Source organism: Oculina patagonica, chromosome 6 (genome assembly GCF_052425735.1).
Source record: "Oculina patagonica isolate OP01 chromosome 6, crgOcupat, whole genome shotgun sequence".
NCBI classification, from domain to species: Eukaryota; Metazoa; Cnidaria; class Anthozoa; order Scleractinia; family Oculinidae; genus Oculina; species Oculina patagonica.
The window spans coordinates 24,248,080-24,802,826 of record NC_135763.1 but is presented as its reverse complement, the minus strand read 5'-3'; the positions used below and the strand labels follow the sequence as shown (position 1 = coordinate 24,802,826).

At 38.7% G+C, this 554,747-nt stretch overlaps 40 protein-coding genes, 4 long non-coding RNA genes, 1 other non-coding gene and 2 pseudogenes across 56 annotated transcripts; 24 read left to right on the top strand and 23 right to left on the bottom strand.

The window, feature by feature from the left end:
* Positions 1-205: 205 nt before the first annotated feature.
* Positions 206-2,433, top strand: LOC144656712 (uncharacterized). 2 transcript variants are annotated; one of them, XR_013571367.1, is made up of 4 exons: positions 426-441; positions 593-661; positions 1,168-1,313; positions 1,654-2,433. It is a non-coding gene; the product is annotated as an uncharacterized LOC144656712 (long non-coding RNA). The 2 variants fall into 2 exon arrangements; XR_013571366.1 differs by having other exon boundaries at positions 206-661; positions 1,654-1,942.
* A 3,195-nt stretch (positions 2,434-5,628) lies between these two features.
* Positions 5,629-12,264, top strand: LOC144656676 (cationic amino acid transporter 3-like). Its single transcript, XM_078516918.1, has 5 exons — positions 5,629-5,745; positions 6,431-6,491; positions 7,889-9,021; positions 9,548-10,115; positions 10,647-12,264. The coding sequence occupies exons 2-5, from the start codon at positions 6,437-6,439 to the stop codon at positions 10,814-10,816; spliced, it is 1,926 nt and encodes a 641-aa protein (XP_078373044.1). The 5' UTR covers positions 5,629-5,745; positions 6,431-6,436; the 3' UTR covers positions 10,817-12,264.
* Positions 12,265-14,038: 1,774 nt separating this feature from the next.
* LOC144656683 (cationic amino acid transporter 2-like) lies at positions 14,039-20,371 on the top strand. Its single transcript, XM_078516926.1, has 4 exons — positions 14,039-14,193; positions 15,798-16,939; positions 18,337-18,904; positions 19,445-20,371. Exons 2-4 carry the CDS (start codon positions 15,800-15,802, stop codon positions 19,582-19,584), a joined length of 1,848 nt encoding a protein of 615 aa, XP_078373052.1. The 5' UTR covers positions 14,039-14,193; positions 15,798-15,799; the 3' UTR covers positions 19,585-20,371.
* A 3,144-nt stretch (positions 20,372-23,515) lies between these two features.
* On the top strand, positions 23,516-34,344 carry LOC144656678 (cationic amino acid transporter 4-like). Of its 2 annotated transcripts, none has more exons than XM_078516920.1 (4): positions 23,516-23,644; positions 26,722-27,913; positions 31,173-31,770; positions 32,713-34,344. In XM_078516920.1, the coding sequence occupies exons 2-4, from the start codon at positions 26,780-26,782 to the stop codon at positions 32,847-32,849; spliced, it is 1,869 nt and encodes a 622-aa protein (XP_078373046.1). In that variant the 5' UTR covers positions 23,516-23,644; positions 26,722-26,779; the 3' UTR covers positions 32,850-34,344. The 2 variants fall into 2 exon arrangements, with proteins under 2 accessions (XP_078373046.1, XP_078373047.1); XM_078516921.1 differs by lacking the exon at positions 23,516-23,644 and adding an exon at positions 25,415-25,575.
* A 3,944-nt stretch (positions 34,345-38,288) lies between these two features.
* Positions 38,289-40,373, bottom strand: LOC144656708 (cationic amino acid transporter 2-like). Its single transcript, XM_078516953.1, has 2 exons — positions 39,961-40,373; positions 38,289-38,639 (listed from the first exon to the last, which is right to left on the bottom strand). Exons 1-2 carry the CDS (start codon positions 40,115-40,117, stop codon positions 38,500-38,502), a joined length of 297 nt encoding a protein of 98 aa, XP_078373079.1. The 5' UTR covers positions 40,118-40,373; the 3' UTR covers positions 38,289-38,499.
* Positions 40,374-50,006: 9,633 nt separating this feature from the next.
* LOC144656679 (cationic amino acid transporter 2-like) lies at positions 50,007-56,344 on the bottom strand. The gene is made up of 4 exons (XM_078516922.1): positions 56,228-56,344; positions 53,560-54,701; positions 52,044-52,620; positions 50,007-50,688 (listed from the first exon to the last, which is right to left on the bottom strand). The coding sequence occupies exons 2-4, from the start codon at positions 54,697-54,699 to the stop codon at positions 50,537-50,539; spliced, it is 1,869 nt and encodes a 622-aa protein (XP_078373048.1). The 5' UTR covers positions 54,700-54,701; positions 56,228-56,344; the 3' UTR covers positions 50,007-50,536.
* A 1,345-nt stretch (positions 56,345-57,689) lies between these two features.
* LOC144656680 (cationic amino acid transporter 2-like) lies at positions 57,690-65,549 on the top strand. Of its 2 annotated transcripts, XM_078516924.1 has the most exons (5): positions 57,690-57,707; positions 59,311-59,419; positions 61,590-62,730; positions 63,858-64,434; positions 64,940-65,549. In XM_078516924.1, exons 3-5 carry the CDS (start codon positions 61,591-61,593, stop codon positions 65,080-65,082), a joined length of 1,860 nt encoding a protein of 619 aa, XP_078373050.1. In that variant the 5' UTR covers positions 57,690-57,707; positions 59,311-59,419; position 61,590; the 3' UTR covers positions 65,083-65,549. The 2 variants fall into 2 exon arrangements, with proteins under 2 accessions (XP_078373050.1, XP_078373049.1); XM_078516923.1 differs by lacking the exon at positions 57,690-57,707 and having other exon boundaries at positions 59,267-59,419.
* Positions 65,550-69,808: 4,259 nt separating this feature from the next.
* On the top strand, positions 69,809-76,951 carry LOC144656677 (cationic amino acid transporter 2-like). The gene is made up of 2 exons (XM_078516919.1): positions 69,809-71,763; positions 74,916-76,951. The coding sequence occupies exons 1-2, from the start codon at positions 70,056-70,058 to the stop codon at positions 75,113-75,115; spliced, it is 1,908 nt and encodes a 635-aa protein (XP_078373045.1). The 5' UTR covers positions 69,809-70,055; the 3' UTR covers positions 75,116-76,951.
* Positions 76,952-81,219: 4,268 nt separating this feature from the next.
* On the bottom strand, positions 81,220-99,338 carry LOC144656689 (cyclin-L2-like). The gene is made up of 12 exons (XM_078516931.1): positions 99,116-99,338; positions 98,959-99,033; positions 98,415-98,524; positions 85,689-85,773; positions 85,210-85,248; positions 84,965-85,029; positions 84,448-84,547; positions 84,218-84,280; positions 83,590-83,631; positions 82,924-83,086; positions 82,240-82,360; positions 81,220-81,915 (listed from the first exon to the last, which is right to left on the bottom strand). Exons 1-12 carry the CDS (start codon positions 99,305-99,307, stop codon positions 81,393-81,395), a joined length of 1,578 nt encoding a protein of 525 aa, XP_078373057.1. The 5' UTR covers positions 99,308-99,338; the 3' UTR covers positions 81,220-81,392.
* Positions 99,339-99,383: 45 nt separating this feature from the next.
* On the top strand, positions 99,384-104,215 carry LOC144656700 (protein C3orf33 homolog). The gene is made up of 5 exons (XM_078516945.1): positions 99,384-99,650; positions 101,186-101,245; positions 101,865-102,027; positions 102,662-102,828; positions 103,624-104,215. The coding sequence occupies exons 1-5, from the start codon at positions 99,561-99,563 to the stop codon at positions 103,924-103,926; spliced, it is 783 nt and encodes a 260-aa protein (XP_078373071.1). The 5' UTR covers positions 99,384-99,560; the 3' UTR covers positions 103,927-104,215.
* Positions 104,216-104,242: 27 nt separating this feature from the next.
* Positions 104,243-114,574, bottom strand: LOC144656697 (solute carrier family 35 member E2A-like). Of its 2 annotated transcripts, none has more exons than XM_078516941.1 (8): positions 114,450-114,574; positions 112,299-112,871; positions 110,332-110,447; positions 109,935-110,067; positions 109,628-109,678; positions 109,094-109,163; positions 108,121-108,254; positions 104,243-106,399 (listed from the first exon to the last, which is right to left on the bottom strand). In XM_078516941.1, the coding sequence occupies exons 2-8, from the start codon at positions 112,649-112,651 to the stop codon at positions 106,210-106,212; spliced, it is 1,047 nt and encodes a 348-aa protein (XP_078373067.1). In that variant the 5' UTR covers positions 112,652-112,871; positions 114,450-114,574; the 3' UTR covers positions 104,243-106,209. The 2 variants fall into 2 exon arrangements, with proteins under 2 accessions (XP_078373067.1, XP_078373068.1); XM_078516942.1 differs by having other exon boundaries at positions 114,472-114,524.
* Positions 114,575-115,132: 558 nt separating this feature from the next.
* On the top strand, positions 115,133-121,324 carry LOC144656684 (7SK snRNA methylphosphate capping enzyme-like). Of its 2 annotated transcripts, XR_013571356.1 has the most exons (5): positions 115,133-116,941; positions 118,040-118,258; positions 118,859-118,985; positions 119,542-119,874; positions 120,033-121,324. XR_013571356.1 is itself a non-coding variant. In XM_078516927.1 (4 exons), exons 1-4 carry the CDS (start codon positions 115,643-115,645, stop codon positions 119,586-119,588), a joined length of 1,692 nt encoding a protein of 563 aa, XP_078373053.1. In that variant the 5' UTR covers positions 115,133-115,642; the 3' UTR covers positions 119,589-121,324. The 2 variants fall into 2 exon arrangements, 1 of the variants encoding a protein (XP_078373053.1); XM_078516927.1 differs by having other exon boundaries at positions 119,542-121,324.
* Positions 121,325-122,671: 1,347 nt separating this feature from the next.
* Positions 122,672-137,106, top strand: LOC144656673 (protein mono-ADP-ribosyltransferase PARP12-like). The gene is made up of 6 exons (XM_078516916.1): positions 122,672-123,440; positions 123,930-124,631; positions 127,188-127,388; positions 131,819-131,975; positions 132,395-132,631; positions 132,878-137,106. Exons 1-6 carry the CDS (start codon positions 122,693-122,695, stop codon positions 133,290-133,292), a joined length of 2,460 nt encoding a protein of 819 aa, XP_078373042.1. The 5' UTR covers positions 122,672-122,692; the 3' UTR covers positions 133,293-137,106.
* On the bottom strand, positions 125,132-126,939 carry LOC144656379 (uncharacterized; annotated as a pseudogene).
* Positions 137,107-137,922: 816 nt separating the features above from the next.
* Positions 137,923-149,087, top strand: LOC144656615 (uncharacterized). Its single transcript, XM_078516860.1, has 14 exons — positions 137,923-138,203; positions 139,767-139,843; positions 140,453-140,618; positions 141,374-141,483; positions 141,938-142,078; positions 142,194-142,332; positions 142,820-142,946; positions 143,686-143,758; positions 144,137-144,244; positions 144,770-144,853; positions 145,089-145,200; positions 145,958-146,224; positions 146,449-147,918; positions 148,609-149,087. The coding sequence occupies exons 1-14, from the start codon at positions 138,146-138,148 to the stop codon at positions 148,785-148,787; spliced, it is 3,111 nt and encodes a 1,036-aa protein (XP_078372986.1). The 5' UTR covers positions 137,923-138,145; the 3' UTR covers positions 148,788-149,087.
* Positions 149,088-150,189: 1,102 nt separating this feature from the next.
* Positions 150,190-177,945, top strand: LOC144656783 (uncharacterized). Its single transcript, XM_078517022.1, has 22 exons — positions 150,190-150,414; positions 154,571-155,294; positions 155,881-156,032; positions 156,499-156,630; positions 157,376-157,489; positions 157,724-157,749; positions 158,177-158,369; positions 159,401-159,493; positions 160,645-160,770; positions 162,243-162,374; positions 163,392-163,505; positions 166,668-166,737; positions 167,670-167,803; positions 168,871-169,023; positions 169,624-169,845; positions 170,358-170,474; positions 171,165-171,322; positions 172,870-173,014; positions 173,359-173,531; positions 173,951-174,115; positions 174,793-174,955; positions 175,870-177,945. Exons 1-22 carry the CDS (start codon positions 150,388-150,390, stop codon positions 176,110-176,112), a joined length of 3,576 nt encoding a protein of 1,191 aa, XP_078373148.1. The 5' UTR covers positions 150,190-150,387; the 3' UTR covers positions 176,113-177,945.
* LOC144656788 (uncharacterized) lies at positions 168,868-178,466 on the bottom strand. Its single transcript, XR_013571390.1, has 5 exons — positions 178,350-178,466; positions 177,053-177,079; positions 174,785-174,865; positions 169,613-169,763; positions 168,868-169,002 (listed from the first exon to the last, which is right to left on the bottom strand). It is a non-coding gene; the product is annotated as an uncharacterized LOC144656788 (long non-coding RNA).
* Positions 178,467-178,643: 177 nt separating this feature from the next.
* On the top strand, positions 178,644-193,186 carry LOC144656146 (uncharacterized). Its single transcript, XM_078516373.1, has 19 exons — positions 178,644-178,771; positions 179,665-179,817; positions 180,880-180,942; positions 181,453-181,632; positions 182,108-182,183; positions 182,311-182,389; positions 182,697-182,790; positions 184,835-184,898; positions 185,313-185,395; positions 186,713-186,879; positions 187,418-187,457; positions 187,655-187,714; positions 188,105-188,253; positions 188,387-188,418; positions 188,751-188,846; positions 189,170-189,279; positions 189,980-190,084; positions 190,589-190,719; positions 192,102-193,186. Exons 1-19 carry the CDS (start codon positions 178,739-178,741, stop codon positions 192,310-192,312), a joined length of 1,926 nt encoding a protein of 641 aa, XP_078372499.1. The 5' UTR covers positions 178,644-178,738; the 3' UTR covers positions 192,313-193,186.
* Positions 193,187-194,215: 1,029 nt separating this feature from the next.
* LOC144656785 (lipoma-preferred partner homolog) lies at positions 194,216-202,860 on the top strand. The gene is made up of 8 exons (XM_078517025.1): positions 194,216-194,541; positions 197,246-197,347; positions 198,127-198,194; positions 198,732-198,779; positions 198,969-199,099; positions 199,567-199,618; positions 200,061-200,129; positions 200,994-202,860. The coding sequence occupies exons 1-8, from the start codon at positions 194,307-194,309 to the stop codon at positions 201,147-201,149; spliced, it is 861 nt and encodes a 286-aa protein (XP_078373151.1). The 5' UTR covers positions 194,216-194,306; the 3' UTR covers positions 201,150-202,860.
* Positions 202,792-205,505, bottom strand: LOC144656787 (N-alpha-acetyltransferase 38, NatC auxiliary subunit-like). The gene is made up of 4 exons (XM_078517027.1): positions 205,417-205,505; positions 205,296-205,337; positions 204,735-204,918; positions 202,792-203,539 (listed from the first exon to the last, which is right to left on the bottom strand). Exons 1-4 carry the CDS (start codon positions 205,462-205,464, stop codon positions 203,457-203,459), a joined length of 357 nt encoding a protein of 118 aa, XP_078373153.1. The 5' UTR covers positions 205,465-205,505; the 3' UTR covers positions 202,792-203,456.
* Positions 205,506-205,685: 180 nt separating this feature from the next.
* On the top strand, positions 205,686-217,662 carry LOC144656786 (RNA polymerase II subunit A C-terminal domain phosphatase SSU72-like). The gene is made up of 5 exons (XM_078517026.1): positions 205,686-205,828; positions 205,966-206,109; positions 214,349-214,488; positions 215,243-215,361; positions 216,096-217,662. Exons 1-5 carry the CDS (start codon positions 205,731-205,733, stop codon positions 216,195-216,197), a joined length of 603 nt encoding a protein of 200 aa, XP_078373152.1. The 5' UTR covers positions 205,686-205,730; the 3' UTR covers positions 216,198-217,662.
* A 3,153-nt stretch (positions 217,663-220,815) lies between these two features.
* On the top strand, positions 220,816-223,068 carry LOC144656784 (BTB/POZ domain-containing protein 6 pseudogene; annotated as a pseudogene). Its single transcript, XR_013571389.1, has 2 exons — positions 220,816-222,696; positions 222,738-223,068. The product of XR_013571389.1 is annotated as a BTB/POZ domain-containing protein 6 pseudogene (transcript).
* A 2,578-nt stretch (positions 223,069-225,646) lies between these two features.
* Positions 225,647-227,115, bottom strand: LOC144655921 (BTB/POZ domain-containing protein 6-like). The gene has a single exon (XM_078516107.1). It carries the CDS (start codon positions 227,024-227,026, stop codon positions 225,683-225,685), a length of 1,344 nt encoding a protein of 447 aa, XP_078372233.1. The 5' UTR covers positions 227,027-227,115; the 3' UTR covers positions 225,647-225,682.
* A 70-nt stretch (positions 227,116-227,185) lies between these two features.
* Positions 227,186-233,188, top strand: LOC144655922 (translocon-associated protein subunit gamma-like). The gene is made up of 5 exons (XM_078516108.1): positions 227,186-227,355; positions 227,461-227,587; positions 230,525-230,617; positions 231,328-231,459; positions 233,044-233,188. Exons 1-5 carry the CDS (start codon positions 227,229-227,231, stop codon positions 233,114-233,116), a joined length of 552 nt encoding a protein of 183 aa, XP_078372234.1. The 5' UTR covers positions 227,186-227,228; the 3' UTR covers positions 233,117-233,188.
* A 2,122-nt stretch (positions 233,189-235,310) lies between these two features.
* Positions 235,311-275,306, top strand: LOC144657726 (chromodomain-helicase-DNA-binding protein 4-like). Of its 3 annotated transcripts, none has more exons than XM_078518072.1 (47): positions 235,311-235,486; positions 238,546-238,652; positions 239,270-239,374; positions 239,871-240,185; positions 240,676-240,832; positions 243,643-243,906; positions 244,170-244,198; positions 245,364-245,507; positions 245,796-245,972; positions 246,446-246,512; positions 246,807-246,853; positions 246,990-247,067; positions 247,677-247,891; positions 249,352-249,456; positions 249,857-249,895; positions 250,668-250,752; positions 252,533-252,598; positions 253,105-253,296; positions 253,820-253,956; positions 255,359-255,422; positions 255,842-255,979; positions 256,276-256,397; positions 256,747-256,920; positions 257,506-257,644; positions 258,065-258,196; positions 259,444-259,561; positions 259,847-259,971; positions 260,085-260,123; positions 260,601-260,654; positions 260,770-260,920; positions 261,430-261,563; positions 265,082-265,132; positions 265,539-265,655; positions 265,921-265,963; positions 266,731-266,823; positions 267,060-267,142; positions 267,501-267,595; positions 267,741-267,782; positions 268,750-268,894; positions 269,286-269,511; positions 269,972-270,103; positions 270,750-271,653; positions 272,321-272,394; positions 272,858-272,901; positions 273,161-273,261; positions 273,639-273,733; positions 274,103-275,306. In XM_078518072.1, exons 1-47 carry the CDS (start codon positions 235,429-235,431, stop codon positions 275,065-275,067), a joined length of 6,987 nt encoding a protein of 2,328 aa, XP_078374198.1. In that variant the 5' UTR covers positions 235,311-235,428; the 3' UTR covers positions 275,068-275,306. The 3 variants fall into 3 exon arrangements, with proteins under 3 accessions (XP_078374198.1, XP_078374197.1, XP_078374199.1); XM_078518071.1 differs by having other exon boundaries at positions 270,747-271,653; XM_078518073.1 differs by lacking the exon at positions 252,533-252,598 and having other exon boundaries at positions 270,747-271,653.
* A 1,733-nt stretch (positions 275,307-277,039) lies between these two features.
* Positions 277,040-279,758, top strand: LOC144658848 (uncharacterized). Its single transcript, XR_013571794.1, has 3 exons — positions 277,040-277,492; positions 277,869-277,928; positions 279,387-279,758. It is a non-coding gene; the product is annotated as an uncharacterized LOC144658848 (long non-coding RNA).
* Positions 279,759-287,455: 7,697 nt separating this feature from the next.
* On the bottom strand, positions 287,456-308,634 carry LOC144658636 (uncharacterized). Its single transcript, XM_078519095.1, has 16 exons — positions 308,284-308,634; positions 306,702-306,770; positions 306,326-306,430; positions 305,569-305,664; positions 304,405-304,556; positions 298,360-298,457; positions 296,538-296,664; positions 295,461-295,612; positions 295,058-295,136; positions 294,318-294,428; positions 293,850-293,932; positions 293,090-293,197; positions 291,773-292,471; positions 290,656-291,024; positions 289,739-290,104; positions 287,456-288,402 (listed from the first exon to the last, which is right to left on the bottom strand). Exons 1-16 carry the CDS (start codon positions 308,485-308,487, stop codon positions 288,233-288,235), a joined length of 2,988 nt encoding a protein of 995 aa, XP_078375221.1. The 5' UTR covers positions 308,488-308,634; the 3' UTR covers positions 287,456-288,232.
* Positions 308,635-311,001: 2,367 nt separating this feature from the next.
* On the bottom strand, positions 311,002-321,096 carry LOC144656918 (uncharacterized). Its single transcript, XM_078517177.1, has 3 exons — positions 320,123-321,096; positions 313,120-315,511; positions 311,002-311,774 (listed from the first exon to the last, which is right to left on the bottom strand). Exons 1-2 carry the CDS (start codon positions 320,485-320,487, stop codon positions 314,485-314,487), a joined length of 1,392 nt encoding a protein of 463 aa, XP_078373303.1. The 5' UTR covers positions 320,488-321,096; the 3' UTR covers positions 311,002-311,774; positions 313,120-314,484.
* A 918-nt stretch (positions 321,097-322,014) lies between these two features.
* LOC144655929 (uncharacterized) lies at positions 322,015-329,052 on the bottom strand. Its single transcript, XM_078516115.1, has 2 exons — positions 328,641-329,052; positions 322,015-325,798 (listed from the first exon to the last, which is right to left on the bottom strand). Exons 1-2 carry the CDS (start codon positions 329,030-329,032, stop codon positions 324,742-324,744), a joined length of 1,449 nt encoding a protein of 482 aa, XP_078372241.1. The 5' UTR covers positions 329,033-329,052; the 3' UTR covers positions 322,015-324,741.
* Positions 329,053-346,275: 17,223 nt separating this feature from the next.
* On the bottom strand, positions 346,276-350,336 carry LOC144658081 (uncharacterized). Its single transcript, XM_078518402.1, has 2 exons — positions 349,797-350,336; positions 346,276-348,855 (listed from the first exon to the last, which is right to left on the bottom strand). Exons 1-2 carry the CDS (start codon positions 350,186-350,188, stop codon positions 347,829-347,831), a joined length of 1,419 nt encoding a protein of 472 aa, XP_078374528.1. The 5' UTR covers positions 350,189-350,336; the 3' UTR covers positions 346,276-347,828.
* A 4,740-nt stretch (positions 350,337-355,076) lies between these two features.
* On the top strand, positions 355,077-360,819 carry LOC144658739 (uncharacterized). The gene is made up of 2 exons (XM_078519205.1): positions 355,077-357,108; positions 357,149-360,819. Exons 1-2 carry the CDS (start codon positions 355,339-355,341, stop codon positions 360,326-360,328), a joined length of 4,950 nt encoding a protein of 1,649 aa, XP_078375331.1. The 5' UTR covers positions 355,077-355,338; the 3' UTR covers positions 360,329-360,819.
* Positions 360,820-361,719: 900 nt separating this feature from the next.
* On the bottom strand, positions 361,720-365,096 carry LOC144658740 (uncharacterized). The gene is made up of 2 exons (XR_013571771.1): positions 364,665-365,096; positions 361,720-363,160 (listed from the first exon to the last, which is right to left on the bottom strand). It is a non-coding gene; the product is annotated as an uncharacterized LOC144658740 (long non-coding RNA).
* Positions 365,097-377,703: 12,607 nt separating this feature from the next.
* LOC144656326 (uncharacterized) lies at positions 377,704-391,668 on the bottom strand. Its single transcript, XM_078516557.1, has 9 exons — positions 391,322-391,668; positions 390,934-391,040; positions 388,922-388,960; positions 388,308-388,517; positions 387,933-388,142; positions 386,638-387,060; positions 386,083-386,217; positions 385,113-385,741; positions 377,704-377,802 (listed from the first exon to the last, which is right to left on the bottom strand). Exons 1-8 carry the CDS (start codon positions 391,638-391,640, stop codon positions 385,565-385,567), a joined length of 1,620 nt encoding a protein of 539 aa, XP_078372683.1. The 5' UTR covers positions 391,641-391,668; the 3' UTR covers positions 377,704-377,802; positions 385,113-385,564.
* LOC144656378 (uncharacterized) lies at positions 380,646-384,713 on the bottom strand. Its single transcript, XM_078516601.1, has 5 exons — positions 384,103-384,713; positions 382,945-383,051; positions 381,783-381,821; positions 381,097-381,309; positions 380,646-380,900 (listed from the first exon to the last, which is right to left on the bottom strand). The coding sequence occupies exons 1-5, from the start codon at positions 384,455-384,457 to the stop codon at positions 380,646-380,648; spliced, it is 969 nt and encodes a 322-aa protein (XP_078372727.1). The 5' UTR covers positions 384,458-384,713.
* A 1,846-nt stretch (positions 391,669-393,514) lies between the features above and the next one.
* LOC144656328 (uncharacterized) lies at positions 393,515-398,539 on the bottom strand. The gene is made up of 7 exons (XM_078516560.1): positions 398,191-398,539; positions 397,397-397,503; positions 396,822-396,872; positions 396,662-396,703; positions 395,774-396,196; positions 394,551-394,685; positions 393,515-393,794 (listed from the first exon to the last, which is right to left on the bottom strand). The coding sequence occupies exons 1-7, from the start codon at positions 398,537-398,539 to the stop codon at positions 393,618-393,620; spliced, it is 1,284 nt and encodes a 427-aa protein (XP_078372686.1). The 3' UTR covers positions 393,515-393,617.
* A 1,519-nt stretch (positions 398,540-400,058) lies between these two features.
* Positions 400,059-410,357, bottom strand: LOC144656183 (6-phosphogluconate dehydrogenase, decarboxylating-like). Its single transcript, XM_078516423.1, has 18 exons — positions 410,279-410,357; positions 410,007-410,040; positions 409,848-409,889; positions 408,717-408,777; positions 407,298-407,416; positions 405,600-405,665; positions 405,162-405,280; positions 404,502-404,568; positions 403,726-403,794; positions 403,380-403,445; positions 403,067-403,192; positions 402,536-402,599; positions 401,877-402,007; positions 401,581-401,714; positions 401,274-401,373; positions 401,083-401,174; positions 400,676-400,706; positions 400,059-400,431 (listed from the first exon to the last, which is right to left on the bottom strand). The coding sequence occupies exons 1-18, from the start codon at positions 410,290-410,292 to the stop codon at positions 400,312-400,314; spliced, it is 1,455 nt and encodes a 484-aa protein (XP_078372549.1). The 5' UTR covers positions 410,293-410,357; the 3' UTR covers positions 400,059-400,311.
* A 5,757-nt stretch (positions 410,358-416,114) lies between these two features.
* LOC144656521 (uncharacterized protein C1orf50 homolog) lies at positions 416,115-421,089 on the bottom strand. The gene is made up of 4 exons (XM_078516745.1): positions 420,953-421,089; positions 419,077-419,279; positions 417,858-417,998; positions 416,115-417,148 (listed from the first exon to the last, which is right to left on the bottom strand). The coding sequence occupies exons 1-4, from the start codon at positions 420,972-420,974 to the stop codon at positions 416,882-416,884; spliced, it is 633 nt and encodes a 210-aa protein (XP_078372871.1). The 5' UTR covers positions 420,975-421,089; the 3' UTR covers positions 416,115-416,881.
* A 3,086-nt stretch (positions 421,090-424,175) lies between these two features.
* LOC144657284 (tyrosine-protein phosphatase non-receptor type 11-like) lies at positions 424,176-443,134 on the bottom strand. The gene is made up of 17 exons (XM_078517612.1): positions 443,007-443,134; positions 442,804-442,926; positions 437,422-437,616; positions 435,992-436,114; positions 434,593-434,752; positions 433,008-433,118; positions 432,802-432,898; positions 432,225-432,304; positions 431,852-431,995; positions 430,775-430,906; positions 429,156-429,307; positions 428,090-428,157; positions 427,305-427,381; positions 427,027-427,101; positions 426,119-426,222; positions 425,397-425,445; positions 424,176-424,644 (listed from the first exon to the last, which is right to left on the bottom strand). Exons 1-17 carry the CDS (start codon positions 443,018-443,020, stop codon positions 424,582-424,584), a joined length of 1,767 nt encoding a protein of 588 aa, XP_078373738.1. The 5' UTR covers positions 443,021-443,134; the 3' UTR covers positions 424,176-424,581.
* Positions 443,093-446,027, top strand: LOC144657283 (uncharacterized). Its single transcript, XM_078517611.1, has one exon. The coding sequence runs from the start codon at positions 443,184-443,186 to the stop codon at positions 444,966-444,968; it is 1,785 nt and encodes a 594-aa protein (XP_078373737.1). The 5' UTR covers positions 443,093-443,183; the 3' UTR covers positions 444,969-446,027.
* An 18,304-nt stretch (positions 446,028-464,331) lies between these two features.
* LOC144657659 (uncharacterized) lies at positions 464,332-468,503 on the bottom strand. Of its 2 annotated transcripts, none has more exons than XM_078518015.1 (2): positions 468,306-468,503; positions 464,332-466,497 (listed from the first exon to the last, which is right to left on the bottom strand). In XM_078518015.1, the coding sequence occupies exon 2, from the start codon at positions 466,376-466,378 to the stop codon at positions 465,422-465,424; it is 957 nt and encodes a 318-aa protein (XP_078374141.1). In that variant the 5' UTR covers positions 466,379-466,497; positions 468,306-468,503; the 3' UTR covers positions 464,332-465,421. The 2 variants fall into 2 exon arrangements, with proteins under 2 accessions (XP_078374141.1, XP_078374139.1); XM_078518013.1 differs by having other exon boundaries at positions 464,332-466,489.
* A 10,186-nt stretch (positions 468,504-478,689) lies between these two features.
* Positions 478,690-481,217, top strand: LOC144656539 (uncharacterized). The gene is made up of 2 exons (XM_078516763.1): positions 478,690-479,616; positions 480,674-481,217. The coding sequence occupies exons 1-2, from the start codon at positions 478,797-478,799 to the stop codon at positions 480,817-480,819; spliced, it is 966 nt and encodes a 321-aa protein (XP_078372889.1). The 5' UTR covers positions 478,690-478,796; the 3' UTR covers positions 480,820-481,217.
* Positions 481,218-481,921: 704 nt separating this feature from the next.
* LOC144656863 (uncharacterized) lies at positions 481,922-485,115 on the top strand. The gene is made up of 2 exons (XM_078517109.1): positions 481,922-483,416; positions 484,469-485,115. The coding sequence occupies exons 1-2, from the start codon at positions 482,633-482,635 to the stop codon at positions 484,612-484,614; spliced, it is 930 nt and encodes a 309-aa protein (XP_078373235.1). The 5' UTR covers positions 481,922-482,632; the 3' UTR covers positions 484,615-485,115.
* Positions 485,116-486,428: 1,313 nt separating this feature from the next.
* Positions 486,429-491,731, top strand: LOC144657285 (uncharacterized). The gene is made up of 3 exons (XM_078517614.1): positions 486,429-488,061; positions 489,576-489,863; positions 490,533-491,731. The coding sequence occupies exons 1-3, from the start codon at positions 487,392-487,394 to the stop codon at positions 491,336-491,338; spliced, it is 1,764 nt and encodes a 587-aa protein (XP_078373740.1). The 5' UTR covers positions 486,429-487,391; the 3' UTR covers positions 491,339-491,731.
* Positions 491,732-492,313: 582 nt separating this feature from the next.
* On the bottom strand, positions 492,314-517,004 carry LOC144657282 (condensin complex subunit 1-like). Its single transcript, XM_078517610.1, has 35 exons — positions 516,617-517,004; positions 516,445-516,520; positions 515,794-515,852; positions 514,778-514,869; positions 514,535-514,621; positions 513,930-514,084; positions 513,040-513,161; positions 512,756-512,879; positions 511,185-511,332; positions 510,689-510,811; positions 510,182-510,256; positions 509,719-509,853; positions 508,322-508,415; positions 507,901-508,051; positions 506,613-506,759; positions 506,014-506,087; positions 505,348-505,517; positions 504,065-504,318; positions 503,782-503,866; positions 503,548-503,622; positions 502,479-502,540; positions 502,176-502,308; positions 501,945-502,029; positions 501,643-501,837; positions 500,495-500,739; positions 500,126-500,237; positions 499,600-499,723; positions 498,982-499,033; positions 498,463-498,566; positions 497,648-497,825; positions 497,426-497,520; positions 497,242-497,322; positions 494,292-494,475; positions 493,921-494,065; positions 492,314-492,971 (listed from the first exon to the last, which is right to left on the bottom strand). Exons 1-35 carry the CDS (start codon positions 516,729-516,731, stop codon positions 492,580-492,582), a joined length of 4,548 nt encoding a protein of 1,515 aa, XP_078373736.1. The 5' UTR covers positions 516,732-517,004; the 3' UTR covers positions 492,314-492,579.
* A 420-nt stretch (positions 517,005-517,424) lies between these two features.
* On the top strand, positions 517,425-531,737 carry LOC144658723 (cationic amino acid transporter 2-like). 2 transcript variants are annotated; one of them, XM_078519194.1, is made up of 6 exons: positions 517,425-517,771; positions 517,877-517,932; positions 518,613-519,553; positions 524,185-524,419; positions 525,094-525,713; positions 530,624-531,737. In XM_078519194.1, the coding sequence occupies exons 3-6, from the start codon at positions 518,755-518,757 to the stop codon at positions 530,770-530,772; spliced, it is 1,803 nt and encodes a 600-aa protein (XP_078375320.1). In that variant the 5' UTR covers positions 517,425-517,771; positions 517,877-517,932; positions 518,613-518,754; the 3' UTR covers positions 530,773-531,737. The 2 variants fall into 2 exon arrangements, with proteins under 2 accessions (XP_078375320.1, XP_078375321.1); XM_078519195.1 differs by lacking the exons at positions 517,425-517,771; positions 517,877-517,932; positions 518,613-519,553; positions 524,185-524,419; positions 525,094-525,713 and adding an exon at positions 526,301-529,610.
* On the bottom strand, positions 526,833-526,960 carry LOC144659036 (U6atac minor spliceosomal RNA). The gene has a single exon (XR_013571847.1). It is a non-coding gene; the product is annotated as a U6atac minor spliceosomal RNA (small nuclear RNA).
* Positions 531,738-545,841: 14,104 nt separating the features above from the next.
* On the bottom strand, positions 545,842-550,782 carry LOC144656914 (high affinity cationic amino acid transporter 1-like). 2 transcript variants are annotated; one of them, XM_078517158.1, is made up of 3 exons: positions 550,611-550,782; positions 547,130-550,561; positions 545,842-546,358 (listed from the first exon to the last, which is right to left on the bottom strand). In XM_078517158.1, the coding sequence occupies exons 2-3, from the start codon at positions 548,883-548,885 to the stop codon at positions 546,153-546,155; spliced, it is 1,962 nt and encodes a 653-aa protein (XP_078373284.1). In that variant the 5' UTR covers positions 548,886-550,561; positions 550,611-550,782; the 3' UTR covers positions 545,842-546,152. The 2 variants fall into 2 exon arrangements, with proteins under 2 accessions (XP_078373284.1, XP_078373283.1); XM_078517157.1 differs by having other exon boundaries at positions 547,130-550,782.
* Between the last annotated feature and the right edge of the window lie 3,965 nt (positions 550,783-554,747).

Sequence of the window (554,747 nt, the reverse complement as noted above, 5' to 3'; positions counted from 1 at the left end):
TCACAGTAAACGGTAATCTCTCAGTAAAAGGACAATCACGACGTCATTTTATCATCCCCTTATATCATTAATAATTTCTAGAGCAATCGATGCTTAAAATGTAGCGAACTAAAGCGTTACAAAATAGCACCTCGTCAAGAAATTTGGCTAATGAATTTATTAATGAGCAAGGGTCCTGCGCGACCTTAAGTGGCGATGCATTCCTTCCATTTTACACCCAGCAAATGGAATCAATGAATCACGAGGTCAAACGTCGAGCAGGTAATAAAAACAACTCAAAACAAAGACGACGAAGAGGGCTCATTCACTTGAATACTCAAACTAATCCCGCCCTCTATCTGATTGACATTTGGTTCCTTCTTGTGGTTATTTCAAAGATATCAAGAACGCGCTGCACTAATTAAATCATCGAAATCTTTGTACACTGGGCCACGTTTCAAGGTATAGTTCTGTCCTTTATAGTTTTTGCAGTGTTTCTTTTATAAGCGTGGCCGACGAGTTCAGTTTGGTACCACCAAGAACAACACTTGGTAGACAGTGGTCACTAAAGTCCCCAGTGTTCTAACCGTGTTTTCTTCTTGACGCCTTTCAGAGGTTATCATGGCCAAAGCACAGGCTGGACTCGAGGTCCTGAACAAGGCGCTAGAAGTTGGGATGAAGGGTCAGTACCTCAAACGCACTCTAGTAACAATATTTCTTTCTTAAAATGCTGGACCAATGAAACAAACATATAATCTTTATGACACCTTTCAAAAAAGTGGCATAAGTCTATCAGTCGCAGTAATGTTTTGTGTTTGTCGCCATTGTATCACAAAGTAGTTTGTTTCTTCGGCGGGCTAAAAATTCCTGTTGCAGAGCAGTTTCATGCATGTGTTGCTCGGAATGCGTAAACCACCGGCACGTAGTAGCCAGCATCTGTAGCATAGGCATTAAGCCAGCTCTGACACGGTCAGTTAAGTTTACAGCTTTACGTTGAGTGTGACTGACTCTATGCGTTCGGAAAAGCTGGCTATGTCCTCACTTCTTTAGAGACTGTCTGTGCCATATGCCCTCATATGCAGCCAGTTTACTTATTGGAAAGAGTTGTTTGATATGAGTGAAATAACGGTCAATAAGATCAATGAAACTTTAAGATCTCATACTAACTTTTATATCTCATCGTTTCAGCTTTGGACAACATTTCTGAGTACTACTTTGAAAACGAGGCCGTCCAATGATTGCTTGGTGGAATGACTGGAAAGCGAGAGATCAAAGGGCCCGAATCGAGAAAACTTTCAACCATGGGCGCTTTTCCAGGGAAAAACGCACTTTAGGTTTGTTATTGCTGATGATGCTTTCTTGTTTCATTATGTGGCAATTATCCTTGCGTACTGAGTCTTTCGCTTTCCCTTCGCTCGTTTTTTCGCTGGATCCTTGTCTTAATTTATTTCTTCTCCGCAGTCATAAAGCCCGAAAAACACTAGGAGGATCTTGGTTTAGTGTTTGTGGTGTTATTAAAAAAACAAAAACAAAACAACTAAATAAGTAATTTGAATGTTCCCAAAATCTACCAAAGATATAAATACCTCAACGACGATTTAACAGTATAATCTTTGGCATCGCACTGCTGAAAGTTTTTTCTTACATTATTTTGGTTAACACTATCTTTTTCAGGTATCGTTAATGGCAGATGGTATTGTTGCTTTACCCAAGCAGGCTTGCAGGCCAAAGGACATCCTCTTGACTAGTGAGGAGGTGTATTGTCAAAACGACTACAGCAACGAAAGTAGAGTGGCAATATTATAATTAAATATAAGAAAAGATTCCTTCTGAAGCAGAGAATTCCATTTTTTCTGTAATCTTCTGAACTTATTTTTTGATATACCTTATTACATGAAATTTTCGCGACACGTTAATTTCACGATTTTGAAGTGCGCATATTTCGCGACGCCTAAATTTCGCGATCCAGTTGCGAAATTTTGCACCACTTTAATTTCGCGTTTCTGAGAAAGACACAATTCACTTTTCGGTCCTTGGCAATATTATTTAACATGCTCTTGAAATAAATAAAACGACTTCATCAAATTAACAAAAACGCAAGCGCGGGACTAAATCTCCGCAACAGCAACAACAGAGCAGTTCTCACAATGTCTGCAAGTGGGTCATGCTTGTACGTGCATGAGTTACTGTTCTTGAGTTAATTGACGACAACATCCATTTACATTGAAAATTCCTTCCTTCAGTGGTAATAAACTTATTTTTCTTGATTATTGACATAATGTGAGTCACTTGATTTTCGCGTCGTGTTATGTTCACGACATTTATTGTTCGCGTCAATTTAATTTCGCGATATTTTTGGAATCGCGAAATTGGCGAAATTAACGTGTCGCGAAAATTTCATGTAATAAGGTAATAGTGTTTGGACGGTTTTTTGCGGTTTTAAAAGAAATTTCAAAATGTTACATGAATAAAATGTTTAACAGGAATGATGAGTCCATGACTCCAATTCTTTCCGTTTAGCGCCTGACATCCGTAAACTTCTTTTAAACTTCCCCCCATCCCCAAGCAAGTATTTAGACATTGGAATTTATATCTAGATTTTTCAACTAAAACCGATGCTACCAAGGGTATAGATAGTGTTTTTTATTTAATTTGCAATTGTGGACGGCAAAACTTATTCACTGCCCATCATTGCTACTGCTGTAATTACGCTTCTAACAAAACTGTAGACGTTATGTTCAGAGTCCTCACTTTAATTTGACTTTTACAACGTAGTATTTTTACTTGCACTTGCCATAAACCCAAAACATTTTAAGCCTAACCCTTTTTTAATTTCTTACAATAGTTAGTTCCTCTTACCCTACAAAATTAAACCCATAAAGTCCTTTGCGCAAAATAAACCCAGAGCATTTCATTTTTTTTTTTTTTTTGGTGTTTAAAAGCTATCACACAAGTCTGATAATGTTTTAATCATGTAAATATATGCCTTTTACTGCACATGCTTGTTCCAAATGTCTCCTAAAATACGTTTAAACGAATAAATACGGTACAATGGTCAAATCGTCACATAATTTCCACCAGCATACTCTCCGGTGATTTCTCTTTTCTTTCGGTTTTCCTCGGGTTCCAAGTGCTGTATTGAAGTGTAGAAAAATTCCTCATGGAGCGATCATTGCTTTTCTTGGAATGCGTGGCCGGTTGAGCCACACACAAAATGGCGTCATGTCGACGAAATCACCCTCAGTCGCGGAGGGGCATGCCAATATTGTCATCAACACCAAATTGCACTGTGGGGCCGTGTTGCATTAACATGGGCCCCACAGTGCAATTTGGTGTCGATGGTCTTGTGTGTCGTAAATACCTTTACTTCAAAATTTAATTTCAAAATTACTTGTTGAAAATGGTGGAAATTTAATAAGCGCCCAGCCTCGAATAAGCGCCCACCTCGAATAAGCGCCCACTCTCAAGGTCCAAAATTTAATAAGCGCCCAGGTGTCGATGGTCTTGTGTGTCGTAAATACCTTTACTTCAAAATCGAGCAAATTTTCATGTTTACACGAGTTAAAATGTACCAAGCGTCATTTCGACAAAATCTATTAAATCATCTATTAAATCACTTGACGTTTTTAAAAAAGAACTTAAGACATTACTCGGTAGAGAGGCATTTTTATATTAATCATATTTTATTTTTTAATCCAAAGTAAATTGTAAATTATTTAATTAATATTAAAATTGTCAAGCGCCTTTGAACTTATGGAAATGGCGCTATATATGATTATTATTTATTTATTTTCTTTAATTATGTTTTGGCGTTGTTTCGCAGCTCATCTTGGCTGTGAAAGTCGATAGAAGTGTATGACATCTTTCCTTAATGAAATCCTTTATTGTTCCAGGTTAAATTTGACGATTATGTCCGTCAATGTTCATCCTGTTTAGATCGACTTCTGACGATTTCTCAGAAACGAAGCTGCGAGTGAAGCAGACGGAAACTGGGTTGTGATTGTAGTGCAGCCGCGGTTTTTGGCGCGAAACACTGAGCGATACATTTTTTTTATTTTTACAGCTAGTGATACAATTTGGGATATTCTTTTCTGTTGTCAGCCAGTCAGCTGCGAGTATTTTTAAAAAGGCCCATGTTCACCCGTTTGGCTTCATGGCCGTTTTTTATTGTTTTCAAACAAGATCGACACTTCAAAACAATACCACACGACTTACGCTTAAAATGTCAGCTGCTTATAAAACCGTGCTTTGCTCAAACACTTCGAAGTGACAAAAGCACAAGAACTCATGTATGTCTCTAACTATATGTAGTAGTCTTCCTTGGTTAAACACATCTTTGAATGCTTTAAAAAGCAGGAATTTAGGTTTTTCCTGTTTTCTACTTGATAATTAAATTAAATGTTCAGTGAAGCGATGATGTGCAACAAATCAAACAATAAGTCTGCTCCGCGCGTGCCACTTAATTGTTCATCGTGATATTAGACCATCAGTTTAATGAACAAGGCACGCGCCACCATAATTTAAACTATCGACGCGCGGAAAATAAGATCTTTCAACCGAAACGAGAATCAAGGTTTTCACGTTGTTTGAGGCCCAAGAAGAAGCTGTGCCAAAATCCCGGCGTAATGTAAATGTGCATTTACTGACAAAAAATTCTGGTAAAAATCAAATAAAAATGGTACGCGCAAACTTGGTACGCTTGGTTAAACTTTACAAAGTAAAACAAACTTTGCAAAACAAATTTTCCAACGGCATCGTCACGTTCTTTGTGATCTTTTTGCCAATATACACCAACCGAGTGATTCAATATTTAGTCATTTATCAGGCAAGTCAACAATAAGCTTAGAGTATTTTGATTAACACGATAAAATAAATTAAAATGCCAAAAATTAAATAACTGGAGTAAAAATAATTACAGACATAAAATTTCTTGGTTGGTAAGTCGGTTAAGCAAAAAAAGTTATCAAGAATGTGGACAGTCCGCTTTTTTTTAAAAAAACATATAGCGAGGCAGATATAAATAGATTAATTAACTAAAAGTAGAAAACAAAACCTTCGAAATACTAGACGCTAACAAGTGTGTGTTCCCCTTTGCTCTTTCCATTTTTTTTTTCAACAATTTTAGATTTACATGGCTATCAGTTTTCTTTATTTGTCTTGAGGAAAAATTGTTATAACGGTTTGACGTGTTTCCCTTATATTTACCAAAATGTCTTGTTATGCTCATATAGGGCCTGCTGATAGCCAATCAGATTCTAGAACTTTGTTATAGTTTTTAGCAAACTGGTAAACCGCCTAATAAGACGTGTTTTTGTTTTGACTGTTCTATATCGTCTATAACGTGTCGTTTGCGACTATAGAATTGCTTTTCTTAGTATGCAAGCAATATATTTTGCATTATAATAGAAGGAATATTATGACTGATTTTAAAATATATGGCAGCCATAAATAATATAAAAGCTACAATAAAATATTTGTCAATCCAGCTCAGTTTGATTGGTTAGTTCTAGTTTCATACAATACGAAAGTTAAAGATAAATGCTAATTTGTACAAAGTTCCTTGAACATTACAACGTTACCCCGGAGCTAGCACCGAATGAAAGGCTCGCTAACATATTAGGTTTGTAATCACTTTATGCTTTGCAATCCTTCGTTTCGGGTATAAGCCAGATAACTTCACGCATACTCATAGCTGTCTCTAGCAATCAACAGAGTCCCCATTTACTACAAAGAATCATAAAAGGAACAGTATAGTCAGTTATCAGGGTGAGTCAAATAACAAAGTACTTATTGCCCTCGACTACTAATTGTGCGGACTAATATCGCCCGAGAACAATAATTCTATAATAAACCCGTTAAAAATTTCCCATGAAGATTATCCTTGTAATATCAAAAGGTTTTAAACAGACAGAACCAGATAACACAAGAATAAATGCAGTGCTAACCAGGGTATATGGTCTAATATTTATATTAATTCTTGATGTTTATACATATACCGAGCTAATATCAAAATATATATATGATAATCACCATGTAAAACTGTAAAATATTTTCATTTTGGTGGCGTTGGTGCTGTCGAGTGAGTTAAATACTAAGAAATTGTTTTCCCTCCGTAAAGTACGTTTTTCAGTCCGTAAACAGATTAGGAACTCAAGCGAAAAAGCTGAAATTATAACCAATACATTGAAATAAATAAGTTAAAAAATAAACGAGTGGGCCGCATGGCAAAAAAAGGTCGTTACTAAATTATACATCGAAAATTCCTTTTTAAAACCTTTGTAGGAACTTGGAATCTTAAGGAGTTTGTATCGTGGAATAATTTAGTCTGTAAGTCCATGTGCTTCTTAAAAAAATAAAACCCTCTCTTTTAAAAAAACACTAGAACAGAAATAAATCATTGATCTGCAAACAAGGATAATTGCGCTGACAATATGTCCACTTTACACTACAGGACGCAATGTATCCGCAGCGAATAACAGAGAACCACGAGCACAGCAATGAAGAGTATAACGGTAAGTGAAATGCACTTCAAATTCACAGTAAAAGTAGTAAAGTCTATACGAGCCTAAGTGGCCCATACAGGCCGGAGCTTATCCCGGTTTCCGTAGCATTAAGCGACCAGGAGTATTGCTACTCCCCCTGGATGGGATGCTAGTCCATCGCAGGGTTACCCCCCAGCAGTAAGTTCGCCGGTACCCATTTATACACCTGGGTGGAGAGAGGCACTGTGAGAGTAAAGTGTCTTGCCCAAGAACACAACGCAGCGCCCCGGCCAGGCCTCGAACCCGGGCCGTTCGACTCGGAGTCGAGCACGCTAACCATTAGACCACCATTAGAACCACGAGCACAGCAATGAAGAGTATAACGGTAAGTGAAATGCACTTCAAATTCACGGTACAGCTGCATATTGCAAAATAGGAGGCAGTTATAAAGCGTTAGTCTAGTACTCCAGGGATCAAGCCCTCTGTTGCTGCTACTACCTGGAATATAAATTGTTCGCGCGGCCCTGTAGAAGCCCGTTTCTCGAAAGCCCCGGAAACCTTTTGGGAAGCCACTTTTAGTTACCTGTATCTTAAAAACAGAGAATTATAGGCCTGAAACTTTATATGAAGGGAGTCTTTGTTCATATTAAAAATATCATGGATTAACATAAGGTTTGAGATTTTGCTGTGGCTTTCCGGGTGCGAAAATTTACTTTTCGGGCCCGGGGAGTTCACGGTCGGTTCCAGAAATTGCGATTACAGAATTAAATGCAGGACTTTAACACGAGTGGTACTATCTAAGAGAGACAAGTATTCAAAGTACCAGTTCAAAGGTGGACGGAACTTTACATTAATCAAACGTATGCAAATATGCAGAGAAATTTCATGTTAAGAAGTATAGTGTCCTCTGTCATAAGTCTTGGGACTTTTTTGGTCGACAAATGGTCTCTGTCTTTTCCACACCCTCGCTACACACGATACTTCACACTTCAAAAAAATCGGTAGAGACTCCATGATATGGGCACCTCAATGTTACGGACACCTTTATAATACCAGCACCTCCATACCCTCATAATACGGACGCATTCATAATACGAACAGCTTACCTTGACCGAGGGAAACTAAAATTCATAATGTTTGCCTCTATAATGCGGACACCTCCGTCAACAAACAGTCACCTCTGTCCCTTTAGTTTCCACATTTTAAAAAAGGTAGGCGACTGTACATGAATGTAGTGTCCTATAGACATTTAAGAGCACTGTAGCTCCCAAAACAACTGTCTCGCGATATCAGTTATCGCCTGTTGACAGAAGAGACACCTCGCGTTTTATTTTCAGGGATGAGTGGCGACTGTATGCTCTTTGTGAGATCTAAAACATAACCAGGACAAGGCACTTATTTGAATGTTTGTTGTTTTTTTCATTCAGATCCAAACTGCCCGACTTGGTTGAAGAAAATAACTCGAACCAAGCCTTACCTCACACTACTATCAGAGAGTACCCTAAGAAGGACTTTATCCACTATGGATCTGACACTCTTGGGGGTGGGCACAGCAATTGGCATTGGTATATACGTCATGACTGCTAAGCTGTCACATTACACTGCGGGACCAGCTGTCATTCTTTCCATAGTGTTGGCTTCAGTGTCTGTTTTACTGTCCGGTATTTGTTACGCAGAGTTCAGTTCACGAGTTCCAAAGTGTGGTTCAGCGTACGTCTACTGTTATACAGCTGTTGGTGAGATATGGGCCTTCATCGTGGGCTGGACAATGATTGCCGAATACCTTATCGCCGTGGCCCTCTTGGCACGAACTTGCAGCGAGTACATTGATTTTATATCTGGAGGAGAGATTTACAACTTGTTCAAAGAGAAATTAATAACTTGGAACAATCCTTTCCTAGCACCATTTCCAGATTTCCTAGCCTTGCTTTTAGCAATAACAGTGGTTGTTGTTGTTGCTGTGGGGATGAGGTGGGCCATGATCTTTAACCGAGCTATGTTTGTGTTCAGTATCATCGCTCTTATCCTGCTTTTCGTGATAGGCTTGTTTCTCGTCAGACCAGAAAACTGGGCGCGTAATTTTGCGCCGTACGGCGTCCAAGGCGTTTTAAGAGCAGCTGCTGGCGGTTACTACGCTTTCATTGGCCTAGACGCCATCACTGCTGTAAGCGGAGAGGCTATACGCCCGCAGTCCTCTGTTCCATTGTCAATCATCATGACTGTTACTATGGTAACAGTAACATATTGTGGACTTGCAACTGTCTTCACCCTTATAGCAGCATATGATCAACTGAGTGACCTGGCACCTCTGGCCAAGATGTTCCAAGCCATTCCTGGAGCCCAGTACGTAGCTGCCATTGGAGCTATCTCGGCCACTCTAAGTGCCTTGCTTTCTTGTTCGCTTGCTGGACCCCGAGTTTTGTTTAACATGGCTAATGATGGCCTTCTGTTCACGTGTTTTGGCTGTGTCAGTGAATCTTCCCGTGCTATCGAAATCATGACTGTAGTCGGTGGTTTCCTAAGTGGATGCTTGGCGGCTTTATTTGCCACAGAACATTTGGTTTGTAGTTGTTATTACTGCAGTTTTAAATTTGCCATTCTTTGCGTTTTAAATGAAAATTTTTTACTACTTAAATTTAAAATTCATGATGACATAAGTTTTCAAAAACTGCTGTTACACCTGTAGTTCGTTTTTTCACTGGGTATTAAGTACTTTTCCTCTTTTTTATTGTTTCGTTGATTGACTAACGGACTGACTGACTAACTGCTTGCTCGCTTGTTTAGTTGGTTGGTTGGTTGGTTGAAATAAAGTGAACGCTGAAGAAGGGCTAAGCCTCGAAACCTTTGTACATTTTAAAAAAATTTTAAGACACAAAAAGGAGTTTTATTAACCTTTTCGCTGGTTGGATTGGTTGGTTGGATGGTTGGTTGGTAGGCTGGTTTGTTGGTTGGTTGGCTGGTTGATTGATTGATTGATTGATTGATTGATTGATTGATTGATTGATTGATTGATTGATTGATTGATTGATTGATTGATTGATTGATTGATTGATTGATTGATTTTATTTTGTACTAATTCTCTTCAGATTGAGCTCCTCTCTATTGGCCCACTCTTCGCCTACACCATGGTCGCCGTCTCGGTCCTGTTAACACGCTATCAGCCAGGCGTAGAAGGTGTGGTGTACGGAAAAGCAGCTAAACTTGAACGAACAAATCAATGGCTACAGTCCATCACCACACAACCAGAAATGTACCCATATACCTTCGGAGATATTCCATACCTACAGAAACGTAAACTTAACGGAAAGAAAACAAGCATACAGAAAGAACCCAGTAAAATAACTGGCTATAACGCCAGCTTTGCTGTGTTTTTATTGATTATTAGCCTTTCATGCCTCGCCGTTATTCTCACCACCGTACTAAATGATATCCTGAAGGATGACGGGTGGGCATTCCTGTCCTGTGGTGTAAGTTGCCTTTTTGCATTGGCTGCTGTCGTGTTTCTAACAAGACAACCTAGAAACTACCCTAAGTTTTCAATCACGGTTCCATGTTTTCCCTGGCTTCCAATTGTGACCATTTTTGTTAATATTTTGTTGATTACCGAGTTGAATTACTGGACATTTGTACGATTTGGTGTGTGGCTTGTTCCAGGTAAGGAACTGTAGAAAAAATTTCTGTATTCATAATTTGTTTAGAACTATCCATCTTTTTTGCACTCCTTTCAGTATATATAACATTGGCCAAAGTCTCAGGGGAGAGTAGTACTCTACAGATTCTTGGGTGGGGAGGGTGCCGCTTGGTCGCTGGTCCCGCTGGTCCCTATTTAAGACGCAAATCTGGCATTTTTCTACATTATTTAGAAGAGTCTCTCGCAGTGTTTCTTGGTTTTTTTGGCCCTGTTTAAGAAAGTTGCACTTTATCCCACTGGCATTGGTGCAGCATATTTTTGCTCCGCACCAATGCCTTAGTTTTAATTGTGTCCCCAATTAGTCCATAAGGGCTAAACACACAGACACGGTAATAAAGTTTTTATCTTATCTTAACTTAGAATGTTGCCTTCAATATGCCCTAACTAGCGGCGCATCCTCGTTAAGGCCAAATGAGGAAGTGCCTCCTTTTGGGACCAAAGTGCTCTGGGTTTCGTTTACACGACAGCAAAATAGATTCTTTTTTGTGTTGCAGGATTGTTGATCTACGGATTCTATGGATACAGGCGAAGCAACGAAGCACTTAAACCAAAACAGTCATCAGAAGATGATTTCATAATGTGCGAGAATCTTGACGTGGATGGGCACATTCAACACATACAACCCAAACCAAAGCATTACCAGGATATTCTTGACGAAAAATGAACTCTGAATTCCTTTATCACGGTGTTTGTAACCATTATCCCAGTGTTTTAAGTGACTGATGCTCATCTAGGGAACAACTCATTGCAGAAAGTCGGGCTTTGTAATAGACAAAGGAAACAATTTACTAGGAAATTTAGCGCCGGGGCGGTTTACTGCTCAAAAATAAAAGACCTTTTAACTCAGCGAGGATACAACAGACCCAATGGAATGCTACTACTCAAAAAAAAAATAATTACTAATATTGAGCGGAAAAGAATACTATAAGTAATAAGACGATGCAACGAGGCCGAGTTGGTTGGGCACTGGTTTTGTGATCCGGTGATCCGGCGTTCAAGTCCTTGTTCCTATCACCAGCTTTGTTCTCGGTCGACACGAGTTCAACTCGGCACGCCAAGTAAACAGCCAACTGGTCTGTAAGTTCCTGCCAATTGGTACTTTTAAAAATGTTTCATTTATGTTAAGCACTTAACAAACTAACTAACTACAACGATAAAAGAATAAAATTAATTACAATGATTTATTAAAAGCTGCTTTCCAAGATGCCGTGTATAAATTCTATCAAGAACAGTGGCGACTTAAGTTTAATTTTATGATCTCTAACGAATATTGCTTGCAGCAAGTTCGATGGTAAGCTGTCAAACAACAAGTGTTTGTACGTCACTGTAGTTTCTTTTCCTTGACTGACGTTTCGCCATCCTTATGCCCTCATATCAAGCGGGCATTATTCATCAATTATAATTCATCAACTTTATTCGCCCATAATAAAAGTACAATCATTTCATTCAGTAGTTTACAGTGGCAGGAGATCCTAGCAAGCTCTACCGAGCTTTTTAAAGAGGATCCCCAATTACTATTATTATTGTCATTATCATTTCATTTAAAGTTTCAATTGCGTGATTTATTTATTAACTAATTAAAGAATAATTGTAGCGAATCATACTCACAGTTAAATTTATACCTGATCAGGATGGTCTCTTGACTGTATATATATCTTAATAGATTAAAATTAGGGCTGCACGATTCTGAAGTTTCAGAAGCGTTTCAGCGAGACTTTTAAAATCGTACAATTCAAGTTTGAAAAAGGTTTCTTCTAAACCTAAATTACTTGAAGCTCCCCGTTACTTCGTTTTATAGACTCCGTCAGCGAGTACCAAGTAGTCAGACAGTCAGTTGACCAGTCTGTAAGTCAGTCAGTTATGCAGCCGATCAAACAGTAATTCAGTCAGTCAGTCTGTCTGTCTTCCATTCAGTCAGCCAGTTACTCCGTAGCACGTCTTTCTGTCTGTCAGTCAGTCCGTCTGTCAGTTAACAACGAATGGGTCAAACGTTACAATAAGAATGAGTCACTTATGACAATAAAGGTCTTACGTTTTCAGAGAGATGTAACACAGCAGTAATTAAAGCCATGGTCATGTAAAAAGAAACATTACGTGCAAATCAATAAAGATGTTATGTAATCCAATAAAGATGTTTGCCGGGTAAAATGTTTTCCGTCCACATTAATCCGGGTAAGTTTGAAAACGATACCCACTTTGGAGAGCGTTTTTTTAACCTGTGGACGGTTGGCCTATCCGGGTAGAAAGAGATGCGTTTTCAAAATTACCCGGGTCAGTGTGGACGGGGCCTGAGTAGACTAGACCCGAAGGTAGGGTTACTGAAACGATATTTATAAAATCTATCAAATCGATATGGCTTTTACTTGTGGTTTTTACCATAGTTTACCCTGTTTTATCACCTACTGTGGTCTGGTGTCTGCCACCATAACATTATAGCTACCATAATATTATACCTCACAACTGTAAAAAAAATTATATTTTAAAATTGAAGGTCTGACAATTTCGAGGATAGTTACGTACACAGAGCATCGAACATTGTCGAAGTCAAAATCGTTCAAGCTGTCACAAATATAAATACGAAATATTTCACCACGTTTTTCTTTTATTATTATCCTTAATGGTGCATGGCTATAACACACTTAAAAGTAATTTTGCTTCAACTTTCAACTGAAAAAAAAGAACAAGCGAATGCATATTTGTTTGGCCGTTATGACCCAAACAATTATTATAGGGGTTGAGCACCCTATTGCTAGCTTTCTACAGAGTCCATAGGCCAAATTCGATATATCAAAATTCTAAATTGGCCTCGAAGCTTAGGAGAACAATTTAACAAAAGAAACACATCAAGGTCGACAGACGATAAAATAATTCCTTTTGAGTTGTTTTGTTCCCCCTAAAAAGCCTTGGAGCCAAGGTGGAATTTTTAATTCATCAAAATTGGTCTATGCGGGAGGCATTAACGCAACCGTTATCTGAAATAAGAGTTGACGAGACGGTTCAAACTCTTCGCTCTTGTTTGATCTTTAAATCTCATGCGTTCTCCTCCACTCTGATGCTCTATCGCTGAATTTAAACCCGCTCAAATTTTCACGAGCTCAATGAGAGAGCCGAGGATGTTCAACCTCGTGAATAGCATCACTCGATTGCCGACGAGTTGTTGATACATGTTGCGTTACCCCCGGTTACTATAGTTTGCCTGAGCCATTTACAGTTTAGTTTTCAACACTTGATGATATCGGTAACTCAGTAAAAATTGTGAATTTCTCAGAATTATTTTATTTTAAATTATCTGGCATCGTTAGTACAAACATTAAACTGCGCATGCATTTCGCGCCCAACGCCACAACGCCCGCATGTTTGCTCGGCCTCCATCTACGACATCATGCGAAATGAATGAATTAGACACATCTTCGTTCCAAGCTCGACATAAATTGCTTCTTACTTCCCTGTGATACTACTTTCAGTAAAATTCGTTTAAAGAGCCAAAAACTGTACTTTAGGTTAGAACGAGTTTTTAATTCTCTTAGCTGGAAATGACACGCGTCGATCAGTCTTAAATGTCAAATGAAAGTGTTTGTCTCAACACAGTCAACTCCCTCTATAACGGACACCTTCAGGAACATAATTTGGTGTCTGTAATAAAGGATGTCCGTAGTAGCGAGAGTTATTTTCAGTAATTCTTATTCGCCAGGACTGCAACTCCTGCCCGTAGTAACGGGGTGTTCGATTAATATAACAAGGTGTCCGCAAGGCGAGAGTTAACTGTACTTCAAGAACACTTGGCAACGGGACATGTCCGAGAAAATTCTGGTTGACAGCTCATAATATATTAGCATAATTATATCGTTTGCGCCAAAATAATTTCCAACGCGTTTGTCAGTAGAAACAAGCTTTTGTTATTGCGCTTGTTTATTTTAATATGAAAGGCTCTTAGCCATATGTTTAGCTACGGTAGCTTGAAAAAGGTTTAATTTCTTTTTGAAGAATGGAACTGGACATTTGAATGGGTTTTACAGCGCCGAAGCTAGGTCTGTTGACGCGGTAAGCACATTGATTTTAACTGTATGTTAAGGTTCACTTAGCAGAATTTTAGTTATATAAATATTACAGTTCTTAGTCGAACTATGGTTGATCTCTGGGGAGGACCACACTTCTTTTATCTCACAACAAACCACTGCTATCAGAGAAATAAATTGTCGGGTTAAGTTGTTCGTTTATAAAAAAAAATATGAACTAGAAATATATAAAATCATCCTGAAAAAGTCAAATGAATTTTGAATTTTCCTCGTGATTAATATATACGTACGAATTCGTAAATTGTTCTAAATTGGAGTTAAACAGCGGCTACAGGTGATCAAACTTATCATCAAGCACAGGTCTCTGTTGTCTCTTGGAAAGAATATTCGTTGTTCTGATGCACCTTTTTATGCGCCTTTAAGTGCGCCTTTAAGATATATTTGAATGTTATTACTGATTTTAAAAAAATGATTTTATCGTACGACTTTTAACAACCCTGTCTCAAAAATATAAATATTTTGCTTTATAGAATTTCACCAGCGCATTTTGATAGGTACTGGTAGCTTTCAGCGATTTAATGCCGTTGATTAATTTTAAAATTATTTTTAAATTATGCAACGCCATGATTATTTCTGAATTGTGTTCCAACGTAGCGTGAAATCAAAAAGCAAACTAAACAAAATAAAAATTCAATATGATAATTTCATCTGGTTGAAATATTGCAGTGTTTTGAAGAAAGCAAAAAAAATAAGGCAGCTCAACTCAGTTAAAACAATTTAATGTTTATAAATGATTTATATATAGAATCGAATAGAAAATTGTCTTCATTAGTTATTTACATTTGGAACGTTGACTAGGACCTGATAGAGCGTTCTTCCTTCCTGCCTCACCAGAAGGAAATTAATACTTCTGCTGTCGTTTTTGCCCCCCTCCCCCCCCCCCACCCCCCCTCGCTTATAACGATACCTTTTATTTGACTTTTTAAGAAAACTAAGTGGCAAGTACATCAAGCCAGCAATTTTTATCGCATAATTCGTAGCTGCTCGACTTCTTTACAATGTCAGCGGTTTTAATCAATACGATAAAGAGGGAGAAACTATAAAGCAGGTAGTTGGAAACAGTTTGACAATATCTAACCAAATAAATATGTTTTATTGTTAACTTAAGTTCGCTTCTGAACAATCTTGAAAGCACAGCAAAACCCCGGCCTGTTAGTCGACATTAATTTTGTAACTATTTTAGACGAAAGCGTTTCCTATGGTTTAGACCGGTTTACCGGTTTATATCAATTCAAGTTGAACTACCCTTGGACCTCCATTTCCGTTCCATGTTTTTCGAAAACCTGTCTACTAGGTTTGGATGAACTCTGCCAGCAGAATTTCAGGCAAATTCGGGCATTTTGCCTATTTTGTTAAAAAAATAAAAGACTAGCATAATAATGTATGGCACAATGTTAGAGAACATGAGCACTACCATTTGCATAAAATGCTACTTTTTACGAGCACAGTATGTCAAAGCCAAGCCTCGCCTTAATTCTACGTTCAAAGAAGCTTTCATTCCGCCTTTGGCCACACAAAATCCTGAAACTTGTAGTAATATTACTGACTTGCAATCTAATTTTTTTCCAGAGATGATCTGTAAGAGATTGCTTGACAACTTGATTCGCAAGAAACCGCAAGAAGCGTGCTTACCAGATGTTCCACTCAGAAGATGTCTGACAGCCGTGGACCTTATCTCTCTCGGGGTGGGGACGACTGTTGGTGCCGGTTTGTACGTAGCAATTGGTCAGCTAGTGCGTGATACTACGGGTCCATCGGTCGTTCTTTCTATCCTTCTAGCGTCCAGCGCTGCGTTCTTATGCGGGCTTTCATTCGCCGAGTATGGTAGCCGTTTTCCCGATGGTGGATCTTCTTACATGTACACTTATGCGACACTGGGTGAAATATCGGCTTTTATTGTTGGCTGGAATATTGTTTTAGAGTTTTTGCTTTCTGGGGCAAGCCTTGCCCGAACATGCAGTGAGTTTATAAATTACGCCACTAATGGCAAATTGTTCGCTTTCTTTACAAAATACTTGTCAAAATACTGGAGCATCCCAGGTGAGCAACCTTTCCCTGATCTCCTCGCGGCTGCGTTAGTGCTTGCAGTAATGACAATTTTGTGTTTAGGAGCTCGCAGCTCCACAAATTTCCACAATGTAGTTACAGTAGTAAACTTGGCAATCATTCTCTTTATGATCGTTTTCGGATTCTTCTTCGCAAACGTTAAACACTGGAAAAATAATTTTACGCCTCATGGGTTCTTAGGTGTACTAAGAGGAGCAGCGATAGCATTTTTTGCTTTCACTGGATTCGACGTCGTCGCAGAAGCCGCTGAGGAGGCAATAAACCCCGAAAAACATATCCCTAAGTCATTTTTAGTCACCATTACCGTCAGCACACTGGCCTATGTAGGCGTGGCTGCAGTTTTGTCTCTCATGGTACCTTATAATAGGCTGGATCAGTACGCACCGTTAGCAGAAGCCTTTGGACGAACAACATTTCCTGGCGCTGAATATATCATTGTATGTGGTGGTCTATGTGCCACTGTCAGTGCGCTATTCTGTTCCGTTTATTCCACTTCAAGAATTGTTTACGCCATGTCTCTTGACGGGCTACTGTTTAGATGGTTTTCCAAAGTGCACAACAAAACGCAAGTACCGCACAGGGCAACTGTGTTGTCCGGGATTTTCACAGCATTGCTAGCACTTGTTTTTGACGTTCATCAGTTGGTAAGATAAGAGTGTTATAATATTTCGAAATATTTCGTAATGTTTTTATGCTATATTTAGGATCATAGATTTAACAACCGGTCTGCGGTGCCATTTGTCAAAATTGGTCAGCATTAAAGCCGGGTATACACGGGCAATTTTTATGTGACAAATTTATTTGATCGAATAATTATTTGTCAACAGTTCAAAGTTTAGTGTGCCAGTAATGACTTTGGGCAGCAGAGTTATGCAGAGACGCATACGCAATACGCAATGCTGTCGCAACATTTGCCACAATTTATGTGACGAGTAGTCTACACGAGCAATTTTTCGTATGGGACAACTTTTATTTGTCACATAAAAGCTAACACGCCAGCTTCTCAGCAAATATATTTGTCATATGAAAATTAGCCAATTTTCCTCGTCACAAGCAAATAAAAGTTTTTAAATAAAAATTGCTCGCGTAAACCTCCTGGCCTTAACACCCACACAAACGAGTCGTGTCAACCAGCTGATAAAATAAGAATGTTCAGCATTTATCCATTTCATATACAGTATTTCGTTACTCCAAATTAAAATTTAGGATCATGCATAAATTAGACTCGATCAAACATTGTCTGGAAGTGTTCTTTACTGATTAAATTAGTCAATTGATAGTCAACGTTATTTCTGCGTGGCCGACCTTTGAACAGACACAAAACAAATAGTTTTTTTTCAGAACTCCGTCCAACATCACTACTTGAGTTATAACTCCCAACAAAGTGCGTCGAGAACTCGCGACGTTTTTACAGAAAATAAACCTACAATACCAACAGTTTGAAATGATATATTATCTTTTATTTTTACGAAACGATTGCTTTTAAATTTTGGTTTGTTTATATACAGCTGATTGAAGAATCGTTGGCCCATGAAAAGCATAAACCATGAACGATGCGACCCAAATGTTAACCGGGAAATTGGAAAAAAAATAATCGTCGTCTGTGACAGAATAAACATGATGACAAGACAGTTTGCATGAATCACGCTTTTAAGGCTCTCAAAGAAAGAAAATATCTCGATTATCAATAGAAGAAATATGACTAAGCTTACCAAGGCTGTCTACCCAGAGTCATATCGTTTATGGTTTATGCATTTCACAGGGTCGACTTTTCTTCAATCAGGTGTATATAATGAAGATGAATTTTTCAACAATGACACGAGCATGGGACAAAGAAAAATTCTGAGTCCCCGACGGGAATCGAACCCATGGCCTCCCAGATACCGGTTGAGCGCTCTAACCAACTGAGCTACGAGAGACTCGTGGTGAGCTGGGCCATTTACTAGGTTGATATGTGATATGTGATATGTGTGGTATATATATTTATCATAATCTATTGTTTTGAGGTTTTTATGGTAAATTTTTGGGTTTCTGTCAACAGGTGGAACTTCTTGCCATTGGAACTCTGGTGGCGTACACAAAGGTTACCATTTCTGTTCTTGTGAGTCGCTTTCAACACGGAATTCAAAGCGTGCCTGAATGTGAAGAAAGGGAAGCAAACAAGACTCAAAGTTACCTTCAGAAGCTTCTTTCCCACTTAAACGGAAAACCAAGAAATCAGTCACGCATAAAATATCGACCAATCACAGATGAGGAAGACTCGTCCAATCATTCTTCACCGGAAGTCACTGAAAGAACAGCCAGTCGAGCAGAACTAGCTGTGTTCTTCCTGGTAGTTTGTCTTGTTGCTCTGGCAGTAATCTTAACATATTTGTTTGAAGAGATCTACAAAGCGAAGTGGTGGGCGATTTTCCTGATGACTTTATTCTCGGGAACAGTTATTTTATCACTTTTTGTCATTCAGCTTCAGCCCAGGAATTCTGCCACATTTCCATTCATGGTCCCTTGCGTCCCTTACATTCCGGCTTTAACCATCTTTATTAATGCTGTGTTGATGGCAAATCTGCATTGGAAGACTTATATGCGCCTGGCCGTGTGGATGATGTTAGGTGAGAGTTCGCATTTTTTCAGATTTGTTCTTTTGTTGTGTGTGGGGTGGAGAAAGAAGAAGCTAAAGGAAGCAGGGAAAGAAACTGCGTGAAGTATGATTTTTAACGTTTCGGGAACCGGGAGATATGAGGAAAAAATTTTGCAACATTGCATAACATTAATTTGCAATAGGAAAAGTGTCAGGAGTTGGAAGGTTCTAAAGAAGGGCCGGGAACAGGAAGTAAAAGAGACGGGGAGTGGGAAGTTTAGGCCCCCTGACTCCCCCCCCCCCCCACCCCCAGTGAAACACCTGTAAAAACTCTAGCTTACAACTCGTTTTCCATAGTATTTCTCATTTTCTTAAACATTCAGTCATAGTTACATCATGTTTGGCTGACTATTTGTAAAGTCGCCATCTGATTGACTACGCCATCTCTATCGTGTATCGATAGATCAGCCACTGGTTTATGCTATAAAAACAGACTGCTCGCTCTCGCTTACTGTCGAGTTGTATTCAATTAAATTTAATAGTGTTTCTTTCTTTTTTGTTTTCTACTCAGGCATCGTTATCTACTTGTTTTATGGATACAAACACAGCACAGAAGCAATTAAACCAACCAATCAGCAAGAAGGAGATACAACCGTGTTACAAGAGACTCCAGAGATCCAACACAGTATTACTCAACCTCAACTACAGTGACTTCAGTGGGGTACCACAGGTAGACCACCCTATGTGTTCGCAGTTGCAGTTCGCAATTCATTGAAATAACGCTTTTAAAAGGCGCAGAAGGCAGAAAAAATGCCACACACGTGTCGACTAACAGTTCCTTTAACTGAACTGAAGCATTCGGATCACGATGAGCCTAGATATGTATAATGTTTAATGCTCTATTCATAGCCGCCATAGGTGTCTTTTAATTTCTATAGTTCGGCGACCTTGTATGTCAACAGAGATTCAACTGCATAGGGTGGTCTGCCTGTGGGGGTACGAGGAATCATCTCCCACTACCTATTGTCCATTTTTCTTCGTTTTACATGAGTCTTCCTTCTTTCATCTTTTATCGTAGATACTTCTTTTCTGAAGGAGAGAAATTTCCGATGCCTCGTCGGCCTCTGTTCGTCTTGTAAACCAGACTATTCGGCAGACAACTAAAATAATTGTTCGGACATTATGAACTATGATTCATGAGGTCAAAATCTGTGAATTGAGATAGTTTTGTAGCCTGCGAATACAGCCACCTCTCTTCACTCCCGGCTGGTTTGGCGTTTCGAGAGAGAAAACGAAACGCCAAACCAGTCGGGAGCGAAGAAATGCGGCTGTATTCGCAGGCTAATGGTTTTAAAGTGGGCAAAAATTAAGAAAACAACAACAACAACAAGCTTTATTTGACTTATTTGCATGCCTATTTGTTACAATATTGCAAAAGCGTACAACTTATAGAGTAATGAAAAGGACATACCGTAAAATTCCGGTTATAAGCCCCCCCCCCCCCACCGCTTATAAGCCCCCCCGGTTATAGGTCCATCAACTTGGAAACAAAACAATACATCCGGTTATAAGCCCCCCCCCCCCGGATATAAGCCCCCCTCTACCGGATGACAGTACTGAACAGGGCTAAATGTTGCTTTTTGTGCGTTTTAACTTAAAAGCGTATTTCGATCAACACTCCTGAGGCTCTTTTCGAAACGTTTTTCTCCTTCCGCTTATAAGCCCTCCCGAATATAAGCCCCTCCGCTTATAAACCCACCCAAAAACCCTTACGAAGTTGTATAAGCCCAGGGCTTATAACCGGAATTCTACGGTATATTAAATTAATTACATTGATAGCTTTTTGTTACGAGAATCAAAACAAGATGATATAAATTTAATAAATTGCATGTACACAAAATAATCGGAAGAGTTCATTAATTCTAGTCAATTCAGACACTGGTAGCCGGCTAACATTTTGGATGAAAGGTTGTATTTTCTTGTAAAAGTTATCTCTCACTGTTGCGTATTTGGGACAATAAAAGTGAAAATGAATTTCATCTTCGGTTTGATAACAATCACAGACTGGGCAAAGCCTATTATCTCTGGGCGTATTGTTATATCTGCCCAGTTCGATCATTAGTTTATGATTACTAATACGTAATTTAGTTAATGTTCTTCTATCAGAAACTCAACAAGATACAACATGCCCTCCCCTGCCTTCAAAAAAATAGAATTATAATAAGAAAAGCTTAAGAAGGACTTTAAATAAAAACCGCGCTTGCACTGGCAGAAAATTGAAAAATCAAATTCCTTCATTATTTTGCTCATTAATAGCTTTTAGGTAGATAAGAAACCTGATGTATTTTGTTCCCCCCAGAAGTCTTCTAATTTCGAGAAAAAAACCAAAGTCAGTTTTCGTGATCGGAGCCTCAAAGTGACACAATTTTCAACCCGAAATTCGCTATCGTTAACTCTCGTCGCGTTCACAAACAAAGCCACATTGAAAACTTTGGATGCTTTCTATCAACAGAGAAACTCTTTTCCATTCGCTAAAATATAATTTCAGGGCTTAAGCAAAACTCTTCGAACTGAAATAATTAAAAAGGTGGGGAATACTTTTCACGATACTAGAAAGTCGAATTAAACGGCAGTTTTCAACGGAATTATTTATTATGTGGTATAACTCCAAATTTCCTCAATTGTCGTTTAAACACACATGTAAATGTTTATCTAAGACATACCTGAGAATTTGCTTGGGTTGTTGAAGGCAGCATATTTATCAATGCATCGTAGTCCCACAAAATGTTGTGATATCGATCAAAATAGCCTAACTTACAGCTAAACATTTCTTGGCTCCAAAATGCAACAAAGCAACTGTTAAGCGCGAAATTCCTTTTGCATCTTCATCCTTAGCAATTGTCCTTTATCGTGGTTCTTTTCTCTTGACGAAAGTGTGTACAGAACGCCAGAACGCTCAATTTGCTTCCTCAAACTGCGTTGTCGGTGCTGGAGAACTGTTTTGCGTTATTTTAACTCCGTGACATTCTCGACCCCAGAGCTCTTACTGCGCAGACTCACTTACGTCACAATATCGTGTTTCATGTCACGTGTATTATGTCACGTAAGTCACAAATCTAATCTTGTAGCAAAATGGAAGAGGTTTTGCGATCAAAATGGACCTTAATTGACCCAGGTTGGCTTTTTTATCTCACTCTTTCGTTGAAAAGGGAATTTTGCAATGGAACATTCGGCAAGAAGAAGGAAAGACGAGCATTTGGGGTTAAAACATTCATTATCGTGGCGTTTGGCAATTAGAAGTATTTACACAGTTTACGGTCATGCTGTGAAAATTTGCCGAAGTTTGATGCCCTCTAAGTGAGAATCTTTCCAATAACCCGAGCCAATTCTCAGGTATGTTTAATAAGAATATCTGTATGCATGTTTGAGCGAGAATTGAAAAAATTTAATGTTATACCACATGCTAAATACTGCCGTTGAAAATTACTATTTCATTCAAATTTTTGTTATCGTAAAAAGCATTCCTCGTCAGTTCATTTTTTTCAGTTGGAAGAGTTGCGACAAAGCCCTGAAATTATATTCCAGCGAAAGAAAAAGAGTTTTTATGTAGATAGAAAGTGACCAAATTTCTCTGCGCGGTTTTGTAAGCGAACGCGAGGAGTCTTCATAATAGCTAATTTCGGGTTTAAAAGTTAGGAAATTTGTGACTTCGTCCACCGAAATGGATTTTCTTTGTTTTCTCAAAATTAGAAGACCTCTAGGGGAAACAAACTACATCAGGTTTCTTATCTACCTTAAAGCTAATAATGAGCAAAAAACGAAGAAAAATCGATTATCCAATTTCTGCCAAGAAATCAAATTCTTGCTCGGCCGTTCGTAAAAGTCACTCTTAACTTGTCACGTGTATACTAGCCTGCGTGGGAGGCGCCTGTTTAGTTTTTTGCGCGCATTTGGACACGTATTTGGGAAATGTGAAAGGTGCGGCGTTTCCCAAATGCGAGGCTACGTGTAACCCGGCATTGCATTGCATCTTGGAAAATAAATGCACGAGCTTCGTATTATGTCAGCCGTGTTTTGCTATCTAATAATTTAGCGCTCTCTTTACCCGAAAGGCAACCGTTTGAAATCCGTTCTCTAAAGAATCAAATTTACAATTATTAATTATCTTTAAAAAATATTTATTGTTCAAAGAATCTTCGGACAGTATTTGGAAGATTTCCGCAGATATTTGTAAACCCTCTAATAAAGTTCCACAATCTTTGGAAATCTCCGGAAGATCATCAGAGGTATTTAAAGACCACGTCGGATCTTTGGGAATCTTCAGACAATCTTCGGAAATCTATGGCGATCATCGGAAATCTTCTGGGAGATGTTTGTTTTTGCTGAATTATCCCAACACTGTATAATTCCTTTAAAAAATCACAATTCCTAAAAGCGAAACCATAAGACTGGTTGAAGATCGCCGTGAATTGTTTCGCGCAAAATACAATCAATTAATTTCACAGTATGTATTTCTCGTGCAAAATGGCTGCGTTCTTAAGCGCATCATTTGTCAAACACAATAAACGAATTATGGTTTTCATCAAAACCAATGAATCGAGGTAAACCAACGCCTTATTATGTAGAAGAGACTGGATTGTATCGTGCTGTTCGCCGGTGTTCGCTTTGGAAATTAATTAACCAAGTTGAACTTACAGTCTCTATAGCTATCGATCTTACTCCAAGAAAAACCTTCCCACTGACCTGAGTGTTACCTTTTCGCCGACTTAAGGTAAGGTAATGTAAGTTTTTGTGGCGAATCTTCCAGTCTCTTCTTCCCTTGATTCTGCTAAACGCTCTATTCAAGATATCTTCTCCACGGATGGACGATTTGTGAACTACTTTATTGAAACGCTTTTATATTCTCCGAAGAGGATATATTTCTGATAAACTTTCAGTGACTATTCTTACTTAAGCTAAGTTTGACTCCATCTTAATGGTTCTCAATCTGGCCTTTTGAAAAATGTACGGTGTCGTGACGTCTTTGAGACGAAACATTTGTCACCAGATGTATCTTAGCGTGTCAGTAAATCTTACCTTGCATTCAAACGAAACATGGTCTAATTCCTATTTTAAAGACTTATGGAAATCGTGTTTTACTTTGTCTTCTAAAAATCCTGAATTTCATTTGAAATTAGTGCAGAAATTCTATTTCTCGTTCACACCAAATATTATCCATGATTAAACAATCTTTAGTTAAACATGATATAAGACTTTTTGGTGTACAAGGTTGCTTCAGCTACGATGTTTTATTAACTTGAAATTTCTCACAAGTGAAAGTTAATTTTAACGTTTTGTAACATTTGTGTCATAAGTTTAAAATCTTAAAATTAACTTGGTCTAACGAAACATGCTCTGTTGTGAGGGCTCGAAATGCACATGCATGTTAGTAAAAATCAATCGAATAATTAAAAAATAAATAAATAAAAAAACTGTATGTGTGCTGTGATCGAACTTTCACAATTTTTCCATTGACCAGGTCCTTTAACAGTAGCTCAACGAAACACCTTATCTAAGAATATGTTCAAGTGACAGTTGAGGTACCATAGGTTTGTTTTTATAAATATGCGATTTTACAGTTATCGGCGATCACCGTTAGGTGAAGTTGTAAGAATTTGCCAAGTATAATGTTTACATATGTTACGTTTGTTGGATTTAAGATTTGGAAGCTCCGGTTAATTCAGTAAACTTTGGAAGTGAAATTGCTAAAATAGGAAAATAGTTCAGGGTATGTCTCGTTTAGTTTCCCATTGCAGACTAAGTGAATATTTAATTGAGTTTTGCTTATTTAATTTCTTAATGCATCAGGAGACACATTGATATGGAAATTCTTCAAGCAAATATTCAAATTGTCGAAAGATGGTATTGTCTTTTTCAGACAGAGAACCAGTATTGTTCACGCAATTTAAACTATAAACAAAATCGGCGCGGATTGAATAAACTGTTAACTAGCATAAGTCGTATTACATCAGTGATACCTAAGATTCCAGTGAGTCTAGAATACATACAAAACAAGTCACCCAAGGATTCAAAATCTTCCGATAGAGCCAGTATCCTCACATACAACACCTACGGCTTTACTTCAGTGCGCCCTGATTGTTAATTTTAGAATTTTTGTAGAAAGCGCGAAGTGGTGCAATCTTTTACAAAATGGTAAAAGAACAGAAACCGCTTTTGTTGGGTGTTGTAGGTATGGCTGCTCCTTATTATCGCCCACGCAGTTTCAATTGCGACCCATAGCTTTCACATTATCTGTTTACTTACTACACAAGAAGCCCTTCAGGATTGAACAACAGAAAACGAAAGTAATTGGTGTTGTGCCCCAAATTTACACGGAAAGTGCCTAATTACAGACTTTTTCTAAGTAACACGTTCAATTTTGTCTCAAAATTTGTTATTTAAATCACGCTATGGCAATCAGTCAAACGTTACAAGAATGTCCTGTACCCGCCAAAAACATTACATATATATTTGCATAATGACTTGAGAAGCGCGCAAATTGACGTCTTGCTCGCTCTTGAGGAACGCGTCAGAAATAGCTCATTTAAGTCAGCTCTTAGCCACTTAACGACCTTAAAGCGCCAAGATGATGGTTTAATTCTCCCTCCGACTCCAGTGTCACATGCGACTCCAGTGTCACATCTCGTTATCTTTATTCAAAAGGTAAGCAATGAAAGCAATTCGTTGAGTTTCTGTCCTGCACATAATTATACATAGCTGCTATGAATTGCTAGTTGAAATTTAAAAGAAAATTTAAAATTCTAGAAGGCTCGACTTAGTTGTAGTGCGAGCCAAGATCAATTATAAATTGCTGTATCTCTGAAACGATATCGATCAGTAAGAACCTACAATTGACAACGCGATCAGAAGCAGTTCAAATTTTAATTAATTCATCTTATCATTGAAGGGCCATTTATTTTCCTCACATTTCTTTCAATGTGTTTATTTTATTATAGAGAGTGTGGTAGCCAGCACCAGTTTCCACAAACTCTCTCTCAACTCAATGGCACGCCATAGCCGGCTCCCCGACTTAAACTAGGCAGTCGCCTATATCAGTTTTGAGCGGTGAATTGCTATTAAGAAAACAAATGGAATGCTAATGCCATCGGCCGGTTAGAAGTCTACAGACTCTACACTCACAGTGCTTTGCTTTTTTTTTCTGGCATCAACAAATATTATTATTAACGGTGCCTTTCTAGATCATTATTCTAAGCATGCTAGCCGCGAGTTTTCAGTAATGGTAGTTTTATTGCGTTAAAAATATATTCAAAATTGGCGATGTGAATTTTTAATATGAATATTCAGTTAAGGTATTCAAGGGTCGTTTAAATCATAACATTTTGACTAATTCTGACGTGTTAAACAAAGCACAATCACTAGCTAGAGATCTGATGAGTTAAAATAAGTAAAGTACAAGAATAAAATGGGTCAGCAAAAAACAGTTGTTAACAAACATTTACAATTATTGACAAACAAAAAGAATCCTAATTTCAGAATAATAATAATAATAATACTCCCTACTAATTGTGATATATGTTTATTCTGAGAGGGTAGGTTGATGATTTTGTAAAGAGAAATGGGATATTTATTACCCCAAAGCATGGGTTTCAAAAGTTTTTGTAATACGCAGCTGCGTATGACATAGTAGCCCTACCCCCAGCACATCTCATTAGGGTTTTCGATCAAACGGAAACGGAAAGACTCTTTCCGCCGGTGCTAGCTAATTACATGCAAAGTTCTGTTTGTTAAAATTTGCACAATGTCATTTCAGTTGTTATTAACAAGGCTTAATAATCTTTTCAATTGCAGACACACCGTCGCAGAAACGGATTTCCAAAAGGTGACTTGAACGATTGTTCTTCCACAAATGGCCTGTCAGAGATTGCGTGACAACTTAACTCGTAAGAAGTCCGATGAAGTCTGCCTCGGCGATTCCCTCCTTAGAAGATGTCTCACAACCATAGACCTAACCTCTCTAGGGGTGGGGACAGTCGTTGGTGCAGGATTGTACGTTGTAACTGGGGAGTTGGCACGTGACATCGCAGGCCCTGCCGTTGTTCTATCTTTCCTTTTAGCAGCTCTCTCGGGCTTGCTCTGCGCGTTGTTTTACGCCGAGTTTGGCTGTCGTATTCCAAAGGCCGGATCGGCTTATATTTACACGTATGTGGCCCTGGGTGAAATATGGGCTTTTATTGTTGGCTGGAATATTGTTTTGGAGTATATAATTGCTGGTGCCAGTTTAGCTCGGGCGTGCAGTGAGTATATCAACGCCATCTTTCGGGGAGAAATTTACCATTTCTTCATGAATCTTGCCACTTGGAATCATCCTGGAATTGGCCCATTCCCAGACTTTCTTGCGTTCGGTTTAGTGGTAGCGGTGGTGATACTCGTATGCCTAGGAACCCGTTTATCCGCAAATGTTCAGAAAGTGGTAACAGTCGGGAACTTTCTCGTCATCTTTTTCATGATTATCTACGGACTTTTTTTTGCCAATTTTGAAAACTGGACAAAAGATTTTGCTCCATATGGCACTCGAGGTATCCTGCGAGGAGCAGCGAGTGCGTTTTACGCGTTTGCTGGATTTGATGTCGTCACGACTGCCGCTGAAGAGGCCGTTAATCCACAAACAAACATTCCACTGTCGCTGATCCTTATCGTAACGATCAGTACAATGGCGTATTTCGGCGTGGCAACCGTCCTCACCCTTATGTTACCATATCACAAGCTCGACCCCTTCGCACCTTTAGCTCAAGCGTTTGCACGAGGCAACTTTCCGGCTGCCAAAGACATCATAGCTGTCGGTGGAATATGTGCGACTATCAGTGCTTTAGTTTCCACCGTGTTCTCTCCGTCGAGAATTGTCTACTCCATGTCTGTAGACGGCTTGTTGTTCAGATGGTTTTCCCATGTTAGTGACAAGACCCACGCACCAATAAGAGCGACGATCGTTGCAGGATGTGGTACTGCGCTGTTGGCAATGATCTTCGATATTAATCAACTGGTAAGTTTTATTAAAAGGAAATGTGTCACAGATTTTAGCCAAATTAAAACATACGAAAATGACCGCCAAATTAGGTGAAATATAAAAAATAACCACTCAGAACAGTGAACGAACTTTTCAATAATGCAGCAAATAAGAAAGAAAGTACGGATTGACCGTATAAGTATTTGAAAAAGATTAAAACGGATTGCGATATGGGCTTATGAAAAAAAGTTAGGCTGAACAGGTTTCAAAGTTAATCATTTCCGGGAAAAATGACTGTTTGTAATGAAGCTACAGCATGTTCGAATTGATCGCCCCCCCCCCCCCCAACACACGCACACACACACAACCCCCCCCCCCCCCCCCCCCGCACAAAAAAAAAACATGGGATCCTAATCTATCAGGGAAAGAGAGGCAATTTTTTGGTGTTAAGCATTGTACAAAATGACAGCACCTTTTTGTTTTGGGCTAATGTTATTAAAACATTCGTCTGGATGGCTATTTTTGACCCTATCAAATTCCTGGCCTATTCAAAAAATATATTTTATTAATCCTCTTTTGCATTTACTGTACAATAAACACCCGCGTATAAGAACAAATAGATAGATTAAGAACACCAGGCTGAAATTTGGCCAATAAGCCCCATTTTTATAAAAACAAGATCCGCCTGAAAAATTTAGCATGTTTTTAAATAACTATTCAAAGTGGCTACGAGCCACTAAACTCGGAAAATTTATTATGAAACAAGAATTGAAAACAACAAACTGACAAATAGAGATTTGCTAAAACAAATGATGTTTAACTTTCCACAATTCAGTTCACTTCACTTAGTTTCATTGTCATCGAGCTGCTCATCGAGAGCAGGCCGAAAGGGCAAGTGATAGAGTTCCCATCGGTTGCAAATTGTTTTCTTTCTTTTTATTTTTCCTTTTTGTTTTTGAAGGTTTTGGAACCAGTTAAACTGACAAAAAATAAACCCAAATCACTCAGCTATAACAGTAATTTTAAATGCACGGCTAGTACGACGACACTTGTGTTGGACAATTTATTTGGCCGATATTTTGACTAGTCAACTAGTCTTCTACAGGGCCAGAGCTGGAGTGCTCTGGCCCTGTAGAAGACTAGTTGACTAGTCGAAATATCGGCCAAATAAATTGTCCAACACAAGTGTCGTCGTACTAGCCGTGCATTTAAAATTACTGTTTTATACACTTCGAGTGAGTTCTAGTACATGCATCTCCAAGCTACGTGAGATCCGACAACAATTGTGCCATAGTCTTCCTAACGTTGTGTGGCCCTCTGCATTTAATCGTCCCACTCAGCTATAAGCTAGACCCAATTTTTCCTTCAAGCTATAAAACAGCCCACACGCAGCGAATCAACATATCGTTAAATTACAACTATGTAATTGAAAAACAACAAATCACTGACAAAGAATAAATTTACTGAATAGAACCGTATCCAAGCGTGACAAAACATTCACCTGAGTTCAGAATCCCATCTCAAACAATCACGCATTCTTTAGAAGAATTAAGCAGTTATCGATCATCATGCCAAAAGCTACTGGTTTTATAACAACGAAACGTTCAAGTTGAAAGTTGTTGCCGAGGTAGAAACAGTTCAGAACAACTGCAAAATTGCAGAGAATACGGGATGATTCCTGATGATTCAGTGAATCTTCAGTTCGTCGCAATTCGCCAGCGAAAAGATCAAGCAGGTCAAGCGGGTGAACTTTAAATGTCACCAAAACGAAACATGTGCTACTACCAGTATTTGTCGAGTATCCTCAATTCAATCAAACTCTTCTGAAGTGGTTTCTTTTAGCAGAGAAGTCGTGGTATTTTTAAGTTTTCGCTTTTGAACAAAAATATTACATGCAGCCGATTTCTGTCAGATCGTGTTACAATGTTTACCAAGCGCGTGAGAACGACCGCTTCTGATTGGCCAGTTTCTGGTGTCGCGACAACTAGTCAAATAGATCGATTCCTTCTTGACCCTTCTTCTCTTGAAAAGTCACGTTAGCAGTGACTCTGCAAATTAACTAAACTTAAAGAAAGGAACAGAAGGAAAGGAACAGAAACAGTCTCAGGCAGAAATAATTATTGTAGAAGAGATTGCGAGGACATTGTTTACGACATGCGGGATTTCGAATTCCCTCGTCAGTTCAAAAGACGATCTCATACGCAAACAAAACAAATAATATTCCAGTGCGAGCTGATGGAGGACGAGTTCCAGCCTAAATAGCGAAGAAAAGACGAATAAAAACTTCATTCCTAACGTTGCTTCGTTAAACCAAATGGCTTTTAAGGAGCCGCCACTAAAATAAAAGGTAATGACCAAGAATAAATACAAACGCTTGTTAATTTTCGTTTGTTGATGACCGCTCGGCTTATAGATGAATATTTCATTCAAATTGAACTCTTTTCTAGTACCATCTAATTTTTTTTCGGAAATACTCGGCGATAAATCGAACCCCAAATTTTGTTGAATTTTAACCAGTTCTCAGTAAGATTTGGTGAAAATATATCGTCTTTGTGTACTTCATATATGCGCATGCGTTCAGCACAAAATTCCGTGTGCTTGGGTCTACGCCTGGAAGAATGCATACCACAAGGAGAACATTCGGTTTTCAGAAACAAATATATAGTCTTTGTGTACTACATCTAAAGTAACACGGATAAAGTTCACATTTTAGCCAACCCCCTACCCGCTTCACAAGATTAATTGATTAATTCAATTTGATATTAATTAATTAATTCAATTAAAATGTTTACAGGAATCGAGTGAAGGAGGGAAGGAGTGAAATCGGGCCCACTCACCAAAACTCGGAATTTTCCGAGTTAAAAATGGAAAAAGTATCAAAATTACATAAAAAAACAAATGATTTTATATGGCAGTCATGACGCTATCAGCTGTACTGTACTGATGTTTCTACAATGATACAGTATTGATAGTGATCATTAAAATCAAAGAATATTTATTTGCATCTGGGGGCATTTTTGGGTAGTATTACTAATATAGAAATTTAAGAACACTTTGAGGCTGATTTGTCACTAAGCACCCATTAAATAAGAACCCGATCAGCCTGACCTCCGAAATCATGTGATCTTATATGTGGGTGTTTACTGTATTTGTAACTGTTGATTCCATGTCATTTTAATTAACTGTTTTCCACTTTTGACATCAATGAATATGACATAAAAATCCCCTAATAAGCCATCAGTACGTCTTTTAGCGCACCGTTTTATTCTAACTTAAAGCAAATTTATTTACGTAGGTGGAACTTCTTTCCATCGGAACCTTGCTGGCGTACACAATGGTCGCGATCTCAGTCCTTGTGAGTCGCTATCAGCCTGGAGTCCAAAGCGTTTACCAAGACACCGCTGGCAAAGCAAGGGCGAGGACTGGGAACTGGCTTCTAAACCTCTGTTCGAAATCTAATGGGCCTGAACATGACTCGACTGTGGATGTTTCCCGGACAGCAGCCTACCAACCAATCACAGACGAGGATGAACCGTCAAATGATAACCAGGAAGGTTCCAAAAGAGAAGCAAATGAAAGCACGGCGTTCTGTGTTAACTTGTCGGTGTTTAGTTTAGTAGCTGGTATTGCTTGCCTGGCACTCGTTCTCACACATTCGTTTGATAGTATCTCTGACAGAGTGTGGTGGGCGATTTTCCTGGTTTGTTTGTCTTCAGGGACAATTATTATATCACTTCTTGCCATTCAGCTTCAGCCCAGGAACTCTGCCACGTTTCCATTTATGGTCCCTGGGGTTCCATACATTCCAGCAATAACCATCTTTATCAATGCTGTGTTGATGGCAAATCTAGAGTGGATGACCTATGTTCGCTTTGCTGTTTGGATGACCTTAGGTAAGTGTTGCAGACATTTCTTGTTATAAAAGGCCTGTATTAATCTGTATATATTAATCTGGTTCTTCAGTAATCGTATTTTCCCCGTTAAGTGTTTACTTCGGTTTCAAGAGTCTTATAAAAAAAACATCTCAAAAATCAATCAGTCAAGCTTGCCCTGGCACTTCCTTAAAATCTTAAAATTCTTCATTTTCAGCAGTAAGATTAAAGACACAATTAAAGTGAAGGAACAGAAACCACCCATTGTAAACCAACAAAGCGCTGTGTATTATTTTAAGTGTGATCTGTGTGATGCAGATTATGTCGGCTATTCGTGTTGACACTTGCACTAGCGCATCAAAGAACATAAAGGATCGGCTATCGGACATCACGTGAAAAACAACATGGAAAGGATCCAGAAAACATCGAGAAGAATTTTAAGATTTTAAGGAAGTGTTTACTTAGTTACTTCATTTCTGCTTCCTCTACCACAATCTTTGCCTTCATGACACTTTCGTTTAAAGTTTGAAATAATAATTTGAATTCTCCATCCACAACTCACCCCCAAGAGTATTTGTGTTCTGAGAATGTGGCATTATACTTAGCGTGTGTACCCGGTAATTTGAATTGGTGACTTACAAAAAATTGGACCTTAATATCATTGGCATTCTATCCCAGGTAGTTGGATGATGTTGATAAAGAATCTTACGCATAAACGTGCGGGGAATTTATCAGTGAACAAAATAAGGCGCCTAGATGGTGTCAAAAATGGGTCTACACCCTAAAATGACTGCTTATGACTACACCCTAAAAGCTTTTCTTTTGATATATTTGCCTCACGTGCCGGGAAGACATTTTGTTAATAGAGTTCAGAGCCACCTTAAATTTATGAAAATTAAGGTGGATCTGAATGACCTTGACAGAACCTAACCATATCGTTGAAATGAATGTGATTTTCCCCAGGTTTTATTCTGTACTTCTGCTATGGATACCAACACAGCACGGAGGCAATCAGACCCGCCGATCAACAAGAAGGAGAATTCTTCATAACAGAGACTCCAGACTTCGAAAGTGTCGTAAATAAACCTCAAATACACTGATATACAAGCGCACAGGGACCATACGCAAACTTACAATCTGTGTTAATGAAATCTGATAGTTTTGATTTAAGGCTGTGCATATACAGCTTTAATAGGGGATATGTTCTTTTGAATTGAAAACGATAATTAAAATGAAAAATGCGTCTGATGGTAGTATAATGTTTCCATACGTTTCGGGGCTACTGCTGAAATCAGCACGTGCGCGTGAATTTCTGTTAGATGGCATCTCACATTTTCCACTGAAGAAGGGGCAGTAGCCCCGAAACGTATGGAAACATTATACTACCATCAGGCGCATTTTTCATTTTGATATGTTCTTTTTATGTACGTATAAGGCAACAGGCCCGGACATACGCAGTATTTTTTTTTGTTTGTTTTTTTTTTTTGTTTTGTTTATATCACGCAATGTAACACTGTGTCCGGGTGTAAACTACATTTTAGAATTAACAAAAACCGAACGTTTTTCAGTCAGGTCATCGTCAATCTCATGATGACGTTCGGTCTTCATAAATTACCTTTTAACAAATATCGTGTAAATGAGATGTTTATTCACGGTCAGTATCGAGGGTCTGGATTTAACCGTTAGCTGTAAAATAGCTAAAAATTTAGTCGTTAGCCGTAAAAATTAAAAAACAAATAACCGTTACTAATTATAAGCCGTGAAATATGTTAACCGTAACGGCCAAGCCAAAAAGTTCGGAAAAGGGTCATTTGACCAGAAACTTTACTTGCTCGTGAAAATTAGAGAAAATAATTTAAAGTAAAACAAGCTAGATTACTTTTTCATCCCGGAATGGTCCTAGGACCTTAAAATACATTTTACAGCAACAAAAATTAACTTTAAACTTTTTACAACAACGGAAATTAATTTTTAACTTTGAAAACCATGGAAATTTATTTTTAACACTTCTGTTAACCGTTGCGGAAAGAATACAGCCGTTTGTCGTAAAAAAGGCAAAATATTAATAACCACCCCACTGAAACAGTCAGTATCGGGATAACGCAATATATCTCGATCATAAAGTATTTTGAAGTTAGACGTATGCTTTTGACCTTTTTTAAATGTTGGCGAATGTTGTGCACAAGAACAATATTAATATTAGAGCCTAAGTTCCATTTTAAAGATAATGGAGTTCTACATAAAAGTACCTTTTAATAGCTTGAATGATTTGAATGGTAAAAACAACAGGTTTTAATTGAAGATTTCAAACGTATTAGGGAGGAGGCAAAGTTTATCTCATGATTTATGTTCCCTCCGAGATTAACCGAACTATACATAATAAAAATAGCTAAAAAATGGGAAACCAAGTTTGATTATAGCCGAGGTAAATTTATAATTCTTATTTTGGTCTTTTAAAAGAGGTTGTTAAATCTTTACAATAAAGATGTTTGTATATAATGGATTAAGAATGGTGTAATTGAATTTCGTTCTCTTTGGTACCGAACCGACGATAGTTTTCCGTCATGATAACGCATTCTGTTACGTACAACAACATGCAAACACAAAAACAGTTTGGATGCAGGGGACCACGCAACGAAGAAAAAACTGCTTGGATTCTCTGATCTCTTGTTCAAGAGCTAGCCTTCTTCAGGGTCAGAAGAAGAAGAAGACTAGCTCTGCTAGTTGAAATATTGGCCAATAAATCTTGCCCTCCTGCCGTTGTACCAACCTTGCAATCAATTTGGTTTTATAAACATGCAAATATAGAATCGTTAATTGTTTCCCAAACAATAAGATCGACCTATGTAGAACACAAGTTCCACATAGCTAAATATAAACGACTTATTAGACCAAGACTACCTTTTAGTAGAGACGTAAATGCTGAGCTGAGCGTCCTGTAAAAAGAGGATCGGACTGTATCTCTGCACGAACTCCTATGAATGTGTCATACGAAGGCCGAAAAACTGGCACAACTAAAGAACATACTCATAAAGACAGAATATTGTAATGAGGCACTATGTATGGTCTTATGCCATCGAATATACAATTCAATAAGTTAAAAAGAGAATGCAGATTTACAGAAAGCAATAGTAAGGGCTTAAGACGCATGGGACATCAAATTACAGATCAGAATAACATGGGAGAGAGAGCTCCCAGAAATGAAATTTGTGATCACTTTTTCGGCACACTCTAGTGAAAACGTGTGAAATTAAAAAAAAGAGCACTGATAGTTAAAAATTTACGAAGTTCCCGCTGCTTGCTATTGTATCTTTTTAGATTGCACGCTGCTGGCAGGACAAATCTGATGCACTGCTTGTGCTCGCAAAAAACCGCAGTGCTCGCATGCTCGCAAACACCATTCGATACTCTTATTAATAGCCGCCCAACGAAGAGGAAACACGCTCTTCGTTGCGGGACGCGAATGAGAGGCGGCTGTATTCGCAGGCTATCTTATTGAGGGCCGATTCATTATAAAATGCCAAATTTTCCATCCAGATAATTTTACATATAATCATTTTACACTAGTTACGAGTTCAACCTGCATTCCAACTGACTGTTTATCTTTTCCACAACATATAGACGTGCATTTTTAAAACCAGGAAGTAAAATTTTGGTGGATTATTTGATGTTGCTATACTCGAACTGCTGTTTTTGGCGAGACTATGCTGGGGTACTGCCAAACCACAACTGACCGAATGTTTTACAAGTTGTTTCTCGCCATAATAGTTCATCAAAGGCTTAGCGAAACAATCGCACAAGTCTCTCTGGGACGAGCGCACCTGACAACGGTTGTCAAGGACGCTGAAACCGCTCGGAACAAATAATAATTTTTTTGACATTATTCCAGGCACGGAGCGGTGGCGGAATTGGTAGACGCGCAGAGTTGAGGGGTCTGTGGGAGTAATCCCGTGCGGGTTCAAGTCCCGTTCGCAACGTGCCATTTTTTTTCTCTCTCTTCTTTGAAGAGAAAGAGTGTGACTAAGAAAATATATTGAAAAAAAAGACGAATAATCCAACTGTGCCCAGAATGTAAAGCAGTGCACTGCCAAAACTAATTGTAACTCATTTCAAGTGCTTTTAGAGCGGTTTTCACTTGATTGTCAAAATTAAATTGCGTTTTCTTTGGTTTTGCATTACTACGCTTAGTGATTGGCTTAAAAATCTCGCGCCACTTTCTCAGCCAATCAGGAGTAAAATCAAAACCAATCGTGGCTCGCTCGCGCACGTTTTCCCACGCTTCGCGCCAGCTACATGCATTTGCAGTTTTGATTGGTTCACTGGATTGTCTGTGTCCTTTGTGGTTGGCCAGAGTTATTACTTTGGTTTTGGTTTTACAACAGTCAATTGAAAACTGCTCTATAAAAGCCGAGCAAACGTAAATACCAAAAAGATTGGTAAAGCTCTGTGAGTGGGTATGCAAATACATTTTCCGCCATTTCTCAACAGTCAGTTAAAATTTCAGCCCATTTCTGAGCTACCATTAAATTTTGCAGATTCTCAGCTATCGGTGAAAAAACAAGCATCTTTTTTCATCTGTTACACTTTTGACCAATTCTCGGCTATCAGACTTCCCTTTCCTCACGCTGCTCCCTAACCAACAGAACGCCTAGAACAGGCTACATTCAAAGAGGTTTTCTCTTCTTAACCAGGCTCAATTTCTAGCCGTTTTATGAGCCTGCTGTGTATTCTTTGGAGGATATTGAAAACCAGACTCCAAAAACGACTGTTGATCGAGACTACCATTTTTATCAACGCTATAAAATAAAAAAAAATTCCTGCATAATTTCTGCAACAGATCCATTTGCCCATTCTTTGAAGATTTTAATAGTTAGCTTAATCAGGCTAAATCTCAAGACATTTTAAACTATTAAAAGTATATTGGTATCATTTTCCGTTATTTAACTACAGTAGCATCCCGAATTCTCAAACCACCAGGGGAAGGGAAAATTGCTTCGAGAAATTGGGGGTAAAATTTCAGAGAAGTTCTATCCAAGGCAAACGAAAATTGCTTCGAGAAATCGGGATTCTACTGTATATGTGATTTATGCAATGATAAAAGATTTCTTCTGCCCAGGTTGTTCAAACGTTGGTTTTCAACAGCATTGTACGAACTGCTGATACTCCTGGATTCCGACCAGCGGAAATACTACAAAATTGAGATACTGAACCGTCTGAAAATAACCTACCACCCCCTCCCCCTTCAACTCAGACTCAAAAGGTCTTCCAATATTAAGCCCTCGGGAATATGTATATTAAGTTACAGCTCTTGAATAACAGTAAAATTTTCTTTTGATCATAAAACCCCTATGGTAAAAGTTGTTTTGTAATTAATGCTATTACAGTATTTTTCAGACTTTTTATGTTCTTTTGATAATATTGTAGAACTTGTTTTGTGTTTCATATTACGTTTAGAGAGTTTTACCATAGAGCCGTTTTCACGTGCGACTTACTTGTCCCTTTCGAACAAATGATACAAGCTCAACCACTTTTTTCTAAAATTGTATCGGAAGTAATTTTCGCGTTTGAAAAATAGTTAGGCTCATATCATTTTTTCGAAAGGGAATTAGCGTCCGAAAACAATAAGGCGCAAGAATAAAATTTGAAAAACCTACGGCTGAAAAGAGGATGAAACAGGCTAATTTCGACGAAGAAACAATACGACTTACTTACAGTATCCCCTTTAAAGTTACTAAAGACATTAGACTCACTATTTTACAGTTTAAGATTATCCATCACATTTTGCCCACTAATGCCACTCTTTTTAGAGATTCACTTGTTCAACAGGAGCAATGCCATCTTTGTAACGAGACACAAACCTTGAAACACCTTTTTGTAACATGCTCTTTTGTACAAACCTTTTGGTCTCAGTTTGCTTTCTGGTGGAATAGAAAGCACTCAGACTTTATCACCTTATCAGAACAGGATATAATCTACGGGTTCACTCAAGATCTTCCTCGTCGCCTTGGTTTAAACCTCTGTTTAATCATTGCTAAATTTTATATCTATAATGCGTCACGGAGAGAAGAAGAGTATATCTGGGAAGCTTTTTTTGCTATACTTAAAAGTCACCTTGAAATTGAAAAGCATAAATCCAAATCACAAATAAGTATTTGAGCATCTTATTGTTTGTTTGTTTGTCTTGTTTATTTTTCGCTTTTATTTTTATTTTATTTATTTTTTTTTTTTTTATTTATTTATTTATTTATTTATTTATTTTTTGTTTTTTTTTTTGTTATTCGCTTAGTTCTGGCCTTCCTTGTATCATGTAGCATTGTACAAATAACGTAGCCTTATTGTATATGTAGTAGTGTGTAGCATTAAAGTGTAATCGTAGCTTTAGTTTGTTAAAACATAAGTCTCCTAAATATTGTAAGCATAGTTAATGTGAGTTCCGCGTTTTAATTTTTTTGTAATATTATATACATTTATATATGTAAGTATTAGTATGTTTGTGTTGTAAATAAATAAAAAAAATAAAAAAAATAAAAAAAAAAAAAAAGGCGCAAAAATTCCCTCAGATACAAAGCCCCTCCAAAAATAAACCCCTCAAAAAAAGCATTTAATGTTTAACAAAAATAAGCCAATTTCGGAATTTTAGTGTACGTATGCTTGTACAGTGTGTGACTAGGACGAAAAGTGAAGTGTGGGTCTAAGTAATAGTTATATTTGTAGATTGTCGATCCATTCATTTATCATTATATTGTTGATTCAGGAAGTGCCCGGATATTCTTCAACCTCTCTCCCAAAGTCAGGAGTCTGTGATAGTATGAACTGTGTCTCCGATTTTTCGTATGGTCTGACGCCTTCCACACTGTGGCTGTAGCCATAGAAAAAGTACACAAGTAGACCTAGAAAAATGAACAGTTACATTTTGAGCATAACAGTACAGATCGAAAAACAAAACAATATTAGCAATCGAGATCATCTTGCATTTCTGAGTGACGGGATGAGCAGCATCTTCACTGATACTCTTGAAAAGTAAGTCCGATGTTCGAGCCTAGCGCCCTATCAGACCACACCTTATTTTAGGAGTGTTGAATGGTATAAATGCGAGACTTTGCGAGACGGTGAGACTGATATCTTTTCTGCAAGCCCGAGACCTTTTTAGCCTTGCAAAAGCAATCGAGACTCCGAGAAGACATCAAAGAAAAAATCGAGGCGACGAGACCCATGAAATTTGGCTAAAATTCTGCGAGACTCGCCTTTTTTGGAGAACCTTTCGACACCCCTTATTTTGGTTTCTGTAGCATTTAACGACAAGGAATATTACTACTTTTCTCTGGATGGGATGCTAGTCCATCGCGGGGTTACTCCCAGCATTACATTTGTCCGTGACCATTTATACTCCTGGGTGGTGTTTTGCCCAAGAACACAACTGACACTGGTGAAGGGTTGTTTTTATTCGCATACGGCCAATCATGCACGTTTCGTTGACTCTTTGCGCTCTAGTGCACACGTACTGGTTTTCACACTGGTTTTTGTCTTGAACCTCTTAGCCTGATGCTAGAATTTAAATTCTCTACACTAGCTTGTTATGGTGATAGCTGGGATAAGTTTCCCAAAGGACATCATGTTGCATTTTTGACTTGGGACTTATCTCTCTTTTTCGTCCGTGGTTATTAAAGTATACGTTAAGTTTAGCCTTGTTGTGCATGCATTGACAGATATGTCCAGAATTAAACGCTTATGAGATGCACGTTCCTCGTGACAGGCATCACAAAGTGTCCTCGTTACACCCGCTTTCAGTGTTAGGTGCATAGCGGCTTTCTATCGACATCCATCTTTCGACGTGGTGAACAAACAACACGGATCGAAATCCACCAATCACAGCCCACTGGCATGACCTTCTGACCTTGTGTGCTCCTTTGCACGAAACCAACAACGGTATGCATCGGTTTTGATTGGTTCATTTCAAACAGCACGTCGAAAGACGAAGTCGAAAGATGATGTCGAAAGATGGATGTAGAAAGAAAGCTATGCACGTAACACTGAAAGCGGGTGTAATAAAAGTCCACCAAAACACACCAAATTCTGTCAAATATGAAGTAATATGGAAATGTCAAATAACACTGTCAAACATAAAGTACCTATTAAACAATACTTGCGTTCAATCCTGGACATAAGTGTGCATTGATACAAATTTAATCAGACCAACATACGTCAACTCACCTAGAGCCATCCAAACACTGAATCTGATGTACGTCCAATGATTCAGCATCACCAACAGTAACACATTGAAAAAGATCGTAAGAGCTGGAATGGTTGGGACTCCTGGAACCATGAACGGGAATGTGGCGAAATTTCTGGGCTGTCTGGTGATGTACATCAAAGAAGCGACAATAGTCAAGCCAAAGATGCAGCAAAGAATGATTGGCCAAAGCTCGCCTTTAGCCAAGAGTGTGTAGGTACGAGTAAGACAAATTGTGAGACCTGTTATGGATACAGTCTGCACAAAGGCACCAACACGGGCACGGAAGCTTGTTTCTCCGTCTGGTTGCGTTGTACTAGTTGGAGAATCTTCGTCATTGCTTTGAACCTGGTGATAGCTGACCTCTGGAATAAGAACATCTTGACCTTCATTTTCCCCAGGACGCTACTAGTGTGCCAATAGACAACATTTCGACCTGAAATAGAAGTGCGCCTAGTTTCAGTCAAAAGAAAAACCCCGAAATTTAGCGAAATTGTGTTGCTGCTTTAGACAGATTCGCCTGACATGGTTCAGTTCTCGTGTTGATAACATTTGACGCCCTACTTTCAATAAATCTAAAAAGTACTCCGTTTAATCTCCCCTAAACTTAATCACTTTTGCCATTTCTTGGTCTATTTTTTTCCCTTTGTGATATTTTATCTACTTTAGGTAAGTTTTTTTTCGATGGTTAATACAAAGACAAATTTTAAACTAGGTGATCCTACAGTACATAACTACATTCAGCATGTTTAAGCTCGCCACGAGTCTCCCTGTTGCTTAGTGGTTAGAGCACGGCCTGGCAAGGTTTGATTCCCGTGGGGGACTCAAAAGGTTTCCTTTGCTCCATGCTCCTGTCTTGACTGAAAACGTACCGTTCAGTATCTTACTGTTACTTTGACTTTTTTGACGATTTAAGGAAAATTTTGTACAATGAATGACTAAGTGTATCATGAACACGCCCAGGCCCGTAACTAGCTAGAGGTATCAAATATATCAATTCTGATGTTTAATTAGCCGTGCTTAAGCTTTTATTGCTTTCAGTGCTTTATATTCAGTTCAACTTCAGTCATGACTAAAAGCAAAGGTCTGGCTGAAACAGCACTCACCAGCTGACTCTCAGCTCGTAAACCACAATTTAGTTTAGTCCCTCGACCTATCGGTGTGTCGATAAGGTTTTTGTGTACTATGATATCTCAATATGTTTGAAAGTGAGCGCAAAAAATATCAGCTACCAATCTTACTTCGAGTCAAGGCTTCTGGCTGCGAAAAAGTCTCACATGCACGACCGAACAGCCAAGATGGCGGACGCAAACAAATCAAACCATATTCTTAGTTACCAATCCCCCTCGGTTCGGTTCATAGTCACATCGCCCATCGCCTATCGCCCGTTGTAACCCCAAACCGCGAAATCCGCTTCATAACATAAGGCTCGAGACTACGTCCTCGCCTAAAAATCGGCGCACGTAATTCAGCATGGTTTACAGGATTTCTAGTTAAAAATAACGAAGATGAGTAAACGGAGGCAAACAATCTTAAGGTGGATTTCCACTGTCGCGTATTTTTTTACGTGCGTTTACGTGCGTGAAAAACTTTAGAGACAATATTTGAACGACTTGCGTACACACTTAGCAAGTCGTTCATACATTCTCTCTAAATTTTTTCACGCACGTAAACGCACGTAAAAAAATACGCGTCAGTGGAAATCCAGCATTAGTCACATTTTGTGGAAGTGCGTCTGTGCGCTCAATGGCCTTGCGACATGAATTACGTGCGCAGTGAGGATGCGCATAAACAATTAGCTATAAGAAATGCCTTCTTGGCAAATCAATAGCTTAGTTTGATTTTTTCATAAACACCACATTAAATATAAGGTGTGCGGTGTAACACCAGTTTACAGATTTCATTGCTTCTATTGCACTAGTTATCCCAGTATCGATGTTATCCTGACATCATTTTCAAGTGACAAATAAAATAACGGTTCAACAGTGTTATATATGCGGTTAGAGGTGTGATGTTTCATTAACATATTTGTTTTAAACAAATAGTTTCGCGCGGATAGAATCCGATTGCGTGTTCAGATTAGGTTTCTTCTTTCTAATAAATAGCATTTCGTAAATCAAGCAGTCCAGTTTTCCGCTGCATTTCTTTAGGACGGAAAAATTACTGGTAATTTTTAATACCAGTTTTCTGACCGCTGGTCAAAGGGAACGAAGACCCTGGGTACGAGGATGTTTGTAGACGGACTCAAGCCTCTGATGGAGATTCCAGAGAAGGTGGGCTGACTGAACATGTTCCTATTATTGTGGCAAGAGCGATGTCAATGAACATGGTCCCAAGTTCAGCTCATCCAAGGTGAAAATAACAGGATGCTTTAAGCAAAAATAGTAAGCGGAATAAAAAACTTCAACACAAACAGAACAATTAGTGATCAACAGCGTAACAAACCTTTTGATCCTTGTGGGCGGTGCAAATCATTTGCACCGCCCACCGTTACTTAAGAAAGGATTCAAGTGGGCCACATGAATGCAACTCACGCTGCAATCACAAAAACGCTATCGCTGACATTTTAGTGAAAAGTACTAAAATTTCACTACTCAAATTAGATGGTCAGCATGTCCGACCATAATTAGGTTGTCATGAGGTTGTCAAACAATACAAATATATAAGCAGGTTTTTTGCTAAGACTTGGGAAGCAAACTACACAAACAAGATTAGGAAGGAATATACGGTGAAAAATCATATTGGCCCGGGGAAGATTAATTACCAGATAGTTATCAGCATAATGGAACTGTCCGTGGATCATGAAATTTCTATTTATTTTGCTAACTGCACTATTATCCGTAAGTCTTGTAAAAAATTCTCGTATAGACAGACGCCATTCAAAGCGAGTCTTTGGCGTATGGTTGCTTCGCGAACATACTGATGGTCCAATATCAAGAGAGGCACGCACCAGCCAGACCAGGGCAGACCTCGACAGACCAGTAATTTGCTTCTTTAAGATTAAAATCTGTATCATTCAAATAGATTGGAAAAGCCAAAAATGAAAAACATGCTTACTTTTATCTAAACAGCTTCTAAGGTTTATTTTTACCTCGAATCGGTCAAGCTAGTGGTTCCTTTGGAATAAAGCTCGGTTTCTAACGGAAGTTAATAATTAACTTTTGTTGTTCAGGTCATCCAAGGTGAAAACGGAACTTGTAATTAGTGCTAGACCAGCAGCGCAACAAGCTTTTTGTTCGTTCCTAATGAGCGGATGTAATTAAATTGACAACTTGACCACGATCTCAGCTCGGCTAGATTCTAGAATACCCGGCCACTATTTTGCATCTCATTGAATAACAAAAGTGTCACGTAACAATTACTGATCAGTGAAGCACATGTAAATTCCGCGAAAGGTCGGTTACTTCTATCAGGCTGTTAGCTTAGGTGACGACGAGAAACACGGATTTTACACAGAGATAAACAGGCGTTTGAGTTTGAAGCAACTGAGCTTTGAGTGGACAAAATTCCACAATAAGTTGAGCCTGCTGTTAAAACTTCTTTGGTTTAGACTTCATCTTTTGTTTGCAATGGGTTAGCAGATCAGCATCGCTAATAGATCATTAATTAGTTAAGGGTTTTCGTCCTACTTTGCACTCAATTACTAGTACGTTAGCGCATATCACAGCGACTAAAACACAACTCTAAAATGGTCTCGGCATACAATATTGAGCCTTCCCAATAGTCACAAGGAAATTTACCTTTCATAAAATTTATGCCGTCTTACTCGATGCGCCGTCTTTAGCATCTTTCCTTTTACCTAGATCACTGTTTTCAACAACCAGCTCGCTAAATGGGACAGGCGGCTCTGGTGACGAGAATGCATTTTCATGTGTACCAACCTTTGTTGTTACTTTCTGTTTTAAAGTCACATAAACGTTCAACAGTGTAAAAATCAACACAAAAAGGTTTGGTAAACCAAAGTGCGGATGTAAGATGAACCATTCTTGCATCAGATGGCTATAAGATCTGCCCAAACTGACAGATTATCTTTCAGGAGATACCTTATTCTTATTAATTTTTGCGAGTACTAATTTTCGCGATTTTCGCGATTTCAAAATAATCGCGAAATTTAGTACGTGCGAAGAAAACATTGCGCGAACTTTAAACACGCGAGAATTAATATCATATTATATATCAAAAGAACAAAAGTTTTAAAACTGTCTTTCCGTCTTGTTTTTGACTAGAATCCCTCCTCGGATTGCTGTTTCGTCCTTGTAAATCGGCCAAAACCTCTTTAGTACATTCATGGTTAGTAGAGGGGATTGTCCCCTCTACTAACTATGGTACAGTCACCAAAGTTTCCGTTTGCAGGCTCCCGTTGTAGTTACATTGGGCCAGACATTGATATATTTCCAGTTGTCCCTATTCTTGGTCTGACGAATGCTTTATAAAACAAAGACAAAATCGCGAAATTTAGTACACTTTTTCTCTAATTTTTCTTGCAATCGCGAAAACAAATACTCGCGAAATTCGGCTCTCGGACTTTCGCGAAATTAAGTAGGGGCGAAAATTAGTAAGAATAAGGTACAACGTGAGAAAATGTTTATTTCAAGTTCGAAGGTGCAAATAATAAGAATTTTTATTTCTTGCAATATTCATGATGTTGCTGCTTGGTTTAATTGGCGAAATCGTACGCATAGAATAATAGCGCATCAGAAACTGCAAAGCATCTTTTGTCTGTTTATAGGAACAGATTTACATTCCACGGCTCTATGCAATAACGCTGATTTCAATTAGCAATACACCCACTTAGTTCACAAAGCAACAAGGAATAAAAACAAAATTCCAAACATTCCTTTAGCTGCTATACCCAAGGAACATTTATTTCAAACAGGCCATCGAATGACGATTAATTCCGTGTTGTGGTTATTTAAACGTACACCCTTGGTTCACTCCATCAGTAGATCTTTGGATGTACTAAAAGGTAAGCGGAATTTTTAGCGACAAAACTTTCTTTACTTTGTTGTGGTTATTATCACTTTAAATGTCTTGATTTGAAGACTGCTTTTCTCTGAATGCGTCGTTGATGCTATTCTCGTTTTACTTGTTTAGGAATACCCAACTACAACCGCTAACTTACAACTAAGCACTGAGGTACGGTACTATGATATGATTATGAATATTGTATAGGTGAATTTAAATCGTAGTATGAGTAAGGTTTGTTTCTTTAAAATTGAAATATGACGTTTTCTCGGCAACAATTTTCGGAGTTCTCATCGTAAACCAAGCCAAGCGCATACCCCTACTCAAATTTCCCAAAATGTCCTTTTCGTAGTTCGTTGGCGCAAGCAAACCTCTTTCAGTTGCAATCTTAACAGTGTCGAGTGCAATCGATTTGTGACAATGCATACGCTAGTGGGCAGTTGTTCAGACCATCCTGCTTCGTAGTGCTTCTTAAGTAGTTTTTTTTAGCCGTTGGAAGAAAGAAAATGTATACGCTTTGAAGTCGCCGATGCCACATGTAATGCAATCTTAACAGTTTGTGGACCTCTCCTATTAGCGTTTTGGAAAGAAGAGTCCTACAACAAATTATTTCGCCAAGCGTGGCCCTGATGAAACGATTTGTAAAAAGAAGACGAGACTGAATATCTTGACAAATTCCCTTTAGCAGGAGGCTGATATCCCCATGGATCAACATTAAATCCTTTCGAATTGCCAAGATCTTATGTTTAGAAATATCGGGCTGTTAGTCCACATAACCTTGCTGACAAATAAGAGTTGTAGTGCCAATCTTGTGACTAAGATCACGCATTTGTCTTCCGACTGCATTGAACTGAACGGGATATGGATTCTTATGGCACTGCTATATTTGGCTTTTATTTTCTTTGTTTATCCAATAATCTAATTTGAATAGAACTGTTAATGGTGGAATTCATGAGGTTTATAGCCTGGTCGTACAGAATAACTAATCTCATTTATGTAGCGTTTATCCGTGTAGCTTTGGAAATGCAAGAATAAGCCAGTGGTAGTCGGCTTTCTTATAAGAGTGTTATGAGCTCAGTTCCCATATAATGAAGCGGATCTTGTTCCATCGTAAACGTAAGGACAGGGTGGAGGACATTAAACGTAGGGTAAAAATCAACTGCTCCCATGAAAAGAACCTCAAGGCTCAAGGTTTCTAGAGTGGGGGAAAGAATGTAACGCGCAAAATGGGCCCGGACGTCTTTTTCTTTGGTCTTTTGGCTTGCAGTTCAGCTATTATTTCAGGCCTTATTTTCACAGGCACATTAAACAATTCTGTATTCATTTAACAGATCATGGAATACGAAACGTCCTCTCGCCGAACATACGCCAAAGCTGACAAAAACAAGTTAAAGGCTGGAGCGGGAGCTCGGGTTGCTGGGGACGATCTTCACAGCGTATTAGAAGCTTCAGCTGACGCTGGACTAAAGAAAAGTGAATGGGGTGCAACGGTTGGCGCGGGGGCACGAGCACACGTCTTCCATGTTGCTAACGAGGATGTCAAAGTAAATGCTCGATTTCTAGGAGGTGACCTTGGTGCCAAAGCTGGACTGGATTTGGAAAGTTTTTTTAAAGAAGGTCATCTGCTAGGGGGTGAAGTAAAAGCGCGGCTAACAATGACTGACGCCAAAGCTGGACCAGTCAACCTTCACCTCGGAATTGGTGTATCAACTGGAGCAAAAGTAGAAGAGGGAACATTAACTGCCAAACTGGCAGGTGACGGTATCATAGTTGGCAAAAGGATTGGTATTTCTGTTTACGACAATGAATTTTCAATTGACACATTAGCTCTTTTTGGAAAAGGATGGTTGTGGTAATCATTAGTCGGTGCACAATGATTTGCTTTACGTTTTTGTTCTGTTTTTTGAAAATGAATTTTCAATTGACACATTAGCTCTTGTTGGAAAAGGATGGTTGTGGTAATCATTATTCGGTGCATAATGATTTGCTGTATTCTGTTAAAAATAAAATTCAACTGCAAAATAGATACACGAGTGATTCATTTTCTAATTAAAACCCCTCGCTAGCTGTAATGGGGAGCAGGGATGGCGCAGTGGTGAGAGCGCTCGCCTCCCACCAATGTGGCCCGGGTTCGATTCCGGCCCGGTACCATATGTGGGTTGAGTTTGTTGTTGGTTCTCGTCCTTGCTCCGAGGGTTTTTCGCCGGGTTCTCAGGTTTTCCTCCCTCCACAAAAACCAACATTTCCAAATTCCAATTCGATCTGGAATCAGTGGGATCAAGAAGAGCCACCTAGTGGAAGATCCCACTGTAAATTTCCATTTATTTTATTATTATTATTTTTTAAATTTTACGTTTGCGCGCGAAAGGAATCTTATGAAAACACCACTCTTCAAAGCATTAATTGACTGCTTTGCAAGTTTGAATTGTCCATGAATGTCATGCCTCTAAAATATATTAATTCAAAAATATTAATTAAATAAAATTCGCTTCAGAATATTCGAACTTCGTTCAGAAAATCCGCTTGCCTCACGTTTAAGCGATACAGCTTCACACTTCCTTCGCGATCCCGCTAACAAACTCGCTGTTCCTTTAAGCAAAGTTCACTTAATATGGAAAGGAGGGTTATAAAGATGTAGCGTCGTTTACCTGAGAAAACACAAGACCACCCTTCAGGTTTTCATTAAATTTTCAGAACCCCCCAATGTGCATGACACTTTCAGAGACCCCCCCCCCCCCCCCAACATACCCCCAAAATTTTCAGGGGCCCCCTCAACATCTTCAAACCCCTCCCCCCTTTCCACATTAAATGAACTTTCTCTTGCCACTGAGTTATGTCGTCGATGATTCATCTTGGGAAAAATAATCGTCTAAACATACTCTACTGTTAGCAAACCCCCAATGGAATATCATGGCCTAGACGATTACCGCTTTGATAGATAATTCTCAATTGTTTCTGAGAAGTTAAGTGCACCAAGATTCATAGCGAGTATTTGGCATATCGTAACTTGTTGGAAAGCTCAATTCTTTTCTCATGGCCTAAACGTCGTCGAACAACTGAAAGTCCGGATCAACGAAAACCTCCAGAAAGCAAACACTTCTCTTAATATAAACTGACTTTGCCGATTTTGTCTTCTGAGTAATAAGGCAACTACAGTCGAAGCTTTCGTAGGCGGACACCCTCGGGACGCGAAAAAAGTGTCCGTAACTGGAGCTGGCCACTTACGAGAATGGTTCTCGTAAGCTGCCACTAAAGGTGTAGGGGAAAGATGGCCGCTAACAGGAGCTTGCCCAGCTAACAATAACCGGACGGACGTGGATGACAAAACCAACACTGAAATATGGTACTGGAATTACTGTAAAATCATTGTGACGAACGGCGATGTGAAGTCGATTGATAAAAACAAGATACAGAGGTTTGTTAAAGGATTTTCTTTGGGGTGTCCGCTTACGGGAGCTTAAAAACAAAGAAAACGTCTAAGTCGTAATCTGTGAAAGTGTTCGCGGCCGCTTACGGGAATGTCCGCTTACGAGAACGTAAAAATACAGAGTTTGTATGGGAGTTAAGGAGGCTCGATGTAGTTTTTTTAGACTAAGGGTGGTTGTTTTGAAAATTAAAATTACCTAGGAAGCCAATGTTCGATTTTTGCCAAAATACACCATAATGATCAAATGTGACCAAATTTTAATTTTTTACCCGTCACTTAGTCACAACGGTTACCATAGCAACGATTGACGTTTTCTTTTGTTCTCAAACAAGCTTGGTTTTCTCGAAATCTAGACTGACACTTGGTGTTTGTTTTTTGATATGTTAAAGTTTAGTAGATTGACTAACTGTTGACGAAATTTTAGAAAAATCTGTAAGAGCGTTTTCAAGTAAATCAAGAATGAAATTTTCAGAAAAACACCGTTTTAATATAAAATAGGCGCCTTAAAATTGTTTCATATTATTTGAGCACAGTTTCTCTCACTGATATATAAATACTTACACCATCAAAGACCATTAACTAAAAGCGAAAGACTTTTTGCTTTAATTTGTTAAAATATATCGACTGCCGATTGTAAGAAATTATAAGAAAATACCAAAAACTTCATTCTTGATTTACTCTAAAACGCTCTTACAGATTTTCCTAGAATTTTGAGCACAGGTAGTAAATCTACTGTACTTGAACATATCAAAAAATGAATACCAAGTGTCAGTCTAGATTTCGAGAAAACCAAGCTTGTTTGAGAACAAAAGAAAACGTCAATGGTTGCTATGGTAACCTTTGTGACAAAGTGACGAGTAAAAAATTGAAATTTGGTCATATTTGATCATTATGGTGTATTTTGGCAAAAATCGAACATTGGCTTCCTAGATAATTTTAATTTTCAAAACAACCACCCTTCGGCTAAAAAAACTACATCGAGCCTCCTTAAAACGGGGTTTCCAACAAGGCGGCCGTAAGTAGAGCTGTCCTCTTACGAGAGTGTCCGTTAAGGGAGCTTCGACTGTATCTCACACCGGTCATACAATTAAGTCCGCCCATTCTCAAGCATTGTAAGACAACTAAACTCTGATCAATGTGTACAGTTTGGCATGTCATTCAAAAGCAACCTTAACTTTTCAACTAGCCACCGATTATATATTAAACAAAGAAAAAAATCACTTTTAATCAATCACAAAAATCTTTTGAACAAAGAATCTCTTTGAAAAGGTTTGTTTACCTGTAGAATGAGAAGGAAGAAAAATGAAATATAGTCACTCAGTTATACTTGTTACACGCACAACCTGCCATCGTGCAATTTTTTATTGATCACAGACTGGAAAGCCAACCAACAAACTAAAGTAGCTCTTGTAAAGGTTATATTTGCCTGAAGTTAAAGATTTCTTCCCAGGTTGTTCAAACGTCAGTTCCAAAAAACACTACACGAACTGTTGATACTCCTGGAGTCCGACCAGCGGAAATATCACAAAATTGAGATATTGGGCCCCCCGAAAATAAGCCTCCACCCCAAACCCCCCTCCCAAATATCTTAGACTCAAATGTCCTTCCAATAGTAAGCCTTCAGGAATTATAGGCCTATATTAAGTTTCAGCTCTTGAATATAACCGTGACAGTAAAATTTCTTTCGATCATAAAACCCCGTACTGTAAAAATTGTTTTGTAATTAATGCCATTACAGTATTTTTCAGACTTTTGAAGTTCTTTTGATAATTGTAGAACTTGTTTTGTGTTTCATATCGTTATGTTTAGGGGGTTTTACCATAGAGCATTTTGACGTGCGGCGTATTTATCCCTTTTGAACAAATGATGTAAGCCTAACCATTTTTCAAAAACTGTATCGGAATTAGTTTTTGCGTTTGAAAAATAGTTGGGCTCATATCATCAGCGTCCGAAAACAATAAGACGCAAAAATTACTTATGATACAAAGCCCCTCCCAAAATAAACCCCTCAAAAAAGCCTTTAATGTTGAACAAAAATAAGCCGATTTCGGAATTTCACTGTATACGAATGCTTGTACAGTGTGTTTCCTGTTACTAGGACGAAAAGTGACGTGTGATTCTAAGTAATAGTTATAGTTTCAGATTGTCAATCCATTCATTTATTATTATATTGTTGATTTAGGAGGTGCCGGATATTCTTCAACCTCTTTTCCAAAATCAGGAGTCTCTGATAGAATAAACTGTGTCTCCGATTTTTCGTATGGTCTGACGCCTTCCACACTGTGGCTGTAGCCATAGAAAAAGTACGCGAGTAGACCTAGAACAAAAAAAAAACAGTTAAATTGTGAGCATAACAGCAAAGATCGAAAAACAATAAAATATTTGCAATCGAGATCATCTAGCATTCCTGGTGACGAGAAAATGAGCGGCATCTTCACTGATACTCGTGAAAAGTAAGTCAGCGTTCAAGCCTAGCACCCATCAGGCCGGAGCTTATACTGATTTCACTAGCATTAAGCGACTAGGAATGGTCCATCGCAGGGTTACCCCCCAATATAAAATTCGCTGGTACCTATTTATACACCTGGGTAAAGAGAGGCACTATGAGAGTTGTGTCATGCTCAAGAAAACAACTGACGCTCTACCTTGCAAGCAGAGTCTCCTTCGATCTTCCTAGCAAAATCGGCAAGAGGAAGAAGACTATTCCTCTTCCAGATTTTTCTAGGAAGATCGAAGGAGACCCTGTTCGCAGGGTACTGACACTCGTGAAAGGTTATTTTTATTCGCATGCTGCCAATTATGCACGTTTCGTTGACTCTTTGGAAAACAAAATTAGGTTCACTGAGTTTCCCCAATCATTTCAGCGAAGAAAAAGGGAGCTAAGAGAGTGGGTATTAAGGAGCTAAGCTATACGGCGTAAACTAGGACGTCCTTGCAGAGCTATTTTTACTTGAGTATCGAAGGTAATTCGCCTTTGCTTTGGTTTGCATTACTACGCTTAGTGAATGGTTAAAAAAAACTCGCGCCACTTTCTCGACCAGTCAAAATAAAAAAAACCAAAATCATTTGTAATTCGCCTGCACGCATTTTTCCGCGCTTCACGCTGGCTACACGTAATTGCTCCAAGTGTTGGTTGGTTTCCTGGATTGTCTGTGTCCTCTGTGATTGGCCGGTGTGATTGCTTTGGTTTTGCGTTACTACGTTCAGAGAATGGTTTAAATAAACCTCGCGCCACTTTCTCGACCAATCACAAATAAAACCAAAACCAATCACAACTCTCTCGCACATGTTTTCCCGCGCTTCACGCCGGCTGCATGTATTTGTTTCGAGTTTTGATTGGTTCACTGGATTGTCTGTGTCCTTTGTGATTGGTCAGAGCCATTACTTAGTTTTGCATGGTTTTACGACACTCAGTTCGGGGGAAAATCGCTCTAGTTCAAACGTACTGGTTTTAACACTGGTTTTGTCTTGAACCTCTTAGCCTGATGCTAGCATTTAAATTAGCTTGTTATGGTGCTAGCTGGGATAAGTTTTTCCAAAGGACATCTTGTTGACTCGGGCCCAATCTCTCTTTTTGGTCCGTGGTTACCAAAGTATACGTTATTAAAGTTGGCCTTATTATGCATGCGTGGATACAAATATAATCACACAAACAAACGTCAACTAACTCACCTAGAGCCATCCAAACGCTGAATCTGATGTAAGTCCAATGGTTTAGCATCACCAGCAGAAGAACATTGAAAAAGATCGTAAGAGCTGGAATGATCGGGACTCCTGGAACCATGAACGGGAATGTGGCGGAATTTCTGGGCTGTCTGGTGATGAACATCAAAGAAGCGACAATAGTCAAGCCAAAGATGCAGCAAAGAATGAGTGGCCAAGGTTCCCCTTTAGCCAAGAGTGGATAAGTACGAGTTAGGCAAATTGTGAGACCTGTTATGGATACAGTCAGCACAAATGCACCAACACGGGCACGGCAGCTTGTTTCTCCGTCTGGTTGCGTTGTACTTGTTGGAGAATCTTCGTCATTGCTTTGAACCTGGTGATAGCTGACCTCTGGAATAAGATCATCTTGGCCTTCAGTTTCCCCAGGACGGCAGCAGATTGATTTCAGCCATGTTTTGGTCTTTTCTTTGCTGTTGTCCATGTCCATTGTGACGCTTTGAACTCCAGGTGTGTAACGCGTCACCAACACAGCAATTGCTACCATTGTGTACGCTACTAGTGTGCCAATAGACAGCATTTCAACCTGAAATAAAAGTACATGTATTCATTATAAAGAAGAATTTGAATCCCAGGATTTTACAGAACTGTGTTTCTGCTTCAAATAGATTCGCTTGACATCAGTTCTCGCGCATAGTCATGGCTTGAGCTTATGTCATTTGGCACCCTATTGTCAAAGAGTTTACCTATAGAAAAAGCTTTAATCTGACCAAAGAATATTCACCCTTGCCATTTTTTCGTTTATTTTTTCTCTTTGTGATACTTTATCTACTTTAGCTAAGGGGGCTTTCATTTTAATATTAGTACATGGGGGGATGGAAAAATCACATGGAGTGGCTTCCAAATATTACCCAGTCCCCTCGTCGGTAGGCAAAAATGTCACATTCCCCTCAGTAAATCACCCTGTTTTTCATTTTTTTTTTCATTTTTTGGCCATAATTTGCAGTAACCCCTACTTAGCTTCCCAAAATAACGTAAACCCCCCCCCCTCACCACAATCTTGCCAACCCCCCCCCCCCCCCCCGTGCACTAATAAATGAAAGCATCCTTAGTATTATGTTGATGATAAATACAAAGACAAAATTTAAACTACGTGATGCTACAGTACATAACTGCACTCAGTTTGACCAAGCTCGCCACGAGTCTTCTGTAGCTCTCAGTGGTAAGAACATCCGACCAGTCATGCGGCAGGTCATGGGTTCGACTCCCGTCGGGGACTCAAAAGTTTTTCTTTGTCCGATGCTTTTGACTTGACTGAAAACCGTTCAGTGTCCCACTGTTACTTTGAATTTTTGTCGATTTAAACAATTATGCCCTTAGTGTGTATATCGTGATACTTCTATAAATAGCCCGTGAAAAATGGGCGGAGTTGTCTTCATATAACCCAAACTACAGCAGAGTCAAAACACAAACTGTTCAGTTTTTTGTCATCTTGGATAGTAATGTGACAAACGAACAAACTTACCAACTGCTTTACATCAAACAGCAAAGCCAGGATTGCGATCAACATTCCATTAACCAAAGCTGCGCGAACTGGAACTTTCGTCTTGTCGTGCACATGCGCAAACCAGTTAAACAGCAAACCATCAGAAGCCATGGAATACACAACACGTGGGCCCGCAAAGGAGTTGGTCAGCAGCGTACTTATTGTTGCGCATAGTCCTCCAGTCGCCACCACGTACTTGGCACCGTCAAATCCACGCTGGGCAAACGCCTCAGCCAAAGGAGCAAACTGGTTCAATTCACGATAAGGCATCATGAGCGTTAGAACTGTGGCGACTCCAAAATAAGCAAGGAAACTGATCGCAAGGGTTAGAATGATAGACAGTGGTACTGAACGTTTGGGATTGATAGCTTCTTCGCTTGCTGTGCCTATTACGTCAAAACCGACAAAGGCATAAAAGCAGCTACCCGCGGCTGTCAGAACACCGCTCACCCCGTACGGGGCAAATTTGCCTTGCCAGTTCTTTGCGTCGACAAAGTAAAATCCAGCGCAGATGATAAATGCTATGACAGAAAGGTTGACAAAGGTCATGATCTTATTTACCAAAGACGATTTTTGCGCTCCCAGTGAGACAATGATGGCAATAATCAAGGCTAAAGTGAAAGCTAACAAGTCAGGAAAGCTTCCGATGGCTGGAACGTTCCATGTGGCGATGTCATTCATAAAGAACTTGTATATATAGCCTTGGGCAAAAGAGTTGATATACTCGCTACAGGCTCGTGCTAAGCTTGCAGCGGCGATGATATATTCTAGAATCATGTTCCAACCAACAACAAAGGCCCAAAACTCTCCAACAGTTACATAAGAGTAGACATAAGCTGAACCAGCCTTGGGTATGCGGCAACCAAACTCTGCATAGCAAATCCCAGATAATAGGGCTGCAATTGCTGCGATTAAGAATGAAATAACAACAGCGGGTCCAGCAATGTCACGTGCCAACTCCCCTGTGACCACGTAGAGACCTGCACCGACTACCGTCCCTACCCCAATGGAGGTTAGGTCCAGGGTTGAGAGACATCTTTTAAGGGGGCTCTCCGACAGCCAGTCTTCTGTGGGCTTTTTCCGTGTTAAGTTGTCGCACACTTTGGAACAGCTATTCATGACTGGTAATAAATAAAATGGAAAAAAATATGACGGTTAATCCCCTGGTCATGTATATTAATAAACTCCCGAGAGTGCCAATTGTCACAAAACGGTATTGAAAAGATCGGCATTTTGAAAGTGAAAATTGTACCCTCCCTCATATCTGTAATATTATTGATCACTAAAAAGCATGCGACATTACTGTAATTAACCACCACACTGACAGCTGAACAATAAGCTATAGTTTAGGGGTATACCTACTATAGACGGAGATAAACACTTTTTTAACCTCTTTCTTTTTGCGTTTTAAACCCATCGCTTTCAAAGTTGTAACTTTCTTCTTATTTGTAGATGTGGTTTAAGAAATCCTCTGATCAATACCTTGCAAATGGTGTATCGAAAAGGAATATAGGGTTCATATTAATTAATTTAGGGGGGGAAGTTGCTTTAGGACTTGAAAATAATACTAAATGTTGAAGTTTTCAAAAATTGTACAAAAACACTTGATGACTATTTTAACCGTTATAGTTAGAACAGCATTCGATGCTCTTGGATCAGTTTGGAAAAAACACAGAATTCTTTATACACGACAAATTTCCAAGCAAATCAAATACTTGAAAACTGTGAGCTAAAAGAAAACTTTTATGGTGTCATTTGAACAGGGAATTTAGGTTCTTAAACGGGTTCTTATTTTGTACAAAATAAGTTGCTTTTTGCTGGTAGAATGTTGGTGTGGTCTATTGTTTATATAATATAATATAAGTATAAATTATGTCTAAATGAAATACAAACCCTATTTTTACAGTATGTGAAAAAGGGTATTACTTTCCATGGACGGTATATGAGAAGATTATTTTTTCTTCCTCGAGGCAGGGCTCCGCGCATAAAACATTGTTGACTACCCCCTATACCCGCCTTCCTGGACCCTCCCCCTCTCCGGTCACCTTCTGTTGTTCTTTCAAGACAGTCAGTATAAATTGCTTGTCTTTTTCCATATTTTTTGCAAACTTTCCAGTTCAAATTAAACAACGATTTTAACAACGTTAAAATTCAATGACCCATTGTTAAAATCGGCCAGAAAAACTGTTTTTCCTTTGTTTTAAAAAAATCCTCGTTAGCAAAGAAATTTAACATTAACTAGTAGCGAGGTTCGAGCGAAAAGCCGCGAGTTGTGAGAATCGCGACAAAGAAGGACGTAGCACCGAAAAACCGAATGAACGTGTAAACGAAATTTGGCTTGAAACCGAGGTGAATAATGAGAGGCGGCTGTATTCGCAGGCTGTAAAACTCTGACAGCAGACGAGCTAAACGAAGCCCTTCATACTATGAAAGCTACATGGTTTGGAATACGAACCAGAGAATATTGACCGCTGCCTAGCATTGTAACATTGGGTAAAGGTTATCCGTACTTTATTCGACGCGACGTAGATTTTATCTTTACCGAAGCAACACGAAAGCGCTAAATGGCAAACCTAGAGTTGAACTCGAGTCATTGAGGACCCGTCACTAGCCAAGGTAACCGATCAAATGTACATAAAGATCTTACCTGTCAGCAGGCAGAATGGCTGGGATTCTGAACGCAAACTTGAAGAAGAACAGAGCGGTTTGTGTCTTCAGTCTTGGGTGGCTTATAGCTTAACAGTTCGGTTTAAGAGGAGGACAACGCATTGCAAGACGCTCGTTGAAAATGTCTCACTGTGCATAAATATACAACGGTCTTTTTCGAGAAAAACGGCTTTCATGAGGGTCCGACCGAGATTAAAGGTTGCAAAAAAGCTCAGCACTTCCAAAGATGCTCGCCACAAAAGATAGGAAGCTATAAGAGATGCTCAGTGATGTTTCTCAAGGAGTATTTTAACCGAAGACCCATGGGATTTGTTTTATCGATGGCGACGAAAATTATTCGTTACTGCAGCAACGACAGAGCTCCTGTGGCATTTGCAATTTGTTTTCCCAGGAGAAAGAAATTACCGATGTAAAAGACAAACAACATACAATGAATGAAAAATGACAATTGTGCTTCACATCTATTTGATGTTAGTTTTTAAGTTCTCTTTTTTGTGTAACACTGAATGTATATAGAAGACGTGGAGTCGTTTTATAGTCTGCTGGTTCCTGGGTTATTGCAAATGAAGTAACGTGTGAACAAAAATTTGAAAGTTAAATTCGTACGTTCGCTTGCGCGCGAAGCACTGGAACAATAGGTGTCGGTCCCTTTGGAGAGCTTTCAGCAAAAGGCTTGGGATATAAAATGGTTAATTGCATTGTCAGAAGAAATAATAATGAATAGTCATTTTTTATCACAGAAGAGAACTCACGAATGAACAGGTTTTTACTCGATTATACGCATCCCCATAGATTGAAAACTTCTTATCTCTTAGGGACGGACCATTATTTTTTTAGAGGGGGGGGGGGGGTGAAAAATATTGAAAAAAATTGTTTGCAGGGCCTAGAAAGACAAAATAAATTGTTTGCAAACACGATATGTATAACAAAAAATAGTAAGAATTTCGAAAAAAAATGTTTGCAGAGGTGCATAAACTAAAAAAAAAAGTTTGCAGAGGAAAATTTTTCATCCCCCCACCTCCAAGAAAATAATGGTCCGTCCCTTAGGCCCGGGCCAAACGTCGAACTTCACATGAGTTGAACCTAATGCAAATGAGCTCATTTGCATTAGGTTCGACTCATGTGAAGTTCGACGGCCTGGGCGTAAGTCCTACAGAGAGAAAAATACCGTTAGAATCATAGGTCAATATTGGAAATATTGCAAATATCAGTGCTTTGCGTTGATGTAGTGGATGCGCAAAGACAAATAAATTATTTCCATTCAAATTATTGACTGCCGCACTTTCCTTGTCAAGTTCAACATAAATTAGCATAATCACGGCGCGACTTTGAAAGGCGGGAGTATTCAAAAAATCCTTGCTTTGTTGACGAAGTTTTCGCCGTCGATGATTAGATTGTTAAACATCTAAAGGAAAAAACTTTCTGCCGTCTTACATACACAAGAAAGCACTTTAAAACAGGTAAGCATTGCTTATTTTCTTCTTCGCCTTTCTTAAATCATACTGTTGTACTCTGGCTGTCGTTCGCGCACTTTATATGCGAATGTAGAGCTGACAGCGCATGGCGCTTACAACGTATTCTGATGAAAGTTTATGTTGCCACGGTGGGCACAGAATAATGCAAGGCATCCCTTGTAAACAGGAGCACACAACGAGAAAATTTTAGCGAGTCTTGGAATGTCGTAGCTGTGTTTACCCATATCGTTTAAGGCCTTCCGAATTTTCGGCTCTTACTTCGTGTAGAAGACACAGTTCACCTATAACAATAGAGAACAAATGGACAAAAGAACGAGGAAATTAATAAAAACAATAGGTTTGCGAGGCAGTGTTCTATTGTGACGTGTCCTGTGCTTCTACACCAAGAAGGAGCCGAATTTTCTGAAAGAATATTTGTTGTATTTATGTAAACTAACGCAGTTTAATCTATTCGGAAGTTTAGCTGAATATTTAAGTGGCAGAAACTTTTGGGAACGAAATCTAAATACCCGAATTTACATTCTCAGCATACATTCTCAGCCCGACTCCTCCCCAATTCCCTCGCGGCTCGCTCCAAATTCCTCGCGGCTCCGCGGTTCCCGTTCGCCGGCCCGTCTCAAAGCAAGCACTCGCTCTCGAATCCCGCCAGCTACGCGGGCTAACGGCTCCTTAATAGGAGCTTGGGCTACCTGTGATTTTACAAGTTGAAGTATACAAAAGATAGGGAAAACTGTCGTTTACGTATTTAAAAGGATCTTTCAAAATATCTCGGTTTAATTTTGCCGATGGCGATTTTGTGTACTAAGCTAAAGTCGTTCACGCTCACAGAAGAGGGTCCTGGAGGGTAAAATGGACGTGTGATTTTGGCAAATTATCTTTGGAAATGGGATTTGGGTATCACAGACAGAAAAACAATAGAACTGGGACTGGGATTTTGAAATTTTGGGAAACAATAAGCTGGGAAATGAATTTGGGCAACATTTGGGCTGGGAAAATGGGATTTATACCCCCCTTCAAAACCCTCAAAGAAAAAAAAGGACCCTCAAAGAACACAATCTCAGCGGCATTACAAAATGCCCCCACAAAGACACGCCTAGCTGCAGCTCTTTTATAAAACGTGTCGTAGACTTGGGAATAAATCTCTGCGGGCGTGTCTCATGGGAGGAGATGGACTTTATTCGTACTGTTCTGTTCCGAGCAGAATTTGAGCACAAATTTGTTGCCAAGCAGAATTTTGAGCAAAAATCCTGTCACCCCTCACCCTGTCTTGTCGACAGGGTGAAGTAAATTTTTGTACATTTTTTTTTGGAGGGAACAGTTTTCGTAAGAACGTTTTTTACAGATCGTGAAAAAAAGAAAAAAGTTCAAACCCGCAAAATTTGTGCGCTTCGCGGCAGTTACAGAACGAACACACAAGTGGAAATTTGTAGTATCAAAGGCCTCTCTGTTATATCGAAAGGCATTTTTATATTGTTCCTGAACGCACAATTGAGCATAAAAGAATCTGTTGAGATTTGCATAATCATAGCCGTATCAAAGGCGGATTAATTAAGTTGTTCTTACTCGTTTTTATTTTCCTTCACGCTAGTAGTGCTGTGAGGTTGTCCGCCCTTTCGGATTCCTTAAATATAAAGAAAACTTTGTCGGTTAACACTAAGCGATGTTAATGAAGTCACAAGGATAGAACTCGAGCCAAGGTAAGCAATATATTCATGTTGTTCTTTTTGATCGTGACCGATTTATATGCAACTATTTGCACTAATTTCCCCCATTAGAAACGTCTCAGAGAAGCTCTGCGCTTTTACGACGGTGTCTAGTTTAATTCCCGCGTTTGAAAAAAGAGTATTAAGACTTGTTGTTTATACTAAACTGTTCATTTGCGGTTCAAAGTTAATAACTAGTGACCTACGACTGGGCGAAGGGTCTGTAATTTTGGCATGGGGGCGCGGATTCCCTGAGCGTAACGTACTTATTCGTGAGTGACCGTGCTGCTTTCTTTCTGTCTTGCTCATCTTTGCCCGTTTGGTACGAAGTTTATTGTTGCGATTGATACAGAAGATAACGATCTCCGAAAGCCTTTCCTAATGTCATTAATTAGTTTTACGTAAAATGAGAAATAAATTGCCGATTGAGAGACCCTTTACCTGCCGCATAATTATAAACACTTTACGCACGATCAGGTTCCCAAACGACCAAATTCAATGTTATACACAAAAGCTCATTCATTTTTGTTATACTAAGAACAGCTTAACCTTGATCATAAAATTCTTAATGTCCTTCCCCTCTGTGATACATTTTGTAGTATTTCGAATGCTAATTAGTACACTAACTGAGCGATGGATTCAGTCAGATCACAAATTTGCATCTCTCGTCGTTCAAGATAAGCAACAATTATAATTTGGCCGTACTTCGACGCTTAGTGAGCCTGCAGAACTTCGTAAAAGAAATTCAAACTCATCGAAAATATCAATTCCATCTATACACTGTCTATATAGGGTGAAACCTGTGTCCTTCAAGCAAATTTGTTCCTTCATAACGCGTTTCACTTCGACGACTCATCGAAAACTTCGTGTTCTTTCCATAAACGATTCCTGATCTAACAGGCAAACTATTACGGTAAAGTTTCTAAAGTAACGACCCTCCCAAACGTAGCGATAAAACAATTCAACGGCTGTTAGCAAATCCCAAAAGTGAACTTGCTCCGAAAGAAACTCAATCGAACCTTTTTTAAAAAAAAAATTTTGTTGAGTCAATAGTCCACGGGGAGCGAATTCCAAGTTTTCGCTCCCCGGAAGGCAAATGATTTCCGGCCGGTGGAAATCCGGCAGACTTGTAGATTGAGATCATTTTGTTAACAGATCTAGGATTCTAATTACGGGTATATATATAACTATAATTCTAATTATATAACTATTATTTTTAATTATAAGTAATTAATTAGATTTGTTGTATATGCATATATATATATATATTTTTTAATTTAAGATTTTTATCGCCATTCTTTTTAGTTTTTAGGGTTGCGCCCCGCATGGGTTACTATTTTCCCGTTCGCGCAATTCTTTTTTGATCCTTTTCTTTTCTTTTATTTATTTGTAAAATTTTAAGACCAATAAAGTTGATAGATCGATAGATCGATGTCTTTGGTGGACTAGTGACCGATTCTGAAATTTGTCATCTAAGTGTCAAAGGCAGTATATTAATCTGTTCCGTTGAAGTGTCTGTATGTCTTATATGCCGATGTCCGATCTCATCCCAAAATTCTAATTGTGAAGCGCATTGAGCTTTGTAAATGCGCTATATAAACAACTATATCATTCATTCATTCATTCATTCGTGTCTTATTACTCATTTTAGTGTGTAGTATATTGCTGTGTATTTTTACGAGCCTTGCAACCTTACGTGAGCCCGAAGGGCGACGGAGTCAAAATACAAATGACAAGTTAAATTGAACAGCGATCCTACACACTATTAAGGCCCAGTAACACGGGCAGTATTTTCTTTCAACTTCTCTCGCAACACTGTTCAGTGCATTACAAGTTGTAAAGTGTTGTTGCACGTATTGCCTCCCGTGTTGTAAGTTGCGGCAACATGTTGCGCGAAGTAGACACGAGTTCAACTTTGTGCAACATGTTGCCCCCGACTTGCAACTTGCAATGCAACAATGTTGCGAGACAAGTTGACAGAAAAAGGTTGCCCGTATTGCTACCTTAATGTCTTACTAGGAGAATCGAAGGAGAATAAATGTTTTGACGGTTGTTGGCGACGTTGGAGATCTATCACAATTCGTCCTTCAAAGATAAAAAAATTCTCCCTTTCATTAATTGGGTATAACCTTCACCTTTAACGGCGTTTTATTTCTTTTCCAAGCATGAACAGGTGCTCCAGAGTGTGCGACAACTTAACACGCAAAAAGCCCACAGAAGACTGGCTGTCGGAGAGCCCCCTTAAAAGATGTCTCTCAACTCTGGACCTAACCTCCATTGGGGTAGGCACGGTAGTCGGTGCAGGTCTCTACGTGGTCACAGGGGAGTTGGCACGTGACATTGCTGGACCTGCTGTTGTCATTTCATTCTTCATCGCAGCAATTGCAGCCCTGCTATCTGGGATTTGCTATGCAGAGTTCGGTTGCCGTATACCCAAGGCTGGCTCAGCCTATGTCTATTCTTATGTTACTGTTGGAGAGTTTTGGGCCTTCGTTGTTGGATGGAACATGATTCTAGAATATGTCATCGCCGCTGCAAGCTTAGCACGAGCCTGTAGCGAGTATATCAACTCTTTTGCCCAAGGCTATATATTCAAGTTCTTCATGAACGATATCACCACATGGAATGTTCCAGCCATCGGAAGCTTTCCTGACTTGTTAGCTTTCACTTTAGCCTTGATTATTGCCATCATTGTCTCACTCGGAGCCCAAAAATCGTCTTTGGTAAACAAGATCATGACCTTCGTCAACCTTTCTGTCATAGCATTTATCATCTGCGCTGGTTTTTACTTTGTCGACGCAAAGAACTGGCAAGGCAAATTTGCCCCGTACGGGGTAAGCGGTGTTCTAACAGCCGCGGGAAGCTGCTTTTATGCCTTTGTCGGTTTTGACATAATAGGCACAGCAAGCGAAGAAGCTATCAATCCCAAACGTTCAGTGCCACTGTCTATCATTCTTACCCTTGCGATCAGTTTCCTTGCTTATTTTGGAGTGGCCACGGTTCTTACGCTCATGATGCCTTATCGTGAATTGAACCAGTTTGCTCCTTTGGCTGAGGCGTTTGCCCAGCGTGGATTTGACGGCGCCAAGTACGTGGTGGCAACTGGGGGACTATGCGCAACAATAAGTACGCTGCTGACCAACTCATTTGCTGGCCCACGTGTTATGTATTCTATGGCTTCTGATGGTTTGTTGTTTAACTGGTTTGCGCATGTGCACGACAAGACGAAGGTTCCAGTTCGCGCAGCTTTGGTTCATGGGATTTTGATCGCAATCCTGGCTTTGCTGTTTGATGTAAAGCAGTTGGTGAGTTCATTCGATGAATACATTGAGTATTTTGTTTTGCCACATATTGTTGTGAACATAACGTCTTTAGTCTGTCGTTAGGTTGGGATATGAGACGCGGTGGCCAGCTGGACTCCGGACTCGAGCGGTATAGGCTCGAGCCCTGACTGGGATCATTGGCCGTTTTCACGCTAGAAGACGGACAGATAGTCTGGCGATTTGTTCGTCTAGTGTGAATTTAAGACGGCTTTTAGACGACTTGTCCGTCTATACGACCAAGTCATCTTTGAAAAATCGTCTTCCTAGACTTCCAAATCGACGGACAAATTCAGACGACTTGTACGTCCAAAATCGTGTCCGTCCCGTTTTCACACTAAGAAGATTTGTCCATCTCAAGTGCGAAAACGGCCATTGTGTTGTGTTCATGGGCAAGACACTTTACTCACATAGTGCCTCTCTCCGCCCAGGTGTATAAACGGGTACCGGCGAATTCACTGCTGGGGGGTAACCCTGCATCGCACCCAATCCAGGGGGAGTAAAAAATACACCTAGTTGATTAATGTTACAGATACCGGGATAAGCTCCGGCGGTATGGACCACTTGGATCGACGCAGACATTGCCTTTCGCTGGGTTAAATTAAATATTTTGTTGTGCGAGGTTTTTTTGTGCATGTACAAACTTATCTTTAAGGGAGCAAAAACTAAAATTATAGTTTCGAAATAGTTGCTAAGGTCTACAAACACCAAAATGTTATTTTTAAAGTTTGGGATAATTTTTTCAGGTATATCAGGCCAAAAGTCCATTGGACTATTTGAAGCACCAAATTCTCTCAACAAAACGACCTCGCCAAATTAAATGAGTGATCTACAATCATTGACAAAAGTCGTTGGCCCACCCACCCCCATCCCCGCGTTTTAGTGTTGGATAGCACAATGTGCCCAAAATCCTCGTGCAGAGCGTTTCATTTTTCAAGAAAAAGAAGGCAGCAATTGAAGGCATTTTTTGTATGCTAGCAACATTGCAAAGGGGGAGAGGGGAAATTACTTAACTTTTTCATGTTTCAAGTAAGAAAAACAGCAACTGCGCCAAGGTTTTGTCAATGATTGTAGATTCTCCTCCAAACTGACATATCTACCTCTTTTCTTAGGTCGAAATGTTGTCTATTGGCACACTAGTAGCGTACACAATGGTAGCAATCGCTGTGTTGGTGACGCGTTACACACCTGGAGTTCAAAGCGTCACAATGGACACGGACAACAGCAAAGAAAAGACCAAAACATGGCTGAAATCGATCTGCTGCCGTCCTGGGGAAACTGAAGGTCAAGATGATCTTATTCCAGAGGTCAGCTATCACCAGGTTCAAAGCAATGACGAAGATTCTCCAACTAGTACAACGCAACCAGATGAAGAAACAAGCTGCCGTGCCCGTGTTGGTGCATTTGTGTTGACTGTGTCCATAACAGGTCTCACAATTTGCGTTACTCGTGCTTATCCGTTTTTGGCCAGACAAGAAGTCTGGGCTATCCTTCTTTGCTGCATCTTTGGCTTAATGATTGTTGCGTCTTTGATGTACATCATCAAACAGCCAAGAAATTCCGCCACATTCCTGTTCATGGTTCCAGGAGTCCCGATCATTCCCGCTCTTACAATATTTTTCAATGTGTTACTGCTGGTGATGCTGAACCATTGGACGTACATCAGATTTAGCGTTTGGATGGCTCTAGGTGAGTACACACATTTTGTTCGTGTTACAGTTGTTTGAGTACACATAAGCGGACATTTAAGCGCTTAGGAAATGCACAGAAGACTGGCCATTTCTTGTAGCTCGTAATTAGGACATTCTCGTCTTTAGCATTCTATATTGCAGCTACACAAATAATGTTGAGGATTAACTTTGATCCAAATTGGCATAAACAAATTGATTATGCTTTCACGTCAAATTTTGTTGCCATGGCAACGTCAATGAAAAGAAGTCAAAACATACCCTATTTTGACCTTGTGGAGCTAATTTGTGTTTGCCTTATCGAAAATTCATTTTGGAAGTCTGAAGGCAGGGTTCAGAACTGTAATTCTTTTCATAAATTTAAGGTGGCTCTGAACCCCCACCTAAAAAATTGTAAAAATATGTGCTATGTCGATTAGAGGACCCTCGAGGACCCCCTTGTCTATGCAAAGTAAATTTCACCCCTTATTATTGTGCACTCGGTTTTCCTGTTGTGTTTGATTTAGGTCTACTCGTGTACTTTTGCTACGGCTACAGCCACAGTGTGGAAGGCGTCAGACCATACGAAAAATCGGAGGCACAGTTTATTCTATCAGAGACTCCTGACTTTGGAAAACAGGTTGAAGAGCATCCCTCACCTCCTGAATGAACGATGTAGTATTTTAATTGATTGATTTGCTGGGAAAATAATATTTTTGTAAGATATATCAGAAGTTTATTTCCATAATTTGTAACTCAAGGAGCAGTGTAAAGGGTTAGCAATATCTTTTTTTCTGCTGTCAAGTTTTTTGATTGGTTGGAAATTTGTAGTTGTGGCTTGCATTTCTGGTATTTATGCGTGGCTGATAATTAAATGGAAAGTCTTTCTCAAGGAGTGCTTATTTTTAAGTATTCATACACGAGTAGGTACAACAATAAATATAGCGTTTACTATCATCTGATGTCTCCCATCACTCCCCAAAAAGAATTAAAAATAATTTTCCTAACCGTACACTGATAACAATAAGAAAACCTTAAAATTCTACAAAACGGTCCAAGGCTTATATTAGCTCATCGTCCCTTTCTGAATATTTCTGTTGCCTACAAAAATACCACATTGTAAAACTCTCTAAAGATAACGAAATTAAACCCCAAAAAAAGACTTGCAGTCGCTCTGAGCATTCTTTGACAACGTAAAATACTTTACAAACCCTACGATATGGGCTTTTATTATATGGCTACAATAGTACGCGCGCTCTGATTGGCTGCTGAGCGGGCATTATTTTCTTGTAATGACCGGGCATTATGAAAATTTTTCTCGGCTCGACGGTTTTTTGAGTTGTGAGTAAAAGCTACTAGCGAGGGGGCAAAAACAACAAAAAATGCCGACAAAATATAACTATATTTTCAATAACTGAAAGAAAAATATAAGCATACCGATACTTCTTTAGTATTAGCGACGAAGAGAGCCACAGAGAGCGAGTTTTACCTCCAGTGTTTTTTCCCTTGATTATACTCTTCTTTTGAATAGTGCTTAAAGGCCATATAATAAATAACTTATTAACCTCGTCCGTTCCGTCATTACAGGGGAATCTCAGACCTCGACCTTGATGTATTGACCGAGCGACAGCGAGGTCAATACATCAAGGCCTCGGTCTGAGATTCCCCTGTAATGACCTCACTCTCGGTTAATAAGTAGTATATAGTCAGAAACGTATCTTTCTTTAAGAGCTATAACATTTCAGCTCCGCCACGCAGTAGACAACATGTACAAAACTATTAGGTTTATTTTGGCGGTTTCGACCGAGCACCGGGACTATAACAATACGTTATACTAAAACCCATTATTACATCTAAGTAAGAAATACGTAGCATGATACAGAGCCGAGCGACAGTTTACAAAGGCTACTGTCAGACGGAGGCCAGAAAAAACCTGCCACAAAAAAAGCCCGGAGGGGAAAAAAGCCCGGCAGGAAATATGGGTAGAAACAATGGCTCAAGCTCTAAATAGCCACAATAGAAAGCAAGGGACCGCGGACGAAAATGCTGCTAGTGTAGGTAGGAGCTGGCGACAGCTCTAATCAGCCAAAAATAAAAATACAGAGACAAGATAAGCAAGGCTGACACTACGTAGAAATGAAAAAACCTTAACGGACAACGACATGATAGAGTCCAAACTGAAAGTCAAAAATGCAAACTCTGGACAGCTGTTTCGATGATCAGTGGGCGGGTGTTTGAATTTGAGCCCATTCGGATTATCATTACCACGAGCACTTTATAGACAACTGTCTTTGCGCTGGTTGTTCTATTCTGTGCGGCATACACTTTGCTGAAGAGACCCAATCAGGTCGAAACAGCTGTCCAGAGTTTGCATTTTTGACTTTCAGTTTGGACTCTATCATGTCGTTGTCCCGTTAAGGTTTTTTTCATTTCTACGTAGTGTCAGCCTTGCTTATCTTGTCTCTAAATAGCCCATCCTACGGAGCTACGCAATTCGAAACATCTCAGCCTGCATTGTCGCGCTACTAGCTACTTTGCCGTTCTGGATTCATCAGTTTGGTTTGGCACACGAAAAATTACTAAACTGGCCGAGCAATCCAAAAAGTCAGCTCGATTCTTTTTAATTATCACCATTCCTCCACAAGAGCAAACAACAGCCAGTAAAATTCATTGAAAGCGCGCGTGTCACTCACAATCCACTTACTCAAACCAAAATGAGGAAAAAATTCCAATCCTGAACTGTGTGCAATATTTGTCGATGTGTGGGAACTCTTCAGTGGTCAAATACTCAAGTGTTTAATTTTTAGCATCACTTAAACAAAAATAATTTTTGTTTTGGAGTTAGTGATTAAAAATATTACTCAATCACGGTAAATTTTGTGTAATTTATTTAATTTTCCCTACTTTTAATTTCGATCCACTGGTTGAAATAACCGAATTTAATATTAATGTTTTATCGTTCGACCAGAAATGGTAGTATGAGTGCCAACTAGTGCGATATAGTATAGTGCGAACTAAAGCGCGCGCTGTTTTGTTAGCTTTAACTTTGTTTTTATTTCACGGAGATGGGCAATATTCGGCACGAAGAACAGAATTATTTGCAGGTATCGCGGATATGTCGCGATTTGCAAATGCTCCGTAGAACAATTCTGATATTCCTCTGCTTTTGGTATTGGCAAAGCATTGATTGCTTGCCCCTGAAAAATAACTTTATTTTTTTCTCAAACCTCGTTTATTTTTATTCTCGTGAAAAACAGTTTTTTAAAATTACTGAGCGGCTCAAAAGTAATATAATTTAAATATTGATATCTTTATTGGTAAAATTCCACGTCAAGAGCACGGTTGGTCATCGCAACATAACCCTACGAGTCCAAGAATAATTTTCATCAAATTTCTCCCCACAATATCACAAAAATCACAAGAGTAGGTGAGGAGAAATAAAGTGATCACCAGCAAAAAAAAATTCCCTTTATTTTGAAACAAATTCTAGACTTAGACTTGCATGAAGATCAGCAAGAAAAAAATGTTTTTTTTTTTCATCTTTTGAGATTGATTCACCAAGAAGCCAAGTGTTTGACGTAAAAGATCCTTGAAACTTTCGTTGAAGTAAAAATTTATCTAATAATATCTAAAAAATATCTAAAAATACAAAGGTAATCAAACAGCCGAAAAGTTCCCATTTCCCAGCCCAAAATTTGCCCACATCCATTTTCCAGGGTAATTTTTGCCCGAAATCCCAGTCCCATGAAAAATAAATTTTCATTTTTTTGTTTGTTTGAGATCCCCAGTCCCAGTGACCCAAATCTCATTTTCGCAGTGAAAAAGTATGGGCAAATCCCAGTTTTCATTTTACCACTTCTGCCCCCTCTTCGAGTCCTTGGCAGTAAACCTAAACTGGCTATATATCGCTGAATTCAGTGAATTGAAAACTTCCGAATTCATTAGTGTGGATTACATCATGATCGAAAAAAGAAAAGAAAATTTATTCAGAGAACATTCAAATTGCCTGCAAATTACCGTCCAATTCTCACACAGGAAGGAAGTTGCCAATTGGCGCGTCTACCCGCGGGCTAATATTAACGAACTATTTTAAGTCTAATTCAGTAGTTTGTTCCCATAAATATTGTGGTGAAGTTAAAATATAAACAGCGAGCCAACTCCCTGTCTTCCGTGTGTTGATATATTATCTAGTGAAAATCAGAAAAACACGAGAAAAACAAATAAAGATGAATGCGCGCCCGGGAGCAAACGGCCAGAGGCCGAATAAGGGACGGATTCGTTATCATCGCAAGGACGATTTGGCAGTTAAAATTTGGCGGTCATTTTCTTAGGCTCAGTTTTTTGTTAGTTGTCTGTAAGGATGTTGACGAACGATTAATTTTAGTAAATATTTACTGTCATTTGTCATGCCAGTTGACTAATGACATCCATCAAGCGCCAAAAACAAGGCAGACTAGGGGCTTTCGCTGTGATGTTCTCTGTTTTCTTTTTAAATTTTTCTATACTACTGAAACTTCGTACCACTCTTTCACTAAAATTTCGTTCATTTGTTATTTTTTCAGCACCCTGTTCAAATAAGCTGATGTAAGCTGTCGGATATGCGTGGGTTCATTTCTCAAGCCATCTTGCAGTTTGAGAGGCTTTCAGGGCCCTCCCGATATCAACATGTTAATTCACAGCAAAATAAAATAAAATAAAATTTTATGACTACTTTCTTTATAAAAAAAAACCCAAGACATTTCCAAGGAAATAAAATAACAATAATAATAACTGTTGAAAAATAGTTCAATTTAAAAGTATTAAAAAAGAAGAGATAATTGCAGTACTTCACCGGTATTGTCCATAGTGTTAAAATAAGCTTGAGCCAAGAGTTTTTTACTGAAATAACTTGAATGATATCGTTTACATTTCAAACCCCTCCCTGTGGGAAAACCGACTTCCTTTGAAATTAAGTTTTGTAGATAAAGATAACATGAAATAATAAAGTTTAGTTTTTTAGTGAAAGCTCGTACAATATTATTGTTGTTTTGAAAATTAGCTTCTGCGTTCAGTCCAAAATAAATTTCTCGAAAAATTGACTGGGACTACATTAAAATATATACAGTATTTTGTTTAACCTAAACCGCCCGTTGCCCTTTCATTAGAAAATATTTTCGGATCGGAAATGAAGCGTGCGATAAACAAGGATTTTGAACGTGGCTTTATTTTATTCAGCAAGGAAAGAAAAAGATGCAAATTTCCTGTAGTGTCGGCATTGTTGTTAAAGCGATCTGCTACTTCAAGAACAATTGGTCAAAGACCATCTGCCATTATACGTCACACACCAGTGTCATGCAAATAACATCAACAATTCGGAATATCGTCTGTCAATTAAAATTCTGATTCGATTTTCTAATTTCACAGTTTCGTATTACCACGCGAAGCTCTTGAGAGGAAAGACGCAAGTCAACTTTTGCTCGACGGTTACATTTTCTGGCCGCGTTTTACCGAGAGAAGGTTGATTCATAAGCAAGGGAGCGAATTTAATTATGACACTCATTTAGAGACGTTTTAAAGCGAAGGGAGGTTTCTAAACCTTCATCAATTAGCCATATTGAGAGCGGAAAACCCACTGGGAGATAGCGTTTTATACTGTTTAGAGCTATGACTTTCTTACGGTTTCTTCGTCTTCTCACACGACGGAAAGAAATAGACAACGATCTTTCCAACTCTCAGCTTAGCCGATGCCTTGACGTCTTTGATTTAACTTCCATTGGGGTTGGAGCGACAGTAGGAGCGGGTCTGTACGTTGTAACCGGTCAGATCGCCAGAGATGTCGCGGGGCCAGCCATTGTGTTATCGTTCTTCGTTGCCGCTGTAGCTGCATTCCTTTCGGGGATTTGCTACGCAGAATTCGGCTGCCGAGTCGTAAAAGCTGGTTCGGCCTATGTGTACACCTATTCGTCTTTAGGTGAAATATGGGCTTTTATAATCGGCTGGAACATGATTCTAGAATACGTGATCGGAACAGCTTCGCTTGGCCGGGCCAGTAGCGAGTACATCGACTCCATTGCTGGAGGTGTGATTCGGAAGTTCTTCGTCGAGAACATCGGACAGTTCAACGCATCAGGCTTGGGTTCGTATCCGGACTTTCTAGCTTTTGTTCTTGTCCTCGCTGTTTCCATGATCGTAGCTAGTGGCGCCAAGCATTCAGCCGTGTTCAACAAATGTGTGACAGTGGTAAACATGTTAGTGATCCTTTTCGTGTTAGCTGTTGGTTTGTTTCATGTTAACCCCGGCAACTGGGCTGGAAGACACCAGTTCCTTCCATATGGTGTGTCTGGCGTCCTAGCTGGCGCTGCAAGCTGTTTCTACTGCTTTGTCGGGTTTGATGTGATAGCCACGGCCAGTGAAGAAACCATCAATCCCAAACGGGCCATTCCTCTGTCTATCATGTTATGTCTCATCATCAGCTTCCTCGCTTACTTCGGTGTGGCATCGATTCTAACACTGATGGTGTCCTATGAGAAGCTCGACAAGTTCGCTCCGTTACCAGAGGCATTCAAATCAGCCGGTGTCCCTGCAGCCAAGTATATCATTGCTATTGGAGGGCTCTGCGCCTTGGCAGGCTCGCTCATGAGTGGAATCTTCGCGGTCCCAAGAATCATGTATTCCATGGCCAGTGATGGTCTCCTCTTCAACGTCTTTGCTAAGGTCTGGCAGCGCACTAACGTCCCTGTGGTCTCCGTCGCCTTCGCAGGGGTACTGTCCGCAATTCTGGCGCTTCTGCTGGACCTACAACAACTGGTTGAGATGCTGTCGATTGGTACGCTGCTTGCCTACACCCTCGTCTCCATCTCAGTACTCGTGTTGAGGTTCCAACCTGGTGTTCAAAGCGTCGAATACGACGAGGACACTCCGAGCTCTGTACGAAGCTACAAAGTCATATGCTGCAAGAAGATGCTGCCGGAACCGAAAGGCCCGGAATATAAGCCTTTAGGAAGCGTAACAGACGACAAGAAACAGGAAAACACGGAAAAGGAAGAACCAAGCACCTCGACAAGTCAGATTGCCACGGCTGCCATCTCGCTGCTGGTTGTGGGACTCGCCGGCTTCTGCGCCCTTCTGATCGCAGGATGGGGTGCTTTAGGTGGCGGTGAAGCTTGGGCTATATTCACAGCCGTTTTCCTTGGCATTCTCATTATTTTTGGCGTAGTGGTGATGCAGCTACAACCCACAAACAATGCTAAATTTCCCTTCACGGTCCCCTGTGTACCAGTGCTTCCAATCTCCAGCGTGGTGGTGAATTTGTTTCTACTTCTCAAGTTGTCCGTATGGACATGGGTACGATTCAGTGTCTGGATGGTTATAGGTAAGAATTTGTTCCTTTACCCTTTACCTTCGCTAGCAAATGGCTCATTTCTAAATTTAATATCGTTATTTTTTTTACAAAAAATGTTGTTTGCTCATTTCTCTGTTTCGCGCTCTGAACAGTTTTGTGTTCATTTTTCCTTTTCATGTGTTTTTTCTTGGATAAATTTAATTTCTGCCCCAATAGTTCTTCTTCTGTATTTTTTTCTCTGTAACATCTACCGCTTTTCCATAATAAAAAAATCGATATCAAATACAATAGTGGAAGGTGAGAGAAAATTTAGCTATTTTTTAACCTGATTTGAATACGAAAATGTAATCTTCTCAATATTTTTTCTTGGTCTGCCTATCTTCAAATGTCGATTTATGAAATCAACAAGAAAATCTTTTATGGGTTGTGTCTTATACTTATTTTATATCTACTATTTCTGTGGTTTTGTACCGATCCTAACTTTGTTGCTCAGACAACAATTATCGCGAAGGCAATGATTTGAATGTAAATTGAATACAAAAACCATTATAACGAGAGAATATATCCTAGCTATATATTACACAGAGTCAGTTAATGTTTTTTTCTTTTTTTCTTTCTCGCTTTTTTATTTGATCGTTCAATTTAATGTACTCCTCGTGGTTAGAAATAAAAATTCATTTGCGGGGCTCTCAAACATTTTTACCGGGCTGTTCGGAATGAGGAAAAAGGATTGACGTGCGTTGCGAATATATTTAAAAGTCACTCGTAATATTTTTATTCCTATTATCCTAGAAAAAGTTTTATCGTTTAAAAATGGACTTTGCTGAGATGCAAGTTCATTTTTTTCACGGTCGCCTCACGTTAAAAATGTTTTCTTTTGTGTGTGTTCCTTATGTAGGATAGCAATAATTAACAAAATGATCCACCGCTAGGTTTATTATCATGTTCAGTGGCCTACAAAAGAGTTTCAAAAATTTAGCATTCTATACGCTGACAACATTCAGCATGAAATTAACCAGGTAAATTACATTTTGTTTCACCGTAGACACTTCGACTTGTGTCTCACAGCGTAGAGCATTAGAACAAATTTATTTTCTTTCTTTCTATAATATCCGCTTCTCTATTTAACCTATTTCTTTACGTCTTTCTCGGAGTAAATTAACAATTTAAATTTTTAAAATTTGACACAGAGAGGCAAGGTTCTAATGATTAGCTTTAAATTTCTGAATTGAGAAAGGCTACTTGCGCGCGTGGCGCTGAAAATTTCACCACCTCATAAAATTAAAATCATTTAAAACTAAGATCAGCTGCCCAATACTTGTTTCACTCCCCCGTATTTGACGTATTTCCATCAAAATTACGGGAAGTTGTTTTTTCTCTGGTAGTTCAATAATGTTGGCTCAATTTTCCTTTTGTCGGTTTCTCTTATTGGGTAGAAAGCGTTCTCAACGGCGCCTATTACATCTATAATTCATCGCTCCAAGTTTAACATTTTAGATGCTTCTTTAGTCGACGGAAGTTTTTGTCTCATTCTCAACGTAACCAAAACGAATAAATTTTTATGATATTAGTTGAGCGCGATTTTATCACTGTTGATATTTTCTAATTTAGAGTATTCTCAGAGTTGAGAGCCTCTCAGGTTTCGATTGGTCTCTATTTTCTTCCGTGTTCGGTCGTGGTTCCTTATAAGGTTACATCGCTCTTCCCGATTTGCTGAAAAGCGAAATGTTTTATTTTATTTTTTTTATTTATTTTTTGTATGTGCAGGTGTTTCGGGATTTAAATCAAATATGGCTGTCGCGGTGGTCTCCTCGCGTGTTCACGCGTGCGTGTTGTCGCGTGGGTGTTCTCGCGATAAAACAGCTTGTTATCTTAAAGCCTATACTTTTTTTTCGATCGCGCCAAATACAGCAGAATCTTTAAATTATGTAATTTATTTTCCAATGATTTAAAAGCAAAACTGGAGCTACATCTCTCGAGCACTGATAGCACCTAATGACGAACTAAAGAAGCCCCTTTTTTTATGCTAAGAGTGACGTTTTTAAGCTTGCTTTCATTTGAGTCAAAGAACAAAACAAGTTTATCACGGCTCACACTAGTTAATATTTCCGTTTGTTCTGAATTAAAATCGTTCGTGGAATTAAAAAATATCCACTGGTTACTAAATAAATTTATTCAGTACGAGATAAGCCGGAACTGAAAATGAAAATAAAGAAAACATTGTTTTGCATCTGTTTGTTTGAAACGCCTTCATTTTTTAAAACACATTCGGGGTTTATAGAATATGTATGTCTGTTGGTAATATTTAGCGTACGTCTCTCTGTCGTGGGATGGAAACATGTTTGAGAAAGGAGAGACGAGGGACGCTTATCCGCATCTATTAGGGCTTGGCATTAAATCACCTTTCTAGACTGCGAAAACGAGAGTTATAATGGTGGATTTCCACTGACGCGTAATTTTTACGTGCGTAAAAAAAATTGAGACAATGTATGAACGGCTTGCGTACACGTTTACGCAGGCCGTTCATACATTGTCTCTAATTTTTTTCACGCACGTAAAAATTTACGCGTCAGTGGAAATCCACCATTAGTCTGCATACGCGTTATAAACGACCTGGCCCTCTCCTAGATTAGCGACAAATGTGAATTCTGATCAGTTTCCTGACTTCTTTGTCAACATTTCTTTTTAGATTTTTTTTCATGGTTAATAAGACTGCCTCTAACTTAAAATTAGCTGTTAAACATGCTTTAAACCGACAGAAATAAAGGAAAACCCATTCTTTTAGCAAGGGTTTTTCCCTTAATTTCTGTCGGTTCAAAGCGTGTTAAACAGCTAATTTTATTAAAAGTTTAAAAATCCCCGACTAGCGTTACTCGATTTTCAAGCCCGGCTTTAAAGTAAAACCTCATTTACACTACAGCAAAAACACGGTATTGGCAACTTGGTAGTTTTCGATTTTGGTGAACCGAGCATGAATTATGTTAAACCTGCCTTGCGTTTCCAATTTTTTTGTTTTTGTTTTGGGAAGACGTCTATATTTTGTCCTTTTTTCTAAAAAAAAAATCGGCAAAGCGGCACCTTTTTTTCTGCGTGCGCTAATTGAGTTTGTCTCCTTTGCCTGTGAAGAACTACCAGAACTTGACTATTGTAATTTTTTTCTCATCACTCTGTTTCTCTTGCAGGATTTGTTATCTACTTTGGTTACGGAATAAGAAACAGCGTCGAAGGCAATCCAAAGCAAGACACGAACGATAACGACTTTATCTTACAAGAACCACCAGACTTCGAACAAGACGTACACAAAGTTCAACCCAGTCATGCGGCAACCGGCGAGAAAGAACCCTTAGCATCAAGCTTCAATGAACCCAGTGAGGAACAGTGACATATCAGTTGGAAAATTCTATTATTGATATAAATATCATAAGTCCATAACTCTACAATCAGATGCAGACTTCAGACACTTGTGTGTGTGTGTGTGTGTGTGTGTGTTAAAGCAAAATTAATATAACCGACCTCAAGTTCCCCTTCCCCTCCCCCCCGAGATTCCCATCCCAACTACCACTCCCTGGTGGTTTCGTACTCACTTTAACTAAGGCATGCAATAAATTTTTAAGGAAATAAAAAAAACACTGAGAAAGGAGGGTTAGTTCCAATACACCGTTGCTTTGATCTTTTACTATGAAATAAATAGCAATTTAACTAACGTTCATGAACGTTTTTTTTTTCAAAGAGTATCTCAACGAGTTTGCATCTGATTTAAGATAGTATGGACTTGTGATAAATATTTAATTCAAATTGTAAATAACAATTCTGGGATGAAGGTATCAAAATTTAACTTTCCCCAAAATTTGAAAAATTGTGTTTTAAATTACGAAATTTTCGTTTCAGCAAGTTATGGAGTTATCAAAATTTTAGGCGAATTTGCCGCAAATGTGTTGAATTCTACAATTATTGTTTTGCTACAGTAGAAAAACGATTCCAAGGGTTTAACATTATTTATTACTACAATTTGCCAAAGAGTTTGAATTTCTGGGTTATATTAGCAACTATACCACCCGAACATTAAAAGTGTAAAAATTATTGGTTATTGGATAAACTAAGGCACAAATATTTTTATTTGAAGTATATAGAACACGGAGGACACTTTCAAAGTGTGACGGTTATTTTCGGTATAGTAAAATACATAATTTTGAATTCGGTTTTTTGGTTGACTTAGCACAACGTAAACACAAAGAATGTTAGAACGTAAGGCGAAAGCCTACAAAAAAACACAAGGCAAATTCAAGAGGTTTATCCCCTTTCAGTGCTTTCTTGAGCCCTGTAGTGTTACCATATAAATTTGTCGTTGGTGTATGTTGTACACTATATTTTAATTTCCATGTCAAGACAAAATAGTTCCACGTAACTTCAGCTAACCGTTCGAAAGAGCAAGTACAGTTTTCCGATCATCGGTTTTGAGTAAACCATTTAAATGTGGCAGAAAAACAGTATTTAATTTAAATACGAGAACAAAGATATATTTTTTTCAGTTTCGACATTATTCCTTTGCCATGTTTGTACATAGTGTTTTCACTTGGCTATGAATCTTAGACTTACTGGGTAACACGGGCTTTCCTCGCGCGCATGAGTACCCAGGGCATTTTTGACTCGTTGTCATTCTCAGCTGGTCCTGGGCCGAGTCTCCTATGTCTCATATATGTGGTTGGGTAGATCGAATTTATGTTGGTTAACAACAGTAGGAGCACTGTGAAATGTCTAAGATTTTATCTAAAAACTGAGTAATTTAATGACAAGAACACACCAAGTTTAATTGAACCGAAAATTAAGAAAGCAAAAAGGTGTTCCCGTGTGATGTTGCCATTTTGCTTCCATTCTACCTTAGCTTACTCTCCACTATGTTAAACGATCGTCATTTTTTTCCTTAGAGGAATTGCTGAAACTCGTTACGTCAGCTGCAATTCAGCTTGCGCGTCAAATAATGCACTTTCAAACTTCTAGTATTAAAGAAACCAAGTGTGGTTGTAAACTCAACACAAGGGTAGACAAAATGGCGACATAGACATGAGTGAACATGACAAAATTAAAAATAAAGATGGGTTAATTAAAATGGGGGATTACAATTTCATAATTGCATAGAGTGGCACAGCTCTGTTAAAGCGTGTAGATATAACGTTCGAAATATTTCACGCATTGGGAATCAATAAATTGAAATGAATCGTTTTGATGGTTGTTTCGCCTTTCTTGACTTTAATTACATGTTACACAACGCAATTTTTCCTGCAACTTGCAATGCAAAATTTGTTGCGTTGCAAGTTGCGAAAAATTGCACGTGTAACGACCCATTTTCGCAACCTGCAATGCAACAAAATGTTGCATTGCAGGTTGCAGAAAAAAGTTGAACTATCCTCTACTTTTCGCAACTTTGCGAGACAAGTTACCACGTGTAACATATCAAGCGAACCTGCAACGCAATTGTGTTGGAAACGGCCAATCAGAGCGCGTCTTTTCGTCATTTCAAGATGCATATAACGCTGAGATTTTAATTATTCAGCAGGCGCGTTGCAAGTTGCGAACAAAAATTGCGCGCGTGATACCTCCTTTGCAACTTGCAATGATTTTTAGTCGCCGTCGTTGCGTTGCAAGTTGCAGGAAAAAATGCGTCGTGTAACATGGCCTTTATAAGACCTGACGCTCAAATTCAACGCCTCTTGTAGCTGTATAATTTGTGATAAACTATCCTGTTACAGGCATGACGCGTCAACTGTTTTATTTGGGTTAATATCGGGCCCATTGACCAATCAGATTGACACTAAAAATATAAATAACAGCGCGCGCGTAACTACAAATTTGCCCGCGCAACGACTAATCATACGCCACTGCGCTATTATGACGTCACAATTGCGCGAGTAACGAAGGAGTCGTTATAACATTCAACGAACCAGACAGTTACACGAACCTGTAGACCTGATTACAAGACCACCGCCCTGAAATGTGGTAAGATCATTCCTTTGTGAGCTTTACCTAGTTGTCACGTAAGGTTTCTCTCTTTATCAAATCAAAAAATTGGACTAAATCTCTTCAAATCATTTTACATCTCGCGAACAACTCCAGCATCGAGTTTTCACCTTCGACGGGTCCTCGGCCTCTGTGGCATTTCATACGTCATGGGAGGTGAATTGATAGGCGACTACATAACTTACTCTCTTACTAGAAATTAGACTTTCTAAAAGCCCTTTCCGATGTTAATTTCCCGATATGTTAGTTTCGCTCGCTCGGTGCGTAAACTAGAGACGTGAGGTCGACTAGGTGCAAGACTAGAAATACTACCAAGGTTTACTATCACTGAATCACTTGGAGGGGAAAGCGTTGTTCTCGGGTACTAAGACAATATGTTTCAGATATAGTAAATAATAAAGATGGTCAATTTTAAGCTCGGCGATAAATAATGAAGATGAATTTTTCATCGATGACACGAGCATGGGACGGAAATCGAACCCATGGCCTCCCAGATACCGGTTGGGCGCTCTAACCAATAGCCTCCCACGCAGTCGTTACAGTGTCGTTCTTAGGGGAGATCGTGTTTCACTCCTCCCCACGAACGTGGGAAGGAGTGAAACACGATCTCCCCTTAAAACGACTCCGTGGGAGGCTACCAACTGAGCTACGAGAGACTCGTAGCTTAGAAAGACTCCGTGGGAGGCTATCAAACCAACTGAGCCTGAGCTACGAGAGACTCGTGGTGAGCTGGGCCATTTACAAGGTTGATATGTGACACGCGTCCTGCATACTGCTAGGATCAGCAATGTCGAAATCATCAAGTGTGTAGTAAATAACAAAGCTTAAAAATAGAGCTTAAAAAATAACCATCTTTTAGTATTATTTACTACACACTTCATGATGACGATCAGTTGGTTAGAGCGCCCAACCGGTATCTGGGAGGCCATGGGTTCGTTTCCTGTCGAGGACTCAGAATTTTTCTTTTTCCCATGCTCGTGTCATTGTTGAAAAATTCATCTTCATTGTTTCAGATATGTTTGGCTTGCAAAAAACAAAAAGTGTCTATTATAAACAAAAGGATCTTAAATTTCATGTAGTTGTTTGTGAACTTGACAGTAAAAATAGGTTACCTTTTCAATGCTAGCCTGTTCCAGGCTCTCGGTAGCTAGGGAGAGCGAAAAACGCGTTTTTCGCTTTTTCCTTTAACTACCGAGAGCCTGAAACAGGTTATTTCAATGCATAAATATGAACGGAGTGTGCCATTTTCGAAATCAACTTTCGGCGCTCGATTAGCGATGTCCGAGGTTTTCGCAAAAACTGTAGTTTCCCTTAGGGACTGGTCAATAAGTATCAGGGGGGGTGGGCCGGAGCAATTGGAAAAGTGGTGGCTCAAAAATTTGTGGCCCACCCCTTCCGTCTGGCTCAAAACCGACTAACCCACCCCTAACAGGGGGTTGAAAATTACATGACCCACCCCCTTTGCTAAAAAAAAAATCAAGGGACCTATCATTTCTTTATCATCTGTTAGGGGTTGGAGATTTTTTATTTGACTTCAGCTTTTTAAGTGAAATTCCCTACATAGACATTTTCCCTGATGAACACTGCTGTTCCATGTACGTCTTTTTTCCATTTCTTGACACACCAAAGAAGGATGAATTTATCACTTCTCATACTAGCCTTTTGTAAGTTTTCCACATATTTGTGTGTAAAGTCCATGGGGAAATTTAGACACAAACATATGCAAAAAAACTGAATCAGTATATGATATTAATTCATAATCAATTATATATTGAAGAGTTCATATTTTTATACAGAAATTAATAACATAAATAAAATACAACCACTGTCCATCATTCATATTTGCAAATTGTTTGAGAAATATATCTTATTAACCACGCGCGAGGGCCGTACTGGGCGAATATTAGCCCGAGGTCTTGACAGTACGGTCCCGAGCAAGCTTGGTTAATAAAAGATTTATTACACGACTAGAAACTTTGTGTAGTGGGAATTGCTACCCGGTAGATGTCGTGGAAAACAATGTGCGGCAGAACTTTTACGCTCGCTATTTATTTCTGTGTTTAAGGTCATTTCATTTTCAAAGCAATAAAAACTCCGAAAAAATCTTGCAAAAAAAATCTAGCAAAAATCTTGCGCTAAATCGTGAGGGAATTAGCGCGGGATCATCTGGGACAAAACCCGGTCCGATACTTGGAAAATATCGGCCCTCGCGGGACCGGAAATTAAGTAATCTGATTGACTGATTTAGTTATTAGCCCTCGGACCACCTTAGTTGTGTAATAAAAGAGTTTACTGGTATTTAAAGGCCTAAAGCGCAGCGTGAATCTATGCAGGTTGAAGAGAGTCAGGTAAAACTAATGATATGATTACAAGCCATCTAGGGGGGTATGCTCCCCCGGGAAAATTTTATATTTGGGCCTTTTGAAATCGCTAGAAATTCATTTAAAACTGCTTACATGGAGAAATTTATCAATTTTATATTTTTTTTTTTTTTTTTTTTTTATTGAAGAAAATTTAGTAGACTTTACAATATTAATTATTAAAGAAGAAGACGAAAAGAAAGAAAAATACAATATTGATAATACAAAGAAAAATTTACACAATTTCACTACATATAAGTACAAGTACAAAGTTGGTTTACAACATAATGTTCTAAATACAATTTTTAGTGGAAACAAGAGGAAAAAAGGAAGAAAGTAGGAAAAAAAAGGGCGGGTGGCACATTCTAAGTGGAAACATTTTGAGGCGGAAGAGCGCTTAATGTTGCCCATTTGGATCTAAATTTCGACAAGGTGTTGTTTTTAAAAGCGATTCTGCTTTCACAAAGGATTTTGTCTTTGAGAACGAGATAAAAAATTTTAAAGCTTGGGGGGCTATTATCCAACCAAGCTTGAAAGATGTGATATTTTCCGATGATTAGAACATGGTTAAAGGCGTAGAACTTAGTACAGTCTGGTTTATAGCTGTACAGAATATCTGTCACGTTTAAAGAAACATTCTCCGATCGTTTCTCGTTCCACTAAATAACAATTTCACGCCAAAAATTTTGCGTAATGGGGCATTCATACAAAAGATGAGCTAAAGTTTCGTCGGGAAAATTGCAGCGCTCGCAGCGAGGTGACGTTTTCAGTCCCATTTTAAAAAGACGTTTGTTTGTGGGAAGGATGCCATGAATGATTTAATTTAATCAATTTTATATACTGATGAATACAACTTTTCTTGGAACTATAACAGTTAAAAGTAAGTGAATAAATAAGATGACCTACCCCCTACGTGTAGATCAAAATTACATAACCCACCCCTTTTCGAGGGCTCAAAAACTGATGACCCACCCCCTTTCTGCTCCGGCCCACCCCCCCCCCCCCCCCCCCCTGTACTTATTGACCAGTCCCTAATATATACTAGTACATTTCAAGCGTTTCCCACACAGTTACTAAATCCGAGATGAAGAAATATCAAGAACAAGGGAAGTGTTTTCCTTTCATTTTTTTAATAAACAAGATTTCTAGGAAGCCATAATGAAGTATTAGTACTAAATGCAAACGTGAGACAAACGGATAAGCATGATGGGCATGATTGCAATATATACACAGCGTTTCTTCCACTATGGAAGTCTGTACACAAAATACAAAATTTAACAAGCGCTATCTCCGGTGCCTTCTATGGTCGCGGTCTTTGTCCCTTGAATTCCGGTAGTCCACTCCATTCCTGTCGCGATGTCTGTCCTCTCGTTTCTTCTTTTCTCGTCCATGTTCGTATTTTCCCCGCGGTCTCTTCACCGGACTTCGACTTCGCGATCTACTTCGGCTCTGAGAATAAGGCGACCTACTTCGATCGCGCGTCTTTTCTCGTTGATAACTGTTAAATCCGTCGGATCTCGCCTTCTTTCGGACGTAGTCGCCGTCGTATTTCCGAGGTCGCGCTCGTTTTTCGTCGTCTCTTCCTCGGGGCGGACTTCGTCGTCGTTTACTTTTCCCTTTTCGTTTGTCTGGGCTTTCGTCGCTGCTTTCCGTCTCGCTTCTACTAATACGGTCAGGACTGATTGATACGCTCCGGCTGTAACTCCTTGATCGGCTTCGACTTCGGCTGCGTGTCGGGCTTCCCGAACGGCTCCGAGAACGGCGATTGACGGGGGATCGGCTGCGACGGCTTGCTCGGGAGATTGGACTGAAATGTAAATAAAACACAGATTGTGAGATCTCTAAAACAACCAAGTCTGATTCCTTTAAAAAACATCGTTCAAATAGCAAGGTAAAGGCCCCGGTTTCCGTATTATTTCGCATTCCTACTCCCAAATTTGAAGCTTATCCATCATTGGTCATCCTATCTTTTTGTCACACTCACAAATTCACACAGTGAATGCATGAAACACTATCCCCAGTGATTCCCCTGTACATAACATTATCCGTAAATCGAGTTTACCTGCCCATCCGCCTTTCGCATGCAAGTGGGTAATTCTAGAGTGTTAACACAAGCTACACATGTATTTACCGTTCTTTGTAGCTCGTCCTTTTGTCATCGTCCACCTTTGATGAACTTTTCTTCTTTTTCCCATCCGCAAGACTTGCAGCAGATGATGGAGAAACTTTACTTGGTGAAGAAGGCCTTGATCCTAAATAAATAAATAAATAAATATATATATAAATAAATAAATAAATAAATAAACAAATAAATTAGGTGGGTGGTAAAAACTGCAATTCTGTTACACAATAATTATAATAAAGGCATGGCTAAACTAGAAATATTGTTGCAGGTGCAAATGTTTCCCAGTTTAGCCACGCGGGAAATATATGTTGCAGAAACAAAAAATTTAGCCACCTAGGAAACATGACAAGGAACAATGTTTCCTAGTTTAGCCAGGCCCTAAGTTCAATTCCAAACGACTTCATACCGTTTTAAAGTAATCTACCAGTAGGCTATATTTTCAGGCTATATTAATCAGCCGTTACCAGTTTTCATGATGTTCTCTTTGTCAGATCGAATTGGAAAATGCAAATGTATATAAGGAAAGCCAGAAAAACCCGAAGAAAAACCCTGATAACCAAGAGAGAAACAGCAACAAACTCAACACACAGGATGTCAGGACCAGGAATTGAACCAAGCCACAGAAGGAGGTTAGTGCTATAACTCTACTGGCAACCCTCGCTAGATAATCTAGATAAAGTCCTTCTGTACCTGTCCTGGAATCATCTCTAGCTGTTGTCGTGCCTCCAGTAGGAGACAGATTAGGAGTAGAGTTATTAGCTGCTGTTGTTCCATCTTGTTTACCATCAGTCTTCTTCTGAGCCAGGTCTTTGCGGATTTCACCGACAGCCTTCTGAAGAGTATCCAGATTGGCCTGTGACAAATTAAAATAAAACGTTTATGCTACGCTCAGTAAACATGAAATGAAGCTAGTCAGAGTGAACTCGAAAATCAGGTCACAAGTGAGAATCAAGCACTTTTAAATAAGTAACTCCCAGATCTTTATGGAAGGGAAGGAGGTGTAGTGGCCTAATCATAAATGTGCTGGACTCCGCATCAAGGGGTCTGGGTTCAAGCCCTGGCCAGGGCACTGCTTTGTGTTCTTGGGTGAGACACTTTATGCTCATGGTGCCTCTCTTCACCCAGGTGTGGGTACCAGCGAATTTAATGCTCAGGGGTAACCCTGCGATGGACTAGCATCCCATCCAGTGGGGAGGAGAAATACTTCTAGTCGCTCCATGCTACAGAAACAGGGTAAGCTCCAGCCTGATGGGCTACTAGGCACCTGTGCAGATGTTAATTTAGAACTAATTGGCAAACACAATTTAAAATAATAAGATTCACTGTGATTACAACCTTCTGCTATAAGAACATTACCTTTGGCCTCATGTATAAACTTAAAAGTGTCAGACTAATTTCCTACAAAAGAAAAGAAACAATGTTACAGAAATATAAAGGAAGCTGCTGCTACTACTGCAATATTACAACAATGAGGACTGGAGACTGTACAAATTATACAAAACTGCTTATTATACAGGGCCATTCTGTTTAAATATTCTTGGTATAAATCAACAACCAACAGACCCAAGTGCCATAGTTTTCTAAACAAACTTTCTTTATTACAATTCGTGGCATTTAAAATATATCACTATATACAGGAAAAAGAGAAAAATTAATAGAAACAAACATACAAAAATATCAAACAAAATTAGCCACTGGAGACCCGCAAGACCCCATACTGGGAGGGGCCCCCACAGTCACTAGAATGATAATAATAACTAAATCTTAGAAAAAAAAGAAAAGAAAAACAGTAAAAGTAAACCACTACCCTAAAAACTTCATTATTATTATTTTTTAACAAGGCTAAACTTTCTGCCATAACTTGGATATTACACCAAGAGTGATGCAAAAAATCAACTTAATTATTATGGCAGTCGGTTTTCCTTTCACAATAAAATAACTGAACATAAATCATCATCTATAAATGCAACATAAAAAAACATACCTCAAGATCTTCTAATTTTGCACCGAACAGCTCCCACCAGGGTGGTCTGGTTGGTAAACTGATCTGTAATAAGCAACATAGTTTCTAATTACCACCACCACTCAGAAAAAAACTTTACAAGAAAATGCATGGTCATCTATAAGGAACATGATTAAAATTTTGTGTGTGTGGTCTGACAATGAATGAGTTGAACCTTATGCCAGATTTATTGTTATTTTAAAAGTACATACCCCAAGTCGCCTTGCAGAAAGGAAAATACAAGCACAGCCAATGGTTTCAGGAGCGTACCTCACAAAAATATTTGTTCTAAAACTGTCATTCATGTAATTCCTGAAAGAAAATCAAATGTGGAAATTTCAAACTGGAGAAGCATGCAAACTGTACTATTAAAATATTCAAGGGCCACACCTTTCCCACTACATTCAAGCGCCTTAATTTAATTTTTTTTAAGAAACATTAGAACTCACTAAAAACAACATAATTTCAAAAAGAAATGACAATGTGTGCTCCCAGAAAATGTCCATACTCCCCCCACAGAAGGGATTGGAAATTCCTGGGGTGGGAGGGGTCTCAAAGGCCACAAACTTAAAAAGGAGATATATGAAGTTTGACTGGAGAGGTTGGGGGGGGGGGGGGGTCTTAAGGAAAAATCCCTTCTGTGGGGGAGGTATGGATAATTTATGGAACTACACAATTAGAATTTCACAGCAAAAACAACAAATTATGAGGAATTATGTTGGTACATACCAGGCCTCCTGGGCAAGAAGTTGGTTGGTTTGACTTTCAAGAATCTGAAGATACATTATAATGATCTAAAAGTAAATAAAAACAAAACAAGTTAAAGCAAGTTTTTTGCACATCTGTTGGAAAGTGTTTTAGCATGAAACAACTTAAAACGACAGCCACAACAAAATGCTTCAGATTGCACAGAATTCATCAGAATAACTGTAAGAAGTTTATATCACTTCTAACAATGAAAATGTTGTGTCTACCTTATGGGGATGCTTTACATGGACACAGAAGCCAAGTTCCTGAAAATAAACATGAAATCACTGACCTGTGAATTTGTTATCTAATTTTAGAATGATCTCAGACAGCTCAAAACGTTGCTAGAAATAGAAATTAAAACACCGGCTTGATTTTTAAGAACGTTGCACTGCTAATGACAGAAAGCTAACAATGTTGGAAAAAATGTTTTTTACAGTGTCATGGTGTAATATGGACAAAAGTTTAGAATAATGAAACTTTCAATAATCTTTTGCATAAAGAACTGTGGTTCCTAATAAAGGAACACTGCCTTTTTTTCTCACTGCAGCTATTTTGAGAGCCAAAAAAAGCTCTGCTGGACACATAATATAGTTCTTTTGTTAAAATTTGCCACCACATAATGTCCAGAGAAAACTGACCAAGATTGGTGGGAACTCAAAAAATGTTTTATTCTGGTATTTTCTATCATGATGCCTGAACTGACCTTCAGTATCCTTCTTTCAGCCTTGATGACTTGGTTTTTGAGGCCAAAGTAGGTATTACCCATGTATTCCATGGGCTGAATGGTCCTGAAACAATATTATATGCAACATGACATTTCAACCTAACAGACTGTAACTGAATGCCGACACGGCCGTATCGTGTTGCTAACTCCAGACAGCCTCACATCTCCAATAGAGTGGATTGACTGAACATTCAGCAGTAACACCGTTAGCAAGCAGTATGAGAAAGTTCAACAAAAATACTCCAGTCTAGTTAATACTTTTTAAATGTTTAAACTATTTTGCTGTTTGTAGTGCAATGAACTGTTACATTAACACATTTTCAGCTTTAAAAGTAGTTTCTCTTGATTTTAAAATAGTTTGAACTTTTAACCATAAAACGTCTCATCGTCATCTACCCTATTAGTGGCTAGGTGGAGCAGAGGGCTTTAAAATTGAACTTAAACATGATTTGAATATTTATGCTAGTCATAATAATAAATTGTTATTACTAGTAATAGCACTACTATTATTCAATATCACTTTCAAAATAGAAAATAACACTAATAAACATCGCATTCTTACTTCCAAAACGTGTTTCCATGGAAAATATAATAAAGCTATCTGATAACAATGTTTTGCAGTCTAAAAACACAAGCTTGATGTCAAGATTGAACATTCCTGTTAAGATTTATTTTGAACTTAAAAAAAACACCCTTGCAAGCACTTACAAAGTTCTGTTTTAGAAACCGAAATATTAATACCGTACTTTCTAATTACAACTTTAGTAATGCTTATCTATGAGAATGACAAATGTAATAGCATGCGCATTGAAATAGGAAACCATCAGCCCTTTAAATAGTTAAAAGAAAACAGAATTTCTAGGAATTTCCAGAGATGTTTGTACAATGCTGATCAGTGAAAAATGGTTTCCCTTCAGTAAAACAGCTGTCAACTGTTTTGAACTTGTGTTGCTAATATATATAAACATAACTCTGGATGTGTCGGTGTAAAACTGACTGGGAATATGGTAAACAATATTTGCCAAAAACGTTGGAAATTGACACCATTTACTTGTACCACCATGTTATGAATTCTCTTCCAGCACAGAACCTGTGGCAGGAAAAGTACAGTAAGTCAATTTTTATGTGAGAAATAATAAAAACACATACATGGTCAAATAGTCTGATACAAATCCAGTATAGAGTTTGAGAGAAGTACAATCAAACCCACCATCACCACCCACTTTCTCAAGTGTTTGCTTAGGATGGGCAGATGGCAACTTTTCAAATGGATACAATACCAACATGGTATCACCTTTTTTCTTCAATATTGATACTGTATTGATGACGTCACTGACTTAGCTGGTATGTCACATGAGGACAGTCTGCCACTGAAAATTTTGATCATTTAGATTTTACCCAGTTGCATCAACAACGTATACAGCTATTTCAATTAACGTTGTCCGATCAAAGCTTTAAGACAAGGGCGAAAGGTAGTATGGGTAGAAGTGGAGAGCAGCTGCACGTGTTGAATACTAATAAATACATAGACATGACAAACGCGAAGTTTCACGTTTTCCGTCTCTTCCGACAGGCGGAAACAAGGACTTTTAGCCATACTGAATTTTAGAAGAATTTTCAAAACTTTAAGCCAGGCGACAGTAAAATTAAAGCTATAGAAAGGCCTCCTACGAGGAAAACAAATTCGTGAATCCTTCACGTGCAAAAATCCAAACTTGTGCATTTCCTGTAGGCAATATGCAAAATTCTAGTGAATACCCAGAAAACCATACCGTCTTGCATTTAAGCTTTAAGCTTTGACCAGACAATGTTAATTGAAATAGCTGTAGACAACAAGCCAAAGATTTTAATTAACTAACAAGAACATTTTGAGTTTGCTCAAAATCAAATTTATAAACATCAAGTGCTGACCAGAAGACTGCAGGCTCAGGTCATGCACAGTATCAAAGCCATTGATATTTCTAGCGTGTATCAATTTTTTTCAATTTTCTTAGTATCGTCAGTATCCAAATATTGGATTAATATTGACCAATCTTTAGTGCTTACATCAGGCTATCGAAATAATGTGTTCCATTAAAAATATCATTACACTTTTCGAAAATGTATAATACAACCTTAAGGAATTAGGAATTATCTTTGCAGGGATGTAGCTAAGAAAACACTAAGCCGGCTCATCAACAAGCCAAGCTGGCTTTTCTGGCCTTGGTAGCTCTAAAAGTTTACCCAAGTCTTTGTTTTCATGTGAAATCTCAGCCGGATTTAAGTTCTATTTCAGCCAGTTCAATTAGCCGGCAGCCGGCCCTTAGTGACATCCCTGTCTTTGTGTTAGGATATGGAGGGGGAGGGAGAGGAGGACATTTCAAGTCTCCCCCCCCCCCCAGGGTTTTCAAAACAAGCCAGGAGTTCTGCCAGCTACTTGATTATATGTCACCAGTTTCTCTGGTCAAAGCAATCAGCTTGTGACAACAAGCATATGTTGTCACATCTGCCTGCTCTTCCAGTTGCTGATGCCTACTTCAAAACATTTTGAAACCCCTGTACCCCAACGATAAGAACAGTCGAATAATAATTATTATTATTCATTAATAATAATTATTATTATTCATTTAACTCAACTTGTAGTTAGCCCACTACATGTAGGTTTATGAATTCATAAACTCATTTAATTTGAACTAAAAAGAAAAGATCATATCAAAAGATATCTGCAAAATAATCAGAGAGCAAACACCGGTAGCAACACAATCTCCCAACCTGTTGTTTTTACAGCAGGTTTTCTGTCAAATGCCACTGGTACTTTTAATTTTCCATAGCAAGAAAAGTAAACTTTTTCATGTGCAGAGAAGAACGACAATTTTTCAGTAATCTTGTAGCACAAAATGTTGGACCAGTTGTGGTATCTGAAGAAGACAGTCAACACCATACAAAGAAAGGGCAAACATGCAATTAAGCTCAAACCAGTCAAACCTTTTTGCTTTCAGTTTTTAGTCAGACACAAGTGAGACAGCCACCTAGCTAGTTTAGTTACCTCAGGCAACACCTAGGAAGGTATTGAAAACCTTTATGTGGTAAGCAACTACAAATCTAACTCCACATCTTTTCAAGGTTATGTACGATTGGTAAGCCATAATTCTTTATCAATATTGAGGATTCTAAAGAAGGCACTAATAGAAAGAACCAGTAACTGAGAAAGCAAAAATATTTTCAATGGAGCACTTGAATTCACAGCTATCATATGGCATGAAATTTTTGAGAGGACTCGCAAAATCAAGTTTGGTGACTTGATAAAAATATTTTCTAAAATACTAAGTGGTGTAAATTCGTCATTTTACATTCGCTTTGAAAACCCTCAAAGACTCTGACAAACTGTATGCTTTTACCCCCAGTGGAGATTTTGTCTGTTTATAAAAAACCTCCAAGTTTCACCATGCTTCTGAAAAGCTATTGAAATCAGCTTTCATCCAAGCCATCTTCAAATAATGCCAAAGGATTTTTCCCTAGAAATGAGAAATTCTTAGAATAAAATTTATTTTAGTTGTAAAGGAAAGATTCTGACTCAGATGTAATGCTGTAAAATACTCAACTGATGTGAAAGGGAAACACAGCAGATTAATGCAATGTTATGGAAGTAGGTAGGAAATTTCTAAAAAATGTTCTTGTTTGCTTTATTGACAACAACTTCAGGAAACCATTTCAGTGAAATTTGCTTTATTTTGTGGTTAATGAAACCTTTATTTCAGAAACAGCACAACTGAACTGAACATTTGAAGATGGATCAAGGAGCCACATGTGACCAGTAATCAACAAAGCTAGGCAGTAAAAGCAAACAGTAGAAAAGTCGAAACAATGTACAGTGCGTTTATTTATCATCATCATTATTATTCTACATGTACATGTTGGTCTAAACAGTTTGAGCCTTCAGTATTTCCAAATTCGGTGACAATTAAAGTTAATCATCATCACTTGATAAAGTGCCACAACAGCTCCAAAGCTGGTGTATGATTGTTTATGGCATTTTTGTTTCTTAAAATGTAGGATTTTAACAGTGCTTTCTGTAGCAAACAGTTATGTGGGGTAAGATGAGTTTAAAAATCTGTTTTGGTGCATATTTGTACTCTTGTAAAATAAAACTACATTCTGCACCATTTTAAAGTATAGCGCCAGTTGCAAATGATTGCATTTGTGAGAAGCTTCACAACCTATATCAAGAGCTGTATAAGCAAAATGCATTGAATCTACATTGGCTTTTGCTAAGTTAAGGAAAGTTTGGGCATCAAATTAGAACAGAAGGGCCAAGTTAAGGTCTATCTTATGCTATCATTTTGAGAAGGAAATTTAAAAATTCGCTCTAGCCAGAACACAATAGAGTACACCAAGTTTATGTTCCTCGCGAATCAACTCTTGAAATTCTATATCGGCGGAGAAAACTTGGACACAAAATTGAAGGTTTTGAGGCTTCCGAAGACCTTCCGAGTCAATGTTTACAACAACGTGTGATATATTCAAAGCTTTGAATCTATTTATGATAATTTCCTATGTTCCCCTGGCAGGGCCTCAGTTTAATGCATTTTATAGATGGAAAGGCCTGAGGTACGGATAATATCATGGCCCAACATGATAAGTGACACAACCTCCATAGGTGAAAACACTTGCCACCTGTAATGCAGGGGTTTTATGGAGTTTTGAAGTAGAGTAGAAAAGAACACAATGAAGCAATTTTTTTATGTTCAGTTTAAAAGTAGCCAGGTACTAACTCTAGTATATCCTGGTACTACTGTATAACCCTGGTAATGACATGATAAGAGCTAAAAGATACAAATCAATAGAGCACATTTTCTACAAAAGGCCATCTGACAAAAGAAGGATAGCACTTTGTGGACTACCACCTGGGAAAAAGCAAAGAAGCAGTCCAAGAGATGTAGCAGAGAATGGTGAAGGACCAGAGGATGAGAGAGGTTAATTTGTTACAGTGATATCTCATTAATGACATCAATGAGTAATCAATGAGCAATAAGTAGCCTGTGTAGTAGGCATAAAAAGGGAGAGAGGGTTATAGGAGGATTGAGGGAATTCCCCCCTTGTACCAGTCTTCTTAGAAGAGTCAGTCTCGCCTGCATTATAACTTCATGTACAGTTAAACATCATTTCACTAAAACAAATGGTATTTCTCAAAAATAATAGCAGAAGCTGGCAGGAAATTTGTAATAGCTGAGTAATCAATAGGTAATCAATGAGTAATTAATGACAACAATGAGAAATCAATAGGCTGCAAAATATTTTGTCTTTGATTAGTGGATTAGTCATTGATCATTGGCAATAATCAATGACTAATCAGTTCATTACTCAATGATTAGGGGTGACTATTGGGGTCATTTTGCCTATTGCGATAGTATTGTGTAGTTGAATTACTATTGCAATACTATTGCGATAGTAGTGACACTATTGCGATACTATTATGATAGTATTGTAATTAGTGACTTTATAGCGTAATCATTTCTTTCTCCAAGAGGGGGTGTAGTTAATATTCGAACCACCATTTTAAACCCGGATAAGGCCCTGGAGACGAGCGACGTCCGTGAAGTTTGCCTCTATTCTGAAACAAGGAATAGATAGCCGAGAAAGGACGGCAGAGAACAAGAAAGGCATTTTTCAATGAAGGAAAAATCGATAGTTAATGAAGCTATCGCGGTTGTTATCTAGTTAAATTTGCGATCAATGCATTGCTATCGGAGCACTCCCAATTGCGATGCATCGATAGTTCGATGTATCATTACACCCCTATTAATGATTACCCGTCGATTACTCATTGATGTCATTGATCATTGGTGAGATATCCCAGGTTTGTTGGAAGAATATAAGATGTGGTGCAGACGAGAATAAAAGAGTTTCCATGGTGATGTACAAGAAACTTGCATACCAAGGATCAATGATGATGATGACAGTGATGTTGTAAAGACCTGGGAAGCTTTTAACCTTTTCAGAAATTGCAGTGAAAGAGCGCAATTAACACACAAATGAAGAAGGAAAAAAGAAGAGGCATAGCCGCATAGGTTAGTAAAGAGGAGGGATTTTTGGTACTCAGAATACACCTTCATTTGGTCAATTAATAATTCATTTGGTCAATTACAAAGGTTATTTGAATGGAGGGAATGCCGGTTATGATTTAGCCTACTGGCTTTGGAAAGAGGATTTCGCTTTGTATGCAAGTGTAATGTAACACCGATTGACACCTTCACCTGTAACATTGGTTGAACTCAGCCGTAACAGGTTTTACGGGTTATGGCCCTGACAGCCCTGCATTCATATATATCGAACATTTCCCCATTCTTTTACATGCAACAGACTATCTGGTGTGTAATGCTAGTGTAAAAGCTCAAATTTAGCAAACTCCACTATGCATCATGTGATTCACTGTTTTTCTTTTGATTTTGATCTAAATTATTGCGCGGTGGCCTAATGGTTAGCGCGCCGGACTCCGGAGCGAGCGTTCCGGGTTCGAGCCCTGGCCGGGGTCACTGTGTTGTGTTCTTGGGCAAGACACTTTACTCTCATAGTGCCTCTCTCCACCCAGGTGTATAAATGGGTACCGGCGAAATAATGCTGGGGGGTTCCCTGCGATGGACTAGCATCCCATCCAGGGGGGAGTAGAAATACTCCTAGCTGCTTAATGCTAAGGAAACCGGGATAAGCTCCGGCAGTATGCGCCACTTGGCTCGAAGCTGACCTTTATTGTTTCTTTGCATCATCTACATTGTAAATGGTGTTCTCCATTGTTGGTTTTATGACTTCTACCATCTTGCCTTGAATTGTAAACCCAGTAGCCAAAATGTTGTCCTTGAAAGTTTACCGAAGAGTTGTCTCATGTAACATCACCTTAGAATATCCTACAATTCCCAAGACGGTGTCCTAAGGTCTAACCAAGTGTTCATCATTTAATGTTAACAGTATTATTATTGATTTACTTCTCTTTAGAAATAAGGCGAACTCTCAAAGCCATAAAAATAATAAAAGTACCTGTATTTTAAGGACTTCAAAAATGCTTCCTGCTGAAGTCATGTCTTCAGAAGTGCTTTGAAGTCTTGGGATTTCATAAATTAGCATTGGATGTTTAAAATTTAATTAATTTCTTGGACTCCCAAAAGTGCTCACACCATGCCTACAGCATCGTGTTTATGGTTTCTTCATGTTTACTACTCTGTTTAATTCATGTAACTTGGACACCAGGGTGCAAGCTAGGATGTAATTGCCTGAAAAAATCCTTATAAGCGTGATTAATTTCCTCCAAAAAATTCGCCGAAATCTTTCACTTGCCCTTCGGGCAAATGAAGGAAAAAATCCACTAGCCCCAGGCTATCGGACATCACTGCTTTGCACGCTGGACACCCACTAGATAGTCAAGTGTTGAGTAAGGTAAAGTCTGCTTCGAGCCTAGTGGCCCATACAGGCCGGAGCTTATCCCGGTTTCCGTAGCATTAAGCGACTAGGAGTATTGCTACTTCCCCCTGGATGGGATGCTAGTCCATCGCAGGGTTACCCCCCAGCAGTAAATTCGCCAGTACCCATTTGTACACCTGGGTGGAGAGAGGCACTGTGAGAGTAAAGTGTCTTGCCCAAGAACACAACACAGCGCCCCAGCCAGGCCTCGAACCCAGGCCGTTCAACTCGGAGGTGAGCGCACTAACCATTAGGCCACCGCGCCTCCCTCTCAAGTGTAAAGTATTTTAGGATATTCTAAAGTGAAGTTACATGAGACAACTTTTAAAAATCAGTATTGTGTAACATGACACACTAAATAATTTTTAACACAACGTTTTGCTGTTACAGGTTTTTGACCTGCTTTCAAAACCTTGCAACATGTTGTATGTTTTTTTTGGAACATGTTGTGTTTAAAATTGTCTTGTGTAATATACTATGGATTAAAAATAGCCATTAAAATCATCTCTTGTAACACAACCTCAGTGTTCTCACCAGGATATTGCCCTATAAGAACATTAGGGGGACAAGTTACTCGCGGTTCATGGCTGATGTGAGAAAATCCTTCCTGATTTCTCTGCCTTCCAATCGAATCAATGCATGTTTAAATGGGAATAACTCTTGCAATGGCATGAGTGTGTCCAACCTCTCTGCTACAAGTCTATTTCTCTGACCTCTGACAACTTTTAAGGTTATTTTGAAGGCTAAAACCCCTCTCATAGTCTGCATTATGAATGAGCAATGTCAATACCACAGCAGCAAGTTTATGAAGATTAGAAAATGAATCCTTGTAAACCTTTTAAATTATGCTCTAAAGAGTTCCCATGCTGTCATGCTCTACTGTACCATGGTGTATCAAATGTGTTATGTCAACAAAAATCACATGGTATGAATAACCTGAGCCCGCACTCCAAATGGTCTGTTACATGAAGTACCAAACTGATCTAATATGGCGGCCAAGATGTTTACGATTCAATAATGATGCTTGCCAAATTTCGCTACATACTTGTGACCAACGAAGGTAAAGACAGTAAATTTAAAGGATTTTAATCTTGTTATAAAGTGTTTTTATTCATTTGATTTAGAAAAAAGCTGGGGTGTTCGATTGACCCTTAAAACTAATCAACTATCATTCAAAAATTCGTTTGACTGGTATCTTGCTCCTGCGCCCTAACGGGCGCATCTTCTTGGCCTGTAGTGCGCCATCTCAATTTTTTGTGCGGGAATCCCGCAAGGCCGCGGCCTGGTGAGAACACTGCAACCTTTAACATGTTGTGCTTTACAGTGATGTAGCTAAGAAAACACTTGGCCATTAAAATCATCTCTTGTAATGGCCCTTAGCAACATCACTGGCTTTAACTTGGCAACCCTGCAGAATATGTCAAAAACAACCAATTCCTAAAAGTGTCCCACAACACTACTTATCATACAATCTAATAAGAGACCTTTGTGAACCAGAAAATTGACTTTTTACCAGGAAGATTACATTTGCCGTAAGGATGAACAAGACAAACACAAAAAAACAAAAATTTGTACTTGTTCAAACGTTAAATTTCTTTTATCTAGTTGAGGTGCACAACTTCTGAACTTGATGACTTGAATTGCTTCACACTAGAGATAATGGCCCAGGGATTACCCAATTTTACTGTTTTCACCCCAAATAACTCTTACAGAGAAAGATCAAAGGCCTTTTAGCCTATTAGGCACTGAATGAACTTTGCTTCATAACCAAACAGCAAACTTTGCTCAGGCTATTACAAGTAACAAGCTAGCGGATACGTCAAGAACTAAAAGGATTCTTTTTTTATTTTTCATAATCAAAAGGATTTGCTAGGATTGTTTTCCGTGAAACTGTTTTGGATCAAATTTACAATAATCCCTGGTTAACACCCAGAACCTTTTCATGTGCATTTCTAGGGCTGTCATTAAGGGCCGTAACCCCTAACACCTATTAAGGCTGAGTTCACTCAATGTTATGAGCAAAAATGTTGATCGGTGTTAGGTTTCGCTTGCATACAGAATGAATTGCTACGGATAACTTCAATGGTATGTCTGCTTAAAAACGTAATGACAGCCCTGCATTTCACTTTTGTGTTTTGTTACGAGGCCAAACACATACTGCCACAATATATTTTGTAAACACCTTATCTTAGTCCACCATGGAGACTTGCATACATGTTGCAGATAAACTTTGCCACATCCCAAGACACACCCTCTGGTGTCCATCACAGGTCAGAGAATGGAGCTCTGCACACAATGCTTGCTTATTTGCCTGCTTTCTTTCCCCTGCTTTCTTTTCCCTGCTTTCTTTCCAACAATGGACACTCAGGTCACCAAAGGCTTTATAAATTAGATTGTCCACTTTGCTGCACACCAGATATTCTTTCCCACAAACTTGTCCATGTGTGACTATTCTGAGAACAGCAACAACTTCCAAAACACACAGTTGTATTTCTGGACATGATTCACAAAAGTGATACAGCCCAGGTATTCATTATCACTTTAAAAATGGTGTTGTTCTGTTGTCTTTCTCTGAAAGTTACCATAGTTTTAACATACCAGTGCACTGTATGATTTGAGTTTCTCTCTGTCTTTATCCTTATCTTATACAATATTTATTTCTTGAATGTGGTTTTATGGGAATCTCGAACTAGAATACAGCAACTATATAACTATATAAGATGAGTTTCAACCTTTTATGAACAAATAAAAACATGTTTACCTTCAAACAATCAAAACAAACACACTATTTGCACTAATGTTTACTTTACCACATACTGTACTAGTACTGGAGCATTTTTGTGAACTTTCTCATAAGCAGTCAAAGTTTTATACTACCTGAATCTTTTAAGTTTCTCACCAAACTTGAGAAAAAATTATGAAAATGAGGTAAAATCAATTTTAGATACTTTTACATATGCCCTGCTTGCCTTCAGTTAACGGAGACCGTTGACCAATAGGAGAAGCACCACTTCAGTCCAATGTTGCCGTGGTAACACCAGACCCTTCAGAGCTGGTTTAGAGCAACACGGAGGATAGGTGCGTTGGGTGTTGAGGTGGTAGGAGGCTGCTGGAGTTAGCAACGATGGCACGGAGAAAGAGAGAAAAAAACCAAGTCAATGAAATGTACTTAGGTCCATTACTTTACCATGATAGTCCACTAATTTTCAAATATCACACTTGCTGCCTAACTGAGCAAGATACTCAGGGAATAAATTGTATTTATAATGATGCTATTGCATTCAACTCTTAAAACACATAAAAAATTTAAAAAAATTTTATAAGAACAATTAAATTTAAAAAGTAACACCTAAAGATTCCTTGACTGCAACTAAATTTTGCAGTGCATTTAGCTGAAAGTGGAACCCCTATTTCCTGAACCCTCAATTTAAAACCTCTCCATTTCTGAAACCAATGTCTGTTTTCCTTAGAGGTGTAAGAAATCACTGGATTCTATTGTAAGGTTTTCAGCTGCTGAAGTTGCCACATTTTGTTTTTGCCTACGTTGCCACACGGTTTTCAACAATCCAATGCCCTTCTAATATTACCATGGTAACTTTGCATATAGACAATCACCATGGAAGTTCTTTTTAAATAAACAAATTCATTTCATATTGCAAAAAACTCTTCCAGCTTGGCAAAGTTCACCTAACTTGTAAATACCAAATTGCTCAAATCTTAGAGCGGTTTTCACTTGAGCGTCGAAAGTAATTTGTGTTTGCATTGTTTTTGTATTACTACGTTTAGTGATTGGTTTAAAAAAATCGCGCCACTTTCTCATCCAATCAGAAGTAAAACCAAAACCAATCATGACTCGCTCGCGCACGTTTTCCCGCGCTCCGTGCCATGTATTTGCTTACAGTTTTGATTGGTTTACTGGATTGTCTGTGTTCTTTGTGATTGGCTAGAGTGATAACTTTGGTTTTGGTTTTTCGACACTCTAATGAAAACTGCTCTAACCACTTTAGCCAATCCTAATGCCCAATTACCTCTATGAAGGGTACTTGGAGGGAGTCATGGTAGTTGTATTCAACAGAACATGTCCTTGACTTGGCAATGCTGAAAACAACTACCATGATTCCCTGCAGCCATGTCTTGTAGAGGGAATTGGGTATCCAAAAACTAATACTCTCCCGAGGTCTTTAAAGAACAAGCTCAATTTTTAAGGGCTTGATGAAATGTTTGTTAGTTAACTGCAATTCTGTTGGGTTCAGTGCTCTAGTACACACGTCATTGTCCATCAGTCATCTATTTCCAGCATGTTTTGTGTTACAGATAGAGCAGTCTAAGATGCATGCACACAATTTCGATCGATATGCACTGCAAATAGTGAGACTTCTTACTTGTAATTTCATACTGAGAATGAGGTGCCTTCCTAAGAAATTCAAGTTCTTTTTCACAAAACTTGTTCTGCTACAAGCAGTGGTACTACTGTAGCACTGACTGGCAAATTCAAATTCTGTGTCATGATTTTGCTGCAATTAATGTGATCAGCATATATGATAACATATCATTGTAGCGAATGATGTTTTAAAAAATTCAAATGGAAGAGTACAAATTATGACCTTGAAATTTACTTTTATTTTTGACATCCTTTTCATGAAAGCAAGCAATTCAAGGGCTTTTTAAGATGGCACAAGCCATACTTACTAGCCAGTGTTTCTAGAATAACCTGTTTGTGGTTATTCCTGTTTCAACAAGTTTGAAGAGATTGGAAAATATTTTGCACATAGCTCATATATTTTTGACCAACAAATTTGAAAGAAAAAAATTCAGTTAATTTCAATACCCGATTCCCTCTTACCCCTGCAGGGAATCACGGTAGTTGTATTCATCAAACCATGCGCGAGACTCAGCAATGTGCATCGTTGTTGAGTCTCGCGCATGGTTTGATGAATAACTACCGTGATTCCCTGCAGGCGCGCGCTATAGAGGGAATCGGGTATTTACTTATCATTTTGTACAGTATAGTGTTATTTTTTTTCCTTTTTTTCTACAAATCAAAACTTTGAAGCTTGTAACCACAAGGCACTAAAAATTTCAGAATTTTTTTTTAATTTTGTAGAGCATCAATGTCAATTTTTCTTTCAGTATTAAAATCTCCATTTTAATTTAAGCGCTTTTTTTTTTCAATTATCTTGAAGTTGTTTTAATTTTGGGCAAACAAACTTTAACTTTTCCGGCAATTTCCCTCATGGATTTCACCTCACTGCAAACATAAGTACGGATATTTACCTGGCATTTCTTCTCTGTTTTATGTGATGAAAGACGTTTATCACATCGCGTATTCTTCTTGGGCTCTCCTCGATTTTCGCAGCAAGAAAAATACTTGCCATGGAGTAGATCTGAAATACAAATTTTGGAAGGAGGTAGGTTCGGCATGAATATTCCCGCTGTTACAGCTAATTACGTTCGCGTTTTATAGAAAGTAGATCACAAACCCTTATTAATTCAACAAATATTTGTGGGTAAAATTAGGGAATACTTAGGGGTGGAAAATCTTGAAGGCTTATTGAAAAGCTCAAATCTTTTGAAGCACGTGCAAAAAGCTCTTGTCCAAATTTCAGACTGGTCGATGGTGGTTATTAATTTTAAAATCAACAAAGTTTAGAAGAAGTCAGAGAGGAAAGACTGGATTTAATCTTAAAGCCAAATGTAGGGTTGGTTTTCATCCGGTTACAATACTGAAAGTAGTTTTAACTTTATTAGCCTGCATACATTCAATAGAATTCAAACGAAAATTTATACAGGAACATGCATGCACGAAAATTTTACATACCTCGCCGTCGTGTTTAACAAGCGACTTACTGTAGTAAAACCGTTGAAATATCACTTGTGCTGTAGCCATAGCTACCTGAAGGTTCCAAAGCAAAGAAACTCAGCTCAAAATTCCAAACTAAAGCAAGTTTTTCAACCAAAATCTGAAACGCGCTTACCTGCGGAAGTTTGAGCAAGATGCCCGCCATTTGAATATACTCGCAACCTACGATTCGCAAATCAATTTCTACTTCTTTATCTAAGCCATCTTTAATCGAAGGTGTATTCTTCAATTGATCTTCGTCTAAAATGCAATTTTCTAGCGAAATTACTACATCTCCGTAGTCCGATTTGCCGGTAGCAGCAGCCATTTTGGATCTTCGACCCTTGACGAAAAACGTTCGTCAAACGTCACATTCCTCTTTATGATGTCATCGGCGGGGAAGCACGTGCGCGGTTTTTGCCTTATATGGGGTAAGTTCCGACCAAAAACTCGTCGTTACTGCATCGTTTCAACAACGGAAGAGTGTCGGGAAAAACAAAAAAAAAATCGGAAGAAGAAAACATGGCGGACGTACCGTGAAGAAAGTGTGCAAATCACTTTACTAGCTGCGCTGACATGACATGGATAAAAAGAAAGAAGAAAAAGATGACGATAGTGATATACTGACTAGATTTGCCAATTTTGTAGACAACAATTTGAAAATATTCAGGGTAAGAAAAGAGCAATATTTAGCTTTCATTTATGTTTATGGGAAAATTTAATTTAATACTATTTTAGTTTTCAATCTTTTAATATCTCTTTTTTAGCTTTAAGTTCAACTGAATCATTTTAGTAAGAGGGACTGAGAGTGGAGGTAAAACGTCCCATGTAATATGCTGTAAATGCAGGGAGAGGGGAAGAAGGGGGGAGAGGGGGAGGGGAGTTAAAATCCCATTTCCACCCCAATTTTCCCCAAATCCCATTTGCCAGCCGATTGTTCTCCCGATTTTCCAAATTACAGTCCCAGTTTTATTGTTTATGTGTTTGTGTTTCCCAGTCCCAGTGACCCAAATCCCATATTCCCAGTGAAAATTTACCCAAATCCCAGTTCCCATTTTAGCCCTTAGGGTAATTAACTCCCACCTCTTCTATTTAATAAAGCTCTCTCTCTAATAAGCCCCCTTTTGAAGAACATTTTTTAATGAAGGTATTAATGCGTGATAAGAGGAAAAATTGGACTGTCACATGTGAAATAGCCATAAAAGACAGGATTTATGAATTTTTTACTTAATCTGCTATAATTTTCAGTATATATACATGACACGTTCAAATTTGTGCATAAAACGGGGTCACGATCTCCCTCTCCCCCCTTTGCTTCCCTCTTTAAAAGGCCCCCTCTTCATTAAGCCCCTCCCCTTCCCTAGATGGAGGGGGACATGGGGGCACCCGGAACACCGCAACACCGCAAAAAAATTCACAGAATGGAACACCGAAGAAAATTTGACGAAACATCGTCACCGCAATATATAGTTACTTATGAATGAAACGGGTTGCTATTGGCAACTAAAGCATATAATGACCAACTAGAAGATATTTGACTGTTAAAATTAAACATATGGTATATGTCGTATATGCTAGTATTATAAAGGACGGATTAACGAAGATAGCAGCGCTAAATTTAGTTCTGCAAGTGTCAGACAAGAAACCGTAACGCCGCCAAAATTCGTTTCACCGAACACCGTAGGTTTAAAAACACAAACATCGCACACGTTAGGGTTTGAGATCACCGCAACACCGCAAGATTGGATTTTATTCACCGCAACACTGCATAAAAAATTAGCAAGTTACACCGCAACACCCCATGTCCCCCTCCTAGATGATAGATCATGACAATTTATGAACAAGAAAACCAGGTAAGTTTGCACATCACTCAAACACTAAGAAGTCTTTGTTATTCCTTTTATACATGTATGTACCTCAACCAACTCAGTGATTTTTGGCTTGAAATAACCACCTTTCTATAAGCCTCCTCTCCCTCTCCCCCCCCCCCCCCTCAACCTCCTCAAAAAGAACATGGGCTTTGGACATTCAAAAATAGTTCTAAATTTTATATAAGAAATACCATCTCCTGTGCATTTTTTTTGCAACTGACTGCGAAATTTTAAAGTAAAAGTTATATGTTTGCATCCAATTTATTATTTTATGAACAGAGGCAAATGCATATGTGTCAAGCCATGAAATATCCATCCATTTATTACATCCACAGCATGTAACCTGGATTTTGGCTGGAGCTGGAATCATACTTATCTTGAGGAGAACATATGTGGTAAGCATTTCACCTTATGTTAAATACCGGGTAATATTTCTGCTTTTCAGTATTCAGATTACCGGTAGATGCTAGGTGTTTTTGCAGGTGCAGTGGCCTTGCTAAAGCCCTGGCCAAACGGTAACGCAAGTTGAACTTGCATACAGACTTGCGTTGGGTGGCCAAACAGACACGCAAGTTTAGTCGCAAGTGCACGCAAGTTTGCAAAAACGTCATTTAAAATGCTACACGTTGCCATTCAGTATTTTGAAGTAAACTGCAAAAATTGCGTTGACTTGTATTGGGTGGTCAAACGGTGAAAAAATTACATTAAATTAAGTGCAAATTTGATCTTGACCTAAGTGAATTACGTAAGTCAACGCAAGTCCTACATGGCTAATTGAAGACACAAGTGGACACAAGTTTTCAACTTGTGTCTACTTGCGTTGCCCTTTGTCCAGGGCTTATAACGCTTAGCATGTTGAACTTCTGAGATATTTTGTCAATAAGAAAATAGAATCCCCCTCCCAAAGATATTAGTAAGTAAGTAAGTAAGTAAGTAAGTAAGTAAGTAAGTAAGTAAAAGTATTTGCTCAGTGTAAACAAGCTAAAGGCTAAAAATTAATACTCTGTTATTTAGTTTAGACAGTTCAAAGCAGTGTCTGATGTCCCAACAGAATTTGTTGCCAAGAACATTTCCTTTCGTGGTCATGTGAGAGAATTAAAGCAAGACAACACCCTTGGTGTTTATCACATTCCACTGGTAAAAAGCTTCAAGAAGTCATATTCTTCTTTTGACACAGGTTGGTTCTTATTATTAATGTCTATCAATTGGTGTTCGAACATAGTTTTAAAATGTACTATGGGAGGCCCGGTGGCCTAATGGTTAGTGCACTAGACTCCGGATCAACCGGTCTGGGACAATGCATTGTGTTCTTAGGCAAGACACTTAACCTCTCATAGTACCTTTCTCCACCCAGGTGTATAAATGGGTACCGGCGAATTTACTGCTGGGGGGGTAACCCTGCAATGGACTAGCATCCCATCCAGGGGGAGTAGCAATACTCCTAGTCACTTAACGCTTCAGAAACTGGGATAAGCTCCAGCCCTAATGACCACTTGGCTCAACAGCAGACTCTCTCTCTCAAAATGTACCAAGTATACCTAATTCTTAAACAAGGGGATAATTTGGAAGATTTGGAAGTATACTCCTGAGCATAAATTCTAAAATATGTTGCATTGTTAATATTTCAGGCTAATTACATTTAAATGTCTGAGTAATATTTAAATAGTAATCTAAAATGCGAATGACACAAAAGGGACACAGAAGTGGTCCTGATGGAACCATTCTTTGGTGTTTACTTTATAATAATATTGAAAACTTTTGGCTATAATTTTACCAGCTGAGGACTCCTTGTTATAAATAAATTTCTTTAGAGACATCAGCACAGTCAAGTCTTCTTGCCATTAGTCTGCTGGGAGTGGAGTTCAGGGAAGGAGGGTACAAGTGGCTTTCAGACCATGTGTTGTCAGCTAAAGTACAAATGACTCCCCTACAAGTCACCAAGGATAACACATTGGACTGTATAGTTTACAAGAAAAAGGTACAATGTACTTTTTAAAAAACGTAAAATGTACAGCATACGGGTAGATGGCATTCTGAGAAAGATCTTATTCAAGGCACATAAGCCCAAAAAGTGGCCAGGGGAAGCACTAATTAACTCTTTACTTCATTAAATAAACAATGGGATAAACAGCACCCATTTGCTGCTAGGCATTGAAAATTTTCTAAACCATTTAAATGATAAGTTGAACTAATTCAGGCCTGGTTAGTTCCCAGGGGGGGGGGGGGTACTCCGGCTTGTAAATGACGGGGATGATCAAAGGATTTTTTTGGGTTTGAAATTTTTGATTCTGGGATTTTTTTGGGTTGGAAAACTTGGCAAGCATTTTTTTGGGCGACTTGATTTAAATAGGGGACTTTTTTGGGTATTAAAAACGAAGTAAAGTGCTTTGGCGTATTTATGGTATGATCAATAAACAAGCATGAGCGTTCACTTTTTTATGGTTTTCTTTGTGTTATATTATTGCTCCTCCTGGCAATTTAAGGATAATTTGACAAGGGATTTTTTTTTTTTGGGGGGGGGGGGGTTATTTTTGGTCCAGAGATTTTTTTTGGGTAATGTCGTAAGACTTAGGGATTTTTTTGGTCCTGAGTTTTGCCTCCATTTGATAATACCATCATTTACAAGTCAGAGTACCCCCCTGGGGGTTGGTTATGGGGTATTTGTATTTTATTTAATTTGTACGTTTCGTGAAAACTGTTGCAAACAGTAGATAAAATCAAATACTGTTTGCAAAGCTGATCTTAACTAGTGAATATGTTTGTTTCTTCATAGGGCTGGTTATCGTCAATGTGTGTAAATGAAGAAATGGTGCGACAGGGTGTGGCAGTCACATGCCATGTGCCTACTCTTACAGACAGTCCACTTTATCACAAACTCCAGAGAAGGCTTTTAAAGGCTGAACTGCATGCCGAGAAGAAAGGTGTTGGCATTTGGATTAGACCATCACTGTTAGAGAGACTTCAAAATCAACTGTTGTTCCCTGTTTCCAGGATAAAGGGAGCATTTAGTGCTGTTCAGAATCTCTCTCTCAGAAGACTATTTTCAAGGAAGGGGACGAAAGATGAAGAAAAGTGAAGGACAATTTTGTTGTATTATTTGAATTGGAGACATTTAAAGGAACTCTTTGCATTGAGGCTCATTGGGAGATTAGCACCCTAATTGTAACCCACGGAAGACAACAACTTTGGCTCAAATAAAAGGTCAATCCAAATGGGTTCCACCACTACTTTACGCCAGTGATGATGCTGGTGATGATGATGATGATGATATGTTATCAATAAAGGAATGAATATCTCATTCCAAAGTTGTCATTTGTAAATAAAGAAGACCAGCAAAAATCATCAAACTATTGTGTCCATGTAATTTCCTTTTATTGATTGTTGATTATTCTTAAAATATTTGCGAACGCAGCCCACACTTCAAAATAAATTATTGAATAAGTCATTTAAATCTTACATCTTAGTAATTAGTAGTAGTATTCTATAATCATTAAAAAATACACTATAAAAATAACTTTGTGTGGACAGAGTCAGACAGTTTGTTTAATCATGGTCTAAGGTCTTTTATAAAAAGCATTTCGTAAATCAAACAATCAAATTTACTTTTGCACTTCTTGGGGAAGTAAATTATAAATTATAAAAGAGCTCAGACCATCGTTAAACAAACAATCTGACTATCCATGCAAAGTTATTTTTATTGTGTACTTTTAAACTTTAAGTAATTTATATTTTATTAAAATATACACTTCAATGAGAACAATCAAGAAAAAATAATTATATTTAAATTAAAAAATAAGTAACATATACTACCATAAATTGCTGCTTACATGTATTTTTGCGAAAATACAAGTAAGTAACAATAAGGTAGTAATGTTCTCACTTGTATTTCAACAACAAATGTCACAATATTTTGGACATTGAGTTATACAACAAATTAAAAATGTCCTATAATGTCCATGAGCTCCTAGCGAACTGATTTCAGCTTATAGCGAAATGAAACTCTGGAGCAGAACGACCATAAACCTTAGTTTTCACAATTTCAAGCTACTTTCATTAAAAAAATTTCAGTAAAAATGCTAAAATATATTAACATAATTCTGAGTCATTTCATTATCCCATACCCCACCCATCCCCACACTGTAGTGTACTTTAACTCCCCACACCTCCATCCCTATAATTTATAATGCTGTACAAGTCCTAGCCCAGGATTTCTAGTTCCCTGTACTTGGAGAAGGCCTGTCTGCAGCTGAGGATTTTATCTGTGCCATATGCAGTCCACTGTGTGATCATCTGCAACCCCATTGGCTTAGCTGTCTGACTAGAGCTGTATGCACAACTGTGCACCTTTCTGAATTGATTGCCATTTACTGTACAATTGTGTGCATGCAATCATGTTTGCAAAAATAACTCGAAAATAAATAATAATTTTATACCCACCACCGGGGGGACTCCCCTATAAACTGGGGGGCGGCTTTTCGGATAATTTCAAAAACACCGCTTAAAGAAACCGAAATCCCATTTGGTGGGTGTGGCCCAAATTACGGTTACGGCTGCTATGATTTTTTCAGATCAGTTACCTAAAGGGCCTCTAAAAGGTACCCTGACAACTCTAGTATTGGTCATTTTATGTTTTAGCACCGTTAGCGGTACCAATCCACAAATTTTACCCCCTAAAAGGTAAAATGAGCACCCCTGTTATTTTTATAGGGGAGTCCCCCCCAAGGTTTATACATTCTCATCTATCCATCAATAAAGCCCACCATTATGTGGGATGTTTATCCCATTTAAACCTACATGCAGTTATGAGTGTCTTGCAAGTTCAGAGGTCACTCACTCAATCCTCTTCATGCCCTTGGGCACATAAGGCCATGAGGTACGGCTTCCTAACGGTGTAAGGAAGGTCATTGGTTGGTCTTCTTTTGAGAGAAATCAGAATTCTTTTAACTTCTGAACAGCTTAATGTTTCACTGATGAAATAACATCTTGCTTATACAATTTGAATATAAATTTAAAAATTATTATGAAATGAATGAATGGATTTTACTATTCTTCTGTGTGCTGTAAATCAGTAAATGATTGCACACAGTTTATTTGTAAAATCTGGTAAATAAGAAAATTTGGTTTATGACATTACACGCAGATTTAAAAAACAAATGGTCATTTGCAAAATTTGATCATATATGCTTGTTTATACGCACTGAGTACAACTGCATGATAGCGCAAAATTCTCAGCTGCCAGACTGACCCACTGTGCTTCACTGTTGTGTGCCATAGGATCTTGCATTGTGTTATTATTATGTCAACCTCTTCATAAAAATATTGCCTGATCAGTGTATTTGCCAGCACGTTCAACATGCACTCAGACATCTATATGCTCTTTGTCTTCTTCTTTTTCTTTGAGCTGTTTCTGGTGATTCTTGGCTCTTTGATAAAGAAAGACTCCACAAGTCACCATCATAGTTCCTACGGCACCAAGGGCTGAGACCTCATTACCAAACACCAATACCGACAGCCAGATCAACACGGCTCTCTTCACTGTATTGGACACACTGAAACAAAAAACAAACCACTTCAGACTTGGATTCAGAATAGATATATTCTCCTTGCCAATAACCCTCATTTCTTTCATGATATTTTTGAGAATTTTGCAGTACACCACTACAACATCCCTCATAATCCCCCCCCCCCCCCCAATACCTGACAAATATGAGGCCCAAATGGACAAATTTTTCTTTCTTCTGACTTATTGGAGAAAGAAGGGACCCGCTTTCATCCAATCTCAAAAATTCCCAGAGCCCGTGTTCCCCTTGACAAGCAGTCGGGAAATGCAACAGCTCTGGGCGATTACCGGTAATAAAAAAAAAACCAGAATTTAATTCTAATTTATTGTGCGCATGCACCAGAGATTCTGAATGAAATGGACAAGTTTCCAACAGCCAATCAGATTTGGCCATCTTTTTGACAGGCTTTTAGTCTAGCCAGAGGTCTCAATTCTTGGTGCTGATGGGTTGTTACAAAATGCAAGGCAGCAAGGTGTGCAAGCCATTTAGGTTAAGCCTACAAAGCACTTCCGTTAGCCTTAATAGCACTCCAGTTAGCCACCAGTTAGCTTAGGTAGCTCAGTGGCTGTCGCTCTGATAAGGGTTTCGCCCGCGCCTTGCTGCCTGCCTCGAGTGCGACTCACGTTTGTAGCCTTCGGGCCGACCAGATAAACTTGGATAATTGATTTTCACCTATAGTGCCAGCCTTTTTTAGTCGTCTGGCCCGCGCCCCTTCCCCCAGGGGTATTCATTGTAGGTGAGAGAACCTTTTGGGCGCCTTGTAATTTCGATTCTTAGAGCAGCAGCCTTGGGGTAGCTTTGTGGTTAGTCAGATTATTGGGGATTTTTAAGGGATGTCTGCCTCACATGGCCTACTGCCTTGCCTCGTCATGCCTCGCTGCCTAGCATGTTTGTACGACTTGGGAGCCATTTACCAAGATATGATCGTGGGGACAAGATTGACTTTCGTCCTATATGTGCCCCATGCCTTTTCTTGGTCACTAACATTCCAGTACCCACTCCCCTTCCCTCTCATCCTGTTAAGCACCTCAAGACTTGATATACTGCTGGTTTCTGTAGCATGAAGTAGCTATGTGTATTGCTACTCCTCCCTGGATGGGATGCTAGTCCACTGCATGTTAGTCCCCCTGCAGCATTTTGACAAGTCGCCTTAATGTAACAGTTTGCAGTGCCTAATTATGCTCCTGGGATGAGAGAGGCCCTTGCAGAGTAAAGCAACTTTTTTTTTTTTTTTTTGCAATAAAAAGCTTTTATTGGTGTTAGGGCTTACAGTACAAAGAAACAAAAAACTAACAGGAATAAAGAAAAAAATAAGAAGAAGAAGTTATAAATTAAGGTATTTACATGCGTTACAATTTGTTTTACATACAGTGCATACATTTATGTTAACTTAATTATACACCGATACAAAGAAAAAGTAGACATAGTAGTATTGAGAAATAGATAACGTACTTGTATTTATGAGAAGAAGAAAAAAGAAGAAAAAAAAACTACAAAAGATTTTTATATATTTTATTTCTTTGAATTCAGGCAGTTTGTTATTTTGGATCGCGATTTCTCTTTGTATATTAAGTCTATCTTTTAAGAGTGACAGAAAACTTTCGAAGTGCTCATTTTCATGTAAGCATTTACAGAATATAGAGTAAAGCAACTTGCCCAAGAACAGAAAACAACTATTATGGTTCCAGTTAAAACAACCTAATACCCACCTAAATGTAACTGGAGATATAAGAGACATCAATCCAAATGCTGTAAGGCTTTGCATGTAAAACATGAATCCATTCATTAGAAACATGAAAATCAAATATCTATTTTCCGTCAACTTGATTTCACCAGGCCACTCCTGAATGAGATGAAAGAAAAAGAAAAAAAATTGACTTAATAAAATAATGTTAACTCCTTGGAGTTTACAATAATAAAATAATGAATAAATAGATAAAATAATACAGAACTTTATATCTCTGATTACAGCTGTACTTGTTAAAATTCTGGTTTTAATCCTTTGAAGCTTTTTATCCCCAGAGAGTGGTAAGTTTGGTAAATTTGAAAAGTAATAAAGAATGCAATCAATTCCAATAATGAACTCTATCTTGAGAGGAAGCATCACCTGGTTTGACTGTGGTTAAATCAAGCAATGCATTTCTTCGTAATAATAATAATAATAAAAAATTCCTTGTGCTGATTGTGATTGGTGCTATGTAGGTGAAACTGGCCGATGTTTTGAAACTCGCAAAAAGAACATATCAGAAATGTAAAAACCTTTGCAAATGGCTCAAACATTGCAAAACATGCGTGGTCATTCGACCATCGCATAGACTTTGAGAACTCTAGTGTCATTGACAAAGGCTCTTTTCGCATTAGAAAAACTTTGGAGGCTTGGCACACCTCTGCTACTAAGCATGCTGACAATAATTCAAAGCCCATTCCAAGCCAATATTGTATTCTTTTTAAAAAATAGCCTCTTATTAGCACATTTTTACTTCGCTTTTGTTTTTCATTATTTTCTTTTTATCTCACCTTTCTTGTATATATTTTATCCATTTTGTATTCAATTTTTTATCCGTCAAAGGCTGTAGAGCGACAGCCGAAAGCTCGTTATTTTTAATATTTTTAGCCAGAACGTTTTGTATTGTTTTTATTATGTAATAAATTTGTAGTTATATAGAAATAAAAATACATTACCAGAAAGAACCAGAAAGGGAGTTGAACAGCAATTGCAGCAACACTTGTATAAAACTGAAGTTCTGGTGGGCTGAAAGGATAGGATGACTTTGTTATATGGTAAATAATTAATTTATTGATAAATTTAATTTAATCTTTTGGGGGTAAGGGTAACAAGAGTTTTATAGTTGCAAGTCTGAAAATCCTAAGCTTTCTTACAGAGATGCCAACCTAAAAAAAATCAAAATCTGGGAACTGAAAATTTTGTGCCATGATACTAGTTTTCTCAACCTTGAAAACAGACTAAAAAATAGAGATCTGCTCATTTATCCACAAAAATGCCTCAAATATTTTAAATTCTCTCCAAAAACCGCCAAAATAACCTTGAAAACACATATTTTAAACACTTTTCTTCAAATCTGTGAGACGTGGTGACCCATAAGGAGACCATGAGATTTTGGTCTGTATATCCGGAAGAGTTAGCATAGATGTTATTGCAGACAGATGACACTCAGTTTTTTGCTTAAGTAAAGGAAGCTGTAAAATCTAGCTTACCTGTAAGGATGATCACTGCTAAGAAGCTTCTTTGAGAAAACATTCTGAAAACTGTCAAATAACGAAAAATTCAATTACAGTTGAACCTCGCTATTTTGAACCGTCAGGGGAAACAAAAAACAGTTCGAAATAGTGGGACTTCAAAATAGCCAATAGTAAATGACTGAAAGGCAAATCCAAGGAATACTCCTGCCTCACACATTTGCAAGACTCTTAAAAAAAATGTAGCTAAAAATTATAAATGGTTGATAACCTTCTTAACTACTGTTCAGTAGTGAGTACAGTATATATTGCTGAAGCTACTTACCAATCCATAACATTATTTAAAAGAGCAGAAACAAATCCAACCATGTTGAAGCTGAGTTCACTTGCTGTACAAAGTGAGAGGCCAGCCATAATAGGGACAAGAGAAAGATTCACAAACAGACTTGATTTGTCTCCTACAAATTATAACAAAAAATATGTAAACAAGAATCGTGGATGTTTTGCCTTATTAAAAAAGCAACTGTCATAAATTTCTTTAGAAAAAAAATGAATTTTTGTTCCAGTGGCAAATACAATATCTCACGAGTGGCAGTTGCATGCTTGTTAATGATTTAGTCAGCAGACATCTTGCCTGGGCCCTGCAAGAAAATCTACTTGTCCCGGACAATCAGACAGCACGTTTTTCAAGCCCTGAATATAGAGAACATTTAAATACTCACCTAGCATAAGCCAAGCAATTATTGCAGTGAAAATTGGTGCTGAAGATTTTATAGTCTCAGAGAAAGAAACAGCTACATACTTCAGAGTAATGAGGGAACACACTATTGTTGCAAACCTAGAAAAAATAGGAAGAATCAAAAGAAATTAAAAATCTAAAGATCGACTTAAGACTTTTTTTACTCTCAAGTCCAGCATATTAAAATCCTCTAAATTAAAAACTGCCATCAGGCAATCACTCCCGTCCACCTGCCAGTTTCTTTTGGGTCAAATGCATAAATAATAATTATTTATGCATTTTATTGTTAACCACTATGTATCAAAACTTTTTAACCTAATGATTTCTAAAGATATCCAAAGATTAACCACAACTTCTGAAGATAATTTGTCCCTAAGATGTCCAGAGATATTGGAGAATCACGTTATTTACTGAGATTTTCCTTTTAAAATCAGAGTGACAACAACATGGCTATTTTCTTTTCTGAATTATTATAATTATTTTTTAAAAAAAAAACACTGCACTTGAGGCTTACAAAGTAGACTGGCAGGCCTGAACCTTACTGGAACATGAGAAATGATATATCACTGGTGGATCTAAGGGAGGGGCCTGGAGGGCTTGGATCTCCACCTTATTTTAAGGTAAAATAGAGGCCCATAGGGCTGAGAAAAATTATTTTTGAGAGCGCCTCCTCCCCCCTTATTCCAGGATCTTGATGATCAGGCCCCTCACTTATCTAAAGGTCTGGATCCACCACTGTATATACTAGTTATGCAACGCTTTCGAAGTGGTAGACTATGGAATATCCCACGAGTCACTTGTATTTTCTCGGTATACACACGAGCCTTTAGGCGAGTGTGTATGCCAAGAAAATACAAGTGACAAGTGGGATATTCCATAGTCTACCACGAGAAAGTGTTGTGTAACTATTTTATACCATGCCATAGAAAATACGCTTACTAAATTTCGTCGAGAATACAGTCACAGCGCACTATGGGAAGGTTGGGTTCAATACCGTCGAATATACAACGGCTTTCCTGTATTCTGATTGGCTGTATTTTCTATGGCATGGTATAAATGGTTATACTATTACACCTTAGCCAGCATAACAGGCATATTTTTTGGCAGGCAAGTGCTGATATTCTAAGTGTTTTTTTTTTTTTCAGGAAGAAAAACTAGTGAGAGCAGTGAGGTGCAGGGGAAGGGAAAAACTTATCCCTCTTGCCACCTCTCCCCTCTTCCACCCTACTGCAATATGGTTTACTTGATTACTTGCTTTAAGTTGATCACTGGTTTCTTTCAGAATTACTTGAGACATATTATACGTATAAAACTGGGTAATTGTGAAGAACAGCTCCCTTTTTTGCACTGTTTTGGCCTGAGTTTTGGATAAAATCATCTTCGAACATGATTTCATTGCTTGCCTTATGGACTTAAAGTTACGTAGGTGATATATTTATAAGAGATAGAAGTATGTATAACAGAAATCTTGGCAAGGAGTTGATTTGTTTTGTAGTAAGTACCGTAGTACAATGAAATAGAATGTTTATAAGTCTTATCTGTTTTATTCGCTTTCTGCGTCGGGTTTACTTCTGTGTTTACTGCTCAGTTTTACAGTAAAATTTCTGTTTTGGGAAACTGTCGGTAACTTGTCGGTGGGCTGTCAGTGGCCTGTCGGTAGTCTTTTGGTAACCTGTCGGCCGACAGTTGACCAACAGTCGGTCAGCGGGAGCGGTTCTTCACAATTACTTAAAACTGACAAGACAGTGATGATCCAACTACACCTCTTTTCTCAACATCCTCAATAATCTTCTTTTGGTCTACATTTTTAACTTATACCCCACACACTGTTCTTTGTGCCACTTCCCAACTTATCAAATGTCTGAAAGATCAGAGACCAGTCCCATAGTGAAAGAGAGTAATAATAAATTATAATATTTATGAATACAAAACCAATATAAAGAAAATCACCTCATCCAACCTAAAATTGCCATGTTGCGAAAAAAATAAAATTTATGTCCATCTTGATGATGGCCTGAAGTCCGATGGAACAAACAACAAGGTAAATACATCTTGAGTGCACCAAAAAGCACAGAACAAACCATCTGTGTCTCTCCAAGAATCCCAGCATCGCCATCCAGTGTTGATAAAATGTACTTGTTTGATATAATAGAGCCAAAACTGAAGACAAACCAAAGGGACATCATAACACCTTGCCGCACAAATGTCTCCCTTACCTCAAAGGTAAATGTTTTGTGTTGCCTTGGTGATGAAGGATTTGATGATGTTCCATCATGATTCTTCTTTGCTACAATTGGCGCCATGGGGGAAGCCAGCGTGGACGAAACGAGAGACCAAAAAGCTGACTTGCACCAGCCTAACAGAGTAACGTTCTAATATATTTTAATAGTCTAGAGGATGTTCCCATGGTAACTCTTGCTTGGTGAATATGTTAAAGCTTTGTCCTTCTATCAGCAAAGAACTGTATGTAGGACGATAGACATCTACAGCTCAAACTCCACAACACATATTCATTCTGCAAGACTGCAAAAAGAAGATTTATAATCAATTTTATTGATTCAGTGAAACACTATGTAATCATACTTTTAGTTAGGTATCGATGAGGTCACACATTGTCATTATTTTGCCTTCAATACACATCGGCATAAATGCCACCATAGGCATACATTCTCACCAATACCCTTGGGGCTTTAGAGTAGCATAATCTAACATATATTGCACACAAAGATTTGGTGAAATATAATTATGATTTCATAGTGATTCAAATCTATAGCTCAGCACTAAAGTTAATAAACAGAAAACATAAAGTGTCATGCATGATAAAGAAAAAGAAAACCAAACTTGACTTCTTCATGCAGCAAAAGCTTTCTGTAGAAATTTTTCACACTACTAACGGCTACCAATTCTGAGTCTCTCTATGGGTATTTTGGAAGAAATCGAAGACGCGAAGATTACCGCGGAAAAAAACGAAGATCTCAAGATTGAAGCAAAGATCTGAAATTGACCAAAATTTGCATGATCATAGAAAACTGTCAAAATTCGTAAACACTACAGAAAATATCATTCTGTAATATCATTCTGTATTATTTCTGAAGTTTGGCATTTGACCAAATTTCATGAAAAAACAAACAAAGATTAAACAAAGATCTGCTTAAAAAAAAAACAGATTTGTAAAAAAAAATGGCCATGGGTACCCATAGCACCATACACACCACACCTCAAACTTGCCTCACACCCTCTGCTTTGCCGACAAAAATAGTAATTTATGCTAATTTAAAATTATCGCAAATTACATAATGTGCCAAGCAGAGATCGGTTACTGTTAGCTAGTGGAAGAAAGGTCCTTTGTTTAATTTGAATAACAAAAACTAGAGAATATAATCTTCCCTGACTCCCCTTAGCTAATTGTTTTTCAATTTCCTTATAAAAATTTGTAAGCCATTTGCTTGCCTTATTTTGACTTTTTGCCATCTATACATTGGAAAAAACTTTGAATTCTCAAATTCACGATTTTGCCAATTTTGTGTATAAGGTGATGTCTCCAGCAGAACTGGCGATCAATTGTTTATTGAAAATATTGAAACTCGTAAAATGGTCGCTCTACGTATTTATTATTAACGAGCTATATTGGGCGCTAACAGTTGTATCATTATCACTTTTTTACCATGTTACTTTTTAAATATGTATCGCTTTATCAGTGAAAATGACTAAAGTTACATTGATACAATTTCCATGTACGTGTAACACTAATTATCCTAGAGATCTCTTTGCTTTAAAGAAGTTGATATCAAACGTTAACTAGAACAATAAGCACCCTAAAGCGCGCAATCTCCACTGATATCAATTTTCTATTTTACCAGATTTTACCATTCCTCGATACAAATGAATGTCTTTGGAAACTGCGAAAACTCCAACGGCGAGGATCAGCTCTTTTAGGTGAATGTAATATTGTTTAAAAACACAAAGCCTGCATGCACCCGCATATGCTAATAAAATATTATATAATCGTGAATTTCTTTCAAGTGCGTCGCGAGGTATACAATTCTTTACAGTGACGGACAAGGAAAATTATTGGTATTAAGCCACGGGAGGCAAACTTACCGATGCCTTTATGGAGATCGGCCGCATTTATATCACGGGGATTATCGCCAAATCACCAAAATCCCTAAATGAAATGATTCCTTTACCTGAGATGCGCCCGTGAGTCAGCAGAAATCCCTCAGTAATTTACCCCTTCAAATACGCGTAGCAAAATGTAACGCACAAATCAGTCTCAACCCGAGGCTTGCACCTGCGCACTACAAACAATCAAACGATGAAAACTAAGGATGGGCCGATACTGGTTTATCAAAACGATACGATATCGATACGATATTTGCCTTTTTTCTCGATATCGATATCGATATCGATATTATGACGTCATTTCCGTCCTGATGTCATTGGTTTGTCACGTGACCATACAAAGAACAGACCTGGCATTATAAATGTTAGCCAAGAATGCTGATTTTCGTCTTTTTGTTTCACTGTTGCATCAGCAATGTGTGGACATAAAGTCAAGGCAAGAAAAATTCAATTATTGACAAGAACATCAATATTTCTTTGAGCAAAATTGTATTTTTCAACCGCAGGTGCTGACCAGAAGACCGCAGGCTCAGGTCACGTGTGCAGTATCGAAAGCGTATCGAAAGTGCGATATTTTTCGAAAGTATCGATACTTTTCAAAATTGTCAAAATATCGATGTATCGAATATTTGGTATCGAGTATCGGCCCATCCTTAATGAAAACACGTTGCAGAGCAGTGTGGCTGCAACAAGAGGACGGAATGAAAGAGGGCGTCTGAAAGAAGTTACTGGGCGTTTGGTCTGCTATGGTCACTTGGAAATGACAAGAGTAATGTTTGTTTGATATACCGCCGTGGTTAGTTGGAGTCAAGACGAATTTTCTTACGGCGAAAACGCCTTTTGCGCGGTCGAAGTTTACCTCAAGATCGAAGCTGTTTGCGCGGAGGCGAGGCCACTATTTGTAATTGACACCTTATCGTCTTCCAAACAAGTTTGAAGAATTGGAGACACTTTGAACAGACGACAGTCCCGGGTCATCGCTGAACAAGAGAACAATTTTTTCGCTGGCAACAATAAATTTCTGTGTTCGAATTGTTCAAGGTTCGGGTATTGATATCTTCAAATCGCACGGCTGATACGGGAGCCTAGAGGTTGAAGTGGATATAAGCTCTCGCTTACCTTTGCTCATTAATATTTTATAAGAAAACAACTTTACCGCGAGCGCAACACAGATGGCCTCGAAATCAAAAGAACAGCAAAGCCCTGTCAAGCGGAGATTTTCAAGCCCTCTCGGAAACCAGAAATATGTAACTAAAGGCATTTCTCCGCGTTTTAAAACAAATTTGAAAGATTTTCGCTCTTTTGGTCCCGCGAAGCAGGGCAAACAGAGAGGAGACCTGGGACCTAACCATGGAAAACCGTGGAGAAAGCCTCAAAGGGGTACCCCAGTCAGGTTTCATTTTGGAGGGAACAGTGCAGATCCACTGAATTTAAACAGTTTAATAGATCGTGATCCAGCAGTTGTAACCCCGCAGGCTTCACCAATGTCTGTACACAGTGCATCGCCAGTTGAAGTGCTAGAGCCGCGTGACAAAACCGACCCCCTGAATCTTAAAGGCTTTCCACCAGAGCCTGAAAAAAATGCAAGTCATGTTACGCCAAGGAAGCGCAAGAAGAAGAAGCGAGGTCAAAACGCTCATCATGACAGGGAAAATGAAAGTGGACAAAAAGAGCAGTCTAGTGTACAGCGGCAGCAATGTGGGACGATTTCTGAGGACCAAAGGAAGAGGAAAAAGATTCCTGCAAAAACAGAGGAATTGCAACATGATAAACCAAGTATAAGGTTATCTGATCAGGGCACTGCAATGTCAGCAGAAAACAACGATGAGTTGTTGAAAAGTCTAGAAGAAGAGCTTGGACCATCACCCAAGAAAAAGGCTTCTATCTCTTTGCAGACTCCAGCGGAGGTAGATAATAAAGATAATAATATCACTAAAATGGAGGATCCTTCTACAGCAGCAAAACCTGAAAGGACCTCAGAGAAACACCAAGAAATGGGAAAATTTCATGGATCAAACAAAGGCAAGGAACCTAAGAGAGATCAACATCGCTTACCCAGGAAATATAAGAGAAAGGATAAGCTTTTTATTTATGGCAACTATAATAGGTATTATGGTTACAGAAACCCACAGTGTAGTCAAGATTTAAGACTAAAATGCTTCAACAAGGACTGGTTCGAAGGAAAGGATGTTTTAGACTTAGGATGTAATGTGGGTCACATAACACTGACAATTGCGCGGGACTTTAATCCACAAGTAATCACAGGAATTGACATTGACCCCAGCCTAATAAAGGCAGCGCAAAACAATTTGCGGTATTATGTGCAAAATCAAGTTTCAGTGTCTGGAACTTCTAAAAAAGGAATGGATTTTCCAATGTCATTTTCTGTCACCAGTGGACCCCTGGCAGCTCCAGTCGTTCTAGGCAGTGAAGATAAATCAACCTTTCCGCACAATGTTGTGTTTAAGCAGGTAGGTTATGTCTGCATTGAGCCAGAAGATTCCATCTTGCTGGGGCTTATCCTGGGTTCCTAAGCATTGAGTTGAGGTATTTCTACTCCCCCTTAATGGGATGTTAGCCAATTACAGGGTTACCTCCCAACATTATATTCACTGGTACCCATTAATACATCTGGCCCTGGTTGTTCAATGGGTGGATAACACTATCCACTAGATAAATCACTATCCAGTCGATAAATGTTGATAAAACAAACTAGGCTATCCACTGGATAGTGATTTATCCAGTGAATAGTGCTATCCGTCATTTGAACAGCTGGGGCCTATGTGGAGAGAGCCATTGTTAGAGCTAGGTGTCTTGCCCAATAACACATGACAACATGTGGCAATCCTGGCTGCGATGAAATCCAGATTGCTATATCCAGCATGCTAACCAACAGGCCACCAAACCTCCATTTAAATATTTGTTGGGGGTAGGACAACATATTTGGGTAAATAATGTTGATGTGTACATGGATGATGTACAAATGAAAGGCAGCAGGCAACAATGTCCCCTTGGCCCTAGAGCGTTTGGTCATTTTTGAACAAGCTTTAAAGTAACTGAATTTTGTCATGTGACTTTGCTCTGAATTTTTTTTCCATTGGTTATGGTTCATGTTTACACATAACTTTTTCGAAAAATAACATAAATTGTTGTGAAAAGATTGTATGATCATGGAGTCGCTTGTGGGTTGAGTTTGTTGTTGGTTCTCACCTGTTTCGAGGATTTTCCCTCAGGTTTTTCTCCATCCTCAACAACCAACACTTTTTCTAAATTCTAATATTACCTGGGATATGCAGACCACAGACTTGCCTGTTGCAAAATGGAATTAGAGTTGTACTTGTTAAACAAAGTTATTTTTATTATTTATTTTGTTTTTTTATTATTACCACAAATCATCAGAAAAGCATTTCCTTCAGTATTCACAACAGCCATTGGCTAAAATCTTATTAATACCTCAAATAAATTTTCCTGAAAAAATTAAAAGATTTTAAAATTAGTGATTTTAGCGTATGGTGTTATTTTTTATTTTGATGATAAGTTTGTGTTTTCTTTTAATTCAAAATTTCCAGGAAAACTATGTTCCAAGCAGCAGTGATGTACTATTGAAGCAAAAGCCTATGTTTGACATGATTTTGTGTTTGAGTCTTACAAAATGGATCCATCTAAACTGGGGAGATGAAGGGCTGAAACTCATGTTCAAAAGAATCTTCATGGACCTGCGTCCTGGAGGAAGATTTATCCTTGAACCGCAGCCATTCTCCTCATACAAAAAGAAGAAAAACTTGACAGTAAGTGTTTACTTTTATTGATACGCCAGTGTTCCTTTCAACTCGAAGCTGTTTGTGGGTTTTCTTGAAAGGACTTCTTAATGGCAAATGCTAAAGAGCCATGTTGTGATTCCATCGTCTTGCACCAAAGAAGCAGTTTATCTTTTTAATATTTTTTAATTCTCCAAGCTGGTAATGTTTGGCTGAAAACAATACAAAAACCATGTGAAATTACACTTGCTTACTACTAACATGTAATACATTGTACATTTGATAGTCTGCAGTAAACAGTAGAAAAAAATCTGCACCTAGTAAATTAGTATTTTGAATCAACAGCTGCATCTACTGTAGTTTGGGAAATGTACATGTATAAAAAAATGGTTTATTATCATGTGACATAACAGTTTTTAGTTTGAATTCAGAAAAGAGAGAGAGAGAGAGAAAAGAGAAGCACAAAATTTATACCATTTTTGTGAATGGCTTGAGTCTTTGTCCTCCTGGCCAAGATCCCTTGTTCAAAACAGGGAACATAAACAAATGCATTGTTCTCATGTAAGACTTACCAGTGTAATTATAATAATGGTGAAATTTTTATTTATTATTTTTTATTATTTTTTCCAGGAAAAGATCCGTTCAAATTACGACGCCATTAGGTTCCGCCCTGAGCACTTTGTTGACTACCTCCTGTCAGAAGCAGTGGGATTTGCTACTTTTGAAGTTCTGGAGATTCCACAACACAAAGCATCTGGTGAGAACAAAATTTATTAAAATTGATGCTAATCATTATTTTTTTAAGGTACCCAAGACATTTTTCAACATTTTTACTGTGGACAATGTTAAACTGTAACTCGAATTCGTAGTGAAAACCTCTTTGAAGTATCAGTATCTGCATACTTGGTTTAAATTATGTTTTGTCCTAGATTAGTATTATTTGACTTATGAAAGCTGTTGGCCATCAGTGGAGCATCAAAATGCTAGGGGTGGGGAGTAACACATCAAATCATTATTATCTATGTGAATGTGTTGTACCTGTAAAAAAAACTAATGATGGCAACAGCCAATGAACCCTGAAAAACAGAAACGAACAAAGTAGATCAAAATCTACCAATCACCACTGACAGACATGACCTATTGAATCGTTAAAGTGAACTTCTGTTTCCTGAGAGGTTTGCTAAGATGATTGACAGCAGCGAAAAACATAACCATTGATTGAACAGAGTTCATGTGTTATTGAAATACGTGTATGCAGAAAAGCTTGATGTTCAGTAAACTAATTGTTATTATTTTTCTGTTTATTCTCTCAGGATTCCAGCGGCCTTTGTATCTTCTTACTAAGGGTTCTGATAACTGAGTGACCCGATCAAAAGAAATAGACTAGGATTTTATTTGTGCAAGATTTGTAATGGTTAAATCAATCTGTAGGACAGTCTGAAGTCTTAAATATTAAAGGGGCTAGGTAACACTTTTTTTTTCTTAATGTTATGTTATCAACTACAAACTTAAACATGACAGTATTGTAGAGTCTTCTACAGTATGGAAAAGTATAATGTAGAAGTTTTCTGTAGGTGGACACCTTTTGAAAGTGGACCCAGCCAACACTACATTGTTAACCTCCCCTAAGTGGTCACCTCTCCTAGGTGGTTAGACTGTCCACAGCCTCTCTATTTTTCAACGCAAAAAAGCAAGAGAATCGGCAAGCGAAGCAAACATGAGCATAAGGGACGTTCTTGACCATTCTTTTCCCGCGCTCATCGATCAAAAAAAAAAAAATAGAGGGCTGTGAACAGTCTACTAGGTGGTCAGTTTTTCTTGTCTGAAGAGTTTACCAGTAATTTACATATTGGAGATTCAACTGTATTCAAATTTAAAAACAAGCAGAAATCTATCAAAGTTTGTCAAGTTTTGTCCATTCATTTACCTCTTTATTAAATAGAAACGTTTGTTAATGTAGCATAATCTCTTGAAATACAGCATGACCTAACCCCTCTGAATTTATCCCTAAAAACGTTTGGAAAAAAACTTTGACTATTTCTGTTCTTAATTCCACTTGTACAAGGAAGGTTCTAGTGTTATTTTAAAAGCTTAGTGTGATACAGTATAAGTTATTACCTCAACTTTAGATTATGACTCAGTTGTGTACATTTTGCTGCTAGAACTTAAAAACAGTAATAATGTTATTATTATGTGTACATGGGTTATTTTATTCATTAGACTCCTACAGTAATTCTGATCTGTGGGTTTTTCTCTGAGTAATGTTTAGCTCATCATTCTTGTTCAGTTATTCAATGCCCCCCTTAAAGATGATTTCCTTTCCGAACTACACATCTCTTCCTGCATTGTCTATGTGCACCTGACATGAAGGAATGTTTACTAGCAGACATTAAAATTCTGGGACAAACTAACCTTTTTCTTCATATATCTGCCAGTTATTCTTGCAAAACAATAATACCAAGTAGCAGGACCTTAACGCTATTCTAAACTTATGTTTCTGCTCATTGAGCATTCCTGAATGAAACAACCTGTAATGGTAGACTCAAAAGTGACATGTACGTTAGAATGTATTTGTTACTTTAACATCTACCATAATACACCTTGTTTGCCCCCAAAAATTTTGCCAGGCGCATACCTGCCTTTAAGCAAATAAGCACGGGCTTACAAGTCGTTCGGACGGTATAATAATTTTTTTAAGTTGTATTAGAATGATTCACGACTTAGTGTAGACTTGTTGAAAGGCGTATTTACAAGAGCATTACTGGATCACAACTCGCTCTCGAGACTGAATTGTGAGTGAGCCGAATTCGTAGGGACTGTGTTAAGTTCAGATAGAGAAAAGAAAATTAACCGTTGTGTGCTCACGTTCTCTTTTAAACCTTGAATTTGACGTTGTTGTTTTGCAGAGAATGGCAAAGAAATGTACGAAAATGCATGATGCACATGCAGATTTGCTAATTAAACCTACCATTGTTTTATGACGTTCTCGTTACTTCTTTGACCACAGCTGCATTTTGTTTAATATTAAATATTTCTTGTTCAATATGGAATCCTGGCATTTGCCAAATTTACGCGTCCAGATTGCATATCAGAGTACAGTGGAATTTTTTTTTTTTTTTTTTTGGGGGGGGGGGGGGGGCAAATAAGGTGTATAATGGAAGATGTGGAAATGGTGAATCAATGAATTTGAAACAAAAATGTAAAAAAACCTGAGACTGCGCAGTGCGAACTGGAAATCACCTTTAACATTTTTATTCCCACTGCAATTAGTGTCTTATTTCTGTTTTCAATATCTACAAAAAGTCACTTAGGAGCTAGACTTGATCTATAATCATTTTCTCCCAACAAGCTCTGTAAAAAAATGATATAGTAGACTAGAGAAGAAAAGTTTTATGTTGACAGCTGAGAGTTAAAAGATTAAATATGGAATACAACAACTGTGTGACAAATTTCTGTTGAAGTTTGGTGCAGATTTTTGGTCTTGACTGTTCTAAAATCAGTGATAGGAAACTTAACTCATGGAAAACATTATCGTATATTCAACAATTATTCCACGAGCGTGCGTTGGATATGAGATGGTAGATAGCCTAGGAGGCGTGTAGTGCTGAGTTGGCTATAACGATCTCATATCCAACAAGCGCGAGTGGAATAATTGTTTTATTAAAAACGGCCATAGAATTCATGCAATATATTTTGAGCTCCCCATTTGTTTTCGTTGACGCGTATCGGCTACCATAATTGTGGTCAATGGTATATGAGCTCATACCATTGCCTGTTAACCAATCAAAATGTAGGAATTGCAATATACCATTGCTAGTTTTAGATAATATCACACACACATGTTCCAAATGACTCCACCACCTTTGTTTTTTCAGGAATTATAAATTATTCATGATGTAAAAAAGCTTTTGAGTTGACTTTTAAGTCCTGAATCTTGTTCTACAGGATGGTAGAACAACAAACAACTACCAGTAGAAGATTTGTCAAAAAAATGTGAAAACATTGAACCTTCTCCTTTCACAAAATTCTGGATCCAACTGTGCATGCTGTATCAGGGTTAAACTGAACACACTGGGCGCCGGGCGGGGTGGTTAGGGGAGGGTAGTGGTACACCTATATACATGCACAAAAGGGCATATATATTTTAGATTAAATAAGGGTAAATGAAAGGGATTTTGAACTCGATTTTTACTGAGACTGAAGCGTTAGAATAGGCCTTATTCGTATTCTCGGTATTGGACTGGAACTAACTTGCAATGGAGGCTAATGCGGGTAATCTTTTCAAATGCAAATGACATGAAGCTGTTTTTAATGATATTCCCCCCCGCATGAGTTCCAGTCCATTACCGAGAATACAAAGATGGTCTATAACATAACATGACGATTACATAACGCCTACAGTGGCGATAAAAGTGTAAACAAGCTATGGTCAGAAAGTTTGCGGGCTCAGATCCCGGAAGTAAGATGGCCACCAAGATGGATGCAGCAACAGCAGCATTGGAAGAGTTTATACAACTTCTTCTGGAATATCGAGGAGAGTTGGAGCTTGAACGTGCAGTGTTACGTCTTTCCCCGCGCAACCGTAAATTTGTTTCAGATTATGGTGCGTTGGAATTCGTAAAAAGGTTTCCCCAGCTATTCAGCCACAGGCAAAGGAAATCGAAAGTGATGGTGAAGTTAGATGTACCTCTAAAGTTTTGTCCCAAAGCAGAAGAGAACGCTGGATGTGCTGATAGAACATGTGGCCTTTTACATTTATGCCATTACTTTGTCAAAGAAGGCTGCAAATTTGGGGTCAAATGTAAGAGATCGCACAATTATGGTGACGAACACACGATCCGTGTTTTAAGGCACTTCCGCCTTGATTTCCTTAATTTCAACCTCCTGCAAAAAATTCTGAAGATTATTGCAGACGAAAATGAAATCCAGCGAGCTGCCACTAATCGCTCTGTTCCAGATATCTGTAAATTCTACAATAAAGGGACTGACGCTTGCAAGAATGGCGATCTTTGCCCCTGGCTGCACGTGTGCGAGCATTTCGTCGACGGTGATTGTAAATTTGTCGGCAAATGTATGAGAGATCATGATTTTTCTCATAAACATAATAAACAAGTCTTAAAAGAATATAAAATGGATAGAATCAGTGATCTTCAAGTTCTTCAACGTCTTAAAGGGAGAGAAAGAAAGCGAACTTCGAGTGCAAGTTCTGAAGGTAAGAATGTTTTTTTGGTTGAACAATATTAAGGGAGGGGCAGGAGGGGAAGAAGTTCCTGCTCCCAGTATTCCTCTCTTTCTCCCACTATCATTTCCCTTCTTTCCGGATTCCTGGGCTTTAATTAAATGAAAATTTATATTTTATTATATAATTACTTAATTAGTAAGTAATTAATATTAAATATTTTTATTAATTTAATTAACGAACCAGGGCCATACCTAGGATTTTTTGTCTGTGGGAGGCAAGTTATCCTGTCGGGGGCAACTGGGGTTTGTTTTTCCTTTTTTCTTTAGTTTTCTTAGTTTTTAGTTTTCCTGACTCAGGGGCCAACTGCCCCCCTGTCCCCACCCACTGGTATTCATACCAGACAAATAATAGCAATGAAAGCAAAAAAAAATAATCTGAGGTTCAAATTTTGAAATTGTTTGGAGTATTTGGAGTAGTGGTATGACACTTTTTCTATCTTTTTTATTTACCAATTTGCAGAAGATAATACCATATTGCCATCTATACACCGTATGGCACAAAGCCCGAGGAGCAGCAACTTTCCCATGCCACCTCCGCTGACACAGCAGCAGGCCGTTCCTAGTCACTCGATACCAGAGATCTGTAAATTCTACAGCAAAGCAACTTGCAAGAAAGGTGACCAGTGCTCCCGCCTGCACGTGTGTGAGCATTTCATCAGCGGTGATTGCAGATTTGGTGAAAAGTGTAAAAAGGAACATGACTTCTCCAGTTCACACAATAAACGGATTCTACATCAACATGGTATGGGTGGCATCAGTGAACTTAAAGTCCTGCAAAGGCTGCAAGCAAGAGAAATGAAGCAGACTGTGAGCACAAGTTCTGGTAGTGAGAGGCCTCAACAGTTTATGCCTATGTCAGCAAATCCTGTTGGTGTTCCTTCCAATCAAGCAAATAAAAGCATGGAAAAGGATACCGAAATTTGTGGATTCAACCTACGTGGCAAATGTAACTATGGCAACAGCTGCATCCACCATCATACAGAGCTACCTTATTTGTGGCAATTTGCTGCAGAGGGTGATGACAAATGGGAGAGCTTTTCAAGTGAGCTGAACACGATGCTGGAGCATGCTTACTGTAATGTTGAAGATGACATCCCGCTGATGATTACAGATTTTTTTTACAATGTCCGCTTTCAAGACATGACTGCTGTTCCACAAGCAGGTAATAATAATAATAAAAATAATAATAATGGTTTATTTGCATTCCAAATAACAACTTTGGCTCTTCTATGCAAATTATAAAAACTAAGATATGAGACTAAGATATATAATAAAATATGATAAAAAGTTATGATATAATGTAATAATTTGCTAAAAAATGTTAAAAAAAATTAAGCTATAGTAAAAATATACAATGGTTAAGATAATACCGGTATGAAAAATTGTAGGATAAAATGAAATTATAATAAATTGTCTGCGGCTTTTTTCTTGTAGTGAGCTTTTAAGAGGCAGTTGAACTCGTGCTGATCACTGGATTCTCGTATTGTTCTCGGGAGACCATTAAAAGCTTTACATGCGCTTTGCTTGAATGTTCCTTCTACATATAGTTTGTGTTCAATTGAAATTCACTGCTTGAGCGTAGCGTCCTAGCTGGTATATAACGCTCGAGTTGTAAATGTTCTGGGCAGTGAACAGAGTAAATTGACTTGAAAGCTAATTTAGTTAACGAAATTCACGCCTTTCTGACATCGGAAGCCAGCCAAGTTTCAATAAATCATGTGTGTTTGCATAGCGACCAACAACAAATCCGGCTGCAGCCAACTGAACACGCTGTAAATGCTTAATAAGATAGTCATTTGTGGGATACGTTACTACATCATTATAATCTAATCTAGAAAGTATGAGCGACTCAGCAAGTTGTTTTCTGACATGGAAAGGTGCTAGATGTTTCAGTTTTCTAAGTACAGACATGGTCGCGTAACTGCCAGATATTTTAGAATTAATTTCATCATTCCACGTGAGGTTTTGGTGAATCTCAGTTCCAAGAAGGCGAGAAGTTTTAACCGTTTCCACCAAAGGCTGTCCATCTACCATAAGCTGGACTTGTTGGTCATCAAGTTGGCGTACGCGTGCCATCGACGCATCGACGCGGTAGAAAATAACATGACTTTAGTCTTCTTTGGGTTTAGCGCGAGGTTGCAGTCATTAGACCAAGAAGACAGGTGATCAAGCGCAATTTGTAGGCGCCTCTCACATTCGCCGATTTCGATTGCTTTCCCGTGCACAAGGAGCGTCATGTCGTCCGCATACTGATGACATGCAACGGAACCTAGGTGGTCAGAAGGATCATTGACATATAGATTAAAAAGCACCGGGCCAATCACCGACCCCTGGGGGACTCCAAATCTCACGTCAAGCGTACTTGAGGCTTTATCGTCAATCTGAACAAACTGCTTGCGGCCTGTGAGATAGTTAGTCACCCATACCAGAAAAGACTTAGAAAAGCCGAGAAGGTGCAGTTTCTTTAGAACTATCTCGTAGGCGACAGTGTCGAAAGCTTTTGAGAAGTCAGCCAAAACTGCCAAAGTTACTTCTCCACGTTTCATGGCTCGCAAGATGTCATCCTTTATTGCGAGCAGAGCTGTGGTTGTACTGTGCCCCTTACGATAGGCGCTGACTGTGTCCTTCAGGATACACTCGGGGCCGGTAATCAAAAAGTCACTAATCTGATTGAGCACCAGCCGCTCATAGATCTTTGACATAACGGGTAGTATGGAGATTGGGCGAAGGTCGTTGTTTTCTTTTACCACCGCAGTTTTTGGGATTGCGCTGATGCGAGCGATTTTCCAGGCAGATGGGAAAGTCTTATGTTCGATACAGTTGTTCAAAATATGGGTCAGTGGGGAAACCAAATGATCGGCGACAAGTTTGATATACTTTACGGGGATCCCATCAGGACCACAGGAACAATCTGATCTAAGATTCTTTAGCTCTTGAAGCACCTGTTGGCCGGAGACAGGCTTTAGTGCGAACGCCCTGGACTGATCGTCAGGCAGTGATTCAATGAGCTCCCAGATACTATTAAGAGAAGTAGGAGAGGCACCGGTGACGCGTTGTGCAGTTGACGCGAAGTGCTCGTTTAACTTGTCGGGGTCAAATGAAGCGGTTGTGGACTCGGGTGAAGAATTCTGTGTATCTTAAATTAAAAAAGTTATGTCAAGGACAAAGCATCTTGAGAAAATTGGCAAGTTTTTTTTAAGTTTGTCGATCATAATTTGTCTTAATTTTGATCAGTTGAAACCACCGTGGTTTATTCCGACTTTTTATTTCTTCATTGCTTTGCTTCCACATAATTGTAAAACTATTGTAATTTATCAATTTTTGAGGTTTTCTTCAAAATAACTTAAAATACCCTGACATAGCTCCTTTAATTAAAGGGAACAAGGAGATCCTGAGTGCATGAATGGGATGCATATGGATCACTCAAGTCTAGTGGAAGTCAATCTGTTTACAGATTACATTGTACCCATGGTATTTTTTTTACAAAACAGTTCAGACTAACAGAAGTGGCCAAGCTATTAGTCAGAAGGATGACCTTCCATGTGTTGGGTATAGATATTGCCTGCAACCTCAAAGTACTGAAGTGTTCAAATCCAGAACCACAACTCTGTGTTCCCCTATTAAAAGTCTTCTAAAGTAGAGATGTGGACTGGAAACTGTATGTATGACACTGAGGAGCTACATCTTATCAATTTTATATTTGTTCTTGCTATGCCAGCTTCAAATATCAAGTCTCCAAAGGTTCGACGACTGTCCACTGTATCATCAGTGGTTGCTGCAGCTGGTCATGTGTTCAGCACAAGATGGCAGTGGTACTGGCAAGATGAGAATGACAAGTGGCAGTCCTATGACACTCCTGGTGATGGACATGCAGTTAATACAACTAGCAGTCAGTGCCTTGAAAGGGACTTTTTGGCAGGTAAGAAGAACAACGGACTATACATGTATATGTTGAAGGTTAGAAGTACAATGCATGTAACCTGCAAGTGCTAGGGACCATGTAGTGGGTGAGAGGTACAAGGGGGCCATGTGGTAAGTAGGAGGTACAAGGGACTGTGTGGTAGATAAGAGGTACAAGGGACCATGTGCTAGGTGAGAGGTACTTATACCTATGAGGTAGGTAAGAGGTACAAGGGACTGTGTGGTAGGTAAAGATAAGATAAGAAACTTTATAAGATAAGAAACTTTATTTAGGTGTCAAAACCTTATAGCTTCGAAAATAATACCATACTAATTAGGGGACACTGCTAAAAACTAAAAGCTACACTAATACTAAATATAAATACAATAAAAATATATATAAGTCATATAAAAATGTTATTATAATCTATGATATAGAAAAATGTTTAAATCTTAATAATAATAATGACTTGACTTGAGAGGCACTATGTGCAGCAAAGGATGCATCCCTTACAGCCGCTGTCCATTAAGCGAGTTGTATCCCTTTTGCGAATACAGTTTTTAAAAGCCTGCAGTGTCTTGGCTGATCCGTCAGCCGTAGAAAGTTTGCCCTATAGTTTGGGTCCTACATAACACAAAGAGTGCTTTCCAAAAGTAACAGTGTTGTATCTAGGTAAGAGGTACAAGGGACCATGTGCTAGGTGAGAGGTACTTATACCTATGAGGTAGGTAAGAGGTACAAGGGACTGTGTGCTAGGTAAGAGGTACAAGGGACCATGTGCTAGGTGAGAGGTACTTATACCTATGAGGTAGGTAAGAGGTACAAGGGACTGTGTGCTAGGTAAGAGGTACAAGGGACCATGTGCTAGGTGAGAGGTACTTATACCTATGAGGTAGGTAAGAGGTACAAGGGACTGTGTGCTAGGTAAGAGGTACAAGGGACCATGTGCTAGGTGAGAGGTACAAGGGAGCATGTGGTAGGTAAGAGGTACAAGCGGCAATGTGGTAGGTAAGTGGTACAAGGGACCATGTGGTAGGTAAGTGGTACAAGGGACCATGTGGTAGGTAAGAAGTACAAGGGAGCATGTGGTAGGTAAGAGGTACAAGGGAGCATGTGGTAGGTAAGAGGTACAAGGGAGCATGTGGTAGGTAAGAGGTACAAGGGAGCATGTGGTAGGTAAGAGGTACAAGGGACTGTGTGGTAGGTAAGAGGTACAAGGGAGCACGTGGTAGGTAAGAGGTACAAGCGGCAATGTGGTAGGTAAGAGGTACAAGGGACTGTGTGGTAGGTAAGAGGTACAAGGGAGCATGTGGTAGGTAAGAGGTACAAGGGACTGTGTGGTAGGTAAGAGGTACAAGGGAGCATGTGGTAGGTAAGAGGTACAAGGGAGCATGTGGTAGGTAAGAGGTACAAGCGGCAATGTGGTAGGTAAGAGGTACAAGGGACTGTGTGGTAGGTAAGAGGTACAAGGGAGCACGTGGTAGGTAAGAGGTACAAGCGGCAATGTGGTAGGTAAGAGGTACAAGGGACTGTGTGGTAGGTAAGAGGTACAAGGGAGCATGTGGTAGGTAAGAGGTACAAGGGACTGTGTGCTAGGTAAGAGGTACAAGGGAGCATGTGGTAGGTAAGAGGTACAAGCGGCAATGTGGTAGGTAAGAGGTACAAGGGACTGTGTGGTAGGTAAGAGGTACAAGGGAGCATGTGGTAGGTAAGAGGTACAAGCGGCAATGTGGTAGGTAAGAGGTACAAGGGACTGTGTGGTAGGTAAGAGGTACAAGGGAGCATGTGGTAGGTAAGAGGTACAAGGGACTGTGTGCTAGGTAAGAGGTACAAGGGAGCATGTGGTAGGTAAGAGGTACAAGGGACTGTGTGGTAGGTAAGAGGTACAAGGGACTGTGTGGTAGGTAAGAGGTACAAGCGGCTGTGTGGTAGATAAGAGGTACAAGGGGCTGTGTGGTAGGTAAGAGGAACAAGGGACTGTGTGGTAGGTAAGAGGTACAAGGGGCTGTGTGGTAGATAAGAGGTACAAGGGACTGTGTGGTAGGTAAGAGGTACAAGGGACTGTGTGGTAGGTAAGAGGTACAAGGGACTGTGTGCTAGGTAAGAAGTACAAGGGAGCATGTGGTAGGTAAGAGGTACAAGGGACTGTGTGGTAGGTAAGAGGTACAAGGGACTGTGTGGTAGGTAAGAGGTACAAGGGACTGTGTGCTAGGTAAGAAGTACAAGGGAGCATGTGGTAGGTAAGAGGTACAAGGGACTGTGTGGTAGGTAAGAGGTACAAGGGACTGTGTGCTAGGTAAGAGGTACAAGGGAGCATGTGGTAGATAAGAGGTACAAGGGACTGTGTGCTAGGTAAGAAGTACAAGGGAGCATGTGGTAGGTAAGAGGTACAAGGGACTGTGTGCTAGGTAAGAGGTACAAGGGAGCATGTGGTAGATAAGAGGTACAAGGGACTGTGTGCTAGGTAAGAAGTACAAGGGAGCATGTGGTAGGTAAGAGGTACAAGGGACTGTGTGCTAGGTAAGAGGTACAAGGGAGCATGTGGTAGATAAGAGGTACAAGGGACTGTGTGCTAGGTAAGAAGTACAAGGGAGCATGTGGTAGGTAAGAGGTACAAGGGACTGTGTGGTAGGTAAGAGGTACAAGGGACTGTGTGGTAGGTAAGAGGTACAAGGGACTGTGTGCTAGGTAAGAAGTACAAGGGAGCATGTGGTAGGTAAGAGGTACAAGGGACTGTGTGGTAGATAAGAGGTACAAGGGAGCATGTGGTAGGTAAGAGGTACAAGGGACTGTGTGCTAGGTAAGAAGTACAAGGGAGCATGTGGTAGATAAGAGGTACAAGGGACTGTGTGCTAGGTAAGAAGTACAAGGGAGCATGTGGTAGGTAAGAGGTACAAGGGGCTGTGTGGTAGGTAAGAGGTACAAGCAGGGGCGGATCCAGGATTTTTCAAAGGGGGGTGGCTGTTTACCAATATTTTTGTTTACTATATTGTTCAAGCCCTGTTTGTTTTTTATGGGGTAGGGGGGTTGGGGTTTCGGGCTTTCAGGCAGTTTTTTGAAAGTGGGAGTGCATATGAGGTTGGTCTGAGGCCCACATGTAATAGAGTCGAAGGCTCCATCCCCCTACGGGGGTCTGGGGGCATGCCCCCTCAGAAAATTTTGAAAAGTTGAAGCCTCTTAGACGTGATTTCCGCGATTCTGAGCCGCTTTAAACAACTGTCAATTAAGTTATTAAACCACTGTTTTTCCTTGATAATTTGGCAGATTATACTTTCTTTAACTTACCTCGAGTTATATTTTGGAGAAAAAGTCTTGTTCTTATGAAATGAACAGTGATTGAAATTCAAACTTGATAGACCAGGAACTTACAGGAAAGAACAGATATGCGTTTTTTTGCTCACCCACGTGCGTGAAATTTTTTAGCCCTTGGCAAAGTGGCCTAGGGACAACTTTGGCGACTTTGCTTGCTTGTGAAATCGCTTCGATGCGAAAAAAACGATACGAAAACTCATTAACAAAAGATGTAAATGGAGAAAAAAATCATTCCAGCAAGGCTAAAACAACTCTTGAAAGTTTAAAGGAATCTAACTTTTTAAAATTATACACACATGCTTTGTTACAATAAGCCAGAAGTTCGTAAAACAGGCTGTCGAAAATCTCCTATTTTGGAAAAATGGCATTTCTTAACTTTGAACGGCCGCCTGACTATGAAAGGTGGATGGACATTGTCCTTATTTTCTATTTTAATATGTTTATTTTCATTTTTCTGGTGGATCAAGGGGGGTGGCTAGCCACCCAATCCACCCCCCTGGATCCGCCCCTGACAAGGGACTGTGTGGTAGGTAAGAGGTACAAGGGGCTGTGTGCTAGGTAAGAGGTACAAGGGACTGTGTGGTAGGTAAGAGGTACAAGGGGCTATGTGGTAGGTAAGAGGTACAAGGGACTGTGTGGTAGATAAGAGGTACAAGGGACTGTGTGGTAGGTAAGAGGTACAAGGGACTGTGTGGTAGGTAAGAGGTACAAGGGGCTGTGTGGTAGGTAAGAGGTACAAGGGGCTGTGTGGTAGGTAAGAGGTACAAGGGGCTGTGTGGTAGGTAAGAGGTACAAGGGACTGTGTGGTAGATAAGTGGTACATGTACAAGGGGCTATGTTGTAGATAAGAGGTACAAGGGACTATGTGGTAGGTAAGAGGTACAAGGGACTATGTGGTAGATAAGAGGTACAAGGGGCTGTGTGTTAGAAAACAGGTACAACTTGGAGTGTGTGGTAGAAAACAGGTACAACTTGGACTATGTGGTAGAAAACAGGTACAACTTGGACTATGTGGTAGATAAGAGGTACAAGGGACTATGTGGTAGGTAAGAGGTAAAAGGTGCTATTTGTCAGTTTAGAAGTAAAAGGGAGGTTTGACAGCTTTCTAATATATAATTGCTAAAATCTATTTCCAGAAAAGGATAGTCATTCATTCAGTGCAGCCCACCATCAATACACGCTGCACTTTAAAGGATGGTACCAAAAGAATGACATGCATAAAACCGAGAGGCCTGTCAGAAGGAGACCTGCAGAGTTTGTGTCCAAACAGAATATGAAAGATATCGCCCAAAGGTAAACAAAGAAAATGATCAACAATTTGGAAAGGGGGGTAGTGATTTGTTTAAAATAAATAGTTTCACTTTAAATATATCATTTTGTATCCAGATACCTTTTTTGAAGTGTCATCAACATGTAAAACGTTCAGTTAAAGATATCTTAATGACAAGGACAGAAGTTTATCTTTGGAAACTTGCTGGGTGATGTACCACCCAGTATTTAAAGCCTTTACCACCTTTCTGACCTTGGTGCATGTTTTACAAGACAGCTAGACTAGCTATGTACTAAGTACCAAGTAAGAGATGACTAAGTACCTTGCTATCTAAACTTTATCTTGTAGACTAGATCTTCCCTGGTGGCCAAAATGATTGCAATCAATGTGTGGGCAAATGTTATTACCGATTGTAAAATAAGTTAATTTTATTTTTAATCAGGCGCAGAGCAGCTGTCATTGCCAGGCCAGCAAGCTCAGTGTCTGTTGAATCAGATGGCTTACCATCCCACTGGACCCCTATTCCTGAAGACGAAGAATACTCGTGTGTGCGTTTGCAAACCATCTCTGATGAATACAAGAGGACAGAGAAGAAATTTCAAGAGACCATGGATGGAAGTCACAAAATCATCTCGATTGAGCGAGTGCAGAACCATGATTTGTGGACTGCATATACACAGTAAGTCAAGTGCTTGTCTTTTTGCTGGCTTTTATTTATGTTCACAAACGAGATACACATCAATACAGGAGGACATGTGCCATGGCATGCTGTATGAACCTCAACGGATCCTTCATTTTGCAGCAGCATCAATTTCAGGGCATGTTCTCATGCAGTTTCAGTTAACACGTAGGAGGTTTCGTATTTAGGGTTAGCATTGTACAATGCTTCCTTCCATCTTCTTATTTTGTTGTTTCCAATTTGCAGTAAAAAGAGCCGCATGGCCAAAAAGTCTGGCAAAGAACCTGAAGAGCGGCAACTCTTCCATGGCACAAACCCTACCACTGTGAAGGCCATCTGCCAGCAAGGCTTCGATTGGCGAATGTGTGGCAAACACGGCACAGCTTTTGGAAAGGGAAGTTATTTTGCTTCTAAGGCCAACTATTCACACTGTTATTCAAACCAAGGTGTATCTCATGGTCAAAAGCAAATGTTCTTGGCTAGGGTGGTGGTAGGTTCTTATACAAATGGTAACAGTTCACTCATTCGACCTCCACCCAAGGATTCATCAAACCCACATGTGTTGTATGATTCATGCTGTGATAACACATCTAACCCAGCATTGTTTGTCATCTTTGAAAACGGGCAGTCATATCCTGAGTTCTTGATCACATACACATGATCTGAACTTGTAACACCAGAGGTACCGTACTGTAACATAACATAACATACCGTAAAGTAACGGTCCTTAACTCACGTAACATAGCATAACGCAGCGCAACACAACATACCGTACCGTACCGTACCCTAACGTACCAATACCCTGGTAACCCTGACGAAAGTGCATATGAAATGAAACAATTTTTCTTCTTCATTGGAAAGTCCATCATATCACAAACTATGAAAATAGAAACTTAGTTGTAAAGCCCTCCAAAAATGGTTTGTTAAGAAACCTCAAAGATGGAATAATTGGGTTCAAAAGTGCATGTTTACAATTAAGTGTGACTTAAAACATGCACATAAGGCACATTAACTCCCAAGTTTTTTTCTCTTATTTCCATTCACCTATGTTAATGCTTTCCTATTAGTGTTTTACAACATAGGGCTTGAAAATGTTTAAGAAAAAAAGCTTTCATGTGCACTTTCAGTAATAACAAAACCTAGAAGTAGTCTTTTTTAAAGGGTAACTGTGACTTTACGTTATTTGTAATGTTTAAAGTTGTAATTATATCTTTTTAGGGTACCTTATAATAAAAATTTAGTTTTTTCTTAGTTGTAGGTAGAAATACACTAATGATATGATAATACGTTTAGGTATTATACTTGTGAAGACTAACTCTCGTTTTCAGTTTAAGTTAGTCGTTAGAAAGGCCATTCCTTGCGTAATTTATTTTAGCATAACAAATTGCACACTGCAAATGGGTGGGTAAAGCTTTTAGTCGCATGTTCTTGGGAACAAAATTAAAAGAGAGATGTGTTGTACTGCACCTTCAACATGTCCAAGTTTGTAGCAGGGATAAAACTGGTTCGTTAAGTGACAATTTAGTTGCGACAGCACTTGAAAGGAATCTGCGACATTTGGTTGACAACGTTGTTAGAACTTGCTAGCCAAAATGATAGCCATAGCAACTATAAAATAGCGATAGGACATTTTTTCTAACAGTCAGGTGATTTGTAAGTGTTCATGGTTTTTTTACCGTTACTTTTTACTATAGTAGAAGTTATCGACAACGAAGTCGAGGTTACAAACCTCTCTAAATGTAAATTTTTTGTTGTTATTACCCCTCATTGTATATAAATTTTATTTGTGATGTCTTAGAGTTCAGGCAATTTTTCAGTTCAAAACGAAGTTTGCCTTGTAAAAAACGTGAACAAACAGAACAAAAAGAAAACAAACGGAAAAAGAAAACAAAACAAAATAAAATAAATAAATGAAACATTGCAGCCAACATCGATTTGTGAAGAAACTTTGCAGCTTTTTGAGGCGATTTGGAGTTGTGTCTGAACGGATAAGTAAGCAAGTAAAAAAATTTTATAAGATGCGGTTTTTTAAGTATGTTTCTTTATGTTGAAAAAATAGGACTTCCCAAATTTTTCTTGAGCTGTACGAAAAATCATTGACACAAAACGCAGCAAAGCTCGATGCCGTTTGTTATCAAGTAAATAGACAGTCGTGAGAACATGTACGGATACCTCTTTCGGCAAATCCTCGTAACGGTACCCGAGGAGTTTCTGTTTTTCATCACCCAATCAGAAACAGCACGAACATTCCGAATGATGTGACGTCAGCTTTTCGCTTTCGTGATACATTTGTTACTAAGCAACCTCGGAGTAAACTGCGGGTCGGTCCGAATTCTCGGAGAAAGGTTTTCGACATCGAAAACTGAAAGGTACTTGTTTTCTGACTAAATATTTATATTCGCGGGTGAAAACATACTCGAAATGGAAACCAAGACCGGCCTCCACAGACCAGACTAGAGAGATGGCGGTCGACACCTATTTCTATTCGACAAGCTTTCTTCTGACTAAGCGCCAAATTGTTGATAATCAGTATTTTTATGAGAGAACTTGGCAACTAGCGTTTACAAGGCATGTTTGCTGGTTTGTACGAAAAGGAAACCGCTGGCAGTAAGGACGGTCGCTATAATGGCGCAGTTCGTGTTGACTGTTTCACGGCTGGACTAGGATAAAGGATTGTCCTTAAAAAATTTGCGCGTTTATTATCGACAACAAAACTGTAGTTTACCTTTTGAAAAGGAAAAATTGTTTTATTGTCGATAACTAAATTTTAAAGTTTTTCGAACTTATCAATAATTTGCTTCACATAATGGCTTCTTTCATCGAGAACTTTTTATGATCGCCAACTACTAAAAGTTGTCGATGACAAGTATCTGTAGTCTGTCGAGGCCCTTGCACGCTCAGCATTAGGTCATAGTATGCTGTGTAGAAGACGTTAGTTTTTATGTTTCTTCGACGCTTTCAAAAAATTGTTGCAATTTCATGTGGAGTGGGAGGCACGGTGACCTAATAGAAGTGTCCTAGACTAGGCGGATCCAAGGGTTCTAGCCTGGTTTATAGGTCATCGTGTTGTGTTCCTGGGCAAGACACTTAACTCTCACAGTGCCTCTCTCCGCCCAGGTGTATAAATGGGAACCAGTAGATTGTTGGGGCAACCAGACATAATGCTGGAGGGGGTAATCTACGGTGGACCAGCATCTGAGCCATAATTGTTATGGCTAGTATTCCATACACAGGGAATGCCTTTACAGAAACCGTGGTTAAATGCTCCTTAGAAAAAGAAGAGAAAAAAAAAAAAAAAAATAAAGCAAATAAAAATGCCAAAACAAAAACAAAGAAAATATAAAATCCCTGTAGCCTAACAATAGAACTTGAAGGCCGGAAACCAAAAAACAACAGGTTACAAGAAACCATTAGCGGTTTTATATAGTTGACAAGTAAGAAAAAGTAAGCTAAGATGTAAGCGCATGAGCCATTATGGCTTCAAGTAGATACTGACCAAATAATAGCTGGTAATAATATAAGTGAAGACTAATTAGACAAAGAGTAAACCCGTTTCACTTGAGGCACGGATCATGCGGATTGGTACCGCCCGGATTGGACCGTACCGTCCTTCGACCGGCAAAATTCAAAGGATCCGTCTAAGACGACAATGGATCAGTTCTTTCCATCTCTTTCTGTTTGATTTCAGAATCTTTATTACAGCTTCATTCGAATCACCCCGATAAGGGCACACCATTGGAAGCACGTCTCCACCCATGATGAGAATATATCACTGACGTTTTTACGGACTAATTTCTTGTTTTCGCCTATTGTTTGTATCTTTGGCTCTAATTAGTGAAACGGGTTTTACTCATTATGGTCGTAGATAGAGTCGACTTAATGCCTTGACCCTGAGGGGGGAAGAGGGCTAGACGGTCGTAGATAGATATGCATGATATAAGCAATATGATGTAATGTTATTTTGTAATTTGTAGAAGTCTGTTTTTGAAGCTCGTCAGAGTTCGAGAGTTTCGGGAATTGTTCTTATTAGCCTGCACTTTAGGCGTATTTTGGAGGAGCGAGCGCTGAAAAACTCCACAATCGAGTGTTGAGCCATCATCTTGCATACCTGCCAACCCCCAGAGTACAAAAATCTGGAGATGGCTAGAAATCTTTGCATTGTAAGGAGATCATTTCAGACACTGTATGAATAGTTTACGAAAATCAGACCGGGAGATTTGATGAAAAACTTGGAGACTCCCGGGAAAACCTGGAGAGTTGGCAGGTATTCTTGGAACAGGAAAAGAGAGGGGAGGGTTAGTGGAAAACTGGACAAGGCAAAGCGCTTGCCCACCAAAAATGCCTGCATTGTACGCTACTCATTCTCTCTACTCACTTATTTTTCTATTATAATTGCATTTTTGTGTTAAAAACACGATGAAATACTAATGTAGATGACAATAAAGTCAATAAAATTCATTCTTATCAATGATAAATCGTGTACTGTATCGAGTTTAATTTACAGAAAATTAAGGTTCAAACTTCAAACTCGAAGCCTCGATTACTCGAGCCTTCCGATAACTCGTACAAAAGTCCTAACCATGATTTGATCACTCAGACGAACACTGCGATTTGGGGGGGGGGGGGGGGCCAAGTAACCCCACCCCCCAAAATTTTTTTTTAAAAAAAAAATTTTTTTAAAAAAAGGGATATCCTCCCCCCCCCCCCCCTCTATCTCCTTTTGCCCTCATTTTCTCGAACTCCCGAAATCCCGTACCAATTCTTGAAAAAAAAAATCGGCCTTGCATTGTAAACACTTGGGCTCGGTTGTTATCAAAAGACAGTTTTTTATATTTTTCTTTCATTTTCAAAATATGTCAGAAAGAAGTAAAAAAACATTCAGGAACATTTCGAACCGTTCTCCTTAGGGCCCATCCTCGGAGACCCAGGGGCAGTTAGTGGGGGCGGGGGAGTCTATCGGGCGAAAATCGGCGGAGAAAAGTCAAGAACGAAAAAATAGCTTGCTTAGGGCCTACACCTCGCCCCTTTTTCCCGTTTTTAGACAAGAAAATGCCCATTTTCCGTTTTTCCCTTTCCCCTTCAAGCACGGATTCCTATGGAATTCGCCACTGTTGATGCCATGCATTCTTGTTCGCTGTCGTCTGGTACATGTTTAACGAACACGGGGAAACCTACAACATGAAAATTTTCAGTGAGGCCTGAAATCCAGCCTGCCTAGCTACAGCGCGCGCTTTAGAACTTTTCCGTCTGGCTGCACGCGCATGTTTTTTGTCTATGACGAAAGTTTTTTTCAGCAACTCATTCAACATAAACTGCCAAGCCAAGGAAGCATACAACAGGACTAATATAAATTGATGTAGCTCAGACGAAGTTAAGAAAGCGAAATCAAAGAATTAATCTTTTCAAAAATCGTTTATTTTACCTTGATGAAGAAGCTACTGTCATACCACGTGACTCAAGACTGCCGCGGCTGCCAAACGAAATTGGCGGGAAAATTCAATGAAGAAATGAGAAATGGCGACCACTTCTCCATCGTTTAGTGAAGCGACAACATTAAAGAAGATTCCAAAAGGTAAGAAACTTGTTTTATATGCTCATATAACATCTTAGAAAGTTAGCGTTCGATTAAAACAGTTACAGTTACTTTTTACACCTACGAAATCAAAAAGAGCGTCTCATAGTACTCGCAGCTTTATAGCTGTTTATTAGCTTACGGTTGAAGATGTTTTGTATTTTTTTACTTCAAGATAAGTTCATGTAAGCTTACAGAAACTTAGTGTAGCAAGACTTATAATTTCCTAAGTAGTTTCTTATCCTCTAAAATCATTTTTGATCGCTGTCAATTTACAATTAAACTTGATTTTGTAAGCTTAACTTTTGCCGCTATATCAAGCGAAATTCTCGCAAAAACAATGCCCAAGGTTTAAGCTAAAGCTTGTAAGACCCTTGTAAAGCTTCCAGAAAAAATCCTGCTTTAGCCTTAGCATTTTCCTTTCTTTCTTTATTTATTCGAATTCTATTGTTGAAATTAAGTGGCAAGAACCGGCAACCCGACCAACAACATTTAATAGTAAGCTCACTTGTCTAAAGCATTCAAACTTGTACTGAACGGGTTCAAGGTTGCTCGGATTTTCGCAAATAAACAATCTTCTCCGCCGACTCTCTAAGATATCCGTAAGTACTTATCAATTTGTCTAAAACCTACGATACTCGACACTTCATTAAGCCCATAGAATTATTTTAGTAAAGCGTATTTTTGACAAGCTATTGTTAAGTTTGAGTGGTATTTCTATGAGAAATATTTGCGTAAGGTTGACTTTATAATATAACATTATATTTTATGCAAGTGCTTCAAAATACATTTTTAGTCTCGATTCGTTTTCCAGGTCTTAATCTTTGGAAAGTCCATACGTTTGTGGCTTATGTTCTAAGGCATGGTTTGCACTGGCCTTAAAAAGTCCTTGAAAATTTGCTAGACCATTTTATAAAAGTCCTTGAAAATGAAAAACAAAAACGGTTTACTAGAATTTACTACAGCAGTCCTTGAATGATTCAGATTACAGAAAAAAGCAATATTTTGTTTCCAAAAGATTTTAGAGGTAGCATTGGTCACGGATATAAGTCAAAAGAAAAAAAACATTTATTCTCAAAGAGTCAATTTTAATGGTAGCGGAGTTACATGTAAGTTTATCACGATTGTTATTTCAAATATCAAAGTAAACCCCTTGAAGGTGAGTCCCCTTCAATGGGGTTTTGAGTATTTTGTATTTTAACCCCCCCCCCCCCCCACCTCCTTCGGCAAAGGAAAAGGAGTCCTTGAAGGAGTCCTTGAATATTATATTGCTTATTGTCCTTGAAAAGTCCTAAAATTAAATAGTCGTTGAAAAACATGGTTACAAGTCTGTATGAGCCGTGTAGGGTCATTAATGTAATAACGTAACCGAAAGCTGTGAAAAGGGTGCAAAGTGTGTTTTTTTGTTACTTTTAGCTTAATTGTAAGGTAAAAGTTACAAAGAAAAACACACTTTACACACGTTTACATTTTGGCTATAGAATTTTATAGATAACACCTGTGAGCTAAGTTTCTACAGTATTTCATAGAAGTTCACCAAGATAAAATGTTATTTCATTTCAGGAAAACGCAAAAAGAAGGAAGCTAAAACAAACGAGGAGACATTGACATCAAAGAAAAAGTTGAAAAAGTTGTCTAAGGTATGTTAACTAACATGAGTTATATGAGAATCAGAATAAAGAAAATATTAACTCATTGGGAGCGAGATTTATTCAAACAAACTGCTTTAACATGATTGGGCAAACAAGGTCCTTGTTACACTTTTTACTAAAGTAAGGTTTTGGCACAAACAGACTTGTCTAAAACTCAACAAGGGCATTTTTCTTTACATAATACATAATTTTAAAAAACCCTTAATTTTGTGTTATTTTAAGGTGGCTCTGAAACCGCTCCAAGGATTTTTTTAATTTGGCAAAAAGTTGTATCTTAACATACTGATCATTTTTCCAATAATAAAAATAGGGTGTCACCAAACTCGTTTTTGAGTTATAAGCACTTAAAGCTAAAATTAAGGGTTCATTTAACAGGTTATATTGTTGCTATGGTTACTAGTGACGTCACGAAAATAGCCAAAATTTGTTTAACAATGATTGGGCATTTGTTCGATACTAATTTTGTAGCAGTAACTGATAAATCCTAATAACACTAGCCCATCAAAGTGTATAAGCTGGAAAGTGCTGAAACTGTTTTCAGCTACCTTAATTTTGATGTTTGTAAGTTATTTTACACCTGGTAATTATTTTGCGCAGGAAAGCAATTCATCTGAACTCACCAGCCCCGAGGCATTGAGTAGCTCTGTACCAGAACCAGTGTGGGAGATTGAATACAGTGAACCAGTCCCAGATCTCTATCCTGAGTTATCTGACTCACTGAAGATGCAAGAAAGTGACACAGAACAAGACGGGAGAACAAAAGGTAGCTTCCTTTTATTTTGTTATTTGTTTAAATTATCAATTATATTCACCTGACACAATAAATATTATTCCAGTAATGTCATAAACAAGCTTTGAAAACATATTTTGTCGACTTCTTTGAAAACTGAAAATTTAACACCACTTTTCAAACAAAATTATCCTTGTGTTGCATTTTTGCTAATATATATAGGCAAACGTTGCACTTTTATGCTGCAATGGTATCCTACATCGGACTTATATCAATGAAAAAATTTTGCATTTGGACCAAAATGGCCAATATATGGGTGTAGCGCTAGTTTATACAGGTTCCATAGAATGATTAGTTCAGTTCTGTAAGCGTTGCATGACAAAGAGAGGGCTAAAACTGGGGTATTGAATGATGCGAATGCTAGTCCACTGCAGGAATTCTTTTAGTTGCCCATTTTTGATTTATTGTCCTGGTTGAAAAAAAAATGCCGTGGGAGATCGTCTAACAACAAAACACAATGATCCTGGCGAGCACTTTAACCTTTTTGAAACAAAGGCATATATGTATTAATTAAATGCCGTAATTGTTCAGAAGTTTATGTTTCAGAAGTGATCATGAACAGCTACTTTTCACTTTTCTTGGTCAATTACCCGCAAAAAGCAGTACAGAGGCAAATTTAGCTTGAGCTTGGGAGGGTACAGTAAATATGCACACTTGAGGGAAGGCTTGTTTGTATTCTGAAGAAGAAAGCCACTTGAAAAACATTACTTTTGCTTAAATGTTTTCAGTATGCGAGAGTCAATGCGACAGTGAGGAAAATGTTCAGTGTGTTCCAACCAGTTTTGATGACAATCCTTTGTCACAAGACAGTCAAAATATCCCTGGCACAAGTCAACAGGTATTAAGTCTTCTTTTCCAGTATGCAAAATGTATTGAAATAGTTTGAAGAAAATAAGAAAAAAGGAAAGAAATGTAAAGCAAGAGCAAAACTAAGAGCGCTTTACATTAGTCAGAAATGGCCGGCCAGACTGGTATCCCGTTCGAGAACAGAATTCCGTTGTTAGTCGGATATGTCCTGTATACTGTTGTGGCGGATTTGTGGGAACATCTTCAGGAAAAGAAGCTATTTCACATTCGAAACCACCGGACCGGCCAGCCAGTTTTGACTAATGGAAAGCACCCTACGTCTTTTAAAAAGTGTTTTTCAATTTGACCTGACGTAAACCTTTGCTTTCCTTAATGATTAGCTAGACGTATTTAAACATTTCCCCATTTTACTCATTTTTTAGATAATATTTTAACCATTTTAAGGTCTTTGAAAGTTTTACCCTGTTCTCATTGAACCATTACAGAGTCAGAATGATTCCCAACAATCAAACTCAAACAGTCAAACTACAGTGAACAACACAAAGCGAAAGAGAAAATTAGCAAAGCCAAAAAAGGTTAGAAAACGAAACGACGCCGACGATGTTCAAGAAACATTACCGACAGTGGTAAGCGCACAGATTTGTTCATTTCTTTTTGTACTAGGCTCTGATTTCTTGGTTTTCTTGTACATCAGTTTCTAAACTCAGTATACTAAACTGGACATTGTATAATTTTTAACAGCTCGGTCAGGCCCAAGAGACAGGGAAACAGGGAACGTGGGCTCAGTGCAGTATCCCCAGCTGTGGAAAATGGAGATTCCTTCAAAATGACGTAGATCCACAGGAGATACCAGAAAGATGGGTCTGTGCAATGAATGAAAGTAAGGCACTGTTCCCACTAGCCTGATTCTCATACGGCTAGAGTTAATCCCCTCCCTCAAGCGAAATGAGAGCGAGCGACCTCGGATACTCTGAGAAAAATTACCAGGTTATGTTCCGTCTATATCCATACTTACTTAGCTCATTTCAGCCCCTGAAAAACTAAAGGTTAGTTTTGTCTAGCCGAAATATTGGGCAATAAAACTTATTTAGCCTTTTTAGCTATCCGATCAGCCTTGCATTTGGTTTAAAGTCTTATTCAATATTGCTGATCCGGATCTACGCCAAGATTCGGCTTCACTTCGCTGCTGTTTGTACAAGTGGTCCTTGCATTATTCCAGAGGTACCTAGGTTCTCACAACACATTTCCAATAAACTAGAATATCAGAGAGATAGCCATTCCCGTGATTGAGTCAGATGTCCTACTCAGAGTGGTCAGTTAGCTTTAATTGTCACTCATAAAGCGTTTTCGTTTATTATTATATCTAGATGATCATTACAATGCATGTAGTGCTTCACAAGAAACGTTTGACAGTCAAGGAGGGAACTTAGACGTGATGTACACACCTTACCCAAGTGGAGCAGTTGTGTGGGCAAAGATGGTGGGCTACCCGTGGTGAGTTTACACTTCTTATAAGAACAACATATGTTATTTATTGGGGGGAGGGGGTCCAGCTGAGAAATAATCCCTCCCTGGACTATTCGTCGGTGGATGCATGCCACGCCGGGTGGTCAGGGCATTGGACTTTATCTGAGATCAAAATGCACTCTTACCACTAGCTGAAAGTAATATTGTGACTCATGCACGGTAACGAAAACGGGCAAGTTTCAACAACAACAACAACGTTTCATCGTGAAATGACCAATTTCTGCGTTTCTTGGCAAACGTTGGCCACGACAGGGAAAGTTTCCTATTTCTATTTGGAATTGAACGCTGATCAGTTTTCTTAGGGCGCGTTCGTTTGGGATCAATCCAGAATAAGAATAATTGGAATAATGCGAGTTAGCGTTCGTTCGGCTGCTCTTCCTATTCCGGAATACTTGGATTTCCATTCCGGTTATTCTGCTCCCAGGAGCAGAATAGCCGGAATATATTCCGGAATATATTCTTATTCCGGAATATTCCCAAACGAACGTGCCCTTAGCAAGCTAGGGGATAGTACTGACTTCCTACACAAGCTTAATTCAGTTTCTACTCGAAAAAGACTACTAAAAACTGATATAAAGTCGCCGACATGCAGATTTCATACAGCAACTCCACGGCCGTACAGTAATAAAAAATAGTCCGAGTTGGCAGCTATCGGCCAGTTGAGATTAATCCTGATGACTCATTATTTACACTTGTTCGTCAACAGGTGGCCAGCAATGATGGAGAATGACCCCGATTATGGTTATTATTGTGAAACTGGTGAAGACGATATTACCCCGGTAAATAATTGATAACTATAACACTAAAGCGAGGCGTCAAATCTGTGACATACATGCTGTTATTGCGCTGTTCACTCCTACCCGTTAGGACACTATCTCTTACATGTCGCGACTCCGGAACATGACCTGATTCTAAAATTTTCTCGGGACACCAAAACTGAAAAGGAATTGTCTTCCGCACATTTTAGCGTCAAGTTTTCGCACTTGATGCCTTCTGTATAGTCATGTACATGTACTGTATCATTTTCTGCAACGACTAGAATTTGCTGGACTCTTGATGCTCAAAAAGTAGTAAGGATTTCCTTGACGTCTACTGAAATAAGCGATTACAAATGCAGATGTTCAGTACACGTTCTAATATTAGAGTATGTATTTTAGGTGTCTTACCACGTGGTGTTTTTTGATAAACAAGTGTCCAGAGCATGGGTTAACGCTGCTTGTATCCGCAACTTTTCTTGTGATGAGGACCCTGAGGATATGGGAAAGGTTTGTTGGCATTGTCCGATCAGTAATCTTTTAGTCTTCTAAGATTAAAAAATGATTAACTAATACGTTAAACAGTTAGTGGATTTCTCTCTTGTTGTGGAAAACGTGCTCTCCACAGATCTAAGGAAGTGGATCGTTAATCTGTCAGACAAAAATGAAAGTAAGCATATTTCGGTACTAAAAATAACACGCAAACTGTGGTGATGAACATTACGGAAAAACGCATTGTTAGAAAAAAATAGACCTCTTACTTGACGTTTCGTATGCTAAATCTAACAATGCGTTTGTCCGTAATGTTTATCACCGCAGTTTGCGTGTTATTTTTAGTCAAACTACGATGGCCAAAGAAAAAGAGTATTTACGATTTCGGTTTAACTTTTGTTTGTTCGCAAGCTTGTTTTTGTTGTTTGATTGTTTGTTTGTTGGCTGCATGCAATTATAAGTAATGTCCAAAGATCTGAAAGATTAGAGATTCTTTAGCAGTCAGTCTAACTGAACTACTGAATATCGATTTTTAAATTTCAGATTACCGTTAGAGGGAAGAACTATAGGAGACAGCTTACAACAGCCACTCTGGCAGCACGAAGTGCAGCACAAATGCCTCTTCAGGTGCAGTTTGTCTTTTTTTCTTTATCGCGGAGAAAGGATTACTGTATTTTCTCATTAAGATATCACGACCCTTTATATAAGCTAAACTGAATTGGTCTAACTGATTCACGTAGAAGTTTTCCTTTATCTTTCGTTTCATACTCATCATTAGGTCCTTAAAGCAAACGGTATTTGTGTCTTATTTCTAAGCTCCTGAATCCGAAACAACCTAATTTTTGAAGCCTTTTCGTTGCAGACTCGACTTGCACAATATGGTTTTGCAGCACGCTATGAAGGAACTATTGGTGATAAAGCTGTAGAGGAGGAACGCGAAGCTAGCTTGGAAGTAGAAGAACTTGGAGATTCTGGTGAGAAGAATGTTTACCTCTGTTCTCTAAACCTGCTTACAGAAATTGATAGCCGCTAACATTAGCGTCTACTCAACGTCGTCAAGACGCGCAATCCGGGGAGATTTTTGTCAAGATCAGTTCAGTACATCATCCTGCATGTTTTCATAACCAATTTCAACAAATTTTGACGAACAAATTAAAGTATTAAACAATAAAAGAAGTCAAATATAATGGCAGTGCTTTCATTTGAGGGTGATGACTATAGCGCCGCTAGACACCTCCTCCCGGATCTAAGTATTGATCACATGGTTATAAAAAAATTTGTCTGTTAGCCGCTTATTTTGGTCAAGTTATATTTGACACTTTGTCTAAAAAGGTGTCCCGGTAATTAAAAAAAACGCGACAGTGAGGTTGTCCTCCATTATATCTGAGATTTAAAGGAAAGTTGAGATTCGTTCATGACACATCATTTTCCTTTTTCTTTAATAAAGTTCGAGGTGTTTGACATGGTCAGGAGACACTGTTGTGTCACGTATCTCCATTCCAACGATTGGCCATATGCTAAATATAAACAAGACGATGAAATGAACAAAGTCAATGCCAGCAAAAGAGTATGCGTACTTTTAACGGTGTTAACTTATTTGCTTAAGCTCAGACAACCTTTAATGGGTTTGAGAATTGTTAATGTGAAGACAGTATATACGTTTGTTTATAACCAGCTACAGGCAGACCTTTTACGTTTCAGTAAATGACTTAAGCTGGTTTACATATTCAGTTATAGACTCATCAAGCCAGGAAATATGCAGCAGTGGAAATAGTTACAGCAGTCTAGAAGAAGATGAGCGACGAAAGTCCAAAACACCACCAAAACCTAAAACTTCAAAACAGAAGCCAACAAACAGGACTGCCAAAAGCAAGGCAAAGACTAAAGAAAGTGGTTTTTCTAAGCGAAAGAAAGAAACTGGAAAGCAAAAAGATAACAAAGCTAATCCGTCGCCCTCAGAGGCCTCAGTGAAAACCAGCAGTGATGCTTTTAATAAAGGTTAGTGTCAATTATGTTACTGTTCGTTAGTACCATTGGGTGATTTCAACTTACTTGATAAATATCAAGGTTAGTATCAAGATAATATTTCTTTGTCTCCAAGATTATTCAGATTGGACAGTGGAATAAATGAATGGGATTTGAGTACAGTATGTACTAAAGACATACTCTTGCTAAATATAAATTATATTGAAAAAGATCTTTTGCTTCTCCTTTTTCCACAGAATGTTTGCCCAGTAACAGTGATGGTTGCCGTCCCAGTTCTGAGACAAGCGAGCCTCTCCATGAACCTGAAAAAACCCCAAAACAGAATGAAGACACTCCGGCAGTTCCAAAAGAACTTGAACCTTCAGTCCCACCTGTCTCAAACGCTAAAACTGATTCTGAAGAAGCCATTTGCAAAGACGAAAAAAGTGTGGGCAAACCTACCACAAAACCACTTGAAACAAGTAATGGAAATTCATCTGCAAATAAAAGCACAGAAACAAACGTTGTTAAAAAAAGACGAACCTCGGGTGAATCAAAAGGCGGAAAGAAACGAAAGACGAGCAAGGATATCCAAGAAAACTCTGAAAGCAGCCTCTCAGAAAACTCTAAACAAGGGGAGAAAGTAACACAAAGTGTAAACGGTGTGACAACTACTGAATCATCAACAAAAGAAACACAGAAGGAGCAGAATGTGGCGGAAAAAAGCCAACGACCGGATAAAAGTGTCGAGAAGGATCAAATGGAAACACAAGATGCTCCTTGTGTAAAAGAGGAAGGAAGAAACAATTCAAAATTTTCGACAGCTAACGAGTCTCAGTTAGGCGTTCAAAAAGAAAAACAACAAAGAAAAAAGTCAGGGAAGTCAAAAAGCATCTCCCAAGATAAACCCGTTGAAGAAGACACAACAGGGGAAAAAATAGCGAACCAGACGGCCAAGAGTAGCGACACATCTAGCGAGTCCCAGCTAGGCGTTCAAAAAGAAAAACAACAAAGAAAAAAGTCAGGGAAGTCAAGAAGCATCTCCCAAGATAACCCCGTTAAAGAAGACGCAACAGTGGACAAAATGCCGAACCAGAGTAAATCATCACAATCACTTCTTGATGGTGTAGACTCGGGTAAAGGGAAAGGACCTGCTCAACCGAAGAAACAAGCAAATAAAGCAGGTAAACAAAGTAACAATAAACGACAGAGTAACAAGTCCAGAAGTAGTAGTGGTGAAGGAGCCTCAAGTTCAGAAGTCGTAGATCAAAATGGGGAGTGTGAACAGCAACCACTACCTCACAAACCAGGCTTTGCCCTTAAAAGATCGGCCGCAAGTATGGATGTCCGTGCACAAGTAGCCCTCAGTGAAGACAGTTCAGCTCGGAAGAAGTCTTTACCAAAGTTAGTGAAGGCTGCTTTTAAACCTCCTATGGCGACTAAGGGAGATAAGAAAGATAAAGCGCCGGCTAAAATGCCCAAACTGTTAAAGCCTCACTTCGTCAGCCCCGCGCTTGCAAAACCCGAAAATACTCATGATGTTCGCAAAGAAGAGCAAATGCCTAAAAGTGTTGCACACTCAGATGCTGCTGAGAAGAATTCTGCACCCAAGAAAGAACTGGCACTGAAAAGAAAAGCCTCAAATAAGGGCCAATTCGCTGCAAGTGGCACATCAAAGAAAGCAAAGGAAGGAGAGGAACACAATAAAGCTAACAACATTCTGTCAGGTAAGGAATGCTGCACTCTACATGTAATTATACACGTAAGGCCCAGTAATGCGGAAAACATTATCTTTCAACTTGTCTCGCAACATTGTTGCATTGCAAGTAAAGTTTGTGCGTATTACACTTCCCGTGTTAGTAGATATGAGCTCAATTTTAAAAGATAGCGCAACACGGCGCCGCAATTCGCACAGCAACACTTAACCGATGTAAAAACAACAACAACAAAACCTTTATTAAGGTTTATCAATGTTGCGAGACAAGTTGAAAAACATTGCCGCATTTCTGCGCTTATTTTGGTTATTGATGGTCAAGTGGCAGATACATTTTCCATAGCCACTTCAACGTACGTTTGTTCTTTTGGAGGAGCGCAGCGTGACCGTGTGGTTTAGGGCGATGGCGTTCTAATTTGGAGGTCCCGGGTTTAAACATTCCAACCTGCCACTAGCTGGATTTTTTTTTTGGTCCTCCCGAGTTCAACTGATCCTCGATCACGCTTTGTATATAGCCAACTAGACTGTCCCCTGTAAGTGGCAATTTTTAACTATGTTATGTTCATTGAAAATATTTGTTTTCTCTGTTTCAGTGGCATGCCTGTAAAATAGCTATCTTGAAGAGATATGAAGCTAACTGCATGATCACTATAAACAACATTACATTTTCATTTTTTTCTAACATGCGTTTCTTTTGTTTCAGAGGATCTTCAGGCTGAAATTGATGAAATTGACAATGACATCGCAAGCATACAGAAAGAACTTCGGGTATCAGATGCTAGCGACACAAGTTTACCTGAGGATACAAGTTTACCTGAAGAGATAACAACTCCTTCAATCGCAGAACTACAAATCAGTCTGTCTGATTCGCCAGAATTTTGAAACACTGCTTGTTTATAAGATAATTTAGTATGCAGAGATTAGTATATTTATATTATAACGTAGTTGTTTTTTTACTTTCTAAAAAATGGTTCATAGTTTAGCCAAGCATATATTTTCCTGTTTTCTTGGCACATTCTTACTTTATTTAGTTTAGTTTACTTGAGATGACTGTGGATTGTTTCTCTTTTTGGAGGTCTTCGTGAGAACTTTTAAGTGTCTAAAATAAGAGGTATTTAAGATCAGTTGATTATTTGCCTAGCGAAGCTTGAAATTTCTACTTTGTTAACTGATCATATATTATTTTTAAAATATATCTCAAGATTGACACAAGCCTAATTTATAAAGTATTTAGCTTAGCCTTTACTTTCTATTAAAGAGTACGGTATTGCTAAAAGCAGGTTACAACTGTATTTTCTAGCCTACGGCAAAACTTATTTCCCTTATTGCAGTACACAGTACTAAAACGAGAAGGTGTGCCCGTCGCAATTGTGCAGTGAAGTATAAAATGACAAAATCGCCATCCCGACTCGCCCTCTTTTGCGTGCGCACTGGACTTCTAGGCTCATGAAGCAAACCAAAGAAAGATCAAGAGCAAGTCGAAGGAAGTGACGCTTGGAACTGAATGTTACTGCATACATCACTGAGAGGGGATACTAATTTCCACAGACGTGATGTAAGGACAGGTCATTGCGGCTATGCGCAGTGACTTGTGACTGTCATCGCAGTTTGAAACGAATGGAGAGCAAAAGTGCAATCTTTCGCGATTATTCAATGAAAGCGTACTTGGACCGTTGCCTTTAGTGTTGCTTGTACTCCGCAGTTTGCTTTGTGTTCGTATTGGCTTATCGCGCGGGTTCGACTGCCGTTCGCGGCGTGCAAATGTTTCTTTTTTTCATTTCAACAAACATTTTTACAATCCAGAGAATACTTAAATCGGGACATTCATCCGCGACGAACATTTTAGACGAAAATTAACAGTTCATGCAATCTGAAAGTAGTACATGTACTTTTCCAAGAGACGGAGTTTTACTGGTTTGGTAGAATTGTTGCTAATTCTGCTAAGTATAAGTATAACATCGCTAGCAGAGCTGCGCAATCAACTGGTCATAACTCGAAGTAGACGTTTTGGGCGTTAGCCCGTTGTTAGAGCAAAGAACAAAAAAGCCAACCTCGTTTGCAAAAACCCTGACATGTCAGTCTCCCAACCTGGAAGCTGTGTCCTATATGCATACGTGTCGATTCTAGTTCTATTTGTTCGTCAAGTTTTCCTGCTATGCTTTGATTGGACAATATGAATCGGAACTTCTTTTCCGTTCGGCTCCGACCTTCCGCTCGGGTCGGGCACCTTAGTCCTCGTAGTGCATGACGGGATATCATTATTCATTCCTGCCCAGTCTCATTGGCGACGGTTCCGCGTCTTGAACTTTGCTGTGGTGAAGTTGGATGCGCTTTTGTTGACATAAACTGCAGTCCTTTGCAGACAGCTCTAGAGCTGAACCTAAAGCGAAAGTCTGCTCTCAATGGATATATTTAAAGCCCATCACCAGTGCTCAAGATGACAACGTAGGAAAACAATCGAGGCTAAAGTTCCGCAGCCAATATGTCAAGCCTCATAATATTGGAGTCGGTAAGTTACTCTCGTAATGAACTTCAGGCATTTATTTATTGACAATCCTTTTGCTCTTTCAGTTTGGCTTTGTGCAGTGTTGACACGATCATTTGCAAGTCGCGAAAGCTAGATTGTTGCTTTTCTTTGCTGTTTAATTTCACACCGGGGTTATGGTTACTAAATAAAGCGTTATTGTAATTTATATTTATTAAAACGCCGAGGAGGAACTAGCGGCGTAAATTGATCTACCGGTTACAGCATTGTGTTTATTCGAGGTTTACGCGAGTTTTACTCGCCAGTTGGCTTTTTTGGTACTTAACGACTTCGAAAAACGTGTCGTTTAACAACAGCTTTGCTGCTTGATAGTCTTTGGTATGCGAATTTTGATATATGAACTTTGAAGAAACAAACAAACAATTAAAGTGCCTGAAAAGTGTTTTCGCCGGATTAAGTTATGGATCCAGCCAAAGCATCTTTCGTTTGCTTTCCGTCAATTTTCCATCGTTTTAATAGTTTCGCTTTCCAGTGTAATCTGCGTATCGTTCGGGTTTATAAAGCTTCATTAAAAATAGCAGACCATGAATGCTAATTTGTTCTGTGAAGATTTCGTGTTCAACACACACACATTGATCGTAAATGTTTTCTATAATGTGGTTTCGTTTACGGTAATGCAAGAGAAGCCTGTTATAGGACAGGGAAGAACTTGTACATAGCTAGAAACATTTTAAATATTTGGACGTTCCTGCTGTTTAATAAACAAAATACCAGACTCCCATAGAGGTGAATAGACCCCTTGCTGTTTTGTTTTCCCAAGATTTCACATTAGAAGAAAATCAGAGAAAAATTTAGTAACAGCTATAGAATGGGAATCTTTTAGTCCTACGTTTGTATGCTTGGACTATGTACGTATCTTGTTAGTCATTTGTCTTTTTATATACAAGTAGAACAGTGATATATAGAGGATATTACATGGTTGCTTGGAGATATGAAAATTTATTTATCTTCTCATGTTCAAATGGATATCTCATAATTCAAACTTGCCGCATTCCCAAGATTTTTTAGCACCTTGAAATAAACGGACGTACTATTTCAAAAACGAGTGCGAGGGTTTCATCGGGTTTCCAAACGTGAGAAAGCTTTTGAAACCACAAGGCCGCAGGCCGAGTGGTTTTATTGTTTTCGAGCGTTTGGAAACCTGGTGAAACCCGAAGCACGAGTTTTTGAAATTACTTCTCCAACAAAGAAAATTAGATAATTTTTCTATATAATTAGCAGTGCCTATTCGGACAGGTTTGTTTTCGTTTGTTATATTTTTACAATGGAACTCGATCATGTCACATACTTGCTAGGTTATCCAATTGTTGGCTTTGTCAAGGCTATCTGACACCTACTTCACAACTTTCTGTAATAATTATTGATTGAATATCTCTCGCTTCGTTGGTTGTTTGATCGAAACGAACGCTCTGCTTAGTACTTTGCTTCGCCGTGGCAAATAGATTTAGACAAGGAGAGTTTTGCACAGAAAGGACCCGGTTCCAAAGTGTAGCCTCTGCAAAAACAAATGGGCGGCTTCATTTTTTGGAGCGGCATAGAGTGGTGGACGTTACATGTGCTAACGTTGGAACCACGTGGCTTCTTCAAAGAAAGTAAACCTAAAGAAGAGATAGCATCGAATGAGAAAGCAGTCAATTCTCAGTAAGCCCTTTTTATTTTGTGGACTTGAATAACTGTTCGATTCACTAACAAATAAGAAATGTGTGTAAGTTTCGTAATGAAATGATTGATGGTGAAATTTATTGTCTGCATCGAAAAAGTGATTTTTTAAACGTTGTTGTTGTGTTGCTTTATGAATATGCAGATTAAGAAACATTTTACACACAGGTTTAAAATCGTTTCCAAACACGTGTGGTTTTCAACTCGTTTTTCATTGGGTTTCTAAACTCATCCACCTGACCAGAATGGGGCGTTCTGGTAGGCTAATAACAATATGAATAATTAATGAGTTTGAGAAGTTCATTTCCAGGTGCTGGATAATCTTGAGAATGCGACAATTTTGAATAATTAAATTTACTGGAACACAAGGGTTTCCCCCGGGGTTTCCAAAGCGCTTCAAAATGAAAGACGAGAGGTAGCAATCTTTACATACTAAATTCGGCGAGTTGCATCAAGACTACACACACGAAACTACATTGTAGATAAGGCATTTGTGTACATGCTGGATATTCTCATACTTAAAAAGAAAAGAAAAAAAATCAGTAGTCTTTTTGTAGTTAAAAAAACAATGAATATTTTAAAAAAGACATTAACTAGGGACCGTAAACATCTTCTGTTTTATTTGCTTATAACTTTTGCTAGGAGTTTCTGATCTTTTCAGAATTTTCAGCATTGTTTTAGTTGGTATTAAGCTTTCAAATAATCAATGCAAACTAAACATTACACAACCGTTGTTGTAATATCTGGTTACCTGTTAGACTCAGAATTGATTTGATAATTTTAATATTACTTTTAAGGCCATACATTATACATGGCTGAGCATATCACAAGGTATTTGCAAGTACAGTAAATATATAAACATCATATTCTTTTCAAAAATAAAAATAAAAATGTTAATATATAGATTTAGCCAAGCCTACCCTACTGGATGTGTGGTGAATTTTGTCACAGCTGTCATGGATTTCTTTACTATATGTGCAATTTAATTTTATATATGATATAGAATTCCACAACAGTTGTAGATGGTATGCAAAGAGACGGAACTGTAAAGCAGTGCCTAGCAACTGTAAAGTTGATTTTTATGATTTTATGATTTTATGATTTTTATATGATAATTAATGTTGTATAGGAATAGTAAGGAAATAGTAAGTAAGCTATGGGAATAGTAAGCTTCTGAACAAGCTTTTATTTGGTTTTGGAGAATTTAGCTGTGAAATGAGTGATTTTCCAACTGACAAGTTGTCACTATTAACTTGATTAATGATTAATTGATTAGATTAAGTAAGTACATTGTATTACTGCTTAAAATTTTTCATTTAATATTATTTTATTTCTTTGATTGACTGAAAAGAATTTAAAACAACAGAAAATGGTCAAAACGTTGTTATTTTAATGAAAGTCTGGGGAGAGTGCACTTCTGAGCCTAGAAGGGTGAGCAAAGCGAGCCTAGTGTGACTTGCATTCCTTTCTTCCTCAGGCGACACTTGGCTCATTTTGCTCACTGGTTTCTTTTTTCACCCTGTCCTACTTGGGAGCCTGTTTGCAGCCTAAGGGGGGTACTCTGACTTGTAAATGACGGGGATGATCGAATGAAGGCAAAACTTACGACCCAAAAAAATCCTAAAGTCTTCCGCCATTACCATGAAAAATCGCTGGACCAAAAATAACCCCCCAAAAAATCCCTTGTCAAATTACCCCTAAATTGCCAGGAGGGACAATAACGCTCGAGTTTAATTATTCATCATACCATTAATACGCTAAGGCAGCGCCAAGGTACTTTAGTTCGTTTTTAATACCCCAAAAAATCCCCTATTTAAATCAAGTCACCCCAAAAAATACTTGCCAAATCTGCCAACCCAAAAAAATCCCGGAATCGAAAATTTCAAATCCAAAAAATCCTTTGATCATCCCCGTCATTTACAAGTTGGAGTACCCCCCCCCCCCCCCCTGGGGTTCGCAGGCTATATTTCCTTCTCTTAGCCATTGGGCCTTGGCACAAGAAACAAAGGACTCTGGAGACAAAGGATTTCTAGTACTAGATTCTTGGATTGCCGGTCTTCATGTATGCAGTCGAGTCGTGGTGGTTCTATATACATGTACCTTATAAGAAAGTATTTGGCATTTTTCACTTCATGCAACATTTTTTTGTTTTCAAACAGCCAATCAAAAAAATTTAAATTTAAAATCCTATGTCCACAGAGGTTGTTTGTTTCTCATGCAAAGGCCCTGCCGGCTAAGAGACTGCAAAAAGCAGGGTGTTAAATCATACAAAGCTTGCTTAAGACGTAACATGATAATTACTCAGGTGGTTGTTACACCAACATTTGCTAATGCTGATTTAAAATTCAGCTTCTCAGTTCAAAGAGGTCGTTGAATGGCAATTTATTATTTCCTGTACTTCTGCCTATGAAATATATGAAAAGTTTAACGTGATTTTTTAAAATACTCATCTCTTTTTCAGGATGCAGGAGAACTAGAAGATATTGATGAGAGGCTTCAAAAAGATGGCTACAGAACAAACATTCCAGTTGACCACAAACTCCGCTACTTCTGGAGACAGTTCACCCGATCAGAAACCAGTCTCAAATCATCTCTTGAGAGTGTTGAACAACTCCGTAAACAGCATGGAGAGGAGATGATCGAAGTGGAAAACTATGTCGCACACATCAGACAGCTATCGGACGAGAGAGAAGCCTTAACTCAAGAATTGGAAGCAGAAAATGAGCAGCTGAAGGCTGAGCTTGAACAGATGAAAGTTGAGAAGGAAGCTGGAGCTTATGTTTCAGAGGATATATGTGACATGTTGATGGAGTCTGGTTTGACGCAAATTGGAAGAGATACTAACCCTGTCAAGGAACAAGTGAATTACTTGATAAAGGAGAGAGTGTCACTCTCTGAGAAAGTGAAAAGACTAGAGCTTGATAATGAAACACTCAGAAAAAATTCTGACACAGAACAGTCGGACAAGCGTTTGATGAAAATTATGGAAGAGGAGAGGAAAGACATGGACGAAGAGATGAACAGAATGCGGGAAATGATGAAGCAAGTGAAACAAGAGGAGAGAAAGATTCATGCACAGGAAGTAAAGAAAGTTACTGACGAGAATGATAGCTTGAGAGCACAACTGGAAAAAGTCCAAAAACAGCATACTGAAGACATGGCAGAACTGATTAACAGACATCAAGGTTGGTTCTGGCAAAGGAAATTCAAAGCTCATAATATTGTACATGTACATGTGAGGTCCGTTTACCTTACTTGTGTGTAGCAGCATCCAGTTTAGCCGTAGTCAGGCTTTGCTGTGACTGGCTCCTCACTTTACGTTACCATAGAGTTACCATTAAGCTCTGAAAGTAACACCCCCACCCCCAAAAGCAATGACTCTCTGAAAGTAGGAAAATAGCAAAAAATTCTGAAAGTAATGTTGCATCAAAAGTAGAATTCCCAAATGCAACTACAGTTTGCTGTATACTTATAGACTTGCTACATGTCGCTCGTTAGTTTCGCAGGAGAATGCTGGATACGGAAACAGAGGGTATGTGCGGACATAAAAAAACAAAATGGTAGAGGATTGTGGCAGACCTTCAAATATATTTTAGCCACCTGAAGGTTACAGTGTACAAGTCTCTAAAAGTAGTGATAACAAAAGGCTGCTAAATCTGAAAGTAACGAGGATCATTACTTTGGGAACTGTATGGTTTAGATCTGAAACACAGGTTTTAGTGCATGCTTTTCTTACAGGGTGTTTTCTAACATCTGGTTGTTTTATTATAGGAGAAAAACTTAAGTTGTTGGAGGAGAGAGAACAAGAGAAAGAAAAAACAAATGCTCATGTAGGCAAGTCTGACAGAGTTATGGCTGAAGTTGAAGAACTTAAAGGGAAAATGAGATCTATTGAACTTGAGAAAACATCTCTACAAGCAACTGTAAGTTTGGAGCAGCATAATATACTGGTAGTAGCATTTGTTTGAAAGCTATAAAAAGCTAGAATTTTTTAAATCCACTATCATTAGTTTGTGTACATCTGCAAAGGTACCAAAAATTAAACTCAGTTGCTTTGCTGGTGTGTTCTGATATTATTGTTACAGAGGTTAAGCTTCACATTCTGACCGCAAACGTCAGAAAGCTGCTGATTTTGTTTACTTTGAATATTAAGAAATCCATCAGAAAAGTAGAAAATAATTTGCTTTATTCACACTTAACATGAAACTACTCACTTTGACATATAAGCAGCAAACCGCAAAAGTTGTTTTTTTGCTGATTGCGGGAAAAACAAACACGAAGCTTAATCTCTCTATTGATTACTGGTATATTTATCTGTATCTTTCTTATTTAGAAAGTCAAAGAAACTTTATAAGTGTTGGTTAATTAGAATATACTTTTGATGCACAGGTACGGTCACTGGAAGAAGAAATTGAAAAGGAAAAAGAAGAAATAAATAAGAATAAAGCATCTCAAGAAGCTTCGATCAAGAAACTCAAAACAGAGCTCTCTGGAGCTAAACAAAAGCTTCAGGAAACAGAGGTTGGTCAGATATAGCTAACAGTGTGTTTCTGTTCCTGATATTAATGTTGCACCCTGTAAAAATTGAGCAGGGAGCAACACGCAGCAGATTTTCATCAGTGTTCATCTGAACTTTACTACTTTACAGACACTGCAGACAGTGATTTGCTACCTATAAGCTGATGCATTTTCTCTTATAATTATAAATAATTATATAAGTTACTGGTTTCTACATTGTATCATTGTGTTAGTGGAATCAACTGCAAACTGTTCTTGTTTCATGCTGATGAAAGTGACCTCTGTGCTTTTATTGCTATATTTAGGACAAGCACTAAATAATCTCTTTGCATCCCATATTTAAGTAATAAATTTAAGAAATAATTTACAATTGCTAAATTGAACAAAATCGTCTGAAAACAAGCAAGTTGACCTGAATGTAATCTAACAAGTGCTGTTTAAAGCAATTTTATCAAATCTATAAGAAAACTGCATGGTAAGCGCTCATCGGTGTTAAAACATTGTTATGCCAACATATAAAAAGCATTACCAGGCTATAAAGTTATGTGTTGCTAAGCAGTTTTGGTGCTGTTTAGTCACAGGCTCTGATGGCTCTTGGAGGCAGGATTTTGCCATAGACTGTCATTTATGTTCCTGACAGCTGTAATGGATGACAGGATAGATGTATTTGACATGCATCATCAGCACGTGAACCTTACACAAGTTTCCGAGCACTGTTTTAATAGATTTTCTTTGAATGCATCCTCAGGTAAAACTAAAAACCAGTGAGGAGGAAAAGAAGGCCATTGAAACAAGGTTACAAGTGGCACAAAAAGATCTTGCTACAATCCGGGATAGAGAAGCAAAGCTTTCCAATGAGAAGGTAATGTTAATATATTGTATCAATATTCTTACAAAATAAATAACTAGTGCGGGAATTAACTTGAGGTCAGTGTTAATGTTACTTGCTATATACACATCTTTCTTTAGTGGGTAACAGCAGTGCTTAAAAGTTAACAATTTCTACTTCATTACCGTTTGTAATGGTATTAACAAAGAGTGACATAATTGTTGGAGTATTGTGTTGATTTGGTCTTTGTTCTTCTATTATCTGCAGGACAGTGTTTTGTCATCAACTCAAAAGTAAGTTTGTTATAAACTGCTACTGTATACTGTATGTACTGTGGTTTATACTTGTTCTAGGTTTGAAACTTACAAAAAATCATCTTTTGAACGTTCTCTTACATCTTTTCCATCGAATGTAAGTTAAATTTATGGCTTCCAAAAATTAATGGAATTCCTGGTGGTAACGGGATCTTTTGCCTTGGAAATCCAGGCGGGAGGGGGGTCTAATGCTCAAGGAAATCCGGGTAAGGGGAGCACTGGGGGGGGGGGGGGGTGGAGGGGGTGGAGGGGAGGTGTGGATTTTTTTCTGGAATAACCCAATGTGGTTGGATGTACTTCTTTAATTTGCTCCTAGAAATTTATTTTCATTATTGGTATCCTGCTTACTCACCAATGGTTATGTTAATCCTATAGTAAGTGATATTATATTTTTTGGTTGATGCAGGCAACAAATAAGAATACAGCAACTGAATGATGAAAACAGCAGCTTACAAGAACGGCTCAAGACAGCTGATGACACTATTGAACGGCAGATGAAGCAGATTGAAAATTTAACCTTGCAGCTAGGAGAGGCAGAGAGAACCCTTGCAGAGAAGGAAGAAGATATGGAATCTCTAGATAAAACATCAAAAAATGAGGTACATTGACAATCAGTCTCGACACCGACAAATTTTTTTAGGTTTTAGGTGAGGAGAGCCTGAATTCTGAATGCGTAGTGCAAATACAGGCTAGCTAAGAGTGATTTTGAGAATGCATGAAAATTTGTGTGAAGTAGAGTTTACACACGGTTTTTGGTTTTTATGGTAGATCCTTTGGTGGCATACAGTAATCAGGGTTTTTGTAAACATTTTGAATAAGAGGGACCAATTTTCAAATAGGAGGGACTTGATATAACATCTAGTCACAAACTCGAAATCCGCTACTCATACACAAAATGTGCCATAAACAAATTAAACATCCAAAAGCACGGAGATAAAACATGATCTGGTCCAAGGAAATATATAATTAAGCAGGGGTTTCATTGAGTTTTGAAGTAGGAAGACACCAAAAGGAGAGTAGTATAGGCAGGCAAAAAAAAAAACATGATGTAAAAAAAAATTTTATGTTCAATTTGTGGTAGGCAGGTACTGACTCTTGTGTATCCTGATACTGGTACCCAGGTCCCGCCTTCTAATGAGAACCCTGAATAAAGTGCAAATATCGGCTGACCAACATTTCTCTTTTTTGAATAATCCTAAGTACAACCTGGCCTGTACAAGAAATAGCTGGGACAAAAATTAAAATAGCTGAGAAATAGTCCTGGCTCTAACAAATAGTAATAACTTATGTAATTGTATTTACATTAATTTTTATGCATGTGTGTTAGTATTTTTCCTTTTTGGTAATGAATAAATAATAGGATAACAGACTGGTGGTCTTGACTGGCAACTGGTAATCAAACAATGCAGCCTGTCTGACTACTGTTTAAATACTGGCAGATTTCACATCTTTTTTCTCTAATTTGCCATCAACTAGGCAAGGTAATTGTCAAGGAAGGGTAGGACCTAAGTTGTACACTCAGTTCCTTATTTTACCAAAAAAAGATTGCCACAAAATCACAAAGGTTCAAAATATTTCAGTGTTATATGTACTAATTATTTAATATGCATTTTTTCTGCAAATTTATTAGATTAACACACTGAAGGCAAAGTTAACAAGAGCTACAGATGAAGCATCCAGTTTAAAGGAAGAACTGTCTGAAACAAAGCAAAAGTTAAACAAGGTACTTAGTTAATCATGTCAGTACAAGAAATTTTGCTAAGCAGCTTATAAATATTACAGTGATGTAATAATGCATGGGTATATATTTGTGTGAAGTGAATCATACATAGAAACTGCAGGTAAAAGAATTATAGTGTCAAGTTTGCAGTTGAAATGAAGGCCTGAAAAAAAATGAGCATTTATTTTTTTTATATATTTGAAGCATGATTTCAAAAGACTCTCATTTCAACTTCTTACACTGTAAGTTGTTATAAATAAACTTACTTTGGAGATCTCTTTCACACAAAACTCAAAACCCAAGTCTGTTTAGCCGAAATATGCGGATGATTATTGTATCTGGCAATTGCAAGAGGTTTCAAGAAAAACTAAAAAGTAAGGAGGAAGGGCAAAATAATAGCAATCTTCTAAGAAAGCACCTAAACTACACACAAGTTTTTCAATGCACTGAAAGTTGAAGAAAATAAAGACTGCTAGACTGGCTCGCAGAAATCTGGAGAGGTGTCAAAATTAAAGACTAAAATAATTAAGCTGTGATTGTTTTGTAACAAAGATTTTATTGTCCAAAACATTTGTTTTATTTTATGTAAAATTGACAGATAAATTTCAGAACTTTCAAAAGATTTAGCTTTGACTAGGATTTTATATATTTACCAATAATAATATTGGAAAATCGGCCAAAAACAATAGTGGTTTCAGCAATGCCAAGATGCTTTTCATTGTACTATCTTACTGTTTCTATGAGGGCTGAGGGATTATAAAAACTATATAAAAAACTATACAGTTGTGTTGAAGGTTTCTAAAATTAGAACATTTGTCGCATTATTGATACTCACTGAGTTTTGACAAGGGAATATCAGCACATTAGTTTCACATCCGTGCCAATAGTGAGAAATCTTAGCCCACGATATCTTCGCCAGCATTGTGCATAAAAGATAATTTGGCATTGTGTGTAATATTACTGCTTTAGGCTACCAACAGCAGATTTACATATAGCTGTAATAGTATTGACTATGTTATATGATATTTGTCAAGTATGGCATTGAAGCTAATATAATTATCACAATGCTACGAGCAAGAAAATAGTCATTATTGTACAGACAAGCTATTTACATCCAGTGTTCTCTGGCTTCTGTTCCATTTTTCTGCTATCAGGTGTTATCAGATCACAAGACTAATGAGATGACTTATCAAGAAAAGCTAAATGCAGAGTTTGGTCGCAGCAAGAGTGTCGAGGAAGAGAAGGAACTGTTACGTGAACAGATTGTTGACTTGAGAAAGGTACTAGATACAAAGCAATCATAATTTTAATCAATGTGGTGACTTACAATTGGAAGCTTGGTCTAATAACAGTTGTTATTTATAACGTGATAACCATTTATTGCATGGTTACATTTGATTGCAACTGATTGAAAATCTTTTCCATTTACTGTCAAGTTGTTTCTACATTCGGCAATTATGGCTTATAGTTGGCAGACCAGTTGCTATCTTAAGACTCGTGGAGTTGAAGAATTTTTGCTTGCAAGTCTAGTAACATTTCAGAATAAACCTATGGTTCGTTGCAGTTTATTAAGTTGGTAAAAGTATGGCAAAATCTTTAAAGATATTCCTTTTCAATGTCTAGACTGGAAATATTCTCCACAATGTTCAGTGTGCACAAACTGTGCCAGATTCCCAGATTTTTTTAAGTTAAGAAAATTGATTTTAACCAAATCATTTTTTAAAGTTATTTTTCATGCTGTCATTACAGTTTTAACTGATGCTAAATATAATCAGATCGAATTTATTCTGGTGTCCATTGAAGCATTGTTAATTACACAAATGTTATTTAAAATAATTTATTCATCTTAATATTGGCTCTTGAGTTAATCAAGGTTTTGTTTAAACAGTGCTAAAGTGCTGGCTCTTTATGCAAATACATGTAGTCTCAGAAGTTTGTGTAACTAACAAGTTATATTTTAGTTAACTTCCTTAGTCTAAATTAGTGTTTTAAACTAGTTTTGAATAGCTTACCATTAACAGGCAGATATTTGAATAATTTGGCACAATAAGAAGATTTTTTAATACTCCCCTTTGTAATAATGACATGGCTAAACCAAAACATCAAAGCTTAACTCTATTCTTATCTGACTAAGCTTTGTTTGGTTATCTACTTTAGATGAAAAGTGAATCACAATGTGACAATAGTTAATTAGAGTCATTACTCTAGCATAAAAACAATACATGCAGGAACATTTCAACACTTCATTATCACTGATCCCCCCTACTGAGCCATTTAGTATATTTCAAAGTTCATTTTAACTGTTTTTGTGCCGCAATGCTGGGTGAAAATTCAAATCCTGATGGAAACCCTTTAGCAGATAATAAGGCAAAGGTATATCTTTGTTGGTTTAGGTAAACTTCTTGTTTGAACTTAGTGAACCAGGAATGTAAGATTGCATAGATACCTAACTCTGTAACTGCAGAGATTTCCTGTAAGCTAGCTGCAAACCCCCCTTAAACTGTGCACTTAGTTTAAATTCCTAACTGACCATTTCAGATGCGCTTCCTTGCTGAAAATAATTTTGCTATGAAATTGTTCCTGGTCTGTTTATGGCAGATGAATGTTTGATTATGTTTTATTCAGACTTAAAGTAGTAATTTAGAATAATCGTTTCTTCTGGGGAAAAAGGTCACCATGTCTTGCCCAGGTAATAAATAAAGGTACAGTGTTCTGTGTTAAATATGACAGATGATACTGTTGTTTAATGCAGGATCTTGAAGCGTCACTTGCGGCTAGCATGAATAGAGAGAAGGAAACCATGGAACAGACAGCTGCATTAGAGAAAGAGAAAGAAAATCTGGCCAGAGAGCTTGCCTCTTATATCAACAAAGAAAAGGAAAAGGTAGATTTTAGACTGAGTTCACACCTGGTGCCTGGGCATGGTGCCTGAGTACGATTCTCGCTTGGCACTAGTGAACATACCATTTTTTAAAGTACCCACAGTATAAGGTCTCAACATTGTACTCGGGCACGTGCACTTAATGGTACTTGAGCACACTGGTTTTCTGTGTCTGAACACGGTGCTATATTTTTGTGGGTGTTCAAGTACCAGTTCTCAGGCACTAAGTAGTGTAAACATAGCCTTACACAGACATATTTTGCTTTGCCATTTCCATTGTCCTCATGCAGAGTTTGTACAGGTCCTGGAAAACCTGGAAAGTCCTGGAATTTTATTGTGGCACTTTCCAGTACTGGAAAGTCTTTGAAAAAGACTACCGTACCTGTCCTGGAAAGTTTCGGAAATCTGTTAAACTCAAGTAACAACTGAATTCTCAGAACTAACATTATAAGAAATGTACAGACAGTAACTAAAGGAGAAATAATATTGAGATCTTGGAAGTGAGAGGTTTAAATGTAAATTTTGGAGTCCTGGAAAAATCAATTTGAGTCCTTGAAAAGTCCTGGAAAAGTACTGGAAAATAGTTTGTGAAAAAGGGTACGAACCCTGCTCATAGATGTTGATTTTCTTATATGTCTGACACTTGCTTAGTAGCACTCAGTGAATTGGCAACTGCACCAAAGAAATAAAATAGCATTGTCTGTAGCAGTTGCCGGATCTAATTTAGTCCAAAATAATAAGCTGCCCTCTCTATTAAGTCCCACCCCTCCCTTGACTTTTAAATCTAAAAACATCTGCCACATGTACTTTTTGTAGTACTGTTGTAGTTTGAAAAATGATAACATGGACTAAAACATCAAACAAACATGAAAGTACACTTTATTTCTTTTCCCTGTTTACTTCTACTCTTACTGATATATAGTTTGAAGTAAACCCACCCTTTTCCTCGCCTCTCAACCTATTTCTTTGATTAATTTATCTTATCAATAATATTCAATATGTAATCTACTCCCACTTTAGTCACAGAAGTGTGATGAGCTCAGTGTTCAGCTGCAGTCCCTGGAGAATGAAAAGAGCTCTCTTCATGCTGTTGTTTCCACACAAGAAAGACAGATTAGTGATCTGAACATCAAGGTATCGAACACCTAGATATCCTAGGTACTTATAATAATGTAGAGCAACAGCAGTGACAAGCTGACCTTGAAAAACAGTTTCCAAAAGTGTTCGAAAGTTGTTCCATTTGCCAATAGTTTTTGAGTTCAGAACAAATTTCCCGTTAAAGGCACATTGTCTATATGAAGTTATTGAACTGATACTGTATATCTAATTTACAGAAGAATAAGCGCCATTATGGCTCTTATTACTACTTACATGAGTGAACTTGGATTAACTTTTTTCTGTTTACAAGTGCCAGTGCAGCTCAGGGAAATTTTCCCATTAATCAACTTATTTAATGTAATTATCAATTTTAATAAAATAAAAATACTGATCTAACATTATCTTGTAATAAGCTTGTAGAGTGAAAGAGTGCTTTCGGCAGCCCTAAGATAATAAAAAGAGCTTTTCCCATGCCATTGTATTTACACAAGAAAGGCCAGTACTCTTTATCGAATACTTTGATGCAGTGTTTACAGTGTATCAATTTGTTCGACAATAAGTAATGGTACTAATTACCAGTGCAATGGAATTGGAAAAGGTTGAAGCAGGTTACAGCAAGGAGCCCAATAGTGCTACCGCTTTTAATTAATTTACATTCTTTTGTGTAGATTGTGCATTCAGAAGGCAAGGATAGCTTCTGGTGAACCAACACGAACTTTAAGCGATCCTGCAGTGAAGTTGAAGTTGATTTTTATGACTGCTTGTTTTTGCTGCTTTTTCATCTTACCTTTTCAGTTTTGGCTTCAAAATCCTACACTTCTCAGTGCGAACTATTGTCAAGAGATATGATAATGCCTGATTTCCATCTATAGCGCGCGCCTGCAGGGAATCATGGTAGTTGTGTTCATCAAGCCATGCGTGAGACTTGAATACAACTACCGTGATTCCCTGCAGGTGCGCGCCATAGAGGGAATTGCCCATTAGGAGCATAAATGAGCAAAAAATAAATAAATACTGGCCGTGGAAATGTACTTGCAAATGTACAGTGAACAGTTGCCTGGGTGATCATTTGAGAATCGCTGTTTACATTAACCATAAAAAGCTGTTGAATGAATACCAATTTTCCTAGTATTTCTCGGCAGTATTTTGCATTTCAGAGTTGTGAATTTATTCTAGTGTAGGATTTCAAAGCCAAAAACTAAGGTAACATGTTCTAGTAAAAGCTGCAAAAAACAACAGGCAGCCGTAAATAATCAACTTCGCCTTTCTGGCAGCAGTGTTGATTCACCAGAAGCCGCTCCAGCCTTTTTTATTCACATTCTTTTGTGTAGGGTATCCAATCAGAAGGCAAGGATTGCCTACCCTCGCCTTCTGATTGGATACTCTACACTAAAGAATGCGAATTAACTAAAAGTGGTCATACTTTTGGGCTCCTTGTTGTAAGTAATTTAGCCAGCCAGCTTATTTATTGTTTATTATAAAACTAAATTAAAACTAATGATGTAACATTATTTTGTAAATAAGCGTATAGAGTGCTTTAGGCAATCCTTAGATAATAAGAGGAACTTTCCTATGCCACTTTATTTACACAAGAGAGGGCAGTACTCTTTGTGGAATATTTTGACACAGTGATTACAGAGTAATGAAATGTTTGATAAAAAGTAATGGTACTTATTACTAGTGCAATGGAATTGTGAAAGGTAGGAGCTAGTCAAGTTACTTTCTAATAGCCAGTCAATGTTTATTATAAGTATAAATTAAAACTACTCATAGTTATAATAAGCTTATAGACTAAAAGAGTGCCTTAGACCCTCTTTAGATAACAAATAGAGTTCTTTCAGGTGATGCTATCCATGCAAAAAAGGCCAGTAGAACAATTTCAGAGTATTAACATGTTTGCCTAAAATTAATAGTACTTGCTACTCACTCATCCTTGTTGTGCCCATGTGGCCTCTAAAAGGTTCACCAAGCCACTCTGTCCTGGGCCGTAATAGAGTGCTTTAGGCAATCCTCAGATAATATAAAAGCTCCCTCGGGCCAAGCCATTAAAATACTCACAAGAAAGGCCAGTACTTTTTGTCAAATACTTTGATACAGTGGTTACAGAGTAACAAAGTGTTTGATAAGAAGTAATGGTACTAATACTACTGGTGCTGTGGAATTGAAAAGGAATGAACTGAAGCTGGAAATAATTGTATATTTGTGTAACTGACATGTTGTGGCACATACTTTGTCTGTCACACATTTTCTTTAAACTTCTAACCAACATCCCTGTAAATATGCCTTTTTGAAGCATTTTACATAAGAAAATACAAGCCTACTCTCAACTCTTGAGAGGAATGCAGCAAATTTGTGGATCTTTTGTCCTCACTGATAATTTTTTTTAGCATATCTGGAGAGACCTTTTGTACAATGACACTTTTTACATAGTACAGGGTTCGCACAGTCTTGAAAAGTCCTTGAATTCCATTTTTCCTTGAAAAGTCCTTGAATTTTCTCCAACTTTGAATGTACTGGGGTCGAATTAGAATTGCTTTACATAGACTTTGGTCTTTTCCTGTGAAAAGCAGCTTCAAACACTGAAAAAGCCGGGTGTAAAAGCAGCTGATAAAGGGAAATTGAGAAGCAAATTAATCCAACTGCGCGTGTGATTTTAAATGTCAGTGAAACAAATTCACCAGCAGTTTTGTATAGAACTCTTATTGTCATGCACATGCCGCATGCAATTTAGACATTTAAAAACCTTTAAAACCTGTTAGCTTGGACTGGGAATGTGCATTTGTGTACCATTTGTGAAATTATATTCCTGGTAGGTGGTCCTTGAAAATTCAGTTTGGTCCTTGAAAAGTCCTTGAAAAATGGTTGCAATTTTTTGTATGAACCCTGTAGTACTTCCTGCATTCCTATGCGTTTTAATTAACATTTAATCTAACTTTACATTTAGTAATAGGCCCATGTGAAATGATAATTTTTCAATCCCTGATGATGCTGTTGACTAGGGATTTTTACAGTGGTGTTAGGCCACATTTGTAGTCTTAAAGTTTTCATCTCTGAAATGCTACTGAACAACAACATCCAAAGATTACAAGAGCTTTTTTATTTTAATAAGCTGTGGATCTTTGACTGATCCAATTTAGCTGCTTTATAACAATCAAGTTTTGAATATTATTGTAATTTGTAATGTACTCTTTCTTTAAGCTGGAGAGATTAGACGAGAAGTGTGCTGAGCTTGAAGAACAACTGCAAAAAGAACAAAGCAGGAGTCTAGGTGAGCTGTCATTTGCACTACACTACTACCATTTCTAGTCCCTTCTTTATGACCATTGATTGCAATGTAAGTTTTGTTACTGAGAAATGGAATTTTTCTATAGTTTGTGCTTTATACTTGTGTAAGATTCAAGTTATAATGGTTGTACATTAATAACTCACGAGTAAGAACCTGCATTTTCCATTTTTTAAAACATCGATAATTAAAACAGGTTCTTACGTAAATTGTAATTAGCACAAATTTAGACTATTTAGCTTCTTATCAGGTTCTTAATTTCCTAAGAAAAAATTTACATTGTTGCTGATAGAATTTAAGTGGTATTCAGCCTCTTCCTTATATGAAAAAACAAACAAACCATTGCAAACCATTTTATTTATATTTATGTGGTCATATCAATAACAATGTTTTATGATTTTCAACATATGCATTAACATTGCAACTGGAGTAATAAGGCTCCTATGTGTCTCCAAAGAGGATACAGAATGTTGACTTATTTTATTCCCTAAAAGTACAAACATGTTTAATCAATTTTAGAAAATAAGAACCTGTTTCCAAATTTTAGGCTAAATAGGTTCTTATAAAGAAGGTGTCTAACTGGTGAATTTTAGCCTAACAGGTTCTTAAAAATTAGATTTTTACTTGTGGGTTTTTACTGTGTACCAAGTTATGTTTATTATTACCTGGACCTTTGCTCTTGACCAGTACAGTGGATATGGGTACCTGCATATTTGGTTCCTGTGGACTAGATCAATTCTCAGATTCACTTCCTCTCTTCCTCGACTAAATCAGGAAACACTAGAAAAAACTGTCTGCAACTGAGTCCACTTTTTTGATTTTTTTTTTTGTTGTTTTCTGACAAAAAATAGTTGTGTCCCTTTTAGATTGTTTCAAATTACAATCTTATGTCCTTGTTTTGGTTTATTTTTGCTTAGAGTTGAGCACACGGTATGAGTTCACACAGGAGAGTAGCAGCACTGCTAAACAAGAAGTAGATCAGTTAAGGGAAGAAGTAAAAGTACTGTCTGCACAGCTCCTTAGACAGCATAATGCCTCATTGGACAGTCAGGTAATATGGTAACTACAACCTTTGTCAAAAGTAAATGAAGAGAAGATCCTCGCAGAAAATTAGGCTTGCTGGGACTCGAACCCTGACCTCTGCGATACCGGTGCAGCACTCTAACCAATTGAGCTAACAAGCCAGCTGGAAGCTGGTTATTAAATTGGTTCGTAATATACCCAGGGAAGATGAAGATGAAATTATGAATATATGAAATCATATATTTAAACTGCAGATGAAGAATAAATGAAGAGAAGATCCTCGCAGCTATGAACACAACTTAAGCAGTTGTGAAAAAAAAGCCTGAAAAAATCAGGCTTGCCAAGACTCGAACCCTGAGCTCTGCGATCTTCTTTTCATTTATTCTTCATCCGCAATTTAAATATATGATTTCATATATTCATAACTTCATCTTTGTCAAAAGTGTTGGCACGTTTACTAAATTTATTCCTTTTCTCCCCCCTTCTCAATGTTGAGCTCCCCAACATATTGAACAGACAATCCTTGTCCACTAAGGGTTCAATATTGAAAAGGGGAGTGGGACATTGATAAAGTTTAAGCATAAAGTATCCGCATTTTTACTGTCTTTGGGTAAGCGCTAAAGTACTTTTGTCTAAGGCCGTTACCAAAGACCGACACTGCTGCCTGTTCTTTGCCTTTTTCCTCAGCTCTCCCCAGTTGACTCTGCTTGCCCACATCTCTTTTTCAACTGTCCGTCGCCAGGTCTCTTTTGGTGGTCACACTTAGACTTGTGTAAGCTTCCATAATTTCTGGTTTCTACTAGGGATCAAGCACTTGTATATGTGATGTAGAATTCTAAAAATTTAGTTTAAAAGTGTGATTTGCATTAGAGGCATACCCAACCTTAAAAAGAGCAGTTGTCTCTTAAATGTGAAAAGAACAAATAGATAGGAGTAAAGTTGAGTAAGCTATAGTTAATTTTATTACAATCTAGCAGACTTGTCTCTGTAGTTTGACACATTGGCACTTTTGTTACATAATCAGTTTCACAAGCAACCCAAATTGTCTCAAACATTATTATGACCATATAATTTACATATTAATTTTCTTTGTAGGCCAAGTATGAGAGACTGATTGTGGACATGCGTAATGAGATTGAGCGTGAACGAGAGAAGTCCTCAGCAGAGCGTCACTCCTTGGCAAGTCAGCTGGAACAAGCCATGAGGGAAAGTAAAGATTTTAGTGCCCTGTTGCGAGAAAGAGATGAGGTAATGCTTCTTACTCTGACTCAGAAAGACCATCACATCCATTACTTAACAATGATTTCTTTTGACTAAAAAGTATTCACTGCAATTAAAGTAATATAAAGTATCAGAATCTTATCTATGGGTGATGACTGAGCATAAAGATTTGACAGAGAATTTTTAAACTAGGTAGTATCTGGTGTCTACAGAGCAAAACGGGTATCAGTGATAACTTTTGAATTGCCTACTAACAGTTGTTAGACAGTACTATTGTTTGATTGTAAAATTGTTTAATAAGATTGCTGCAATCAATAATTCCACAAATATTGTCCAAAAGACTTTTTGAATTTTCTACTCTTATCATAGTACTTTTCTCATATTGGAATAGAGTACAATATTTTATCAGTGATATGATGATTAACCTGTAGCTATTTTTCCAGCGGGTAGAATGCTTCTTAGACTTGCACCAAGTCGATACCTAAACCGCGCATCGAAGGACTTTGAGAAAGTCTAAATGCTTCTCTCTAACACGATATACCGTACGTTACAAAGTCCTAATAGGTCCCTTAACATTGGCGAATTTCTCCAGTTGATCGAGTTAAACCATTTATACCTGTCATGTAGGAACTGATTGGCCTTCGTGCTGAGCTCACAAATGCCAGCCACACTGGAACCAAGGCTTCTACAGCGTTGGAATTTGAGAGCAAAATGCGAGGAAGCCTGGAGAACAGGACAGCGCAACTCGAAACTGAGCTGAGTAAGGCCTGGGAACAAATAAAGGATTTGTCTGAAAAAGGATCCATGCTGGAGGCTACAAAGAGACATCTAGAAATTGAATTGGATAAGGTATGCTGATGAATTAATAACTTCTCACAACCTTTAAGGACAAATTCAGACAGTTAGTTTGTGAGAGTAAACGGCCTGATCTTTAAAGGATGACATATTGGCAGAAATGTTAATTCTCCCGAGGAATATTATAGAAACTGCATGAAAAGAAGGAGAATTTAGATGTGTATAAAAAAAACTTGATAGAGTAAGGAATGGTTCACACTCGCAATGAGGCCAAAATCAGAAGCCTTGGCGACGATATAAATCCCCTAGAATACGGCTAAAATATAAAGTAGAGTGAGTTTTTTTGGATCGTGTCCTTTTTCCGCATCGTTTTTGAACTAAAAAACTCTCATCTACAAGGTTACTTAGACTTAGACAATTAAAAAGATGAAACATTTTGACTTAGCCTACGAGCAAGCTCTCTCACCCCTACCACTACCCCTAAGAGAGCTTGCTCGCAGGCTTGTTTTGACTAGAGGAATTAGTACTATGTTGGTTAAGGGAGCAATGACTAATTTTTACTATAGAAAATACAACAGTTGCGTCAGACAGAAAGTACGCTTCACAGACGACAAGCAGAATACACTGCAGTTATGGTTGCTAAGGACACAGCTCAACAACAAGCAGAGGAGGCAGAAGCTAAGGTATGAACAGAAGGTTGAGTTTGTTGTTGCTCCAAGGGTTTTTCTCCGGGTTCTCCTGTTTTCTTTCTGTGGTGCCACAAAAACCAACATATCTAATTCCAATTCAATCTGGAAGCAGTGGACGAATAGCCACATCTTTGGATGTGCCACTGTAAATATCAACATCAAAAGGTTTCGTATATTGGAGTTGAACTGTAGTTGGTTAACACAGCAGGGCCCACTCCTTGTACTTTTCCTCCCCACGTTCTACCTTGCATGATTCCCGCAAACAGTGAAAACATGGTAGTACTTTCTTTTCGCTCGCTACCCCTCACCCCGTCATGCCTCCCGTTTTGTGCCGTCGACCAGTTCTGTCGCCGTTCTTATCCCGCGCTCATCGATTGAAAAAATAGAGGGCTGTGAACAGTCTATTGTAAAAAGGCTTGAAAAAACTAAAGGTTGCACAAACATATTTTTTCATTTAAATTGTGGCTGGCGGAAATTCGTGTCTTAGCCTACACAACAATTTGATTGGCCATGAATGAGGTCTGTAAGGAAGCACACGCTGTAATGCGTCACTTGTCTCAACTGAAAATACGAGTTCAGATCGTTAAAGAGTAACTTTAAAAGTGGTTACGACTTGAAGTTGAAGTGAGACAGAAACTTGACAAGAACAAAGTAAGTGTATGTTAATGTTTTGTTGGTGATTAGTTGGCAGGCTTGAGGCACGAGTTTGAGGGAATCAGTGAACAATTGGAACTTACACAGTCAGAGCTAAAGAGCGCTAATGACCAACTGGCAGAAATGAAACTTACCCATGAAGAAAATACCACTCTTAGAGTTCACCTTCAAGAGGAGGAGGTTAACAAGTGAGTTATTGCCTTGTGATATGTGTTTTGATGTACATATGTCATATTTATTTATAAAGAAATAAAAATAACTTATTTTTAAGGCTGTGCACTTACCGAGTACATTGTAAAGGTTTGTCTTTTGATGGTCGTTTAAGCAGTGTTGTGTGGCAAAGTGGTTATTCTCACATGATAGATCAATTGGCAATAGCTAACTCACAAGGGGCTCTGTCACGTTTTTTCCAGTTGCACTATTTGAAATCATCTCAAATTATTTCAATTAAATAAGTAAGAAAAGCACTCATAAGTCGTTAATAAACGAACGTGGATGGGACAAAAATTGACTACAGTATCCATTATTATATTCTTTTTGGGGTAGAAATGTAAAAGCAAGTCTATGGCTTTTTATGGATTTTTATGCTTAGTAGGCCATAATAAATATGTAAACAAATAAATAAATAAGTGAATAAATAGCACATAAAATTAGTTATGTTGATAACTACAATAGGTATATAGAGTACAAAAAAATCTTTAAACTAAATTAAAAATTGTAAATGGTAATTGTGTTTAAACATTTATTATTAATAACAAACTAAATTATGAAGAAACCACTTAGTTTTCTCATAACTGCATGATGCAAAGTATATATATTATGATGCATAATTAACGTATAAATAAAGTGTATCCCTAACAGTTTTTTGCACTCAACCTTTGTGCGTGATGTTTGTTTAAAATGCCAGGAATAATTAAATTAAATGCGTAGTGAATTTTTGATTAACCTGCTAACTTAAAGTAACACTTTAAAACAATTAAAAACATAAATTGTTAAAACTGTAAAACCTAAACATATATATGCTGCTCTAAACCTAACTGTCGTCTTGTTTTCATGTGACTTTTCCATTAACCCTTTGTTTTTGGTAACTCGTATGTTCTTGCTAACCAATGTACCCAAACCTTGTCAGACTTGCTTGTGATGTTATAGAACTTGAAGAGATGCTGAGGTAAATATAACGTTGCTTACTTTTTAACGTTAAACTAATATGTAACAAAGAAATCGGTTTTGAAACTTCATCTGAAATCTTAATTTATAACTGTTGACTTTTTCATAAACTAAACTTTAAACAAACTTTAATACATCGGTAAAGATGAGATAAATTTAATTTTCTAAAGAGATTTTAATATACCTAAGGTATACTAAATATAAAATTTACCGTTAACGTTAACCGTTACTTTTATTAATAAAAGCAGTTTTCTGATTCAAATGACTTTCAAAAGTCATAACCGCATTTGATTGCTTTAGGCTCTACAGTTGGTTGATTTGAGAAATTTGTGTGGTTAATCAGAGCTAACGTCTGTTCTAAGCCATTCAAATGCACTTAACGAACAACAATAACGATTTGGTTTGCGCTTTTTCCCGTGCTTTTCTCTGCTGAATATTTTAACTTAAATTTCTGAGTGGCCTATACTTTTTATTTCTCCAAACTGGCTTTTTTAAGACGTGTGTCTTTAAAAATAATACACAACACAAGCTTGTGTCTCGATGTAACAAGCTGCTTTGTGTTCTTTAGGGGAATTCAACATCAAACAGTGCAGGAGTTAGAGAGGCAAGTTGAACTGCTGCGTGAACGAGACGGTCAGCTGCAATACACAGTTAAAGAACAAGAGGCCAAAATAGAAGCCTTGAAACAGAAGCTCAAGAATACTGGAGATAAGGTTGCACATCTCATCATTATACTTCAAGCCTTTTTAACGCTTTAGCTAGCAAATAACTCCCCCGTATACGTACTTTTTACACCTAATTTCCGCACAACACTCATCCCACATAAAAAACATCCTACTTCCCCTGAACATGCAGTACATTTCTCGCATAGCACAACATACATCGCCGAAAACTAATCTCGCGACTTCGTTCTAACTACTGAAAGTCTCCACTTGATATTTCTTGACTTTAGACTGTCTTAACTTTAATAAGATGAGAAAAGCTAGGCAAACAAACTGCAAGAGAAATTAATTTGCCCAGTTTCTTATAATTTGATTTTACACCAACATCTTTACAGCATAAAAGAAAGGAAGATGATGCCAAGTCTCTTACAGAAAGAGTGAATGAGCTTCAACAAGAGGTGGAATACTTACAAGGAGAATTAGTGAACGCTGCAGAAAGAATTGATCAACTACAACGGAAAAACGACGAGAGGAAAACCAAGGCTCATGTCACTATCAGATCACTCAAGTAAGGACACTTATTAGATCGTGCGATGTACGAGAATAATAAGTATAATCAAAAGGAAACCACAAAATAATGGTTTAAAACAAAGGTAGAAAAAACAGCAAAGAGGGGATAGTAATTCATGACAGTTAAATGTGAATTATCTAGCAGCAGTCACAATTTTTGACTGGCCATCAGACAGCCTGTGTTTTAGGGATCTGCTGACTGCCGTTAAAGTGCTGTCCTTGAAGAAACAATTTGCCACTTGGGAGTAGAAGCATTTAAACTAATTTAGGTTATTCCAGTAGAATGTGGCTGTCATTGTGGTCTTTGAGATATGTAGATGCAGATCCAGTAGTAAGGACTCGCAGCATTTTGCAGACCGTCAAACGACACTTACATCCTCTGTAGCTGTTAATTTTTGGGTTATTTTCTTATTTCAGGGATAGATTCGCCCGTGAGAAGAGAAACCTGGAGTCCACAGTGCTGTCCTTGCAGAGCAGTCTGGAACTGACTCAGGAGAGAATGAACAAGGACGAAGAACTGAAGGATACAACACAAGCTGCTCAAAAACAGCTGATGGGTGAAAAGCGAGAACTGCTCGCCAAGTAAGTTAGAATGCATCGATACCTTCTAAGCAACTGCAAGACAATGGCTACAAGCTTTCCGTTAATTCGTAATACATATACATTACTCATATACTACTACTTTAATGACAAAAAACTGCAATAACAAGAACAACTTCTGTAAAGAAAGCCTATAAGGGTAAAGACTGCGTTCGAGCGGAGTAGACCATTAGGCCGGAGCTTATTCTGGTTTCAGTAGCATGAAGCGACTAGGAGTAATTTTTACTACCAACTGGATGGAATGCTAGTTCATCGCAGGGCTACCCCCAGCATTAAATTCGCCGTTACTCATCTATACACCTGGGTGGAGAGTGGCACCATGAGAGTAAAGTGCAGGGCCGAACCTAAACCGCACGATCCGGAGTCCAGCGCACTAACTAATAGGCCACAGCGCCTCCCAAATCAGACCAAATCAGAGAAATTAGGTTCCGGTCATTGTAAGGGCGAATTCAGAAAGGGTTAATCATGTTTTATGTCAAGCAAAGCCCAACCATAGAAGCTACACAAGAAAATTTGAAATTTATGTCACAAAGAAATTAGTTTAGATACTTCATTGTACTCCTAGTTCTGTGAAATGTTTGACTTCTGTGCAATGAAAGTAGAATGAGTCGACTATTACCAATACTGACTAGCTGTTCTTTTGTTGTGTACCTCAATAGATTAACAGACGGCGAGGAGATCATCCGGGAACATCTAAGAAGCTTACGCCAAAGGGAGGCTGCACTAAATGCGCTGGAAAAAGAAAACAGTGAACTTCACGACAAAGTCAACTTATTAGTACAAGAAAAGGGTGCCATTACAAGAGAACTGGAGAAAGCTAAGGTTAGTCAACTATCCGTAGTTTAATAATAATAAAGTATTATTTCGTTTGTCTCACGACGAAGTCACGTGTGATGGAGATCGCAACGTTTCGACTGCATACTGCTAGTCTTCATCAGGCGATAAGGTCGACTGGTTGTGCGTTAGCTTATAAAGCACGCGGCTGCGCTGTGATTGGTTGGTTTTCAACCAATCACAGCGCAGCCGTGTGCTTTATAAGCTAACGCACAACCAGTCGACCTTATCGCCTGATGAAGACTAGCAGTATGCAGTCGAAACGTTGCGATCTCCATCACACGTGACTTCGTCGTGAGACAAACGAAATAATACTTTATTATTGTACTCTACCACGATGAATAACCACAACATTTTTTATGACATTATTCGTAGTTTATTGCGTTGTTCTCCAAGCACAAAATCGTGGCATTAGTACTCCATTCAGTCGCTTAGAATATTACATGTAATTCCCTTCACTAAACGGTTCACTATTACTATTACGTTCACTAAACGGTTCACACGCGCGTGCCACGGTAGCAAACGTCACAAAGTGATCGTTGGCGAGATCGAATCACGCGAAAGACTTGTAAATTGCTGGTTTGTCAATACGCTCATTGCCCGCATCATAGACTTGCTACTTTTACGAGTATTTTACGTTTCCCTCCCTCGTGTCTCTTAAAAGTGACGAGAAAGTGTCCTTTGGCAGATGCACTGCAAATCAACAATCAAATGTTGCAAATGGAACATAAACTTGTTAAAAATCTAAACTGATGGAAGTTTTGGGCAGTTGGCAATTTACAAGGCGTGGTCGAGGAATTGAACCCTGTTAGCTGTTGTTTCGATCAGTCTGTGTTTGCAGGGCATTAAACTGTGAATTACACAGAAAAAATCAAATGTTTTCTTTTATCGTTTTATTCTAGGCCCTTTTATCAAGTCCATACACGAGTCCTAAAACAACAGGACCCATTGACTCTCAGGTACTAAAGAACGCTCTGGCGCGATTGAATCAGCTGGATCCTCTAGAGAGGTCCTTTTCATCGGGCTCTTCTGAACTGTACTCCCCTGAACACAGATCACCGGACAGAACCATGGCAAGTAATGCCTTGAATGGCTCCCTGAACGGCACATATCGACCTGGATTGATGAGCAGTGCAGTACGATGATAGGTGTGATAAGAAAGTCCGTCCTGGTCACACTACACTAGATGCTAACAGTTATTAGCCACACGAGTTCAACACAAGTGCTTTCCTTTAGTCAAAACTGGCTGGCCGGTCCAATGGTTTTGAATGTAAAATGGGTCCCTTTCCACGACATTTTCCCACAAATCCAGCACAAAAGTGTATAATATTTATGCATTGACTGCTTTGACAGAACAAATCTGACTTACAACGGAATTCTGTTCTCGAATATACCGGTCTGGCCGGCCAGTTCTGACTAATGGAAAGCGCCTTTAGTTTTCTAGGTCCAACAGGAACAAATTAGAGGAATAATGTTAAGCGGTTTTAAGTCATATTTTGCAGCGAACAAAATAATCTTCAAATTGAAACAAACCCGAGTCAAACAATAGTTTCCTTATGTAGCAAAATATAAGAGGTAACAGTGAGCCAAAGAGAATTGTGGACGGTTAAGTAATTTTGGAGAAGTTTGGACGGAATTGCATTACTTGTAATTTGATCACTTGTTTTAATACACTCATTTAATTATTTTGTGTTCTCTTTAGTTTACAACTCAGATTTGATAATAATAATACTTTATTCAAACACACAAATGGTACTTGAAAAGGAGGACCATGAGGTCATCCCTAGTTAGATCCCCTAACTAAAATTAACTGTAATATTAATTGATAACTGTAAATATACAAATTAAACTACTTACGGTATTAGGGAGGGGTGTAGTTTTGTTCTTTTAGATTTGGACTTAAAAATATGTATTGTATGTACAGAAAGTATTTATGGACCTTTCTTTATCTTTCGTATCTCCTTTAGTTCTAACTTAAATTACTGTTTTCCTTTTTACGAGAGATTGTACAAAATCCAGAGGATATTTTTAACTGAACTTTATTAGGAGACACCAAAATTTCTATGTTTAAATAATCGACATTACCTTAAAATAATCACATTCTTTTGATACCTGTTGATTTAAAATCAGAAAAACAAAGGTTTATTACAATTTCTACCGCAAAGTGTACCTCATTTCTACTAAGTTTTTTTTAGGTCGCCGCTGTGAGCAATATTATTTATTTGCCTTAGTTGCATATGACGTTTCAAAGTTTTTGATTAATAAGATACTATAAAAGACGTAGTGTAGTTAGTGGAAGGCTTTCTGATATGTTGCTCTACGTTTAAATCCGCGCAAACGCATCTCCGAGAACCAAATGAATCGAATGTATTAATCGAAAATGTAACTGAGCGGTGCAAAAAAAATATGGCGGAGATCTGAGCACTTTTGGAGTGCTCGCAGCGTTTTCCTGGTTGAGCAATAGTATTGGAAAGTCAGTACTTTTACGAGAAGTAGTCTAAAACAGTAGTTATTTTTCTGACTCATGAGAAATTTGTAAAATTTACTTCATTCGTCTTCTGTATACTGCAGCTGAGTGTAACATACAGTAGTGAAGTAAGTAGCTATTCGAATTAGTACCACTAAACATTTTCTACTATTTTCTTTTACAATTTTGTAATATTCAAGTGTTTTTTTGGAGTGATGTGAGGCGACGAAAAAGAGTGTGTAAGAATTAATATATTGCTTAGCTAGAAGTGTGCAACTATTTATTGTTATAGCCTTTTACAAGAGAGGATAATGCCTATTATTATATATTTCCTTCAAAGGTGTAATATCGCCCTTTTAACTTTTATTACTGTTTATAACGTAAAAAGAAAAAAATATTTTTAAAATTGTTGATCAAGTCAGTATCGCTGTCAATAGTGTGTATAACAGACTTAACCAGCCAGTAATGCTGGTGTTTGGTAATGTCGCCAAATAAAACAATGTATTTATAACGGTGGTGTTCATATTTTCTTGGGTTTGACTTAAAAAGAATCATAAACCGAGTCAAGGCCTTGTTTTCGTCCAGTCTTTCTCTGGAAACACAGTTCGCTGGTTCAATACCATCGCACAGTAAAAAGGCAAAGAGCTGCAGCTTACAAAGACGATCATGTAACCGTCAAAATGTTCAACTGAGTACAAGAAATCCCTCATAAAAACATGACAGTGAAAATATATATATCCTACTCACATCTATAAATTGGCAGGAAGAGCTGGCTATGCTAAAAAACTGCAGCTGTCGAGGGTAGCGAAGGAAAGGTCTAGATCTCTTTTCCGGAAAAAAATAAAGCCAAAAAATCGCGCCGCCGATATAACAAGACTGCAAAATAAAAGGAGAATTTCTCCTGCTAAAACTTACCGTTTAGTTCAATTTCATTCTGTGATCACTCAGTTGCATGGGGATACATCTTTTCTTTTTTCATAGAGAAACGTTTATGCAGCAGGAAAAAATTAACTGTGTCAAACTGTTTCCCGCCTGTTGCTAGGTAACGTTTGTTTACGTCAGCTGACAGTGCACGAAGCGGGCGATGGTGGCTGTATAAGGCATGACGCGCAAAATTTTCCTGCACAAAAAAACCCTTCCCGATGGCTGCCTAGGGGCACGAAGGTTACTCAGGGGACTATACTAAGTCACTTTTTGCATTGACGTCAATCGATGCAAACATGGCGATGGAAGATTCCTTTCTCGCTAAGAGTTGAATAGAAAACCGTGATTTTTAACCGTCGTCAAACTTTAAATTTGCAGCCATGTTGATTTACGTCGAGAGCAAAGCTTTCCCGGTAAGTTTAACGCATAAATTGTTTCTTAGAAGAGCAATGTTTTCATGTTGTTTTCGTTGTTTGTTTCTTAGAGACCATAGCATGTCGAGGTTCATGTCAGATTTGTTCTTTGTGCAAGCAAGGGACAGCCAACCTGAATACTACAGAATTAACTTCTTCATTTACTGTATTAGCATAATTGGTCTTAAAAAATTTACAGAAATACACCTAGCAAACAGAAAAAGGCACATCATGTATCTTTCCTAGCTAACCTAGTTTGATGAGCAATCATATAATAAGCTTATCGCACTCTGATCTGTTGGTTTATTTTCAAAGAAATCATTTATTCAAATGTGTCATTCAGATTTTGCATTTTATTGTTACCGGGTAGTATTGTATAGTTGCATGATCCTTGGACTTGTATGCAATGTAGTGAGCAATGCATGGTGCCATAATTTTCACCTCAATGCATGTCTCAAGGACAACGTCAAGCTGCAGCTACACAATTTTTTCCTCATGACTAAATCTTTTGAACAACTGTCACACAACCATGGCACCATAAAGTGCCATTTATAGGCCCTTCTGCTTTCAATTCCTCATCTGTTTGTTATGAAACAAGGGGTTCAACTATGCCCTAACCAACAAATAAAAGCTAACCACAAGCAAACCAGAGTGAAAGCTAACCACCAGCAAACCGGGGTGAAACTAACCACAAGCATTCTGTCATTCCGCCATAATTTCCACTGAAAAGGGTCACCGGAAAAAAGTATTCCGGTTATAATCTCCCACCCTATCCCCCCTTCCAGATATAAGGTACACCATTGTTCTGGTACACGAGAACAAAGAAAAAATCTGATTTGTTTCAAAGGTAAAATTGGACCACAACATATCTGTAACTGTGTTTTATTGTGTAGAGCAAGACATTTACCCTGGTGTGCAACCCACATGAAACCATTGCAAGAGCAAGAGCACAGATGCTTCATATTTTATATGAGCTTGGAAGAGCTGAGCACCAGTTTCGATTTCGATTCAAAGGAGAATATCTCAGAGATGGTTATACCTTTGAGGTAAGGCATTGTAGCAACTTACCCCAAAATCCTGGTTTTTACAATTTACTATTATATAAGACTTGTTGTGCACCTAATGACTAACTTTCATAATGCGTTGTTCCAAAAAGTATCCATACGTCCTCCATGGGAAGTTTTTTTTATTTTGAATCCCCTCCACACCCCTTTGGAAATTCTAGTTTAGCTTCATCCTTTCCTTTATTAAAAATTTGGCTTTTGAGACCACCCTACTCCTCAAAATTCCAATGATCTTCTGTGAGGTGGCTATGGGTATTTCTGGAACCACACAATGTGGTGTTCCAAATATAAACCATACCTCCCCTACAGAAGGGATTTTTCCTTAGATCCCCCACCCCTCTGGAAACTCCAATAAGCTTAATTATTAAGCTTTATACATTTCCTTCAAAGGTTTTGGTCTCTGATTCCCCCTCCCCGCCCACCTCCAGGAATTTCCAATCCCTTCTGTGAGGGGGCTGGGGGGTATAGACATTTTTTGGAACCACACAACTTGTGAAAATACTGTCATCGTGATACTCAATGTTCTTTCTAAAAGATCTTTATTAAGGCCTTGCTGTACAGCCTTGTGTTGTGTTCTTGGGTAAGACATTTTACTCCGAGTGTCGCTCTCTCCACCCTGGTGTATAAATGGGTAAACAGTTAGTGCAATCTGACAAAACTATGGTACTCTATCATCCCATCCAATGAGAGTTGCCTAAGGTAAACTACAGTGGTGGCAGTGTATAGGTCCCTTTGGCCCAAGAAATGATTTCAATAACACAAATTATTTTGTGTTATAGTGTGGTTTTGGTCCCTAAACCAGAACTTTGTCAATTAGCAAGGCAAACCAAAACATTGGTGTAGCTAGGCAGGTTTAAACATGACAGTTTATATGACACAATTCATCCTTGCCTTGCCAAAATTAAGATAACCTTCACCAATCATTTATCCTTAATTATCTATTCACTTTTTTTTTAATGTAGTGTCAATGGGGCATAAATGATATATAATTTATACACATAACCTCAGTGGCAACATTCAAGATGGTTTCCCCCTTTAATTTAGGATTACAGGATTCTGGATAATTCTGTCATCAAAATGGTTCCAATGAGTAAACGAAAAAGAGGGGTAAGTGTATGCTACTTTGTTATAATTGTTCTCCTGTGTTACATGTTTGGGATTACCTTGACAAAGTTTCCAAATTAACAGTCTCGTTTTGTAAGAATACATGTATATTATGTTTTTTCATGCCTGGTTATCTTGTCAGTCAGCTATGTACAGTGAACATAACAGCTTTTGCTATTCAGGAAGACCTATTTTAACTGAAAAATTCATTGATATCCAAATTGATATGTGCCAGTTTCTACAACATAATAACTAATTTAACAGCCACCTTCTTATGAAACTACCAAGTAATTTAAGGTGAACAGGTTTGCTGCGATACCATGCTTTCTTTCTGCTGGTCAGGACTGCTCCAGTTTAATATACTTGTTAACACATTCTACAAAATCCCTTTTGTCAAAGTTACTGTAGTTTTAGTTCTGTGTTATGCGTGGAACTGTATTGCATCATTTTGTCAAATCTAATTAAAGTATTTATTTCTCCAAATGTTGATGTTACATTCCTTTTTTCTTGTAGTCATATGCAACTACATTTGGTCCAGAACAAAGCAATCAAGACATGGCCGGATCTGACGTGCATGTATTTGGTTCACGAGCCCATCTCTTGGGGCAAGAAGAGTTAGATGATGTACAGAAGGCATTGAGGAAGGAAATCACCATATTTGAACGAAGGGAGAAAATGCTGGGCAATTTCAAGGTTAATAATTTTCTTCAATTTTTACAACATATGACACGTTATGTCACATGTACAGTTTACTAACTGCTTTTTAAACAGTGATTCCTTTATTGGTTTACATAGTACCGGTATTTAACTACTGGTAAACCCTCTGTAAGACAGTCATTGAACACACGCCATGTTGGATAGAACTGATTTAATACGATATCACGTGATAGGGTAGGTTCGCACTGCGTGCGGAGGAACGGATACTACATCCTCATCTCCTCAGTTCCTGGTGACTGACTGGCTGATTGATAATTTGATTGATTGACTGCCTGACTGACTGACTGATTGATTGATTGATTGACTGATTGACCAACCAACTGACTTACTGACTGATTGATTGACTGGCTGACTGACTGATTGATTGGTTGGTTGGTTGGTTGATTGGTTGATTGATTTACTGACTGATTGATTGACTTGTTTGTTTGTTTGTTTGTTTGTTTGTTTACAGGTTCTTCTATGGATTCATTTCCTGGCTACTGTGTTGGCTTTTACAACTATTTATTGGTTCTCGTCATTTTGGACAGGTAAAGAGTTATAGATATTCTTGATAAATATTTATTTTATTTAGTTTTAATACCAGATCATGTTGTGATCATCAGCTTATTTAAAATTTTCTGTAGCTTTTCTTGACACATGTTTACTCTTGTGCAGGAGCTCTGATGCTGTTTGGTTTCATATACTGTCCTAATTACACCAGACTTGGTGGCTTTGTTGGAAAATATGGCATGAAGTAAGTTTATCAATTCTTGATAATATAGAAATAAAAATGATAATGATGATGATGATGTTTATGATGATGGCAACAAAGGTGATGACAAGGATGAATTCACTTCAATAATGATGACAACATGGATTATTATTACGATTATGATTATTATAATGTATTCTAAATTATTAAATTCCAACATGGTACTACACAAAATCATAGTAACCTAACCGTTATCTCATAATGATTCATGCCCTGGTAAAAAGGTATAAAAAAAGTTTAAACTCAATGGATTATTAATTAAATAGAACTATTATTGTGTTTATTTCAGCAAAAATAATTTTGTAATTGCATTTTCTTGTGGAGCCATCATGAATGTAACAGCTTCTCTTTTGATGGGAATTTACATTACATTTGAACTGTTGGTGAGTAACGCAATACTGGAGGAATTTCTTTTTACTGCACCTTCGAACTCTGAAGTTAATATATATGTTAATAAATATTAGCAATCAGGTTTTTTCGCTGTTGTCGATGATTATTGTGGTGACAGCCAACAAACCTTGAAAAACAAAGAAAAACAAAATGGATTGAAATCTACCAATCACAACATCCAGATGTGACCTCTTGAACTGGTTGAAGTGAACTTCTGTTTCTGAGTGGTCCGCTTAGATGATTGACAGTAGTGAAAAACAACCAATGATTAGGCAGAGTTTGCATGCTTTTGAAAGGATCTAACAGTAAAAGCCTTACATAAGTGGAATGTTTAACATTGATAACACATGATCTACATGGACAGCGCCAAGTGCCCTTTTACAAGCTGAACACTTCAGGCAATGTTTGAGTCTGATAGCTGAATTCATTCTCTTGTACATAACAAAATAGATTTTTTAAGGAAATTTTTATCCTGGGAACAGGGATGGCACGTGCCCGGGGCGGGGGGGGGGGGGGGGTACTCCCATAAATTTCGGATAAGGGTGTGCCGCCAAGGTTCTTAAACCCTGACCCTATTTAAAGTGTATATGACATGAAAAATATTTTCTGCTCATTTGAAAGGCCTTTCGAAATACAGAAGAATGGCGTTTTTCTTTTCGAAATATCTTTTTTTGTTTCAGAGATATTGACGTTTTTGTATTATGCAAATTAGATCAGTGATGACGTCACAAGATTTGACTCTAAAAATGGTAAAATACTGAATAAACAATATCTCTAAAACTATTAAAGCAGTGTTCTTGGAACTTGGCACCACAAATGTGCATCACAAAAGAAACAAAATGTTACTCTTAGGGCTGTTGCCATGACAACAGTTTTGCCGCTGGTGCTGTCTCAATAAAACTGAAATTCCCAGTTTTTGTCTTAAACCAAGATCCATCTAGCGCAGCCAAACCAATGGTGGGAATTAAGGCAATATGGGAACTATGTCTGTTCTAAGCAGGACCCTTTGTCTCACTTTAGAGGTCAGATATGAGGATATTTGTCTTTTTGACAGAGAGAGACTGGAGCTGAAAGAGTTGCTATGGCAACAATACTAAGGGTGTCATTTTGTTCCTTTTGTGATGTACATTTGTGGTGCCAAGTTTCAAGAACACTGCTTCAATAGTTTTAGAGATATTGTGTATTCAGTATTTTACCATTTTTAGAGTCAAATCTTGTGACGTCATCACTGATCTAATTTGCATAATACAAAAACGTCAATATCTCTGAAACGAAAAAAGATATTTCGAAAAGAAAAACGCCATTCTTCTGTATTTCGAAAGGCCTTTCAAATAAGCAGAAACTATTTTTCATGTCATATACACTTTAAGGATAAAGAAAGCGAAAATTGATACCCTTTTAAGGCCCAAAACTGAAAAATGACACCCTATTCAAGCGGAGGAGAACCGTTCCATGACGACCCAAATAACGGCTAACCACGCTCGGCAAGACACAAATCTCTATAAAATCGCTTTACTAATACCTGAACAGAAAATTCAGTTTTAAGATACCTTTTTGGTTTAGCTGAGCGTTTTTTTAGCTTATAGAATTTAGGTACCCTATCTAAGGATCACACCGGGAACTCATTGCCAAACGGAGCAAAAATGATACCCTATTTTAGGACCGAGAACCTCAAAAACCATACCCTATCGGACGGCACATACCTATATAGGCCACATATGGGAGTACCCCCCCCCCCCCCCCCCCCCGGGGGGCACGTGCAGTGGTGTGAGCGCTTGCCTCCCACCAATTTAGCTCAGGTTTGAATCCTGGACCCAGCATCATACATGGGTTGAGTTTGTTGTTAGTTCTCATCCTTGCTCTGAAGGTCTTTCTCCAGGTTCTCTGGTTTTCCTCCCTCCACAAAACCAACATTTCAAAATTCCAATTTTTTCTGGAAAAAGTGGACCAAGAGTCACTCTGTGCATATTCCAAACAAATTCCTATTCATTTATTTTTATTTTTATTTAATATCATTCACATCGTTTTTTTCCGCAGGCTTATGAATGTGATAATGAAGAAGAAACTTGTTTACGACAAAAGGAGCAAATGTATTGGTCCAGTATGTATCACTATTGGGATTTAAATCTACACAGTCTTGAGTTGTGATTAGAGTTTACACAATGTAATGCATTCTACCTTTTGTGTTTGTCCATGGTTTATAAGTATTTGCACCCACTTTTGAACAGTGTGACGTGCATAGTGGCTATCTTTCGACATCGTCTGAGAGCTTGAAAGACATAACCAACAGGGGTTTGTATTTATGTAGCCAAAATCCGGTAATATCCTGAATCTTCAGACACAATCTGTGGCTAGTATACATGTGCTTGCAGCTGGACCTATAGGCAATAGCCAAATGGGATTTGAGAGTTGGGTTAGTTCAAGCCTATTAGTTTGGGCCAGGGGAGTGTGTATACATACCTTTCTGCCTGATTTATTTACTGTAAAATAAATTATTTTAATTTTTATTTTGTAGTCATCTTCTACCTTGGTCAGGCATTTTTCCTGGTATGCAGTGTGTTGATCTGTGCCATTTTGTTTCATAACTTCAAGACAGAAGTAAGTCGCAACTATTTGCCATTCATGCCATTCACATCCTGTCTGTGTGGTGCCACATTAACCCCTTGCCTACCAGGGCCAAACACACTTAGCAATCAGTGGCCATTTTGAATTTTTCATGAGATTCTCAATTTGGCTAAGTAATGGCATCTTTTTAGATAAAATATTAAAGTACACCTAGATTGAGCATTTAAAATGAATTCCTCTCCTTTTTCCGCATTCTCTCACTGTACAGTTGCCTCATAAAGCTCCCTGGCGAACTCCTTCACCATTTGCATTTAGAGGTTCAATTTCTTCGATCGATCGATCGAGGCTTCTTCTTCGCCAACTTCTTCTTCTTTTTGTTCAGACTCTTCAGAAGCACTTGGCTTAAATTCGATGTGACTTAAATCGCTTTCATCAGAGTCGCGATCGGTATCTTTGTCGATTCTGCCTTCACGCACACGAGCCGCCATTTTGTAAATTGTCCGAGCAAAAAGCAATTTTATTCGGTGTTTCAAAAGTAGTGCCAGACCTTTCTCAACAACCAGGGATGATTTATTCAAGGCATCGCAAACAACCAGGCTTTCAGTGGTGTCCTTTGGTTGAGGACGTATATATACATCCTTGGTCGTTGCGTGACAACAGAGAGGACGTATATATACGTCCTTGGTAGGCAAGGGGTTAAATGGCCCATAAAGGTCACTAAACACTTATGGGTAATTACCGGGTAGCTGTTGTAGACAGTGGCGAAGTGAGACATGTTACAGATAGGACAGCCAAAAAATTGTCTGTGCAATCCTAAAACCTGTGTGGACTGTAAACCCATTTTGTAGGTCATACACTTGTGGGAGGCATGGTGGCCTAATGGTTAGTGTGCTTGATACCAGATCGAGCAGTTCAGGTTCCAGCTTTCTGGGGTCACTATGTTAAGTTCTTGGGCATGCCACTTTACTCTCACAGTACCTCTCTCAACCCAGGTGGGTACCGGCGAATTTAATGCTGGGGGTAACCCTGCAATGGACTAGCATCCCCTCCAGGGGGGAGTAGAAACACCGGTACTCCTAGTTGCTTCTTGCTGCAGAAAGCAGGATAAGCCCGCCGAGGTCCGTAGGAACAAACACAGACTTAACCTAACTACACTTGGCAAAGTGTATACTTGGTTCAGTCATTCTACAGAGTAGCCAAAGAGAACTTTGAGTCTGAAGAAGGGAACTAAATGGTCTGGAATAAAATTTGGAGTGGTTTATATGAAATTCTAATCGACCATACTTTCAATTATTTGACATGTGAACAGAATTCAGCCTCTGTTAAAGTTTTGTTGTCTTGTGTCCACAGGTGGGAGATTTGATTGAGACATACCTGGTACAGATCAGGGACATTGATAAAGTCATGAAAAGTGCTAAGACAGGAAGTGTCAAGGAAAGAAGAAGTGCAGCTTTTGAACTTGCCAGCTTAGCTGCCACAGGAGACGACACAAAGTTTAGGATTGTACAGGAGGGAGGGTAAGATTACTAAGCCAGAGCTCACACCCTTAGAATGGAAAGCTCGTTTAAATGGGCTCTTCACTAAAGTGGTCATAAGGAGTATGTAGGTGCTGTGATTTGGTCTTTAGTTTGTCTTCCTTATTGCACCGTCTGGACACACACCATGCCCAATAAAAGTGGATAAATTATATGTGGGTTAGATCTCTGTTGTACTTAGTAATTTACATCATATTTGTCCAAGATTGACACCTTTTTAAGAGGGCTCCTCTCTAAAACAGACATCGTTTTTTTCTCGCTCGCCCGCGTTTTTTGCTTTCCCCTTCAACTACCGGGTCTGCATGGAACAGGCTAACACCTTTGTAACAAGGACAGTTAGATCCTATCCCAAGGGCATCTATTTAATTAATAAAGCAGGTTTTGCATATATATAGTACCAGTACAGTGATCCCTATTTCTTTAACCTGACAATAGCCACAGGGCTCCAAAAAGGCTCACTTTAAATATGATTTGAAACTAACCTTCTGATCAAATAATCCATACTGACATCTATTTTCAGGGTACCAGCGTTGATGAATTTATGTCTGTCACAAGACCAGGTAAGAGCTATTGTCCTGCAAATAACAACCTCAGAGTAATAATTATTTGAATTTAAAATGTTGTCCTCTTGTAATTTGCTAGTTTTTGTTTTAAAGAGTGGTTATCAAAGGTACATGCCCCAAATATCCCTGCCCTAGCTAGGATGATGCCACTTATTAAGTATCTCATGAAACAAAGAATAATTTTCTCTCCTTAGGCGACTCAGGAATATGCAATTGAAGCCATATCAGAACTGCTGACTGTTCCTGTTATTCAGGTTTGAAGTTTGTGATTTTTTGTCATGGTTTGTACTCTTATTGGCCAAACAAATGACACCATATAGAAGTCTAAAACTTTCTTGTGAAAAAACGTGAATGCATGTTCATTGTTTAACTTGAGATCAAATCCTCTCATTGCCAGAAGTCGTCCAGACCTATAAAAAGTCAGAACATTAGATAAACTACATTGTGATAGAAGTTAAATCTGGGTCAGCAAGCAATATGCACTGATCTTGGAAATTGATTTCCCTTGTTGCATGTAAATATTGGCACAAGACACCAAAAGCTGAAAAATGTACTGAATAACAAGAAATCTATCTGCGTTCACAGGCTGCTTTATATTCTAAACCATTAAATTTTTTAAAATATTATTGTGTTCCGCTTGTTAGGACCAATTTGTTGAACTTGGTGGAGTGCGCACTATGTGTGCTCTGTTACACTCCAAGGAGAATCGTGTGGTGAATGAAGCCGTGACAGCTCTTTCTTACATAGTGTCTGACAGTGAAGCCAACAGAGAGGTCGTCATTGGAGAAAATGGGTAAGAACAAACAATATACCCACTTATACAACGTGCATTGATAGGGTAGTGGTTAGTGTGCTGTACTTTGCTTCATGTTAGCATACAGATAATTGCCAACAAATAAATTGTTATTTTTCCTTTTCATTTTCAGTCTGGAAGATTTATGTTATGTTGCTGAACGAAGTAAGATACGATTATTTCACAAATCAGTTTATACCTCTACTAACTACGGTTTGTACATACATGTGTCGCAGATCAACTCAGCCACTTGTTGAGTTCATCTGCGACACAGCAAAATGTTGCATTAGAGGGAGAGGGCTTATAGAATTCCCAAAAGTAAATAAAGGGTATTAAAGACCATTAAAGAGTTCATAAACATATGCAATAGTTATTCAGTTGCTCTTCCTTTGCTCTCTTTATATGAGGCGCATTTTGCTTCAACCATTTGATTACATTATCGATTTTTAGGGTAAAATAATGGTGATTAATGTCTTATTTCTTCTTTGCCATTTCAGTCCAAATCCCAGCTTCTCGTATTGTTGCTGCAATCTTCCTTGAACTTGCATTTACTGCAGAAATAAGAGTCATGCTTTCACAGCAAAGTGCTCCAGGTATGACGTTATTAAATCTTTCTGCCTGAAAACTGTAACGCACTTCTCCAACGTAGTTGGGTGCTCTACGACCGATTTTCAGCATTTCCCCAAAGCAAGGCGTTCCCCTGCATGTTAGGATCTGTAAAATACTCTCCTCCTTGTCAGTTGGTCATAGGCAGGCTCGGAAAATGAGCCAACGCTCCTCTATGAAAAGACGGCCATCTCTTCTTGACCTTCTCGGGGAGGAACAAAGACCCGACTTGAGAGAGCGGTGGAAATTGAGCCTAGGTCATAGGAGCTCTAACTGTTTATTAATTGTTTGTTTTTGTTGTTGTTTTCAGCCACATCACTTGTACACCTGTGCAGACTCCGCGATCCAGAAACTCAGCGGTTGGCTCTTCAAACACTGGAGCTGTTGGCTATTGAGAATTCTGATGTCATCATAACACATGTAAGCTTACGCTTTACATCTTAGGGCGTTTACCATAAGTCAGAACTGGTTGGCCGGTCCGGTGGATTTGAATGTAAAATGAGCCTTTTCGCGAGATTTTCACACAAATAAACCACAACAGTGTTTTATGCATTGACTGATTTGACAGAACAAATCTGACTAACAACGGAATTCTGTTGTCGAACATACCGGTCTGGCTAGCCAGTTCTGACTAATGGAAAGCGCTTTTAGTTACACTCATCATTGTTCCTTTTCACCCCCTTGGGGCTGGGCGTCCCCGTTTCCTCCGCGTCCGGTTCTTTGCTGTGCTGCTCTTCCCGGGTGCCTCTCCTTCCCTCTTCGCTGGTCGCTTCCAATTGTTCCTTGGTCGTCCCTTTCCTCTTTCCCTGTGGGTGGTGTGCGGCTTGTCTGGTCACATTGTTCATTCTCTTCTGGGTGTGGCCTCCAGCGCCATTTCCTTCCTTAACTGATGTTACAATGCCTTAGTTACACTGACTCGAGTGTTTAACAAAGTACCAGTGGTGAATTATAACTGCAATAAAAAGAGTCATTACTAAAAGTGAGACTGTAAATGTTGTTAAATTCGTCCTGTAATATAAGTATTGTAAGTATCGTTAGTAAACGTGTTTTCGTGTGTTGCAACTTGACATTTTGTTAGTGTTAATATGTATTGTTGATGTTTGTTTTTTTTCCTTCACAGGATTCTCTTCTTGAGTTACTGTTGTCTCTTCCCAATCTCACGGATGATGAACAGTTATTCCTGCTGGCAGGAAAAATCATTCTGTACTATGCTGAAAATGAGTTGGTAAGTACAACTAGTGTATCTGAAGGAGATTTAACAACACACATCAAATTCCCCAATTGTTCTCCAGGGAATAGCCTCCTACTCAGACGTTATTTGGGCTATGCAAGGAATACATCCCCGGCATAACCAGGGGGATATCATTTGGAGATCTGCTATGCTTCTGCTATGTGTACCTTTTGACACTATAATAAAGTTTTATTATTATTTATTAAGGGATCAAGGGAAGGGTCCAGCCTTCCTCCCGCCAACTTTTTGATGGTACAACGAAGGCCAGAAAAGGACGAAAAATGTCCCCATTCCCCCTTTTTAGCCCTTGTTATCCGCAACTGGATATTCTTGTGGATTCAACAGCTTTTCTTTTAGTCGCTAGCCCATATATATTCTTTAAAATTTAACCTGCTAAATATGGGCACCTGGTCAGGTCTGGTCATTTCAGGCACTTCAATTTGTGTGGTTCTTTTGGTATCAGTATAACCAGATTTCGACTTTACTTTGTATTTTCAGGCTTGTCAGAAGCTGGTCGAGGCTGCAGACTTGAAGTTCTGTCTGATGGAGTTAGCATACAGTCTTGATCCTCTCCTACAGAATGTAGTGGCAAAGATTGTTTTGGCTATGATAGAGTCACACGAGAACAAGTAAGTGATTTACTAGAAAGTCGTGAATGCCTTTTGTAAGAATACACTTTGACATGTGTCTGAAAGTATCTTGTTTGTGTAACACTGTCTGTCCGCCCGTCGGGAGTCTAAAGATGTGAACAAAATCCCTCCAAGCCTTTAGCCAACTCCAGTTGACCACCTTAGTGTTATTGAGGCTAACCGGTTAACCAGCGAAGCACTCCGGCTAGCCTGAATAGCTAGCCGGAGTGAGTGCCGTATCGCTTGTGAGTGCGGTATCGCTTTACAGAACACTCACCTACAAATATGCAATGAATGGGGACATTATTCGCCGTCTACATCGGCGAAACAGGCCGGACATTAAGAGAATGCTTCGGTGAACATCTCCGCAGCATTGAGAAGAACCTGCCGGGATTTCCTGTCGCAGAGCATTTTAATGCAAACGGACACACCCTGCAAGAAGCACAAGTCCGAGGGGTCATGCTCTGCGGCGGAAATAAACTACGCAAACGGCAGGAAATGCGTCTAATTTTCAAGCTGGGTACCAGTCAGCCACATGGTCTGAATTCAGATTTTCGCTATCTTTAGGTTGTCGCGCGCTCTTTCGCGCCCCTTGAACTTAAATTTGTTTTCATGGCGCAAGCCAGCGTTTTTAACTAAAATCGACTTTCCACTGATGAGGGCAGCCCGAAACGTTTGGATTTTTCTATTTTGGCACTTTCACTCATTTAGTGGAATTTTTTTACTTTGCCTGTGCGCTCCGGCCCCGTACGGTAAGCTCTCTTAACAGAATTTAAGTACCATTTATCAATTTAGGGTTGTCCATTGGGTTACTCTTGTGAGTGCGGTATCGCTTTACAGAATTCTCACCTACAAATATGCAGTGAATGAGTTAAATAACTAAAACGACTTTTTTCAACGAGTCCTTTTGAGTGACAAATCTGTGGCCTTCGCATTCCCGAACCAATTGGAATTTAGAAAGATTGGTTTTCGTAAAAGGAGAAAAAGCGGTGAACCTGGAGATAAACCCTTGGAGCAAGGCGAGAACCAACAACAAATTCAACCTACATATGACGCCGGCGCGCGATTCGAACCCGGGCAACATTTGTGGAGGCGACTGAGAGCTCTCACCTGCATCCCAAAAATTAATGGAATGTTTATATAGGAGGAACGTTATTCTAGAATTCCACTGACGCGTAATTTTTACGATCGTTTACATTCGGGAAAAAGTTTAGAGACACTGTATGAACGACTTGCCTACACGTTTACGAAAGTCGTTCATACATTGTCTCTAAATTTTTTCACGGACGTTAAAAAATTAGGCGTCAATGGCAATCCACCTTAAAGGTTTTACATTGTGTGTAAATTTGTCAATGTTGATTGTTGTTTCCTTTTTCCACAAGGGATGAAATTGCTGAGCTTGGCTTGGATGAAGTGCTAATCCACATCAGAAATGAGTCGACTGACAGAGATGCTTGGAAGATGGCGGATCACGGCCTCATGATACTGCACAATGTTAAACCTGTGGGAAAACAAACATCTGGCTCAAGCGGCAAGTCTATCGCTAGTGGCGGTGCACTAACAACAGACTTGCCAAACAAGAAAGCTCTTTGAGACAGCTTTTGCTCTGCTTTACATACTTACTTTCAGAAGCATGGTGTAAATATCCGAACACAACCGCACACAAGCGCCAAATTCAGTGTACATTATTTTTGAATTGTGCAGGTCTCTTTGAGGTAATGCCTTTTTCTGGTTTTCTTTTGTAAAAAACACTCAAATGAAGTCACAAATATGCTTACAGAGTAGTATTGAAAGTACAGTACATACGAAAGAATAGGAAGATGTAGAAGGTGGAAGAATACAACAATGCATAGAATGCACAGAACGTTTATGATAAACTTCTGAGCAACCACCCCGCCCAATTCAACCCATGCAACCGGTGCCGAGCGCTGGAAAACGTACGTTTCCAAATCCACGATTGGTTTTGGCATTTGCTCTTGAAATACTGCAAAAATGCGTGCTCTGATTGGTTTAGAGATGTTGCAAACTAAAAAAACCTCTTTAAAACTCTTTCAAACCAAAACTGAAACCGAAGCAAACACCTTGCTCATTTTGGCGGGTGAACGCCGTTGTATAACTCCCACGTGTGTGTTTTGCTGCCCTCAGATTGGCTAGGAGTGGCTTTATAAGGTGAAATTGTACAATAAAAAACTCATTCATTAAAATTTTTAACCTGTAGATAGCGAAAAAATACCCAACTTTTTCAGTAAGAGTTACTTTTTGTCCTTATTTAACTTTTAGAATATTTATAGTTTCAAAAATGTTTCAGTCCAAAACGGCGCAGTGTACAAAACGATTGTGTGATCATAGGTATAATGTAAATTAAGTGTTAGTTGATGTAGTATTTTTTATACCGTTAATGTTTATACTATTTTATTTTAAATAAATATTTTTGTTAATAAAATAAATAAAATGGACTTTGACTCTAGTTTGACGCATCTTTTCCATCCTTATGCTATGTATCAGTCAATTCCGCAATGGCTATTTCCCCTGCAGGAGCGGGGGCACACAACTGCCGGGCATTATAGTTAAATAAAGATGGCAAATTCTCCATTTTCTTATAAAATTTTATTTGCAATATAGGAGTTGCTGAATCACCTTTAAGTTGAGTCTTAGTTGTGATTAAGGACAAAGTGATTTAGCAACTCCTTTTGCAAACAAAATATTGTATCAGAAAAGGGTTACAATCTTACTTTTGCAATGTAGCATATCCTATCTAAAGACGAAATGACAGAGAAGAGCAACTTTTATAAAGAAAAAAGCAACTTCGTGTATATTTTTTGCAACTTTTAACAAAATTTTTGACAAACTTAAAGCAATTATTTAAGAAATTCTGAGAAACTTGAGCGAATAAAAAAGGTACGAAAGTTTCGTTTCAGTAGTATAGCACTTTAATTGTACGAATTACTCGAAGAATTTCTTATTACTCTTTCAGAAAGACCACAATTCAGAAAGACCACAATAAAACCCAAATAATCGTACCCTCATCCTATAAAGCAATCAGTTCATGCCACACCTTTACATTGTAATATTGTCGTCATCAAATCAGTGAAGAAAGTCATTAATTCGTGATAATTAACGGTTGTAAGGAATGTGAAACACGTGTAACAATTATTTGAATCAAAGGAGAACTGTAGTTTATATAGGATACTTTTTCGCAATTTTAACCGTTCATGTCAGTTTTTATTTGCACTGGCAGCTTTGCAGATTTCAAAAACAGAAAAAAGTCGCGGAACTGCTTCAAAACAAACCAATGGCTACCAGAAGTAAAGTGAATTTTTTAATTGTGTGTACCTAGAACTTCTTGCGGAATTTCCACCAGAAGCGTTTATCTGGCTTCGGCCACTGTCCGACGCCCCTCCTGTACGGTGCCAGGATGTGACCCCCACCCACCCCATCCCCACCCTCTTCACATCCGAATTCCAGTCATTCCAGCTCATTTACATTCGCCTTCCAAACAAGGCAAGCGAGCAGATCGAGGCACTGTTCACTTTGTCAACAGCACAATACATCGTACCGCTTGATTGATCTTCTGTTTGCAGAAAACAATGGCTTCTAGGACTCCTGTTCGATTAGACCCAACTACAGGCAAGAAGATTCCTCCGGCTGTTCTGCCGAAGCCTGTTAGGATGACAGCGACTAGGTTGACCAGAGCCAGCGCGAAACCTCCGCCAGTACCACCTCAGCCGTCAAGCGGGCTGAAAAGCACTGAAGAAGAGCTTGACGCTTTAACTGATCTTCTTGTGAAGAATTTGGAGAATACAGCCGATCCAGACTTTTTTGGTAAGCCACTGAACTCTGTTGTTGATGGTTCCCCACTGTTCTTGTGTACACCATTGCGTGTGTTGTGAACGTGCTCGTAGTCGAGTTTTGCGGTTCTGAGTCGACGTTGTGGAATTTGGGACAAAGCTGTTTTGAAAACAGCACGTATCTTAGCTTTTCGGTGAGCCAGATTAGCATGTTTAGGTTTTACTAATCCTGTAAAATAAACAGATGTGGTTGAATTTCAATCTCAACGTTGCATACAAGTACACTGTAGAACAGAAAATTCATGCAGACGGTCAGAAGTGATCTTCAAGACTGAACCAAATTCCCCTCAGCCTTAATAATTCAGCTCAGCATTTGCCAGTGCACTGATTGCAAGATATTAACCAGCTCAAAAAGCGACGCTGAGCTCAGTTTAATGACGATAATCCATTGAAATTCGATGAAAAGCCTGATAACTGCAAAGTATTTACCTTTTCGCAAATATTTTCATTTGTTGTAAAGAGAATTTTGTATTGGAATATTTTTGGAGTAAAATTCGCAACTTGGTGCACACATAAATGCAGCAATTAAAAATTTAATTTGTGTGCTGTGCATTTAGTTTGCAATTACAAAACACGACAAATTTGAATAAATAAATGCCTTGTCTGGATAAAACTGAAATTCTAAAAATCTGTCGCATTCCATTCTTGGGTGTAGTAGTCTCTCTCTGATCCAAAAATGCCCCACTAAGAATTGCTTCAATCTGTTCTTAATATATCGTTATTTCTAAACTCGGTTTCAAAGTATATACAGTTCATAAAAAATGACCAAAAATTGCCTTATTTGTAAATTTTGTTCAGTTGTTAGATTTTTAAGGTCAAGTACTTCATCCTGAAAATAATTAACTATTCTCTGGAGGCAATTTCAAGAATCTTGCTCTTGTCTGACACTAAGCTAAACTAAGCTAAGGAGTATGGGTGTTACTGATGTCCTGAGTGTAGATTCTTCAGTTTTAGATTCACCCAATGCTCTCAAACGCTCTCTTTTGTTCAAACCAAGTCGCCTTACTGACCCATTGACTACAGTAGAATCCCGATTTCTCAAACCCTTGGTTTCTTGAAACTCCCGATTGCTTGAACCAATCTTTGTTTCCCTTGGATAGTAAGGTAAACTCTTGTGTCCAAGCCAAGTGGCCTGTACAGCCAGAGCTCCCCTGGATGGGATGCTAGTCCATTGCAGGCTTGCCCCCCAGCAGTAAATGGGCGATTCCAGAAAATATCCGTACCATACCACGGACGGCTTTTTGGAAATCCGAGGGCTAGGGGGGGTTCTTTGAACTGGGATTCCGAAGGCATGGGGGGATACTTACGATTGGAATTCTGAAGGCATGGGGGAGTTCCAGATCTTGGATTTCCAGAGGAGAAAACAAGAGTGTGTTCCTTGAAAATGCTTATTTCGTGGAGTACCACCTTTCAAATAAAGCACGAACTGACGACCGCGTCGCAGAAGCAGGATACAAGACAAGTATCATCGATCAGGCATGTGTTTGCGTTAGTACATTTACAAAAGAAAATCGCTACAATGTGGGTTCTACATCAAGCTTCAGAGCCTTAATATTGATGAACTTCTTCATGCGCTCTTTGTTATCTTGTCAAAGCGGATCCACAAATATTTAGTCCATTTTATTCAGTGGAGTGGGAATGACTCTTTGCTACGCTTCGAGACGCCATTTTCAAGCACGTGGGTTGGGAGCGATCTTGCTGACCCTGAAGGCTCAAATCCAAGATGGCGGATATGTCAGTGCACTCGATCGTATAATCTTCCGGGTTTACACACGTGCATCACACGATATTCTTATTTAAATGTTCTGCACCAGTTTGGAAAGGCAATGTAAAAGTTAATGTATGTTGTATCTGTTGAACAAGGGTAAGGAGAAAAGTCTTAGTTTTTTTACATTTTCAGCCCAGAATCTCTTGAGTCATGATGACCGTCTCTCTGTATAGATAGAGTCATTCGAAATATTGAGATAAAATACCCACATTGGGCGTATTTGCGAACCCTGGCGGGAATTCTAAAGAGCTTGATGAGAAAATGAAAAATCTAATGGGAGGGGGGTTAACGATTATGGAATTCCGAGGGCATGGGGGGATAACGCATTTTGGAGTTTCCGATAGGCAAGGGGGGCTAAAATATGGAAGCCGTCCGTGGTATGGCACGGATATTTTCTGGAATCGCCCAATTCGCCAGTACCCATTAATACACCTGGGTGGAGAGAGGCACTGAGAGTAAAGTGTCTTGCCCAAGAACACAACATAGCACCCTGGCCAGGGCTTGATCCTAGACCCAGTGCTGGAAATAATTTTTCTTACTTAAAAGGACATGTGTCCCTCCAAACCTTTATCTTGAACAGACATATTAGAAAATTGGTCGGACATTAATCCGCATTTCAAATCAAACACGTTAAAAATTCTCCAAGAATAGTACATGAGTTCTTGGACATCATGGCCGAATAAATTGTCAAAAATTGCCCAGACATTTTAGCATATTTGCACAACACAGTGACCATGACCGACAGTAGTCTCCAGCACTGCAGACCACTCCATCTGGAGTCTGGTGCACTAACCATTAGGCCACTGTGCCTTCCACTGGGCCGTAGATCATGTTGTTCAAAATGGACCAAGTTAATAAGTGAAAAAACACAGAAGCTGGTACCAAGTTTTAACTATTATTTGTTTTACAGGAATGTGCCATAAATGTGGTCAGAAAGTTTCTGGAGAGGGTACAGGATGTACAGCCATGGATAAACTTTTCCACATCAAATGCTTTCTTTGCGTCAAGTGTGGTGAGTAATGTGTTAGGTAGTCAGTTAGTTTTCCAGTGTATCAGTTGATTTTGTCAGCCTTCCAGTCCTTCTAGTTACACAGCAATAACTTTGCTGGTCATAACTGTGGTGGTTCGTCAGGTCACGTCTTGCTCAGATTGAAATCTTTGACTGGTTTGCATTGCTTGACCTTTTTAAAGGTGACCGAGGCAACTTAAGACGCCTAAGGTGTTAACAGATGCTCGATATGGCCAGGTGTTCACACATGCCAGTCAGCTGAGATCCTGTGGTACATTGCGCCGGTCTCCAGGACCTGATCAGGTGCCTGATTCTATCCCTCTCTCTGGTCCCTGAAGCAGCTGGCCTAGGCTGGTAACCTGCAAAACAGACGCAGAATACCTATGCTTTCAGCTGCCTTAGAAGCTTTAGAGGAGGATGCTTCAGGCACCTGATCAGCTGTCCTATTGACCAGTGTGATGAACATGAAGTCCCCAGCTGCCCAACCTGTGTGGCTTCCTGTCTGTATCAAACACCAGATTCATCTTTTCTGTCTTTTGTTTCTAAGGTACCAGTGAAATGTCCAGCCAATCACCATCAATTTTTTTTTTCAATCTGGCTGCAAATCCAGCACTGACACTCACCTAACACAGTTATTTTGTTGGCGAAATCTGCTGTGCCTCTGTTGGGGTGGTTGATTGTGGGAGACTTCTGATCATGTGGGTTTCTTTCTTGGCCAATGCCTCTCATATTCTCACTCAGTTTTTGGAGCTGATTCAATAAAAATGCTGTTAAATTCTTAGGATGTCAGTTAACTGGGAAGGTGTTCTACAAGGTGGAAGAGGAATGTTTTTGTGAGGCTGATTATCTGGTGAGTCACTGCATTTGTAATCATATAGGGTAACCCTATTTGGCGAATGGTGAAATGTCACTAGTTTGCTTGCAGATAGCTTCACACTCGTTTGTTTGACAAGAATGAAAATACTGCATTGTATATTATTATAAGATGTTTTTCAGCTTTTATTACTAGTTTCAAGAAGAAAAAGCAAGACCTTCTCGGCCGAAACTCTACATTCTACAGATCTACACTTTATTAAGTCGGTAAAAAAATCTTGGGTTTTTTAGTTTAAACTTACTGGTTTGTTGAGAGTTTCCAGTTGTGAAGTAGTTATTTGTTGGTTAGGGTATTGTAAACAGATATCACACCACACTGTAAAAATCAAGATAAAAATCTACCGGTCTAAATAAATGAATAAAACTAACAAATAAATGAATAAAACGTATATGAATCTTTGCTGTCGAGTAAACTGTAGAATTTACTTTGATCTCAGTTAAGTTTTCGTTAATGTTGCAAGCTGCAACAATAATTTTTTTACTTAATACTCTTTTAACTTGTGTCAAATTGCAGGATACACTGGAAACCTGTTGGGTTTGTAATCAGCATATTACTGAGCGGGTGAGTGAATTGTACTCTCACTTCTTCTTCTTTGTTATTAAAAGATCATTTCAGTGTTGTTGCAAAATGGTGCTGTCTTCTCTTCCTTACTTATGGAATGGAGAAGGGTATTGTAGGCAAGAAGTGAAGGGAGGGAGGGCTGTAAAGTAAATATTGTTGTTTTGTGACTGAAATGATTTCTTACAACAGATTTTACGTGCAACTGGAAAATGTTTTCACCCAGACTGTTTCAAGTGTGAAGTTTGTAACAAGAAACTTGATGGACTTCAGTTCACTGTGGACAACTTTAACAAAATCCACTGCATTGAGGACTACTATAGGTATTAAGCGTTAATAACATTAACTAACTGAATCTGTTCTTTGAAGCTGTCAACTTGCCATATGCATACCCCAAATGATCTAATAAATACCCACTCTCAAATAAATGCCTCGTATCTAATAAACAGTCCCCCTGAGGTGTAAATCTTGTGTTAGACACCCTCAAAAAATCCCCATGTTTAATAGTGCAGAATAGATAAGTCTCCTACACACAAACTCTGTTTTCTATAGCGTCTTATTTGTTTTGTGAACATTGTTACACTTAAAGTGAAATAAATGACTCTTATAAATGTCTCATATCTCTTTAATGCCCCCCCCCCCCCCTAGGAACCCTAAAATTTAATAGATGCCCCAGGTTGTTATTACTGGTAGATCATTTACAGTATAGTACAATCAGACCTTAACAGGTCAACAACTTTCACATCTGAAATTCTTTACCAAAGCTTCTAAACCGGTCTTTTTATTCCAGGAAATATTCACCAAGATGTGCATCTTGCAGTCAGCTGATAGTTCCTGAAGAGGTAATAGTAATACTGATAATAACAATTATTTTATAGTAATTTTGACACTAATGATAATTTATTTTTAAATATTTTAGTGTCACATTATAGACACTACATGTTTAATAGCCAGTATATTGCTGCTTCTGGTATTAGTAATAAATAAAAGTATCACTATTTAGATTCTGTTCTGGTATGTATGGAGACGCCATGGTCTGATGGTTAACACACTGAGCTCTGAAAACCCAGGGTCATTGTGTTGTGCTCTGTGCTGACATAAGTACTTTTCATTATTTGTGTTTTGGAAATAACTTGTTAGCATTTGGGACTGTCCTTTTATTGGCTAGCTGTTAATGTCAACTTTGTTTGGACAAGTAGTAAAATTTTCACTGCACTGTTATTCACACTAATTAAGTTGTTAATAATATGGATACTAAAAGGAATGTAAATGTTGTTATTTCAGGGTCAAGATGAGACAGTTCGTATTGTTTCAATGAACAAGGATTTTCATGTCAAGTGTTACATTTGTGAGGTATGTTTAAAGCAATTAAAAAGGACACATTAATTTGTGAATCCAACAGATCTCAAAGGATTTGCTTAAAGCATCCCTGCAAAAATAACTGACAACAATCCAGCACGATGTTTCACGTTTCTGTTTCATTTGCAATATTAATTTGTTAATTTATTTACAGTGTCCTCAGTTAGCACAGCAGTGCTAAGTGCATTGACACTTTAATAAACTGATAATTTATTTCTATTTTTTACTTAGTCCTTTGACCTCCCCCGTGGCCATCTGGCCTTGTCGCATGTGCAACTGCAGCAGAGAACCTTATGAACAGGGAATCCTTTCCTTGCTCTTCAACCACAGTTCAACATCTGAGTAAAGTGCCCAGACACTCTGAACTGATGTCTAGCTAAATCTAGGCACCAAGAGGAAACACTCCCCTCCCCGCTGCTTTTTATAGCTAGTTGCTAGCGGGTAGCCCAGAGCCTGGGCTATGCCACCAAATAAGTGTCAATCTAGACTTGCTTCGCTCGCTCCGTGCGGCGCGGCTTGCTCCGGTCGCGCGGGCTTGCTCCAGGTGCGGCGCGGCTCGCCACGGTGCGGCCGAGCTCGGGGTCTCTCCCCCCGGACGGGCGCGACTTGAAGTCTAGTGTCAATCAAGTTAAGGTGGCCAGAGGGGCTTAGCCCAACATAAAACCTCAACATTAAGTCCCTTCAAGGACACCAGAGGGGCTGTACCCAAGTGCAAGGGAATAGTTGGCAGGCACATTTCGTGTCAAATAATCAATACACTCAGACAAACTTGTCGGTCCCTTTGGAGTCCTACTAAATGGGGCTGCATCATCATTGATGCAGGCTAATTATAACCATGCACTGTTTGCTTGATTGTAGGATTGTAAAGCTCCGCTATCAACAGAAAAGGGTGGCACTGGTTGTTTCCCTCTTGATGACCACCTTCTGTGTCAAGACTGCAATGCAGTGCGTATACAAAAGATGACAGCGGAGCTAGATTCCAAGCCAGTACGCCCCTTAACTACCGAATTATGAGATGTGAACAGTGATTGGTTATAAGGAATACCGTAAATGATCTGAAATGCCCACTCTTAAAGAAAGGCCTCTTATTTAATAAACACCCCGTCCCCCTGACATGTAAAGTCTGTACTAGATGCCCCCTCTAATAAACACCCCGTCTAATAGGTACTTCCCTCCAAGAACCGTCTCAAAAACCAAGATAACACTCTACGGAGTAAAATCATGCAATATATTTAGTTTCAAGGTTACTTGACTCAGCCATTGAAGAGGTCAACAATGCCAACATGGTTGCCCCTGACAATGATGAAAACATCCATATTGAACTATGAAAATCTTCTCCAGGCTTTCCTGAGCATTAATTAGATCATTTATGGTAGCTGACTTTACAAATAAAGTCAATAGTATTATAAATAGTTATGTTATTACAATAAACTATTTTTTGGATTATTGTCAGTTAAGAACAGTTGATCAGAAGTAAATCTCACTGGCAACTGTAGGTGTAGTAATCAGTGATTAGGATTAGTGATTAGGTGTGTTTTAAACTATGTATTATTTTTAAGGTCCAAATATAATAAAGGTGTAAGAACACAATAAAGCTACGGTAAGTTAGATTTTGTTTCAGTTAGACTTTGAGCAATCCCACTATTTTTGTCTTGCCAGAAAATATCCATACTCCTCCCCCTCCTAGCTTGTGAAAGCAGACATACTTCTGGCTGTCGCTTGTCTGAAATATGTCTGCATTTGTCTCCCATGGAAGGAATTTTGGTTTGATCCCCACACCCTTCTGAAAATTCCAGTTTAGCTCCATACTCTCCTTAAAACATTTAGGCTTTTTAGAACATATCCCTCCCCTTGGAATTTCCATTGACTTTCCATGGGGCAAGTATAAATATTTTTTAAAGCCATACAATTCGGCAAACAAAATTTGGGGAGAGGATTAAACTACTTGAGTGCTTGGGTGGGGTAGGGAGGCATAAAAGTTCCAGTTTAAGATAAGGATTTTTGTGTGAACTGGCTTACAGGTATGTCGCAATACCCAGGTTAACTTAATAGTCAAAATCTGACCTTTTCATACAATTGCAATTGAAATCTTGAATGTTAGAGTTCTAAGAATTTGCTAGGACTTGAAGACAACAATATAGAATTGTTTCCATTCTTTTTAATTTACTTTCGTTTGACAGTGTATTGGTATTTTGGAGAAATCAAATTTGATCAGAAACATTTGTGAGAGGGAAGGATATTTTAAACTGAGAAGAAAATCCATTTTCTATTTTTTTTTTTCACAAATAGGTAGATATTACTTTTTTGTAGGCATTAAAGATTGTTTGAAGTTGAATGTTGTAGTGATATACAGTCATTAGAAAATTAGGGACCCTTCTTTGGTAATGCAGATACCAGTACTGGAAATACTGCATGCTTATGGGTGACAGTGCAGTGTGAAGCACCATCGTTTTTTAGCATGCCTACCACGAAATTATTGCTGATTGGGGGAGACATGGAGAAAGTTAGGCAAAATTCCACTCATGAATCTTAGGGAAAAACTTTGATTCCCGGTAGAAGGAGTCAATGGTGAATCCTGTCTCCTCCTCATTTTGTCCTTGAAGGTAGCTTAAATCATACTGCACAAATTATTAGAAATCTGAAAGTAGTGGGATCATTGTAACACTTCAATAATCTCATTTTATTTTTTAGTTTGGAATAAAGTGTTTCAAGATTTTGCAACTTTTTTCTGTGTTTGAGTATTCTGTAATTTATTGTTGATGACAAATCCTATTCTCACAAGTAATTCCTGGTTCAGATTTCAGATAAACTATTCTGGTATTTCCAATAATACAACAGGCGGACGACTATTACCCATGTTAAAATTAGAGTTTCACTTTTAAAAGGATGTCCTGTATTTAAATAGTAACAGTGGACTATAAAATAAAGTACATGTCATCAAAAGAGAATGTATCAGGAACCACATCTTATTATTTGTACTGCCTTGTCATGCAAAAATATCATGTTATCTTAGCCCATTTGCATAGCAAATACGCTGGCAATTTTAAACAAATTTGTGAATGACACCATTTGCACATGCCTTGATAGATATGACAAGGCTCACTGTAGTTTGCCTTTTTAAGTTATCCTTTGATAGCAAACCATCCAATTGAGCTGTCGGTTTTGTGTTATTAAAGAAAGTAGCAGTGTAAATTTGTGCAAATGTCCACAAATGAGATTGTCACGTATTTAAAAACAGCATTGCCAAGCCTGTTCCACATTCTGGCTCCCAGCTGCCACACCTTTGCATGTGTTCATTTTGATGGTGAGACTGAGTAGACGTCACTCTTCATCAACTTCAATGGAAACAATATGTTTTCCTGGCACCATAGCTAAACCAAGGATCCTTGGTTCCTCCTTCTCATCTGCCATGCAAAAGAAAACTAAATGTGACATATGAAGGAAAATTCAACTATTTCATAATAGTGTCTCTGAAACTTAAAAAATAAAATGAAAAAACTTAAATGTTTAATAAATGTTTGTACAGGACTGAGACTCTGAGATAAAAGATTTTAAAATGCTATGTACTGGGCAGTTTTGACTGTCCTTCTACCCAGAAAGGTAGCATCGGAAAATCTTAAATCTCAGGGAAGCCTGTATTAAAATACTGTTACATCAAACATTTTAAGGATAAACTATTTCACACCACTGAAATTTCTAAATGGAAACTTTTGGTTCACTGCGCGAGGCTTTGTTAATCCATGTCATCTGATAGACAGACACTTGCATGTACCTAGGAGTGTTGTGCTTTGGAAATATAATGACGAAGCCTGACTTAACAGAAAACTCTTCACATGCCCCAGTTCATTTGTTTTGTTTGAGACATTGAAAATGACACCCTAAAACTTCCCCAATGGTAACAGTTTGATGTAGATGTAGCTCTACTGAAATGCATGTAGTGCTTGCAGTGTATCTCTTAGGGGTGAAAATGAATTAGAGCCACACCCACAAAACAAGATTCTGGTACTTTTAAGGGGTGTTTTTTGAAATTTTCCAATGAGCGGGTCCGTCATTTTTATATGGGAGTCCCCCCTCAGGAGGGCTTCACAACCAGTGTGTGCATTCCCAAAATCAATGTGACCCTGCTCACAGGCAATAAGTACTTGTGCACAAAAATTCACAACCAAGCTACCAATTAGAGGTAAAGTCTGCATTCAAGCCCAGTGGTCCATCAGGCCGGAGCTTATTTCAGTTTCCATAGGATGAAGCGACTAGGAGTATTTCTACTCCCCCTCCCTGGATGGGATGCTAGTCCATAGCATGGTTATCCCCAGCAGTAAATTCGCCAGTACCCATTTTATACACCTGGGTGGAGAGAGGTGAGTGAGTTAAGTGTCTCGCCCAAGAACACAATGCAGTGCTCCAGGGAGGGCCTGGACCTGGACCGCTCAATCTGGAGTCCAGTGAACTAACCATTTGGCCACCACACCTCCCACACCAATTAGAGACACTATACAAATCTCTGAAGCTGATGGTTCATCAGTATGGAATTATTCTAATTTCAGACACCACAAGATTAATAGAGCATGCAATGAGAGACCTCTGCAACATCACACACACCTGAAGAGCCAACAAACTCCTGACATGATCCTAAGATAATGTTCCTGTCCTGGTCAGTGCAAAGGAAGGAGCCTATTAATGTTCTTCCATCAGAAATCTTTATTCTCATGATCTTATTTAGCCATGACTCTAAAAGTTTTCTTTTTTCACTCTTTTCTGAATTATCACTGTTAACATCAGTCTCCTAAAGTAAAAAAAAGTAATATGTATGTGAGACTTGACCAAAGACCTATTACATGTTCATGTAGGGTAATAAAATTTATTATTGCAATTTTTGGTAAATGTAGTCTTTTGGTACACAGATTATACAGAAAGACTTTGGGTAAACTTGAACCGAACTTGAAACGTTTTAGATGTTTTCCAGCTCATTCTAAATAAATTACATACACAAATTATTTGTTATCAGATTGTCGTTTGACTCTGATGGGATTCTTATTCAACGCTTTATTTTGACAAAAACAAAAAAAAGAATCAGAGAAAAGCCAACATTATGTGCAGTGGATAAGAAACTGTGTGGCCAGCAACTAGTTTGGAACATTTGTATTGGAATCATTTTCCTACCACGTTAGATGTTGACTCTGATTCTTCAATGTCTTCAAGAATCTGGATAGGATAATTTTGATACAACGTTATAAGAGAGTAGAAAAGCTTAGTCGTCGATAAACTGCTGTGAAAATATTACCAAATCCGAAGACTGCTCTTCAAGTCCGTCCGCCATGTTTTCTTGCATTACTCGGTAGGGACTAAGTATGAGTGTTCCCGGATGTTCGGGTGCGGTCCCCGGATATCGCGATTGACCAATGATCTCTTTATGACGTCAGTCTTATTGCGTCGTTAGTTTCTTCGAGGAGTCCATCTTTGTTGGTTGTTGTATAATTTTCGTGAAGGAAAATCCATTTCCATCGAACTCCACGAAAGGTTTTTCATTTGTATAATACAGTAATTCCCTTAATAGTTATCCCAGTTTTCCATATTTTGTCTATTTGATTCCCATTAATGCCTCTGAACCTGAAAAATATGGTTCTAAAGTTGAGAATCGCCGTCGTTTGCTCCAGCAACCAAAACCGCAGTATGGAAGCACATAACTTCCTAAGGTAAAGAGTTTACATCCAGAAAAACGTCTGAAGGGACGATATTTTATCTTAATGTGATGAACAACGAAATAGCTTCGTTTTTTAAGGGAAGAAAGAAGATTACAGTAGGAATATTGTTTCGTTTCTTTTGTTTTCAGCAAGCGCGGTTTCAACGTCAAATCGTTTGGTTCCGGAGTTCAAGTGAAGTTGCCTGGCCCAGCACCGGATCGCCCAAACACTTATTCATTTGAAACAACCTACGATGAAATGTACCGAGATTTACTGAAAAAAGACGCTCAACTGTATCCAGTCGATTTTCGCAGTTTAAGCGTTATTGCTATTCAAGAGTAGCAAACAGGCGGTAATCTGGTAAAAGAAAATTTGATCAGATTCTATTTTCATACCATCACGTACGACACACTAAAACATCCCCTTTGATCTATCATTTTCTATTATAGAAAATAGGGAATTGGAAAGGACGGGTAAATTCCATTTAGCCTTGTGATAGCTTAGGTTGGTTGGTTTTTGTCTTTCTAGGTAACAATATGGTTAAATGTTTGACGTAAGTAAATTGGGTTGAAAAACGCAAACGACGTCAATGCGTTGTTTGGCATCGGAGGAATTTGAATATTATTTCTTTGCAGCATTCCACTAAGAAGTTGACCAGAATGGCCCCACTCAAAGTGTAAAGCCTGTGTGACCGGTTCAAGAATGAAATGAACTTTATGAAGTTCTTATTGTTTTTGTGAAAGTAATTAAAAATTTATGTGATCAAGGGGCACAGTGCTTTACATAGTTGAGGCAGACTTCGACAGTGTTAGACGGGAGTGAAAGAAGAAACGGATCTGATTGTGGCAAAGGTAAAACCATGTTTCCTGAGACACATTTTAGTGTGAAATTTTGCTTGCAAAAAGCATTTGTGTTAATAAATCTTCAGTATGGATCACTGTGTTCCTAGTGAAATAACCTGCTGAATCATCAACCCTCACCAGTTCCTTCTCCAATCTCACCTATTTCCCTCCAGCTTGGCTCAATTCTCCTGATCCTAATGCTTGCACCTTTTTTAACGTCAATATTTCAAAGCCAGTGCAAACCTCACCTGTGTTAGACTTGCAATATTGTGAAAAATACTGCGAGCGATTGTAAAGTACAAATTACTTCACAATTTTTGGGGGGTAAAGCAAATGGGTCTTCCAAGATGGCAATATATTCCCAAAGAATTTGACATTATCTTCAGAAATGCTCAATGCCTATGTAGCAATTTTTCTGAAAATGCAAAGCATCTGTCATCACTTACCCCCTTCCCTGAAACAATTCAGATGCGAAAACCAGGCCTGCACCAAGCACTGCATGATTGCAACTCCAAACAAACTTTGATAAATGTTGGGGGTACCGAATGACCATTGAATCGTCATGATTTCATGTTCTGATTTCCCCTGATATGTGTTTTAAAAATGGCAATGCATGGCTTTTTGACAATCTGCGAAGCCCATTTCATAAAGAAACCATTTGCACAGCTCTGAAGAAGTCACTTGGTATTGTTGCCAAATTTGTTCATCCTAAATTTGGTTTGGAAATAAGCCAAAACCCAGTCAAATATGTTCCAAGCACAGCCAATGGTGACCACTAGTCCCAGCAACTGACTGCCCACGAGCAACACTTGAGAGGTACAGTTATGTAGACATAACAGTCTGTCAAAGTAAGGAGGAAAATGATGGAACTGTCAAAGTACCCCTGCTCTTCAACCATAATAAATAGGATGAGAAGATATTGTGTCCATTTATAGACTGATCGTTTACATTGTCAAAGTGCCAAAAAGAAGAAAATGGAGTAATTCTCAGAATCTTGTTTTGACTAACTGATGACATGGGTGGATAAACAAGTGTTACAAAACTTGCTATTGATAATGGACCGAATGTGACTTATGTTACATTTTCCGCTTGTTGTCCTTCAACCTGCCAGACGTTTGGAGATAAACACTTGTTCTGCCTAGGAGAAAGAGCATATTCAAGTGGATTGCAAAGAGCTTTGATTCACTTTGGAAAAGTACCAACTCTAAAGCAGCTGTTAACCACAATTTCTTTATTCATACCCTACAGATGCAGTGCAACATTTTCATACAAATCCTAAATTCTGGAAAAGGATTTTACATATACTATTCAAATCCACTGAAAAGCCCATTTGCCCCTTTCTTGAAATCCCTTTTGCATTTATATGCCCTGTTGAGAGTTGCAATTTCAACCAAAGTTGCATGGTACATTAATTATTGAAATTGCTAGGGAAGGTGGTCTGAATTAATTTTGGATATTGCTAATGTGGAGTTCTGGTTTAATTTGATAACTAATGTGGACTCAGACTCCACACTAAGATAATAGCCCAAATGAATTGGTCAAGTTCAGTTGAAAATGTGAGAATCCTCCGAAGGTGGGGACCAAAAGGGTAGCATGATTGATAAAAATTTTCTTAAAGAGTTCTGTAAACTGAATAAATTTTGGTGTCTCCAATTAAAAAAAAAAATCAGGAAAAGATAACATTTGTATTTCAAGTATTTTTTTTTTTTTTTATAATAATTTTTTTTGCCCCCGGGGAAATTTTTTTTTTTTTTTTTTTTTTTTTGGTTAAAATTTTTTTAAAAATATTTTTAAAAAATTTTTTTTTATTTTTTTTTTTTAGAAAGTATGGGATAATAAAAAAAAGTGTGTGGTGTAAATTTTTTTTTTTTTTTATTGTGGAATAAAATATTTTTTTTTTGGGGGGGCGGGGTTTTTTTTTTAAAAAAAAAAACATTCCAAAAAAAAAAAAAAGAAAAAAAAAAAAAAAATTTTTTTTTTAAAAAAAAAAAAAAATATATTTTTTTTTTTTTAAAAATTTTTAAAAAAAAAAATTTTTTTTTTAAAAACTCCCCCCCCCGCATTTTTTTAAAAAATTTTTAAAAAATCTCCAAATTTACCCCCGATATTTTTATAAAAAAGATTTTTATAAAAAAAAGAGTGTAGTTCTTGTTATTTGATCTACATATTCATAATTGGTCATTCAGTGAAAATTTCTGGATCTTTTGAAGGCAGGGGTCAATTTTGATTCTATTAGCAAAACTTCAACCAAAACATCTGCTTTCTAAGTGCAACCCCTATTGGATGATTAGTCAAAATATTACAAATTTTGGCAAACTGAAAAGATCAGACAGGAAGCAGATTTTTTTTCTGAAATGCCTTATCAAAGCAAATAGCTTGTAGAAAGTGTCAAAGTGAAAATGATCCCTCTATAATTAGAAGCCTGGGATTTCAACTTTGTTGTTTCTGGGAACAAAAATTTGAAATGTACAGGAAAGTATTGATGTAAAAAGTCGCTGCAATTCAATAGTTCATGAACCTTTCTCTTGATGTGATTCTGCAAATGGCCACTACATACAGTACTGATCACAGTACATTAAATTTTGTTGACGAAAGAAAATCTTCCTTTCCCACCTCCAAAAGAGTTCAAAAAATGTTTGAAAACTTTTCGTGGCCTTGGAAAAAATGAGATTGTTTGTGAAGCGCTTTTTATGGTAAATGTAGAAAGTATAAGAGTTTGGCAAATGACAATCTTTTGTGGCTCGTGGGTTATTTTGGAAGAAGAACAAACTGCATAGGATATTAATAACAAATCAAAATTAATTTTGTGGTGCACTGAGGACTTACTAACCTTGTTTCTCCAACTGTGCTGGGAAATTTTGGACTGTGGTAGTAGAAAAACATACTTTTTGGCCCCACCCTGCACCTAGTAATGCATCAGTCAATTCCAGAGGTGCCTGCCCCCCTCTCCCTCTGGGCAACCCCCAGGAATTAAGATTTTTTGAAACCAACACCACTACCAGGGCAAACAAGCTGTTCTTATGCCCCGGGGGTAGCAGCTCAAAAATGTTTATTATTCTTGTCTCCAGTCTTTCTTTTACCACAAGTTCATCCCATTCAGGCCAAATTAAGTACTAGCTATATACATCTTCTTTTAAATATCGCAAAAATTGGTCATTAACATTTATGTCCTATGTAGATGTATTATATAAGAAACTTATGGTATTAATCAATGAATTGGTCAAATAAGTAGAAGTGCCAATGCTGTAAGGTGAAAAAGAGCAAGATGGTCAAATGCCCCAGGGTAGCTGGGTGGAAGGCTTATGCCCGACACCCAGGATGGCCATTAGGCACAAAAGCCCCACTATTGCCCAGGAAAGGGGGGGGGGGGGATGGGCACTGCTTGAATTGACTGATGCATTAATTAATAAGAAGTTGATAGGTGGTAGCATGCAAAATTTGTCTTGAATGCAACTTTCTGAGTTTATTTTAATTCACCGATTGCTAAAGTTTGGTTGCCAGTGAAAAATTTTAGTCCCTGAATATTATTGAGCAAAAGCTTTCAATCCTTCTCAATTTTAGTCGCCAGACCAGTGACTTTGGTTCCAATTTAGTTGCCAGCTCCAAAATTTTAGTCGCCATGGTGACTAAAATGGTCTTAACTTGGAGGGTTGTGAATGTAAATTTCTGTTCATTCTGGGCTGCCTTCTTTTCACATCTCTGGAGAGAGCTTTGATGGAATTCTTTAATCTTAAAGCCCTGTAGCAATCTTGAAATGAGCATTTTAGGTCCAGACCTGAATTTTCATGTAGAGAGGGGGCTATTTGGAAAACTAGAAATTGAATGTTGTCATTTTTTGGTGAATTTTTGTTGCTTTGTGTGAAAGAAGAATTCCTTTACCAACAAAACAATATGAGCATTTTGTGGTAACAAGTGCATTTATCTCTAGATTTGCTTTTGTGGTTAGAAGGCAGCCCTAGTTGCTTGCAAATTTTTGCTTTCTTTGTTATGCCCAATGTTACCATGGTAACATATTTAGTAGAATGATTGTTATATAGCTGGATTTTTTTCTCAACCACACATGCTCTCATTGGCCACTTTGAGGTCACATGACATCTAACTATAGAACTAGTGTCCTGTCGATAGTCTGAGCTGGCAACACTGCAAAATCTATGATGTCAGAGGGTAACGGTGCACTATTGTTGACTGACAACTGCTTTTGCTAGTGATATTCTAATGTCTCAGTTGTAACCAGCTAATTTTGTTACCCTTGAATCTCGGACATTTGAACAAAATCAGGAGAGCATCAGGATATATGTTCTTTCAGGCATATGTTCTTTATGAATAACATGTTGAAGGGAACAAAATTAACCGTTTCCCTGGAGATCAGTCATTAAGTGTTAATGTTACCCATTTACTTTGTTGTTGTTGTTGTTGTTGTTTTTTTAAATGTTTATTTTATAATCAGACTGTTACTAAACTGACATTTTGTCAACTGCCAAAAGCTCTGTTCAGTTCCTTGAGGGGTTGTTTAAATTTCAAGGCAGTGTAGCACAGAGGGGGGGGGGGGGGGGGGCAGTGGGTCCTATTAGAAACTGCAAAACTGAACAAAAAATCATCAAAAACCGCAGTAAATTTTGACCAAAACTGAAAACTGCACACACAAAAAATTCAATTTTCCAAAACCCTTTCCTTAACCTATTGACACCTGAAGATTTTTTTAAAAAAAATGGTTTTTCTTATAAATTTTGACATTTCTGTTCAATTACAAGCTAAATCATACTACTCAAACTAGCATTTTTAAACAGGAAACAAAATGAGAAAAACTGAAAACCACGCCTAGTACCAAATCCGAAAAACCGATTGTATTTTTGCCGAAAACTGAAATCAAATGCCAATCGAAGGAAAACCCACAAACAGGGGCTTATAGTATAGTGGGCACAAAAGAAGGTTAATGTTTATAGGAGTTAACTGAAAATCCAAAACGGTGTAATATGAGAATAGGTTACTATTCCGTCTGATTTTCCCACACTGGGTAAAGAGAGAAGTGCTGGAGAGTAAATGGCTTTAGATAGACAAGTTCTTGAACCACTTATCATCCAATCTCAAGTCTGCCTGTATGGTCATCAACCAAGGAACCTTCCAATCAGACATGAAGGCCAAGTATTCATCATTGGATCTGTTCACTTCCCTTTGTCTTGGACAAATGCTGGTCTTGGTAATTGCTTAGTTGCAGTGCAGTCACTGAAGTTGTCATTTGCACTGCTATCCAAAAAGCTGGTCTGCAAGTCATCTGTTGGAATAAGAGAAGACTGGCCACTGTCATTCAAGTTAATGTTCGGAACTTATCTAACTGTTCTTGGCTTGGCTGCATATTGGTAGAGTTTTACAGGAACTGCACACTCGAAAGAACCCCTGCTTGACCCCACCCAGCACATGCAAATTCTGTTCTACACACTTTGTTGCAATTGTCATCCGTTTTCCTTGTGTACCTTATTGTTACTTATTTTTGCGGGACTTAATTTTTGCAATTTTCAAAATATCGACAAGTTAAAGACCCACAAAAAATATATTCATAACGTTTCTGATTTATTTTCAATTGTTTTAATGTATTTTTTGCCTAAATTCTTTCCATTCCATTTTCGCAAAATCAATTTCCTGCGAAAATACATTGTAACTAACAATATTGCTACTTGTGAATTTTAAATTACAAAAACTTTTTAAATTACTAAAGCAAATAACTGGCAGTACAGTCTGATTATAGTTTATCATAGTAACCATTGTAATCCAAGGCATTCTTTTTTTGCCTTAGGCTGTTTAGTTAAAAAATTGTTGAAAATTTAGACTAAATTACTGTGAGCTGCAACTTCTTAGGTGAAGTCTTGGTCTTGTTTTTGAAAAAAAAAATTAACTATGGTATCCATTTTGCACATTTACTCCTATCGGCTGAAATTTTTTAAAATAATGCCCTCTCTTCTTTTTTATTGCAAGCATCCCCTGCATTTTAAGACAAAGGTGTTAACTTATCTGTTATTTTTTGGTGTAAAAAAAAAATTTATTGCCAAAAAAAAAAAAAAAAAAAAAAAAAAAATGTGAGGGGGGGAAAGGGCGACGGAATTGTTTTTGTTTTTTTCCCTATTGGGCGGGAAAAGGGGGGGGAAATTTTAAAACAAAAAATAAACGTAGTGAAAGAAAAAAAAAAAAAAGAAAAATAATTTCGACACTCAAGTGAAAACCGCTCTAATCACTTGACTTTATTCTATTAAGTAGAAGGTGTTTTACAACAAAAAAAGTAATTCGGGGAACTAAGCATTGTTTCATGATCAGGGAATGCCCATTTCTAGCTGTTTTAAGGTATCGCTGAAGTTTCAGCATGTACATGTCTTGTAGCCTAGCAACAGTTTTATGATGAAATCTGCTTACTTGGTCAAGTTTTAAAGATGACAGGTTATTATTTCATTTTATAATAAAAATTTGGGTTTGTATCTGATCTAAAATCGGTTTAAAAAGGTGGTAAAGAACGTATAAAACTGAATGTTTTGGTAACTCTCTGTTACCTTCATCAGAGTTAAAATTGGTCCAGTTTTAAAGATAACAAGATATTTATTTTATTTTGCTTGGCTACAGTTTTCTAATGAAAACTGCTGACTTGGTCAATTTTTGAAGACAGGATTTCACCCGAAAAAGGTGCTTATTCCCTCAGCTCTGACAGTTCCACTTCCACTAACAGTTACCATAAGCAACCAGTTTTTGTTAACACTGCACATCAATCCATACGCTTTGTTAACTGGGCCTTGCATGCATGGGCAATATCAGTTTATAAAAGTCTTTTTTTTTGGTCTGTTGTTGGTGACTAGATCCACACCCCCTTTGGCATTTTTCACTGTGCTGTGCTGTGCCTTTCATGCAAAAACCAGTTATGCTTAGTAGTCAAGGTTCCAGTCCCAGTTCTAAGCTCTGGGGGCTTCCTGTCTTATCTAAGCCCCTGGGTTTTGTATTTCGCATATTTGCCCTTCAATGACAGGGTTGAACAATTTTGGTAATCTTTCCATTGATAAGAACTTCATGGTAAAATATGGTGCTGAGGGAGTGGGAAGCAAGATAAATGTGATGTGAAAGTGATGACAGCTTTTTGCTTTTAGAATGACATGAATAAATTTCTTAATGATATTATCATTGTTCTATCATAAATCAACCATTAATTTTAAGTGATTTTTACATTTGCCAGTATCTACAGTGTGCACATCACCCTCTTCTGCCATTTGTATTAATCAATGCACCTGAGATGCTGTAACAGGGCTGGGGAGATGGTGGGGACAACTATTCTTTACCCTTAACAGTGGCAGATCCAGACCTTGAAACTAAGCGGGGGGGGGGGGGGACTTTTTTTTCTGTGTGTACACCAAAAAAAATTAGCAATGAAGTCATTTAGGGTCCCAGGCCCCTCCCTAGATCCGCCCCTCCTTAAATCTTAAAGAAATGTTTTGACAGCGACAGTACATATAGAATGCAACCCACTCACAAATTATTTTGTTTGCTTACATAGGCTGGGTAAATAATGCTTAAACCCATTCAAATTATTAAGACTAGTTTATTTCAGTCATATGATTAAAATTGGATAATTATATGTAGGTTTGTGTGATACACTATAGTTATAACATCTTATTAATGAAACAATCCATGAAACAATCCTTGACTCAAAGCCTATTAGATACAAACAAAATGGAATCCTTCACATGCTGGATAGGAACAGGAGAATAAAACCCCATCCCGAGAGATTTCAAGAAACAGAAGAAGAGTTTGATCTTGTCGTCACAGCTGAGGAGAGGGTATACGACCAGGTTATTGAGTGTGAGTATAAATTCTTTGGTTTTCTTTTAATTGTTTAAACAAACCAGGAAATTTCTGTTGAAACCTAAAAATTATAATAATTTTCAACAAGTCAAATACAGTAAAGGAAGGAAAGAACTTGATGTGCCCAAAGTTGAATTATTGAGTTCCATAAGCATTTAAGAATTGTTAAAAACTTGTGAAAAGTGCGTAAAGAAGTCCAAGGGGCATTCAGCAACTCAATATTGCAGGAGGAGCAAGTTTAATAATAACCTTTTCTTTTATAACAGAGGCCCTGCCATGGGGATTCATGTCGCTTGTCTTAATTTATAAATTTCCCGTGTCGCTTTTTTATTGCACTTCACGTAAAATTAAAGGAAAATTGCTTGTCGTTGTCAGAATTTAAGTTTTTCCAAAAGGGTTGTCCTTTGCCACGATTTTATTTTATGTTCTGTTGCTACTTTTTGGCCACGAGGCTTGTCGGAAGTTACCCTGGCAGGGCCTCATAACATGCTCAAGAATTTGTGTATGCTTAAACTGGTGCTGTAAGCTGCATGCATGAATGGCTATTACTTGGTAAAGCATGTGCATGACCTAGAGTGCATGTGATTTATTGAAATTTTGTGAGGTCAAACTGACCAATCAAAGGTCACTTTGCCTATGCAGTTATTTGTAGATTGAGTTCTTGTGATTTGATAACAGAGGTAGGGTCACAAACTTTGCCACTAAGTACTGCAGTATTCTGAGTGACATTAATTTGTTTTTTTTTAATCAGATCTTGAATCAAGAGGTGCCCAGAGCTACTCACCAGTTCATGTTATAAACCTGGATATTCAGGATAACCATGAAGAAGCAACGTTAGGGGCCTTTCTTATATGCGAGATGTGCCAAGCTGTAAGTACTTATAATTATTTATGCCCTGAACCCTCTTTTGACTAGCTTTCTTCACAAAAGTGTGTCTGACTGCTGACAGTTAGAAGAGTTGTCGCTATTTTTCTCAATGATTTGTGTTAATCAAAGACCCCCAAAAAAGTTTTAGCATGGGGAGTCATTAAAAAAATGTTTTTCAAAAAAAAAAAAACCCCCCCCCCAGATCTGCCACTGTATGGCACCCATTGAAAAGCATTCCCTGGAAAAAGTAGAATACCTTTAAATTAAAGCTTTGCAGGCATTATAGGGGAAGACAGAACGTGATGGTGCTCCTGAAATGCTCACAGCAAAGAATACCACTGATTTTGGTTTCTCTTGAATCATAATTAAGTATTTTAGTCTTAATATGTCATAGTTTTTCATTAATTTATCTAAAACGTTTAAGATTGAATCATCTTGACACAGATAGAATTTGTTGGTACTTATACAGACAGTCTTATTTTGTCACTTAATAATTTATTGGGTTCAAAGGTCAAAAATGTTTTTGTTTGGTTTCTCTTTTTTTTTTCCCTCCTCCCCCCTTTTTTAGCACGCCAAAAGACCCCCCCAAAGTTTCGCATTTACCATTCACAGCTATATTATATTAGATTTTGGTTGGAAAGTAAAAGCTTTCAGAAAACTTCTTTAAACAAACATGTTGCTTATGTTTATACAATGTTTACTTTTAGCTGATCTAAATGTATTGGTTTTCCTTTTAGATTGAAAGCCTGGACGACTTAGAAAATGAAATTGATGAAGTACTTCCCAAACTAGAAAAGAAATGGACAAGAAATCTTCTGCATACAGTAGCCTTCTACTAAATATTAAATATTTGTACAAATAGATATATTTTAATTCACCATAAGTGTAAATAGCTATTTACAATTTTGTGATATACTGGTTATTCCAAGATATCTCATGTTGAAAGTGCAAAATAGGCTTGCTTACTTATCCTGTTTTGTTGTAATTTTGACCCTGTGATAGGAATTGGAATAAATTTATTAATTACAGCCAAAAGATGAAATTATGGGGAAAATGTGGAAATTTTCTAAAAAGGAGTTTGGCATTAAAGGGTTAAAAGTAACAGAATAGGCCTTAACATTAGAAAAAATACAATTAGAAGAAAATTAATGTAGATAAATAATGTAAAGTGACTTGTGAAAGAACGATATAAGTAAGTTCAGTCCTCTTTCCCCAACTCTTCGCCCTTCACAGTATACCTTCAAAAATCATGGCAACAAGTGGGAATCTTTGATCATTGGGATATTGTCCATTTTCTCATTTAAGCAATTGTTAAGAGTTGTGATACCACTCGAAACAACACAAGTAAATTAAATTATTTTATTTATGCTATGAAAAAAATGTGTACTTAGGAGTGTGGAATGGTAAATGCTATTGTGGGACGGCGACACTGATATATTTTAGCATTAAAAAGACACCAAGACAATGGAAAGGCCCCATTGAGACCCCTGGATTTGGGCTAAAATTTTGCGAGACACACATTTCTTGAAGAACCATTCACCACCCCTTGTACTTGTATGTGCATGTTTCAACTTCAAAAACAGTCTAAAAACTTGTTTATTTTTTTCTTAAATTTAACACGTTTTGATTCTTGTTTGTACAAAAAAACCTATTGTGGTCATCAGCTAAAACATACAAAACAACAGCGGTGCCATAATCAGCCATAGTTAAAATGGTCTGCCATGACAAGTGTTTGATCTTCACGTAAAGTTAGATTTGTTACAGTAGTCTTATCTGAAAATTAGTTCTAGATAACGTTCCAAAAACCTTTCAACTCCAAATTCATTAACGAATTATGTCTATCGAGTAGGCTGAAAAACAACAAGAACTTCTGAAACTAATAATGATAGTATTTAGTATATATATGTCTTCCAAGTGGCGGTGTGTCTGCATTTATAAAGTACCCCAGGTCTTATAGTAATATACTTGAACCATTTTTTTTGGCAGGGGGGACCTGTACATGCATGTATGTTAAAGGAATTTTTTTTGGTATGACTTGTGTTTTTGCTGAACATTAATAAATTAATTATATAATTAATGTACCCCTAAATACTTTAAAATAATTATTTAAGGATCTAAATCCTTTACCCTTTAAGTGGTCTTTGTATTATTTTGTTGTACATGTGGTGAATATTCTTTTTGTACCTCTACAAGATAGTAGGGCCCAAAATGTGTTATGGCTTCATCAAAAGTTAAACTTGTAAATTAAGGCTTTGTGTGTAATATTTCGCTTGTAAAGATTTAAATTTGATTTGCTTTTTAACACTATTGAATCTTTAAATGAAATAAAAAATATTTTGTATAAAAATGGTTTTGTTTAGTGTTTTTGTTGTCTGCCTACTTGCTTTTCAATCTTCTTTAGGCTGCATTCATTATGTATGCTACAGGGGGGGGGGGGGGGCAGAGGATTTTTTTTTTCAGCGGCTCGTTTTTTTATATCCCCCCCAAGGTCCATACAAATTTTCATAATCCCCCCATGCAATCAGCCGAAAAATGAATACCCCCCCCCCTCCTCCCTCACAAGAAATATCAAAATAAATATCTGTATAATAGTACACTACCTTATTATAGGAATATAACGAAGTATTTTAACAACGCGAACAAAATTTACGCGTAATAAAATTAACGCAAATTCAAGAAAGGTTCTGGTTAAATCCTTATAGTAAAAAAGTTAACATCAATAAAATTAATGCGAATTTTTGAAATTCGCGTTAATAACATGCATTGTTAATTTCCTATAATAAGGTTTATATGTTTGAGATTTCAAGAGACATGTTTAATAACAACATCGAGAGAGTTTTGACAGTTTATGTCATACCTATGCCAGCCAATCTAAGTAGCACAAATTAGGTATAGATAGCCTGGCAGCTCGTGTACGAGTACTACCAGGAGTATTGACTGTCACTCTCGTCGACAAAAGCAACAACCTCATCATCATCATCACTCTCACTATCACACTCATCCACGGATTCATCTCCGCTGTTGCCATCCTCTTCACCCTAATTTTCCGGCGTTCAGCATCATTCCTCTCAAGTGCGACATGTGCCATTATTCTCCTTATCTTATAATTTTTCTTCCCAAGGAGAGAAAATTTATGATGGTCTCAATATTTGTTAAGTTCTTCGACGTGTAGCTTGTTCATATTTTCAAACGTGGACGTGATAGTTTTCCAGTCATATTGTTCATATCCTTTCATTGAACATTTAAGTGCACATTTGTTGTTCAATTTCATAAAACTGTGCACTGAATTACATTGTTTTCTTTTGCATTCATTGATTCAATAAAGTTGCACTGCTTAGACTGAGGTTGCATTAAATGTTTCCATTTTTGATGTTTTACTTTCTATGCTGTATCGAAACATTACATCTACAGGCCAGGCACACTACTTGAAAACTTCAAATAGCTACTATAGTCTCTCAGAATAATAGAGGTACCCTTGTTGCTTACAATCATTGAAAGAAGCTGCTGTATTTATCTTTTTTTTCTTTCACTTTTTTAAAACTATTACAAAAGCTAGACAGAATCTTACAAAAAATAAGCATCCCCCCAGTAGATATTTAACAATTTTCATATCCCCCCTTTTTTTGCTCTAAAAATTTGAGAACCCCCCTAAAATCCTCTGCCCCCCCCCCCCCCCCCCCCCCCCCCTGTAGGATACATAATGAATGCAGCCTTAGCTCGTGGTTAGCGGGATGCTGACTGGTTAGGTCAGCTGGTAGAGCGCTGGACTGTTGTGCAGGACGTCTCGGTTTTGACGCCCAGACAGGACCAACACTCAGGGTCTTAAAATAACTGAGGAGAACAGTGCTGCATGCCTTTGCAATATGACATCTGCGAAAGGTTAGATGTTCTAGTTTTCTTGAATAAGGATGAAAAAAAAAAAGTTCCAACCCATTGTCCAAAAAAAATTATTTCTATGCTGGTGGAGCAAATTATTCAGCCCCACACTCCTCCTACCTGGGTAGGAAACAGATACTAGATCAAAGTGCCCCTTTCGCTATCTTTTGGAACCCCGTTAATACAGACACCAAGGGGACATGCCAAATTGTCCGTATTAACGGGGTGTCCGTATTAAACGGGGTTTCCGAAAAAACTCACTGATACATGTTTTATCGGCAACAAAACGTTATTTAATTGTACTGTAACTGTAACAAATGCAAACTGTGAACTCTAACTAAAATTTATAGTTTTTACAAAAAACCTACAATCTAGTGATACGCTCGAACTATTAATAAACTCAACAGTGGAATAATTTGAAAATGTCGAAACTTTACTATATACAAGAAATAATACGTATTTCAGCAACAACAGAACGTTTTCTATAAAGTTTCCTTTGTAAATAAAACTCTGACCCTAACCGTTCTCAAACTCTACAAACTCATTTGAAAGAGTCCGTAACTTTACTTTGCACGGAAGCTTTAAGCAAAGAAAGTGAAACTTTTAAATAGGAATAGCAGTCAGCCGGAAAACAGTACAAGGTTTAACTCTTCGAATTCTGTCATTTTTTGTCTAGGGTCCAGTGTCTTCAAGTTAGCAAATAATCGCGACAATGAAAATTGCCACAGATAAACAGTGTCCGTAAAGCGGGGTTTAAAATGTATAAGAGTTTGTTACTCGGGACACGGAAAAGTGTCCGTTGTCCGTATTAACGGGTGTCCATATTAAGCAGGTTAATTTAAGAGAAAATGTATGAGGTAATCGTCGGGACCAACGAAACTGTCCGTAATACCGGGGTGTCCGTATTAAGCGGGTGTCCGTAAAGCGGGGTTCCACTGTAGTTATTTTTAATACACTCAACAAAATTACTCTATTCTGATAGGATGAGAGCAGTAAAATTTATGCCATTAAAGTGAAAGAAAGTGGGGGGGGGGGGGGGGGGGGATAAATCCCAGCCCAGATTTTGCCCAAATCCCATTTACCAGTCCATTTGTTTTCCCAAATCCCATTCCCAGTTCCACTGCCTTTTGTTTGTGATTTCTGCAGTCCCAGTGACCCAAATCCCATTTTCCCATTGAAAATTTGCCCAAATCCCAGTTCCCATTTAGTCCCTTCAGGGCTTCAGTCCAGTAGTCCCTCATATCTCGTCAGTGTAAACATGACTATGCTATGTTACCTGAGATGAGAAAGAAATGCGGTAATCATCAGAACTCTTGTAAGAACACTTGTCATGAGGCTGGAAAATGCGAAAACATTCCAATTCCAAGAAAAAATAAAGTCAGTAAACAGAAACTGAGACAGTTTCCATCTACTTTTACTTTTTATCGCGCCAAATGAAGGGCTAACAGCTGGTACGCGAGGTACTGGAACTACTTCATCTCCAGACTCCGTTCCAAAACAGCATAGAACGCCTGACGGATTTCACTTTTACCCGCCTTTTGCAGTCAGTTGCCTAAATTTGCTGATGTGACTTTTGCCTTCTTTTACCTTGCAAAAGCCACGATGTCTTCTGTTCAGAGTGTTGTAGGGGAAAACTGGCAAGCTCTCCGCCCCACCATAAGGGAGAGAAGTGCATATCTTTTTAACAACGAACTTTTGAGCGATGTAAACTTTGTGGTTAACAAATCTTCAAGTGTCGACAGTAAAGATCAGTGCAGTGTGAAGAGAAGTAAGATGGTTATTCCAGCGCACAAATTTGTGTTGGCAATTGGCAGTCCCGTTTTTTTCGCCATGTTTTACGGTGAGTTGGCGGAGAAGAAAGATTCTATCAATGTTGTTGACTGTGAATACGAGAGTCTGCTCGAATTGTTCCGCTTTCTGTACAGCGATGAGGTAAAATTAAACCCAGATAATGTCATGAGCGTATTGTATTTAGCCAAGAAGTATCTTGTTCCTGCGCTTGTTGATAAGTGCATTGAATATCTGGGAGAGATCTTGGATGGCTCAAATGTTTTCAGCATGATGGAGTGTTCTCGAATTTTTGATGAGAAAAAGCTTATGGAACAGTGTTGGAGTGCGGTTGATAAATATGCTGAAGATGCAGTGAAATCGAGTAGTTTCCTTACAATTGAGAAGTCTGTGTTGGAAGCACTAGTTGAGAGAGATACACTGATGGTAAAAGAAATTGAATTGTTCAAGGCTGTTGACAAATGGGCAACGAAAAAATTTGAAGGTCAAGAATTAGTGGCTGATGGTACTGCAAAAAGAAGAATTCTTGGGGAACGCATTGTAAAGGCAATACGCTTCCCTGTAATGGAACAGAAGGAATTTGTATCAGTCGTCCTTGACAGTGATATTTTAACGTCAAAAGAGGTGTATGACGTGATGAAGCATTATAGTTCAGTGTTAACATCTCCGGTAGGATTTCCAGAGACTATTAGAGTTGGTAATGCTCATCGATGTTGCAGATTTAGCTCGGTGCAGAAGAGTGGATGGTTTTATGATTCTGATTTGCAAGATGGCTTAGTTTTCTCTGTTTCCAAATCCATCAAGTTGCATGGGATGTGCTTGTTTGGGAGCCAAAATAACAAATATTCAGTCAAGGTGACGATTTCCAGGCATTCATACCTGTGCAGTAGAGACACTGCCAATCCTGTCCCAGATCTTGCAAGTAAGACAGGAACATTTTCATCTGTTAGCGTCAAGGACAACTCTTTGTAGTATGATGGCTTTAATGTTTTGTTTGACAAGCCAGTTGTTATTTTAAAAGGCATTTCACATTGTGTGAGATCAGCAATATCTGGGCCGCCGTCTTGGTGTGGAGAAAAGGGTGCCTTATCCATTGAATGCTCAGGTGTAACCTTTAATTTTAAGGAAGCCTTGGAGGATAAAAATGGCACCAGTACTAAACTGGGACAATTTCCACAGTTTCTGTTTACGGTGATTTGATTCTACCACTTTGTTGACATTGGTCTTAGCAGTAAATCAGGTTTGGACTAGCAAGTTTGTGAAGTGACATTGATGAGATATGTTATGGATTTTTATCTTGCTTTAGGAGTTTGTGAATTCTTTGTTACTACTTGAAGATTTTTGATAGTATTTTGTGATTCCTTTTGGGAGCTGACATTAACTGTCTTTTAAAGCTAGTTTTACAGTTAGGTAATTTCTATTCTAGTTTTCGATATATTTTTGTAATTTTACACCCTCAATTTAGTAGAAGTTTCTAATCATGTTGTTTTCTTTTTTAGATCAGGTCTTTAAAAGTTTTTAAATGTTTGGCTCGTTATTTGTGAAGAAATGCTAAATAATTATACTTAATGACAGAGAAATTAAAGATACTTGAGGAGTGAGATGGTTATTAAATAACAATGTCCGGTCGTTTGGAAACAAGTCGAGGTCGATTGGAGACAAACTGAGACACATGTAAAGTCGATTGGAGACAAACTGAAATTGCTTCGGTATAGAAGTAAACTCGAGAAAAGATCAGTATATTAGTGTTTTATGAAATAAAATGGTTCTTAAGCTGATCTTTTTTTATGTGTGTGTGTGTGTGTGACTCCTTTTGGGAGCTGACAAAAAAAAAACGGCTTAAGAACCAATTTATTTCGTAAATGTCCAATTCCGATCGCAATACTGGTTCCATTTGAGTATTAGCGTTTTAGTTTGCAAATAAGCTAAAATTCGCAGAAGCAACTCGATCACAGCTATGGTAACTGAGGCAAAATAGGAAATACAGTGCCTAAGTATAGTTGGTGCGTTAAACTCTGGATTGAGAATTTCAAGCTGTTACCTAGGAACACATTTTCTCTTTATAGTCCCTTTCTTAATCTGTTCTCCCATTCCCATGGGGTTTGATGTTTGATCCAAAAACTCTATTTCTGATGCTGCTTGGTTATGCACTTGTGCATTAAAAAAAGTACAGTAAAACGCTGGTAACTCGAACTCTGAAAGGAAACGAAAAACAGTTTGAGTTATCAGGGTCGATTGAATAAGACTAAAAGGTGGGTTCAAAGCCAAGGGAAATGTAAGTTTGTTTGAGCTAGCAGGGTTGTTTGTGTTATTCGAGTTCAAGTTACTGGGGTTCTACTGATCAGACAATACATGCATTCAACCCAGGGGGGAGGGGTGCTTCCTACAGAAAGGCTCCACACAAAGGAGGTATCTTAATTATTCAGGCCTTAAGTGTAGAAAAAGGTAGGGAAAACTGTCATTGAGGTATTTAAAAGGGCCTTTCAAATTATCTTGAACATCACTGATTCATCTAAGGGCACGATTTTTTATCCACAATTCTGGAAGAAGAATGGTTGGTACATAATGCTAGGAATAATTCAGATTGCCTGCCTTAAAAAAATGCCTATGTAGTCAAGATGATATGTGCGCTCCTGGCAGAAGTAAACAAATGTGGTGGCAGACAAAAAGGCTGCCATTATTGCTACAATTTTTCCACTTAATAAAGAGGAGGAAGAAAGTATGGAGGCTGTAATGGATTTGCCGAATGTTCTGGCAGTGCTTTTCACAAAGAAGAAGGGACAGATTCCTCGAGTCACGGGCTGTGCCGTCCACCATCTTGGATTTTCATTCGTAACATTCTGTTCATTCTGCCCCTGGGAGCAGATGGCATAGAATGGCACTCGTTCCATTCCAGAATACTAATTTGAAATTGAAAATGCACGTATTTCACATTCTGGCCAATCTCATTCCAGAATTCCTTTGTGAATGGGGGTGGGGGGTTATTCAAGTGAAAAATAATATATTGAAAATATATGCATTTTCCCAACCTACTGTAGGAATTCTCCTTCCTTCTATGTAAGGTATATGAAATGGTTACCTTTTCTGTCAAAAATGGTATATAAAAGGGTAAGGGTTAAGACCTTGGGGCAGAGCCTCACCATAATTTTTTTTTTTGAGTACTCCCTCTGCCCTCCATCCCTGTAGTCAGGCATGCCACCAGTATAGAATTTTGCAGCTAAGATCCCAAACCCTCTTTGCAAGGGGAGGAAATGCAATTCTTTTTTACTACGGCTAAGGAGAGAGTGTACGTGACACTGCAGATTTGGAACCCTGCCAAGATTTTTTTTTGGAGGGGGGGGGGGAGAGTTGGGGTGGAGGGTCTTAATCGTCTTACACTGTACTTTGGCTTGCATACAGCTATTTCAATAAACGTTGTCGGGTTAAAGCTAAAAGGCAAGACTGCATGGCATTCTGGGTATTCACTACAAATTTGCATATAAGCTTCTTTAAATTTACAAATTTGCATAATTTCGCATGTGAAGAGTTCACGAGTTTGTTTTTCCTCTCAGTAGGCCTTTCTGCAGCTTAACTTTCACTGTCGCTAGGCTCTGAGTTTTGAAAATTCGTCTAAAATTCAGTGTGGCTAAAAGCACCCTCTTTCACATATTTGAAGAAAGAGAAAACGTGCAAATTCGCATTTGTCATGTCACTATATATTTTAATATTTAGCACATGCTTTGACGTGCTAATGCTCTCTTCTTCTACCCATACTGCCTTTCAGTCTTGTCTTTAAGCTTTGATCCAGACAACATTTACTGAAACAGCTGTATAGGAAGATCATTAAGAAGTACATTGTAAACCAACCTACGCAACACTGCAGTTCGATCTTCGTTGTTGTTTTACAATATTTGAGTAAGCAATTCAAACCCTTGCAAATAAAAGAAAATTCTGCATTTTGCAATAAACAAACATCGGTCCTGCCCATAAACTTGGTAACCCAACTAGCTGGAGTTTTAAAAAATTTCTGTTAGCAACTTTGTTGGAATAAAGATTATGGCAGGTTTATGGTAGGTCCAGGAATACAACCTACCAGGGAATGTTTGCAAATCCATTGACAGTCAAATTTACTATTATTTTTACCTGTCTTGCAAGCAATTAAAATGTAACTTAGTTCAAGAACTTCTCAAGTCATAAAACAAATTAATTTATTGAACAGGCAAGTTAGTAATGTCTTATCGGTATATGTAGTTCAAACTTTGACAAAAAAATCCTGTAACATTTATGATTTAAAGAGCAAACATATAACCTGTTTCTTTTTATCATTACATGATAGATTATACATCAAATAGCATCAAAATAATATTTTTCATTAGCATCTTTTTCAATTATTAGACATTTGTAATATGCAAATCTGTATTATGCTATCTGAATTATGTGTAATAATTTGATAATGTAAAATAACATTCTCTTATTTATAATAAACTCTGGGCAACCATATAACTTTCAATCTGCTTAATAAGTTTTTAGGACAGATTACTTGCACAAGTCATGTAACTTAAAGAAATACCATAAACTAAACAATAATCCTCAATTCTTTGACCAAGTGCAGGGAGTTTTTTTTTTTTTGGCGGGGGGGGGGGGGAAACATTGAACTTTAGCTTTTGTTTAGTTAAGCTTCTTATTCTAAGCTGAATACAAAGTGAGGGAACTGTCCTTCTTTAATGTTAGTTTTCAAATTCTTCTTGTGGTTTTTGAAGCGAAATTTCACACCAGGACACTGAATGGAAACCACACCACTCTTTCCGTGCCAAATGATTGGTCCAGACATGGCTGCTTTCACATAATAGAAGACACCTTTCTTAAGAAGCACTGGGCTGTCAAATATTACGTCAAAGCCATAAAAATTACCCGACTGATTCTTTAATGCCATTGGCACAGAAGAATATTTTCCTGTTTTGGTAGCCATTATCGAACCATTAGTGGAATCTCTCACTGTCACCGTCACTTGGTATTTTCGATTTTGACTTCCAAACATGCCAACTCCATGCAGGACAATGTTCCTGTCGACCCCAAGGAAAAGGCAGTCCCGCTTGTACGAGCAATAGGGAATGTTCCCAGTTTCCAGCACTACAGATTTGAATCGACAACACTGCTGACGCAGGCCACTCCTTTTAGCTTCTACGAATTCCAGTGGTGCAGTTAAAACTGAGTTGTAATACTCCACCATAGTAGAAGCTTCTTTTGGTGTTAATATTTTACGATTAAGGACAGTGTCGTCAAAGTCATCCCGTGTCATGATTGGAAAACGTATTGCTTTCACAATCTTGTCTCCGAGGACTGACCTTTTTGTTGTGCCATCCGCTGTCATTCCCAATCGCTGGCATTCCTTTGCTGCCCAGCTATCGACCGCTTTAAACAAGTCCACTTCTTTAATGTTTAACGAATTCCTCTCCACAAGTTCCTCAAGCAAAGATCTCCCAACTGTTTCGAATCCTTCCGTTTTCACAGCTTCTTCAGCATGTTTATCGATCAGCTCCCAGCACTGCTTCGCAAGACTTCCTTCTCCATATTTTTTAGCGTGAGTCACCACGCAAAACGCATTAGAAACATTCACGATATTTTCCAGATATTCAGTGCATCTATCAACAAGCGAAGGTACGATGTATTTCTCAGCCAAGTACAGCACTTGCATCACGTTTTCTTCGTTTAATTTCACTTCATCGCAGTACATAAAGCGAAATAGTTCTAGCAGACTTCCGTACTCACAGTCAGGGAGAACAATAGAGTTTGACTTCTCCGCAAGCTCGCCATAGAACATGGCAAAAAATACAGGACTGCTTATCGCCAGCACGAACTTGTGAGCTGGAATCGCCTTCTTGCATCTCTTGTTTTCACTCTCGTCTATTAATTGCACTGGAACAACAAAGCTTACATCGCTCAGTAGCTCATTGTTAAACATAAACTTGCTTCTTGCTCTTATGGTTGGTCTTGTTGTCTGCCACGTTTCTTTGTTAGAGGACATTTTAAAGAAAGAATCGCCTTGAAACTCGAAAAATAAAATGTAACATGAACTGTTTTTTGCAAAATGGCGGGAAGTCGACGAAGCGCAATAAAAATTCGCCAGGCGTTACTTTTTTGACCGCGAGAAACTGTAAACGAGTACTTTGGTATTTAGCGCCCGGTCCTACTCGTCCACTTCCTTTTTCCGTGCCAACTCATTCAACATGGCGGTCGGTAAGAAACTCACAAAAGAAGACGAAATTTTGCTGCAAAACTTCAGTAGAACCGTCTCCACGAAATCTTCAGCATTGTTCTATGCCAACGCGTTCTTCGTGTCAGCCATCCCCCTATGTAAGCATGTCGTTTTACTGTTTATTTCACTGTTGCAAATTATTGCATGTGCTCTTTGTTTGATTCGAAAAGTGTGATTTCAAAGCGATGTAAATCTGATTTCAGGGCTGTTTTGGAGGATTCACCAAATGGATCCTTACTCTTCTGGCATCATGTTTGTAGTGATGACTCTAATCAGTACGTGGTTAGTGGCTTTTGCCTACAAAAACGTGAAATTCCAGTTGAAACATAAGTAAGTACTGCAATTCAATACCAAATTAAACAGTTAATCTACGTTTCCTAATTTTATTGGTCCGTTATAAGTGTAGCCATAATTTTGTTATTTTAACGAAAAAGAGCAGATAACTATTTCCAAACTTCAATAATACAGTGCAGGAGGTTTATATTTTCAAGCTCATTTATTTATTCATTCATTCATTGATTATTTTTTGTTGTAAACAAAAGATAAGCTTAGGTCTTTGAACCTCATAGACTTGTGGTCTTGGACAAATAGTTTGATTTTTCTGTAGACCACTGAGTCAGAGAGGTTAAATAATCTTAACTGAATATATCTATATATATAAAATTTTTTATTCAGCGCAGTCAACTACATTTGGTAATTAATCAGGTGTAGTTTGATTGAACCTGATCACCGAGCATAAAAATGATAAATGACGTGTAGATACAACAACAAAGAGCATATACCATATCTTTTTTATGTTTTTTATTTTACTGATATTGTTAAACCCTTTGCCGCGGGCCATTTTTCCACCTGTGTGTGGACCAAAAATGAGTATTTTGCAAATTTGTAAAAAGTATTGATGTATTTAACATTTTTAACAAGGTTTAGCCACATAAAACCAAATGTACTGGTACATTAAAAAACTTGTGACAGAAAAACAATAATAGAACTCATCCTTCCTCGATGGATGTGAAAAGTTCATGATCTGGGCTTTCATGATCTTACGCCCTCTTAGCATATGAAAAATCTAATACAGGATGTACATCCTCCTAGCAGCGAAGGGGTTACCGTATTTACCCGTGTATAAGTCGACCTTTTTTCACCTAAAAATCGGTCCAAAAAATCGCCCTCGACTTAGGGCCTGTTTACATGGAAGGCGGGTGCCCCGGCTAACCGAGTTACCCGGCTAACCGAGCTACCCTGGGCGAGCCAACTTTTCATACGTTTCTTAAGAAAACGTACTGAAGCCTTTACATGCTAGAAGGGTAACCCGCCTTGCCGGGGCACTCGGTCTACTTGCCCGGGGCACCCTTCTAGGCGGGACAGCTTTTTGCCATGTAAACGGTTATGACCGAGCTATCCCGGCTTGCCGGGATAGGTTTTCGCGCGTGTTTTTGAACTAAATTTGAAGTAAATGGCATAAAATGTATATATTCTGGACCCAAACAGTGCTATTTGATCAAAATTAGTTTTATCAGTCGGCTGGAAAATATTTCTTTGAGCAACAGCTAATTAATTCGAAATTTTCGTTGGAATGATTATCCTAATTCACGACACAACAAATTTAATTTCAATTTGGCGCCCAAATACTGTTGAATTTCGATTGAATTTCGCCAAAAATGAACGCAGTAAATTTCTGAGAACTTGCACATCAAATTAAAATAGGTTTGAAGACGAAAAGCCTTGATTATTCAGTAAAAAGTCATATTTTTCTTCAATCATTTGGAGCTACATTGTTTTCCCACGCCGTGACACGCTTCAATGACGCTGTCTCATCTCGGGTAGAAGGGTTGTGAATTCTGCATGTAAAGGCGGGCTAGGTTTTATCCCTTCTAGCCGGGTAACTCGGTTAGCCGGGGCACCCTCCCTCCATGTAAACAGGCCCTTATACATGGGTCAAAATTTTCGACCCAAGCACCAGTTAAATAAATTCTGCACAATTAGCATAACAATTGTTTTATATGTCAACAAACATCAAATAAACAACAGTACAGGTTACGATGTCCTTTCACTTTGCTATCTTTGTCGTTAAATTGGCAGTTCAAGTCGAAATTCTTTACGATTTATCCGCTTAATATAAACCTGAATGTTGTAGAGACTCACTGGCACAAGATTTGAATAAAGAGCTGACATTTTCCACTAATAAAACTGGTAAATCCACTTGAGGAAAACATCTTCTTGCATGATCTTTCTCGCGTCGAACTTCGCTACTTAGTAACCTGGCATGATGCAAACACGTGTAGTTATCAGTTACCAGTACCTCACCGATTTTGTAGCTTGGTTACCAAGTTCCCCAAGCAAGCTATACTTTGTTTATCGAGTGGGTTTCAAAGTTTTCTGATGTTCGTTGGTGTTTTGCTTGTCTTCTAAAGCCGCTACTATCTCTCCACAATTAGAAAGGTTCGTTTGAAATTAGTGTGTTTGATTTTATGGCTGTTTCGAAAAATATTGGACAAAATGCCTGCATAAACATGTGTTGCTAAAACGCCCTCGTAAGCACGATAATAAACTTCACATTGAAACTTGCTGTGTTTTTTCATTAAGTACTCTACCTGAAGGGAAATTCTAAGAAACACAAGGTTATTTTTCCAAAAAATTCGTACCCAGAAATGAAAAAATCTTAGTTTATGGCCTCAAAAATAGGGGGTCGACTTATACACGGGATCGACTAATACACGGGTAAATACGGTAAGGATGATTTTAGAACTTTCCGGTGAGTTTGATTGTTGAACTCATGTTTTGTTTGAAAATCAAACAAATTCAACATAAACACCATTGCTAAATGGCGATAATTATTATTGATGTCATCATTCAATGCAATTTTTTTTGCACCAAAACCAAACTCAGTGATTGAATGTTAAAATAATTATTGAACTTGGTTATCGCAAAATATCATGATTTGGCAGTGTCTCGGAGATCAATTATTTGCTTCAGCATTCAACTTCGGCAAGTAGTTGACCTGCTCGCCACTGACAAATCAGGATGATTTTGTCAATCCTTTTCAATAATTATTGTTAATTGTTATTGTAAATGTTGTTTAACAGTTCTTGTTTATCTGGCAAAAGTTGATCCATATGTTACCGGTAGGTTCCCTTAATATTGTAGATTTTAAAATTTTTTTTTTTTTTGGGGGGGGGGGTAGTTTCAGTTGAGAAATTGAGAAAGAAACTTTGTTGCTACATTTCGCAGTTTTTTAATTTTTTTGTGTTACATACATGTGTATTTCAGGATTGCCCAGCGTCGAGATGCTTCTGTTACCAAAGAAGTTGGCATGGAGCTGGATTCTAACAAGAAACTGACCCGCCAAGAAAAGGATGAAAGGTTGGTCTTTAAGTTTTGGTCTCAGTTAAAAGCTATATTTTTCACGAATCAATATATAACAGAAAACTAAGTGTTACTGTTTTACCCATGTAGAGACCTTGTGTAAATCATTTTTAGTTAACAGTTACATTTTGTAAATCACTGTGGTTATTTGGGAACACTTCTTAAAATAATGCAGAACTCACATTATCATGGGTTGTACTTCCTGCATTGAGTTTACTGTGTATTCTTGGTTAACAACCATCACCTTTTATAACAGCATAGTGCATAATTTTGGTAGGCAAGCATACAGTCATTTGAAATTACTTGCATGGTGGTAATGAAAGCATCTCATGATAGATATCAGGGTTGGAGACAAACGGTAGCCAACTAGCCAAAGGCTACTAAAATTTAGGTTTTGGCTACCAGGTTTAGCATTCCTACTAGCCATTTGGCTAGTGAAAAACTTGGAAAAGTCAACTGTTTTTGATAGAAATCATTATACCTGTCTAGTGAAAAATTACTTTTGGCTAGTAAAATCTGACATGTCACAATCCAGTAAACCAGTGAGTTAAAAAGTTAGTCTCAAGCCCTGGATATAGTCGCATTGTTCAAGATTTATGCTTTATTAGCTCGCCTCATACCAAATAAAAAGTTCTGACTACATGTATGTAGTCAGTCAGTGTTCTTTGGATGCCAATAATCATATATTTCTTTCTTGTCTTTTGCAGAATCCTTTGGAAAAAGAACAAGGTTGCTGAAACTGAAGCCATCACTTTCTCCATATTTTACAACAATGCCCTGTACCTGTTTCTGATCCTGATAGCATCATTTTATGTTCTGCGAACATTCAATCCTGCTGCGTATCCTTTACAATATTTTCCTCCTACATGGGAGTGTGGTGTCATAATACTTAGTGCACTGGACTCTAGATTCAAGCATTGCTGACATTGCTGACACTTCACAAGGGCGGTGCTAGACTGTTCACAGCCCTCCATTTTTTCGTATTTTTTCGATCGAATGAGCGCGGGGAAAGAACGACGAGAAAACTGTTTTCATTCGCTCGCTTCGCTCGCTCCCGCCCCCTCCCCCCGCGCGCTCGCGCTTCGCGCTCACACTCGCTTCGCTCGCCGATTCTCTCACTTTTTTTACGTTGAAAAATAGAGAGGCTGTGTACAGTCTAGGGCGGTGCAGTGGTGAGAGTGTTCACCTTCCACCAATGTGGTCTGGCTTCAATTCTGGTCTATTGCCAAATGTGTGGGTTGAGTTTGTTGTTGTTCTCCTCTTTGCTCCCAGTTTTTTTTCTCCAGGTCCTCCAAATTTCCTCCCTCCACAAAAACCAACATTCCAAATTCAAATTCAATCTTTGATGTATGTACACATTCTAACAAGCTCCTGAGAGCTTTTCTGTGGTACACGAGAAAAAAGAATAATTATTTTTCTCACAGTGCCTCTCTCCACCCAGGGCTTGGTTGTTTGAAAGGTGATAAACACTAACCCAGGATTAAAAGTTGATAGAATGTTCTTTCTCTTTTTGTATCAGTGTTTTTATTGCTTAGTTGACATCAAAACTGGAGGGCAGAAAATTTAAACAGAAAACCTCACTGAAAAGTTCAAAACAAAATTCCTGCTAACACTAGATCAGCTTAATTGTGCTTCAAACAACCTGGCCCAGAAGTTTAAATTGATACTGGTGAATTGCTGGTGCAAACATTGGGAAAACATTGGGATGTTACTTTAGATGGACTAGTATCAGAAACCCATAAGGGTTGAAACGTGTAACTCCCTATGATTTGCATTGTACAAAGCGTTTGCACATTCGTTTACACTAAGTACCATATTTTGCTTCGATACACTTAATGTATTTCTTTAGTTTCTGTAAGAAATTTACGGCATTTAGGTCGAAATTCAAGCAACTTATCGCAAAACCAAAAATTATGTTGCGTGTGTCATTACGTGTATAAAGCATTCGCGTACAAACTCTTCGTGTTTCCAAATATGGTACTTAGCAAAATGAATATTCAAACGCTGTGCGCGCGCTTACACGTTTCAACCCTTATGGGTTTCTGCTAGTATCCCATCCAGAGGAGCCAAGAAGCCTCATTGCTATAGAAACTGATGCTTGCAAGCCCCCTGGCTTCCCCAATCCATCCCATTGGAACAGAATGAGAATTGTTATACAGTCGAACATCGTTATCTCAAACCGTCAGGGGAATCCAAAAATAGTTTGAAACAGCGGGAGTTTGAAATAGCGGATAGTTAATGACCGAAAGGCAAATTCAAAAGAAATGGGTTTTAGTTCAAAATAACAGGAATTCAAAATAACCCAGGTCAAATAAGGAGGGTCCAACTCTATTTCTTGTCCATAAGTCAATATGTCAAGTTGTAAACTACACTAATGCTTCTTTTCACCGTGTTTTCATGGCAATTCCTTAACAATTCTATAGAAACTACCTGCTGTCCACATCCCTGGCTGGTGGAGTTCTAGCTTTGCTGTCGACTGGGTCATCATCCTCTTGAGAAGTGAAAGAAGAAAAATGGCTCAGATGTCTTCCATTTATTGATTTTAATAAATGAAATAGTTGAAAAGAATTACTGTGTGTTCTAATTTTTTGTAACCTTTCATCATTGACCTTTTGATAAAAACAAGAAGAAGAACCTTGACATTATTCCAAACCAATGTTGCAGCTCATTGAGCATTCCTGAATGAAACAACCTGTAATGGCTGGTCTTCTTTCAAATTCTTTGAATGCTTTATTCTGACAGAAGTTTGACGTATCAACGAATATTTCAAAACAAAAATGAAAGCAATCCCCGAGACTGCGCAGTGTAGAATGACTATCATTACTAATACTTAATTAAGCATGGTGTTGGCTTGCGGGAGGTTTGACTGTAATCAGTCTGAATGATTACAAATTTTGCTTTAAACCAATCAGAACTCGGCATAGACTTGCTTCAGGTGCCCAGTCTCTTGAGAAAAAAGTAGCATAATTAACCCTGGTTGGTATTCAGTCGCCATGTTGGCCAACGAACGGTTATTCAGAGAAGGGTGACTATAAGTTAATCAGAGTGTTAAGAAAAGGAAGGATACACACCCAAAATGTTTCCGTAATGGACCCTTGTCTGCCACACCTTTGTTTTTGTTTACATACGAGAATTTTGGTATTATATTTTACACACTGCATGTCTAAACCAAAGAGTTCAATGTGAAACTATAAAAGGCAAATAAACAGACTTCCAGTAACAACTTATAGCAAATGCAAAAAGATTCCGCTTCACCATACATCTTTCATAATTTTGATGCCATCAAAAATGGCAAAGGCTGACTAGGGTCCTTTAACCAAACATTTGTGGGGGCTCGACCATATTATCTAATAATAATAATAATAATCATTTCTATAGCGCTATTTAGCTAATCTTTCATAGCGCTTTACAATCACTATGCTAAAAAATAAAAATAAAATATAAAAATACCTAACTAAATTAATCTATTGAGCTAAAATATCTATACATGCAGAGAGTGAAGTTTTAAAAGTTAAAAATTTAAAAACTAAAAAATAACATGATTATTTAACTGGACTTAAAGTAAACATGTATAAGAAATAAAAATTAAATGTCATAGGCTTCTTTATCTCCACTAATGATGCAGCCTTATAAGTTCCAAAATTAAGTTTATTTTAGCCTGTGCAATTGGTAGTATATCAATATCAGGAATTCAATGGTCTGACCATAGCAACAGCCTAATTAACTCCAACTGCATTTTATTCAGACAAACCCCATGTCAAACAACTCACAAGAGTTACCAATCTGACAATCTGTGAACTATGAAAAAAAAAGTTGAAGAGTAGAGCTACATGTGTTTGAATATTTTTTTGATGATAGAAGGGGGCACACATGTCTTGTTTTGGGTCTTTTTAATATTTATGCCAATAATTAGGAAATATTTTAAAACGTGGAAAACCAAAATAAGGTCAAGAAAAGAAGGAGACATGAGGAATAATGCACTGTTCTTTTCTTCCCACCTAAAAAGCAGCAAAAACATAAAGTTTATTTAGAGGTGCATAAATTATGCATCTTTTATTTATTTCAGCTTAGGGGGGAAGCTAAAGGGAGTGGTATTTACTGCAAAGCAGGATTCTGTCAATCACATAGATATTCAGCCAATCACAGAGAAGTAGGATATTATGGGCTATCTTTTATTTGAACACTTGGCCAACTCCTAGAATTGATGGTTGAGGAGAATTGATAATTTGATCAACTTTCATAAATGATTGAAAGTTTGTTTTTTTGCTCATGTGTTTAAATAAAAAGACATAATACCTTATTACTAAACTTCATACTACTTACCAAAGTTATGTGCTGTCTTTTTTACACTTCTCAAGTTATGTTGCGAAAAAGCATGATTTTTCGGGCCAAGAGTACTGCAAGATCTCAATGAAAAGGAAACTCTTTTTTGTCACGTGAGGATTGGTAAGAAGAAAACAGAAATGATCAACTCCTCAAAATTAATTTTTTTCCTAAAAAAATGCATTATCTTTTAAAGTTTGAGGTTATTGTCATGCTTACTATAAATGAAGCTATTTTAATACAAAACAAAATTATTTTGTTAAAAACTGCGTGAAAAAAGAGGATCTGTACGCGACGGGCTTTTGATCAATTTTTATTTTCTCCATAGTTGACGCACGTTCCTGCCGCCGACAAAGGCAGCTGCGCAAGTCGCAGTCGCCATTTTCCCGAAACCGAGAATTTTTTCATTTTTTCGCTCCTTAAATTTATTTCCTATTTCACTAGCTTGCTTAGCTGTATTTTCTGCCCAGATGTGACGACCAAAAATGTCCTCGACCAACAGCAGAAAGAAAGAATTACAATCCTCCGCTGAAGGCTCAAACGGTACGTAGTGTATAAATTTCCGTGATTTCCATGTGGATCTTCGATATGATAGATATTTCGAGTGAATTTGTCATTTGTTCCGTCTGTCTCTCCAGCTAGATTTTAAAGCATTTTGAAGAACAGGAGCATCGTTTTCTGCGCATATTTTCGTGTGAAATGCTTTGTATTTGAGCGAGAAAATGCCGTGTTTTTCAAACGTAATGTTTGTGTTTTGAGAATTGGCGCGTTCATCTCTTTTGACGGGAGAATGCATGACACATGCTTTGTTAGAGGATGGCCTCTGGTTTTATACTACTTCTCTCATTATAACGTTGGTAATATATCCACAAGATCTATTTTCACAAAACTTAAGGATTTTAACTGTGTTTTTCCTAGTATACAAATTTTCTTGGCCTTTACCTCGTGAATTTAAAAGTTCGCGCTATCCGTGATGATGCGGGTCGCTCCGGTCTCGCCGAGCTTTGGAACCGTGTGGGATTTGGGAAAGAATCGGAAAACTCATCGCGCAAAAAAGTTGGATTTCCACTCAATAATTCGTAACTAAATTGTGTCTTCTAGACATAGACAAGCGCAAATTGTCAGAATGGAGAATGTGTGAATTTTTATGGTATTTTTTAGAGGCTTTACTTGGGTTTTACTCCTCAAAAGACCTTTTGTCGGCTTCCCCGTTCTCTTTCCGTCGGATCCGGACGGGAAATTTAGCTTTACGAATTTTAATTCACATGGGTTAGAATGCTATGTGGTTATTTTTGTCGTGAAAAAAAAAGTGATTTTAGAAGCTTAATATCCTATCAGTATACAGCAAAGGTTTATAAAGTGGCAGGGTGGCTACCTTTTAGCTATTTCTTGTGGTTGATACTGAAGATTGTACCTGTACGACACAGATGACAGTGCCTTTAGCAAGCAGTTTGTTCATCTAGGCTCAGTTGTTTAAAGGGTGGATAACGCTATCCACCGCATAAATCGCTATCTAGTGGATAAGTGTTAACAAAACAAACTACGCTATCTGGGATAGTGTGTTATCCAGTGGATAGTGTTGCACCCTTTGAACAACTAAGCCCTGAAAAAACTTTCTAGGACCAACTGCAGAATACCCCGTAAATGAGATTCACTGAGTTAGTACTCTTTGAAGAACTAGGCAGAAAACAAAAGGATCTATTGTTATTCAACAAGATGAATCTCATTTGTGTATTATTTGCAGTTCAGCCCCTTTCAACACTATTCTGGCTATTAATAAACCAGGGTGCTCTTCTGGCTAAACAGTTACCTTGAATAGCACTTTTATTAGGCTGTTTAAATGTAAAGCCTGGTTTTCATATGTCGGGAAAATCCCAGACGATCGGGGATTTAACTGTTTCCTGACCGTCCCAGATTTTGCCGACTAATGAAAACTCGAAATCGTAAGTATCCCCGATCATCTGGGATGGTCGGAGACAAATCTGGAGAATCGGGAGCGTTTCTATTTTCCCGACGCATCCCAGATTTCTGCGATGGTCGGCGATTATTCAAAATATATGAAAACTCCAATTCTTAGTGTCAGGGACGTCGGCGATAGTTTTAGCTTGTTACCAATCTTTTAATTACTAAGATCCAGTCTCTCACTGCCCCTCACAGCTAAAAATGGCGTCTGTCATTGCCAATCAAGGCGACTCTGATCCCAGATTTTGCCGATATACGGCAAAATCTGGGATGGTCGGGAAACGGTGAAATCCCCGATTATCTGGGATTTTGCCGACATATGAAAACCAGCCTTAAAGGTCTCAATAATGACCATGCTAAAATGATACATAGTTACTGTAAAAAGTCCGAATTTGAGTGAATTTTTTCTTTTTACCAAGTAACATTTTGGTAGTCCAGTAGGGCAGTCTACAAACTGGGGGTCAGTATTTTATCCACACCAGTTTGCTGTAACAATACAGTAAACACCCGCATATAAGAACAAATGGATTAAGAACACCAGGCTGAAATTTGGCCAATAAAGCCCCATTTTTATAAGACCAAGATCAGCCTGAAAAATTCAGCATGTTCTTATAAAATAGAAAAGGTGTCATAATTACATTAAAAAACAAGTGATTTTATATGGCAGTCATGACGCTATCAGCTGTCAAGTGGTTGTATTTTTGTATTGAGTACTGTGCTGATGTTTCTACAATGATACAGTATTGATTGTGATCATTAAAATCAAAGAATGTTTATTAATTTATGCTAATTTCACATCTAGGGACATTTTGGGGTAGTATTACTAATATAGAAATTTAAGAACATTTAAGAACACTTTGAGGCTGATTTGTCACTAAGCACCAATTTAATAAGAACCCAATCAGCCTGACCTCCGAAATCATGTGTTCTTATATGCGGGTGTTTACTGTATTTATACACATGGCCCCAGTTGTTCAAGAGATGGATTACACAATAGTCTGCGGTTCAAAAATTCTGGTCACATGATAATGTTTTTGTGGCTCTGCGGTTTGTAAAACACTGATCAGGCGATGCCATTTTGGTTGACTAAAACCAACGGTCCGTGAAGCCGGCCGAAAAAAGCCCTTGTCCACGGACGTCTGAGACGAATAGTATCTGGTGGATAACGTTACCGATCCTTTGAAATTAACAACCAGGGTTTGGGCCCAGTGAGATAAGAGAAAATTGAATCAAAACAAAAAAAAACAAAAGAAAATCCAAAGACTTGTTAATGCAAGATGGATCAGTTAACATGTAGTACCACTTTAAACAGTATCTCTTTGAAAGCAAGAACACAGTTAAGTTGCTTATGATTGGAACAGTGGCTAGAGCTTACATTCCAGACCTCATCCCAAAGTCCAACACACTATTAGGGCCGACTAAGATGGTATGATTTTGCCTATGAATATCCCTGCTATGCCATGCTATACCACCCTTATACCATGACTACAACACAAATCTTGTGATATAAATCAACCTATCACATCTTTATGAAAGATGCCTCCTAAGTGATGTCCTAGGCCTGTCGTAAGCTTGTCACATGTGGCAAAGTTGTGCCATGTAAATCGGCCCTTACATGTTCCTGTGTACATTGTGAATAGATGCTGATGGTGATAGACCACAAGCAAAGAAAAGGAGGACAGAGGATGCTGGATCAGCAAAGAGCGCTCAGAATGGAAAGAAGCGTAAGAGGGAGGATGAGAATGAGGTGATGCATTGATGTACATGGCGGTTTGGTTTGTAAGGTCATTAATTTGATTGAAAAGGGTGCAAAGTTGAGATAACTGGAGAATTTTCAAGAAAGTTTATGTGAAACTGAATTGCAGGCTAGGTTTGATATTAAGTAGCCTCATTTTTTCCCCATACTTTCTGAGTGGACTGTACATGTGAAGGGTAAATGGAGAGTTGACATAATGTATATGTAATGATGTCATTACCATCTTGCTATATGCAGTCTAAACTTTTCAAAATTTGACTTGGATTAAGATGCTTTCCTGCCTTTAGCAGGTAGCAATTGCAGCCTGCACAAGTTTTACTGGTCCCACCAAACCATTAGCTAGATGACATAGTACTTAGGGTTTTTGACCTGAGACCTTCGTTCTTATCTAAAACACTGCCAGAGTACACTTTTGATCTTCGGGGGAAAGGGGGATGGTCAATTTTATTATCATAAATATCCTGGTTGCCTTGTTGTTTCCCTGTTCCCTTTACAAGCTGGGTCACACAAATGGATCAGAAACAACTGGTAACCATGTTGTCCTCTGTAACACACTGTAAATAGCCATCCATTTTAATGGTTCATAATGTTGTCGCATTACTTCCTAGGAGGATGTTACTGTCTTAGATGATGAACAGGTTTCAAAGAAGACAAATGCAGCCTCAGATAAAGACTCTGTTTCTGGGGACACAAATGCTGATGATAACAAGGATGTAAGTGGATTGTTTGTGATTATACAGGGGTTTCAATAAAATTTGAAATAGGCAGCTGGTTTGAGTAGAATCACTGACTGTTTAAAGAATATTTCTTTAATTACTTCAACAAAGTGGCTGACTTCTGAGGGAAACTTGCAGAAGCTAATGTTTTTTGGCAATCATCAGTGCTTATTGAAAGCAGCCATTTTTACACACAAATTTGCTGGAATGCACAAATGTGAGGTCTCTGGACACCAAGAATATTATTCCAGTCAGTTCATAATTAAAACCAAAAAAGAATAGAATAATTTGAGAAAATTAAATGGTGTGCCTGTTTTACAGGGAGGCGCTTAATGCTAGGGAAACCGGGATAAGCTCCGGCAGTGTGGGCCGAATGGCTTGTGGCTTCCCTTTCTGTTTTACACAGCCTAAAGCAAATGTGTTAAATTATAGTTGGCACAAGAATTTGAAGGATAATTTGAAAGTACTTACTTCAATATAACATCTTTTTAAGGATGAACCATCAAAAGCTGAGGCAGTAGCAAAGCATTTTGGTCTCAACAATGTTGAAGTGAACCTATCAGAAGAGAATGAACAAGGAATGACCTATCTGAAATTCAACAAACTAGTACGGCCCTTGATTGTTGAGGCTAATCCAGGAACTGCACACACCAAGATCAATTCCCTTCTTGGAGCACTTTGGAGCGATTACAAAAGAAAGAAAGGCAAGGACACTCCTAGTTCTTCACATACACCAAGTCCTAAAGCAGCCAGCAAAGCTAAAAAGCAGAAAAACTCATCCAAGTCTACCAAGCCATCCAAACAACCTGTAAGTGCATGTACATGTTTTTTTACATTGTCAGTGGAAAAAAATGTAACATTTTCACCCACATTCACATTGTATCTAACATATTGTTTGTATGAATAATGCATTGGAAGAAGTTTGTCTGAAGAAAAGTTTGTATTCTGATGATTTCAACCAAACAAGGCCTCTCTTATATTTCTAATTAACCCAATGTGTTTATTGATAACTTATGCTATTTTGTATACCCCATCTTTACTACCTTAACTTTGATAGCCTCATACAAACACTAGGATAAGCAGACACTGTACGGTTATGCCCTTATTTGTAATCAAGCATGCTCTTTGCAATGCATGCTGGGACCTCGTGCTTTCACGAGCGGCCATGTTGATTAAACTTGTGTTGTGTTTACTCTGTGTTCAGTTCTTCCTACGAATACTACAGACACATTCTAAGCTCCCCCAAGGGAGTCCACTCACTGGAGATTCCACCGTATTTATTTAATTCTTATTTGTAGAAGGAGATCGTTGAGTTATCAGATGGCGATGACTCTGAGCCAGTGTCTGGTCCTGAAGTGGATGATGATGATGAAGATGTCAGTGAAAAGAATGGCACTTCAAAGTCCAGAACAAAGATTAAAATGGTGTTTAAACCAAAATCAAAAGGAGCTAAAGGTTGGTTTGATGCTTCAATTTTCTTCCTTTACCTAATTTTACATTCCCTCATGCCATAGTGGTACTATTATTTTATTCAGTCAACAGTCTGCATATAAATGGAAGCTGATTTTGAATTTTGAATAACTCACTGAAAGAGTTAATGTTAAAGGAGAAGTTCACTCCAGAATGGCCCCTTATTTTCTTTACGCCAATAAAAAGTTTATACAAAGATATGTTATTCACCAAAATTTCAGCCTCCAACGTGCGCTATAACCCTACGAAATCTTTCTTTGAAGTAGCCCAAAACTTGACAACTGAACACCGCCATTTTGGAGCCTGGTAATGTATGCGTGACGTCAAAGAGCTCAGCCTGAAGTTTGGCGGGAAAATTTTAATAGTCGAAACTCCTTGTTTCTTTGTAGTGGCGTTTGTTTGTCAAAATACAAATGAGATACAAAAATCTTTTCGCCGTCTTTCAATATCTAAAAGAAAAATTACTCAATAAGAATGGGTAGGGACGAAAAATTACTGCCAAAGCGAACACAAATATTTGTGTGTTCCGAAAGCTATACGGGAGACTGCTTTGAAGAAGATCACAGATACAGTCTCCTACGTGAAAATACCCACACACAAAAAAGAAAGAGCTAGACACAATACCAACCAATGATGCGTTTATGTTATTTCACGTTTTAGTTGATTTCAGGGAGGACTTTTAAACAACCAGAGAAACTCTTCTTCATCAAATATAAGATCGCAACTCCCAAAGTGAACTTTATGTCATTTTTGTAGTTGACTGACTGAGCTAGAAATGTTTGAATTATTTCATTTTAGATCAAGCAAAATTTTAACTTAACTTATTACTTGTTTGTATCTTTTTCTCTGTCTTTTTCTCCTTCTATATTTATTTACATGTACAACCCAGTCATTGCATCCAAAATTTTTAACAACTTAGCCCGTTTTGTTATTTTTATTCTGAGAAGTGTTGTTGCCAATTTAAGTCAATTTTTGTTCATGCTGTAATTATTTGCCGTCGTCGTATTTGCTCGATTAAACGCGGGTCACCGATTAAACGCCGGCTTCGTATTAATTAACGCCGGGTCAAAAATGCTAACTTTTAAATAAACACCGGGGACGTTTGATCGAGGTCCCGGCGTTTATTTGCGGTCGAGCAAACAAGTAAATATATTCTCTTAAATAGCACTGCTACGACAAACTGGTACGGTTTGCTTCTTTGGTAATTTTTTTATAATGTTCAAGGAAAGTCCGGCGTAAAATAACTAGGATGGATGCTGTAAACAAAATGAAACAGCAATGTTCGCGTTCGTGTTGTTATGACTGACGCACTGTTGTTTATAACAGTGAACGTTTATAGCTGCGGAGGACGTTGGCGACATTGCCGTTTATGGACTCATTGGTTGTTTATGTTCTGCAGTTCGGTTTGTAACAAATGTTGATTGCAACATGCACGTGCCGTATGCAATACTGTTACTTTGGTAAAAATCATCCTCGGAGACCCAAGAGCAGTTTGTCGGCTGGGACGACGAGAAAAATCGTGGTTCTCGGGACTGAAAAAATTACAGAAAATTGCACTTCGTTAATAAACACCGGACCCCGCCAAGTTTGAAATAAACGCCGGAGGTGTTTGATTTGAGAAAACAAGGTAAGCAAAATGACTAACTTCCATTCTTTCCTTATTCTTTCGCCACCTTTCACTTGCATGTCGTTTGAAGGAAGTTACAGAAGGAGATTTCTTAAAAATGGTTTATATTGCGTCTGGCTTTTTCTATCTTTTGTGGGTATTTCCACGCAGGAGACTGCATCTCTGATCTACTTTGAAGCAGCCTTCCACATAGTTTTCGGAACACACAAATATTTGTGTCCGCTTTTGAGCAATTGTTCTTTTAAATATCGGAAGACGGTGAAAATAAACACCTCTTTTTGTATTTCTTGGAGCTCTGTGTGAGCAAAATGGTGCTGCACAAACAGACATTTTGACAAACAAAAGCCACTACAAAGAAATAAGGAGTTTCGAGTATTTAAATTTCCCCGCCAAACTTCAGGCTGAGCTCTTTGACGTCACGCACACATTACCAGCTCCAAGATGGCGGCGTACAGTTGTCAAGTTTTGGGCTACTTCAAAGAAAGATTTCGTACGGTTATAGCGCACGTTGGAGGCTGAAATTTTGGTGGATAACGTATCTTTGTATAAACTTTTTATTGGCGTAAAGAAAATAAATGGCCATTCTGGAGTGAACTTCTCCTTTAAGATAAGGAATAAAATCAAATTTCCAATAACTTATTCATTTACTCACTCAACATAAGATAATGTGGATCACTTCAACACTTTTCACTCTATCTATTGGGGAGGGGGTGGGTCTGGACTCCTGGCTTTCCATGCCTTTGCTTCCCACCCCTCCCTTAGTGGTTTCTGCCAGTCTGTGCTACTTCTGTTACAAAATATGCAATATTCCCGTTTCTCCAGGTTCCCCCACCACCTTCAGAATCACACTTCCAGCCCTCTCTAGAATTCCTCTCCCTTTATTGATGGCCTTCCAACTCCTGCCACCTTCCACTAACTGCAGTTATTATTGGAATTCTTTCATACATGCAACTGGTCAATGCTTGTCCTTATATGACTGTAAAATATCACACTGAGGATGGCAGATTGGTTTCTGCTGAAACATTTCTGCAAAACTCATAAGTGTCATGTTTTGTTTAAAATTTGTTTTATCGCTGCTTTTACTAACACTCTTAAACTGTAATCTTATAAGAAGCTTTTATGTTATTTGATTGAAATAACTACTTTTTACATTGGCTTTGTTTCACAGGAGACAGGAAAGCAAAAATCCAGGATGACGACAGTGACAGAGGAAGTGAAGCCAGCTCAGGTAGCAGATCAAAAAAGAGTAATGGAAGGGCAAGTGGTAAAACTAAGGCTAACAAGAAGAAGACTGATGAGGCAGCTGATGAAGACAGTGATACAAGCCAGGCCAGTGGAAAAACAGTCAAGAAAAAAGCAAGAAACACCCTGAAAATGAAAAAGGAAAAGATAATTATCAGCAAAAAGAAGAAAGAAAGGAAGAAAAGCACTGGTGAGGCTCTTCATTTATTTTAATGTTTGGTTCCGGGAAATGGCCATACTCCCCCACAGAAGGGATTGGAAATTCCTGGGGTTGGGAGAGATCCCAAAGGCCAAACATTTTATGGGAATACATGTATGAAGATCAAATAGAATTTCCAGAGGGGTGGGGGTGTCTTAAGAAAAATCCCTTCCGTAAGGGAGGTATGGATAATTTATGTGAACTACACAATAAGCTTTGGTGCCATTATGACCCTTCTTGTGTTTCTTTCACAGGAAATGATGAAGATAATGTGATGAGTGTGGTAAGTCACGCAATGGATAATCACATCCTTACCTTAGCTAGTCTTTGTTACACTGTGTGTTATGTATTTATGATTAAAACTGGTGCATCTGCAATATACATGTGATAATAGCACCCCTTCGAGCAGTCTGTGAATATTTTTTTTTTATTGAATGAAATACAAACATTTACAGTAAATCGACACACACACAAAAAAAAAATACAGGAAATAAAAAACTAAAGGAATAAAAGTACAACAAAGGAAAGGAAAATTACATAATCACTTGTTTACATGAATATTTAAAAACAATATATATATCTAGTGCCCACCTCTCTTACTTAATTAACACTAACTGAACTTTAATTTAGAAAAAAACTGTAATTAATAAGAAGATTAAATAAGTTCTGGACAAAAAGAGAGAAGCAATTGTCCTTTACTCTAATAATGGATCAGTGATATTTCTCAACACTGAGCCGGAAATTCAATTTGGCAATAAATTCTTCAAAATTGCATGTTTTAGATTGGAGCTTCTGACAATATAAGTAATATTTGGCAAACAATAAACAGAAATTGAGCTTTAAAATATTTTGGTTGTCTCCTGTGCCATCCATAACCCCAAAGAGCCTTTCCATTTTGGAAAACGAATAGCTAGTCTTTGTTACACTGAGTGTTATGTATTTATGATTAAAACTGGTGCATCTGCAAAATACATGCGATAATAGCACCCCTTCGAGCAGTCTGTGAATATGATATTGGCTCCTTTACCGAGGGAGTGGGAGCAGTGCACTCCTGTCAGTTTAGGGTAGGTGTGTGTGTCGCAAAGGTTCTTAATCCTTACCCTATGGAAGAATAGAAAATCCAAGTGGACAATGCTATCCATTAGACAGAGATTTATCCCCTGGATAGTGTTGTCCATCCATTAAAACAGCCAAGGCCAATTAAATGTGTAAACCACTAGATTTGTGGGGCTTGGGAAAATAGTCTGCTTGGGCCAGTTGCTCAAAGGGTGGATCAAACTATTCACCAAGTGAATCACTATCCAGTGGATAAGTGTTAACAAAATAACTATGCTATCCACTGAATAGTGACCTATATATGTGTATAGTGCTATCATTCCTTGAACAACAAGGGCATGGTGAATAAACAATGATTGATTCTTTTTTTTTTTCGTAATGAATGTTTTTAGGATGAACATCAGGATTACTGCGAGGAATGTGAAGAGGGTGGAGACCTGTTACTGTGCGATACTTGTACACTGTCATTTCACTTGAGGTGTCTTGATCCTCCACTTGATGAGCCACCACAGGGACGTTGGAGTTGTCCTGTCTGTGTAAGTCCTTCAATTTCCAAAAAACGTTAGTAACACAAAACATGATAAAATGACAAGTTTTGATGAAAGTACGAGAGATGACCTTTTTTGCCAATAAACAGTACAATACTACATTGTTAGACCTTCAAAAATCCACTTTGGTGATAAGGGTTGCACTTAACAGTCTTGCAACTAACAAACAGCTCTATAGCCCTTGGATTCCTGATCAAATTGCCTTGTTTGATTCTGATAATGAGCAGACTTTTCTGATAATGTGTTGACTTTGGAAAATTGATTGTAATTATGTAGGAAGATGAGATGACAAGTGACTCCAGTGAAGACATGCACAGTGATTATTGCAGAGTGTGTAAAGATGGTGGACAGTTACTATGTTGTGACAGCTGTCCATCAGCTTATCACTTGCATTGCCTGATCCCACCCATGAAAAAAATTCCTGGTGGAGACTGGAGGTGTCCCAGATGCAAGGTAACTGTCACTATTTTGCTGTTACTGACATTACATGTACTTCTATAAACCTCAATGTAATTGCAAACGAGGTAGGTAGGTTATGTTTGGGTCGAGCCTATAGTGGCCCATACAGGACAGAGCTTCTCCCATTTTCTGTAGCATGAAGTGACTAGGAGTATTTTTACTCCCCCCTTGATGGGCTGCTAGTCCATCAAAGGGTTACCCCCTAGCATAAGTTTGCCGGTACCCATTTATACACCAGGGTGGAGAGAGGCACTATAAGAGTAAAGTGTCTTGCCCAAGAACATAACACAATGACCTGGGCAGGCTCAAACTTGGACCACTTAATCAAAAATCCAGCATGCTAACAATTAGGCCACCGCACCTCCCATAAAAAATTCCAAACAGGACTGATTAAAACAACTTGTTGGAATGCTTTACACTTACAATAATGTTGATTTAATTAAATTTGAGTTCTTTTTTTTTCGTAGAGTGAACCACTGAAAGGCAAAGTTGAGAGAATTCTTCACTGGCGATATGTTAACTTGCCAGTTGAAGGTGAGGGCATATTTTTTCTAAACCTTGCAGTGTGAGGTCAAACACTGCACTATTACATTTTGTACCATACTGTTGGGAAGTAACAATACAATACCGTTGACACCCATCTTCAATTCTTTATAAACATGTTTCAGATATAGAACTAACACCACTGGTTTGTAAACTACATGTATTTTAAAGTAGAGTGTTATAGTACAGTAGGCTCTCGTGCTTTAAGTTGCACTGCCAGATTTACTTTGTAAGTTTTTAGTGGTACAGGAACATCTGTCAAATCTGTTTATTAATATGTTGTAGGTACCTCACTTGATTCAGGGGAGAACGAAGAGCTAACTGAACCTGAGGTGGGTATTAAGTGCAGTAAAGAGATCATTGGTAGCTCAGTTACAATTATATAGTATAATTGTTTTGAACACAAAAAGTGCAGTTCAGGGGTTATATTTATTTTTCTTGATAAAAGATTGGTTATTTGTTTTTCAGACCTATGAAACAAGGGAATTCTTTGTCAAATGGGTGGATTTGTCTTACTGGAATTGCTCGTGGATCACTGAACTACAGGTTTGTTGTTTTAGTTTCATATTGCCTAAAATGAATTTTAAAAACCTCCGAGAAAGGCAATAGAGAGATCCAGAAAAAAGGCAGCTATCTAAGCAATACAGTCAAAGCTGTTACAGACACCAAACGGGCAGGGAATAGTGTCTATAATGATGGAAGTGTGGGAAAAAGAGGTTCAACTGTATTTCAGCGCACAGTGTGGTGTGTACGCGAAAGATAACAAATGCCCTCAAGAGAGTGCTTTGCTTGTTGTTGCTGGTTTTTTTGGTAAAATTGAATCCAGGTAATCTTAGTATCTTCGATATATCTGAACCTAGCAGTATGCAGGATGCGTGTCACATACCAACCTAGTAAATGGCCCAGCTCACCATGAGTCTCTCGTAGCTCAGTTGGTTAGAGCACCCAACCGGTATCTGGGAGGCCATGGGTTCGATTCCCATCGGGGACTCAGAATTTTTCTTTGTCCCATGCTTGTGTCATTGTTGAAAAAAGCATCTTCATTATTCATCACGGAGCTTAAAATTTACCACATGTATAATTTACTACAACTTGCTTAATAGTTGGTTAATGGAGCTGCTATGAATAAGTTCTTTTATTGTTGCCAACATGTAGTTGGAGATTTACCACCCCAGTATGTACCGGGCATATTTCCGTAAGAATGACATGGAAGAGCCTCCTCCAGTGGATGATGGTGACGAAGACAAGGAGACTCCAGCACATGTTATACAAAACAGTAAGACAGAGGATGAGAGTAACCTTGAGGCAAGATTCTATAAATATGGAGTGCGACCAGAATGGCTACAAATTCATCGCATCCTGAGACACAGGTTAGAAATCTTTAAAGGAGCAATACGGGGCATGTGAGAACAAATCAAAGGTCTGTTGTACTTTGTGAGCCACTAAAAAGTACAACAACAGGGTATTTTTGAGACTATAAATGGAAATTAGGCTAGCTGTGAGGAGACCTGTGGGATGTTGATCTGATGTACATAGCGATGGGCATGTCAAATTATTAAGTTTTAATGGGTTTGAGCCATGTTAAAGCTACACTCTTAGAATAATTATTGCAGGGTTCCAAAGCTTCTTATGTAAGAATTCTTGGATGCCCAGCTCTTATAAGCTTTCTTGATAGCAAAGTTCTACAAGTCGCCCAGGCTCTGCAAGAGCACAGCTTTACATGTGAGAAAGCTTGCAGTAAATTAGCATCGACTAGGATCCCATCCAGTAGGAGTAGCATTGCTCATAGTCACTTAGGAATGTGTAATACAGAATTTGAAACATTTTTATCTTACTTTGATTTTTAGATGACTAAGTTTCTAGCCTTATGAAAATCGAATAAATCATGCAGGCAAAGAGAAATGTAGCCTGCGAACAGGCTTTCCGGAGATTTCCGGAGAGCCCTTGGACGGCGCGAAGCGCCGGCGACGAGATGCGAAGCGCCGAGAAAGAAAGCCTGCACGCATCTCTCAGGATATCGAGTGTTCGCGTCCAAATTTTGGACGCAGTGTGCTGATTGGTGGATTTTAATTATTTGTGACGTTGTCGATGTTTTTCATTTCCGGTAGAGACAAACATCAAAATAGAACGTGTCTGGTTTCAATTGCTCGTTCTTGAGAACGGCGTCAGCGACTGCTTGCCAATTTTTCGAGGCGATATTCTTCGCGAGAAGGATATTCTCCCTTACATCTGGTGTTCGAACATTTGTTCTTCCACTGGGCCACAAGATCAGAATTTTTACTCGGGTCGATTGCAGATCAGGGTCGATAATATCCTCAATATTCAGAAGTGCGTCTTCATTCTCGTGAATCGCGACGGCCGGTGCTTGAGGTCCTTGAAATTGCATTCCCAGCGATTTTCGAGCACTGGCTCCGACTCTGGGTCTGTGAACTGCATCTTCGGAACTCTGCCGTTGGCTGTCAGAAGAAACTTTCTGTAATTTTTAGCTCGCGGGCGACCGACCATTATTTGTTTACCTTAGTTTTGAATTTGATTTCCGGCGTGCGGTTTAAATGCTTTTGTTTAAATGTGACAATTGACAAGCTCATCAATCTGCGGGGTGCTCGTGGGCGGCATTTGCGATTCTCAGAGATGCGTGCAGGCTTTCCCCTCCTTTTTTGCCCCTCCGACCGAGCGCTCTCCAGAAAGCCTGTTCGCAGGCTAAGAGAAATGTATATCCTTGCTTTAATTGATCATTATCAACAGTTTTGTAAATGTAGATTTAGTAACTAAGTTTTTATCCCAGTGATTATTGCTTGGGCTAAGCTATGTTTATTTCTGTATACTCTAGGGTTACCAAACAATCCAAAGAAATGTACTTTGTGAAATGGCGAGATGTTCCATATAACCTGAGTACTTGGGAGAACCCAGAAGATCATGTTAACTCTCAAATCAGGTTTGGTCTTACTTGTTTCATTTGTTAAGTTTTTTGTTGCCCAGAAAAAATATTGATATTTTAGCATAAAATAAAAAATAATTTTGGCAAGGAACCATTTTATGAGCCCCCATTCACCTCAGACCTTTCTTATTTGGTTTTTGGCAATCAAGCATGCTGTGCCATGTGAGTAATCATTTTCTCCGTTTTCAGAGTGCCGCATGTTCCCTTCGCAGCAAGGTGAATCCCTCCCAACCCCCCTCATTATTTGCGGTTTTATAGTTCTCAGTTTAAGTTAAAGTTAAAAAAGAAACTTATCAGCAACTAGTCTTTATTTTGGGTAATAATTTGTACAATGTATTTATATTGGTAGCAAATATGCTTTATGTTTTACTTACAACAATTTTATTTGTTTTTGAAGTGATTTCAAGGACCACATAGCAAAATACAAGGAGCTCAGGTAAGGACTTACTCAACAGAAGTTTGTCTCTGCTTCTATATGAATGTGTAAGTTGGGGTTGTACACCAATTACCCTACCAACCAACCAACCAACTAGATGTTTGTGTACAATGTATATAACAGTTGGCTATGCAGTTGCCTCCCACTAGTGTGGTGGCTTACTTGGATTGAATTCTAGGACTTGACACAATAACAGTGTTGGCCGAGGCTTACTTACTCTGAGGATTCTGTATTGTCTCTTCCAGTTCCCTCCTTAAAAGTCAAGTTATATATCCAACACAAGAGACTGTTTCATCAGGATATCCAAACACTGAGAAAAGAGTTGAAAATACAGCGCACAGCAGAGTATTTTTGACAAGTTCTAGGTGTTTGGATAGCCGATAAAACACCATCTTGATGATTTGATGTATCTTCTCAATCAAAACAAAAACTGTGGAGTAAACCAAGAAATAAAATCGTAAATATCTATGCTAATCAAGACCAGGTTTTCAAACCTCCTTCACGGTTATGATTTTCCTTTGTTTGAACTTGATGAATTATTAATAAGTTTGAGAATATATCAAGAACAACCAGGGATGAAAAATTGTTATTGGAGTTACTCTCTTAAAATGATGTTTGTTTGTTTGTTTGTCATTTTGTTCCTTCCTTCCTTTATTCCTTCCTTCCTGTGTTTCTTCATTTGTTTATTCCTTCCTTTCTTTCTGACTTCTGTTCTCCCTTATGCAGTGTGGCATATGTTAGCTCTCTGTTTCATTGCTGTTTTTTTATAAAGAGATACTTATGAGAAGAAAAACACTACCAGTAAGAAGAAGCCCCATAAACACAAGAAAGTGAAGAAACCCACACCGATTGGTGATGTAAGTTTTGTTTACAATGTGACAAGATGTGTTTCATTTTCTGTCTCTGTATTAAGTAGAAAAACAATTAACTTTATTATCTGATATCATAAAGTTGCTGCATGCAACAAGAAAACCTTTTATCCTTTAAAGATGCCATAATAAAACAGTACTAATTCAATTTAGCAAATTGTTTTTTATCTGTACTGTACATTTTAAGGGCCCACTGACGTATATATTTGGACCCGTTGCTAGGGACATTCACGGTTGTATAGTTTTAGCAATTTTTCTTGTTTAGTTATGGTTGAATCTTTTACTTAGTCCATAACGTAAATATGACGTCATTGGGCCACGCCCATCATCACGTGACCAATAAAGAAAAAGTCTAAAATTTTCGATGTTTTGCATGTTACCAGAAAATCATTCATGGTGTCATGATCTGTATTTGTTTTTGTATCTTGGTAAGTATGGGTTTCATTTCATTATGGAAAATAATTTTTTTAGAGAGATTTAAAATATTGTTTTGTCCATAAAATTTTTATTAAAAATGATTCAAGCAAATGAATACTTAGTTATGTTCCCGACCCAGGTCGGAAAAATATAACGTCGAAAAAAAGTGAATCAAATTAAAGACCGCCAAGTATTTAGATTTTTTCTGCAAACCGGAAATCATTTTGTTAACGCATGCGTAATTCATCTGACAAGAGAACAGTGCGCGCGCTAGTTGTACGCGTACGCTTTTGAGATTATTTGCATGTGTAAAAAAACTGCTTTTACTGGTTCAATTTAATCTGACTGATTCTCAGATGTGAAGTAAACTATTAGTCAGGAAGTTTTTCGGTAGTTCTTATTGTTTCATCTTATTTGGCGAGCTTGACGAAGTGCTCGAAAGGAATTTTTTTTGCATATCTGGCGCGTACAGATAGAGTGAGTAACCCGTACACCCAATACAGTGCGCGCTCTTTTAGCACCTTAGCAACGCGCGAGAAATCCGTCAGTGGGCCCTTAAAATAAGTCTTAAACCTAATTAATTTAATATCATGTCTTCAATAACATCATTAATAGGTACTGATAACTCATGTTACTTGTTAACTATAATGACAATAATTATTAATAATGATGTGAAAGATAAGTATGATAAAAATCCTAGTGGCCATTTGGCCACCGTCTGCTCAAGTTTGGTCACCAGTGAAAAATTTAAGTCACTAAATTAAGCTCAAGCTTTCAATCCTACTTCTCAATTTAGTCACCAGGCTTTTGTTCCAATTTAGTCGCCAATTCCAGTTGTCATGGTGACTGAAATGGTCTTGACTTTGAGGTTGATAAAAAAGTTTAACGCAATCTTTGAATGTACCCCGGTAGTACTATTAAATGATAACTGATTATTTAAAATTAATATTTAAGGATTTCGTTCCTCGATGAGGAAGTAAGACGCATTCAGTAGGTTGGTTCTATTAATGGCTAACATTGCCCATGATGCATTTAAATTTCATTCACTGATTAGTTGGCAAGATGAAATTAGTTTGGTTTCTATTGCTTCAAGGGTCATCATCAACAGTAAACACTTTCAATTGAAACTTTGCAAGTACACTGTACATGTAATAATGCGATAACCGGTTTGAGCACCCATGAATACTTTGAAAATCTTCATGCCAGCATGGCGCAATGTTACTTAGCAACCACAGGGTCTCCCACTGTTGATTCCTGCAGCCTGGCTTTTGCTTTTTACTGTTACTTTTTTCTCAGCTATAATTATTTTAAATATATTTTTTTGCTAATGATGATCTTGTGACCTGTATAGGATGATGATCCTAATTCAGATTCTGAATCATCAAAGATTGATAATGCTGATAAACCTGACAACGATGTAAGAGACTTCAGAATAAACATGATCCTTCCTTAAATAAAGTTAATAATACACTAGTTCTAAATTATAAAAATGTAGTCATTTAAAAAGAAAATAAATTGCATGTAAATGCTGCATTTTTCCAGTCAGTGAAATAGTTATACTCTAAAACAACTGCTGAACTTGCTGTCAATCTGGCATAACATTAATGATTATTGAGTTATATTCCCCCTCTCCTTGGGAGAGAAACTCTTCTGTCATGAACTTAAAAACTTAAAACAGACATTTTTAGTTCTAAATATCTAGTATGTTTTCAGAGTTTTAAGCAGAAGACAACCTTAAATCCTGGATAACATTTAAATTATAGAAATTTGTAGGTTAATAAAGAGCTAAAAAATTGCAGTGCTGAAACTTACAGTAGCTTTTTTAAAAAAAAAATCAAAGGACCATGACACTTTTCAAAGATTTTTGTCTCTAAAGCTGATTTTTTCTTAGCTACCATTTCTCCATGTTTGATTCTTAAACAGCCACGTGATAAGTATGAGGAACAGCCAGACATCATTTCAGCCACTGGCGGAAAGCTGCATGAATACCAAATGGAGGGATTAAACTGGTTACGGTTCTCCTGGGCCCAGGGTACTAACACAATCCTGGCTGATGAAATGGGTCTTGGCAAGACAATTCAGACTATTACCTTCTTGTACACAATCTGGAAGGAAGTAAGTTAATTTCATCTTAAGAATTAAAGGGGTGTCGAATGGCAAATAAGAGAATTTGCGAGACAGCGAGACTGATATATTTTCTGCGAGCCCAAGACCTTTTTAGCCTTGCAAAAGAAATCGAGACGTCGAGAAGGCATCAAAGAAAAATTCGAGACGACGAAACCCCTGAAATTTGGCTTAAATTTTGCGAGACATCCATTTTTTGAAGGACCATTGACCACCCCTAATTAAGGTGCTCTCCCTCTTTCAAACTTTCATCTAGATCTTTACTTTCATTTCAAGTATGTACAAGCCGCAAGGCCCAATTCCCTTTTTGCACTTTATCCTTGAAAAACTTACATGTACTTCCAATTACTTTGATTAGATACTCTCACTCACTCACTCATCCTCTTTGCTCCTCTAACTGGAGCATAAGGCTAATTAATTTTAAATAGACTGTTTGCAGCCTACAATTATTTATATGCCTTTAGGATACAAAAAGGTCTAATTATTTGTTGTTGTTGTTTTTTTCCTCTCCCAGGGTCATTCTCCTGGTCCATTTTTAATCAGTGCCCCCTTGTCTACAATTATCAACTGGGAAAGAGAATTTGAGTTTTGGGCACCTGATATGTATGTCGTCACTTATGCTGGTGACAAAGTCTGCAGAGCAACCATCAGGTAAGTTTAAACAGCTGTCCTTGATTAATTTATCATGTTAAAGGTACAGTCACTTACATGGTACATGTACACTGTAAATATATGAATTATGAATCCATGCTGGAAAAAGGGTTTGTTCAATCTTGATTGGGAAAAGAATAGAATCTCACTATTTTGTGTAGAATCTCCAGAGCCCGGTTGTTCAAAACTCCGATTAGTGCTAATCAGCGATTAAATATGCTAATCGGCGATTAAAGTTTAACCAGCGATTAGATTGCGTTGCTCAAAGCCCGATTAGCGCTAATCAACGATTAAACTAAGGGTTAAATTTAACACTGCTCCGGGAGAAGATTAACTCACTAATTGGCCGATTAAACTGGAAAAAATAGCGGACTTGTTGTTTGTGAGACAAAGACGCCTGCGAAGTTTTCAATATAACGATACCATACTGGCTTGTTGCGATCAAAAACTACGACCTTTGTCGTTAAAATAGTTTTATTTATTTATTTATTTATCTTTTCTGTGTTAACTTTATGTTAAACTTTATAAAACAATAAATACAATACAAAAACAAGAACTACGGCCTTGCTTCGGCAGAGCGTCTATAAATAATTCAATAAGCTTGCATCGCTTACATCCTGCATCCAGTAAATTACAAACCTCGTAGAGGAAGATTTACGAAGCGTGGTCACGCTCTGAAACCAATTGTTCAAATGCTAGTCATCACTATGATTTAATGCGAGTGGAAACATGATTATTTTCGAATCATACCAGTTAGTTTTACGTCGCCACAGTTGTTTTCCTTTTACCACATGCAACACTATTGGAAACCATTGCAGTGTTTACTCAAGGAGAATTGCATTTTGGGATACTAATCGTCGATTAGCGAGACAATACAAGTGATTTTACACCAAGTACTAACCGTTAATCGGCGATTAACTAATCACGCCTCTAATCGGCTTTGAACAACGTTCTCAATTCCACCGATTAGCTAACCCGGTGTTAGGGATTTTAATCGACGATTAGGCTTAATCGTTGGTTAGTTTAATCGGAGTTTTGAACAACCGGGCCCAGATTACATGGGTCTCCGGATTTTCCTTTATCAGGGGTTGGCAGCTCTGGTATTATAAATGAAACATGTTTCCATCGACTCACAACATAGCTTGGAACCCACGTCCTGAAGTTTATGTGTTGACACACATTATTTTGTTACCTATCAGTATGCTCGTATACTTTAGTGGCATTGTCAGACTATGAAAACTAGGGGCAGTAAATAAAGTCTTAGTTGCTTAACCAAGAAATTTAATCACTGATCAATTTTCTAGTATTTGAGGACAAACACTTTAAAATACCCGGTACTATAGTTTGAACAGAGGTTTAAATTATCTTTATAGAGCCTATAAGTCATTTAATATTTTTTTAGGAATAATGATTTTTCATTTGATGAGGATGCTGTCAAGTCAGGATTAAAACCTCATAAACTGAAGGTTTGTTTTTTAATACAAGGCATTACTTTGAAATATGGGTTACAGTCATCATAATTATTAAATACTACACAATTTTTGGTTTGGAATATAGAGAAAAAAGGAAAAAAATGTACATCAGTTCTTTACACTAAAACAAAACCTAATAGGAGGTTTATTATTATTTAACTTTCCTGTCTGTGTTTGTCACTGCGTGCTCAAGAAGAATTTATGCGAACAACAAATTAAGGTGCTGTTTAACCGGACATTGAGAAAAAAAAATACCATATAAGATATTATTTTGTACTCATTACACACTTCTTTTACTCTTCTGGGTAAGGCTAGATAAGGAGTTCGATTATAGTAACTAATTGAAATGAGGTTTCAGTATTTATTCAAGGAAGAGTATGGGACTCAGAGACTGTGTTTTCTCTGTTTTATAGAAGGATCACCCTGTAAAGTTCCAGGTTCTGTTGACGTCGTATGAACTGGTGTCAATTGATATGACTACCTTGCAGTCAATTGACTGGGCTGTGTTGGTGGTAGATGAAGCTCACAGACTTAAAAATAAAGATTCCAAGGTGAGGCCAGGAAAAGTGTACAGAAAAAAAGAAACTATTGTCAGCTAATCAACTTGTCAGATGCCCTTCTACTTTTTGCACTATGCTAATTTAAGTGGTGGTTAACTCTTGAAATTTTTGACAAGGACTGTTTAGCTTGTGTCTTTGTCAACTGGATCATGTTGAGCTTATATTCAGTTTTTGTAGACTAGCTTTCAGGTTTGGACGTTCACTCAAGTTGCTACTCTACTTTTAATGTTACCTTTGTAGCAATTTTGTTTTGTAAAGGTTATTGATCGGCAGTGGTTCTTTTTCAGTTTTTCAAGATTCTGAGTGAATACTCCATTGATTATAAGCTGCTACTGACAGGAACTCCTCTTCAAAATAACTTGGAAGAACTGTGGAACCTTCTGAATTTCTTGGATCCAAGAGAATTCAGGTAGGTTTTAAACTTTCTTCTTTAGAAAGTGATTTATGATAATATTACAGCAATGAATACAAAAGTCCTTTTACCCAGTACTTAGTAGGTACACCTCTGACAAGGATCTTGACTCCCTTAACCTCAATTATTAACCTAGTCTTTTGTCTAGTAATGTATATATCCATTATATTTTGGAGGTTTTTTTATCGACCAGACATTACAACAAAGCAACATGAAAGCTGACATGAATTCTTACAGTAACAAATGATGTACCTTAATCAAATCAAAGCCTTGACTGTAAAAAATACAGAGTCAACTTTCTTGTGCTTGTTCTAAATATTTTGTGGTTTGTTTGAATTGCGTGTAGGAGCCAGAACAGTTTTCTGACCGAGTTTGAAGATGTTGCTAAAGAAGACCAAATCAAGAAACTTCATGATATTCTAGGTCCTCACATGCTTCGTCGACTGAAGGCAGATGTCTTGAAAGGAATTCCTTCTAAAAGTGAGCTGATAGTCAGAGTGGAGTTGAGCCCACAGCAAAAGTAAGTACAAATCTCTCCTCTTTCTACAATTCCTGGCTTATAAATTGTGTAAACTGACAAGGTAAGGTAAAGTCTGCTTCGAGCCTAGTGGCCCATAAAAGGCCGTAGCTTATCCCGGTTTCCGTAGCATTAAGCGACTAGGAGTATTGCTACTCCCCCCTGGATGGGATGCTAGTCCATCGCAGGGTTACCCCCCAGCAGTAAGTTCGCCGGTACCCATTTATACACCTGGGTGGAGAGAGGCACTGGGGGAGTAAAGTGTCTTGCCCAAGAACACAACGCAGCGCCCCGGCCAGGCCTCGGACTCCAGCGCGCTCGACTCGTAGGCGAGCGCGCTAACCATTAGGCCACCGCGCCTCCCACAAACTGACAAGAAGAGAACAAACATCCAGGCAGAGAAAAGCATAATGTTTATTTGCTCTTTTGTCCGTTTGTTGGTTGGTTTGTTCCTTCATTTGTTGTGCATTCCTGCATGCTTGAAACCTGTATAGATTGATTTTATCTCATTCTATTCTACTTTATCCGTTCATTTTAATTTTAACAAGTGATTTCACTAACTTTTGTTCACCTTGTTTGTTTTATCAGGAAGTACTACAAATACATTTTAACAAGAAACTTTGAGGCTCTTAATACCAAAGGATCTCACCAAGTGTCTCTGTTGAATGTGATGATGGAACTAAAGAAATGCTGCAACCATCCTTACTTGTTCTCTTCTGCTGCACTGGTATGTGTCACACTTCTTTTTCAATCAGAGCATCTGAGTCAAGAGCACAGTCCTATCTCTAAGAATTGAATGAGTCAGCAGTTTTGTCAAAAAACATTGCTAACTAATGCAGAATATCTTAATCATGCCATGCTGGCATGACAAGTTATTCACGGCTCCTGTCCTTACAGACGCTCATGCTTTCTTCTGATTGTATTATTGGAATCCTTGCGTGCTTCGCAGAGATTTACCAAAAATGACAGTGTTCCTCTGGCAGGTTTAGCAGTGAAGTTATTAACATTATATTTCATTTCTTGGGTCAGTTATGTTTTCTGTCAATGCAACTACCGGTACATTTATGTCTCTTTTTAGCTGCCCTTATGTTCTTACAACTGTCATAGAAGCAGTTATTAAAGAAATTTTGTTTTTTTTTGTCATCAGGAAGCACCAAGAGGCATCAATGGCAACTTTGATTCAGCAGCTTTGACTCGTGCCTCTGGCAAGCTAGTGCTGCTGGAAAAGATGCTGAAGAAATTACAAGAGGAGGGGCATAGAGTGCTTATCTTTTCGCAAGTAAGAGAAAACAGTCATTGTTTATAAGAAAAGTGAAAGCTTTAAAGGTGTATAATTAGGGAGGCCCACTGTCTACTTTTGAAAATAAGCTCATCAGGGTTGGAAACTAAAATTCAGAGCAAATTGCACTCGCCCAGATCAGTTTTCACTCGACAGTCTTCTTTCATTAAAAAAAAAAAAAAATTTAGGCCTCCTCCCCCTACGAATAATAAAATATACAACTAAGCTTTTTATTACATTTGATATTCCCTGTGCCACTGTGGTGGTCGATCCCAAAACAGACTACAGTCTATTTCTTCAATGAAAAATTGCCAAAAATAGAACTTACTCCACAATAAAAATACGAGCACATTTACTTCAAAAGTTGAAACGCAGTTTTATTTGATACATATCACCAAATTCCTGTTGTTTGCAAGTAAAATTGTACAGAAAAAGAGGCGGGAAATTGCCATCTTGCTGGGTTTCACGGCTCGGTGGATGAGTCAATGAATTCATGACCAAAGGTATTACTTTGTACAAGTATGTCTATCATGTAACAGGCCCCAAACGGAGGGCATTTTTTGTCTGTTTACGAACGTGAACACAGCTTTGTTTGAGATTTCAAAATGTTGGTAAGCTATCGGCTTGAGGACAGTGTAGATTATTTTAAAGTGGCAAGTAAAAGTTGCGCTTATTTTGAATAATATATTCTGGATATGACAATCGTACTCGCCAAACCGGGCGAGTGATCCGTGATTTGTACTCGCCTGACAGTTTTCACACTCGCCTGGGTGAGCGGGAGAGTGCTAATTTCCAACCCTCCCTCATGAACATTGTGACATAAAAGTCTGTTTAATGAGGCCTTCCAAGGGGAGTGGCCGTGTCGCATGTTTCTGAGAACCAATGTCGCTTTGCCAACAGCTGTAAATGTCGCTGCGTTTTTTCCGCTATTGTGTTGCTGTCGCGCTGTGCCGCTATCGCATTTCAGTGCCATAATGATGTCGCTTGGCGCTGTTAAAATGTTCGTGTGTTGCCAGAATTCAGGGTCATGTTGCTTGTCGCTTTTACCCCTTGGAAGGCCTCTTTAATGTTTTACATGCAAGCTCACGACTTTCTTACAAATGGCATAATTTCCTCCAGTTATAAGGCCCTGATTGTTGGTTTCTTCAGAGACTGTCAATTTTTGTGATGATTATAAGAGCTTGTCATGTTCAAGCTAAGGTTGTGAATTGACTTGATGAAAGTATCTCTTAATATTTTTTAACTAGATGACAAGAATGTTGGATCTCTTAGAGGACTTCCTTGAGGGACATGGTTACAAATATGAGAGAATTGATGGAACCATTAATGGATCATTGAGACAGGAATCAATTGATAGGTTCAATGGTGAGTCAGCTAATGTTTTCATCTCAGTGGTGTTCTCAGGTTGACATTCTCTTATGCTGTAGAGTTTGCATCATTTTAGAATAGAGTGATAAAAACAATGAATGGTACACAAATTTAAAAAAAAACGAACTGTACTGTATGGTGAAACTGGTAATAAAAATTGATTAACATACCACATATTGAGGTAGTTAATGAATAAAATAATTGTTAGTTCACTTAAAAATGGTGAAGAATATGCAAAGAGCTCCTACTATTGTTAATGTTTTCATCTTTTGTCTTGTTTAGCTCCAGGTGCACAGACATTTTGTTTCCTGCTGTCTACTCGAGCTGGAGGTCTTGGCATCAACTTGGCCACAGCTGACACTGTCTTCATTTACGACTCTGATTGGAATCCACACAATGATATTCAGGTATGTAATGCTCAAGTTTACATCAAACTACAGCTAAACATGCCCAAAACCAGCTTGACAAAGTAGTTAAAATCTTCTAATTTTGTTTTGCACGCCTTCTTATTACTCCTCAGGCATTCAGCAGAGCGCACAGAATTGGTCAGAACAATAAGGTACACTATTAAGTAGTCAATGTTTCAAGACTTTTCTCAAGTAACGCAAGAGAAAAATGCGATGAAAGTGGCAGACACAAAAAGGACTGCTTTAGGGAAAACTAACTTTGCCAGTCCAAGCTTTTTTTTTTTCATTTACAGTTATGTTCTGAGTGACATGTCTTGGAAAATTATTGACATACGCTGCAAACTTACTATACTACAATTTTGCAAAGACTCTTCTGTGTTTTAGAATTTATCTGACACCTACCAACTTCATCACTTAACTTTGATGGAAACACTAGATCATTATAATATATAGCCAAACCTAGTTACAAGTGGCAGAATGATTTATAATTATTTGCTTGACTCATACGCCAAAATTTTGAGAGAAACTAGACTAAGCGTGAAAATGGCAACTGTCATTGGACATGCTGGAGGCAGGACCCAGCTGCGTTTGTGTTCTAATATTTGTTAATACTCTCTTTCTTCTTCTAGGTCATGATCTATCGTTTTGTTACAAGAGCCAGTGTTGAAGAGCGCATCACACAGGTATCGTTTTTGTACAAGTATACAGCCCATGAATCTCAGTGTTAAATTCCACTTACATTCACACCAACAGCAAGTTCATGGTGTAATGCTAAAATATTCAATAAATTTAACATAGGTTGCCAAGAAGAAGATGATGTTGACACATCTTGTGGTAAGACCTGGTCTGGGATCAAACAAAGCAGCTGTGATGTCCAAGAGCGAGCTGAATGACATTCTCAGATTTGGTACACAAGAACTTTTCAAAGATGACACTGCTAAAGATGGAGGTGAGACTTGTTTCTTTTGACTAAAAGCTCTTTTGGCTTGTTGTTACTTAGCAGATAAAAGACTAGTGGAAATAAATTTGAAAATAAATCATGTCTCCCATCCAGGCTTTCAGCCAGGATTTGAAAAGTTGGCATTCAAACATTTTTATAAGGTCTGACTCCCACCCTCCCAGAAGGGTCTAAGGACAACGTTTAAGAATGCAAGGTGTATTTCTACAGTTTTGAGTACAGTACTAATTTATTTGAAGATTTCCCACCTGAATGCCCATCTGGCTAAAAGCCTGCTGCCATCTAACTTATTGACCAAGTAAATTTTGAAGGTGACACTTCAGGAGATAAGTCCAGGATTGACCACTTAAAAGTTACACGCCACCTATGATAGACACCACAAAGTATCCTCGTTTTTAATCATTTACCAAAACACATATTTTTTCAAATATGAAGTATTAGGAGAATAGCTAATAACGCAGTCTTATATGAAGTACTTATTTAACTGTACTTTGTTTTAGACTCTGGTGACTCAGGCCGTATAGACTATGATGAAAAAGCTGTTCTGTCACTGTTGGATCGGACCAGTAGCCATGATGATGCCCCTGATGAAGAGAAAGACATCATGGCCAATGAATATCTTGCTTCATTCAAGGTAAGATGACGATTAAGATTCTTTACTCATCTGTGACTTCCTGACTGGCCATTATCCACCTCCAAAATTGTGCTTTCAGTGTTGATAAGGAAGACATTTTGTTATCCATTGCCAGGTTAATGTTATTGCAGTTTTTAAAGTCCTGCAAACTAAAAAGTACAAACATTGTCACTGCTTTCGCTGTCAAGGGGAATGCTTTTAAAAAATTCATTAGTTTTTAATAATTTATTCTGAAAAATACACATAGCATCGCTAGAAATAAATCAACAGGTTTCAAAGCTAGTTAATCTGTCACGGCTACTGGTATACTTGGAAAAAGAAAGAAAATCCCACCTTTTTTTACATGTATGGGATATGGAGATGAAAGCTGGTGATACTCCTCAGAATGTCCTCTAAGGGTGGAAAAGAGACAGCTTACTACTCATCCACGGGTTTCTAAAAAAAATAAAAAGACACCTGCATTGAAGTTTCTTGGATGTGGCTTTACCTTTCACAGTGTACAGTGTTATTAGCTTTAAAATTGCACAAGAGCAGCTTATTGGTGTTAGCATGTCAAAAGAGAAAGAACAGGACAACAGCCTTTCTCTTGCTGTACTCTTGTAAGGACTTCTCTTGCTCTTACTGGTTTGTATTGATATTAATTTACATGACTACAAACCTAGCATTATGACATGCAATATTAAACATAAGTGATCAGGGCCTGTAGCCTTAGCATTAGGCTAACAGAGTAGTATATCACTTAAACAATATATTATTTAAACTAATAATAAATGATTAGCATGTTTATAGTAAATTGCTTGCTGTGGAGTGTCTGATTAAGATATGATCTAGACACTTGATTCAAACATGCATACATTAACACAAGATTGTGAGCCAGCATGGCCTGCAGACTTACTGTTAGACTGCGCGGTAGTATATGTTCACACAGTTAACCTGTTAAGAACCTGTAAAGAATAGGGACAGTGATCTTTTCAACAAAATCACAAGTGACACTGGCCATGTATTATACGACTTGCTCCCACCCAATCGTAACAGAGTTCTTAGAGAAAGGGGCCATGACTTCATACTCCCTAAAGTAAAAATAGGGCCCCAATGGGTCCATGTGTTTTGCTGCTAGAGCAAAGCCTTAGCAAACATGTTGATGAAAGACAAGTGAGTAGAAATTCAAATCCAACGTCTTTTATTATCTGTCACTTGTGTGCAGGTTAATAATTGCACTTTATTGTACTCACTTTGTGTTAATTCAATCCTGATAATTTTAATGATAATAATAATAATAATAATAATAACTTTATTAACGTGTCAAATCTGTAGTAGCTGAGGGGAAAAGTCCCCTCTACTAATTGTGGACACCTAACCTGACTAACTAAAAAACGTAATTAATATATATATATAATAGAAAATATTTATATACAAAAAAAAAAAAAAAAAAAAACCTAAGTACAAATATATTAAAATTCTGTTTCTTTATCTATATTAAAATATAAAAATTAAAATTATGTTAAAAAGTAAAAATTATGTCATGGCTGGCAGTCATTCTTGACATAGTTTGCATCCCCGACAGTCACTGATATTAGCAGCCAGCGCAGTGAGGTCCCGACCACGTATACCGCATTTGAATTGTTTTAAAGATGGTAAATTTCTTAGTATAGGTGTGAGAGCATTCCAAAGTTTGGGCCCTAGGTATCGAAGAGAGTGTTTGCCAAATGTTACCGAAGAGAATCGGGGTTGAACAAATTCAAATTGAATTCAAATTGAAATCAAACACAGCAAACATAATTTAATTACCAGTGAGTTAACGAAATGTCTTTGAAATCATTGTCTCTTTGATAAAAAACAGAAAGACGGGGTTGAACGTAACGCAAAGTTCATTTTGAAAGCGAAAGTTTACAAATAATTATTATCATTCGTCAGTCATCCCTTCACGCATGAACACACGTCGAATTGCAGTGTCTTCACAACAAGATCGGAAGATCGATAAGGACCAATTTTTGAATAATCGAATTGATTCTTCGAAAGTTCGTTTTCTTAAAGTTTTAGAAATTTGTGAAGTTGGAGGATTCACTGAGGACTGCGTAGCCGTAGATGCAGTGGCTCGCTGGACATCAAATTCTATTTTTCACGCGGCGTTTAAGTAATCTTCACAAAATAAACATGTGGCGCCAGCGCGTCTGGCAGTCAAAAATTCATTTTTCAAAAAACTTTCCCTTTCCAGCTATTTTTAGCGGGGCTTATAGTACCTACCTGTCAGTCGTAGAAAAGCTGAAATTTAAGGATGAACTGTTTATTACATGAATACCGTGTTTTTAATAACTAGTAAACAAACTGGTCGCACGCATTTAAACACGAACTGACGAATGTTGCATTTAATATTTCTTTGTTTTCGACGGTGTGAACCACTGAATAAGTTTCTTTCCCATTGTGATGTTACTAGTATTAATTCGTTTCTAGCTGTCTTTTATATAGCTCGAATACAGCTACAATTAGCGGTGCAGACCAGCATGATGTTACTATATTCCTTTCCAGCTGTCTTTGCGTGACAAGTTACACGTTCATACATTTTATTTTAAAATATGAAGTTCAGAGTTAATACAGTACTAGTACGCTGTAGACAGTGTAGACAAGGTGAGGGTAAGTTTATTTTCAAAGCGAAAGTTTACAAACTGTGCACTAACCGGTCCTTCGGAGAAAATATTTATGACCTTCGGCGAGGTTCCAAGTCTTCGCTCTTTTCGTAAATGATGGAAACTGAATAATTTTCTCATAAAACTGGAGTGGTCGCGCCACAGTTTGTTTTCTTTCCCAATGCGATATACTTTTAAATCGGTTTTCTGTTTTCCAACGTGTCGAACGTGGTTTGCGTTCGAATACTTTGGCCCGTAACTTCGAATGCGATCGGCGCTACGGTTCATTGGTTTCGATTTTGTTTGTTCATGGATTTGATTGACATCGGTAGTTCAGATTTCTCCTTTGTTACGGCACTTACACCTTACGGCACAAACTTCAGCTCTCAATGTGTTTTGCTTGCAGCCATTGCGGCTGCAGCAAAACACAAAAACGGAACGATTCAAACGGGCTTTTGTAAATAGATGACTTTTTAAATTTATTTCTTAAAATTCTATGTAATACATATAATAGGTTTTCTTTATCTAGTTTTAGCTTAATTTAGTTTGTTTTTTATTGTAAAGCCACACGTGTGTTGTGACTGATTTCTTAATAAAGATTTCTACTACTAATAATAATAATAACCTCTCATAATAACTAATAAGTCATTAATATTTAAGTACTTAATCAATTAGACAAGTGAAGATATCTGGTAGTAGTCAAATCGCATATATCCAATCTTTTGTGATATCATTTGATGAGTACCTGTCTAAATGAATCTAGGTGAGCCGATATCACTACTTCTGGTGATCAGTTAGGTGAATTAGTGATCCATGGTGTGTCGATGGAAATTCCTGAAACTTTCTCTTTCTGTGTCACTTCAGTAATGAAAAAATGTGCGTTTTCTGTATCAGGTTGCCAGCTATGTGGTGAAGCAGAAAGATGAAGATGTTGAAGTTCTCAAGGTATGCCATCTTGCTCTTTTCCGTTGCAGAAAATTTGTTGTTAAAAACGAAAGCAGTTTGATGGACGATGGCTCTCAAATATCAGTAGTTAATAAATGTTTGTATTCATTGTCACATTATGGGCTTTATAAGAAACTCGTGTAGCATGCGGTATCCACGCAGAGCGAACAAGAATTGGTTGGCTCTTGCTGGCTCTGTTGTAGTAGTGTATCTGCCTTTGGGTGCCAGAGGTTTTTCTTGGGCTTTAGTGCACGAGAAGGCCTTAAACCGTTTGTTTATAAAAGCACAAGAAAATCCCCTGGCACACAAGGAGTGTGTTGCCTACATGCTTACATGCCTACATGCTTTCTAACTTTGAGGTTACAAAACAAATCTAATGTTGTATGATATCTTTGATCACTAACAGCAAGACGCAGAGACTGCCGACCCTGACTACTGGGAGAAACTTCTGCGGCATCACTATGAACAGTTCCAAGAAGATGAAGCAAGGCATCTCGGGAAGGGAAAGCGAATTAGGAAACAGGTAATGTCGGGTCTTACATGGATACCTTAAATCTTTCAGCTAACGGTAGTTCAGTGGAGTTAAGTGTAGGCCGTTTGTGTTCCTGGAAAAATTAAAAAAAAGCTATTTTGTCACAGCGCCTTTTTTCTATGAGAGTAGAAGTGGATACTAGCGCATTGCTGGATCAAACCAAACGTAAATCATGCTGGGGGTAACATACATTGTTCTATTCCGTATTGCTACAGTATATATTGCGTATTGATTTAAAAAATCTTTTCTTCCACAGGTCAGCTATGTCGATGGAGGCATGGAAGATCAGGAAGAATCAGGTATACTGACTGTGCAGTAGAGATCTGTTTATTCCAAAAGTCAGCTTAAGTGCATTCCCTCTGCTTTCAGATTCATTGCTAAGATTGTTTGCAATCCATCTCAGATGTCCCCAGTTTTAACCATCCACATTCCTTTATCATCTCAGTTTTTCCACTCAAGTTAACTATTAATTTGAGTTTGAAGCATTGCAGGAATGGCTTTAAATATAAGTTGCCCGTGGTGATGACTTTAATTTGCAAAACATATCTAAAACAAAAATCTGTTAGTTGCTTGTTTACACCATTCCACCTTTCTGTCATTCGCCTTCAGTCAAACTATTTTTAGTGAACTGCTTTTTAGGAACATAGGCGGCGGAGCAGGGGTACAGGGTGGTCTGTAGCCCCCACGTTTTCGTACCGAAAATATCGCGAGCGCAGCATAAAATTGGTTTGTCAAGATATTCCTTCTCGTGAGTGAGTTCAAACATCTTCAAAACTTCCTTGGAAGTCTTCGGGAAACTTCGTTTATCTTCGGAAAAGTTCGAAAAACTATTGAAAAACGTTCGTATGGCCTTCGAACAACAATCGGAGAATCTTCGGAAATCTTCGGTCTAGAAACTGCTCAGAAAACAATATGAAAACCTGCCGAATTTTCTGGGGGCAATCTTCGCTCCGCTACGTTTCAAAACGCTCCGCCGCCTCTGAGGAAACATAAGTTCCAAATCACATGTCTGTCAACTAGCATTCAATGTCAGTGTACTGAATTGTTTTTCGTTTTCCGTGTCTAGCCTGGACCAACAACTTGTCAGACTTCGAAGACGACGGATACAGTGACGTCGACGAGGAGGAATCAGATGAAGAATTCAACCAAAAAACTGAAGGTAAAATGATAGACGTAAACGTTGCTGATCCTAGCAGTATGCAGGATGTGTGTCGCAAATGAACCTACTTGTTAGAGCGCCCAACCGGAATCTCGGAGGTCGTGGGTTCGAATCCTGTCGGGGACTCCAGTTTTTTTCTTTGTCCCACGCTCGTGACAAGTGAACGTTTCATCTTTATCATGATAAACGTTGTTTGCTATCTATTGCCAATATTCACCGTGTATTTTCCATTGTAGGTCGTCAGAGAAGAGGCGGTCGAGGCGCGTCTGAAAAGGATGTCACCCCACCTCTGCTGGCTAAAGTTCAAGGCAACTTAGAGGTACGGTATTTAATGCATTTATTGCATGGGGGATAAGTTTTCAGAAGAAATCCATCGGAAGATATTTGAACAGCTGACGGAGTGTTAGTCTTTCATCAGCGAAAATTGTGTATGGTTAATTTGCGATCTGAAGTCCATGTTGAAAGTCGACCAAGTGAGGCATTAGTATTCAGAACAAGTATTCATTGAAGGCCATTCAAGTGATGGGTTCTTCATGTGCACCGCGATAGACGAGCACACAGCGCAAGGGAGGAAACCATCGCTTCTCTCTCTGCGCTGCTAAAACTTAAAATAGATGTATGATAGTCGTTAAGTAAAGTTTACTTTCGTCTCATTAACGAGGTTCTTATTTGTTCAGGTGTTTGGCTTTAACCTGCGACAACGGAAGGCATTCCTGAATGCAGTGATGAGATATGGCCTACCCTCTCCTGAGGGTTCTCGTCGATCTCAGTGGTAGGATGTGCTTTTGAATCGATACGCTTCTGGTTTTGCCATTACTAAAACTTCTATCAAATCTCGTTGTGTAATCTAAACAGAACACTAACAGGTTTTTCAGTGTTTCTCCTATTTTAATTTTAATGGCTTTTGTATTTTTCAGGTTTGCAAGAGATCTCCGCGGAAAATCAGAGAAAGCATTTCAGTGAGTATAGCATTTAATAATCTTGATAAAATTGATATTTTTTCCACTTTGTGTAAATTACGTACCGTAACCGTACTCAATTTCCCTTAGCCTTGCTTCTCTTCATTCTCCGATTACGAGCTCCATTTTAACAATAGAGTGTTTCTGTCGAGGAACTATCGGCTGATAGTTGCCCCGCGGAAATTTGATGTTCTTAAAACAAATATTAGCCCGAGAAGCGAAGCTTCGAGGGCTAATATGCTAGTTTTAAGAACATCAAATTTCCAAGGGGCAACTATCAGACCGATAGTTCCGAGACAGAAACACTCTATTGTCTTTATTGTTCACCACTAAATTTTATTCCGCGCGCACATACAAAAACGAGCATCGCGAATTATTTTTACTTTTCAGGATAAAAAACTCAATTGAAAGCAGAAATTTAACAAACGAAACAAAACCAGACAAGAAACCCACTAAATGCAGTGAATTTGGTTGGGTTTTTTGTCTGCAGGCAGCTTGTTTACAAAAAAACAGTCACGGGCGGGCACTATCGATCCGGGCATTTTTCACGGGAGGGCACTATGGGCTGATAGTGCCCTCCGGCGGACGGGCACTATCGCGTCACGTGTTCAATTTAAACCAATCAGAATCGGAGAAAATTTAGTGGTGAACTATAATTGGGGTGGGGGGGGGGGGCGGAAAATAACCCAACCAAAAAAAAAAAAAAAAAAAAAACGCGCGCCAGAAGACAAAACGTACAAAAAGGTCAGTGTGGTTATGCTAATTGTAATAGTCACAGGGTGACTACGTTCGTGCAGCCCTTCTTTCTTACAATAAAGATACTCTTTATATCGGAGGCTCCGCTCACCCAAGTACTTTTCAGGGAGGTTTTAAAATAAAATTAATAGCATAAAAACTAAATGAATAAAATGAAGTAAAAAAAGACGCAACGTGTTGTACAATTATAATAATTGTGGTTTACCTGCAGGGCATATGTGGCGATGTTTCTGCGTCACCTGTGTGAGCCTGGTACAGACAACAGAGAGACATTTAATGATGGAGTGCCTCGTGAAGGACTGCACAGAACACAAGTGTTGACCAGGATCGGTATCATGAGCCTGATAAGAAAGAAGGTACAGTAACACTGATCAATGTCTGTTTTTCAGTGTAGGAAATTTAAACCCTCTCTGGCCCTCTTCCCACCTCGGGGTCAAGGCATCAAATGAAGAAAGTGTAAATTAATGTACTTTCTAAATCGTTTTTTCCGAAGTTCGCACTCCGGCAGTATGTAGAAGAGAAGCGAAAGAACATGAAACAAGCTTGCATATTGTAAGCCACGCATTTTCAACCTTTTCCTTATTTTTAACGTTAGCCATCCTCAATTCGTAGTGATTGCCTGTCTCCAAATTGTTGGGGTTTCAATGATTTCGTTTGCTCTCACGCTTTTTTAAAACCAAGCTGAAGATAATAGTGACCCTGCAATGTTTGCTTTCGTTTTCATCGTGTTTGTTATACTGTTGTCAGGTGGAAGAGTTTGCTCATATCAACGGCTGGGAAGCATATCCAGAGGAGGACAACTTAACAGACAAACCTTCAAGTAAGACCTCATCACGTGTATCCACACCCATAGCGGAAGTCGACAGCAAGAAGGCTGAACCGGAAGTGGTTAAAACCGAGACAAAACCAGAAAAGATAGACCAGGCAGAGGAAAGCAAACCAGAGCCAATTGAGGTTGACAATTCTGAAGCAGGTATGGAAAGAAACTCAGAAAAAATAGCTTGCCTTCACAATTTTCCCAGCTCGGGCTCCGCCCTTTTGCCCATTGGGCAAGTAAGCTTGAAAAGTTACTTGTCGTACAGGAAAATCGACTTGTCCTGAACGACCAGACGCTGGATTGAACTTCCAGAGTCCCAAGCTCGAGATGTAAATTCTCCTAACTGAATGACATACGTTTCTTTTATGTTTGTTTTGAGAATTTAGTTGAACATCACGACAATCTCCTAGTTTACGATTTTCTTTCGTCAGTCTCGTACTGAACCTGTTTGCTTGATAACATATTGATATTGCGAAGAGAGACTGTACGATTGTTTCACCTTATGTCCTTGTGATTTAAAAGGTTAAGCGTGTTCGTTATGTGACAAAAAAAAACCCCCTTTTTTCTAAACAAGGTCAAAAGTAAAGCTAAAGCAGGCCTATCTAATTTCTTGCAGCGAAAACGAGCGAGAAAGAAGACAAAGATGTTGTGAACCCAGAAAATGGAGAACCAGCTAGCTCTGCCGCAGACAAAACTGAAGAAAGCAAAGATGTGGCAAATAAAGACAAACAGGACCAAGCTGAAGATGGTAAGTTTTAAAACAGTGCCCTTTCTTAAATCGTTGAGTATGGCTGTTTTCAATTCCCGTCAAGAAATGATTTATTTTCAAAAAGTTTAGAGTAATCTTATGGAGCTGACAGTCTTTATATGGTTATGATATCATATATGGTTATAGTTATGAGATCATATGTAGAATGAACACGACTTACCTTTATGCTAATTTTTTTTTTTTTTTCTTTCTTTTTTTTTTTTTTTTTTTTTTCTTTTTTTTTTTTTTTTTTTTTTTTTTTTTTTTCTTTTTTCTCTTCTAAAAATAAAAATAAAAAAAAAAAAACAAAAAAAAAAAAAAAAAAAAAAAAGCCCCAAAACCCGAAAACCCCTAATGTAAGGGTACTCGTGACGTGTATTTCTGCGTACCAGTTTACTATGCTGTGTCGTAGTTTGTTATATACGTTTTTTTCTGTGTGTTATCACAAAATATGTGTAATTATTTCCAATTTAAAATGCTTGGACCTTTCTTTTCAAATAATTTTAAATTCCATATTTTCTTTTCTTTGAAAACTCATATATTATTGGCAGCTCTTATTACAAATTTTGCGATCATAAGAAGCACCATTTCGACAGTGTAGGTTTTTTGTATGCCATGCTAACATGTTAATATCATGTGACAGGAGATTCTAACACCGATAAGGAGTCTAAGATGGAGGTTGACTCACCTAGCCCGAAAGAGGAAAAAGGAGAAGATCAGGAGAAAGTTGATACGTCGGACAAAACAGAGGCTACGGACACTCAAAAAGGAGAAACGACGGCTGAAGGTGACAAGGCTGCAGAACAAAAGGAGACGAGTGGTGATAGTGACGAAAAGACTGATAAACCTGTTGACGTTGATAAAACTTCGGATGAAAAGAGTGTTGATTCTGAAGGAAAGGAGGAGAAACAAGGTGCTTCGGATGAGAAGAAAGATGATAGTGAGGCCAAAGTTGAAGAAAGTGAGAAGGAGACGAAAACAGAACCAGGAGAATCTAGGGATGAAAGTGAAAAAGATTCATCGGACAAAATGGAAAACGGTGAAACATCAGAGTCGGCCCAGGAAGTTGAAAAATCTTCTGAGAATGCTGTGGAGGCAATGGAGACAGATGACACGTCAAAGAAGCCAACAGAGTCACTTGACGAGAGCGAGAAGAAATCAGAAAAATCCGAATCTGATGAGAGTAGCGAGAAACCTTCAGAGAAAACAGACTCTGTTCAAAAGGACGAGAAAACTGACGACCCTGTTAAATTGGACCAGAAAACGACAGAGAAAACACCAGAAAAGTCTGAAACAGCTCCAAAAACAGAACAAGCTACTGTGAGTTCTGATGCAGTAGCGACTCAAAAATCAGAAAAGTCGCCTGACAAGGCTGCCGTGACTCACAAGCCCGGCAGCAGCGCGCTTGGAGATCAGCGTCGCTTTATGTTTAACATCGCTGATGGAGGGTTCACTGAGCTGCATACGCTGTGGGAGGTGGAGGAGAAGAGAAAGTGTGATGATATCTGGTGGAGATGCCATGACTACTGGCTGCTAGCAGGAGTTGTTACGTATCCTCAACAAATATATACTTTATTTACTAGAGCTTGTTTGACACTAACCTCAAAATCTAACTCTTTCTCCAGTGCCCCACTTTCTTAACTCTGAGATGAAATCTGAGGTTCAAGTCGAAAAAAAAACTATACCGATGGTGTGGCCCATATCTACATAACTACGTTTAGCGTGCCTTATTATTGGTTAATAATTATTTTGTCCATCAGAGACACTACACGTATCTCTCTCTTTACTGTAACGTTGTCGTTGTTTTGAGGATTTTGACTGTAATCTCAGATTTCGCTCTCGACAGTGACGGAAAGGAGGTATCCGAAGAAAGACACCTGCTTTCTCAGGCTTTTCTGTCTCTGCTCTCTGAACTTGATAAGATTAGGTACTACGGATGCGTACTTAGTAGCTTGCAAATCTAAGACTAAAGTCAGTCTGCTTTTGGCTCTTACCCGTAGTTTTCTAATCTATTGAATTTCGCTGATTTAAAACTATTTTCAAGCAATCCGTAGAAGTGGCATACTTGACCATTTAATATTTCTCCCATTAGTCAACCTCAAAATGCCAATACGGGACCTATGTTAGTAAACAGGTAGAGTTCATGTGACTATTTATGTATGATATTTATTGTGTGATGACTGGTTAAACTTTTCCTTGACTGTATCATTCTATTAGTCACGGTTATGGTCGGTGGCAGGACATCGCTAATGATCGCAAGTTTTCAGTGATTAACGAACCTTTTAAGAACGGTAAGTTTTTCCTGAACAAGTCTCCATAGGAAGTGTGTACCAATTTACAAAGCTCAAGATTCAAATAAGAGAATGGCCACGTCCGCATTCTGCGAAAGATTTTTTCTCGTATAGTACAAGGTTACACGTAGGGGAGCAGGGATGGCGCAGTGGTGAGAACGCTCGCTCCCACCAAAGTGACCCGGGTTCGATTCCTGGACCCAGTGTTATATGTGGGGTCGAGTTTGTTGTTGGTTTTCGTCCTTGCTCTGAAGGGCTTGGTTTTCTTCCTTACTCAAAAACCAACACTTCTAAATTCAATTCGATCTGCAAACAGTGAAAAAAGAACTGCTCTGTATGCCACTGCAGATTCCTATCAATCTATTTATCAGGCTACCTGTGTTACGTTACGCCATAAGCCTTTTTACAGTCAACCTTACAGAATAATTTTGATGAGTATTTATTCACTTGTGTTTATTTGTAGTTACTCTGGAATACAAGAACCGGTTCATCGCAAGACGCTTCAAGGTTTGTGTCTTAGATAGCTCCCTTGTCCTTGTTTATCTAGTTGACGTTTATCTCGTAATGTTACAAGAAAATAATATATTGAAACTTGTGGTTCTGCGTTATGTTGCAAACAGAGTCGTTGAACACAAAATTATTCTGTGTTTGTGGTTTAAGTTAGTGCGTTTGCACGTGATTCCTCGGCTCTGGCGCATCAGGTCTCTTGGCGGTAACTTTGCACATGTCGTTGTTGAAGAGTAACCAATCGCTGTTTTGTTTTCAGTTGTTAGAGCAGGCCCTAGTGATAGAGGAACAGCTAAGAAGAGCTGACTCCATAAAGCTCAGGCAAGATGCTAACCACCCGGCCATGGCTCTAAATGCAAGGTAAGCAATAAGTCACAGTCTCGTCCCAGGGGCGGATCCAGGATTTTTCTTAGGAGGGGGTGCACCACTTAGGAAAGGCGTAACTGTCTTTTCTTTGGGATAATACCAGATGTATTAGAAAGCCGCAGGTCATCTCGGGGAGGGAGGGGGTGTGCACTCCCTTCACCCTCCCCCTAGATCCGCCCCTGCGTCCGTTGGTTATTGTACTCAAGGTTGAACGGTCTTCATTTGATTTAGTATAGAGCATTCACTGAACTGCAAAGAGAAAAGACGACAACTCTGAATTGATGAACTTTCTTATTCTCATTCCCTGTTTGCAGTATACTAAAGGTGTAGGGAGAGTTTGATGTTGATCACTGTTGGGGTTTCTTTGACAGGTTTGCGGAGTTGGAGTGTTTGGCGGAAAGTCATCAGCATTTGTCCAAAGAGTCCTTAGCAGGGAACAAGCCGGCTAATGCTGTGCTTCATAAAGGTGAGTGTTCACACTGGAATAAGTACATCGCATATCATTAGTTACAGTTTTTGTCAGTGGAGAGGTTAAGGTGTTTTCTAGCAGTCATAGTACACAATCATACTTCTGTCCCCCTCCGTCCTCCCCACTGGTCTGTGCGATGAATGCCGAGACCAGGAACTTAAGATAACTACTTCAGCACGATCAGTGTGCTCTAAATCTCATCCCGACGATGTATATGTATCCTCCAAACAGGCCATATTCGAGTTTTATTCACGGACAGTGGTTTTGATCCCAAGCTCATAGATTTTCTAAGTTAAAAGACTAAGAAAAAGTCCTTAAGTTGCACGAGATTGTTTAAGACTCACCGTTGTTTTGTTCGTCTTGCAGTTCTTAATCAACTGGAAGAGTTACTATCGGATATGAAATCGGACGTCAATCGGCTCCCTTCGGCTCTGGTCCGAATGCCACCTGTTACAGCTCGGCTTAATATGTCCGAGAGAGGAATCCTGAGCCGTCTTACTAAACGTGACGGTCCACCACCAAACGTCACGATATCTGGAAACTCAATGCAGCCCGCCCCCATGCCAGTGGGGTCAGTACCTATCCAACCAAAGGTCCAACCCTTAGTGCTGGCTGGAGGCACCGTCCTACCACCACCTCTTAACATCAAACCTAGACCTTCTTACCGGTACAGTGTACCCCAAATGTACTATCCTCCTTCCATACAGAGCAGTACTGCCACCATCACAGTTCGGCCTCCTCCCCCCACCACTCTACTGCTTCCCGCTTCCACCACAGTATCAAGTCTAGTCAAGCCTGGACTGGTACAGTCTGTGCCTAAAGCAAGCTCTCCACTGATAAGTCATCACGTAAACTCACCTACTCCAACACAGTACGTCACCACACTCCTCACCAAACCTGCCGTCACCAGCACAGTGTCAGCAGTGCCCCACCCAGTGGTGGGTCCTGCTAGCTCTACACCCCTGACTCCAGTCATCAACAGTGTCTATAGCCTTAGTGCGGGCAAGTCAGGTACCGAGGCTCAGCGCAGCTCTACACCGCCCACCACTGCGATCCAGAGTGGTATTGGTAAAATGCTTAGTAAGAAAGCAACCACTCTGGTGGAAAACCAAATCACCTCTATTATACGCAGAGAGGCTTCAGCTATGGGCTTAATCAGACCCGATGCTTCTTCCAACCCCAGCTCCCCCTCCGCAACCGAAACGCGCGTTTCCTCGCCTGGGCAGAGCCAAGCCACTCCCCAGGCTCCACAGGAGGAATCCGACAAGACGCAGCCTCCGAAGACTGGAGACAAGAAGGACAAAGATCCAGACGTGATCTGTTTGGATTAGAACGATTCAATACTATGGAAAATATTCTCTCTCTTTTTTTCCGTGATGTGGCGGTGCCACTTTATGGCTAAGAACACTGGCCTTCGTAATGTCAGGTCGATCTTTCTTAATCAGTTATATTTTTTGCTTTATGTCGTTTTAATTTTAAAGTCTTACAACGCTTATGAATGAATTATTGAGATTGTTCTATCAAAAGTAATGAATATAGCTGCTGGAAATAAACCTTCATTTTTAAACTACTGCTTATGAGCTTCCTTTGCTTTTGAAAATTTTAGACTACTCACCCCAGACACATTACAGTAAACTCTCTCTGAAACGCAAACCGTCGGAACCGGCTCCAACTGCCCGTCTTAGAGAGGTGTCCGTCTTATAGGGTGTTAAGTTACAGAAAAATGACTAAAAAACGACAGGGACGGGACCAACACCAGTTTTCTTATAGAGGTGTCCGCTAAGAGAGTTTCTATTGTTACACAATGTAGTCTGCAATTGAATGAAGTATTTTTAGCTCGTCACGCAATCATCCCCGGTAACGAGAACGGCTGACGTGTAGCTTTTTGCGTAGATCAATCGCAGTGCTTAGCTAGTTACCAAGCTTGTTCTAGGCTCTCGGTAGTTGTGGAAGAGCGAAAAACGCGAGCGAGCGAGGAATATTTTTTAAAAAAAAAAAAAAAAAAAAAAAAAAAAAAAAAAAAAAAAAAAAAAAAAAAAAAAAAAAAAAAAAAAAAAAAAAAAAAAAAAAAAAAAAAAAAAAAAAAAAAAAAAAAAAAAAAAAAAAAAAAAAAAAAAAAAAAAAAAAATACAAGAAGAGATAATTTCCTATAATAAGTAACGACCGGAGGGGGGGGGGGGGGGGGGGAGAGAAAAGAGGGTATTGAACCACTGAGCTGTCTTTGCTGATGGCCGAAGTAAGTTTCTGCGCGAGTATTCAATGTGTTTTCGCTAATTTTTTTTAAGTTAACGATTCGGTTTCCTTTTAGTTCCGTGATTACTGTTTTGAGTTTTGAAAACAGCTGGTTGTTGATTTGTATGAAGCACTATTCACTCAGTAGAATCGATGTCTTTATTCTGAGGAAGTGTATAGACTGTAAACCTTCGTTACAGCTGTCTGGTGTGCGCTGTGCTCCGAGGTAAGTTTTGTTAGTCTGGCATGATAGTTCATAGAGAAAATGTTCATGATTCTTTCTGTGAAAACAATCATAGGTAAGCTGAGTGTTAAAATAAAATATTAGTTTTTGATAAATGCAAAGAATTTTAAAAAGTCGATTTTCCGGAAGCAATTTCGCAAGTATGACTGTGTCAGTGATGTTGGTTATTTTGTTTTTGATCTTAAAATTGTTAACGTTAATTTCCGCGCCGTTAATTAAGTGGAGCGTTTTTTTCTATGACCTTAATTTTCATTATTTTGGCCTCAATTTCTGATACAGTCCAGTCGTTTTTTACTCCTAGGAAAAAGCCTTATTTTATCAGGGCGGAAATCTGCGGTGTCACTGATACTGTGAAGAACGCTCGTTTGGAGAAAGTACTACGAACATTATTTGCGGTTAAGATTATACGTCTACAAGTGTGAAAATAAACTTGTTCCTGTTGTGCACTTCGCTTTAATTTCCTTCATTTCAAATGTTACCCCATCTTTCGCGTTAATTTCCTTCATTGGGAAGTAATTTTTTCTTCAATTCGCGTAAATTTAAGTCGCGTTTATTTCAGTACCTTAATTAACACAAGCGTTAATTTCCTATAACAAGGTATGTTGTTACCCACAATTATTTCCTCTTTTTACGTCTTCTTATATTTATTTTCAAGCATGCTATTCGCGACATTTCCTTTCACACTCGCTATTAAGAAATGTAGATATGCTCCCGCGCCCAGAAGTTTGCGCGTAACATGGCCCAAAACCAGATGAAAACTGACAAGAGCTACCCATGACTCAAGGCAGCGTCAGTAATCTAACTGTGGGAAGAAAGGAAAGGAAGCAAATTAAACAGATAACAGGGCAGCAAAATTGAAACGTGTAAAAATCAGTGAACTGTTCTCCGAGAGAACATTTTTTCCTGCAGTGAATTACAATGAGAAAACAATCCAATCAGATGATGGCACTGAAATAGCTCCACCGGTGCGTGGTCGCAAACGATTGCAAATTTACATTGCAAATTACACATGCAATGAAAAAAATGTTGGTTGGTTTTTTCGTCAGTATTTTTATCATCCACGTTCGCAATTTTTATTGCAGACATCCACCTTTGGCTTTGCCTGTTGCCACGAAAAGTCAAGCTTTGGTTTGGAATTATCCTGAACGGTTAGTTGCTGGCACGAAACACAGATAACTGCAACAAGAACTTGACTTCAAGCAAACTCTGCAAGCGCGTGCGTCAAGCAAAGATGTCACAGTGTATTCTAAGCAAATGGCCGCGAGTTTGAGTTCTTCAAGGTAAGAGCTGTCAACGAGAGTTACGTTGTATTTTGTAAAAGAATGACTCGTGCAAAATCTGTTAGGAAGATTGGAAAGATTTCCGCACAGCCCCCTACATTAATTATGTATGCAACTTTTCCATACTATCACTATACATAAAAGCAATATGAAAGAACGAATCAGTCAGAAAATTGTATGCATAATTAAGTATGGGGCTGTGCGGATCTTGCGGAAGATTTTCCAGCCTAGAGGTTGAAACTCGTTAAATGTTTTCATGTGACAGGATGGTTGTGTATATTGATTAGAACTTTTTACTTAATGGCATGCTTCCCGGGGCATGCTTCAGCCTGAAAACAGTTGTTTGAATGTAATTTGTTTGAAATCCCTTTTGCAGGATGAAAATAATGACGATGCAACAGAAAATACACTGGAGCCGTCTATGACAAAACTTCAGGTAACTTAACTCTTTTAGTTCAATGTTTGATTGAAACTTTAATTCTCCTCACTAATTGTCATACATTTCGTTCTTATACTACTTTTGAGAATTTGGTGTTCCATCAAGGCAATATCCCCTGTTGGTGATTGTCTTTATTCTCATCACCTTTCTGCTTGATAATGTATTCATACTGGAAGGAGAAATCGGTGATTTTTTTAAGGAGGCTCGATGTAGTTCCTTTAGCCCTAGGGTGGCTGTTTTGTAAATTATTTAGGAAGCCAATCTTCGATTTTTGCCAAAATACACCATAATGATCAAATATGACCGAAGTTTAATTTTTTTTACTGGTCATATAGTCGCAAAGGTTACCATAGCAACGATTGTTGTTTTCTTTTGTTTTCAAACAAGCCCCATATTCTCGAAATCTAGATTGACTCTTGGTATTCATATTTTGATATGGTAAATAAAGTATGGTAGATTGACTAGTTGTTGACGAAATTTTATAAAAATCTATAAGAGCGTTTTCAAGTGTTTTCGGAAAAATCCCGTTTTAATGTGAAATAGGCGCTTTTAAATTGTTTCGTAGTATTTGAGCTCATGCAGTTATTCAAAATTAAACATAAATACTTACACCATCAAAGACCATTAACTAAAAGCGAGAGTGTTTTTGCTTTAATTTGTTAAATATATCGACTGCCGATTGTAGGAAACTACAAGAAGTTGCAAAAAACTTAATTCTTGATTTACTCTTGAATTACTTGAAAACGCTCTTACAGATTTTTTTAAAAGTTCGTCAACAGTTAGTCAATCTACAAAACTTTAACCTATTAAAAAATGAATACCAAGAGTCAATCTTTTTTTGAGAAAATTAGGCTCGTTTGAAAACAAAAAAAAACGACAATCGTTGCAATGGTAACCTTTGTGACTAAGTGACCAGTAAAAAAATAAATTTTGGTCATATTTGACCATTATGGCGTATTTTGGCAAAAATCGAAGATGGGCTTCCATAAAGGAGCAGTGTCACGATATTTTAAGTCATTTTTCTGATTACTTTCAAAGTGAAGGAAACCTCGAAATCATAGTTTTCTAACATAGAAAAACAACAAAGAAGTATGACAACGCGAAAAAAAAAAAAACAAAGATAGTTTTGAATGATGCGTGTTCCGTTACGTAGCCCCTTTAATAATCTTTATTTTCAAAACAACCACCCTAGGGCTAAAAAAACTACATCGAGCTTAAGCGTTGTCTTTATCGAACGAAATTGTAATTTGTTTGAAAACTGTGTACGGTAATCAATGTATAGTTCATGAATGCTACATAGAGAAATGTTTTGAAAAACGTAAAATTCGTATGTAACCGAGCAGAAGATAGACTTTTACCAGAAGTACACGAGGAGAAGTTGTTTAAATTGCTTGTCTAGGTAAATAACTGTTACAAAATGCGTTTAGTGAATTATTCTTTTTATTTCCCTCTCAGGAATTCTGGCGTTACGAACAAGACAGGAAAAAGATGAAGGCAATACACTGAAGCTGTTAATGCGCCAGAGGAAACCAAATGCACTGGAGGAATCACAAGACAAGGCATTCAAACTATGCAAGACAGCGGAGAAAAGTAGGACAGATTGTTTAGGATCGATAATGTTATTTTCTCGGATAAAGAAGAAAACACTAAGGAACACTTTGAAAGGAACCGACCAAACGCCATATGACGTATGTTCTAGTTTAATAAGAGGATGTTTAGTTTTGTTAAGAATTTACTTCACTTCAAACAAATTCAACTTAGCTGTTTTCTTCAGCGCGCGAAAATATGTTTACCTTTTTTCATTGTCTTGCTTATGCACGAGCCCAAGACTTGAAATTTTAATCTACCAAATTTTACAAGCTTTTGATAGTAGTACTGAAGAGATTTCTCACACACTGTATAGCTGCAATAAGTTTGTACCTAAAACGTTTGCTTTGCTATGACTTGAAATTTTAATCTACCAAATTTTGCAAGCTTTTGCTAAAAGTTAGATATTTTTCAGAGGTAACTCGCACGTGTATAGCTGCAATAAGTTTGTACCTAAAACGTTTGCTTTACAATTTAACGGTTAACATAAATTCGTCGGAAAATACAACCTCCGCTGTTGTGCTTATTCATCAAAAAATTTAGCGACTTTAATTACACCAAAACTCTTGTAAATCAACTTGATTTTTCTAGCATGCTTATTGCAGTTGAACAGTATGCTAGTTTCCTCGTAGGAAAATTTTATAGGTATTATTTCTTAGTTTTCTTATTCAAAAAACTTGTCAGACTAAGAATCGATAATTTGTGTCGAGTTAATGTTGTTCAAAGCGTTTATTTCAAAGTTTAATATCAGTGTTGTTGCAAATTTTCTCGAATGCTTACTCACTAGGGTAACCTACGTTTAATTTTTTTTTAATTTTCCCGCCAAAAAACTTAGAAAAAAATACGGGCGCTTAAAATACGCATGCGCCAATTTTCTTTAAAAAAATTAAACTGTATTAAAAGTATTTTTGATACAGATTTTATTCTTTTTATATTTTATTATACTTTTTGTATTTTCAATTATTTACTCAATAAACAATAGTCAAACAATAGAACTGTAAAGTTGTTTGTATTCTTTATTATTAATCGAATAAAGTATAGCAAACAAGAATTAACAACAAGTGTTCTCTTTTAATTGTTTTATTTCTATTCAATCTTTCTAATACAAGTTAATTAATTAAACGAATTCGATTAAATTATTAAAAAGGTGTGTAGAAAAAATGTTCCCTCTATATACTAAGTCTTTTGGCGGGAAAATTTGAAACAATTTGCACAGCGTTTCCCCTGACAACTTTTTTGACAAAAATTTTAAGAGGGTTTCCCCTTGAATTTTTTCCCGCCAAAAATGTAATACACCATCCTTGTAAAAAAAATTGACCAAAATAAATCCAATTTAGTTTCCAAACAAAGTTTTTCCGTAAAAATTGAATTTGTTGCATCCGCAAATTTCGATTTTTGTACAAGATAGTGTTCTATGATAACATCGCGAAAGACAGTCTGCCCTAAAACGACAAACAGTCTAAAATTCGTTTACAGAAATGAGAAGAGAAAGTAAAACTTAGCACAACTGCAACATTTAAGCACACCAAGTTGAATATTGCGAAGGTATTTTAAAATCACAGTAACTAAGGGAGTTGATTCAGCCGGCTAACTTGAGTCAAGCTATACCAACTCTCTTAATTACAGCGATAATATTCCCACCGTTACAATCCTCAAACTGATGTGCTGAAATGTTACAGTTGAACTAATTTAAACCTGGTACTCTGTGCTCGATCTTCTCATTTCTATAACAGATTTTCAACTGTTGTCGATTTATGACGTACTATTTCACGTGATGTTATTACACTAAATTATATTTCAAGCAGATAACAAAGGCAAGCCATAAACCTTTAATATGAAATTCGAAAAAAAGGCTAAAAAAAGCTAACTCAAATTAAACTTGCCGAGGCTAAAAAAACTTTAACATTGCGTTTGACAAATTAAACCGAGTTGAACAATTTCCAAACGATTTTCTGCCGATTAACAAAAAAAAGGCAAAAAATGAAAATGGCTTGCCACGTTACCCTCGAGAAATATAAATTCGATCCATATCAAAACCATTCGTTTCGGTTTGCTACACAGGATAAGTAAGACGAAACAAAACTATAGAAAGAGCTTACACGTTGCTTTTGCGCAAATAAAAAGTCAGGCATGATTTTTGGTGTGAAGTTCATTTAACAAAATTGAGAAAGATATCATTGTCGAAATTTGAAAGCTAACGTTTGTGCATTTGTTTTATTTTTTAACTGTGTAGCATTCAGAAACTCGATGGTTTTGTCAAAGCTCATACTCAGTGAGGATGTAAAGATCATGTCTGGTTAAACAGGGCAGTAAAAAAAGATTAAATTTGTCAAGTCATACAGCTTTGTATCAGCAATTCAAAACGACTGAATTATCAAATTTTATAATCCAAGACGATTAGAACAGTGTTAGACCCGTGTTAGAATAAAGTATTTGCTGATGGACCGATCAACAATTTTTGTCAGCGATTCAACAGATCGATTGTAAAAAATACTAAAAAATTAAGACAACTAAAAAATATTGAAGAGACGATCGCCACATTTAAACATGTAAAAATTTAAGAGAGTTGGAATACCGAAGGAACGATCGTCTCGGAAGTTTTGTCAGTGATTCAAAAAGCTAATTTCGAAGTTGAATATTGACTGATAGTTTTGATACAACAATCACAATTTTTGATTTAACGCAATGTAAAACTCCAAGACAATTAGAACAAATATAGATGGTGAAATTTTGCTAACGATTCAACAGCATTGACTTACAATACTAAAAATTCAAGACAGTTGAGCTTAAATATTGAATGATTGTCGATATTTGTTAACAATTTAAAAGAATTGATTCAATACATTAAAACTCCAAGACAATAAGAATAAAATATATTAAATGATGAAATGCCATTTTTTCAGCGATCTAACGGAACTAGTTTAATTGAAAAAAGAACAAAATTCGAAGAAACAGTCGGAATCATAATTTGTTGGAGAGCTCATAAGACATTTTTGGTTGAAAAACCAGACATAATTCTTTATAACCTCACTGTAAATCAAACGAGGACACAGGTTTCTGGTTGATGGTTCATAATGTTTCCCTCCCAAAAACAATTTGAAACCGAAATCGTGGATTACTAAAATACCTTTTAGCATATGAACAACATTTTTCAGAAACCTGGCTTCTCTCTAAAACGTTACTTAATTTCAAGACGGCTCTGCATGTCAACTGTACGGTGTAAAACGATATTTTACTTGCAGAAACAAAGCAAACATAAAAGCCGAAAATGAATTCGGGACAAAATAATTTTTCAAACTTTGTTCAACTTGTTGCTAACACGGCTTCAGTCAACAATGCAGTGCCACCTTAAAAAAGCTTTATTCAATTCCATGCTTTCAAAAAAGGGGCTTTGAGTGTGTCTTGACAGATTGTTTTGCAGTTTTGATTTCAATTAATTGAAAACAAACTAGAAGGTTGGCCAACATGGTTAAACATGCAAAAAAACAATAGCAAACAAAAAAACCTCCGAGAAATCCAAATAGAATTAAATCAACAAAATGTAGTGATCGCTCGATGATAAAACCCCTTACGTGAAAACATGAACCTTTCCAACAAATAAGGCAGAATTTGTATTTCAGTGTTGATTTTCTTTTGAGCTTCGATAAGAATACATACAATTTGGCAGGCCAGACAATATTTCAGCCGTGAATTTATATTCACCAATGAAATAAACTGAAACTTTATTCTAAACACCCCCCCCCCCCCCCCATGCAATTTCTTGACAGACAATATTTCAGTTGAAAAAGTAATGCAGTGAGAATTCAATGTTCACCAACGTAATTAACTAACGTATTCTACCTTGTAACACTGCCATTTTTTGTCGGAAAGGTTTCATTATTTAATAACTAAATTCACAAAAGCTATTCTTATCTTTTATCCCTTCCTCCAGATTATGACCAGTTGACTTTTTCCAGGTTGAATTATTCCACTTCTCTCATTCCTTTAGGGTGTTTCTCTCTGGAAGCTAAATAGATCAATAAGTAAACCAAATCAATTAGCAACAAACCAAAATGTACAATCGCTTATGAACAATAACTATAAATTCGGTATTAAAAGGGACTGATTTGTCCCGGTTTCTTGATGTAATATTTATCATTCAGAAAGTGGTACAAATTATTTCACGGAATATAGAACACAGACTGGAACAACGTTTTAGCATTTTGCCGTTAAATCCACGGTAACCAATTTGAACTTCGCGGTCACATAAATCGCGCGCTAAACGGAAATAAAAGTCCAATTCTGTTTTTAACCAATGTAGCGAAACAACACCAACAAATTTATAGCGCCTGGAATGATCTGCGTTATTCTGCTTGTAAGTTAAATAGTGTTTGCTAAAGCCATGGGGCGTTTTACAAGAGCTTCAAAACAAAACTTAAACTTAAACCAAGTCAGTACACGTGGTGAGATTTGAAGTAATATTTCGCTCAAATTTCAACTAAAATTCCAAGAAATAGAAACTTACCGTAAATTTAAACAATGTGGACTTGCTTTCACCCCAAACGCCTTCGATATTCTTCTTCAAGGTTTCTTCTCGTGAAGAAGGGAGCGCTTCACGTCTTACCCCATCCGCGAAGTTCTCTGACTGACAAACAATCACCTCGGACCGCGTGGACATGAATATGGAAAATGAGATTGGACCAATCAGCTAACGATACGTCCAAATTTTATTCATTGCATGCTTTTTCTGTCACATTTTTCAGTGTGCCACGCCCTCTCTGGATTCTTTGTTGTTTTTCTGAGCTATGGGAATTGTGGTGTCATGTTCTCTGTTGTTTTAGGAACTAATGCATGCAGTGCCTTGTTCCGTGAGGTGGCGGGCGACCAACAGTTTTGCACTCGCTTTGATGGAAACCTCCCGAAGACTCAATATGCCATTTTGAAATATCAAAATTCTAACTTCGCTAGAAACTTAGGAAAATCAAGGAAATGATAACAATAATTTTAACATATTTCAAGAACGGCCTTTTTAGAAATGCTATGACATTGTGGCACAAAAAGCACTGTAAAGGGAAAAAAAAAGATAAAAATGTCTTCAAGGGAGAATGAATGGAAAAAGAGGGAGCGGCGCGCATTTTACCACAGACATAAACCGAACAGCGCGAGAAAAACATTCTCACCAGAACTGACATAAGCAAGTTCGAACGGCTCATTTTGAGCGGCTGGAGCGCATATATATATACGCAAATATATGCGCATATATATGCGCATATATATACGCATATATCTGTCCTGATTTAAGAAAACAAGGCCCCAGGAACTGCCTGGGGCCAGCAACTCTCTGAGCCCTCCCCTCCCTTCCCCCTGTGGATTTCAGAGAGCCCATGGGCACAGCTAGGAAGCCTTCCCATGCCCGGTCACAGCTGAGCTCTCAGAGGTCTCAAGGCTTCTGAGCCAGCCCCCCAAAACCAAAAGCCAGGAGCAGTCCTGACCACATTTCAAAGCAAAGTATTTGCAGAAAACAAGCCAAAAACCTGACTTTAGCCACCCCCCCCAGCCGGATTGCAATTCAACAGCTGACCCAGGGCTCCCTAGGGTTGTTAGGTCAGGGACCCAGCTAGCTGCCCACGGGGTCGGTGACGTTGCCCCCCCCCCCCCCCCTCGAATTTCTCGGGCCGCAAAGGCTTGAAGGCCGACACAGTCGGCCTTCAAGCACGGATCCCGGAGTCCACGTTTTGTCAAATCCAGACAGATATATATGCGCATTTATTATTCAACACATGCGCGCGCTGCCCATATATGGTCAAAATGTTAACGATATCTGTCATCCGTACATAACAGATATCCTGCGTTATACGTAGGTTGCGAAGATTATTCCGAAATCTTGTAAAGCGCTGCATAATTACAGTTTTTCTTTCTGCAAAATGTGTTTCGTTGACAATTTGTTGAATAATAAAACAATTATCCTACTCAATCTTGCGGAATATCGTCTGATTTTAGCCAACTCGGCCTACGGCCTCGTCGGCTAAGTATCAGGCGATATTCCGCGCGATTTCGCAGGATAATTGTTAAATATATGCGTGGTTCGTCTCCGGTATGGAAGTTTTTTTTACACGCGGGAAAACCAACTAGAGTCACACATATCCTGCTCAATTGGTCTGCTTAGACTGCGCTTCTACAATGGTTCAACAGAAAAGCGTTTGTATGCTTTTATGTTATACATCTCATCTCATAAGCATTATATGTATGGGCGGCGATAAGGGCATGGTAACCGTCTGACGAGGTCGACAGTTTTTTATTGAAAAGTCATTCCTGGGTAGCTGAGTCCTCCCCCCCCCCTCAGGGGGTAATCTCCGTCACTCCGCCAACCCCCGTCGGGTTTTCCAAGTTGCGTTGCCGTGGCGCACTGGGGCCAAGGGGCCTATTGGCTGAAGCAAGTACTTGGAATAAGACTAAGGCAATACTTGGGGATTTTTGGACTCCAGGACTAAAGCTAGAGCTATGTTAATTATCGTTCAATGTGGTAATAGAAATAGCCCATAGTTTTGCTCGTTAAAGTAAAATAGTAAGAAAAGTGGGGGGGCCTAAATTCAGTCCCGAAACCAAACTTTTGTTAACTCTCAAGGGAATGTTTGAATTTGTCAAGGAAATACTTTTCCCTGTGGGTAATAAATACGTCACTCAAAGGGAATAAGAATAGCACATGACCTGACCCTTAACAAGATCTGTAAATCTAATGATTGTTACGACCATCAAAGTTTGTATCAGTTGGTTTCACCAAAACACATGCAACAACCCGAAAGATTAACGAATTATCCTGACTATCATCATAAACCACAGAACAAGTTTCATCTTTTAACACTCGCCATTACGTAACATGTCACAAGCAGGTAATGAACGTTTATTCGTTTGTCTCACGATAGAATCGCTTTGAGATGTTGATCGCGACGTTTCGACTGCAATACTGCTAGTCTTCATTAGGCAATGAGGTCGATTGTTTACGCGTCGCTATTTATGCACGTTGGTTCGCTGTGATTGGTGCATTTCGATCCTCATTATTATTCCGACTAACAGATGATGTTCCCTCAGAGGTCCGCTTTTTAGTTCAACGGCTGTTATGCTTTCTGATCGTAGGTATCCATGCTTCAGGAATTTCAATTCCGCTATCTCTATTGATGTAGTTAGAATGAAGTCTTATTTGGATAGCCTCTTTGACCCTGCGTGTATCGGTGAGGGTCACGATCGATAAACTTGACTTGATTCCATAAAGGAATATGCCCCGTTTCGTTGCACCTGTCTTGCATCGCTCTCCCTGTTTCCCTTATATATACGTTGCCGCATTCACATGGAATTTTGTATACAACACCATCTTGTTTGCCTGGTTCTAGGGCGTCTTTCTGTCAACATACACCACAGGAATTTATGCCCTTTTCACGTGACATATAACGGTTATTGAGGAACATTTTAATCGACTGATGTAAAAAAGGCGTCGTCTCGAAGAGCACTTTGATTCAAATGTTGTTATATGACGTAAGCAAGAGAAACAAGGGCAGGATAATAAAACACACTGATACGTCAGAGGGTCATAATTAACAATTATTCCACTCGCGCTTGTTGGATATGAGATGGTAGATAGACGCGCCTCGTTTAGCTATAACTATCTCATATCCAACAAGCGCGAGTAGAATAACTGTTCTATTAAAAAACACCCAAAGAATTGCAATATTTTGAGCTCCCCGGCTGTTTTCGTTGACGCGTGCACCTACCATTTTACGGTCCATGATATATGAGCGAAACCTATTCTGATATGAGCTCATACATGTATACCATTGCCTCAAAACTTAGGAATTGCAATAAACACCATTGTTAGTTTTTTAATAATAGATAGTATTATATTTCAAATATCTCATATATAAAAGAACACACAACAATAATACAATGAAAGTATGCGACTGAACAACTGTTATAAGCCTTTATTAAATACAATTTCCTTACTTTGCTTTTGGTGGTACATGGAGACAATATCGGAGACAATATCCCCAGTTGATGATTTTAGTTATTCTCATTACTATTCCGCGTGAAATATACCAAAATTGTTAGGGGAAATTATATCTTGAATACTCCAAAAAAATTAAAGGTTAAGTTTGTAGAAAACAGCGACAACAAAAAAAAAGAAAACCTTTCGTCCTTTTTTTTTTCTTTACAATTGTAAGGAAAGAAACTGACACAACCAAAGCTCTCTTCATAATACTTACATTTTTAGCTTTCATTAAAACAGAATGGTGTAATTTACAAGTGAAGAAACATTTTGAAAACAAAACAAGCGCAACGAAAATTGAATTAATATACACGAGGAGCAAACGACAATAAGCTATAAAATAACGAATCATTTAAAACAAATCCAGTGTTCTTTGCGCTTGTTGATACACTTGCCGAGAAAAGAATGCCGAAATTATCTGTTATCAGTGTACTTTCTCAATATAGACGCCTTTTTACAGCAGGATTAAGTCCTGAGGAGTTCTTTTTACAGCAGGATTAAGTCCTGAGGAGTTTTCATCCTTATAATTCTTCTCAATGTTTCTTTTTTTCTTAAAGTGCGTTTTGCGTACAACGCAACAGAGTGTGCCTGTTGGTTTTAGACATCTTGGTCCTGTCCGCTTACATCGATACCTCCGAACAAAACTGATTGAATCCACTTCTCCAAAACCTTGCGGGGTGGTAGTTAGTAGCAGGTGCTATCTTCTTGCTCCCCGCCCTCTCCTCCCTCCTCTTGGTTTCCCTCGTCCTCTCATGCCACCATCTCCTTCAGGCCCAGGCCCAAAGTCGCCCCTTGGAAAGTCCTCGTGCCAGGGCCCATCTTCCAAACGATCCTCTGGTCCTCTCCAACTATCTGGAGGGCCTTGATCTGAATGAGGAACAAAATGTATCGTTTACCTTTTCTGTCTGGAACAGAAAGATATTGTAAAGTGTTTTCTGTCACGGCACAAAGTTTCTCGACATCTACAATAAATTTAAATTCAAACTAATAATAGATTACAACGCAGGCGTATTTTAACCAAGCGAGCAAGAGCCATCTGCGCCATCGTGGATTCGAAAACAGAGGAGGCTTGGAGTGAGTGGGAAAAAGCAAGATGTCGGCAAGATACTTGAGCAAAATTATCCAGCGCTCGCCCACCAGAAACGCCTGCACTGCTAAGTAAGGTAGTCACATCTGGCCAACTCTAGAAAATCGCTACGCTCTTACTAAACCAGTGAGCAATGAGGATTCAAAGAAAACAAAGTAAATACGCTACGCTAAACATAATAAGCTTGCCAACCAGCATAGCAAATTTTGTACCAAGGGTCCGTTTGATGTAGCAATAAGAAAAAAAAATCTCGATGATTTGGTAAGTGCAGAATGCAATATGGAACAATTGAAAGTATGATGTTTTATATATGTTCGTGTTTATTTGCTTTATTTTACTTTCGGAAAAACTGTTCACAGGCTACTTGTATTCTTTCCCAGGTGTTCCTTACGCTAATCTTTGCAAACGTAACACGACACTTTTGTTCGTTTGTAACAAAATACTTTTGTCTTCCTTGAAAATGCGATAACATGAAACTTTTGTTTTTTGTTTGTTTTACGGCGGCATCCATGACATTTATTTAATTAATTTACGGTTTAGACTGCACGAAAGACGATTCTCAAAAACTAAAGAAACAAATCCAATCAAAAAACATATCTTTCGACAGGTTTTTTAAAACGCAGTACAGCTAGGATATTTGTTTCCTGGTTATCAGGTGTTCACGCCGAAAATCCCGGCGCAAGTTTTTGCATACCTAATTACGAAAGCGCTGTGAAAGTCTCAAAATCTAATTTATTAATTTGCGGTTTTTACTTGGCGCCAAGAAGTCTGCAGGAAGCCTACCGCAAACACGCAATACAAGCGATGTTCATGATAGTTCCAGAAAACAACGAGACTAATCTGCGCATGCGTTTGGTGTAAATTACGTTGAGTAGTAAAGGAGAGCAAAGAGTTTTCTGAAACAAATATATACGTTCGGATCTCATATGAAAGTAACCTAGATGTGCTCCAGGTTTACCTAGGGGTACGGTCAGGTGCTTCCCATCCCCACCCCCTCCACAAGGAATAATAATTAATTGGTGATTAAAAGTTAACATTAGCGCGTTAGGGGTTTATCACACGACTGCCCACCAAACCATCACAAAAGTGCATTCTGCACTAAAAAGGCTATGTTACCTGGGCCCCTTCTCCACTCGTCCTCTGGTCGTATGGCCTTTGGGGGTCCTCTGTCCCGATCCCCGTCTCTAAAGCCCTCCTGCTCTCCAGAGCGCTTTCTGCCTCGCCTGTCAGGAGTTCCCTTCCATGAGTCATCATCAAGATCGAGATCAAAATCAAACCCTTGTTGTCCCATCGGCAGAGGCGGCGGACTGAGACTCATCAATGGCCGTATAGCTGGTTTGTTCTCGTTCGTGTTAGGCGGGTTTTGATCCTGTCTTGGGGGGCCTGGGGGACCCCTCATCATTCGAGGATCCCTGGGATCATCCCGCTGTGTTCCACGGGGGTCGTGCGCTGATCCCCAACTATCACGGCGATCGAAAAGACCTGTAATGAGAAAGACACTGATTAGCTGAAAATAATAACAATAACTGAAGTAACGAGTTCTCTTCGAGCTTAGGTAAAAAAGACAGAGCTCATCAGAAAGCAATGCATGTTGGCTACTATGCAGTACTTTTCCCTAACAAACTGGCAGCACAAGCAACAGACCTGTGATAAATCGCTGCAAATTCACTTAAGGTTTTCACGTAAGTCATTTACCTCGGCTTTTCATGGGCTAGAACTTGTGTTATCCCGCGTATAAATGATTTTGATATACAATCCTTTATTTTCACGTTTGGCGAATTTAAGCAACAACAAGGAAATAATTATATATTATTTCGCCGGCCAAACAACAAAGTTATAAGCATCGATGAAACTCAGCGACGGCCATATTGGACAATATTCTTCAGGGTTCTTTTGTTTTTATTTGCTTCAGTCTAAATGTAGAAACTGTCACAACCTCTGAAACCAAATGCCAAACCTCAATCCGCAGTTTTCGGTCAGCAGTAAACGTGAATCTAAAGGTCTCTATTGATAACATATAAAGCACTCCTTACCATGTGGCTCCTCTGGGCCCCTTCCTTGTGGGGGCTCATCTGTGGGTCCACCCCAGCGAGGATCCCTATTCTCATGCATTCCTTGAGGATTACTCTTGAAGCCTCTTGAACTAAGCTTGGTAATATATGGATGGGCCCTTTGGTTTGGCCCTTCCATCTCCGGACCATGACGTGGAGGTGAGTCATGGCCCCGTCCCCTTGACCCACCCCTTCTAAAGCCCCTTGAACTGAGGTCATTTGGATGTCTTACGCCCCGGGGATCGCCCATGTCAAATCTTGGCGATAGTTCATTTCTATCTCCTTCACGTTCATTAGGGTGTGGTCGCCAAGATCCCTGCTCTTGTCTGGGGTCATTGTTAGGCCCTGAACCTACAGAGATAGAAAAAAAAATGGTACTCATTTAAACTAATGTGTAAGACCACAGCTAGAAACCAGTCAGGAATGGCGGACCATTTTTAGACTTTGATCAGTAAAAATCTTGAGATACTAACTAAGAAAACGGTAAGCCGATCCCCACGGCAAGGAGCAAGACTGAAACAGAAACAAAATAAAAAACAAGGAGTATTCTGCTCTTTGTTTCTTATCTTACTCCTGTCTTTAATCTCTTCTTCTTACTTAGGGGATCGGTTCACTGTTTTTTACTTAGTATTATAAAAATCCCTTACCCAACAAACGTTTACACCCCAGTGAAGCAAATGCTTCATAGTTCCCTCTCATTAAACTATCTAAAGAATCCTCTTTTATGAGGTGACAACGAAATAACTTTGATAGTCACAGAGACATTGAAAGAAATAGAACCTTCACTAGTTAAGTTAATTTGCTGGAAGTCTCTAGACGATATTAAGGCAGAAGTAAATCCTTCAAGCCATCATAAATACAAGCCCTTCTACACTGATCCACAAGGCTAATCAGTCAAGTTGCAAAGCTAGACTAGATATTTCAAAATTGGCCACAATTACTTCAGGCCAAATTGAAAATATTAAAAGTCTGAGTTGTGATCTGCCAACCAATGTGGATTCATTGAACACTTTTAGTCATGTCTTTAATTCACTAAGCAAACCACTTTAGAGAGCTGGACATTTTCACTTTAATAAAAAGGACAATCATGACAATGTACCTTGATGAGGGAAGTCATTTCTTGCCTGCCCTGTGGGACCTCCCTGGGGTCCAGGTGGTCCTTGCATCAGTTGCTGGGGCTGTTGTGCTGGCGGAGCACCAAGTAATCCAGGCCGTGAGTCCATGTCAGGAGGCCCTGGAGGTGACCCTAAGATGCCCTGCCTATCAGGCCCATGAAACCGATCTCCAGGAGGCCCTCTGAAATTTGGCCCACCATCATCTGGCCTGAAATCCCTACCATGGTGTCCAAAATCATTAGAGCCCTGTTCACGCCAATTCGGTGGTTTAAAATCACCAGGAGGACCCCTAGGCTCATCCCAAGACTCCCTCCGTGGTCCTCCTGCTTCAAAGTCCCCTCTGGGTCTTCCAGGAGCAAATTGGTCCCCTTGAGGTCCATCAAAGGGCCTTGGTCCTTTCTCAGGTTTAAATGTATTGGGCTGCACAAGCCTCTGTGGAGCTGGGGGCTCAAATGGTCCCACATGGTTTCTCTCTCCAGGTTTAAATGGTGGAGCATCTGGCCGTAAAGCTGAATTCCCATTTTCAACATTTGTGTTAATTTCTCCAAGAGAGCCAAAGCCTGGAATGGCTGGACTGTTTTTAAAGTTAGGCAGAGTGAATCCTGGATTCTGTGGTTCTGACTGCCTTGGTCGAGTGGGAGTGATCTTGTTTGCCGATGAGTTACCAAGGCCAAATGAAGGGCCTGCCACACAAAACACAACATATGCCAGTTTTTACTTTAAAATGAACAGTCCATTTTTACTGTCACAATGACAGAGCAAGGGCAAAAATTGTTGCACTGTGAAAGTATATTTAGTTTTCCATTAACCTTGCCTCTTACAGTCAACTCTCGCTATAGAGGACACGCTCGGGGCGTCGTTAGTGTCCGTTATGAGAGGTCCTTAATAGCGGGAGTCATTTCCAGTCAACCTCCTTCGTCAGGATCTGGATTTTGTCTGTAATAGCGAGTGTCTGCAATAATGGGGTGTCCGCAAGGCAAGAGCTGACTGTATAAGCAAGGAAAAATAAAGTGTTTTGACAATTTCACTAATTTCACTGCTTTTGGCACCCACAGTGCATAAAAATGTCATCTTGTAAGCGGAATATGCACCCTTTGGCAGTTCTTATTTTCAGGACTTTCTAGAACTGTTAAGAGTTTTAGAACACCTCCTTGTAGTATAGATTTGTAATTGAAAATTAACCATCTATGACTGCAAGATTTAGACACCTGATTATTGACCATGTTCGAGGTCAAGATATCAGCATGTCAATGGACTGTACTTGATTTCAATTAACACAGTTAGAATTTACTGTGTCTAACCTTTTTCTCCCAAGTCATATCTATCAATATCTGGAAAGTCTTCAGCTGGGTTTAATGCTGTATCCATTCCAGGAATAGCTGTACTTATAACGCCTGGGTGGTCACCATCTGTGAAGACACATTGTAACAGTTAAACTTAACTTCCAAGTACAGCAAAATGGCTCGTAAATCTTCAAACTTGTGTACTAATATTGAATGCTTTTCTAAGTTCTGACGCACAGGGGTACTCCCATTTGAAAGAAAAAGAGATGCTCTTCCTCTTTCTAAGGAGCGTAAATTTTGGAATTTGGTCTCATTTAGGGTGTTCCAGATCAAATGTCAATACTTTTTGCTGTCAAGGTCTCATCAAGGGTTGCATGCAAAGAAATATAGAAATACAAATGATCTTTTTGTGTTTTTTTTGGTATATTTTAGGGGTCCAAAAAAAGTCGAGCTACACCCATATTGGTGTCCTTTAGGGGTTTAATTCAAAATTTCTGACAAACATCTATATCTGTTTCATATAGGAGCACCACCTCCCCCCCCCCCCCAACCCAGTCTTACATCCAGGACATACAAGCAAGTGCTATTCGCTATGTGATTGACATGATCACGATAAGTTACGGAAATGCCTATTCAGCACCCAGTTGGCGCAATAAAAGGAATAGAAGTGACAGAGAGTTGCAAATTAAGCCATAATTTTATCGCATCTAAAAACACTTAGAAGATGACTCAACCTAAAGGCTTCCAGAAAAAACAAAAAGTAGCATGTTTAGCTCACCAGTGTCATCCTCTGTGTCCAGAATGTTCAGATTGTATTTATCTCTCATCCTGTCACCAAGTCGGTTGCGAGTCCAAAATTTACTGAAAGACGAGATGTCAATAATAGTAAGTGTCCAGCAAAAGAAGAACAAATCTCAAATGCAATGTGTTACAGCAGCTGTGTTCTGTTGACTTCAGTAAGACTCACTGAAAACCAATCAAAAATCTATGTACTACAACAGTAAAAAGTGCAGTAAATTATTAAGAAAAAGAAACAAAAAACAGTAAACTAGAGACATGCAAACCAAGTAACGCACATTCAGCATTTGGTTTTAGTATTTCACCATTTCACACATGGTTGGCCAAAGCATCATGAAGTCGACAGTTTTATGTGCCCTCAATCATGATTAAGAAGTACTTCTTATCTAACATTTGACTCAGCCCCTATCCACAGACATGTTAGATGCTACACTTCATGCCATCTTACCTGGAGTGGTCATTGGATCCTGAACACAGAATATGTCCCAGTGGATGCCAAGCTAAACTCCACACCATTCCCTCATGAGCCATCTCCATATTACCAACATCCTTCTCAGCTCTAATGCAAATATTGACAATCTTCAATTATTATAGATTAATAAACACAATCAGAGGAACAAAGACTGCTTTTGGCAAAGCTTTGTTGTATGTACAAGCTGGCGACTAAATTGCAGAACAACTCGCCAGCCTGGCAACTACAAGAGGACTGCTTTGGAGCTTGAGAAAATTATCATCCGAACTAAAAACTGCTCTGTATGTCAGCTGTTTTGCTATAAAAACCTACTGGGGACCAGTAGCATAACATTTCTGTCTTTGTAAGCTGATCTTTTTATTCTTTATTGTTTCTTCCAAGGAAACATTTTGTGGTAATTTTTTTTCATTCACGCTTTTTGGTGTGTAGATTTAAAGAAAGTAATAGTTTGGAGAATTTTAAATGATGTTCTAAGTTTTTCCTGGTGCTTTTGGCTTGTCTCAGGACGCATTTTACCAAACACAACCTTGTTGCCTGTACTTTTCAAGGTGAGAAGGCTGAATTACATTGGGGGAAGGGTGGCTAGCCACCCAAACCATCCCCCTGGTCTGGGCCTGATTGTCAAGAATAAAAGAGATGCAAATTAAGAAAACCATATGAACAATGGAATACGATAGAAATTTTACCACAATGTTCACTATGAACAATGAACTTACCCAACCACCCAAAACATCATGGATCCATCTGATCCACCACTCACAAACAGAGATTCATGGATAGGATGCCAGCTGATTGCTACAAACAACAAACAAAACAATCTTTAGTGATAATATAAGAACTATGTACATTAAATAGGTATATCACAAATTATGTAACTTCATAACAAAATAAATGTTATGCATATCATAAATGTGCCTGAGAATATCTGATGCGATCAGCAATGAGGAAAAGGAGAAAAAGTTATTTGTTAGTGAAAATTGATTTAGATTTCATTTAGGCTGAGCCCTCATCAACCATCACATTTTGCAAATAGACATTAAGTTCGAGAACTTAAATAGCCAATGATGGGATTCACAAATTTAGATAAAATTTCTACAATAAAACATTTTCACTGCTCACCTGTCGCTTCCCTTTTATGGCCTCGGAATGTTTGCATTTCTTTCATCATACGAATATCAAACAACTTCAACAGATGATCACGTGATGCTGTTAGTAACCAGTGTCCATTCTGATTCCATTTAATTTGCATCACTGTGCTCTTGTGAGCATGCCTTGAACAAAGTCAAACAAAGCAATCAAACTTCTGTGCAAAGAAAACCCGTCTGGCCAGAGAATTTTGTGTTGTGCTCTCAGGCAACACACTTTTTGCTCCGTGCCCTGCTCCATCAAGGGGTAGAAATGGGTTACAGTAAACTATTGGGGCAACCTGATCTGCCAATATTCTGGGATGTAACCTTCAATAGACTATCTTATCTTGAGGCAGTAGCAATACCCCTAATGTAAAAGCTCTATCAAGCCCCCCAGGCGGCAGGGGTATTTTGCAGAACGCAGAATGCAGAATGATGCCCTAATCAACAAATTAAGCTAACCACAACCGAACCAGAGTGAAGCTAACTGCAAGCAAACCGCCCGTTGACCATCTTTCTGCGTTCTGTGTTCTAGTGTGTTCTCTGTTCTTCACTCTGGTTTGCTTGCGGTTAGCTTTACCCCGGTTTGCTTGTGGTCAGCTTTCACTCCGGTTGCTTGCCATTAGCTTTTATTTGTTGGACAAAACTAACAAAACATAAATGTGGTGCATAAATAAGTTTTAAAGCCTTAAAATACCTTGTTTTTTATTTAAATGAATAATAATAATAATAAACTTTATTTCCGTGTCTAAAAATGTTTAGCTGAGGGGAAAAGTCCCCTCTACTAATTGTGGACACCTGGCTAAGAAAAAACGTAAAAACAACTTTTAAGTTGTAAAAACCTATCATAATACAACTATTACAATTAATAATTTACAATTGATATATAATGATAATCATTATATATCATCTGTTAGAGTGGGGCTTAGAGAGGGGGTCTTGTTAACAAAAATTAAACTTCCAGAGAGAGGCTTATTAGAGAGGGGGCTTTATATTTATCAGTAGTTCCTTGATACCAACTAAATAAGAGATATGCACCACTTGGCCCATAAAGCTAAAAAAAACTTACAGAGTAGTTAGTGCATATGCTGTGCGGGGGTCCCACAGTTTGATTGGCTGCTGACTGTCCTTGCTGCCAGACACGACAAGACTTTTGGTTGGATGCCAGTCCACACATTTAACATCAGCTCCATGTCCTGTGTTAAAGCACAGATAAGATAAGATAAGATAAGTGGAAAGAAATGGTTTGTTAATACACTAACTGCTTCAGTCTGGATCAGTCAATTACACAAACTTATGCCTGAAGATGGGGAATGTTCTTCAGATGTAAAAGGATAGTGGATGTCTACACACACACTGGTATACCTGCCAACTCTCACGCCTGCGAGTTGAAAACTTCGATCTCACACCAACTCACGCTTACGAACCAATTTCTCACGCCTTGTCGAAAAATGTGAGTTATTTCAACCACAAACGACACACTTTCCAAAAAAATGTAAACTCAAACCAATGTGAGAACAAAAACTCCATGTAAAATGAGTAAATGGCGATACTTTCCCCGAAATCTCAGAGTTTTGACAAAAAAAGCATTGGGATCGAGGTCATGTTTATCAAAACAGGTCCACGCACTAGCATCGGAATACGTTCGGAACGTCTTCGGAATACTTCGGACATGTCGTATCGTCTTTGGAGATCCTGGCACTCTCAGGATAAAATCTCACGCCTTTGACCCATAAAAAGTTGGCAGGTATATCACTGGCTGACAATTGCATACTGCAGACTTGCCTGAAGAGTCCTCTGGCTGGTCTAAATAACACTCCAAATAGCTACTATATGCTGAAAACATGCTGGTTATCCTGTTTACAGTAAGCTCTCAATAATGGTAACAATTTTTAACAACTAGTTGGAAACTTGAGGTTTCTAACACGGTCTGACTTGTGATTGCTTTTTGCTGTACTGGGAACGGATTCATTTCACCAAATTAAACAAACTGGACGAACTTCTTCTCAACTTGCAAACTCCTCAACCTTTCAACTTCGCTGCACGTGAAATTCACAATTTCGTTTCGAAGTTCGTAATTTGATTGACAACTACATAATTCCCCCTAAAGTTCGTAGCGAACTTTGCGAATTTCAAACGAACTTCGGAAACCGTTCGTGAAAAGTTTTGTGAAACACAATGTAAAAAAAGAGGGAAAAAAAAATTACTCAGTCTGCACGGTCTGCACCGTCTGCACGGTCTGCACGTCTGCAGTCTGCATGGTCTGCGTTTTATACCGACCGTTTCTAACAGCTGATAGCTGGAGAGGGTCAAAGCTCTGAGCCAACTATCAAAAGCCAATAGAAACTGGGAGTGAGTCATCTAAATGTTTAAGCATAACCCAAAGACTGATGTATTCAACAAAAAGTTCCTTGAAAGTGGTTTGTTTGTAGATGTTTTTGTTTGTGATTTCGGCAATTTTACTTGCATGTGCTCCCAAGGCAGTTATCAAAAATTAGATCACACTTGTGTAGCCAATCAGATTGCGAGTTTGCCTAAAAGTCAGTCACTGGATTATACTAAATACTTTTAGTCTGCAGTCTGCAAATGTAAGACACCGCTGCACACATGCTGAAAGCAGGGCCGTAACTAGCAACAGGCAAAACGAGGTACTTGTCTCATCTAGATTTTAACCCAAAATTTTAAAAAAATATGTTCAGATGGGAAAATACCTGATTGATTTTTATGAAGAAATATACCTCATGAAAAATGCTAACAAAGGGTCTCAAAGCTTCTAGATTTCAAAATTTTCCTTCCAGACCCTGCTAACTGCTCGTGCCTTTGACACTAACATCTTTTGCCTTGTCAAAGTCAATAGTCTGGCTATGGCCTTGGAAAGATTACAATATTACCTCTCAGTACTCTCTCCTCTGTGCAGCGGTAAAAATCCCATATTTTCACCAAGCCATCATCTGAACAAGATGCAAACTTATTGTCTGTGGGTGAGAAGCTGAAAGAAAGGAAGTCAAACATATCAACTACTAGAACTGTAATAGGCTAGTTTCAATTTATGCTTCACTGATCACACACAGAAGAAAAAAGTCAAAGTTCAGGGGAGTAATTTGAATTTTTTTTCTTTTTATTCCCCCTACCCTCACCTTGCTCATTTGTTTGTGATCAGTTGAGCACAATTCAAAAACAATGTTCCCCCCTCCCCTCCCCGCAACCCACTACTTTGTCAGGTTGTTCGATCTGTCAATCTGCAGTAAACACTTACAGAAATCGTTCTTTTTCAGCCTGGTGGGAAGTGGAAGGTGTGGGGTACCTTATTACCAGAAGGTTTTTGTTTTTCTGAAATCTGGGAAGGCTTGTTTTTAGGAGGGGTGGGGATATGGGGCATGGCTCATTTTCAAAAGTTCATGGTAAAACAAAAACACAGTTTTAGAAATATAAAAGGATATAAAAGGTTTTCCTGTAAAGATGAGAAAAAATGTCAAAGTTTACAGATTTATTGTTTAATGTGCAACAATATTTTCAACTATGGGTCTACAAACATCAGAATGAACTAAATTATGATAAAAAATATGGCCAACAAAAAAGAGGAGATACGGTAAGTAAACAAATTGATCTATCCAGTTCACTTGGTTTTAATCATTTTAAGATTATTATGACATTGTTTCTCTCAACACCCTGTATTTAAAAGCTTTCATAAAAAGAGGAGTGATAGCCTATGTCATGAGTGAACTTACAGTGGGGATCTGGGGAGAGGGGTGGATTGGGTGGCTAGCTACCTCCCTTGATCCACCAGAAAAATGAAAATAAATACATATATAGAAAATATGCACAATGACACTGGGTAAGGTGTAAAAAATGCTAATATTTTTAGCTAAAACAAAGTAAAAATATTTGCTTACATCCACCCTTCCGCCATAGAAAAAAACCTGGGGCTAAAATAAAACTGTAAACAACACATTTGCAAACAGCCACCCTCTTTAAAAATTTCTGGATCCGCTCCTGACGTACAAATAATTTGATGATGAGAAAGGCATGGACTGAAGTATATTACACCATTATAGCAGACAGAAGATTTTTTTTGACATCCCCTCCGCAACAAAAAACATGGCTCCACAACAGCAACCTTAAAATGAAATTCTGACTTCCTGAACCCTGGCAGCCATGATTTCAGGTTTTCTTACAATTTATATTTGAAAAATTTGCCCTCCCATTGAGGAGAGAGTTGGTCATACATCACTTTACAGTTCATATCTGGGAGAGTTTGTGACCCTAGGATAAGGACCCACTTTTTTTCTAGAAAATACAAGGCCTAAAATCTCCCTCCCTTCCTTCCCCTCCTCCAATCCTCCCACACCATTCCTTATTAGAGCAAAAATAACACTCATTCTGTCCCTCTTAATTTCAAGCAAAATGGGCCCATGTTTACTTCTGGTCCCCCTCCTTTAAAGAACCTCTGCATCTGCCATTAAGTTTGATGTTCATTGTTTGTATCGTTCTTTCCCTACATGTATTTGAAGGCCAGTAATATATCTTTGCTTGTCCCTACCTCGTTTCCCCCCAATTTCAATGACCCACAACCAGTCCCCAGTGTCCCAACCTTGATGGAAATGAAATATATTACTAATGCAAGGTCCAAAAAAAAAACAGTGGGGTGGGGGGTGGGGGCAATACTGTGATAATATGTAGTTACTCAGCCATTATGGCCACACACCTATCATTTCATTTTTATGTGGGGAGTGGGGGTGGGACACGGTGTTGTTGAACCTGTGAAGACCAGGAAGACAAAGAGGGTTTTTATGCAAAATTTGAATTGACAATTTCTTCAAAATTGTATTGCATACTGCCATTAAATTAGAGTCATCTCCCTCCGTAACTTTCCAAAATTTTTTTGCCATGGGCTGTTTTCTCCCAATTAAATGTGATGTATTTTTGCTGCGCCCCTCCCCCCCCCCCCCCCTCCACACTACCCCACTCCCAAAACCCAAGAGCTACATAACGAAATGAACAGTCACCAATCACTAATGGGAGGTGCAGTGGCCAACTGGTTCTTGTTCTGGACTCCTGATTAAGAGGTCTGGGTTCATGCCCTGGCCAGGTCTTTGTCTTGTTTTCTCCATACCCCTACCCTCACTAGTGTTCTGACCAAGCATTGGAGTTGTCGCTCCCTGTAGATTTAGCTTTACAGATTTACATAAGTAACAAACAGGCCCATAACTGCACCCAGGGCTACATGCAGTTCTGTTCTTAAGCCTGGTTTTCACTGGCGACGCAAGCACAAGTGCAAGCATAACAGCTCTTATTTCAGAGTGAAAACAGCTTTGACCCAAGCATAAGCATAAGTGCAAGCACAAGGATCAAAATTTTTCATTTTCTTGTGCTTGCGCTTGCGTTTGTGTAAACAAAACTTGGCATAAGCACAAGAAAATTGTTTATGCCTGGCCGTGTCTAGCCAATAAAAGCACTCATTCCACATTTGGACAAAGTCGCAGAGGCCGCGGTTAATTTTGATAAACGTTTTTCAGGATTGTTCGGAGGAGTGTAGACAAAAAACAAAAAGGCACAAGCGTGGACTCGAGTAGCCAAAGAGATGGAGATGAATGCTTTCTATAACCCCAAATGTTTCGTTTTCCTCCTTTTTTTGTAGTCGCTTTTTCGCTTTCTACATCACAAGAGTAGAGGAGGCAGCAACACTCGATGCCTAAGAGTTTCTGCCACAATATTTGCCACGAGAATGAAGTCAACAATGGAGCCTTCTAACTAGAAAACATTACATATTCTTATGCTCATGTGCTTGTGCTTGTGTCAACGTTCGTTTTCACTTCGAGCAAACTTCTTATGTTGTGCTTGTGTTTGCGTCGCTAGTGAAAACCAGGCTTCAGTTATAACAATAGGTACTTACCATAATATCTCTGATAAATCTGTCTTTTAACCCACCCTCCCTCTAAAACTCCAATCGTTTAAAAAGCTCTCTGATTTCCTAAATGGTAACCGGACCTCTGGATTTCAAGTCTAGCGCTTCTAACCACTCACCCATGCTACTCTACTCAACATGAAATCCAGAATTATGAGTAGTCTCTCAGAGTAAAGGATGATAGTACATCGTAGATGTTAAGACGGATTCCACTGAAAGTTCGAGCAATGAGTGCGAAAATTAAGTACCAAAAATCTACTCATAGCACGGCAACATTTTGTATACTATTTAAAAGATCTTATTGAAATTCATTGTCTTAGTGACCCCGTAATTAAATTCTAAAGCATTGTTGGAAAAATTAAAGTCAAACCTTGTAAAAATGTGTAAAACGTGCGCCATTTTGTTTTGAACTGGCGTGAAACGTCCATTTTAACTGAAATATTGACAATTTCAAATCCATTTTTCTCTCGCGGGGTCAGCTTGAGAGCTAAACTTTTAACAGCTTTTTGTTAGCTGTACTTAAACCGTGACCATGCTAAGAGGTCTTTTTGGTAACTTTATTTTTGCCTGCATTGCTCGAATGTTGGGCGGAAACCATCTTAATTTGCAAACTTTAAAGCAAACTTGTGCGGGTACAGCCTTTATTATAATACATTATTACTTTTTGAATGTCCAGAAATTCTAGTTATTCAAAGGGAAAGTGATAATTTAAGGCTGGGAATTTTGTTATTGTATTATTGTCACCAATGAGTTTTCAAAGAGATCAAAATACACAAGAGTTGGATGACAAGGTTTCAAAAAAGCACTGCACTGAGCAAAGCTTCTTTTGTTGGCAGTGAATTATTTTGAACTTTTCATCACTCAAATTAACCTGGGCATGTTAATAAGTAAATATAAAAAGTGCTAATTTCCAGGAAAATGTCTTGACTGAAAAACGAATTCTTCCAAAGGAGAATTATGGATTATTTTCATGTTGATCTTGGGATGTAACAAATCTAATCAACACCGAATTTCTATAGAATTGTTCCAGAAAGGGTTTGAGTTGATAGGTACACACATTTGATGGAAAATGTTGCATTTGGGAAACGGGTACCTCCCCCAAAACATTTAATTTGCACAATGGTGCATTGGTGAAGCAAAAAATGCATCTATTAGGATTGTCCATGTAACTTGGTGAAAAGTAGCCGAATAGCATCCACTGAATAATGAAGGTGCTTCCCTGAGAAATTTTGAAACTTGGGTCCTTGATTCTGAGGACAAATTTCTAATCTCAGCACCAAAAGTAATGTCACTGTAAATTGATCAACATACAAAGGGGATCCCATGACAAGTTGACAAAACCGCCAAATTGCACACAAAAGGTATCCACATTTCAAGGAGTGTTTCTATGGTCTTAAAAGCAAAACTCTTCAGAAAATTGCATGCCAAATATTTAACTTCGAAATTGAACCCAAGCAAAAATATACCTTTTTTAAGTGTGAAGCAATTATCTGTTGCAGGCACTAGAGGGTGCTATTCATACTTACTAAAATGTGACATTGTGACCTTGCTAAAAATTTGCATTCATAGCAGTGTACATTAATTCAATTGCTTTAGCACAAGTGCTAAAAGTAGGCAGGGGAAGGTATATAATCTTCAGACTTGGGAAATCTTCTAAAGCATTTTTTCAGAGGATAAAACAATCTTTTCGCCATGTTAGATTGGAGTGTTAACACTCGACAATTGATAAACTTTAAGGTTATTTTGCCTTAGAAACATTTTATTTCTGTGAAAGAAACATTTAATAGCCTAAGCAAACGTGACACACGAGACACGCATCCTAGTCCATGTCAATTCATTTTATATCTGCAGTGTATTATTCCCCGTCAAAACTCCAGCACTGTACATTTTCAACATTTTATGTTTTCGATTCTAAGTAGATTTTTCCTCTAGGAGTGACTAAGATGATTGCTCACAAGTCTGGCGGATGTGTAAAAAAAACTATCATTCATTGCATGCTAGCTCTGACTCGTGCACAACCTTCCACAGAGTGCAGCCCATTTGTGCAATTTATTTCTCGAGAGATCAGTCAAGGGACAAGTTCTCTCGACTCAAAACAAGGGTAGTTCTCTCGACTCAAAACTTTCAAATCTCTTCACAAGATTTGAGACCCTCAACTTGAAGGACCGTAAGGATCAACAGTCAAGCGACTGTCAACTAACTTTTGAGCGGTATTGTATAATCTCTTGGCTAGAGACTGCTGAAAACAGTTAGTCACCTGTGGTGTGATATTAGTGTTGTTGTTGTACATTGTCTAGGTGTTGTTCATCTGAGAGAGGAAGGGAGAGGGGGCGTATTGAGTTAGAGCTCAAAATACCATGAGCAGGGTAAATTCAGCTGAGGAAAGATGCAGATAAAGCTCATGCTTTCATGCTGATGTTTCCAGTTTACTGGGTTGAATATGCTGAAGGTTTGTTTTTTATAAACAGATTAACATTAGATGTTTAGGGGTCTTGGGGGTGATGCTTTTATTAACAGTTTTTATTTTCTCTGGGAATGTGTATTTTTTGTCAGCCATGCCCTCTTTATTAAAACCAGCTTCATTTATTTCTTTATTTAACAAATATTTATAAAGTTTATAAAAAATGTGCTTAAGCTATTCTTTCTTTTTTTAATGTAGCTCAAGCACTGACTACATAATATAGTTATAATTTAATGTGGTTTATCATTAACCAGAATACCTCTTACAGGACATTGCTTGAAAAGTGGATAAGAGCAATCAATATTCTCAAAATAATCTTTTAAATATGTGTAATATATTTTTGGGGTAATTTTTTTTATTAATGTATTATTTCAACCAATGTCCTGTAGAGCACTATATTACCTTTTTGAAATTTTGCTTCTATTTTCTCGGCAGCCGCTGCTGGATAAAACATTGTTCACTTGTTGCACTATTGCTAACTCTATCAAAAGTTTTATAAGTTCTACTATACCGACAAGAACAGCTAAAAACCGTCCATTTTGGTGAGTTCCAGGAACCAATGTCGCTAACCTTAATCCTCGAATGGGTTCTTTGTGGGCCTCGTACATTTTGACATTATTCATGTTGGACTGCCAGTACTTGATGTAACCACCATGATCAGACGACAATAGCCAGTTATCTGCATGACTCCAAACCATTGAACGCACTGGACTGTCATGTGCCTGTGGAAAAGTTATTGTTTGTTGTAGAAAACACACAAAACAAGAAAACCGATAGAGGCTCATACAGTGTAAGCCCCAGCACTTAACTCTAGATGTAACCTGGATAGGATGCTAGTCAGCATCCTGTCAGGTTGCCCCAAAAATTCGCCAGTACCCATTTATACTCCTGGATGGAGAGAGACACTGTGAGAGTAAAGAGAGTCTTGTCCAAGAACACAACACAGTGCAGGGGAATCATTAAGGTTTGTAGCAGGTGGGCATCAGGGTTTGACACCCAGGCAAAATATCAATAAGGCCCTACCACCTTTGGTAAACTGAAGTCAGTTCAGATGTTGAATACAGCCGGGCAAAGTCATGACAGCCAGTCAATTTGCCCGGTGGCTGGCCCATCTGGGTTTGTTGTTTTATTATCCCGCCAGAACCAGACAATAATCTTATCAAGCAAACAGATTTTATACACTTGACTCTTGATTGTTATCACACAGGCTAGAATCTTGTCACAAGGCTAGAAAGTCATTGTAATCGCACTGTATTTCGCTAAAATTCATATTATAACTAGCCCATCTGGGTTTGTCGTTTGATTAGTCCTTGATTAACAAAATAAGACAAAAATCTTATCAAACAAACAATCAAATACCAAACTTACGAAGGAATCTAACAAGATTGGTATTCAAAATATGTAACAAGGAATCTTACAAGGAATTCAAAGAAAAGCTACAATGCTCTCATGTCCCATGTTTTGACACATCACACAAGGCAAAAAGTAAGCTAAGACAAGCATGCAGTTGCCGCGGGAAAGCAAAATTTGAGAACCACTTGTCCAAGGGGAAAGCCTGAATATAAGTTTATTTTTATGTCCTGATATGCAGCAGGCCTTCACTGAATAAATTCAAACATTTTGCTGTGCTCGATTAGACTTCAACCACTACCTAATTGGCATTTTACAAGCAGTTTACGGTATTCAAACCTTGATTTAAAAAATTTAATAGTTGTTTTATTGGGGACTACATACTTGCAATATTGTTTCAAAATTAAATGTCAATCCATTCCACAGAGTAAATTCACCACTGGATGCTCCTGTCACCAGACGACGTCCTTCAGGTGTCCACTGGAATGAAAACAAAAACTCTACTAAGAAAACCAACGACTAAGACGAAAACCTTATCATGAACCATGTATAAAACAAACTGCTGTTTTCTTTTAAATTCTCTACTGCACCCCCCCCCCCCCCCCCCCCCCCCCCCCTTCTCCCCCCCCCCCCAAGCTAGGATGCTAGTCCACCAAAGGTTATCTCTAACAAATATGACAGATATTACCTTAGAACTGAAAATTTCATTACAAGGTAAAGGTAGAGTCTGTTTAAAAGCCCAGAGGCCCATCAGGGTGAAACTCCTCCCAGACTCCTCCCTGGATGGGATGCTACTCTATCCAGAGTTAACACCAAAATTAAATTCCCAGGTACACTTTTATACACCAAGTGGAGAGAGGCACTATGAGAGTAAAGTGTCTTGACCAAGAACAAAACACAGTGACCCTGGCCAGGGCTTGAACCCGGACTGCTCAATCTGGAGTCCAGCGTACTAACCATTTGGTTACCACACCTCTCACAATAAGAGACATTAAGTTTTTAATGATCATTGATTACAGAATAGTTTTATTACCGTATTATTAGACGTTTTGTTACTGTGTACTTGCCAAATAAAAGCATTTGGTGTGGGCTGAACTGAATGCACTTTCTCACTAAAACGTCTAAACAATATTTTACTTACTGCAACACAAAATATTGGACATCTCAGTTTATTAGTAGATGTTCTCACAAACTTTGTTGTAACAGCGTTAATAGGATTGTCCAAAAGACAGCCCGGTGGATAAACCTGCAAAGGAAACAAAAGCATAAATTAGAAACCTTTCAATTTACAAGTTCAACAGCTTGAGTAAATGAGTGAATTAAGAAACAAAATTTCTATCTTTAACAATTAGATTATAAGCCCGAAATTTCTATGTGTGGTGATATACCACATAGAAATCAAGAGCAAAAAATCTTATTGTTTTAGTAGAATTCTAACTAAATTTCCTTCAAATAACGAATTCCAGAAATACAATTTTTTTTTCTATTTCTTAATGATGACTAGTTCATATATTTACATCTGAAGAAAAGGTGTCATCAGGCTGCATTGCAGTTCTTTTGCTTAAATCTTTAAACCATTTTCTGTTCTGTGAAAAGAAAACAAACAACTTTAGCTCATATATTTTTGATTAAAAAAAAACAGGGTTGGAAATTAGCGCTTGTCCACTCGAGTGTGAAAATGGTCGGGCGTGTACAATTCACGGATCACTTGCCCGGTTTAGCGAGTACGATTTTTTCAGAATACGTTGTTCAAAATAGGTACAACTTTTTACTTTCCACTGTACATAAGCAACATTTTGAAATCTCCAACAAACCTGGTTCCTAAACAGACAGAAATGGCTTCCGCCTGGTGATTGTTACATGACAGATGTACTTGTTCAAAGTAATACCTCGTCACCGACTCATCCATTAAGCCGCGAAACGTGGCAAGATGGCTATTTTATGCCAATTATACTGTTCAATTTTGATACTTTGCTTGCAAAATACAGGGGCGATTGGGGGGGGGGGGGGATGGGAATTTACTTTTTTAACGGAGGAGACTGGGTGAGTGAAAACTGATCTGGGCAAGTGCAATTTGCCAGTCACTTGCCCAGACGAGTGCTCTGAAATTTTAGTTTCCAACCCTATATTAATGAACAGGTTTACAATAAAACAGCATAATTATGAATAAGTTATTATTAATCAACGGTATACGGCAATCGTGTGCATATTACAAAGACCATGTCCTTTTCTAGGTAAATTTTTTGAGCACCCCTCTATAAACCAATTTACTGAGATGTTGGCATCCTCATTAATACAGATTACTTCTGCTATTCTCTACAATAGAACTGTATTCTTTTTGTTCGACGAAATTCACTGCAGTCATGTGGAAACCAAGCCCAAAGTGTGTTTTGTATTTACACAACCTCATGTAAAACACCTTTCCGTCCAATCAGAAAGCAGGTTTTCCAGCTATTTGTGATGACCGATATTTAATTTCTCCATACATCAGTACATAGCAAGCTAAGAGTGAGTTGATGAGAAATTATAAAGAAAATCATTGATATTTTATAAATGCATGGCAGATCAGTAGGAATCTATTTTTTTAAGGCCAAACAATTCTAATTCAAAACCAAATTATCTTTTGCAAACAGTCACAATTTTCTGGTGAAACATGAGGGCAGTCAAAAATCTATAGGCTCTTTATCTCCCATCTTTGATCCTTTGGTGTAAAAATTTTCTTTTTTATTATTGAACAAAAGACTGATAGAAAAATCAGCTTTGTAACTCCAAAATTTTACCTCAACATAGAATTAAAGCAGTCGACATCAGAAAACGATCAGTGGTATGAAACTGGCTAGTTGCATGTTTTGTTTGGAAGCCAATATCCATAGAAATTAACTCGTGTTTACCTCGGAAATTTTAAGGATGTCAAGAACAAAAAAAAATTAACCAAGATTAAGTTGATACAACGGAATTCGCCACGAAAATTATGCTTTTTTCGCCACAGAAATCTCTGATTAATCTGACAGTGAGAAGTTAACACAAGTTACTACAGATCAGATTTTGGACGAAGGACTTTCGTGTGAACACAAACTATGGGAGTAAAAGCTATCGTACCTCGATTTGTTTAACAACAGAAGAGTTATAATCGACAGTTTTACGCATAACAGCCTTTCTCATCCGTTTTCCATCAAACGTGATGGGCTGTCGAAAGCCCTTATCATCTTGCGAGTCGGCTGATGCTGCTGGTTGAACTGGGGACGATGTTGGCGGCTTTGGGGCGAACTTTAGCGATTGTTGGTGGGGCTGCTGGAACATCATCGTGAAATCCCTTTACTTTGATAATTTTTCTTTTATATTTAGTATTTTTTTGCGCCGTTATCTCGGTCCAGCTTTTAAATTCGGTAAGAAAAGTGTTGTAGTAGTAGAATGGAAGGACGCCATGTTGAATCCTTCCCGCGGCATCCGCGGCATGTGCGAGTCGAGTTGATCACGTGACGCTAATCCGCTGACCATGTTATTCCTTTTTGGCTCAAAATGATCAAAAAATGAATATTTTGCGGATTTTGCGAGTTATTTTGCATTTTGCGTACTTGCGGATCGATTTCTAATGTTTTTATGATGCCTCCAGTACTGAAGATAATATTCATAATTCTGGGCATTGCTCCTCTGTTGAGACTTATTTTAACCACGGCAGTAGTCAGTTTTGGAACAGTTTTGTTTGCATGGGCCATAATTGCGTGCGGATTTATGGAGAAGTCGTCTGCCTGTCTTATGGTGGTGTATTCAAGTTTCAGCCTGTTTTCTATCGCCGTTTCAAGGAAAAGGACAACCGACAGACACATCGATAGTGTGCAGTGGAAACTAGCGAGAAACTCTGCTGTAAGACTTGTGGGAATTGCAAATTAATTAGAAAACGGATGCTAAAATTGTCAGCTGCTAGACAAAGCTGCACTCTCATGTTAGTGACCCTTGGTCACGAGACGTTTGTGGCAAAATATTCACCACGAAAACAAAATGAATGTAGATGATGGCGAAAAGAAGATTCTACATTTGTCCAATATATGGTGTTTCAACGCAGAGATACTAATTTGCAACCGCCAGAAGCAAAATTTCAGTATTTCGTGTTCCAAGCAAGCCTAGACGAATGAAATTGTACATTACGTCATTTAAGCCTTAACTGCTTAAAAATAATACTGAATTTGTGCTGGGTACGTTAAGTTTTGGACGTGCATCTGTAGGGTGTCATAATTATGTTGTTTATTTGCTATACCATTTTTTAAGCTTATTTTTAGTCAATCAATATCCTTTGACTATGTCTAAAGGATCAGTCACGCAACTCTTTTGTCTGTAACGCAGTCATGCGAGTCATGTCCTTTTACGCAACGATTTTGGAAGCTCAAGAACATACCTAGATGTCAGGAAACCACCTGCTTGGTGCCAATAATGGTTTGACTGTAATAAATGGTTTGAACCCAGGAGTACACTTGTGGGGGTACAGAAGTCTGTCTAGAATAGAACACCTTTAATAATTTTGAAAAAACAGCGCTTGAAATGAATAGCAGGGCTCAAAATAATTTTCGGACAGTTGCCGGTCATGTGGACCGACCAAACAGATTTTAGCTCGGTCACGTGTCGTCACCACTCGTTTCTGTTATTCCATAGATCGTCTTCGTTCGTATGGTATAAAAAGACCCGTTATTTCTTCACTGTTTTGGCTGCAATTTCTTGGGTAGAACGCTTCTCAATGCCCTTGTTAGATGTGATAGCGACAAGTCAATCAAAAAATATATAAATTGGCAGCAGAAATGTCTTTTTTTTTCTGGTCCGCACTTATCATTTTAAAAGCATGTACGCGACGGTCAAAATGACCAGCAAACCGAAACTTTGTCCCCGCTTTGCCCGGACAAAATGTCAACTTGACCCGCCGTTATTTTGAGACCTGAATAGGAAGCCACTGGACAAATTTAAAGTTGGGTCAAGTGCAGTGATACACTGTATGTATCACAAGTCTAAAGTTATGTAACTACCAGCAAACGGCTATGAGTTTGAATTAGTTCCAAGTTTCAGACTATTAAAGCTGGAAATAGATAAATAATATGTAAGAAGTCCAATCTTGCCATCTGAAGATGTTTTACAGAACTGACCTGTCCACAACGAAATCGAAAGCGCAATATTTAGCGTTAGTTAAAAACTAATTTTCGGGCCACTGGTTTTAATATCTCTACAAATTACAACCTATTATATGGCAAAAAAAAATTGGCGTGTAAGGCTCGTTCTCGTTCGTCATCATCATCGTCAGAAAATTTGAAATATTCACTTCAGGGAACTTAACTGCTAAATTATAGCTTTTTTTTCTTAACAAGAGCGTACTGTATTCGTTTTCACTCGTTTGCCATCACGGGTAATCACATTTTGGTTGAGGTCAGTTAAAGTTTCAGTGAATCCACAAAACAACACAATTGCTAGGTAAATTTGTAGAACAATGAACTACGTGAAAATGCCGAACCGCAAAACTGGCAGGAGACATCCTCAGTGTTACCAAGTTTTCAATTCAAGCTTTAAATTAAGGGATTTTTACTTTATACGTGCTCGCACGTGCTTTCTTGTAGATTTTTTTCCGCCAATACGCCTCAAATCGTGAACTCTTCTTCTGTTATTTATGCGGGAAATCAGTGTGCACTGGGGTTACCCGGCTACACCAGTGAAACTTTCTTTAGCATACTAAATCTTAGCGTTCACATTACACATACACTTCAAACACTCCGGCAAAAGTCTGAACACCAGTTATTTCATGTTTTGAGAAAGTCTATTTTATTCCATTCGGATCTTCGGATTAATCAGTTTCGGATATGTTCGTTGTAATACACTACTTCGCGTTTCAATGAAGACCAAAAAAGTAAGGAGGAAGTAAAATGGGGGCAAACATAACGTGAAGTACAGGATTTATGTGTGAATGCAATGTCAAAGATTCTACATACTCGCAGTCAGACTGAAAACTTAAGGTGTATCTCGCAAAAGATTTTGCAGATCAGATCTGTCTGAAATTTGCCAGAAATCAAGCTACTGCCGAGTTTTAAAGTTTTTCATACCGTGAATTCGTCAGTAAATCTTCCCTCGGGTACACTGCACTTGCGCCATATTTGGCTTTACAGGTCCGTAGTATGGGGAGGGGCCGGGGACCCGCACCCTTTTTTATCTTATAAAAACACAGAGTGGTCAGTTTGGCTATCAGCTTGTAAATCATTTAATGATTTATACAGTTCTGATCAACAGCGCTTTCGATTATATGGCTCCTGTCTTAATTTAAAACCTAACTACATAAAATGAACTGGACGTAAAAATAAAAATCTACCCATTAAATTCGATCTTAAAACGAGTAAGTTGGCTTGACTTTAAGACAAACTATTGGATTTCTAACAATGTTCCATATTTTTAAAGGTTAAGGGTTCCTGAGTTCCACAACTGCAGTGACACTGAGTAAAATGCCCCATCAACAATCATTCGGCAGGATTTTCTCTCTGGGATAGTATAAAATTAAACCTTCATAAATAAAATCTAAGTGAAAAAATGACTGTTTCCAAACTGACTAAGATTCGTAAGATGACCTGTACAGGCCCGCAAATGATCCCGGCCCGCAAATGATCCCGGGACCGCAAATGATCCCAAATTGGACCGCAAATGATCCCAGTACCGGAAATGATTTGTGTAAATGATACAACAGAATATTTGGAATGGCGTGGACTTTATGAATCGTCTATGGATGTATTTTTATAAAAGACCAAGTGCCTCAGGCATAATAAAACGCAACGATTAAAAGCGGTGAAAATAACGCGCGAAATAACAAAATTAACATGTATCTAAGTTTTTCATTTAGAAAACGCACCTAAAAAATAAACATGAATCTTCGAAGACGTCTCTGCTGTCTAATTAGCCACTTCCTGTACAATGCTGCCTTGGTAGACACGAGCCTCCTTTTCCTTGGAAGCGCACAAAATTTTTACGTGCGAATTTTGGAGTTTATGACAGATTTTGAAACCGTTATTTGAAAACACATTTTCCTTCACAACTCGTTCTTGCAAATATAAAATGAAATACAGTAAACGGTTACAGCGTCTCTGGGTAAATTTATTTGCATACCGCACGCATAGAGCTGTCAACTTTTGCACGTGCAAATTTCTTACTGTCAATTAATCTGTACTGAAAGCTAAGCGAAAATGAAGTCAGTTTTTGAGAAAATTTTTAGTTGCCTGTGTCAGAATTTATTTCAGTGACTTGATGAAGACATTCAAAGAAAAAAATAACCACAGATTTCGAAAGAGAGTAGCTCGATAACAAGAGTCGGAGATCGATATGATAGAAATCAGCAACAAAACTCAACTTTCTTCCAGACTTTACGTCTAGACATTTATAATGCCGCTATGAACGCTGCGTGACTGCGTGTGAATAGCCTCCCTTAGGGGCGATCGTGTTTCACTCCTCCCCATAAAAACGACTGCGTGTGAGGCTAGCGTGTGAATGGCTATCAGCTTAAAGCATTTCGCCGCAAATAATTCATCCCTTGATTGGAGAGAGTTCATATTTCTGTTGGTTGGATTGTTAAACTTTATGTCACGTTTTAGGTTACTAATCGGAGCATATTTATCAGCTGTGGTTTTGAATTTACTTTAGTAAATCGTTCAAATACGGTACATTCGCTCGCGTTAATTGTTTTTCTAATTGTTGTATTATTAATAAAGAAATGGATTAAATAAATTTAAATCCCCTGTCCAAATTCTTTAGTCCACGCATATCCAACTTTTACGGTTAGGCGACTGTTTCCGGTCCGAGGATCATTTGCGGTTCAATTTTGGGATCATTTGCGGTCCCGGGATCATTTGCGGTCCAATTTGGGGATCATTTGCAGTCCCGGGATCATTTGCGGGTCGGGATCATTTGCGGGCCTGTACAGACCTAGAGACAAGTCATATAAATTATTTTTTGTTAAAAGAAAAATTTCAACACGTGTACGGTACATAATTCTATCAAGAAACTCACTACAGTCGAAGCTCTCGTAAGCGGACACCCTCGGGACGCGAAAAAAGTGTCCGTAACTGGAGCTGGCCGCTTACGAGAATGGTTCTCGTAAGCGGCCACTAAAGGTGTAGTGGACAGATGGCCGCTTACGGGAGCTTGCCCAGCTAACAATATAAACCGCGGACGGACGTGGATGACGACAAAAACAAAAACTGAAATATGGAACTGTAATTACTTTAAAATCATTGTGACGGACGACGATGTGAAGTTGATTGATAAAAAAAATGATACAGAGGTTGTAAATACGATTTTCTTTGGGATGCCCGCTTACGGGAGCTTAAAAACAAGGAAGAAGTCTAAGTCGTAATCTCTGAAAGTGTCCGCGGCCGCTTACGGGAATGTCTGCTTACGAGAATGTAAAAATACAGAGTTTGTATGGGAGTTAAAACGGGGTTTCCAACAAGGCGGCCGTAAGTAGAGCTGTCCGCTTACGAGAGTGTCCGTTAAGAGAGCTTCGACTGTAATCAACTTATAATAAAAATTACAAAAACGTTCTTTAAACTGGATAAAATTCAAAGTTTCTATTTCGTGGGACCGTATACAACACTTACAACTGAAGGGTTTTTGCATTTTTTGTTCACATTTTTCATCTACGCGGCTATGCCTACTCTGTTATTAGGCTTTTAAAATTATTGTTAAAACTACTCTAGTAAGCAATTTTTTTCTTAGTCCGTGATAAGGTTGCCACAAAGATGCACGGCAACTTTTGGGCAACATTTCATACTGCGAACATTTTCTTGTATTATGAGCAATTTCTAGACCAAAGATTTCCTAAGATTGTTCGAGTGTTGTTCGAAGGCCATACGAACGTTTCCGACGATTAACAAAGTTTGCCGAGGATTTCGGATTTCGACAGCAAACATGACGTCATCGCGGTTTCTTCACGATGTTGTTGCATTAAAATGCTTAAAAATCTTAAATTAGCAAATATTTGGAAAAGTTTTTTTTTAACAAAAAGCAACGTTTTGGATTTTTTGAAGCAACACTCGAGCAACTTTTTAAGAAATTTCGAGCAACTTGTGGGGAATTTCGAACATCTTTGGGACAGCCTTAGTCTGTGAAGACTTCCTTCTTCTGCACCTCCATACTTCCCTTCTCCTTGCTATATTGATCACACTATAACGCCTGTTCGTACGGTAGGCACTCGTGATCATCTCTGCAAGCTAAACTTCCATGAAACAGTCAGTTACCAGAAAAGCGGCTTCTAAAAAATGTTTTAGTACAATAGTTTTTGTCTTCTTTTCATGTCTTTGTCGGTAGTACATTTTTCAACTCTCTACCTGCTCTTAAATATGCAGACAACTTTTCTTTGGAGCGCAGTTCAGTCTCTGTACCCAATGTATTTCTGCATGGTCTAGGGACAGGTTTTACAGCTGGCATTTCATATCCAATGCTTACTAAATCAGTTAGCCAAGCTTCTGTTAAAATGACGTCGTTCATTTCCCAGAAGCCTTGGTGAACCATTGCTACGCTTAAATCCAAAACTCTGCTGAAGAAATCTCGTTTATCAGATTTCCAGTTAATCAAAAACTCAACTAGTCGCCCAGCATCATGGTAGAGCATTTTCTCGTCGATGAAATCTTCAAGATAATTGTGTGCATTCCGAAATTGGACAGCGTTTGGCGGGAAAAACGACAAGTGTGATCCAACATCCCACAGCAGCCGCTGAGCCCAGTAACCACGCCAGATATCGCAGACTCGAAAAGCTACCGTTATTGGAAGCAACATGCCCCATAATCCTTTCTTCAAAAACAGCGTGTTTTGGGAATTAAATGGAGCCATTGTCTTCGGAGGAAGAAGAACAGTTGGCGCTTCCTGGTCAAACTCAACTTTCAAATCCACATCTTTGTCTTTTCTTGTTAACCGGAAGATGGCATCCACATCCGGGTCACCGTTAACTACGCCCTGCTGTATCGATGTGTCCGCCCCTAGGCATGTAACAAACTTGTGTGATGGGGGATCAGCAATGTGATCTAGAGGGTACCCTCTTGGCCAAATGGTGCTCTGCCCAAAATGTTCGTAAGGATTCACTACAGCAGAATCTGTTTTGTACACGTGAAATTTGCCAGTTTCTTGTTGGTAAAAAGTTATTTTACCACTTGTTGGGGAATTATCGTCGTCTGTGTCATAGATAATTTTGGCGCCATGTTGAATAGCGTAGAGGTAGCCAATGTTCTTTCTTGCATAACTTTTGTAAGGAAGTAAGTCGTGGATGCGGTATCCCAAAGACTTCTGTTTCTCAACACTCAGGAAAACGCAGTTAGGATGTCTGTGGAAGAGAAAGAGACATAAACGTCATTTAATACAGTCGACCCTCTCCTTACAGACACCTCTCTAATACGGACACCTCCCTGTTACGGACAATCTCCGATATCCCAACAAACCTCTCACATATTTTCTTTAGAAAAAAACTTTTGCAATACGGACTCTCTCTAATACGGACAACCGACACTAAATTTCGGTCCCAGGGAGAAAACTCATATAAACTTAACCTCTTTATTAGACCTTATTACGGACACTCCGGTGATCAGGTGATGATAGTGTATGTATTAAATACAAAAAAAAAACAATTTACTGTTCGTGGTTATAAAAACAACAACAACGCTTTATTCACCTTAGACGTTGTGCTTAATATTACAACTTTACATGCAGCATTGCGTTGTCGGTAGATCATCTGGTTCAAAAACAGTGATTCCAATGTAGCTGAAATGTACAATGTCGTACTCTACTGATAGGCAGTGTGTCTCAGTACTGCATATTTTAACTCAATTTAGATGCAATCAAAAGATGAGGATGGGCCTCATTTTAGTTTCTGAACACTTCAAACTAACAGTGGAGTCATAAAAGAGACGTCATCGTGGTGACCTCTAAAATACGGACCCCTCTATAATACGGACCCCTCTATAATTCGGACCCCTCTATAATACGGACCCCTCTATAATACGGACACCTCTCTAATACGGACACTTTGCTCTGTCCCTTCGGTGTCTGTATTAGAGAGGTTAAACTGTACAGTATTTCATTTCCGATTTTCTGTTAACTCCTGCATGCATGTGCATTTGTGCTGTTAAGTCTTTAAGTGAATAATGGGTCCGGTGTCGCGGGACAGATTTAGAGAGAGACAGGAAAGTTCTATCTTCGGTTCTGTATTCTTTAAATTTAATCTTCACTGCTCTATAGTTTACAAGCATAGTTCAAAGCGTAGTTTACAGTGATTTGACATTTATTGAAAGTGAGTTCTAAGTTAGAAGGTATTTCTGTAGATGTGGAGCGATTAAATTATTTTTCAAGTGCAAATCGACCAAGCGTAAGGTCAGAATGGCGGGATATTGGCCAAGTTCTATTTTTGCATGTTTACTGACCAAGACGAAGTAGCAAGGTTCATAAATACGCAAGAAAAGAACGAGGCCAATATCTCGCCATCTTGACCGAACAAGCTTGGTCAGAAAAGGATCTATTATATGGGCAATAAAGTAACGAATTATGAACTGAAGTGACTGTTTGTATATATATTATTGCAACCTGAAGGAAGCCAGTATGGCACCAACGACCGCATGAGCTTATACAATATACTATGTACACTACAAAATATACTTTTAATATTATTAATGGCGTCGTAGACGCATACAATTTGCAAATTTTTAACCAAATAAAACCGGAGAGTTTGAAAACGTATTACATGTAGTTGTGGGATTTGATTCGTCGTCTCTGTGGTGGAGCAGATTTAAGTTCATGAGCAGCATACTGAGCTCCTATGTGTTCACTTAGCCGTTTAAACTACTGAAGTGAAGACCAGTAGTGCTGGTCTTTTCACGGAGTCTTGTATTTATGACTATCAGATTAATTTTTCATTGAATAATATAAAGTAAACTTTAAAACTTCTTTGATATGTGTAATCTGGGTTGTTTCACTGAGCTGCTCGGACCGCTCAGATCAAGAAAATGCATTATCGAAGTCGGTTTGTTTGATTGTGCAAAATTTTGTAAACCTTACAAATTTCACAAATCCAAATTCCAATACAAACATCATTTCTAATGTTTCGCAGTATTGAAAGATAATGGGCTAAAAATAAGTTTTCCTCGAAAGAATTTCAGTTTAAGGCGTGCACAAGTAAAAATCTGGCCTTCGTTAGTTCGGTGGAAACAAATAGCCTAGACTTTCTAAAGTCGTTCGCTTCTCTTTTCCGCTTCTCTGTGTGTTCTCTTCGCGCTCTGTGAACTCGACTTGTAAGCAAGTCTACAAATAGCCCTAAAAGGTGACAACTTGCGTTAGCGAACTTAGATCTTTTTATGAGGTTTGTTGTAGCTCATTGTTGTGAGAGTTAGGCCCAAAACTGTGAGAAACTTGTGGGTTATGAGGAAGTTACTTGTTTGGAAGTACGTCAACTGAAACCACTCTACCGTTTGGAGATTGAGTGTATAGCAGTTTCTAAATAAAAAAAAAAGAAGAAAATACAATATGAAATCTTAGTTTGTAGATTCTAGTTGTTTGTCCAAATTAGCAGTTTCACATATTTTAATTACTTGTTTACAGAATCTGGTCAACTGTGTCAACACTCAAGCTAAGCGAATTGTTTCAACATTCGGTGACTATTACGATCTTAAATCGCAAGCGATTATTTTGCGAATAGAGAAAACAAGTCTACTAGAAATACAGCTAATCGAGAATAAATATATATTAAATGCAATTGACGTAAGATCAAGTACAAGCAAGTCATGAGTAAATACGGATATCCCTAATTATTATTCAACACATGCGCGCGCTGCCCATATATGGTCAAAATGTTAACGATATCTGTCATCCGTACATAACAGATATCCTGCGATATATGTAGGTTGCGAAGATTCGTCCGAAACCTTGTAAAGCGCTGCATAATTATAGTTTTTCTTTCTGCAAAATGTGTTTCGTTGGCAATTTGTTGAATAATAAAACAATATCCTGCTCAATCTTGCGGAATATCGTCTGATTTTAGCCAACTCGGCCTACGGCCTCGTCGGCTAAGTATCAGGCGATATTCCGCCTTTCGCAGGATAATTGTTAAATAAATATGAGAGGGGTGCTATTTTTTGGCCAAATCCGTAAGTCCGCCTGGCCTCTATTTTCGTTCAAATCCGAATCCGCATAACTTGAAACTGACTGTGTGGTAATAAATTACACGAACTACACAAAAATTGAAATCCCTTACATTTCCAAAGCTATTTTAAAAATCGATGACAAAATGTTTTCTATTTAAGAAAGGAACCATAAACTGAAATAGTTAATATTAAAAATTTTCCCCCAAATCCTAAATATCTTAAAATGCATTGCTCCAACAACTCCCTCCTCGCGAGAAAGCTTTCGTATCGTCCCAAATGCGAAAACAATGGCGGCTTCCTTCACGTCACGAGCAAACAAGTTTTATCACACAAATAGTTATTCCAAATACAATATTATGTACTGGTGTTGATTCAGCTTTAAGTTATAGAACACTTAACTATTATACATTACTCCTAAGTTTAAACCCTTAGTTACTTGCTAAAAAAGAGACGGCACAGAGAACCGTTTTATTCTGATGTCACTGCGAGTTTTTTAAGATCTTTTCGGGTTTTGGTTCCGTCGAAGTAAAGATAAACGAACCAAATTGTTTCCTTCATAACATCCAGCGAGTTCCGCGGCCTTCAAAATCATTTATCAAGCATACTGACGCAAAATGTCAGATATTGAATGCATGTTTGGTCTAACCACATGACGCGAGTAAGAGGCTTGAAACGACGAAACGTTTTACGTCAAGGAAAAAAGAAGAAAGCTATTAACCTTTTAACTGAGCCAAAGAAAATCCAAAATATATGAGTTAATAACTGTTTCAGTTCTACAAATTTTCCTGAGTTGAAGCAGAAAGTAGGAGCGATGTTTGTTTGAACGTTTTAAAAATCGCTGTTTGTAAGAGTCTTCATCTCACGGATGTCACGTCTTTTTTTAGCGACAGTAAAGATCAGTGAACAAAGTGGCTTTTTATAGTTTCTAAAAAAACTGTTGTGTTGCTTTGTCTGCTTTAGCGGGCAACTGAAACACTAAGCTATAATTATCAATTTGAAGTCGATAAAGGTGAATTAGCTACCGAAACGAATTAGCAAAGCGCGCCAAAGGTTTACTCAAAGTTTCTATTTTTTTTGTTACAGAAATTTACTGTACTAACATCGGAAATCTTATCAAGTAACTAAAGCTGGTAGTAACGCTAAAAATGTCGGTGAAGTTTTATAAGAGTTGTTTTTAAAATTTAACGAGTTCTAGCGACATTTTCCGCTTTGAACCTGTATTTGTATCGGGACGGCGCTCTTTCTAGCAATCAAAAGTAACCATTAATTTCGAATTAATCCCTTAAATTGTTTATAAGACTGCTAGAAAATAGCTTAAACTAACTATAGAATCGGTGAACCACGAGTAATTTACCTCGGCAAGCTAGCGGTCTGCTAAAAGCTTTCAAATACGGTATTCGTTTTTCAACTGCAACTTCAGAAGATATTGGGCTTCCTGGGAGCGTCTCTTAACGTGTTGGGCAAGATCACGATTTTAAGAATTCTACTTATTTGAATAGAATCTTGTGTGGATTCTTGTGTATTTATTGAATATGAACTGGTAACAAAGGAAACCACTTTGTTACTGATAAAAAATTCAGCGATACTCGAGTAGTTTAGTGTCTAGCACTGACATGTCGTGTATGTACATAAAGCTGACAATATAGACACCAAATTTCATGAATAAATTCTGCTTTTACAACAAGAAGCCTTGGTTCGTTTTGCCCTAGATACAGATTATATTTAATAGATGAGGAAAACAGATAGACAAAATACAATCAAGGCTAAATAAAAACATTGTTGTATAAAGTTAAATATATGTGTACCTCCAATCTGCTGGGGTTTTTGTATCGCCGACTACTACAACCTTCCAACCCTCAATACCAGCCAACTTCTTCACATCTGCTGTTGGTGAATTTATAGTCGTGACAACAATCCATTTGTCGTGCATGTCCTTTTCGGGAGGCGCTGGTTTTCGGGGTATTTCTTTCCAGTTTATTTCTTTGGTTTTCAGTTGTGCTAGTTTTAAGTTTGTAAAGAGCTTCTTGCGAGCAGAATTCATTTCCGTGTCAATTCCAGTTTCTTCGCGTTCCTCCAGGGGTTTTCTTGGTTCATTTTTGAACAGTTGATATGCCCAAAGAATCAGTATTAACTGCAAAAATAACGCGAATAAAATCCACGTTTTAGACATCTCGTGACTCAGACGTAATGTTTTACTTAGTACACGCGACTATAGGTCGCCGTGGGAGTGAATACAGTATACAATTCTGATATGAAACCATCAAACGCAACCTGTTGACCGCGCCACGCGGCGAAGCCTCGGGCCTAATCTTTTTTTTTTGGGTCGTTGATTAATCCGGCCCGAACCTCTCGCGGCCGTACTGAGTAAATAAGCTCTGTCGCCCCTGACAACAGCAGAGTTTTAACGGTAAAACTTGGGCGCGAACTTTCCCTCTTTGCATACTAAACTGATAAGCGTAGTATTACAGTAACTCCCTAAAATTCTGTGGCCGAGCCAAGTGGTGCACACAGCCGGAGCTTATCCCGGTTTCCTTAGCATTAAGCGACTAGGAGTATTGCTACTCCCCCCTGGATGGGATGTTAGTCCATCGCAGGGTTATCCCCCAGCAGTAAATTCGCCGTTACCCATTAATACACCTGGGTAGAGAGAGGCACTGTAAGAGTGAAGTGTCTTGCCCAAGAACACAACGCAGTGCCCCGGCCAGATCTCGAAAACTTCATAGGCACAGTTTATCCGACCAAACCAAATAAGTGAAATAAATGCAACGAAAATCAACCAATTTTCAAGCGTTCTATTCAGTGGTGATTCTGTTATTCTGTTGAACATTCGAAACTTGAATCCAGGATTTTTCTAAGGGGGGTGCACCACAATAAAATCACATTGTTTGTTTTGCAGAATTACCAGTTGTATAAGAAAGCTGCAGGTCATCTCGGGGGGGGGGGAGGGGGGGAGGGGGGAGTGCACCCCCTGCTCTCTCCCCCTAGCACCCCTGGAATCAAGGGGTCGTTTTCTAAGCGCAGTGCTTTAGCCGTTTTGATTGTAAAAAGATGATAATAAGATTATTTTTAATGGGTTTTTACATAGTGTTATAAGAGCAGCTTTTCCACAGCGACATACAGCATAAACTGAAATGTTCACCGTGTTCACCTCCAAACCAAAATGGCACAGGGGACAAGCTCATCTTCCCATTCCGTCAAGCCTGAAAAGGGTCCAACTTCACTTTTCCCCCTCTCTCACCTTTTGTTAACAAAAACATTTACTATAAGCTTCAGTTGAGGGGAAAAAAAGAGGAAGCCACGAGCCAAGCGGCCCACACTGCCGGAGCTTATCCCGGTTTCCGTAGCATAAAGCGGCTAGGAATATTTCTACTCCCCCTGAATGGGATGCTAGTCCATCGCAGGGTTCCCCCCCAGCATTATGTCGCCGGTACTCATTTATACACCTGGGTGGAGAGAGGCACTATGAGAGTAAAGTGTCTTGCCCAAGAACACAACACAAGTGACCCCGGCCGGGGCTCCAACTCGGACCGCTCAATCCGGAGTCCGGCGCACTAACCATTAGGCCACCGCGCCTCCCATCATAAGCTGCAGTTGCACTTGGATATAATTTAGGTATTTATTTTCATGAGTATGGTTTATAAAAATGTATCTCAAGTCCGCAAAAATAAAGAATACTTAATCGAATGGAGACACAATGTGATTCTTTTATAATTTTATTGGCAAATGGCAATGACAAATAGCAATGGCAAAATGACAAATTCCAGTTAACAGTAATCTAACACCTTTACTCTAGAATTAACCCTTTGTCAATAGGACTATTCATAATAACATCAGTTGCTCAAAGCAGCCATTTTCATCAAAAGTGGCTGCGAAGGAGACTTTGTCCACAGGAAATTCAAACAAAACTCTGACACCTTCATACTAGCGTATTTTGCTTCCTTTAATTTTTCATGTTGAACGTGCCGCGCTTATTTCAACTACAGGTAAAACACTGAGGGGAATATAGAGAGAATTAAGTGAGGCCAGTACTCGGTATGCACAATTAACAATAAAATTATTTTGATTGAAATACAAGAGGTACATAACATGAACACAGTTTCTCAGTCTCTTTGTGAAAGTACTGCTGTTCTAATACAAGAGGTAACATAACACTGTTTCAAAGTTTCTTTGTAAATACCTAAATTAGCACCCCAGCCCTTATTCGAAAGCAACGCTTATTAAATCTTTTTCCGTAAAGGTGCAGTGCTTATTTGAGAGCGCTTAATCAATCATTTTCGGTTTATTAGTTGTATGTACCCTTTTGATGTACTTGAAAGGTTAGCTAAAGCAATAATTATTATTGTTAGTCACTCTCAGTGGCCCATCAGCATGAATGAATTTTTGCTGCTCAGCGCCACATAGAGCCATAACTATACAACAACTCAATAAATGAGTTAAAACAATAAGTTAGACAAGCTTTACATTAGTCACTTTTTCTTTGTTGTCACCAGTTTGTGGTTCCATAAAATGCTTTGCATTGTGCTACGCAGAATGTAAAACTTCACAAAAGTGAGAAAAATAAATAAAACCAGCTTTACATTGGTAACTCGTTCTTTGTTGCATTGGCAGATAAATTTGTCTTCTTTATCTCATTGTAAGACACTGTAAGCCCCTATCTAAAGGATAGAGTGTTTCTATTGAGGAACTTTTGGCTGATAGTTGCCCCTTGGAAATTTGATGTTCTTAAACAAAATATTAGCTGGAGAAGCAAAGCTTTCAGGGCTAATATGCTAGTTCTAGAAACATCAAATTTCCAAGGGGCAACTATAAGCCAATAGCTCCAAGACAAATTGTTCACCACTAAATTTTCTTCCAGGCGTCCATTCAAAAACAAGTATCTTGAATAATTTTTTTACTTTTTATGATAAAGACTTAAAAGCCGAAATGTAACAAATAAAACATACCCAGACAAGAAACCCACTAAATGCAGTAAATTTGGTGGGGTTTTCCTGTCTGTAGGCCCGCTTGTTTTTTTAAAAAAATTCACGAACAAGTACTGCCCATCCAGGTATTTTTCTGGGACAGGCACTATTTTAACAATAGAGTGTTTCCGTTGAGGAACTATCGGCTGATAGTTGCCCCGCGGAAATTTGATGTTCTTAAAACAAATATTAGCCCGAAAGGTGAAGCTTCGAGGGCAAATATGCTAGTTTTAAGAAGCATCAATATTTTTACTTTTGAGGATAAAAAAACTCAATTGAAAGCCGAAATTTAACAAACGAAACAAAACCAGATGAGAAACCCACTAAATGCAGTGAATTTGGTTGGATTTTTTTGTCTGCAGGCAGCTTGTTTACAAAAAACAGTCACAGGCAGGCACTATCGATCCGGGCATATTTCACGGGAGGGCACTATGGGCTGATAGTGCCCTCCGGCGGACGGGCACTATCGCGTCACGTGTTCAATTTAAACCAATCAGAATCGGAGAAAATTTAGTGGTAAACTATAAGGGCTGATAGTGCCCTCCGGCGGACAAACACTATTGCATCACGTGATCAATTTAAACCAATCAGAATCAAAGAAAATTTAGTGGTGAACTATAAGGGCTGATAGTGTCTCTCTGTGGATGAACACTATTGTATCACGTGATCAATTTAAACCAATCAGATTCAGAGAAAATTTACTGGTGAACTAAAATAAAAAATTGACTGAAAGCTTGAGGTTTCAATTTGTTGGCAACTTTTTGGTTGTAATTATGCATAAAAAATCACATGCATGCTCTGAGAGCTTTCAATCAATTGATAAAAAGTGCCTGTGTAGCCAATCAGATTGTGCGTTTGCCAGTAGTCAGCCGCTGAATTAGGGCTGTCATTAAGGACCGTAACCCCTAAAACCTGTTACGGCTGAGTTAACTTAATGCTATGGGTGAGGATATTGATTGGTGTTATGTTACACTTTACTATGCTACTTATGGCTGCTTAAAATCTAAATGACAGCCCTGTATGTTAATGATCATTATCCTGTGAAATTGTGCAGAATATTGCCTGATACTTAGCCAACAAGGGTGTAGGCCAAGTTGGCTAAAATCAGACAATATTTTGCAAGATTAATGAATGCAATCATTCACTAACTGGTACTGTTTTTCAATTTTCTGTCTGAAATAATTTACCATTTATTTATTAAAAATATACATTAAGTACTACTTGTTTGTATCTTGTTTTCTGCGAGGTAGACTATTTGGGGCATGGACGGGTGGCCCTTTTCATAAAATATGACCCCTCTTCCTAGCAGAAGCTATTTTTTAAAACTTTTCCCTGAGATGCTCTGGGGAATCCATTTCTTTTAAAGTAAACAGCATATATTTACTTCATATAACAAGAAACATAACCCCTCTTTTAGCCACCCTTAAAAGTTTTAGAACCCCCTACCTAAAAAATAACAAGCCTCATTTTTCTCTATAAAAAATGTCCACTCCACTTTTTACTGGTACTACAACTTTCAACTCTTTACCTGCTCTCAAATAGGAAGAGGGCTTTTCCTTAAAGTGCAGTATGGTTTCTCCACCCACTGTGTTTCTCAGGCATGCTTTCGGTTCAGTTTTTACAGCTGGCATTTCATATCCAACGCTAACTAAATCTGCTAGCCAAGCTTCTGTTAGCATGGCATCCTTCATCTCCCAGAAGCCTTGGTGAACCATTGCTATGCTCAGATCCAGAACTCTGCTGAAGAAATCTGGTTTCTCAGATTTCCAGTTGACCAAAAACTCAACTAATCGCCCAGCATCATGGTAAAGCATTTTCTCATCGATGAAATCTTCAAGGTAGTTGTGTGCATTTCTAAGTTGCACGGCATTTGGTGAAAAAAATGAAAGCTGTGATCCGACATCCCACAGTAACCGTTGAGCCCAGTAACCACGCCAAATATCGCAGACTCGAAAAGCTACCGTGATTGGCAGCATGGTGCCCCATAATCCTTTTTTCATGAACAGCGTGTTTTGAGAGTTAAATGGAGCCATTGTTTTTGGAGGAAGAACTACAGCTGGCGCTTCAGGGTCAAACTCGACTTTCAAATCCACATCTTTGTCTTTCCTTGTTAACCGAAAGATTGCATCCACATCTGGGTCACCATTAACTACTCCCTGCTGTATCGCTGTATCCACCCCAGCGCACTTGACAAATACATGTGAGGGGGGATCAGCAATGTGATCCAAAGGGTACCCTCTTGGCCAAATGGTGCTCTGCCCAAAATGTTCATAAGGATTTACCACTATGGAATCTGTTCTATACACTAAAAAGTCACCAGTTTCCTGTTGGTAAAAAGTTATTTTACCACTTGTTGGGGAATTATCGTCATCTGTGTCATAGATAATTTTGGCACCATGTTGAATAGCGTAGAGGTAGCCAATGTTCTTTCTTGCATAACTTTTGTAAGGAAGTAAGTCATGGATGCGGTATCCCAAAGACTTCTGTTTCTCGACACTCAAGAAAACACAGTTGGTATGGCTGAGAAAAAAACAAACATTATCATTTAACACTCATGCTATTCATGAAGGCACTAGGTCGTATATATAGAATTCATCTTTAAGATAATACGTACACTGTATACTATATACAAGGCTAAAAAGTTAAAATGGTAAAAAAAAGAAAAAAAGCTGTTTGCCATCATCAGGGTTGACCCTGATGATGGCAAACAGCAAAAATGTGGTTTTATCATTTTAATTTTACCATTTTAACTTACTTGTATTTAGTATATATTTTATAAAGCGAACATTATGGACACGTACACTGTAATTGGTCAATTTTATGTGCTGTAATGTACAGTACAGTGCACTTCTTACATTCTTATCATCCTTTCGTCATAACATATTAATTTATTAACCTCATTAACTGTCCCTAATGTGTCCTTGCCATTTGTTATTTTGTTTCCATCTGCACAGTTTAATCAAGGGCAGCATTTAAATAAGGGGAGCATTTTTTCAAGGGCGGCATTTAATTGAGTAAATCTTATACTGGTATGGTATGATTGGCTAAATGGCAGAAATAAAATTAATAGGGTTTGAGTTTAAGCATCTGTTGCAGGGACGGCGGAGCAATTTTCCAAGTGGGGGGGCTGACTAGTGACTTGAGTGGGGGGGCTTAGACCTTCTCTTAGTAAGTCTTTATTTTTTCGGAATTCTGGGGGGGGGCTAAGCCCTTCCGCCCCCCCCCCGCTCCGCCGTCCCTGTGTTGTGGAGAGAGTCACGTGTGATGACCCAAACAACAGTTGCAAAAGAGACTAATATACAGTGGACTTATTCTCAGATGGAAATTGCATTTCAAATTGGGTTTCTATTTTCAGGACAGGATACTGTGTTTGTTTACAAGATTATCCAATAGAAAAGCTCTCTTTGGGAAACATTACAATATTAAAGCCAAAACAATTCCTTCAACAGGGACAAGCTCTACAACATGGGGCTTATCATTAGAAAAACAAATATATCATTTTTTGAAATACACAAACAAGTAAAAACAAACGATATAACATCCTTCAGCGCTCAAAATAATTTGTGGACAGTTGTCGGTCATGTTGACTGGCCAAACAGATTCGGTAGCTTGGTCACTTTTCATTTTTTGACCTGACAAGTTTGGAAAATACGTTTTTGCTGTTTGTTAGACCTTCTTCATTTGTGTGGCATAAAATCACCAACTACTTTTCTTTACTATAACTGTTTTGGCTGCAATTTCTTGAATATATCGTCTCGTAATGCCTTGTAAGATGTGATACAGAAAAGTCAATCAAAAAGGCGTTAGAATTTAAGTTAACGCTTAAAATATATGTTGTGGTTTAATTTTGTCTTTTCAAACCAGTTTGGTTTTTATTTTTCATTGTCTCATATTAATTGTCACAATCTGAAACAAAGGGAAATAAAAATCAAACTTGTTTGAAAAATTTTAAACCAAAGATAAAATTAAACCACAACATATATACATTGACCATATAAAAAATTAATTTATTTTTCTGGCCATCAGTTATCATTTTAAAAGCCATGTGTGTCCGATCAAAATGACCAGCAAACCGAAACTTTGTCCGGACAAATTGTAATCTTGACCGGACATTGTCTGTCGGCTGATTGTTTTTTGAGCCCTGAAAATCACGTTTTGGTGGCCTCGTGATGCCATTATCAAGGGTTGGAATGAAAATCATTAAATGTGAGTTCGTAAGAGTTCAAGTCCTATAAATTTACGTAACGGAGGTAGCTACAAAAAGACTTTAGCATAGATTGAATCAGATTGCACATTCACTTGTGGTCTAAATTGCTTGATGCATAGCATCTTGTTGACAAGATGGAGTGAAGTCTTTGAAAAATAGCGAAAATTTCATTCAGCATATGCTACCACATCCTCGGAGACCCAGGGGCAGTTAGTGGGGGCAGGGAAAAGTCTATACGGGCAAAAAAAAAAATCGGCGAAAAGTCAAGAACAAAAAAAAATATCCCCAGGGGCTATTTTTTTTGCTCTTGACTTTTCTTCGCCGATTTTTTTTTTTTTTTGCCCGTATAGACTTTTCCCTGCCCCCACTAACTGCCCCTGGGTCTCCGAGGATGATGCTACCATGTTTACTTGTCTGGATGATTTCTTTCCAATTATATTTTTCTGTTCAAAAATAATAAAATAATGGATTGGCATGTAACCACAACTGCAGACATTTGATTGGTGGATTGCATCTGAGGTTTTTGGCGTATTTTCAGAATTTAGGTTAGTACAAATACTCATACAGTATCTTGAGCTTGGGCTACCTGTGGGTAATCTGCAATTGCTCCAAAAATTATATTTTTCCAGAGGGCCAAACGTTAAAAAGGTTAAAGCAAACATTCTTTTGGAAAGTTTTCTGTATCTAAGCACCAGAGTTGAAAACCAAATATTGCTTAATCATATGTTATAATACGGTTTTGCCACATTTGCACATTTGCATAATTTTTCTCAAACAACAAAATTTGGAGGTACATGAAAAAAAATATTAAAAGCAACTAAGCGTTAAACAAAATCACACAAAAATATCAATCCGATGACATTCCGTATCTTAGCACTAAGCTAACACGAATGAAAAAATCTTAAGTTTTAGCTAAATTTAATTTTATTGGGATTTTAAGCTTACCTATAATATGCTCTGTTGATTTTGTCAACACTTTGTCTCTCTCGAGAGCTTGGCTTTCACGCCGATATTGCGGCGGGGCAAAGCATCATTTTGATCAGTAGAAAAAATTGGTTCGTTTTGTGTTTCTACGTCTCATAAAAAGACAATCAGAGCTAACTACAGCTAATGTATTGTATATTCATGTACGTTTATAAATAACAAGCCTTTTACCTCCAATCTGCTGGGGTTTTTGTATCGCCGACTACTACAACCTTCCAACCCTCAATACCAGCCAACTTTTTCACATCTGCTGTTGGTGAATTTATAGTCGTGACAACAATCCATTTGTCGTGCATTTCTCCTGCCGGAGGCGCTGGTTTTCGGGCTATTTCATGCCATTTGATTTCTGTAATAAGCTTCGCCGCGTCTTCCATAGTTAAGCTTACATTACTGGAGTCTTGTTTTTTTGTCGATGGTTGCAGGTCCTTCAAGTTTACTAAAGAATCCTTGGGAACTGAAATCGTCTCCGAAGTTTTACTTGGTCCATTGTAAAAAAGGTGATAGAACAAACCAATGAGAAGTAACTGGAAAATTAACGCAAACGAAATCCACGTTTTGGACATTTTGTTTGAATGTCGGCACTTTATTCAAAAAAAAAAAAAAAAACCACCTACTTACTTCAGGCGATTTTCAGACCTTTCATGTATGGTACATGGTGTGTACCCTATATTGCGCGATGACGTCATATCGTCATTCTTTCACATCGCGGCAAATCATGGCCTGCGTTGCAGACGAACAAAACCCCGGTTATATAACCGGGGTTTTGTTCGTCTGCAACGCAGGCTAGGCAAATCATTGTATTCCGAAAAGAGAAACTGAAGGTCTGGGGTGAAATAATCGTCGCCAAACTTGCAAAAGTACACGAAACGCTCTCTGCGTTTAAGATGGCCCGAGTAAAAGCTGTTTGCAGCTTCTTGCCATTATGGTGACCGTGTTAATAAAGTTAAGAAACCAAGTTGGTAAAGATTAGGGAACTGTATGAGCACCATGTACCAGGGCAAGCCGATTAAGGATCCCTATGTGTAGAAAAAATATAAAGTCCCTGCGCGACCATGTTAAGTGCGCGCAAAACGGAACGCGATAGGTACATAAAACGCACGAGCTAAACAGTCATTGACGATACATACAGTCGAATTGTTTTTCAGTGTATGAGGGTCAGCAAACCAGCTTGTTTCCTTCCATCATCTGGCCAACTACTCCTACAAACTCCTGACGTAAAAAAATGTATATACTTTCAGAGATCCTTTTCTTTTTACGCCACGAAAATTTGGAACGATCTACACTGTTTACCTTTTTTATATAACTGAAACAGTCTCCTGTTTATATGGAGGAGAGTTGTCCCTGGTAGGATTGGAGGGTTACCCTCTCCCCCGAGCCATCTTCTGCAGAGGGTTTATGAAAAAAATTATCCCTGCTGCCCGAGCCAAACCTCGGCCCTCCCTGTTATATGCAGCTCTGTTTGTCCAAACTTTTCAGTGCTCGGCATGGAAAAAAGTTGGCTTGCTCCACAGGATCATCCTACCTTCAAATTTCTCATATAAACGGTTTGCAGCTATTCATAAAGACAGTAATTTTAAATGCACGGCAAGTACGACGACACTTTGTATTGGACAATTTATTTGGCAAATATTACGACTTATATTAGTCAACTAGTCGGCCCTCTGGCCCTGAAGAAGACTAGTTGACTAGTCGTTATATCGGCCAAATCAAATTGTCCAATACAAAGTGTCGTCGTACTAGCCGTGCATTTAAAATTACTGTTTTATACACCTCGAGTGAGTTCTAGTACATGCATCTCCAAGCTACGTGAGATCCGGCAAAGAATTGTGCCGTAGTCTCCCTAACGTTGTGCGGCCCTCTACATTTAATCGTCCCACATAATCATAAAGAGATGTATGAGAAGCTCTCACTTGGGGGGACACACATGAGAGTTACCGGTTGTGGCACAACTTGCAAAAAAACCGCTCGGGCTCGCCTGGCTCGCTGGCTCGCCAGTCTCGCCTCGCTATTTTTTGCAAGTTGTGTCCACAACCGGTAACTCTCATGTGTGTGGGGGTCGCAATGCCAAAACTCTCATGTGTGTGGGGCCCGCAAGGCCAGCCCTTTTGTGTGCGGGGCTCGCAAGGCCAACCCTGTGCTAGGAATAAATATCAATTGAACAAATATTTTTAAGGTATATACACCGAAAAATGGCTGCAGCAAGATATTCGTCAGAAGTTTTGCAAGCTATGATGGAGGAAAACCTCCGTGAATTTCAAGAAAACCCCCAAAGAAATTTAACTTTTTTATTGGCCCACACCGATTTTAACGAATGGCTCCGTGTATGGAAAATGAACATACCGGAAGCTAACGAAAACAACAAAGATCTTTACACTTTTGCAAGAAAAAACAAAAAAAAGTTTTATGAGCTTTTGGTAAGCGAAATTGATGACTTACAAAATTTAAAAGCAAGCTTTGGACTTGAAGTCAAATTTTCAAAACAAATAGACGGTGAGACGCAACACATGGAACACTATTTCAGAGAAAGTGAACCACACCTTTTTTTAAAAAACGACAAAGACCAAATAAAAAAAGAGTTTGACAAATTTATTGACAAAGCAAAGGGAGAAATTGAGGGTTGGTCAGAGAACGGCTCTGGGTGGGCCATTGAAAGAATAACAAATGCGTACATCAACGTTGCGCGTTATCAGCCATTGAGAGGAGGAACTTATTTGCCTTTGCCCCCAAAGTTGGCAAACAAGAAAGCAATTATTAACGTGCAAAACAGAGATAACCAATGCCTAAAATGGGCTTTGAGAGCTGCATTATTTCCTCCAAGAGATGGGAAAAATCCACAAAGAACAAGCAGATACCCAGTTGACGACGGCATTAACTACAATGGAATCGATTTTCCAACTCCACTAAAGCAGATTGACAGGCTTGAGGCGCAAAACAGGGACCTTGCAATAAATGTGCTTGGGTGGGACTCAGAAGACGAATGTGTGATACCTTTAAGATTAAGCGAAAAAGAAAATAGCATTCCCCGTATATTCCTTATGTTGATTGAGTCAGGATTAACACAGCACTACTGTTTTATAAAAAGAGTAAGTGCTTTGTTACATGACCAAACTGGAGATCAGCATAAAAAACACTTTTGCATGATGTGCTTGACAGGTTTTACAAGAGAAGACTTGCTCGAAAAGCACAAAAAATATTGCAATGGCGCTAAAGGCAGGCCAACAAGGATTGAAATGCCGGAGAAGGGGAAAAACACTCTTTCTTTTAAAAACTACCAAAAACAAATGAAAGCGCCTTATACGATTTACGCCGACTTTGAGGCATTGCTAAGGCCGATAGAAGGGTGTAAACGCGAAACGCCCGAGGAGCGCCAGATAAGAAAAGACCTTGGTGAAGAAGTAAAAGACATGAAGCCGAGTTACACAGACAAAACAGAACAGCACGAGGCATGCGGATTTGCTTACACAGTTGTAAGAAGTGATGGTAAACACGAAAAAACATTTGTGTACAGAGGAGAAAACTCCGTTGAAGTATTCTTGAACTGTCTTTTAAGTGAAGAAAAGAAAATAAGATATGAATTGTCAAAGCAAAAACCCCTTGTGATGACGGCAAAAGACTGGGTAAACTTCAAAAATGCAACCAATTGCCACATTTGCGAAGAAACGCTAATAAAACAAAACTTTTTGGACTCTTTGCCAGTTTGGATTGGAAATAAAAAGGAGCTTAATTACTTTGGACAGATGCACAAAAAATGTTATTACAGAAAGGAAAAAGAGGCAAAAAACCTGGATACCGAAACCCACTATAAGCTAAAAAAGCTTGAAAAAGAAACACACAAATTAGCAGCGAAAAACCAAAAAAACTGCTTAGCGTGCCACAAGCCGCTTATCCAGCCGAACTACAAGGATGTGGTAAAAGACCATTGCCACATAACAGGCAAGTTTCGAGGAGCCGCACACAACATTTGTAACTTTATGATGCGATTAGATCCGAAAAAGGTCCAAATACCAGTTGCATTTCACAACCTGAGGGGTTATGATGCGCACCATTTAATGCAGTCAATTTCAAAGATTTCAAAAGAGGCACAGAAAGAAGTAAAATGTGTTGCAAACAACATGGAAAAATACATCACATTTTCACTTGGCAAACTGCGTTTTATAGACAGCTTAAACTTTCTTAAAGGAAGTCTTGATTCACTTGTAAAAGCGATGCCGAAGGAGGAATTAAATATAACAAAATCTAATTCAACACAGTCGTCTGATGAAAGTTTTGAACTTCTTTGCAAAAAGGGAATCTATCCTTACGAATACATGGACTCATGGGAAAGATTTAGCGAAACAAGTTTGCCTGAAAAAGAAAAGTTTTACAGCAAACTTAATGATGAGAACATAACGGATAAAGAGTACGAACACGCGCAAAACGTGTGGGAAACCTTTGGCTGCCAGACCCTGGGCGACTACCACGATTTGTACGTTAAGACTGACGTGACCCTGTTAGCCGACGTCTTTGAAAGCTTCCGAAAACTCTGTCTTGAGAAGTACGGGTTGGACCCCGCGAATTATTACACGACGCCAGGCCTTGCTTGGGACGCACTCTTGAAAAAGACAGGCGTGGAGCTTGAGTTACTTACAGACTATGAAATGCATCTTTTTGTCGAAAGGGGAATAAGAGGCGGGATTTCGATGGTAAGCAAGAGGTATGCAAAGGCGAACAACCCTTATGTTGAGGGATTTGACCCGAGCCAGCCAAAAAAATACATAACGTACCTCGATGCGAATAACCTTTACGGGTGGGCAATGAGCAAGCCGCTTCCAAAAAGTGGATTTAGATGGAAAAAGGTTATGCCAACAGAAAAAGAAATAACGACAAAAAAAGAGTATGCAAAAGCTGGATGGATTTTAGAGGTGGACTTGGAATACCCGAAAGAGCTGCATGACGCCCACAACAGCTATCCATTAGCACCAGAGAAAAAGAAAATAAACAAAGAAATGTTTTCGCCTTACCAAAACAAAACAATAAAAAATCTTGATTTGCACCCGCCAGACACCGAAAAGCTTGTTTTAACTCTTGAAGACAAAACCAATTACGTCGTGCATTACCGAAACTTGCAGTTTTATCTAAAACAGGGAATGAAACTCAAAAAAGTGCACAGGGTCTTAGAGTTTGAACAAGAGGCGTGGATGGAGCCGTACATCCGGATGAACACAGAATTCCGAAAAGAAGCGAAAAGCGACTTTGAAAAGAACTTTTACAAGCTGATGAATAACTCAGTTTTTGGAAAAACAATGGAAAACCTGAGAAACCGTGTAGACATAAGAATAGTGCGCAGCGACGAAACAAAGAAAATAAGAAAATTAGTTGCAAGCCCATTGTATTCAAGACATGTAATGTTTTCAAACGATCTGGTTGGAATAGACATGCGAAAAAGTAAGCTTTTTCTTAATAAACCGGTCTACACAGGCATGACCATCCTTGACGTAAGCAAGTTATGTATGTACGATTTTTATTACAACCACCTGAAAAAAGAGTACGGGGAGCGTTGCGAGCTTTTGTATACAGACACAGACAGCCTTTTGCTTGAGATAGAAACAGAAGACGTTTACGCGGACATGGCAGAAAACATTGACAAGTACGACACAAGCGACTACCCGAAAGATCATTCGCTGTTTTCAACAAAAAACAAAAAAGTTTTGGGAAAAATGAAAGACGAATGCGCAGGAAAACAAATTTCAGAGTGCGTTTGTTTGAGGCCAAAAATGTATTCAATAATGACAGAAGGTGAAAGCAAAAATGAAATTGAAAAAATAAAGAAAGGCTTCCCTGAGGTGGAAATAAAAGAGTGCGCGTGCGCAGGGGCCGGGAAAAGAATGCAGGCAATAATGGCAAACGATGAAGAATTGGTCAAAAAAATAATAAAGAAACATCCGAAAGCAAGTGTGCTAAAATGTTGCAAAATGCTAAAAGTGGACGAAATAAATATAAAAAAGGCAAAGGGGGTAAAAGAGTGTGTGACAAAGAAAAAGATAAATCACGAAAATTTCAAAGAAACACTTTTCCAAACCAAGGAAAGCTTTCACGAAATGCACATGCTAAGAAGCTTTAAGCATGAGTTGTGTTCGATAGTGGTGAACAAAAAATCGCTATCCTCCTTTGACTCAAAGCGATGGATAGCGGATGATGGGATACATACAAATGCTTACGGGTATAAGTTTTGCGAAACAAAGCCTACATAAACATAACGTTTAGAGCTTTTCTGAGCCCAAGGGGCTCAAGCACTAAGTGCTTGGTGGTAACTGTGTATTTGGAGGAATAACAAGCAATTCTTCACGCACGAAGCCGCGCTTTGGACCATCGTGCAAGTAATAAAGAACTGGCTGATTAGGTTTAGTAACAGACCTTTCAATGCTGTAGACTTTTAATGACCAAATCGGATCTGTAGCCCTTTTTACGCCGCCTTCCAGCTCGCCAGGTTGGTAGAGAAAGCGCACATTAACGAGAGAGGGGAGTTTTTTTTCTTTCTTGCCAACAGGTCTTGTATATTTTGAGGACGGTTTTGACGAAACAGCCTTTTCTTTAATTGCAGCAGCAGGTTTCTTACCAGTAAGACTGGTTACTTCGTTGTTTAGAGCGGCAACAACTTCGGGTAGCCTTTTTACCCACGCTGTCGACCGCTGGCCAGATGGCAGGTTCATCTCGACACCGTACTGATAACCAAACAGGCGCCCTGCCAGTGTTTGATTAAAACGTTCAACAATAGCTTGATCTCTGTGAATGTTAACACGCCCGCGTCTAATATAGGTTTTGTGATTTTCCATTTCTTTAGTAACAGATCCCATGAATTCGCGACCAGGGTCAACTTGCAGCATCTGTGGCCATTTTAGTGCACTTCGCCTGTAAATTGTCTGAAAACCTTTTTTGCAACCTCAGTTGAATCTTTGGAGGTCAAAGGCTCGGCCTCTTTGAAACGGCTGGCAACGTCAACAACAGTCAGCGCGTATTTGTAAACTTTTCGCCCTCGCGGCAGTTTGTCGTGTGGCAGAAAAAGAAGGTCCGCCTGGTGGACCGCGTTTGGAGAAGAAACATCGAATTTTGGGCGAGGAACGTATCGTGGTGCCGGAAGGTAGATCTGCCAAAGGGCCTGCTTAACTAGCCACTTTTTTGCGGCATCTTCGGAAACCTTGGCCGCCTCGGCTAATTTTTTTATCGCAGCAATTCCCTTCCAATAGCCCTGGGGGCTATAGTAGACTTTCGAGATTTTCTTCGAAAAGTTTTGCTCCGCAAAAATCTTTGCATCCATGCGTATACAAGAAAAAAAAGAAACGTTTAAAGAAACCGAAAGGCAGCGTACCCAAGAGCAAGAGCGCCTGCGCCAACGAACATAAGTTCACCTTGTTTCTGCTGCTCGCTTGGCTGATAGAAATCAGAGAACTTGGGTTCTTTCGGAGGAATCATTTGTTTGTCAGGATGTGCCTGGTTGTAGAGTTTGAAAGCGTAGTCTGTGTTCGTAAAGTTTTGTTTCGCTTGCTGTTTGATCTCATTGTTGGTTTCGATCCAGTCGAGAAGCTTCGTGCGGTCGCGAGAGTACTTCGCGTAAGCTGCCTGGTAAGCCTCGAGAGCTTTGTCGTGTCTTTCTTTTTCTTTCAAAGCGGCGTCATCTCCGCCACCCAAAGCTCGAGCAAGATAGTTGCCGCCAATGAAAGCAGCAGCGTTCAAGATAGCTCCGCCAGCCATAATCGCGACGCTTGCCATTGTGTGTTTTTGTTCTTATATTATGATATTTTTTTTTAATTGGTGGGGAGAATTTTCTGGTCCTCGAGATACTGTTTAAGTGCAACGCTGCCAGCCATGACGGCTGTGAACTTTACATAGTTCATAAAACTGCTGCTTGGGTCGGATGTGAAGTTTTCTTTTACAACTTTTTTGGCAGCCCAGCCGATTCCGGCGGCGAGACCTGTAATGGTGGCGGCATCCATGAGCGTTTTCACGAGCTTGTTGTCGGACATGGCGGTTCAGTATAAAATAATAAAAAATATTCAATTGAAAAATTTTTTTGTTTATTCTTCACCGTTTTGCGAAGCAAAGTTTGCAACTTCTTCACCAGATTCAACTTCTTTTGTTTTTTTTATACCTCTTTTAAAAATTGTATCCTCATCCTTTTGCACCCGAATAGCGGTTTTAACGCAAGTTTTGGAAAATTCAAACCAAAGTAATGCAATACCAGCCATAGCTGCACCTTTAACAAGGTTGTCAAGAATAAAACCAAGGGACATTGTCGGTATAATAAATGAAAAATAAATGTTCAAAAGAAATTTTTTAATCCATCGGACGGATTCCTCTTTGTTTGCGAGGTCTAATGGCATTTTGGATTGTCGAAGGCGTGTCTGAAGAACGCGTTGCAACCCTTCCAATACTTTCTGCTGTAACTGGTGTGTCATCAGTTATAAGAGTTGGCGGAGCTTTAAATGTTGGACTTCTTTTTTCGTTTATAAAGCCTTTTATGTCTTCGCGTTTCACATAAGTTGTAACGATTGCACCGCCGATACCAAGCAAAGATATCCATTGATTTGTGGTGAGACCGCTTGATTGCGGCTGAGCCTCGGGCGGAGCTGGTTCCGTTACGTCCGGTGGTGTTGCATTTCGCTTTGCAGCAGCAGATTTCTTTTCCTTTTCTTTTGCAATTATTGCAGCAGCCTCGACAGCAGCTTTTTTCTGTGCTTCACGAGCCTGTTTTGTTTTTTCAGCTGCAAGCTTGCCAGCAGCAACTCGCTTTGGATTTTTGGCAGGCTTTGTTGCTGGAGTTGTTGAAGTAACTTGTTTCTGTTCTTCTTGAGCGATCGGAGTTTGTTCGAGCTCGGCCATTTATAATAAAAAAAAATAATATTTAAATAGAAAATTGCTCAGCAAGATTTTTTGCTAAGCAATTGCTAAGCATTGTTCAGTAATTACTTAGCATTTTCTTAGCATTGCTCAGAAAAATCTTCAGTAGTGTTTGTGTCCGCATCTTTGGAAGCACCTTTGGTTTCGCACAGCGAAGTGTGCGACTTTGTAGCTTCGTTTAAAACAATGTGCTTTGTTGTGATGAGCGCAGCATTTGCAACGGCAAGAAAGCGGCCGCATTTCAAAGCCAGACCGCCTGCCAAAGTGGACAGCTCTTTGCTGATGATGTAGTCGTTTTTGAGTTCCTTCTGATAATCATTGACGTCCTTGATATTTACGGCCATACCAACGACTTTAGTAACAAGAAAAATAAAGCTGTCAATCAAGCTGTCGGTTGTTTTGGATCCAACGTATGCCTCATATCTCTTTAAGTACTTTTCAACTTCTTTATCTGTCAAGCGCTTCACCTGCTCGTGTGTCAGTTGCACACCGATTGCTTCTTTGGCTTTTCCTGTTGAAACAAGGATTGCAAGCTGTTCACGCAAAGCAGGAATGTCAGGGCCTTGAATGAGTGCCATAGCGCTTTCTGTACTTTCTGGTTCAGCTCCTAGCAGTTCCATTACGGAAGCTAATTCTTGTTCACTTGCAGCGCCCTTGACGCTCTCGGGAGGAGAAGTTGCGAACGGGTCAGCCATTTATTACTCTAAAAAATATGTTCAATAAGAAAATTTTGTGCCGTAAGGGTGGCGATGAGAAATGACAAGATGCGAAAACTTATTTTTTTTTAGCTTTAAAATGATTTCTTTGTAATCCTCATTGGCAAGTTCGCCAGCGTAATCCTCAAAGATTGCCTTCGTGGTCTTGGCAGAGGGGGTGTAAAAGAAAACGATTGCCGCAACATTTTCGCGGAATGAGGATGTTATGCTTGTCAATTTTTGAGTTAACACCCATATGCTCAAGCCTGCGTGGCGAGCAGAGAAAGCAAGATTCACCAACTCCCCTGTTCTTCCTTTTACATCTTTCGAAGCAGCACAGTCGTCGAGGATGATAAGCGTGTTCGTACCCTCAAAAAGAAATCTTGAAAGCCTTAACCAAGATTCCACCTCGTGCTGCTCGCAAATGAAAACAAAAAATCGAATATCTTCCTCAGCAAAGCGATAATAAGTCTTGTTGTGCTCGAAAGTCGGGCAGATGAGCACGATGTAGTCAAACTTGCCTCGGAAAGGGCCACAAAGCTGATTGACCACGTATCTTGTTTTTCCTGAGTTCGTTGGTCCCACAATGAGGGCGTTGAAGGGTATATTGGCAGGATCCATCTTCGTTCGTATATGTACCTAAGGTACACTTTTTCAAAGAAAAAATTATAAAAGCACAGATTCTAACTGCCTGCCAAGTATATTCATTTGGGCGTCGCTGATTACGTAAATGTGGCAGTTCAAATTACCTGAGCCGCTTGCTTTCCTCTCTAGCTCAAGCTGGACACCGTCCTTTGTGTTCACAAGGCGCGTGCCGCTTCCGTGCATCGAGTGGTCAGCCATGGAACGCAGATCAATAAGAAGGCCAAACTTGTCTTCTGTGTAAAACTTTTGCAGAGTCATGTGCTGCGTTTTATTTTTTTCTTTCATGTAGAATCTTTTAACTTCTCCCCAAATGTCCATTCCTTCGATGCCGTTGTTGTACAGCATGTTTGGCGAGCCGTTGACAGTGATGCTTACTTTTGTAAGGTCCGGGTTAATGTACTTTTCCGAGCTCCTTGCACCTTTGTTATATTGCTCAATAAATAGGAGCAAGATACCTTTCATGGACCTCCTCTGCGGGTTGACCCTTAGATTCAGACGTGTGTCGGAGCCTTTTGCAAAAGTCACCACTTTAACACGCTGGATGTGGTCGTAAGCGAACTCTTTGCCGCCCGAATAAGCGCTGAACGCTTCATCTGCAATTTCCTCGCTTCTTATCATCTCGTACTCCAGCTGGATGTTTGTCAACTTGTATTTTAGTTTTGTTGTATCTGAGCCTCTGACCACATGTTCGGCTGCCGCGAGCTTCAGTTCGAACACAAGATCGTTGTATAGTGCCTGAGGATAAAATGCCCCATGGTCAGTTAAAATCTGGTGATCCAGGCGGATGCGGTATTTATTTCCATATATCTCATTCAGCTTTTTTTCTGCGTCCACACCTGAAGTTTTCTTATCGCCAGCATTTGAGCGAATTTTGTTAAGGTCCTCGCTCTGAATGCCCTCTGGCACCCTGTCGTCGCGCTCCTCCTGCGAAAGGAAAAAATCCTCAAATATTTTGTAGATGTCATAGCCAACCGTGTCCTGCACGACGGTGCCTTCGTACTTTACAACAAAATCGTCGACCAGAGCTCGGCTGACGTTGTCAACCAGAAAGTTGTTGGCATGGCCTCCGCTCAAGTCGATGTTGAAGCGCAGCGCCAGCGAGCCGGGCACAATGACCTCGTTTTCGTTCAGCTTGGGCACTGAAACATACAACGTTTCCTCTGGATTGGCTTCTGTGCGGTCAAAAGTGATTCGTTTTACCGCGCGCTCGGCTTTCAGTGCGCCGAGTATTTTCTCTGTGCGTCCCGGTCGAAGGTTTTCTTGAACAGCAGCCATCTCTCGATTGGTTTTATTGTTAAATTGAAAAGTTTAATTTAAAAATATATATATATAAATTAAGCGATGGCAACAGGTGGTGGTGATTTTGGATTCGAGGACCCTGATTTGGACCAAGATCTTGACCACAACAGTGATAACGATGATGAAGAGGAACAAGAGGTCGACACAACCCGACCATTTCAGCCCGGGGAGGCATCCACACCCTACCATGGGGGTGAACAACATGAAATGCAAACGATGCAGCACGAACAGAGCGGGCTGCCAGACACATCCTACGAAGAAACACCTTTTTTGGGAAGCTTTATTCATCAAGATGACAAACCGGCAATGATTGACAGAGCTAAAGATTTTATCAAAAGAAAATTCCCCAAAGTGAACTTCGCAAAATTAGGCCCAATAGGTTTTAGCAAAAAGAGTGGCAATGAAACTACAATTGTATCCTTTGGATCAAAAGGTGGCGAGACCGAAATTTTCAAAAAAGACGGAACTGGCCTTCTCAAAAAATTCACAAACAAGTTTAAAGCCCCCCTTGGGCCAGAAGCGGAATCTCTGATTGCTCAAGACAATGAAGAAATAAGAGAAATGAGACCAAGATTAAGAGAAGCTGAAAGTCAAATACAACAGGCAGAAACAATTGACATGCAGAAAGAAAAAGCCACCCAAGAAGTAGAAGATTTCAGAATAAGAATCGAGCGAATAGATGCCAAGATGGAACAACTTGGGTCAAATGTTGAAAATGAATCAGAATTGCGCAGACTTAAGCAACTGAAAAAAAATCTTGAAAAGGATTTTGAAAACAAAAAAAAAGAAGTTGCTGCTCTTGAAAAACAAGCTAAGCAGAAGGCAGAAGAACAAACACGAGTCGACCAACTAAGGGCAAGCCTCGCTGCCATAGAGAGCAGAAGAAACACTTTGCAAGAAAGGCTCAACGACACAAGAGCGTTGGATGATCTAAAAGAGAAAGAAGCCGAGCTGAAGCAACAAAACGAGGAAGATCAAGCTGTTATAGAGGATGAGAATGCCTCCCCCACTGACAAACAAGCCGCGGAAGAAAGAGTTGCGGAAAGAACCGAGGAGCTCGGGCGTTTACAAACGCAGATTGCAGAAAGAGAAAGGGCGCTTCCACTTCGTGAGAGGATCAAAGAGATCTTCAAAAAACATGGCGTGACATTAACAGCAATACTTCTGGCTGCTGGTGTCACGATTGGTTCTGTTATTGGAGCCATTACAAACGCGTTGAAGGCAACCGGCAAAGCGTTGGGGAAAGGCCTAAGTGATATTGGCTCAAAGGTAGCATCAGCTCTGCCTGGTCTCATTGGCTCGATTGCGAAATTTCTTTTCAAAACCGCTGGTCAAGTAATTGGATTTCTTGCAGAGCACACCTGGCTGCTTATCCTTGCTGTGGTTGCTTTTCTTGTTGAAAAATACATCAAAAAGAGACGTTAGCGCATAAGGGTGTAGAGCAAAGCTGCTGCTCCAACCGCGCCAACAGCGACAGTTGCTTTGTTTATTTCGTGTGAATCATTGGCTACGGCCTTCGTAGGTTTAGCGCTTTGCGCGTTGCCGTCCTTTGGACGGGGACCGTAAAGGTCCCTAGCTTGTGTTTCAGCAGCGCTTGCTGCAGGTGCCTGATTTTTTTTTGCTGTGGCGCTCTTGTGTATAGGATTTGAAGGGTGGCTGTTTGGTGGGTTGATTTTTGATTTTCCTCCCGCCATCAGTTTAAGAGCTGCTTTTTTTGTAGCTTTATTAACCTCATCATTCACTCCTAATTTCATCCCAACAACAGCCTGCTTAAGCTGGTTATTGTAACCAACAACGCTTTCTGTGTTTATCACCATACGAGCGGGCATCAGCCAGGCACCTGGGCAGACTGCAAGGTTAAGCCGAACCTTAGCTTCGTCGATGGCTAATTGGTATCTTTGGACCGACTTTGCCAGATCAGGTTGCCTTATAGCGTCTTCAACCAACACGAGGAACTCACTTTGCGCTTCCTTTGCACGGCCGCCTGTTCCAAGTATGCTACTTCGAACGTTGACCTGCGAACCGAGAATACAGTAGACAAAAGCCTCTATCGACTGGTTTACTCTCGACAAACCTGCCTGAGTAAGCCCTTCAGTGCCGTTAGGACAAAACCAGTCTGCCTGTGCATATGCAGCGTCGTCTGGCTCGATGTATTGAATCAAGTTACCTTTGCTTGCAGCTCCCCCTTCGTCCGAAAATTTATCGTAATCGGGGTATTTTGCTCCAGTTTTGTTTGGTCCAATGTTAGTAATCCAGATATAAACGTTACCAAGTCCGTGGTTTGCGCCTGTTGTGAAACGGAAATCGCTTGACGGGTCGACACCGAACTCAGCGCATATTCTTTTGTAAGAAGCCACGTCGTACTTGTTGTCGAACTGGCTAAAAGTGGGGTCGCCTGGCAAGGCGCTTACGCTCTGAATTCCCCCCATCTGAAACAATATTCGCCTTATCGTGAAATAAACGTGAAAAAGATAAAAATTACGCACAATCGGTGGCAAGCTAAGAGCTGAGTGCTCTTCATCGAAAATATCTCGACTTATACCGCAGCCTGTTGTCGCGCACCATACCGCAAAGTTAAGTTGCTGTGGCCAATAGCCCATATTTTGGCTAGCAAGCCACCTTTTTGACTCTTTTCCTGATGTATGCTTCAGTTTTGTTTTTTGAAAAATCTCTCTTAATTTCGTTGTGAAATATTGATCTGGTGTGACGTAGATGTTGATTTGGCTGTTAAATATTTTTTTCAAACTCGGTGCGGCTTCGTGAAATCCAACCGCGGGAATTGGCAAAGATGAGCCTTTTGCGCCGCTTGGTGACAGCTGTTGTGGAAAACCGCCTGAAATTTGATTCACCCCCAGTGCTTTTTTCATCTCTGGGCTCCAATATTTGCTGTCAGAGCCAAAAACATTTATCAAATGGCCTTGCCCTGCCTTGTAATAAATGTCTGCCGTTGCTGTGTGGTTGTACGCGAACTCAACCTGTGCAACAAATTTTGTTCGGTCAGCGTTTGGATATTTTGCAAGAAAAGGTTTCCATGCATTGTCTTGTGCCGCTTTAGAAATTGTAGTTGCTTCTGGGGTTTTCATCCACTTCATAAAACCTCTTGTTTTTGCATCCATGGTCCTCTTTTATATTAAACATTTTTTATTTTTATTTAATATAAAAATGGTTGTGCTGACTGTTACCACAAAAGAAAATCCGAACACTGTTTATTTTGACCAGCCTATTCCAAAACCAAGCTATATCCGGCTTTTAAGTTGTTCTCTTTACAACAGCTGGAATAGTTTGGAAAAGGATGGAATAGTTTTTTATAAACAAGTGAACAAGGAAGAGAAGGCGCGTTATATACGGCAAGGAAACTTCTCACTCGATGACATTGGGAGTATTTTTGAAAAAGGATTTCCAGAGAAAAACATTTTTTCTGTAACAAAAGGCATTGCAGGTCGTTCATTGATAATAAAAGCAAAAGAGCCCAATTTAAAAGCTTTTGGACTGAACGAAAGTCTTATTAAGTTCTTTAATTTGCCTGGGTTTGAGAATTACGCAAGTATTGAAAAGGAATATTTTGAAACAATTGAGGTAAATAATGTTTCAAATCCTAAAAATTACTTCATCAACTGTGACCTTATCGACAAGCAACAAAGCTTGCTAAATGGTAAGCCATCAAGCCTTTTAGCGTTTTTTGACATACGTGGAAAACCGTATGAAAAAGTTTATTACCAAAATACACATTTTAACGTCTTGCGCGACGTTTCTGCTGAAGAAAATGTATCATCTCTGACTCTTTCGATTAGAGATGAGAATGGAAAGCCATTCGATTTTAACGGCTCAAATCTTACATATGAGTTGGAATTCAATTAAATTAAATACAAAAATAACTTTTATGTATACGAGACCATGTCATCTGCTAATGTTCTCCCGAGTGCCCCTGCTTATGGTGATCGCGAAGAAACACAACTTTATCCAAGCCTCCCAACAAATGCCGAGAATTTTCGGCTGACTGAAATAAGTAAAATTGAAAAAGAAATATCCGCTGAAGCTGAGCATTACAGGCTTGTGTTAAAAAAATATAAAAAAGTCCGGAAAGTTATTCACTATTCCGTGGTCTGTCTTGGCGCCGTGACGGCAGCTCTGTCTTCTGGAGCTGTTGCGACTTCACTTACTGGTGTTGGAATTGTTATCGGCGTGCCTGTTGCAGCAGTAGCAGGTATATCTGGCGCAGCTTCCACTGGCCTGTCAGTTATCAACAAAAAGCTTGAACGTAAAGTTAATAAGCACTCAAGAATCCTCGCTCTGGCTGTTGCAAAACATGACTCGATAAACAGCTCTGTCTCACAAGCTCTGAATGATAATCTTGTTTCTGACAAAGAGTTTCAACTGATCACACGAGAAATGCAAAAATATCGCCAACTTAAAGATACTTTACGCTCAAACTTTGCAAAAAAACAAACAAATTCACTTCAGCCAGACATCGGAAAAATTCGGGAAGAAATCAAGAGAGAAGAACGCAAAAGATTGGAAAAAAAACTTCTCGAAAGTGCCACCGACATTTCGAAATAAAATTTCAGTCCAATAAAACATTTTTTCATTTTATAAAAGAATGATTGTCTGCGCTCATCTTGTCGTTTACTTTGTGATGGAAGCATTGTCGTTCGAGTTGCAAAAAAATGTTCGAGACATCACAAGAGAGGTTGTTGTTTGCCTGAACGAGGCAAAATAAAAGGTTAAAGCGTGCTTAAAGTGACTTTCAGCCGAGTCGAAAGGATTAAAAATCTGAGTGTGCAAAAAATACAATTAAGTTGAAGCGAACAGCGAGAAATTGCGTGACCCACAGCGGCATGCAAATTTTTTTTTTGTGTTTGCGTGCGTGGGTGACAAAGTCGGGGTATTACCCGAATGATATTTTTAGACGGTGTAATATCATGACTCATCGCCAATGACAAACACCGGCTGTGGTTTTTGTCAAATACTCTCTGTACTACTGTTTCAATCAAGAGTCTTTTCTACCAATTTTTAATCTTTTGCCAGTTGATTCTCAATTTTTTTGCTTTAGCCGTTTAAAGCTTGATTAACACATCGGCTTGTTTACAATCATGTCGCTTTAGAATATTCTGGACTTCCGGTACGTCACACGCACATGCCAAACATGCCGATTCGCCATTGATTTTCAGCGTTTTTTAAAAAATTTTTTTTTCGTGAAAAAAAAAATCACAAGCGAACAGGAATGTGTGGTGCGATTTGGAATGTCCTTTCTATTGTGCGATTTGGAATGTGCTGTATAAGCAAAAATAATTTTACGCAGGATTTTTTTTTCACTTCTCTGGTTGTTGAAACAGTTCAATTGAATCTGATCTATCTTATAAAATATTATTTTTTGGCTTTTAGGTTCCAAAATTTGGTTATGGTGTTTGCTTAAAAAATACATCCCTGACGCCATTTCTATTTATCGGTTTATATTCTAAAAATGCACCCATGACGGCATTTCTATAACTGAGCTCTGTCCTCTAAAAACTCCTAAAAAAAAAACAACTAGATTACGTCAAGGGGGTTTTCCGTTTCTTGACAGCAATACACCCACGCAATCAAAGTCATTGTTGTGACTTTCTGTGTTGCTGCAATAATTTATGCACTCACCGGAGCGTGCAAGTCTTGTTTAGCTTGTTAAAACGTTTGCGACAACACTGCTGTCTAATTTTTTTAATTTTTCAATCACCTCGTCTGTTAAAAGGATTGTTATTTGTTTTTCATTTTCTTTAGTTTTTTTGTAGGTTGTAAACGCTTTTCCACGAGATCTTTTCAAGTTTTTCTTTACACTCAAGTTAATTTCTCCAGTTCTCCCTCTTCCCATCTTCGTTTACTCAATAAGAGCATTTGTTCAATAGGAATTATTTCTGGCACAGCAATTAAAGGTTTGTTGTAATTTAATACAATGGCGCCATACAACGATTGGTACACTGTCGGGTCCGGCGAAACTGCTTCAGGAAGTTAGGAATGTGAAAGCCACTCACATTTTCCTCCTTTCACACAAAAGGGCTGGCCTTGCGGGCCCCACACACATGAGAGTTTTGGCATTGCGACCCCCACACACACGAGAGTTACCGGTTGTGGACACAACTTGCAAAAAATAGCGAGGCGAGACTGGCGAGCCAGCGAGCCAGGCGAGCCCGAGCGGTTTTTTTGCAAGTTGTGCCACAACCGGTAACTCTCATGTGTGTGGGGGGGATGTTTAGGATATCTTTATGTTATATATGCCACGTTATGTTAAAGGACAAAGACGGACTAGAATGGTATGTAGACTACTAGTAGTCTCTCTTTTCTCTTAGGTCTCTTATAATTAGGGTCGGAGCGCGCGGTTATATCATATCAGGAACGCGAGCAAACTGGTTGAACTGGCGGGTGGATGAGAAGGGGCTTGGGGCGAGACGAGAAAAGACAGACTACGGACTCTTTTGGGATTTTTGAGGATATCCGTCAGCTCTCCGTTGGTCCAGCAACGGAGTTGCTGATTGGTCAGTTCATACCAAATTACGTAACTTTCGCGGGAAGCGAAGGTTGCGTAATAGCATAGCACAAAAATTAACCTGCCCACTGGTTTTGGAAAAACTGCAATCTTCCAGTTGTGAAAAAACACGAAGGAGAATTCGCGTCTGTCTTAATCATGTGGTCATCGAAAAGCAGCTACGAGCATCGTCGTGTGGATTAAATCAAGAATTTCAAAGCACAAAGCTTACGAATGCTCTCGCCATTAACTGCCGTTCCGTGTGCGCGTGCTGCTTATTGATTATTGCAAATACCCTTTTTCGCAAACCAAAAGATAGATTTCACGATTTAGATTGTCCAGCTTTACCACGAAATTAATAAGAAGACCTCAAGTGGTGCTTGCTTATATTGAAGGAATTCAGGCGCTCTTTGGAAAGGATTTTGTAAAACAAAAAACTATGCTGACGCAAACACGTACACTCCGTTACGCCATTCGCGCGCGCAGCCTACGAATATAATTTCTCTATAAATGTTTCCAGTAACACTCTATTGTAAAACAAATAAAATAGCCTTGAACGTGAAAATAACTCCGAAGCGAAGATCTTGGACCGCAGTCGAGTATGTGCAAAGTTGCATTAAAGAAGCGGAGCGCTGTCAGCCATTCTGTCTCGTGAAAGTTTATTGCCGCAGCCGGCTCTAGACTCCAGTGAACGCTGGAAGCACATGTTGAAATCTCCATCGCCCACGGAGAATCTAAAGTTTGCCATGATTTCTTCTTAAGTCGGTTACCAAGGTTACTCCCGCGTGAACCAAGTTGATTGACAGGAAGCCCGTGTCCTCAAAAAGTATACAAGAGTCCGCAGTCTGTTTTTCCTCGATCGCACGATCCGATCGCGCGCGCACTCTTGTCTCGCCCCAATCCTTCCTCGCGCGTCTTAAACCCTCGCCTCGCATTCCCTTACTTACAGTAATTTCGAGAGAAAAACAGACTGCAAGCAGTCTAAATGGTATGCTAGTCAGGTAACTAACACCCTAGTTCTTTGTCAGTTTGCTCTAAAAGTTCACTGGTACCCAGGCCATTTATACTCGTGGCTAAAAAGACATTGATAATAGCATAGTTAATTGCAATGAGCCCGACCAGCGCTCGAACCCAGGTCACTCGACTCAGAGTCCAGAGCATTAACCATAAGGCAACAGTGCCCTCCTTCCCCATCTCCCAAAACCTAAACAAAGTTTACTGTTTTGTTTTGTTGGTACAATGCACTGTTTGGAAGTAAAAAAGACAGTTACAAATAAACGACCACAATAACACGCAAATGGTTTCAATTATGAAAGGGCGTAAAACATTGGCAAAACCTCTATACATTTGTTACTTTTTTGGCGAGACTAAATGTTTCAATTCGCTTCCTGCTCGTAAATATGAAGATGGCTTTTCTTCCGATACAATTTCAATCTCTCCACCTATTGTATTTGTACACGATTTCGGAGCAGGGTCTATAGCTGGCATTTCATATCCAATGCTTATTAAATCAGTTAGCCAAGCTTCTGTTAAAATGGCGTCGTTTATTTCCCAGAAGCCTTGGTGAACCATTGCTACGCTTAAATCCAGAACTCTGCTAAAGAAATCAGGTTTATCAGATTTCCAGTTGATCAAAAACTCAACTAAACGCCCGGAATCGTGGTAAAGCATTTTCTCGTCGATGAAATCAATGAGATAGTTGTGTGCATTTCTAAACTGAACAGCGTTTGGTGGGAAAAACGACAAGTGTGATCCAACATCCCACATTAACCGCTGAGCCCAGTAACCACGCCAGATATCGCAGACTCGAAACGTTACAGTGGTCGGTATTAACATGGCCCATAATGCCTTGTTCATGAAGAGCGTGTTTTGGGAATTAAACGGAGCCATTGTATTTGGAGGAAGAACAACAGGCTGTGCTTCAGGGTCAAACTCAACTTTCAAATCCACATCTTTGTCTTTCCTTGTTAACCGAAAGATGGCGTCCACATCCGGGTCACCGTTAACTACGCCCTGCTGTATTGACGTGTCCACCCCTTGGCACTTGATAAAGTTGTGTGATGGGGGATCAGCAATGTGATCTAGAGGGTACCCTCTTGGCCAAATGCTGCTCTGTCCAAAGTGTTCGTATGGGTTAACCAGAATAGAATCTGTTCTGTACACCAAGAAGTCGCCAGTTTCCTGTTGGTAAAAAGTTATTTTACCACTTGTTGGGGAATTATCGTCGTCCGTTTCATAGATAATTTTGGCGCCATGTTGAATAGCGTAGAGGTAGCCAATGTTTTTTCGAGCGTAACTTTTGTAAGGAAGTAAGTCGTGGATGTGGTATCCCAAAGACTTCTGTTTCTCAACACTCAAGAAAACACAGTTGGGATAGCTGCGAAAAAGAAAAAAAAAACAGTTAATTTTTTTTCTTTTGTCTATTAATCCGCAGTGAAAGGTTCACTACAGCGCGTTTACACGACAGAAAAATATGCGGGGTACGGAACCGTCAGAAAATAGGTCTATGGCCCCGTTTGGATTTGACTGTTTCTCTACAAAAGCGGTCTGTTCCGGACCAATTTTTTGACGGGTCCATACCCAATTTGATCTGTCGTATAAGCGCGCCTTCAAGTTCACTGTTTCTCTACAAAAGGGACAAGGTTCAGACCGATATTTTGACGGGTCCCTTCCCAATATTTTCTGTCGTGTAAACGCGCTTTTGTTTAAGCGCCGCCTTCTCCAGTATATACGGCTTGCTTTCCGCGTGCTTGAACATGACTATAAATGTTTTCTTTTCTCAAGACCGAGAGACAGTCTATGATAAATATCTTAATAATTTTACAGCACGGACCTCTATATCGATTAATAACAGGTATTTCCTGGGCTATATCCAGGGTGGCCTATGGCACCTTAAGTTGCTTAAGTTGCCAAGCCTAACTATTATAGGGGCTAGCGGGCGGTTATTAAGACTTATAAAGCTTTTGTAATAATCATCTAAAGCAGCCTTGATACCCAGTCTTAATGTTGTAAGACAACAATCGTAATCTTTCTTTTCTTATAAGTTTGATCAGCCGGTTACTGTTGACATAAATTAGTTGTGGACAGGTTGAACTGAATACATTATCTTCGTATCGCCATGTGGTTTGCATATAGCAGCGTCGACAATCGATGTGAACAAACAGTGTTTGCAAATAAATTTACAGGCTAAACTCAATCGTTCGAATCGATAGATTAATGCTGCGCCCCTTATAAGATTTAATTTTTATTTTATTTTTAAAGCTGCTAAAACGAGGCTCAGCGCGGTTATCCGGCGACGAAAGTAAATAAGATACATACCTCCAATCTGCTGGGGTTTTTGTATCGCCGACAACTACAACCTTCCAGCCCTCAATACCAGCCAACTTCTTCACATCTGCTGTTGGTGAATTTATAGTCGTGATAACAATCCATTTCCTATGCATTTCCTCGACTGGCGGAGGAAATTTTCGTGGTATTCCGTTCCAATTGATCCCTATTGTTACATTTTGTGTTCGCTTTAGTAATTTGCCGTTAAATGTGGACCCCTTGGGGCTCATGGCCTCTGAAAGGTTCGGAAACTTTCCGGACGAAGCGCCGTAAATAACAAAAGTCCGTTCCTGAAAGAAAAGCCGATACAAGAGGACAACCATCGAAAGTTGTAAAGCGAGTCCCAACAAAATCCATTTCTTACACATCGTAACAGGTGACATACAGTGTAAGTGACTTGATGTTCGTTTCTTGTCCTTCGTAAACGGCGAAAGATTTGCATGAGTATGCCTAAAAGGCTGGATTAATACACTCTTGCATCAATCTGCGACAAAATAAAGACATTCTTCTAAAGCCGCTCGCAAATGCCGTGGCAACAATTTATTTTGACTTAATTATTCATAGCCGGCACTTTTAGTTTTCGTTCTGCTCTACTGACAGAAAAATAACCTGGTGCTCTGTGAACAGTCCCTCTCTCAGAAGTCTCAGTGCTGAAATCGTCGGACCGTCGCGTTTCTAAGTTGAGTCGCCCTCTTTAGTTTTATAATAGCGAGCAAAATCTGTGCTCCTTCTAAGAGGGCGAAAAATACTTCCCGCCTTTGTGCGCAGTACTCTCCCCAGAACAAACGCGCCACAGTTTATAACCTGGTTACCAAGTTACCATGACCGGTTAATAATTGTTTATAAACTAGCTTTATCAACCCGTATGGCTATAAACAGAAATAAATTTAACATATAAGAGCGTGCTATATTCCAGCACACGTTTGATCAATTCTTTAAAATTATTAATGACACTGTTTTGCTCTCATTTTGGTTTACAGAAGAAGATTGAATCTCAGATTATAATAGTTTTCTTTAATTGCTAAAAATAGTGACTAAAGATTATAATCCAAGCAAAAATCGCTTTTAAGTTATTTCATATTTACATTGTTCATGTATGTTACGATCTGGCTGAAATACGATACATGTAATAAAATTTATTTATTTTCTTTTTTCAAGAGAACTACTGTAATGTGTGTTGCAAAAGCCTAAAAAATTATCAAATAATTCATGTTGTTCTTCAAAGGAGATTTATGTTTTGTTTGTGCTTGCCATTATGAGGCTTTTATTCAACGGCCAGACAAAACAGTTGAAATGAAAACACACTTAACGTTTTTCGGATCATCAAGATCATCGTCAGCGTGTGGAAAACTGCATCAAAACTGGGAGTGTTCTTTCACTAAGGGAATTTGCGTTAGGTAAGTTTTTATTCCAGCCTAAAGGCTACTAGGGATGTTATCGACCCTATGGAATGTGTTTAAAGCCACAACTATTAAAATGGTTTGACAAAGCGGCTGACAACAATAATCCTTGTTAAATAAAGCTCGGAATAGGACAGCCGAGTGCCTTGGCTTATTTTGTTCCTGGTGAATGCGTCGGCAACCACTAAAGATTAGAAATTGTTCCAGAATGATCAAATCGGACATTCCCACACAAGTAAATGGCACCACATAGGTTGTTTCTGCGAACCAAAGACTGGAGACAAGTGCCTGCAGGTGCACTTGAATAATCCTTTACGTACTTCACTCAGTTCGTAATGTCGAGCAACATTAGTAGAACATGTTATCCCCGTAATTCGCTGATCCTGGTCAAAAATAAATTTTTTTTGAGAATCAGTTGAAATTTAAAGATGTTGCAAGTTCTTTTGATGCACGATTTACATCAACACAAGGTACTAGAATTTGAAACTATAGTTTCTGAATATATTTACCTTTGGTTCGGAGTAAACGGCTTCTGATGTACCGCTTATGCTATCAGCTGTTGTCCAAGTCCCTGCTACACTTCTGTGCTTACACGTGCTCAAGTGGCTGTTGGTGCCAAGATTATTTAGCTAAAAAGGAATGGGCAACACAAAAAGATCGCTAAAATATTTGACGACTTCGAAATTAAATCTAAAAAGAGTCTAACATTAAAAAATGTATAAAATTAATAAAAGAAAATAGCGATCAATGGTTGACCTGAGGTTTATCGCAAAGGTAATTCCAGAGTTTGGGTGCAGTCACACGGGTATGGGAAATGTAGGCCACATGCCTCTCTCTCCACAATATGTCTGTTACTCTAGATATCGAGATTTCTCTCGTAATAAAAAAGTTATCTTCCTGTGTGTTCGCGCATTGTATTATTCTTTAACTATTTCAGACCTTTGTTTTTTACTAAAAACTTTCATGCAAAGTGGGTAGCGCGGTGGCCTAATGGTTAGTGTGATAGACTCTACATTACGCGGCGCGGGTTTGAACGTTGGCCTGTGTCATTGTGTTGGGTTCTTGGGTTTGATACTTCACCCTTACATAATCTGTTTCCACACAGGAATATAAAAAAACCTAAATGGGTTCGGCGAACTGCTAAGAGAAACTTGACAGAATACGATCGGGATGAGGCAGGGAAATATGCGATCTAATGTAGCAATACTTCTTATAGTGTCGTTGCATACTGTGAGTGCAGACGTCTTCTTTTAAAGAAATGCTATAAGGTCAATGTCCGTAGTTATTTTACCTTGTCAAACAGTGTTGTATTAAGAGAGTCTCTCAAACGATTGTACATAGACTGAAGGTCTTGATGTGAAGCATTTTGTGAACCGTTATTGCTTGAAGTGTTTTCATCAAATTGTTCATCTGGGTATATGCCTTTTCTAAAATCGCTGCTCTGTTGCTGATGTTGTTCACGTTAACCCACATACCATCCACAATGACAACCTGACAAAGAAATTATTCTGTATGAGCACTGTAAATTAATGGCAATTCAGGAAAATAAATATAATAACACCGGCGGGGAAATATTCGATCTAATGTAGCAATACTCCTTATTGTGTCGTTGCATGCTACGAGTGCAGACGTTTTTTTTTTTTTTGAAATAAATGCAACAATGTCAATGCTTGTAGTTATTTTACCTTGTCAAACAGTGTTGTATTAACTGCATTAAGAGAGTCTCTCAAACGATTGTACATAGACTGAAGGTCTTGTTGTGAAGCATTTTGTGAACCATTATTTGCGTGAAGTGTTTTCATCAAATTGTTCATCCGGGTATATCCTTTTTCCAAACTCGCTGCTCTGTTGCTGATGTTGTTCACGTTAACCCACATATCATCCACAATGACAACCTGACAAAGAAATATTCTGTATGAGCTCTGTAAATCAATGAGCAAATCAGTAGAAGAAAACTAAACAGCACAGACATCCTTTTCTTACTCGCTCCTACTAGCAGTAAATTTTTTTTTAAACACAATTTTTTCATAAAAAGATACGTTTCAAAAAGGGAAAACACTTCTTCCTCAGTGTGGTATAATAAAACTCCTCATTTACTTTCTTTTATTTAACAAATAAAGAAGCCTAAGCCATGTTTTATACTGTCTTAATATACAATCTTCGTTCACTGTCCAAAATCCACGCGCGCAATTGGTTAAAATAGATCACGTGATTTTGCTTTACCTGTCGTCAGCAAACTCAGACAGTGCAGTATTGACAATAATGCACGAAAATCGTGCATTATTGAAGGTGTCTTCAGCTTCAAAGCTTGTAGAAGTGGAAGAAAAGTATATTCCTCAAATTATCAACGATCCAATACCAAACAAAATCGAAGAGGATAACAACTTGAAGCGCTTTCATGTTCAAAGGTAAACTGCAGCTCAATAAATACATTTTTGTGTGCGATTGACTTGCTTGTAGTTGCTTGATTGTGAAAGCCATCGACTTGCATTGTACAAGCTTCTCGCTGACTGTATTTATGAACGACCACAACTGATGAACGATTTTATGAACCATTTTAAGTTTTATTTCTGTACGGCTAATTTGTGATTTTTATATTATTGATGTAATCCCGTGTAATTATGTACTGCTACACTTCTTATTTTTAAACATTAAGTTTGTTGTTTAAAGTTCGTTAAGTCGATGATCGCTTGCAGTTCGATGCAGTGTACTCAGATTGTATATTAAAAGGGTTAGAGTCTGTTCGTTCGTGTTTTGTTGACAAATACACGCACTTGCTGGCCTCACAATGAACTCAAAATTTTCAATACTGCACTCGGCTACGCCTCGTGCAGTATTGAAAATTTCTCGTTCATTGTGCGGCCAGCGCGTGCGTGTATTTGTCAACAAAACACTCACAACAGTCTCTAACCCATAAATAAAACACGACGGGCATTTGAGAACACGAGGGAAATGTAAAAAACATGAGCCGCAGGCGAATGTTTTCTACATTTCTCGAGTGTTCTCCAATGCCCGGAGTGTTTTATGACAGTATTAAACATGGCTTAGGCTTCTTTATTTGCTTTATGATATAGATTTTAGACACCGCGAGTGAAAAGTTTAAGTAAAAATATATACAACAAGAGCGAGTAAACAAAAATGAAAAGCAGAAAATAGTTTACGGGAAGACCAGAAAACTGACACAATTTCATTCAGTGTTCGACGTAAAATAAGGCTAAGCATTTCAGTTAAGTTTGTTACCTTTTAATCTTGATCTTGTCTTTTTGAACTTCAATAAACTTCACCGACTCTGAGTGCAATTTCGTCTCAGCATAATATAGTAGTCTCAATGACATCCGTCCCTTGCTTCGTTCAACTTGAACAAAGCGTATAATTTCCAGAAAAGCTATTGCTTCGGATATTCCCGTAAACCTTAATTGTTGTCACAATCAAGTTCCAGCATGAATAGACGATTTAAGAGGAGATTGTCGAAGAAAATCTTCGAAAGAAAACTCTCTCGCTCGCTTAACTTGCGAGTTTCATTCAACTCAAGCAGTGGACACCGCGCCACAATTTTTCCCGCCTCACTTCGTTTACATCAAAATGAAATGTCCAGTGGATTTGTACTTAAAAAGGAATTTAATAAAACAGTTATTCCATTCGCCCTTGTTGGATACGAGTGGTTATAGCCAACGAACAGTCAACGACGCGCGAAGCACTCGAGGAAAGCTGACGAAAAACAATAAAACATGATTTTTCTATGTTTTATACTCTGATAAAACATAGGTTTTAAGCCAATCAGAGCGCGCGTAGACTCCTATCTACGCCAGTAGGCTGGTTGTTCAGCGGCATTAAGCTGTAATCGGCCAGCGGCGTTTATTGTGGAATAAAAGCCCGCGCGTGCTGTTCCTTGGCGTCCGCCATTTTGATTGTATCTAGTTCTCGTTACGAGTAGATTTCGCTTACATTAAAGGTAAAGCTTACGGTTCATCGGGACCTAGTGTGTGTCCATTTAAACTACTGGCGTGGTGGCAGCGGAAAAGATTCGAATCGTCACGTCCTCGTCAGATTTAACGCACTTTTACGACAGATTCGTCGGGATTCCCGAGCAGCCAAGAGTCGGTTGTCAATACCATCTTATCCTGTAAGCTTCGATGTCTTCTAACAGAGCCCCCAAGCAGTGGTGCCTCTCAAAGAACGAAACTTTAACCTCCTTCGAGAGTTGGAAACAAAATCTTCTCTACACCTTGTCTTTGGACTCCAATTTCGCGCCATTTTTGGCCGAAGGGTCTTCGTGGCTGAAAAAGACTAGGGCGAGCCCTTTACGCGGTTTCACTAACGATGGGGAGCCGGTTCCAGCTGCTCAAAGGCGAACGGCCATCCAAAAGGTAAACATGCTCGAACTCATGTTAGGCCAGATTGCTAATTATTGCCCAATTATCTCTCGTAATACGATTATCAAGAATTCAACTTGTATTGGGGACATTTGGCAGACAATTAGACTTCATTTTGGATTCCAAACTACTGGGGGTCATTTTTTAGACCTGGATGACATTCATTTGAACCCCGATGAGCGCCCGGAAGATCTCTTCCAGCGCCTTATGGCTTTTGTGGAGGACAGTTTAATTAAACCTCACACCTTGTTCCATCACGGTTCTGTTCTTGAGGAGGAAGAGGAATTGTCTCCAACGTTGGAGAACTTTGTTATTTTAACATGGCTTAGATTGATCAACCCTGGTTTACCTAAACTTGTTAAGCAACGATATGGAACTGAGCTTCGATCTCGCACTTTGGCGTCCTTAAAGCCTGAGATCTCCCAGGCGCTGGACTCACTTCTTGATGAAATCCGTTCTGCTGAAGAAACAAAAGTCATGCGCACAGGAGCCTCATTTTCCACTCAGAAGTCCTCGTTCCGGAGGGGTACACCGATCTATAGTAAATCATCTGCCAGGTTCCAGGGTCGCTCTTCTCCAAAGACGAAAGAATGCCCCCTCTGTAAACAGGCTGGTCGTACCTCACACGGTCACTTTTTAAGCGAATGTGGGTTCCTTCCCGAGCAGGACCGTTTGTACCTTCTGAAAGCTTGTCAGATTGTTTCAATTCTAGATGACGACAGTGCTGAGTTGGATTCTCTTTCTAATGATGTTGACCCGCCGTGTCATCAAAATCTGGTTGAGCAGAGTGATTCATTTACGTCTGATGCATCCAGAAGGGTTCTTGTACGTCAGTCTCCGTACATTGACACGTTTGTCGGCCATCATCAGGCTAGAGTCATCATTGACAGCGGCGCTACTGGTAACATGATCAGGCTCTCTGCTGTTCAGAGGCTCGGTGCAGGGATTTCGCACAGTTCTCAGTCTGCCCATCAAGCGGATGGCTCCTCTCCTCTAAAAGTGCTGGGGGAAACACGCCTGAGCCTCACACGTGGGAGCCATTCATTTCAATTTGAAGGTCTTGTTGTGGAGAATCTGGACGTAGATGTCTTGGCTGGTACCCCATTTATGGAAACGAATGACATAACCATTCGTCCTGCCAAACGCCAGGTTATCCTCGGGGATGGCACCATCTTCACTTACGGTTCTGTCAACCATCCTCTGACTCACAATGCTGTTCGCCGTGCACAAGTACTACGTGCTCCCTCTACTTCTACAACTATCTGGCCCGGCGACTTTATCGAAATAGTTCTTGCTGAGGATTCCATGTCTGATGCTGAGTACGCACTAGAGCCTCGATTTGACGCCACTAACGCCCATATGGCCAAAGTCGCTGATGTATGGCCGCCTCCTTGTCTCATCACAAGCGTCGCTGGTAGAGTCCGTATTCCTAACCTCTCAGATAGGCCTTATGTCCTGAAACGAAATGAACACTTTTGCCAAGTCAATCCTGTCTTCTTTCCAACTACTCAAGATCAGTCCTCCATCCCAGTCGGCAACCTTCCGTACCACAAGGTGTGTTCAGTTCCAGTTTTTAGAGTCAAAGTACTCCCAGGGCGTGGCACTGGACCCCGACAATCTCCTCCCCCCTCACATCACAAGCAAGTTCCGTAACCTTTTGGTCCAGTACGACACTGTCTTTGATCCTGCAATTACCGGCTACAATGGCGCCTTTGGCCCTCTTCAAGCGAAGGTAAATATGGGTCCGGTCGAGCCTCCTCAACGGAAAGGTCGCCTTCCCCTGTACGCCCGAGATAAACTCGTCGAGCTCCAACAGAAGTTCGACGAATTGGAAAATCTTGGCGTGTTCCGTCGCCCTGAAGACATAGATGTTTCTGTAGAGTATCTTAACCCGTCCTTCTTGGTCAAAAAGTCATCGGGTGGCTTTCGACTCGTCACTGACTTCGCAGACGTGGGTCGTTATAGCAAACCCCAGCCTTCCCTGCTCCCAGACGTGGATTCTACCCTACGCTGCATAGCCCAGTGGAAACACATCATCGTATCAGATCTAACCAGCGCTTTCTATCAGATCCCACTCGCCCGTGAGTCTATGAAGTACTGCGGAGTTGCCACCCCATTCCGAGGAGTACGCGTTTATGCCCGGTCGGCCATGGGTATACCTGGCTCAGAAACCGCACTGGAAGAGCTCATGTGTCGCGTCTTGGGTGACCTCCTCCAGGCTGGTATCGTTGCCAAGATAGCAGATGATCTGTACTGTGGGGGCAACAGCCCAGACGAGTTACTCCGAAATTGGGCTTCTGTTCTCCAAGCTCTTCATAAAGCTAGCCTACGCCTCTCGGCGTCGAAGACCATCATCAATCCAAAAACTACTTCTATCCTGGGTTGGACTTGGTCCCAAGGCACTCTTCGCGCCAACCCTCATCGCGTCTCAACTCTGTCCTCCTGCAGTCCTCCCAGTAAAATTAGTGGCATGAAGTCCTTCATTGGTGCTTTCAAGGTCCTTGCTCGTGTTGTTCCACATTGTTCTTCTCTATTAGCCCCCCTTGACGAGGCCGTAGCTGGGAAACAGTCTCAGGATGACATCGTGTGGTCCGAACATCTTACTGAGGCCTTCAAGTCTGCCCAAGCTTCCCTTGCGTCCAGCCGCACAATCACTCTCCCAAAGCCCGATGACCAATTATGGATTGTGACAGACGCTGCTGTCAAGAGACCCGGAATCGCTGCCACTCTCTACATCTCGAGGGGTGACAACCTAGCCCTCGCTGGGTTCTTTAGTGCCAAATTACGTGCTCATCAAGTGTCTTGGCTACCATGTGAAGTTGAAGCTCTTGCAATTGGGGTTGCTATAAAACACTTCAGTCCGTACTTAATACAATCCAAGCACAAGGCTTGTGTGCTCACCGACAGTAAGCCTTGTGTCCAGGCCTTCGAGAAAATGTGCAGGGGAGAGTTTTCTGCTAGCCCACGAGTGTCTACCTATTTGTCTACTGTCAGCCGCTTCCAAGCCAACGTGAGGCATGTTGCTGGTGCTGCAATTTTACCTTCTGACTTTGCAAGCCGCAATGCACCGGACTGCTCTGATCCCTCTTGTCAGGTGTGCAAGTTCATCACCCAAGCTGAGGAGTCTGTCGTTCGACACCTATCTGCCCAGGATGTCTTATCTGGTCAGAAAAACCTTCCTTTCACAAGTCGAAATACTTGGTTGTCTATCCAATCTGAGTGCGCGGACTTACGTCGAACACATGCTCACCTAATACAAGGGACTCGTCCTTCCAAGAAGCTGACTAACATTAAGGACGTAAAAAGGTACTTGTCAGTAGCTTCTATCTCCAGTGATGGCCTCTTAGTCGTGAAAAAGACTGAGCCTTTGGCTCCTTCGCGGGATTGTATCATAGTGCCCAGACAGGTCTTAGATGGTTTACTGACAGCCTTGCACCTCAGGTTGTCTCACCCATCAAGTCTCCAACTCAAGAAGGTTGTCAGCCGCTACTTCTTCGCCCTTGACCTGGACAAGGCAATAGAGCGTGTTTCCCTTGGTTGTCATTCATGCGCTGCACTTCGCCACGCCCCGCACGCTGTTATAGAACAGTCAACTTCTGATCCTCCGGCAGCAGTGGGTGTATCTTTCGCAGCCGATATCCTGAAGCAGTCTCGCCAACTTATTTTGGTACTCCGAGAGTGCGTCACTTCCTATACTTCAACCCTCCTCGTGGTAGACGAGAAGCATGGGACCTTACGTGATGGGTTAATCCAATTATGCGTCGGCTTGCGACCCCTTGATGGACCTAACGCTGTCATTCGGTGTGATCCAGCTCCCGCCTTCAGAGCCCTTGTGAGTGACCAGCTTCTATTGCAACACAAGATTAGCCTTGAGATTGGTCGCGTGAAAAATCAGAACAAGAATCCAGTCGCTGAAAAAGCAATCCAAGAGTTGGAACACGAGCTCCTGCGGTTGCAACCGGAAGGTGGTCCTGTCTCTCCTAGGACTCTGTCCGTAGCCACTGCCAACCTGAACTCAAGAATCCGCTCCCGCGGCCTATCTGCTAGAGAAATGTGGACTCAACGAGACCAGTTTACCAACTCTCAGATTCCCCTAACAGATCAGGCGCTAATACGCGAGCAACATCTGCAAAGACTGGAAAACCATCCTCACAGTGAAACGTCGAAAGCCCCCCGTGGTGTCTTGCATAGCTCTCCTTCAATATCTGTTGGTGACTTAGTTTACCTCTACTGTGACCGTAACAAGTCCCAAAGTCGTGACCGTTACCTCGTTGTCTCAGTTGACCGTGAGTGGTGTAATGTTCGCAAGTTCGTTGGCTCACAGCTACGAAACGTTTCGTACCGTGTGAAGAAGAATGAGTGCTATAAGGTCGCCCCCTTCAGTGTACACACGCCCAGGTACCTCAACGACGAAGACTCCAGCGACTGCGATCCTGACGTTGTTGGTGTCGACCAGGGCTTACCCGCTGATGGTCGTGGACTTCCTATTGACGAGGAACCTCCCCCAGAAAGCCAACCGTTACCTCCGCCTGCCCCAGGGATCCCTATCGAGATATCGTCTCCACCTTCCGCTTCTGTACCACCAGAAGATGTCCCGAGTTATGGTGAGGATAGCCAACCCGGCTCGCCAGATGACGTCGAGGTTATCCCTGCCCTCTCTCCAATTGTTAGCCCTGCGGTGAACAAGCGCCCTACCCGGCAGCGGCGTCTCCCGCAGCATCTTCAAGACTATGTAGTCGAATTAAAGTAGCTCGGACGATTCTAGACATTTAGTCATTTAGCGGCTCAATTCTAGACATCCTGCAGCATCTTCAGGGCTATGTAGTCAAATTAAAGTAGCCCGGACGATTCTAGACATTTAGCTGGTCAATTCACTGATTAAGTTTGTTTTCTTGTCTAACTCGTAGCTCAGAGTCTGTCCTTCAGTCAGTAGTAATTTCTCTGTGTGTGTATTTCATATCAACTCGTCACCTAGACTAGAGTTTCTTTGTTTGCATGATTATTTATTTTAGAAGGAAAGAAGAAGCCACGCCAGTAGGCTGGTTGTTCAGCGGCATTAAGCTGTAATCGGCCAGCGGCGTTTATTGTGGTATAAAAGCCCGCGCGTGCTGTTCCTTGGCGTCCGCCATTTTGATTGTATCTAGTTCTCGTTACGAGTAGATTTCGCTTACATTAAAGGTAAAGCTTACGGTTCATCGGGACCTAGTGTGTGTCCATTTAAACTACTGGCGCTATATTAATATATAAATTTAGGCAAGCCTAAAAGCGGAGCTCCCCAGTTAATTATTTTGCACTTTATTGAACTCTGAATTCTGGCCATTGTAAAACTTTAAGGCTAAGAATTTTATATTCGTTTTATTTTTTTAATAAATAATAATTAATATTTTTCCTTATTTCTTTTTTACCGTGTCCGGGGTGGGGGGGGGGGGGGTACTCCCTAAAATTTACTATGGGGGTGTGCCGTTGAGTTGCTGAGACTCTGGACCTGTTCCAGAGACAAAAGGTTCAATTTGCGACCCTGTTCCAGACAAACACTGCAAAGTAGGTACCCTGTTCCAGCAATATCCACAATGGAAATATATGAAGATAGATATAAAAACACTACCGTACATCACAAAGCTCTCACTTGACTTTCGTCTGTGGCTTGGAGATAAAGCGATGAAAGGAGCGGAGTTTCATAGCTATATACTTGATAGTGTTTAATCAGGATTCTGGGAAAACAATCAACCCTGTTCTAGAGTCAAAAGGGTGATTTGTATACCCTGTTTCAGAGTCAGAGAGACAAAAAGCATACCATGTTGAGCGGCACATACCCGTATAGCTCTTATATGGGAGTACCATCCCCCCCTCCGGGTACCGTGTACAGCAACACCAAATAAGAGAACAAACAAAATCAATCAAAATGTTATAATTCCACCGAAAGCATTATCATAAAGAAGTCTGGATGGGAAATTATGTTGCAAAACGGGCAATTATGTTACCTTCATGTAGAAAAAAAGGAGGGAGGAGTAGGGCTGCATGTCGGGGTAGATAGGCATATCACATGGCAAATAAGGCATTTTTGTTGTTGCTTTACCAGCTTTAAAAGAAAGAAAAAATCACTTTACATTTAGAGTATAAAGGAAATAACAAACATCTACATTTATAATAAGGTTGATTTTAATTTTTTTCATTCACTCATTTATTCATTTTCATTTTCACTATTTGCCGATATTTTAATTTTGAATGGAAATGGCAGAGGTTATAGCTAATGGTTTACAGCATGTTGCCCAAACCAAGCTAACTCCAAGCAAACCAGAGTGAAAGCTAACCACAAGCAAACTAGAGTGAAAGCTAACCGCAAGCAAACCAGATGAATAAAGCTAACTGCGAGCAAACAGGGGTGAACCTAACTCCGGAAACAAAGAAGTGACATTCTGTCATTCCACCGAACAGGGTCACCCCATCCCCAACCCCCCCCCCCCCCAAAAAAAAAAAAAAAAAAAAAAGAAAAGAAGAAGATAGCACCTTGTTCACTTTTACATGTCTTTTGACTCCCCTTCCTCTTAAGGGGTTTCACTTCACTTACAGAAAAAAAGCAAAAATTCTGGGAAGCTAGAATATTGTTTGTGAGTCTCAAACTCAGTTTTGCTATTTGATTACCCAGAAAAAAAAAATAGAATCATGTCTGCTTGTGTATAAAACTATGCAAGAAAAAATATAACATCAATACTTTGACTACTCTTTTAAAAATTTGTTTGTATTATTGTCCACATCTTTATGGAGTCATGTTGCCCATTTGTCATGGAGTTCACAAAGTAAGCAAGTGAGTCACAATTTGGTTGCTACATGGTACCTTATGGATACTGCAAATTTTATCTGGCTTTAGAATATTTCACTTATTTTAAAAATATAGCTGTTCTTATAAATTGTACACAGCATACAATACATAAGAATGAAATTGGTAATGCATATTGCTTGCAATAACGGTTTTAAACTCACCTATACTTTAGAATTACAGTACCACCAGTTTCAGCATAACTAATCCAAATTCAAATAATTACATTGCTTTGTAACTCCACTGCCTCCCCCAAAGTCAACCAAAGATCTTATCATATAATTAGACAACTACATGTAAGTCCTGTGTAGTTGAGGGCTCAAAACATTTGGACACTTGCAGGTCATGTTAACTGGCCAAACAGATTTTAGCTTGGTCACATGTGGTTTCTTACCAGTCAAAACATTGAAAATAGCAATTTTAAACTACCACCATTTCTGCTGTTACTGTTTTCGCTGCATATTTTTGAAAAGATCACTTCATAATTCCCTTGTTACATCTAACAAGATGTGAAAGTGACAGGTCAATCAAGAAGTCGTTTTCTGAAGTACACTGTAAATAGGTTAACATTTAAAATCTAAATTTTGCTTATTTGCAGCTTTTCTTGATTTTAATTTACATGTAATTTACTAGTCTCTTAAAAATAGCATCATGACGACACCCAAACATCGAGCTGGATTTAATCTTTCCTGTTTTCTATTTATGTCCTTGTCTTTGTCTGTTTTTGTGTCTGTGGCACTGCAAACTCTGCAACTCATGTTAACCCTGAAAAAAGTCAAATGCCACAGATTAAATTAAAATTGATTAATTGTCATCAATATCAATAATTTATAAAACAAAACACTTAACTTGAGCTTGTTTAACTGAAGCCAAACCACTGGATGCAAAAGGATCCATTAGATATTTAACATAGATGGATCAGCACAGACTATTTTTTTTACTGATAACTGCAAAGTCAACTAAATATTTTAATAAACTCAAATAAACTCAAAGCATCACTGCAAACCCTCTTACCGGTAATTAAAAGGTTTGGCCTTTAATCAACCCCCTCCCCCTCTCCCTCCCGCTAGCCCTTTTGGAACTTCCATTGACCTTACATGGGATGGATCTGAATATTTGGGTTTTCCTTGGTATAAGAACCTGTGAAAAATGTCTGTTTTGAAGCTATTGTTTTCCTGCTCCATGTTGTTTTGAGGCTCTTTGATGCCTTGTTTCACTGGTTCATACACTGAGGATGAGATGGCCATGGATTTCTGCCATAACCACACATTGGAATTTGTGAGGAGTTTGTGAGGGGAGGTGGCATTCAAACCATTTAACCTTCCACAGCGAGGATAGGGTATAGATATTTTCTGGTACAAGATCTAGGCATTTCATGAAAACATACTTTTAGTGAAATATTAATTATTTAAATTGTCTACTAATACATTGTAGTTGTTTTGAATGTCATTGAAGAGAGACAAACTAACTCCCGAGTTAGGATTTCGAGTTAGGATTTCGAGTTGGATTTTTGAGTTGGATTTTCGAGTTGGATTTTTGAGTTAGGATTACAAGTTGGATTTTCGAGTTGGATTTTCGAGTTGGATTTTTGAGTTAGGATTACGAGTTGGATTTTCGAGTTGGATTTCGAGTAAGGATTTCGAGTTGGATTTCGAGTTGGATTTTCGAGTTGGATTTTCGAGTTAGGATTTCGAGTTGGATTTTCGAGTTAGGATTTCGAGTTGGATTTTTTTTGACAAAGCAAAACCCATTACAATTATTGAAAGCTAACCATAAACAGGCTAACTGGAGTGCATAGTAGGCTAACCAAAGTGAATAGTAGGCTAACAGGAGTGTGTAGTAGGCTAACCGGAGTGCATAGTAAGCTAACTGGCGTGTATAGTAGGCTAACCGGAGTGCTTAGTACGGTAAGCAACTTGAAAATCCAACTCGAAATCCTAACTCGAAATCTAACTCGAAATCCAACTCCAAAATCCAACTCGAAAATCCAACTCGAAATCCTAACTTGAAATCCAACTCGAAATCTTAACTCGAAATCCAACTGGAAAATCGAACTCGTAAATCCAACTCAAAATCCTAACTCGAAATCCAACTCGAAATCCTAACTCGGTGAATAGGCAACCTCCATTGAGGAGTTGAATAATGAATGCAAATATTTCACAAAGTAAGAAGATCAGCAGCAACCAAATGCAGATTAAAGCAGCTGGGTAAAAAAAGAACGAAACTGAATAAAAACATATTTCAATTATAACTAATATAAACTAGATACCTGATTTACTTTGCTGTTGTCCACTTTGCACAGAGCATTCTATACCAAGTTCAACAAAACTTGACTGTAGCCAGTAGGTATTCTTCATTCATTGCGGCTTAATGGCAGAATATAACACTACCTAAAAGAAGGATTGACATAATAATCTATTAAAAACCACCACACTAGCTCTAATTAATGGCCCTGTTTATAAAAAGAATTTATAAAAAATTCTGTCTTATTTAATGGATCTCATCAAATATAATAATATTAGCCTCTTTCGTTTATACACTCAGTGTAGTGACCCTTCCTTCCTACAATGGGATATTTAGCTTTTCTTCTTGGAGATTTCTTGTTAACTTACTTGTATAGAAAAAACATTGCCATTGCAAAGATACACATTCAACACTGTCATAGTGATAGTCAATGTAAGTTTGCATACACAGCTGCATACAGTGTCTAAAATGGCATGAATTACAAGTAGAGCGAACAATTGTGTTTTGTAAAATTACTAAAAATAATTAACTAAGATAGTTTTATGTGGAAATAAACTGAGTTTTTTTTTTGTTTCTGCTAAGGTGTGGTAAAAACGTGTCAACGCAAGAAATTCGCAACGAACGATCTCTTAGCGTATTCGTCCACGACCCTAAAATAGTTCGTTCAAACGAATTCCAACAGCGAGTAAATAAGAATAAATAGATGAATTAAAAAAACTAAAACACTAAGTTTAGCTGGGAGTTTAAATAAAAACATTAAGTCATTAAGAGCAAAGATCCACTGAGACCGAGCCAAAACAAAAATAAGTGGCACAAAAATTCAAAATCAGAATTCTAGATATGCCGCCCACAGAAAGCCTATGGTAGGCCTAGAAACGTGGTGGGATTTTTTTCTTCAAATATTTCTTCGACCGCTCAAAAACTTACAAAACCGTTATGAACCCCAGTGTCATCTAAAACACACAAAATAAACATGACTCATACCGTGTCGTAAACTTCGCGCTGGCTCATTCGCATTAAATGAAACCCCGTTTTTGAGCCTAGAAATGTACTATTGAAGTGTTTATAAGTCATTTGAGTCCAATCTTACCTCTCTAAGTTAATTTTGAAGGTCACGGCGAGCCGCTGAAAATCACTAAAATTCGGTTGCTCGAAATTCTTAATTTGGCGCTCTTTTTCGAGAGAGAATTTCTCTACCCGGTAAAACTCTAAATTACTTGAATTTCAGATATTTTGAAAGGGGAAATGTCGTTCTAAAACCTAGTGTAAAAATTTATTTCGGGCTCTCTATACGCGCTGAGTGCGAACGCTCTCAAAATACTTATAATTTCAAAATTAACTGTCACTAAAACGTAAACAATACCCACATTCTTCCGACCAGACAGTCCAAAACGTCTTCTTCTGAGTCTTTCCTCCGTTTTCTACTGGTATTTAGATGTAATCTACAGCAGAAGTTCCCTGTTAAGATCATCTTGAACGCTATATCTGCCAGATATCGAGTGTAAATCGAATTTCGAATCATGTCGCCATCTTTGATTAGTCTTCAAGGCATTCAAGCGTGCCGTCGAATCGACAATTTCAGTACATCTCCGTATTGACATTCAACATTCGACCACTCTCAGGTCTGTCAGTGATATTCCCATCTCTTGTTAAACAGCCGTCGATTAAATATACCCTTCTTGTATCAACCCTTTGATTTCTCGACCGAAATGCCGGTCCGTTCAATTCTCCATGGTCGGAAACAAACGAGCCAAAATGTTGTTCTCCGATGACATGTTGACTACCATATTTGAAAACTTGCGTGTCACGCAATCGCTTCCGTACTAGTCACTCGGTAGGCTTTTGTTCACGATTTCCATAAATGAAAAAAAAAAACCTCGATAATTTGAAAGATCAGGACGTCTAAATTAATTTTACTGTGTTTAAGGGGAAGTGGATGGAAAGGTTCGAAGTGAATGATTTTTTCAAGTTCTCAAATAACCCAAATAACCCAACCGAGCTGTTGAAAAAAGAACAATCATGATCCTTGTCGGAAACAAAAATGTGAGAACTTGAAAAATTCCGGCGGACTATTTCAAGTTGAAATTATTTTCGACCCTTTCCATCTACTTCAACAAGTAGGGGGATTATAGCCCTGGGGGGGGGGGGGAGGGGGGTACCAAAAAGTTTTTTTACGGGGAGGCTTCGCCCCGAGCTCTTACCCCTTACCCTTTTATATACCATTTTGACATAAATTGTACCCCTTTCGTATACCTTTTACTGAAAAAGGTACCCCTTTCATATACCTGAAAGACATCGTATAGACTTAGAACATGACGTTTCTTGTCATTTTTATTTAGCGTTTATTAATTGAAATTATACAGCCATAAATTACATCTGTTCGAAAAATGTTAATTAAAGACCCTTTGAAAAAACCTAAACGATTGATTTCCATACCCTTTCGTATACCTAAACTTGTGAAATCCCTACCCTTTTATATACCTGTAGCCTGAAAAAGGTACCCCTTTCGGGCGGAGCCTCCCCGTATAGGCCATGCACGGTTTCGACGAAAAACAATCAAAATACTTCCCTTTTAACTCTGTGCCAAAATGAATTCACGCAAAAATCGTTTAAGTCTCAAAGGAGACTTACGATCGTAAACTTATTTCAAGGCTACAGCGCTTAGCCTGCGAATACAGCCGCTTCGCATCCTAATCGCTCTCGTGATTACGGACTACTCGTTTTGCACGTAGCAGCGGGAGCGATGAGAGGCGGCTGTTTTTCTAGGCTGTACAGCGCTTGGTTTATTTACTATCCGTAGAACCGTCTACAGCAGTTGTTTTACAATATGCAAACAACCAAATTAATGGCAAATCATTTCTGAGCGGCAACGTCTTGTCCAAAATAACATTTTTATCGCAAGTGCTGAACCCACACCATCACCCCTCCCCCTCTCCGCTACACCTCACCGAGGGCACTCCACCCAAGGTCCAGATCCTTACTATCCTTGCTCTTTTATATACCCTTTTGAAGACAAAAGAAAACTTCCTTTTCGCTACCTGACGAAATAAAAACGTGCATAAACCTTCAAAAAATCGAGGATGTTGCCCCTTTTACATAGCTTCAGAAGGGACAGGCATAGCTTGCGTTGCAGACTAACTAATTAAACCCTGGTATACCAGGGTTTAGTTAGCCTGCAACACAGGCTAGGACAGGCATCTCTACCCTTTATATTTTTAATTTCGACAGGGGTCTATTCGGCTTCAAATAAAACTGAAACAATTTAGAATATTTAGATAGATCGACTGCCCAGTGTTCGGTGGATTAAAAGAAAAGTAATATGATGGATAATTCCTTACCCCTTTCGACATTTCAGCTGGTGAAATACCAACTTATTATTTTACCCGCGGCCTAGAAACAGTAGAAATGTGATTCCTTCAGTCAGCTGCTTAGGAATTTCCTCCTCGCCCGCCCGCGCCTGCGTTCTAGGCAACTCAATAAAAGACCAATTGGAAGAGTAAAACAGAAAAAAACAGACCATTTCGTTTTTGCCCTTTGTAACTTTTTCTGTCAAAAATGTTATATAACTGAGTAGGGATATGGACGGCGCCTCAGGCTCGAGGCCTCCGGTCAGGTATAATTACCTTTTCGTGTACCCGTACGCACTGGTCGTAAGAGATTTGAAAGGCACTTCCTTTTTTTTACATGGTCTTACAAAAAACGTTGGAGCCTAGTGGCCCGTCAGGCCGGAGCTTCTTCTAGTTTCAATATATAGTAGGAGTATATTACTCCTACAAAATAAGATGCTAGTCCATCGCAGGATTATCCTCTTCTTCCTTCTCTCAACATACACACACACACCTTGGTGGAGACAGCAATGTGGAGAAAAAATGTCTTGCCCTTGAAAACATAATGCAATGATTCCGGCCAGGGGTCGAATACGGACCGGTCGACCAAGAGTCTAGCGCACTTTGGAGATGTTGGCTGGTTGTCAACTGGACTGTGGGTAACGTTTCCATGTGATGAGCGTAAAGTCTAGTTTCAGCGAATGTATACCCTATTCAGGTTTCAAATGCGGCGCTTATTCGCGGAGGGGGGGGGGGGCGGGGGGGGGGGGGGGAAGGTGCAGCTTATTTAAGGACATCACTTATTAAACAAAGCAAAAGCCAAAAACAGACTGCTTGCACAGGTACCTGGAAAAAGAAAGAGAGGAGAAATTGGGCTTGGTGTGACGGTAAAGTTCATGGACGGCCTTTACAACAAAACTACGTACTGCAATAATACTGGAGAGGGAACTTGATGATCTAATAATGGTGTTATATATTCACTTTAAGTGAGAAATATTGTCTGTTAATTTGATAGAAGGAAACTTGAGATTAATGCTGTTTTAGAGTTCCATTGTAGTCAAATGGAATTCTTCGAATAAGCACCGCATCGGGACTGTACTATTCGGAGGAGGCGCTTATTAACATTTTGTCCCAAATACGGCGTTATTGGGGACGGCGCTTATTCGACTAAATACGGCAGTTATTTTAACTGGAAGATATGTAGGACTATATGCCGTGAGACAGTTGTGCCAGGAGCCTATGGTTGTGCCACATTCGTGCATGTGATACCCCCGGGGAGGTACTAAGGGTGGTCGTAATGTGTAAGAGATTGCAGTTTGACTTGAAATAAAAAATTTGCTAAAAATTCCTTATGTGTGTGTGTGTGTGTATTTTTTTATCAGAGCCGGAAGAAAATAGGCAGTGCCTTTCAAATCGCATTGACCGAGATGATCTATATTTTTTTTTTTCGCAATGTCTTTGACCAATCACCACTTACCTAAACACGGGAGGCTCCGCCCCTAAGCGAAGACTTCTATTTTTTCTGTATTTTTGTAACAGAATAAGGCCTAGTTAAGAGGTGTCGTTCTGGATATCTCAATACAAATGTTAACAGGGAAAGGTGTTTGTTTGCTGTTTTACCTGTTCTGACAAAAAGACATATGATCTGGACCTCAGGCGAGTACCGCTCGGCGTCGTGTAGGCAAGGGTTAGTGGTGATGGCGTAGGTCAGCCATCTGTTGAAGATATCATTTTGACCAAGATTATGCTTCTTGCAAATAATGGTTTGCCATATGTTGTTTAAACCTTTGGTTGTTTGAGTATAGTGAAACAATGAGCGCTGCATTAAACCTTTACATAAGTCAGTTTACGATCCTAAGGGTCACAAAGGGATGTTTGCACAGCGTTAACCAGAATATGTAGTTTACATGTCCTGGCTGATCTTTCGAATTATCGGCTGTTTTATTATTATTATTATTATTATTATTATTATTATTATTATTATTATTATTTAGGGAAATCATGTAACAAAAAGTCCTACCCAGTGACTATTACAAAGGGGATTGCGTGACACGCAAGTTTAGCCAACATGTAATCGGAGAACAACAGTTTGCCTGGTTCCAGTGCTTTGTTCCCGACCATGAAGAATTGAACGGACCGGCATTTTGGTCGAGAAATCAAAGGGTTGATACAAGAAGGGTATATTTATTCGACGGCTGTTTAACAACAGATGGGAATAGCATGGCAGACCTAGGCCCGAGAGTGGTCGAATGTTAAATGTCAACACGGAGATGTACTGAAGTTGTCGATTCGACGGCACGCTTGAAGACTGCCTTGAAGACTAATCAATAAAGATGGCGATATAATTCGAAATTCGCTTTACACTCGATATCTGGCAGATATGGCGTTCAGGATAATCTCAACAGGGAGCTTCTGCTGAAGATTACATCTAAATACCAGTAGAAAACGGAAGAAAGACTCAGAAGAAGACGTTTTGGACTGTCTGGTCGGAAGAATGTGGGTATTGTTTACGTTTCAGTGACAGGTAATTTTGTAATTATAAGTATTTTGAGAGCGTTCGCACTCAGCGCGTATAGAGAGCCCGAAATAAATTTTTACACTAGGTTTTAGAACGGCATTTCGCCTTTCAAAATATCTGAAATTCAAGTAATTTAGAGTTTTACCGGGTAGAGAAATTCTCTCTCGAAAAAGAGCGCCAAATTAAGAATTTCGAGCAACCGAATTTTAGTGATTTTTAGCGGCTCGCCGTGACCTTCAAAATTAACTTAGAGAGGAAAGATTGGACTCAAATGACTTATAAACACTTCAATAGTACATTTCTAGGCTCAAAAACGGGGTTTCATTTAATGCGAATGAGCCAGCGCGAAGTTTACGACACGGTATGAGTCATGTTTATTTTGTGTGTTTTAGAAGACACTGGGGTTCATAACGGTTTTGTAAGTTTTTGAGCGGTCGAAGAAATATTTGAAGAAAAAAATCCCACCACGTTTCTAGGCCTACCATAGGCTTTCTGTGGGCGGCATATCTAGAATTCTGATTTTGAATTTTTGTGCCACATCCCGCTCGGTCTGAGTCGAAATTTTCTCTTAACAGCTCATGAATTAATCGGAGGCGAAGCGGCCGCAGTTTTTCGTATTATTATCCAACCGCGTAGTACATGTGTAAGCATATAATTACAGATTTTCACAAAACACATGGACTTAGTGTATTCAGTAAAGTCAAAGTTTGTTACCTCATATTTGAAGTCGGAGAATGCTTGTCAATTCACAGCAATTCAGCAGGACAAAGCTTTCAACCAGCTCATGAATTAATCGGAGGCGAAGCGGCCGCAGTTTTTCGTATTATTATCCAACCGCGTAGTACATGTGTAAGCTATAAATTATAACTTACTCCAGCACCACCGACCTTTGAATTATCTGCGAAGGTCTATTTCAGCCTTTTCCATCCGTGTAGCTATTGACACTTCTTTTTTCCTTCACTTCAGTTAATTGCGTTTAGCTCAATTACTAGAGCTGGTCAGCCGCCGAAACGGTAGAAACTCGCTCGCTTTCCACCTGTGCCATTTTTTCGGATCTCCCCGTAAGCCCTTATCGTTTGCCATAACTTCCATGATGTGTAAAGCCTTTAGACGGGGTAGACCGAGAAATATTTACGGAGACATTTCTTTTTCCTGCTCGGTTTCTCCTTGTGCTTCGTTCAGCTTTCAAACTGACCGGGTTGTTCACTTTGTCCTTCATGTAAATCTAAATGGACTGACCATGGAAAAGTACTTGCGCCCGCGGACCAATAGCAATGCTATCACTTGGTCAGCGGTCAACTTAAAAAAAACACGCGACCTTGACTAGTTCTAAACCTGAGCCCGCGATATGGTCATGTGATACTGGTCAGCGGATACGTTGTTTTGACAGCTGTCAATTGACCATAAAATGGATGTCCAATATCAAAGATCTTAGTCGATTACCTCACTCATTTCTGGTTAACGAAGGAGGCAGAAGATTGTCTCCCCCTCCCCCCTCTGCTTGGGTTGCCTTGGGACTCCCCTCCCCCTCCCCGAGAGTCTGTACGCGCGCGCGGTCGGTCGGGCGTACGCACCAAATTTTTTCGGCCTCCTGGGTTTACAAAAATTCTCTCGTACCCGCATTACCCATGGTGCTCCGCTCCGCGCGCTGGCGCGCGCTGAAGAGCTCCGCTATAATAGCTATTCAAGATGTCGTTTCACGATGTTCCACGACACGATGACGGTGCCGCGCGTAGCTCTCAAACAACGCCTCACATCCACGCGCGTTATCGCGTGATCCCGTCTCCCACGCAAATCATAGAGAATAAAGAGGTTCGTTACTGCTGACAAAAGATACCTTGTTGGCAGTTTCTTTTTTTTATTTTTTATTTTTTTTATTTTTTTTTTATTGATTGCACAATTATAAATTACAAACAACATAAAAAATCAGTTATACAATACAAAAATAAATAAATAGATAAATAAATGGATAAATCACATTCAACTGAATTACATAATATTACATTCGATTACAATTACGATAACTAAAATCAAATTAACCTAATCTACATAAACTACATTACAAGTTGTGCCATACAAAACAAACAACAAAGAGTGGTCTCTACGCTACTTATACAGGAAGCTTTTATAAAGGAAAGATAAGGGGTTTAAATATCTCACAAAATAGATACTAGATTAGACCATTTCTTAAAATGACACGCAAGCTTATCTCGTTTCCTGGCAATATTTCTTTCTATTTTTTCATAAAAGTTGAGTTCATTTATGAAACGTTGTACACTTGGCATTTGGCCACCAGATCTAGACTTATATATTAAAAGTTTGAACACTGTAAGAATAAGGTTTATTATAGCGCTGTTTTTTTCAGAGTCTATACCTAATATAATATTTGGGATATTCAATTCTGGCAAAACAATTCCGGCAGATTTAGTCCAGATTCTTATGTCCCTATACAGGGATTTAGAGTGCTCACAATTGACAAAAAGGTGATCGATTGTTTCTGAATAAATAGAACAGAAGGAACAAATAGGAGATTCGATGATCTTGAAGCGGAATAGGTCCCTGTTTAAATAAAGGCAATTGTTAAGGATTTTATATTGAAAACATCTTGTGTAAGGATCAATAGACATGTTATATATTCTACGATAGACGGATTCCCAGTCAATTTGGCCATCGACCCGTTTCAGGAAATGAGATTGGGCAGTAGGTTTTTTAAATTTTGATTGAACAAACGAGAGGTATACGTCTTTTGATGTTATTTTGGAAGCAGTGTCGTTTCTACCGGGGTTTGAGGGATCGTGATCCTCAAAAGCGTCGTCTGGGTCTGCAGGACTTTCTGTAGGTGTAAATAAGAAAACTCGGTATAATTTAAAATTGCAATGCGAGGTTTGCTCTACATGCATATTTCCACCAACTACATTGTTACACAGCTTAGGCTTAGGGCCTGTTTACATGATTCCGGAATGACTTTCATTCCGGAACGAGTTCATTCCATCCCCATACATTTCTTTGTATCTGTTTACATGATACCGAGACGAAAGTCAAGTCATTCCGGAATGAGTTCATTCCGGTTTTCATTCCGGAATGAAACTTTCGTTCTGGAATGACATTTCATTCTGGTATCATGTAAACGCAGAACGAATTTCGTTCCGAGATGAAATCACAACTCATGAAACCACATACGGACTCCACAGTTTGAATACAGAGCGAAAAACGTAATAGCATTCACTATTTAGCCCAATGAAGCAGCTCTATGGTCAAAGTACTCGTTAAAATTGCAGATACGGCCATTAATGGGCACAAAAACATGTTTGCGCGAAACATGCGCCATCTTGTTTTGATCTCGCGCGAAAACCACGCACGTGAAAATGCCTTTGGTTGAATTGGTCGACTCTGTCATGTAAATGCAGAACGAACTTCATTCCGGAACGAGTTTCGTTCCGGAATGAAAGTCATTCCGGAATCATGTAAACAGGCTCTTAGAGAAGACAATGGCCGATTCCTTTATTGCGCGCGCCTGCAGGGAATCACGGTAGTTGTATTCATCGTTGCTAAGTCTCGCGCATGGTTTGATGAATTCAACTACGACGATTCCCTGCAGGCACGCGCCATAGTGGGGATCGGGCATTGAAAACAAAAACACACAAGGCTGAATATATGTTTTGTGACAAACATTTCCACACTATTGACTCTTGCTTTCTAAATAAAGATACAGCAAAACAAACATTAACTATTTTATGGACTTTCCTTTCAGTGCTTAATCAAAAGCACTTGTCCAACGACATATTGCACTGAAGTAATACAAATTGGTAAAAAATTAGATAGTTTTAGTAAATTAAAATTATTAGTGATCATTGATCGGTCAAAACGCAGCCTTTATATATTGCGTGGTGGATTTCTGAGTTAGTGAAAAACTAGCTGGACTGCAGACCGGTATGAGGGTAGCCGATCATCAGATAAGCAGTGGAAAAAACGCTATGATACACATATATTGTTTTAGCTTGGCTTATTTTCCTTTTAACTCGTTGACGACTGTGCCCAAATAAGGCAACATGTATACTCAAACACGCAGAAGGAAAAGATCTTTCCAATGATACCCAAGGAAGACTGATTGGGTCGATAGAGCTTAAAATCCGTACGAAAATTTTTGGAAATTTGAGTGAAAAACTCGAAGAAAAATTTCCCTCTTTTACCTTTGACTAACACCCCATGGTAAAGGTTTCCAATCTCGTTGACGATTTGTCAGGAATTTTTGAACTTAAACAAGCCCAGTAAAAGGCCAACAACTGCAGCAAAAAGGTAAGACAAGAGGAAAAGGAAAAAGCGAAACAATAAATAACAAGAACCGGAAAGTCAAAAGTGGTCGGTCCCATTTTGATTTGTACGCATGCCCAGGCAAGAACAAAACAAAACACGATGTTTGTGAAAGGCAAGGCATGCTTTCCGTTTTATCCAAAAAACATCAAACGCAATGGGTTAAATAGCTAAAAGTAATTTTTGTCGCTATTTGTTTTATTCCTTGTGAGCCATTTCTTCTCTTTGAGGCCGAACACCTCAGTCAGAGTGGTATTACTAAAAAGACAGAGCTGCTGTCCCGGCCACACAAAAACGGTCTGTAAAGTGAAGTGGATGCCGGGACACTAACGCCTTTTGTCCTTATCCAATTCGACTGAAGCCGGCAAAGATGAAAGGATGCGACAAGACCAAACATAAACCGCTCCTACTCTTCAAGCGTCCCACTAGGTTGGGAACAGATGGATTACCGTATTTACTCGAATAAGCGCCGCCCCCGAATAAGCGCCGCCCTCGAATAAGCGCCGCAATTGGGACAAAAAAGTTAATAAGCGCCGCCCCCGAATAAGCGCCGCAGTCCCAATGCGGCGCTTATTCGAGGAATTGCGTTTGTTTTACTGCTCACCCATTAGTTTTGTATCCAACATTCTTACATTCTTACGTATACGTAGTTCTGTAGATGGTGTGAAAGGCCGCGAACTTTGCCAGGACATGTAGCACCACTTCTCTCTTCAGCAAGAGACGAATACTGACAGTCAAAAGACGCTATTTTGAATTGTTATAAAATATTAAATTCTTTGTTACGTCCAAATGTTTAATAAGCGCCGCCCTCAAATAAGCGCCGCCCTCGAATAAGCGCCGCACTTGAGGAGCGAAAAATTTAATAAGCGCCGCGGCGCTTATTCGAGTAAATACGGTACTTTCCTACCAAATAATAAAAGTTCTGAGGTTTACTAGTAATTAAACTTTAATGAATACCATTTTAGTTTCCATGGCCAACGCGTAATTCTCCAAATCTTCAATTCGTCTCAGCAAATACTGCACCGAGACATTATGTATCTCTGTGCAGTTCTGTGTTTGTGTTTCTGTAATAAAATAATCAAGGTTATTTCCAAAGGAAATGCCGAAGTTCATTACTTTGCTTTACTAGCGCAAAACTAAGATAGAATGTGACCTAGCCTCCTATGGTATTCCAGCCAGGTTTGCTACAGGCCAAAAATGGTCCATATATTACACAAAATGCCGTTGTGCGGGATTGAATTGCAGTTATCAAGAACTATCAGAAATTCAAACGATTGACTCAGTCGAGCAACGCTTTGTATGATGAGTACAAATTATGCACGCGCGTGCGTCGTAGTTTGTGGATGAAACTGAATGAACTAGTTTTCAAAAGCCCATCAGATTTGGCCGTCTTTTCTCTTTTTGGCGGGCTTTTAGTCTAGTCCAGAGGTCTCGATCGCTGGCGCAGACCAAAAGGATCGTGGCCTCTGGGGACGAGATTGCTGCTTAGAACTTTAAGCTTGCGCAATTGAAAATTGGAACACCAGATTTCTGGCATGATCCATTTCTTTTTCCGAGAGTCTGTCCTGGCGACCTTCAACTGAACAAGGAGCCGGCAGACTTTGGGCTCGAATTCACAGCGGTCAAACGCAAAAAAATGACATCGCTTCCGGTTTTCGGCTCCTCGAACTTTTCTAAGAATTTGACACGAAAGTGTACAAACTTTTTTTCTGACAAATTTCCCATCCGTAAGCGGGATATAAAACTTTTGGCTTTAAAGCGAAAGATTTCGGAAATTTAAGTCGTTTGTATGGAGCAGGGTTGTTGGAGCACAACACAGACAAATTTATGTCGTTTGACCGTGATCGAGCATACGAGCATGCTTCGTCTCCCTCAACACGATAAAGCGGTAAGCAATATCTTGGACACTGTAGCCAGCAAGCAAGAAAATGACGCAAAAAGCGTTCAGTTTCAAAATAAACCTCCAAAAAAGTGGAAAGAGGCAGCCCAAATGGCCTTTGATATGATTCTTGAACTACTCGGTATGACTTACCGTCTACATCCCTTGAAGGAGTTGAGTTGTTTGGAGACGTCATCACCATTAAAGTTAAAATCAAACAGACAACGGAAGCCAGGAAAGCAACGGCAGCAGTAATGATTGAAATAAACACCAGTCGCTGAACTGCCGGCCGAACTACCACATTATGCGATCGACAGGCAGTTTTATGTTGTTTTGACGGTTGTTCTTCCTTTTCGGCTCCTTGCGGAAACTTCTCAACCGTTTGCTTTGTTGTAGGGCTTCCTGCTTCAGTTTCGTTTATAGATTCCATCTTAAAACAATTGTTTTGTTCTTGAACTCCTATCTGATTCATCGAAAATGCTTGATCCTCTTTTCTTCGCGAACTGGCAACTGGACAGAGATGAATAAGCTAAAGGAATTTTAAAGTCTGACCTTTGTTTCAGTCTATCATAGTTACGTCTCATGTTTCCGTTATTATTAACTCAAGGTAATAAAAAAACTATTACTGAAAACTACTGTCAACTTTACTCGCGGTAGCCTCCCTAGACTACAAGCAGTCCCTATTTTTTTTCGCAGAGTCCGTCGAGCGTGAAGCGAAAAAATAAATGACTGCGCGACACTCGACGAACTCTGCAAAAAATAGGGACTGCTGCCACGCAGTCGTTTTTAGGGGCGCGGGCCGGGGCGCGGAAGGCTATCCTCGCGGGGCAGTTTCGTTTTTCGTGATAACGGCCACACGTTAGCGGAAACTTGGGACGTAAAGTGGGCGCGTCGTATTCGTTACGTTGCGAAACGTTACATTGCGTTGCGACAGACCAGTTGACATTTGAGAACCGCAACGTAAACCGCCTTCGCTCTGATTCAAATCGCTTCCAAACCGGCCAAAAAAAAAAAAACACCGGAAAACAGGTAAATAACATTTTAATTTAATGATTAGCGTTTGGGTCCCCTGTGGCGATATTTTAAAAATATCATGCACTAACGATGTCGCATGAACTCAGGCATGAACCTGGCATGAACTGGTAGCTAGCGAGTGACTTTGCAAAGGTTAGTTGCTTTAGTTGTCATATGATCGCCAGCGACCGCAAGGGAAATTTCGAAAAGAGATGAAATGACTATTTTAAAATTACTCGGCACCAGCCATACTTGTAGGTCTTGTAGAAGGCAAATATAAAATCATGCACATCCAGCAGCCAGGCTACTATGCAAAGTTTAGTCACAGAAATAAAAAAGCCCATGGATGTTATAACACTAATAAAATGTGCCTAAAAGCAACCCCTTTAAAAATGGTTTGACGAAGCGGCTGAGAACAATAATCCTAGCTTGTCATATTAAGAAGGGGAAAGACGAGTGTCTTGGGTTATTTTTCTATTTTGTCAGTCCTGGTGAAAACAAAATCCAGTACTTTTACCAGAAATGCGTCGGGAACTACTGGAGATAAGAAATTGTTCTTTAGTGATCAAATCGGACATTCCCATACATGTAAATAGCACCTCATCGTTTTTGGCAGCGTACCGAAAACTGGAGACAAGTGTTTGCAGGTGCATCTGAATTGGTATGGACCTTGAGTAACTTCACTCAGTTGGTAATGTCGCGCAATATTAGTAGAACATGTTATCCCCATAGCTCGCTGGCCCTGATGAAAAAAAAAAACCCTTATTATAGGAAATAAACGATACATGTTATTAACGCGAATTTCAAAAATTCGCGTTAATTTTATTGATGTTAATTAATACAAACACGTTTACTATAAGCATTTAACCAGAACTTTTATTAAATTCGCGTTAATTTTATTACGCGTCAATTTTGTTCGCGTTGTTAAAATGCCTTGTTATATTCCTATAATAAGGTAAAATTAATAAACCAGTAAATAAATAAATAAATAAATAAATAAGATTTTCTTTTAGAGCAACACGTGCACTTAAACTCTGAAACTAGAGTTTGTGAATATTTACCTTTGGCTCGCGGTAAAAAATGTCTGATGCACCGCTTATGCTAGTAGCTGTTGTAGCAGTCCCTGCTATACTTCTGTGCCTACAGGTGCTGAAGTTTGCAGCTGGCTTGCCGTTGTTGGAGCCAAGAGTTTTTAGCTGAAAAAAGAACGAAAAACACAAAAAGATCAATAAATAAATTGCATTTACTCGGTATCACATTTATCCTCTTCGAGATTATTTTAAAGAGTTTGAAAAAATATGTATAAAAGTAATAAAAAAAATCATGATACCGTTCGATGATTGACCTAAGTTATTTCTTTTCTTATTAAAAAACAGCCTTGATAACTCACCGTTTGTGATTTTATCGCATAGGTAATTCCAGAAATTAGGTTCAGTCACACTGGTTGAAAAATGGATCTAATTCCACAGTTGACACAGCTGTTTCCAGATATCGAGATTTCTCTAGTGAAATTTTATGTCGCTGTGTGTTCATGCATTGTACTTATTCTCTATTTCAGTCCTTTGATTTTTACACAATTCCAATTAAAGTGGGTAGCGCGGTGGCCTAATGGTTTGGGTGATAGACTCTAGATTAAGCGGCGCGTGTTTAAGCGCTGGCCTGTACCATCGTGCAGGGTTCTTGGCCTTGACTCTTCACCCTCACAATATCTGTTTCCACCCAGGAATAATCAGTCTCTTCGAGATATCGACGTTTTTGCATGAAGTATGAGTCGAAGGTTTATCCTGTGCATTGTTCTTCGAACTTATCATTACAGTTTCTTTGTAGTTTAGTTTAACAATTTCCTATCTTCGCGGAGGAAATGCAGCCATATAATTTTGTCAAAAATGGCTCGTCCGCGCCGGGTATTTATACACATATTCCTTAACATTACACAAATAAACAGTGCAAATTTCACCGAGATCTGACAATTCTATACTTTAAAATTGCAAGGACCTTTCGAGGCAGTCGATTACGGCAGCGAAATTAGCAAATGAAACAGCAAAATATGCGTTCCACGCTTTGTTTTTGCGACGCCAAATTTGAATTGTTGTAGGTAGACCGCTGTTCAATGTGTTCAAGGCCGTATCGTTACCATTGCTCCACGAAAAAGCACGAAAAAAATACGGATATTTCCGACTACTGTCGGAGAAAACATTGCGGCGTAAACAAATCGTTACACTCAAGCTGCGTTTTGTCTAGGCTCTGCGAGGGTCGGATATCAAGACCCAGGATTAAACAAAAGCCATATATACAGTTAATGTTTCAGTGAATGCTTTCGAATTATATTTGAAGATGAAATACGAAAGAATTTTGCTGTCTTTGACTGAAATTCCCCTCGAACTGCGTAGATACGATCGCATGTTGTAAAGCCGATTCATGCAACATTGCTGTCAACGCGAAATCTCGTCCCTAACGACCTAGGCTGATGACGAATTTTTAACCGCTCCTAAGCTAAAAGAAGCCCCAATCTCTTGCATTTGTTTTAACTTCAATAATATCTTTGAAAAGAGCGAGTTTTTTGGTATGGTTTATTTTTGACGTTTGTAATTTTTAAACGATGTAAGTGCTAATGATTATTTATTCGTGTTTTAGTTACGCAATCCATTGTTTGTGCGACGCTTTTTATAGATCGCCTTTCAGACACACGTGCGTTGAGATAAGAAAGCTGACATGTCACTTTTAAAATTGTTATATAACGTTTGTCAATGTGACAAGTCACGTTTTTTCCCACGAGATCGCAAGTGATCACCCACAGCGGAAAGTAATCCCTTGAGAAATTAAAACAGTCCCTTGAGAAATTAAAAACGTCCCTTGAGAGTTTACAAATATGTGGTTCCAAATTTTGTTCACATAACCCCTATTCTACGTTTTTAACTTGTAAACAAGAAAAAAACGTCGAAAATGTAGCACAACTTCTTATCGTGTCGTTGCAACAATGTCAATGTCTGTAGTTAATTTTACCTTGTCAAACAGTGTTGCGTTAAGTGCATTCTGAGAGTCTCTCAAACGATTGTACATAGACTGAAGGTCTTGATGTGAAGCATTTTGTGAACCGTTATTTGCTTGAAGTGTTTTCATCAAATTGTTCATCTGGGTATATGCCTTTTCTAAAATCGCTGCTCTGTTGCTGATGTTGTTCACGTTAACCCACATACCATCCACAATGACAACCTGACAAAGAAATTATTCTGTATGAGCACTGTAAATTAATGGCAATTCAGGAAAATAAATATAATAACACCGGCGGGGAAATATTCGATCTAATGTAGCAATACTCCTTAATGTGTCGTTGCATGCTACGAGTGCAGACGTTTTTTTTTTTTTTTTGAAATAAATGCAACAATATCAATGCTTGTAGTTATTTTACCTCCTTGTCAAACAGTGTTGTATTAACTGCATTAAGAGAGTCTCTCAAACGATTGTACATAGACTGAAGGTCTTGATGTGAAGCATTTTGTGAACCATTAATTGCTTGAAGTGTTTTCATCAAATTGTTCATCCGGGTATATCCTTTTTCCAAACTTGCTGCTCTGTTGCTGATGTTGTTCATGTTAACCCACATATCATCCACAATAGCAACCTGACAGAGTAATATTCTGCATGAGCACTGTAAATTAATGGTAATTTAGGAAAATAAAATATAATAGCACAGACATCCTTGTCTTACTCGCTTCTACTAGTAGTGAAAAGTTTTCAAACACAATTTTTTTTTTATAAAACGATGAGTTTTAAAAGGAAAAACAATTCTTCCTTCTTCCTCGGTCTGCTATGAGAAAATCCTCATTTAATTTCTTTTATCAGCTATTCAATGCAAGATGTCGTTTCACAATGCTCCACGATATGATGACGGTGCCGCGCGTAGCTCTCAAACAACGCCTCACATCCACGCGCGTCATCGCACATCCACGCGCGTCATCGCACATCCACGCGCGTCATCGCAAATCCACGCGTGTTATCGCACATCCACGCGCGTTATCGCGTGAACCTGTCCTCCCCCGCAAATTATAGAGACTATAGAGAATGAAGAAGTTCGTTACTGCTGACAGAACATACCTTGTTGGCAGTTTCATTGACCTGGGCCTGCAGGACTTTCTGTCGGTGTAAATAAGAAATCCTTGTATAATTTAAAATTGCAAAGCGAGGTTTGCTCTACATACATTACTGAACTATTTTATGAGCTCTTCTTTCAGAGCTAAATCAAAAGCAGTTGTCCAACGATATAATGCAAGTCATACTGATTGGTGAAAACTTGAAATGTTTTAAGTAAACTAAAGCTATAAGTCACTGATTGGTCAAAACTTAGCCTGGATTGTGTGGTGCTTGTCTTCAGTTGGACTGAAGACAAGTCATATAAAGGTCTATAAACCTTGATTCTAACAGTGTAACGTTAGCCGATCACTAGATGAGCAGTGGAACAAACGGGTATGATATACAGATATTTTTAAGCTTGGCGTATTTTGCTTTTAAGCAGCTGGAAGTTATTTTTGGCGCTATTTATTCCTTCCCTTGTAGGCCAATTCTTCTCTTTGAGGCAAAGCTGCTGTCGCGGCCACACAAGAACACTACATCTGTAATCTCCGGAATTTTGAAAAGGACGCCGGTGACACCTCTGCGCACTGTCCTTATCCAATTCGACTGAAGCAAAGATCAAAGCATGTAACACGACCAAACATTAAAAGCTCCTATCCATTAAACGTCCTACTACTACGTTGGGTATAGATCAGGGTCGGCCTGGGTTTTTCGGTATACGGTATACATACTAGTTATGCAACGCTTTCGAGTGGTATACTAGTCTTGAGGCGAGTGTGTATACCAAGAAAATACAAGTGACAAGTGGGATATTCCATAGTATACCACAAGAAAGTGTTGTGTAACTATTTTATACCATTCCATAGAAAATACGCTTACTAAATTTCGTCGAGAATACAATCGCAGCGCACGATGGGAAGGTTGGGTTGAATACCGTCGAATATACAACGGCTTTCCTGTATTCTAATTGGCTGTATTTTCTAAGGTATGGTATAAAGGGGAATTTTGAAATAGGGTATTCAGTATTTTTACACTACAATTGGGCTATTAATGGGAATAAAGAGCCCAGTGTTTGAAAATTTTGGTGTTTTTTGGTATACTGAGTACATGTTTTTTTTAGCTATATTGGATTGACCAATTAATTAATGTTCTACACGTTTACTATTAATTTAATTTTAATCGGTACCATTTTAGCTTCAGTTGCCAACACGTTATTCTCCAAATCATCAATTCGTCTCAGCAAGTTCTTTACCGAGACGTTATGCATTTCTGTGCAGTTCTGTCCTTGTGTTTCTACAATAAAATAATCAAGGTTATCTTTTCAAAGGAAATTTTGAAATTTATAAATTTACTTTACGACAACAAAACTAAGATTGGTGGTAGAATTTGATCTAACCTTCTATGGTATTCCAACTAAGTTTGCTTGCAATGTTTGTTTGCAATGCTATGTTTGTACGCTGTTTTACAAGTATTGTATATTTGCTAAGAAGAAATAGCAAGCAAATTGAATAAATTTCAAAGTTCTGAAAGTTCAGGCTTTCAGGAACATAATTGTTTCTTCGATAAATTCCAGTTCATCAAACGCGTGTTAGAAGTTCAGCTTTCTCAATTCCCTTCCGTTCTAGGAGATTTTATTCCGCTTAGCGGAACACCAGAATACGAGCGGATTTTTCATGCAAGTCAATGTTAGTAAAAGGCAATGATACACGGTTCAACATCGTTCAAATTTTGTTGATCAACAAATGTTGAACGAGGATGCGACTCGTTAAAACGTTGTTGCGACCTGTTAATACCATTATTCAGCGGTTTTTCTAACCGGTATATTCCGCCAAATGGTAAACACCCCCGGTCCAATGCTTAAAAATATTGGACCGGCAATGGAGCAATCTGATTGGTTGTCGTGTAATGAGACATGATTATAGACAAAAGCACATCAGGCGGTGTTGGACACGACTCGCAAAGCATGCCGGAAGAAATTTTTAATTGCACTGAAAGCACATGTCGCCCTTAACAAGGTTATGAAACGTGCTTCTTCGTCGCCCGCAACAAGATTAAGAAACGTGCTTCTACGCTTCTTCTGAATCAAACTGAAGACCGTAAGTGATACACTCTTTTTATTTTATAAGAACCATTTTTATAAGAACGTTGAGGCTGAGATTTGCCCCAAAATTTAAGGAAATGTATGGGCTAAAATAAGAACATCCTCAGGCTCAGCCAAATTTCTGAAATTTTACGCGTTCTTATAAAAAAAAGAATATATCTTACACACGGGAGCCAGCAAGCAATAACAGCACAAAGAGCCTTTGATTCTTGAACGACCCTTGAAGTATTCAGGTTAACTTACCGTCTACATCCTTTGAAGGAGTTGAGTTGTTTGTAGACGTCATCACCATTAAAGTTAAAATCAAACAGACAACGGAGGCCAGGAAAGCAACGGCAGCAGTAATGATTGAAATAAACACCAGCCGCTGAACTGCCGGTCGAACTTCCACATCATGCGATCGACAGGCATTTTTATGTTGTTTTAACGGTTGTTCTTCCTTTTCGGCTCCTTGCGGAAACTTCTCGATCGTTAGCTTTGTTGTAGGGCTTCCTGCCTCAGTTTCGTTTATAGATTCCATCTTAAAGTAATTGTTTTGTTCTCGAACTCCTATCTGATTCATCGAAAATGCATGGCTATATCCTTGACCCTCTTTCATTCGCGAACTGGCGACTGGCCAGAGATGACTAATGAGACTAAGCTAAAGAAATCTTTAAGTCTGACCTTTGTTTCAGTCTATCATAGTTGCGTCTCAAGTTTCTGTAATTATTATCTTAATAAAAAACCATTACTGAAAACTACTGTCAACTCTCCTAGGTCCTGGCGGTAGCCTCCGGCCTAGACTACAAGCAGTCCCTATTTTTTTCGCAGAGTCCGTCGAGCGCGAAGCGAAAAAATAAATGACCATCGAGCGTGGAGCGAAAAAAATATATGACTGCGCGACACTCGACGGACTCTGCGAAAAAATACGGACTCTGCAAAAAAAAAAAAAAATAGGGATTGCTGCCACGCAGTTCGTTTTTAGGCGCGCGGGAGGCTATCCTCGTGGGGCAGTTTCGTGTTTCGTGATAACGGCCATGAGTCAGCGGAAACTGAGACGTAAAATGGGCGCGTCGTATTCGTGACGTTGCGACACGTTACATTACGTTGCGACAGACCAGTTGACATTTGAGAACCGCAATGTAGACCGCCTTCGCTCTGATTCAAATCGCTTCCAAACCGACCAAAAAAAGACACCGGAACACAGGTAAATAACATTTTAATTTAATGATTAGCGTATGCACTAACGATGTCGCATGAACTCAGGCACGAACCTGGCATGAACTGGTAGTTAGCGAGTGACTTTGCAAAGGTTGGTTGCTTTAGTTGTCATATGATCGCCGGCGAGCGCAAGGGAAATTTCGAAAAGAGATGAAATGACTATTTTAAAATTACTCGGAACCAGCCATACTTGTAGGTCTTGTAGAAGGCAAATATAAAATCATGCACATCCATTCCAGCAGCCAGGCTACTATGCAAAGCTTAGTCACAGAAATAAAAAAAGCCCATGGATGTTATAACACTAATTAAATTCGCCTAAAAGCAACCCCTTTTAAAATGGTTTGACGAAGCGGCTGAGAACAATAATCCTTGTCATATTAAGAAGGGGAAAGACGAGTGTCTTGGATTATTTTTCTATTTTGTCAGTCCTGGTGAAAGAAAAATCCAGTACTTTTACCAGAAATGCGTCGTGAACCACTGGAGATAAGAAATTGTTCTTTAGTGATCAAATCGGACATTCCCATACATGTAAATAGCAATTCATCGTTCTTGACCGCGAACCGAAAACTGGAGACAAGTGTTTGCAGGTGCATCTGAATTTGTATGGTCCTTGAATTACTTCACTCAGTTGGTAATGTCGAGCAACATTAGTAGAACATGTTATCCCCATAGCTCGTTGGCCCTGATAAAAAATAAAATAAAATAAATGAACAAGTAAATAAATAAATTAATTAATCAATAAATGAATGAATGAGCGGCACCTCATTTTGAGAGGAGCTGATGCTACATAGGGAGGGATGCACAGATTTATGTTGTCAGGATGAGCAATGATACGTATTTGCAAAGTTCCCATTTTCGTTATTATATACCAGAACTCGAATTACTAACAAAGCTGCTTAAGTCTTCACATCATTTGAAATGATGTTGCAAGTTCTTTTGCACTGCAAGATTTTCTTTTAGAGCAACACGTGCACTATAATTCTGAAACTAAAGTTTGTGAATCCCCGGTTTGTGAATATATACCTTTGGTTCACGGTAAAAAACTTCTGCGGTACCGCTTATGCTAGAAGCTGTTGTAGAAGTCCCTGGTATACTTCTGTGCCTACAGGTGCTAAAGTTTGCAGTTGGCTTGCCGCTGTTGGAGCCAAGAGTTTTTAGCTGGAAAAAGAACGAAAAACACAAAGAGATCAATAAATTATTTGAAGCGTTCGAACCTTAGTCCTTAAAACTGTAGGATTGCGTTGGCGAAACTCCAGTTTCTCCTTTCCATTTTTATGATAATCCACATGCCCGATTTTATTGCATAGAGAACTCCAGATTTTAGTCGACATTTCTCAAATAGAAATCTCCGCGTATTCATGCATCGTCTTATTTTCTAATTATTCTAGGTGTTGATTTTTTTTTCACCTTGCAGTATAGATGGGTGCGGTGAACTGTCAGAGAAACCTTATCAATGCTGGACGAAATTTGCAATGGACTGTAGCAATCCTAGTTATTACATGCTACGGAAATTGGCATACACCGTCCAGCGGTACTTTGCTCGAATGCAAGAGATTTTTAAGTATCTACCTACCCTACCTTGTCAAACAATGTTGCATTAACTGTAGTCAAAGAGTCTCTCAAACGATTGTGCACAGACTGAAGGTCTTGATGTGAAGCATTCTGTGCACCGTTGATTGCTTGAATTGTTATCATCAAATTATTCATCTGGTTGTATCCTTTCTCCAAACTCGCTGCTCTGTTGCTGATATTATTGCTGGTTTTTCTCAACTCTTTAACATGTGATTTGAGATGTGTAACATTGTTGGCCAACCTCTCGTTCATCCTCTTTGTTAGAATCTGATTTAGTCTCAGTTCATCCACTGTTGATGTTATCTCGCTGTCATTGTTACTGAGATCCTTTACTGACTTGTCTAGTTGTTTAAACTCAGTGTCAAGCTTCTTCTCAAAGGCATCGTGTGTGTTGGTCACGTTAACCCACACGTCATCCACAATGGCAACCTGACAAAAAATAACAAAATGATAAATAAAGAAATAAATAAATAAAGAAATAAAGAAATAAAGAAATGAAGATAAATAAAATAAAATAATTAAATAAATGAAGAGCTACACTGTCGATATTCTGTGGCTTGTCGGTGTTGGAGCCAAAAGATCTAAGCTGAAAGAAGCCGAATGGAAACACAAAAAGATCGATAAATTTAAAATGATTATCTTTGAACCTAAATTTAAAAGTATTTACATGAAAAACAGTTAAAAAAGAATAAACCAAAGAATAGCAATCGACGATAGACCTGAGTCTTTTGTTTTTTAAGAAAAAAGCAACCTCGAGAATTCACCGTTTGCGATTTTATCGCGTAGGTAATTCGAGAGTTTGTTATTTTGGGAGCAGTCACACTAGTTCTAATATGGAAAATGGATCTGAAACACCGGCCTTGTATTAGGAAGACCCCGCATGGCTCTCTCTACAATATGTGTGATGCTTCCAGATATTAAGATTTCTCTGATAGAAATTATATCTCCCTGTGTGTTCGCGCATTATGTTAATCAATTTTAGAAAAACGTTTATGCAAAGTGGGTAGGGCGGTGGCCTAATGGTTAGCGTGATAGCTCCTTAATTAAGCGGTCTGGGTTTGAGCGCTGGTCTGTGTCATTGTGTTGGGTATTGAGACTTGATACTTTACCCTCACAGTAACTGTTTCCGCCCAAGAGTATCAATGGGCTCGGTAAACTATCAAGGGAAACTTGACAGAACGCGATAGTGACTATATGCAGTAATACTCCTAATCGCGTCGTTGGTGATGCAACGAATTTAGACGTTTGTTTTTTTTTTTAAAAAAGAATTGCAACAATGTCAATATTTGTAGTTATTTTACCTTGTCAAACAGTGTTGCGTTAACTGCAGTAAGAGAGTCGCTTAAACGATTGTACATAGACTGAAGGTCTTGATATGAAGCATTTTGTGAACTGTTAATTGCTTGAAGTGTTTTTATCAAATTGTTCATCTGGGTATATCCTTTTTCCAAACTTGCTGCTCTGTTGCTGATGTTGTTCATGTTAACCCACACATCATCCACAATAGCAACCTGACAGAGTAATATTCTGCATGAGCACTGTAAATTAATGGTAATTTAGGAAAATAAAATATAATAGCACAGACAATACTCCTTATTGTGTCGTTGCATGCTACGAGTGCAGACGTTTGTTTTTTGAAAGAAATGCAACAATGTCAATGTTTGTAGTTATTTTACCTTGTCAAACAGTGTTGTATTAACTGCATTAAGAGAGTCTCTCAAACGATTGTACATAGACTGAACGTCTTGATGTGAAGCATTTTGTGAACCATTAATTGCGTGAAGTGTTTTCATCAAATTGTTCATCTGGGTATATCCTTTTTCCAAACTTGCTGCTCTGTTGCTGATGTTCTTCATGTTACCCCACACATCATCCACAATAGCAACCTGACAGAGGAATATTCTGCATGAGCACTGTAAATTAATGGTAATTTAGGAAAATAAAATATAATAGCACAGACATCCTTGTCTTACTCGCTTCTACTAGTAGTGAAAATTTTTCAAACACAATTTTTTTTTATAAAACGATGAGTTTTAAAAGGAAAAACAATTCTTCTTTCTTCCTCGCCTGGTATGATAAAACCCTCATTTACTTTTTTTTATTAGCTATCCAATGCAAGATGACGTTTCACGATGCTCCACGATATGATGACGGTGCCGCGCGTATAGCTCTCAAACAACGTCTCACATCCACGCGCGTCATCGCACATCCACGCGCGTTACCGCGTGAACCTGTTCCCCCACGCAAATTATAGAGAATGAAGAGGTTCGTTACTGCTGACAGAACATACCTTGTTGGCAGTCTCATTGACCTGGGCCTGCAGGACTTTCTGTCGGTGTAAATAAGAAATCCTTGTATAATTTAAAATTGCAAAGCAAGGTTTGCTCTATACATATTTCCACCACTACATTGTTACACCGCTTAGAGAAGACAATTGAAAACAAGAACACACAAGGGTGAATTTATGTTTTGTGACAAACATTTCCACACCATTGACTCTTGCTTTTTTATTGAAGAAAAAGGAAAACAAACATTACTGAACTATTTTATGAACTCTTCTTTCAGAGCTAAATCAAAAGCACGTGTCCAACGACATAATGCAAGTCATACTAATTGGTAAAAACTTGGAATGTTTTAAGTAAACTAAGAGCTATAACAGCATTGATTGGTCAAAACTCAGCCTGGATTGTGTGGTGAGAGAACCAACTGGACTGAAGACAAGTCATATAAAGGTCTATAAACCTTAATTCTAACAGTGTAACGTTAGCCAATCACTAGATGAGCAGTGGAACAAACGAGTATGATATACAGATATTTTTAAGCTTGGCTTATTTTGCTTTTAAACAGCTGCTGAAGGTTATTTTTGTCGCTATTTATTCCTTCCCTTTTGAGGACGTTCGCGCGAAAATTTTCTAGTCGATAGATTTTTTTTAATTTTTTTACAGCAGTCAGATAATAAGTTACTTGTGTCGGAAATGCAAAAAAAGTGGGGGTCACCGACTTCGTTTCAGAGATAAAGCGTGTGGAAAACTACCCTGATTCTGAAAAATTGGCGAACGCAATTCAACATGGTTTACAGGATTTATAGTTAAAAATATTGAAGATGAGAAAAAAGAGGCAAATAATCTTAGTCATATTTTGTAGAAGTGGGTCTGTTGCATAAAAAATTCTAGTGTTGCCAACTTTTTGTAAGACAACTCTGAAAGCGGTATTTGAAACCGTCGTACAGCAAAACGAAAAGCTCAAAAAGAGGCATTCGAACATACGTGGGACCAAAAAAAAATCGAACTTTTAATTGATAGATTTTTTTCATTTTTACGCAAAACGTAGATAATCGTCAACAAAAGTGATCCGTTCAAAAAAATGTGGGGGTCACCGACCATCTAAGAGATTTAATTGCAAGCAAAGTTCACGAGACGACTACCAGCCCTATATGTGCTTTGAAAATTTCTTCAGCGCGCGCGCTCGTGCATGACGTGGCGTGACATTGCGACATGAATTACGTGCGCAGTAAGGATGCGCATAAACAATTAGCGCGAACGTCCTTAAGCCAATTCTTCTCTTTGAGGCAAAGCTGCTGTCGCGGCCACACAAGAACACTACATCTGTAATTTCCAGAATTTTGAAAAGAACGCCGGGGACACTTATGCCCACTGTCCCTATCCAATTCGACTGAAGCAAAGATCAAAGCATGCAACACGACCAAACATTAAAAGCTCCTACCCATTAAACGTCCTACTACTACTACGTTGGGTATAGATCAGGGTCGGCCTGGGTTTTTCGGTATACGGTATACATACTAGTTTTGCAACGCTTTCGAGTGGTATACTATGGAATATCCCCGGGCACGAGTCACTTGTATTTTCTCGGTATACACACGAGTCTTTAGGCGAGTGTGTATACCAAGAAAATACAAGTGACAAGTGGGATATTCCATAGTATACAACAAGAAAGTGTTGGGTAACTATTTTATACCATGCCATAGAAAATACGCTTACTAAATTTCGTCGAGAATACAATCCCAACGGACGATGGGAAGGTTGGGTTGAATACCGTCGAATATACAACGGCTTTCCTGTATTCTGATTGGCTGTATTTTCTATGGCATGGTATAAAAGGGGATTTAAAATAGAGTATACAGTATTTTTACACTACAATTGGGCTTTTTTATGGGAATAAAGAGCCCAGTGTGGTGTTTTTTTGGTATACTGGGTACGTCCTTTTTTTTTAGCTATATTGGATTACGTTTCTACCAAATAATTAATGTTCTAATGTTTACTATTAATTTAACTAAATCAGTACCATTTTAGCTTCAGTTGCCAACGCATTATTCTCCAAATCTTCAATTCGTCTCAGCAAGTTCTTTACCGAGACGTTATGAATTTCTCTGCAGTTCTGTCCTTGTGTTTCTACAATAAAATAATCAAGGTTATCTTCAAAGAAAATTTTCAAATTCATAAATTTGCTTTACGACTAAAAACTAAGATTGGTGGTAGAATTTGACCTAGCCTTCTGTGGTATTCCAACTACGTTTGCTTGCAATGTTTGTTTGCAATGCTATGTTTGTATGCTGTTTTACAAGTTTTGCCGTAAGTGATATCTCTACACACGTACACGGGAGCCAGCAAGCAATATTAAACAGCACAAAAAGCCTTTGATTCTTGAACTCCCCTTGAAGTATTCAACTTACCGTCTACATCCTTTGAAGGAGTTGAGTTGTTTGGCGACGTCATCACCATTAACGTTAAAATCAAACAGACAACAGAGGCCAGGAAAGCTACGGCAGCAGTAATGATTGAAATAAACACCAGCCGCTGAACTGCCGGTCGAACTTCCACATTATGCGATCGACAGACATTTTTATGTTGTTTTAACGGTTGTTCTTCCTTTTCGGCTCCTTGCGGAAACTTCTCGATCGTTAGCTTTGTTGTAGGGCTTTCTGCCTCAGTTTCGTTTATAGATTCCATCTTAAAGTAATTGTTTTGTTCTTGAACTCCTATCTGATTCATCGAAAATGCATGGCTATATCCTTGACCCTCTTTCATTCGCGAACTGGCGACTGGCCAGAGATGACTAATGAGACTAAGCTAAAGAAATCTTTAAGTCTGACCTTTGTTTCAGTCTATCATAGTTGCGTCTCAAGTTTCTGTAATTATTATCTTAATAAAAAACCATTACTGAAAACTACTGTCAACTCTACTCGCGGTAGCCTCCGGCCTAGACTACAAGCAGTCCCTATTTTTTTTCGCAGAGTCCGTCGATCACGAAGCGAAAAAATAAATGACCATCGAACGTGGAGCGAAATAAAATAAATGACTGCGCGACACTCGACGGACTCTGCGAAAAAATACGGACTCTGCAAAAAAATAAATAAATAGGGATTGCTGCCACGCAGTTCGTTTTAGGCGCGCGGGAGGCTATCCTCGTGGGGCAGTTTCGTGTTTCATGATAACGGCCACGAGTCAGCGGAAACTTGGAACGTAAAATGGGCGCGTCGTATTCGTGACGTTGCGACATGTTACGTTACGTTGCGACAGACCAGTTGACATTTGAGAACCGCAACGTAAACGGCCTTCGTTCTGATTCAAATCGCTTCCAAACCAGCCAAAAAATGACGCCGGAACGCAGGTAAATGACATTTTTATTTAATGATTAGCGTTTGGGTCCCCTATGGTGCTACCTTATATTTTTTTAAAAATATATCATGCAACGATGTCGCATGAACCTGGCATAAACTAGTTGCTAGCGAGTGACTTTGCAAAGGTTAGTTGCTTTAGTTGCCATATGATGGCAAGGAAAATTTCGAAAAGAAACAAAATGACTATTTTAAAACTACTCGGCACCAACCCTACTTGTGGATGGCAAGTTTAATTATAAAATCATGCAACTCCAGCATGGATGTAATCAAACTTATGAAATGTGTTGAAGCCACCCCTTTTAAAATGTTTTAAAAAATAGGGCCCTAATGGGTCCGTGTGTTCTGCTCGCATAACGTATCAACATTGATAACTGTCTTCGGTTTTTCGGCTTACACCAAGATAATTCGTCACGCAAGTTATTATGACATTTAAAACCTTTAAAAGTCGTAACCCTTGTGCATGCAAAGCAACATGCCAGCTACCGCTGCGTACGTCACAAACCACAATAAGGTCTGTTTCAGCGCGTATAAATAGCAAACGTGCAAACTGAAAAGAATCCAATACTTTTTTTCTGTCGGTAGCTGGTTATGCATTTACTCGGACGTATACAGGATGGGATCTTTGGTTATTTTTTATTTCACGTTAGCTTACGGGTGGTGAGGGTTTATTTTTTTTTTTTTTTCACTCCAAGGAAAAAAAAGGCTGATCGCGTATTCGTCGTCGTTATACGTTAGCGACCACTGCGTACGTCACGAACCACAACTCTGAAAGCAGCTGAAACCCTTCGTACACACACGTTCTAATATAGCGGGACAGAGAGCTCTTAGCAGGATCCTGGGCTCCCCATTGTTACGCTCTTTTGTTACAAATTTTGTATTTACACGCACGTTTTTTATATCAGAAACCGAGAATTTTTTTGATTTTTGTTTATTTTTATGATGTAGACTAGTTGATTGTTAAGATAGCAAATTCAACTGATAGATAAACCTTTTTACTAAGTCCATCAAAAAGAAAGTATCTGCTATCTATTGTTACATACTTTCCATTGTTACCACATTCTATTGTTACGGACTTCCATTGTTACATCTTTCTATTGTTCTAGACATTCCATTCCCTCCTTCAAAAGCAATATGTTCTGCTTGGCATTATGCCATCTGCCATAATAGCAGCAGAACACAAAAAGCGACTGACAACAATAATCCTTGTCAAATAAAGAATGGAAAGCCGAGTGTCTTGACTTATAATGTCTTTTCTGTTTCTGGTGAAAGAAAGTTTCCAGTGCTTTTACCAGAAATTCGTCGACAGAGACTGCAGATTAGAAACTGTTCTAAACATGTTCTAATGTGGTCAAATCGGACATTCCCATACATGTAAATAGCACCTCATCATTATTTGCCGCGTACCGAAGACTGGAGACAAGTGTTTGCAGGTGCATTTGAATTTGTATGGTCCTTGGGTAACTTCACTCAGTTTGTAATGTCGAGCATAATCAGTAGAACATGTTATCCCCATAGCTCGCTGACCCTGATAAAAAAATTCAATCAATCAATCAATCAAACCAAACAATCAATCGCGAAATATAAAAAAACTGAATAAATAAATTAATAAGCAAATTAACAAACAAATAAATAAATAAATAAATAAATAAATAAATAAATAAATAAATAAATAAGCTTGATTGACAACAGTCTAATACAGCCTATACCCCATTCACACCGGCAAAGCACGTCTAGTTCAACTAGGTTTATTTTACAAATGAAAACAGCAACAGAAAACTGAAAGACTCAATTTTACATAAGATTCAAGTAAGCTCTAGATTGTGTTTTCATTGTGCTGAATTTGAAGTCGACAAACTTCATTTAGCTACTTCAGTCTATAAAGAAAACGATTTTACATGTAAAACGTGTTTTTTTTTCTTTAAAGGCTTTTGAACGTGTTTTAGCTTTGGTGTAAATGGGGGTATAAGAGTAAATGAGATTAGGTACAAAGGCTCCCATTTCTTGTAATGATAATCGAGGAGGTTTCTCTCTCTCTCTCTCGCAATAATAAAAGTGTTCTAAAATCAGTAGGCTTGGAGATAGTAGTCTGTCCTTTAATTTACTGAGGTATAGGAGACATTTGCTTTCCACGATGATTGAGGTGTTTTGAGTTTCTAGCATTAGTTGAGAATCGCATCAGTTTTAATGATACTGTAAGTTCTTTAGATACAAGATTTTCTTTTTAACCAATACAAAGTCCACAAGGTACTAGATTTTGAAGCTTTAGTTTGTTAATATTTACCTTTGGTTCGCGATAAAATACGTCTGATGCCCCGCTTATGCTAGTAGCTGTTGTCCAATTCCCTTCTATACTTCTGTGCTTACACGTGCTAAAGTTTGGAGCTGGCTTGCCGTTTTTGGAGCCAAGATTATTTAGCTAGAAAAAGAAAGAATAACACAAAAGAACCAGAAATTAATTGACGCCTTCGAACCTAATTTTCTTAAAAATGAACAAAACTTAAAAGAGAAAAATAGCAAAAGATGATAGGAGTGAGTTTTCCCATTTCTTTTCTTATGATAATTCGCCATTTTATTTGATAAAGAATTCCTAAAGTTTGGGCCGGGCGAGATTTCTCGAATAATTTTTTTTTATATTTCCGTGTGTTCGTGCACCGTATTATTCTCTGATTATTTGAGACCTTTGATTTTTACAACAGCGGAAATGCCGTGTAGATAGCGCGTTGAACTAATGATTAACGCGTTTGACTCTGGCAGCTGTCACTGTTGTGGTGTTCTTGGACTTTTATACCTTCACGGTATCTGTTTCCAGGAGTACAAATGGTTCGGTGAACTGCTAAGGGAAACCTAACAAAAATGCGCTGAGGACAATATGCGATCGAACGTAGTAGTACTCCTAATCGTGTCAATGCATGCTACGAGTGCTGACGTTTAAAAAAAAAATCATGATAGCGTTCGATGATTGACCTAAGTTATTTCTTTTCTTATTAAAAAACAGCCTTGATAACTCACCGTTTGTGATTTTATCGCATAAGTAATTCCAGAAATTAGGTTCAGTCACACTGGTATGAAAAATGGATCTAAATCCACAGTTGACATAGCTGTTTCCAGTTATCGAGATTTCTCTAGTGAAATGTTATGTCGCTGTGTGTTCATGCATTGTACTTATTCTCTATTTCAGTCCTTTGATTTTTACACAACTCAAATTAAAGTGGGTAGCGCGGGGGCCAAATGGTTAGGGTGATAGACTCTAGATTAAGCGGCGCGTGTTTAAGCGCTGTCTTGTACCATTGTGCAGGGTTCTTGGCCTTGACTATTCACCCTCACAATATCTGTTTCCACCCAGGAATAAAAATGGGTGCAGTGAACTGCTAAGGGAAACCTGACAGAATACGATCGGGACAATCTGCAATCGAATGTAGCACAACTTCTTATCATGTCGTTGCATGCTACGAATGCAGACGTTCGTTTTTTGAAAAAATGCAACAATGTCTGTAGTTATTTTACCTTGTCAAACAATGTTGCATTAACTGCAGCCAGAGAATCTCTCAAACGATTGTGCACAGACTGAAGGTCTTGTTGTGAAGCATTCTGTGCACCATTTATTGCTTGAAGTGTTTTCATCAAATTGTTCATCTGGGTATATCCTTTCTCCAAACTCACTGCTCTGTTGCTGATGTTACTGCTGGTTTTTCTCAACTCTTGAACATGTGACTCGAGTTGTGTAACATTGACAGCCAACCTCTCGTTCATCCTCTTTGTTAGAATCTGATTTTGTCTCAGTTCATCCACTGTTGATGTTATCTCGCTGTCGTTGTTACTGAGTTCCTTTACTGACTTGTCTAGTTGTTTAAACTCAGTGTCAAGCTTCTTCTCAAAGGCATCGTGTGTGTTGGTCATGTTTATCCACACACCATCCACAATGGTAAGCTGACGGAGAAATATCAACAAAATAATAAATAAATAGATGAATAAATAAAAAAAAAAAAAAAATGAAGAGCTACACTGTAGATATGCTGTGTATAAACCGTTATTATTATCATCATCGTCATCATCATAGGATCATTACGATCATTATTATTATTAAATGTCCTCTATGAGTAGTGTTATTAATGAGCAGTTGAGGAAAAGAAAAGACAACAGCATAAACAAAACCAGTTATGAGTACATTTTTTTAAATGAAGGCTTTAAAAAGAAAAAACTCTTCCTTCTTCTTCAGTCTGGTGTAATGAAATCCCCAATTACTTTCTTAATAAGCTATCCAAATGACGTTTCACGATGTTACACGACCAAAATGATGGTCCCGCGGGAAGATCTAAAACGTCTCGCATCCGCGCTCGTCTTCCACGCAAACTATAGAGGATAAAGGGACTCAGTACCAATGACAGAACAGACCTTATTGGCAGTCTCATTGACCTGGGCCTGCAGGACTTCGACCTGTCGGTGAAAATAAGAAATCCATAATTCAAAATTTGTGGCACTGCGAGGTTTGCTCTACATACATATTTACACTGCGTACGTAATAACACAGCCTCAGACAAACAGAACCACAAACCTGACTTTGCTGCTTTGTGACAAACATCTCCACAGCTCTGTCTGTTGCGTTCTAAATTAAGATACAGCAAAACAATAAACACTGTTTTTTGAACTTTCCTTTCAGAGCTAAATAAAAAGCACTTGTCCAACGATATAATGCAAGTTAAACATTGAAGTGTTTTTAGTTAATAAGTGATCATTAATTGGCCAAAACTGGATTGGGCGGTGGATGCCTGAGTTAGTGATAAACCAGGTGAACTGAAGAGAAATCATATAAACCTTGATTCTAACGGTGTCAGGTTAGCTAGTCACCAGATGAGCAGTGAAACAAGCTTGGCTTATTCTGCAGCTGAAAGCAATTTGTCGCCATTTGGTTTTTCCTTTGTAAGCCATATCTTCTCTTTGAGGGGCGATAATTTAAAATACAGACCGAGAACCTCGGCGGTGATATTACTAAAAGGACCAAGGGCCACTGTCGCGGCCACACAAGAACCCTTCATCTGTAGCCTCCAACATCATGAAAAGGACTAAAGATGGATTACTTTTCCTGTCAAAGTATTAATGTTAGGACGTTTAACAAACTTTAATCAGTACCATTTTAGATTCCATGGTCAACATGTTGTTTTCCAAATCTTCAATTCGTCTAAGCAAAGTTTGCACCGAGACGTTCTGCATATCTGTCCTTTTCTGTGCTTGTATTTCTGCAATAAAATAATCGAGCTTATCTCCAAAGGAATTTTTTCGCGAGATCTGGGCGCTTCATCCCCCAAAAATTTTGAGAGGTGTCCAAGGGACTAATATGACAAAACAAAGAGGACACGGATGATAAAAAATAGCAGCTATTCGGGTCTTTACAGCGGAGAGACGACGAAAGCAAAATAAATAATATGATAATTATGCATTAATAATTTAGAATGCGCATAGATTCGTTTGGGATTACTAATAAGCACACGTATTATTATAATAAGCATCAGACGACGAACGAAAAAAAATTGAGATGCACCATCACGTGCAACCCGCGACTAAGCTCTTTAGGGACCGATTCTGGTCCTGGGAGTCAAGAAAAAATCCCGAAAGATTAGCGGGAACTTCAATAATTTTTAATCCGCCATTTGTTAAGTCTCCTTCGCAGCCGTTACATTTGGGCCGCGGTGCAACGCCTCTCCTCAATAGTGGGCAGTAACGCTGCATGGTAGGAAAAAGTGTGGATGGTAGATTTTCGGAGGAATGAAATGATAGGTCGAATTATTTTCAAAATAATTTCTGCAAGCCCTCTTTTTGGCCGACCATTAAGGACCATTAAAGGGGAACTTGCATTATTGAGTTTATTATTGACTTAACTTAATATTTTTCCTCACCAGGTTAAGTATTCAGTATAATTTACTTACTATCCGCAGTGTCACAATCCTTTGAAGGCGTCAAGTTGTTTCGAGACATCATCGCTATCAAAGTTATAATCAGACAAACAACGGCAGTCAGGAAAGCGACGGCAACAGCGGTGATTGAAATGAACATCAGACGCCGAACTGTTACAGTATGCGATCGACAGGCATTTTTATTTTTTTTCGATGGTTTTATTTCCTCCTCAGCGCCTTGAGGCGGAAATTTCTCAGCCGTTTGCTTTGTTTCAGGGGTTCCACTCTCGCCAGCTATATCATCAGAAATTCCTGCCTCAGTGTCTTTTATGGATTCCATCTGGAAATAAAGGTTTTGTTCTCGGACGTCTGTCTTATCCATCGTTTAAAGGTAGTATGGTTATTCAAACGTTATTTCCCTTCCCCTGGGCTTTATCCTGCTGGTGACTTTTCAGAGATCCTAAGCTAAAGAAATCCAAGATCGCACCAATCACATACTCCAGTAGTTTCCGCTGTTCAGTTTGTTGACCTTTGTTTCTATTTAACAATTAGACTACGAGCCCGAGTTTTCTATGAGCAAATAGTTAACGAGGCGCAGCCGAGTTGACTATCGCTCATAGAAAACGAGGGCGAGTAGTCTAATTGTTTTAGTAGAAACTCTAAAGGATTGCAGTCCAATACCTACAATATTGTACACTTTGAAGGCAAAAATCAAGAAAATTTACCGCTTAAAGAGCTACGCGAGCGCGCGACTGTTTTCTATCGGCGAATAGAAATCAGTGGGAGAACCAATCAGATTCGCGGATTTCCAATAGAACACAGCTGAGTTTCTACTAATTCTGGATATATATCATTGGAACACGCAGAAGCCGATATTAAAGTTTTAAACTTCCGCTGAAGAGCAGTAACTTAGAGGCATTAGGTAGTGGCTTACATTTATGGAAGAGACAGGTAGGGGGAGGGTAGACTATTAGAATTTAATATCGATGGTTTTTTTCACGCTTTGAATAGATTGAGAGCTTAACAGAATTGGATGATAAAACAACAGAAACAATGACCCTAGACCTTCAAACAATGGGAGTGTGTGAAACAGGGAGCGAATGAAATTAGTTTCCAGAGAGGTGTATGGCTTTCATCATCCTCGGAGACCCAGGGGCAGTTAGTGGTGGCGGGAGAAAGTCTATACGGGCGAAGAAAAGTCAAGAACGAAAAAAATAGTTTTTCGTTCTTGACTTTTCTTCGCCGATTATTTTTTCGCCCGTATAGAATTTCTCCCGCCCCCAATAACTGCCCCTGGGTCTCCGAGGATGGGTTTTCATTGATAATGCAGTCGTTGAGCATTGGCAAGGCAAGGGTTGCCCAGGGCTATTATTTTATACATTTTTTGGACCATTAAAGTGGGCGTTTATTCGAAGCTGGGCGCTTATTAAATTTGCACCATTTTCAGAAGTAGTGAGTATATTTTGCAACAAAACAATAAATAACAAAACGTAAAGATATGCCAAAGCAGAATTTTAACTGTTCATTAACAGTTTCTGTAAAATACTAAGAAACTCGGTCTTTGGCGGGAAAGTCTCTTAGTCAATTTTAATCTCATTGTCACTTAGGTCAATTAGTGAATACTCCTCTTGTGCACTTCAGATTTTTTTGGGGGAGGGGGAAAGGGTGGCCGTTTATTCGAGGCTGGGCGCTTATTAACTTTTCCTACCTTCAAGGTGGATGCTTATTCGAGGTTGGTCGCTCAATCGAATAAATACGGTATCCCCCGAAGGAAGCTGGAGAGCTTTACTGTCTGCATTATTAAGAAAACCAATTCTCTAGTCTTTTTAGTTTTGTTTAACGTTTATCATATTAGGATTGTGTTCTAGGTATAAAACACTGTATTACACCACAGACACAGATTGATTTGTTTTATACTTTTACTCTGTAAATGTTGCTTTACAATACTTTTACCTATCTACGAATTAAAGTACTTGTTATTCACTTCACCATTCTAAAACTGCTTCTAACACTTATAACCGTGATTAAAATGTCCTTAAATACATATCACAATCTGAGTGAAGCTTCACTGGTCATAAACGATTAGGATGAACGCTGCCTTGATTAAAATCACTATTCGTTCTTTCATTCTCCGTTGACAAGGTCCCTCGTCGCTCAGGCCTGGTATGTGGTGGAAGATACGGACCCTCCGTGCCCAGTCCAGTTGGTGTGCACAAAATGACCGGGATTGCTCAGGAGTTCGTAGGTATGGGCACCAAAGTAATCACGCTGAGCCTGCGGTGAACAATAAGGAAAAAAAGAGTTTTGAGATAAATATTGAAGACAATAACACTTCTGTGCTATACAAAAGTACTTTTAAAAAACCTTTTGTCGCAGTCTAGACTTAACAAATCCCTTAATTAAAACTGGTTTTTTTGGAACCACTTTCTCACTGAAAAGATACATTTGCAGAATCACTATCATGTAGTCGAACAGATTCTCACGAAATGAAATGCATTCAATGATGCGTGACACTTACCTGAATAAGATTGGCAGGAAGGCGAGCTGACCTGCAAACAGAATTGAAGGAATTTACTACTCACTGTCTGTGCAGACTAGGGTGATGGGAGTAGGAGGAAACTAAACACGCCTAATTATTTTTTATGGTCACTTCCTGTGCTGGTTTGTCTGCGTAAATGTCAGCGCGGGAACTCTGTAAATACGGGGTTTTTGTACGGGACGGTTTGTAACAGTTTCACAACAGTACAAAAACGATAAATTTGACAAACCTAAGTCCGCTACGGGGTCAAGAATCACATTTGACCGTATAAAGCATTGTCCTTTCTAATGTACGCGACTCTTATGAAATCGTACTGTTTTCGTCGTGTTAATGATTATTAATATATCAATTTGAACTTCAAGTTAAAACACCACCAAGTGTCTAACCTGTATCCATCGTAGAATGCAAGAGCCGTGCTGAATGCTGGGGTAGGTATCCCAAGAGTCACTGCGGCAGCCACAACTTTACGCCAGGAATCCTGAATGAAATCATTTGTAGATTTGTAGCGTTGAGATCTCAATCTTTTTTTAACAAGAATTAATACACAATATATTTTATTTTACTCTTTGGGTCCTACCTGACAATTGTGAATCGCATTTTTAAAGAAATCATCTAATAACAGATTCTGGAGCGAGGGATTCTTGATAAATGCATCCTTGATGTTGCCCAAGAAAACACTACAAAAAAAATTCTCAATAATTATGAAGGTAACATCATTAAAAACAACAAAAGTAAACAACAACGACAAAAACAAACAATGATAGCGGCATAGACAATACAAGTAGGAAAGAAATGTAAATAAATACATAATTTTTGACCATGTTTATTACATCCATAAGTGAATGAAGTGAATGCTACCCTGCAGCTTCATTTAATTTACTTACCTTCTAATGATACACCCTCCTCTCCACATGAGTGCAATACCACCATAGTTCAAAGTCCAATTAAACTCCTTGGCTGCTTCTCTCATCAACATGAAGCCCTGGGCATACGACACAATCTTTGACGCATACAGAGCCTGTTGAAACAATCCAAATGCGTCAAACAGTGCTTTAGGCTTAATTTCTGATGCTCGCTCTCTCTCATTTCTCAAAAAGTAGCTGGTTATTGAGCCTAACAGTGCATAAAGTAACAAGAGCTGTCAGGTCAAACAGTTAGACTCATTTTGTAATAACATTACCTTTCTAATATGTTCAATGAATTCCTTTTTGTCTCCTGTGTACTTTGAAGTTGATGGTCCTTTCAGTTGGCTACTGGCACTCACTCGCTCAGTCTGAAGCGAAGACAGGCAGCGAGCAAATACAGACTCACCTGGGGTGGGCAAGGAGAAAATGATGTGTTACAGAGTGGGGGTACAGTTAAATACACAGCTTAGCAATACACAGGAAGCTATATTGGAAGCACAAATGAGACTCATATTTGGTCTGCAACTCCTAAAATAACACTTTATTCTATTTCACTGAAAAGTATCACCACCTGACCCAATTGTACAAAATGGTAAACCTTGACTTGTAACACTTTGAATCTTAACTTTCACAGCTTGAACAAGTTTTTCGGTTTTGGACAGGCACGTATGGTAAAGTGTACTTAATTATACCACCCTTATTCTATGTTGTGAGCTTATTGACTGAATGGATGGGCTGAACAGGAAAATCATTTGACTCGTAGCCATAGTTTATGGGCGAGGTCTGTTTAAAATGAACTCAAGGCAAATATTAGATTTATCATGCCACCCTCAATGACTTGAGTTTGTTGGAAAGTTGTAAACAAGTCTTGGTCTTGGTAAAGTAGGACTGCATCAGGGCAAATGTGCAGTGGTATGCTAATCACGTCACTTACCAATAAGAGTAACTGGCATTCCATATTCTAATGCTGAGATTGCTGTCCATTTGCCAGTTCCTTTCTAATATATAAAAAAACAAAAACAAATTATCAGTGCACTCCTGACCAATGAGTGCCTCATGGGAGGCATGGTCAGGCCTAACTGTTAGCATGCCGGACTCTACATCAAGCAGTCTGTGTTTGAGCCCTGGCTGAAACACTGCGTTGTGTTCTTAGGCAAGGCACTCTACTTCACTGATGTGTATAAATGGGTACCAGCGAATTTAATGCTGGGGGTAACCCTGTGATGAACTTGCATCCCATCCAGGGGGAGTAGAAATACTTCAAGTCCTTCTTGCTATGGAACCCGGGATAAGCTCCGGCCTGATGGGCCACTAGGCACATAACCAGATTTCCCCTCTTTACCTTAACAAAAATGAATAACTTTACAAGCTATAGTTTTCTATTGAATGGTAAATGTTTTTGAGTTCCCAAAAGTCTTCTCAATACTCTGCAAAAAAGTGACTGGTAAAAATAAATTCCTCTTACCTGACCAGCAGAATCTCTGATTTTTTCTACAAGAGGAGCACCATCAGAATCTTTGAAGGCAAGAATGTCTTTTGTAATTTCAATCAAAAATGAGTCAAGTTCTCCCTTGTTCCAATCAGTCAACACCTTTAGGTAAAAAAACAAGACATTAGTACATCAGATTAGCGTAGGACACCAACCAAAGCCAAAGGACTGTATCCTTGGAGTTTTTGCAAGTTGTTCGTGGAACTATGTTTGTGAGCTAGTCACTACAGGGCAGTATCAAGGCCTTAAAAAGCTTAAAAACATTGGTGACACATTTAGAATTTTCTACCTGACTCATTTCATCAGAGGACATGCCAAGGGCGCTCTTCATGAGATGATAAGCTTCACAGATCAACTGAAAACCAAACAAAATGAATGATGAGAAAAATGTTCACCAACTTGGAAAAGAATTCTGGTCAGACTAATGGTTTTATGATGCTTTAACACTGAGTTATACATGTAAGAGACTTGCAAGAGCTGGTTCAAATGAGACAAAGTTTGCGCATACTACTTAGATCAGTTTTGTTGACCAGTATGCGAGACAGTGAGGAAAGAACTGATGGTATACCTAAAGCTTTTAAACCTTTTCATCCAGATAACATGATGAGAACAAATTAGTTTGTTTGATCTTATACCTGCATATCTCCATATTCAATGCCATTGTGCACCATCTTAACAAAGTGCCCAGCACCATCTCCACCAACCTAAAGAAAAGACAAAAAGGAGACACTACAGTGCCCTACTCAAGTTTGGTCGCCAGTGAAAAATTTTAGTCGTCAAATTAAGCTCATGCTTTCAATCCTTCTTCTCAATTTTAGTCGCCAGGCTGGCGACTTTGGTTCCAATTAAGTCACCAGCTCAAAAATGTTAGTCGCCATGGCGACTAAATTGGTCTTAACTTGGAGGGTTGGATAGTTGAATTACTATTGTGATAGTATTGACACTATTGCGATACTATTGCGATAGTAGTGTAATTAGTGACTTTATAGCGTTGTAATCATTTCTTTCTCCAAGAGGGGAGGTGGAGTTAATATTCGAACCACCATTTTGAACGCGGATAAGGCCCTTGAGACGAGCGACGTCTGTGGAGTTTGCTTTTATGGCTTGCTTTACAGTATGGATTCTGAAACAACGAACAGAAAGTTGAGAAACGCAACAGAGAACAAGAAAGGCATTTTTCAATCATGGAAAAAGTACTACAGGACACCATTTGAAAAACTATCGTAACTATCAATAGTTAATGAAGCTATCGCGATTGTTGTCGGTAGTTGAATTTGCGATCGATGCATTGCTATCGGAACACTCCCAATCGCGATGCATCGATAGTTCGATGTATCGTTACACCCCTACATAGAGTTGTCTTTAAAAAACACTAAAAGGCAAGATTTCATTTGAAATAAACATTACTTACCCAATCACAGCATGGATCAGATCCAACTTTGGCAGCTATTGACTGAAAGATTGGCTTAATGTGCTCCCTAAGGGTTATAAAAAAAAACCAGTCACTTCATGACAACAGCCATATTGACCTAAGAACATGTATAATACATTTCAGATGTCAAAAATTAAGCATGTCAGGATAAATTCAAGCATGCAAACTTTGTACCCCTATCACTTTTATACATTTTTAGGCACTTAAAGGTGTTAACGTCATATAATCTTTTAAGTCATCTTATTTTATCTCAGCATATAATACTGTAGATCTCAGTTGTTTTAATATATATGTGCATCCTTCTATTGTAAATAGATTTGGATAATGAGCAATATAAAGCTGCAAGCATTCTCGGTTTTGCTCTAAAATCCATGGGGTAAAATGTCACGAAAATGGTAAGCACATGTGGTTTACAAGAATTGGAACCACTAACTGCAATCAGCTTGCAGGTACTGGAAGAAGAGCCAAAAGAAATGTGCATGCTGCATGACTCTCTAGACACTCTCATAATAAATAGTAAACCAACTGATTCTTAAAAATTTCTTATTAAAAAAAGCTAAAAGAAATTAATTTTCAAAGCCATGAAGCTGCAGGGTCAGCAAGGTTAAAGGTCATCAAGCTCAATTCTTTTCCACTTACCAAGCCTTATCAGATCCTCCTGGCATAAGAGAAGGGCCATAACGTGCACCATCTTCACCACCGCTCACTCCACTTCCAACAAACAACAGTCCTTTGGATTCTAGGTACTTACAGCGTCTCTGTTTTCAAAAATGTTTATAAAGAATTTTAACTTAAGCTGGTGAAAAGTAAGGCCTGGTTCAAACTTATAAACATAATGACATGGGCATAAATGACATAAAAAATGATCAGTTCCAGCTATGTCGTTATGTCGTGTTGTTCACACTGGTGACATAAAACATCAACAAGAAGTGATTTTGCATTTTCCGTGACTTTGCTGTTATGTTGCTAGTGTGGACCAGGCCTAACACAAAGTGAAAAATTTAAACTCAAACAAAAATCATAAAAAAAAATCTTCATTTCACAGTTTTCCACTGTTTAATCAAAATTAGTACTCACAATTGAATCCCTGTATTCAGAGTTGCCTCCATCTATGATTATGTCGCCAGCTTCAAGCAGAGGGATCTGTCAATTAAACGACAACCAAACAAACATACTCAACGAACTAATATAGAAAAGCAATTAACATCTGTATTACAGTTTTGTCAAAAGAGAAGTCAAATTTTACAAAGTACAGAAACGGCATATCAAATCAAAACTATCCAAATCATTGAAGAATATTGAATTTGATGCTTTAAGTTAAATCTTAAACCATGTATTGGGTTTCACTTTTCTGCACAGCAGTGTGAATGCCTCCTTCATCTGCAGCTTTAGTTTTCATTTAAAATTAATCCTTGTGTTTCTGCAGAATTTGTTTTGGATTTTTCTGTCTGTAATTGGTGCAATGCATCCACACAACAGTGGCTTGAGGACCACAAGAGTTTGTAAATTACCATGATAACAAGAGCTCTTAGAGCTTACAACTGCGCTGGTCTCGCGAGCACTTTAGGGGAGCAATGTGGGGGGAACACAAAAAGCACCCCCCTCCCCTTATCCCCTTTACCTGCGTCGAACAATGTTGCGACTGACAAACAAGATGGTAAGAAAACACCTTGCGTGACATTTCATGGTTGACTAGTTCCATCCGCAATTAAATATTTTTCTTATATGCTAATGCTATATGCTGGCCAAATTTAATTCCCACGATCCTGATCCGTGAAACCAAAAAATCGCTTATCGGGACGACGGGATTTTTGGGGCGAAAGTTTACAACTACTGCCCCTGGGTCTGCAAGATCAATTCATAAGAACGTCTGGCTTCACGCCAGGAACATAAGTTTCCGCGAGAATTTCGACAGTATTCCTTATTTACATAAAACTGAAAACTGGCCCAGTGACAATGTTTCGCAGTTTCTATAAAGTTAGTACTATTTTTGAACCTCTTCAACAGTTCAACATTCATTTGACCCTGTTTCGGTTTTCGTATTACAATAGGCGGTTGTAAAAATGCAGCGTCTGACAAACTTTGTGTGACATTTTCATGGTTGACTTGTTCTAGCCGCGATTAATAATTTTTCTTATATGCAAATTCTGGCCGAATTCCCACGCGCGGATGCTGAAGCTGTTTTTAGAACAGAGGGTATTCCCCTAGCATACCGAATGACGTAAGCGGTACAAGTCAGGGCATGTTTGTGAACGGAATTTTTCTTTTTATCTCTAAAATCCTTTCAATGACACAGGCCCAAAAAAAAAAATAGATAACTCTTAAAAGAGAAATACTTTGCAATAAATTTGTTTAGTAAAGACCAAAGGATTCGCAAAGATTTGAAAGGTAGCTTTAAAACATTACGTGACTTGAGCTCTAGCCGATCGAAAGTGAAACTTGTCATGTCAGCACATTCTTTTACACCTTGACGTAATGGTATTTATTCACAGATTCTGGCCCGCTGAAATATATTTTTCTTTCGAGGCATGAAAATTTAGAATTTTGTTTGAATAAAACGCTTCAAAATCGGACATCTCACGCTAAACATGCTTATTAAGATCAAAGCATTTGAAAATTTCCCATTAGTAAGTGTTTTCTAGCTTTTAAACCTTGCGTGACCCCAGCCTGGCCGAGCGGGGGCATCAGTCTGGTCACTGAGAAAAAAAAAAAAAAAAAGGACGTGCAGAGCAAGAATTGCGCAGCGCAGTTAATTATTTGTATCTTAACACTTACCAACTGTTCAATGAAATCATCAACAGCAGAACCTGCTTTTACCAACATCATAACACGTCGTGGCTTTTTCAATGTGGCTACCATCTCCTTCATGGACTTTGCACCAATAATTTTTGTACCTGGAGAAAGCAAACGGTCATATGCTTCTTTTTCAAATGCCTCAGCTTTTATCTAATGTTTGCAATAGTAACAAGATGTTTATCAAAGAAATTCTGTTTATCAGGTATGTTCAGTTATGTATGCAGGGCTGTAAATAACAGTCAGTCATCGGACACTGGCCGACCAAAATTTGATCATGTCCGACAAAATCCCAACTGTGATCGGACATGATTTCTGGACAAAATTTTTTTGATCGTTAATCATTTTACCACAACAATGGATAAAATTCAACCTTTTGTTTTTGGTGATGTCTGACAAAAATTTTGTTTTGTCCGACCAAGATGGTGTCTTAGTAAGACACATGTCCATTCATTTGCAGCCCTGTGTATGATTATATAAAGTTATTTTGATGACTTTGTTGGTTTTTCCCTCCCATATATTAATAACAGTCCATTATTATCATTCTACATCAATGCTTTTTCAAATTTGTACTGTAACAAAACAGAGAAAGGAACAAAAATGTATTTTAAGATTTTAAGAACCTTTAGTTTTCAAGGGATCAGAGATAACAAAGTTGATAACTATCCGGACTTTCTTTTAGAAGATCAAACTTAATGACGATTCAAGACAAAGAAGGCAGCATTTCCTTAAGCTATATGTAGTGCATGCCTGTAGTACCCTGAATGTGGATAGGGTAAGATCAATGGAACTGTTGAAATAACAGGGGCTGTTGGGGAGAGGGAGGGCTAAGGTAGCAGCAGAAATGATATGGGAAGTGGGATTGAAAATAGTAGGAAGCAGGAATTCTGACACGGTTACATCACTTAGTAAGAAGCAAGAGAACAAGAAATATATTCTGCTAATTACTGGTACAAAATTAGTAAGACCTAGGATATCAGACAAAAAAGTATGAAAAGTGAGAAAGAACAGCAAGGAAAATGGGAACTTTTGACCCCCTGATATAACGGTTCCTTGAATGTATGTCTTTGCACCAATAGCTCAAAGTTCTCCAGCATGTATAGATCTAAAGGGATATACCAGAGTTTCTAGATACTATACAGTTAACTGTCTGCAGATGTTATCATTAATAGTTCTAAAAAAAGGAAATATTGACTTGTATAATACAGTAGAACCTTATAATACGAACACCAAAGAGCTAGAGAGGAGTCTCTGGAGGTGTCTGAATTACAGAGGTGGGGTTAATACGAGTTTTAACTAATAATCCATAACAGGCAAGTGTCTGTATTATAGAGGTGTCAGTAAAGAGAGGTTCAACTGTATATAAACTGGTGCGCTATTAAGAAAACAATATTTTGTTACCCTTTGCCTCATTTGCTAAAAACTTGTCCACCTTCTCAACTGTTCTGTTGAAAGCACATACCTACAAACAGTGTGACATTAACTAAGTACAGATGTTCAATACAAAAAAGTGACTGACATTATTTCATGTTTTTTTGTTAAAAAAATCTGAGTAATCACAACAAAAGACAGACAAAATTAAGTCACAATATGCTGGAAATTCTGGTGTACTTTAGTCAATCTAACTTGCAAGACTTTGAACAGATCTTGGCAACCTACATATATCGCAGGATATCTGTTGTGTACGGATGACAGAAAACAATAACATTGTGACCATATATGGACAATGGGCGCATTTGTTGAATATTAACAAAGGATATCCAGAGTTTGAGTAGCCAATCAGAACGTGCCAACAACATTATCCACTGTTTTATTATATACTAATACAAATTATGCAGACCTCTGTCAGAAAACTATTTACCAAAATCAAACACTGATAACATTGACTGAGGTCTTGATATAATACTACAACTTCTAAAGAGAGTTAAATAGTTAAACATCTCAAGTTACAAAGCAAGTTAGAGCAACAAGAGAAAGTCAATAATTTTTTTAATATGGAAAATTGAATGTTTAAAAACAGGAAAATATATTGGACTTAATTGAATGAAAACAATGGTTTGAAAGTGGCTCATCTAATGTTGTGATCTGATTGGCTAATATATTTTAAATATATTTTTCCTGAGTCATAGTCATCTTTTAACACAAACCACAAAATACTCAGGGCCATGTTCATCTCATTAACATATGTTGAAAAACTTTATTGAAAGAAATAATAAAGAGGAATGTTTTAACCAGTGATGCAAAAAGCCCCATGCTGTAATTCTGTTGTCCCCCTGTTCAGTGGAAGATTGTGAAATTCAGATGAAGCAACTGTGACATTTAGCAAGAATTTGTTTCATATGGATAAATAAAAAAATCTCGGGTTTTAAATTCAATGCTTCTCTTTGTATAAGTAAATAGTGGCATAAAAACTAATACAAACTGAGACAAACATTTAATTGAGCTCAAGAATTGATGTCATTCCAGGTCAAGTCGAATCTTTACAAAATTCGAACAACAAACTACATATATCGGCAAGGAATGATAGCTTACCACAAATCCATGGTCGTTCATATTTAGGATCAGGTTTTGACCCTGAAAGCAAACAGGAAAATTAGCGTGCTGTAAGAGTGTCGACATTTTTGAGTGCTGTATTATACTCATAAAATATATTGATAAGACTACAGCGTTAACAGAATTGAATCGACTTACCATTACAGCCAAACCGATCAATGCAATGTCTGCCCTGCGATGCAAATGAGAAGAAAGCATAGAAATACGGTGAGAGCTTTGAAAATGTCTAGACATTTTGCAACCTGAAGGTTTTTTCGATCGCTCTCCGAGGTCACAGCCAGAGCAATAACGCCATTTTGAACAAGAATGTCGGCTACATAACACCACGGGCTCACAATGAACGCGGTAAGCCGCGATTTCGAAACGTTTCGATGCGATTTTTTGAAAAAGAAGCAAAAATTTCAACTCACTTTGGTGCCGCCATGTTTCTTGCAGTGATTCCCAGGTAGTCGCTCGGAAAGTGGCGAAATTGGGCGGTTACATAATGAATATTCACCTGAGGGTTTATAAGCTTCTCTCTAAACCAATCAAATCCGTGTACGCTGCAGCTTGTGCAATGAAGCGGGAAACCATTGCGTGGGATTTTAAAAAACCCTTATGATTTTTGATTTCATCTGTGATTTGCTGAATTTGTTTAATCTTTTGGGAGAGATATGTGCACAGGTGAAATTTATCGCATGTAAATGAACACAAAGGTGTACTGCACAAACTGTGCTGAAAATACAACTAACCTCGTTTACATGTGCTACACACGTAAACGTTCCGCGTGCTTATTTCCACAAGAAAAAAGCCAACATTTTCGCTTATCCCTCTTACCTGGTATTACTGCCGAGAAACTTAAGAGAGACCGGGGATTATAAGCAGGTCTATTAAACGCACTCTCGCTGGTCAGGGGCCCATCACCCGGAGCGTGCAACTTCCATACTGCGTTTGTGAAACGGCGTTTTCATAACTAAAGTTATTTTTAGATAAGATTTTCCCGCGAATTGGTTTCGGATAACCAATCACAAGCGATTTCGTAAAAGACTGTTGTCGTGTAAGTGTAACTACTGTACCTCGTCCACCTTGGAAGTTAGCGGATACATGGAAGGAAACTTTTTCGGAGTAATCTTTAGTAGAAGCATTTCAAGCGACAATTTCAATTTTCCTCGCAAAGTAGTAGCTTAAGCAGTAATTTTTGCAGAAAAGGCTTAGCTAAAGATAACTTAACTTGTGAAAACAACGCTGCACAAATATAGAGAGGTTGCACGGTCCGAGTAATGTTACGTAACAAAGAAACAAACACAAAACAAAGAGAGCGCGCATAACTAACACCCTAAAACAAACACAAAACAAAGAGAGCGCGCATAACTAACATAACAAACAACCTGATATGCCGCTGAAGCGTAACAAAAAGGTACTATTAGGTATTTACCGTACCCAAATTCAGCCAAAACTCCGGTGATATTATTCGCTCAGTTGAAGCCATGCTTGCCAGACACGTAGTACAAAATGTGTTGACCTGCTTGTATTGATACTTTTTTGGTCTTCAACACTTTTATCAAGTCGTCTTCTCACATATTTTTACTCGTTTGTTTGGAGTTTCATTCCCTAAATTTTCAAAATCCAAATTTAGCGAAAAATTTGGAAACTCCGACTCCATTGTTTCAGTGTGAATGTTTTCGTACTCGTCGGCAGACATCGCGCAATTGGCGAGCGCGCTCAAGTTTAGTTTTGGCGGGAAAGTTTTTCTCGTTTTATGACCGGTAAACACCAGCTAATTAAAAATACTAGTTTCTGTTTTATTGGTAAAACCTCTTTTCAATTCATCGTACGTAAACACTACTTTAATTCAAAGTAACCGTGATATGGTGGCATATCAGGTCAGTGACTTGATATCGTAGGATATCAGGACAGTAGATCGCGCTTCTGATTGGCTACTTGCGAATTTGGGAACGGTAAACAAAGAGAGCGCGCATAACTAACGTAACAAACAAACACAAAACAAACAGCGCGCATTACTAACGTAACAAACAAACAGCTGCAGAGCGCATTACTAACGTAACAAACAAACACAAAACAAAGAGAGCGGGCATCACTAACGTAACAAACAAACAAACACAAAACAAAGAGAGCGCGCATTACTAACGTAACAAACAAACACAAAACAAACAGCGCGCATTACCAACGTAACAAACAAACACAAAACAAACAGCACGCTCAACACTAACGTAACAAAAAACACAAAACAAACAGAGCGGGCATCACTACCGTAACAAACAAACAAACACAAAACAAAGAGAGCGCGCATTACTAACGTAACAAACAAATACAAAACAAACAGAGCGAGCATCACTAACGTAACAAACAAACACAAAACAAACAGAGCGGGCATCACTTACGTAACAAACAAACAAACAAACAGAGCGTGCATCACTAACGTAACAAACAAACACAAAACAAGGAGAGCATGCATCACTAATGTAACAAAAAAACACAAAACAAAGAGAGAGCGCATTACTAACGTAACGAACAAACACAATAAAAGAGAGCGCGCATCACTAACGTAACAAACAAACACAAAACAAGGAGAGCACGCATCACTAACGTAACAAGCAAACACAAAACAAGAACAGCACTCATCACTAACGTAACAAACAAACACAAAACAAAGAGAGCGCGAATCACTAACGTAACAAACAAGCACAAAACAAGGAGAGCACGCATCACTAACATAACAAACAAACACAAAACAAAGAGAGCGCGCATCACTAACGTAACAAGCAAACACAAAAAAAGGAAGAGTGCGCATCACTAACGTAACAAACAATTACAAAACAGAGAGAGCGTGCATCACTAACGTAACAGGCAAACCCAAAACAAGCAGAGCGCGCATCACTAACGTACCAAACAATTACAAAACAAAAAGAGCGCGCATCACTAACGTACCTTATAACATAGAGGGCAAAATTACTGAATGGTGATTGGCTGAGACAGAGGGCATTTTTCCTTAATTTTGGTAATTGCCCCGGGCAAAATTACTTGATCCTGATTGGACAAACAGGAAAACTGCTTGTTCTGATTGGCTGAGCGCGCTGCACTTCGTTGGCTTCAAGACGGCGGGATTTTGAGCAGAATTTTCAAACACAGCGCTCGCTTGTACATCGATCTTTTTGAAATTTGACTTCAGTTTCCGCAGATATGTGATGAAAATGGTATGGAAATGGGGTGATTACTTGAAACGAAGATCCGAAATTTGACACAGAAGATTATTACAGTTGAAAACGGTACAGAAATTGCATCAGACACTTGCGAGTGTGCGACGATTCAAATTCATTCGTAGCGGACGGCAACTGACATCTCTGTTTCACTTTTGTCATCGCTAAGACTCATCACAGGCAACCCAGGATGTAAAGGAGGACATATATAGTTTGTTCTGTGAAAGAAGGTCACATTTATTGGACAAATTACTTCTACAAGTTTGTTTGGGGTCGTCGTTTGCTGTTATCTAAGTCGAGGACTGACATGTGAGGCCGCTCGTGGGAAAGCTCCAAAACGTGCAAACAGGTGAATAAAATTAAGCTTACGTTTATATTGAGTGTTCGCTTGTTCAGTCGTTAAAAGCTTTTTTACTTTTTCACGAATTTCGTACCTTTCATTGCATACAACTGTCAGCCTTATTCTCTTCCGAACGTCAAGATTTGCTCGATTATGAGGAACGTTTTCGTTTCGCAAGCCAAATTAAGCTTCCCGCTGCACAGAAGTCATTTTTATAGCATCAACAATTTTCAGAAAATTTTGCCTTCTATGTCATAAACAAGTAATCACACGTTTCCTCGTAAAATTACGGATTAATATCACTTGTGTTTTCAGAAGTTGTAGAAATTGCCAGAGTCGCGAAGCGACGATGGCAATTTCTACAACTTCTGAAAACACAAGTGATATTAATCCTTAATTTTACTCGACCCCATGCGATTACCTATAAAAACAAACACAAAACAAAGAAAGCGCGCATTACTAACGTAACAAACAATTACAAAACAAAGAAAGCGCGCATCACTAACGTAACAAACAATTACAAAACGAAGAGAGCAAGCATTACTAACGTAACAAACAAACACAAAACAAGGAGAGCACGCATCACTAACGTAACAAAAAAAAAACACAAAACAAGGAGAGCGAGCATCACTAACGTAACAAACAATTACAAAACAAAGAGAGCGCGCATTACTAACGTAACAAACAAACACAAAACAAGTAGAGCGCGCATCACTAACGTAACAAACAAACACAAAACAAGGAGAACGCGCATCAGTAAAGTAACAAACAAACAAAACAAGTAGAGCGCGCATCACTAACGTAACAAACAAACACAAAACAGGTAAAGCGCCCATCACTAACGTAACAAACAAACACAAAACAAGAAGAGCGCGCATCACTAACGTAACAAATAAAAACAAAACAAAGAGAGCGCGCATCACTAACGTAATAAACAAACACAAAACAAAGAGAGCGAAAAAAAAAAAAAAAAAAAAAAAAAAAAAAAAACGCACTACTAACGTAATAAACAAACACAAAACAACGAGAGCGCGCATTACTTAAGTAACAAACGAATGCAAAACAAAGAGAGCGCGCATTACTAACGTAACAAACAAACACAAAACAAAGAGAGCGCGCATCACTAACGCAACAAAGAAACACAAAACAAGGAGAGCGCGCATAACTAAAGTAACAAATGAATGCAAAACAAAGAGAGCGCGCATTACTAACGTAACAAAAAACACAAAACAAAGAGAGAGCGCATCACTTACGTAACAGAGAAACACAAAACAAGGAGAGCGCGCTTCGCTAACGTAACAAGCAAACACAAAATAACGGGAGAGCACGCGTCACCAACGTATCAAACAATCACAAAACAAGGAGAGAGCGCATCACCAACGTAACAAACAAACACAAAAAGAGGAGAGCGCGCGTCACCAACGTAACAAACAACAAAACAAGGAGAGCGCGCATCACCAACGTAACAAACTAACACAAAATAAGGAGAGCGCGCGTCGCCAACGTAACAAACAAACACAAAACGAGGAGAGCGCGCGTCACTAACGTAACAAACAAACACAAAAGAGAGCGCTTATCACTAAAGTAACAAACAAACACAAAACAAAGAGAGCGCGCATCACCAACGTAACAAAGAAACACAAAACAAAGAGAGCGCGCGCATCACTTACGTAACAAACAAACGCAAAACAAAGGAAGCGTGCAACGCTAACGACTGCTTTGTATTGCTAAGTTAGTAATGCGCTCTTTGTTTGGGTTATTTTGCTTTATTGGCGTATTTAACTTCTGGTCAGTCGCTTGTTGGTCCAAAGAAAGACGAAATTTGGGGCAAGAAGTTAGGTTCAATAGTTGATAGTACAACTTCTTGCACCACAAAGCTTTCCGACGATTTTTCACAATATAGATAAGGTCAGCATCCTTTAAAGCATCCTCTAAAGCAAAATTATAGTTATGTTTCTTTATTGGGGTGTAGGCAGGATCACTTCCTACAATAGTGGTCGATGCAGGTAGGGTCAGCCCGAAAGGGTTATTACATGTTTTCAGACTGGAGGTATATAAAAGAGTAGGGATTTTACGTTTGCAGTATACAACAGGGTCAACCTTAAACAGACGCATTTAATGACAGACTCATCAAAGTATTTTAAGGGGTTATTCAAGTCAAAGGTTTACAAAAGGGATATAGCCTATCTACCACAGGTATGTGAACGGGGCACTGTTTTCTAAAGTAGGTAGGCGCAAAGGTAACTTTTTCTCCCTGTATGAAGCTTTCCTTAGTTACCACCTCCCCTCGCGCATTTTTCATTGTTTTCACATAACATTGATATGGCTTTGTGCTATCTTAAGTTTTCATTAATTTTCTGAAAGCATGGATATAAATTTGTAATTTTACTTTAAATGTTATGGAAATTGATTTCCTAGATTGCAGGAAAATGACCAAAAAATTAATGTAACTGAATAAGATGTTCCAAAGTTGGTTAATATTGCAATGAAATATTATTAGTGTCATGGCTGTACCTAGGAATTTTTGTCTGCGGGGGCAACTCCACTTATCTTTGCTGCAAATGCAAACTCCAATATAGCTACAAGAAATAGCCCAGCAAAATCAAACACTTATGCTAAAAATTATGTTTTCCTGGCGGAGGCAACTGCACCCCCCTCCCCCTGCTAGGTTACGGCCCTGAGTGTTCAATACATCATTCAAGGCAGAAATTTAAAATACGATCTTAAATCTTTATTTTAAAATATAATTCCACATTGTGACATCATGCAGTGCACCCTTAAAAAATAAAATTGAACCACTTAAATTTTTTGATAGTCAAACCTCTGTTATATCTTATTGGGGTTTATCTTGGTACGGTTTAGTACTGCTGTTTCTACCTGAGCATAGCTTAAGTCAGTTCACTATTTCTGTTTTAGCTATCTCTCTGATGCTGGTCTTAAGGATTAATTTACATAATCAATAGCTAAAATAATAGAAAATAAATAAACTAAAAAATAGTTTTTTAAAGGAGGATACAATGAGAGCACCACAGCTATAAGGCTGAAGTAATTACTACACAAATAATAACACATATTTAAAACTTTCTTTCTCTCTTCCTTTAGGGCATCAATATCAATCTTGTCAAGTTCCCCTGATGTACGTGAGCAAATGCTGGACTTGGTCTGGCATTGTAAAGTTGAGGGTTTCTTATTGGTCTCACTGGCCAATGCCATACTGAGTAGAACTACAGTGTACATGGTAAATGTTCGCCTCAAATCACTTGCTTTGTTATTAATTTTGCTTATGCTGTTTTTAGACTACAGGACATATGAAGTCCTTTGTTTGCATTCTAAAAACATGGGGTTCAGACAGGTGTCCAATCCCAAATTGTCTATCTGATCCTCTTTCATTGCTATTATTTTAAAACGCGGCTTGTAATAAACTGAATGTCTGAATTCTAACTCAATAAAAAATTATCCAGTATTGAGTTTCCCGTTTACTTTGGCTCTTCAACAATTGGGTGTGCTTGGTCACTTATGTCTTCAATCACAGTCTTGTGTTTAAGGGCTGCCTTTGCAGAAAATCCATTGCTCTTGTGTGGAGGTAAAACATATTCAATTGCTGGGACCTCTGCTGAGAGCAGCTGGTCTACCAAAGCAATGTCCTTGCTGCGTCGTTCGACATCTTCAGCTTTAGTCCAAGACATGTCAGCTTCAAGCCGATAAGCTCCCAAGGCCTCATGAGGACAGCTTGGACCCCATTCCTGTTGAAGAAACTCAATATATGAATATGAGGGAACCACAGTAAGTATCTGGAAACCATCTGGAAAAAAAATTGGAATGTCCATCTGCCTCCCCTCAGGAATTTCCTGGGCCTTTGACCCTTGTCTTGTCCATAGAGCCGCTTGTCCCTCTTAGCCAGTGAAGCGAGTGGCTCTGGGGACACGAGTTGATTGGCTAGATTTTAATGAAAGGAACAGCCAATCAAAAGAATTGTTCTATAACTCCCTTTGTAATAAGAAAGTTTGAAACAGTTGATTTAATTTGGCTAGATTTGAAACTCCCTTTTTTAAAATCAAGCCAATCAAATCATGTGTCCCCAGAGCCACTTGTTTCTCATGCAAAGTCTCTGCCGGCTAAGAGGTAGAAGCAGCTCTTGGGATGAGAATGCTTTGACCCCATCCCTCTGGAATTTCCAATACCCTCTGTGGTTTAGAAGGACCTGCTTCAAAATGTACCTAGAACACAGGACACCCAACAGTACTGGTTCCACTTTGTCGAACAATACTCAACAAAATGACAAGAACCCGAAACAAAGTGATGACAATTTAGGATAGTAGGTATTGAAATGTATTTCAATACAAAGAAACTTGAATACAAGCAAATGATCATTCATTAAAATCACAATAGGTTGGCATGGAAAGAACATAACTTTGATGCCATTTCAGCATTTATAAACTTAAGCCTTGCTACCTTTGGTGAAAGCATAGAGAAGTATGTAGTTCCATTTTGTCTTTTGTACAAGTAATACATCTGGCCTGGTCTTTTCTTGAAGTTGCAAGCAGCATGGTGGAGTTCAGCATCTCGTTTGGTCTCCTCTAATACTTTCCTGGCCTGAAAATCACGTAATAATGATATTTAGCTTTTGACAGAATGACTTGATTTGATTGAGTGAGCAAAATCAATCCACGTAACAACCAAAATCTGAAAGGAAGTGTGACATTCACATCCGGTACTGGTATTATTATTTTTTAATTGTTATTCTTAAATAAAAGAGTGACCAAGTCATAAGAAGGCTGTAGAGTGACAGCCAAAAAGTCATTCTTTTTAACTTTTTTTATGGGGTATTTAACAATACCCCATAAATGGCTGAATTTGAGATCTTTTGTTCCTAAATTACAATAAACCGTAAGTCAGATAAATAAAGATCACTTACCGGTATCTAATGTTGATTGTGGGTTATTGTGAGATTTGGTGAGGTTTTGGGACGATTAATTCCTCTGGTATTAGTAGGGGGCGTCAGCGGCCAGTGAGAAATCAATCGTCCCCAAACCTCACCAAATCTTACAATAACCCACAATCAACATTAGGTAAGTGATCTTTATTTATCTGGCTTATAGTTTATCGTAATTTAGGAACAAAAGATCTCAAATTCAGCGATTTATGGGGTATTGTTTTTGATCGTTTGAGTCAAACCGAGAAGACGGTTGCAAATTATAAACGAGGCCATCGCTTGGTCTGCCTGTGGTTTTGAATGAAATAAACTGTATGACTGTTTTAGTGTATTTGCTGTCTGTAAAATTTGAGTTAAGTTCTCAGTCAAAGTACTGGAAAAGTAGGTGGCGAAATCACATGAAGTAGCCGGTGAATTTTGCCGGCCACCGGCCCTTATTGAAAACCCTGAAAGAAATGTCTCATAAGCCTGAATTTAAACTGTCTTTTCTGGTCACCTACTCCTGAGAAAGATGCCTGATTCAAATAGCCACTAAAGCCTTATGTCAATGAGATTTGCCACTGTCAAAAACTGGCTAGTGAAATTGATTGGTTGACTTTTTAGCTGAAATTCAGGGGTAGACAGCTAAAACTTAGGCTACAACTTGATATGTCACCAATAAATTTCTCTTAATTATTAAAAAATAGTTAGGGTTTTTAACCAATCTTTTTAACAAGAAAAAGCTCACTCAAAGCTTACTTGTTCTTGCAGGTGTCGAATCTGTTCTGCAATCAGTATGAGTTTATTACTAGCAGCACATCGGACAAACTGATCAGCCTTCTGAACTTCTTGAGCTAACACAACCAAGTCATAAGGATCTTCATGTCTGTGGACGCGCTCAGGGTTTACAAGCTGCCTAGTGGCTGCTGAGTCAGGGTCCTCCACAGTGTGTGGAACAAGTGCTAAAAATAAACATCACATTGATAGTAAGATAGTTTGAAATAATGATCAAGATGCCACACATTTTTATCTTTTAGCCTCATAAACAAGTGGCTGATTATTGATAAACTTGCAATCTGATTGGGCTAAACAGACACCTACTAGAGGGTAGCAAAGGGGGAATTGTCAGCCCGTTTCACGCACAAATATTAACCCTTTCATTTGCAAATTTTCCCCACAAAACATGTTTTTTAACTGTGAAACTGAATTTTTGGTGCTACGGTCAAAGTTCTCGATAGCGGACACCCTTGGGACGCGAAAAAAGTGTCCGTAACTGGAGCTGGCCGCTTACGAGAATGGTTCTTGTTAGCGGCCACTAGAGGTGTAGGGGATCTGAAAAAGGGACCTCGATCAATTACAGGTGTATTGGCTTGTTTAAGCAACGATTTTGCACCAAAAACGGATCATGTTTTTCTTTGATTGGCTCTGTCAGAATGCAAGCGATATTCAAAATGAACAGTTCTGTAGAAAGGTCAATCCAAGCTCTATCATAAACTTATCCCAAAATTTCACTGACGTGCTAACTGATGACGTCACAAGTGGTTCAACGACCGCGCTTCCAAAGAGCGCCTAAATGCCCTTTTGTAAGAGAAAGGGTTGACCAAATTCACGTGTCACATATATTTAAAACAGCAGAATTCACAGATCACGTGTCTTTTCTAGCCATTTTCACAAGTCACAGTTTAATTTTTGCCCTATTTTCATGGGTCGCGATGTAATTTTTGCCCTTTTCACGTGACACGCATTAACCCTTTGCTACCCTCCTACTACTGATAATTTGTGGGAAGGTCCTCAGAGGACACATACAGTTAAATTGAGCATTACGGCCAAACGAAACCTTCAGTAAATCAGTTTAATTAATCAGCCACTGGGTAAGTTAACTTAGGATACTATTTTACAATTTGAGTTCCCACTTGCAGTTTCTATCTACTTTCATAGTTGACTCAGGACTTCATCTTTCACAAACTGTCAACCGATAAAAATCTTGTAGGCATTACATAATTGGAATGAAGGGTACCAGTCTTCAAAACTGGCAGGTATAAAATTACACATATATTTTGCGTGAAGTGCCTATCAACAAAGATTCCACAAACAGAGTTATAATTGTTAACGATCAGAATTGGCTGAGGGTACAGTTCTTCCCCATTGGCGTGAATCAGAGACTGATTAGTGACTCAGTGATGTCTTTTTGAAAATGTTTGAGTGTGAATCAGACATTTTATTGAACACATTTACACATAAACTGCACAGTCATAAATTGAAATATTAAGTTGCCTTTGTATAATGGGCATTCTCAAATAAAAGGCATTTATCAAATAAAAATTTGTTGTAGCTGCAAAATAATTGTTACGTCATAATTGATTATTTAGTTTATCCTGCAGATTATTTTCCAACAAAATCATCGCAAAACATACTTATAAGGAGTCAAAATAACTCAAAATCCCTCCTAGAATACAATCATTTGTATAAAAAACACAATTGGCAAGCCTAGAAAAATACATAAGCTTAAGCTTTGAACAGTTTGTTCATGTGCTACGTTGTGGATGGTCACTGATCGAAAATTTGGCTACATTACATTGACCTCAATAGATTTTAACGAGAAAATATATGTATAATATATGTAATTTCTACTCACCCAAGAGTGCAGGATCATCCATAACGAAGATCAGTAGATATACTACACCGAAGGGCGATAGAAGATACAAACCGTAATGTACGACAACTGTCTCTTCCTTACGCAATGGAGAAATGCAAAGTGATTTTCCTTACTCGGCTCCAGTCTGTTCTTGCGCAATAATTACAACTGTACCTACTGAACGCAGGCTCGAGCACAGGGAGCCCACACAAGCGGTTTACGTTGGGTCATCAAACTTTTAATTCCCCCCCAACCCAACCAATAACAATACTTTACAACCATTCTTAACATTTATAAACCATTCAAAACAATTCAAATAAAAAACACAAAACAAACAAAAACAAATAAAAAATAAATTATATAAAATGGGGGGGCTTTTTTGCTGGTTGTTGGGGGGGCTGTTCTTTTTTTCAGGTTTTTGGGTGCTTGCATTGGGGTCTTTTGCTTTCGGGTGTGGGTCTTTTGTTGGGGTTGGAGTGTTTGTTGGTCTCCCCGCTCTCTCTTTGGTTCCGCGAGTGGATTTTTTCTGAATTTTGTCCCAGCTCGTGTTCGGCCGTCCTTCTCTTTTTTTTCTTTTTTTTTAGTTCATTTCCCGTTTTCTTTTTCGTTTTTTCTTTTTCTTTTCTTTTCGTTGCGTTTAGTTCTAGTGAGGTTTTTTTTGCACAAATCCATTTTTAGTAAACAAATATTTTTAAGTTTTTTTATTTTATATTTTTACTGGTGTTTTTTTGTTATTTCTTTATTAGTTCTAGTAATTTTTTTAACTTTGTAATTATTCCTTCGTTCGAGGCTTCGTGTGCCTGAACACTGGCGAATTTCTGGTGTAAATGAAATGTATGAGAATATCGAAAGGGTCGAGAAGGGTCTTATTAAAGGGTTCTGTTTAAAGGGTTCTGCTTGACTGGTACTACACGCTATAACTTTCCAGGTAACCTGCGATCAGGCATTTTTTTTCCCTTGCAAAGACGAAAGAGGGAAAAAAGAACCCCGCTTAGTAGTAGGGAGGGAGGGCATGATTTCAGGTTACTTTCCAGGTTGTACTCCTAACACGAGGAATTCAAACCAGTTCGCGTCACAAATTTAGAGCGAGTTCAAGAGGTGAGCCGTGCGAAATGGGAGGTGGGGTGGGTGGGTAGGCTTTTATATTTCAAGCACTTATTTTGTTTTTACTGAAACGATAGCATGTTATTTAGTACGACTCTTTGATCAAGATTTGATCAGCAGGGATTTGCTGAAGCAAAGGCATCTGAAAAACCAAGAAAGATTTATTGCTGCTCGACGTTTCGGGGTGATTGCGACTCCATTGTATGCTTATTTTGTAGCTTTTCCTGATTTGCATGCTATTTAACAAGTCTCTTGATAATGGAGTCACAATGACTCCGAAACGTCGAGCAGCAATAAATCTTTCCTGTTTTTCAATGCCTTTGATAAAGAAGTTGTATATTCGATTATTTTCAAGTTATGTTAACGGTAAAAATCACCGGTAAGGGAAAAAGGGCAAGTTTATTAAGACGCTTCAAAGAATGGGTGTGGATGGGGATTTAAAGAGGATTTTATACAGTAACGATCTCTTTATTATAGAAGTTCCAGGCTATTTTGCAACTTTAACTGGTCACAATACAAAGGAGTAAAGTCAATTATATAATACTCTTTTGCAAACTTACATTTATTTTCAAATCTAATACACGTACACCTTGAGCTCTGTTCATGCAATCGTCTTTCAAATGTAGTTTAAAAATTACAAGTTTGAATATGCTATCTAGCTAGTTGCATATTAACAATAATGATTTAGGCATCGGTCCAAACAATTCACTCACTCTCGCCATTCTTGATATAAAACTCGTAGTTTTTACACAAGAAACAAAGTGTATAGTGGGATCAAACTTGGCCAAATGGTTGGGACTTTTAAATGAGAAAATATTTAAGGGAAAAGGAAAGTACTTTTCAAACTACTTTTTGGCTAAAAAATCCTGTTCCAGAGAAGTCAAATTACGGTAGACTACATAATAGCTTCAGTGTAATTCACTAAAATTCTACATTAATTTTGTTTTTAAAAAAATGCATGTTCTGTGCGCATCGGCCAGTTTTCCTAACTTCAAGTAAAGTTTCATCTCTAATTCCAGCCAAACATAATCAATGGTCATATTCAATTTATATTATAAAATACCCGTCTATCTACATTTCAATACCTGTTCTTTCATCAATCTATATATAACAAATAATTCAGTTCCCTTTATAGGAAAAAATGTCATTGAGTATTTAATAACAGAAACAAACTCCTGTAATCACACACTTTCAATAGACAGGGAAACAAAACAAAGAAACAGACTGATATAATTCCTGAGGATAATTCCTTATAATACAGCCTTAAACACGTGTGTTTTGGTGACTATTTCGGAATACAAAAGCGAAAACCTAATACATCACAGCTGTGTTATCAAATGTAATTAAGTTATAATTTTAAATTGGCTATTTCATACTACCGGTAAATTCTATTGTAAATAAGTTGCAATGTTAAACTTCAGATCTATGTAATAATAGAATGCAAAGTTAAAGAAAGAAATTTATTGAAAAGTTCCCTATAAATTTTCTGTGATTATTTCTCTGAAATGGTTAAACCTTTTCATACTAGGCCTGTTACTTTCCCTCGCGGTCGTTATTTTGATTGTTACGCTCGTTATTTGTATTGTCACGCCAATTGTCCGTAATTATAATTGGACTGTAACGTCAGTAACTTGCATGTCTTAGATTGTCACGCAACAATTCTTTACATAGAGAAAAACCAGCTGTAAAGGAAAGAATGCCTGACTAGTAATAGCACGTTCTCATCAATTCTGTGTTTGCACATACTTTGACATACAAAATTCAAGACCTTTTCTGTTTTTTTTTTCCCAAACCTTTAACCCTTGAGGCCATGTTACATGAGGCAAGTTTTCTTGCAACTTGCACACGTTGCATTGCCAGTTGCCTAAACATTTTTTACGTGTAACACCCCATTTTTGCAACCTGCAAGGCAACTAAATTGGGGAGAAAGTTTTTTTTTAAGGTGGGAGGGGGTTGTTGGTAAATAAAAAAAAAAAAAAAGGGATAGGTTGAGGAAAATATAAAAATAAAAATTTTTAGGGGGGGGTAATGAAAAAAAAAAAAAAAAGGGAAACAAAAAAACAAAATAAAAAATTTAAATTGTTAACAATAAGATGAAAAAAAAAATCCCCGTTAAAAAGGCTTTTATACCAGACTCGCTTTATTACTAAAATTACACGTCCAGAACAGGCAATTTGTTAAGCTGATAGATATTCAAAGTCAACACTACAAACTTGTTGCGACTCAAGCTAAACATCAGACTTTTTCCAGACAGTAACTTCATTTTCCATACTTTTCAAGGTTTTGTGCAAATATGTCAAGACTGTACAAACTCTGTGCACATCAATGACTTACACTGCAGTTATGTCAGTTGTCACGCATTACTTCTGTGACAGTGACGAGAAGCATTGTGTGACAACCATATAACGGCTGTGACAGAGTCTAAAATGGACGTCGATGAACAGAAATGTCCTAGTTGGTGTGCAAATAGGTATAAATTACAATATTTGTCTTCTTGTACAAAATGCGCTGATTTCTTTTTGTAATTATATATTTGCCATGTTTCTTGGAGCAAGTGGAGGTGGGGCCCCTTCGCCAAGAGGAGGAAGCTGAGGAGAAAATGGACTTAGATCAGTAACTATATAGACGGTACACAAAATGTGCAACCAGCAACAATAACAAAAACAAGCTTTACTCTCACAATGACATCAACAATCAACAATATAAGCCATGACCACTTCCACCACCACCACCATCACCACCACAACAACAAAATGTAACTGATTTTGCGAGCATCTTAGAGCTAAATATCAGCTACACACAGACATGTATCACTTTTATTGGTATCCGGACAAATCGCCCCTACTATCTGGACGATTAGCCCCCTACCTTATTCTACTACCCTTGGATTTGAAGAGTAGCATTATATAGCTTATATTTCCGAGCATTTCAAAAAGTACGCACAGTACAACGGGAAAGACAAGGCTACAACACCGGGAACTCCATGCCTCACTCATTAAGATAAGTGTGTGGGTTCTTTTACGTCCCCTGCTGACCGTAACACTGAAGATGCAGGAGACGGGGCCTACGATTTATCGTCCTTATCCGAGAACACTAGAATATCTAACCATTTCCGGATGTAATTGCAAAGGCAGCACATTCTCCTCAGTTATTTTAAGACCCTGAGTGTCGGTCCGGTCTGGGACTCGAACTGGAGACCTCCCGCACGGTAGTCCGGTGCTCTAACAACTCAGCTAACGGGTCGGCGGTTAAATAACAGCAACATAACATTCTAAGAACTTATGACATTCTGGAAGCTTTTAAACCAGCTTTTGTTCGTTGCATGGCCCGGGTCACTTACTCGAGGTGGAAGTTTCGGAGAAGCTGACGGCTCTTGCTCTTGTGGAAGCCTGAAACAAGATTGATTAAAAAAATGTAAGAATCACTGAGCAGGGGAATTAAGATAACAACAATTTACATTCTGTTTGTGATTTTGTAAACAAAACAAACAAAATACACTGAAAAATAGGAATTGAAATAGACTGAGCTGGATGGTTCTGAAGTTTGAATGAAACGTTTAACTGTGGCCAAGATAAGTCTTTTTATCTTTAAAACAAATTGACAAACGTCAAAACAGGGTTCGTACACTTTTTCAGGCCAAAACTTCAAGGACTTTTCAAGGAATTTCCAGGACCCTTCTTGGAAATCGAAAGGACTTTTTTATGAAATTAACCTCAAACCAACGATTTCCAGTCTGTTGTGCCGTTGATGTGCTTGCTGAAGAACTAAAAAAATCGCTTATTTTGGCGGTCTTCTCATTGCCTTGAAGCCTTTTGACGTTCAATAAAAAAGCAAGGACCGACAACCAATTTCAAGTATTTTCAAGGCGTTGAAATCGAACAGTCCCTGAAATTCAAGGGTTTTCAAGACGCGTACGAATCCTGTTAAAAGTTCGGGAGCCACATCAGGTCCACATCAGCCTCGTGCTGCCTCTGTTTTCGACCGTTAATAAAGTACGTTTCGTTAAAGTATGTTATGTTAAAGTATGTTATGGTCAGTCATGTAAGAAGTTTAATGACTGACCTTGGTGCAGGTTTGTCGACTTTGTACGCTGGTAGTGGCGGAGGAGCTTCAGTTTCCCCTCCTTTCCTTATGTTAGCCAAATTCCCATACACTGCCAGATTTGGCTGGAAAGAAAACACAAAATACTGTTATTTCCTATCACGACTCGATCAGTGACATATGTCTACCATGCAAAACAACAACAACAAACAATTGAGAAAACAAAATTACAAAGATTTTATAGTTCAAGTAATGCAATGTTTCTTTTTGTAAGCACAATGCTCCCCTCCTCGCTCGACCTGAAAAATTTGATTTCCATTTTATGAGTCTGGGATTGGTCGTTATTTGTGTCCGACAGTCCAGAATTCCAGAATCGAACAACAAACAATCAAAAACACTTCAAGTAAGCGTATCTCTGAAGAACTACTTCATCAGTATGAAATTTTTCCAGTAGTATTTTAGACATCTCCATCTATTGGGGGGAGGGGGTGGGGGGGGGGGGGTGGGGGAGGAATCGTGTGTGTGATGAGGTATCTCTTTATCCAGGCTTAAGATTTTATCGAAATTGTATCTTTTATAAAAAGATATGTTTATTAATCAATAAAAGATTACTTTAACGAATAAATCAATGAATGAATAAATATCAAATGATTGATTGAATGATTGCATGCATGCAAGAATGAATAAATGGAAGAATGCATATGAATGACTAAATAAATGAATGAATAAATAAAACAAAAAAAAAATGACTGACTGACTGACTGAGTGACCGACTCATTGAACGAACGAATGAAAGGCCAAAAAACATGTTTCAGCTGTGACACAGAAAAAAAAAAAACATGAGAAGCCCCTAAATCTCATCATTTCGAGAAGAGAATAATTCTCAGAGAAAGTGACTGTTAACGTATAAGGGAGCAGGTATTTCTTACGTTGTCACTGTTTAATCTGGCAGTCTCTGTGCTGATGTAATGCTGAATGGCTCTGTAAATAAATTCATACTGGGCCTGAAAGTAAAAAGAGGAATTCCAATGAGTGAGTGCATGTCGGTTTACAGTAACAAGGACAAAATAACAATAAAATTCATACATTTTGAAGAATAATGATTACATCTAAAAGAATGAGCAAGGAACAAAGGTGTGAACATTAGTGATTGCCATAAAGTTTCAAGATATCACAAAAGCATAAATATTTTTAACAGGAATCATACCTCTGTTTGCACCATACCAGATCTCTGTGCTCTGACAATCTGGATACTCTTAGAAATATCAATTTCACAATCAAGACCTGAAGTGGTTAAACAAAGAGACACTAACTTGAGTAATGATTCTGCAACTGCCAGTGATAAAAATCAAAAGCTGACACAAAGATTTTGGAACTCATCGGAGTTCCCTTCTTAATGTGGAAACTTGTTCTCGTTACGAGGCTTAATTCTAGCCTCATAACTGGCACCAATTGGTAGCCCTGGTTCTTGGATGGATGGTTAAATAATAAAAAAAAAAAAAAAAAAAAAAAAAAAAAAAAAAAAAAAAAAAAAAAAAAAAAAATAGCGCCAACCCCGAAAAAAAAAAAAAAAAAAAAAAAAAAAAAAAAAAAAAAAAAAAAAAAAAAAAAAAAAAAAAAAAAAAAAAAAAAAAAAAAAAAAAAAAAAAAAAAAAAAAATAAAAAAAAAAACGCCTCTCTTATAATTCGGGAAACAAACTAGGTGCTACAAAAAAGAAACACCATCTGCCAAATGCGCTATCCATCCAGGAACGGCAAACTTTTATGACAAAAACTGCAGGTTAGCTGCTTGTGTTAATTTAACTAAAACATCAAAGTTTAATCTAGTGTTGAGTGAAAACTGGAACCCCCCCCCCCCCTGCACTTCATGCTATGATGGTGGAATTCAAAATGGGGATTATTTTCCACCCTCCTGTTGACAGTTTAGTTAATGTCCCTATAATGAGTAACATGTTCCTCAGCTAAACACTAAAATGCAATTTACCACATTACCTTGTTCTTTGATCATTTTCACCAGGTTGTCTATTACAATAAATGTACCAGTCCTTCCAATGCCCGCACTAGAACCCAGATAAAAATGAATGGTGAAAATGAAAGTTACTACAATAATTTTTTAATGAGGAACTTACTGTAACAAAACTATTAAATATTTGTTTCTCTCAAATACATCATAGCTGACCGTGCTCAGGAGAATACGCAAAGAAACAATGCCAGGAAATGTGAAGGATTTCTCAGGTATACATTTATACTTGATCTTGGTACACTGTATGTTGTGCTGTTCTAAAATTTCTCTGCTAGAATGCTTTTTCGAGGAGTCATCTTAAGATAGTTTACAATAAGTTTTTTGAACCATAAGATTTCTGTGAATTAATTTAATTTGTCAAATTGGTGTTTATAAATTATGTTTGATACAGGGCATTTAAGGGGTCTAAAAAAAGGGGAAACAAAAACTGCAGATTAATTTTACTCTGATGAGTTGTAGTCTTAAACATGGCGTCACATTCACATCTCCCCTGGCATCATTGTCTCACTTTAGTGTCACCCTGTGGGGCTGATTGCCAGCACTTGACAAGAACACTGAAGAGGTGAAATCCTCTAATATACAGTAAACTCTCATTACAGCGGACACGCTCGGGGCTTCGTTTAGTGTCCGTTATAGTGAGAGTCCGTAATAGCGGGAGTCATTTCCAGTCAAACCTCTTTCGCCGGGGATCTGGATTTTGTCCGTAATAGCGAGTGTCCGCAATAGCAGGATGTCCGCAAGGCGAGAGTTGACTGTACAGTGAACTCTCTCTCTGTGTGAAATTCAGCCAGGTTGGGACAACATATCCTGTCTTGCTTATAGAAGTGTCTGTCTTACACAGGTGTCCAACTTGAGAGAGTTGACTGTATGTCAACTTGCTATCTCAGTGCTCTAAAAAAACTTGAATTCCAGGGCAGTTGAATGCATATCTTAGTTTACTGTTCAGTTGCCCCCGGAGCCAAAAAGCGAAGAGGCTACTGTTCAGATGATTAGCCCAACTTTTCTTGAGTCCTGTCACTTATAATAATACAGTACCTGCAATGTACGATAATCGGTCCAGCCATGGGAATGGACTGTTGTCTTCCATTTACTTCATGAAGAATAGTTAAGACAGGACTTGGGTCTTTTGGTACACCATGATCTGGCCATCCCGTGTAATGAAACTGATATATTGTACGAGGTATTGGCTGTTGAAGGAATATAATTACAGTGAAAAATCAATGACCTGTTCTTAAAAGACTCATCACTGAGTTGATTACATTTGCATTGATGTCTGCAACAGGGTTTGAAATAATAGACAGCCAACAGGGTAGGAAGGAAGTGGGAGGCGCGGTGGCCTAATGGTTAGCGCGCCGACCAGTCAAACGGCCCGGGTTTGAGGCCTGGCTGGGGCGCTGCGTTGCGTTCTTGGGCAAGACACTTTACTATCACAGTGCCTCTCTCCACCCAGGTGTATAAATGGGTACCAGCAGATTTACTGCTGGGGGGTAACCCTGCGATGGACTAGCATTCCATCCAGGGGGAAGTAGCAATATTCCTACTTGCTTAATGCTATGGAAACCGGGATAAGCTCCGGCTGTATGAGCCACTTGGCTTGGACACAGACTTTACCTAACAAGGCAGGAAAAAACCCAGGTTCTTTTGCCCAGGGCTAGTAAATTTGGCACTTGCAGGGTCAAGAGAAAATAGAAGTTTAGTGGCCTGGTGGGCAAGTGAAATAACCAGTACCCTTTAGTAGTCTTGTGAATCTGAGTGATGGCAAGAAATATTTCAGTGAGGGCAAGTGGAAACTGAAATTTACTGGCCCATTGGGCAAGTGGATTTCAATTTTTTTTTCTGTCCCAGTCATGAACTGGACTGATTGAGGATTGGACCAAACTTTCATCTTGATCAGCTATCTTGATCGTTTGCATTTTCTCTTGAAAAAAAAAATAATGTTTTATAACACACAATTTTGACACTATTTTTTATGGTTTGTCAGTGAAAAATCTCTACTGGTTTTACTTTTCACGGTTGTCTAGAAAGTAATAATTTCTTCTCTGGATCTAATATTATTTCATCAAAAGAAAGAATTTACTAGATCACTTTTTTTTTTTTTTTTTTTTTTTTTTTTTTTTTTTTTTCTTCTTCTTCTTCTTCTTCTTCTTCTTCTTCTTCTTCTTCTTCTTCTATCTATCTATCTATCTATCTATCTATCTATCTATCTATCTATCTATCTATCTATCTATCTATCTATCTATCTATCTATCTATCTATCTATCTATCTATCTATCTATCTATCTATCTATCTATCTATCTATCTATCTATCTATCTATCTATCTATCTATCTATCTATCTATCTATCTATCTATCTATCTATCTATCTATCTATCTATCTATCTATCTATCTATCTATCTATCTATCTATCTATCTATCTATCTATCTATCTATCTATCTATCTATCTATCTATCTATCTATCTATCTATCTATCTATCTATCTATCTATCTATCTATCTATCTAGTGAAGCAAAAGCATTATTTTGTTAATGAGATACATTGTGTCCCTATTAAAGCCTCAGAGTTTTTCCTGGGCTTGTTGCTGTTTTTTGATTGCCAGCATCATTACATATTCCTAAACAAGGAATAAAGTAGTGATATATTAAAATACTCACATTGCTATCTGACGTCAATTCAAACTCCCTTAGTGTGTAATCAGTAAACTCTGTCTCCTTCATATGTCGGACATGGTATGGACCAACGTCTTTGGTGGTTTCAGGATCAGGCCAGTAACGAGTGCACTTATTCTGCAACGATATAAAGTGTAATAATAACAATTACAATAAATTACAGTACAAACTGAACTCTTGATTTGGGCTTTATTTTAGTAGCTTAGTAACTACTGTACTGGTATGTGATCTTGGCTTTCACTTGTCAAAGTCTATACACACTAGCTACATGTATGCATTATTCACAGACCAAATCATCCCAGTCAGATGGATGCCTGAAGGGCTGCAGAAACATTTCACACCCTCCCCCCTTCCTCCCCCCCCCCCCCAGAAATTGTGGTTTTTCATCAGCTATCAGGCACAGCAGAACAAAATGGTTTCCAGACAACTGTTTGTAGGTCAAAATAATAACTTTTTTGGAATAGCATTGTTTCTTTGTCTTTTGCCTCTTTCTTTGTCTTTTGTTTAACTATGGCTAAGCCTTTGGAACCTCTTTTTTCAAACAGTATCTCAGTTCGTCTTAGGGCAAATTTTAAGGGCCAATGGTGTTCCTCATTTCAAGAGATGGTAGGCCACCAAAATTTGAAGCGGACAGAAACAACTGGGTGGGTGACTCTCTGTAAGACAATGAATTTATGAACAATGGAGTGGGTGACACAGTGGTTAATGGTTATTTTTTTTTTTTTTAAAAAAAAAAAAAAAAAAAAAAAAAAAAAAAAAAAAAAACCTTGTCCTGTTAGATAATGTATATTGGGCCTCCATATTAAGCGAGGCAGATTCCAGATTTAACAACTGGCCGGAGTCATTGTTTTCTTTGACAAGATACCAGCTAACAAACTGCCTCTTTTTTCCCAGGAGTATAAGTTCAAGTAGTTCCTGTGATCTGACAAAAAGGCCTGGGAAGGACCTGCAATGGTCTTACTTCCCAACAAGAGGAGTAGAAAAAGTCCTTGTCCCTAAATGCTATGGAAACCGGGATAAGCTACTGGAGTTCGGATCAGTTGGTTGAGTGAGACTTCTTACCCTTCCTCTCTCAACTTCTTTTGTTGTCATGACGATAATTCGGCTGTTCTCCTGAAAAGTCATTTTCCAGAAATCTTCCACAGTGCTTGGAAGGCAGCCCTGAGCTGCAATATACCGCTTGGCTGATTCATCTGAGCCACTGGGCTGTGGAAAATGATCATTAGATGAATTACTACATATTCTTGGAAGACACCATTTTAATTAATGTTTTTGTTTGTTTGCAGAATTTGGTGATTTTTTATCAGAATTAAGCTGCACATTCATGAAAGAACTAAAATCAGAAAGTTGTAGGTAGAAGTTATGTTAGTTTGTGGCATTTATCATGCCACTTCAATGATTGGATTTTTAAACCAACTTCAGCTGTTAAACTTACCCCAACAAAGTTTGCATTGACATAGTCTGATCCAATAACATTGGGGTCACCATCTTTCAAAATAACTCGACTGTGATCAACTGTAAGGATAAAGTAATGAACAAATAAAATTAAGAGAATGTCTCAGTATCATAATGATTATTGAATATTATTTGAAATAACAATGTGAGTTCACATGCCTGCTTTTTTACCTACAGTTCAATAAACCTTTTAAATTAAGTTAGCTACAAGTGATTTCTTCTCAGATTAATTTTAATCCTTACCATAGCGCCAACAGCAGATATTACTAACCCTTCTCATTTTTGACGAGTCATTCCATATGAAAACCACTTATTGTTTTTTTTTAAACGCACATACAGTGGAACCACAGTGTAATGAAGGGCCAAAGGACTGGCAAAATATGTTTGCTAAAACAAGGTTTGGTTACATTGGGGTTCTTTTCCATATATTTTACTATACTGAAACGAAAAATATTGTACGTTATACCGAGGACTTCGCTATAGTGGGGTCCATTTAATCATGGTTTCACTGTATGTGGTAAATCCTTTAGAATCATGATCAGTTGGGCATGACTCACATGGTAAGATGTTCTTGTATCTGTTTTTAGCCTTATTTTCAGGTCTCTCTCCTTCCTTTCTACTGTAAAGATGTTTACTTTCTTGCTTCTGTAGAACCTGTGTGGAAAGAACAATGATCAGAAACAGCAGACAAACAAAAAAACTACTGCTGGCAATTATTATGATCATGCTGAAAGTCTTTGTATCTGTTGTTTGAAAAACTCGCCTCAAACTCTTCATAAAACCCAGCCTTTCCAGACACACTTTTGTTTTCTTTTTGTAGCACTCTGACTCGGTCCTCAATAGCCGCAGCATTGATTCTTGTAGCATTAAATGGCTGAAACCACAATGATGTAAAAAAGTCAATACATTAAGTTTGAGAAAGCAAACATCTCTTGTTGCAGAGTTCCCATTAACGCACAGGTGTGCGTCATATACGCACAAAAAATGAAAAGGACGCACAGTTTTTTGCCAAAGTGCGAAAAAACAAGTTCCGACAAGTTAGGAGACTGGGTCTAGTAGGTCCTACCCAAACATCTTTGCGATCATCTTAGCATGTGCTTCAGTGAGCCGCCATTTTGTCACTCGTCATGTCAACACAAAAGACTTTATTCGAAATTGTTCAGCATTCAACATCGAGGAAACCTAAAAAAAGGAAACCTGAAAGTGATAGATCTCCGGGATGATGCCCAGCTGAAGAAACGTAAGTTTTGTCCTAAATGGCTGGAGGAGTTTCAATGGTTAAAGTATGAGTCGACTGAAAAACAAATGAAGTGCAAAGTTTGCCTCGATGCGTATGGCCATTTTTTGTGCGTATATGACGCACACCTTCGTTAATGGGAACTCTGGACTTAATAAGTATGTCAGATTAAGAAAACGAAGGGCACACTTTTATTCCAAAAATAAAACTTTATTAATTATGTTATCACCCAGTCTTGGGTTTTGTCTCTGTGTGTTTAAAACAATACAATTAGTAATAGGCAGGGGACCCCTGAAAAGCAAAAGGACCCCCAACTTTTTGGAACTGGGGGTCCCAAGGACCCTAACTTCAACACTAGTGGGAACTCTGTTGTTGTACATTAAATTCCTTCCTTTACAAGAGAAGTATAACATGATTCAAGATGAAAATGTCAGAGTGATGAGATAGAACTATAAACTTATACCTGCTTTCCGTGTTACGTACGTAGGTGGCTATCTTTCAACATCTATCTTTAGAGGCATGTTCTTAAACCCGAAACAACGAAACAAAACTACTGAAATAAACCACAGAGACAACTGAAATGAAACCGCTGAAACAACCAAAATGGCTAAAATGAGTGAAATGAATTGAGAGCTAGCCGTTAACAGTCTTACCTGAGCGTTATTCAGTCTAACCAAAGTGCTTTCTAGGCTAACCAGTTATTCAGGCTTATCAGGGTGCAAGGTGCACTCCAGTTAGCCTGAATCGCATCCTGGTTACGGTAGCCTGTTTACAGTTAGCTCTCAATAATGGAAATGAGCTTTGATTGACGTTTCTGTTGTTTCAGCGGTTTTGTTTCAGCTATTTTGGTGGTTTGCTTGTTTCGTTTCAGTGGTTTCGTTTTGTTGTTTCCGGTTTTAGTTCATGCCCCCTCTTTCGACATTGTCTTTCCACATGCTGATTAAAATGAGCCAATCAAAACTGTTGAGAAGGTCATGCTAGTGGGTTGTGATTAGTGGATTTTGATCCATCATGTTTGTTTAGAATGTCGAAAGGTGGATGTTGAAGGACAGTCACTATGCATGAAATACTGAAAGTGGATGGGAGATCTGTGTGCTGCACTTGTACTTACCGTTTTAAGTTGAACCACAGTGCCAGATTTCTCCACCATTGGATTTTTCTTGTAATGTTCGACAAGATCTGTCAAGTCATCAAATTTCTCTCCACCACCCACATCATACTTGCCGTCAGTGTGGTGACGTATCATCACATGTGTGATCTTGTCTTCCAGTCTAAATAAACATCACATTTTGTATCCTTACCATACATTTTTAATGTTACAACTTACAGTACATATTTTTTTTTTTTTTTTTTTTTTTTTTTTTTTTTTTTTTTTTTTTTTTTTTTTTTTTTTTTTTTTTTTTTTTTTTTTTTTTTTACCCCCCCCCCCCCCCCCCCCCCCATTTTTTCAAAAATAAAAAAAAAAACAAAAAAAAAAAAAAAAAAAAAAAAAAAAAAAAAAAAAAAAAAAAAAAACAGACAAAAATTAAATCAACACATACATTAACATATTTACACAAAAATTTACACAGTTTTTTAAACAAAAACATTCCAACTAGTAGATTAACAACTACATGAGTGCATGCATTTTCTCCCACTTCTTGCCTTTACCTACCTACCTACCTACCTACCTACCAACCTACCTACCCACCTACTTACCTACCTACCTACCCTACCTATCTACCCTACTTACCTTCCTACACGTACCACCTTACCCACCCACCTACCTACCTACCTACCTACCTACTCGACCGTGATCAAACGACAGAAATATGCAAAAAACAAGAAAAGTACATTAAAGATAAGGTTTTAATTTTCACAGTATAAAGATTGGTAAATAACCTGTTTCTTGAGGATTTACTAAGTTTTTTTGAGCTTTACTAAAAAAGTTCTACATGTTGAAAATAGTGACATGAGGACTTGTCAGCGCCATTTTGTCAAAGCACTTTGGTTTGGATGTGGAAAATTTAAAAAGTAAAAAGACTCGTTTACCTGTGGAAATGGGAAAATGTTTACCCGCAGCAACTGTTTTATCGATCCTTGCTCATACTAACACTTAAGATGAACGAAATTCCCCGAAATAGGAAGAAAAGCTGCCTGTGCCTTTGACCGCAGTTAACATACCTACCTACCTACCTACCTACCTACCCCCCCTACCCACCCTACCTATCTACCCTACTTACCTTCCTACATGTACATACTTACCGACCCACCCACCCACCCACCTACCTTCCTACCCACCCACCCACCCACCCACTGTCCACCAACAACACTATGTACCTACCTACCTACATGTACCTACCAATGTACCTAGTTTATTTAAAACAGCAGGTTCTATACTGTAGCCTTGCCACCCCTTTTTGCTCTTAGGGTTCTGTCTCCCCCCACCCTCCCACCCATGTCCTTTTCTTTATTTCTGACAAGCACCAATCAATGAGAAGACTTATGCATCCATCCTGAGTATAACTAACCTGACTGTGAGAACAAAGTCTCCTGGTTTGCTTTGACTTTCTCTCACCAGGAAACTTCCGTTCTTTCCCTTGTCCAACATCATAGTTTCTGCCTCTTTACCAGACATGTGACCATGGAACCATCTGATAGCAAAACACATTACACTGTTATGTAAACAAACATGTACACAAATTGCTTGCTTCATTCAGTTTTATCAAGGTAACCTGTGATAGATTAGCATTCCATCTAGGGGAGGGTGGGGGTAGCAATACCCCTGGTCTCTTCTAGCTGGCCTCTTGACTCAGGTGAAACATCTTCCCAGATCTTTTGCGATCTTTATAATCTTTTAAGACCTGCCAAAATAATAATCTTGCAAGGATCCTTAAAGAATCTACGAATATCTTATAAGACCTTAGCAAAGATCCTGGCATAAATCTTTTCAAGGATCCATCACGACCGACAAGGATTTGAGGAGGATTTTACCAGGATCTTTAATTAACCCTTTCACTCCGGTGGGAAATACCACATTTTTGTAAAACGGTAACTATGGCCCTGAAGACCACATACTTTATCTCATTTAAATGGTATTGTTCGTGGCATGTCATAAATCACACTAACAGACATAGAGGAAGTCACTGTTTTAATTTAAAGGCGACAAAACCAAAAAAATAAAACATCAAAAAATATCTCATTCCGCCTTTATTTTGGGTATACCCCTAAACTATAGCTTAATTTGCAGCTCTAAATGTGAGGGTTGTTGTCAGATATTAACTTGATTTTAAAAGTTAAAGAGGAAAAAGTTGTAAAAGTTAAAAAGACAGATCTGTTCAAGACCATTTTTCTGTTCAAATTTCATACAAATTGACCAAATATTGAGCATGTAATGGCATCTTGTGCCATATGGCACTCTTGGGAGTGAGAGGGTTAATAAATTCTTTGCAGGATCATAAATGAAGATCCCCAAATAAAAGGTCCTTACAAACCTCCAACATAGAACTGATTGGTGGTATGACAACTATGTCCAGAATGGGAATAGAAACCCCGAAGAGAGAGAGGCTTTCTTCAACATAAAAAAATCATTGCTGCATCGTTGTTGGCAAATGGTTTTCCATTATAACACTGAAAGTGAATACAGTTCCAAAAAATGGTATAGGGTATGAGTTTCAAAGTCCAAGCAGCACACCCCCACCCAAATATGTACAGAGTACCCCCCCTCCCCCCCCCAACTGGGCTTACAAACATCCTATAAACATGATCCTTGGAAAGGCTTTTACTTCATTTTAATCAATAGATACTCTGGGTGGACCATCTTTCCCATATTATTATTATTATAAGTACACAATTATTATTATTATAAGTACATAACACAATGCGAATGATAAGACCTTAACTTTTAACATGAGGTGTAATGTATCTGAAGTAGCAAAGAAATTGTTAAATAAATTCTAACCTTTCTGTTGTGGGATCTGTAGAGTTTAAGGGGAATTTCATCTCAATAACTTGACCATTCTTTTCTCTAAGCTGCCCAGGATTTTCTGTATAATACTGGATTAATTCTGACAATGTGGCAAACTTCTCCCCTCCATACAAGTCATAAAAATCTCCTGTGTTTTGGATTTTTATGTGCGTCACCTCACCATCTCGCCTACAGATAAAATAAATATAATAATAATAATATTACTATTATCCCTTTTAAAGACATAATTATAATTTTCAACACCCTTCTTACCAATGATGCACTTTCAAGCTTGCAACCTTACACTGATATTATTACAAATGTAGGATAGAAAACAATCAATATTAATTGTGAACATCTGAATGAATATTTCCAAAAGTTGTTTCATTCAAAACATAAAAATATGGTTCTTGTATTCAAATATCCCTGTTAAGGCAAGTGAACTTTCAAAGTGAACTCTCTCCTTAGAATTAACTAAGTATGCACTTTCAAACTTGAAGTCATTAATGGGAAAGAAAATGGAGATACTTATAATAATTAACATCTTGAATATTTCCACTACTTGTTTCATTTTGAACATAAAAACAGACAAAGAGGAAGCATTTACATATTAATTTTATGCTTAAGGTGGCTCGTACCAGTTTTTCTTGCGTGGGAAGTCTGGTGACTAGCGCGCGCGTCACGCTTCATACCCACGAGTCACGCGCGAGATTTGAAAAGGAAAACAAACATGGCGGCCCAGCGCGAGGTTGCTTTTCTTCAATTTAAGAAAAAATTCAGCGTTCAACTGAAGCTGTTTCAACAAGAACATTTTAAGTAAACTTAATGTTCGTCAGACAAAATGTTTTCGGATCTCACTGCTTGAGTTACAAAAGCAAATTCGCATGTGCTACGATCGATCTTGTCGGAGATCGTGAGTCAATTTTCGTTTTAGCTTATTTGAGCTCGCTGTCAAACACATGGTTATTCAAACAAAGAAATACTTAACAGTAAGACCTAAGAGGCACAACTGGCGCCAACTGAAACTGGCTATATCCCATGAAATCCTGAGCCGAATAGTTTCGTAGACAAAGCGAGGGGAAGTCCACGCGTGTTGCGCGCGTATGTGCCCGCAAATATCAGCGGTAGTCAGAACTGAGCATGAGTAAATGCCAAACTTTTAAAATCGAAATTTTGAAGTGCACGGAAACGCGCGTGGGAATTATCTAATTCGCGAAGGCTTTAGCAAGAAAACTAACTCGATGACCCCTATTTTTTATTGCCCTGATATTTTCCTTTTTTGTAAAGGAAACATGAGAAAAAATCTAAAAAAATTCTACGAAAGGAATTTTTAATTACTTACAAATTGCCCTTTTTTGCATTTGCAGAAAATCCGCTTCGTAGAAATTTTTTAAAATAATTATACAGTTTCTTTTTCAGATGCCAAAAGTTATCACGAGAAAAAAAATGGGGGTCATCGAGTTAGTTTTCAAGATATAAGCACCGGAAGCTGTAAAGGGTCCTAAAAACCATTGGCTATCGTTGCCATGGTAACCACTGATGACGTAATTATCGATATTTTGGATCAACAACACAATGGGTAATTTAATCATACAAAAATTTTGTTACGATCTTTAATTGATTTTTTGGCCATTTTCTTTCAAAGGTCGCACAGTCAAAAACCTGAAAACTGGTACGAGCCACCTTAAATGGGAAGCTTTCAAGTTTGTTGCAGCTTCACTAAATTAAAACTGAGAACAATAACAAACAATATCCCACAATATTTGGGTTTGACCATGCAAACTGAAAATATGTTTCAAAACAATGACTTTGTTACCCTGGGTACCAGAGGATTTTTTCTCGCGCCCGGTGAATACTTCGGCGGCCGAAGGCCGTTGCCACGAGTGGCGAAGCCGCGAGAAAAAACCTCTGGCGCAGACTGGTTTGATTTACCGTTCTCGTTGAACTTTGATCTTTTTTCTCGTATTGCATTTAAACCAATCACAGTGAACATCTCCCACTGTTATCACATGCACTGGCACGTGAAGATATGAAGAGGTGTGAAGTGGCGGTATTTGTTGATGGCGTTCGCTGGAGTTTATAAAACAACTCCCGTGTGTCGGTTATGTGAAGCTAGTGTTGTGTGCAATGGCGGGTATTACAGCCTTGTTTCGGAAAATGCACAATCTGTCTGTAGGGACGCATATCCTATATACCGACGAATAGAAAAATTCGAAGCTACAGTAAAAGAAATAACAACTATTGAGTGTTAACAAGACTGTTACAAAGAAAATCTTGCCCGCTGGAAGGCAGAAGCTAAAAATGAGAATACGCGTTCAAAGCGCTGTTCCAGTAATTAAAACGTCTCATGGTTCGTCAACGGAGTTCACTAACCGGCGCCCTGTTGAGGAGACTAGACCGCCAAAACATCCTTTCGGCGAATAAAATTTGAAATTCCATCTAAATGCTCGGCGCTTAGATTATCAGCACCATTAGCTTGCAGAACAGGCGGTTTATTTTGCGGGTCCCGCGAAGCAGCTTCCTACAGATCTTTGTCGAACGTTTTCGCAATCTTTAAATCCTCGGAATCCCCCATTTCGGCGGCACTTACTATGAAAACCTCAAGACATTCCACAGGCGTCTTTCGATTTCACGCAGTGTTCGCTATATTTATACACCAATTACAGCGTTGGTTAGATTAAAAGACCCATGGGAGGCCATAAGAAGCCAATCAGCTTTCTAGTCCAGATTCTGGACTAAACTGATATAAACAGGCTTGTCATTGGCTCGGCGCTATCAAAGCAATAGCGCACTGTTCCAGAGGTTTTTCGCGCGGGTCACAATAAAGACATGACTGGCACCGGAAACCGCGCAAGAAAAACCTCTGGCACCCAGGGTATGACTTTGTGTATTTATTAAGGAAAAAAAAGCTTGCATAATCCATTATTACAGTAGATAGTGCATGAAGTTTGTGCTGCACCTATATATTTTTTATTAGTCAATAATATTTATTTTGACTTGCCTCCTAATTTCTATTTATTATGTTCTGGTTTAAATTTGCATTTTTAATTAACTTATAGTCATAATCATAGCCATAGTCATAGCAATTAAATTGCTATGACTCTTGGAAATTATGTCCAAGGGGAAAGGCGCAGTGAGATAAACCCTATGTGAAGCACTAACCCAAGAAACAAGGCCAGACCACGACACTGGGAACTCTGTGCCCTACTGTTTGTGATAAGTGTGTGGGTTCTTTTACGTCCCCTGCTGACCATATAACACTGAAGATACAGGAGACAGGGCCTACGGTTTATCTTCCTTACCCGAGAAGACTAGTCTGTGAGAATATCTAACCATTTGCAGATGTCATTGCAAAGGCAGCATATTCTCCTCAGTTATTTTAAGACGGTCCTGAGTGTTGGTCCGGTCTGGGAGTCGAACCCGAGACTTCCCGCACAATAGTCCAGCGCTTTACCAACTGAGCTAACCGGTCGGTGGTTTTTATCACTACTGTCAGAGTATTGCATCTTAGGAGGTTAATATTTTTGGAACTTTACAGTATGATTCCCCTCCCCAAAATGCAAATCAATGCTGAATTCGTTTGCCATGGACCTTTATTCCCAACTGCACAGCATTGAAAAAGGAGCAGATCAGAGAATCAACAATAGATGACTTTGAAGTAATAGTAAAGAGATAAATAGTAACATGGCCTTTTCTACAAAGTGGCTTGGTTACTTTTGTTGCTAATTACAGCAATGCACAAATCAAGAAATCAAGAATACAGCTGATGTACCACATGTGTAAGTACGACTGGGCTAGTCACTATACTTCCTGAATTTAAAATTCAGTTGCAAAAATGATAAAAGAAAGAAATAATTCAGTCTTTAAATAAGGCAGCTGTTTAAAATGTGAATTGGTCCAATAGGGAAGAATTGATATTGGCTCATTTCTACTCATGCTGCCTCTTGGACGTTTATTATTTGGAAGAATTGCTTTCTTTTGTTTTATTGATTTCATTTTTGTTATGCTTCAAGGATGTTTTGTGCACTGAGCTTACTTGTGGATAATTGTTATTTTCTAACAATTTTTGCAGAACTTTTGTTGGGTGACAGGATAAAAACACTCGTTAATCCGATCGAACAGGTCAGGTGGTTAAAGCTTTGATGTTTATTCAAGTTTAAAAGACAAATATTATTTTCTTATGTAGCTTTCCCACTGCTTGGGCACTTTTCTTTCCATTTTGAGTTTAGAACACATGCAGGCTCTACATATATAGGTTACCCATGGCTACCACAGTAAGATTATTAGTAATGTGGAAAATTAAACGGTATCTATCAATAGATTGAGCTTTTATTAAAATGGCAACTTTAAATTTAAAATGCAAATGTTAGAAGAGGATCTACATAATCTAATTGATTTTTTCTGCAGCTAATTGACAGAGCAAATTACATATTCTCATGAATTTAGTTTACAGGCCATCTCACATAAGGAAATAGCATATTGTTATAATTATTTTTCAATAAATTTTAATTTCCATCAATTTTTCAGTTTCTTATTTCAAAACTTGGAACTTTTTTTTACAAACTGTGCTTGGAAAAATCGGCGAAAGAGAAATTTAGTCAACAGTAGTCAAATATTAATTTTCTTCTCACATGACCACGGATGCGTTACACCAATAATCCTGCTGAAACGAAAGATGTTTCACTTTTAAAAACTTTAGCCCCAAACTGATAACTAAGGCAGCGATATGGTAATACTTTTTAACTTAAAAACAGATGTCTTTTTCGTGACGAAGGGAAATTTTGTAAGATTGACATCTGCACAAATGCGTAGGTGTTATTAAACTTCCAAAATGTGTTTTTGACTTTCTTGGAGGTTGTCAGCCCAAATTTCCCCTTCAGGAAGAAAAGTGCAAATTTTTAGACTTCGTGAAGTGTAAATCGGGTCAGATTAAAGGTCTTATGGATTTAGCGTTCCTGATATGAACTAAAACTGTCGAAAAAATACACGTCCTACTATTACATGTCGCCTGGTTATCGTGCTTTTAATGTATGGATGTGAGATGTGCAAACAAAATGCAAAATATTAGCACACATATAATATTTCGCTGACAATTTTGTTCACGAACTAACTGCATCGTTAGATTCCCGTTAGTTCTCCAGCTTAAATAGCCAACTCAAGGAACAAAAAAAGTGCCAAATGACGGTAGTTTCACTTTTGCAACTCTGCAGATCAGCCTACATGTAGATCTTCAAAATGTGAACATTCTGGATCCAAAAATTAGGACAGCCGCTAAAACACTCTGTCTGTTTGCAAGCAATATTTAAGCAAGCGTAGCTCTGACATCTTATCTCCACCCAACGCTTCTTTTTCTCTTATTAGCGAGTGAATAATTACCTCACTGATAGAGTGAAATCTCCTGGATTACTCTTGCTTGGACGGACAAGATAGCTTCCATCGAAACCTCGCTCTAACAACAACTTTTCGGCGTCATAACCAGATATGGAAGTATGAAACCACCTAAAAGCGCAAGGAAAACCCACGCTTGGTTAGAAAAACGAAGGACAAGATCTTCATCTAACGAAGCATTGATTAATTACCTTCTTGATGGCATCTTTAGGCAATGAATAAACCAAAGGTTAGCAGCCCAAAATTGCAGATCCTTGTGATCTGTGGACTGTGATCAGGAAGTGATCATTCACTCCTCCCACAGGAAGCTGGAACTTAGCCTCGACTGCATGCTAGATCCAGTCCAACTCGATTATTAAATTTTCAAAATGGCGGACGAAGGCAGCAGTTCAACACATAAGGAAAACCTTGTTGATTTCCCTCCTGCTAACCTGTTAGAGGCTCTTATTTCATCGTTTCCAAACGAATGGCGTGGTATTTTTGCAGCGCTAGATTCTCAGCACTTGCCTGTTCAAGCTGCAAAGTTTTGGCTGGAGAAGAAGCCATCAAGCGAAAAGTTGTCTGACATACCACCAAACTGGAACGATTTTATTGAACATCTTGTCAGCGATTTTCCTGTTGTGTTGAATGATAAGCTCTTCTTCAAACCAAAGATTCTGCTTCTTCCTTTAAACATGCAAAGGAATACTCTGGCGTTTATTTCGCACCATAGCTATTTCTTACCTATGGAAATTTTGGACAAGCTGGTTCAGTGTTTGAGTAAATTCTCCACGGAGTTGGAAGGTTGGAGAGCTACCTATCTTAAGATTCTCGAGTCAAAACTAAAGGAGTTCAAACGATCTAAAAGCGAATGTTTGGATTACAAGGGCCAAAATAACAATAGAGAAAAGGATTTATTTCATACTGATCTCATCACTGGGGATTCAAAATCTAGGTTTGAAGAACTTGTTAAAAAGAACCAAATGGTGGAGTCTTCTAGAAAAATTCCTTGGTTTAGCCATTTTTTGGACAGCGAAAGTAAGGGAGACAATGGGAATACTTTAGAAAAACAACCATCAACACACAGAGAAAATAATGTTGTTGACCAAGTTGATATTGACATGGTTGATTTAACAGGAGATGTTGATTTGCAATCGAAAACGACACTGCGGGAAATTCATCCAGGCTCTTCTCATGACTTTGATGATAGTGATATTGAAATTATTGAGGTCGCTGAGAGTTCAAGTAAACAAATAAGAACTGAAGACAGCACAGATGTAAATATTAAAGAATTAACAGTGCCACCTCCACCAGAACACTTAATCATTGACACAGAAGATGTTCCGGAACACTTGATCACAGAAGAGGCAGCTAAAGCTGGGTCAAATCTTAGTGATGCTCTTCAACTGAAAGTCTCTGCTTTGCAAAACTTGCTGACAGGCCAAGACATCAAGGAAGACAATTTTATTAATGAACTTGATATATTTTCCACATGCAGCAGTCTTGAAATGGAACATGTCTGTACCCAGTTGAACCTTAAAAGTATACAAGAATCCTTAGCTATTTCTTTGTGTACGCAGTTTGTCGTCTTGCCAACAGAGCCAAGTTTTAGCAATGCAGCCATTTTTGCAACCCACTGTCTTTTACCCAAGGTGCAAGAGTTAAAGCAAGCTGCCTCAAGAGCTCTGTTCACTGCCATAAGCTTGTTTGCCAAAAAACATTCAAGGGCATTTTGCCATGGTGTTATTATAAGACTGGTTCAGCAATCAAATTTTGACACTCCACAAGTAGATCTTGTCAATAAAACCATCAAAGAATGTCTCAGTGAAGATACAAGAATTCACTTGTTGGAACTTATATTTTCAACCAAGTTAGATAGTCAAGGTTGTCCTTTCTCATGGTCAGAGAACATTGTTTCAGTTGTACAGACAGTGGTTGATTTAAAACCAGAGTTCAGCAGTGATTTGTTTGGAATCTGTACAGGAGTGTTGGAGCAACAATCGCGCCACTTGTCAAAGTCTCTGAAGTTTGCCAAGATGTTGTTAGCTGTTATTAAGACTTATGGACAACATGTTTCAATGTATTTTAACACATTTGTGCGCATCTTGGAGGGGAATGATACTTTTCTCAAGAAAGCAGGCTTATCTGCCCTTCAGAAGATCTCAAAGAACTGAACTATACTTTCTGTATGATGGTTGGAATTAAAGTTAAATCATAGTTAGAAAAAATTCATTTAGTGTTTATCTATTTACCAATTAGATGGCAAGCTCAAGGCTTCTATTGGGAGATAGTTGGCAAGTAGTTGGTGTGTAGTCTGATTGTCCAGGTGGGAGTAGTTCTGAAAAGAACTAGTCAGTCAGTCAGTCAGTCAGTCTGCCCATTGGTCCGTCCGTCCTTCCTCCCATTAGTCAGTCAGTTAGTCAGTCAGTCAGTCAGTCAGTCAGTCAGTCAGTCAGTTAGTAAGGGAAACACTTAATAGCTCATCAGAGCTAACGAACCTGTGGCCCACCTTTTGACCTATTTACAATATTAAAATAAATACTTAAATACTTAAGTATACAAAGTCAATAATATATAAAATCAAAGTGGCTATGAGCCACTTAAATCGGAAAATGAATTGATAAAACGAGAATATGAAAGGTCTCGCGCGACAGCACTGAGGCAGTGATTAAAATGCCGACAGATTGTGTGAATGACATAACGGTCTTTATTTGAAAATAGCCTACATGTCAAAGCATTAGTCCCTGTTTCACAATAAATATTCTGTTCAAGCTCCGGGGACAAACGCTTATATAACGACAAAAAAGTTAGCTTAAATTGAGGAAACCAGTCGGTAAAATAGCCACTATTTATTTTCCATCAAAAACGCACACCACGCACCTATTCTAAGTTTTGACAGCACTTCTTGCAAACGCTCACTCGACATCAAACCGCAAACAATTTACCCGTTCGTATTTCCTTGGCGTGATGTATTCATCACTCAAAGTGGAAAATACTTCCCTTGGGAAACTTACGGGAAGTGACAGCCAAAAGTTTTCACTTTTATTCAAGTTTTAAACTGGCAGTTTCTGGTGTTTCTGGAACGAAAATAAGGCTTAATCATCGTGTCAGTGGCCTTTCATCACAAGGGCCAAAAATCGTCATTTTTGAGATCCCCATATGGGGGGAACTCATTTGATTCTTTTGGACCTGGAGCGAAGATTAGGCTGAATCCGTGTGGTGGCATTCCCCAAAACGACCCCCAATGTACATAATATTTGTAAATTTTAAACTAGCAGTTGTTAGTGTTTTTGGAGTAAAAATAAGATTAATCCAAGTGGATTTGGCAATTAATCACAAAGACCAACAATCGTCATTTTGAGTTCCCCATGTGGGGGAACTAATTTGATCATTGTGGGCCTGGATTGAGCAGTCGGCTGAATCCACGAGATAGCATTTTCCCAAAAAAATAATCATTTTGTGTGCTTCCCGTGTGGGGACATCATTTGACACTTTTGGACCTGGAGTTAACATTAGGCTTACTCCAATGTACATTTTAAGTTTCAAACTGGCAGTTTGTGGTGTTTCTGGAGTGAAAATAGGGCATAATCTAAGAAGTGGTGATATTTCATCGCAAGGAAACAAAATCGTCATTTTGAGTTGCCCATGTGTTAGGAAACTCATTTGAATCTTTTGTATCAAGAGAAAGCACTAGTGTGAATCCACGTGGTGCAAGTTTTCCAAAAAGGCCCCAAATGTACATTTCAAATTTTAACTGGTAGTTTTTGGTGTTTCTGGAGCCAAAATACAAGGCTTAATCTACGTGATGGTGGCATTTCATCAGAAGGGCCAAAAAGCGTCATTTTGAGTTCACCATGTGGGAGAACTCATTTGATTCTTCTGGATCGGAAATAATAATTAGGCTGAATCCACGTGTTGGCATTTTCCCAAAGAAGCCCCCAATATACATTTTAAGGAAACAAGCCTTAATCTACGTAGTATTGACATTCCATCACAAAGGGCAAAAATAATGATTTTGTGGGCTTCCCATGTGGGGGAACTCATTTGACACTTATGGACCTGGAGTTAACATTAGGCTGACTATAATGTATATTTTACGTTTCAAACTGGCTGGTATTAATGAACCTGGAGAGAAAATTAGGATGAATTCACGTGCTGGTGGTTTTTCAAAAAGAGCCAAACAGTACATTTCAAGTCTCAAACTAACCGGGTTTGCTGGATCTGGACTGAAAACAAGGTCTCATTTTCTCGATTAAACGCCGGGCCCCGAATAAACGCCGGTGTCCTAGCCGATTTTGACCCCCCTGGATTTGGACCCCCCGGTCCAAATCTGCTAGCCGATATGGACCCCCCGGTCCAAATCCACTAGCCGATATGGACCCCCGGGAGTCCATATTGGCTAGTGAATTTGGACCCCCCATCATCCAAATGAAAATCAAGTGTCATTTTTGTTGACCCGAGCCTAAAGTGCAGAACCAAATTTACAATTGCGTTTGCTAGTTTGTTGTCTACGTCTGAAATTATAATAAGACATGTTCGGCTAATAAGTCCCTTACTGTCAAGTTAGTTTATTAGAATAAATGTTCGGTTGAGTGAATTTACAAAAACTTGAAAAGATACAGGACAGTAAGATTACTACTGGACTCTAATTACATTGTTTTCTTTGTGTTTTTACTTTACACAATAGATTTCTTCTAAATAGCTTCCGACTTTTAAAACAGTTTTTCGCTTTGCCGACAAAACAAACAGCAGTTTTCTCGACTATAGTAATTTTCGGTAATAATTTACAGCTTTGTATAGAACGCAAAATTGCATCGCTATTATATAAAGTTATTTTATTTTAATAAAAATGGCAGAATTATAACGAGATATGCATTGTCATTCGAGGGAACGTTGAAAAATATGCTTGCAAATAGAAAAATGTACTGAGTAAGAAGGAGACAAAGCTTAAATAACAATTGTTTAGGGGGGTCCAAATCGGCGAAGGGGGGTCCATATCGGCTAGTAGATTTGGACCGGGGGGTCCATATCGGCTAGCGGATTTGCACCGGGGGGTCCAAATCGGCGGGGGGTCCAAATCGGCTGTGACACCGGGTCTCCAAGGTAGAGTGGTAAGTAAGCCTTTCAGGATTTTTTTCGAGGTGTAATATGCTTTAGGTATGATGGCAAATTACATTCGTATCACAAATAATGATTAAAAACCCTTGTTTAATACACATTTTGCTCGAATAAACTGCACCATTTAAATAAACGCCGGATCTATGGTGTCTAGTTTGAAATAAACGCCGGGGGCGTTTAATTGAGAAAATACGGTATTTCAACACAAGGACCCAAAATCGTCATTTTCAGTGGCTCATGTAGCACTTTTTTATTTGATTCTTTTGAACCTGTGATGAAAAATAGGATGCATCCACGTGATGGCATTCGTCCAAAGAGACCCAAACTGTACATTAAAGGTCTCTAATCGGCCAGGTTTGCTGGATCTGGAGTGCAAACAGGCTTTTATTTACGTGGTGGTATTTCAACACAAGGGCCCAAAATCGTCATTTTTAGTGGCTCATGTAGAACTTTCTTATTCGATTCTTCTGCAGGATCTGTAGTGGAAATAGGCTTTAATCTACGTTGTGGTCTTTCAACAAAAGGGCCGAAAATCGTCATTTTTAGTGGCTCATGTAGCACTTTCTTATTCGATTCTTTTGGAACTGGAATGAAAAATAGGATAAATCAACGTGATGGCATTCGTCCAAAGAGACCCAAAATGGGCATTTCAAGTCTGAAACTGGCCGGTTTTGCTGGATCTGTAGTGAAAATAAGGTTTAATCTACATGGTGGTATTTCAACACAAGGGCCCAAAATCGGCATTTTCAATGGCTCATGTAGTACTTTCTTTTTCGATTCTTTTTCACCTGCAGTGAAAATTAGGATGAATCCACGTGATGGCGGTTTTTCAAAAAGACCCAAACTGTACATTTCAAGTCTCAAACTAACCGGGTTTGCTGGTTCTGGAGTGAACATAAGATTTCGTCGACGTGGTTGTAATTCAACACAAGGGTCGAAAATCGTTATTTTCAGTGGCACATGTAGCACTTTCTCATTCGATTGTTTTGGACCTGGAGTGAAAAATAAAATGACTCCACGTGATGTCTTTCGTCCACAGTGACCCAAACCCTTAATTTCAAGTCTCAAACTTGTAGGTTTTGCTGGATTTGGAGTGACAATAAGCTGCAATCTACGTTTTGTTATTTCAACACAAGGGCTCAAAATCGTCATTTTGAATGGCTCATGTAGCACTTTCTTTTTCGATTCTTTTTGACCTGGAGTGAAAATTAGGATTACTCCACGTGATGGCGGCTCTTCATTAAGACCGAAAATGTACATTGCAAGTCTCAAACTAACCGGTTTTTCTGGTTGTGGAGTGAAAATAAGGTTTCATCTACGTTGTGGTATTTTAACACAAGGGCCCAAAATCGTCATTTTCAGTGGCTCATGTTGCACTTTTTTATTCGATTCGTTTGGAACTGGAATGAAAAATAGGATGAATCAACGTGATGGCATTCGTCCAAAGAGACCCAAAATGGGCATTTTAAGTCTCAAACTAACCGAAATTACTGCTTCTGGAGTGAAAATAAGATTTCGTCTACGTGGTTGTATTTCAACACAAGAGCCCAAAATCGTCATTTTTAGTGGCTCATGTAGCACTTTTTTATTTGATTCTTTTGAACCTGGAGTGAAAATTAGGATGAATCCACGTGATGTCGGTTTTTAAAAAAGTCCCATCCTGTACATTTCAAGTCTCAAACTGGCCGGTTTTGCTGGATCTGTAGTGAAAATAATGTTTAATCTACATAGTGGCATTTCAACACAACGGCCTAAAATCGTCATTTTTAATGGCTCATGTAGTACTTTTTTTTCGATTCTTTTTCACCTGCAGTGAAAATTAGGATGAATCCACGTGATAGCGGTTTGTCAAAAAGACCCAAACTGTACATTTCAAGTCTCAAACTAACCCGGTCTGCTGCTTTTAAAGTGAAAATAAGATTTCGTCTACAAGGTTGTATTTCAACACAAGAGCCCAAAATCGTCATTTTCAGTGGCTCATGTAGCACTTTTTTATTTGATTCGTTTGAACCTGGAGTGAAAATTAGGATGCATCCACGTGATGGCATTCGTCCAAAGAGACCCAAACTGTACATTAAAGGTCTCTAACCGGCCAGGTTTGCTGGATCTGGAGTGCAAACAGGCTTTTATTTACGTGGTGGTATTTCAACACAAGAGCCCAAAATCGTCATTTTGAGTGGCTCATGTAGCACTTTCTTTTTCGATTGATTTTGACCTGGAGTGAAAATTAGGATGACTCCACGTGATAGCAGTTCTTCATTAAGAGTGAAAATGTACATTTCAAGTCTCAAACTAACCGGTTTTTCTAGTTGTGGAGTGAAAATAAGGTTTCATCTACGTGGTTGTATTTCAACACAAGAGCCCAAAATCGTCATTTTCAGTGGCTCATGTAGCACTTTTTTATTTGATTCTTTTGAACCTGGAGTGAAAAATAGGATGACTTGACGTAATTGCATTCGTCCAAAGAGACCCAAACTGTACATTGCAGGCCTTTAACAGGCCGGTTTTGCAGGATCTGTAGTGAAAATAAGCTATAATCTACGTGGTTGTATTTCAATACAAGGGCCGAAAATCGTTATTTTAGTGGCACATTTAGCACTTTCTCATTCGATTGTTTTGGACCTGGAGTGAAAAATAAAATGAATCCACGTGATGCCTTTCGTCCACAGTGACCCAAACCCTAAATTTCAAGTCTCAAACTTGTAGGTTTTGCTGGATTTGGAGTGACAATAAGCTGCAATCTACGTTTTGTTATTTCAACACAAGGGCTCAAAATCGTCATTTTGAATGGCTCATGTAGCACTTTCTTTTTCGATTCTTTTTGACCTGGAGTGAAAATGAGGATTACTCCACGTGATGGCGGCTCTTCATTAAGACCCAAAATGTACATTGCAAGTCTCAAACTAACCGGTTTTTCTGGTTGTGGAGTGAAAATAAGGTTTCATCTACGTTGTGGTATTTTAACACAAGGGCCCAAAATCGTCATTTTCAGTGGCTCATGTTGCACTTTTTTATTCGATTCTTTTGGACCTGGAGTGAAAAATAGGATGAATCCACGTGATGTCGGTTTTTAAAAAAGTCCCATCCTGTACATTTCAAGTCTCAAACTGGCCGGTTTTCCTGGATCTGTAGTGCATAGTGGCATTTCAACACAACGGCCCAAAAATCGTCATTTTCAATGGCTCATGTAGTACTTTTCTTTTCGATTCTTTTTCACCTGCAGTGAAAATTAGGATGAATCCACGTGATAGCGGTTTGTCAAAAAGACCCAAACTGTACATTTCAAGTCTCAAACTAACCGGGTTTGCTGCTTTTGAAGTGAAAATAAGATTTCGTCTACAAGGTTGCATTGTATTTCAACACAAGAGCCCAAAATCGTCATTTTCAGTGGCTCATGTAGCACTTTTTTATTTGATTCGTTTGAACCTGGAGTGAAAAATAGGATGCATCCACGTGATGTCTTTCGTTTACAGTGACCCAAACTCTAAATTCCAAGTCTCAAACTTGTAGGTTTTGCTGGATTTGGAGTGACAATAAGGTGCAATCTACGTGGTGGTATTTCAACACAGGGACCCAAAATCGGCATTTTGAGTGGCTCATGTAGCACTTTCTTTTTCGATTGTTTTTGACCTGGAGTGAAAATTAGGATGATTCCACTTGATAGCGGTTCTTCATTAAGAGCGAAAATGTACATTTCAAGTCTCAAACTAACCGTTTTTTCTAGTTGTGGAGTGAAAATAAGGTTTCATCTACGTTGTGGTATTTTAACACAAGGGCCCAAAATCGTCATTTTCAGTGGCTCATGTTGCACTTTTTTATTCGATTCTTTTGGACCTGGAGTGAAAAATAGGATGAATTGACGTGATGACATTTGTCCAAAGAGACCCAAACTGTACATTGCAGGCTTTTAACAGGTCGGTTTTGCAGGATCTGTAGTGAAAATAGGCTTTAATCTACGTTGTGGTCTTTCAACGCAAGGGCCGAAAATCGTCATTTTTAGTGACTCATGTAGCACTTTCTTATTCGATTCTTTTGGAACTGGAATGAAAAATAGGATAAATCAACGAGATGGCATTCGTCCAAAGAGACCAAAATGGGCATTTCAAGTCTGAAACTGGCCGGTTTTGCTGGATCTGTAGTGAGAATAAGGTTTAATCTACATGGTGGTATTTCAACACAAGGGCCCAAAATCGTCATTTTCAATGGCTCATGTAGTACTTTCTTTTTCGATTCTTTTTCACCTGCAGTGAAAATTAGGATGAATCCACGTGATGGCAGTTTTTCAAAAAGACCCAAACTGTACATTTCAAGTCTCAAACTAACCGGGTTTGCTGGTTCTGGAGTGAACATAAGATTTCGTCGACGTGGTTGTATTTCAACACAAGAGCCCAAAATCGTCATTTTCAGTGGCTCATGTAGCACTTTTTTATTTGATTCTTTTGAACCTGGAGTGAAAAATAGGATGAATTGACGTAATTGCATTCGTCCAAAGAGACCCAAACTGTACATTGCAGGCCTTTAACAGGCCGGTTTTGCAGGATCTGTAGTGAAAATAAGCTATAATCTACGTTGTGGTATTTCAACACAAGAGCCGAAAATCGTCATTTTTAGTGGCTCATGTAGCACTTTCTTTTTCGATTCTTTTGGATCTGGAATGAAAAATAGGATGAATCAACGTGATGGCATTCGTCCAAAGAGACCCAAAATGGGCATTTCAAGTCTAAAACTGGCCAGTTTTGCTGGATCTGGAATGAAAATAACCTTTAATCTACGTGGTTGTATTTCAATACAAGGGCCGAAAATCGTTATTTTAGTGGCACATTTAGCACTTTCTCATTCGATTGTTTTGGACCTGGAGTGAAAAATAAAATGAATCCACGTGATGCCTTTCGTCCACAGTGACCCAAACCCTAAATTTCAAGTCTCAAACTTGTAGGTTTTGCTGGATTTGGAGTGACAATAAGCTGCAATCTACGTTTTGTTATTTCAACACAAGGGCTCAAAATCGTCATTTTGAATGGCTCATGTAGCACTTTCTTTTTCGATTCTTTTTGACCTGGAGTGAAAATTAGGATTACTCCACGTGATGGCGGCTCTTCATTAAGACCGAAAATGTACATTGCAAGTCTCAAACTAACCGGTTTTTCTGGTTGTGGAGTGAGAATAAGGTTTCATCTACGTATTTTAACACAAGAGCCAAAAATCGTCATTTTCAGTGGCTCATGTTGCACTTTTTTATTTGATTCGTTTGAACCTGGAGTGAAAAATAAAATGACTCCACGTGATGTCTTTCGTCCACAGTGACCCAAACCCTAAATTTCAAGTCTCAAACGTGTAGGTTTTGCTGGATTTGGAGTGACAATAAGCTGCAATCTACGTTTTGTTATTTCAACACAAGGGCTCAAAATCGTCATTTTGAATGGCTCATGTAGCACTTTCTTTTTCGATTCTTTTTGACCTGGAGTGAAAATTAGGATTACTCCACGTGATGGCGCCTCTTCATTAAGACCGAAAATGTACATTGCAAGTCTCAAACTAACCGGTTTTTCTGGTTGTGGAGTGAAAATAAGGTTTCATCTACGTTGTGGTATTTTAACACAAGGGCCCAAAATCGTCATTTTCAGTGGCTCATGTTGCACTTTTTTATTCGATTCTTTTGGACCTGGAGTGAAAAATAGGATGAATTAACGTGATGGCATTCGTCCAAAGAGACCCGAAATGGGCATTTCAAGTCTCAAACTAACCGGGTTTGCTGCTTCTGGAGTGAAAATAAGATTTCGTCTACGTGGTTGTATTTCAACACAAGAGCCTAAAATCGTCATTTTTAGTGGCTCATGTAGCACTTTTTTATTTGATTCTTTTGAACCTGGAGTGAAAATTAGGATGAATCCACGTGATGTCGGTTTTTAAAAAAGTCCCATCCTGTACATTTCAAGTCTCAAACTGGCCGGTTTTGCTGGATCTGTAGTGAAAATAATGTTTAATCTACATAGTGGCATTTCAACACAACGGCCTAAAATCGTCATTTTTAATGGCTCATGTAGTACTTTTTTTTTCGATTCTTTTTCACCTGCAGTGAAAATTAGGATGAATCCACGTGATAGCGGTTTGTCAAAAAGACCCAAACTGTACATTTCAAGTCTCAAACTAACCGGGTTTGCTGCTTTTGAAGTGAAAATAAGATTTCGTCTACAAGGTTGCATTGTATTTCAACACAAGAGCCCAAAATCGTCATTTTCAGTGGCTCATGTAGCACTTTTTTATTTGATTCGTTTGAACCTGGAGTGAAAAATAGGATGCATCCACGTGATGTCTTTCGTTTACAGTGACCCAAACTCTAAATTCCAAGTCTCAAACTTGTAGGTTTTGCTGGATTTGGAGTGACAATAAGGTGCAATCTACGTGGTGGTATTTCAACACAGGGACCCAAAATCGGCATTTTGAGTGGCTCATGTAGCACTTTCTTTTTCGATTGTTTTTGACCTGGAGTGAAAATTAGGATGATTCCACTTGATAACGGTTCTTCATTAAGAGCGAAAATGTACATTTCAAGTCTCAAACTAACCGTTTTTTCTAGTTGTGGAGTGAAAATAAGGTTTCATCTACGTTGTGGTATTTTAACACAAGGGCCCAAAATCGTCATTTTCAGTGGCTCATGTTGCACTTTTTTATTCGATTCTTTTGGACCTGGAGTGAAAAATAGGATGAATTGACGTGATGACATTTGTCCAAAGAGACCCAAACTGTACATTGCAGGCTTTTAACAGGTCGGTTTTGCAGGATCTGTAGTGAAAATAGGCTTTAATCTACGTTGTGGTCTTTCAACGCAAGGGCCGAAAATCGTCATTTTTAGTGACTCATGTAGCACTTTCTTATTCGATTCTTTTGGAACTGGAATGAAAAATAGGATAAATCAACGAGATGGCATTCGTCCAAAGAGACCAAAATGGGCATTTCAAGTCTGAAACTGGCCGGTTTTGCTGGATCTGTAGTGAGAATAAGGTTTAATCTACATGGTGGTATTTCAACACAAGGGCCCAAAATCGTCATTTTCAATGGCTCATGTAGTACTTTCTTTTTCGATTCTTTTTCACCTGCAGTGAAAATTAGGATGAATCCACGTGATGGCAGTTTTTCAAAAAGACCCAAACTGTACATTTCAAGTCTCAAACTAACCGGGTTTGCTGGTTCTGGAGTGAACATAAGATTTCGTCGACGTGGTTTTATTTCAACACAAGAGCCCAAAATCGTCATTTTCAGTGGCTCATGTAGCACTTTTTTATTTGATTCTTTTGAACCTGGAGTGAAAAATAGGATGAATTGACGTAATTGCATTCGTCCAAAGAGACCCAAACTGTACATTGCAGGCCTTTAACAGGCCGGTTTTGCAGGATCTGTAGTGAAAATAAGCTATAATCTACGTTGTGGTATTTCAACACAAGAGCCGAAAATCGTCATTTTTAGTGGCTCATGTAGCACTTTCTTTTTCGATTCTTTTGGATCTGGAATGAAAAATAGGATGAATCAACGTGATGGCATTCGTCCAAAGAGACCCAAAATGGGCATTTCAAGTCTAAAACTGGCCAGTTTTGCTGGATCTGGAATGAAAATAACCTTTAATCTACGTGGTTGTATTTCAATACAAGGGCCGAAAATCGTTATTTTAGTGGCACATTTAGCACTTTCTCATTCGATTGTTTTGGACCTGGAGTGAAAAATAAAATGAATCCACGTGATGCCTTTCGTCCACAGTGACCCAAACCCTAAATTTCAAGTCTCAAACTTGTAGGTTTTGCTGGATTTGGAGTGACAATAAGCTGCAATCTACGTTTTGTTATTTCAACACAAGGGCTCAAAATCGTCATTTTGAATGGCTCATGTAGCACTTTCTTTTTCGATTCTTTTTGACCTGGAGTGAAAATTAGGATTACTCCACGTGATGGCGGCTCTTCATTAAGACCGAAAATGTACATTGCAAGTCTCAAACTAACCGGTTTTTCTGGTTGTGGAGTGAAAATAAGGTTTCATCTACGTATTTTAACACAAGAGCCAAAAATCGTCATTTTCAGTGGCTCATGTTGCACTTTTTTATTTGATTCGTTTGAACCTGGAGTGAAAAATAAAATGACTCCACGTGATGTCTTTCGTCCACAGTGACCCAAACCCTAAATTTCAAGTCTCAAACGTGTAGGTTTTGCTGGATTTGGAGTGACAATAAGCTGCAATCTACGTTTTGTTATTTCAACACAAGGGCTCAAAATCGTCATTTTGAATGGCTCATGTAGCACTTTCTTTTTCGATTCTTTTTGACCTGGAGTGAAAATGAGGATTACTCCACGTGATGGCGCCTCTTCATTAAGACCGAAAATGTACATTGCAAGTCTCAAACTAACCGGTTTTTCTGGTTGTGGAGTGAAAATAAGGTTTCATCTACGTTGTGGTATTTTAACACAAGGGCCCAAAATCGTCATTTTCAGTGGCTCATGTTGCACTTTTTTATTCGATTCTTTTGGACCTGGAGTGAAAAATAGGATGAATTAACGTGATGGCATTCGTCCAAAGAGACCCGAAATGGGCATTTCAAGTCTCAAACTAACCGGGTTTGCTGCTTCTGGAGTGAAAATAAGATTTCGTCTACGTGGTTGTATTTCAACACAAGAGCCTAAAATCGTCATTTTTAGTGGCTCATGTAGCACTTTTTTATTTGATTCTTTTGAACCTGGAGTGAAAATTAGGATGAATCCACGTGATGTCGGTTTTTAAAAAAGTCCCATCCTGTACATTTCAAGTCTCAAACTGGCCGGTTTTGCTGGATCTGTAGTGAAAATAATGTTTAATCTACATAGTGGCATTTCAACACAACGGCCTAAAATCGTCATTTTTAATGGCTCATGTAGTACTTTTTTTTTCGATTCTTTTTCACCTGCAGTGAAAATTAGGATGAATCCACGTGATAGCGGTTTGTCAAAAAGACCCAAACTGTACATTTCAAGTCTCAAACTAACCGGGTTTGCTGCTTTTGAAGTGAAAATAAGATTTCGTCTACAAGGTTGTATTTCAACACAAGAGCCCAAAATCGTCATTTTCAGTGGCTCATGTAGCACTTTTTTATTTGATTCGTTTGAACCTGGAGTGAAAATTAGGATGCATCCACGTGATGGCATTCGTCCAAAGAGACCCAAACTGTACATTAAAGGTCTCTAACCGGCCAGGTTTGCTGGATCTGAAGTGCAAACAGGCTTTTATTTACGTGGTGGTATTTCAACACAAGGGCCCAAAATCGTCATTTTGAGTGGCTCATGTAGCACTTTCTTTTTCGATTGATTTTGACCTGGAGTGAAAATTAGGATGACTCCACGTGATAGCGGTTCTTCATTAAGAGTGAAAATGTACATTTCAAGTCTCAAACTAACCGGTTTTTCTAGTTGTGGAGTGAAAATAAGGTTTCATCTACGTGGTTGTATATCAACACAAGGGCCCAGAATCGTCATTTTCAGTGGCTCATGTAGTACTTTCTTTTTCGATTTTATTTGTGCTGGAGTAAAAATTAGGATGAATCCACGTGATGTCGGTTTTTAAAAAAGTCCCATCCTGTACATTTCAAGTCTCGAGCTGGCCGGTTTTGCTGGATCTGTAGTGAAAATAATGTTTAATCTACATGGCGGTATTTCAACACAAGGACCCAAAATTGTCATTTTCAGTGGCTCATGTAGTACTTTCTTTTTCGATTCTTTTTTACCTGCAGTGAAAATTAGGATGCATCCACGTGATGGTATTCGTCCAAAGAGACCCAAACTGTACATTTCAGGTCTCTAACCGGCCAGGTTTGCTGGATCTGGAGTGCAAAAAGGCTTTTATTTACGTGGTGGTATTTCAACACAAGGGCCCAAAATCGTCATTTTTAGTGGCCCATGTAGCACTTTCTTTTTCGATTCTTTGTGACCTGCCGTGAAAATTAGGATGAATCCTCGTGATGGCGGTTTTTCATAAAGACCCAAAGTGTACATTTCAAGTCTTAAACTAACCGTTGTTGCTGGTTCGGGAGTGAAAAAAAGGTTTCATCTACATGGTGGTATTTCAAAACAGAAGAGAAGAAATTTAATACAGCATATTATGTACTTAGAGTATCACTGTTTGTTTTACGTTATCTTATTATAATCTTATTTTGTTTTCCCGTTGGTTCTATTTAAACGGTTATTTTTGAATTGTAATCTTATTATCTTTAGTCTTTAGTCTTGGTTGTTTAAATGGTAACGACTGTTACTAAGTTGTTCATTCCCTGATGAAGTCAGGCCGTGCCTGACGAAATATTGGAAGAAAATATACCAGTTCAATCCCTCCAGCGTACGGTCAGCCTTTCTGTTTTTTAATTTGTTCGTACAGTATTTATACAATTTGCTGATCAGATCCACCAGGATCATGTTCTTTGTGTTGTCCGTTGGCCCTTTCTGACTTTCTCAAGTTAAAAGTGTTCAGCCCAAAATCGTCATTTTGAGTGGCTCATGTAGCACTTTCTTTTTCGATTGTTTTTGACCTGTAGTGAAAATACGGATGACTCCACGTGATGCGGTTCTTCATTAAGACCGAAAATGTACGTCTCAAATCTCAAACTAACCGGTTTTTCTGGTTGTGGAGTGAAAAAAAGGTTTCATCTACATTGTATTGTGGTATTTCAACACAAGGGCCAAAAATCGTCATTTTCAGTGGCTCATGTTGCACTTTTTTATTCGATTCTTTTGGACCTGGAGTGAAAACTAGGATGCATTGACGTGATGGCATTCGTCCAAAGAGAACCAAACTGTACATTGCAGGCCTTTAACAGGCCGGTATTGCAGGATCTGTAGTGAAAATAGGCCTCAATCTACGTTGTGGTATTTCAACACAAGGGCCTAAAATCTTCATTTTTAGTGGCCCATGTAACACTTTCTTTTTCGATTCTTTTTGAGATGCAGTGAAAATTAGGATGAATCCACGTGATGTGGGTTCTTCAAGAAGTCCCAACCTGTACATTTCAAGTCTCAAACTTATTTGATTCTTTTGGACCTGGAGTGAAAAATAGGATAAATCAACGTGATGGCATTCGTCCAAAGAGACCCAAAATGGGCATTTCAAGTCTGAAACTGGCCGGTTTTGCTGGATCTGTAGTGAAAATAAGGTTTAATCTACATGGTGGTATTTCAACACAACGGCCCAAAATCGTCATTTTCAATGGCTCATGTAGTACTTTCGTTTTCGATTCTTTTTCACCTGCAGTGAAAATTAGGATGAATCCACGTGATGGCGGTTTTTCAAAAAGACCCAAACTGTACATTTCAAGTCTCAAACTAACCGGGTTTGCTGGTTCTGGAGTAAAAATAAGGTTTCGTCTACGTGGTTGTATTTCAACACAAGAGCCCAAAATCGTCATTTTCAGTGGCTCATGTAGCACTTTTTTATTTGACTCTTTTGAACCTGGAGTGAAAAATAGGATGCATCCACGTGATGGCATTCGTCCAAAGAGACCCAAACTGTACATTTCAGGTCTCTTACCGACCAGGTTTGCTGGATCTGGAGTGCAAAAAGGCTTTTATTTACGTGATGATTTATAAAATCGTCATTTTCAGTGGCTCGTGTAGCACTTTTTTATTTGACTCTTTTGAACCTGGAGTGAAAAATAGGATAAATCCACGTGATGGCATTCGTCTAAGACACCCTAACTGTACATTTCAAGTCTCAAACTTGTCGGTTTTGTTGGATCTGGAGTGAAAATAAGCTTCAATCTACGTGGTGGTATTTCAAGAGTACAAGGGCCAAAAATCGTCATTTTCAGTAGCTCATGCATGTAGCACTTTCTGTCTCGATTCGTTTTGACCTGGAGGTAAAATTAGGATGAATCCACGTGATGGCAGATTTTGAAAAAGACCCAAACTGTACATTTCAAGTCTCAAACTGGCCAGTTTTGCTGGATCTGGAGTGAAAATTAGCTTCAATCTAAGTGGTGGCATTTCAACATCAAAAGCCCTCTGGGCTTAGTGTCTCGTGTCACTTAAAAAAGAGATCGCTTTTCGCGTCTATTTATTGCTTGTAAAGTTGATCAGTTATATAACTCCAATAACAGCAGAAAAAGATGACAGACATTGCACTGTATTGCACTTTGGTTCACTAAGCATACATTCTACTGTATACTTATACTATGACTTCCATGTGCTTTCTTCACGCTATATGAGATATCGCTTTGGGTGTTTATTCGTGAACGCTTAGCCTGTTAAGTGATAATGACATGCGAGTGGTGATGATTTTGTTAATTCTTATAACCTCTTCTCCTGATTTAGTATTGATATTGTGAGGAGAAATTTGGTTTTGGTCACTCTTGAGCCGGTCTTAATGTTTTTGTAACGCCAAAGCTACAACGCAGCGGCTGAAGAACGTGTAAATTACAGTCATTTTCTTCGCTATTTAAATCTACTGAATGAAATATTCTGCTAGGTTCTGCTTAATAGAAAACATTCGATCTTGCTTGACACTTGATTCCGCGCGAACGTACGCAATAAACTATGTAGTAGTGTTTAACTCGCACAAATCTCACTTTTAAAGAGAGACTTTAACTTCTACACAGAGCGTACTATGCTGTACCATAACTGGTCATAACTTTAAAATGGTTGGGTATTCAATCGACTAACGATTCAAACGATTCAAACCTTTTGTTCAAACGACATGTGTTATGTGTGCAAGATTAACTTTGACATTCAATCCCGACCAACTAATTGCTTAGATTACAATCCCTCTTTAACCCCGATACAATCTGTTGCCGCGGCTAAATTTAAAAAAAGTTGTCTACACAAAGATAAGAACAATGCTTACCGATCGAACAACTGATATTTACATCGTCCTCTCTTTCAGCAACATTTTTACCATTTAATAGGTATACTAGTTACGTTGATATAAAAGCTATATCTGCTATATTCCACGACTGTAATCTCTATAAATACAGTTGTTACAGTAAATATCCTGTTGAAACATCCACCATTTTCCTACGCTTGGTAAACAGAAATGATTTTCAACTACTTTCCAAAACTCTCAAGATAAAATAATAAATATCAAATGAAAGCACGCTATTCTTTAAATTGGCAACGTGAAGCTGTTATTCTGATACATCTCACAATTGCACAAATTAAAACTTTACAAGCGACCACAAGACAAGACACTCCAAAGAGATTTTAGAGCTTCATGTTAAAAACTGCTTTTCTCGCTCAATTTAAGTTGCGGTATACTAGCGTTATATGCACAACAACGACAACGAAAAATTTACAGGCAGGTCCATCTAATGACATCTTGTTGATTATTAGACACTTCTGCTTTTCAGATCCGTTCTAAAACTCATCAATATAATTTCTCTCTTTCGGTTAGTACATTGTATTATGCGTTTGTAATAACCTGGTGTATTTCATTCTTCTTCTACGCGTTTTCTGCTTGAGTTACAATTAATTTCATTGATTTTCAGTACAATCTTGTCGGCAAAGGTTAGAATGTTATTTTAAGAACGTAAAACTTGTCTGTATTTTTCTTGATAACTGCTGGCTGCAGCTCAAATATATCCAAAATTGAAAAGCGTACAGCTAATTTAAAGAAAAAAATGCGTCACATCTACGTGTATTCCTCTTAAGAGCTTCATTCATGCACTGAAAAGGCTGTTGTTGTCGTCTATAAGAGTTGTGTCCATTGTAGCGTGGAATTCACAGCAGGATATATGAAGCTACATGTAGTGCCTCTTGACTCAGGTCAATCTTCGGGTCAAAAAAATAAAAAAGCAATGTATGTTTTGCGCTTTAGATTGACATTTCTGCTCTTCAATCCTAAGAAAACTCATCAAATATAATTTCCCTCTTTCGGTCATACATTGAGTTCTACCTTTACCTCAGAGCCGAGTGTAAACGAGGCTTTGCAAATCGAAAGTGTAAATGTTTCTCTCGATGAATCAGAACCGCCTGAAAAAAGAAAGGCAAAAAAGTACGACTCCAGACTGGCAGAGTTCTTTTATTGAAATGTGAGAAAAAGTATGGAACAGCACAACGCTAGATTTGAACAAACAAACGCCACAGTTGACATTTTTAAAGATTTGGCATCAAAATAATTGTCTTTATCTAATCGTTTATCTTCTGTTATTAAATTGTTGTTATTCATGCCACAAAGGTCACCCCTTTCAATACAAAGTTGTGCAAAAGTCACGTAGCAATCATAGTCTTTTTTAGGATGCTCGTTTTTTGTTCAACCTTTTTCAACGCAATTCTCCAACGAACTTTCAACATGCCAAATGCTCGTTCCACTACAGATCGTAGCGCACCGAACTTTAGGTTTTAAACTTTCGCTGCTCCTGAGTCAGGCGTCCTCTGTCCGGGTAGGGTTTCACTAGCCAGTTCGTTAGCGGATAGGCACTGTTGCCAGCTAAAAGGGGCCTTATTTCTGTTCCATTTTTATTGCCTGTTAGACCACTTCAGTGGCGTAGCCAGGGGAGGGTTCCTGGGGTTCCGGAACCCCCCCTTCGGGATATCGCAATAGCTAATTCAAGAGAAAAAATATTATTAGAATCCCCCTTTAATTCCGCCAGATTAGAAAAATGAAATTTTTGAGAAAATAAAATGAAATCTATAAAGTATCACCTTGTGTTTACAATTACAAAATTTCGTGTATACAAGCCTGCGTTGTACGTGTAGTGCGGATCAAGACCTACCAAACAGTGCAGTTCAGGCCTTGGCAGAATGTGACAGCGATTTTTATCCAAATGTGCACAAGTTGCTGCGCATCTTGTGTACGTTGCCAATTACTTCTGCAGAATGTGAGCGATCGTTCAGCGCATTGCGCAGACTAAAGACATACCTGCGGGCTACAATGACCAGCGAGCGAGAGTCAGGACTTGCTCTTATGAACATACATTACAACAGACAAATTGATATTAGTGCAACAGTCGACATTTTTGCACGGAAGCATCCACGGCGCCTACTTCTGGCTGATATACTAGCTGACTAGTGAGTGACGGTACGCCGGGAGTGAATGGTACGCCGGAAAAATTACCTGGTACGCGGGATTTTGAGCTTCCCTTCTAAGAAATGCTAGCTTCAATTGACGCTAAAATTGCTAAAAATTTATGCTTAGAATCAAGGAGATGCCATTTCTGGGGACCGCAAATTTCAAAATTTCCCGGGGGAGCATGCCCCCCGGCCCCCCCTAGAGGAGGAGCGCCTCCGGCGCTCAGTTTTACCTTCACAATTACAATTCACATTTGGAACCCCCCTATACAAAAATCCTGGCTACGCCCCTGCACTTAAAATTTGCTCGTTTGCTGCAAGTTAAGAAAAAAACGTCATCTCTTTTTTATAGCGTGCCTGTATTTTTACATAATAAGCCCTTTACAATAAATACTCCTAACTTACTGTTTGATAAACCAGCGCTTTAGTTGCGACCTTTGTAAAGAAACAATTATTCTTTGATAACATTTGTTTTGTGATCGGATGCCGCCGGAATTTCATAACATGGCGGGAAAATTCCGCGGCCTCACAAAGCAAATGTTGACATGGCGGGAAAAATATTGACGTGGCGGGAAAAATATTGACATGGCGGGAAAATATCCCCCTGTACAATTATCTCGTGTCGTCATGACAACGTCGTCATGACGACACGAGACAACAAGGGCCCAAAGTCGTCATTATTATTATTTTCAGTGGCTCATGTAGCACCTTTCTTTTTCGATTCTTATTGTTCTGGAGTGAAAAATAGGATGAATCAATGTGATGGAGGTTTTTGAAAAACACCGAAATTGTACATTTCAAGTCTCAAACTAATCGGTTTCGCTGGCTCTGAAGTGAAAATAAGGTTTGATCTACGTGATGGTATTTCAACGCAAGAGTCCAAAATCGTCATTTTCGGTGGTTCATGTAGCACTTTCTTATTCAATTCTTTTGGAACTGCAGTGAAAATTAGGTTGAATCCACGTGATGGCGGTTTTCCAAAAAGACCCAAACTGTACATTTCAAGTCTCAAACTGGCAGGTTTTGCTGGATCTGGAGTCAAAATAAGCTTTAATCTACTTGGTGTCATTTCAAGGGAAGGGCCAAAAATCTTTATGGTCAGTGCCTCATTTGGCACTTTCTTATTTGCTTCCGTTTGACCTACAATGAACGTTAGGCTGCATCCACGTGGTTTAGTTTTCCAAAAAGGCCGAAACTGACATACTGGTTTTTGAGTGAAAATCTTAATCTTTCTGGTGGTATTGTGGCGCTTTCAATCTGAGTGTTTCTTTCAGAATGGTAACGTCTTGTGATAGGTGCTCTCTCTCCTCCCCTCCCTTGCTTCCTATTTGTTTGCTCTCTTTTCATTTTCCGCTTATTCCAAAATTCCGGACAAGAATCCCAAAAAGTGGGACCCGCAAAAATTAATTGCCATATAGAAGACTAAAAATTATTGAATGAAATGACACACAAATGTAGTTTCTTTAAGTAGTTGTTAATTCACACTTTGTTGCTATGATCTGTTACAGCATTGATCCTACTATATACTGTTCAACTGCTACCTAAAGCAAAATTCGTTCACATTTAAGTCAATTAGCTACGTGCTTAGTAGCTAGCTTGTTTCCACCGACGTCCAATCTAATGGGACCTACCCAGCGTCAAAATCCTGTGAGTAATGTGAAATCTAAAACTGAAGTTATCAGTTGAACTTGAATCGAGGTTTCATCTGCCAGGAAAAAATTCTAATGATTTAAAAAACTACCTTGGGTGGCTTATAATGTTTTCCAGCGACTGCATAATGCATTTTTGTTACACATGGAAGGGCTAACAGGCTAGGGTATGAATAGTTATCTGGTTGAGGGACTGAATAACAATAAGGTTACCGCCTTTAATTTTTTCAGTACTGGATTTTTTTTCCATGTTTTGTTTCCACAATGTCGACATTCCAAAACAATTGCAGATGGCTGGAAAGTTGCGGTTTCGAGCTTTGCCATCGATTTTCCTTTGGCTATGAATATGTTCTAATTGACATTTAATAACACTATTTTGCAAGTGCTAGTGAACACTTTCAGAGAGCTACTTGAATTACTACATCTTCCGACGCCTGAAAGGCACAGAAGTCTGCTAAGTTTATTGTTGGGAAGATTGTTTCTCAATGTCGACACCTTTCTAACTCAAAATTAAGGGGGCATTACTGGGATAACCCCTTTTAAAAAAGACATTCTTGTAAATTTGTCACTTTGCCTTTGAGGTTAATTCTTAGTTCTACATTGTTTTTTTTTTGGTTATCGGTAGTATTGTACATTATTCATTTATTTTTACACCTCTCTCTATTGATTATTTCTTGTCGGCTTTTGCTCCGAAAAAAATAAATATTAATTTTCGTAGCACAATGTTCATACAAGTTTGCAGTGTTTAACGAAGTTGTCTGCCGGCGCCAGCACAACGGCTTCTTGAAAAAACTAATTCTCTAGCTGACCTTAATTTAACTTGCACTGTACTTGGCTCGGCTGACTGCTAACGTCTTCTCACTTTACTTCAGCCAAACAAATCTGTGGAGTGGCATTTTTACTGCTCTTACGATTATTAAAACCAATAGAGAAAATCATTGCGCACATCAGTGATTCTAAAGTTCGTAGAGAAGATTGCACTGCGAACCAAGGCCAGCTTTTGACGTAACCAATATCAGCAAAAACGCCATATTCTCCGATAGCGGTGTACAACGATAGAGAAAACTTCATCACTCCAAACAAGGATGCTGCGCACATCAGAACAAATAATCTCTTGAGACGACTGGAGTCTCGGTTGAACACTACACCTAAGGATGGTTTCAAATTACGCCACATTCTTATTCCAGAAACTGAGTACCCAATGGAGACCGCGAATCCCCAAACCGCGAAGGTAACATGACAAATGAAGATCATTACCTTCGCTCCAGGATGGAACCACACCACTAAATCGGACAGTACTAAGTAAAAGATATTTGCTAGAGTTATTGACACCAAACATGTCAAGTTTTTAAGGCGGGCAGGGCCCAGTGAGGTCTTGGTAGTTTCCAGGAAAATCAGAAGCATGATACTGAAGCTTGATGTGAGGCAAGCTGTGGCTATTCCCCAAGAAGTGATGCAGACAAGAAGCTGCAGGTCTGTGGTGTTGCTGCTGGAGGCATAAGGATCCCAAAACAGGATCAGAGCTCGCAAGAATCCCGTAGTAAACAAAGCAATGTTCATTACAGCCAAATGAACTCTATGCTTTGTGAAAGTGGCTTTGCGAGAAACGATGAGGTAAACCGCCGCGGCGAATGCGATTACCGCAAAGATTGTTCCATAACCATAAACATGAACTTCCCACAACCAGTTCCATTCTTCGATGGCTTCGAGCCAGTTTGGGGAAGGTTCAGCCCAGCTGTGAATTTCAGGAGGCAAATCACTAGTATCACCAGTATGATTAAGAGAAAATGTTCCTTTCTCAAAGCTTATGTTCATCTTTGTATAGTTGTATGGCTTAGTTGTAGGCGATAGTGCAGCGTTTCTCGTTCAGCGTGCCAAAATCCCACTGTTGTAGACGCCCGTGATTTTAAATTTTCAATGTTCCAGCTGCATTACTAGTAAAAACAATAATCAATTCATCATACATTTACCATTACTAACAAGTTCTTATTTTTTTTTATTTTTATGAATTTTTCCCAAAAACCAAATATATAAGGGGGGGGGAAGGGAAAAAAAAATTTAAAAGGGCCGGCCGAAAAAAATAAACGAGGAATGTATGGTTAGAGTGCCTCGGTTTGCGCGAGCAGCTACGACCCTGGTTAAAAAAAAAAAAAAAAACCGAGACGGGCTTTCAAAAGTAAATGTTTGTAGAAAAAAGTTTATTAAAATGGAAAAGTCATAGCTTAAAAGTGTAATTTTGCTTTCATTAGCGGCTTCTTTTGGCTCTATTCTAAAAAAAAAATATTCGCAACCACATCCAAACAGGGAAATGAGGTGAATAATGGGTTAATGTGTTTGAAGAAACAATTATCCTTTTAACTCCTTAAAATTTCTAATTTAATTTGCTCTTTCTGCCATTCAAATGAAATTGAAAATGAACCACATTTTCAGATTTTATGTACGACAAACGATAGCATACCGCGCAGCACTAAAATATTGCGGGAGTTTAATATATAATTTTGCAGTTGGGCTTTTTTTTTGTAATTTACGCGAACTACTGAACTTCTGAAATTGGGAAAGGCTGATTTTTCTTTTCGCTTGGGATTTTGGTTTGCTATTTTTTGAAATTTTCAGGAACGATTTCTAATAGGTTTTAAAACAAAATGAATCAAAGCCCATTCATTACCAAGAATATATGGAAGAAAAGCAGATCAGCAGATACTCGTTCAAATGACCGGAGTCAGACGATCCTTTTCTGCAAAGCTTTTAGCAGCTAACTACATGTAGACTACTACTGCAATTTCGTCGTTTCATTTCCGAACGTTTTGTTTCCAATTTGTTCCTTTTTTTTATAGGGATAGAGATGACTTAAGTAAATGGGCACCAACACGATTTTACATAAATACGCGGAGTAACTGGCGATGTATGTATATAATTTTGCGGGAATTATATTTTTCCGATCGTTTTTTAAAAATAAAAAATAAAAACACATTAATTAGAGCCCGCAAAATTTAGCGGCACACACAATGTCGTTTAAGTGATACTGTACTTTATTACCGTCGTCGGCAATGAACGCTAGAACACTTTTGGCAGAGTATATACATTATTGATATTGGCTAAAAAGTCCAAAAAAAGTGATGTCGCCATTTGAATTTATGCTGCTGGAAACCTGAAAGAGTGCGGGGTATCTGCATGAAACGCGAACGTTTTCGCTCAGTATATGTATCATCGACTTTTTGTCCGTGACGACAAGTTAAAAATGCTAAAACAGAGGCCTTCCAACCCATCCGAGGAGGTAAAAACGCGCCAAAAACAATGACAGTCGCCTTCCAGTTCCCGTCATTGGCTAAATAAACGTCTTGTCCATCACATGCCGAAGAAAACTTTTCAATCTGGAAAAAATAGTTCTTGAATGGAACACAAAGCACTCGAAAATAAAACATTTTGAAACATAAAGCGTTTGTTTTTAGCAGTTTAAAAAAATATGAGTTGATTTTTTACTATTTTGGAGAAACAGTGAAGCTTGTAAAAAAAAAAAAATAAAATAAATAATGATATTTTTTTTTAAAAATATTTTTTTATTTTCTATTTTTTTTTTTTTTTTTTTTTTTAAAGGGGAAAATTTTTAAAAGCCCGGGGTTCTTTAGTCTTCCTCCCAATTATAATATAGATATAAATTATAATATACTTAATTGACTTCATGGGAAATAAACATTCATTCATTCATTCATTCATTCATTCGTAGAGACAACTTTAAACTTACCTTTGTGATACCTTGCTTTCTTGGGGAGCTTCAAACGAATTGGTCGTCTTTCTTTCTCGGGCAGCCTCAGCTTATATATCGTTCTATGTATCGCCTTGAAATGAAAGTTTGTAACAATTCAACTGTTCCTTTATATGCATGAAAACTAGATTCCCCCACGGCACTTAAATCTTGTACTAAAGTGTTTTACCAACGTCAGCAAGCCTTTCATCAATGAGTCATATGACTTGAATTAAGTGGTGGTTCAAATAGTTTCTTCTAAAATGTCACATGCGCTCTCAAGGAGTCTATATCAATATCAGTTCTTGAGGTAATAATGATAAATGGTTGTTTAAGGTGTTAATCTGGTATTGACTTATATGCCTAAATGCACTTATGAGTTTGATACGTAGTTTGATAACGGATTGTCTGTCTAAGAGCTTGGCGTGACGTCCTGCCAAATGATAAGATTCCATTGTAAAGGACTTGTCTGAAAATAACTTATGATACTTTGACGTCTATGTGGCATACATTTTTAAAAGAACATTTTCGTTTGAAAGTAAAAGCTGGCACACGCGAATTTCTTTGCGAGTCTTGTGCTGATATACAAGCATTTACATGCAAAGGTCTGCTAGCTTTCTACAAACATGATCGCGTGGGTTGAAATTATGAATTAAAACCTTTGGAGCTCTCTTTTTTTTAATAATATCACATACAGAACCACTTACGACCTCGCCCTTTTCTTCGCTCATGCAACAACTTCAAAATGTCAAGGCGAGCTTCGCTATGAAATTAATGCTCGGCTTTTAATAAAACGTGAAAGAAACTTCTGAAAACTCGACGAGAACAAATCAATCTGTTTTCTCAAAAATGTCTGCGGAAACTAAAGGTACAAAGGTGCGTGCCGAACGCTGCGAATAGAACAGTGTTATCTCTGGTTATTTTTTTTTAAAAAAATTGCATCGCTATCGATGCAATATTTCATAAGAGCATTGAAACATAAGTGCTACGTCACACTGTTTTGATTGTCATTCCTGGTTTTACCGGCTTTCACACAATTATCTCTATCTCTGTTCTTTATTATGGACTTATTGTTTCATAAAACGTCGGAGTAGCCTTTACCACCTTCAGAAAACTGCCTGCTAAATTCACTTTAAGAAAAACGCCTTGTTGATAATTGTCAATAAGCTGCACAAAACGACCTACGACACCTGCCCTTTGGGAATAACAAGTATTGCTCAATTATTTTTGGACACTTCAAATGGTTGTTTACAAATAAGTTTAATTCCCCCCAGCGAGCTTTCAAGCTTTTGCCCCCCAAATTCTAAAATTTTGGCAAAGTGTCATAAAAAACTTAGAAAAGGGAATATAAGGTTGCGTGTTAGTCCACGGCATGCATAATGAAGTGTTTTCATGTTCCAGTCGAAAAACAATCAGAGCAGATTCTGGCTTTGTCCTCGCGTGTACTTTTAAGTAATTTTTTACGTCTGTAAACACAAACAATTTTTTTCACCTACACGAAATTGGCGATTGTTTGCGTTATTGCGTATCATTCACGCCTGTCCACGCGTAATCGATAAACAGAGACGTAAACGATCTTTGGAGATGTTTACATCTACGCATTTATGTGGTTCACGTGTAGACGAAAGGCGTAAACATTTTTGCCTTTGCAAAACACAAAACAGAAACTTTAGACGGAAAAATGTTAAGGTTTTATGTAGAACATATAATTTTTTATGCTTCTTTCGAGGGCTGCTGTTCCAGATATTTAGCTAAAAGAACCAAACATAATTTAGGCCAACTGTCATTGGAAATTCTCTAGACATTGGCCTTGGCGTTTCTGGGCTTCTGATCAACACCATCGCGCAAACATAGACAAATTTAGCGATGATGTCATTCTTAATAAAAGGTTGACTGGCAGCATTTCGTCTTGTATCCAGGCACCGCCACTAGGACAAAGGAATATGCCTCCCCTCGCCCCCTTCCCCCCACAGCTCTTAACTCTTCTGTGCAAAACCATTTAAAAGTGCCAAAATCCTAGCCTGTTCAAGGCTAATTTCCCCAACTAACCGAACGCCTGGAACAGGCTACCAAAATCCCGTTTTTGCTATCTTGATTAATCAAAGGTCTCTGTGAGACTACGACTATTTTGCTATGGTTTATCTGTTGGCAGTCAATTGTGGTATGGAGTAGTTCTTTTTAAAGGGTGAATTAGGCTTTTCACTTTGTTTAGGAGTGCAAGTGTTGAAATATGTAAATTTGTGTTGTTTTGGATATTCTGGTTAGTTTATTATGAAGAATGTAGGAACGGTGGAACGGCGGAACGGTGGAACGGTACGGTTGATGGGAGGAACATTGTAAAATGCGCATTGACGTATTTTCTTAAAACGCAGTATGTGTGAATTTTGTAAAATGCGGAAGTGTGAAACATTTTAAAAAGTGACAACAACAGCTACCAAAACAAAGAACCATTTCAATTAAAAATACGTCAATTTAAGGTAAAGAAGGCGTCGAATAATGATTATTTGGGGGGGTTAGGGTGAAGTGGGGCATAGGTTCGAGATAAAGAAACGCATAAAGCCGAAGTAAGTTAAGAAAGCTGTTAAAAGGGAAATGAAAGTTCCTGAAGTTAATAAGTTTGTACTGCGAAATTTCTAATGGAATCGCAAGAACAAGGGGTTTCTATTAAGGTCATTTATCCAAGTCAAACCCTGCTCAAGGTTAGCTGTTGTGAGATGAGCTACATGTTCTTTTATACCACATGGAAAGTAGTTGTTGTCATCTTATCGCCAAAGTTAAGGTTTGTTGGGCGGGTTTAGTAATTGGATGGGGTACCAATAGGAAACTCCTTGTTGTTAAATTTTGTTTATATTCAACAGGGCTCCTAGTAGCTATTTTTAAGAAAGAAATGCAAGACTTAATTAAACTTTACAACAGCGACAACGAACCAAAGCATGAAATTTCCACGTGTGATGAGCAAACTTTGAGTGAAATTTCTCTCACTGTAACTAATATAATTTTCTATAAAAAAATACAAAGATAGTTACAACGGTGCAAAAACTTATGAATTGATTGTAAACAAAACAAACCTCCCTCATTAAATTAAGTATTTACTGACTGTAATTTATTCAATGATTAAAAAAATAAAGAATGATTTTTGATGACATGGTTTTTATGTTGTCTTCATTACTAATAAATAACACGACAAAACTGAAAATAAAAGAACCAACAAGAATTGGCCGCTAAGTTTTTTTGCGCTAACGAGCCCTTTCTACATACTTAATCGCACAGAAACGAATCCATGGTTAAAATCCTCAATTGAAATTTAAAAAGCTCATAGGAGAACACACAATGTAAAAATTTAATAAATTTGTTATTTATAAACTCCAAAATTTGAAAAAATACACTTTCTTTTAATTAATTCAAAAGTGCTTTTAAACAAGAAAACGGTCGGTATAAAACGCAGACCATGCAACTGAAAGAGTGCAGACCGTGCAGACTCAGTAATTTTTTCTTCTTCTTTTTTTACATTGTGTTTACAAAAATTTACGAACGGTTTCCGATTCGAAAATCGCGATCGCGTTCTCTACGAACTTTAGGGGGGAATTTCATAAGTAGTTGTCAATCAAATTACGAACTTCGAAAGAAATTGTGAATTTCACGTGCAGCTGAAAGGTTGAGGAGTTCGCAAGTTGAGAAGAAGTTCGTCCAGTTTGTTTAATTTGGTGAAATGAATCCGTTCCCAGTACAGCAAAAAGCAATCCCAAGTCCAGTAAGGCAGGACATCAACGGACTAAAAAGCAAGGCTGCCCTGAAAATGGTTTGTGAATGTTACAACTGAGTTTTCCCAATTTCACCCGACACCCGACTAAAAATAATTAAAGTTCTGCCGTGTGCAGTTTCGAAGGAAAAAATTTCAACAGATGAACCGGTTTACATATAAAAAACTTTTGTGTGTGCCGTAAAAATCTTCTAAAGAGAAAAAAACGTTTTCCTTCTTGAATACACATCAGTTTGGAAAATCTGCGGAAAACAGAACTCTTCAATTCCGTGTTGTTATACTTCTGTGTTTACACAACACGCAATCACGCCATCTGTCTGTTCGTGATAAACTCTGTTCCTCTGAAATAATTTATATTTGCAAAAAAAATATTTGGTAAAAAAATTTTTTTCTAAAAAAACTTCTTTGAAAATTGAAAGACATATTTTATATAAAAGGAAAAATGGGGATTCTATGATCCCAAACCCCGAGTAAAAAAAACGACTTCTTTACCTTCTGTCGGGCACCGCCACACCCTGCCTCCCCAAAAAATACACTCCTCTCCCAATTCTCACTCATACAAGATTAAAAAAAAAAATTTCCTTAAATTCTGTACGATAATCGAAGATGCTTTCATTTCGGTGAGCGTAATCTTCCTAGCTTTGGCCCATAAAGTCTACACCTCAACGCAACAGTGCTTATCTCTCACGCGGATCAGAGAATAAGCTAAACGAAAAAAAAATTCTGGGATGAACTTTTATACACTGGCATTAGGAAATTTATCGAAAAAATTAATTTAATTATATTTTAAAAAAAAAAAAAATCCTACGTCTCTGCTATTACAAAATATACGCATAAAAAAAACACTCTAAAATCTATAATGTACCTTACTATAAGCCTTACTACTTTGACTCTTAAATCGATAAATACCCTCACCACCAGCTTTGAAAAAAAAATCTGATAAAAAAATATATGCCTTAAAAGAAAACATGACTAAGAGTGTAAAACTTTGATGAAGGATTTATTTTCCTTCCACCGCCGCTCTTGCAATCTTTTATACGAGAAATCCGGTTTAAATCTTTTGAACTGTATCTTTACTTCGGTTTTGAATATTGCTGGCTGCTAAAAAATTGTTTCAATAATTGAACCGCATAACGTGAAATTCATACTCGCCGCTTGTAACACATTTTTTCTTGACTTCATACGAATTAATTTAAATTTTTATTTCTTTTTTTTTTATTTTTTACCGCCGTACGCTACTAATGAGAGACCCTTTCATACCTACACGAATTCCCTTTCCCACCCTCCCTGATTTGTTTTCTATTTTCTTACGGCATTTTTCGTTTTTTAGAAACTCTTGGGTCCTAAAGTTTTCTTCTCCTAAGCCGCGCGGGTTGTTACAACTTCCGCCTTGTTTTGATTCTGAAAAAAAAACCATATTTGGGACTTAAAACGAAAGGAGAAACTAATTAAAGTGGCCTTAAAACGGAAAACATGGAGTACAGGTGCTGAACCTTTTGATGAAGGATTTATCTTTCCTTCCACCGCCGCGATGGTGTATGTGTAATCTTTTCAGTTAAAAAACTTCGGTTCTCATCTTTATGTATGTACTTTATGCTTTAATTTTTTGACGTCGTCCATTTATGTAAATACTTCAAACCGGCTGCTCTTAAAACTTCGCTTTCAAATAATGTGGTATCTCCAGTACAGAGGTGCACGATACTCTGCCGCTTTCAAATTTTTATTATCCGAATAAAATAATTAAAAACTTCTCTTAGTAGTCTGTCTTAATTTTTTAGCGTTAATGCTTAGGCAGACCCGATTTGCATTGCTACTACTATACAGTGTTGGCAGAGACCCTTGCCCACTGGCGGAAGAACCCTTGAGTAAAACCCTTGAGAAATTAAAAAGTCCCTTAGGTTAAAACATATTCTGAAATGATGCTTTAAGACTAGACTTGGATAAATTCTGCAGGCAGAACTTCGAACATAATTCATTACTTTTGGCAGTGCTTTTGCTAAAGTTTATCCTCGCTGAGATCACTCATTTCAGCAAAGCATGGCAAAATGATGTCAAGCTGTAGCAGTCACGTTCTTGTAATTAAATTTATGTAATAATTACTGATTTTTCAGATTTTTAGTGCAGAATGCACTTTTGTGATGGTTTGGTGGGCTGTCGTCTGCTAAACCCCTAACGCGCTAATGTGTAAACTTTTAATCACCAATTAATTAATTAATATCAATTAATTAATTATTCCTTGTGAAGGGGGTGGGGGTGGGGAGCACCTGACCGTACCCCTAGGTAAAACCTGGAGCAATCTACGTTACTTTCATATGAGGATCTCAAACGTATATATTTGTTTCAGAAACCCTTTGCTCTCCTTGTGGTACTACTCGACGTTCTAGGGCAACGTTCTTTCGCCAACGCATGCGCAGTTTAGTCTCGTTTTTTGCTGGAACTCTCTGAACATCACTTGTATTGCGTGTTTGTGGTAGGATTCCTGCAGACTTCGTGGCGCCAAGTGAAAACCACAAATTAATTAAATTAGATTTTTAGACTTTCATAGCGTTTTCGTAATTAGGAATGAAAAAACTTGCACCGGGATTTTCGGCGTGAAACTCCTCATAACCAGGAAACAGATATCCTAGCTGTACTGCGTTTTAAAAACCCTTTCGAAAAAGATGTTTTTTGATTAGATTTGTTCTTTAGTTTTTGAGAATCGTCTTTCGTGCAGTTGAAATCGTAACTTAATTAAATTAAACAAATGTATCGATGTCGCCGAAAAAAAAAAAAAAAGAGTTTCATGTTACGGCATTTTCAAGGGAAAAAAAGTATTTTGTTACAAACGAACAAAAGTGTCGTGTTACGTTTGCAAAGATTAACGTAAGGAACACCTGGGAAATAATACAAGTAGCCTGTGAACAGTTTTTCCGAAAGTAAAATAAAGCAAATAAACACGAACATATATAAAACATCATACTTTTAATTGTTCCATATTGCATTCTGCACTTACCAAATCATCGAGATTTTTTGCACTTTTTAAAACATCCCACTATTGGAGATTTGGGTAAAAAATATTGCGCTCCTAAACTATGTGTCTTACAAAATCGGTAGTCAAAGTATCCTCGATTCGTTGAGGATCAGCGGAGTCTGTACTCTGCATATTTGACTTCTCTGCCTGTCTCCTCCATACATGAAGATGCCTGAGCTACTAGAGCCTCAGATAAGATATGTCAGGAATATACGTGCGCGTTGCAGTCTTTCTATTTATTAGTAGTACTGCGTATCGTGGTGGAAAACTGGCACGCATACTCTAGGGCAGGAGGGCTGTTGTATAGAACAGTAACATATCCTTCGGTGATCGCGCGTTTTAGCTGCTTAAAGAGAAGGCAAAAAAAACGAGCTGCAGGAGTGTTCTCAAAAACCAAAGGAAATGAAATCGTTATGTAGAGAGCAGATAGCGAATACTGTGGTGACGGATGTGCAAAAAAAAAAGAAAAGCGGGGGCAGCCGTAGTGGAACATTCTTATTCATCTTTTGGCAGTGGGCATTCTGCGGGATTAAATTTTCGAGCAGGATTCGGAAAAATCAGTAACACACAAAAAAGTCGAATTGTGAACAATTTTAATTGTTTTAAACACAACATATTATTATTAACTATTTATTAATTCGTATAATGAATACAAGATAGTCAGTTGCACCAAGCAGAATTCGAGAAGATATTTTCGTCTGAGCAGAATCTTGAGGAGAAAGCTCTTTTTTTGCAAGCATTGCCGGCAGGCAGAAAACCCGATTTTTGCAATTAAGATCAGATGATACAAGACACGTGATGTAAAATAGCGAAAACTGACCATGAATGTTTTCTGGCCAAGAAAAGAGACCGTTAGATCCGAGAACATGTATTTTTAAAGTTGATCTGTACTGTAAGCTCTGTACTACACTGTAATTTTTTCAAGAAACGTAGAGCAGTCCAAAGCAGGACAAGTTTTAAACTACAGGGCAAAAATCATTCTGCACTGAACCAGACAAAAAAAATAATCAATGAGAAATGAATCAATGTCTCGTGAATCATGAATAGATAATCAATTAATAATCAATAACATCAGTTAATAGTCATTGACATTAATGAGTAATCAATAGACCACAGAAGATTAACATGGATTGCTCATTGATAAGTCATTGTTTATTGGCCATTATGAATTACTAATCAGCTGATAACTCAATGATTAATCATTGATTTCTTAAGAGGAATAAGAGGTACAAGTTATATTAAGAAGAACGAACACACTCATATTCTTCTAATGCTGTCCTCACTAGGAATAAGCATAAGCATAAGGAGAACGAACACATTGTTTTTAATTATTTTTATTATCTGGTATCACTGAACGTGAGGTTAAATTCCTTACGGTACCAATGAACTAAACACTGAAAGAGAGCTTTAATTTTTAGCTCGGATCGAGCCCAGTAAAGTTTTCTGAGAAATAAACTTCCACTTCCGGTCCACGAAAGATTCACTTCTGGTCCACCGAAGTTTCACTTCCGGCCCACCAAAGTTTCACGTCCGGTCCAAGATTATCTTTGCATATCGAAATAAATTATATGCATGGATAATCGTGGCCCGGAAGTGACCCTTTAGTTCCCAGAAAAGATCTTTCTGAGAAATACGTTCAACTCCAAGGCATAACTTATTCATTACCAGGAAGTTCTCAATAATAGTGGCAAGATAATAACGTATCTCGATTTCAACTAAATAAAGAAAAGCTATGTTACTACTCTAATGCTTTATGTCGAGCACTAATGATATCAATCCTCCAGTTGCAGCCAGTATAAACGAGTATAATTCTCTAAAAAGATTTTTCTGAGAAAATGTTCCACCAACTCAAAACATAACACCTCTCTGAGGCCGAAAGTGAAACTTTAGAGAAAATTATGAAAATATTTAACTTGTTTTGAGACAAACACGATCTAAAACCGCGAAAATGTCTATTCTATTGCAGCTGCTCACTGAAATAAAACAATATCATCATCAAGTCACAATCGACAGTTCTCGGAACAGTTCGCAGAAAATGGTCTTTCTGAGAAAACGCATATTGACAACATTTATTCTAATATTGCATGTTGGGCAAAAACGCCAATAGAACTGCAAGATGGACCTATATACATGTAAACGAGTTTGTAATTCCGAGAAAAGATTTTTCCGGGAAACAATCTACCCACTTCGAACAATAAAACCTGTCTGACGTTGTGGCGTTGCCTTGACGCCTGTCGTAAAAAAGCGATCTGATTGGTTGATTCAGGAGGATCAAGCATGCAGGGTGATGACCGGGATACTTCTTTCGAAGACCGTGTGAAATCTCCCGTAGCAATAAACATAAAGTCTTTTAGCCATATCTCTTTCCTCCCTTGACCTAATAGCGTTTAAACAACATGCCCGAATAAAATAAGAAAGAAACGTCCTTGGTCGTGAACGCCAACAAGAAGAAGGAGAACAACGGAAAGTGAATTATTTCCTCTAAAACCTTTCGACTGCTGCACTATTCACACTTCAATGTAAATTCCTCTAAACCCTCCAATAATTCTGTATTTTCAACCTGCATTTGCAACCGCGGTCCATGAGTAAAATATTTAGCGACAGATGTTAGGAAATATTAAAATTGTTTTCAGACAAATGTGGATCTTAACTTTTGACAAGTTCTATTCTATTGCAATTGCAGCTGCTTAGTGATCTAAACAGTGTCATAACAGCAGTTCCCAGAAAGGTTCTTTCTTGGAATAAGCGGGTCGGTGATTCCAAGAAAGATTTTTCCGGGAAAACATTCCACCCACTCAATCAAGGACATTAAACTTGTTTGACCTCCATGCCTTGCCTTGATGTCTGACGTGACAAAGTCCTCCGACATGTCGATTCAGGAAGTGATAGTTTAGAGAGAAGTCTATAAAAATACTAAAAAAACAAGCAAGATATTAAACAAGCTAAGATATTAAAACTTTTTTGGAGATAAATGGAGATCTAAACCGTGACAACATCTATCCTTTTGCAGCTGTTCGGTGACCTAAACAATGTCATAACGCCAGTTCCCAGAAAATGTCTTTCTTGGAATAAGCGAGTCGGTGATTCCTTGAAAGATTTTTCCGGGAAAACATTCCACCCACTTAAACATATGAGACTTGTTTGGATTCCTGCGTTGCCTTAAAGCCTGACGTGAAAACGTTATCTGACTTGTCGATTCGGTAAGAAAAAAATTAAGAAGTGTATAAAAATAAGCTAAGATATTAAAACTCCGTTTTGAGACAAATGGATATATAAACCGTGACGAGATCTATTCTATTGCAGCTGTTTGGAGACCTAAACAATGCCATAATCGTCAGTTCCCAGAAAAGGTCTTTCTGAGAAATACGTTCGACCTCGAAGCATATAGTAATTTATTCATTACGCTTTGGCGTCCCCTGGTGACAGCAGCAACGGACGCATGTAAACAAGTCATAGTTCCTAGAAAAGATTTCAGTTTCTTTTTCCGAGAAAACGTTCCACGCACTCAGAACAATAAAACTTCTCTGACGTCCTTGCGTTGCCTTGACACCAGACCTAAGGAAGCTATTTGATTGGTTGATTCATGAGCATCAAGCAGGGTAATGACCGAGATACTGGTTTTGCGGACCGTGTGAAAGTTTTCGAAACTAAAATCATCAAGTCTAGATTGTTTTTGCTTTATCTCTCTTATTTCTTCATCTAATTGCGTTTAAAAAAAAACATGTCGGATTGGAAAGGAAAGAAACGTCCTTGGTCAGATGAACGTGATCGAGGAAACTGGAAGCGTCCTCGCTCAGATGAACACGAAAGACGACATGAAGGAGGGAAAGCATTTGATCTAATGCCCTCCAAAGAGAAATGCGACACATTCAAAGTGTCATTCGACTACTACACTCCTCGAGCTCATTTTATCATTTTGCCTCGCGATAGATCCGGAACTGATTTTAACTCGCTAGATAAGGGAGATAGGCTTAAGGTAGTCAAGGCGGCCATGGCGATGGTCTCTCGCTATGATCTTCAAAACTCCGCTATTTTGTCCCTCCATTTTGGGTCTTGGATAACTACAAAGAACATGTTTCATGCTCATGTCTGTGTAGACGTGAAAGAGTATCTCGGTGTTTTTGAGAAGAAAAAGAATGAAATTCCAAACTGGCCCTCACAACAGTACGTTACAAAACAATGGAAAGCGAGCAAAGATCCCAGGAATTATGCGATAAATGTTCGAGAATATCCTGTACGAACATATTTCAAGGACGAGGTTAAATCTGTCAAGGAATACCGTCGAACAAAGCCCAGTACGAGTGCGGATGGTCCCTCAGTTACCCCGTCTCCACCGTTCACCGCTATTCTCCATCACCCATCAGAGCCGAGGGTTGGATTTGCTGTCGAGAAATCTGCGAAACCAAAAAATGCAGAGTCTCTCCTTGAAGCCCAAGAAGCCATAGTCAAGTTTGCAAGCCAAAACAAGCTCACAGACATGAATGCGAAAGGTGATGACAATGGCTGCCACGTGTGTTTGGTTCTCGACGAAAAGTCGCACGGTAAGTTCAATTCTTGTTTGATACTAAGCTCAAAAGTTAAATGTAGACTTGTTATAGAGTCTTTTTAAGTTTCATTTCAAAAGTAGCCATGTTAACGTAAAACGTAGAAAGGAAGGAGGCTGGCTAAATTGAGAAATGCATTTTTTCAGGTTTTTCTTGAGGAGAAAGGACGCCTCATGGCCTGTTCACAGGCAATTTTTTACTCATCAGAGCTGCCTTCGGCCGTAGTATTCGTGTTAAGATAGGTAGAGGAAACATGCGCTATATATAACAAAAGGTAACACCATGCTTTTAATAGAATGAGAATAGATTTTCTGCGTTTTATTGAGCGGCAACTGTGTAAACCACTGTGAACTGCCATCGTCATAGGCCACCCTTGATCTCGGTGTTTTACACTGCAGCTTATGCCATGGCGTAGTCTTTTGTTATATTGCAAATAAAAGCAATGTTCAGCTTCACTAGAATAATAAGAACGATCGCTGGTTTCATATTAGTACTGTTTCTGACCATCCTTCTTCGAAGGGCTATGGCGGTTTTTGGTTATTTACTTAGCGCATTTCGAAAGGTTTTTCCTAAAGACAAAGTCCAAAAACTCGCGCATTGAACAAAACCAATATTTAGTATATTTTTGACTTGAATTACTAATTCGGAACGCGCTAGTAATGACGAAGAATTTCCGGAAAATTTGGGTCAGTATAAAGCTAAAATCGTCGCTGAAATATCAAATATCGGATTCTGCGATGACACGACATTTTGCTCATATACATTTTGTAGTGCTATTTGCCTGATTATCGAGTTTTTATGGTTTAGGGCCCGGTTGATCATGCCACACTTGTATAGCAATATGTACAGAACGTTTGATCGAAAAGCCGAGTTTCAGTCCATTTTATACGTGTGAATGAATCAGTATAATTCTAGTTTCCTTCCCGGCCGTTGCGTAGTCGTTAGTAGGTGAAGGGCTGCGTAACGACCCATCAACAAAACGGTTGAGAAGGAAACAGCTTAATTCTGACTGAATCTTGTTGTTTCTTTTCATGTAATTAAGTCGATATTGCAGGCTTTAACCTGGAAGATTCTCAGTCCCTTGTCGGCTACATCCAGCTAACCGGACTGAAGTTCTACAGAGATCTCTGCCCACATGAAAAGCGAGAAGACTGGTTCGCTCAATTTAGCAGTATGGAGGATTACAAAGTCTACACCTAAATATTTCATCATTAGCTGAAGGTGTTTCTCTGCAGGAAAAAGCGTTGAGAATTCTGTTATAGTTAGTCATTGTGTTTTTGCCTTAAGAAACCAGACGTTTATGGCTCAGATCGTTTTTAGCCATTGTTGATAGATTTTTTAGGATTTTAACATACTCACCAAGGACTATAAGATATTTCACTCATTCTACTAGGTTGAATTGGAAACTAAACAAGTTATACCATCAGTATATTTTTACTATTTAGACAGCAGGAGTTTGTGAGTAGAAACCAAGATTCGTGATGTCAACCTGAAAACTATGTTGTGTACTCAGTAATAGCGTGTTGCAAATTGCTAGTCTACTTCCTTTGATGTATACGTAGGTGATGAAATTATTCATAATAAAAGTTCGCACGAAACGTTGATCAATGAGATATTGCCCCAAGTTTGCATCGAGCTTTTTTGTTTTGGAGCCAGTGATCTCTGTTTCTTAAAGTAGATATGGTAACATTTGCAACTTCTTTGGCACACAACACAACACAATGCTTTGTGAGCTTGCAAAGTTTTTCTGAACTCGATGCCGCATAAAAATGGCAAAAGCAAAGCACCTTTATGACACAGTGTGTTGTTACGTCCATGCATATTCTTCAGTTTATCAGTAACAATTCAAAAGGAAACTGGAATATAGGATAATAGCTGCAGTGCAGGTAAGGTGTGTAACATACTACTCTACTGGTGATAAGTTTCAACGTTTCTTGAGGTGGGTGATGGCTGGTTAAACCCTAGACAATTTATTCCCATCCCATCTGAATAGCTGGTGGAATTAGAATTGTAAAACTGGTTTAGGGGGACAAAAAAAAAAAAAAAATTTTTTTTGGAGATAAGTTCATCAAATCATGTCTACCACACTTCTCTAAGAACTCCCAAAGAGCAGGACTTATTCTCGCCTAGCTCACCAAAGCCCAAAAAAAAAAAAAAAAATTTTAAAGTCTGCAGGGTTGTAAAAAAAAAAGAAAAATAAAGTTTTATCATTGCCGGATTCTTCCTCGAATCCTCTATAACAGGAGTAAAGTAGCTTGCCTGTATCACCATTAACAATTTGAACAAGTTTGAAGACAATACACAGTGTTAGTTTAATAACTATATAAAGCAACAGCTTCCTCCACCCCAAAGGTCTTGCATAAAAGTTTCATTCTTTAAGGGTCAGGTTTACTCTGTTGCTGTTGCAGTGCATGGGTACTACAATGTACAGGAAGGACCCCTTGAAAACAATTTGTGGAAAGGCTTGCTCTTCTGTTTTGGCTGAAGTCCCCCCAAGAAAAATAAACCAACTATGAATCTTGGGTGAAAATCAAGGATGATCTGTTTTATAATGAATGATTATGTGAGATGGATATTCAAGTTTGTATTTAATAGATGCATGTAGCAACTATATTACAAAATGTACTTTCCTGCGTTTGGCTGTAAAATTAGCAGGAAAATATGCTGTTATCGAAATCTACTGTTTGATGAGGGAATGTGCGTTCAATAGTGGTTGTTGTATGGTGAACAGCAACATCAACCACGGGGGATAAATCTATCATGATCTATAAATAAGTCCGTAATTCCCAGAAACGATTTTTCCGGGAAACATTCCACACGCCCAAGAAAATAAATCTTGATTGACGTCTTTGCGTTGCTTTGACGACGAGATGCAAAGAAGGTTTCTGATTGGTTGATTCAGGTGGAACAAGCAGGGCAATTACCGAAGATACTGAATTTGAAGACTTTGCCAAACGTTTCGTAACTATAACCATTAATTCCTTTTTGCCTTGTCTCTCTTATCCCTTACCTTATGGCTGCAAACAACATGCCCAGATTGAGAGGAAGGAAGCATCCTCACTTAGATGAACTTGATACATACGAAGACGGGACAAAATTTGATCTAATGCCAGCAGACGAAAAATGCGACACATTCAGGGTGACTTTCGATTACTACTCTCCTCGATCGCATTTTATCATTGTGCCTCGCAATAGAAAGTCTATAACTAGTTTTAACTTGCTAGATCAAGGAGCAAAGCTTAAGATAGTCAAAGCAGCAATGGCCATGGTCTCTCACTACAACCTACACAAGTCGGCTATTTTGTCTCTCCATTTTGGGAAATGGGGAACCGAAAAGAATAAGTTTCACGGTCATCTCTGTGTAGACCTCAACGAGTATCTCGGTATTTTTGAGAAACTCCAGGATAAAATTCCCAACTGGCCCTCACCAAAGTATGTTACAAAAGAATGGAAAGCAAGCAAAGATCACAGGCACTATGTGATAAATGTTCGAGGGTATCCTTTCCGAAATTACTTCAAGGAAGAGGTTGAAGTTGTCAAAGAGTATCGCCTCAGCAATCCCGGTGCCCCAGCAATCCCGCCGCCACAGTTCACCGCTATTCTCTATCTTCTCTACCACCCATCAGAACCGAGGGTTGGATTTGCTGCGGAGAAGGAAGAAAGAAGTGCCGAAGCTTTTCTCGAGGCCCAAGAAGCCATAATCGAGTTTGCACGCCAAAACAATCTTACAAACGTCCGCGCGACAAATGAAAATGATGGATGCCACGTTTGTTTGGTTCTCGACGGAAAGACGCACGGTTAGTACAAATTTTGTAGCTATGTTCACAATGAAATAAAGATATGTTTATGTCCTTTTTTCTTTAGTTTCAATTACAGAATCCGTACTATGATGTTTGGCATTGAAATTAGCAGCAAGTAAGCTGACTAAATTCCTTCTGAGTAAGGCACTTTTTTTCCCTGAGGGGAGGATTGTCCACAGACCTTCTTTAACACTAACTAGCTGTATTCTACCGTTTTATTAGCACCAAGATGGGTAGAAGCATCATGTGCTATAAACAAAACGAAACATCATAATAAAAAAATTTGCTGCGGTTTATTGAACTGCCAACCATGTAGAACACTGTAAACTGTAAAAATTGGCATTGATCCGGTACAAGTTTGCCATTGCACTTTATAATGAGAAACTTATAGTTACCAGTGCGAGTCTATTCTTATATTGAAATCAAAGCAATGTTTCAGCTTCACTATTATATATTCTAGTCCCCCATTCGCAGCCGTTGTTTTGTGGCCGTTTCTAAGGTTAAGCGTTGCGTGACTTCCCCCTCCTCGGCTTTTTCCAATTGTACTGACACTTGTTTTGCCCTCATTTTGGAAAACAAGCACTTATTTAGCAATTTTTTTCGAAGTAGCACTGCTAGTATAACTGGGCGTATTTGGTCAGTTGTAGAACACATCCTTAGCGGATAGTGAAATTTTGCTTTCTTATGTATATTTCAAAGCCTGTCACTCCAAATGTTATGCCTCATTTGCACGAGTTACAAGTTTAAATAACGTTTTGTGGAGGCCTGGGTCTCACCGGAAGTTTCACTAGGCTCGCGCCCAGGCCATGCCGTGAAGCCCATACAGTCGAAAGTGAAAACAAGATGGCGTCGGCCACGCTGGTGGCAGAGCAGGTCGACAACTTGTAGTTGTTTACTATTAAGTGTTAATACGCCACCTGCCGCACGTTTCTATGGTGCATTTCTTGTGTTGTGTTGTATTGTATAGAAAATAAATGAACGGAACACAAAAACGGTTAAGAATGAGTCTAGTATATTTGAATTTTCATGGTATTTATTCAACTTTGCAGGCTTCAATCTGAAAGATTCTCAGCTCCTTGTCGGGTACATTCAGATAACCGGACCAAAGTTCTACAGGGATCTCTGCCCACATGAAATGCGAGATGACTGGTTCGCTAAATATAGCAGCAAGAAGGATTACAAAGTCTACACTTGAATAAGACGGAATTCAAGACGTTCCCGTTATAATGAAAGGGAACAACATTCTTTAGTAATTCACTTATAGCTAGTGTAAGTTTGCGATTAGCTCAGTTTCTATTTAGCAGCTGACGTTTTCTTAGACTTAAGTGTATCGTCTCACTAATAACTTTAGGGGAGGCCAAATAATAGATTTTTTATGTATTTCCTTTTCAGTCTTACATTTCCAAATAATTGCCCAAATGGTGTACAAAAACTAGCTTTTCGATGTTAGCACAAATTTTTATGAGGATTTCAAAAATGTAATCAGATTTTTTAAATCAAATTTTATGAATTTATTGAATTTGAGGATTTCAAGGTACTAGTGTTGCAACTACCACTTTTAGAAAAGTCAGGCATGACTAATAACCTCGTTCCCAGCGCTCTCACGCTCTGGGGGCGGGAAGATGAGAGACGCTTGGAACGAGGTTGAACTAATATAGTAATTACTGTTTCAAAATAAAGAAATTGTCCATAAATTCGTAAGCATGCAACGATGATTTGACACAAAAATATGAATTTTTATCTCACAACAATTCACTACCTTGTCAGGCGAACAATTTTGTCATTAGGTTTTTAGAGATTGTGCTCGGCAACTTTTGGCGTTAGGGGCAACTCATCAAAAAGCAACCTCAAACAATTTTCTATTGCTAAATCATAATTGTATGGAATTCAGAGATTTTCAGCCCGGGGGGCCCCTGTTTTTGGGTGGGGGTGTGCCCGGGCCCCCCTCGCGTCGGCCCCTCCCCGGTCCCCCCTCCCCTTCTTCCTTCGTTGGCTCTGTCCGTCGTTTCGGGCCTCTCTCCTCCTTCGACTTGTCCCACCGTCTCCCTTTTCCCAAACTCTCTGTTTCTCCTTCCCCTCTTCCCTCCCTCTTGGGGGCCCCCCCGGGATTTTCAGACATAAACGGCAGCTTACATTACTGTTTAAAAAAATAATAAGAGGATCATGTGCGTCTTGTTTTGTTAAAAGTGAACTAAAACGAATGGTTCCCGATCCCGACAGCAAACATCGTTAACTGAGCCTACGTTCCAACGTTCTTAAAGTTCCTGAGCCGCCAATTTGAGCTTCAATTCAACAATGGGAGCTGATGATGATCATGAAAAAATAGCTGTATAAAGCAACTTTCGCCGTTTCAGAGCAAGTTTTTTCCATTTTTGAGCATCATGTTTTTGAGCAAAATTTCAGCACTGCCGTAGCACAATCTAAAGAAGCATATTTGTAATTCATTGCTATAAAGTTTTTTAAATCACCGAAGAAGTAACTTTGTTTATACTAAGTGCATGTTTGAATTTTAAAGCTCTAGCGGGCGCAAAAAGGTATAACTCCTCCAGAACATTTTGTAGATTACAGGAATGATGACAAATACATCTTTTTATTACTAAATAAAACAGTTCTTTTGGGCATGGATGTCACGACATTTTAATCTTGTACCCAGATCTCTGCGTGCGGACGTCTCTTTGAAGTTTACGCAAAACAAACCCACACCGCATACCGTACTGCACATTAGACCGCGGTCAAACGACAGAAATATGCAAAAAATAAGAAAAGTACTTCAAAGATAAGGTTTTAATTTTCACAGTTCAAAGTTCAATACATCAGATACATAAACGGTATCCAGACGATTTACTAAGTTTTTTGGAGCTTTACTAAAAAAGTTGTACGTTTTTGAAAATAGCGATATGTGGACTTTTCGACGCCATTTGTCAAATCAGGTTTCAACCTCGTTCCCAGGGTCTCTCTCTCCCCGCCCCCCAGAGTGGCGGGCGGGGAGAGAGAGACCCTGGGAACGAATCAGGTTTGGCTCGGATGCGGAACATTTTGTAAAACACTCGTTTACCTGAGGGAACTATTTTATCTATCCTTATCTATCCTTGCTCTTACGAACACTCAATATGAACGAAATTCGCCGAAATAGAGAGAAAGCTGCCTGACACGTTTGACCGCGCTGAAACTGCACATGCCCCATAAGGGAGCGAGGCCATATTTTTTACCACAAGCCACGTGACCACTTGTCAACTCTCGAGAGAGTTACGTCATCAACAACTGAAGCTTGATATCAGCTTGTCAAAAGGGACATGACAAGTTTGCTTTACTGGAATTTAATCCGCTAAACATAATCATTGCAGATCAAGAAATTAGTTCTTGTATCAATTGATTAGTTAGGCGTAAAATTTCTGACTGTGTTTAATGTGTTTAATTTTAGCCTGCATTACACGGTTTTTAGCTCGTAAATATTCTGTAACCGCGGAATTCAATTGAAAACAATAACTTTAATTGTTAAGTAAGCGAAGGTACATAATTTACATTAATGGTGTGTAAACGCAATGTACGAAGTCGCTTTTGAATGCGGTAAAACGCTTGAATAACTCAGTGTTATGACTAACATTGTATTCTAATTAAAAAACACGAGTTCAAAACAACTGCGGCTTCAGAAAGGAACTGTTTGATTTTCAAGAGAGTTGAATTTTAATTCGTGTTTATCGTTAAACATCAGCGCCCGGGTATTCAAATTTCATTTAACAACGCTGTTGTTGTCAGTCAAATACTACACAAAGCATGACATTGTCATGTAAAGTCAAGCCCTTTTTACTCAGCTGCAATATTTTATTACTTCTTTCGACACACTTGTTCCCGCTGGCAACGACCAATGCTTTCGACATTTGCCAGCCGTATTAAGTTTCGTAAATGGAAAATCGTTCAAAGTTGCAGTTTCGCGGGTAAGGCATTCGGGTGTTCATCTTCACAGCTTCTGCAATGGAGTTTCAGCAACGCCACATAAACACAGAAATGGCATCTTCTGGCGAAATATTCAAGAAATTATCGTTTACGTCGTTGACAGATCTGGAATTAGAGGCATTGGACAGTTTGGATGAGAGCATAAGGTGCCACGAAGGGAACACCATTGAAGAAATCCAATTTAACAAAAGGTTAGAAGAAAAAGCCGAGCAATTAGACCGAAATAACGTGACCTTCCAGAAATCATCGAAGCAAGCCAATGATTCTACGAAGGCAAGTCATCCTCGAAAGTTAAACACCGGTTATATTCTCTTCGATGGAGCAGAAATTAAATACATTTCCACAGACCATTCAGAACCTGAATTGCTATCAAAACCCTCGGAACAACTATACATCGATGGAAGTTTTCGAAGCAGAACTTCTGAGAGTTCAGCGCCCATTTCAGAGCTTCCTTCTCATTTGAATTTGAGCTCAGACGATTTACTTATGCGAGACTCTTACAAGGACACAATTTCGCGAATTTCTTTAACCCCACACAAGAGGCTACCAACATATGTTCATTTTTCTACAATGCAAAAATTCTACTTGTTCGCCATTGGAGCGGGCCCCGTTCTGGCAGTGAATGCTTTCTACATGAGCATTGCATTTTTCCTTCCTCTTCTTGGAAAGCAAGTCTTGTCGGAAATAGGTAGGTGGATTAAGAACCATTTATAGCACAATTAACTTTGTGGACCCTGGGAAATTTATTTCTTATTTGCTTAATTTTTTTACGCGGGAAATTCACAATCGCAGTGCGCGAAATTTGTTCCAACTTAAAGAAGAACAAAGCCAACATATTTAACTGACGGTTCGAAACTCTCAGCGTATTGAGAGGGAGGGAATGTTTCTAAACTCCTTCATCCCTTAAACAAACTGATCAACTTTTGTTTGTCTGATTTACATAAAAATTGCCCGGACAAGATGCTATAAAGGAGTCTTCCTTTATTTCCACAAAACAATTTACAAAGGATTTTGGTGAATACAGCATTTTCAAATGTGTCGGCTGTTTAACACCTGCTGGCGAAACAAGCGACCAACATTCATTTAAAATGGTATGATAATATCTACACGGACAGCGACAAAGACTAAACAGATCGCCTTTCCTTTTTACATTTTGTTTAAATAATTGTCAAAAGAGTTTTCTTTGAGGGACGACTAAGCTTTTTGACACACTTACATTCAGTTGTTATTTAACCATACTTCTTTTAAAGCACATTTGAATATATTATATGACTCGGCACAAAATATCAATTATATGATAGTCATCGGCTTAATTCGACAGCACTCTGACGTTTTGCATCATATTTGAATGTTTCAAATAATTAGTCAGCATTTTTCGTCCCGGGCCATAAAATTACCATTTGGAATATTCAATATTGTGCATGTTTTAATGGTTCATTATTTCCTTCAAAAATCGGTAGCTTATATTTGCGCGGCCAAAAAAAATAAATAAAACACTTAACCGCAACTTAATTCTGGGAACGAGGGCTATATAATATAATCGAAAATAAGAAGGATAAAATAAGAGGAAATGATATTGAAAGAGGGTCAACTCTATTGTTGAGATATCGCAACACGCAAACCACGAACTTTATGAAGAAACTTGCAGAAATCTAAAAACACACAAAAAAATACGGATGAAAAACATGATATAAAAGTTAGAGCTTTAAAATAGAGTTAAACGTGTGTTATTTGCTGCCAAGCTCAGCGTAAACCGGCAAAACGTTTTATATTTTAAATCCTTATTATTCTTTTTTGAGTTATTATGCTGCGGGATTTTGTGGTGTCTTCAGTATTCGTACCAAAACCCCAAACCACAACACACTTAAAATGGATCAACATTAATGTTTGTTTAAGCTACCGTTTATAAATAACTCGCTCGCTTTGTCAAGGCAGAAACAATATGATTAGCCCGACACGCAAACCACGATGAACTCGTGTTTTTTTTTGCTGGTTGCTACGATTTTCGTTTTTCTTTTGCTAACATTCTTTTTTTCTTTGGTAGAAGTAAAGTTTTGTTGTTAGTCGTTTGAATGCGTTGTGTAATACACGAATTACGACTTACACGAGCAACAAAAGTTGAACTATTTTAAAACGTGTATCTCTAGGCTTAAAGCTTTCGTGCGCCATTTCAAATACATGTTATCATTTTTATCTCAACAGGCATTTGCTATCACGTTCCATTTCTAGCCTCCATGCTGCTAATATTCTGCGGTAAAAAACACTGGGTCCCATTCCTCCCCACTGTTCCTCTCTGCCTCGTTTTGATGGCTGTTTCCGTCGCCGTCCTCCCGTCCTTTGTGGCAGCTGGCTCAAAGCTGTCAATCTTTGCCATATATGGCGTGATAGCTATTATTGGACTTTGTGCTGGCCTCAGCCAATCGCTAGTGAGTAGAATGGTTGTGCTTTTTCCAGGTGGAAAAAGCAGTTTGTTGGTACGCTACGGTGAAAGTAAGTAACATGAAATAAAAGGTTCTTTTTCTGTGTTTGCATGGTTTAAAATTAAGAAGTTTTTTTTTGCCAAGAGAATGTTCTCTTCTTTTTGTGGAGGGAGGAAAAGCGGACAACCCGGAGAAAAACCCTCCGATGCAAGGACGAAAACCACAGCAACAAACTCAACCCACATATGACGCCAGGTCCAGGAATCGAAGCTCGGGCCACATTGGTGGGAGGCGAGCGCTCTCACCACTGCGCCATCCCTGCTCCCCTGAATTGAATCTGGCGAGGTTCCAAATTGGTAGTATAAAAACAATTTATTTGACAATTTTTAAAGTAAAACTTGAGACCATTTGTCGGTTATAATATAATAATAAGGTTTTTTGGGCGCATTTAAAAAAACTCTGCGCTTACATTTCTCTATTAAAAAATAGCTAAAACTAATAATGCAAATTTGTCTGCACTAAAAAAAAAATAAGTGAAACAAATCGGAAAAAAGGACATACTGGGCCAAAATGTCCATAAAACGAAATGTTTTAATTGGTTATCAATTAAAAATGTGACTGTTGTTAATCAAGGGAATGGTTTCGATGGTTTAGAATCACCACAGAAAATTTTTTGAACGGGAAGCGTTAAACTTTAAGTTAGGGAGATCTAAGCTTTCCCTTTACATTTTCTCTTCAGGTATTGGCTCGCTTCTTCCCGCAGTGGTTCAAACGATCCTTATTTTATCAATGGGTCTCCACTCCACCGCATCACAACTGACTGACTATAACACATTGTGTCTTTACGTGCTGTTCGGTGCTGTGTTTCTTGGGATCGTACTCGGACTCGTTTCACTTATAAAACTGAGTAAGACTGGAATATACGAATTATTCGCTGGACGTGACTGCATTGCTCACAGTCCAAAGAACATAACACTTGGATCTGTACCAGAAACAGCTAAAAGACGATACCATACCATCAAGTGGTATTTATTCGTAGAGTTTACACTCTCACTCGTAAGTTACTTTGTGTTGTCGCTTGCGCCGTTTATTCAAGAAGCAACATTTCAAAACCAAAACTCGAGCACCGCGCCATTTTGGAAAGCTTATCTGGCTACGGTTTTTATTGCTCTTTTCAGAGTTGGAGACATTTGCGGAAGAGTTCTATCTGGTTTTTGCTGCAGTGGACAACAAAGAGTCAATAACGATGTAGCAATGTTCTTTTATTTATCAGCGTCGATACTTCGCCTCGGTTTTGTCCTCGCTGCCGTGTTTTTCACTCGCACGCCATTCTTAGTTTACCACAATTTGTTTATGCTGAGTTTTTTCTTCATGTTGGCTTTCACGAATGGTTTTCTCTCCGTTGCCATGACATCAAGCTGTCAATCATTAATCAGGGTACAGCGGAAAGACACATGTCCGATTGTTTCACAGTTTATTTGGTTTTCAGGACTGCTTGGAGCAACAATCGGTATTGCTTTATCATTTGTACAGTTAACTATATGATCTGAATCGTTTTTCCGTGTATTTATTAAAGCCATTATTCATTATAAGCTAATAACCATGAAGCGCTCCAAGCTTTAAGTCGGGGACGAATGGCATTTCCTGACTAGGAAGCAAAGTTCTTTGAGCGGTTTTCAATTGAGTGACGTAAAACCAACACCAAAGTTATCACCACTCTAGCCAATTAATCCAATCAAAAAGCACACAGACAATCCAGTAAACCAATCAAAACTGGAAGACAGCTCACACAGCCGACGCGAAGCGCGGGAAAACGCATGTGAGTAAATCACGATTAGCTTTGGTTTCACTTCTGATGGGGGGGGGGGGGGGGGGGGTTTTATAAAAAAAAAAAAAAAAAGAAAAAAAAAAAAAAAAAAAAAAAAAAAAAAATTTTGAGCCTAAAGAAAAACCCCCTAATCAAAAAAATAAGCTGTTTCCATAAAAAAAAAAAAATAAAAAAATCCAGATAATAAATATATCAGATTTAAGCGGATAGGAATTGGAACATTTAGAATAGAAAGAGCGCGTAAAAAGCGCAACAATTAAAGTATAATTAAACGTACTCTTTTATAGAACGCTTTCGTCATCATGAGGCAGGTTGATTTCATTGGTCGCGTGCAACGTGTGTCACAACAATTACAGGACAGGTTACACCAAACATAACGTCGTGTGTTACATACACTGTTTGCAGTCTCCTATTTTCCCATCTTTTCGTTAACGTGGCCGCCATGTTGGTTTCATGTAGCGAGCGCGCAACCTGGGGAGAGTGACATGTCCACCGAGGGGGGCGGGGATATGTTGCCCTTGCCATATCAGTGAAACCAAGACAGTGGTGGCTTCAAGTATGTGTACGATCTCGATTAACAAACTGTAAACAAAGGGTCTCTAAACAGTCAATGTATGAAGACATAAATGACAGTTGTCATTCCACTTTAACGACATGCTTTTATCCCACAAAGCAAAGAACACGCTTTCAGATTGACAATTCGACTTTGTCTTTATTTTGTCTTTATGCTAAGGTGTAAAATTAGTAAAACATATTATGTAAAACCCGAGTTTATTTTCCCCATATCATTATTATTACAATGTCAGCTATATCTTATAAGAAACAGCTCAAATGACAAAAAAAATACATACGCTAGGGTAAAAATAGTTTTCTGTTTTGTTTTCACACATGTCAGCAAACCCGGGTACAAACAAGTAAAGTATATAATTATTTACAAAGTCAATAAAAACCCATGTTGTCACGTGCTAATCACTCTCTTTCTGCTCGATTTTCTTGTACTTTGTGATTCAATTCTTTCTTTCTGTGACTTGTTGCCGTTTGTTTTCTTTTTATTTGCGACGTTTGGATTAACATTCTCCTCATCACCCGAGTCCATTCCAGTCAAATCTTCCTTTTCCTCTCCCAAGTCAAACAACTCAATACTGTCGTCATCATCACTGTTGTCAAACACAGGCATTTTTCGCCGCTTCTGATTGGTCGATTTTGCTTTCCCATGCTTCGGCGGTCTTGCCACGCTGCGAGGCGTTCGGAGAGGCATGGGGCTGGGTTCTTCGAGATCGCTGTCGTCGACTGTTTTCTTTTGCGGTTTCTTTGCCGCTGGCGTGCGACCCTTCTTGCCTTTTGTTTTGCCTAGAGAAGAAAAACCTTGCTTACTTATCGCTCTCTATGCTGAAGGTGCTCAAAATTTAGCATCCTTTTGATTTGTCATGGTTGCCACGGGCACGTGCTTTCAAAACTTCCCTGACTTTTTCCTGATAAAAATAAAATTTTCCTGACCAAATAAATTCAAAATGTAAGATATCTGAGTAGCGGCCTCCAGCCTCCACTTCCAAGAAAAAAAAATGCCATATCGCTGAGTTAACATTGACCTGAAATGTTTCTTCCAGCCATCAATTGTATGAAATTAGTAGTGTTATATTCTAATTTTCCCTGACTTTTCTTCACAATGTAAATTTTCCCTGACTTTTCCCTGACCTTGAAGAATTTTTTTCCCTGACCATTTTCTGACTTTTGGCAACCCTGTTTGTTTTTGTGGCAACACTCTTGCTATGAACCGTGTTTTAGAAGCCGAAGCAACAGTCACAGAACAAGTCGGCAATGGTACACCAACTGATAAACAAGACACACCGAGACAAAGCCTGTGTTAAGACTGCAGAGCAACACACAGTCAGTGTTTGTTACCGGTGGGCTAGGTACAAAGACGCTAGGAGCACCGCTACTCCCCCAGATGGGAAGATAGTCTTTTGCAGGTTAGTCCTCGTCATATCTTCAAGACTTTGCCTAATAATTTGCCGATTACGATGAAAAGACGAGTACATGGCGAAAACTCGTCACGTCTCGAAAGTGACAGTGCTTTGGATTAGATAAACTATTGTGAAGCCGAATATCTAGGGCTCAATAATTAGACTGAAATGAGCCATCTCACACATTTTTAGCATTGATAATGGTTCTAAAAGTTTCTCGTTCCAGGGGGCAATGCACTGAGAGAGCCCGCCCTTTTGATTACCCTTTGACCCTGACAATACCCTCATCAGGGCTATGAAAAGAAGCAGCTTGCAGTTGATAGCTGTTAGCTTACCTGCAGGGGTAGCGGCGACGCTCTTTTTAGTCTTGTTACCAGGCGCCGCTCCTAACGCTTTGGATGCTCGTTCATAGTCCTCCTCGTCCTCCATTCCTTTTGTGTGACAATGGTTGAGACGCTGTTCTAATTCATCCACCACAGCCTGATGAGAGAAGTGAGAAATATCAACTCTCCTTTCCGACTGCCATATATATCTTTTATAGAGAGTGTTGAGAATTTAGTCCTTCATCAAGGCAATTGTTTCTGGTAACCTTTTCATTTGTCTGATTGCAGGAAATCTTAAGGTCCGAGATAACTGTAAGATTGTACTATTATGTCCGCCGTTTAGAGGTGTGAACGAGGATCTATAGCAATGAATTAAAGCTTACCTTGACTTCTGGTTTGGCAAATTTCTTGCTCTTGCCTACAATGGTTATGAAAGATTGGTACACGTCTTCCTCAGCTAATTTGTCGTGGAAGCAAGTGAAGTTTTCCTGAAGTTTGCGGATTCCTCGCTCATTGTATGACAGCATGGACAAACAGAAGGCTAGATCTCGCCACTGCCGCTCGGTTCTACGGGAAAAGAATCAAACAATCAATCAATCAATCAATGAATCAGTCAGTCAGTCAGTCAGTCAGTCAATCAATCAATCACAAATACTTCGATTAATGAGAATTATACTAGGCCGCCGCGGCCTGGTAAATCGGATATAAAAAAAAGTGAAAAATGAGAAAAAAATGGTAGGAATTTCTAGCTTCAAACATTTTAACGTAAAAATAGGGGTCCCCTAAAACAAAACAAGGGCCTGGGTCTACCCATAAGCCCTGGTGCCAGTCCCGCGGACCCATGATCCCTCCTGGCTTTTTGACCCTGAAAAACAGGCACAACCCAAAAATACACCAGGGAAGGGTGAGGGTGGGAAATCTGTCTGTTTATCGTTCGGCCGCTTGGCGGCCTAGTATATTCTCATTATTTTACCTCCGTTCGAGAAAAAATGTAGTTTTTAACGCCATTGTATAACACATCAAATAAAGGATCTTCTGTGCGGCTGACTACTGATAAAAAAATGGGATAACAGTAAAAGTGCTGAATGCAGTAACAAAGACAATATCATCTTAGTGAGTGCGGGCTAGAAGCAACACAATAAACTTAATGTCTTCCTGTCACATTTCCCCACAATCGTTATAACGGTTGTGGGGCAGTCAAAAAACGAAGATTTCTAAAAAATAAATCGTTCAAGAAATTTGGGAGAGCTTTTGCCTTGGTCAAAACGGGCAAAAAACTTCTCTGTCGAGCTGAAAAGATTAAAAAACGAGTAGAAACACCGCAAAAAACTCCGTTAGGAGTTGAGGTCAGGATAAGTAACTCGGGAGAAAATCGTGGGAGAACTAAAGTGAGGGGCTATAGAGCTTTTTAAACAATGAATACGTGTGTACTACCGCCCGAAAAATACACCATTTCCCGGTTTTGCTCGAGGCGACCCTACTCCACGACGCGGCACGGGCGGATTTTTCTGGATACCGCGGCCGCGGCAAGTGAGGCCGCGGTGTAGTAAGTACGGCAGTTAGATGGCTCAGATCGCTTGGCAGCAAATAGTTCGTGGCGAAGCATGACGCCCTTTGCTCCACCAGGCCAAGGATAAGTCGTCTCCTCGCTTGTGTTTAACAACCCCTTCTGTTTCTTCTTCGACTTTCGTCCCCCCGAGCGCTTCGCGCCGCGTCTGGGGCCCGTGACGTACGGGGCCACCGGCGTCACCGGTCTGGGCGGTCCCCGCTGGTCTTTCGGTCCTCTCGGGTCTCCTCCGTCGGGTCGGCTGCGGCCTCCTCGGGGTGGAGACTGGGATGGCTCATTGGCCCGCTGGTGGTGCGGTGGGGCCCGCTGGTGTCTGTGCGAGTCTCTCGGTGCTCTGGGGCTAGGGTCCTGTCTCGGCTCCTGGTGGGCGCCTCTCCTTTTGTGAGCGGTCCGGCTGTTCAGGCCTCGGGGGCGCTGTGGTGTTTCTTCTCCCGGGTGCGCGCTGGGGTGGGCGCTCCCGGTTGGGGTGTGTACAGGGTCCTGCTTTTTCGTCGGGGGGTGGTTCGGGGTTGACTTGGGTGGTGACATTTGTTCTGTTCCTTCTTTGTGTCTCTGGTCATCTCGGTTCCACTCTTTCTTTCGGTGTCCTGGTGCCTTGCTCTCGGTGCCTGATAGGCTTGGTGCCTCAATGGCTCTTTGGTGCCTGTGGCATTTGGTGCCTGGGCGTGGTCCTGTGGCATGGTGCCTGATAGGCATGCCGGGCGAGTTCCTGGGCTCTGTGCCTCATGGGCTCTATTGTGCCTCTGGCATGGTGCCTATGGCGATATTGGTTCCTGATAGGCAATGTGCCTGATAGGCAATTTGGTGCCTGATAGGCTCTTGGGTGCCTAAATAGGCTCCACAGGTGCCCACGGGCGCAGCAGGTCCAAATGACTTCGTCGCCTTCGCTACTTCTCCTGCGAGTTATTAGCCATTACGATCATCAGACTGCGCGTCTCCTCGTCTGGCGGGGATCTCCTGAGAGTATCATCGTCTTCTCGTGAAGGTCTTGCGTCGTTGGCAGGACCATTCTCCGTCGCAGACGCAGACAGTTCGGCGGGAGATGGCGACCAGCAACGAGTCCTTCTATGCGACTTTGTGTTGCCTGATTCTTCGCGATGCAATTTCTGGGCGACATCGCTAACCTCTGTGCACACAGAGGAATAGCCTGAAAGGTAAAATAGCAACAAGGGCACCCGTGGGTGAGCACAAGGAAAAAAGCAGCGAAGGATCATGGGTCCGCGGGACCTGGCACCGGGCCTTATGGGTAGACCCAGGCCCTTGTCTTTTAGGGGGTACCCCTTATATTTTTAGCGTTAAAGTGGTTTGAGCACTAACTGGGAAATTCCTACCATTTGTTTCTCTATATTTCGACGGAGTCTGTGAAATATAATCAATACACTGTAACGAAAAAGACGGAAAAGAGAATAACAAATCGCGACTGATCTGTATGGGTGCAATAAAAACACTGTAACGAGAAAAAGACGGAAAAGAGAATAACAAATTCGCGTCTGATCTGTATGGGCGTTTATAATGGCTCGCCATTGTAAACGCCCATACAGATCTCCCGCTCATATTTTATCTACTACTTAATTCAGAAAATCCCGTACGACATTCTTTATCTAATCAAAGCAAAGGGGATTTCCTCTCGACCAAAAGTGACCCGCGCTCGATTGACCTGGTGGTTTGTTGCGCTATATTCGGACCTGTGGCTACACAATGCGCTTTATACAAAATATAATAAGTTTTAGAAGTCAGAAGGCCGCGATAAAAAGTCGTTAGCTTACTTGGTTGCTCTGAATCTGTGGCACAGTTTCTCCACAAGGCTCTCAGACTGACGATCTTTCTGGATGAACGATAGCAAGTACCTGTGAAGTGAAAACAAAAAAAAAAAGGGTTTAAAAAAATTTTAAGCTTGCTCTTTTGTGCTAGTCGTGGCTATGAGATAAAAGATAGATAGCATGTTTATACCTCATGATGTTTCTGAAAGGTTCTTCTTCAATACCACAGTCAGGGTCTGATAACCGACTTATCACGTCAGGAAGAATGTTGTAGATGGCGTTGCCCTAAAACAAGGAATAAATAAAATAGAGATTCAGGCTATTCCAAGTTTTAATATTACGGTTTTTTATTTGTCAGAATTGATATCGTGAACGACAAACACAAAAGTAAAGGGTTGATTTATTTTCTTACCTTCTTTGACAACTCCAAAAAGAAGAGCTTGGCCAGATCAGATATCCTGCTTTCTTTGTCTTCTAAACACGTGGCCATCTCACTGATCTGACCTTTGACCTTGACCATGTCATTCAGAATCAGATGCGTCAGCACCATCAGCGTGTTCTTACGCACGTGACTTGACTCGTCACGCAATCTGCAGGATCAGAAAACATTTTCACGCTTGGACCCTTGATTCTATATTTATGTTTTGGCAAGAATCGTGAAAAACTAACATTCCGGCTGTACAAAGCCAATACACCGAACAATGTTTTAAAAAAAGATAAACTTTGTTAAATGGCCTCGCCTACTGTGAGTTTTTTGAAGCTCATTTGGTGAACGTTGTTGATTAAACTTAGCCAAGCACAGAACAGTTTCAGAAAACCGAGTATGTTATAAGCAGTTGGACTATATGACTTGCCATTGTCATTGGTTGAGTAACATCTTTACACGACCACAGTGTTATCACTACCGTATGTCCACAAGTAAGGGGGAGAGGGGACGGGTTTGGGTCTTTTTTGGAAACGAGGTTGTTTTTGAGTTATCGCGGAGTAGCAAAAGGACCTCTTGACCTTGTCTGTTTTGGTCACTGTCACAACAGGTTCACTCTAACAAAATTGTGCAATTTAGTTTCTTGCCACAAAGTAACGACAAACGTACAACGTCTGATGTGTTCTTAACAAGGCTTAGGTGAAGTGAAAAATGGTGCCTAATTTTGACTACTGAGACACCCTCCTGAGACGGCTACCGGAAATAATTGGAACTGGAATAATCGGAATAGTTAAAAGACCCACCTGGCATACAGATGGGAGGTCCATGGCTCAATCAAGTTGGGAAATCTGAATGTCAGGTCACCAACTGCTACGATGGTATTGGCTCTGATGGTCGCTTGAGGAGCCTACAAAAATACACAATAGGGAAATACATTTAGATGGCTGCAACGGGATCGAGAAACACTTCCCTTGAGAACGAGAAACGAGCGAATTCTTTTCTACAAGAGAACTCTTATGTTATCCAATCACTGAAATAGCATGAGCAGTCCGCGAGTTATGTCAACATGACGTCATCAGGATACGTCACGTCACTTAGCAACGACCCTACTGAATACCACAGGCTTTACTAGTTTTTGGAGATGGATTTCCGAACAAGCAAAAGTAGTCATCCTTCGACTGTATTCAGAGCACCTTCCTCCTGGATGATTAAATAAAAAATGTGCCAGTCCAAACACCACATTGCTTCTGCACTTTTTGTTGTAACAAAAAAGTGCAATGTAACATTCATTTGTTAACATAAACGAATGGAGCTTAAATCACCTTTTCAAGGATTGTGAACAGAAGTTGAAGATGCTCTTCGCAAAACTCGGAACTGAAATAGAATAAAAACAACACGACTGGTTGATAAATAATAAAACTTTTGGTTTGTATCTGATCTAAAAATGTTAGCAAAAACGTATAAAACTGAATTTTCGGTAACTCTTTGCTACCTTCATCAGAGTTAAAATTGGTTCAGTACAGTATTTGCATAATAAGTTGGTTGATAAGTGTAGCAATGAAACACCATATATGCGAAAAGGTACTGCCCTATCAGTGTTTTTTCTGTGCTATAAACAGCTTAAGTGATTTGTCCTACAGCACGTTGAAAAAATACTAGTTACGCTATGCTGCAATGCTTTTGAGTGGCATACAGTGAAGGCGTAATCCGTCAAAAGAGCGACTCCACCTTAAGGCGATACATGTGTATACAATGAACAAGAAAGAGAAGTCGCGAGTTGGATATTCACAATACACCGGCGACAGGAAAGCATAGTATAACTGGCAAGTGGGAATGGGTAAAAAAACACTTGATGAAGCTGCAACGAGCACGGCTTATTACGGCGGAAAAACACAATATAGTCAAATACTTTGGGCAGAGTCCAGTCAGCAGTGTCTTACCTGACTAACATGAACTTTGCAAGAGCCAGTGATGCTGATGCACGCAGGTTTGGATCACTGTACTTCACGGGATTACTGCAGACACACACTAACAGCGGGCGCAGGGACGACAACAAAGTTCCACCTGTGAAAAATAAGAATTAGCCTGCTGCGCTTATCATTCCAAATAAGGGATACGCTTGTCACTCTGACGCGTACACTCTGAACTGCCATGTCCTATAATAAGAAGGGGAGCGAACACTTTTGTGAGGGCATTACACGGGTCTTAGCCCTCCTGAACGGAGCAAGGCAAGTACGTTTCAAAAGGTAGACTACGGGGAAGGAAATGATCGGTCTACCTATCTCAAAACTTGGCGCTGTAAAACCGTTCTACATTTTCAGCAGTTTAACAACTGGCGCTTCGTTGCAGCTTTCTATATTCTTATTGTTGATTTGAAAGATCGAACTTTACTTAGTTTGGATTTCATTCGAGTCTAAGCTGAGCTATTTTGTGGGTTGTTATTAAGCACAAACTTGCACGTCATACCGGTAACAATCTCGTGTTCACAGATCTTTCTCACGTATTCTGTCTCCACGTCATCAGCCGTGGCTCCAGTCAGTCCCAGCTCCTCCTCGATCGTCTCCGACGCGCCTGGATCCTAAAAGGATTAACAATGTAACTTATTTCAGTTGGATTAATTGGATTCTACATTAAATATTTTTGCATATGAAACCCGGACTTAGAGAAATCTTTACACAAGATACCTTACAAATGAATTAACTTTAGCATTGTTCCTGCGAGGAAACATGACGGCAATAATGCACAAACTCATCTGTGATGAATTGCACTCCACTGGAGTTTACTGGTTTACTATTCAATATATTCCTTTCTTATTCGACCGAGTTTCTTCGCTACCTTTGTAGAATTAGCAGTGGACTCGCTCCCAGCTCCCCTCGTCTTTTTAGCCTGTTTTTCTTTCTCTTTATCATTCTCCTCGATCACTTGTCGTCGTTTGATTTCTCCCAGTACCCCCACGTCCAAGTGAACCATATGACGTAACGCCACGTGACCTGACAGGCTGAGAAATCGCGCCAAAATACCAGCGTGGCACGCGGTTGGAGAATTAATGGGGCGTGTGTCTTTGTCGGTTTCCTCGGAATCTAAAAGGGAAGAAAAACAAACTAAAATACAGAAAACTAGATGTGCTGACAAAATTTCAATCTTTATCCCAATCCAGATGTTTTTAAAAAGCAGAAATCGTTATATGAGGGTTTCGTAAACAGTCAATTTTAAACTATTTGATCAACGTATATCGAGTATTAAATTTAACGAGGGCACAATGTTGCGGACACATGTTTTCCTGTTTGCCAGCGCGCGCAAAATTGGTTACGGACATAAATTTTGTGTCCGAGACAAAAAATTCCTCTGATTTTTTTCAGAAACATTTTGTGTCCGCAACAAATGTTTCCCCGTTTGGTCTCCCAAGAAAACATCGCGAGCAACAATGTATCCGCCACAATGCGTTCAATTTACTGTTCTGAATTAAGCGCACAAAACGTCAGATAACGCTTAATAAGTAATGAAAATCTGACACAACTTGCGAAGGCACACAACCTACAATAGAAAACTAAGAAAGCACAACTTGCTGAAAATGGATGCAAGCAATTTTCTATTTTGATCAGTTTGTATAGGTTATCATACCGTTTCGAGTTCAATTTGGAGTTAATTTGCACGAGTGAGTTTTTCAGAAAGCTGAAATTGCACGAGCCGCTTAGAAAATTTCCTGTTGTCTTTCAGCCAAACATAATCGGGAATATCGATGTGTAATTTGCACTGGTGTTACACTTTTTGCACTGGTGTTACAGCTGAACTACACTGCTCTTAGCCAATCAGAATAAAGTATTTTTTTCATGTATATTATTAGCCGTTTTGTTTCAACATTACTAACAACAACAAGATCCTGAGATCTGTCAATTTTACATCAGGTCGAGAACAAGAGCTTAGAAAAAACTTTAGATAAAGTTAGATTCAACATCATTTTCCATATATTCTTGGAGTTTTACCGTTTTTTGTGTCCTGAGGTCCCTCTCTTTCCTCTGTAACAACCTTGTCTTGAGTTGTTTTATCCAACAAACACGCCGCTATTTTCTTGATGATGTTCCCCGCTATCTTCTCAGGATGTTCAGCAAGGAAGTAGACCACATTCAGCGCTTGTTCCATCATGGGAGTCCACTCTGATTTATCAAGCTTACGGACACCTGAAAATGTTTTCATGCATGAATAAACACAAAACTTGTAGGGAATTGTTCAGTTTTAAAGTATTATCGTGATACCAAATGACGGCTACGAGCAACAAGGTACTGACCGGCAACAACTATTTCCGTGAGCCGTTCAAATATCGCATGATCGGAAGGAAGTCTAAATGGCTCCTCAGCACTGCACCCGGGTTTCTAAATAAAAGAAAACGGAAATCACGTTAATGAATCACATCGTGGAGAGATGTTAAAACGTTAGACGATTTCGTAAAGAAATTAATTGAAAATAGACCGCTCCTTGAGAAACAAACGACCAAGAAGAAAAAAGGTTTGTGTCTTACCTTATGTGTTTTGCCAAGTTTTAACAGAGCCACGCACGTGTCACGTGCCAAAACAAAGTCCTCTTCTGCTCTCGGCCCCAGACCCGTGGAAACCAACACGTCAATGTTACTACGCACGATGTCCATCTCCGCCCTGTAACACAGAATGAATATTGAAGGATTGGTAAGCCGTAAGTACAGTCAGCGTGAAGCTCAAAGACAAATCATGTCTTGCCCATCAACACCTCTTGGCATTGGGAAGGATTTTAATTGATAGGCATAAGTAAAAGAGGCACTTGTTCATGACTCTGAAATTAAACTCACCCTGCCAACATGCCCATAAGAACTAACGCAAGTCTGCTTTCCTCTGGAGTGGTCTGTGGAACCTGCAAAGTAAAATAATTGTTAAGGCTGTTATAGATATATAACTGGATTTATGAAAACGTGGTCAAAGAAAAGCCGGTGACCTGAGTGTTTTTGAACAAGTACATTACACTGCGATGTGGCCTAAAAACATGCCGAGAAAGGGGAAAAAATGAACTACAGCGCTGAAAGGTAGAAAAGAGAGAGGAGGAGAGAAAAAAAAGACTGACATTCACTTTAGTTTTTATATCGTCTACTTTGGAGATAGTTTCTGGCGAGAAAAAAACGCGTTTACGTCGATTTGCGCTAACAACGGTAAAAATTTCACTAACCTGGTTTTCATAAATCCAGTCATATATGTAATTAACGGAATAACTCACTAACATTTACGTTGACGTAAATATGCGCAAAAATCAAGGGTTCACCGAACGATCGCAAACTGCTTTCGAGCATATTATTATACTCTTGTAGCCACATAGCAAACCATGGAAGATCTCCCAGAGCCCGGTGATCTTTTGGTCAGCACCATGAACGCGTACTCTGGCCAAGTCCGATTTCTTGGACATGCACATAGTGCTCATTATCGGTTGCCAGCCAATCAGCCTCAAGCGGAATGAACTCTGAGTCTGCGTTCAACCGCCGGAAGTCTGTGAATCGGGTTTTTTTAAATCGGGACTGACCAAAGTCCACGTACTTGGAGCTGACCAAAAGAAAACCGGGCTCTGGGGACGTGATTGATAGCAAATAATCTTCAAGTATAGAAGCAGTTCTCTGTTTGTTCTATTTCCGAATGTTGGTGACACAAACGCAAAAAAACAAAATCGGCATTTCCATTAGTTTGTCCTTGGACGGTCTCTCATTGTTGCAGACAATTGTATTTAATACGTTTTTTTGCTGCTCTCCTTAGATGGATGCTAGTACATCGCAGGTTACCCTCTAGCATTTTGCCTAGTCGCCCAAACAGTTCGTCGCTACCCATTTATACATCTGGGTGAAGAGGCACTGTGAGAGTAAAGGGTTGTATGTTTACCTTCATAGTAAATTTTTCCCACAGTAGCTTTATGACGGCAGCGGGAATGAGTTTTCCTTTCATTAGCTCACTCATCTAAGGAAGACAAGAACAACATCCTGGTGAAACTGGCAAAGTACGTGCTTTCTTCCGTCAGAGAAATTAACCCCCCCCCCCCCCCATCCCCCAAAACATAGCTTATTCATATCTCAACACAGCAAACAATCAAACCAAAATTTATCCATGCAAACCTACCAGCTCTTCCAAAGACGTCAGATCTCCAATCGAGGCTCCTTGTGTTAGCGCGATCAGGTTTTTCACAATCAGCGCTGTTTTAGCTCTGTAAAACGAAAGTAAATGTATACTTTTAAAGAAGGGTCTAAAAATATAGACCCAACAAAACGAGAGTTTGCACCGTGTTTCACAGCCCAGGAGAAGGGGTGGCAACCGGTGAAAACTTCTAATTGGCTGAAAAGACGATCTTGATTTCGTCCGCTGTAAGAGCTTTATCTTTTGAAAAAATAAAATATACGCTTACCGCGCATTTGGCGCTACTGGGTCCAGATACAAGCCTTTGTAGGCCTCCACCACTGCATCACGGACAGCAGTATCACGTGACCAGATCAATACCAGCATCCTTCGCACACCGATAATGGCTGACTTCAGACCAAACTCAGAGGCTACCACAAAGAACTCGATTGACTCATTCACATCTGAGATGGTTTTAGAGCCAAGAAGCTGACACACTGTAGCAATGGCTTTCTCCATTTGGGTTTGAAAATGCACATAATCCTACCAATGATCAAAACAAAGAAATGTTTGTGAGGTTGGAAACATGAACCTTGATACAGCAGGGAGAAAATCAACTAGCACATAACATACATGTACACCTCCTGAGTATTTAAGTGTGTCACAAGTTAGTTTCTCGTTTTTTATACTTTGTAACTTTATTGCAACTTCTTTTCCGCTTGGCCCAGCCACTTAGCGCAATTAGCCTTAGCTATTTCTAAGTGGCTGTGCTCTGTTTTTTCACACGGCTTTTCTTCATTTTAAATTTCTGGGCACGAAATAAATAAAGATTTTTTTTGTTGTCGTTGTCCTACGTAAACGTGCTTTTCACACGTCAAGTGATCACAAGAATAAATAGCCGTTTATACAACCTCGTTCCAGGAAATCTCTTCTTCGCGCCCCTCTCTCGCACCTTCAGGAGGTGGGAAGATGAGAGACCCTGGGGACGAAGTTTTAATCCATGCTACACGAGACAATTTATAACGCGCCACTACTAGGCAACGGCATGTTACACGAGACGATGTTTTACGCAACGTTTAAAATTCCTACAACAATGTCGCAGGTTTTGAAAGCAGTTCAGAAACCTGCGACAGGTTGCAGCAGCAAAATGCTTTGCTAAGAACGTCGTTAAAAATCGTCTCGTGTGACATCACACGTTAAACTTTGCCTTTACACGAACACGACGTACAAGTTTGGGAAACCAGTAAAAACACAAAACACGATGTTCTGAAAACAGACTGATACACGACGTTTTCTTGTTTTCCGTTTTTTTTTACATCGCAAAAATTAGACGTTGCGAAAAAAACGAAGTAAATGTAGTAAAAGAAATGTTAAAACAATTTTCTTAATTAAGTGACGCCAAATAGTCTATCACTCTTCGAAAATTACGAAATGAAGTTAAAGACGGGTTACCTCAAGAGCACCCCGTTTTCATTACAACTTACTTAACAGACGTCGATGAATACCTAGAATAAGATAAATTTGCCTTCCCTTTCTCGTTTTTACCCTAGACGTCTAGGCAAACTTTCCTACCTTCAAAAACTGAACAACCATTTGCTGTTTTGTGATCTCATTAACAATTCCATTGTCGGGATGGTCAGCAGACGAGTCTCGGTTTTCATGTTCCGCAGAAACTTCAAGTAGTTCTGTAGGATCGATGTCTGTGCCTTCAACTTGAGGGGCAGCTTCTTCACTGTCAGCGGCTAAACAAAGGTATAAAAATAAAGGTTATACAGTTTTTTAGCACCTTCTTTGGAGGAGACATCCAATCAGAAGGCTGGAACACAACAGCATATTACGATACCCATGGGTTGTACGCAGTGGTGTTTTCCCGCCATAATGCGCCATGGGCGCTTACGGCTTCACTGCAATTTAGCGCCAAAAACACGGCACGAGTTTCTGAGATATGAATGACGTATTTTCAGGAGTATTCCAGGATGCAAAAACTGGGACTATTTGTAAGACTTTTAACTTCAATGAAAAGAAAGATAGTTTGTTTTTAAGGTAAGCAGGCCCATTGTATTCCAGGATTTTCTAAAGTAGATAGCTGCATGGAGAAACAAAGTCCAGGTTTTTCCAGGGTCCGTGGAACAGAAATAAGTCTAGGTATTTTTCCAGAATTTTGTGAATGTTCTACCAATAACTACTTCCTACCTTGAAAATAAGGAAACCCCCTATGCCACTCTTAAAGATGCTTACCAAGAAATATTGCCTTCATGATTGACAGCTGCTCTTCAACATTCTTGGCCTGAGTTTCATTTTCATGTTCATTGCTGAAGAAAAAAAATCACAAGTTGTTTTTACTGATCCTTTATAAACCCTTATTACACAAGAAAGCAGGGCATTTTGCTTTTCTTAAAAAAATTCTGAAATTTGCGGGTCCCTTAATTCCTCTACTTCAATAATGACTGAAATAAATTTAAAAAGCGCGGACAAATAGGCTTTTATGAGGTAGAAAAACACCATATTAAACCAAACAGGAACAATTTTTTAAATTGGTGAAGAATGAAGATTGACACTGATTGCAAAAGACGAACTTAGCTGCCAAGCATAGGACTGGGAATAGGATTTTTAATGGCCACTGCCTCAATTGCATTATTACTGCAAATTAGTTACGCTTTTGTCACTTCCAAATTAAAAGCAAACATTTATCCTGGATAAATCTTTTTGAAGCTGCCTTCAAGTAATAACTGGAAAGGATGGATAATTTTACTCTACCAAGACTTGTAGTGTAACAACTTTTTATACAAAAAGATGGGCACTTGTTTGAGTTCAAGGGAACATTGTAGTTCTTTCACCTTTCTTCCTCCTCGTTCTGTTCCTCGTCTTTTTCTTGAGTAACAAACATGCTGTACTCTGGCCATGTTACCATGGCGGCCTTGAGCACTGCAAGAGCTTTTTTGTGATGACCCTGCTTTAGAAGATCTCTGATCTGCTTTAGCGCACTGCAGTGAAACGCAAAACAAATTCTGAGTGTTAAAATTATTAGGTTTGCCATCAACTGGTGCGGCGAAAAAACATTTTGATAAGGGAGCGGTCATTAATTATTGGGGCAGGGAGGGGCGGCAATTTTGAGGGGAGGGCTAAGATTTTTTTGGGCTCCCATTTGGGGAGGGCCAAATGTTTTTGGACCCACGATAAGGGGAGGGCTGATTTAACAATTAAACTTTTTAAATATTTAAGGCTACTTCAATCCACCATCCATCTCCTCCTTGGTAATGTCCCTTAACCAGCAAACAGCGCGTGTGTTTATCAAGCTGAATCTTTTACCGTATTTATTCGATTAAGCGCCCTGGGCGCTTATTAAGTTTTTGGACCTTGAGGGTGGGCGCTTATTCGAGGTGGGCGCTTATTCGAGGCTGGGCGCTTATTAAATTTTTACCATTTTCAGCAAGTAGTAAGTTTATTTTGTAACGAAACAATAAATAATAACAAAACGTGAAGATGTACCAAAGCAGAATTTTAACTGTTCATTGAAAGTTTCTGTAAAATACCAAGAAAAAATGGGTCTTCGAGGAAGTCTCTTAGTAGTACTTAGTCAATTTTAACTCCTCTTCTGCACTTCACTTTTTTGTGGGGTGGGGGTGGGCGCTTATTCGAGGCTGGGCGCTTATTAACTTTTCCTACCTTCAGGGTGGGCGCTTATTAGAGGTGGGCGCTTATTCGAGGTTGGGCGCTTAATCGAATAAATACGGTATATCTTGGATGTCTTGTATGTCTACCAAATCTTTAATATTCATCCCAAAACAATGTTGGAAATGTTTCATCTCAATTTGCCTTGAAAGAATAGGCTTCTTTCGATATATTAAAATTCAGCTTCGTAGTGAGGCCTAGAGGACACAAAGAAAAGAAATGAATAAACATGCTTGAAAAAAAATCATTTGTTTGTGTCCTCTAGGCCTCACTTCCAAGCTGAATTTCAATATATCGAAAGGAGCCTATTGTCTTCGATTTCTCAATAGTGGCTTACAGTTAAAAGATTTTTCTTCCATACACTACAAAAACGTTTGATACATGTTGGGTGTAGCACATAGGCCCTAACAACACTAAAGCAATGTCCATTTTTAATGAAAGTTATGTCCTAACCATTCAAGAGCTGTATCCAGGTCTCCTTGAAATTCCACAGGTCCATCTTCATCATCAATAATTTCATCCTGATCAAGATGTTCCTCAATAGTAGCTTGTACTTCAGGTTTAATGGCTTCCCAGATTTCCTGGGCATTCTCTCTTTCAGGCGCTACAGGAAGTGTAAACATGTTCGAATAAAACAGTTCAACTCCAAGAGTCAATTAATATGTACTTTATGTAACACTCAAAGCTGTGGATGAAGTCAAAATCGCAAAATTTAATACACTTTTACTTTAATTTTTCTTGCAATCGCGAAAATTAATACTTGCAAAATTCGCTTCCCAGATTTTTGCGAAATTAAGTATGTGCAAAAATTAGTAAGAATAAAATACTTCCATGCACTCCAGTTTATTATCTAGTATGGTTCTAACTTGCATACCTTGTCCGTCTTGCCTTTCACTCAAATGTGGAGCCATCTCTTTAAGTTTTTCTGTTTCTTTAGCGAGATTTTGCAGCAAATGATCCAGTGGCAGCTGTAGACATGAAAATTGCCAAATGATGAAATTGAATTTTCCTGCCCATTTTTTAAAAGAAACTATACATGTAACTTACTAAATCATAAATAAATCAACTTTGTTTTACGAGGGTTGCACGTAACAGTCTTCGACTGACAAACCTGTGGCCCTTGGATTCCCGATCGAATTGGAATTTAGAAGTGTTGGTTTTTGTGGAGGGAGGAAAACCGGAGAACCCGGAGAAAAACCCTCGGAGCAAGGACGAGAACCAACAACAAACTCAACCCACATATGGTACCTGGCCGGAATCGAACCCGGACCACATTGGTGGGAGGCGAGCGCTCTCACCACTGCGCCATCCCTGCTCCCCAAAAAAGTATATTTCTATTTTTAGGAGCCTCCCATATACTTGTACAATGGCATCTTGACCTTTCAGTAAACTACAGTCGAAGCTCTCTTAACAGACACTGTCGTAAGCGGACAGCTCTTTTTACGGCCACCTTGTTTGAAACCCCATTTAAACTCCCATACAAACTCTGCATTGTTACATTCTCGTAAGCAGACATTCCCGTAAGTGGCCGCGGACACTTTCAGAGATTACAACTTAGACGTTTTCTTTTTCTTTAAGCTCCTGTTAGCGGTCACCCCAAAGAAAATCCTATTAGCAACCTCTGTATCTTGTTTTTTGTTTTTCAATGAACTTCACATCGCCGTTCATCACAAAGATTTTACAGTAATTACAGTACCATATTTCCCGTGTTTGTTTTGTCGTCATCCACATCCGTCCGGTTATTGTTAGCTGGGTAAGCTCCCATAAGCGGCCATCTATCCCCTTCACCCCTAGTGGCCGCTTACGAGAACCATTCTCCTAAGCGGCCAGTTCCAGTTACGAACACTTTTTTTGCGTCCCGAGGGTGTCCGCTTACGAGAGGTTCGACTGATTTTAGGCAAGTCAGAGAAACTGTAAACCAGTGTTTGTACCCTTTTTCACAAACAATTTTCCAGGACTTTTCCAGGACTCAGATTGATTTTTCCAGGACTCCAAAATTTACATTAACCCTTTCACTACCAAGTTCTCAATATTATTTCTCCTCACTTTCTGTACATGTCTTATAATGTTAGTTCTGAGAGTGAAGTTGTTACTTGAGGCCAACAGATTTCCAGCCAAGACTGACAGGCAGGACTTTCCAATCCTGGAAAGTGCCACAATAGAATTCTAGGACTTTCCAGGTTTTTCACGACCCGTACAAACCCTGGTAAATACAAAGGAAAAGTCTGTCAAGTGCTACCTAGAGGAACTAACATTTTACCATGAACTCACATGAGCTTCAAATGGATTACAAATGAGGCACATCTTCAGAAGTTGAATGGCATTTTTGCGCACAATGCTGGATTTATCTTGAAGGCGACCAATTGCCAGCTCTAGCAGATGGCCTTGTCGTGGAATAGGAATTGCCTGAAAAACAAGATCATTATAATTAGGAAGAAAATGCAAATACATGTATTCACAAGTAACACATGTGAATTACATGTAAAGTACATGTAAAGTCTGCTTCAAAGTATTTACATTTGCTGCCATTCTTTAGTCTTTGTGCAATACTTTGATTGTGAAACCTTAGCCTCAAGATCACTGGGGTTGTATTTGGCCTTTGGATTTGATACTGGTCTATTAAAATTAACCCAGCTTGACTCATAGGAACTCTTTCAAAAAAATCTAGCCAACATGTATTTATACTCCAATAATTTAGAGGCAATTTTGAGCCCTGAAATACATTGCACCTTACCTTTTCTTTGCAAAGCTCCAGCCAAATGTGTAGAGCTTTGCTTCTTACATAGGCATTAACATCATGAATATGTTCCTAATGGAAAAAAAAGTACCACAATAATTTTGATAAGTGTTACCTGCAAATTAATCGGCTAAGATCATAGACCTGCATTGTGTGAAAAAAGGGTACAGCTATGCACACAATGCATGCCTATGATACTACTATGATAGGCCTGCAATGTGTGCAAATGGCTACAGCTACATAGCTCTCTGCACGCATTGCATGCTCATGATGATGGCCAATATTACTACTGACATTAGCAGATAGGTTGATAATTGGTTAAATCCATTCAAAATAATACCATAAGTAATGCTACCACTTAACACTGTTGCTCATGATTAATTACATGTAAGTGAATTCATCATGACTGAGTGACAATTACATATTCTCATAAAAATTTCAATAAATTATGATATCAAAATTTGTGTGCATTTATGTCAACTCATTGCAGCTTATGACACTCACCTCCATTTTGTCCAGCAGTTGATCTCGCAGTTTCTTAGCAGCATCGTCCAGATCTTCTTTACAGAGAACTTTGACAACAATCTCACCCATCAGACCAAGAATACCATTCCTCATTGAATAGGACTGCACAGAATTAAGACAAGACACTGAGACTGCACATGAACATTCGACAGCATTGAAGCATTTTTCATTCCATTTTTTTAAAATTTTTTTGCAAGTGTTACAGAAAAAGAGGTTACTAAAATTACACATGTAACAAGACACCCAGACAAAGTACCACCCTCCCCCATCCACTGTTGTATGACTATAGCAAAGGACTTCTAGAAACAAAGTACAACATTGATATGGGGGAGGGGTGAAAATTAATCAATAATTTTATTATGGTTCTAACTTGTAAGTTTAGTTTTAGTCTGTCCATGGAACCCAACATATACTCTGCTTTTTAGCGAAACTGATAAATAATAGCAAACAGTTAAGTACATTACATGTGTTATACCTCTCCATTCAAGTGGCATAGCAGTACACTGATGTTAGGAATGATTTGAGTTGGAACTCGTCCAGCAAGCTCTACTAAGAAGTCAGCATATGCACGTGTTCCGCTGGTGTCTCTTGTGAGATCTCTGGGATCCATCCGGCCAATCTCCCTGTGAATAATAAAGCCATGAATTCTGTATCATAGGCCTAAGGGGCTGTTACGTACAGACCACATAATGTAACTCTACTTCAAATTCCCTTACATTATTGACTCCTAGCTACAATTAGGGCCTGTTCCCAGTCTAACCAGTCCGAGTCGATGAAATTAATAATCGATGATAATCAATAGCAATCAATGCCAATTAATCAAATTTTTTTTTATTTTTTTTTTATATTTTATTAATTTTTTCCAGTTTTACAGATTTTTAAAAGTAATTAAATAAAGTAACAAAAAAAAATATATAAGTTAAAAGGTAGATAAATAAGTAAATAAATAAAGAAAAAAAGAAAAAAAAGGGGGGTGGCTGCAGAAGCAAATTAAAACTGATAATTTCAACTTAGTGTTTCTAAAAGTATTTCCCATTTCTCAAGGTGCAGATTTAATTTGTTCTTTTCTTTGGCAAGGTATTCCTCTATTTTGAAAATCTTTTTGAGGTGTGTTAATCAAATTGATATTGGAAATCCATGACCAACCAATGAAGGAATATGTAGTGGTTTTTAACATGATCAATTCTTGCCCAAATGTCATCATTGCCAATAGGAATCAATGAAAACTGATAGCTATTGATGTAGTTAAGGATTTTTTTTTTATTTGTAACTATCAATTGGTCATCCACTGGCCAATACCAGTTTAGTTTCAATGATCAATTTTGTATTGTTTGGTTAGGCCTACGTGTAGCTTCTTGTGTTTTGTGGTCTGGGTACCAATTTACATGTACAAGGTGTAACTTGGTAACTGACACAAACAAGTCATATTAAATTCGCCATATCCAGGGCTGCAAATAACAGTCTGTCATCGGACATTGGCCGACCAAAATTTGCTCATGTCCGACAAAATCCCAAGTGTGGTTGGACATAATGTCCAAACAATTTTTTGATCGTAAATCATTTTATGGCAACAATGAATAAAAATCTGTCCAACTACAATTTTGTTTTTTCCCAAGACGGTGTCTTATCAGGGCTGTGCTCTAAGGGTGCCCGAGTGCCTCAGGCGACTAACTTTTGTCTTTGGGCGACCAGATAATCTTATTTCTTTCATACAAGCTTTATGCTGGGCACCCTGGATCTCATAGTTTGGAACCTTTGGGCTCCTTGTAAGTTTTCTTAGAGCACAGCCTTGCTTATTAGGACATATGTCCTTTCAAGTGAAAAAAATTATTTGCAGCCCTGATATGTCACATGTACTTTTTCAATGTCTGAAAAACAGCTCACAAGATTCTACACATTTTCCAGGTCAACTTTCCAAACCCTTTATTGACAATGGAGTACAAGGAGGTATTGTACATTTTTGTAGTACATTACACTGCACACACAACACACCTACAATGTACTGGTATACATAACGTACCTATTGTACAGTAGCAATAACCTTACCTTATCACCTCAGAAACAATGCTTTTGACAGAGAACTCATTGACAAATGTCTCAACAGCCTGTGCCAGTGGTTGAACAAGATGCTCAAAGTGTTGCAGAAGCTGAACAATCTTCAGACTTACACCTAAAAGACAACAATGGGTTTTGTTAACATTTTGAGCACAAGGGACAAAAAGTAATGAAATGCTGGATATGAAGTCTTATCAAATTCTGCCAATGTCAGGGACAAGAGTTTTGTACACTAATTTGCATAAAATTTAATAACCAATAAAAAGTGTTCTCACCTAAACCATAGTTATATTTCTTTACCATCACTCCCAGAAGATTGAAAATCAAGTCTTTTGTTGTTCCGTTCTTTACAGTGGCTGGATTTTCAAGGAACTTGTAACAGCAGCCAGTGATCAAACTGAAACAAAGGATGTGTGCAACTACTGTAAGTGTAAATCCGTCTGTCTAAACTATGATTATCAACCCTCCAAGTTTATTTTTTTCTTTAGTGGCCATCTGGCCACCAACTACTCAAGTTTTGGTCGCCAGAGAAAAATTTTAGTCACCAACTTAAGCTGATGCTTTCAATCATTCCTCTCAATTTTAGTCGCCAGGCTGGCGACCTTGTTTCAAATTTAGTTGCCAGCCCCAAAATTTTAGTCGCCATGGCGACTAAAATGGTCTTAACTTGGAGGGTTGCTTATCAGTGGAGTATGCAACAAGGTAGCTTTTGCGCCCAAGTTTTACCGTTCAAACTCTGCTGTTGTCAGGGGTAACAGAGCTAGTTTACATTGGAAACATCTCATGCTATTGACGTCAGCAGTTCCTTTTGTGTCAAAGTTGAATTACCGAAAAGTGTGAAAGACTGCTGAAGTCAATAAGGGTTATTTTATCTTATCTTATCTTATCCATCTAAGAGAGGTGTCTGTCTTATAGGGAGTTTAGTTACAGTAAAATGACTGAAAAACGGCAGGGATGGGACCAACACCAGGTGTTGGTCTCATAGTGTTGTTCATTAATTAAGAGAGAGAGAGTTGACTGTACATGCAACTAGCTGAACATTACTCCTTGCTTAGCTAAGAAGCATGCATGAAAGAAAAAAGAAAATTTTGTTTGAAACAAAGTTGCCAATAGTATACTGGTTTGTACATGCCACTTTAATTTATGGTTTATTTTTCAAGCTTACTTGACAAATTCCTCCTCCACAATAGGTGGATCCCACAGTCTGTTCACATCCAGCTGCAAGAGTTGTCCCAAGGTTTGTATCAGTGCGTCACGCTGCTCATCCCACTCCCATGAATTTGAAGTCTTTTTCTTTGAATTAGCTGACTTGCCTTTTCTCTAGAGATGAAAAAAAATCATGGACTTGTTATATTTTAATTCACCGACTTACTTACAATTCCTAGGATAGAGGATTTACTAGTTATGTTTGGGAACTTTGTGAATCAATCAATCAATCTGTCAGTCAGTCAGTTAGTCAGTCAGTCAGCCATCTCGCCAGCCTGCCAACCCGCCAGTCCACCAGCCTGCCAGTCAGTCAACCAACTGAATTTCTTCACGGACTCAAGTACAGTTGGGCAAGAACAACTTGTACGTAAATCAAGTTTCCACTGATCGCAAATAGCTGCTTGTTCTACAACAGAGGACACCCTACACAGACTGTACAATGAGCTAATTGTAATCCTAGAAACAGTGATAAATTCCTGCCTTGCAGAAAAGTAATGACTTGTAACAGTTTTCATTCCTTTGAATCCTTAAAATAAAATACTGTATGATTACAGTGTATGGTACCTTTCCAGACACGATGACTTCAGTTGTAGGCTTGGTAGCCTCTACTTCAAATGCATCCGCAAGTTGGGTCAAGAGGTAACACAACATCTACAAAAAAAATTGAGTGATCAGGACAGAAAAATAACTAATTAACAACATCTGAATAATAAATTATTATACAGTTAAGTTGAGACAGGAAAATAAAATGATATTTGTTGAAGTGCCTACTTACATAAATTATACATCAATAACTAAATTCAATACCTTGAGAGTATTAAGATGTGTCCGTCTAACTTGAAAATCAATGTCGCCATCTTCCAGTATTACAGGAAGAGCATTTGTGAACTGGCAAAGGACTAAATACAAGGCAAACAATAACAATCATCAAATGACATGTTAACATCATTTATCTTTTTTTCCATGTTTTTGTTTTCCTACACATACAATGATCAGTTCCTTTTATGTACAGTGGAACCTTGATTTAACAAACCTCTATATAACCAAGACCTCAGTATAACGAACGATTTTCTTCAGCCCGGCCAAAGTTACAGTAAAATGTATGGAGCAGTACCTCGATATAACGAAATCCTCGTTTTAACGAACACAATCCGGGAGCCCAAATGTAAAATGTACCTCGATATAACCAATTTTAGTTAACACGGGACAAAACATGAATGTAAAACAGACCAACAAGGATGAAAATGGTTTAATCCTAACAGGAAAACAACTTCAAAGACATATGCCCATACCAACGTGGAAATTAAACATTAAGCACAAACATAATTTTTTGACAGTCGTTCAGTTAAGATCATTAAATACTGGGTAGTGCAACGTCACAGCGTTAAAAACAATTATTAACTATACCTCGATATAACAAACATTTTGGTTGTTTTTCCACAAATTCGTTATATCGAGGTTTTCGATATAACGAAACCCTCGATATAACGAAAAAATTTCCCCAGTCCCTTGGCTGTTTGTTAAATCGAGGTTTCACTGTACATTGGTCTGTGTGTTTTCAGATCATTGATCCTGATTCGGATCATACCAAAGGAATGTACCCTCAATGTTCCAAAAAATCGAGGGTTGGGCTGGCCACCCAACCTGGCAAATAACCGGTATAGGAAATGTCTGATTGGTAAGGCCTATATCTATTGATCCTGGGGCAATTGCCCTAAAACTCAGTATTTGGAGTCCTGGATTGGAGTGGCTGAACAGCTTCCTGTATTTTGTAAAGGTTTGGATTTGGCTAATCAAGTCACTTGTTTTTCCAGTTTATGTACCTTGGAGCAAATTATCCCAGGTGGCTTCTCTTAGAGAACTGTCCACTTCATTAAAATGTCTGCAAACCAAAACAGGGATAATCAATTACATTTTTACCAGCAGAGAAACAGCATACAGCATAAACTTTCTCAGACAGGCCAAACAATGGACTGGTTATTGTAGAGGGGAATGTATAGAACAATCCCCTCAATGACTAAGCTAACATTTTTCACCCAATGATAACGTGGAATTTTTTGGTGGGGTTTGAAAGCTACATGTACATCTATAACACTCTGGCGGTCTAGACATGACTACAAATTCAGTAGAATTATTGTTGCATAAATGTTCATTTTAAAAGGCAAAGTGGCCTATTGGCTTGTGTCAAACTCAAGTCTTGAGCAGAGTCTCCCTGAGGCGACCTGGCCAGTATGCCGAGGGATAACCCGAAGTCAGCTTTGCTTCCATTTGTTTATTTCAAGTTACACGACAGAAGGCTTGGGGCCCATCTTTTATATATCGAATATAAGCTATTTATTGATGAGATTCCTAAGGGGTTAGCACTGAATGGTGTGGTTATTAAATGTTTTAACCCAATATAGCACATGGGTAATTCAGCACATGATACACAAGAAAATGTTTGAGAAAAGATCTAAAATAACTACTGATCTGACCTTAAAAGACTGAAAAAACAGTCAAAGTTTTCGACAACAACAGTCGGTACACCAGATCGAAGGTCGGACAAGCAATCTGCAAGTGTAGTAAAGATTGATATTAATACAGAAAGCGAAGAGCAAATATCAAATCTATCTTCAAAGTAGAACAAAGCTGCCATTTTTAGCTCACCTCGAAGCTTGTTTGGAAGAACTCGCACCGAAAGTACTTCGTCGACAACGTACGATCCTGCTTCGCCGCTCAGTAAATCGTCCTTGGACAACGGAATTACAAAGTCCACATCCATGGTTAAAATTTGTGTCTGTAAAAATGTATCTTAAGGTTATATGAAATCGAAAAACAATAATTATGAGAATAAACTTTCATTCCAAACACTCGTTAATTATAAAATGGCCGCCTTTTTTCGAACGGAAAAACGAGCCAATAAAAAGCATGGGTACCAGTCTCCGCTCTCTCGGTGCTCTCGCGGCCATTCCTTTGTTTTCTTTCTTTCGATTCCTTAACAGTATCTCATTTTCATTACAATAAATACCTGTAGTCAGGAGTCCATCAACTGCTGTGGTTGAATCCCGATAACTCCCCTCCATAACTCTCACCTTTTCCTTTTCCCTCTTCTTTTTTTTTTTTTTTTTTTTTTTTTTTTTTTTCTTTCCCCCCCCTTTTTTTCCTTTTTTTTTTTTTTCTTTTCCTGTGGGGTTCGAGTTTTTGGGATTCAACTGTAGTACCCGGTTCATCGTAAGAGCGATATAATACATCATGTTATTTCTTTAATCAAATGATAAATAAATTTATTCAAGTTGCTGTTGTGAAGCTTCTTTCGTATTTTGGTGAGAATAAACGCACCTGATTCTCTACATGGCCATTGCGGCTCGGGTATTAAAGCCAGCGTTGGGTAGACTTCCCAAGCCTACCATCCTTTAATAAAAGCTTGCGCAAGGGCAAACAACGTTCCAAATGCGCGTGTAATGGCGAGTTTAACACGCAAACTTAGGTCGATTTGTTTGTTGTTGCGGCTAGGTATAATTAGGTTGCGAAAATCAGTCCAGTCAGGAAGAGAAAAACACTCCAGGGGCAGTTTATTGAGGAAAGAGCATTTCGGTCAGGCAGAAAAGAACCCTTCGGATACAGTTTTTAGTTACCCAATTTAGGGTTGTTGTTTTTTTTTTGAGTGCGCGTGTGTCGACAACTAAAATAAAAACCGTCATTTGCGCGCGCATCCAAACAGCTGTTTTTCTTAAAAACAGTGCAAAAGCCACCATAAATGTACTGAAAGCCACACACACACAAAAAAAAAACTCAGGGCTTCATCACTGGCCGAATTTTATGGTAAGAATAAGTTCAAGGTTAGACTCTGTAATTATTTTTGGATAAAAATGTAGCACGTCACTTTAGTTTGTTTCAATTTTTCAAAATGCAGTTTAAATTTTTCAGCGACTGTTAAGACAACGACAAATGCCAACTGGACTCGACTGGGCTAGCAATTCGGGGTAAGATGTTTGTACGTTTAAATGTTTTTGATTGCTTATTTTATTCCTCCTCAATTCATGAATAATTGAGGAAGAAACATAAACAAACCTGAATTTTAACGGCCTGAAACCGGAGTTCACCCTAAATTTGGTAGCCAAGTTTGTTTTTCCAATATTTTTTTCAGAAACTTACAGAATTCGGGACTAACTTGATTATTTGTTTGCATGTTTTGCGGTCTGCTCTGTAGCCTTCTGAAAGAGTAATTTATGCAAATTTCAAATCGATTTTAGTTCTCTTGATTGTTGATTGCTTGCAAACTGCTCTTTGATCATTAAAAATTAATGTGAATAGGATTAAAAGCTCGTTAAGAAAACTTTACATGTAAAAGTCATATTCTTAGAATATAAAAAAAGGTTCTTACGAAGCTAAAAGGCTCAATGCTAAAATAAAAACTCTCTTGATGAGAATAAATTTCTTCTTCAGGTTTCCGTTCTGATTTTTTCGCCTGGCGGGAAATTCCTGTCCTAAATTTCCATTAATCAAAAACACTTGACAAAGAAAATTTGCATTTTGAATGTGAGACATAAAAACAAGTTGAAAGAAAACTAATAGCATCGTGCTAAAGTGTTTTTAGCACAGTGGTAGACTACTTTCTTGACGATAGTTTATTTCCTTTTAATTGTGTGGATGGTTTTTTCAGTTCTCAGTTCAACGAAGGCAGCTGCATGTGTGCTCACTTGAACGACCTTATCAAGTTCCGTGACCGACTAAACAAGCTTCTAAGTTAAGGATTTGTACAGCTAAAGGCAAGACAATCTCTGACATTAAAACTTAATTCCAGGATGGAGCGGTTCTCGAAGATGTTTTGCAGAAAGAAACTTATCGATCCAAGTGCGATCCATAAAACAGAGCTTTCTCGTTGTTTGACCAAGTTCGATTTAACAACTCTCGGAGTGGCGACAACTTTAGGCGCAGGAATATATGTTTTGACAGGAACTTTAGCGCGAGATGTTGTAGGACCAGCGCTGGTTTTATCGTTTTTCGTCGCCGCAGTAGCAAGTATACTGGCTGGCCTGTGTTATGCCGAGTTTGCATCGCGAGTTCCCCGAGTTGGTTCAGCATACACTTTCAGTTATGTTACCATCGGTGAATTCTGTGCTTTTGTTATCGGCTGGAACTTGCTTCTTGAATATATAATAGGAGCATCCTCGGTCGCTCGTGCGTGGAGTTCATATTTGGATTCTTCGCTGTTAAACGACATTATAAAAAATACGACCACGAATGGACTCGGAAAGCTGAGTGCGTCGGGCATACTCGCGAACTACCCCGACTTTCTGGCATTTTTGCTCATATTAGTCTTAACAGTGATTCTGTGCTTTGGCGTGAAGCTTACTTCGGTAACAACAAATGTCATAACAGCGATAAATATTGTTGTTATAGTATTAATTATAATAGTTGGAGCCACTTTTGCCGAGGGAAAGAACTGGACGGATAATTTTTTGCCGTTTGGCTTCTCAGGCGTCCTTGCTGCATCGGCTTCAGCGTTTTATGCTTTTGTTGGATTCGATGTGATCGCTACAGCTGTCGAGGAGTCGAACAATCCTTCCAAGGATGTGCCAATAGCCACAATACTCACTATAGGTAAGTAAATATTATAGTTGCTGTCGTTTGTGCTAAGCGACCGCTATGGAAGTGCTTGTAGCTTTTTTTCATCTTTTTTCCCCCCAAAAATCCTAGCCCGCTCACCATGTCAGAAAAAAATGAGAGGGCTGTGAACACTTAATATAAACAAAGAATAACATGATTGATTGCGAAGATAAACAAGCCTTTATTTTTCCTTTAAACAGATACCGATACCCCGGTCCCGTAAATTTATCCCAAAGAAACGGCTATTCTGTGTGATCTCAACATAAGCTATAAAAATAGTAAAAATCAATAATACTACATTGCATGATTAATATAACTACAGTTGAATCCCGATAACTCGAACCCTCAGTAACTCGAACCTCCCGCTAACTCGAACCTTTTCTGATTTCCCTCCAGATCGTTTTCTTACTAATTTTACCCTCGATAACTCGAACTCCCGATATCTCGAACCTTTTGTCGATTTCCATTGAAGGTTCGAGTCATCGGGATAAAACTGTAATAGCAATTTCATGAGCAACGGAAAATCATTAAATACCGTATTCCCTTGATGACAGGTGCTCACCTTAGAATAAGCGACCCTTGAAAATCATGGGAGGCGCGGTGCCGCCCTAATGGTTAGTGCGCTGGACTCCGGCCGGATTTGAGCCTTGGCCAGGGTCATCGTGTTGTGCTCTTGGGCAAGACACTTAACTCTACCAGTGCCTCTCCCCACCCAGGTGTATAAATGGGTACCGACAATTTTAATGATCAGATGGGGGGGGGGGGGGGGTACCCTGCAATGGACTAGCAACTCTTCCACTGGGGGAGTGGAAATACTCCTAGTCACTTCATGCCACCGAGATCTATTGAAACTGGGATAAGCTCCAGGCAGGGCTCGTCTGAAAACTTTACCTACCTTCCCTAAAAATCATGAAATATAAAATGAAAACCTCCTTCTTAAAAGCAGTCAAATTGAATTTATGAAGTAAGAACATGTGTAAGAGAAGAAGGCCTTGCTATTGATTTTTTTGCATAAAATAAAACTGCAAAAATAAATGAATAAATAAATAAAGATTGTTTAAACGTAGAAGACGAGGAACTACCGCATTCGTCAAGCTAGCAATCGCTAACGATTGGCAGGTATTCACTCTAATTCGACCCTATTATCATCTTCAGTACAGCCCATACTTTCAAAATTGGCAGTTGATAATGATTTCCGAATTAAAAGTTGTTCAAGATGATTTACGGATAGAGAGAGTCGAGAAGTAGTTCAATTTGTTCAAAATTTCGATAATAAAACTTAAGATAACAACAGCAATACTACATTTACAAAGGCATTAAACCCGTTGCTGTTTAATCTTACATAATCGTTTAGATGAAGAACTGGCGTTTCGTAGCCTGTTTAAGTTAACCCATTGTCGGAAACGTGCGCAAAAAGACGCACGAACAATAAAAGGAGTGTTTATCCAGGTCTTATCTATTCCCCCTTCTCCTTTATCCCGTTCTTGTTATCTCGGTCGTTCGCGCATCTGTTTGCCCCCTCTCTCGCGATCTTTGAGCCTAAAATAGTCTAAAAATATATTCACAATTTACTCACTAGCCTTGAAAGACCCTTGAAACTCCTCTTAACCATTTTGAAGATTTGTTGCGCGACACTTTGAAAAAAGATACGGTGTTTCAACTTTGGCTTTCTTCTACGTGCCGTGACGATATGATTTTGCCATCTATATGCTCTAAAATTATAAAAAAAATAAAGCCACTCAAAGTTTCCGTTTATCCAGTTTAAATTAAGCTTTAAAAGTTCCAGAAATATGAACTTGATTTTACGGTCGAGAGGTTCAGCAAGAGGTATTCGTGATTTCTTTTCCGCTATCCACGACGTCTCTGCTGAAAAGGGGTAAAATGTGAAAATAACATTTTAGCATTGTGGGCAGTCAGCTGCTATGACTGCTCTTGTGGTGAAAGTCGCCTCTTATTCCACTTATCTTTTCGGCGGCTTTTTTGTACAATCACTGGACAAAGACAGACGCGTGTGCACTTAAAAGATCTCATTTTGAACTCATTTTAATATATTCTCTTTTTCCTCAAAAGAAGGGCTGTGTAGTTGCAAGGAATTTTAATATTAATAAAAATAAAACCGCCCGGTTTGTTTTCCTTTAAGATTTCACTTTAAAATTTCCCACAAAGCAACGCAGGCTCTACGTGAACTTGAAACGAAACAAAACGAAATTGTGAAATTGTTATTATGAACAAGGAAATTAAGGCTTATATTTCGGTTTCAAGACGTGAGTGGTGTCGAAAGATGAGCGAGAAATATTTAAATATCTAGCCACTTCACCGACCTACAAGAAACATCAGATTGAATCAGATACGAGTCACGGAACGACATTTAAATTGTGGATGGGTCAATTAGCATTTGCCGGCTAGTTGGGACTGCTCATTTTCTACAAGGTGGCGGTTCGAAGGATTTTCATGTAAAAGCAAGTAAATGGTTCAAGGGATAGCGCATCCGAAGATGGCATACTTGTTGAAGAGGTTTACCCAAAAGAAACTCGTTGATCCAAAATCACTGTCGCGAACAGAACTGTCTCGCTGTTTATCGATATTTGATTTAACCGCTCTTGGGATTGGAAGTACGCTCGGAGCTGGAATTTACGTGTTAGCGGGAGAAGTGGCCCGCTCGATCGCCGGACCAGCCATCGTAATTTCGTTTTTCATCGCTGCCGTCGCTTCGATTCTCTCGGGACTTTGCTATGCTGAATTTGGCGCTCGTGTTCCGAAGGCTGGTTCGGCTTATATCTACAGCTATGTCACTGTGGGTGAACTTTGTGCTTTTGTCATCGGTTGGAACTTATTTCTAGAGTATGTTATTGGTGCTTCCTCTGTGGCTAGAGCGTGGAGTGAATATTTTGATTCAGTTCTCAACAACAGAATTCGTAACTACACATTGACCAACATTGGGGAGATCCACGCTGCGGGACTTTCAAATTACCCGGATTTCTTCGCCCTTCTTCTCGTACTGTTAATAACTCTTAATCCTTGGGATTGGAGTTAAGAATTCTACCAGATTCAACAATATATTTACAGGCATAAATTTGTTTGTTATTCTGTTTATAACGTGTGCCGGGATATACTTCGCGAAGGGCGAGAATTGGACGCGCGATTTTACGCCGTTTGGGGCATCAGGAGTCTTGTCTGGGGCAGCGACTTGCTTTTATGCCTTTGTTGGTTTTGATGTGATAGCCACGACCGGCGAAGAAGCTAGAAATCCGAGCAGGGCTATCCCAATTTCTATAGTACTGGCGTTAGGTAAGATCAGTATGCCCATTAAAATACAACCCAAATTTGTTTTGCAAATAGAGAACGATTTTGGCCTAATCAAAAGCAATTCACCTATGGTTCAACGACCGTGAATCAAAATTCGCTCGAGCAACGCGAAGGGCAAAATTTATGCAAGATAAAACATTGTTCTGTTATCAATATTATTTAGTTCATTTTCGATTTGTAAGGTACTTCTCAGCGGTGTGGATGTTTGGCAAAAGTTGCGCCATTTAACTAACAATACCGCCTCGCTGTTCACGCTGTTTCGATCGTTGCTCAGTTACCGAAACAAGTTTTCACTTGAACAGCCATCAGTCGGAACCGATAACCAAATCTGTGTTGCTTGTCTTTAAATCAGCTGATCTTGGTTTATCGCGATAAATCGAAAGTTTTTCGCAAAATTGGTTTTACCAGCCGCTCTGTCTAACACCTGTGTCCACCCGTAACCAGATTCGGTGGAAGTCGGTGTAGTTCGGACGTTTACGGATGTTTTCGTCTTGTTCTATCTTTTATAGCAATCCATATTTCTATCGCCTTTTATTTTTCTCACTCCCTAGATGTTCTTATTTTCATTAAATTTTGGTTCATTTTTGTTAGTTTATAGCCAAGCTTACTACAGTTGAAACAGTGAACCACTTCATTCTAAACGTCATCCTAAAAATCTTATTTCTTCAATAAAAGAAATGCAAGGAAATCAAGCAGATGTGTTCACTTGCGTTCCACCACAACACAGCGGTTTCCGCTAGAAACCGCTAGAAAAATGTCTTATAATTTGAAATTTTTCAACATTTTAATACAAAAGAATTAAACTTCAAGAATTAACTCTCATGTCTAAGTATTTACGGCGTTTATGGCCAGTGCAACTTTTCCAAAACGGTATTGATTGGTTAGGTATAACATAATTCCCAAACATTAATTACATGTATTATCTCATTATTTACACAAGCTCCTGTCGTACTCCTACAGTTCTCCTAAAAGTTGTTATCGCTAGAAGGGGGATATTTTATGCCTTTTTATTAAAGGGACATGGTCAGCGTCATGTTTTGAAAAAGTGCACCTCAACCCGAAATAAAAAATCGCGTGAGACCTCCGATGCTCACCTTCTCGGTGTATTTTTTGCTCTATTTTCTTATTTAGTCACTGGAAGATTGCAGCGATTTCTGAGGTTTGTTTAAAAAAATCCATCATGGACATTTCAACACGTGAAAACTAGTGTCCAGATCGCGCGGTAAGAACGCTGACCATGTCCGTTCAAACACGCAAAAAATCGTTATCGGGGACGAACTTGAACTAAAATTGTGTTTTTTTTTTTGTTTCTTTCAAAGGTATTTGTTTCCTGGCATATTTTGGGGTGTCCGCCGTGTTGACTCTGATGTGGCCGTATAACCAGCTAGCCGAAAGAAGTGCTTTGCCTGAGGTGTTCGCGATGCGAGGAGCCGAATGGGCCAAATATATCATCGCTGTGGGAGCCCTCTGTGGATTGACCGCCTCTTTGATTGGAGCCTTGTTCCCTTTACCCAGAATGCTGTACGCCATGGCAAGCGATGGCCTCATTTTCAAGTAAGTTGTTTATATTTTTCTGTCCTCCAGTTTTGACGTCGACTGATTTCAAACTCCACAAAACATTAGCAATAAAAACATTTTTACAAAAACGAAATTGAAACCTTCCTGAGCTTAATCCTGAAAGCATAGGCTCAAAGGAGAAAAAAATACTTTCTCAATAATTGTCTTTTTAAAACGCCTTGTACATGTTAAGGTCATTTCCCCGAAATAACGTAACTAAACAAAGATTTTCAGCCAAACATTGCCTACTGGTTAATTATCTTAAGGGAACGTACTTGAATCTTGAAATAAGGGGGGGGGGGGGGGTCAACACCGCATGTATATACCGCATAACTGATTCCTTAATAATTATTTTGCGAGTACTAGCAAAGTACACGTTTCCGATGATCATTATTTATCGGAAACGTTATTATCCAAACATAAAAAATTGATCTGTATTCCTTTTATAGAAAGAATTTGATCGTTACACTCAAAATAAGAGAAAAAATGATAGGTCACCGTAATCGTTTACGAGAAAACGAAGATTGATTTCCCTCGCACACTAAGCCGGATAGAAAAAAGCCGCCATTTTTTATGTGCGCGCGCTAATAACGCGTAAAATTCTGCGCAGTAAGGATGCGCAATGCAATACTAAGCAATGACCTTAATTAGCTATTTCTACTTTTCCTCAGATTTCTAGCCAAAGTGCACCCAAAAACAGAGATCCCAGTCATCGCTACCGTCCTCTCCGGTGCCCTTGCAGCGTTTCTCGCCCTCATATTCGACCTTGCAGCCCTCGTGGAAATGATGTCCATTGGTACTCTGCTAGCGTACACGATAGTGGCCCTGTGCGTGTTGTTGCTACGTTACCAGCCTGGAAGCATAGGCATCGTCAAGGGAGATGAAAATATCTTCTCAGCAAACGACGAAGACGTAGAAGACGACTCAGCGAAGGAACACACTCGATTGACGGTAGAGAATAATGGCCCCACTCTTCAAACAGCTCGCCTGGCAGCTATTGGCATCTATTGCAACGTAGCAATTTATTTCTTCATAAGTATCCTTCTGATTTGGGGAGGTGAAGATATCTTGCACGGACGAGCATGGGCCATCTTCATGGCGTGTCTTTTAGGAATTCTCCTGGTGACATTTATAGTGCTCCTTGTGCGCCAGCCCCAGAACAAGACGCCCCTGCCATTTAAAGTGCCCTGTGTTCCAGCTATACCATTGTCCTCGATATTCATCAATATATTTCTTATTCTGAAGCTTAATTACTTGACGTGGATTCGGTTTGCGGTCTGGATGGTTATAGGTGAGTTCTACAGTAGAATGAAAGTGTTAAAACATAAAAGGGGGATTGAATAGAGTTCTATTGATGACTGAGAAACGGCCAGAGAAATTTACATTGCTGGTCGAGAAACAAGGTCTTCATTTTAGTGAATAATACTGTAGATTTTTAGCTGTTATTCCTTATTCTGGCTGAAAGTATTAGTTTAGTTAAAACCGATAGCTGGTAGTGGCTGTGCACCCTATTCAGTCCCGCACGAAAGTCCACAGATGTTGTCCAAAACAGGTTTATATGTCCAGTTATAATTACTTGTACGCGTTCTCAGCATCATCTTGATGTATGTTTGCAGACATCCCGCGTGCAGTGTTAATTATTGCAAAATAGAAAAATATAATTCACATTATTTTTTATATAATAATAATATAAATGGGGGGGGGAAAAAAGTCCGCCCCCCCCCGGGGGGGAAAAAGGCCCAAAAAAAAAAAAAAAAAAAAAAAAAAAAAAAAAAAAAAAAAAAAAAAAAAAAAAAAAAAAAAAAAAAAAAAAAAAAAAAAAAAAACCACCCCCAAAACAAAAAACAACACCAATAACTCTTACGGACCAGAAAATATAAATATGATAAGAGTTCTATTACACTAGAGAACTCAATGCCTACGTCTTTCAGTCGGGGGGATGGGGTACTTTATGTAGTGGACTATACGGGGCGGCCCTGCCCGAAAGGGGTACTAGCGTTTTTTTCAGACTGGTGATATATAAAAGGGTAGGCCTTTCAGTTGAAGTATAGAAAAAGGTATGAAAAACTTTCCAAATATCTCGAACAGACCCACGAAAAGTTGAGTAAGTACTTTCAATTTCGTCTAGAAAAAATCAAATTTAAGTCCATTATTATTACATATTGACGATTTGAATAAACTACTGGCGGCAGAGCTGCTTTTGAGAAAAAGTTCTTCTTATTTTTATATTTCTGTTAGTTTTAAGAACATTTCCGCCAATTGAAGAGCGAACTACCGTACAATTTATCGCTTTTGAGTCCTCAGCGTTTCAAGCGTAATTGGTTTTGAGGTGTAAAAACCAGCTTGTTCAAGAATGCTCAACAACCAGTCTGGCGAGTCACAGAGGCAAAGTTCACTTTAGCGGTAACAGAAAAAAAATTGGTTAGATGCCACGAAGTAAGTGGCAAAGCCTTAACCATGTGTTGTAGGTTGAAAGTCCGAAGACTTTTCTCGTCCTTATCGAGGGAGATGCTAACCTTCTCTCGGCTCATACAACACAAGAGTCAATGTGGAGTTTGGTTTCTATATATACCACACAGCTTGCTTCCCACTACACTTGTGGTATGACACTTTTATGCAGTTTGATTTTCTTCACTGATTTCAGAAAATGTTAATCAAATATCAAATGCAAGCCATTTTTGTCAAGTTTGCGACAAAATTTGATTGTTTGATTGGCAAATATTATTAATCACTTTAAAAACTGTCATAAATGTCTGATTACATCCAGTACGCATGCGCAGTAAGCCACGCGCTGTTTTTCAAAGATAAAGCGTTTTGGATTTAAAAAGATAAAGCACGATATTACATCCTTTTTTCAGAGGTGTAGTACTGTTTAGTAAAAACAAGAGAGGATATCCTCTCTTGGTAAAAATTAACATATTTAAGCTCAAAATAAAAACAATCAAAAACTGAATTGAAAACAAAAGAAGCTGATTAGCCACAAATTTTCAGGAAAGGAAAGCTATTTGTCAAGAAAGGTGCGGACTAGAATGGTTTCCAATGTATCTACTTCCCTTACTGGATTATAACTAGTTTCAGAAAAACAGACGCAAAATCGCTTAAACCCGCTAAAGTGTTTATTACCTGCAAAAACACCTGTAGAAACCTGTCCAGCAATTTCTGCCGATTGTAAATAAGGTTAAAAACTCTTTTATCAAAATCGAATTTCTCCTAAATTCACTAAAACAAGTCAAGCAGTTAGGTACCAAAAAGACCAGTCGCTCTGAAAGAATATTTTGATCTGAAGAGAAATTCTCATAGCTAACTTTCAATAGTGCGTGTCAAAAGTTTAGGGGAATTGATAGATGGATGGGAAATTGATGGCTGATGAACCTGATAAGTGTTGTAATCATAAAGGCATCTCTGTACCCTCAACGCTGAATCACAGATTGAATTCGACAAGTAACACGATTCGCCGCTTTAAATGTGGCCTTTTGATCTCCGTGAACAAAGACATCCTCCCTCACTGAAAATTCAGTTCGTTAAATTAAGCTGAGAAAAGGAATCTTCTGGACATATTTTTCATTTTATTGTTGATGTGAAATGGGGTGTCTTAAACAATTCTCTCGACGAAAGTGTATTTCCCTCAAGAACTTAGCGGAGACCAAGCTATCTCGGTGTCTATCGCTTCTCGATTTAACCTCTCTCGGCATCGGTTGTACGCTAGGCGCTGGTGTTTATGTAATCGCTTGTGAAATTGCTCGTGATGTAGCCGGCCCGGCTACAGTTATCTCATTTCTCATCGCTGGAATCGCCTCAGTTTTGTCCGGACTTTGTTACGCTGAATTTGGCGCCCGTGTTCCTAAAGCCGGATCAGCGTACATCTACAGCTATGTGACTGTTGGCGAACTTGTGGCGTTTATCATTGGTTGGAATCTTGTAATGGAATACATGATCGGTGCTGCCGCGATTGGTCGAGCGTGGAGTGCTTATTTCGACTCTATGGTACACGATAAAGTTCGAATTTGGACACTTGAGAATATTGGAGCCATACGGATTCAAGGACTTGGGGGATACCCGGACTTTTTAGCTGTGGGAATTATCTCTCTCTTGATGATTGTTCAACTGTTTGGTGTTAAGAAATCTACTAAGTTCATTTTCGCCGTGACTTGTGTAAACATGGTTGTTATCGTCTTTATAATCGTGATGGGCATTACCCTAGCGAGACCGGAATACTGGTCTGATTTTATGCCGTATGGACCTACAGGGGTATTAGCGGGTTCCGCCACGGCATTTTTCGCTTTCGTCGGCTTTGATGTTATTGCAACGGCCGGCGAGGAAGCAAAGAACCCGAGCAAAACTATTCCGCTTTCAATTTTACTGGCACTAACAGTTTGTTTCCTGGCATATTTTGGTGTTTCTGCTGCCGTTACGTTAGTCTGGCCGTATAATAAGTTGGATTATGGTGCGGCGTTACCAAAAGCTTTTGAACACCGTGGAGCGCACTTTGCAAAGTATATCATCGCAGTCGGCGCGCTTTGCGGCATGACAGCGGCTATAAATGGCGGGCTTTTCCCTTTGCCGCGTTTACTTTATGCTATGGCTAGCGATGGACTTATTTTCAAGTGTTTTGCATGCGTAAGCAAAAGTACTGAGGTGCCATTTGTTGGGACACTTTTCTCGGGGATCCTTGCAGGCATTTTGGCAATGATCTTTGAACTGCAAGCCCTTGTAGAAATGATGTCCATAGGGACACTACAAGCGTATACTATTGTCTCCACATCGGTTCTTATCCTTCGATATCAGCCTGGGACTATAGGCTTTGTCAAAACCATCGAGGAGGACTCTAAATCGAGCTCCCAATCGGACCCTCCACGCGCCGAGCCAACCGAACAATCCGGGACGATTTCACGATGCACAATATGGTTCTTGTTCTTTTATTTCTTCTTTCTTAGTGCGTTTTTGATCAACGGGCTCATTCCAATGTATGAATGCGAGGCATGGGCCGTCATTCTTGCCGCTTTGTTGGTAATAGTTCTCGTAGCCGCCATTGTTGTTTTGTGTATGCAGCCACAGAGTGTAACACCGTTACCGTTCAAAGTTCCACTTGTTCCTGGTCTGCCTCTCTGTTCAATGTTTATCAATATTTATTTGATGATGGAGCTTAACACGGCCACCTGGATGAGGTTCGCCGTTTGGATGGCTATAGGTGTGTGTTCTCTTCCTCAAAGTTCAAAAAATCCAGGCACACAATACGTACATACTAGTTATGCATCCTTTCGAGTGGTTCTTGTTCCCACTTGTCACTTGTTTTTCTTGTTCCACGGCCTTGTGTGTGTCTTTCCATCCTATCGCTTCTTTCGTCGGTCTTCGCAGCGCTTGGGAGGTTGGGTTGCCGTCGATTCACGGCTTCCGTTTCTGTTGGCTGTTTTTCTAGGCATGGTAAAATAGAGTTACATAGAAGTTCTGATTATGAGGCGTCAATAGCACAAACAACTGAACATCGTTTCCCCGGTGAAAAATCCAAAACTTTCAGATACTAAAGGCTGTAACATAATATTTCCCTGAAGATTTATCTTATCATGCACTTCTATGAGCTCTGTACAGGGCGTTTGTTCGCTCTGCAAAATCTTGATATTTCTTTGACTTCGAAACACACGTGTTATAACAAGCACCTGTTCAAGTAAGGGACGGACCATTATTTTTTTGGAGGGGGGGGGGGATGAAAAATATTGAAAAAAATGTTTGCGGGCCTGGAAAGACAAAATAAATTGTTTGCACACGATATGTGTAACAAAAAATAGTAAGAATTTCGAAAAAAAAATGTTTGCAGAGGTGCATAAACTAAAAAAGTTTGCGAGGAAAACTCCCCCCCCCTCCAAAAAAATGGCCGTCCCTAAGGTTGATTTAAGCAACGAATATATTTTCAGAAGTTGAAGTTTACCAAAAGAGGAAAAGTAACGCAATCGTCTGTCCTTGGAAGTTCTTTAAAGGAGATCTCAAGTGACGATATACGATATACAAAGTCATATAATTGCTTTGTACAAATTACTTAGAATCAAACAATCAAGGGAAAGGCGGCTTACGAATGACAAACAAATATGATGATGGCTAAATTTTGTCGTAGCTTTTGTAGCTGGCCAATCAATACCATATTAAAATTGGCGCCTCGTTCGTCTGTCACCAGTGTCTTACGACATCTTCTCATATTTTATCTTTCAGGTTTGTCAATTTACATTTTCTATGGACTACGTCACAGCGTGGAGGGTCAGCGGCAACAAGAACAGGAAGGATATGTGCCTTTAGAACAAATGGACGGTAAAGCAGATCAAGAAAGAGACAGTGAAAATGCAGAACAGACAATTAATTAACGAAATTACATGTGAAACAGAGATTATAATTGAGAGAGAGAGAGTAAGTTGATTGATTCTCGTCTCTCGTGAGAATCTTTCAAAACTTACTTTCACAATATTTGACAAAGACATTTATTTTTTGTATGTTTTGAAGTTTTGAATTTAAATACGTGAATATGATCACATAAGAGAGAGTTGAGAGTTGATGGTTGAGAAGATTACACTCGCTCAATTAATTTTGACTCTTTATGCTTAACTCCACTAAGAGCTAATCTGAAAAGGAACCAAAAGAACGACAGGTAAACGGGTCGATCCGAGGAAAAATCTTTTCCCTGACAGTTTTCCAATTTTTCTTTTGTTTTGTTGTCGTCAGAAAGTCTTTTACACCATCTGTTCTCCATTTGTCGGTTGACCAACCTAAGCGTACACCATCAGACAATCGACTTTCTTTTTCTTTGATTTAATGTTATAGCGTTGAGCGCTAAAATTAAAAACAAACAATTCCTTTAATTGGCTGATCTAAAATTTAAAGTTTTTGGATTCGATTCGTTTCGTTTAATTTAAATGTTTTTTTAGAAGTATCAGCTGATTCGTTCCTAAGAACAAAATCGTAAAACGCGGGGATGTTGAAGGGAAGAGAAAGAACAAAGTCGACAAACTAGTTACTAGAATGAGAAGAATGTTTGTCCTTTCCCATCATCCCTCGTGTCGTGACTGGGAATAACTCAGCAAAAAAGAGATAAACATAAATATAGGTGAAGGAGCCAACAAAGTAGTATATTAATGTAGATAAAAAACACTAGAGGTAAATAATTCTGTAATAATTGATATTAATAACAGCTTGGTAGCGAAGCCTAGAAGACAGAAATTAAACAAAATATATGATTAAACATGCTTGTAAATTTTCTTTTGTTTGTGTTCTCTAGGCCTCGCTACCAAAGCTCTTCTTCATTCATTTAATTCATTAAAAATGTTTTATTTGATTCATCATCTTAGCTCGTACAACCCTTGAAACACGTCAAACAGAAAAATTCGTGATTATTTTAAAAAAAAAAAAAAAAAAAAAAAAAAAAAAAAAAAAAAAAAAAATCGTTATCACTTTAATGTTCTCCCCACAGTTAGTGCCCATGCGTCCCCGTTTAAATGTGCTCCTTTTTTTAAAAAAAAATTGTACCCGGAAAGCCCCTTTTCCAGTAATGATCGCTGTTCCATTAAGCACCCGCTACTTTCCAATTAGTACCCGGTCTTCCTTTTTTTACGATAGAGTAATTCTTTTATATCGATGTGTGAGAAATGTTCTTTAAAATAACATCTCTTCAAACCTTTCTGGCAATGGCCTTATGTTGGCTCATTACCTTTGCTATAAAGCTTTATGAAACAGCAATTTTGTTTTAAAAGGGAACCATGTTCAGTTACGTCCTTCCCTTTTAGTTGGGAGAGAAAGTTTGGTGCTTTTAATTTCTAGCTCTTTGTTGTTAGCCTCGAGATTTTTATGTTTTCAAACTAAGCACTTAATTTCTAAGAGACTGTTTTTCATGTGACGTCATCAAGAGTCGAAACTCTTACCCTAACCGTAAACCCAAAACTTTATCGTTTAAAAGCCCCGTGGGGACGTGGAGTAAATGTATGTATGTATGTATGTATGTATGTATGTATGTATGTATGTATGTATGTATGTATGTATGTATGTATGTATGTATGTATGTATGTATGTATGTATGTATGTATGTATGTATGTATGTATGTATGTATGTATGTATGTATGTATGTATGTATGTATGTATGTATGTATGTATGTATGTATGTATGTATGTATGTATGTATGTATGTATGTATGTATGTATGTATGTATGTATGTATGTATGTATGTATGTATGTATGTATGTATGTGTGTATGTATGTATGTATGTATGTATGTATGTATGTATGTATGTATGTATGTATGTATGTATGTATGTATGTATGTATGTATGTATGTATGTATGTATGTATGTATGTATGTATGTATGTATGTATGTATGTATGTATGTATGTATCTATTATGTATGTAAAGTTTCATGTTGATAGATTGCTCTATTGATCGTGTTTCTCTAGTTTCTTCATGAACAGCGCTCTGTCTACCAATTTTTGCCTTCCTGTTCTATTTTACATGCCGTAATATCCTAATATTTGGTTTTGCTTTAAAGCAAAGAGTCATGAGTCACTGGAAGCACAACACAGTCTTTTCGATCCTTTGGGTGCCATTCCCGGGGCATTAAATCATTATTGCATATCTCAAACTTATAACTTGTAAATTTGATCTGAAAAATGAATCGAAGTAATCAACTTTAAAATAAACGTCTGTTCGATTGTTTTAAAACGGAACATAACTGTTAGGGAGTATTCTTTGCCCGGGGCAGAGAGGGAAGGTATTTAAAAAAGCCTTGTAACGAGTAGGCTTCGTCCAGAGGCCCTAAAGCTTTCCTTTTGAAAGAAAAGGTTACCCTTTCATATACGTCTGATAGAAATAAGCACTCCATTCACATACCTAAAGAAGAGTTACTACATCTCTTTTCTTAATTTTTCTTTTGAATAACCCCTTGAATAAGAAGCGTTTTCAGAAAACATTTGGCTATGAAAATGTTGCGATAAAATGTTTTTGAAAAACATATTAAGAAAAACTAAGTTCAAAAACTTAAGTAAAAACGACGACGTTTAGCTAACGTCATTATCACTCAAGTCATAATGAGTGGAGATAATGAAATCCCTACCCTTTTATATATATGAAAGCCTGAAAAAAGGTATTCCTTTGGGGCGGAACCTTCCCGTACAGTACACCAAAGGGGGGTACCCCAGGATATCACACATTGTTAACGAGCGATTTGACGGTGGGTGGAGTTGAAATTTGTTATTTTCGAATTCATTATGTTTTGTTTAAAGTGCAAGTTAATGAAGTTAATTACGCTTTTGAATGGACTAAGACACAAAGATTCTGTCAGAAAGCTTTTACTGTTTTCGTTTTCAAATGCAAATAGCGAGTTTGCTGTTTTAAGAGTCAAAACTTTACACATAAGATTCCTCCACTAAAAGTAATGCACCTAGACAAACAAATCAGTTTTTGCCCCAGAACACACCTGTTATTTAAATGTAATTTGAAATCTTAAGGAAAAATCTGATCTTTCGCTGTAATATGTTCAATCTTTAAGACAATACGCAGGATATTGACTCAATGACCTAAATCGAAGCGAATTCACTCACGATCTCGATAACTTCCTAAATTCACTTTCTAATGAGCGATAAACAAAAGGCTATTGAAATCAATTGAAAGAAACCAGCATTACTTCAGTTAATTACGGACGAACCAGCCCATAAAGAAAAAAAGCCTCGTTTAATTTTGCTTTATTTTACCCCCATTTACACGTGATACAGATAATACCTAAAAGACCTTTAGTGAATGACATGTATGATACTCCTGGGGCAATTTCGCAAGGTTTCTTTGCTGTTTTCAGAAATCAAATGGAGGATAGAATCTTACATCGCAAACTTGGGTCGATTGATCTCGAGGAGAAGAGATTGTTAAGACAATATCGTTCTGAGAAGAGGTTGTTGAAAATTAAACAAGGGCAGCGACTTGGTAATTTGTCAATCAAGAGAAATGAAGCTAATGGAACACACATCAACAAAGGGAGTTCGAGTCCGCAGTCAATGGTTTGTGAATTTTTTACTTTTTTAAGCGTTATCCAAGGAAAGGAAGCTATGCTAAAATAGTAGGTTTAATTTTACGTAATCTAGGTCTTCCGGTAGAAATATCCACTAGAGCCATCAAAGTCACAGTGCTTGTTAGTCGCAAAACGACTGAACTGGGTGTAACAAAACATTTTTGTATTTTGTTTGGCTTAAGATTTAGCCTACTCAAGGAACATTTCATCTATAGTGCCCGTGGTGTAGAGCTATAAATTTTTTTTTTGATATAAAAATTTATTTTTTTTTTTATTTTTTTTTTTTTTTTTTGAGAGAAATTAAAAAAAAAAAAAAAAAAAAAAAAAAAAAAAAAAAAAAAAAAAAAAAAAAAAAAAAAAAAATTTTGCATAAAAATTTTTAAACCAAAACCAAAAAAAGCCGAAAATTTCATGTAATAATAGTTTTAGAACTATTTTGGACACCCTAAACTGGTCCATTTAAACAATTACCCTTATAAATTACGCAAAGGGAAGTTAAAGGCTTATAGTTCATCGTTGATATATATTTAAGGCTTGTTTTAGATGAACTCTAACACTTTAAAAGTAGTTAAACTTAGAGACAATTCATTTGCGCGTGTGGATAAAATATCTGGTAAGTGACAATTTTTACCCATTTAAAGAAACGAAACCTTTTTCAGTGAGCAATATACTCGTGTCGTGTACAGCGGATATTGGGGAATAGAATCTGAGAAGTTTTACTTATTCTGAACGTGGGCCCTTTGAGGAGAAACGGTTAGGTCACTGCTAGTTAATTCACACGACCAAAACATAAGCTACAGGCCTATTTAACTGATGAATGAGCGGGCATTGCAGACTCCCGCTATGTTCGTATTTACATGTTTTTGTTTTCAGACTTGTGTACCGCGTGACGTAAACAAGCCGAATTCATCAAAATATCGTTTGTAATTTAAAAGAAAAGAAACAATGTAGAAAGTGATTAAAATGCCGTTTTTGTGAAATACCAATGAAGAGCCTTTGGCTAATAGGTGACGCAATTATTAAATGCTGCTCACTTTGTTGGCATCAATGAAATTAGCTAGGGTGCCGGTATCATCGTAGAATTAAGACTCGCTAAATTTAAGACAGTGCGTTTTAGAGCTAGTTGCTCTTCAACAATTGAAAGGTTGTTGTACCTTGTCAAAACCCTTGGACACCCAGGACGCTTTCCATTCAACCAAAAATTCCGGTTTGGATTTCCAAAAGTTTTCAGTTGCAAATGGAACAGCATTTTCTGGTTGACAACCCACCCGTAATACAATTCAACTTAGCCACGATGTTTCAACAATGTTTGTTTTCCTGTGGTGAGGGAAGTTCAGAAAAACTATGAAACTATGACGACTATATGACCTCCGTGGCACGATACTATATGGCCTCCGATTGAAAGGGTATATTTTCATCTGACGTCATCAGATTTTCATATCTAAACCAGGAGCTCCTGTTTGAACCAATAACTTTAGAAAAACCTTTTTTAACAAGCTGTTTTTGTATAAGCAATGGTAATGTTCGTCTGTTCCAACAAAATGTCATGTTCAGAGACCGCTTAAATTGCAGTATTGATCAGTCAACTGAAGTCAACTAATTTTCTTGCACAGAAACCAACAGTTTAACTCTCAGTTTGTTCTGAAAACTTGTAAATGTTAAATTAATTAAAACTGCAACAAATATTTATGGATTGTTGTCGTAATTTTAGAACTTTTTGTGTATGTTTATGGACATGTTGGTGAACAGAAGCTGGCGGCCGCCATCTTGAAGTTATTTTCGCAATAACGTCCACATGAGCGGCGCTCGACTTTCAAAGTTTTCCAGCCTTTTCCTTTTTCTAGATATGTCCAGAGTCCCTTTCAATGATTTTATTTTTTTTTTTTTTTTTTTTAAAAAAAAAAAAAAATCCCGAAAAAAAAAAAAAAAAAAAAATATATAAATATCTATGTAAATATGTAATATATAATAATAATAATAATAATAATAATAATATTATAATAATAATAATAATAAAAAATTTATAATATACTAATAGGGGCCTAAAAAGAGTGAAAAATCATTAGATCACTGGTATAAACTGGCGATTACATTAAGTTAAAATACATCCTATTTATCGTTTAAGCAAGAACATTGCTAAAGTTGCTGCAAACACATGTGCATCAGTTTGATTTTCTGCGCGAAAAGAAAAGACTTACTTTCCTTTGAATCAAAATATGTAACTACCATGTACTACCATACGTCAATATAAAATAAGCGATGACGATAGATATCGAAAACTACATCAAAAAGTTAAAATGAACCTGAATAATGTATGCACGGATGGTATGTATTTCATAAGGTGTGTTTTGTTTACAGGGAACATCTCGCCAATTGGACTTTACAAAGTTTCAGTTCACGTGTGACAAAAGACAGAGTTCAAAGTCTTTCGACATGTGTTTGGAATGTCCAGAGGCTGTGAGTGATGGCAATACATTTCTAACCAATGAGGAATGGACTCAACCTTCAAACAGGTCAGTAAATAAAGTATCTCCCATCTAAAAGTGTGTGACGTGTTTTAGAAAGGTGTCATGAATGAGTAAGTTTATTTTTTTTTAAGTTTTGCCAAACAATTGCTATGAAACTTAATAATTGCAAAGAAATTGCTCCTATGGATCCAAACGAGAAAACCATGCATAGCTTCACTGCAACCAAATGTGTCTCCCGGGCGTTATAATTTAAAGCTACAAGCAAACGGGACTAACTTAAAACTTTTCAAACCAACAATATTGTAAAAACCCATATAGCAATCCGTTTCGGTCTTCGTCACTTTTGGCCATTCGTACCTTCTTTTTTTTATCTTTTTGCTGTCTTATGGAAATGTCCCTTTACTGTTTTAAGAGCTCGAGGTTATTTTTGTATTTCATTGAATTTGATGGTCATTCAGGGCCGTAACTAGCAAGAGGAAAGACGAGGCATTTGCCTCCTCTTGATTTTAACCCAAGATTAAAAACAAAATATATTTAGTTTGGAAAATAATCCCCAGTTGAACAGGATTGATTTTTTTCAAGAAATACCAAATGAAAAAAAGTTTAAGAAAGAGTTTCCGAGCTTCTAGTTTTTCTAATATTCTGGAGGGCATGCCCTGAGAACCTGCCATCAAAATGTTGTCTCGTCTATGCCAAAGGTCTGGTTACGGCCTTGTCATTAATTTCCTATAAATTTGGCTAAAATCCGTGACACAGTCGTGACAGCTTATCAAAAGAAAAAGGCCGCATTGCTTGACCTGAGTTTGTCTTAGTTGTCTTCTGAAGCCAAGTGAAACTCTAATACCTCGCAGCGAGACAAATTTGACAGATGTCGTAATCATTACCTTCCAGGCTACCAAGATTACCGTCAGCAGACGGTATAAAGACACCAGAACCCATGAGTCCAACATCAAAAGGTAGCTGCCAATCACCTGTCAACCGAAGAAAAGCCACATGGACCCATCCCACTGCTTTACAAGAGAGCGTGACGTCAGTGGACAAAGCGAGTCTTTTGAGGGAACACGAGGCAAGAAGCGTCTTCGCAGGAGACCATGGCAATTGTGACAAACCCATGTTTTTGGTTACGGCAGTGCCACCTGAGAAAAGCAGTGGTCCACGCGTTAGACGGCAGACATGGAGTGGTAAACCGTTACCCACAGTACAGCAAGCAGCCACTTTTCGGAAAAGAAGTTATTCTGATAAAGACCATCCGAGTTTGTGTAGCACAACCGAGACAACCTTGAACGAAGGCGAAAACGTTTTTGTAAGTGACTTGAAAACTGTATGGAACAGACCAAGCGGATTTACCAAGATGGCTTTCCCAACGGCAGAGGATGCTGTCCTTCGCAAAGGTCTTCTTTCTCTGCCAAAATATCCTGTCAGGAAAACAAACTCGTTGAATTCTTTGAAATCTTGCCAAAATCTTCCCCCAGTTCTTGAAAACAAGAACTATACATCAGAAAGCATAAGCAATGAGGCAGGCGATGTCACAAATGAAGAAGTCACCAGCGGTGTTTGTCCATTGCCAGACAGCGGTAAAGAAACAGCCACAAGTCGGCAATCACCCGTATTTTTGTCACCACATCGCCGACTTCGACGTTTAAGAAAAGAGGGAAATGTTTCAGAAGATCCCTTAAGTAATAATGCCCCAAACATCCCCATGGAAAGTTCCAAAGAGTCCTCCAGAGCTGGCGAAATTGGATCTGGCGCTGTTAGAAAGGTGTCTATTAACTACAAGACTGGTCAAAATGGGAATGAGCAAGGTCAGTCTTCAAACCAAGAAACATCTGTGTCAAAGAACGCCTCCTTAAAACGAGAAAAACTGGCTGTAAGATCGAAGTCCTTGTCTTCTTCACTGGGCGAGTCTTTCGGAAAGGAAATTCGAAAGGATATTCCAAAGAAAAAGGAATCCATTATCTCCAAACAGAAACACGTGCTGGATAACAATCCTGAAAAGAAAGAAAAAGAGGCCGCTGTGCCGATAGATAAGTCCAAATGGATGAAAGCACTAAAAAAGGTGTTTAACGCGAACCTGTTTTTAAGTGGAATGGCAGCTCTACATAAGCAAAGGGAACTCGACCGTTTGGCTTTAGAAAGGAAACAAGCTGCTTTAGAGCAGTTGTACCAAGAGTTACAGCATTGCAGATACTTAAGGCTACCTCACAGAGATGACAACGAACAAACTCACTCAATATCCTGGGTATTTGACAAAGATGAACACTAAGTGTGCAAAATGATATCATAGATTTCTAACGCCGATGAGTACTTTTGTAAGCACTGTAAATAGTAACCAAAGAGTATCAATGCTGCGCTCTCATCGGGTTTCTGTTCAGTTGTACCATAAATTCAGTTGACTTAAATTTTATGCTGGTGATTTGACGGATTGCTTCATAAAAGTATTGAAATTAAGACCAAGCCGGAAAATGTAGTCTGAAGTATTTTGCAGCGTTAAAATGAACTACAAAATGACATCACACAGAACCACCAACCGTTCAACAAACAAATGTATACGACGTTAACTTTTTTCAGACCAATGCGTGAACAAGCGACTGGACCAAACAGTTTTACAAATCTGGGCACAACACTGCAGCGTTAGCCTCTTGGATAACGTCTCTGTCAAAAAATGCTTGCAACTAAGCATAGTTTTTGTATATTTTCAGCAGTCTGATTATTGTTATTATTATTATTATTATTATTATTATTATTATAGAAATTAGTAACAGAGTTCTAAGGGGACTTTTCTATTTCTGCAGTGATTGCAATAGCCCTTTTAACTGTAGAATTACAGATTCGCTCATCTTTTATACTTGAACATCACACAGTTAAGAGAGCTCAGGGCTCGATCGATAAAATATTACGCACAGTTCTTTACTCAGTTTTGAAATGCACCACAGTTACTTATTTAGCCATAGTTTTACAGGCTTATTGAAATTAACAGTAAAAAGCTTATTAATAAAGCAAGACATTGACTGCCGTTCACGTTATTCTTTCTAGCTTGTTTGTCAATGAGTGGTTTTGTGAAATAATAAATAAGCACGGATACGTGATTTATGGGTTATCTGTCTCCCAGCCAATCAGCTTCCAGTAGATAACTACCATACTGACCTGTCACCCGACACACCTAAATATAAGCTGTTAGCAAGTTGAATAACCCAAAGCGTTTATTTGTTGGCTCATTGTTTCTTAATGTAAAGACATTACTATTACTCTTTGTTTGATAGCACAAGGAGTAACCCTTTAATCGTACGTATACGTGTAGATAATTCAGTTCTTAATCAATCGACCAAGATGGAAGGCAAGACGTTCAGGCAAAAGCTTGTGGAAATCGAGGAGAAGAGAATGCTAAGATCATTTCGCTTAGGTACTAAAGGTCTGAAAATTAAACAACAAGAAAACATCTTTGAAAGGTTGTACCACAGCAGAAATCGGGGGACTGGAAGTCAAGAGGCCGTTCAACTTGAGGTTGGTCAGTAACATAACATGAATAAGGAACATTTTCTGCTTAGAGTTTTTGATAAGTTTGTTTTCAAGCTTGAAAGACAGTCACTTGAAGCATGATCTCAATAACAAGACGTTCTTTTAATGTGAGTATGACCCATGCAATTAGTTCCTGAGTTTAAACTGAATACGTCTGTGTTTTCACAATATTCTGTCAATTCTTTCACTATTACTTTTCAGAAAACATAAACATCTGACTTAGTAGACCGGACAAATGCGATATTTCTACGAAACCAAAACCTGTTATGGCAGCATATTCAGTCTTATTAGATATCAATAGTACCGTGCAAAAAGAAAGTACTTTTCTTGTATAAAGAAATTTCCTGTGAATACAGTTCATCTACGACGTTTCTTTACACCAACCAATTAGCAGACCATAAACCACGAGTCGTATATCATCGTCAGTCATTTCAGTGTCGTTCCTTCTTCGTTAGTGACAAAAATGTGAAAGGCGTTTCCTGTATCACTTATGTTAAGCCTATGAGAAGAACTAAGGCTGAAGATTGCAAGATTATCAAACTCCTGAAATCAGTAAAAACCAATACAAATTTTGATGTTGTTCAGCGACGATGGTCTTCACAATGGTGGTGACCACTTACGCAGACCCAAACAAACTACTTTCCAGAACAACACCCGTGCCAACAGGTTGATGGCAAATTTTCTTAGCGTCGGCAAGTCTGTTGTGCGACTTTTTCAGAAACGGCATCATGCATTGTAACATCTATTTTTCCTTACCTATTTACTTTAAATATCATTTCACGTAGAGGAAAAGAACTGAGCTGCAATTTGTAGTTGCAGTTGCAACCACCAAAGTAAGCAGTTATCGACAGTTCCTATCACAGGAGTCAGGGATATCGTATCCATCCAAGTTGAAATGCTAAACATTTTTAGATACGATATGATATTCAACTTGGTGCAGGCCACCTCAAAAGGAAAACAGAGCGTCTAAACGCAGGCAAAATGAAAACAATAGATAAATTACAGCCATTTCATTATTTAACAACTTCTTTTTTGCATAGACTACGGGCAAAGTTAAATTTGGTTTTATTTGTGCACTGGTTATTGACTATATGAGTAACGTAACAACATAATTCGGTTTCTGTCAACGCAGTTGAATTTTCTTTTTGTAGTATTTAGCAAACGAATGAGTGCTGGTTAAAAACAAATTAGTTGTTCATAAAAAGCTATTAACCCAGCTATTAACTAACGGTGGATTAGCAAGCAGCCATGACGGCGCCTCCAATAAAAAAAGAACGTAGTCAGCCTGTCTCTAAAACTTTGTAAAAGAATTATAATTATCATAATTGAAGGGCAAAAGGTGCACATTACTACACCTTTCGTCCTTCAGTATCGCAAGTTTTCATTAGTGCCACTTCAAAGTTAACACGAAGGTTTACCAAGTTAGCGAAAAGATAATCCGATTAAGATGGTTTTAAATTTTATTGAGGCTGTTTGCATAAATACAAACATTAATCCACACCAATTTGCAATATGCTTTTATTGTAATGAAAATTACATGCTCAAATGCCATAGTGCAGACAATAATGAGAGTATAAATTTCACATTTCAGTCAAGTTGTGTTCCTGCAATTGCCTAACCTTCAATCTCCTCACGGTTGTGGCAACAGTGATGTAGGTTTGAATAAACATGAGCCATTGAGTGCATTTTTGGACCGTAAATGTGTTCATATTTCTTCGGCCTGCCATAAAAAGAATTGTAGCCCTAAGGTATCTGCAACCAAAAAGTAATCTTCGTACTCGTCCGCTTTGCTCGCTCTTACTGGTGTTGTTAAAGAATACCAGGCGTAGTCAATCGAAAAAACGGATAATCAATATTAAAACAATCAATTGTTAGCAATCGTTGAAGGAAAAGGTTGTGAGTTCCGAATCGCTATAGATTGCCGATAGAAAATCGATAACAATTGCTTTATCGATTACTATCGATTACTATCGGAAACAATTTTTGTCTTTTTACGAGTTGCACAATTGCATTGTTGCCCAATGTCCAATGGCGTTCTAGTCATCTGCGTTGCTATACATTTGTCATGGCATGGGACCAAACTTTTGCAATCATTAAATGGTATTGGATCTTTTCACGTAGATCACAGTTACATGATCATAATTTGTTTCTTTACATTTCAGTCGACGAGAAGCAACCCTTCCTCACCAAGGCTATCGAGAAACACAACTGAACGAGGGAAGAATTGTCAAGTAAAACCAAGGTTAGTTCATGCAGATGATCAGTTCTTATCTAATTCACATACAGTCCCAGTTAGCCACACATCAAAGCTAAAATTCAAAGTTTTAAATTTTTGTTCCTATTTTTAGTTTTAGGATTCCAGGTAATCCACATATTAAAGAAACCCATGTTGTCCAGACGCTCTCTCGATCACTATCAATTCCATCTGTATCAGTGACAAGTGAGCGTGCGGAATTGACACCTGTCACTCATCTTCAAGCAGACGCCCTTCAAATCCAAAACAAACTGTTTCTCTGTCTTCCGAATATGACAGTCCAAGAAGTCGAGCAAGAAAATGTTGCTAAAAAGAGTGAAAACCTTTGGCTTGGTAGTTCTTCAATTGCGTTAAGGGGCCCTTCATCTCCCAAACTGCAATCAAATCCTGGTAGTCCTACACTTCAACGATGTAAAAGCTTAACTAAATTAGCAAACAGTGCAGCCGATGTTGATATCAGCAATGTCCTCAAAGTGCAAAGTCCAAAACTGAAGAGAGCTGACACAAGCTCTGCTGTGGCCGTCCAGTCTGGAGGCAAGATACAGAAAGCTTTAGAAACGGAAAACTTGCAAGACCTCATTCCTAAAGAGAAGGAAGAGGTTTCCTTTCATTGTACTCCAACTACTCCTGTTTTGCCGAAAACCCCTTCATCACCCAAACTGCAGTCGAACCGTAATAGCCCTATTATTCAGCGAAGAAGTACCTCGCCCTGTTTAGACAAATTTCCAAATAACGCCAACGATGTCAATAAAAGTAACGCCCTCACCATTCCTAGAAGTCCAAAATTAAAGAGAGCTGATGCAAGGGCTGCTACGGCCGACCAGTCTGGGGGCAAAATACAGAACGCTTTGCAGACAGAAAACTTGAAAATGCAAGCATTTGAGCAAGAAAACACTCCTAAAGAAAAGGAAGCGTCTTGCATCGATGGTGCTCCAGTATTGATGACGACTCCTTTGCAGTCCAAAATGCAGTCGATTTGTACTAGCCCTGTTCTTCGGCGTGGACGAAGCTTGTCATGTTCAAACAAATTGCAAAATAATGACAATGATACTGATGAGAGCAGCGTCTTCACCGCTCCCAAAAGTCCAAATCTGAAAAGAGCTGAGGCAAAACCTCGTACGGGAGACCCTTGTGCTAATGAAACGAGCTGCAAAGGAACTAAAATGTTGTTGAACAAGGGCCGGAGCCTTTCCATGCCGCTGCCTCAAAAGCCTGAGAAAGAAGATCCAACTTTGGATAAAAAAGACTCTGGAAAGGAAACAGAGCTACGAGGAGAGCGGAACAGCGGTCAGAAGATTGGCTTTGCTGATATACGTAACCACTTGTCCATTCCTGTCAATCAGTCTCAACCTAAACATTTACTGTCAGTTGATCATGTTCCATTCCAACGTAGCAGATCCATGCAAGACATCAAAGAAGCTTTGCGAGCTGGCACAAAGGATTCTCAACCAGGATGTCAACCTTCAATAGAAGACGCCGAAAATAAACCTCCGTATGAAAATTCAGAGCAAGCGTTTCTGGCCCAAGGGATCAATTCGCCTCGCATGGTAAGGAGACTTAGTGCCAGATCCCGCACATCATCCATGCCAAAACTTCTTGGGTCCTCAGAAGGAAAAACCTTCGCTAATGTAACGGCTTTCAACATCGCAGCACAGCATACAGTAGTTAACAAGCCGGTCAAATTTAGAGAAATTACTGAACCACTGAAAAAGTCAAAATGTTTTCATGCCTTATCTTCTATCGTTTCACTTAGCGATTTTCAAACCGCCATGTTGGAAATCCACAACCAACAGGAGCAAGAGAAGGCTTTAGAGGAAAATCAACCTTCCATGGCGACCTCGTTTCAGGAGATAAAGAACTGCAGGTATTTGAGGATACCAGAACATTATCAATCAAACAAATAAGGCGTTTGAGTCTTCGATTAGAGACTTTGCTTTACACAAGTGATGAATAGAATTGATGAGACGATTCCGAAAGTTAATCAAAACTAAAGCGGCCTTCACATGACAAACTAATGGCCAACTCGTGTTGGCAAACTCAAGTTGGTGTGTGTGAACGACGCAACAACAGTTGGCAATGGCAACAAACAGAACTTGTCTCTATTCTCGCCAACAGTTTGCCAACTTGCTTGCCAACTGTTGTTGTGTAGTTCACGCATACCGACTTGAGTTTGCCAACTTTAGTGTCCTGTGAAGGCCGCTTAAAATAGTTAAGTTTTGAGACGTTAAGAGTCGAGTCAAATACTATGGCATTTGCCACAAATCAACGGCTTGCAGCGTGTAAAAATAGCTACAGCTTCATAGCTTTCTGCAGACATTGCACATTGCATGCCTATGTTTGAAGTTGCAGTCGTCGAACTGTTGACCATGTTGACGTTTCAGAAATGTTGATGAAATTGAAATAATTTTGCAAGAATTTTGCAAAAACTGATCATAAGTCATTTCGCACGGTGTGATCCACTTGTTTTAAGCTGTGATATTCCAATAAAAGTGGAAATCGTTTTTTTAGTAATCTTACTCATTTATAACCAACAATTCATTTGTAACCAGATGGCACACAAAGTCGGCTTTGCTCTTTTGATTAGAAGTGTTGACAATGGTGATTTCAATACTGAGGAAAATTTCATAAAGATAAAGTTTTCATTTGTCACGATCGTGAATTGAACCCATGGCCTCCCAGATACTGATTGGACGCTCTAACCACTGAGCTACGAGATACTCATGGTGAGCTGGGCCATTGACTGCAATCTTGGACAAAACGGTTGAGACACTTTGCTTATTTTCACCAATTTTGGTAATGTCAATGTTGTCGTTTTGTGGAAACAAAGCCTGGTGAATTGCAAACACCATAAAACAACATTGAGAGGGGCGAGGAAGATAACTATTTTTTTATTAAACAAGCTTGCAAGACAAGACATTTGCGAAACATCTGTGAAATGGGTTTGTCGCAACTGGTTTGTCCGAGACTGTAGGTTCTTATGTGACAACTGAGCGTTCTGTATACTGCAGGACGCATGTCACATATAAACCATATGAAAACAAAGAAACTTTGTCCCTTTCCTGATCAACTCCTTCCGCTTAAAGTTTAGGATCGAATGGCAGCGATCAAAGTGCTCCTTTATGGATATATTTTATTGATTATAGATTCCTTCATTAATTATTTGACAGATGTCTTTCAGCTCAACTGAACTACCGAAAACGCCCTGATTATAACTCCCTGTTTTTAAAGCCTTCCTCCCCTTATATCATATTTATTATTAAAACATCCCCTCCCCACGACCAACCGAAAGACCCAAAATTTCGCGTCTGTGTTCAAAGCTAGGTCACATAAAGCTTTTCTTTCAGGCTGCAAAGGGTTTTTCCCTTCTTCTTGTTCTTTCGCCGATTTCGAGTCTGCACGCGGTGAAAAGGGGTCAGACAGAACGCAGCAGACATATTCCTTAACCAAAAATAGTTTGAATATCTATAAACTGTCCCATTTAAACTGACTTGGAGGAAAATGTTCCAAATCGTCTCTATGAGCTGGAATTGTATCCATTTCATACTCGATGTCCATACTGTCCGTAGTGTCCGCTAAAAGAATTTGTCTGTCAAATGTTCTTTGTCCCTGAGGCATTCTGTATCTTTCATGGCTGTTCCAAACGCTGTAACCAAAATATAGTAAGAAACCTGTCGAACAAAGGAAAGTAGTTTAGTGACGAAACTAGTTTAAAATTAATTTAAACAATTTCAACCCAACTGCATGTAATTAATGAGAGGCGTAATGGCCTAGTGGTTAGTGCGCTGGACTCCAGATCGAGCGGTCCGGGTTCGAGCCCTGACCAGAGTCATTGTTTTTCAGCAACACACTTTACTCTCAAAATATCTCTCTTCACCCAGATATATAAATGGGTACCGGAAAATTAAATGCTGGAAGTAAATCTGCGATGGACTACCATCCCAGCGACTAGGAGTAGAAATACTTCTTGACGCTTCATGCTACGGAAACATGCGTAAGGCGTCGGCCTGATGTATGGGCCTCTAGGCTGCAGATTTTACAGATATCTCAACTAGGCAAGCGTGAAAGAGGTCATTGTGTTCTGCTTAATTCATTCTCGGAATATCATTATCTAATCTTATATTTAGGACACCACGAGACTAAAGTGGATCATTAAAGACTTGACATTTTAACAAATTCTCCCAACTAGTACTATAAGAAATGTATTGAGACCAGTGAAGTGCTTCAAGATTTGCAGTTGTCTAAAATGCTTTGCTTGAATGTAAAAGGACTGCAAGTTACTTCAACCAGACGATTGTTATTTTCTGTAAACTATATGCATCAGATCCGAGAACCTGTTGCCTGGCAACATCACGAGAAAAATATCAGGAGGCTCAGATGATTTGATTCGTAGCATTTACCCAACTAAGGACTATCCAGGATAGTTTATATAATGTACAAACCTAATCCCATCCAAACTCCAAAGCGGATCCAAGTCAGTCTGGAGAGCTTTAGCATCAGAAACACGTTGAACAAGATGGCAAGGATAGGCAGAGCCGGCACAAATGGCGCCTTGAACGAAATTTCCTTGGTATTCTGAGGCTGCAGGCAGATTACTACAATGGCGAACACACTTAGGATTCCAAAAATGACAAGAAACATTATTATGACATAGCTGTGTCTTTGAAGAGCGTCCATACCGTAAACAACAGCAGTACAAAATCCTATGAACGAGATAAATAACAGGGTCACTGCCCAGTTCACTATACGAAAGCTCTCCGCTGTGGGACCCCGCCTCGATTTATTCTGTTGTAACACTTCTTTATTTAAATTTTCTATATAGTTGTCGACATCTTCTAAATTGTGCATCTTTTCTTTTGTAAATATCTCGTAGTCCCACTCGTCTATCGTGTCCTCATACAACGAAAGTTCTCCGTATTCATCGTGATCTGGTTCCTCAAGGTACAACTGCTGCATCGAAGGGGCCTCGGGAACGTCAGGCTGGTAGCGTAAAATCAAAACACAAATGGACACTAGGGTATATGCGAGTAAGGTTCCAATGGACATCATCTCAACCAGCTCGCTTAGATCAAATAGTAAAGCAATGATAGCCGTTAGAACTCCTGGGTACACTGTGGCATTTACAGGGACCTCAGTTCTTGGGTTTACGCTAGCGAACGACTTAAAGAACAATCCATCTGAGGCCATAGCATAAATGATCCTTGGTAGAGGAAATTGAGAGCCTAGAAGGCTCGAGGAGAGACCACAAACCGCGCCAACGCCGATGATGTACTTAGCGAGAGGAAATCCACTCTGGACGAACGCGTTAGGAATTGGCGAAAGTTTGTCTAATTGATCGAAAGGGACCATTAGTGTTAGGACAGCAGATACTCCAAAATAACACACGAAAACAACGACTAGCGATACAACTATTGCAATTGGTATCGATTTGGGTGCGTTTTTAGATTCTTCGCCCGTGGTAGCTATAATATCGAAGCCGACGTACGCGTAAAAACATGTCGCAGCTCCACTTAACACTCCAGAAGCTCCATATGGGAAAAATCCTTTTCCTTCGGTCCAGTTGCCCGTATCAACGAAAAAGAGTCCTGCTACCACAATAAATACCACAACTAAGATGTTTAAAATGTTAAAAATCATACTGAATGTTGAAGACTGCTTGACTCCAACTGCCAGAACGACCGTTACAATGATTGTGACGATAAAAGATAAAATATCTGGATATGTGCCCAGGCCAGGAGTATTCATCTCTCCGATATAAGTGAGTGTTAAATTCCTAATTACATTTCCAATGACATAATCGAAACAAGCGCTTAACGCTCGAGCATCGGCTGCTGTTCCAATCATGTATTCCAGAATCAAATTCCAGCCGATGATAAAAGCCCATATTTCACCAACGGTCACATAACTGTACGCGTAAGCTGATCCTGTAGTCTTTGGAACACGTGCGCCAAATTCGGCGTAACACAGACCCGAGAGAATTGACGTTATTGCTGCAAGAGCAAACGATATGATCACTGCTGGTCCTGCAATGCTCGCGGCTACTTGCCCGGAAACAACATAAATTCCCGCACCTAGGGTGGCGCCGATCCCGAGAGAAGTTAAATCCCATGTGGTAAGACATTTTGACAATTCAGTGTTTGTTTTCTCCTCCTGAATGACACTTTTCCTCCTGGTTAAGTAGCTTACCAAGCCGGCCATTCAAGAAATGTATCTACCACGGTCGGTTAATTTTGTGTGTTGATATCGTTCGCGGAACCCGCGTGTCGAGACAGCCGGCTTTTTGCTTGTCGACGAAACTTGAATTCTTTTCCCAAGCGAAAAATTGCTTACTTGTTAAAAAATCCGATTCTCTGTCGAAGATTCACTTCTTGTTTAACTTGAATAAACTTCAACGGTCAGAAACAAAACTAAATCAGCTCATTGAAGACACTTCTAAATTTTTTTTATCTAAGCGTATTTCGGCCATGCGCAGTAAAGGTATACACCTGTTGACTGTTAAACACAGGCGTGCCTCCGGTCATATACGTTGTTAATATTTGACTAGCCCCGCCGGCGTTCGAGTCCTAATATCCGATTCAAACAAGTTCACTACTTGTTTTGTCAACTACCTCTGCCGAAGTATTTCCTAAACGTACGCTTTCAAAGTAGATTTTAGCGATGTAATTTCGTCGCATTTTTGAGCGATTTTCGGGTACCATGGATTTTGACTGGTTTCGCTGTGTCACAAGTCAAATATGACAGTTTTATTGTTTACAAGAAATTGAAACTAAAACGAATACAGGGCATATAATTATATCAAGAAAACAGACCGAGAAATGAAAACTTAACGCTAAATTCTTAATCATTTTCAGTTATATCAAGTTTCATCTTCAACAAAAAGTAACCGTTTGGCTGTTGGTAAAGCACTTGTTTATGTCAAACAAAACATTAAAAGCTCCCGTTACTTGTATTTAACACGGGTGTTAATTGCAAAGAATAATAATTCATTTCTTAACAGGAAAATTCGATGTATATTTTTTCAGTGACTCGGCCGTTCCAAAATCTGCAATCCTTGTATTTGATCGGTTCATATGAGAAATTCTCAATGGCTTAATGGATCTCGCGATTAACTCCGAATTGAGAAGTTCGGGTTCGAGCACTGGCGGGGTTCATTGTGCTGTGTTCTTGGGCAAGACACGGCTTTAATGTTGAACTGTTTGGGCAACCAGACAAACTGAGAAGAATTCAGCTGTCTAATTTTAGTTTCTTATTCCAGAAGATACTTTCGTAAGGAAAAACAACATTCCAACATTGGGAAGAGGTTCAGCAATTCGTCTTCAAAATATTAATTTTAAAATTTAACAACTGAAGTGTTGAATTTAGCGATTCCTTCGATATTGGTGATCTCAGTTGCAATTTCTAAGCGATTTGCAAATTTAGTGGGCACTTCAATTAGCCATTTTTCATGAAAAAGCTAAGTTAAAAGCCTTAGCTATTATATAAACTTAGCTATTATATTTATATTTTGTAATTTTTTAATTTCCATTTTCTTTCGTTTAAAGTTATTTTTCTCGGTAAATTAGCATAATCTTGTTAGAAACCTAAACAGCCTCATCAACCCGAGATGAAATAAAGTTATCTACCTTATTGTTACTTTTTTTTCGCGGGAACTTAATTTCGCGAGACTTAATTTTCGAGTTTTGGTCAAAAATACGTAATTAGCATAAAAAATACAATAGAAATCGTCTAAAATTAATTTTCGCGGGTCTTAAAAAATCGCGAAAGTCGCGAAAATTAAGTCCCGCGAAAATAAGTAACAATAAGGTATCTATCTATCTTGGTCATCATTAAACGAAACGCCTTCTCCTCGTCCATATCAGCCTCGTACCCAGGGCCTCTCTCCTAAGAAGAAAGGCCCTGGGTACGAGGTTTCGTCCATATGACCAAGATCTTTTTCGACACCAGGGACGGCAAGGATTTTTCAAATGTACGCACATCATGTTAAGTGCCGAAGATGCCTTTTGTTGGAAGACTGAGGGCATGTTCTACCCCCTCCTCTCCCTCTAGGAAATTTTAAAAATACCTCTCCTGCATTTTCCGCGGACACTTTCCCAAAATAATTAATCGGGCGTGGCCGATTTAAGGTTTACCCTTTGGTCGTCCTAGAGCGTAGTCTCCTGGCGCGGCCAAAAAGACGGGGATAGCTCGGGGTTGCTACAAAACCGCTACGGGTGACGCATACCGCAATGGTTTTCATTTTAGTTTTGACAGGAAATCGTTGCAGGCACACTTGGTCGACTTTTGGGTTAATGTGTAATCAGGTTGTGTTTTTTTGCTTCGGCGGAAGGACAGAGAAAAAAGCTTACGGTGCAAAGTACAGTATGGGGCCCAGTTCTCGGCCACTTTTGACGTAAACTTGTATTTCTTACCTCAGAAGAACCGCAGGAACTTGAAATTTCTCCCAGAGCTAGCTACATTATTCAGCTTTTTGGTGTAAAGCTATCGACCGGTCAAAAATTAATTTGCCCGAGCAATAATAAAAATAAAAGCTCCATTTGTGGGCGCAGTTCTCGGCCACCTTGGTCCAGTTCTCGGCCACTAAAAAGCTTGTGCGTAATTATCTGTAAAAAAAATGCTCAATTAATTTTCATAGTCATAAAATCACTCTGTAAACCTATTTATGTTATATCGATCCCAAGTTATTTTTATGAGGCTTTGTTTTACTTTAGAAAAGAAGGATTTTAACGCGCCTAGTTGCCTATGTGCAGGTTCTGGCAAAACCGCATTGTGTGACCCGTGCATTTAGACGGTTTATTTTGCAGTGAAAAGGTCTTAAAAGATTTAGGTGTTGTAGAAATAATAGACAAGACAAGAGTCAGCTCAAAACTTAGAGATAAGATTGAACTTTATTTTTAAAACATTTATTTCTTTCATTCTGGCAGCAGCAGATGAAATTATATTAAAAACCAAGCGCTAAGCTGTGATAGCGAGCAGGGTGGCCGAGAACTGGCAAATACGCAAACGTCGCAAGAAAAAATTTCGAAGTAAATTAAGACCAAAAAATACAACGGTTCAACGAAAAGTTAACTAAAGCAGAAAGATGAATTATTCTACGTTTCACATGCCAAAAATTAGCTGGTATGGTGGGGGCTTTTGGATAAAATACGAATTTAACTACATCCATGGGCAAAGTACAGTATGGGGCCCAGTTCTCGGCCACTTTTGACGTAAACTTGTATTTCTTACCTCAGAAGAACCGCAGGAACTTGAAATTTCTCCTAGAGCTAGCTACATTATTCAGCTTTTTGGTGTAAAGCTATCGACCGGTCAAAAATTAATTTGCCCGAGCAATAATAAAAATAAACGCTCCATTTGTGGGCGCATTTCTCGGCCACCTTGGCCCAGTTCTCGGCCTCTAAAAAGCTTGTGCGTAATTATCTGTAAAAAAAATGCTCAATTAATTTTCATAGTCATAAAATCACTCTGTAAACCTATTTATGTTATATCGATCCCAAATTATTTTTATGAGGCTTTGTTTTACTTAGAAAAGAAGGATTTCAACGCGCCTAGTTGCTTATGTGCAGGTTCTGGCAAAACCGCATTGTGTGACCCGTGCATTTAGATGGTTTATTTTGCAGTGAAAAGGTCTTGAAAGATTTAAGTGTTGTAGAAATAATAGACAAGACAAGAGTCAGCTTAAAACTTAGAGATAAGATTGAACTTTATTTTTAAAACATTTATTTCGTTCATTCTGGCAGCAGCAGATGAAATTATATTAAAAACCAAGCGCTAAGCTGTGATAGCGAGCAGGGTGGCCGAGAACTGGCAAATACGCAAACGTCGCAAGAAAAAATTTCGAAGTAAATTAAGACCAAAAAATACAACGGTTCAACGAAAAGTTAACTAAAGCAGAAAGCTGAATTATTCTACGTTTCACATGCCAAAAATTAGCTGGTATGGTGGGGGCTTTTGGATAAAATACGAATTTAACTACATCCATGAATTTTAAGGAGCCGTAAACAAACAAATTTTTCGGGAATGCAAATTCACCTACCTCCGCGTAAACTCGACGTGTGAGCTTTCTATATCGAATTGAACGATCAAACTCAAGATACTTAAAGCACATGAATCAGTCTATCGTTTGAAGGAATTACCTTTTTCTTTTAATTCAACTGGAGTGTGAAAAAACGCGTTAAACACAAAGTGGCCGAGAACTGGATCCGGCCGAGAACTGGGTCCCATACTGTACTGATATTCACCATTGTGAAATTGCACTTACTTTGACAAGTTAAAGTTATTTTTGTAAATGAAAAAGGTAACGTCATTGATGTCACGCAGTGTTTTTTTTTAGCAAACTAGATGGTTTGCTGGTTTCTGACTATGAATGGGGGTGTGATCTTGCGGTATATTTTTTGAGCCTGATTCCGCCGTAAAACTTTTTTTTTATTTAGGAAGAACTGTGTCGATTTTCATTTCTGAACAATTGGTCGTCAAGTTGTTTGTCACAAAGAGTAGAATGTTTGTACAGCATGTTTTGGAATTATTTTAGATTTTCTGAAGACCTGAGCAAAACATTGGGAATGTACAGTATTAATAGGAACTTGAATGGAATTTTTCACAAGTTGGATAAAGGTATCAACTGAAAAAAATGGACTTCAAAATGAGAACTTGGATTTTGTTGTAATTAAATTTTATCGCGGATTGGATGCATAATATCACGGCTTTGAAAGTCTTCAAATAATTAGAAAGGTTCCTTTCTTCCTTTTGATCTTATTGTTATTTTCATGTATTGATTATTCGAAACTGGTTTTCGTTGATACGAAAAAAAAAACGGGTTTTCACTGAATTGCTTGAAGTATTTTTAGACGTGATATATTGGCTTAATCAAATTACATTGTGCACGAAATATTTGTTATTCTTTTGTCTTGAAACTTTGAGGAAATTGAAATTTTTGTTTGACAGTAGTGTACGAAAGGCATTTTATAGAACTGAATAAAAAATAACAAACATTGATAAAGGTTATTTCAAAGATTTATTTTGCCTGATTTTGAAGGGTTTCAGGAGTTTTAAAGAGTGCTGGTAAACGGCTGTATGTTGTTTGTGATTACGGATCTTATTTAGTTTCGAACGCTCTAATTTTTGAAAGGTTAAAACAGGTTAAAACCGGGCGGTTTCATGAGTTTTTTGGGTAGAAAGGTACGGTGGTGGTCAAAAAAAATGTTTAGAAAGGAATGACTGTAGTAGCACGTAAGTCGGAGGTTTGCGTGAGTTACGGGGCATAGTATGCGTGAGCTGGATTTCCGGCGTCATAACGGCATGTTTTGTTTACTGAAAGATACACTCGACGTTTATTAGTTAGCTTAGTCGGCTTGGGAAACTATTTTAAAAATGAATGTTGTAATAGTTAATTAATAGTAATCTAGAATTAACCCACTCTCGATTGGAGTCTGTTCTGGATTCGCGCTACCTTTTCGCGGCGAAGGAATTTTGTAAAATTTCGCTAGTGGAAAGAGGTACTGTAAGAACAGTATCAATAACTCAAAAGGAGGAACTTCTTTGTAGCTCTGAATTAAGACGTATGATAAAATTTTGGAATAAGAAACTTTCGATATATGGTTTTCATATTGTTTTTGTCAATTTCCTTTTGTGGCAGATTTTTTGAGAATCAGCTTTTCTTTCGTGTGATGACAGACACAGGACATGAGAAAGATGCCGAAGATGAATAGGCACCGAAAAACGACAAGAACCGTCAAGGACTTATCTTTAGAGGGCGTGGAGTTTTGGCATACTGTATTTCGTGGACTGGACTGGACCAGTAAAACGCGGACTAGTAAAACGCGGACTTGTAAAACGCGGACTAGTATAACGCGGACTAGTAAAACGCGGACTTGTAAAACGCGGACTAGTAAAACACGGACTTAGGTAAAACGCGGACTTGTAAAACGCGGACTAGTAAAACGCGGACTAGTAAAACGCGGACTTGTAAAACGAGGACTAGTAAAACGCGGACTTGTAAAACGAGGGCTTGTTAAGCACGGACTTGTAGAACGCGGACTTGTAAAACAAGCGCTTGTAAATCGG

What these genes read in the sequence shown, in the direction of transcription:
- LOC144655922 (XM_078516108.1), top strand. Translation starts at nt 227,229, where the DNA reads ATGGCGGTCGGTAAGAAACTCACAAAAGAAGACGAAATTTTGCTGCAA. An exon ending in CGTGTCAGCCATCCCCCTAT is followed by an intron (nt 227,356 to 227,460) that starts GTAAGCATGTCG and finishes ATCTGATTTCAG; the next exon opens with GGCTGTTTTGGAGGATTCAC. An exon ending in CGAACATTCAATCCTGCTGC is followed by an intron (nt 231,460 to 233,043) that starts GTATCCTTTACA and finishes ACAATTCTATAG; the next exon opens with AAACTACCTGCTGTCCACAT.
- LOC144656708 (XM_078516953.1), bottom strand. Translation starts at nt 40,117, where the DNA reads ATGTACATCACCAGACAGCCCAGAAATTTCGCCACATTCCCGTTCATG. An exon ending in CAGTGTTTGGATGGCTCTAG is followed by an intron (nt 38,640 to 39,960) that starts GTGAGTTGACGT and finishes TCATTTTTCTAG; the next exon opens with GTCTACTTGTGTACTTTTTC.
- LOC144657285 (XM_078517614.1), top strand. Translation starts at nt 487,392, where the DNA reads ATGGAGTTTCAGCAACGCCACATAAACACAGAAATGGCATCTTCTGGC. An exon ending in GCAAGTCTTGTCGGAAATAG is followed by an intron (nt 488,062 to 489,575) that starts GTAGGTGGATTA and finishes TTATCTCAACAG; the next exon opens with GCATTTGCTATCACGTTCCA. An exon ending in GTTGGTACGCTACGGTGAAA is followed by an intron (nt 489,864 to 490,532) that starts GTAAGTAACATG and finishes TTTTCTCTTCAG; the next exon opens with GTATTGGCTCGCTTCTTCCC.
- LOC144656673 (XM_078516916.1), top strand. Translation starts at nt 122,693, where the DNA reads ATGGCCACCAAGATGGATGCAGCAACAGCAGCATTGGAAGAGTTTATA. An exon ending in TTCGAGTGCAAGTTCTGAAG is followed by an intron (nt 123,441 to 123,929) that starts GTAAGAATGTTT and finishes ACCAATTTGCAG; the next exon opens with AAGATAATACCATATTGCCA. An exon ending in TGAAAGGGACTTTTTGGCAG is followed by an intron (nt 127,389 to 131,818) that starts GTAAGAAGAACA and finishes ATCTATTTCCAG; the next exon opens with AAAAGGATAGTCATTCATTC.
- LOC144658723 (XM_078519194.1), top strand. Translation starts at nt 518,755, where the DNA reads ATGGAGCGGTTCTCGAAGATGTTTTGCAGAAAGAAACTTATCGATCCA. An exon ending in AGCCACAATACTCACTATAG is followed by an intron (nt 519,554 to 524,184) that starts GTAAGTAAATAT and finishes TTTCTTTCAAAG; the next exon opens with GTATTTGTTTCCTGGCATAT. An exon ending in TGCGGTCTGGATGGTTATAG is followed by an intron (nt 525,714 to 530,623) that starts GTGAGTTCTACA and finishes TTTATCTTTCAG; the next exon opens with GTTTGTCAATTTACATTTTC.
- LOC144655921 (XM_078516107.1), bottom strand. Translation starts at nt 227,026, where the DNA reads ATGTCCTCTAACAAAGAAACGTGGCAGACAACAAGACCAACCATAAGA.
- LOC144656328 (XM_078516560.1), bottom strand. Translation starts at nt 398,539, where the DNA reads ATGGATAAGACAGACGTCCGAGAACAAAACCTTTATTTCCAGATGGAA. An exon ending in GGATTGTGACACTGCGGATA is followed by an intron (nt 397,504 to 398,190) that starts GTAAGTAAATTA and finishes ATTTTATTGCAG; the next exon opens with AAATACAAGCACAGAAAAGG. An exon ending in TATTTTATCGCGAACCAAAG is followed by an intron (nt 393,795 to 394,550) that starts GTAAATATTAAC and finishes TTTTTTTATCAG; the next exon opens with GGTCAGCGAGCTATGGGGAT.
- LOC144656677 (XM_078516919.1), top strand. Translation starts at nt 70,056, where the DNA reads ATGACTTTCTTACGGTTTCTTCGTCTTCTCACACGACGGAAAGAAATA. An exon ending in CAGTGTCTGGATGGTTATAG is followed by an intron (nt 71,764 to 74,915) that starts GTAAGAATTTGT and finishes TTTCTCTTGCAG; the next exon opens with GATTTGTTATCTACTTTGGT.
- LOC144658081 (XM_078518402.1), bottom strand. Translation starts at nt 350,188, where the DNA reads ATGTCACCTGTTACGATGTGTAAGAAATGGATTTTGTTGGGACTCGCT. An exon ending in AAAACCCCAGCAGATTGGAG is followed by an intron (nt 348,856 to 349,796) that starts GTATGTATCTTA and finishes TCTTTTTCGCAG; the next exon opens with CTATCCCAACTGTGTTTTCT.
- LOC144656183 (XM_078516423.1), bottom strand. An exon ending in GGAGGATCTGATAAGGCTTG is followed by an intron (nt 404,569 to 405,161) that starts GTAAGTGGAAAA and finishes TATAACCCTTAG; the next exon opens with GGAGCACATTAAGCCAATCT. An exon ending in CTGATCCATGCTGTGATTGG is followed by an intron (nt 403,795 to 404,501) that starts GTAAGTAATGTT and finishes TCTTTTCTTTAG; the next exon opens with GTTGGTGGAGATGGTGCTGG.
- LOC144656679 (XM_078516922.1), bottom strand. Translation starts at nt 54,699, where the DNA reads ATGAATAGCTGTTCCAAAGTGTGCGACAACTTAACACGGAAAAAGCCC. An exon ending in TGTTTGATGTAAAGCAGTTG is followed by an intron (nt 52,621 to 53,559) that starts GTAAGTTTGTTC and finishes CTTTTATTTCAG; the next exon opens with GTTGAAATGCTGTCTATTGG. An exon ending in CAGCGTTTGGATGGCTCTAG is followed by an intron (nt 50,689 to 52,043) that starts GTGAGTTAGTTG and finishes TTTTTGTTCTAG; the next exon opens with GTCTACTCGCGTACTTTTTC.
- LOC144656783 (XM_078517022.1), top strand. Translation starts at nt 150,388, where the DNA reads ATGTCAAGCCTCATAATATTGGAGTCG. An exon ending in ACTGATTAACAGACATCAAG is followed by an intron (nt 155,295 to 155,880) that starts GTTGGTTCTGGC and finishes GTTTTATTATAG; the next exon opens with GAGAAAAACTTAAGTTGTTG. An exon ending in CAAGAGGAGGAGGTTAACAA is followed by an intron (nt 171,323 to 172,869) that starts GTGAGTTATTGC and finishes TGTGTTCTTTAG; the next exon opens with GGGAATTCAACATCAAACAG.
- LOC144656615 (XM_078516860.1), top strand. Translation starts at nt 138,146, where the DNA reads ATGGCGACCACTTCTCCATCGTTTAGTGAAGCGACAACATTAAAGAAG. An exon ending in ATTAAAGAAGATTCCAAAAG is followed by an intron (nt 138,204 to 139,766) that starts GTAAGAAACTTG and finishes ATTTCATTTCAG; the next exon opens with GAAAACGCAAAAAGAAGGAA. An exon ending in AGCTAACAACATTCTGTCAG is followed by an intron (nt 147,919 to 148,608) that starts GTAAGGAATGCT and finishes CTTTTGTTTCAG; the next exon opens with AGGATCTTCAGGCTGAAATT.
- LOC144656787 (XM_078517027.1), bottom strand. Translation starts at nt 205,464, where the DNA reads ATGCAAGAAAACATGGCGGACGGACTTGAAGAGCAGTCTTCGGATTTG. An exon ending in CAGAGTCAACATCTAACGTG is followed by an intron (nt 204,919 to 205,295) that starts GTAGGAAAATGA and finishes TTTTTACTTTAG; the next exon opens with GAGACTGATGTTAACAGTGA. An exon ending in GGAGTTTGTTGGCTCTTCAG is followed by an intron (nt 203,540 to 204,734) that starts GTGTGTGTGATG and finishes TTTGCATGGCAG; the next exon opens with ATGAGAAGGAGGAACCAAGG.
- LOC144656683 (XM_078516926.1), top strand. Translation starts at nt 15,800, where the DNA reads ATGATCTGTAAGAGATTGCTTGACAACTTGATTCGCAAGAAACCGCAA. An exon ending in TTTTTGACGTTCATCAGTTG is followed by an intron (nt 16,940 to 18,336) that starts GTAAGATAAGAG and finishes TTCTGTCAACAG; the next exon opens with GTGGAACTTCTTGCCATTGG. An exon ending in GGCCGTGTGGATGATGTTAG is followed by an intron (nt 18,905 to 19,444) that starts GTGAGAGTTCGC and finishes TTTTCTACTCAG; the next exon opens with GCATCGTTATCTACTTGTTT.
- LOC144657659 (XM_078518015.1), bottom strand. Translation starts at nt 466,378, where the DNA reads ATGAACATAAGCTTTGAGAAAGGAACATTTTCTCTTAATCATACTGGT.
- LOC144656918 (XM_078517177.1), bottom strand. Translation starts at nt 320,487, where the DNA reads ATGTCTAAAACGTGGATTTTATTCGCGTTATTTTTGCAGTTAATACTG. An exon ending in AAAACCCCAGCAGATTGGAG is followed by an intron (nt 315,512 to 320,122) that starts GTACACATATAT and finishes TCTCTTCCACAG; the next exon opens with ACATCCTAACTGCGTTTTCC.
- LOC144657282 (XM_078517610.1), bottom strand. Translation starts at nt 516,731, where the DNA reads ATGGATGTGGACTTTGTAATTCCGTTGTCCAAGGACGATTTACTGAGC. An exon ending in ATTGTTTCTGAGGTGATAAG is followed by an intron (nt 511,333 to 512,755) that starts GTAAGGTTATTG and finishes TATTATTCACAG; the next exon opens with GGAGATTGGCCGGATGGATC. An exon ending in CACAGATTCAGAGCAACCAA is followed by an intron (nt 494,476 to 497,241) that starts GTAAGCTAACGA and finishes CTTTTCCCGTAG; the next exon opens with AACCGAGCGGCAGTGGCGAG.
- LOC144658636 (XM_078519095.1), bottom strand. Translation starts at nt 308,487, where the DNA reads ATGATGTTCCAGCAGCCCCACCAACAATCGCTAAAGTTCGCCCCAAAG. An exon ending in AGAGGAGAGAGTACTGAGAG is followed by an intron (nt 296,665 to 298,359) that starts GTAATATTGTAA and finishes GCTTTAACACAG; the next exon opens with GACATGGAGCTGATGTTAAA. An exon ending in CCATAAAAGGGAAGCGACAG is followed by an intron (nt 295,137 to 295,460) that starts GTGAGCAGTGAA and finishes TGTTGTTTGTAG; the next exon opens with CAATCAGCTGGCATCCTATC.
- LOC144657726 (XM_078518071.1), top strand. Translation starts at nt 235,429, where the DNA reads ATGTCCTCGACCAACAGCAGAAAGAAAGAATTACAATCCTCCGCTGAA. An exon ending in CATGTTAACTCTCAAATCAG is followed by an intron (nt 249,457 to 249,856) that starts GTTTGGTCTTAC and finishes TTGTTTTTGAAG; the next exon opens with TGATTTCAAGGACCACATAG. An exon ending in ATCCACACAATGATATTCAG is followed by an intron (nt 259,972 to 260,084) that starts GTATGTAATGCT and finishes ATTACTCCTCAG; the next exon opens with GCATTCAGCAGAGCGCACAG.
- LOC144656378 (XM_078516601.1), bottom strand. Translation starts at nt 384,457, where the DNA reads ATGAAAGAGGGTCAAGGATATAGCCATGCATTTTCGATGAATCAGATA. An exon ending in TCCTTCAAAGGATGTAGACG is followed by an intron (nt 383,052 to 384,102) that starts GTAAGTTAACCT and finishes ATTTTATTGTAG; the next exon opens with AAACACAAGGACAGAACTGC. An exon ending in TCAATGAAACTGCCAACAAG is followed by an intron (nt 381,310 to 381,782) that starts GTATGTTCTGTC and finishes TTACTCTGTCAG; the next exon opens with GTTGCTATTGTGGATGATAT.
- LOC144655929 (XM_078516115.1), bottom strand. Translation starts at nt 329,032, where the DNA reads ATGTCCAAAACGTGGATTTCGTTTGCGTTAATTTTCCAGTTACTTCTC. An exon ending in AAAACCCCAGCAGATTGGAG is followed by an intron (nt 325,799 to 328,640) that starts GTAAAAGGCTTG and finishes TTTTTTTCTCAG; the next exon opens with CCATACCAACTGTGTTTTCT.
- LOC144656539 (XM_078516763.1), top strand. Translation starts at nt 478,797, where the DNA reads ATGTCGGATTGGAAAGGAAAGAAACGTCCTTGGTCAGATGAACGTGAT. An exon ending in TCTCGACGAAAAGTCGCACG is followed by an intron (nt 479,617 to 480,673) that starts GTAAGTTCAATT and finishes TCGATATTGCAG; the next exon opens with GCTTTAACCTGGAAGATTCT.
- LOC144656700 (XM_078516945.1), top strand. Translation starts at nt 99,561, where the DNA reads ATGGATAAAAAGAAAGAAGAAAAAGATGACGATAGTGATATACTGACT. An exon ending in TCTTGAGGAGAACATATGTG is followed by an intron (nt 101,246 to 101,864) that starts GTAAGCATTTCA and finishes TCTGTTATTTAG; the next exon opens with TTTAGACAGTTCAAAGCAGT. An exon ending in ATATTCTTCTTTTGACACAG is followed by an intron (nt 102,028 to 102,661) that starts GTTGGTTCTTAT and finishes AAATTTCTTTAG; the next exon opens with AGACATCAGCACAGTCAAGT.
- LOC144656786 (XM_078517026.1), top strand. Translation starts at nt 205,731, where the DNA reads ATGCCTCTGAACCTGAAAAATATGGTTCTAAAGTTGAGAATCGCCGTC. An exon ending in GAAGCACATAACTTCCTAAG is followed by an intron (nt 205,829 to 205,965) that starts GTAAAGAGTTTA and finishes TTTTGTTTTCAG; the next exon opens with CAAGCGCGGTTTCAACGTCA. An exon ending in ATACGACCAGGTTATTGAGT is followed by an intron (nt 214,489 to 215,242) that starts GTGAGTATAAAT and finishes TTTTTTAATCAG; the next exon opens with ATCTTGAATCAAGAGGTGCC.
- LOC144656680 (XM_078516924.1), top strand. Translation starts at nt 61,591, where the DNA reads ATGAACAGGTGCTCCAGAGTGTGCGACAACTTAACACGCAAAAAGCCC. An exon ending in TGTTTGATGTAAAGCAGTTG is followed by an intron (nt 62,731 to 63,857) that starts GTGAGTTCATTC and finishes CTCTTTTCTTAG; the next exon opens with GTCGAAATGTTGTCTATTGG. An exon ending in TAGCGTTTGGATGGCTCTAG is followed by an intron (nt 64,435 to 64,939) that starts GTGAGTACACAC and finishes TGTTTGATTTAG; the next exon opens with GTCTACTCGTGTACTTTTGC.
- LOC144657284 (XM_078517612.1), bottom strand. An exon ending in CTGTGGTTCAACTTAAAACG is followed by an intron (nt 433,119 to 434,592) that starts GTAAGTACAAGT and finishes TTGTGGTTTCAG; the next exon opens with CCATTTAATGCTACAAGAAT. An exon ending in AAGAAGTTGAGAGAGGAAGG is followed by an intron (nt 430,907 to 431,851) that starts GTAAGAAGTCTC and finishes ATATCGTTGCAG; the next exon opens with AATAAGTGCACTCGTTACTG.
- LOC144656676 (XM_078516918.1), top strand. Translation starts at nt 6,437, where the DNA reads ATGTATCCGCAGCGAATAACAGAGAACCACGAGCACAGCAATGAAGAG. An exon ending in CAGCAATGAAGAGTATAACG is followed by an intron (nt 6,492 to 7,888) that starts GTAAGTGAAATG and finishes TTTTTCATTCAG; the next exon opens with ATCCAAACTGCCCGACTTGG. An exon ending in TGGTGTGTGGCTTGTTCCAG is followed by an intron (nt 10,116 to 10,646) that starts GTAAGGAACTGT and finishes TTTGTGTTGCAG; the next exon opens with GATTGTTGATCTACGGATTC.
- LOC144658739 (XM_078519205.1), top strand. Translation starts at nt 355,339, where the DNA reads ATGTCTTCTAACAGAGCCCCCAAGCAGTGGTGCCTCTCAAAGAACGAA. An exon ending in AAGATCAGTCCTCCATCCCA is followed by an intron (nt 357,109 to 357,148) that starts GTCGGCAACCTT and finishes GTTCAGTTCCAG; the next exon opens with TTTTTAGAGTCAAAGTACTC.
- LOC144656785 (XM_078517025.1), top strand. Translation starts at nt 194,307, where the DNA reads ATGGCTTCTAGGACTCCTGTTCGATTAGACCCAACTACAGGCAAGAAG. An exon ending in TTTGTGAGGCTGATTATCTG is followed by an intron (nt 198,195 to 198,731) that starts GTGAGTCACTGC and finishes GTCAAATTGCAG; the next exon opens with GATACACTGGAAACCTGTTG. An exon ending in TGCATTGAGGACTACTATAG is followed by an intron (nt 199,100 to 199,566) that starts GTATTAAGCGTT and finishes TTTTTATTCCAG; the next exon opens with GAAATATTCACCAAGATGTG.
- LOC144656863 (XM_078517109.1), top strand. Translation starts at nt 482,633, where the DNA reads ATGGCTGCAAACAACATGCCCAGATTGAGAGGAAGGAAGCATCCTCAC. An exon ending in TCTCGACGGAAAGACGCACG is followed by an intron (nt 483,417 to 484,468) that starts GTTAGTACAAAT and finishes TCAACTTTGCAG; the next exon opens with GCTTCAATCTGAAAGATTCT.
- LOC144656326 (XM_078516557.1), bottom strand. Translation starts at nt 391,640, where the DNA reads ATGAATCAGATAGGAGTTCAAGAACAAAACAATTACTTTAAGATGGAA. An exon ending in TCCTTCAAAGGATGTAGACG is followed by an intron (nt 391,041 to 391,321) that starts GTAAGTTGAATA and finishes ATTTTATTGTAG; the next exon opens with AAACACAAGGACAGAACTGC. An exon ending in ATGCAACATTGTTTGACAAG is followed by an intron (nt 386,218 to 386,637) that starts GTAGGGTAGGTA and finishes TTCTTTTTCCAG; the next exon opens with CTAAAAACTCTTGGCTCCAA.
- LOC144656684 (XM_078516927.1), top strand. Translation starts at nt 115,643, where the DNA reads ATGGCCTCGAAATCAAAAGAACAGCAAAGCCCTGTCAAGCGGAGATTT. An exon ending in ACAATGTTGTGTTTAAGCAG is followed by an intron (nt 116,942 to 118,039) that starts GTAGGTTATGTC and finishes CAAAATTTCCAG; the next exon opens with GAAAACTATGTTCCAAGCAG. An exon ending in TCCACAACACAAAGCATCTG is followed by an intron (nt 118,986 to 119,541) that starts GTGAGAACAAAA and finishes TTATTCTCTCAG; the next exon opens with GATTCCAGCGGCCTTTGTAT.
- LOC144656697 (XM_078516941.1), bottom strand. Translation starts at nt 112,651, where the DNA reads ATGGCGCCAATTGTAGCAAAGAAGAATCATGATGGAACATCATCAAAT. An exon ending in TTAAATAATGTTATGGATTG is followed by an intron (nt 109,679 to 109,934) that starts GTAAGTAGCTTC and finishes GTTATTTGACAG; the next exon opens with TTTTCAGAATGTTTTCTCAA. An exon ending in AGCAGTGATCATCCTTACAG is followed by an intron (nt 109,164 to 109,627) that starts GTAAGCTAGATT and finishes CTATCCTTTCAG; the next exon opens with CCCACCAGAACTTCAGTTTT.
- LOC144656914 (XM_078517157.1), bottom strand. Translation starts at nt 548,885, where the DNA reads ATGGCCGGCTTGGTAAGCTACTTAACCAGGAGGAAAAGTGTCATTCAG. An exon ending in TGGAGTTTGGATGGGATTAG is followed by an intron (nt 546,359 to 547,129) that starts GTTTGTACATTA and finishes TTTGTTCGACAG; the next exon opens with GTTTCTTACTATATTTTGGT.
- LOC144656689 (XM_078516931.1), bottom strand. Translation starts at nt 99,307, where the DNA reads ATGGCTGCTGCTACCGGCAAATCGGACTACGGAGATGTAGTAATTTCG. An exon ending in CTTCTTGCCCAGGAGGCCTG is followed by an intron (nt 84,548 to 84,964) that starts GTATGTACCAAC and finishes ATTTTCTTTCAG; the next exon opens with GAATTACATGAATGACAGTT. An exon ending in GTTTATACATGAGGCCAAAG is followed by an intron (nt 83,087 to 83,589) that starts GTAATGTTCTTA and finishes AATTTGTCACAG; the next exon opens with GCCAATCTGGATACTCTTCA.
- LOC144656146 (XM_078516373.1), top strand. Translation starts at nt 178,739, where the DNA reads ATGTTGATTTACGTCGAGAGCAAAGCTTTCCCG. An exon ending in AGGATTGTACAGGAGGGAGG is followed by an intron (nt 186,880 to 187,417) that starts GTAAGATTACTA and finishes ATCTATTTTCAG; the next exon opens with GGTACCAGCGTTGATGAATT. An exon ending in ACTATGCTGAAAATGAGTTG is followed by an intron (nt 190,085 to 190,588) that starts GTAAGTACAACT and finishes TTGTATTTTCAG; the next exon opens with GCTTGTCAGAAGCTGGTCGA.
- LOC144656678 (XM_078516920.1), top strand. Translation starts at nt 26,780, where the DNA reads ATGGCCTGTCAGAGATTGCGTGACAACTTAACTCGTAAGAAGTCCGAT. An exon ending in TCTTCGATATTAATCAACTG is followed by an intron (nt 27,914 to 31,172) that starts GTAAGTTTTATT and finishes TTATTTACGTAG; the next exon opens with GTGGAACTTCTTTCCATCGG. An exon ending in TGCTGTTTGGATGACCTTAG is followed by an intron (nt 31,771 to 32,712) that starts GTAAGTGTTGCA and finishes GATTTTCCCCAG; the next exon opens with GTTTTATTCTGTACTTCTGC.
- LOC144656521 (XM_078516745.1), bottom strand. Translation starts at nt 420,974, where the DNA reads ATGGATGATCCTGCACTCTTGG. An exon ending in GGATGATCCTGCACTCTTGG is followed by an intron (nt 419,280 to 420,952) that starts GTGAGTAGAAAT and finishes GTTTATTTTTAG; the next exon opens with CACTTGTTCCACACACTGTG. An exon ending in TCTCTATGCTTTCACCAAAG is followed by an intron (nt 417,149 to 417,857) that starts GTAGCAAGGCTT and finishes TTTCTTCAACAG; the next exon opens with GAATGGGGTCCAAGCTGTCC.
- LOC144657283 (XM_078517611.1), top strand. Translation starts at nt 443,184, where the DNA reads ATGGCGGACGAAGGCAGCAGTTCAACACATAAGGAAAACCTTGTTGAT.